We start from the raw sequence: 576,716 nt of genomic DNA, 5'->3' as shown, positions 1-576,716 counted from the left end.
TAATTTGTATAATTTTTGACGGTTGTATTGTTGAAATTAGGTTTGGTATAATAAGCAATAATAATATTATTTTGTTTGAATGGGATTCACTTATGTCACGAGCGGATCCGTTAGTTTTGTGTACACTTAAACGATAATATAAATAATGTGTGTGTGGTCTGGGTTTTTGAGCAGTTCTTTTGGGTCTCCCCACCGTGCCTCGCGGAGCATGTTAAGCCGTCGGTCCCAGTTGTTATCATGTAAAACTAATAGCGATCGCTATTTATAGTAGGGAATATATCCGCCATCCGGTATTGAGCAGCGTGGTGGATTAAGCTCTGATCCTTCTCCTTCATGGGAAAAGAGGCATATGCCCAGCAGTGGGATATTACAGGCTGAAGCTATAAATAATTATAAAAATAACGGTATTATTGAAAAGTTTTGAAGCTAGTTTTCATCAAATCGATGCTCAAACACAACTAAAAACTTTAATTTCACATTACAAATTAAAGTTTTTATCCTATTAGTAATTTACTGTAACCGATTCAACATGTTATCTCCCTTCCCATTTTACTAGTGTCGAATATTTAAAGTCACCAACCCGCCTGCTCAGTGTGGTGACTATGGGCAACACACATAAATTGAGTTCTCGCGATTTTTGGCGCGAACTTGTGTAGGCCTATGTCCAGCTGTGGACTGCGATAGGCTGATGTGATGATGATGAATTTAAAGTATCACAACAATATTCTTTACATTATTTTATTATTATACAAATTCATTGACCCCTTAATTACTATTAATTTCAGTTTCTTATAGGAAGTAGTCTTAATGAATATCGATACGAGATCAATACTAATATTAAAAAGCTAAATATGTATGTTTGTTTGTTAAAGCGCGCTAATCTTAATAACTACTGTTCCAAATTGAAAAATTACTTTTGTGTCGGATAGTCCATTAAGTGAGAAAAACTTAATTTATTTTACAACGACAAATATAGTATAATACTTATTATAAGGGATAACTCAATAATAACTCGTTATTTCTCATTCAAATTTAAATATATGCATAAAAGCACCAACCTTCAAATTTAAAAAGAATCATCAAAATCGGTACAAAACGGTATTAAAGTTATGAGGTGAAACACACACAACAATATACGATCGAATTAAGAACCTCCTCCTTTTTTCGAAGTTGGTTAAAAAACCGGATATTGATAGCAAACTAAGGTTACCTCGAGTATTTCCCTCTATATTTCCGATCGAGCACTTATCGCCACGACCACACTAGCAAGACTATCTTACCACAAAATCTAAAGCAAGCTCTTCACACCACGTTCCTGAAAATAGGTTCAGTCATTTTAAACATGTAAAAAAAGAATTCAGATATTATCAAATCTATTTACTTGAATTATTGGAACTTGAAATTTTTCATACTATGAGGTTCAACTACTGAGGTTACTTTTACTGCACACATAATACAAAGAGTCATATTATCAGCCTTTTGCAGTGCTTTGCTTTAGTTTTGTAATTCTTAAAAAGTTTTTTTTTTTTTTTATAACAATAATTAATTTTTTCTTACATTTATTATTTTTTCTATTTTTATTTAAAATTAATTTGCTACCTAAAATAATTATTGTACGCGATCAATGTCGCGTGTACCCATCAGTTCTATGCATTATAATTTAAGCAAAGAATTATTTATACATGCTGATTAAAAAAGGCAGTAAATGTGCAACGGACGCTTAAGTCCGTAAAGATATTATAATAGCAGTATAAAAAGCAAGATGAAGATCAAGTTAAAGCTTGACAGCATGCTAAAGAATTTATAATGAAACTAGTTTTATGGAATCAGATATGCATCATAATCATTAAGTTTTAAAGCTCGCAATATTGCATTTATCTAAAAAAATAGAAGTTTTATTCTAGATAATAAATTAGAAATTAACTTTTTAAATCTAATTATGTTGTAGTCTGCCTAAATGTACTGATCAAAGGCATTTCACGAATAGCTGAAATTTTGATTATGAGAGACTGCATGCCACTCGAGACTCAGGATTTTGTGGCATAGCAATATCTGCCATTTCATTGACACCACTTGAAGCTTAGGTTAACTAAAGTACCAATAGACTTAAAACAACCTTTTCAGTTTACAGAAGTCATTTAACCTACTAACGAAAAGACTCTCGTTTGAGGAGTTTGTATTAACTTCAATAGAATTAGTCAACTAATTGGATCTTAACTAAAAGGTCTCGAGTGAGTGATCGAGTAGTGAGTAAGATCTTGAATGAAGAATTTAATAATAAGGTTCTACATTTGTTTAAAATTCGTTTTTCTCTTGGTTTCTAAGCTAATGTAACTGATAAACACCTTTCATAAGAAATACTGTAACATTTTGATTCCGTTGTATATGAGCTTGGTGTGATCGTATGTTCGCATAAATGTGAGAAGATATTAATCATATTGTTTACTTCATCCTGTGACATCCTATTTACGGACATAGACCTCTTTTGTCCATGTATGAAAAGGCTCAAAGCCTAATTTACCACGCTGCTCTATTGCGGTCGGCGGATATATTCCCTACTGTGAGTGATTTATAAATAACTGGTTCGGATACAAATATATGCTCAAGTAGGAATCGAATCAACGACCGCAGAGGACACGTATCAACACACTAGAACGATTGTCCGCAATTGGTCAAGAGATTATTGTCCAACAGCGAGATATTTTTAGACTATTACAGATAAGATAATTTACTTTCCTCTTGTAATGTACACGTGTTACTCCACATAGTTTAGTCTCTTGATACTATCTTATTTAATATCCATTACTTAACCTTCTTAGAATATTATTTAGATAACTTAAAGGCCTTTGTTACAGTATCTCCGATATTACAAAAGATAAACCCAGCAACTCGAGATCAAAACAACCTCCATCCCTTTGTATCTTTACGGCGTTCGTCCATCATTGACGCTAGCGTAGCTATTGCTATTTCCTTATATTATGCTTTTTATGATTTTATTTTTTTGTTATTATATTTGTACTGTTTTTAAGTAGTTTCTTAGTGACATACTGTCACTCAAACTTAGAATTTAAGTAAACAAAATTTACCAGTATCTGTTGTTTGACAGGAATACTTGAATTATACTTTAATGAAGCAATATTATTATTAAACTAGCTGTGCCCGTGACTTCATCCGCGTGGAAAAAAATATTGTTCAGTTCACGAAATAAATAAATTTCTAAAATAAAAGTAGCCTAAGTTACTCCTTATTACATCAGCTATCTGCCAGTGCAAGTCAAAATTGGTCTAGCCGTTTCAGAGATTAGCCGGAACAAACGGACAGACAGACAAAAATTGAAAAAAATGTTATTTTGGTATATGTACCGTGTATATATTACAAACAGACACACCAATTTTATTTATTTGTATAGATAGTAAAATATTAAAAAATAATAATAAATAAATAAACCAAGAACAAGATTGGTGGACAAGGTAGGAAAGTAAATGAACTTGCGACAGGAAAAGAACCATATCTTAATGAGAGAAGAAGATAGGTGATGTGATCCTGTGGTAAGGTGGATAGAGCTCCTGGGGAGGGCTGAGTGTAGGGTCGGCAACACGCTTGCGGTGCTTCTGATGTTGTAGATATTTATAAACTACGGTAATCACTATCAGGTGAGCTGTTTGTTGACCTAGTTTTTAAAAAGAAACTGCATCTTCCCTTGAAGAGTGGAAGATACCATACCCTCGAAAAGCTAAACCAAAAGTAGTAGATCCTATATATGAAAGCATGACGACATTAAAGAAGAGGTGGAATTGGTGTGGAATAAATTTTATGAAGATATATTGAAAAGATTGTTTGACTTTTCCCGACTGAAAACCAGACCTTGGGACAATTGAAAATAAAAAAACCAGTCTAAGTTTAAGGATTTCTTTAATTAAAGGTAATGCAATAAGTCAATTAGAATAAAAGAATTAGGAGTCTAGATTATAAAATTATAAGTTTTAGGTTTTAACAAGTTTTTTTTATACATAAAATGAAATGTGCTGCTAGCACCTTTCAAACTAAGAAAAACCGCTTTTTTTGTAATGACAAAATATCTCTTACCGCGCTATGAATTTACTGGAATATATTCTTTAACGTTTTGTGTAATCGTAATAAAAATTGCTTTATTCGTATTAACACAAAAAAAAATTCAGAAACTTTTTTTTTTTATTTGTATGTAAATTGTACCCTTTGTTAAGTGAATTCGTTTGATAGAATATACTTTACTCAATTGATTACATTTATCGGGTATTCAGAAATGTTTTGTTGCATTGTGTCGAATTCACATTTGTTCTTATTGTTGATATTTTTTTTATTAACTTCGAATTTTTTTTTTCAATTTTAATGTATATTCTCAAAGAGCAACACGGAGGGGAGTAGCCATGTACAGGCGTTCCCCTCTGTCAAGGTATAAGGCCAAATGGCCATATGCGTACAATAAAACTAGTTGCAGCCGCACTGATCACTAGACTAAATCTAGTTGCGCGATTGAATCAACGTCCTTCAAACAATCAAATCTTAACTCTTTATAATCGTTTATTTTACATGAAGATGTTTGATTTGTAGTATATAATAAATTAAGTCTATTTTTATAATAATATTTTACCTTTGTATCACTTTAAAAACATTATTTCCCTAACCGAGTAGTTGAATTTATCGATAATGCATATCGACAGTTGTTACAACCACGGCTGTTAGCAACTTTTCAGTGTAGTTGCGGCGTGTCATTATACTGTAATGATATAGAATGTATCTATGTGTGTGTGAAAAATGTAAGTGTGATTTTAATTTAGTATGTGTGAGTTTCGTAGTGACAGACGATTATTTTTGTGTGGGAATTAGATAAAGTGTGCATGTGTGTAATTTCCCCCCGCAAAAAATGACAGAAAGTTTTGTATCGGTAACAAACGCAATGGCCACTCCCCTCCGTGTTGCTCTATGTATATTCTCTTCCATTCAGGCGATTTGTAATGATGTTTTCACCTTACTGAAGTCAAGCAACTGTGAATTACAAAAATATTATTATAAACTTAAAGAAACGTATTTATATTTGAAACTTTATAAAAATTGATCAAGTATATAAAGAAGGACTTACATAATAATAATTACATAGTAATGGATAGTCAGCTTTAATTGTAAAATTGAAACGTTTTTACATTTTTTTTTTGTTTTGTTTTACTGAGCATGGTGCAAACATTTGTATTGGCCACACAGACGTTTGCCGTGGCCTGGTTATATTTGCAGTCCTTGTCGGTCTCCCAACCGTGCCTCGGAGAGCACGTTAAGAGTGATTGATTGCGATCGTTACTCTTGGTACGTAATATATCCGCTAACCCGCTTTGGAACAGAGTGGTGGATTAAGCTCTGATCCTTCTCCTACATGGGGAAAGAGGCCTATGCCCAGCAGTGGGATATTACAGGCTGGAGCGAAATTCTGAAATTAGCGCTTTCTAAGACAAACAAATCTTTTAGTTTTGTAATACTAGCGTATTTATTTTAATTACTAAATGTTTAACTGTCTTCTGAGAGCTGCTCTTAAAATCGCTAACGGCTACTGTCAATATCCAATTATAGCTTGTTTTGCCTTTTAGCGATAGATTTTTTGATACAATTTTTTATGGAGCTCAGGTCAAAGTTCAATCTCTAGTAAGCAAATTGAGAGATAAATAGGATATTGGAATTGGCCGTAAAAGAAATAACTGTTTTAATCACTTAGTTTTATATATTTATTGATCTAGTAACGTTTACTAACATCAATACATTACACAAAAACACATTGTGCTCAGAACATAATCTAGCTTTGACAAAAAATTATAGACTTTATATCGCGCTGCATAAGAAGATAATTCAATTTCTAAGCGTGAGTGAACCGAAACAAACATTTATTATGTTTATGCATAAACGTTTCGATTCAGCTTGTAATATCCCACTGCTGGGCATAGGCCTCTTTCACCGTGTAGGAGAAAGACTGGAACTTAATACATCACGTTGCTCCATTGTTGGTTGGCTGATATGTATATACCTTTTTTTTTGTATCGCAGGGGAACCCATTAACGGGTGATAACCAGGACGCCTGGGTAGATAGTCCTAGACCGTATGTCGGCCTCAGCACTTGAGGGTGCAATACGCTTTAATAGGAGGGTCCCGGACCTGCAGGCAACAGGATCCCTCTAGCGACAGGCTGGCCTCGGCGAAAGGCGAGACTTCTTCTCCATGGGGACTGTCCGGCTCTGGCTGATATATACCTACTATGAGTAATAATATAATAGCTGTCAGTTATTTATGATAACAACCGGGACTGAGAACTTAACGTGCCCTTCGAGGACCAGCGGGAAGACCATCAAGGACAGACATCCAAACTGGAAAGAAATATTTATAAATGCAAATATCCACCCCGAGCGGGAATCATAACGCCAATGTTTAGGCTGCTACACCAGAGCGGTTATGTTATGATGTTGGCATTTCAAAGTTAAATAATATTATTATTATTATTTTAAACTACGACAGAAAAAACGTAAACACACGTAAGTGATACTTAATTTAAACACTTGTGTTTAATTAAAAAAAGGAGGCTAATTATATACTTAACCAAAATAATGGCACCTATATTAATATATCCGAAAATAACCATAAAAACAACATGAAAATTTACAAACTCAACTGATTCAATTCCGAAACGATCCAATTACATGGTAATCGGAAAAATTTGGCCGATTAACTTGAAAGCAGAGGGAAATCGTCAAAAATATATTTTTTTTTTTTTGGAAGGAAATTTTTCATAGCACTCATTTGTTAAAGTTTCAAGCCTTTTTATGTTAAACATTACGTCCCGATAAATTACCTACGGGAGCAGTTTCAGTAATTTAGTTGAGAAGTTCGAAAGTTCTTATTCCGCCAATGGCGTTGCTACTTTGGACTTGCGACCTTATAAAATGATAACGTCACTTTTGCTCCCTTTTGTTATTTTGTTTTATGCTCTCAAAAGTAACGACCTTTTAGTTAAAATTTAACATTAAATTTAATATTTGACTCTTGAAATGAAATTAAATATTTATATTTTCCAAACGAAATTACAAAATTTAATTTAATTTTCCGCTATAGTTTTTGTGCGATACAAAATTGTAATAAAAATTTAATAAGTTTGTGTGTGTGGCGCATCTCTAGACCTTACATACACATCCCTTCAGCCTATCGCAGTTAATACACAGGCCGAAGAGGGAGAGCAGCATCTTCGGTGCGACAAGGCTAGCCCTGCGGTCACCAACCCGCCTGCCCAGCGTGGTGACTATGGGCAACACACATGAGTTCACGCCATTTTTGGCGCGAACTTGTGGAGGCCTATGTTCAGCAGTGGACTGCAATAGGCTGAAATGAGGATGATGATGATGATGATGATGATGATGATGATGATGAAGATGACCATATTTCTGTACCACTTTATTACACTGATAATATATATATGATAGTGTGACATCATTTAAATGCATGTTTGTGATAAAGACAGAAAAAAAACCAAGAATGAAGTGTGTTAAAACTAGATATACGAGTAAATAACAGTACAAATCTATACAAATAAATAAAATTGGTGTGTCTATTTGTACTATTATAAAATAATTTTTAACAAAAAAAAACCGACTTCAAACAGGAAACTAAAAGTAATTCGTATTTTGATTTAGTTAATCAGAAATGATTAAATAAATATTTTATAATTTTGAAGTCGGTGCCAAGTAAAACAATAACTACTCTAGTATTTACTCGTAAGTTGTAATAATAATAATAATAATCTTTATTTCTTCAAACGTTAGTACATAATATTAACACATATTACATCAGTTATATTTAGTCACAAGAAGAACAGTATGTCTCTGGTCCCCACACTAGGATTCCCTGTGTCGTGGGGTCCAGTCCCTTCCATTAGCTTAATACGATTCCGTTAGTTTAAACAAAAACAATGCATTTAAAGTTTATAATTTAAAAAAAATAAAATAAAAAAATTAAAGTTTATTTGATTGGAACATACAAAAACTAAGGCAACAAATGGTGAGTGTGTGTATGTGTGTGTGTATGTGTGTGTGTGTGTGTGTGTGTGTGTGTGTGTGTGTGTGTGCGTGTGCGTGTGGGCGTGTGTGTGTGCGTGTGTGGGTGCGTGTGTGCGTGTGTGTGTGTGTGTGTGTGTGTGTGTGTGTGTGTGTGTGTGTGTGTAAGTACGTGTGTACATCAATGTCATTGTATTGTTGTTGTTGTTGTATTCAGTTTTCTTTCATAATTTGTTTCATTGACTATTAGGTTGAATACTGTTATTATTCTGTTATTGTTTTGACATATCTAATAAAAAATTTTTACTTGTTTGTTGTGTGTGTGTTGTTTGTATTTTTTATTGTAGCCAGGTTGTTGTAGTATTTACTTGGCACCAATTTCAAAATTATAAAATATTTATTTAATCATTTCTGATTAACTAAATCAAAATTCGAATTACTTTGTACTAAGTAAATTTATTTTTCACTTTTTAGTTTCCTGTTTGAAGTCGGTTTTTTTTGTTAAAAATTATTTTATTTTACAATTTTTAGTGATGGGTAGACCTAACAAGGATGCTTTTTCTCTTGTGGCGGGGGTCCGGAAACATACACAAACACCCAGACATTGACAAACATCTATATGGCCAATACAAATGTCTGTCGTGCGCGGGGATTGATCCCACTGACGCCAGCGCAACAGCCGGTGCTGTGACCGCTGCGCTAACGCGTCGACATACTATGAGTAAAGTTCGCTATCAGGTGTACGTAATAACAACCGAGACTGACAGCCTAGCGTGTTCTCCGAGGCTAGGTTGGGAGAACCACAAGGATTAACAACTAGACCGAAAATAAATATTTGTATAAACATAAATATCCACTCCGAGCGGGAATAGAACCCGCGACCGTCGGTGTTTAGGCGCCGCCGACACGGCACATGCATCATTATATCAAAGCGGTCGTCAAACAGCAAAAGGTAATTGCTATAAAACGTTGAAAAGTTCCCTCGACTATCTTTTGTCTCCATCAGACTGTAATGACACTTGTAACTCATATAGGTACAAAGTTCTCATCAATAGAAACGAATTAAGTTCAAACAGCAGGTAATTGGTATAAGTTGTTGAAGAATTCCCTCGACTATCTTTCGTCTCCATCATCAGACTGAAATGACACTTATAACTCATACATATGCAAAGTTCTCATCAATAGAAACGAATTAAGTTCAAACAGCAGGTAATTCCTATAAATCGTTAAAGAGTTCCCTCGACTATCTTTTGTCACCATCATCAGACTGTAATGGCACTTATAACTCATACAGGTGCAAAGTTCTCATCAATAGAAACGAATTAAGTTCAAAAACCAGGTAATTGGTATAAACTGATAAAGAGTTCCCTCGACTATCTTTCTTCTCCATCATCAGATCGACTCCAGACCTTTATTAAATAGTAGTGCTTTATAGTACTTAATGAAAACATGATTAAATTTACTAGTCACCTTTACGATTTTTGAAAGTTTCCCTCGATTTCTCTAGGATCCCATCATCAGATCCCGGTTTACTTATCATGGTACCAAACTATGGATATCTCCTTTCCAACAAAAAAAGAATTATCAAAAGCGGTTCTTAAACGACAAAGTTATCTCCGAACATACATAAAAAAAAAATATATATACGGTCGAATTGAGTAACCTCCTCCTTTTTTTGAAGTCGGTTAAAAATAACCGCTTTTGCTAAATGATTATGGATGAATATGTACGGTACATATACCAAAATAACATTTTTTACAATTTTTGTATATCTGTCAGTCTGTCTGTTTGTTTCGGCTAATCTCTGAAACGGCGGAAAATAAGGAATAACTTAAGCTACTTTTAATTTAGACATTTACTTATTTTATAACTCTGCGAACTGAACAATAGCTTTTTTGTTAAATTCCACGCGGAGCGGGCACAGCTAGTTATCAATATAAATAAACAAATTTTTTAAATGAATAACTATATTGGTTTAAATAGAAATCCATTTGACTATTTGTAAGCTTTGACTTAGCAAAAATTAAACGGGTACAATACAACCGCTCTGATGTAGTGGTGCGAGTAGTACTCCTAAAACACCGACGGTTTGCGACCAGCGTGCTAGATTAAGCGCCAGTCATTCTCCTACACGGAGAAAGACACATATACAATACTTCTATATATTTGTTTACGATGTACGAAAACGGAAACAAAAAGCTAAAATTCATTAGACAATATAACCATAAAGTATGGATTCTTATATAACACTAGCTGTGCCCGCGGCTTCGCCCGCGTTGAAATCAGTGTGTCACAAAGTTTTCCCGGCAAACTTTCATCAAAATCGGCTTAGCCGTTCCGTAAACCTTCCTCTTGAAGCTATTATCATCTCTCCATTGGTGAAACCGCATGAAAATCCGTTCAGTAGATTTTGAGGGAATCGATCACATACACTTTTGGGGACTTTGTTTTTTAATACGCTAACCGTTGCCCGCGACTACGTCCGCGTGGCTATGAAGATATCCATTCAAGATGTTTAACACAAATTATTATTTTTATTTCAGTCACTTGAAATGCTTATCACACTGAGTAACTTTTTAAAAGGCACAATTTAGTATAATTTAATAGTTATTTTTATAAAACCTCTCTATACATCACATTTTTAGTTTTATTTTCAGGCTGCAGTATAAATAACCTATCAGGCGAACTTATAGCTGCTGTATATGTTTCATACAAACTATCAACCCCAATTAAACCCTCTTAGCGGTGGAATATCGCAAAATCCGTTCTTAGCGGACGTCTACTAACTATAATCTACCTCCCTGCTAAATTTCATCTTTGTCCATTCTGCATGGATGGACCATCCAACGGTTTTTGAGTTTTCGTGATGAGTGAGTCATTGACCTTTCTCTTTTATATATATATTTCGACGCATTATTTGGACATCTTCTTACCATCTATAGAGGATACACACATTTTAAATTTCAAGTCTCTTACTTCAAAAACATAGGACTTTCATACAAATTTCTAATCCCCGTTTTATCCCCTTAGGGGTCGAGTTTCGTTAAATTTGTTCTTAGCGGATGTTTACGCTCTATAAGGAACCTACCTATCAAATATCAAATTTGTAGCTGTTATAGTTTCGGGGATTTCGTGATGAATGAGTCAATGTACTATCCCCCGTTTTAACCCCGAAAGGGAGTTGATTTCTAAAGATACATTGTTCAGAGACCTCCTCACCATCTATGGAGCATACATTTTAAATTTCGAGTCTCTTACTTCAAAATCATAGTACGTTCATACAAACTTGCAACCCCCATTTCACCCCCTTAGGGGTCGAGTTTCGTAAAATTTGTTCTTAGCGGATGTTTACGCCCTATAAGAAACCTACCTATCAAATGCCAAATTTGTAGCTGTTATAGTTTCGGAGATTTCGTGATGAATGAGTCAATCTACCATCCCCCGTGTTAACCCCAAAAAGGAGTTGATTTCTAAAGATACATTGTTTGGACACCTCCTCACCATCTATAGAGCATACATTTTAAACTTCAAGTCGTTTACTTCAAAAACATAGGACTTTCATACAAAATTCCAACCCCCGTTTTATCCCCTTAGGGGTCGAGTTTCGTAAAATCCGTTCTTAGCGGGTGTCTACGCCTTATAAGAAACCAACCTGCCAAATGTCAAATTTGTAGCTGTTATAGTTTCGGAGATTTCGTTATGAGTGAGTCAATCTACCATCCCCCGTTTCAACCCCAAAAGGGAGGTTATTTTTAAAGATACATTATTTGTATACTTTCTCATCATCTTTAGAGCATACATTTTAAATTTCAAGTCTCTTACTTCAAAAACATAGGACTTTCATACAAACTTCCAACCCCCGTTTTACCCTCTTAGGGGTCGAGTTTCGTAAAATCCGTTCTTAGTAAATGTCTACGCCCTATAAGAAACCTACCTGCCAAATTTCAAGTTTATAGTTGTTATATTTTCGGAGGTTTCGTGATGAGTGAGTCAACCTACCATCCCCCGTTTTAACCCTAAAAGGGATTTGATTTCTAAAGATACATTATTTGGATACCTCTTCACCATCTATAGAGTATACATTTTAAATTTCAAGTCTCTTACTTCAAAATCATAGGACGTTCATACAAACTTGCAACCCCCATTTCACCCCCTTAGGGGTCGAGTTTCGTAAAATCCGTTCTTAGCGGATGCCTACGTCTTATAAGGAGCCTACCTGCCAAATTTCAAGTGTGTAGGTGTTATAGTTTCGGAGATTTCGTGATGAATGACCTTTCGCGTTTATATATATTATAGATAGAGAGCCATATCTAATCTTAAAGCCGCATCGATAATAAAGACTGATTTTATATGAAAAATCCAATTTCAAATGGTAAACAGATATATCCTCCGTAGCTTAGTTAAGAACCTAGTAACATACGGTATCTACTGGCTGCAACATAATTTGCTTACAAGCTTTAAAAAACACATTGAATTCCTGCCTTTCTCGTTCAGATAATACGGGCGATTATAGCATGAATTGCTGCGTGTTTTTATACGGACTTACGCGGTGTTTCGTATGCATACGGCGGCGTTTTTAATTTCGCAAAACAAACATTAATTTCCTTCGAAGGAGGGCAGTAAGCTTGTACCAGATTTGTTCTACTTAGAATAGAAATACAATGTCGGTGTTATGTTCAGGATTTTTTACAGGCATATTGTAATTTCTGAATTTTTTAAAAGAAGGTAAATTCGGCCTTAGTAGAATTTCGTTACTCTAAAAGTATATGACGCAACTGCATAGGTCACTGTGTTATAATTTGTACTTTTTAAAATTTTTATTTTTCTTCAAATGTTTCATTATGACTAGCCATCATTTTATATATATTATATACGAGTAGGTACGAGTATATAGTAGTAGTATTATATACGAGTTTTATATATATTGTATACGCTGTAACTCGAAGGAAAAAAAAATAAAATTACTTCAAAAAACACACAATATAAGCATCAAGATCCTAATTATTTGCAAGTACTGAGTATTTGCAATGATCTAGGACAACGAAAGATATCTGTATTATATATTTTATAAGAATTGTTACATACATTTGACAGAAGAAGGGATCGAACTCTTTGACTACTTACACCATAGTTATTAGCAGAGGCCACCACCCCGGATTGACGTCATATTTTATTTATAGTGTACGAATGAGGCTGTAATTTTCAAATTATAATAAAACACATTTCGAGCAACTTATGTTAAATTTGCAATAAAAAAAAAGTATTAAAATTCTAAAAACTAAACTCCGAAAATAAAGTTTTTTGTTACCTATATAAATTTCAGACGTTAACGCCATGCCTTCAAATCGTTAAGATGTTTAATTGCTTCTAAATGTCTACTGAGGAAATTTGATAAAGTAACTTTCGTTGTAATACCAGACCCTGACGAAACGGTCGTTTGCGTGTTGCCACCCACTATGTTACCAAATAGTACCATAATTATTATAAAGTTTACAAAGTTGATATACAGTTAGGATATTTTTACACAGCCTTACCCGTAAATAATTTTGATACTTGTGAGCATAGTTGTCATCTATACAAAATATAAAAGTAAATCGCCGAAATGTATGGAGGTGCATAGTTTTTAAACGATTGCGACAAATTGGATATTTTTTTTTAAATTGGAAAACACAAAAAAGTATTTTATATATTCTAGACGTCTTTAACTCATTATTGGGTATAATTAAGAATCTTCTCGGTTGATCTCGCTCAAATTTAAATAGGAAAACATGAAAATCACAAAGAATGATCAAAATCAGAAACATTAAAAAATTAAACTACACTGTAGTCGGATTGAGAACCTCCCCTTTTCCTTCCTCCTCAAGTTGGTCAACAAAGCTTGTTTCATGCAAGCAGGTACGCTTCTGCCTGGAATACCTGAATGACTTGATAGCGATCGTTACTCATAGTTGGGAATATATTCGCCAACCCGCAGTGGAGCAGCATGGTGGATTAAGTTTCAACCCTTCTTCTACATGGAAAAAGAGGCTAACGCCCAGCAATGGGATGTTACAGGCTGAATTATGATCATACGTTTACTATGTACAAACGATAGATAATATGTAGTATGATAATAAAAAAAAATTCTAATTTATTCAATCATCATCATCACTTTAGCCAATTGCAGTCCACTGTTGGACATATGCCTCAATAAGTTCGCGCACGACATTATGGCGCAAACTCATGTATTTTGCCCATAGTCACCACGCTGGACAGGCGGACTGGTGACCGCAGGGCTGGCGTTGTCCACCGTTGGCGTTGGGCACCGAAGACGCAAATAATTCTTGAGTTAAGTTCTAATTGTCGTTTTTGCGTGATTTTATTTTATTTAGGCAAAGTAACAGACTATAAGTCAATAAAATATACAGCAGTTGTTGCAAAAAAAAAACACAAATGTAAATCTGTTTTCCAATTACAACTACACACAAAAAAAAACATGTACAATTTTTAACAATTATAAACCAATTCATAAACTATAAATTCAATAAGTAATATATGGGTTTATTTACTAAAAACAATTCGCTATAATAAAACGTTTGTCCTATTCATCTCATCATCTCATCACCATCTCAGATCTTCGAAGATTCTCGAACTGGGTCGTATACTGTTATTTATAAAATTAGAAGCTTAAAAAATAAAATAAGCAGGTTTGTTTTAACACAAAGAAAGATAATAAATCGTACATTACTCGTACAAGAATATACTCGACTTACACAACTTACAACAATACACAGAAGAAACATTTACAAGTGACCTAGGAACCACCGGCTTATTAGAGTAGTAATAAATATATAAATAGAAATGACTGCTGCAGACCCGACTCGAGAAGGGAGAAGTTACTGTGAAGTGTTTCTTTTCTAACGCGTGCCTCGTACTTGATTGGTTGGTACAAGTTAATAGTGAAAGCGTGTAAACAACTATAAATAAATAAATAAATAAATAAGTAAATAACTAAATAAATAAATAAACGCCTCACACTCAACGGCCCCCAGTAGGATTTTCTCCTGTGTCGGGGGTTCGAAAACACACACAATACACAAGCACAAACGCCCAGACCACGACAAACATCTATATGGCCAATACAAATATCTGTCGTGATCGAGGATCGAACCCGCGACCGCTAGCGCAACAGTCAATACTGTGACCGCTGCGCCAACGCGTTTTTATAAAGTATATGTTTTGTTGAGGTAGGACTCAACAGCAATTATTGCTCAACATCTGGAAGAGCATAGTTAGGAAAGCACTTGATTCTTTTAATAAATCGCTGACATATAATGCCATCAAATAGTATTGTGTATCTGTGGTAAGTAAGATAATAGTGCCTGATAAGGATGAGCTGTGTAGATAGCATGAGTGCTTGTGATGCTCCTAGTATTAAATGTCACCCATTAGCTACGGTAACCGCTTACCATCAAGTGGACCGTGCACTTACTATCAGAAAAGTTTTTTGAGAACATATAAATATTTTAAGTAAAAATAATGTCACATCTAAAAGTCATTTATGATTTTGAAATGCAGAAATATTCACACAACAGATTGACGAAATGGTTATTACAGTAGCCGTTACGGTTAAGATTTCCGTTCATAAAGTCATAATACATTGTGCAATTAACGACTAAATTAGATCGATATAATAAAAAAGTGAAATAACAACAAATTTAAAAAAAACCAATTTCTGCTTTTAACTTTCTAATTTCTCCACTTAACTTACAATATGTGCATTCTCCCAAATGATAGCAGAATTAAAAAAAAATCCTTTATAAAGTTTTCGTACAACGAAGACTTTAAATTGCTTTATTATACTGATACAATTTATGTAAATTTTTATACACTTTGTTATAAGATGAATGAACTATAAAATTTTACCATATTTTCCAGATTTACCTTTACAAGAATTAACTGCCAATCACCATGCTGATGTAATTGATTTATTTTCTTCACTTTTACATCTCTTTCAAAAGAGGTAAGTTTTATTTAAAAAAATCATTCAGTTATCAGTCGTCTGTTTTAGTGCTGTAGGTGAGCCTTATGCAGGTTTGCTATCCTAGTCGACTAAAATATATATATATATATACATATATATATATATATTTACCTTTCTAAAATTTCCGAAATGTCCTTAAAGTACATATATAATTGATTTGTTACATACATTATAAGTAAATTAAAATAAAGTTGATTAATAGTTAGTCAACGTATTAATCTATTCACTTTATAAAATTGACACAAAGTATATTTTTGTAACCTTTGGACCACAAGAAAAATATTACCAATCTTCGTAAGTTGGTCTCAGATTTCAGGAAACCTGCAAACTTGCCACGATAAAAAAACTTAATTCAAGAATTACTTTCAGAAATACAAATCTTAACTTTTTTTATGAAAACTGCCAGAGGCAACATTAAAAATTTACTCTATTAACAGCTTGTGAAAATAACTTTGATTTACTTTTTCAAATTTTTAACAATTCTAATAATATGTTACATAAGAACAATTTCAATTTTTAAATACATTAATTTTGTTTTTAATTTATTTTTAAAATAAGCAATAATGTAACTTATTTATTATACATAACATTAAAAAATCCACGCAGATTTATGACAACACTATTTGGTCACCAATGAGACAACAAATATAAAATAGTCACACATTTACCCACTCTCCTATTAGAAGCAAGCTGGGAGTGAACAAATTAAACAAAAAGATGCACACAGTCAAATATATCAGAGCTATCAAATATATACTTACTCAAATAATTTTTCATTTAATAATAAATGTTGTACGACACCAGATTAAATAGTAAAGACTCTTAAACAAAATGTACAGTGTGACAAAACGATTTAGTCAAACTTTTTACAATAGTGTCGTGATCACTCATATAGAATCGTAGCTTAAAAGATTAAAAACACCTGTGAGGTAAATCAGAGTAAAAATAACCGCAACAGTAGCAAACGAACGTCGTAGAAGCTTTATAGAAAAGTATGTAGTTTTGCGCAAATGCGTTTATTGTTTACGAAAGAAATATGGATTCGTTCCGAAAAGACCAAACTAGAAAAACACTTTCAATTGAACGTTCGTAATACTTATCGTTGTATGGACACTGTGATCAATGTAGCGATCAAAATATAATAAAGCATAATACGGATTATTCTGTAGCCAATTTAGGTATATGTTCAATTTACAGAGGATAATACCTGGAAACTGTCTAGTCCCAGCCATGTGCCGATCCCAAACACCTACATTAGGTATATATGATAATATAACGGTGCCCTCACCCAATTCAATTATTTTTTACGATCAGGTGGAACAATATGGCTGTCAGATAAACGCTGGCCAGTATCCGAAACATTTGTATGGTACAAAAAGTTTTTGTCATCAAGCGAAATTGATTCTTCATTTTGTAACAATAAAGGTTACTTCTGCGTATATGATTTTCGTGCTCAGAAACTGGGTAAAGGATACGAGGGTATAGTTTAAAAATTTCATATGTTCTTATGTTACATATTTTATCAAATCCAATTTAAACGCATCGTTGGCTTAAAGGTCAGACACGTATATCATAACGGCTAATGATTTAGAAATGACGTCTTCCTTGAAAATGTATGAGGAGACTACGGACAAATTATCCGCACGGTCTTACATGGTTTGGTTACTAGGTTTATGCCCAATACTTATGACACATTTGTAAGTTAGATTTAGAGCCTTAAGTCTAAACTTATTTCCTTTATCCCTTATATTATATTCAAGGCTTCTATTTAACTGTATGTTACCTTGTTTGTGACCGAATAAAATTAAAGTTCAGCTTTTACGCTTTTAGCGGTTTAGTTTAGACGTTAATTTAAAAACCATCGCTGGTGTCATTAAGACCGAGTAATAATGATCGTATAATTATGCTAATAACAATAGCTTTAATAAAACATTTATTTAATTAGTCTCTAGTAATTTCCTTAACCTTATAATAAATCTTACTTATAACTCAAAAAAAAGCTACTAAGTGTCCAATATCAAGTTCTGTTTATTGTCTGATTTTTTCAACGAGGTTTTCTGCAAAAATCTTAAACGAATGGAAAAGACAATAAAACATCGTATTCAATGTTATTTGTCGAAACATTATGGTAATAATTTCAATTAGGTTTTAGATGTGAAACTATATGTTTGAGACCTTTTCTTAAAAAGACTAAGTTTTGCTAAGAATCAAATGATTTAATAGAATAATAAAAATACACCAATAACAGCATTTTGAGGACTCATAAGCGTTGTTCGTGTCTACGTCAAACCTTACTAAGGCCGTATATTTTCATAGACTTTCCATTTATAAAGGATAAATAAGACATGAAATACTATTTCAACCTTTTTTTTTGAGACAGGATTTAATAACAACGTCTGTATTAAAAACATTTGTTTGTCATAAGTCTTCAATTTATTTAGTCTAATGAAACTTACTAAATACAAAATTTGTGTATTTTTTTAATTTTGAAAGACATTAAATGTATTGTATTCCATAGCTCAAAATTTCCTAATGGAAGCTTATATTTAAAAAGCATATTTTTTTATAATATTTTATTCAAGTTACTTATTATTCTAGGTTTAAACAGTAAAAAATATAAAAACTAAATATTACGTATCGTAAACTTTTATTTTAGTGCTGGCTTTTATTTTCTTAGCACTTAATAACGGCAATAGCAATGAAGTGGGCTCAGATGCGTTTTCCTGTATTTGGACTTGACTCAATACAATTAATATGTGTTGTTCCAATGCTCCTCTCGTACCAATATACTATCGTGATAAATTTATTCAATAAGTAGCAATTTAAATTTTTTTTTTTTATTATTTTTTATATTCATTTTTTTTTTTCATTTATAATATATACTGATATTTATAATAATTTTTAAATGTACGCAGAATCTTAAATTAAAGTTCTGTAACAGCCTCTATGTTTTTACGCCTGAATATGTAATTTAAGCTCGGCTGAGATTATTGAGTTTATTTAATTTAATTGTATTGGATATATTCGTATTTTGTCCTATAAATGTAACCTATACACCAAATATGATTTTCTATTTGTTTAATTAAATTATAGCAACAATTATAGAAGCAAGTTAATTAACAAGATTCATTATTTTTAATTATGATCTTTTACAATAAGTTGTTGCTAATCTATATAACATTTGAATTACAAAAATATCTTGACATACACACAAATAGACACTCATATCAATTCTATTCATTGTCATAATTTTAACTACAGTGTAAAGAATATCTTGGAAGCCATTAATTCTAAACAAAAAGAAGTATAAAGAATATCTCTTCGTCAGTAAAGTTAACACGTAAGTGGCAGACTGCATCTAGTTTACGTACTCCACGATTTTTCACGAAAAATTCGCTATCCTCTGTCAAAAAACAATAGACTTGTTCTTTACAGCATACAACCATCCCAACGGCTAGTGTGAACAGTGTAATCAATTTTGTTTGCGTTTATTAGAGCGTCGCTTCGTTCCGATGTTTTTCAGACGATCAAAAGCGAAGTGAAAAAGTGCAGGATAAATTGAGATTTTTTTTTATTATCGAAAAACTATCATATCGAATAGTACCTAAAGTTTTGTCCTCTGGCATTTGTTGGAAATTGTTTCTTTTAGCTTTGGCTGTATTATTACTGCGTTGCTGTTTTTGAGTTATAGATTTTATTAAACAAAAATTTATTCTTATAGTTTAGTATAAAATGGGTTAGTGAACGAGAGAAGTGTCCTCTTTTATATTAGGTATTATTATATTTCGTTAATTTTTTTCAAAAACTAGATTTTTAAATAAAAAGGTTTTGTATGTGCATTTTAAAGTTATTTATGATTCGTTTCCCTTTATTGCAATTGTAATAAAAATCATCAACAAATATTGCAAGTTATCAAAAATTTGACCTTTTGGTACACTAGCCATCAACAGCAGTTTCTCTTACATATAGAGAGAGTTCTTTTATGTCGTTTATAGATAGATTTAACTGAGGTATAGCAGGAAATATCCTGCTTAAAATCTGCAGCAGCTTGACTTGGGAAATACCTCGATCTTTAAAAAGATCACAGCTAAGAAACTCTGCTTTCAAGAAGTGTTGTGTTCCCGTGGTGAGCAAGGTGTTAGACTTCCTAAGAGGGAACGGGGGTAGAGTTGGTAGCGCGCTTGTGATGATTCTCATATTGCATACGTAATTAGTAATTTATTTGTAATTGTATCGGATGAGCCGTACGTTTCTTTGCCGACCAATGTATAAAAATATATTTAAAAAACGGAACCACTACTGTCATTTTGCAATTCGAGAATATTTAAATATTTTGGCAATGTTGCAGATGCCGTAGTAACAAGTGACTCTCACAAGAGTAGAAGTAGAATCTAAAGTCACAGTGAACGCGAAAACTTAAAAACTAAGATAAGCAGAGTTGTTTTTCAATTATGGTAGAAGCATGTTTTTTTAGGTACATTAGGTTTGACGCTACGTAGTTCAGCTACGTAGCTTAATCATTAGAAGCAAATAAATATATCTAAAGCTAATAGGTTTTTTTTATTATTTAATAATTTAGATCCACGGGCTCAAAATGCCTATGCCTTTTGTTAATTATGCATGCATTTTAATAATACCACAGGCGATTTTTCATTATTATTAAAAATCGACAATCCTGTGACTGCCTGGTAAAACTAGGACGTGGTCCAATGCTGACGGGTTTTATTTTCTTCTTAATGTCAATTAAAATTTTAGTAAGACTCAATTTTGCACACCTACAAACGTCTGCTCTGTACGTCCTAAGGTTGGGTGGTAGAGAATGCTTTAAGCATTAAGCCCGCCTTTTGTACAGTTATTTAATGTATTGTGCAATAAAGTATTAATAAATAAATAAATAAATAAATATCTATATCTACTTACTTATTTGTATATAATACGCCATGTCTGCCCTCAGCATCTTGAAATCCCTTGCCAGCGACATATCACGCTTGTAGATCGTTCTTTTTAGGTAAGCTTAAATAGGTTATAACTATCTACTGAAACTGAAATTTCTACATTTAGGGTTTTTTTTTTATAATAACAGTTCTTAATTTGAAATATACGAATAATTTATGGCTTTGAAATACACAGGCCGAAGACGGGCAGCAGCGTCTTCTGTGCGACAAAGCCAGCCCGGCGGTCACGAAACCGCCTGCCCAGCGTAGTGACTATGGGCAACAGACATGAGTTCACTCCCTTATTGGCGCGAATTTGTGGAGGCTTATGTCCAGCAGTGGACTGTAATAGGCTGAAATGATGATGAATGATGAAATAATTTATAGTAAACACAATAATATAATGTCCTCTCACCTTTTTTTAATATCACGGATAACTAAAATGACAGCTCCCTTCATAAAGAAAATAAACTTTTTAAATTTGTTCGCCCAAACCTATACAATCTCGAATCTTCGACAATAAAAACTTCGATTAAATTAACTTCATTAGTCGATTGTAAATCGTATTAAACTACTGAAGTTTGATCGTAAATCGAATGGACGAATCGTAAATTTTGTCGTAAATTCAAATCGATACGAACTTCAGACGGTTCCTTTGGATATATTTTTAAGCGAACGACGCCTTTGATTTAATTCGCAATGAATTTAGTTTTAGAGAGTAAAAAAAAAATCTTTTCACTAATTTCATTGGATAAATAATTGTACTGTAATTGTTCGGATTATATGTATAATTATATTAATTTTGATTATTATTATATATGGATGTAAATACTATATTAGTGCAATGAATTAAGTGATTATATTATGGATTCGTAAAATAACAAACAAATAAAACATGATATCATGAATATCATGATGACCCCGACTGAAGTAAAACTAACGAAACGTAAATCTCTCTCTTTCTTACCTTCACTAACTTATATGTTCCTCTCAACTTCTAATAACTCTATTTATTTTAAATTAAAATTTTTTATTATAACCAACTCGCCTGCCAAGCGTGGTGACTATGGGAAAAACACATGAGTTCACTCCGTTTTTATCGCGGACTTGTGGAGGCCTATGTCCAGCAGTTAACTGTATTAGGCTGAAGTGATGTGAGTGATGATTTTTATTTATAACACGGGTAGCAAACAAGCTGTTCGTCTGAAACGGTTACCGTAGCTTGTAGACGCTGCGACATGGCACATCCCAAGCGCCTGCCATCCCCCAAATCTACTAAGTAGCTCTGGATACCTTATTTAGTATAATATATAACAGAGAGCGGTATTATTTGGCTGTGGTCTTCTCTAAGGTTGAGAAAACTCCTCAGTTGAGCTGTTCCAGATTTTGAGCGAGATATTTCCTGCTCTGCTTTACTTTAATATTTAATGGTTAGAGTGTAATCAACAATACTGCTCCAGTGCAGATATATAAGATGTTTCCACGCGTGAGTATGTGCTTAATATTAAAACTTTTATTTATAAGAATTTTGTTCTAGAGATAAGCAAAATATAAAAGGTATATAGAAAGTTAAAACTACCCTCGATATTTATGACTTAAAATTTATTTGACAAATTAGCTTTATTATTACTACTCGCGTATTTCGCGCTTATGTATCGTAACTTGATATTTTATAGCCTAAATTCCTTTATAAATTGGCTTTCTATTTATATGAAAATGTTTTTGTTATTGAATCGATAGATGCTGAGCAATCCTGCGTTGATAAATAAATTGCTTAAACAAGTGAAGAGTTTTAATTACCTTGTAATAAGGATCAATTTAGCGCACATACTGATGCGGTTAAGCAAATGTTGGACAATCCATTGACCGGACTCGCTCAAACAGACGTTTCCGTTCCGCGTTGTTAGCACATCCGTCGACGGTCGCTGTTTGAGGTTCTACATCAATATACATTGCAATTAAATTATGTATATCTGTGTATTTATATAAAGCAACATATGTACGTTTGTAATGTATTCAGAATACTTATGAATTATTTATGAATATGTATAGGTGTCTTAGTGCAAGTTCCATTAAAGCTCACGGTACATTATTAGATTTCCGCTAGAGTATCGTGACGTCATCTGGTAACTAGACAATGTGTAGCAATGACGTTAAATGAAATCAAACAACTTCTATGTATGAAGCTGAAGCAAGCTGAGAAAGATCCTATTTTCAATATAAGTAAGGGACTTCATCAACGCTGCTTCACTGCAGTTTTGTAGAAAATATCCCTACTAAAAATCCTTGTAAAATCCACCTGGCAGGAGTGGAATTCACGCATAGACAAATTCATAGGTATGGCAGTAGAAAATATCGTACTCGAAATTTAGAGCAGACTAACTAGGAAAGTATTTCAAACTTACAAATCACATTTAATGAATACGGTTCACAGGCCTGTTGTGAGTAAGGCTGGCTGCCAGCAATGCGTAAAATGTGTAGTCAATAACATTACTTATTTTTTCACTTCATACTTTCTTATGAGTATAGATTTATGAAATGTTTTATAACAAACATAAAACTTTTCAACAGATACAATTTCCTTTCCATATTTTTAGAAATCAAAATCACCTCATCTGATTTTCTTTGAAATGGTTATTTCATATAAAATTTTTATTATTACTGGGAAGAAATCTCTTTTCCTCCGAATATTTTTTCTTAATGTCACCTTGAGAATAGGATGACAAAATTTTAAGATGTTGTCTTACGTATTTACGATTTTCTATTGAAATAACGCCGTTTACTGTTTTAAATTAAACTGTATGTACTATTTCATTTCGAGATCAGGTCTATTATGTTTATTAATAACTCCTCTGACTGATTGACTATACATATCTTTCGCGTTTGTCCTATCCTACCTAACATTGGCTAAATCATCTAGGTGTGCTATTTCTGCACTATTAGAATTATTTTTCTACATAACTTGTAAACTAGAAAATGTTTCGTGGACCAAGCCCTAATATAGAGGCTAGCACTATTCATGTTTGACAAAGTATTAAGAACAGAGCAATTACGACCACTGACGCAAGACAAGACCAGAAAATTGGACTCTTCCAGCAGAGTACGTAGTGCTATCATTTTTATACATTTTAAATTTTTATTTGACTTTAATACGCGTTCATATTTTATGCTTAACTGAACTATACTAAATCAGCTTATAAAAGTTTCTTGATCATGAGTAACGATTGCTATTATGTGTCTATGATAACAACCGTGAACGAATGCTTTATGTGCTCTGAAATACGGCTCAAAGACTCATAAGAAACAAACAGCCAAATGTTTCATCCATATGTTCCCAAGTAAGTGAGGCACAGCTGGTAACAAATTTAGTCAATCAGCTCAGCCTATTACAGTCCACTGCCGGATATAGGCCTCCCAAAGTGCGCGCCAGACATACCGGTTTTCCGCAATCCTCATCCAGCCTACACCGGCAAATTTACGTAGATCGTCGGCCCAGCGGGCCGGAGGACACGGCATTTGCCAAGACTCGGTCTCCGTAATAAACGTGTAGGATAAAAATTCATGACCTTCAAAATTAAATTTACTAATTATAATTTAATATGCCCATGGTGGCCAGAGCTCCTGGAGAGTGTCAAAAATAGGGCTATCAAATTGCGATGCTTAATGGTGTTGCAGGCGTCTATCAGCTACATGTAACTGGTAACCATCAAGTTGGCCGTACGCTTGTTTAGTCGTATATAAAAATAATAATATACATAGCAATTAATGATTTATTTAATACGAGTATTGTTTTAAAACAATAATTTAAATACAATAATATTGTTACAGTTATGCAAAACAAGTTTCTTGAACAGCTCGTTGCTGATTCAATTCAATTCTTCGTAATGGCTTCGAACGCGAAGTGAGCAAGTCAACACGGACTCAGTCACGTAATACTCAGTAGTGTGTTCAATGTTTATAAAGTTATGTTTAACTAACTTCAAAAAAGGAGGTTTGTAATTCGACTGCATTTTTTATGACCTTACAGATTTTTACTGAAAGTACTGAATTTTGATGATTATTTTTAATGGCTGGTGCCAGTCGTGTAGTGTCATTTAAGTTTGATTGAGATGTGATGAGTACTTCTTTTTGAGTTTTCCCTAATAATGCGTACTTAATTGAATATTATTTCGACAATCTTACGTTGTATAACTTTTCAATGTAAATTGAAATTGTTTTATTTTCATTTGCGAGCACAAAGAATTATTATTGCTATATTTCACTTATGGATATCAATGTCTTAATCTGCATGAGTTTTACTTATATTACATTCTATTTATCAGTGTTTGTACTACTTTGACTTAGAACAACCACTCTGGTGTAGTGGTGCGAGTAGTCGCTGTCGATGTCGCTCCTAGTGGGTCACTCCACCGTGCATCGGAGAGCACGTTAAACCGCCAGTCCCGGTTATTGTCATTAATACCTCATAGCGATTGTATATATACTCATAGTAGGCAACATATCCGCCAACCCGCAGTGGAGCAGCGTAGAGGTCCAATTCTTCTCCTATATGGAGAAAGGCCTATGTCCAGCAGTGGGATATAACAGGCTAAATGCGAGTACTACTTTGATTAATTGACTCTTCAACATATACCATCCCACTGCTGGTCATAGGCGTTACCGGTTACCGGTTTACAGCGGGCAAGTACCTACCCTCAGATAGATATGAAACAACCAAACATGTTTTCTATAAAACAAATAGGTCTATTTTTGCTAGCAAATACAAATAAAATCCCAAAAAGCTTTAATTAAAAAATAATCCGTTAAAAATAACGAAAAATAGTATCTCGACGAAGATGCAAACGAAGTCGCGGGTACGGGTAGTTACTAATAAAATACAAAATGTCATTTCGTAGTATTTTTATTTCATTTAAATTAGTCTCAGTTATCAGTATACACTTGCCTTTATGTTGATATTGTGAGGGAAGCAATCTTGCGCTGTTTACGTTCAATCTCCACCAGTCCACCGGCCTTTGTTACGATAACAGAAATGCACCACTATCGCGCGATGATTGAGATTCAATATCGCTTCATATTAATAGATTTTGTATGATAAAGTTACAATAATATTTGAGTTTATTGATTGTGTTTCACTCAGTCGTGAAAAGTATTTATTTTCCAGACTTTATTTCATTGTATTTTGAAAAATATTTAATTTTTTATTAAATCTAAGATGCAGTGTAGAAGTATAATTTCCATTGCAGGACAATTGTTTCCTGTAAAGCTGAAGGATTTAAGTATCAACCAAGCTGTCGGCTGTTTTTCTAAGATATTTAAATTTTTCTTTGAGTTACCTTCAGAGAGAAGTTATACCAAGGTTGGAAATTAGTGGAAAACTTTCTTTTTCTTATATAGGTATCTATAATATGAATTTTTTATCCTTATAATAACTATGATTATTTTTAAATAATAAATATAAAATTATTATCAAAAACAACTCCTAAGTGAAGGACTTATTATTTTCTTCTGTTATTTCAATGACAAACAAACGATGATAGAATCATAACATTTTCAAATATTGATTATATTCTACCGACTCCTAAGCCACTCGTAATAGAAAAGTGGGCCCTTAAGAGTACGGTTATACCCTCCCGACACGAAACTTATATGAATTTACCCTTTTAGGGCGCTAAGAGGCGAAGTCCTTATCCACTCTTCTAAGAGTCTCGTTATTAAAATATATATCGCAAAAACTTTGCTTTCTACAAAACAGCCTTCTTAGACTTTTCAAGCACTTTACACAATCATTACAGTTATTCACGGTTTAATAGTTTTTTTTTTTTTTTTTTTTACCATTCTGTTGTCTGTAAGACTAAAAGTTTTATACATTATTACTAGATGACCCCGCAAACGCTATTTTGCCATATATGTTATTAAACCTCTTAATCAGGGGGATTAAGAGGTTTAATAAACCCCCTTATAACTTAGGGGTCTTAGAATAGATGAAAATAGATGTTGGCCGATTCTCAGACCTACCCGATATGCACACAAAATTTCATAAAAATCGGTCCAGTTCTTTCGGAGGAGTATTGTAACTAACACTGTTACACAAGCATTTTATATATAATAATAATGATCTAAAAACCTGATAGATTAGACTTGTAATTGAACTCAAACTTTCTTGATAATTAATTTACAGTTGTTATGACGTTGGTATGGAGAAACATTGCTTGCATTTATTTGAATTGTATTTTGTTTTTGTCATGACTTTGGTAGAAGTTTACCAAATGTTACTGGTACAGTACAGAGTGCCATGGAAAAGATGACCGTGAAAATATCTGGTGATATTTTTTTGAAAAATGACATTAATCCTTTTAAGTTATAGACTATACTTGAATATTGCTTGTTGTATTAAAGCCTCGCAGGTTTCATCATCATCATCATCACTTCAGCCTATCGCAGTCCACTGCTGGACATAGGCCTCCACAAGTTCGCGCCAAAAAATAGGGTGAACTCATGTGTGTTGCCCATAGTCACCACGCTGGGCAGGCGGGTTGGTGACCGCAGGGCTGGCTTTGTCGCTCCGAAGACGCTGCTGCCCGTCTTCGGCCTGTGTATTTCAAAGCCAGCAGTTGGATGGTTATCCCGCCATCGGTCGGCTTTTTAAGGGGTGGCTATATTCTTTAATGCCGTAAACAGGCAGTTCAATAGTGAATTTTTGCAGGTTTAATAGTGAATATTGATACCAAATCACAAAAACCAACAGTTCTTACAGTCAATTTCAGGTAGAATTAACAAAAAAAGTGTAAAAAAAAGCAGTCTGTAAAAACATTTTTTTTATTTCATATCATCAAATACCAACATACTCATTTATCAAACCATTATCATTAAATCATTACATACACGATTACTCTACAAATAATTACTAAAGTATACAACTTACGTACATTACAAAAAAAATAAAAAATAACAAATGTTTTGTGGGATATTTGCTAGAATTAGGCAACCTTCGATAATCGCGCAGTGATCGCGCAATTGACATCAAACACATTACGTACAAATTCCATTATTGACAAGTAACTAATAATAGTCGAACAGTTTTTATTCAAATAATTTTCGCGCCAAAATTTAGTAGCGCCATCTAATATGCATTTCCTAATTTATTGACTGTTTATTTATAGTAGAATATTGTTAGCTCAACTATTGCTCTTACATTGTAATTTGACAGCAACAGTTGCAAAATTTTTGCTATCGCAACTCAAGCATCTGCTTTCAGTTAATAACAGGACCGGAATATAGTCTGAATTCAACATTTTCAATGAGAGCGCTGTATGTTTTTACGTTTTATTTTGTGTTATTAGCTTTAGAGCGCTTTCAGCTGAAAATGTAGTAATTTAAAAGAGACTATGTATTTGACGCTTCAGCTTCATTTTGGTCGTTAAAATGATCTGACGTGAGATAAAGCCTTTTTGGTGATTACTTTATTTTACTATAAAATTTTATGGAAGCGTTCATTACTTACGTGTGTCCGATTCCTTGAATAAAATCATTTAATATTTTTTTTTCTATTTACAATTTTACTATTCTATACTTACTTTTCACAATTTCAAACAATGTGTTGTATGTATATAAAAGAACATTTATGATATGCAAATCAATTCATGCTTTAAGCTTTACCTATTTTATTTCGTCTTTCTTAGAAGTTTCGCACACTCTACTGGTATTGTATTACATAAGCACGTATTAATTACACAAAGTAAAATATAAATACGAAATTAAAAATTATGTATAATTTTTTTTTTCAATAAAATATTTTCAACAAAATTTCAGAATGTAATAAAACTAATTACCGTTGCTTTTTAAAGTTAGAAGAATGAATTTCTGTGTTTTATTAGTTTTTTTTTTTTTTATATATATAAAAAAAACAATATTGGTTAGTACTAAAGTTTTACTATAATTATTGTTGTGTGCTACAAATCTCAAATCGTTCGAATTTATTACAGATTCTTCAATTCATCTTAGCGTGGTAGCTTCGCTTATATTAAGTATATATCAATGTGTGTTGAAAGGTCTACTGAAAAACTTTTAAATATAAATAATTGACAAATAATATTTTCGTTTTCCTCAACTCATTGTGAAACACGATCATTCACAACATTAATATTTATTTATTTTTCATCGACTGCAGAGCTCATCAATGACTGCAACATTTTGTCACACAAACAAATATCACACCTGTTCAAGTATTTTTTTTCACACACAAGCATACGCCAAGACAAGTTGAACAATCCAAATATCCACTTTATTTTTTTATTTCTTATTGAAATCATAATTAAGTTATTTACATGAGATCTCATTATAAAGCTTAAATTGTCCTATAAAAGAGCGTTCATAAAAAAAATCATCAAAATCTATATTAAAATTACAATATTTAGAAATAGTTTACAAATCATCAGTCTTAGTAAATAATTGATATTATTTCGTCAAATTCATAAACTTAAAAAATAATCTAATAAAATAGAAATCGTATTAACTATATAAAAATCAAAAAATAATAAAAACAAATTGTTTATCTATCACAATTTATCATATTTGAATTATTATATAGAAGATTATACAGACATTTTGAATTTTTAAATAATGCATATTTAAGTTACCGATAACACTTTTATAGACAGAGGTTATATATATATATATATATATATATATATATATATATATATATATATATATATATATATATATATAAGTTTATTGATTACTTATATATATATTAATAAAGGGGGACAATATAGGTCCTCCCGTGATCATAGTTGCTGTAAAGTATCCGAAACGTCGAGGCATCTTAAAACTTAATAAACCGCGATAAAATCGAAAAAGTTGTTTCATTATAATGAATGGAATTCGCGTAAACATTACAAAATGAGTTAGGACAAAATAAATTTAGAAGATAAATGTCTTTAAATGTAATAAAATTGCAAGTTTCATCACCAAGTTTATTTTAAAACTAATACCTTAAAAGTGAAACACTTTATGAAATTCACGATTTTCTAAAATATCCTAAAATACATAATGACAGAACACAGATGAGACAAGACTGCTTTAAAACAATAGTTAAATAAACTCTTTTATGTATTAAAATATAAAATTGTATTTATGAGACTATTAACTATTTCTATACCACATATAATCAGAAAAGGCAATATATACTATATACATATATATATGTATTAGATTTTGATAAATGAATGAAACACTCCATTTTGAACATTAATTTTTTTTTTGCAATTTTAAAATTAACCTAAGACAGTCTTGTCGTCGATGTGTAGCTGCCCTTAATATTTATAATCAAAACTTAATGAAATTCAAATCTTTGACATTCATACTTAAAGCTTTATAATTAGGCTTAATCGAGTATTGTTAAGTATTTTACATAAATGACACAAGAGACTATCACCTAAGGGCCTTAATTGGAAACTTTATTTTTACAAACGTATACATTTCAGATGTTTGTTTTTTTTTTGTACATATTTTAATAGATAAGACCGTTATTTAGTTGTAAATTAAAACTCGATATCAACTAGTTTAGAATAAAGCTTTTCGTTCTACAACGAGACGGTTTAGAACCTTTAATTTTTCATAATTTATAATTTTCTTTATTAGACGTGAGTTCCGGAACCTGTGAAAGAATAATAATAAACATTAATTTTATGAAATTAAAAATTATTATACAAAAAAAAAAACAAGAAAAAGAGTGTTTGCAATTCACACACGGCAGAATTGAGATTTGTTCAATTTACTATGGTCACGATCTCGTGAACAAGGTCGTAAGCGTCATGCAAAACGCGTCGCTTACGCGTTTTGAACTGTATTGTATTCTATATCAATCCTCTCCTATACATTTTTGTGTTTCTTTCTTTACCGTGAAGCATTTTTCGTTTCATCGAGTTTCAAATCACATTGAATGAACACTCATAAGAAAACGGGACACTAAAAATTTTTGTTAACTACCTCTATCAGAAGTGCAGCCAGCACGATACATACATACACACACACACACACACACACACACTCCAGCCTATCGCAGTCCACTGCTGCACATAGGCCTCCACAAGTTTACGCCAAAAATAGCGTGAGCTCATGTGTGTTGCCCATAGTCACCACGCTGGGCAGGTGGGTTGGCGACCGCAGGGCTGGCTTTGTCGCACTGAAGACGCTGCTGGCCGTCTTCGGCCTGTGTATTTCAAAGCCAGTAGTTGGATGGTTATCCCGCCATCGGTCGGCTAATAAGTTCCAAGGTGGTAGCGGAACTGTGTTATCCCTTAGTCGCCTCTTTCGATATTCACGGGAAGAGAGGGTGGCTATTCTTCATTTGCCGTAACCACGAAGCACGATAAGTTTACACCAATATTTTAGTGTATAGCATAAAAATGTCATACAATTGACGAGGCTTATGTACAGAAGTTTGTACAAGTAAAATTACCACAAGTTGTATAGCGTACCGAGAACGTACAGTTGTACTCATGGAAGATGTTACAATATCCTTTCCTTATTCCAGCCTTAAAGTTAAATTGTAAAATGGGTGTATTTTTTTTTTGTCACCAGTTCGGCAAACAAGCGTACGGCTCACCTGATGGTAAGCGATTACCGTAGCTTATAGACGCCTGCAACACCAGAAGCATCGCAAGCGCGTTGCCGACCCAATCCCCAATCCCCCCAGGAGCTCTGATCACCTTACTCACTAACAGGAACACAACACTGCTTGAAAACAGTATTATTTTGCTGTGGTCTTCTGTAAGGTCGAGGTACTACCCCAGTCGGGCTGCTCCATATTTTGAGCAGGAAATTCCTGCTGTGCCCTACCTCAGTTAATTATTTATCCTAGTTTCCAATAGCTTTAACAGAACACCTGTATCGTAAATTCTACAATACATTTATTATTGATTGGTCTATGACTTGACCTGAAATAGCAAAAATTCTTTAAATATCCCACAGCTGGGCAAAAACAGCCTCTATATTTAGGAGTAGAGATGGTACCTAACCTGCCGCGCTTTTCATTAGTAATAATTGTAATTATTAGGTGTTTATATGATTCCTTCGGGGATGTCGAACTAAAATTAGACATTATTATCACAAATGCCTTATTACGATTTCACTAGGACTATTCATAGAACGTAATACGATGTATCGACATGACACCCATACTATATCTTATATTAAGATGGTAACGGCAAATTTCACTTGACGCGTCAATAAACATACAGAGAGCATTCTTAAGTCTAAATACAATTGATTTAGTTTCTATTGCTATCACAAAGACACTTAAAACTTCGCTTTTTCAAATTACTCTCAAGTAAATTAAGTTCTCAAGTAAATTCTGAAGTAAATTAAGTAAAGTATATGTTTTTTTTTTCTTTTTTAATAATTACGTAAGTTTTGTCATATCGTAGTTTTTATCTATTTATAATTGATTTTTACTCCTTAATTTGTGGACACCTTAACCGCTGCTACTGTATCGTGTCCAGTACCCAAAGGTTATCTGGAAGAAATCGCTATTTAGCAATAAGATCGCCTTTGTACATCTTCTATTGTATCTTTCTTTATATGTGTCTGTATTTCGGTGTACATTAAGAATAAATAAATAATAAAATAAATAAATTGTATTGGCGGGTTATAATTTTATTACATGTATAGAGGATAAGGAATGTTAAGTTACCTTTGGTAGATATTTGAGAAGAATGCATATTCGACTGACTGGACGGTGGAAGGATATACAACGCCCCGGCCGCTTGTGGCGGGGTCTTAGGTACCTGGGGTAAAAGATACATTATTATTAACACATTGTAATTTTATTTTTTTTTCTTACAATAAGTATCGCTATTATTCAAATGTATAAATGGTTATTTTATACAAATTCAATTGTGTAGTTAGATTCGATTTTTTTTTACTGTACTGTACCTCATAACTTTTTACTGGTTGTACTGATTTTGATAATGCTTTTTTATCGAAATAAATTTGATCGAGCCGATGAATAGTTTTTACTTTAAACATTTATAAGAATTCGTATTTAACTAGTTCGACCACATACGTTGTATTACTCGTTAAATTGAACACAATTTTGTTTATAAACAATTTTATTTATTACACAAAAATAACCTGCTTGCCCAGCGTGGTGACTATGGGCAAAACACATGAGTTCACGTTATTTTTGGCGTAAACTTGTGGAGGCCTATGTCCAGCAGTGGACTGTATAGGCTGTGATGATGACACAAAAATAACTGTATGTGTGTTTAGTAAATTAGATCCACATTTTTGAAGATAATGCGATTAAAGCACGTGTCTGATTTATAAATAAAATTGAAAAATAAAGTTCCTTAACCATTTCACTTACTTGGGGCTGAGCACTATTATTAGTGGGTGATGATATAGGCGGACTGGTATAGGGTCTTGCTGATGATGAAGACGGTGACGTTACTGACGTAGCTAATGACGAGATCAGTATTATCATCGATAATAAGAAAAATTAAAAACGGTATAATGAAAATATCTCAATAAACAAAAATGATCAAATGTAATAATAGCAACTGTTAGATCATAAAGTTTTGAATAAAAGACTTTTTGACAAAGTTTAGATTAAATGCTACTAATTTTTGTAAGTTACGAAAAAATCTTTAACTTGATATACATGAGACAAAGATAATAAATTAAAATAAAAAAATTAAAGTATAAATATGTACGTACTTGGCGGTCGATGGTTAGTATTTCGTAATGTATAGTACGGCGGTGGAGCATTTTTAACTAAAGTATTTACTGAAGAAACGTAAGCTGTAATAAAAGACAAGCTATTAATAAATTGAGCCTTGAAAAATCTTACTACTTTTGTACAAGTGAGACTTTATATACTTTTGTGTATTGATATTTTTTCAGTACATTAATGTTAAAACGTTCAATTCACTACTGATCTAATTGAATATATTGTACTATTAATCCGAACTTTTCTTCAAATAGAAAATTCAAAATATTAAAATATTAAAACTATACAGACTGATACTGAAGGCTGAAAATCATACAAATGTATATTGACTACCATCTTTGTTTCAAAATTCGTTCAACTCTTAAGTAGCTCAACAATGTATGTGGTGTTAAAACCATATCAGTTTAAGTGTAACTACTTATTATAGGTAGTAGTTATTTAGTAGTCTGTTACATCATTTAAAAAGTAATTATTTAAATAATTATCTACAAAAGTTATTATACACTCACTCTATATACTCAAATATTGGAAAATACTCGTTGACATTCTTTATTTTTACTTAAAAAAGGAGGAGATATTCAAATCTGCTTAATTTTTTATGTGTCTTTGGGGGTGCGAGGGACAGGGTGTAAAGGTCCTCATCCCCCATTGAAAAGGCAGGATCCTCCGACCAAACTGGTATTGTGTCTGGTGGGCTACCGCCCCGACAGTTGTTGTTGGATTCCTGTATATATGTTCAATCGCTCTGATAGCTTTGATAACGCGATTTCGATTACGTCAGTTTTCTCTAGTTTATATATCGCGAGATAGATGCCGCAACATGTCTTTAGTTTTAGAAATAGTCAATACTATTTGTTCGACTACCTACGTTATATTACTGTTCGAAGTCAAATATAATCGATTTTTCCATTAACAAGAAAACACGGTTATTTCCTTGGCATAAGTAATGGAGTATGGCTATATATATACAGTTATGGTGTATCATCGCTACTCACGTAAAGGACCTGCGTTCCCCCTCAAGTATGGGTTACCGTATGTTGCCGCATATCTCACATCCATTCCTGTCATTACAACTCCGGGGTTTCCCATTGGTATAACTGTTAAACATAATTCACGATAAAAATAATTTACGTATGAGTTGCTGCCATATTTAATATTAACTAAAATCATCTTTTCAGAACCAACTTGAAATAAAAATTAAATTATTGATAATTATGGTGTTACGATAGTCTAAAACTACTATTTTAAGGTTAAATTTGAATCAAAATCAAACGCTGTAATGAGATAATAAGCAACTCATCAGTCATACATGAAAATTCAACGCTTCAGCATGTAATATCCCACTGCTGGGCATAGGCCTCTTTCCCCGTGTAGAAGGATCAGAGCTTAATCCACCACACTGCTCCAATACGGGTTGGCGGATGAAAATTCAACACAGATAAAAATTTGATCTTAATTATGGTGTCGTCATAGTGGTTAAAATTGAAGCTATTTTTAACCGACTCCAAAAAACGAGGAGGTTACTCAATTATATATGTTCGGGGATAAGTTCGTCGTTTATGAACCGATTTTGATAATTCTTTTTTTGTTGGAAAGGAGATATCCCAAGTGTAGTACCATGATAAGAAAACCAGGATCTGATGGTGGAATCGCAGAGAAATCAAGGAAAACCCTCGAAAATCGTAGTGACGACTAGTGTGTTTGTAATTTTTTTTTTTCGTCTACTTATTTTGTATTACTTGTCAATGTAATTGAAGTCGGTATTTTTCGTTTGCGGGCAAACAATTATAAGATAGATATATAATATTTGAAAGGTAGAGAAATTTTCAATTTATACAAAGATATCAAAACAAAGTTTTACGACCTATATTCAACTTCACCTTAATTAAACCATACAATAATAAATTAACACTATGTGCTAAGGTGAAGGATACGACACGTACTCGTAATGTTAATATAGGCGTAGTTACATGACAATATAAGCCCTATACTAGTTGCTAGAGCATTGACAACGTGAGACATTACAGACCTGAAACAATAATGGCAAACAGATATGCCTGAAAGACCTAAATTAAGCCGCGGTACATTTTTATAATCCGTTTGTATATGTAGATGTGACAAACCCATGACCATGACTTAATGTTTTTTGATTCGTTACAATATTAGAAGCAAATATATAATATATAAATTGGACAAACTTTCATAATTTATTTAAAAGTCTATTCTTCCAAAAATAACCTATAATATATATAAGGGATAAATAAATAAATAATAAATATAAAACAATACACACACGGTCGTCTGTTCCTAAAATAAGCAACTTAATGCTTATGTTATAGGTAACAGCCTACTGGTATAACTACATATTTTTTTTCGATAAACATACTTGAAAATATATAAATAAATATTTATATTACACCCAGACTCGGGATGGGATTTGAACCCACAATGCTCGGAGCAGAAAGCAGTCACTACAAACTGCGCCAACAGGCTAGTATATCAACACTTATTTGAGGGTGCGATGGTATAGGTTGTAAAGTTTCTCATCAGACCATCGCAAAGGGAGGATCCTCCGACCAGACGGGTGTTGTGTCTGGTGGGATACTGCCTCGACGGTTGTTGTCGGGTTCTTGTATATATGTTGTCTTCAGGTAACTTTATTCTCGCGATGTAGGATACGTCAGTTCTTAGTTACGTAGTTCGTATGTCGCGCGATAGATGTCGCCATACTTGTTTAAGCAGCAGACTTTAAAGTCCAAACGTTTTATAAGACAGTTGTGCATAATATTATTTTAAATTACAAATTCAAGTTGTTGTTACAACCTAATAATTAAGACTAACATATACTTGAGACGCGAAATCTCTTTTGTAATTAATAAAGCACTTACCATCTGGTCCAATCATTCCTGTCAAACGACCACAACTTCCTTGTCGGTTCAACGAGCCGCAGTGGCTCTGGTACGTTGATGCATCAGTGCTTCGAGATAAGGAACCCGTCATCGAATCATTAGACTGCGGTGGGGCGTAGTCTCTAGAATAGTCCACATAGGGTACGTATCCGTTACTCTGATCGTGTGTCTGTAAAGACAAATTATTGTTAATTTATTTAGTATGATGTTAGTTTCGCTGTATGGTTACGGTAGTTAGAATATAGCCAGCCCCTCTCTTCCCGTGGGTGTTGTAAGAGGCGACTAAGGGATAATACAGTTCTAAAACCACCTTGGAACTTAAAAAGCCGACCGATGGCGGGATAACTATCCAACTGCTGGCTTTGAAATACACAGGCCGAAGACGGGCAGCAGCGTCTTCGGTGCAACATAGCCAGCCCTGCGGTCACCAAGCCGCCTGCCCAGCGTAGTGACTATGGGCAACACACATGAGTTCACGCCATTTTTAGCGCTAACTTGTGGAGGCCTGTGTCCAGCAGTGGACTGTATTAGGCTGAAGTGAGTGAGAGTGATATTGATTATAAGTGGTATTGTAATAAAAAAATAATAGTTTATTAGTTGTGTTTGTGTTAGTGTGTTTTACGCTTCAGTCTGTAGTATCTTACTGCTAGGCATAGGTCTCTTTTCCCATGTAGGAGAAGGATCAGAGCTCAGATTTAGATACCCTCCAATTCCCTGCTATCAGTAACGATCGTTATCAGGTGTGCATGATAACAACCGGGACGAACTGTTTAACGTGCTCTCCGAGGCACGGCACGGATCTACAAGGACTGCACAACACCCAGGCCACAACAATCTATATGGCCAATACAAATGTTTGTCGTGAGCGGGGATCCAACCCGCGACCGTCAGCGCAACAGCTGTGACCTATCGCTAACGCATCTTCAACGCGTAGTATGTTTTACCCGTTAGAAACTAAATTGATCGCTTAACTGTTAAATGCAACCATAAAAATTTTCTTATCCTTCACTTTACAGTAAAGGCTACCATCATCAATCTTATCGGAACTAGCTAAAGTAAAAGTAATAAAAATAAATAGCACTAATCACAATTAAAGAAGACTCAAACCAAAATATAGACAAGTCCAATAAATGTTAAAAATTCTCTAATTGTTCGAAACATCTAGCTTAACAAAGAGTACATAAGAAGGATTGTGAGGTAAAAGTCCGCCTCTAACGGGCCGAGCAACCGACTTAGTGTTCCTCCACTCTATACTATATGCGATAGCTTCAGTAACAATTAATATTTGGGGTTCCCCTTTCGTCAGTATATTTTTTATGTATTACGCTTTTGAGATATGTAATTTGAAAATCGTTTTTTTTTTTTTGAAAATTTTAGAAACATTGCTGGCCTTAATTCAGTGTACTCTTCCACTGTGAGTTAGTATGATGATGACATAAATATATCCTCAAATATATCCTAAATTGACATGAATTTAAACACAATATTGACAAAACATATTTCTAAATCAACTCCCTTAAAAATTTCTTTAATTCACTTCAGAAACAACATTAGACATAGAACTCATAACACCCTTACAATTATCTTAATTCCATGCAAATTTTAATGTTGACTCAATTTCATCGGATTCTGTATCAAATTACGTTTCTCATTTCAATATTCGAGTCACGTCTTGAATTATTTCACCGACTAGTTCATAAAGTACCAGTTTCAGAAGATTTCCCCCTCTTAAACAACTAAGGGTTGCCATATAACTAATTTAAAGTAGTAACTACACTTTTACTCGTAATCAAAGTTGTTTTTCAACTTAAACATCTTTCACGTTATTTTCGTTAAAAGAGATCATATGAAATAAAATCAAATATCATTTGAGTAATCTGTATTCAACATTTTTCATTTCTCGCTCCGCGACTGTGCTTGAAATATTAATCACACGGAAAATGCTGAATGTATTTAAAGTAACATATACGAATTTGTTGACCCAGAATCGAGAAATGGGAAACATTTTATTCGAGAAATCGAAACTATTTTTTTTTTGGTTCATAACCTGTATCTGAATTTCGGATTCGCGGCATTGTTACTTGGTAGGAATGTTATAAAATATGAAATTTTTTGTACAATTTGTAAATACTTTAAAAGTACAACAAATGGCTCGATTTTTTAAGTTAGAGAATGATATACGTTACAATTATTTAGACATTGGCAATCACACCAACAAGTTTTGTTGTTTATTTATTTTTTTTGTACTCATAATCCGGCATACACTGGAGGATCAAAGTTTTTAGTCATTTATAACTATTGCCTCGCATTCCCTACACAAATTTAATCTCTGTTTACATGTTTGAAATGCGATCAGTCATTAGTATTTCCTAAGAAATCAATCTGTTTACACCTGAAAATTTCCTACAGCTAAATTAATTAAATTAAATAATATTTGACTACGCTGATCAATATCCATCAGGTAAGATAAAGTTGCTACATACACTATAAAATTGGCGACAATTACGACTATAATACAGTACAGAGCTAATCTAATACTCCGTCATTGCCCAGTCTAAAGCATCGCGAGTCGACATAAACAAATATGTAGCGTCCACACCACTAACATGTGACGTCATAGTGGATGGCATACATTTGTTCGCGGACGAGGATATATCTCAGACGAATTTAAATTCCGTAACACGGCGTTGTTTAATATCATTGTGAAGTGGCTTGGAGCCAAAACACGATCGGATCATTGGTTCGTTACGGCCTGTTTATAGTCCGTAATGGGTTACGGGAGTGAATAAGGTTGCTAACGTTGAATAGAATAATGGTGGCACAATTAAAAGTTTAACCATGTTTGAATGTTGGGGATTTAATCTTGATCCCATGCGGTGTGATCGTCAGAATTTCGAAACAGAGTTTATGTTTTATTTCATGGTAATTTTTTTGAAATTGTAGCATTAATAAATTTTCTAATGTTATGGTAATGAAAGTTGCATTGATCTTGATAGTCGCAGAATAGATGTCTGCTCGGATAGTAGTACAACTGCTTAATTTCTTTCATCTATATTCTGCTTTTTTTTCAACTTTTCATTTGGGTTTTTAGGTCTCCCTACATTGCCGTGGAGAGTAATTAAAGTTATCAGACCCTGTTGTAAATTCCCCATTATTGTAATCCCCGGTTTTTGATGAATATAGTAAATCTTATTTGCCTTGTAAAGCTATTTACTTATACATAATATACCTATTTTCATCGATAATTAAATAAATGATAAATACCTTAAAATGCATGTTATGGATAGGCTGATTAAAATCACCGCTGTATCTCTGGTACTGCTTCATGAGCACATTATCGTACGCAGAGTCTGGTAAGGGCACTGGTCCAGCTAAAGGAAGACCTAGATTTGTTGTTAATTGAAGTGACGAATGAAGCTCCATCTCTGACCCATTGTTCGAAATATCCTGTAATAGCATCTTTTGTGAATATTCAATTTAAAGTTTGTATTAAAAGGAAATTAATAGCTATCACTTATTATTTAGAGCAGAATTATATTGATAGTAAGGATGTGTGGATTTAATGGCGCTGTAGCTCATGCAATATATTACAAAATTTACATTACACACAGTTCACTGCAAAGTTTCTTGGCGATTCTTCTCTACAGAAACTACATTCGGAATCTGTGATAGCTTAACTTTTAATCATAATTAAAAAAATTATTCGCATGATGACAATTTGACGGTGTTTTTGAAGCCTATTTGTATGAAGTTATTTTTGATTTTCATTCGTCGTTTTTTTTTTTTAAATTTTATTATAAGGCTTTTGACTTGAATCCTAATATTTTAGAAGAAATCTTCTATTTTCAGTCGATATTTTTTTTAAATCATAACTAACTTTATTGTGTTTAAGAGTTTTAGCCGACTTCAAGAAGATCAATTCGGTTGCTACTTTTTATGTACACCGATTACGCCGAGAATTCTGATAAAATTTACATGATTCTTTTTTGGTTCGATGCGGAATAGCTGCCATTTAGTCAAATAAACATTTAATCCAGTTTGGGTCAGTAGTTTTTATTTTATGAACTTTTTTTACTTGGTTGAAGTCATTTTTCGACTTTTTTTTTTTATATGTCGATTACTTAAAGATTTCTGATCCGATTTGCGCGATACTTCTTGTTCAACGCGGAAAAGCTGCCATTTAGTTTCTTTTGGTCTAGACTAGACATATGTTTGACTAATCTTACATTTGGCTTAGTACCGCCTTCAAGCCTATCAGTAGATAATATACAAATAATAGTACGATTTTTTATTTTTGTGTCAATGTTCATTCAAAAATGTTTAGAAATCCTAATGTGTGGGACATTAGGATTTCTAAACATTTTTGAATAACATATCAAAAATTGACCGCTCTAGCGGGGATCGAACCTGCGTCTCCGACTGACCGTGTCGGCGCTCTAGCCAATTAAGCTATGGAACAATGTACCCGTTAGATCGAGACTTTTGATATGATGATTTTTATTTTCTGCTGGAACGATCAATTTTCGATATGAGATTCAAAAATGTATACAAATAATTGTATTTTAAAGAGGTGTTCCAAATTAAATCTTTATTAAACTTTCTTTTGCTTTTAGATTTGAAGTCGGTTTTTTCGTCATTAATGTAAATAGAGCTAAATTATTCATATTTTAGCTTGTGACCTTAAATACCTAGTATATAAAGATCAGATCAAAATACTAGGTAATCTATAAATTAATAGCGACTAGATCCGTTATTCACTAGACTAAGTAGAACTTTATGATAATTTGCTAAACTCAACGCTTATCTTTACGTGTGATGAATAAATTTCAACTAAAATTGGTACATGAAAGTGATTAATAATGCTCAGGCTACATTTCATAATTTTAAAGTCGTCATATTAATCGAATTTACCCTTTTGACAGTCACCAACCCGCCTGCCCAGCGTGGTGACTATGGGCAACACACATGAGTTCACGCATTTTTGGGGTGAGCTTGTGGAGGCCTATGTCCAGCAGTGGACTGTATAGGCTGTAATGATGACCCTTTTGACATTTGTATTGGTAATAAAAAAATATATAATATATTTTTTAAACTCCTACTTTCGCGTATTTCAATTCAAATTCAAAATTTTTATTTTAATTATTTAATGAACCTTAAGATAATTTTGACAGGATAATATTTAAAATTTTACAATAAATGTTATAATAAAAATAATATTGAAAAATTATATAAGTATAATTATAGCAACAACAGCAGACACAACAAACTTCTAGATAAAAATATCTGTAAGGAAAAATTCACACATCACCATAAATCTGTTGTCACATACAAACACGTACTTACATACAATAGATTCAAAACAGACCCAGCAAGCAATTACATTTATATTCGTAATAAATCTAACACTATTACTCACCATATCACAGCTTCCTTCGACTTGCCTCAGCTCCAATTTCAAGTCACTTATGTTAGAATTACGATCGCTATCTTTGAATGGATCACAACTTTTACCAACTTCGGTTATATCTGGTTTCTTTACATCGGATTTATTAGTTTTACGATGACACAGCATTACAACGAGCATTATTATTAGTATAACTATAGTTATCGAAGATACAGCTCCGACGATGACCATAAATGGTACGGTTTCTGTAACGAATGTTTTCTCGTAATTGAGAGAATCACGTGCGGTGGTGGATACGATGCCCTTATGAGCATGGTTTAAGGTACTCATTATGGAGGTGTAATAAAATAAAATTTCAAAAATGATAGCTCGTTTATTAAATTTTATGTTAGAGGATGTATCCGGTCCTTCTTTATATTATAAAAGAAATTAATCTTTCACGTAATAATGATTCTGCCATAATATATATAAATTAATCATCAAACATGTGCCGAGTGTAATCTGAGGTGTATAATCACAATATAATTATTTATCAATTTGAATTTTTTCCTTGTTTAATCCATCTAACAAATTCATTCTAGTACTATCCAAAAGCAGTTGTTATACGGTTCTCTTTATTTGTTATTTTCTCAACCATATGCGACACTTTTTTTTTAAATTACTACTTTCACATTTTTTCAAATATCAAAAATTAATCAAATACTTACTATCAGGTATAAGAATAATTTCAGCACTATCGCTTCCATACGCATTTGACGCTGTACAGTTATACGGACCGAAATGTTTAGCCTCACTCTTCCTTATAACCAACGTAGATTTAGTTAGACCATCTGCTAACGACTCTTCCAAGAAAACATAATCCTGTACAAAGAACACATCAACAGTTTGACAAATATTTGTATTTTGAACTTTTAAATCAAATTGGAGAAACTTACGTGATTATTGAAAGAATCAATTTCATTTCCAGCAAAATTCCAGATGACGAGATCTGGTTTTGGAACCGAGAACGAGAGACATTCGATGTGTACGCTTCCACCTTCTACGCCGTATTGCGTTTTATTGGACATTATTTTTGGTGGACCTAAAAATTATATCAGACATTGAAAATATGATTTTACTGAAATTAGACTATGACTAATTTATACCTAAACAATTTTATGTTGTCCCCAATAAAATAGGTAAACATTGAGTTTTACTAACATGGCGATGATAATTTTAGTCAATACAAATGAGAATTAAGAACCGTTCTTTTATAAATAGTGTGATATGGTTGGATGTCGATTCATGTTTAGCATCGATATTTATTTTGTTTGAAACATTTGAATATACTGATTATTATCTCTCTCGTTTTATTTTCTTAGTGAAGTTATCTGAATACGCCTTTGAATATACATATATACACAGAAGATCCTTGCCCAGCAGCCTATTTACAGAATGTTTGAATTCATAAAGATAGTGCTGTTATAGTAAATCAATTGTTTTCTTCAACATAGGAATATAACCTAACTATCCTAGTCGAGTCTTCTTCTAGCTTTTCGTCTTTACCTTTCACATAAACCATGGCTGGGGCCTCGATATCTTGATAACCGTCCACACTAGCCCTGCACCAATACTGTCCCGCTGTTTGCTTATTTATTGTCACCGTGAGATTCGAATTCTTTCCGGCTCTCTGTAATAGAAACGTTTTTAATGGAATTGTCAACGAAACGTTGGCATGATGTAATAAAAATATGATATGTGAATTATTCACAAATTTTTCTCATATTATGTTACTCAGTACCTTCTACTTTATACACGATTGTATAAAGCCATATTAATAACATTTTTATAAATTATCATACTTCTTTATCAACGCAAAACTCACAAACGTGGTGATAATCAAAGATGCGACCACTAAAATATCAACCAATTCTTTGAGAATGCTCCAAAACCACATGTCCATTTGTTATCTATAACATTATTACAATAATAAAACTTTAATTGAAATCCATGTACCAAAAATACGAAATATTCCATATATTAACTGAGGTAGGGCACAGCAGGAATTTCCTGCTCAAAATATGGAGCAGCCCGACTGGGGTAGTAACCTCGACCTTACAGAAGATCACAGCAAAATAAAACTGTTTTCAAGCAGTATTGTGTTCCTGTTGGTGAGTAAGGTGACCAGAGCTCCTGGGGGGATTGGGTCGGCAACCCGCTTGCGATGCTTCTGGTGTTGCAGGCGTCTATAAGCTACGGTAATCGCTTACCATCAGGTGAGCCGTACGCTTGTTTGCCGAATAGTGACATAAAAAAAAATATATTTCCTAAATCTAAAAATAAATTAATTGAATATGAAAAGCCAATCCAAAGTTATTAATCCAGTGCTATCAACTGTGTACTGGTTTAAGTGCTGCCTAACTCTGATCCGCGTTAGCGTCGTAGCGTGAAGCTGATATAACGCGATTTATATAACAATAGGAGATACGAATAATACGCATCGACGGATCTGGACTAGCTGGGTATTTTAGTGGTATTATTAACAAATTTGCTAGTACTGACAGCTGCTTAGTTTATCCGTTAAGTCATGATACTTGTAAGATTTAGTGACATTTATGAGTGAAAGCGTGACTTTTTATGTCTTTCATTTAGTTAGTATATATCTCATATATACATCTATACTAATATTATAAAAAAAATGTTTGTTTAAACGCGCTAATTTCAAGTGCCACTGGTTCAAACAAAAAAAAAGCACTTTGGTTTTATACTATTTACCGAGAAAGAATACAAGACTATTTTTTTCACTCAAATTAACACGTGTGAAGACGCATAGCACATCTAGTATATAATACAATAAACATAATTTTATTTATTTCAGATTTACATCCATAAAATTGTTAGTAACATTTTAAAACTTTAAAACTAATGTTATTACGACACACTGTAACACAATTTTGTATAACATAACACTTTGCATGTCTTTGTTTATTTTGTGATCTCAATGTACCTTGGTTAAGTAGATTTGTCTTGATTTATTAACATAATAATTATCGTACATTTTTTTAAACATTAGTAAATACAACCGTTATATATTTTTTTAAACTAGTGAAATAGTTGTTATCAAAATAATTTGTAATGATTCTTTTTAACACATTTATTACAATATTTTTAAGTATGAAATTAAATCATCACAAAAGTGTTGCCGACACTTCATCCAACTCTCTGGATACGCTTTGGCTAACTTACCACAGGAATGCGACTCTTTTTATAAGGTACCTCACCATTTAGACTACTCCATGCCTTAAGTAAGACATAAGTTTTGAAACTTTTACAGTCAGTATGAATACTATAACCCCCGTCATCTGCGACTATGGTCGAAATATCATTAGTTTCAAAATAAATCCCGTAGAAGGTAGGGTAGGGGACACAGCAGAATATTTTCTGCTCAAAATATGGAGCAGCCCAACCTGGGTAGTATCTCGACCTTACAGAAGATGACAGCTAAATAATACTATTTTCAAGCAATGTTGTGTCCCTGTTGGTGCGTAAGGTGAACGTCGACCTAGTTATATAAATAAAATAAAAAAAATAAAAAATGTTCTATTGAAATATTTCCAACCGTACAATATTTATTTATTTATTAGATAATCAATAGTTTCGATACATAACTTATTTACTTAAAGTATACTATAACAATTACTAAGAACCAAAATAGGATTACACCGTTTGTTCTTAAATATATGATTTTACAAACTTAAAGACATATCTTATGAGTGTTTGCAAAAAATTAAGTTTAGAATCTAACTGAGTGAGTAGTTGTGTGTGTGTGTGTGCTTGTATGTGTGTGTGTGTGTGTGCGTGTGTTTTAATTAACTGCATCTTTAGTTTTGAGTGCTTTTCTTAAAATGGTTTTTGTCATGTTGAACAAATCTATTTCTGAATAAGGCTCATTATATGTGCTGACTATAAGGATATAAGGATAGAATTATATCTAAATATCTCAACATTTACTCTAATAAACAAATAATAATACTTACAATAATTTTATCATGATCGTAACGCAACCACAGTACTTTAGGCTGCGGGTGTCCATCCACTAAGCAGGACAGGGTTGCCGTTGTCCCGACATCACCTTCTACATTCTGTGGCTTCGCCTTGAATGCTGGACCATCTTTATAAAAACACGGAAATGTCATAAATCGACTTAAAAGCTTTGGATATATAATTTTTTTACTAAATCCTAGTGAAATACTTAATAGTTCTCAAAGCTTATCTCCCCCACGTAAGTTTCTGTAGTATTTACCAGCGGAGGTACAACGTGCTTTTTATAGCTTGTTTTATCTCAAGAAGGAAACTACACCTTTCGTTGTCACAGGTTGCAAATATAATACTTGACAGGTAAATTACAGTTTGGTTGTGGAAAGAGGGCTATTTTTATTTACAACCGAATAACTGTAGGCATAAATAAAAAATAGCCCTACCATACGCTTCAGCCTGTACTATCCCACTACTGGGCATAGGCCTCTTTCTCCATCTAGGAGAAGGATCAGAGCTTGATCCACCGCGCTGATCCAATGCGGGTTGGCGGATATATTCCCTACTATGAGTAATGATCGCTATTAGTGTACATGATAACAACCGGGACCGACGGCTTAACGTGCTCTCCGAGGCAAGGGTGGGGAGACCCACAAGGACTACACAAACACCCAAACCACGGCAAACACCTGTATGGTCAATACAAATGTTTGCAACGTGCGGGGATTGAACTCGCAACCGCTAGTGCAACGGGTACAGTCCATGGTTGTGACCGTGGCGCCAACGCGGTGTGTAATAAACAGGTCTTATTAGTTCAAGTCAGAGGCATACACATAAATTAACTATTGACTGAAATGCTATATGGGATGATAAAATCAGGTACATATAATCATCATTATTACAGCCTATACAATCCACTGCTGGATATAGGCCTCCACAAGTTTACGCCAAAAATAACGTGAACTCGTGTGTTTTGCCCATAGTCACCACGCTGGGCAGGCGGGTTGGTGACCGATCACACTAAGACGACCGATAATCACAGTAAGTTGATTTATAATACACTAATAACAATATAAATTTGACAAGTACCTATTGTTAAAAAAAAAATCATTTTATCAACACCCTTCTAATAAACCTAACATTTCAGATGAAGCAAACTATCAAGTGTTATTGATTGTAAAAGGAGCTGGACGTCTAAACTATTTTGAAGACTTTAGATAATATAGCAAAAATATCGCTTAAAAGTTTTTTTTTTTAGATAATTAAACAAGAAACACATCATTCATCATCATCATCATTTCAGCCTATTGCAGTCCACTTTTGGACATAGTCCACTTCTCCACAAGTTCGCGCCAAATGATAATGATGAATAACGATGATGATGTTGATGATGACTATCAAATAAGATTTCGGTTTCTTCTTAAATTGATCCATAAGTAAGATGAATGTAGTTTTTTCATAATGAATTGTTAATAAATACTAAATATAACTAATGCCTAAGCTTCCGACAAAGAGCATGTTTAATTGAAAACAATATTTATATCTAATAATATCAAAATAAAAGTACATTAAGGTTGGTAAACGCTTCTATAAAATATTACCATAGATATTGAAGTCTCTAATCAAAGTCTTTGACAATATGCGGTAGTAGGGAGTTTTGTCGCAGAACACGTGAATATTTAATAAGGAATCCGAGTCTAAAACTTGAACCTGGCTTTGAAAAGCGACGTCTTAAAGTTTAATACAATCCCGCGGGCATCGCATGAAACTGTTGCCAAAATTATTTATTTTAAATTTTGTATAAATATGTTTCCCGAGAAAACTTAAGAATTCGTTATTTGAAAATAACAAAATAACATTTACTAAGTACTGAATTTATAATACGAACATATAAGTACATATTTATTAAATTTTTAAATAAAAATAATAACATTATAGTCATACTTTTGCGTTATTGTTATTATGGGTCAAGTAATGCTGACGTTCGTGAAAGAAGTATGATAAAAATTAAATAATCATTTTAATCAATCATCAATCAATCACAGTTTTTAAAGTACTAATTCATAATTATTTTTTTGTTGTTTGATTTCTCTAAAAATTACATTCTTAATCGGTACTAGATTTACATACTTCACAGATTAAATATTTAAGTTATAAGTAAATTAAAAATAACAATTTAAAATTGCCGTGAAGCCCACTTGAATTATTATCGTGATTAACTATTTTAATCGAGTTACTTTGAATTAAGTATATATATTTTTAAAATATTTGTGATATTTTACTAAATATACTATTTTCTAGACTAAAACATTGTAAATATAATTAAAGAGACTTACACGAAACTTCCAGGGTTTTAGACTCGGCGCTGTTGCCAACTTCATTCTGAACATCACATTTAACGGTCGCCTCATTGTACTTCCGGGAGACGTTTGATATAACCTGCAATAAATGGTAAATTCAGTCTGGTCTTTCTTGGCAAATATGCTCCTGTTTCTTTTATTTTCGAGCCAACATCGTTCAGAGCTTTTGAAATAGTTAAAAAATTGTGTCATTTCGTTTAAATGTTTAATCACTACAAACTTTAGAATCTATCAAGAATAATAAGGACAATATCGTACACTTAAATTTCTCTACATTCAGCTAATTTACTTCGCGTTTCTTATGAAAGTCAAAAAGAAATCAGTTTATTTCTTTATTTTCTTAGAATATGTAATCACATATGATAAGAAAATATTTAAGCATGACGAACCTACGGATCTCTTTGTAGACAAACGAAGATAAAATTTATGACTTTTATGACGTATAAAAAGGTATACAAAAAAACCTCGCTACTTGTTAATAAATATAAATAAAAAATAAAACAGGAAAATATACAAACTCTGTGAAACAAAATCCTTAAGAGCCATTTCACAAAAATCGGTAACAATCCGCGAAATTGTAATATTTTGACGTCGTTAATCTCAGTGTTGGATGCAATAATGTAATTTATATTCTTGAAATATAATAGAGCAACCTTTGTTGTAGTCCATAGTCAGATCAGAATTTTGATTTATATTATGTGTATAAAATTATTAACCTTTTCATCAGCCTCCTCCCTGGGTAAACGGTCGCAATGTATACTTTGAAGTCCTACTTTTCAATAACCTCTACGTTGAAACCATTTTAAAAAAATATCATAATATGTGGAATATAATTTTGTTGTCCACTATCATAGATTTTTATTCCATTTGTATCTCTATTAAACGATAAAAAAAATTTAAAGTTACGAATATTTTCCAAATAAGTACAATTTTAAAAGCGATATTTCTCTTAGAAAACTAAGAAATTTTAACGAACTATCTTCATCAAAGTAAACTTACATCATTAAGGAATACAAAAATAATAATTAAAAGATGTAATTATTTTTAATACATTTTATATTAAATAATAAAAAGATAGTATATATTGCCACGCATCAAGCCCGGTAAATCAGTCGAGCGCTAGCGCTCTTAGAGGTAAGGTCCACGCCAAATTCTGCGCAGCCGTCTCTTTCGCTCACACGCGCCAAGCGCCTGTTGTTATAGCGGATAAAACGCATTTGATACTTTCATAATAAAATATAAATAAAATAAACATATTACGAAAATGACTGTAAAATAATATAATGATAATTTCTGTAAACAAATGTATAATTTAATTTTCTTTTCTCACACTATCAATACAAATAGGCATTTCAATCTGTTTGTCTTGTTATTTGTTAATTAATATGTTTGTCGGTGTCGATGTCATTAAATGCTTTTTTATTCATATCGTAAATATTAGATTCATTCGTAAACTGAAAAAACTAAATCAATTTAAAAAAATTGTTTCATAAAATTGATTTTTTTTTTTATTTTAAATTTATTGACTGTTGTTATATAACATACTTGAAATTTTTAACAAATTAATTATGTAAAAAACATTTTATACCATAGTTATAATTTTCATTATACATCAGAAAATGATCACGATGGTCTTTTGGTTGTCACACTATACGTACTAGCACAAAGATCGCGCGGCTCGTACGACTCGCGCGATGCGACCAAATTTACCTAAACTTGCAGAGCGTAAAATTGTGAAATGGCTCTTAAATACGTAATAATGCAAACAGGGATTATGTTCATCAAGGTATATTTACCACATACATAAATAATACTACAGATTAAACTTTCCTGTATTCAACTTGCTACTGTGTAATTTAGAAATAGGAAATTAAAATCAAAAATTTTATGACCTTTAATTTATATATATATATTTAAAAAAAAATATAAAACCAACCCAAAAAACATACAAGAAAAAAAATATCCCTTCAAGAGAAAAAGTGTAAAATCAAAGAAGACTTTATTAGCAGTATCGGCAGTATATATCAAGTGATTTTAATGTCAGAGCAATGTCAATCCATGTCGACAGTTGCACTGACCGTGTCGAACCGGAGTGTGGCATTTAATTTTCAGTGCTTTAAAGACGTCAATCTCGATTATCGTTACTGAAGACTTATTTTGTATGTATATTATACGTTATTGACCGATTTCAAAAATCAATTCAAAGATTATTTAAATGAATGCTATACCAACTTCCAAGCGTACAGTTTTAGAGGTGGTTAGTGGTCGATTTTTACATAATAATAATGTTTAATTTGTAATTTTGGTAGGCTACTTGACATAATAGATAGGCGATGTCATATTTGAGATTATCACATAATAAAAATATTTTTATTTATTATTACACTGGGTACATTACCTAAGTTTGTAACGTACCTGATGTTAATATTATAGCAATTATGAAACTAAATAAAATAAAAGAATCATGGTAGCTAACTAACACTTTTTTTTTTTTTTTTTTTTTTTTTTTTAAACAGTGTGTTATTTAAAGATTATTACAAAATTATATAGTAATGTAAGTTAATACTCTATGTCAATTATAATTGTGTTTGCTCGCAAACGAAAAAAAACCCGACTTCAACTGCGTCGGCAAGTAATACAACGTAGATAGACGAAAAATAGTCAAGTAAATACTCATTAATAGATAACTCAAAGGTTTAGATCTCAATAAAATTTATATGACAGCACCTTTCGATTAAAAAACGAATAATCGAATCCTCGAATCCAGTAAAAAGAGGTAACAAACATAAAAAAATACAGTCGAATTAATAACCTCCTCATTTTTGGAATTTGGTTGAAAATAACACATTTTTAATTTCAAAACATTTGCAGTATAACCACAAAAAAAAAAATGATTTCCAATTATTTAAAAAAACAAAAACAAAAGATCAATTTAATTTGACTGCCGTAAAAATAACCGTTCTCGACATGAATATATTTTTTATATAATAATTTAATGACTCGGACAAGCGCGTTCGCCATTCTTACACGAAATTCAATTATCGTACGGGTCGTTATTTACGGCTTCGGTAACTCTGTAAGGGTGAATTAAGTGGCGATTAAGTGATACATGATTACAGTTTCACAGATTTCAGTTTATTACGATTTAAGTGAAAACTAAGCGGATTATTTTTAAAAATATCCTTTTTCTTTTTTTTTTGCAAATTATGATTAAAGTTTAATGGATAAGTATGAGTTAAATTATGTGGAAATAAGTGTCAAGCTTTTTGTATTACGTGCATTATAATTTAAACATTTTACAATCACTGTTTTTTACATGTAAAGCAGGATATTGGTCATGTTTGTTAATACTTATTTTAGGCTCAATTCGTAAAACAACTATGTTCTTATCATCTTTTTTTATATCACTAGGTCGGCAAACAAGCGTACGGCTCACCTGATGGAAAGAGATTACCGTAGCTTATAGACGCCTGCAACACCAGAAGCATCGCAAGCGCGTTGCTGACCAAATCCCCAATCCCCCCCAGGAGCTCTGGTCACCTTACTCACCAACAGGAACACAATACTGCTTGAAAACAGTATTATTTAGCTGTGATCTTCTGTAAGGTCGAGGTGTTTTGAGCAGGTAATTCCTGCTGTGCCCGACCTCAGTTGACAATGACATCTTGTTAGCTTTTCACATTTATAAATCACTAAGTAAAAAATAAAATTCTTTAACGATAATCAGATAAATAAAAATTACTGACATGTCTTCTAAACAATAAATCCTTCAAGGACAACGATAAGACGATGACGAGAAGATAGTATTAATATTTATTGTCAATTGAATTGCAATTATGTTTTAACTAGCGTGAACTCATTAATGTTTTATTAATGTGTATTGCTTGTTGTATAAATACATGCGTTCGATAAGTGTGCGATATCTTCAACCAATTTGCCATTCATGGAGCGTCGTGTTTTTGGTTTTTGAGTACAGTGAGGAAATACGGATGTCTGTCATCGGGTTGTTACTGCAAGTATTCTATCAAGTATCAATGTATCGTACGTTAACATTTGGCGAGAAGTACCTTGTCTAGTTTTTAGTATTCCAATTTTACTACTAACTAATCAATATAATATAATAAATTTTATTATATATACACTGCGTGCGTCTCTGCGTGCGTTCATAGAACCGACGGTAACAATCACCCTTAACAAATTATTAGTCTAAAATTGCTTACACTTCTATAATTCTATTTACGAACAAAAATAAATTTCATACAATAAAGCAACAAAATCACCCCGAAAGTGTAATATTCGACACGTCGTCGCGTTTTGGGAGGAAATTTTTAAAAAAATACTTTTACTAAGAAAAGAACGTAAAATGCAAACAACGGCTGCACGTATAAGCAGATAAAACGAAACTGCATGTCCATTTTAACATATTCAGCAATTTAAATATTTTAAAATTAAGAAATGCTAATATAAAAAAACTACGAAATAGACTTTTTACGAGTAAAACCGTACGTGGAATAAATTAGTTCTGTATTAGTTAATTTCTTTCACTAAAATTGTGAGCTTTTAGAGTTTCGTAATACATTGTAATAATAAGTTCAAGAAAAATAAAAAATAGATGAATGACGTAATTATAAATATGTTCATATAAAAATTAAATCCTTAAAAATTGTAGTGTATCATACTATAAAAAATTGATTTGTTTGTCATTTTACGTTCAAATACATATTTATTTAAAATCAATATACATTTAAAATTCAGATCACTGGAACTTATCTTTGAATGTTTTGATTTATTATTTTTAAACAATTAATTAAAATATTAATAAATTGAATTTTGTTGTATATATTTTAATACTTACCAATTCATTCCCCTTAGCAGTTGGTACTAGTTCGTTGTTCACAAACCACTTGTATGTAAGGTTGTTTGGATTAGCTGTGGCTTGGCAACCTTGAAGAAAAAAATAATAAAATTAGAAAACGATAAATTTCTAAAAAGATTAAATAGGATTTCTAAATAAAAAAAATCGTAATTTTGTTTCAGCCTTTGGGAAATAATTTGTATATAAAATTTATGAGGACCGCTCTTGAGATACAATCTTAACTGACAAATTAAAAATTAAAGTAGTTTATCACTTTAAATAAATATTAATTGCTAAATGAGTTGCTAAGCGCTCAAGAATGGCTGTCCCAATTCGGCTTATTATGTTCTATTTTTTTAACTGCAGAAGGTACTTAAAAAACTAAGAAAATTGTTTGTGACGTATCATTGTATTTTCTTTCAAATGTTTCTAACATCTACATACCCACAAAACTAAGCATTGGAATTTTGGATTCTAATTATTGCTTTTAATTTAAAAAATACAATTGAATTGAGAATATCCTCCTTTTTGGAAGTCGTTTAAAATATGTGAATTATTTTTTAAGACTAAAGATCCGAACGACATGAATAAACATAAGTCTTAGTTTAGTGCGATTTAATACCAAAATTTCATAATTACTCTGCCATTCTATAAATTATTAAAAGCTTCATACATACATCGCACCAAAATAACTGATTAAAAGTGTTCAAGGATTCTAACATAAGATTGATGGTTTTAATTAAACAATATAGTATGAATTTTTAAACGTTTAATACGCGTGTTATAGCTCACGTTCTGTTGGTAAAGAACTTGTATTCATTCGTTCGTAATACATTCATTGTAACATGGATAATTAGTAATTTTGAAACTGCAGTTTTTTTATAATTAAAGTGGTACATGAAACGTCGTAATGTTTTACTTGATAAGTTTTTTTTTTTTAATAATTGTTTTTAAGATTTTAACTTTATGAGGGTCACAGAGCTAATTCGCTACCAGTAGTATTTACAAAGTACAGTTGACACTTGTATTTATATATATTTACTATAATATTTAATATATAGACAAGTATCAACGGAAATTGATATAAAAATAATAAACACTAGTAAACCAATGTGGAAGATCACAGCTAAATAACACTTTTCTCAAGTGGTGTTGAGTTCCTATGGTGAGTGAGGTGGCCGGAGCTCCTGGGGAGTATTGGGGGTAGGGTCGGCAATGTGTTTGCGATGCTTCTAATGTAATAAGCTTCTATTGGCTACGGTAAGCGCTTACCATCAGATAAGCTGTACGTTTCTTGGACGACCTGGTCGTATAAAAAAAGTGGAGAATAAAAGCCTGATTCTTCTCCATGATACCAGAACCTTTTCCCAATAGTGGGATATTTGGGGAGAGTTTTATTAATATTAACTTTACTTTATAATATATAATATAACTCACCTATAATTAATTTATCCCCCTCTAACACCCGACCGTTTGTGGCTCTTGATTTAATGATCATACGAACTTTCGGGGCGTACTTTACCTGAAACAAAATATAATTATGAGTTTATAGGCCTCTGACGGTTTAGCCTACTTTGTTTTTACTTTGTATATTAATAACAATTATTAATTATTTATTTTCTGGTGTAGTGGAGTGAAAACGTTTGATGTTATAAAAAGTTGCAAATTGGATACCTACACATTCGGGAGCAAAACTTTTTTTCCTTTTTTATTTAATTCGGTGTTTATACTCTTTGCCTCTTAGGGCACGTAAATGCGGCTTTTACATACTCTTCAGCCTGTGATAACCCACTGCTGGGCATATGCCTCTTTCCCCATGTAGGAGAACGATCAGAGCTTAATCCATAATGCTGCTCCAATGCAGGTTGGCGGATATATTCACTACTATGAGTAACGATCGCTATCAGGTGTACTTGATAACAACCGGGACCGACAGCTTAACGTGCTCTCCGAGGCACGCTTGGGAGACCCACATGGACTGCACAAACACCCAGACTACGGCAAACATATGTATGGCTAATGCAAATGTTTGTCATGTGCGGGGATCGAACCCGCAACCGCCAGCGCAACAGCCACAAAGTGCTGTGATCGTTGCGCCAACGCGTCAAGTAAATTGTATATTTAGATTCTGATATCGCAGTTAAAGGGATGTATTCACTTAAAATGTTTGTGTAAAATTGTTTTTGACAGCATAGACGATGCTTCAAAGCCGCAATTATTTGGTAACACTAACGTTAAAAATTGAAGATCGGTGTTTTAATTAAATATTATATACGCTCAAAGCTTTACTTTCCGGTTTTGGCAGTCGGAAAACAAATACACTGAACATGGCACAAAAGAATGCAGGAACTTTATCTTATTTAATTTTTAAACAATTCCGAGAGCTTAGGTCTCGGATATCCTGTAATTGGATTGTTATGTTCCAACTGAACTGCGAAACTGGAAGTTTCATCTCGAATAACAACTATTTAACGTGTAATATGACTTTTTTATAGTAATTTTAATATTTGAAATTCCAGATGCAGCGTTTTTAGTATAATAGCTGGATCATTACGCTTGTGAAGAAAACTAATACTTAAAATTTAATGCAGTGTTATGAGTTGTAATACTATTATTTGTTATTTCAAAAGAAAGGGGAAGATTTGAAATTAGCTTATAAAAAATGGGATTGCTCAGACATAATAGACAAATATTGACATTCGACTGACGACCGCTCTGGTGTTATGGTGCATGTGACGTGTCAGCGGCGCATAAACTTTCGCGGGTTCGATTCTCACTCGGTATTTTTGTTTATACAAATATTTATTTCCAGTCTGGTTGTAAGTCCTTGTGGATCTGTGGATGGTTGTTATCACGTACACCAGATAGCGGTCGTTACTCATAGTAGTGAATTTATCCGCCCCGCATTGGAGTAGCGTGGTGGGTTAAGCTCTGATCCTTCTCCTACATGGGGAAAGAGGCATATGCCCAGCAGTAGGATATTACAGGCTGAAGCGTATTGACAACCTGTTCTGGTTTAGCATTACATGTAATCGCCTAAACATCGGCATTCGCGGCTTCGATTCCCTCACGGTAAATTTTTGTATCGTTTTTGTGTTTGTGTGTAAACGACTAGAAGAAACTAAGAACTAAGAACTTCAACTCTTCTTCTATAAGATGTAAAAGAGGCCTTAATGGGACGTTTCTCTCAATTCATACAATTATTTGAAATATTTATAGCCTAAAAATCAACAGTTCGTAATAACCAATTCCAACGTTAACCCTTTGTCGATTGTCGATAGCATTACATTGTTCCTAACAGCACGATAGCCTAAGCGTTTAATGGATTAGTCTCGGATATCTAAAGTCTAGACGAAGCCATAGACGTAAGACTTGATAACAAAAACATGTGACTAATCTAAAGAAATCGTTCCATTGAACACTGTAAAGGGATATAGATACTAATAAGCTAAGTTTATTAGAAGGATATGGCAGAGATGGCGTACTTAAGAACCACATACACGTGTTATTCGATACTTATGATAAAGCTGTTGTAGGTTTAAGTCTGGACTCTGAAGACATATCATTAATTGTTGATTGATATTATGTTGAGGGGTCTTTTTGCTCGAAAGTGCAACAAACTTGTATTTTTTTTTTTTATTTCGTCTGCCTGCTTCTACATTGACTGCATATCTAAGCGATTATACCGAATAATTTTTAATAAAACTTGGCTTAATTATACTACAAACTATTTTAACAGTAACAGTATACTATGTAAGGGGTGAAAGTCAAAATCTGTAATAGCGAATGTAGTCGCGCTTACAGTTATATTCAATAAGCTTACAGAATCTAGTAGTTATTAAAAATGCCAGCTTTATTTTCGATTGAATTGTATAATTTTATGAATGAATAATACAGCTTAAGCATACGTTTTAAGTTAGTCACCCGTAAATAAATATAAATAAATATAACACTTACAATAATATCTAGATTTCATCCATATTTCCACCATATGACAATATTTCGTCTTACCGATCCCAACTTCAATAACCATCAGAGAACGGCGAATATTGAGAAGTCCTCCCTTTCTTCTTTAATTTTCAACCCTTTTTCACTCTTATCTAAAATGTAACCTTACGTTTCTCCAAAGCCTCATTCTTTCCGTACCTTCTCACAAGTATAGTTTTGTGTCAAATTCATTCCACAGTCAATGCCATGAAACTGTGGAATGAATTACTGGTAAGAATCAGAAACGCTCTTTTTCAACATTTTTCGAAATCCAGGCTAAAAATTTGTACCGAAATAAACCTAATTCATACCCCTTCTTTACCCCCATTTTATCTCTTCTCATTTTACGATTAAAATATCTTAGGCTTATCTTGTTAGTGACCATATCCTGAAACATGTATGAGTTCAGTGTTGTATGAATGTTTTTTTATTATGTTTTTATGTATGAACCCTAAAATGTACTCTTAAATAATATTTCACGAACTGAAAAGGTCGAGGACGTCGTTCCCTAAAATTTCCCTAACGATAGAAACTTGTGAACAAAAGACATTACATTCTCGAGGGATATATGAAGACAGCTAAAGATTAATTTAAACTAGCTAAAGAACTGACAAGCCGTCGCATACTTAGCATTCAACAACGCTACGTCGACGCTACCATTTTAGTAAACAGTATGGTAGGAACGTAGATTTTCATGTCTCTGACTAGAATAGCGACTACAATGCAAAACGACGATGCTAAATAATGGAAGTTTTTGTTATCTTTTATAATTTATGCGTGAGCATAATATTGTAACTACTTATTATCGGAATTCTGAAATTGTTGTGCCGGTTTGAGACTTTTTTAAATAAAATTTGAAAACTACTACATAAATATATATATTTAACTTTTAGACTGCAATGATTGCAGATAGAAATATTAAATGAAATTTTACCGTAGTCCCATACCACTACGTCTTTTTTTACATTATTATCATTCCCATATTTTTTGTATTAATAGGAATCCTAACTTTTAAGTGTAGGTAATTATTTTAATTGTTCTAACTTAATACGTCCATTGCGAATTCGTTCATATAAATAAGAACGCAAAATGATCTCGTTTCTTTAAAATACCCCAGTGAAAGCAAAACCTCACAGAAATACTATATCTAGTCAAAATAATCTAAGGATGAACCATTTATAATAGATAAATCATTCATACTTGCAACATGTGTATAAATTTAAAAACTTAATTCTTATAAAAAAATTGTTTTCCTGATCATTTTTGGTGAGTGCCTCTAACACAAAAAATCATAAAACAAGCGTAGCATTATATAATTTGTGTCACCCCTAAGGCGCTGATGCCAATGCCTCGTTAATCGTAAGTCTGCAAGCTAAGTAAGCAAGCACTGGTCACCATATGTGAACTAATGTAGTGGAAATATCAATTGTAGTACTCGCTTTATGTCTGTGAAGCTATATATTTAGAATACATTTTTAGTATCAATGTTTTTACGGAATATGATTTTAGACTTTGTTAAATGTATTAGATATTTTTATGAGACTTCGTTGGTATGTCACCGTACATATATATATTTTTATGCAAGTGTCATATACAACGTGCTATTAAACTAGCGTCTTTCCATTTAAGTGTGATATCAGAATCGATATTATATCTTTAATATGCAACGTACTTGCCTTAACGCCTTAATAAAAATAATAAAATTTATTATTAAATAATTGTTATTTATGAAATTACCGTCGTGTGTCGTATTAACATTATTTATTTCTAAAATCAAATGCGTGAATATGGTTGTCTTTTTTTATTAAGTCAAAAATTTTAATAAAACTTCTCAATATTTGTATGTTTGACAACATATTCGAACATAAAAACTGACGACAGACGACACCTGGCGACAAAGAAAGATATAAAAGCTGTCGAACTTCAAACTGAATATTGATTTTTAAGATCCCTCAATTTCATGGAAAATGGTACTAAACAAATACTAAGCAGTGTTGAAATAAATTTAAAATTGCAGCCTTCACCCATAATGTAAAAATTGTTGATCAACATGTTATTTAAATACAAATTTTTGGTCTGTGCTCTTTATACTCTTTGTTCCGCTTTAAGAAAAATTATCTATTCTTGTCAAGTTGTCACAGTGTTCCTAACTTCTTATAATTAATAAAACTTACAAACTAAATAATCTGTTTTAATCACAACAAGCAGCAAGTTTTAACGATGTAATTGTAGCGACATCTATCGCATAACATACGAACTACGAACTAAGAACTGAGGCATCCTACATCGCGATATCAAAGTTATCAGAGCAATTGAATATAGAATAGAATAGAATAGAATAAACTTTATTGCACACCACTCAGATTTTTTTTTTACATAAAACAGTTATTTACACATAGAGATAGTAATGTACAAAGGCGGTCTTATCGCTTAGTAGCGATCTATTCCAGACAACCTTTTGAATTAGGAAAATAATATGTGTACAAGAAGCTGACAACAACCGTTGGGGTGGTAGTCCGCCAGACTCAACACCCGTCTGGTCGGAGGATCCTCCCTTTGCGAAGGCGGATAAGGAACTTCACAACCTCTTCTTCGCACCCCCAAATAATGTTTTTTTTTACCATAAGGGTGGCAAAGTTCGCTGTCGACACAGCGCATCACCGACAGCTCTATCTATCTTACCACAAGGACACAACACTACATGAGCGCAGTAAGATCTAGCTAAAATCATCTGTAAGATGTTAGTACCACAAGTACTTCCCCTGTAATTTATTACCTACTTTGCCTTACCTCATCTAAATATAATATAAACTCATTTTTATCGATAATTAAAAGACTAATATTATAAAGAGGTAAAGTTTCTAAATTTGTTTGTTTGTAGGGGGTAATCTTCTCAAATACTGATCGGATCATTAATTTTTTTTCACTAACAGAAAGCTACACTATTCAGAAGTGATATCGGCTATACTTTATTGTTATTGAACAAAAAATTCAGTGAATAATAACAGTATATGTTAATCAAGTGGGGAGAAATGCGAAGGAGATGAAAACTCTACTATATATATGTATATATAATTGTTATATATTCTATTTTTTTGCTTATTTATATTTATATACCAACTGCCCATCTGAAAAGCAATATTCCTTTATTTATCAGGTTGTCTGTAAGAGATTGCTTTTTAGCAATAAGATCGCCTGATTGGACAATATGTTACAATAATTGCTTGTAATGTAAATTTTGTTCTTTATTTAAATGTGCAATAAAGTATATTATTATTATTATTATATTTGCATCACAAAAATAATTAACGCCCAAAGAAGTGGGCACGGGTTGGCTAGTCTAATATATAAAATTCTCGTGTCGCGGTGTTTGTAGTTAAACTCCTCCGAAACGGTTTGACCGATTCTCATGAAATTTTGTGTGCATATCGGGTAGGTCTGAGAATCGAACAACATATATTTTTCATACCCCTAAGTTATAGGTGGGGGGGGATTGTGAAGGTAAATAAAATATATGGCAAAACAAAGTTTGCGGGGCAGCTAGTATGATATAAAATTATTTTATCCATAATTAAAAGGTCAAATGTGCTGTTTAACTTTATAAAACCAACGCTTTCTTTTGTTTCGCTATTTTACATTAAACCGAACTAACGTTAACAAACATTGAACATCGAAAAATCGTTAAAAGCAAAGCGTACCTGTACAAGGCTATTATTAAGGATAAGGAAACGTGGAATTAAAGTTCATTGATATTCCTGTATTTTTTTGCCATCGCGTGATATAACTAAACCGAATGAAAGTAATAGCAAAGCCATTCAAAAAGCATTTCTCTTCCATTCTGCTCTTCCTATCTTTAAAAATATTTAAGTTAAATTTAAGAATGGCAATCGAACACTATATTTATGCCATATTCTGAAAACAAAAACACGTATACTAATAGTATCAAAGAATGAGCAACCAAAAAAGAAATGATGTCAAATAACGTATGACAAAGATAAAAAGTAATAGAACATTAAAAAGTAGCCCGGCAATGTAATACAGGCTTTGCTGACACTTCCAGAGCGTCGTCAGAAAATTAGAGCCTTACATAGCCTTCTTATTTTCACTTTCCCAGTATAAAATCACGACCAGACTATCATGATCCACCCTATTTTTCTACTCAGCACTAAAGTTGTGATAATTCAGAGAGACGTTGAAGATTCATGGGTCAAATTATCTTGGATGGCGCACGGCTATTCGGAAATTCTTGGTAAGACAAAAATTGTGGTGAAGCTTTTTCTTTAGACGTCTGTTTCTTTATTTCGTTACGTTTCCCTTTATCCGTTTATTGGCGACTTTGGCTTAAGGAGTAATTTATGTGTACAAGACCGTACGTTTTATTTTATCTAATTCGATTTTATGACACGATTGGTGCAAGCGAGATCTTTTGTTCCTATAAGCTACGTTTTACGTTCGTTCTTAATTAAACTTCGGTTTGTCTGTAAACTTTATATCGACGGCAATTTGTAAATTTTATAAAATTGACGCCGCGTTGGCGCAAAGGTCACAGCTATGGATTGTGCCGGTTGCTCTGGCGGTTGCGGGTTTGATCCCCGCACATGACAAACATTTGTTTTGGCCATACAGGTGGTGTTTGCCGTGTTCTGGGTGTTGGTCAGTCCTTGTCGGTCTCCCACCGTGCCTCGGAGAGCACGTTAAGTCGTCGGTCCCGATTGTTATCATGTACTCCTGATAGCGATCGTTATTCATAGTAGGGAATATATCCGCCATCCCGCATTGGAGCAGCGTAGTGGATTAAGCTCTGATCCTTCTCCTACAAGGGGAAAGAGGCCTATGCCCAGTAATGGGATATTACAGGCTGAAGCGTTATAACATTGAAAGGATATAATGTTTGATAGTAAATTTTTCCTTTATTTCTTATCGAGTGTAACATCGAATTTTAAAGATAAATTCTGGTGAATAAAGTTTTTGTTCTATTTGTGTTTTGTGTGCAGTTTTATCCTGTTGCATTCAGACTCACCTAGATTTTATACGCATATTTTATTAATTAGAAGTGTTGGTTTAAGAGTTACTTAGTAAATTTTAAGTCAATGAATATCAATACTAGTAATATTTACGGACAAATGAAATGGATAAGAAGAGCTGTTTTCTCAAGACTTGATGAATATATAAAAAAAAATTTAAATAATTTTTAGGTTCACCTCTGAGGTTTATTTTTAAGGTTTTTTTACTATTATGGACATTAAGTATATTTTCGAAGTCGGCTGTAAGTAAATAATCAAAATTGAAGAATTATTTTATTGACATTTAGGTTAGAGACGGGTCACTAGTATCACCCTTAACCAGCAACAACCTTTTTTGACCTTTAGTAAACGTTCACTAGAGTTTGCTAAAAATAAACAATAACAATTTCTTAAAGTAAAATAATTTCTAACTGTTGAGATTAATAAAATATATCTAGAACAAAGGTTATTGTTTGAAGTTCGAAATATGATTAGTATTAGTATTAAGGCTTCTCAGGAATCTCCAATGGGACATCCCAAAGGCTCAAGGCTTTTATTTTAATAAGAAATTTTCAAGTCTAAGAAACCTTATAAACACTCCAATTAAGGTAAACGCTGCGTATTTTCCACCGAATTCGAGATAAGAGAATTTTCTTTCGACATACAGTTTATTGAAAAGTGATTTAAGGAAATAAATAAATAAATATCTTATAACATTCACACATAGTCGTCTGTTCCTAAGATAAGCAACTTAATAATTGTTTTATAGGTGATACAGCTAAATATTTTTTTTATAAATATACATGGATATAATACATAATGATATAAAAACAAATATTACACCCAGATCAGTCAGGAAACAAACTCATAGCCCGCGGAGCAGAAAGCAGGGCCACTACAAACTGCGCCAACGGGCTAGTAATTTACGCCGTAATAAATAAGATACATCTCAATGATGGTCTTATATTATTCTGTACATAATATTTAATTATTAGTAAAAATTATTTAAATTATTTTTATTACTTTATTGTTTTTTAATAAATAATATTCTAAACTATTTATTTCGTTTAGATAGTATTGTCATGTTATCAATAATTCCTCTATTGACAGTGATTGTCTGTGAGAGATCACTGTTAATGATAAGGCTTTGCTATTTTCAAGTTTAAATATTGTTATTTTAAATGTGCGATAAATTATTAGTAGTATACATATTAAATCAATATTTAAATATTCACTCACACACTCACTTCAGCCTATAGCAGTCCACTGCTGGACATAGACCTCCCCAAGATCGCGCCCTGCCGCGAACTCATGAGGGTTACCCTCATTTAAATATTATGAAACATAAATCCTAATGAATAAAATTGTCTCTGGATTAGACTTTTATTGTTATAAAATTTCTAATTATACGATAAATTATATTTCTAGTTTATAACAACATTTAACATTTTCTATCAAATTTAATGCTTTCTAGAAAATTTTACTTTTTGTGAATAAATTTAATCATGACCAACCTTAGCGGAGTTTAAAAAAAACTTTTTTTATATTACTGTATAGTATTATAATTAACAATTTGATATTAAATATAATACTTTGAACAGATTGTCTGTATAATGTAAGAATTGTATTTTTATTAAATTGTCTTTTCTTTTGATGTCTAATAAAATAACAACATTTTTATTATTATTTTAGTATTACGGATTACAGACTAAAAAGACCTTATTATCTACCCGTTTACATAAAAATTAATTACTTTTTTTGGTTCGTGTTACTTTTATGCTTAGGCCAAGCTTTATTTTTATATAAGGTGCTTTCAAGTTCTTTCAAGAAATTTAAAAACATCGTTTTGTTACGGAGATAGCATGATCACAAACATACATTTATTTTCGAGATAACATCATGGTTACACACCATTGGGGCAAAAAGTATAAAATTTTAGAAAGGGCACTAAAAGGTCGTGTTATGATGAAAACAAGCACCCACAAAAATCTTACATAAGAAAAACGCTCTTAGGCTTGTCATAGGATAATATTAGTATCAATAAATTTAACAAACCCTCAAGAGCTCGGGGACTACAATATTTTATGAAACATTCCAAAAAATAAATCTCAGTGGAGATTTACGACGAATAAAACAAATACAATGTCATATAAAAGTTGCGGACAAGTTGGCAACTTGAAAAAAATTTGAGATAAGAATGACGTCAATAAGCCAAAGCCGTAGGCAGGATTACACATCCAATTTTCGCTGTAAAAATCTTGCTTTTTTGTATATTTCATATTACCATTTCGGGATTTGCAGATTCGGAGGCTTCGTGACATCATTAAAATGAAATGATGTTTTAATTCTAAGTCTCAGGTTTTGTTTGTATCTTTTAGCCGGAGGGTAGTTCAATGTAATTTCGTTTCTATTAGACACTTTTAATACTATTATAATAGCTTTTGTGATTTCTTAAGGATCTTATTTTGGTGAAGATTTTAAATATTTTTTTAATAGCTGTTTAACGTGTATTTTTTTAATACACGTTAACATTTTGAATAGCTACACATTAAAAATCTTATTAATAGGCAAATATATCGAAAATATCTTAATTTGGTGACAAAATTATCGTCAAAAGTCTTGTGAATACCTAAGTCAATCATAATTGTATCGAACGTAGCATCTTATTATTAACTCAAAATGACTACGAATAACCAAATTAAAATTTAACTCAAACTGTTTACAGCAACTGTTTTTTTTGTTGCCCATACAACTCGGACTCGTCAACGACATAGTTATAATTACGACTCGTCCATCCGCTCTAGATTAGGTAGAACATAGGATACGTTACAATGTATAAGATTCATAGAAATAAGCAAGAGACGCAAACTCAGCGTCTGGTCGGCCCACCCTGACATCCGCTGGGCACAAGACTGTAGTAGTTAAGCAGAGACATTAAAGCCTCCAAATCGGTTACATGTCTTTCATTTTATTTTATTTAAATTAAGTTAGTTAGTAGTAATTAGTATAAATTGTTTCAAAACGCTCCGAAACCAAAAGTGGCGCAGCCGGTGAGGATTCTCTTATAGACTCCGTAGTTTTCGTGTTTTTCGACGTCGAAATTCGTCTACAAAAATTACGCGAATATTCTACGTGAGCAGAGATCCTTCGAACCAAATAAATATTCTTTTGTGTCTCGAGAAGCAGAGAAGACAGAATATGGGAGTAGCGGTCATTTGGTGAGTCAATCTTTTCGCCAATCCTTGTTCCCGTAATCCTCCTATATTTTTCACATAAGTTATTAAGTTATTGTTATTTTTGAGATCAAACCTTGCTCATTATAACGTTGTGAAATTGATATCTCCGTATGAAATTATTCGGTCTTATCTTTCTTAGAATAGGAACATAGAGTAGTAAGGAACATAGATACTTCATTAAATTAAATATTAAAGTTCGAATTGTATTAAATAAATTAAATATTATTAAATTTTTATAACATTAATGTTATCATATTTCATTTTATAAAATTAAATTTTGAATTGAATTAAATAAAAATTAATTAATAAATTGTTATAACATTAGTGTTATAGTACCTTTTTAAGAAAATAGAATTAAAATTGAATTGAATAAACTAAATTAATAAATTTTTATAATATTAAAGTGTTATGATACATAATTTAATAAAATTAAATTTTGAATTGAATTAAATTAATTAAATAATATTAAATTGTTATATAATTAAACATATAATAAGTTTAAATTTATATTAAAAGTTTAAATTTTAATAAATACTTAAATGATTTTACAATACATTATTTTATAAATTTACAAATTATATTTTACAATTTTTGTTTAATTTCTAAATTTGATTTTTATTATCATTTTATTTTATTGTGTGTTTTTATTGTGTGTGATTTTTTTTTCTCTCGTTTGAAAGTGTTTTATATTTAAGACAGTTGCATCCTCTGATCATTTCATTACTCTATAATCATGACAACCACAACCGTATCACTAATACCAAAAGAAATTTTAAATTTAATTCCGCTATATAGTGGTGATAAAAGACAGTTAAATCTTTACTTACAAAAATGTCAATACGTGATTGAGCATTATAATGGCAACGAGGAACAAAATCTTTACGTTTTTAATGCTTTAACGAGTAGACTAAGAGATGATGCAGCTGCGCTTTTATCCGAACGAGAGGACATTGTAACATGGTCCACTTTAAAAACTCTGTTAATCCAACATTTTGGAGACCCTCGCAGTGAAAAGTGCATTAATATGGAGTTAGAATCCTTAAAAATTAATCCAGGTGAAACTTTTCTCGAATTTTGTAATAGAATACAAGGTGTTCGTTCGTTATTAATGTCGAAGGTCAATTCAATCCATGATCCAGATTTAAAACTTGCGAAGTCAGTTATTTATAATAATACAGCCTTAAATGTGTTTTTATATAACCTCCCGGAAAATATGGTGCGTATAGTTAGGCTTAAATCACCCACAACTTTAGAAGCAGCCTTAAGTATTGTTCTTGAGGAAGTAAACTTCTTAGAGCAATATAAAATGCGTAATCGTATACATGGTAATAGCCAAATTATGGGTTCAAGGCCATCAATGACACAACAATTTGGTCACAAGCCCAGCTTACCTTTTTATCCTAAATTCAATTTCAATAATTCTCAAAAGACACCTCAAATTCAGGGTCAAGGTCAACTACCAAGGCCATCGTTCGGTTATAGACCTCAGTTAGGTTTCCAATCGCAGCCATTTGGGTACAGACCGTCGCAACAATTTGGGTACAGACCTTCGCAACAATTTGGATACAGGCCTCCGCAACAATTTGGATACAGGCCTCCGCAACAACTTGGATACAAACCTCCGCAACAATTTGGATACAAACCTCCACACCAATTCGGGTATATGCTCCCACAGCAATTCGGATATAAGCCCCTACAACAACTAGGGTACAAACCCCCTCAGCAATTGGGTTACAAGCCGCCACAACTTCAACAACAAACCAATGATGTATCCATGAGAACAGCTCAGCCAAAAATGCAACCAGAATTTAATTTAAATAAATTAACCATGACTAACTGTGAAGAGAATTTTCCATGTGATGAACATTATTATTACGACAATGAATGTTCAAATGATATCGATATCAATTACTGTTATGATGCTGATGCAAAAATCAACGCCTTAAATTCAGATGAAGAAAATCAGTCACAAGTAGTTAGTGTTGATCAAAGCCTAGATTGCGGTGATTCATCAGCAATGACTATATCAGATTTAAGTCAAACAGCAACAGCTAGTTCTATAGAAATTCCTAATGAAAATGTAAATAAAAATGGCTATCCTGTGCGATCAGAGTCTAGTAGATTGGAAAAGATTCATTCAGACTTGAATTCAGGGCTATCTGGAATACCAATTTTGAATGAGGCCATAGACACCAAACCTAACCAGATTTTAGTTTTTCCATGGCTCAAAAACGATATGCAAGTAACAGGTCTATCGCGTGATAAACAGAAGGTCTTAAAAGTTTTCTTACCAACAGGCAAACCTGAGTTAGTAAAAGAATTATTAAAACAATACATAAAGCCGAAAACAAAGTATTTTATTTATTTTAAAGAAGAGAAACATCGGAAAATATTCAGTAATATAATTATTCAACTTTTTGAAAATGGTTTAGTTAATTTCTATGAATGCACAGAACGGGTAGAATATGTTGAAGATGAAGGAGAACAGAGAGCCATCATAAGTAAACATCATGAAGGAAAGACATGCCACCGGAGCATTAAGGAGACTTTAGTTCGGATTCGTAGAAATTACTATTGGAATAGAATGCAGGAGACAGTTACAGCAGTTATAAATAGTTGTGAAGCATGCCGGAAAATGAAATATGATAGAAAACCCATTAAACCTGTTCTGCAACTGACAAAAACCCAGGATGCCCCGTTTCAGGAAATGGTTAAGGAACATGCAAAACGGATCAGAGTATTGTTAACGGGTAAGATGGTAGCAAAAAGGAAAAGGGTTAGGAAAAAGACAAGTGGTGAAGCTAACATTGAGTTTCCTGAAGGAGAAATTGTTTTTGCAAAGGACGTTAATAAGCGTAAAAGCAAAGATAAACCAAGATATGTGAAGGCAAGAGTTATAGGACGTGCCGAGGGAAATATCTTACCCCTAAAGCTTGGAGACAGAAACACCAAAACTCCTATTAACGTTAAACGTCCTCCGCAGGTTCTGCTGCACCATGGTAAAGGAAGGGAAAGCAAACATTCAAACCGACCACTGGACTATAGTTAAGCTTGTAAGATTAGAACAAACTAGTAATGATTTAAATCACATTTTCATAAATTACCAACAAATGTGTGGGATAATTGATTTGAATGCATCATACTCTTAAGAACTAACAAGCACTAAGATTCATAGACTTTTTACGCGATATAACAATAGAAAAATACAGACAACTAGTACCATAGAAACGTTCTAAGAGAGGTTTTATAAATCCTTTTGGTTCCGTAATAAAAATAATAATAATTACTAATCTGGATCATAATGATGCGGTTAAATACGATGAACTTATCTCAAATCTAAATACCTAACAACCAAATTATTATTTCAAAGAAACTGACAACAGTCTCTAAAATGTTTGATCGTTTTATTAATATAACTGAAAGATGTATCTGTGAAGCAGAATAATTGAATTTTTGTAACTTATCTTACGGAACTATGTATTGTATTTACAAGCAACTTTCGTACTATATTTGTTAGACTAAGTGAAATGGAAATAGCATTAGTATTAAGTCTCTATATTACATCAACCAATTACAGATAACTCCGATTATAATTACTTTAAGATTATTCATTACCAATTTTTCATGAACCACAAAACAAATCTGTAACCATTATTCCCAAATATCCTTACCTTTTGGCGAAAGGAATAAAGTACTTACCGCTTGTAAAACCGTGCTGTTCATTGTCGACCAGCGACCAATTCCTATGCACCAACGAGCTCTAATAGAATCAAATGTCGCTAAGAAGATACCAATTAAAATGCATATGACTCTATCTAGGGCATGTGTACTCAACATGAAAGGAATAAGTTTAGATGAAGTGAAATATATGGCCTTTTCGTTGAAACATAGTGCAGTGATTAAAAGTGTTTTGAATGATAAGAAAGACAATAACTTCAGTGAAATTTTAGGATATGTTACATTAGTTCTAGTAATTTTAAGTCTTTTGTTTTTTTTTTTTATTTTATATAATATGGCTAAAATCGCCAAAATGTTTATCATTTAAGCAAAATCATCGGAATGAATCTCAAATCGATCCTTCCGATAATTTTCCTCTTAGGGATGGAGGAGTTATAATTACGACTCGTCCATCCGCTCTAGATTAGGTAGAACATAGGATACGTTACAATGTATAAGATTCATAGAAATAAGCAAGAGACGCAAACTCAGCGTCTGGTCGGCCCACCCTGACATCCGCTGGGCACAAGACTGTAGTAGTTAAGCAGAGACATTAAAGCCTCCAAATCGGTTACATGTCTTTCATTTTATTTTATTTAAATTAAGTTAGTTAGTAGTAATTAGTATAAATTGTTTCAAAACGCTCCGAAACCAAAAGTACATACATTAGTACATGTACATAATGTAGAAACACGACTGATAACACTCAACGAAACATTTATTTCTCACTACACATCTATAGTTATTCATTCAAAATACACACTTTTAACTACATTTAATACATTATACACTAATCACTTATACGCCACTTATCGAGCAGCAGCGCTACAATTAAGCAATAATTGCTTCTTCACTTACAAATTAACATATTTATAGGACAACAATCGCGCCGATACATCACAAAGATGGCAACTGATCAATCAGAAAATTAGTATTAACTATTCAGAAGATGGTGTCTCCATATTTATGCTTTCCGGTACTTCAACAAATAATTTATTATTATTTATTTATTATTTAAGTATTATTATTTAACTACCCTACAAAACAGATAACAAAGATAGTGACTGACTAATCGTAAATTAATAGGTATTAACCATTCGGTAGATGGCGTCACCATCTTTGTACATTTCCGGTACTAAGCGAATAAACAATAAGAGTAATATCGACACAAAATCCAATATTTTAATAATTGTCAGAATTCTAAATTTAAATTACTAACAACAATTTATACATATTTTGTGTGGTCTGAATATTCTTGTTGGTGTCCCAAAGTGTCTCGGACAGCACATAATGCGGTCCCAGTCGTTATCATAAACACTTGATAGCGATGGTTATTCATTGTATAAAAATTATACATAAGCCCGCAATCGACCAGCGGTGGATGCGGATGGTGCATTGAGTTTCGATTATTGTGTTATGTGGAAAAGGTGGCCATAGTCCAGCGATGTGATATTAATGGCTAAATGCGGTTTTTTCACTTCAGAAAACATAAAATACCTACCTACCTATCTATAATAGTGAAATAGCAGTTAAAAACAAAGAGAATATAAGTTAAAAATTCTTGCTATTGAAATTTGAAGATTATAAAAAACGAATTAGGGTTAATTTATCATATTTTAAAACTTACGAAACTAATAGATTTGCAAATTACGGCCTCCAGTAATAACTTGAAAGTAATAAAGTTTAACTTATTATTTAAATTTGTAATTAATCATTACGATGAATTATATTTTTTAATTATATACCTACATCATTACTGCCTATACAGTCCACTGCTGGACATAGGCCTCCACAAGTTTACGCCAAAAATAACGTCAACTCATGTGTTTTGCCCATAGTCACCACGCTGGGCAGGCGGGTCGGTGTCCGCAGGGCTGGCTTTGTCGCACCGAAGACGCTGCTGCCCGTCTACGGCCTGTGTATTTCAAAGCCAGCAGTTGGATGGTTATCCCGCCACCGGTTGGCTTTTTAAGTTCCAAGGTGGTAGCGGAATCGTGTTATCCCTCAGTCGCTTCTTAGGACACCCACTGGAAGAGAGGGGGTGGCCATATTCTTTAGTACCGTAGCCACACAGTATACCTACAATATTAACTAAATAAATGCTATTATTATTTTCGACAACCATTCTGGTGTAAGGGTGTCGCTTTAGGCTAACAGCACTATTATTATTATTATTATTTGATTCAAGTCTATATGTTTTTATCGACCCTCCTGTCGTGATTCAATAAGGACTTGGCCCTATTATGTCCTGACATTTATGAACCCTATAACTACAAAGAGACAAGGAGAGGAGAACGGCCTTGCACAGCGGTGGGAAGTTAACAAGCTCCTCCCGGATACTTACTTATTTTTACTGATTGATGAGATTACATGACAAGTGCAAAGCTCTTATATATTCGGATGCACCTTCTGTGCTAAGGTGTAGTTATTTGAACGTAAACAATGCAGTTATTCTAACTACGTGCCTGGTTCATTGCCACTTCAACTTAGCGAGGCGTTAAGCTATGGACGGATCTCTTCATTATCCTCTTAGCCACCTCTTTATTACACCATTGCGTGATTTAATTACAATCTACAATACTGACAATAAGAATACCTCACAATAAATAGAGGACAGAAAAATGAAAATATAATTCATAATTTACAGTACTAAATACAAGTATAAAATATTATTAACAGTACTAAATTCGAGTATAAAATATTAAAAGAATCACAATCCATCGCTACAACTGAAACCATGATATAGGTAGTTCACTGTTTTTTTTTTATATTTGACGAGAAATAGTTCAAGATTGAGTTACAAAAAAAAACATTATATAAAAGCAATAGGTCATTGATTGATGACTATTCAACAGGCCTAACAAGCAAGTTGCATGCAATTAGGATTACGCTACTATTATTATCTGCTGATTTTAAAAAATAAACCCCAAAAAATCGCTAAAATTTCTAATAATTTTATTCCAGACATTAGACGTTTGTAATTTTAAAGGAATTATTAACAATGCGACGCCGGTTTCCATTCAGTTTCATTTCCGATGCGGCTGCGGCGTCTGCACGCTGCCTTTATAAATCAGTATGACTACTGCAACAAATCGCATCCCGATTTTGTACCTACAGCTATGTAATTCATACATAAACTTGAGAAACACAGATCGCATTTAATTTTAGCTAAACTTTAAGATAAAAAAGGCAATTCTGTGTAACCAATTTAGGTTTAGTAGTATTTACCATAAAAGATTTTTAAATGTGTCCTAAATAGATTCAATATTATTTAACTGTACTATGTACAAACTAATCCATTATATTAAAAGAAATGTATACGTAGGTATCAGACAGGTTGTAGGTACAACATGGAGTAGGGTGGCCAGAGAGAGATTAGAATGGAATAGGTTGGAGGAGGCCTTTGTCGATTGGCAAACGGACTTACAGAAAATTAAAAAACGTCATGTGTGTGAATAATTTTAACATAATTGTAAATTTAATGTCCGAATAAAGGCTTTTTTATTTTTAATTTTTATTTTATTTTATACGTAGGTATGTATCTTTTACTACTCAGCATCCGTGTTTTATTTCTGTTTGACCTAAAGGTTGACTGGGAGAGAATTCCAAAGAATTACGGAGGACTACATTTTGTATCAAATTTATCAAAAATATCTATATTGTGTATTTATCTTTACTATTGATCGCCCAGGGGTCGAAATTCGACCATAATAAAAAATGTAAATTAAATTAAACCAAAAAATTATGAAAATAAAGTACCTTTTCCTAAATTTTTCAACTTGACTACAGACTTTGACAATCAACAAAAGAGTACAATATGCGTGTGTATGTCAAATACATGGTAGTGTGTGTAATGTATTTTTTATTAATTGAATGTACTTTTTATGCATAATTAAAAAAAATATAAGCATTCTGCATTCCTTCACTATATAAACTATAAGGGTGCGAAATTTCATACTCCTCCGTCCGCGTAATTTTCGTAAAAAGGGGTACAAGGTTTTTGCTACACGTATTAATATATAACAACTCGCTGACCCCGCAAACGTTGGTTTGCCATATATGTTATTAGCCCCCTTAATCCCCTGAAAAATAAAAGGGGGGCCTTATAACAGCTGTATGAAAAATAGATGTTGTTCGATTCTCAGACCTACCCGATAAAACACACAAAATTTCATAAAAATCGGTCCAACCGTTTCGGAGGAGTATTGTAACTACTATATTATCCCCCCCCCCATTATAACTTACGAGTATGAAAAATAGATGTTAGCCAATTCTCAGAGTCACCCGATACGCACACAAAATTTCAAAAAATCAGTTAACATTGTGACACGAGAATTTTATATATAAGATAATATATTTATATAAATCTATATTTATAATATCTAAACTGTCTCTCTACTACGAGCGTTTTACAATACCTTCAGTTTTATGGAAGCAGCTTTGTACGCTCTGTCTGCGGTGTTCTGAGCTTGACATGTGTATGTTTGATCGTGATGCTGTCGCCTTGGTCTCAGTCGAAGAGTCGATCTGTCGGGAAAATAGTTTGTATCAAATTCGTTTTAGTATTTTTTATTTCAATAAATTGCAGACAAACAAGCGTACGGTTCACCTGATAGTAACCGATTACCGTAGCTTATAGACGTCTGCAACACAAGAAGCATCGCAAGCGCGTAGCCTACCCCATCCCCAGTGCCGCCCAGGAGCTTTGGCCACTTTACTCACCAACAGAAACACAATATTGCTTGAAAAAAGTATTATTTAGCTGTTATCTTCTGTAAGGTCGAGGCACTATACCCCAGTCGGACTGCTCCATATTATGAGTAGGAAATGTCCTGCTGTGCCCTAATACCCGACAGTTGAAATATGAGTTAATTTTAATAATAAGTTAATTTACACATAAGTGAAAACCTCAGGAGGAAGGACACTCACAATTTGCAAAATACATGGGGTTAGATGTGACCCAGGCATCCCAGTGGCGTGCATGAGACCTGGTCTTACGGCGAAAGGTATGATTGTAAAAAATTGATGATGGCACCATATCGAAGAGTTTTCCAAGACACTCCCCATTATACAGGCAGCAAAAGGAATATTGACGTATTGGCATATTTTTATAAATTTGTATATTTTTAAAAATTCAATTTCAATTTAATTTTTAGCATAAATTCCTTGCTTGGAAAAGCTTTGTAAGGATTCCGTATGAGGTTTGAATAATGTTATGAATCACAAAAAATAGCAATCAATAAACTGGTAATTATTTCATCGTAATATTTTTTTATTTAAGAAAAAATTTTCGTAATATTTTTTTTATTTAAGAAAAAATTTTCGTAATATTTTTTTATTTAAGAAAAAATTTCATCGTAATATTTTTTTATTCAATATCTTTTTTTTTTTTGGCCTCTATGTATTTCTAATAGCGTATATTTATCAAAATTACGTGATAAAATACTAAAATTTAAAGATCACATTCAACTTAACGTTTATTCTAATTAAACATATATAAGTTCTAAGAATTTTGTAGCGGTTCTAATATTCCTTGTACTATTAAATTCAATAAACAAAAGTAATATATCAATACTAGTTGATCCCGCCAATTTTGTTTTACCATATATATTATTAGCCCCCTTATAACTTAGGGGTATGAAAAATAGATGTTGGCCGATTTTCAGATCTATCCGATATTCACAAAAAATTTCATAACAATCGGTCCAGTCGTTTCGGAGGAGTATGGTAACTAATATTGTGACACGAGAATTTTATATATCAGATATGAAAAGAATCATCTGGATTATAATTTAAATTTATTCTTTCTTAACTAGTGATATATTAGTATTATAAATTTCGATATAAATAACTTACCGAGCAATATATCTTCGTCCGTCTGTCATCAGCTCAGCTGTGTAGGTCACCCCTTGATTGAGAACACCGCCATCGTTATCTACCCATGTGATCTAAAAAGCGCTTTAAGCTTAATGCATCGCTTAGTTTTCAACAATTACATTTTGTACTATATTCATATAAGTGTTTCTGATTATATTTAATTCATTAAATATATTAAAATCACATGTAAAATATTTGTAAAATTAATACAGAACTTACATAACAATAATAAAAAATAAGTACATATTATTTAGTGTATCTAAATATATATATATAGTTTAGAAGTAAGAAAAATTTAAAGCGTTTTGGACATGGAAACTGTGTGTGAGTTCTAAAAGGTAAATTTCAGCTGAAAGTATCCTTAAATATTATGCAAATTATTTAAAAATTATCTGAAATTAGTTAATAGTAATGCACGTTAATGATTGTTGAAATAACGAGTGTGGGTTGCTGAACTTCATTGTATAATTTATATCAAATTATACAACGCCCACACAATAAAATGTTATTTTTATAACGTTAGCCCGTATAATCTATTTTCTTTTTAATGTCGCTAACAAAGTACATAACTTTATTTATTTTTTATTGTGTATTAAAAATATATATTTCGAAGTTTTCTTTTTAAACATCAACAACAAGTTGTGTTACCGATCGTTAAAAGTTATACATAAAATGAATGTTAAGCTAATTTTAGTCACTTACTTCGGCAGCTGGTTTTCCTCCGACAGACACACATTCCAGTATAATTTCTCCTTCTTCCACAGCTTCTACTACAGGACCTTTTAAGATTTTAGGGGGCTCAGGAGGTACTAGCACAGTAAGACGAGCAGATCTCGACCTGATGGCTGGTTCTCCTGTAACAAAACATTTTTGTTAAGAAAATAATTTTAGTTCTTTAGTGCAAATGTCAGTATACACGAACACGTACAACGAATTTCACATCAAATTATCAATTTTAGAAACAAATTTAATCAATCGCTTTACATATCGAGTGTATTTTTTCGGTAAATAATAATAATAATTTAGGGCTGCCTCAAGTCTAGAGACGACGACGTGGCTGTTGCGCTGGCGGTTGCGGGTTCGATCCCCGCACATGACAAATATTTCTTTTAGCCATACAGATATTTGCCCAGACCACTGGCTGTTTGTGCAGTCCTTGTGGGTGTCCCCACCATGCCTCGGAGAGTACATTAAGCCGTCGATCCCGGTTGTTATCATGTATACCTGATAACAACCGTTACTCATAGTAGGGAATATATCCACCAAGCGATGGAGAGAGCTATGCTTGGTATTTCTTTACGCAACAGGATTCGAAACGATGAAATTCGTAAGCGAACGAAGGTCACCGACATTGCTCTTAAAATCTGTAAACTAAAATGGCAATGGGCAGGCAATATTTTTAGAAGAACCGCCAACCGATGGGGAAGGAAGATTCTCGAATGGCGATCACATTAGGGGAGGCTTATGTCCAGCAGTGGATGGATTATGAAAAACCTTATTGTAAAAGATTGTCAATTTTTTAGTTGATAGCCTTTTATAGTAAGGTTTCTTTAGGCTGTAGAACATAACATCCCAATTTCAAAATTCTGTTTCCTTACACAATTTTTTAAGTAAGATTAAACATCACGGCATCGCTCACTTAAGGAAACAATAGGCAAAACGACCACTCAATATAATCAAACAAATATCAACAGTCAAAGCGTGCAAATAAGCTTGAAATATAATTAGACACAATTATACCAAAGAATATTAGCTTGATAAAATCAATACAAACATATATAAACTGATCAACATTACAATACCATAATCATCGAAACAAGTTTATCATACAAGCATGAATAAAAAATTAGTTCATGAATAATCAACTCAATGGCAATTCAATTAAGCAAATAAACTATTAACGCAAACAATCGAACCAGAGCGGGACGAGATTTGCAAACTAATGAAAAAGCCGAAATCATTAATATTTAACTGTGTACTAGTTGATACATGCGGGTTTGCCTGCGTAAGATATTCATTTTTAATAAACACATTTTACGTTTCTAACGCCGCGTTGGTGCAACGGTTACAGCCATAGATTGTACCTGTTGTGCTGGCGGTTGCGAGTTCGATTCCCGCATATGACAAACATTTGTATTGGCCATTCAGGTGTTTGAAGTGGTCTGGGTGTTTGTGCAGTCCTTGTGGGTCTCCCCACCGTGCATCAGAGAACGCGTTAAGCCGTCGGTCCCGGTTGTTATCATGTACACCTGATAGCGATCGTTACTCATGGTAGGGAATATATCCGCCAACCCGTATTGGAGCAGCGTGGTGGATTAAGCTCTGATCCTTCTCCTACATGGGGAAAAAGGCCTATGCCCAGTAGTGGGATATTACAGGCTGAAGCGTGTAACGTTTCTAAAGTATAACTATCTTAAGACTTTGAAGATGTTTACCTATGATCTTTTTTTTAAAGACAGGAATATTAATTTAACTTTGTGTTGGGATAGTCGTTTTCATAAGAAAGACTATTAACTTAATGTAAATTAAATACTCATTATTTCTGAATAGGAAACAGAAATCCAAAATTAATATTTCTGATTTGAGAAATAGCGCGTTTTCCATAAAAAGTATTTCTCAAACATTTCCTATTTAGTACTTATTACCTCACTCTTATAAAATTATTTTTTGTTACAAAATATAGATTATGTCCTTATCAAAATTAAAATAAATCCTTATACGAATGTCAAACAAACTATATCAGATATAATAGTATGAAAATTTAATAATCAATATACAGACAGAATGATTTTAAAATTTATATCAGAATAGATATACGTGTAATAATATTTATCGAATTTAGCTCGTGGTCAGCTAATATACACAAAACAATAACTGTAATCCCATCCATATTTCGTAATCCAACGTTACCACAAAACTAAGTCACCGTATAATTTCATTATAATGCTAAATTCGAACTAAAAGCTAGCTATAAAGCTAAAGTCGTACTGTCAAAGTTATACGATAGCTTTATAGAAGATATAAGTTTTTTTATTTATTTTTTATTTCACGATTACTATGAATACCTTTGACTGTACGGTGATACCAGTGGCCATGGCATCAGTAATGAATATTATATAATTCATTATTTTGTAACGACAAAAAAACCTCACAATGTTAATACTTTCACTTTCCATTCATGATGTATTAATTTTTGACGAACATTTAATATATAAATATTTATACATTTATTTATTTATTGAGGGATAACCATGAAAAGGTACATTAATAATATTTTCTTACACATAAGCTATAGGATATCTATAGGACGTCAATGTTCTTCAAATTACAGGTTATCATAACAAACATTATCACGTCAAGTAACACAAAGAATATGAAATAATTTAATTGCAAAGTACAACAAAAGTTAATTAATAAGTTCATCACTAAGCATCACATCAAATACTATGTGTTAATCCAGTAACAATTCAAATACATGATAAAATACAATGTCAAAAGAGCAAAAATTTAAAATGGTCCATTAAAAAAAATTAAAAAAATGAAAAACAACACATTGATGTCAAATACAATTAACAAATTATTACGTTATCCAAAATGTCAATATAATAAAATTAAAATTATAATTATATAAATTAATTAAAAAAAAAAGATAAATTTTACTTTTAGTCAATTGAAAGGTTACAAATTACATAGTTAGGTCTACAATTCAACACGATTACAATGAAAAGCTAGTAATTAAGAGATATACAATAAATTCTATCAAAACCTATATATTTCACAAGAATATTCTACATTCAAATTTATTCGTACATTCTATCATATCTTAAGCATAGTAAAAGCATAGTTCACATAAACATTACAGTCAAACCTGCACCTAAAGCGGAATATTAACTGCTATCTTAAATACATTAGGAAAAGGACCAAATGTTTCCAACAACTGGTGAAATTGAGGTGCAAAGTTGGAAATTCGATCCAAACTATTAGTTTAATGGCGTATTTTATAATCTGACTATAACCCGGATAAAGAACGTTGATGTTAACCTTCAAAGTTACAGTTAAATAAAACAAGTTTTCGAAATGTTATTGATGTCACTATAAATATGAATATTTGTCTGCCAAAATTTCAACGGAAATCATAAATTATTATACCCCGTTTTTCAATTTATTATAACGCGCTTACTACATAATACAGAGAGAGTGTGTAATAAAAAAGGACGTGAATTTTTGAAGCAACTTTTCAACAATTTGTATTTTTTTTTTTTTGTAATGACTAACAATTATGACACAATTTTTTTTCAGTAACTAATATCGCTTTAAATTGAAAACCAGGTTTGTACTTTTATTGTATGCGAATTTTCAAAAATGCAGCGTCTCAAACAAAAAGTTTTCGGAGTATAAAGAAAACACCACTTTTACGAAGCGGTCAATGTAAACAAGTTCAATCGTAGAGTCACAAGTTTCAAAACATGGTACAAGTTATAAGAAAACATGCTTCTTACGTTTATGATATCCTGGTACTTAAAAATTAATGTAAATTATTTTTGCAGGTATAATTGTTAAAAGATATTTATGACATCCTGGTTATTATATATTAAAACAAATCGATGTAAACGTTTCAGTAGATATATTTTTTAATTTTTCTATAAATTTTCAACGAAATTTTTGATTCTTTCTAGGTACTAATTTTATAATTATTTTCTAACAATTTTATTCCTTTCAAATCACTTCAAATCTATACTAATATTATAAAGAGGTAAAGTTTCTAACTTTGTTTGTTGGGGGTAATCTTCACAAATACTGATCCGATCATGAAAATTCTTTCACTAACAGAAAGCTACACTATTTAGGAGTGATATTGGCTATATTTTATGATTATTGGACAAAAAAATAAGTGAAAAATAATAGTATATGTAAATCAAGTCGGAGAAATGCGAGCGAGATTAAAACTTTACTATATATTTGCATCACAAAATAATAAGCTAGTAAGTAGAATAGATTCTTATTAACGAGTTTACATGTACTTTCAAATATTATCGTAGGTTGATCCGTGGAAAACTGGATTTAATTATTACTAAAACTATTAAAAAACGGGATATTTACTTGGTTTTTTATTTTCATTTGCGGAGCTCGATATTTCAACATTAACTGCGAATTTCTTGTTTACGAGACTGAAATTTGCGGGTAGATTTTGACGGCTTTAACAATGTCCATACCGGCCCACTTCCTTTCTCACACGTTTGCTGCGTAAACACTGGTCACCACTACCATTTATTATACCATTGTTATTACAATTTTTTTTTCTCCTTTTAGTAATAGAATTAACCATGTTAATCTAAAATCTTATAAACGTTTGATAAGTTTTGAAAATTTCTTTTTGATTTATACGCTGGTAAATTAAACAATAAAAATAATTCAATTTTTTTAATGAGTGACCTTAGGTGTCATTTTTTTTATGTCACTAGGTCGGCAAACAAGCGTACGGCTCACCTGATGGTAAGCGATTACCATAGCTTATAGACGCCTGCAACACCAGAAGCATCGCAAGCGCGTTGCCGACCCAATCCCCAATCCCCCAGGAGCTCTGGTCACCTTACTCACCAACAGGAACACAATACTGCTTGAAAACAGTATTATTTTGCTGTGATCTTCTGTAAGCAATATAATTTAGCAATAAGATTAAGTTAACTAAAAGTATTTTTAATACATCATATCTATAGACTAATAATAAGACTTTCTACACATATATTGTAATTAGTTTTTGATGAAACTTGAATTTCTTCGTGAATTGAATACGAATTAAGCACTTAAAATATCACTGGTGCTAGTTTTTTTAACCCACAATAGCCTGGACTCGTTGCACGTGTTCTACCCGCAGGGAAATCAAAGTGCTTTAAGATCGTACGACATCGTTTGAAAGACAGAATAGAAGACTCACTAAAATGGTTTTTACTTCAACAATGTATTAATAATTTAATATAAAACATACATAGAAAATAATATTCTTACGAAATTTTTATTTAGGTGAATTATTCAAGGCCCCTTAGCATATTGCTTATATATATGAATTTTTCAATCCGAATAATATATTAAAAAATATATACATATATTAAAATATATATATATATATATATAGTCCCTACAATGTGTAACTATCGCTATCAGGTACATACTGATACATACATGACTGGGGACATGACTGACTGGGACCAACGGCTTAACGTGCTCTCCGAGGCACGGTGGGAGACACACAAGGACTGCAAAAACACCCACACCACAGAAAATACCTGCATGGCCAATACAAATGTTTTTCATGTGCGGTGATCGAACCCGCAACCGCCAGCGCAACAGACACAAACCAGTGCTATGACACGTCAACGCGTGATATTGATTATTTATTAGTCATTTGTTGTTATTACTTGGTGCAAAAGTGATTTGTGTACGTGGTGTTAGCGTATGTTTGTTACATTCGCATACGATTTAGTTGCTTTTTTTTTCGATATTAAATGTTTATGAATTGATCTAAGCCAACCATTGGTAAGCCATATAAATCTAATATATAAAATTCTCGTGTCATGGTGTTAAACATTGAACCGAAACGGCTCGACCGATTTTAATAAAATTTTGTGGGCATATCGGGTAGGTCTGAGAATCGGCCAACATCTATTTTTCATACCCCTAAGTTATAGGGGGGGGGGGGGATTAAGCGGGTTAATAACATATATGGCAAAGAAACGTTTGCGGGGTCAGCTAGTAAATAAATAAATAAATACATTCCTCAACCAGACAGTAATATAAACAATTAATTTAGGTTCCTCTTAATTCACTAATAGATACATTATTATATTTCATACTTAATTTTCTGACCTGACTGACGTTGTTCTGTCTTGCGGACTGTCAAACGCGTGAAGTGAAATAATTATTTTCTGATAAATTTCCGAACGAAATATAGCCGAGTTTATTCAGCGGTTCTTGTGTTTTGTTCTTGGCAACACATTTGAGAATGCATTTATATTTAAATTAATAACCATTACTATAATATAGTTAACAATAATTGAGAATATAAATATTAAATCATAAGTGCTTTGATCATTTAATTGATAGATTTTCATTGAGGGGCTCTGCAGGAAATACTATGCTCAAAGTGTGGAGCAGTCCGTCTGGGGAAGTCCCTCAACCGTATTAGTCGTATAAAAAAGTTATTTGTTAGCCACCGAACACAGCACAAGCAAGCAGCGCTTTAAGTATTATTAAAGCAGCAATCAATGATTTAATAATCACCTTATTAAAGCACTAATTGCTGGAATTGTTAATAACCTTTTTAAAGATAAATATTCATATCTTCACCGTACAATACCAGAGTAGAAGTTACAGTTATTCTCATACATGATATATGTAAATTTTTTACAACTTGGGACCCACAAACTAACTCTGAATTTAAACAGTAGAGTGGTAAATTAACCAGAAAGTTGTACCATTTTACGACAGACGCGACCGTTGTTTGTTTAGTTATCCGTTCTCTTGTTAAAAGCAAATTCTAATTTTATTGGTGTTACCCTCGCAATAAAGCTATCTGCTATTCCAGTTTTGGATATATTTGCATTGGTTTTTATATTTTAACTAGCTGTGCCCGCAACTTCGTCCGCGTGGACTTTGGCGAACATTTTTTGGGATATATCTTTTGATTTATTTTGGATTATAAACACCGTAATTTCGGGATTTACATGTTCAACGTGATTCTTTTAATTGTCATAACTTTTTTTAATTATGATCCGATTGACATGAAACAACCACTAAATGTTAAGTGAAGCTTACCACAATTTATTAGTAAAATCACATCTCAATCGGATAAGTCGTTTCTGAGATTAGCGTGCACAAACGCACAAACACAAAGTCAAAAATTCTAACAATCATTGTTTTAGGTGCTATTTACGTTGATAAAAATCCCAATAATATATTTTTTTTTTCATATATCTTCCATGTACAGACAGCGATCCGTTACATTTTTATTATATGTATTGATGGATGAATATTCAAAACTTTTATTTATAATATTGAATTGTATATCTTTGTATTAGGACAAAACTGCTATTTTTTTATCTTTGTTATGGCTCCGTTTTTATAAATACTAGTTTCATTTGAAAGCGTAAGCCATTTATTTAATGTTTTTTAGAAACAATTTTAGTTCTCAGTTTAAGGAAACAATAGTCCGACATATTTGTAACACAACACAGTTCCACTACTACCTTGAAACTTAAAAAGCCGACCGATGGCGGCTTAACCATCTAACTGCTGGCTTTGAAATACACAGGCCGAAGACGGACAGCAGCGTCTTCGGTGCGACAAAGCCAGCCCTGCGGTCAGCAACCCACCTGCCCAGCGTGGTGACTATGGGCAAAACACATGAGTTCACGCCGTTTTTGGCGTAAACTTGTGGAGGCCTATGGCCAATAGTGGACTGCGTAAGGCTACTGTGATGATGATGATGATTTGTGATATGTATCACGATTCATCCTGTAACATCTCACTGCTGAACATTTCTCAATGTAGGATATATATAACTGATTAAATAATAGATAACTATAAATATTACAAAGAGGTGAGAATGGGACTCGAACTAACTACCCTGCAACGAAAAGCCAGCGGAAGATGAATCATTATATTGTATCAGATTCAAATTTATATTTTGTTATTCCCAAGTCCCTTTCCAACTACATTCTACTTTTCTGCTCGTTACACTGCTTTATTATACTGATTGTAAACTGCAACATTACATACAAAACTCACGTCATGTGTATTTACATACATGAATTTGAAAGAAGTCAACATTTCGGGGCTGTAAGATGACAAATGAAATTCTCGGAAAATCGCAAGAATGAAATCTTCAAGTAGATGCGTCTAAATCTTGCTACAAGCACTTGACTAATTTAAAAAAAAAATACAAACTAAATATAAATTGTCATTATTGTATTATATTATTGTTATACAAAATTGAATTTATAAAGCTAAAAGTAAAAAAAAAAACTTCGATTAATATTATTTTGTCATAATTAAACGTTGCCTTGTAGTTTTAAAATAATGTGATAATAACTGTTTAATACTTGCATCCCGCCCGGTTATTTAACAGAAATATCAAAATATTTATTGATAGCCTATTTTTTAAAAATATAATAAAGCCTATGTCACCCGCGGATAGTGTAGCTTCCGAACAGTAAAAGAATTTTTCAAATCGGTTCAGTAGTTTCGGAGCCTATTCAATACAAACAAAAAAACAATCAAATCTTTCCTCTTTATTTATTTTTTATTTTTTTTATTTCATGAGGTCGGCAAACAAGCATACGGCTCACCTGATGGTAAGAGATTACCGTAGCTTATAGACGCCCGCAACACCAGAAGCATCGCAAGCGCGTTGCCGACCCAATCCCCAATCCCCTCAGGAGCTCTGGTCACCTTACTCACCAACAGGAACACAATACTGCTTGAAAACAGTATTATTTAGCTGTGATTTTCTGTAAGGTCGAGGTACTACCCCAGTTGGGCTGCTCCAGATTTTGAGCAAGAAATTCCTGCTGTGCCCTACCTCAGTTAAAATATTAAAATATTAATATACAATACACAAAATAAAGCTTCTTGAATATACTTTTTTATTTATTTATTCTATTTGGCATAAAATTTATTTCCCATTTTTACCTCTTGTTGGTTTTAAACTACCGGAATTTATGCGTTTAATATTATTTCGTTAAAAGTTGAGACAACTATTTTGCGGGTGAACCAAAACAGCAATTTTTAAACTTTTCTTTGTGAGCTATAAAGTATTTATAATTTAGTTAGCTACGAGCTTGCAAAGTTTCAGTGTTTATAGGAAACGAGTTAACTGCTCTAATATTCTTAACAAAAATTATAACTGACGTTAAAATAATGCACTTTGTTCGCTATTTTAGTTTTTTAATAACGTAGTACCGGCTAGTTTCTATAACTGGGAGCCAATTTGGTGCCGACTCCATTTGATTTGTTAACTAAATGTATGATATTTTTTACAGTATTAATTAGTTTCCAGCAGGAAATATATATGCTCAAAACATAAAGCAGTCCAACTGAGGAAGTGGCTCAACCTTGTTGAAAATTATAACTAAAATAATGACTTACCATAATAGAAAATATGTGGATGGATAATCTATTTGTGAGGCTTTCAGTGTATTCTTCCGAGGTATTTTTGGCATTGGTTCAGTCACAAATTTTGCTTTAAACGATGAAGAACATACGCCTGCGCTGGACTCGATTTCAAAGCTTCACATTGATAAAAACACAGTAGAAAAGTCTTTATTACAATTAGATATTAACAAAGGAGCAGGCAGCGATGATATACCTTCACTGTTTTGGCGTAAATGTGCAAAACAGCTATCAGCCCCAATTATTTTTATATTTAATAAATCTCTAAAAGAAGGCCTATTTCCCAGTGTTTGGAAAAAGCACATATAGTTCCTGTTCACAAAAGAGGCTCTAAGGTAGAGATCAAGAATTACAGAGGTATATCCATACTAAATACAATAGGTAAAATATTCGAAAAATGTGTATATGATGCTATATATCCCGTCATCGTTAAAGGTATACCTAATAACCAACATGGATTTCTTAAAAGACGTTCGACGATTACCAATCTTACATGTTTTTTAGAATTCGTACTATCTAATATGGAGAAGGGCGGTCAAGTGGATGTTATCTACACCGATTTTGAGAAGGCTTTCGACCGTGTGGATCACGAGATACTTCTATACAAACTACAGAGGTTGGGAATACATGGGGATTTGCTAAGGTGGATAAAATCCTATCTTACTAATCGTTTACAGGCAGTCGTAGTAGGTGGTTTCAAATCTAACTTCACTAAAATACCTACAGTTGTCCCTCAGGGATCGCACTTGGGACCTCTATTATATAACTCCTACCTATTTGACATATCGGCCTGCTTAAAGCATTCCAAAAATCTGATGTATGCCGACGATAAAAAAGTATGCATAAAAATAAAAAGTCTAAAAGATTGCTATCGTTTGCAATCGGATTTGAATTCACTTTATGCGTACTACGCACATTTTTTTTTGTTATCGCAGGGGAACCCATTTACGGGTGATATCCAGGACGCCCGGGTAGGCAGTTCTAGACCGTATGTCGGCTTCAACACTTGGGGGTGCACTACCGACCAAACCCCTGCGGAAGCCTTCAGCCACTATGCGTACCTACTACGCACATAATAAGATAAATGTCAACATTGAAAAATGCCAATGCATAACGTTCACGCGTAAATTGAATCCTATAAATTTCTTCTATCATTTTGATGGTAAAATAATTGATCGTACTTTGGAGGTGCGTAGGAACATGGTGTGAAGAATCACCTCCGCCGTCGAAAAGGGAGGATCCTCCGACCAGACGGGTGTTGTGTCTGGCGGGCTACTGACCCAACGGGTGTTGTCGGGATCTTGTATATATACTTAATCACTTTGAAAACTCTATAAAATGACATTTTCGCTTCACAACTCAATAATCACGCAAATAGCTTTAAAAAATCTAGGATTCGTTCTACGCGCATGTAGGCCTTTTGATGATATGAATGCGATTGTAACTGTTTATATCTCGTATGTACGAAGTGTTCTCGAGTATGCGTGTCGTATCTGGTCCCCACAATATAACATTTATATTGATCGTCTAGAAAGGGTCCAAAAAAAATTTATCAAACACATTCTGTACCGAAGTCGACAACCTTCCCTATCTTATTCTAAAAATTGCCACCTAAATAATCTTCTAACACTGGAGGAACGTCGTAAAATGCTTAGTCTTTCTTTATTGTATGACATTGTCCATGGCCGCGTGGATTGTCCCGAGCTTGTAGGAGCAACATCATATTGTGCACCCAAGCGTCGTACCCGACATACACCACTCCTATATGTGACCAAATGTAGTACCAATTACTTAGCCAATTCTGTTCTGTCTAGACTGCCGCGTCTGTTTAATGAGATGTGTAAGGACATGGATATTTTCGTAAACTCAAAATCTCAATTAAAAAAAGTTTAATAAAAATTTTAAAAGAGTAAATTAGGAATCTCATAAGCAATCATTATAAACGAAATAAATGTAATAGCTACTTACAAGTTATAAGTCTGCATGTATATGTTGTTGTGTTTGTTATATACTACAAGGTTTTATTATCTATACAAATGAATAAAATTGCAATGTCTGTTGGTAATTATATATAAAAATTATGTTACATTGGCTATTTGTATACGTTTGGACTCACTGTACTTATTCTACGTCTTGTTGTTAGTCTGTGATGCTTAATGTGATAGGTCATGTATCTTTTTTGTTACTATCCCTTATGTGGCTATCCTATTAACTTTAATTTTGTTTTGTTTTTCAAGTCATTTTAATATCGGCTCTTAATACTGCCCTTTTGTAACAGTGCTAAGATGTATAGATAGGAAAACCTATTACTGGCCTTATTATTGTTAATATTATGTTAAATGTTATATATATACGAATTGTAACGCTGTTGGTTTTCGAATAAAATAAAATAAAATAAATATATAGTACTCTATAATAGTGTGTGTTGTTGTGGCAATATAACCACTATTCCTAGGAAGGTTGCTGAGTGTAATTTTTTTATTTTCCTTGACTTCTAGGCGTTATTTTGTAGAACATACTGTAAGTGTAATAATGTTCTTGATAATTTCAGGGCGTCATTATCAAAGTCACCCTCGTACAATACAAGCTGAAAACATTTTACGTTTTTAAATATAAATACCCTCCTTGTCATCCAAAACTTTATGGTTACGAAATTGCTTCCGCGATCGCAATTCCTTGTCAGACAATACGAAACTTTGTGGGGTTGTATTAAAGTTTATAATAACATTAGACCCTGGGGCGGAGAAAGTTCTTATCAGGGCAATTTCGAAGGTATGATGAAAAACATTGTAGGAAAAGTACGCGTCATATTCGAAGATGTCGTCCAATCTGGAAGCATTTAATTTCTTAATTGAGATTGTCTGATTTTTAAACGTATTTTGATAAAAATTGTAATGTGTTTTTTTTTAGGTCTCCCATTTGCATCTAGCGAACAAATTAAGCTGTCTTTCCCGGTTGCTATTGTAAAATTCAACATGGATTAAGTTCAACCATTTTTCTATTTGGAGAACATGACCTTTACATCACAGCGGAATGTTAAAGATAGAAACATCATTACCATCATAATAATATTATTTAATTTTACTGCTACGTCATCTTTCGGTTTTTGTTGAATTTTGACGCTAGATTCATGATTTTTTGTTTATTTTAGTGAAATAAACAACTGATTAAATAAAGGCGAAAACAATCAATTTGACGCGAAAGAAAAGTCAAAGCTCACACATACATAAAAGACAATCCTATAAATTTTACACAGAAATATATTTCAAAGTTATTATGAAATATTTCGCAGGTGTACCTTTGCCCTATCTAGTCAGAGTTTAATTCTTCGTCAAGTGACTTTTGAATAATTCAGAATGATAACGACTTTAAAGAGGCGCTATCAGATTCGAGGTGTGCCACGATACCACTTTGTCATACTTCATCTTTTAAGGTTTTAGAATATTTTACACAATATGGATTCATTTAAACTTAAAGCATCCTTTTGAAGGAAAGATTATATTTATAAAAGAATATGTCCCCAGTAACTGACTGATTAATTGTCACTGACCACAACTCGCTATCCTGCTTTGATAAAGCTGGCCGCTTTTGTAAATGAAATTTTCCATAGAATTATTTCGTAAATCACTTGACGTAACAACGTTCTTGGTTGCATAATAAACATTTTTTGGTAATTAAACGCCAAGCCTAATATTTACTGATAATATATGTGAAAGTTGGGTTGATTTTTTTGCTGTCTGTATCTTCACGGTGACTCTGACACTGAAAATCAGTGTTGGAGCAACGAGGTCTCAACAATACTGAGTGGGCGTCCGATTTGTGACATAACAAATTCATTTTGTTATTTATTTATATTTTTGTGTAAAGCTTAAAAAAAGCTTAAAAGCGTAGTTTAGTATTAGAACTGAATTTTGATGAATTTTATCTTACGTAAGAAGTGTTTTGTTACCAATAAAATTTATTCTATTTTTTTTTATTTTATTTTTTTATTTAGAAGTAATCAAAAACTTCTTTATTAGACAAACTTTATTTATAACTAGCTGTGCCCGCGACTTCGTCCACGTGGAATTTAACAAAAAAGTTATTGTTCAGTTCACAGTTATAAAATAAAAAAAAAAACTGAAATAAAAGTTATTCCTTACTACATCAGCTATCTGCTAGTGAAAGTCCCGTCAAAATCGGTTTAGCCGTTTCAGAGATTAGCCGGAACAAACAGAGAGAGAGATAGACAAAAACTGTAAAACATGTTATTTTGGTATATATACCGTGTATATCCGTATGCACTTAGCAAAAAGCGGTTATTTTAATATTACAAACAGACACTCTAATTTTATTTATTTGTATAGAAGATGCGGGCAGAAGCTCTTTCTATAGAAAGCAATCAAACTGAATCGTTTATTTACTACATTTTAAGGAATCCTTCTAAATCTAAATCATAAAATAATAAAATACTCTAGAAAGATTTCAATGGTACTCATTACACAATACACATAATACACCTATGAATGAACCTAACTACCTAACTACCTAAGCAAATGAAACAATGTAAAAATTATCTACCATTTTCAATTTCAGTAAAAAAAGTAGTCACATCAGCCTTTTGCAGTCTTTTGCCGAAAATGGCGTGAACTCATGTGTGTTGCCCATAGTCACCACGCTGGGCAGGCAGGTTGGATACCGCAGGGCTGGCTTTGTCGCACCGAAGGCGCTGCTGCCCGTCTTCGGCCTATGTATTTCAAAGCCAGCAGTTGGATGGTTATCCCGCCGTCGGTCGGCTTTTTAAGTTCCAAGGTAGTAGTGGAATTTTTTTATCCCTTAGTCGCCTCTTACGACACCCACGGGAAGTGAGGGGGTGGCTAAATTCTTTAAGACCGTAACCACACAGCATTTAAAAAATTAGTACAAAATCTTATATATTTAATCGCAATAATGCGACTGTTAAAGTGATGGTATAAGCCCCTTTCTTTAACGACCAACAAGTTGTAGAAGCAGATCGACATATACCTTCTATCTAACTTTAGGAGCTGTTGGTATGGATCATGTAGTATGGATTGGTCAATAATAAAAAAGAGCACTTTTGAAACGTTATTTTACAAATTAAAGTTATATTATTAGTCTTTAATGAGATCTCTAGGTATTTATTGATTAACTAATTTTTTGGCTTTCATATGAGAACTAGCTTCTCCCCGTGACTTCGTCCGCGTGGACTCTACTCCTATTAGCCTAAGCGTGATGATATATATCCTTTAACCTTCCTCGATATATGGCCTATCTAACACTGAAATAATTTTTCAAAATGGATTAGTAGTTCCTGAGATTAGTGCGTTCAAGCAAACAAACAAACTCTTCAGGTTTGTAATATTAGTACAGATCTGAAAAACTCTGAAGTGAATAAAACTGAAAAAGGCTGTTAATGTCCCAATTCTGAACAATGATGTTTTGTCTACACATATATAGGAAAAGAATTTAAGGGATGAACTACTCGTAGTAGGTGTTTAAATACGCTTCATTGCATTAACAATAAAAAAGTGGTACAGTCGATAAAAAAAACCATTTCACGCATAATAAAACTTACCACCCGAAAATCACGTAAAAATATAATAATAATAATAAAAAAAAACAAACATCACAATTTGTACAATTATATTCAATCAAAAAACCCTTTTCTATTGAATACGAAATACCCATCCCTAACTGATCACTAAATACACGTGTTCTAAATGGGTCCCTAAATAAACTAAAGGACAAAAACAATTACAATTTTGGGGTACGAAGCCTCACAAACAGAAATTAGTGAAGGCATCATGACCCAGGACAGATTCGTCATAATTGGGACGGTGCGCGGTGAAACGAACGTTTATATAGTACGACCATTTGTTCTCTTTGACGTAAAACACTATATCCGGTGATTATAAACGGTATATATGTATGTATAAATTATATTTATTTTGAAGCATGTTTTTGCGTGAAAATAGATAAATTAAAAGATTGATCCGCGTTAGAGTAAAAATAAAATAAAACCGTATGTAAACTTTGTATATAAGTTGGTGTGCTACGGTAACAATATTGAAAAAATAATTTTGACCTTAAAAAACAATGATTCGATCAAATTCAAAACGGGTCAAAGTTACGAAAATATAAGCTTAAGATAAAAACGTATACATAATAGATGTCTATCAAACATGTTACCTGTCGAACGTGTTCTTATTGTGTTATATTTACTCCACATCACCTGTCATAAAATGTTAATATTTAAACACTTGGAATCCTACTACTATTTTAAATATGAAAGTTTGTGAGGATGGATGGACGGATGGATGTTTGTAACTCATTAAAAAAGTACTAAGGCGATATAATTTAAATACAGTAAGATAGCTATATACAGAAAAACACACACGCCACTTTTTATTCAGACGTTCCCACAGTATCGAAAATTACGTAGATGAAACCGAGAGGCGCAGTTCTAATATTTTTTGTAACAACACAAAATTTAAAAAAAAAAACGGCCATTTTCATATAAAAATTTCATGTTATACTTCGTTTTAATTTTTTTTTTTTATATGTTTTTATTTAATGTTTCACTCATTCCTAATTATTTGATTTTAACCACATCCCATGTGAGAAATTCAATATAAAAGCCTATATGACAAGATCTACTTCAGAGGATTATACAGCTATCTTCACAAAGTTTCGCATTACAATATTAGTTTGAGTTACTCAATGCGGAGAAGAGACTTTTACCCAGTAGTGGGATGCTTACGCCGATTTAGTCCATTTCAATAGTATATTTAGTATATATCGTCAACTTATATACCGTATTTAAACTGTAAAGTAAATAACCAACTTAAGTAGAAGTAGGGTAGAAGATCTGATTCTTTGCCGAAGTTCCAAACTCAAGGGAGCAATAAACACTGGTTGGGTTGTTGCGGTGCAGCGTTGCAAACTTTTGTATGGAACTATGTATGAACTATACGAACTGATTAGCGATCCATCGCGGTTTCAGCCATGTTGACATTTATAAATAGTCTAGTTTCATAGTTCATTATTTTATGATGGAGCAACTATCCAACAGTAAAATAGTTAACGATTAAAATTCACTCTGTTGAAATGTTTGTAGTATATTACATAAATCTAAATTTTAAAAAAAAAAATCAAATAATAGCAAAAATTATTTGTTTAACAACAATCGTAAAGATTACCAATCTTTAGAACAAGCATTTTTATCCTTTAAATTGTGGTGGAAAAGCAAAAAGAATCAATATCTTTACTGTTAGTACTGTACCTTATACCGCAAAATATTGCCAATTTTTTATGATAATTTTGATTAGCAAAACCACGGAATATAATTATAATATTATTATTTAACTGTGATGAGCGAAAAAAAAAAATATTTTTAAATATCGAATCATAACTTACCTCTTGGTCCAGTGCTGACTTGACACTGATAAAGGGCATCGTCTTCTAAAATAACATCTCTGATATCCAGCGAGTAGTCTCCTAAAAGAAAAAGTAAACTTTAACTTTAGAACTTAGAGAGATATTTAGAGAAGATATTTACCCACCAAAGGCTACAATGCTTTTTACTTTATAAGAGACAATTACATCATAACTAGAATTGTTGTTAATATATCTCCATTATAATAACTATAACTTTAGTATAAATAATGAAGGTTCTCAGGCATTTGCATTCATTTTAATTCAAGAACCTTATCAAGAGCTTAAAATGCAAAAACAATTATTTATTTTTTGTTGAGCAATACTACTATTAATTAATTGTACTGTGTGGCTACGGTACTAAAGAATATAGCCACCCCCTCTCTTCCCGTGGGTGTCGTAAGAGGCGACTAAGGGATAACACAGTTCCGCTACCACCTTCGAATGTAAAAAGCCGACCGGTGGCGGGATAACCATCCAACAGCTGGCTTTGAAATACACAGACTGAAGATGGGCAGCAGCGTCTTCGATGCGACAAAGCCAGTACTGCGGTCACCAACCCGCCTGCCCAGCGTGGTGACTATGGGCAAAATACATGAATTCACGTTATTTTTGGCGTAAACTTGTGGAGGCCTATGTCCAGAAGTGGACTGTATAGGCTGTAATGATGATAATGAGGAGCAATAATTGTGTTTGCTTGCCAACGAAAAAAACCGACTTCATCGCATCGACAAGTAATACAACGTAAGTAGACGAAAAAAATTAACAAACGCACTAGTCGTCACAATGATTTTCGAGGGTTTCCCTCGATTTCTCTGGGATTTCATCATCAGATCCTGGTTTCCTTATCATGGTGCCGCGCTAGGGATATCTCCTTTCCAAAAAAAAAAGAATTATCAAAATCGATTCATAAACGACGGAGTTGTCCCCATATATATACACGGTCGAATTGAGTAAACTCTTCTTTTTCTGAAGTCGGTTAAATAAAAGAACAAATATAGTTATAGGTACAAGAAACTAAAAAAGGTATGTAACAGATAATAAAAATGTAGATGACGTTATAAATTTATTAATAAGTAGAATACAAACAAATCATATATAAGGCAATTACTTAAGCTGACTTTGTGACTATCAAACGCCTAAGTTATTCCTCTTCCCTTTCAACTTATCCATAAACAAAACTTTATCGGTGCCTGCTTTAATATTCTCATTCAAATCCGGCACTATCTGGTAAGATATTCTGTGTCATAAGCCACGACGCCAATAAGTACGCTGCAGCTTTGCCGACTTTGACGATTTATGTATCTTCCGGTAAATGGTAATCCTTAGTTGAAGGTAGAAGAACGTTCTTCAACTCTAATTATGTCAGCTATGTATTACATTTATTCTTATCTAATGTGTTTTTGTCATACAGAAAAATAACTATTTAAACAAATAAGATACAATTAAAATCAACCGTGCTACTTTGGCACAACTGAAAGCCATTAAACCAATCAATCAATCAACAATTAAAATATTGTTCCACTTTTATTACAGTATCTAGAACAGAAACGACTCCACCACTACCAGGAGTACATAACTCTGCAATAACTTCAATGGCTGCATCCTTCCATGTCATAGAACCTTATTGTCAAAAGATATTATTGTCATATCGTAATAAGCTCACCTTCCTCATCACTGCCAATCATCCTGTACCGCTCGTAACCAGTCAAATGTCGGTGCGTGCCGAGGCCGAAGTCATCTTTCGTCCACTGCAACTGTCCGGCCTTATTCACCACTCGACATGGTAGTGTCACTCTTGTTCCCACCACTGCACTCTGAAATTTAAATTGTTAATTAATTTTTCTGATTGTTTTATAATAATTGTGTTTTCGAGTAAACGAAATAAAGTCAACTTCAATTTACATCGACAAGTAATACAACGTAGGTATAAAAAAAAATCAAATATATACGCAGTATCAGGTATAACTCATCTTTTTTTGTCAATAATCGATTAAATGGAGCCTCACTACAAGCACCAACCTTTCTATAAAAAAAAAGAATGATCAAAATTGGTAAGCCCAGTAAAAAGCTATGAGGTAAACACAGGAAAAATATAGTCGAATTGAGAACCTCCTCTTTATTTGAAGTCAGTTAAGAAAAATACTATCATCATCAGTAATATCAACACTGAAATATTGTTCATAATTATCTTACGCAACATATTTATTTGTCTAAGAACGTTCACTTTTTTTATCGCATATTAGTTTCATTGGTAAATTTCCTTTTTTATATTTTACTAATAGTTTCTGTAGCCGTACAATAATTGGGACAAATCATTGTTGCAGAAATATCAAGATATTGTTAGGAATGAATATTTGATCTTCGCTTGGGTATTCTAATAATTTAATCGCTTACCGCTGCGCTGACGGCACTGACATTTACGAAATTCTGCTCAAACGTCAAGTATTATCCTAGGAAAATGATATTGAATAAATTAAATTAATTTTAATGATAACTATGAAATTATATCGTTTTATTCAATGTTGTTATCAAAACAAGTTAAAATGTATAAATATTTACAATTCCGATCGAAAAGCCTTTTTTATTTAATTTGGTTTTGTTGAATATATAAGTAAATCAATGAAGTAAACATGGCTGATATCATGCCTCTTACTTACGGCTAGACAGTTATAACGTGTACTGTGGACCCAGAAACATCCATAATACAAAAAAGCATGAAAGCATTTTCATCCAAAGCGAGATATTAAGTGTGGCCATTTTGTGATAGTCCGCCGTTTTGAAAATAATAAGTCCGTCAAAATAATAGTCATAAAATTGGGGACAAAAGTTTATCTAAAAGTTCGTTACCCCTTAAGTTCGTTAATTTGAACTTTTAGGGAGTAAAATGGACCTCGACACGTAGGTTAAAGTGTATGGGTGTTTTGACACTTCGAACCGAAAACAATGAACCTTATTTATGTTTCGATTAGAAATAAAAAAAAAATAAGTCTGTCAACGATTTAAAAAAAAAATTAACACCTTAAAATGCTATTTTTTTATACAAAATACTGATAAAAGTTTGCGTACGAGTTTTGTTAATTTTGAATATATGTACATAATTGTAAAACATTGTTCATTGGTTTTTGATTATAAATAAAAACAGATATTCAACATCTTTGCAAACTTTCAAGAAAGTTGTAAAAAAAAATCTTTCAAGGTGATTTCTTACTTTTAAAAATTTAAAGATGTTCTGAAGGTTTATGTTTGTGTCTTATTTTGTGTCGATCACGTGATCAAGTAGTTTACACATAAAACATAGGTACACAGCCGGAAATTAATTACCGTAAAATAACACGCTCGTTTGCACTCGCATTATCGCAAATATTATTTATATACATTACGTAACAACACCCGTCACAAATAGCCGCGGTAAATCAAAAGAGACCCAAGTAATGAATAAATCAGAATCCCTCAAGAGCAACCAAAAATCAAAGTTGCGGCCCTCGGAATATTAATTTAGGAAATTCCATTTCATAAATCAAACTTTCCAACCCGATTACAAACCTCTCCTGGATAAGGCCGTAACCACAGGAACGTTTGAAATTGTAAAACAATTTATTCTTTGATTCAATCAATCATCTCATCTAAGAGAAACTAAAATGAGACAGTAAAATAAATCGAAAGCGAAATCGAAATAAACTTTTTTAAATCTTATAAAGAAAATCACTAAGGTAATAAAAATTTTTTTGAGTCCGCCATAAAAAAAATTACGAATGATACATTTTAGAACATCATTCAATTTATAAAAGTATCTTAATTTACTATTAAAACTTTACGCCACCTACAAATTAGTTATGAAATACGTAAGGTAAACAAATCAAACCAAAATCTAAATAATGCTAGTTAGTATAAAAGAAGTAAATCTCTTACTGGACTGCATTGGCAAGTTCCTTTGATAACTTTAATGAATATTATACTTAGCACTCAGACTTTTATTTTAATTAGTAGTCTGCAATGTATTTGAAGTACATCCTGTCATTAAGAAGTTAATTTTTAACAAACTTCATAAGAGGAGGTATTCAATCAAACTGTATTTTTTATGTGTCTTAACTTATAACTTAATAACTTTTTACTAGGTAGACTTTGATGATTCTTTTTTTTTCTATTCGAGATCTGGTGTTTGTTTTGTAGTGTTATTTATTTTTAATAATGTGCATTTATTTAATTATATTTTCGATTAACTTCGTTGTATTTGTTGTCGATGTAATCTGTAATTGTTTTATTTTTCTTTGCGTGGAAATACAATTCTTATACGGTCTAAGACTGTCTTGTCTACCGAATATAAACTTAAGTATGAAGTAAACTTTATTCTTTACATAAACAGTACAAGTTGACTGAAGTGGGTTGTATTGAAAATATCAGACGATATTAAAAATTCCTTGCCTCGGGAATGCTGGAAAGGTTTTTTTTTCCTTATATTATTTACGATTTCCAGTAACAATAATATAAATAGCCGGTTTTATTATCATATTTTTCGAAGAAAACGGACTTAGTCGTTCATTTATATCAAAACATAATTACTTTACATAAAATTCTTATTCTAATATGTATCAAAAGACATTTTTAATAAAACAGATTATAGAAAAATTTATTATTACATAAACAATCTTTATACTTTAAAAATAAATTAAAACCCGTTAAACATAGATTGTTTCTAATGTTTACGCGAATTTCACTCATTACAATGAAACAACTTTTTCGGATTTTTATCGCGGTCATCCATGACCATGGCTTTAAAAGATTTAAAAAAAAAACTTAATAAACCGCGAAAAACACCTTTAATAAATATTACTTAACTCTAAATGACAATTTGTTACAAACAAAGAATTTGTCCCTCTAAACATTATCCCAATTTTAACCTTTCGTTTACAATTCGTGCAAACACATTTTAATTCCCAACTTAATCCTTTCTTAGAAAATGTATGCACCTGCAAATACTGAAATTACATTTGTAAGTAAATTCAATAAAAAAGAGAAAACAAAAGCGTTTGGTCCATTAAAATTAAATTTTTAAAAATTAGATCATTTTTTTTTTTCGAAATTTCTAAAACAAGACTGACTGAATATTTAGCTCATTACTGTTTCCATCAGTAATGACAAATTTTTGTTAATGCCATACACGTGCCTATCGTAGTATGAGTGTTTGTGTCTGTGTTGTGTTACCGGATTCTAAAAACAGGATATCATACTAATTCGAGCCAAAGAGTGCGGTAAATATATGAAAAGAGAACCAGAATTTCTGTCATCAACGTCAGTCAGAAACCTGTAAATAATGTGTAGTTTTTACTAGTAATGTGACTTTACTGAACTACGAGTACAAAATAGTTACAGGCAATTATGACAGTAAAACGGCAAATGGCACTTATTTAAACAATAATTAAATCACCATGTTGTGAAGCAATTAATTGTATTAAAATTAATTAAGTATCGTTTACGATAGTTAATCACTACTACTATTACTACTAAAACTATTTAGACTTTAAGTGCACGCTATTAACAAGTTGAGCTGTTTTAAATAATAGACGAGATATCACGATACGAGTAAGTCTTGTGATTAGAACACTTAATATAATAGATTATAGTCAGTTGAGGTGAATTTTTCATCATTTTTTCTTGATTCCTGTAAGGGTTAAATCATATAGGATCCTATAGCAGAAAAATTTCTGATATATGTGTAAACTATCAGTAGCAGAACGGGATTGGCAATGAATTAAATCGAATCGTTCATTTTGGTATAAGAAGCATTTTGTCGTAGATTTGGTAGATATTAAACGACACAACAAATATGTGGGTAACATGATCATATTCTATATTTTATATTTATTTAAATCGTGCATTCTTGGACAAATTAAATGCCTTATTACATTTCTTATAGTAATTTTCGATTTAAATACCTCACTGAAATACAAAAATCAAACTTACCTGATCCTGCGGCTCAATCGCAAACTTCTGCTGAGTGTATGCACTCGTACAGTCCAACAATATCAACAATAACATCCAACACTTCATCAACACTGTCAAATTCGTTATCCTCAACAAGAGAAACAGTGAATTTGTTTCTCTACTAGTTATTCTCAATTTTGTTGCATTTCTTATATCTCTTTCCTTTATAATATCTACAAGTTTTGCATCATTGTTAACATCTGATGTATTTGCTATCTTACGGTTGTCTTTAAGCTTAATGTAAGGATCTGTGTCAACGTGGTTGTTTTTAGATTTGATATGGTATATATCCTTTGTATCCATCTTGTTTTATTGTTTTCGATTTTGTGCTGAAAAGCCATATGGTAAAGGCATTGAAGTATCCTCTTGAACCGTATGCTTGTAATTATAAGGAACCTGTAACAAAGGAGCTTTAATTAGATTTATATAAAAAAAAAAATCACGATAAATGTACCGGCAGCCAATATACAGTCGACTTTTAGTTTTTGTCCACCCATCGCTGTACCTTTGGTACCCACTTTCACTTTCATTTCGTTTCGATACCTTTTTAATACAAATTTAAATATTTATATCTAATATATAAAATTCTCGTGTCGCGGTGTTTGTAGTTAAGCTCCTCCGAAATGGCTTGACCGATTTTCATGAAATTTTGTATGCATATTGGTCTGAGAATCGAACATCTATTTTTCATCCCCCTAAATGTTAAGGGTAGTCCACCACTATTTTTTTTTAATTTTTAGATAAATTATTTTTTTTATGATACAAGATTAAAAAATACATACAACCCTAAATTTTCAACCCTTATTATTAAATAGCGTTTAGCGGCAAGACAACGTTTGCCGAGTCAGCTAGTAGTACACGACAAATGTCTGTGTACGCCTTACAGATATTTATCGTGGACTGCTTGTGATTATATTGTGTGTGTTTCCGGACCTTTGACCGAAGGATTTATATCGTTCTATTACAGGAAGAAACAGGCCTATGCCCAGCAGTGGGATGTTACAATCTGAATCAATTAAATTTTATTTATTTTATTATCAGCTTTATATTTATTATTTTGTTATTATATTTACGTCTCCTATAAGTCAGTTTTTAAAGAACACATTATTAGGATTAAGCTAATGAAATTTACAATGACGATAGTCGTTTTTTAGCACTGTCAATCTACAGATTTAGTCACCGTTTAAAAAAGTTTAAATAGAATAGTGAACTAATTTTCAAGGATCAATTTTATCGTACACTTAGTTATATGTACACAGTTTTCAGCCTTTAAAAGAAGGAATTAACAATAATTTGTTTGCATGTAACTTAGATATTTTTAATTTATATGAATAACGTAAATATTCCCTAAGTAGAAGTGGAAATATAACCAGGAAGTCAAATTTTTGTCAAACGTTTAGGCGTTTACGAGAGCTCGTGAGGTTATCACATAACTCAAAACTTTAGCAATATTAATTATCATGCATGGAAAATGGCCCATTCGGTCATCATATGCCGTAAGGTCCACCCTCAATGAAAATTTCATAAAATAAATTTTATATGATTTATACGTACATTTTTTATACAGTTAATGGTTTTATTTTATTGTAGTAATATTTCGGTGACCGCAAAAATTAAACCACAGTTTTATATAAGTATGTATTGCAGTCATAAATAATTTTAGTTAACCATTTAAAATGAAATATATATTATACGAATGTAAAAATGTGGATTTCATTTATATCACGTGATATTTTAAACTTTTAAATGTTGTATCCTGGGATAAGTACTTATAAAATTGTTATTTGAAATGGAAAAAATATAATACTAGACTTCTTCAAACGATGTAATTAGAAAAAAGAAAAGACACAATTTTTATTTTTATTTTTTTTCTATCACGTCTTGTTAGTAAAACCTATTTGAATAGCTAATATCTACAGATATTTTCTGAAATTGAGTTATATTAAATTATAATTTCTTACACAAAAAATATACATATGTATAAACATAGTTTCAGTTAAATCGTTAATCTTATGGTGATGTATTATAAATACAAAAGGCAAACCAAAGGCGCAATACAAATATAATACGAGTCCATACAAAATCCGTCAATCTGAAACGATCCAAGACCTTAGATTCATCCAGTAAGCTCACTAAATCAATACACCTCAAGACATATGGGCCATTATAAATTCTAAAATACATAAACCTGTCCAGGCCACAGAATGAACACTAATAAATAATTCGGTTCGGTTGCAAGACGGCAGTTTCTGCTGCATTGCTTCGTACGACGTATCGCTTATACGGTCACTACTAATGGTTCGTTCGAGATCAGCCGAGCGGAAAAATTATTCGATCGGTAATATATCTCTTAGTGAATGAGGATTGCACTCGTGAAGCCTTTGAATTGAAAAGATTCTTTGAAAATACCTAAAGTTTATACAGATGTGTACTATAGATTGATAGTATTGAAAATTTTATTATTTACTAGCTGATACAACAAATGTTAAGTCTTGCTAACAATCAAATGTGTGAAACATAAATATTAATTAAGTTTACCAAAATGTTAAAAATTTCTGCGTGATTGCTTTGATTATTATTTCGTAAGAACCTTCTTAAATTACAAGAAGCAAAAAAATCCGAATTCATATAACCAATTTCAAGTTAATTCGCCTAATTAAGCTTATAACATTAAGCGTTTTTTTTTTTTTTTTACTAAATATAGGTTTGAACACTTTAAAAGCGTGTACTGTAAGAAAAATATAATATAAACATTTGTCAGAATACGTGAAAAGTGCTATCACTAATAGCGAATTTTAATTATTTAACAAAGCATCTTTACCGTACACATTTAAGTATTTATATATATCTATATAAGAATGTGTCGCCTAAAACACCGACGGTTTACATGTTTGATTGTCGCTCGGGATGGAAATTTGTATTTGTTTAAATATTTCTTTCTGGTTTGAATGTCTATCCTTGTGGATCTCCCCAACGTACCTCAGAGCACGTTAAGCCATCGGTCCCGGTTGTTGTCATAAATACCTGATAGCGATCGTTACTCACAGTCGGAAACATGTCCGCTTGGATCTTCTCTGGAAAAAAGAGGCTTATTCACAGCAGTGGGGATGTTACAGGCTGAATGCGATATAAGCAGTTACTATACTTAAATATTATACACATAAGAAGGTTATTGCTCTATCCAGTCTTATTATTTTATTTTTCAACGTTGTTGTAAATATTAAAAATAATATTTCCATTTTTACTCCAGGGAGTTATTTTAAAAAATATACTCACTCGAAAACTCGTAGTAGAATACGTTTCGTACTACTCCTATAACATAAAGTACACGATCTTTACTTTTTTCATCTCTTTCACACCAAAGCATTAGCTATAAAGTTGACAGAGATAGATGATCGTTAAATTTTCTAGTCGCAGTTATTTCGCTGATTCCCGTTGGAATTTTCAAGTATTTCACGACACGTGAGTAAGAAAATTCGAAATTTATAACGTTAGTAGCTATCTCGTGTCCAATGGACCGTGACTAAGATATATGTGGCCGCTGTTTATGTGTCCACTAATAATACAAAGTTAAGAAAAGCATACATAAACAAGGATTTTGTTTATGAATAAGCATTTTCTTAATAATAATATGTTTACGCGAATTTCACTCATTATAATGAAACACTTTTTTCTTATTTATTCGCAGTTTATTAGGTTTTTTACGCATATTTCACAGCAACCATAGTCACGGGAGGACTTTTCGAAATACTTTGTTTTTGCGTGTATATTAAGCGACGTATTCGTAAGAAGATTTTGACTGTTCTTTTTTAACCGACTTAAAAAAGGAGGAGGTTTTTCAATTCGACCGCTATGTATGTTCGCGGATAACTTCGTCATTTATGAACCGATTTTGATAATTCTTTTTTGTTGGAAAGGAAATATGCCAAGGGTATACAAGGGTATATGCCATGATAAGAAAATCGGGATCTGATAATGGCATCCCAGAGAAATCGAAGGGAGCCCTCGAAAATCGTAGTGACGACTAGTGCGTTTGTTACTTTTTTCGTCTACATACGTTGTATTACGTGTCGATGTAATTAACGTCGGTTTTCTTCATTTGCTAGCAAACGAAACTATTTAACATAGAAAATTATCCCAGTAAATTTTTTATTTAACTTGACTACGATAAACTACAAAATCAACTGATATGGCGTCTTACTAAAGAATGGCAAGAGAATCGTGAAATAACACTTTTTTTTTAAATACACATACATGTACAAACATGCACAGAAAAAAAATTATTACAGCTATTTGTTTATTTTTCGCTTTAAATAAAACAAATTATAAAAGATGTTAATGATTTCGGTGAACAACTTTCAATCATTTCATTACAGTATTGTCTTTTGTATGGACGAGAAACCGAGTAAATGGACCATCGGAAGATAAATGACGAATGAATGAAAAGTTTCTTTGCTTCCATTAAAAAACATGGAACACCGAACGTTAAACCCGGAAAATATTGTTGTAAAATATATTTTTGTTTTGTTCTATTTTCGATATTAATTTATTAAAAATATTATCCCTGTGGGTCTCATAGAATGATTTAGATAGGCGTGTTTGATTGAATACGTACGTATTCGAGTAGCCCGTTATCGCAGTTTCCAGTGACCCTGCTTTCTGCTCCGGGCGTTGTGGTTTCGATTCCATATTTTTTTTTTATGTCACTAGGTCGGCAAACAAGCGTACGGCTCACCTAATGGTAAGTGATTTCTGTAGCTTATAGACACCCGCAACACCAGACGCATCGCAAGCGCATTGCCGACCCAATCCCCAATCCCCCCAGGAGCTCTGGTCACCTTACTCACCAACAGGAACACAATACTGCTTGAAAACAGTATTATTTTGCTGTGATCTGTAAGGTCAAGGTACTAAGTAAACCATATAAAATAATACTTATATATTATACATAAAACTTAACGAATATATCGAAAAAAAAATGTAGCTATATCAGCCGGCTGTTACGTATAACACGAGCATTAAATTGCTTAGCTTAGGAATAGACGACCGTATGTGTATGTTATAGATATTTATTTATTTTGTTATTTCTTCATATGTCAAAATCTTTTTTAGTGTTCTAAATCGATATTCACATTTTATGAAATAAATCCGTAAAAAAGAAAGGGTAAATTATAAAAGTTTTTGACAGTACTAGTACTAAAAGTTATCTGTTTGATTTAACATTTTATTTAGTACTAGCGACCTGCCCCGGCTTCGCACGGGTGAAATGCTTAAAATATAAAATAAATATGTACAATGTAAGCGCAAAAACTGTGTTTATTTACGACATCACATTAGAAACCTTTAAAACTATATTATGCATGTATTATACATATAAACCTTCCTCTGGAATCACTCGATTTACTAAAGAAAACCGTATCAAAATCCGCGGTATAGTTTTAAAGATCTAAGCATACAGACAGCGGGAAGCGACTTTGTTTTATACTATGTAATGATATTTGTTAATTAACTTTATTTTTGTATAAGAGAGTTTAGAGGTTAATGTTTGTCTGCTTCATAGGTCATAGAATTTCTTCCAAAACGTGCCAGTTACCTCACTAGTTAGTCTCACTGTATTTTATTTTTGACTCCAGACGTTGAAGACAAATTTGGTACTATTAATTAATCATCTATTCAGCCTAAATTCAGAGTTCCGACCTCATTATTTCACTGAGACATCTCGATTCCCAATGCCAGTGAGGTTGGCGCCCTGTCTAAAATAAATTTCAGATATTTATTCCGCTCCAGGGTTTACAAGATCTCACGTCCCTGTGATACTAAATTAGGAAATATTTTATAAGTCTCATTGATAGTTAGGTTAAATCTTAGTGATCCAACGGGAAGTGCTACAACGCCTAAACGTGAATCATTATAATCTAATGATAAATATGCATATAATACATGTTTAAGAATATTTTAATTAAAGTATCTTACGTTATTTGCATACAAATATAAGGGTACATTATAAATATTACCGTTGGGAGCTGTTACATTCGCTCCAGTAATTATAAGGCATTGTAATTTTATATGAATTTATTGTTGTCGTTAAGCTTGCGAGCTTATTTTCAGGAAATGTAATCAGAATCATATTTTTATTAATTTTATGTTAAATATTCCTTTGCATGTCAAAGGTTAAACTCTGATATTTCTATTACATGGGGAAAGAGGCTTATGCCCAGCATTGGGATAATACAGGCTGAAGCGAATTTCAAGGGCTTACTACCTATGAGACTAAAATCAAACAAGACAAATCCTAGATTTTTTTCCAAAACGTAAAGCTTTCCAAATATTTTCGTTCACTGTCAAGAGTTTTTAAACAAATTTTAGCACCCCAATTTAAAATTCAGATCTGAACTATAAAATGTTAATCCAAAAAAAATCTGAGACAGAATTGTTGATATTGCATGGAACTTAATCCTGATTTTGATGCGATAGCAGTAGAATAATTAAATAATAAATTAATTAAAAATTAAATAATATTAACAATGAAGATTGTTTTCAAATTGAAAACTTACGAGTGATAAAAAAAAAAACGAAAATTTTTAACCGGCTTTTAAAAAGGAGAAGATTACTAATTGGAAACAATTTATCTGAAATAAAATAACTATTTTATAATAAGCAAAAGTGTTTTTAAAGAGTTTCGCTCAGCAAATAAAATAATAAAATAATACAGTAAGCGTAATAAGTTGCTGGTATTGGCTATTTTATGATAAATGAGAATACTGTGTATCTTTTTTCATAATAAAATAATCTAACAACTTTTAAATACCATGTATTCCTTAAAATAGATCCAGTTACTTCCAGCCCAGAAGACACTTTGCCCTCTTTAATAACGAAAGTCATAAACACAACGCTTGAGCTTCGACCAAATGATCAAAGTCAAGTATTATGTGTTCATATTAAGTTCAAAGTTATAACTTTGCTTTTGTTGCTACAAAGGCAAATAGCCAACTTTCCGGAACTAAACTTCGTCACTATAAAGTACAGTACGATTTCCCCCAACTGTCACCGTTAATATACGGCGTGAACTTGTTTGTGACCTGTTTGATCAATGTATCTAGAAAGACTTGGATGACCTAAGAATAAATAGAAAATGTAAATAAAGTGTAAGCAAAATAAATAGTTATTTATTTATTTACTATTAATTACTATATACGATAACTTCGTTCTAAAAAAATGGTCACGATTTAGCCTGTAATATCCCACAGCTGGGAATAGGCCTCTTTCTCTATGTATGTAGAAGTACTCTATATATGTAGAAGGATTATATATAAGATTATATATAAGACATAAGCACATGATCATTAATCGATAATTTTCGTGTATTTAAAAACTGATGATCCTTTTTCAATAATATCTACGGTCGTAGTTTTAAATCTTTGATCAGATTAATATTGATACAAAAAATTGTTACTGTAGTTTCACACGGGTTATATCCGACCCCGTTAGAATTTCGGAATAAAAATTTAAGCATGTGTTACTCTGGATCTTAATTCATTTACGTACCGAGTTTTATTAAATTTTGTAATTTTTACGTAAAATAGTAACAAACAAACATCCATTCGCAGTAACATTAGTAGAATAGTTCGGATAGTGAAGTTTTTATTTGGATAAATTACGCCACTTGTATAATTAAGTTATTTTTTTTTATAACTAATTGAAAAATAAAAACAAAAAAAAATTAAATTTATAACATAATTATAATATTCAATTTATAATTTTGTACATTGTATTTCTCAGCTGTTGTTCCTACCAAAAAATAAATAAATAAATAACGTAATAACTTTAATGCAGTTCGGCATCTAGAAATTTCTACAACAAATCCTTGACGATAATTTAGATGATACAGATTCTAGCAATATAAAAAACAAATATATAATGTTGAGCTAATTACAACAGTTATTAGTCTGAGTTTTTTTCTTACATCATCAAATTATGTCTCAGTTGTAAACGTTTATAAATCTCGTTTACTATCACAAAACTTTTAAGCTTTTAAAATATAAATATAATTTGTCTATGTACAAATAAAAAATTACATGGAAATCTGATCAACTGCACGAAATTAGACAATTTTTATTTGTTCTTTATTGTCAGACCTTATTGTAGAAAGGAAAAAAAAACGACGTGTCCAAGAAATTATGTAGGTAGAAAGTTCCCCAAGTCAGAACAATATAAAAAGAACTTAAAATGTAATTACCGATAAATACAAAATTATAATTGAATATCGTTATATTTTTCTACACTAAACCGATTAACTTACTGTTAATTCCATTTAAACGCTCTATTGTATATTTTTCTTTCAAATCAGATTTCTTCTTAAGCGTGTGAATTCCTAGATACGAATACCCTAGATGGCTGCAAGAAAATAAAACCAGCTTCATTTCCTTGTGAATGCCACAAATACGAGTATTGTATAGCTTATTAAATATTTAGGAACAGACGACCGTTCCGTGTGTATTGTGTAGATATTTATTTATATTATAGATTTTTCACACTAACTTAGAGAATTACAAACACTAAACTAAACACTACTATTTGAAAGCAAATCTAAACAATTCTCAATTCTCCTAGAAACAATATCGTTACTGGGGTTCATTGTTCTTTTCAAGAAGAAATAAAACAAAAATAAAAACTTAATTAAAACTTTAACATAACTTACAAAAGGCCGAAATTATCTAGCAAGATATTTGAGACGTCAAACAACTTAATTCGTTCGTAGCTTGTAATAGGACTTAGATTTTCGATGTGTATGCGAAATAATACCTTATTACATTTTGATAGGACTCAAATTATTTTAAAAGCACTAAAGCCTCCTATTTATTCCTGGATTCGGTCCAAGCCTGCCCGTTCTGTATTTCTTCGTGTGCCTGAACTGGATGTTATAGTTTTTAAATTATTTTATTCGGTCAATTAAGGTATATAAAATTGCCCTTTTCCAGATGAAAGATATTAAGGATGAGGGAAGCGAATTTTTCTTTAGGTAACTTTGAGCTATTTTTGTTTGAACAATATATTTTATTACTTTGATAAATAACAGAATGTATCGCAGTTAGTAAATTTATTTTCATAATACTTTTCCAAACATGTATTGCTTGTTTCCTTTCCATGGAAAACATATGCAGTAAGTCCTAGTAAATATTATAATAAAATTAGATTTACTATTTTTATTCTACGCTTTTAAGCTTATAAACCTTTGAATAATTATTTGACAATTAGTGTCAAATTCAAATGAAGCTTCTACGAGCTAAGCACTAGTTTCTTTAAACGACTATCTAGAAAATCAACAATTACTCTTTACAAATCTCACAATATAAATAAAAATTAAATCGATAGGAAATTAAACACTATCTTGTATGGGTATTATCATAAATCTAAGGTAAGGATATCAAACTTATTTATTATAATACTAGTCGTACTAACTCAGAAAGCTTTGTAGGCTCATGCACAACACTTTGCTGAAGATATGATATGATCAAATGATATGATCAAATGCATAGTTTACGATTCTATAAAGGACATATAACGTTCTAGAAAGGACATAAAAACGTTCATTTTTTATATAGATAAGTACCTATTTCTAATTCTGTTGGTTTTCCTTTAACATTAAACTAATTTAGTTTAATGAACTTATTACCCGTTTTGGTATAAATTCCATTAACTAATTATAATGGACTGAACCAATTGTGTCTCCATTAGTAAAATACTGATAACGTACATGTAGATTAGCCAAATATAGATATAGATGAGCTTAAGTCTATTTCAGTAATCATACTGTGAATGTAGTTAACGCTATACTGCAAATAGAAAGCTTTCCTAACTGTCAGCTGTAGTTGCTCTTTCTAGACTTTTGTTTTAGTAAATTCGCTTTTATTTATGGTTTTTTATCAAACGTTGATTATCAAATCTATCAATAGCCCATATTGTTAGCCACTTATCTAAGCTACATACAAACGGTAGTCTAATAATTACTGCACTAATTTTGTTTCAATTTTGTACTAGACACAGCTAACTGATTGAAGTTTGTGTTCTCGAAAAAAACTATTACTGCTTTCTGTTCGGGAGGTTGTTGATTCGATTCTCGCCTCGAGTCAGAGTGTGATATATGTATTTTTTATGTTTTCATTATTTATATGTATATATCGAAAAAAAATATGGAGTTATAATAGTCGCCTGTTACTCTGCTACCTATATATAACACAAGCATTAAGTTGCTTAGCTTAAGAACAAAAAAAATGCGTATAACTAGTCAAAGATCCATCAGTCTTCCCGTGACCATACTCGTATTTGCTGTAAGTATCCGAAACTGTCGGGCATCTAAAAAACCTAATAAACAGCAATAAAATCCGAAAAAAGTGTTTCATTAGAACTATCCAAAGATGTTAACTATTAACACAAAAATAAGAAATTTAAATTCCTTTTTTTTAAGTGATTGAATGCAATTTTTAAATTTACGATGTCGCTAGATTTCCTAGCGACACTTACCCAAGCGACAAGCGCTAAATAAAAACCTTTCTAATCTTCTATATAAATAAAAATGAATGTTGCTAAGCGCATAACTCGAGAACGGCTCTATAAATTCGGATAATTTATTTTTTTGTATGTTCCTTAAGGCCCACGGAAAGTTTTAATAGTAAAAAAGAAAAAATTTAAAAAAAATTTAAAATTTTTACTATTAACTATTGACAGAACGAAGTCTGTCAGCTAGTTCCAACTATTTTTATCCTCTAAGCCATCCCAACAGAACACATTCAGAAATAAATAACCTGATCGTTGATAGAAAATGTAATACAATTCAGTTTTCATTAATGTCCAACTTTATTACCTGTCAGCGGTAACGTTTTTATCGATTCCGCAGTTAATTATTGAAGGCGCTTAAATAAATTCAATCGTAAAACTACTGTTGATGTTGTTTTCAATTAGTTTTAATAACTATTATTGATAGATCATGACGAGATACTTTATCTAATAGATAGATATCTCGAAATAGATAAGATATAAAGATAGAAAGCCGAATTGAGGATGTCTGTTTTATTCTCCAATTAACTAATAAGTCGGGGTGTCTTTATGTTTATCTCCTCAATAGTTTTTTTTTTTTTATCGTGTATAAGTGATATATTTTTGTAATGTGTTTATTTTGGTGGTTTACTAATAGTATAGTAAATACAAATGAACTAACATGATAAGAAGACAACAGTAAGTTAACCGAATTATAATTAATTGAAACAATAAAATTCTAAAATCAAAACATAAATTAATGGTTACTATTCGTATGGGTCTAGTATATGCTGGTACACTGTTATAACTATATGCTACAGCTAAATGTGCTTCAAATTGGGTGTCGTAAGAGGCGACTAAGGGATAACATAGTTCCACTATCACCTTGGAACCTATAAAGCCGACCGAGGGCGGGATAGTCATCCAACTGCTGGCTTTGAAATACACAGGCCGAAAACGGGCAGCAGCGTCTTCGATGCGATAAAGCCAGCGGTAACCAACCCGCCTGCCCAGCGTGGTGACTATGGGCAACACACGAGTTCACGCAATTTTTGGCGCTAACTTGTGGAGGCCGATGTCCAGCAGTGGACTCCAATTGGCTGTAGTGATGAAAAGTGCTTTAAAGCGTCATTTTAGCTAACTCTCAGTGTATCTTCTGTTTCGTTGTTTCACGCAATTTAAATGCCTATATTTTTTCATCTTTTTCGTCTCTTAGGGAGTAAATTCCAAAAAAACCACTGAATAAAATTGAACTGTTCCGTTGACGCTGTTTATAGTAGCACAGTTTTCCTCTCTAGGGCGATAGGGTCAAACCCAAGTCTGTGTGCTATATTTATTACAAATCTAAATAATTATTTATATCATTTAGGCTTGATGAGAATTGCGGAAAACCGGGATGTCTGGCGCGAACTTGGGGAGGCCTACGTCCAGCAGTAGACTGAAATAGGGCTAAACTAATACTTGATAATGAGTTAGTAGTTAAAATACAGTTTCTTAGAAGCAGATGACCTCGTGTGTACGTATTAAAAATACTTGTTTGATTTTATTACGAAAAAAAAAATTACGTTTAAAACAAGTGTAAAGGGGAATTATTTTAATAAATGCAACACAAGCACTTTCATTTTTCATTACTTTTAAATTAAAAAAGGCAGTTTAATTTATTAGAGTGGTTATGGAAAAACTTTACGGTCAATATCGCGATTGCTACTATAATCAAACTTTCGATAGATTAGCACCTGCCGTAGTGAGATGGACGATGTGATGAGAGGTAGCGTAACATACCTGTCTGCGTAATTATGTAAATATAGGATTAAATATTTTTCTTGTTTTGAAATATATATTGATGATGGCTTAAGTTCGTTGACCTTTGAAGAATTTATTTAGAATTTATTTGCTTTTATTTTTGATAAATTTATAATGGATTAAAAAAATCGATATTAAAAATGTAGTGATATTTAAATATTATATATTATAATTAATAACATTAGCATGATAGGTACATACGATATGGATGAAAGCCACGAAGAGTGAAAGGAGGATTGATTGATACTGATTAACTTGATATATATATATTTTTTCATGTCTATTTTGTGTTTTGTGTTTTAATTCATTGTATTTAACTCCTTAATTATAAATTGTTAATAATGATAATGAAATGGTAAATAAATTAATAATTAAATTATAATACACATTAATATAATATTTAAAAAAAGGAATGCACATTTTAGTTGTTTTAAAATTGTTGTTATTATTAAGAAATATTATTATAGTTATTGTTAATTCAAAATGTATTAAAATGTAATTATTTATTTATTTAAATGTAATTGTACTAACATTAGATTATAAGCATCATTGTTACTAACACTATATGGGCTAGTCCCGAAATAAAGATTATTATTATTATTATTAAATCCACCGATAGGTTCCCAAACTCAATTAATTGAAGTGTAACGTATGTCGATCAAATACTACGTTAGATATAACGTTTTAAGTATCATTTCGGCTTTCTAATTTTTTCTAGATGGAATTCACTAACAAAACCATATCCTCATTTCTCAAGACAAGACATGAACCAATTAAAACATACCAAACGTTATTAAATTCACGGTTACTCTTTTTCTAATTCTAATCAAAGTTTAATTAATAAAATCGCTACACCTTTAACTTAGAACACACGACACAGGGTCACATTCCACGGCGCCAGGTGGCGAGTACCAACGAGATTTATTCTCAAGAATAAAACTCGAGACACCCTCACCGTCCCTGCGAGGGGCGTCTGAATTTAGTACACATATTATTAGGTATATGTTCAATTGTTTACGTCGGTGTTAATGACTTTTAAGTCTGTACTATTTGACTTGGTAATGTGAGTTTATGATAATTGCTACGATATCTTGGTTGCGTTTTGGGGTTTATTTTGTAAGTTATCTTTTGATGTTGACATGTTCGTAATTTATGTTAGGCTGCAGTAGAACAAAACGCTTCAGCATGTAATATCCCACTACTGGGCATAGGCCTCTTTCCCCATGTAGGAGAAGGATTAGAGCTTAATCCACCACGCTGCTCCAATGCGGGTTGGCGGATATATTCCCTACTATGAGTAACGATCGCTATCAGGTGTACATGATAACAACCGGGACCGATGGCTTAACGTGCTCTCCGAGGCACGGTGGGGAGACCCCACAAGGACTGCACAAACACCCAGACCACGGCAAACACCTGTATGGCCAATACAAATGTTTGTTATGTGCGGGGATCGAACCCGCAACTGCCAGCGCAACAGGTACAATCCATGGCTGTAACCGTTGCGCCAACTCGGTGTCACAGTAGAACATATCCTGCTTAAAATCTGGAACAGCCTGATTGGGGAAGTACCTCGACCTTACAGAAGATCACAGCTAAATAATACTGCTTTCAAGCAGAGTGGTGTTTGTGTGGTGAGTAGCGCTAGCGATGCTTGTTATGTGACAGGCTAAGCTAAGTAATAATAAGCTACTATAATCGCTCACCATCAGGTAAGCCGTTTTTGTATAATAATAAAATCTAAAACTAGATGTGAATTTAAAAATTACGTTTCGAAGAAATAGGGAATATTATTAATTAAACCATTTCGTCTTATCTATACTAATATTATAAAGCTTAAAAGTTTGTTTGTTTGTTTAAATGCCCTAATCTCAGTAACTACTGGTTCGAATTTAAAAATTATTTTTGTGTTGGATAGCTCATTTACCGAGAAAGGCTACAGACTACGTTTTAAGGTATACATATATATAAAATATAGCAATTTACAAAAATAGTATCGAAATTTTAAAGTTATTGAACGGTTCTCACAAATTAATTAAAATTTATACTTCCCTCTCTTAACTTCGAGACAAACAGTTGGAGTATATTATATTACACTCTTAGTAATAAAACTTTATGACCTCTCTGGGGTAGTGGTAACTAATTTACCTTTATTACCGACTGCTGTGTATTCGATCTTCGCTCAGTGTATATTCATTTATATTTATCGGACATATACAAATATTGTATATAATACATATTTCTATAAGTTTTTGTTCATATGTGTCAGGTTATTTTGTCTCGACGAAGCCATTAAGCTATTGGCCAAAATAAATGGCAAATATTAACAGTAATTGTGAAATTATCGCTAACGAATTTGAATTATAAGTTTTATATAACGGGCAATTGGCAAATAAATATTGTTTTTAACGCTAACTTTTAAATAGTGTTTTAGGCAATTGGTCTCAGAATGTCATGTCACAAAATAATCGCGTGATTACTGCACGATTATTGCCCAAGTACGACCGCGTATTGGTTATTTTCACAAAATGACAACTTGCAATGGGAAAATAACATCATGTCTCTGGAAAAAGCACTAACCTGACAGTTCCAGACCAGAATAATAAACAGACAGGTAAATACCAGGATAACTCTAATAGCATGATGTACATGTCACTTAAAGAAGTAACCGGCTATACTGTAATTTTTATTACCGTTGCATTCATACGCGTCGTTTTATGCCTTTCGAAATAATATACCTTTTGTCTCTTAAGCCCTTTTCTACGTATTTAGTTTTGTAGGTAAAGTTATCTTAGATATATATGTTGTAAAATGCACACCTGTATCCATTGAATTAATTAAAAAGTGACTTATATGTATTTTGTATAATGAAATGGAAATAAAGGACATGTATTTCTTAAAAATTTTAAGTTAACATTTGCTAGAAGAATTCAAATTAAATTAACGATCTTTAAGCTTGACATTTTTTTGCCGAGAGAGACAGAATTTGGAAATTGTTAAAGTTGTATTCGAATCATTAATCAATGAAATGTCTATTTTGTTTATATTATAATAACAGTTCAATTTTAAAAATTAATGTCAAAAAGTATGGCTGTGTATCTTGATTAATATATAGATGATTGTAATACATAGGTATATATATTATTTTAAATATAACTTCGTTGTTAGTTATGGAATGGATTCGAACACGGCAGGTGTAACGGATATGGACCGCTCTAGAACACGCATACAGGATGCTTACAAATGAATCGATTTGATCCAGATATTTACGATATTTGTAATTAAAATAAAGATATTTTTAGTACTAAGCTCTATTAACAAGATAGTTAAATAAACGTGTACTACTAGCATTAATCTGTTGTATCGAGGGTCAAGAAATAAAAATACAGATATAACTTGTTTAATTCTCAACTGTCTCAACATAAAATTAAAGTGCTTATTAAAAATAAATTAATAGATAAAGCATATTATTCGGTGCAGGATTACATAGATGATAGTGATGTGTGGACTTAGTGACGCTGTATTTCATGCAAGATATTACTAATTCTGTACTAAAACACAGTTTATATTATATTATTATCAAAAGAGGATCTGTGGAGTTTCCTGTCGATCTTCTCTTTAGAATTTACATTACGAATCGGCGGTGATTCCTTTAAAATTTTAATAAAGTTTTGTTGATTTTGATTTTGATTCGTTTTAGTGTATTAGATATACTCATGTGTCATACATGACATCATAAATCTACATTTATAAAACGATGTGGTGTTCTACAAAAAATATAATCTAATCTAAATAATATTTATTTATTCATTAGATACTTTATTGCACAATACATTAAGGAATTATGCAAAAGAGCAGATGTTTGTAGGTATGCAGAACTGTGTATTACTAAAATTTACACCAAGAGAAAAAAAAGGAGGAAAAATAAGGTAAAGTTAGTGACAATCGTTATATTATATACATGAGCAAACAATTCATATACATCCTGTTGTGTACTCTCTAATGCACTGGCTCGTCAACTTACGATGTGCGCAGGCGCCGCGTCCGTTCTCACCCGTAGCTTGTGCGCACATCGCGCGCGCCCCCACACCGTGAGCCCGAGACAGTGTATATAGCTATCACTATATATGTAGCAATATCTACATATATATATATCACTACACATCCTATATATAAATACATAATTCTTTCATTTATATAAGTAAGTCATTCAAATCAAACTATTGTTCACTATGAACAAACAAAGCTTTCTTCCTTACTTCTTTTTCTATTTAACCTACGTTGTATTATATCTCATAACTTTTTTCTGGGTTTACCGGTTATGATGATTTTTGTTTTAATTAAAAACTGATGCTTGTCTTGTAGTCTTGTTTAAATTTAATTGAGACCTGTTGATGACTTTATGAGTAATCTTTAATAACGCGCATTTTCTTTTTTCTTTTTTCGTCTCCCTACGTTGTATTACTTGTCGGTGTATATGTTCGGTTTTTTTTTAGGTTAGCAAATACTTATTGATTTGATTTCATTCTAATAAGATTTTGCGTAAAATTGATACAAAAAATTGAGTTCACCTTTTTAAAATTCGGTTAAGATTTATTATAATATTAATATAATTTTTATACACAACACACCATAAACAAGACCCCGCTCTATAACGCAGTTCCATACTTTTAAGTGATAAGTTGGTCTCGCTCACACTAAAGTGTATTGAACCTTTAAAGAGCCTCACATATCATGCAGTTTAAAAATACTCCGCACTCCTACTTCCCGTGCAGAGATAGAGGTCTTCTAAACTAGATACCATCTAAATATGAACCCTGATTCACAGCGTAACATGCGATAAAACAGCTCATCTATACTGGGCATTTCCATACCTCCCAATTTAAAAATGTTCTTCGTTTTTAAGCATTTATATAGATATAAGGGAGCTTCAGGTATTGGTTAGTTTAAATACCAGCCAGTTTTACTTGGACTCTAATCATGTACAATATGTGGATATTGACGGATCCCAGACATTCATCTTCTAAAGCGGAAAGACGGACAAGTTTTTATATATATTTTGTAATGTGGTCTGCGGTTGACGCTACGCATCGGCATGTCAAGGTAAATAACGCAATGTACTGATAAGTGCCATTTAATCAGATATTTCAAACATGAATGGTTTTAGGTTTAAAAAAACTGTTCTGACTCTTGCACATCTTTCAATAGCCAATCTTTTTTTGCTTGTACATTTTTATATTTAAATTAAACTAATACTTAATAAACACGATATCTTCTTATAAAAAACTCATCAGATTTTTTTTTTAGATTTGAGTTGTAAACATCGATATGTGTACAATCTTTTACACGCGTGTATCTATTATCGAGTTTATTTATGGTACCTTAGGCGCGGTGGATTACATTTGCCAAAATGATCCATTTTTTTTGGAATTCTGATAAAATTTTGAAAACAGTAACTATATATCATAAGAATTAATTAAAAATTCATGTAAAAAACAAAAAGTTATCATTGAAGCAAAGACCTCATTACCCATATACGAGAAGGATCACAGCTTACTCCACAACTGGGATCAAATATTTTTACAAACGCAAATATCTGCCACAAGTGGGATTCGAACTACAATCGACTACATGCACCACTACAGCAGAAGGACTGTCAACAGAAAGAATATTCTAATATTAAAATATCAAAGCCATAACCTTGGAACAACATTCTAGAAAACCTATAAAGGAGTGGAATGAAATCATAACAGTAATTTTATTGTAACCGCATCCATGTGGTCGCCACACAACGGTCACAGATCGTTACGTACTTATTGGAAATAGCAATAGATTCGAATATACACTACTTTTTGGTTATCAAGTCTCTAATATTTATTTACTGGAGGTAAATTTTGTTGGAATGGAAGGATTGTAACAATATAATGTCTTAGAAAATCGATCAATTGTACTTCCATGTACCTAGTGCTTTTTGCCGAAAGTTACTCGAATCTGTACTATAATTGCATGTATGAAGTTTCACACCTCGTAGCATTCTCCTTTGGTAGTCTTCCTATCTCTAAGTTTGTCTGAAAGAGATCACTGAAGAACGATAAGACCACCCAGCAGCTATTGTCTTAATTTCACTTCATATATTATATGTGTTGTACAATAGCGAGTATTAAAAAAAAGATACAAAAAATAATAATTTAGAAGAGATAGAGCATTGAAAAATGTCTTACTAATATTAAAAATGCGAATTTTTATGAAAATGTATGGAGGCTATAACTCTTTCAACCAAAAATTACTTAATCAGTTCTAACTAAAGTTAGCACATAGAAAGCTGGAGTTCCAGAATAATGAAAATGGTACTATCTATTTCGATATTGAATTGGAAATTAACCTCTATGCACGGTTAGAGTATGCATACAGGTAAAGTTTCAAAAAAATTTTTTAATAAGGTATTTGAAATCAAAAAATACATATAAAATATCTGTCAGTCTTTATGTTCATATAGCCATCATAATCTATACAGATAAATAAAATTGTAGGTTCTGTTTGTAATAACCGCTTTTTACTAAATCATCATCATCATCATCACTTCAGCCTATCGCAGTCCACTGTTGGACATAGGCCTCCAAAAGTTCGCGCCAAAAAATGGCGTGAACTCATATTTATTAGTCACATAAAACTCAACTTATATGAAGGCCATTCAGATCAAAATTTGCTATAGACTTAACAATAACATAGCTACTGGTATGTTTAAGATATTATTAAATCATTAAATAATATTTCATACTACAACAGAAATTAATTTACAAAATGCGCATCGTATTTCACACCTTTAAAACTGTAATGAGCTAGCATTAACGATACCCAAATGTTAAGTCTAGACCGACTCCCGCAGACTGGTTGAACTCGACTTAATAACGACTTAACTGTACTTTGAAACGTTAACATGTTAATACATTAACAAATTTTAAAAGCTATTATTAAATTTTAAAATGTATTTTGTAAATTTTATAGCGATAATATTTTTTGCAGACCTTTTTCTATTTTGATTTATTAATTAATGTAAGTAAACTTTTTAAAACTTTAACGAAGATAATCGCTACGATGTTTAAGAGTGTTTTAGCTATAATATATTAATAACTAGGTTTTCAAAATCGAGAAAAAGTAATAAAGCTGAACCTCGAAATAAGCGCTTTGAAATATGCTTGCAATTTTTTTGTGTTGTGTTAGAAAGTAGTCCGGTATGGACACATCTAAAGCCGTCAACATCTACCCGCAAACTTCAGTCTCGTGATCAAGACATTCGAAGTCAATGTCGAAATATCGAGCTCCGCAAAGCGAAAATAATCAACATGGTAAATATCCCGTTTTCGAATAATTTTCATAATGCATGCAATTGTTTTAGCTTTTAACAGATTAAAATTAAATTTTAAAGCAATTTATTCATATCTTTTTTAAGTAATCATTGATTTTTTTGATAATTAAAAGTATATAGTAGTATACACCTATAGTACTGAATGCTGTAACAGGGCTTTTTTTAATGTACTAATTGGACACAGAATAGTAGAGCTTGGTCTATGATATTTATCTATAAAAATATCATATACTAGCCGACACGTGCCCACTTCGTTGGGTGTTAATTATTTTTGTGATGCAAATATTTAGTCAAGTTTTCGTCTCGCTCGCATGTCTCTAACTTGATTTACATATACTATTATTTTTCACCGAACTTTTTTTTCAATAACAATAAAATATAGTGTATATCACTCTTGAATAGTGTAGTTTTCTGTTAGTGAATGAATTTTTATGATCGGATCAGTATTTGCGAAGATTACCCCTACAAACAAACAAAGTTAGAAACTTTACCTCTTTATAATATTAGTATAGATCTTGTTTTTTAATGCTGACACGAATATCACTCATTATAATGAAAAAACTATTAGATCTCATTGCGAATTATTAAGTTTTTTAAATGCCGATTTCGAACACTTTACAGCAACCACTGACACGGGAGGAGCCATGACTATAATAATTATGGCATTAAATCCGAAAAAGCTGTTTCGTTACATCATATATATTTTAGGATGTTTAATATGCAGATTTAGTTATTTCTTTTCAACGTTAATAATGCTAATATAAAACTACTTCCTGGTTTTACCGTAGTATGTTTACTATTATTATCATATCAACTCGACCAAACTGATTTAGAGGAGCGCTACGGGTTAAAAAAAATATATTTTGCCTTAATAGAGAAAAAGGCATTTATTCAACGGATTGACTATTATAGTATAATAGTTACCAAGTTATTTATATCTTTAACTAGCGACCCGCCCCAGCTTCGCACGGTTTCAAAAACTATCCGTATACCTCAACTATATTATGCATGTATTATACATATAAAGCTTTCTCAGGAATCATTCTAATTACTAAAGAAAACCGCATCAAAATCCGTTCCGTAGTTTTAGATATCTAAGCATACAGACAGCGGGAAGCGACTTTATTTTATACTATATAATCATAAACAAAACTTTGTATCAATGACAACTAGAAATTTTGAATTTTGGTTCTTTAATCGAAATCGTTTATCGTTAAATAACATATAAATATCTTATTAAGATAGGAAAATAGTCTAGAAATATAGTCAAAACTCACATAATCTAAAACAAATGAATCTTATTAAACAAATTACTTGCTAATCCCCGGAGGATACGTATAAAATTATCTGAGCGTGACGCTGGGAAGTTAACACGTGACTCGTGAAATCCCTATGGTTTGTGAAACGTCCCCATCGTTTCGAAATACCGGATGATGTAGTTATAATAATTTTATAAGTGACAATTGATATTTAATCTTTTTTATGTTATTATTAAAATTTGATTTCATTTAATTGTTATTTCTTTATACTTAAAACAACATATTCTCTATTTTTTTTTTATTTGAAGCGTTGACTATTAGATAATAAAACAGAAGTAATACCTTCAAGTATTTTTATTTTGTCGTTGTTTAACCTTTGGCAAGTTTATTTTTATTTTTATTTTTATTTTTCATTCATTAAACTTCTGTCGGTACACAAAAAAAACTATCACTGACTACTTTGCATTATATTTCCTTTATATTTACACATTTCTTTTAACAGTAAGGTAAATTTATATTATTCTGTTGTTTTTGTTTTGTTATGTCATTTGTTTCTAAGAGTGACTTCTGACAATGACATTTCAACTATTACTGTCAGTCGTTTAGAAATGACACAAATGTCGTTAATATTCAATATTGTTGTTAATTGTCTTTTTTTTTTTATCCTACCTGATAATGACTGTATTGTGTTGTTTTTTTTTTTATTACTTTTTGTATATTATTGTTGTCTGGTACCAAAATCATGTCAATTTTTACACTTTTTTTTTAATTTTCTTTTTCCAATAGCTGGCGGGCGGGTCGTTAAATTGGACGTGTATATATATACACACATATATATAATTCATATATATACTTTTATTTTATATATAAGTATTTTTTTCTGTAGTATCACATATATTAATTTATCTTACATTTTGTCTCATTTTGATAAATATAGCATATTTTTCTTATTTATTATATTTATATTTATCGTTAATGGATAGCGACAGCAACAACTCTTTCTATTCCTTCTCTTCCTCCTCTGAGGTACACAGTCTCGACTGTAGTTTTCTAAGTATTCCATCTCTTTCCGATAATCTTGTTTCTCAATTTCTCGATGTTCCTAACAATCTTAATATCGTACACATAAACGCACAGAGTATTCCTGGTCATTATCCTGATCTTCTATCCAATTTTCAAATAGGGAATATTCATGCAATCATGGTATCAGAATCCTGGCTTAAACCTTGCTTAATGTCCACGTCCTATTCCCTCCCTGGATTCCATCTCATTCGCAGCGATCGTGTTGGACGGGCAGGTGGCGGCGTTGCCATCTATCTCCGTGCTCACATCCCATATTCAGTCATTCATAAATCTCTTTCTAATGATGGTTGCGAGCCAGATCATCTCTTCCTCGAAATTTCGTTATCACGTACCAAGATTCTTCTGGGTGTGTATTACAACCCCTCATTGACTGTTGACTATTTCTCGTCTTTTGAAAATCTTTTAGAGTTGTTTACTCCTTTATATAGTCATACTGTAATCATGGGGGATTTTAATACGTGCCTTCTAAAATTCGACGGGAGATCTTCACGTCTACGCTCCGTCATTAATTCTGCCAATATGCACATCCTCCCCCTTCAAGCCACTCACTCCTTTCCTAACTGTGTTCCATCTCTTCTTGACCTTATTCTTGTCTCCTCACCTGACCACGTTGAAAAACATGGCCAGTGTTCTGCGGATGCATTCTCATACCATGATCTTATTTTTGTTTCTTATAAAATAAAACCCCCTAAAGCTAGGTCGAGAATCCTCCTGCAACGCAATTTTAGTGGTATGGACATGAACAGACTATGCGAAGATGCTGCTAAAATTGACTGGTCTTCAGTACTTGGTGCGTCTAGTGTGGATGATAAAATTGCCATTTTTAACTCCCTACTTACCCATCTTTTTGATACTCACGCCCCGTTACGTCCCGTGCGTGTTAGGCATCTTCCAGCTCCATGGCTTACAGCTGATATTAAAGCTCTGCAAGACCAGAAAAACAGGGCCAAAGCGAAATACAAGTCCAATACAAGTTCATCTAATTGGGAAAGGTATAAGATAGCTCGTAATCGCTGCAATAGGGCATGTAGAGACGCACAACGACGCCATATTCATAAATCTGTACTCGAAGAAACAGACCCTGCTAAGGTATGGAAATTTTTAAAATCGCTTGGGGTTGGCAAAATCAAAGAGACTGTACCTTTTAATTCTTTCGACCTCAATGGTCTTAATAATCATTTCACAAATTCGTGTACTATCGATGGTACCACCAAGTCAAACACTATTGCACACCTTTCAGCCATACAAACTCCATTTGAATTTTCTCCCTTTAATTTCTATCAATTATCCGAGTGTGATGTTAAAGAGAACGTACTAGCAGTTTGTTCTAGCGCAGTGGGCTGTGACTCCGTTAGTCGTAAAATGATTATCCCTATCATTGATCACATCATTCCTATCATAACACACATATTTAACGAATCGCTCTCTTCCAGTACTTTTCCTTCCTGCTGGAAAGACGCTCTAGTAATTCCTTTACCCAAAAAACCTAATCCATCTGAGTTTTCCGAATTTCGCCCCATCTCCATCCTACCTTTCTTGTCCAAGGTTTTAGAGCGTCTTGTACATCAACAGCTAACATCATTCCTTTCCTCGAACAACCTCTTAAATCCTTTCCAATCCGGCTTTCGGAGGGGTCACAGCACGGTTACTGCTCTTGTCAAAATTACTGATGACATTAGACATGCTATGGATAACCGAAGTCTTACAGTGTTGGCATTACTTGACTTCAGTAATGCCTTCAACACTGTGGATTTCGATATTTTGCTTTCTGTCTTGCGTTCCTTTAATATATCTCCACCGGTTATTGATTGGTTTCACAGTTACTTGTATGGGCGCCGGCAACGGTTGCGAGTTCAAGATACTTTCTCTGACTGGGCTAACGTCGTTGCCGGTGTACCGCAAGGTGGCGTGTTGTCTCCTCTCTTATTTTCTTTATTTATTAATTCAATCAGCAAAAACATTTCTTCTCTCTACCACCTGTATGCGGACGATCTTCAAATTTATACCCATTCTAAGTTGGCTGACTTACCCTCAGGTATCAATCAACTCAATAATGACTTAAATAACATTTATAAATGGAGCAACTCGTTCGGGTTAAAAGTCAATCCTTCAAAGTCCCAGGTCATTATCGTGGGTAGTCCAAAGCTGATTAGTTGTATAGACTGGTCACTTATACCACCTTTAGTATTTAACAATTCAACTCTGAACTACAGCAAGAATGTTAAGAATTTGGGAGTAACGCTAGATCAGTTTCTCTCCTGGTCACCTCAATTAACTGAACTTAGTAGAAAGATATTTGCAGCCGTCGGGTCACTTCGTCGTCTTCAGTTCTTTCTTCCTTTGCCTACTAAAATTGCACTAGCCCAATCACTCCTTTTGCCGATTCTTGACTATGCAGATGCATGCTTCTTAGATCTTACAGAGGAGCAACTGAATAAGCTTGAGCGACTCCAGAATCTTTGTATAAGGTTCGTATTTGGCCTTCGCAAATACGACCACGTCTCCGATTTCCGTAAGAAACTCAAGTGGCTCCCGATTCGTTTTCGCAGGAATACTCATGTACTTTCCCTACTTTACTGTGTACTTTTCAATCCTGATGCCCCTCAATATCTTAAAGAACGGTTCACGTATCTTTGCAATTCCCATGAACGTTCCCTTAGATCTGATTCCAATTTACTTCTAAAAGTTCCTTCCCATAAATCCTCCTTCTATTCTAATTCCTTCACTGCTAAAGCTGTCCGCCTTTGGAATTCTCTTCCGCTTTCAATAAGACGTGCTTCTACTCCAGCCTGTTTTAAGCAACGTCTAAAGAAGTACTATATGTCGGGTAACATACAATAATATTCAGAATTTTAACATGCATATTTTATATTATCAATATATATTTTACAATTATACACGTATATTAATACTATTTTGATTATTTATGTATGGATATTTGTACTTGTATGTGTATGTCTATGAATTAAGGAATCTATTATACACTATTTTTTTTTTCTATTCATCCTTATGGATATTGTACACTTCCTATCCGTCACTACTATATCATGTCCTGTGCCCAAAGGTTATCTGGAAGAAATCGCTCTTCAGCGATAAGATCGCCTTTGTACATCTTTTTGTTGTAATTACTACTGTTTGTTTATATTTTGGTGTACAATAAAGTATATTATTATTATTATTATTATAATAATATTTTGCAAATTAGTAGTAAAGCCGGTGCAAAACCAACATCACGCATTTACATTAAGTTATTAAGCAGTGTTAAACTAACCTAACCTTCAAAAATTCCATTAATTTAAATTCTGCAATTCAGACTTTATTCGACCTAAGTTTTAATTAACTTTTTAAGATCCCATTGCTGGGAATGGACCTTATTTATTTATACTAATATTATAAAGCTGAAGAGTTTGTTTTTTTGTTTGTTTATTTGAACGCGCTACTCTCAGGACCTACTGGTCCGATTTGAAAAATTCTTTCAGTGTTAGATAGCCCCTTTATCGAGGAAGCCTATAGGCTATATATTATTACGTTGAGACCCATAGGAGCGGAGCGCTAATGAAGAATGTTTCAAAATAACTATTCCATGCGGACGAAGTCGCAAGTAGAAGCTAGCGAGTAAATAAAACAAGTGTTGAAACAATCCACCACACCTACAACGATTCTTAAGGTTAATATATCCTGTGGTTTATATCTGTTCATGTGTGTATTTAAAACCAATAAATCGTACGTTCAAGCCAAATAACATTTATTTTAAACAATTGAATGAAAGAAATGGATTACAGTTTTATGTAGTAGTGATTAGTTCCCGCACGACCATATGTATCCATTAGGGAACTTAGCTCCGAGCTACATTTGTCGAGCAAATAACCCATGTCTTAAATGAGGACCGACATGTGTTCCTAGATCTTTCGCTATTGACATTTGTTTTACACGTTTCATCGTTTTGATTACATTTTGAAACACATGATAAGGTTTTGTTATGTAAACTCTACAAATACCCATTCGTTTATTTTTGTACTTATAATGCTTACATCATAATATCGTTCAATTATTAGAATGAAGGAAAGCAGCATCTAAAGGATAGGGAGTTTTTTTAAATGATCTGTGTCTACGCTTATATGAATAATTGATTTTTCGAATAAAACAAAGTTTCTTTACGTGTCAATGATATGACGACAAATGTGTTAATGGTGGTACATTGAAAGTTAATATAAAAATAATCTTTAAATGACAGTTCGCGACGACTAAGCGGCAAAGCGCCTGTACAAAATAAGAAGCAATAAAATTCAGAACTTCTTACAACCTGAACAATCTGTATTACTTTTTTATTAAAAAGAACCATTAAATTGTTCTTTTATTAGTCAACTTAAGTTTAAGGAACATTTTTAAACTATTTTTAGATTAGACGTAAAATTTATTAAAATAAATATTAAAAATTTTATTTATTTAAGTAAAATTTATTAATAAAAATTTAGCTCAAATTTATCAAACAATCTAATGACAACTTAATATATTGTTTTTACTAAGTTATATTACGTTGTTATAATATTAAACTTTAGAACTTGTTGTTAAAATACCTAATAACTTTAAAATGATAAATCGTAAAATTAAATTAAAACAAATTTTTAGACAGTATAACTTTTTTAATATTATTAAGTTTCATTACTTCATCTTAAAATTTTAAATATGTAAATGTTCTATTTTTATTTATTTCTAGCTTAATCACTTAAACACGTTGCACTATTAATAATTGAAGATCATTCAAATTTTCGCACCTTCCTATAACTAGACAAATTTCACAAAAAGATAGAAATTAATTATTAATAAATTCTAAAACGAGTTTAAAAACATTTTCTTAAGAATCCATGTGTTGTTTTCTTATCATTCTACGATTCGTCAATAAATACTTTAAATAAAAACGCTTACCAAGCGTACTCACAGGTGCATCGCATATCACATAACATTATGATAATTAGTTATAAATAATACGAGGTTATTTTATTGGTTGAGACTTCAAACACGTGTGACGTTATCACATACCACCCATGGTGGTGATCATCTATAATGATTTGTTTGTTTATATTCTCCGAAACTACAAAAATGAATTATTGAATTGTAATATATTGTTTTACCATTAGAAATATACATTGTCTAAGTAGTTCATGCTGTGTGGTTACGGCATCAAAGAATATAGCCACCCCCTCTCTTCCCGTGGGTGTCGTAAGAGGCGACTAAGGGATAACACAGTTCCACTACTACCTTGGAACTTAAAAAGCCGACCGATGGCGGGATAACCATCTAACTGCTGGCTTTGAAATACACAGGCCGAAGACGGGCAGCGGCGTCTTCGGTGCGACAAAGCCAGCCCTGCGGTCACCAACCCGCCTGCCAGGCTGCTGTGATGATGATGATGATGAAGTAGTTCATATCGTAAAATAATATCTAATATCATAGAACTAAATTGAGGTGGAACACATTTTTTGTTGAAAATCTGGTAGATTGAACCGACCGACTGACTTGAGCTCATTTTATAAGATCACAGCTAAATTATACTTCTTTCAAATAGTGTTGTGTTTCTTTGTGTGAGGTCCGGAATAGAGTCGGCAAGGATTTTGTAATACTCCAGATGTTATAGATATCCATTGGCTACAGTAACCGCTTATCAATAGTTAGACTATTACATCATATATCTATATAGGTACATATATACGTAACACCTTTCAACCTACTGAATTAAGTAGAAATCGAACTCGTTAGATATTTCGAGCAGCCGCTTCAGTTAATGGACAATTATATTTGAGTATCTTACTAATATCTCTTCTATATCACGGTAATCATTAATTCAGAGTTCAGAAACTAAACCGCACCTGCGCGATTATAACGCGTAACTTTATCTACACACTAGCTGTCCCACGCAGTCTCACCTACTTTAATTTGATATAAAAAATATACTAAAATATTACATAGCCTTTCTCGGTAAAAGGGCTATTGAACACATAAAGAATTTTTCAATTCGATCTAGTAGCTCCTAAGATTATCGCGTTCAAACATTCAAGCAAACAATTTCTTCTGCTTCATTACTAATATCATATGATATTAGTATATATGTATATAAGAATCTTGTCTTTTTTTTAAATATATAGACTAGCGCTTGACTGCGATCTCACCTGACAGTAAGTGAAGATGCAGCTTAAGATGCCTAGCAGATGCCTTGACTCTTGATTTGAAGTTATAATTATTCGGAAAAACGGAAGCCGGAAGGGCATTCCGAATTTTTGCGGTGCGTATTAAGAAAGAGGAAGCAAAACGCTTAGTGCGAGAGGGGGGATTCAACCACGTAGCGGTGCAGACGCATGCGATGCCTTGCAGTTCGGTAGTAGAATGATGTGTCTAGTCGATATTTATAATTAAAGTTTTAGACAAACAAACTTAGAAAGTGAAATATGTCCAAAGATTAAGACTAGCCCATTGGTGCAGTTTGCAGTGACTCGTATTCGTGTACTTTCTGCTCCCGGTTTTGGGTTCGATTTCCGCCCACGTTCAACCAGACTATGTATGTACATATTAATATGTGTATCGCATGTAATCTGTATATCAGCCTGCCTCTAACACCTGCATAAAGAGAGAACCGTGCGTGTATGTTGAAGACATTTATTTATTATTCACTAGTTGTGCCCGTGGCATCGACCGCGTGGAATTTAACAAAAAAGTTATTGTTTAATTCGCACAGTTATAAAATAAATAAATTTCTAAAATAAGAGTAGCCTAAGCTACTCCTTACTACATCAGCGATCTGCCAGTGAAAGTCCCGTCAAAATCGGTCTAGCCGTTTCAGATATTAGCTGGAACAAACAGACAGACAGACAAACAGAGAGACAAAAATTGTTAAAAATGTTATTTTGATATATGTACCGTGTATACATCCATATGCATTTAGTAAAAAGCGTTTATTTGAATATTACAAACAGACACTCTAATTTTATTTATTTGTATAGATTACTATCGAAAGATTATCTCTAAAACAATAAAAAACAAACGGATATTTAAAATATCACCAACTTAATCACCGGAATAGTCACGATATAGACCGCATTTTTACCTGTTCTACAAAAAACCATTCTCGGAAATGGAACTCATAACCGCCCTAACGATCCTGATTGAAAACGACCGCAGGTAGTAATGGGCAAGGGTTCGAATCCCGATAGAAATAATGCTATTAAAATTGACTACTAGTTTTGAAATTCGAGATGAAAAAATGCAGTCAAAACGCCGTTTCATTTTAGGGTATATCTGCATCTGTAATCAGATGAAGCTACTTCGGTTATTTTATGTGTTAGCAACTTTTTTTTCTTATTTTACAAGTCTTTTTTTAAAATTCTATATGATATCTTTTATTTATTGTATATTATAGAATTAATAATTCATTCGTATTCTTATTCATTTATATTTATTTAACATACTCGTCAATCAACACCTAAAGGAGGTAACTTAATTAATGCTTTAGATAGTTGATATTAATATACATATTTCTTACTTTTATTAAATTAATACATATGCATATAATTATATTTTAAACAATTTTTTTTAAGCTTGTTTATTTCACAAACTTTTTTTTTGTCCTTTACAAGGGTTTTGAATAGGATGTGTCTAATTATTTATATTACAAATAGGTATCGATAAATACAGCAAGAGAAAACTTCAATGGACAGGTATGGCCAGACTTCGTAACTATAGCTAAAGTGTACTTAAAGCCTTAAAAAGAGCATAAAAACTTATCTGATAGATTCGTAGATAGATAAACATTTTGATTTATTTGTTTTGAATTATTAAATGAAATTGATTACACGTCAATCACGCATCTAATTAAAAATCACGTTCAGATTCATCTCGTACCATTAATACGCGGAACGGGTTTCGACATGTCAAACTAAATCATACACCCGGTTTCGTCCGTCGCTTCGACGTTGTCAGTTCTTTTGACACAATAACGTTTATAACGACTACTACCTTTATCTATATTTATAAAACTTTCTATCTAATATCACTATGTGTCTATAATTACTTATACTAAGTAGGTTAATAAAAAAATAATAGTAATGAACAGTTTTAACAAAATGTGGTCTATTCCTAATGTAAGCAACATAATCCGCCTCATCAAGATAAACCGCCTCTTGTGCTACACATTAATAATAAAGAGTAAATACCTAAATAAAAATAAAAACATAATATTTGTTGTTCAGACTTAGTGTGCCGACTGATATACATTTTTTTGTAATAATTTAGACTGCACTCAGACTCGAGCTGGTAATCAAGCCAACAGTAGGAAAAATCAGAGTCACTTGCCTGGCATGTTTAGGTATTTAGTATGGCCGATGGATTTTGCTCAATATTTAACGCCAGATTTTAACACTTCAATTATTTTTAATAAGAGGGAAATTAAAATTGTCGCAATAAGTCTCAGCGTCGTCACGTTCCGATTAATACGACAATTGATACAACGCAGATTCGTTAAACGTAGCGTTCGCGTGATTATAATACTAAATTCTCTTTTAAGTCCTTTAAAAATTTGCATATTAATGTGCATTCATTACCAAAATATACTTTGTAATTTTATAATTAATTAAAGGTGCAACGTCAGGCTGTATATTACACATAAAATAAATAAATTTTAAAATTATGTTTTATAAGTCTACTTATGCCCTTAACATCGGTAGTTAGTTTTTATTGTTACTTAATGTAAATTACCATCCACATGTATGTTCGACTTTCTCTGTGTACAGGTTTTAATACAATTTTTACAATTAATTACACACAGTTCGTTAGAGAGAATTTCAATGAAGAATTTTTTAAGCAACGAATCTAATATTTTATTTTTAAATCGTCTAAAGTGTATTTTCAGGCGCTCAAAAGACTTCCTTTGACGAAACCTTACGTTTAAATCATAAAATATTCTTAAGTATTGTGTATCAAATTGTTTTAATTATCTCTCATTACTTAAGAAAAGTCTGTGATAACGTAATACGTCTCACCTTAAATTAACAGAATATCTATTTTTATCCTTAAATCCTAATTAGGTTATATCCGAATCAAGTCTCTTAAATTTAGAAGACTGCTCAGAAAAATAAAGAAGTTAATAATCTTAGGCTTTTAGCTATGAACAAAATTGTTCGTAGTATAAAATCATTTTAATCAATACTTCTGAAGATTTAACAATTTAAAACTACCCCAAAAAAGTTAATAGTCAGTCATTTTGACCACCTTTGATCTTAACCCTTTCCCTTAGTGCCGGAATATGGGGAACTTATAAACACTAACAACATTGTAAATATCCCATTGCACTTATAAATCCTAGGCCTACAAAGGAAAGGTAGGTGCACGTAATATTCTGCTCATGGAATAAGTCCAATAGGGCAAGTACCTCAATCTTACAGAAGAGCTAATTCGTAACCAGCTGTTCAGTAAAACGTATTTCCAAATGAAAACAGAATAAGGTTTGATTCCAGATGTGTATATCATACGCATTTAATAGAAAATAAAAAAGCAACTAGTAGTAAACATCGCACGCAACGTCGAAGATCACAGCTACATAATACTGCTCTGCTAAGTAGTTCTGTAGTAAGGTAGACAGAGCTAATGGGGGTCGGTGGTAGGGTTGACAACGTGCTTGCGATGCTTCTGATGTTCCAGACGTCTATAGGCTACTATGAGCATTTAGAGTCGTAAGCTTGTTTGACGACATAGTAATATAATAAAAACATGTCACGGTGCAAAGTCAAGCGAATCGTTAGTATATTTTATAATATATACAGGTAAAGCTTGTCTGTCAGTACGATGACAAGTTAAATTAGCATATATTGCCGTATTCCGGCTATTATTACGGATTTCGGTTAAATTACGCGTTAATTTGTTCTGAAACAAGCCATTAACTAGAAAATTTATATACTGGTATTATTTACTTTTCTAAAGTAAATTAACATTTTTTTATACATTTAAAAAACACATGCCTGACGCAAAGTTTAAAACATAATGCTACTAAAATTAAAACAGTTTTTGTTTTTTTTTTATCCTACATAAAATTATGAAAATATGGTCTAGATTCTAAAACTCTGTATAAAAGATAATAGTATATACATATTTATTTTCCAAATAAATCTTGTCATATTTTGAATTTTGTTATAAAATATTATTTCCATTATATCACCAATTTCAAATTGAAGTTAATTAAAATAATTGCTTGAAGAATTTATATAATGGTATGATTTCAAAAATCCTTCTATTCTGATTAAATAAAATATGTTTACTTGTCTTGGCTTAAAAGTATCTTTTTAATACTAATTTAATTTCAAAAGAAGATCTTTTTACATATGTGTTACGTAATAGTATACTAAAGGGAAAAAATAAAAATACCATAAAAATAAAACCCCTAATAAACAACGAAAACGCATAAAAACAATACGAGATATTTTTAAAATACAGAGAACGAAATAATAAAAGGTTTTATATACTTTATCTAAATCAGATAAAAATACTTTTTTTACGATAAATCGTAAAAACATTTGTTTTATCTATCTCGAGCAGACTGTTTGTCTGTTGTAAGATTTACTAACTTCCAGTACAAAGACGGATAGTTAAAAACTAGAAACGGGCTTCTGTTCCAGAAATTCCCAGTAGTGTGCTGCATTCTAACCCTATTGGGAAACAATGCGTGCTTGACGACTTAATTTAGATTAAAGGGAATTTCAAATAAGTTTTTCGAATAGAATGTCAATATTGCTTTGAAATAATTTAAAATTGATAATGAATATACGGTACAAATAATGTTACATAAAACATCGTACTACGTACGGAACATCGTACGGAATTATTTATGACATTAAACACAATTATTTTTAAATATCATTTGAAAAAAAAACCTTTAAAAGTGCAATGCCATCTATTGACAGTTTTTAGAAATATTTTTAATTCTATTTACGGAAAAATGCAACTCAAGTCGCCAAAAAAATTTGTGACGCTTATAGACCTAATGCAGTGTCAGTAAGTGTATGACCAAAGTGGTTTAAGCGTTTTCAGTCAGGTAATTTTGATGTCAAAGATATATTTTGCTTTGGTCGCCTAGCTACGGATAAACATCCCATCCACAATCCACACACAATCCCACGATCTCGCACAAAACGATTTGCTTCCTCGTTCCTAATACGCACCGCAAAAATTTGGAATGCCTTCCGGCTTCCATATTTCCAACGAAGTATAACTTGGGTATCTTTAAGTCAAGAGTGAATAGGCATCTTTTAGGCAAGCGCGCACCACCTTAGGCTGCATCTTCACTTGCCATCAGGTGAGATCGCAGTCAAGCGCTAGTCTATGTATTTAAAAAAAAAAAAAAAAAAAAAAAAAAAACATGACGGCATTTTTGAAAAAGTGGAGCTAAATCACCGTTTGAATACTTAAGATATAGCTGAAGATCCAAAACAGTTTTTAACCGTTTGAAAAAGGCTGGCTATACAAAAAATCTCGATATATAGGTACCACATGAACTCACTAAAAGAAACCTAATGGACCGTGTACTCATTTGCGATTCTCTCTTAAGACGTTATAATATCCAACCATTTTTGGCATTTTGGAATCGGAAGGGCGTCATTCATATGAGTTTTTACTGCTCAGCAAAACCGTCGATTCTACTGTCAACAGCTGATGAGGCTTAAGCAATAAATTGAGAACAAGTGGCCAGAATTGATCAATATAAAAGCTGTGGTCTTTCATCAATACATCGCTCGACCTGATCGCCATCATCGCCGATACTGAGATAATTTGACTGGGAAGTCTTAATGCGTCCACCATATAGCCCCAATCTTGCACTCCTTAGATTTTCACCTATTTTGGCCTCGCTAGAATTCTTTAGGTAGTGTAAAGTTAATATCAAACAGGACTTTCAAAACTACTTGTCGCTGCATTTTAATGAGAAATTCCAAAATTCGTAAAGCAAAGAAATACCGTCAAAAGATTATGGTAAGTTATCGAGCAAAACAGTACATATGTATTGTAATTAATATGAATAAACCAACTGAACCCGCAAATGTTGTTTTGCTATATATTTTATTAACCTTCTCAATCCCCCCCCCCCCCTATAACTTAAGGGAATGAAAAATAGATGTTGGCCAATTCTCCGACCTAACACAAAATTTCATAATATTTTATTAACCCTCTAAACCCTCTTATAACTTAGGGGTATGAAAAATAGATGTTCGATTCTCCGACCTACCCGATATGCACACAAAATTTCATAATATTTTATTAACCCTCTAAACCCTCTTATAACTTAGGGGTATGAAAAATAGATGTTCGATTCTCAGACCTATCCGATATGCACACAAAATTTCATGAGAATCGGTCAAGCCGTTTCGGAGGAGTTTAACTGCAAACACCGCGACACGAGAATTTTATACATTAGATTTTGTAAAATCTTACCTCGAATTTCTATATAAAAAACGAAGAAACTTTTTCCCTGATCTACTAATTTAAATTTGCTGCCAATCAATCAATATGTCTTCCTGAATATATCTACATATACCATCTCCCAATAATATTTAACATAAATCCTTTTAATTTGACAGAACAATGGGCATAATTTGACAACCAACCACATTCACTCATCTTCATCAATCGTCGCATCAAACAAAAATACATCAAAATCAATAATTCATCTCATAGTTGTTTTCTTGTAAAAGAAAAAAAACCGACTCACATTTACATTGAAAAGTAATATAACGTAGGCAGTCGCATATAACTCAAAAATTACTCAACAGATCTCGACCAACGTTAAATGGGACTACATGACAAGCACTAACTTTCGATATAAAAAAAAACATCAAGCTCAATCAATTTATGACGTAAAACGTAAAAATAAATCCTCCGCCTTTTTTTTGAGTTAAAATTACATTAAAATTAATAATTCTCAAAATCACACATCTCTTTTACATAAACGATTTAACTCATTCATTTCATCGGTCGGGGCCGCCATGTTTTTTTGGGTGGTTTTTTTTTGAAACGTGTTTTGTGGGAATCGTTTCTTTAAACAACAGGTGCTTTTGAACTTTTATTTTTAATTTTAAATCAGTTGCTGGACCGAATGGATTCTCTACATCAAATGTAGCGTTGAATTATAACAATGAGTGAATGTGTTTTTTGTATTTTTTTACGTTTTTCATTGGCACTTTATAAAGCACCTAGTTTAAAACTATTTTTTTTTTCTACAATTTAAATTAATTTTCGTAGCTATAGAAAAGTTTCGTTGAATTTTTTTTTTTTTTTTAATGTATAAAAAGGTTAAAAAACCTACATCTGAATTTTTATAAATTTCAATATACGTACTAAAAATACAATGATATAGGTAAGCTTTGATTTTTGTTATATGTCAATTTAAAATTATAAATTAGAATTAATATAGAACTCCTGGACCGTTTTCAAAATTCTTTTTTTTTAAGTAGCTACTTTATCACTGTGTGATACGATTCAGCCTGTGACATCCAACTGATGGGCATAGGCCTCTATTTCCATGTAGGAGAAGGATTGGGGCTTAATCCACCACGCTGCTCCACTGCGGGTTAGCGAATAATGTCACTGAGTGACGTAGGTTATATTTTAACGTTAGAAAATCTAGTAGTAAATCTCATAAATCGTGTAGTAAACTATAAAAACCATCAAATTCTCATGGACGAAGTCACGGTTAAAAACTAGTTTTAAAATATATAGGTAAATTTTAATATAAAAACCATACATCAATAATATGCCTCAACCACGTTACGTTCGACTAAAATTAAATTAAATAAAAATTCGATTAATTGAAAATAAATACAGTCCATTGAACTGTTGAAACAATTATCGTTTAGTGATTGCTCGATATTTGTTGAACACAAACGCACAAATAAATCAAATAGCTTTCCTACCATCGGTTATATCAACAGTGAACTAAAAATATATTTGATTGAGATGTCCAAGATGGTTTGGTGGTTGGAACAGGTAAATCGCGAACAGAATAACTTTGATTGAAATTTAGGTCAGTTTTATCTTCAATTCATTTTTTAAGTGCTAAATAAAAATAGCATAAATTGTTCAACTTTCATGTTTCGAAATTAGTAATGATCGCTATCAGTTGTATATGATAACAACCGGGACCGAAAGCTTAACGTGTTCTCTGAGGCACGGTGAGGAGACCCACAAGGACAAATATCCAGACCGAAAAAAAACACTTGCAGAGATACAAATATCCATGCCGAGTGGGAATCGAACCCGGTCGCTGGTGTTAATCACTCATTGGCACACGCACTACACCGGATGATGATGATACTTGAAAATCTTCCGAGCAATTACCGCGAACAAAGTTACGAATAAGATTAGGTACGTATTTTTAAAAGACACTCTATCTTTCCTTAAATGCGGTAACAAGATTAATTCGCGTTCCTTTACCAATTAATGCCATTAAAGCACGTCTTAATTGGATTAATGTATTTATTTGCTATTTAAAGCTTTTAGGATAATGATGTATATTTTATTAGCTTGTCACACGACTTCGTCTCCAATTATTGCACTATGATTAATAGTTGTCTTGGAAAACTGTCTACAAAAATGTAAGCTACTTACTTAAATGATGTCTATAACTTACTTATATAGGTTGATACTAATGAGTAACAATTTAAATACATTGATTTAACAGAGTTTATTAATAGTTAACCACTATAACTAATAATGGCCTTTATTTTTATTATTCATTTTTATATTTCATTTGTTATGCTATTAAAACCTTGTATTAGTGTGCGAAAGTATAAATAAATAAATAAATAAATGGCCTTAAAAAAATTCTCGTTTCGTATTTTTTATACAACTAGATTGGCAAACGAGTGTACGGCTCACCTGATGGTAACCGTATCCTATAGACGCCTGCAATACCAGAAGCATTGCACGCGCGCTGCCGACCCTACCCTCAATATCCAGGAGCTCTAGTCACCCTACTCGCTACAGAAACACAACAGTGCTTGAAAACAGTATTATGTAACTGTGCTCTTCTTTAAAGTCGAGGTACTTACTTCCCTAGTCGCGCTGCTCCAGATTTTAAGCAGGAATTTCCTGCTGTGTATTGTTACGTTATGTTTTCCTATTACGTATACGATTTCATATTGTTTTTACATTGACTACCTATATCAAGTTAAGAAGTGTATTCTCAATATAGTTAATGTCATGCAGGCTTCCTAATAAAAATAGATTATCTAAATATATAGAGTGATTAGCTAAAGATCTCGTCTATTTATCTTTATCACAGTCAACAATCTTAGCGAAGATCCTAGCCAATACCATTTCTTGTTTTCTTAGCATTAAAAACACTGCGTCTTCGAGTAAAACGTATCAAACCATTTTCTTTTTTATTATTTCTTAAATTACTTTGTATATTTCCCTTGGGCTACGGTAAAGAACAAACAATCCATTCGTTCTCTAATTCATTTAAAGATAAGTTTAGAAGAAATTTAATAAATTGTATAATATGTTACATACACGTACGTTACGTTCGCCTATTCCTATGGTAGGTAAATGATAATAATTATTGTGGGTATTTACTTTAGGTAATAATTAACCGATTTACATGTTTTATATAAACATAATATAATGTTTTAATGTGTGCAAAGACGATCTATCAAATATATAAAATTCTCGTGTCGCGGTGTTTGTAGTTAAACTCCTCCGAAACGTCTTGACCGATTCTCATGAAAGTTTGTGTGCATGTTGGGTAGGTCTGAGAATCGAACAACATCTATTTTTCATACCCCTAAGTTATAAGGGAGGGAGGGAGGATTAAGGGGGCTTATAGCATATATGACAAAACAACATTTGCGGGGTCAACTAGTACTCGTATAAACATAACATTTACAGGAGACACAACCTAAGCCATGGAACGGAAACATGCCTACATTTTTATCACATAATCAAAATAATCCTAAGTAATAACACTTTTTATTCAGAGAAAATTAACGTTGTATTTTATTTATCATATAATTAGGATATTTGAACACTGAAAATAACGACTTTATCATTAAAAAAATAATTCAATCATATTATTTCACTACAAGCAAAAGTTTCACGTGCAGTGAAGTGAGCACGTGTCAGCTTGTGTATCGAAAAAGGAAAAACTTCAGTATAATTTAGTCCTATTATCTTGTGTATCACATCTTTCTTCGAAGTCAGTTGAAAAAATAAATACAAAACTGCAGCTAATTTATGCTATTCTTAACTTACAATGATAGTTCAGTCAGGGTTGCAAAACGGATAATAAAGCAGGACACAAAATAAATAAATAATTATGTTTTACCTACACATACATTTAAGTGACCCTTAAAGTAAACTTAATGGCTATAGTTCAAATATTTATACCCAAACTAGTTAAATCGAACCCACGATATTTAGGGTGGAAAGCAGTGTCGCTGCCAATTGATCCAACGGGTTAATCAATGTACATAAAAGACGAGTTGGATGCGTGATAAGATAAATTAGCTAATAGTAAATTCATTTAGCTTTTGCAGGACTTTTACATATGACTACTAAGGAGCTTTTCCCGCTCAATGTAAGAACCCCAGACGGTCTACGGTTCAGCCTGTAATATCCCACTGCTGGGCCTCTTTTCCCGTGTACGAGAAGGATCAAAGCTTAATCCACCACGCTGCTCCAATGGGGGTTGGTGGATATAAGACGGTCTAATGTAATAGTTATTTTTTATCGTTGATAAGTCCGCGCCATGATACCATGGTGTATATCTATATACTTGTGTTTGGTAGCAAACGAAAAAAAAAACGACTTCAATTACATCGACTAGTGCAGTCGTCACTACGATTTTCGGGGGTTCTATATTTCTCTCGGATGCCATTGTCCGATCCTAGTTTCCATAATACTACCCTTGGAATATCTCCTTTCCAACAAAAAAAGAATTATCAAAATCGTTTCATAAACGTCGAAATTATCGCCAAACATACATAAAAAATAAGTATATACGGTCGAATTGAGAATCCTCCTCTTTTTTGAAGTCGGTTAAATAAATAAAATGAATCACCAAAATGTATGGTATGCGTATGGCTTCTGAACAGTTGCACCAAATTGAATCTTTTTTACTTATGCTCGTTCTTGTCACAAGGTTTGTATAAAACTGATATAAAGAATATGGATAGGTATATTAACAATATAAAATGGCAGTTCAAAGTTCGCCGAGTCAGCTAGATTTTGAAAGATCCCCGCAAATGACAAGTTTGTATATGCCGTACAAATTTTTACAAAGGGTTCACATCTACAGGACGGGGTATGGAATTTTTATTTTTTGCAATAGTAACAGTGTAGTAAATTTATCGCATAAATTCTATAAGAAACTTTATCATCAATATCCGGCTTTTAATTCAAATATCTAGATAAAATACGAGTATATCTTGTTTATCCGGCAATTCGTCTTCAAGTTCTGACAACCCTAGTTCCAGAGGTCAGCTAATTGGTTTCCTTTATAGCTTTAAACCAGTTAATTCTGGACTTAACTTTGGCGAAACGAGAAATATTTCGTTATAACCAGATTTCGAGATTCGAAATTGTAAATTTTATATTTACTACCTAAAAACAATAAGTGAAATTTCCTTAAATTTAAAAACCAAATTATTTATAAACCAGTATATACGAGTATATTGACTAGCCCGTTGGCGCAGTTTGTAGTGACCCTGATTTCTGCTCCAAGGGTTGTGGGTTCGATTCCCACCCTGAGTCTGGGTGTAATATAAATGTTTATTTATATATTATTATATATTATTATGTGCTGTGTGGCTACGGCACTAAAGAATTTAGCCACCCCCTCTCTTCCCGTGGGTGTCGTAAGAGGCGACTAAGGGATAACAAGGTTCCACAACCACCTTGGAACTTAAGAAGCCGACCGATGGCGGGATAACCATCCAACTGCTGGCTTTGAAATACACAGGCCGAAGACGGGCAGCAGCGTCTTCGGTGCGACAAAGCCAGTACTGCGGTCACCAACCCGCCTGCCCAGCGTGGTGACTATGGGCAAAACACATGAGTTCACGTTATTTTTGGCGTCAACTTGTGGAGGCCTATGTCCAGCGGTGGACTGTATAGGCTGTAATGATATATTATTATTATTGTGTACTGTGTAGATATTTATTATATATATTAAACATGATTAACACCGTAATAGTATAGTGTTGACGCAACGACGCCTATAATAAACATCGTTCTCCGTTTGTTTGTTTTATCTTTTTTTTTTTTGTTTAGTAGGTCTCCTTCTTGTATCTTGTTATACAAGTAATCCTTACGTTTCTGTTTGTTTTTATAAACTCCACTATTTATAGTCTTAAGCTGTATTATTTGCGCTTTTACTACTATCTACTCTTATGTAGTATTACTTCTCCAATTAGAAAATCGATTCTTCATCTCGCAATAAGCCAGAAGTTTTAGAACCAGTCCTTTATAAAAGAGGTCCAGCAGTAAGTATATAGATAGGTACGTTACTTAAGTTAATGAATGTTAAGTATTATTTACTTGAAGCTTTTAATAAAAAAATTGTAATTGATTGTTAAGTGTTAAACAGTATGTGTGCCTGTAAGTGAAATTGAATAACGAATTGAAAAATATTATTTAAAAAAAAACTTATCTAAAAAAAACACCAATCCTACAAATCATATTACATACTGACGTCTACAAGTCTGTAGTTATAAAACTATGCTTAGAATCTGTGTTTAATAGAATGATGTCTCTTTGTTTGTTTATAAAATATCAAAAGTCAATACACGTGACAACACAGATATCTAATAGGTAGCATAAACAACAAACGAAACCAACAAAAATAACAAAATCTTAAAGACATGAGAAGCCTTATTCTATGTAGAAATAGGTTGTCTTTTTTCTGATTATAAAATAACAATTAAAAATATTAATAAAATATATCATAAAAAGCATTCAACCAATCAATCAATATACCAATAATCATTGATAAATAATATACCACTAGTCTACTAATCACCACTATATTGAAAAATAAAAACGATAAAAAATACAAACTTTTTTTTTCGTTAAATGAAATAAATTAATTAAAAACTTACCTAAATCCTTATAAAATCCAAACAATGCCACAGATACACTAGATAAATAAAAAAAGAAAAACAAATTCAAAAGAGCTATTAAACTCTTTCGAAACTTTTTTTTCAAAGTCAATGTATGTATTACGCACGATATTCGAAATTCAAAAATTCAATCGACGTAACAACCGGATAGAGCGATGCCCGGGCGAGTACTGAATAGAAATGGTTTCCCGCCCTTATGTCACAGACTAACAATGCACAGATATGATAGATCTAATCATTTAATTAATTGTGTGACAACTTTTTTTGTATAAAAAATAATTATACATACTTAACTTAGATAATAAATGTCTAGTACTAAAATTGAAAGATATATGTAACTTCGTAAGTCACATTACAACGAAAACAATTTTAACTATAATACATCCACAAGAAACGAAATTGCAAGATACAGACATTTAAAATGATTTCTTTTATTTTTATTTTCAAAAGATGTTTATTTCTTTGATATTGTCATTTTTAGTCTCCACCAAAAAGGTATTTACGATGTTCAATATTAGCAAGACTAGTTCTAACCAGTCAAAACTGGCCACTTGAAAATTTTAAATATATATATCAAAACAGATTCATTATTCAAACAAAGAACACAATTAAAACATCAAAACACTGCAATACTTTGAAGTATATTGTAAAAATGCATTTACTCTATGATATGAGAATTCATCTATCTCTTTCTATAATATGATCTAAACTGCTCGCACGCCACTGCAGCACTTTTATACTACTTACATATTTATACAAAACGTTAGTGAACTTGCAAAATGTAATTATTCCTCTTCATTGTAATTGTTTGTCTGGAGTTACTTTTATAAATGGAAAATGAAATCTTTATTTGGTATATAGAAAGTTCTGTTTTTTTTTTAAGAGTATTTATCTTATATTTATAGAGTTATCTTTTAAGTATTTAGCCCTCTGTTTAACGAGAATAATATTTTGTTTATAGGTATGTTTTAGGTTTTCTTTACACATTTTTATTCACTCTTGAGACCAGAGACGAGCATACGTTATTATGTATTCACTGACTATTAAAAACTTCATTTTAATTTGACTGACTCTATTTATAGTAGTACAAATTTATTTCTCTACTTTTTTTTTATTTGTTGGCAAATTTATTTCAACAATACTTTGGTTGAATGTATACCTACTATTCTGTTGGCGGTTACCGCACTCTATGGAAGCCTTCAAAACTAGGAGCATTGCAAGCGTGATTCCCTCTCCTTGTAAATTAATATTTGTGTAGGCCATACGAACGTTTATCGTGGTAGGGACTTTTATGCTTGTATGTTGTGTATGTTTCCAGACCCGACATTCAAATTCTCGTAAGGAGCCGTTAAATGTAAAACGCTTATTTTAATTGCTTAATTTATTAATATTAGTTATTTCGCTCTCTCTTCATGTAGAAATAGGATTGAAACTAAATACGCCATGCTGCACCACTGCACGTTGGTGAATAAGTTCTTTACTAATACATACAAAATCCTTAATAAATAATAGGTATCATCGCATAAAAAATCAGACAGCTATAAATATAAAAAATTCCACCAAAATAATTAAATGAAAGCTGTTTTTAGAGGAGCAAAGTTCACGATTAAATCTATTTTTTATCGTATTCACATTTACGTAATAAATTAACATTTTGTAGGTTTTATTTAATGATTCGTTAACTAAAAGAGCCTGAATACTGCTTCATGTAAAAACAGATTAGGCACTTACTGTTCAAGAATACGTTCATGAAATTGAGATTATTGTTGAAAACTCTTGCTTTTAATAAAATATCAGGTGCTATAAAGTTTTAAAGTAATTAAATTTATAAAAAATATGTTGGTATATAATGTATGTCAATACTACTGGAAAGTTTTGGTAACGAAATATATACGTGGTATTATTTATATATTATATATTATATTTTTCACTACTAAGGGAGCCTAGGGTCCAACTGATAGTACGCGGTTACTGTAGCCTAGTGGACTCCTGCAACACTAGGAGCGTCACGCGTTACCAACCCCAGCCACAGGAACAAAACACTACAAAGAACATATATATAATGGGAACGTCGAATGCAATTTAAAAAAAGACCTTAAATAAAATCAATATACAATTATCATAGCAATATCTTTGTATTTGATTTTATTTTTCTGTGATATGATGATGTCTATTTACCCTTATACACTAAAATAACTAAAAATTATTGCCAAAATATACAACTATTTTTTTTTGTTTTTTTTTTATAATAGAGATAGAGACTTGGACGATAAAGACAGTGTTCTACGATCAACCCCAAGGTCGCCGTTTTTGTGATATTTCTCGTGAAAATTTATCAAAAGAGCGTACCGTTTCTTTAGCTTCGTAATTAATCATCGTTAATGAGATTTAGCACTTAGCCGCAGAAAAAAATAAAACAGGTAGACTTGCTAAGTAATGATTTGATAATATAACTGTAAGTACTATATGGTGAACCACGATTTCATCTTTGTTTGTAAGTACTGAAAATAAAAGCGTAGATAAATGTATCTATTTATTTACGGCCATTTTCAATAATCTATCTTTTACTTTGCCTGCTAGCGAAAGAGTTTTTGACAAAATTTAGCAAAAAAAAAGCTTTAAAAATAAAGCTTAAATCAAAATTCTATCTCAACTGAGAAAAGTCAGAGATATATAAAGTATCGAAACTGGCTGTTAGATCTATATAGATATAACTTTATATTAATCAGTATTACCACAGCTAAATATCTTGTTAGAAAGACCCTGCACTATTGTAACGTGCATTTTGATTTTGTTTCAAAGTCCACAAAGGCATTGAAATTTAGAAAACCTATTGGGATATTCAAGAAAATTATCTCTAATTAATTAACTTACATTTAGATTCAGGTTTTATAGTTTTAACGAAATTCTTTGACGTTGTTATATGCAAAACTAGAAAAAAAAAATTTGGAAATTAATAAAAAAAATTCTGTCCCACTAAAATAGCCATGTTTAAACAAATACATTATTCAGTAACAAAACGCCTCTACCATTCTTTCAGAGGGGTAAAGCCGACCCCTCGTCAAAGTTTAAAAAATATTCTAAACTAATCAGTTTGTTTAGTTGGACGCACGAAAGCTTTTACTAATAGGGTATCTTCGACGAATCCTTATAAACTTAGATTAGGACACAGACTGAAGGGTGTCGCGTTACTTACTTACATTGTTCAGAGCGACGAAATTGTTTAGACATTTTCTAAGACGTTAGTCAAAAGTGCTTTTGTTTTTATTTAAAAAAAAGTTTTAAGGATATTCACTAAGCTACTAGGGTAGTAAACTTGCGTACAATCAGTCTGATGGTAGTGGACACTGGTGTCTATTAACGCCAGTTACAAATTGCAGAGTTTGTAGGTGCGTTGCCGACTCTATCACCCCCCTCCCCCCCGGAGCTTTGGCCACTTTATTCACCAAAAGAACACAACACTAATTGGGAGCAGTAATATTTGACCGCGATCTTTTATAAAATTGAGGATCCGAGTCTATCTGCTTTTGCTTTTGTTCATATTACCTGTATCGTTCACATTGGCTATCTGAAAGACATCGCTGTTTAACGATAAGACCTTACATTGTGGATTGTTCTTTTATTTTACGTCTAAACTGTACATTACTTTAAGTGACTTTAAAAAAAGGAGGTGGTTCTTAATTGGACTGTATTTATGTGCGTTACCTTAAAACTTTTAACAATTTAAATAATCCGTTTTAATCTAAAGTTCGTGCTTGCCATGTGGTCTCATTTGATCGAGTTGTGACAAGTACTCTTTAAATTATCTCTTCGAAGATTCTTTTTTTCTTTGACGGTTAGCAGGAAAGTGGACATAAGGTGCCAATCAAACCACCACTTTCCTGCTAACCGTCAAAGAATACTTATAACTAATGGACACAACGATAAATAATTCTTTTTTTCGTTTACAAGTATCTTAAATATTCTGTACTACTACTATACTTCAAGTTTCCAACCATGACGACTGATGGTTTTATTTACTCTCTAATACATGGTAGAAAGACACATAAGATAATTAACTCAGAGCAAGCAAAAATATCTATATGCCCCAAACAAGATTGAATTTGCTAACTTCGGAGCTTTTTTTATAAAACTAAATCGATAAATAAGCGTACGGCTGACAAGAAAATAAGTGATTACCATAGACTATAGAAGGCTACAACACCAGAAATATTGCATGCACGTTGCCGACTCTATTCCCGACCTACCCCGGGAGCTCTGGCCATCTTATTTACCACAGGAACACTGCTTGAGAGCAGCATTTTTAAGCTATGATATTCTTTATGGTTTGGCTGGAAGATTGACGTACTTCTCCAGTCATTCTGCCCCAAATTTTGACCATAATGTATCTTACCGTGTCCTAAAGTAATTGCTCACACTACTACTCAAGAGCGTTTATTATTACCCACAAGATTCCCTAAACATTTAGATTCAAATCATTGTTCGTTTAACAAACATTCCAAATTTAAATTATATTAAGATAATAAACTACCAGTCGTCACCTACAATAATAAATATATCGACACACTAACATGAATATCGTATACCAAGAATGGAATAATAACAATAGTCTGGGCTATATTCTCATAAGAAACAGCCTCAAATAGATTGTATATGTGTCTCTCTCGCACATATGAGATCGATTTGCTGCCTCGTTCTCACTGTTGTCACTTGCCGATCAAGCTTTTTTCGATTCGTCACAGGTGCAACGGCAGTATATGTAAAATTGTTAGAAGTTTTTTTTATTTTTTTATTTTAAAGATAATAAATATTATTATTTATTTAGTTTATTTTGATAACTGATTTTAGAAAATTTACTCAAATAATTACATTAGTTACCTAATTTTAGACAACCTACTAAACTTAGACAAGTATCGAAACCCAAGAGGAATGTCTAGTTTTATAATATAAAACTAAATATTCACTATTTTGCTAAACAAGACTATTTTTTTTTTCTTTTGAAAAGTCATTTAACTAAAAAAAATATTTGTACATGAAAATAATAAATTCACTATTAGATACTGTAATTAAATAAATTGTAATAAAAAAAAAAGTCTAAAATAAAAAAAAGAAACAAACCTCATTATATCCTCAAACATCATATATACAAAAAATAACTAATTAGTACTTTATCCAAAATATTTAATTATACAATAATTATATCACTGACCTAGCAACATAATGATACTTGCACAATGATAAGTTTCTTACAGCAACCATACCAGTACAGAACGAATAATTATACTGAATACAATTCAAACTATTTTTAAAAACATTGTTTGACCAGTTTCGTTTTTAGGTTTCAATTTGTTCACTTAAAAAAAAAGTAAATTAAAATTGATGAATTTTAAAAAAAGAGTTATTTTTTAAGTTGCCGATATAATTTTAAACTTGTATTTATTTACACATATCTGTTTATTTAAGGAATGTAGTTCCTTAACTGACTTTAAACGGATGTTTTTACAGTTTGTTTCGTGTTAATGTTCTTATTATTGAGTGCTATAGCATTATAGGATTTTCAAGCTCCCTAACGTAGTTTTACTTGATATTATGATATTATTCTCATATTAATGAAGAAATGGTAAGAAAAACTTTTCATTAAGTTAGAGCACAGCAGGAAATATTTTGCTTGAAATCTGTAACAGCCCGTGGGAAGCACCTCAATCTTATTATATAAGAACATAGCTAAATAACACTGCTTTCAAGCAGCTTTGTGTTCCTGTGGTGAGTAAGGTGGCCAAAGTTCCTGGGGAGGGTCGGGGGTAAAGTCAGCAATGCATTTGCGATGCTCTAATGTTGCAAGCATCTGTAAGCTGCGGTAAATGCTTACCACAAAGTGAGCCGTACGCTTTTTTGCCATTCCAGCCATATAAAAAAAATATCGTGACTGTGACTATGATTGGGAAAGCACTTTTAACGTTAATTGTTACTACCTTCTGCCCGCGACATCGTCCGCGTGAAATAGTTTGGGCTAGCTGGGGAAGCTCTCAAAAGGAAAAAACCCCGATTTTGAAACATTCCATTAGTGCTTCATTCAAAATATAGCCTTGCTCGATAAATAGGCTATCTAACATTGAAAGAATTTTAAAAATCAGACCAGTTGTTTCTGAGATTAGCGCGTTCACTCAAACAAATAAACTCTTCAGCTTTATAATATTCGTGTAGATTTGCATAAAAGTGAAAAGTTAAATTAATTAATTACTCTAACCCTTTTCAATATACGTTAGTCACTGACCTGCACAAGGCGAAGGTTCCTGTTTACTCCCGGGACCCTTTGATACTTTCACGGCTGACAAGTTAGCTGCAACGCGATGAAAATTTAATCATTTAGACACGGTGAAGCAACTAAAACACTATTTGCTATGAAAAAAGTTCTTCTACGTGACTTCCTGTTGTTATTTATTTTTTGGTGAAATGTGTAATTGTTTTTATTGTAAATTTTGATGTGTGTTTATCTTTATAATATTGAAAAATCTGTACGGTTAGGTTTTTTTAAAAGTAAGCACAAAAAAGTATATTGACTGACTTGTGGGATGTTTGATGCCAGATACCAGATTATAGATTTTTTTTTTATATCAGACAGTCATCATCATTACAGCCTATACAGTCCACTTCTGGACATAGGCCTCCACAAGTTCACCCCAAAAATAACGTGAACTCATGTGTTTTGCCCATAGTCACCACGCTGGGCAGGCGGGTTGGTGACCGCAGTACTGGCTTTGTCGCACCGAAGACGCTGCTGCCCGTCTTCGGCCTGTGTATTTCAAAGCTAGCAGTTGGATGGTTATCCCGCCATCGGTCGGCTTCTTAAGTTCCAAGGTGGTTGTGGAACCTTGTTAGATATATCAGACAGTAAACATTGTTAATGATTTTCGGTCTGGAATTAATTAAAATTCAATAGCCAAAAAATCGACTCACAGCACTGGTTTGTGGCTGTTGCGCTGGCGGTTGCGGCTTCGATCCCCGCACATGACAAACGTTTGTATTGGCCATATAGGTGTTTGCCGTGGTCTGGGTGTTTGTGCAGTCCTTGTGGGTCTTCCCACCGTGCCTCGGAGAGCACTTTAAGCTCTCGGTTCCGGATATTATCATGTACACCTGATAGCGATCGTTACTCATAGTAGGGAATATATCCGCCAACTCGCATTGGAGCAGCGTAGTGGATTAAGCTCTGAAGGATCTCCTATATGGGGAAGAGGTCTATGCCCAGAAGTGGAATATTACAGGCTGAAGCGTATAGCGTAAGCGTATATTTATTGTACGTAATTATTATTTGTACGTAAACATCGTATACTTACAAAACTCGATCTTTGTTGACAACAAAACTTATGGAAGAAAACATAATTAAGGGTTGGTCTACGCCTCGTCCTTTATTATACAATAATAAGAAGAATTTATTGTCACATACTTGTATATACAGGTTAAAGTAACACATATAAGAAACATTTATAAACATAAAAAGACATATAAACATGATCTACATAAAATGTATAAAAATTTAAAAAATGTCAATGGTAATATGAATGGGCAATAGGAACACTGTAGAGCTGTTATTCGGCCACAACCTTCTTCCTTCTCTTTTGTATGATGATAGCCTCACGCAAGTAATAACAGCGTTTAGTACGATAGCAAATTGTCAACGATTTCTTCGCGCCTACTCAATATATATATTTTTTATTGAACTGTTTTTTTTTTGTTTTTGGTACATATCAAAATCTTATAAGGCTGCAATTTATGTAATGCCCCAAAATAAATATCTTTATTTATATTTCAATTAAACGCATAAATCTGAAAAACATCTGCTTCGAATTATTAAATTAAAATAGTATTCGATGGCCTATTTATTAAACCTTTAACAGCCTTCGCTATGGGCTATATAACATCAAGCTATGACCTATAAAAGCTAAGATCAACAAAAATGTAGAAAATATTAGGCGTAACGATGAAATGCTCATAATATACATTGTTTTGTGGGTTCGTCCAGACAAAGCCGTGGTTTGAAGCTAGTATATAATAAAGAAACTAATGACCTGTCAGTCATGCCTAATAACGTAATCGCTTTGTTTTCCAAAACTCTAATACCGAAAATACTCGACTTAAAACGGACCACGAATGAAAGGGGAAAATTAATTAAAATTGAATCGTGAAAACAAATGAACAAATTAATATAAAGCTCCGCAGTTATATGAAGGTCGACTTCCTTTATTCGCTGTAAATATTTATCTATATTAATATATGAAGTTGAGGAGTTCGTAAGGTTACTACACCACCGTGCTTATTTTATTTTTCAATATCGCCCTTCTATATCTCGTTTTTAATGTTTTGATGGTTGGTGTACTTTAGTTTTTGAGTGAAAAGCTATTTAGTGACGTTTCATTGTATTCACAGTATTATTGTTTTGAGTTTTATACGTAATTAAATAAGTTGATAAAATTGTTTGTAGGACGGTATGTTTTAAATACTTCTGTGTGTTAAGTTTACAATTCTAAAAGGAGGAAAATGGTTACAATATATAAGGAAAAGTAGGTAAATCTGGAGCAAACAACTGGGGGAGTACTCCAACTTCACAAAACATCACAGCTGAATGATAAAAAATGATACTGTTATCAAGCAGTGCTATGTTCCTATTGTGATTAAGGTAGCCAAAGCTTCTGGAGGATTTGGAGTCAAAGTAACTCGTTTGCAATGCTTCTGGTATCTGATAGACTCATGTTTGGCAATTGACTGATGCACTAGCTATCGTGGAGTGTTTGTATTGGCCATACAAACGTTTACCACAATCTATGCTTGTGTTTGTATAACAGGTTTACGAGTATATTTCCGAACCCCTAACGTACAATTTTTAGCATTCTGGGAGTCTCGTTCTACTGAGCGACATTTAATGTCATGTCTGTGGAATGCATTATTTCTTCAGTTCAGCCTATTGCAGTCCACTGCTGGATATAGGCCTCCCCAAGTTCGCGCCAGACATCTCGGTTTTCCGCAATCCTCATCCAGCCTACACCGGCAATCTTACGTAGATCGTCGGTCCAACGGGCTGGAGGACGTCCGAAACTGCGTTTGCCAAGACGCGGTCTCCACTCCAGGACCCGTCTGCTCCAACGGCCATCGGTCCAGCAACACAGATGACCAGCCCACTGCCACTTCAACTTGCTAATTCTGTGGTCTATGTCGGTTACTTTCGTTATCTCGTGGATAGTCTCATTTCTAATCATACCTTTGAGAAAAACCCCAAACATAGCCCGTTCCATTGCACGTTGAGCGACTTTAAACTTGTGGACCAGTCCCTTTGTCAGCGTCCACGTCTCGGCTCCGTATGTTAACACAGGCAGGACGCATCGCTCGAAGACTTTTGTCTTCAGGCATTGCAAAATCTTCGAAGTATTTATTTAGTACTTAATTATATTTTCGTGCCAGTAACAATACATTTTTCTTTCATCTACGAAAACTTCCGTACTGCGCAATATTTCTTAATTAAAAGATGATTTAGTTCATTTTCATTATGACTCGTACGCGCTATTCTTCATGTGCAGTGGATGTATTCTTTGAGTTCGAAATTTTCATCGCTCTTTCAATTTATTTTCTTTTCTTTTTTCAAGAGAGGTTGCTATATAACGTACGATAGATGATCTATGGACATACAACCAAATCAAAATCAAATATTTGTAAGTTATAAAAATCTCTGCTCCGAACGCGAATCAAGCCAGCGACTACCGCCGTTAAAGGCTGTACTGCACCAGAAAGGCTGTTAGATTATAAATATAAAAATATTCCGCCTAGATAGAGCGGTAATCGAACTCACAACTCTAAAGCAAAAAGTAAACTGATTCAGAATGATGACTTCCCAAAACCCATCCTTGTATTAAAACTGCTTTCTCTAATTAATATCAATCATGACGTTTGTCCCTTGTCTATGCAATTTATTTATTGTTCAGTAAACAGAGAAATAAAGATTGTCTTTTCTTTTTTAATTGGATTCTATATTTAAAATAAATAATGAATAAATATTCAATTAAAAAAATTGTCTTTTGTTTTCTATTTGGCTTTATAATTTCCAGCTTTCGTTATAAGGGTATGCCACAATTAAAAAAAAATAGCTTTAACATTAGTATATAAATTAACAATTTTCAGTGTTTCATTTAGTGCAAATTAATTTGTAAGGAAGGCTCGTACCTCTTTGTAGTTTCGTTTAAATTTTACGCTCGAATTATCTTCTGGGAAATTAGTGTGTAATAGCTTTCCTGGTCGCGTCCAAGCGCTAATTGTGGAACTGTGGAATTACATCTATTAAACTCCTAACAATCTTATGATTCCCTGGTACTGGAATGGCATCCTTTGAAAATGGCAGAAGCTAAACTAACTTTGGAAATGAAATACTTATATAAATTAAATTATTCTGTTATGCAATATGATCATTGTATTATTTTTCCCCATTTTCTAAATTAGGTTTTGAGGAAAACTTTTGATGTACAAATTTTTATTATTAAGTCACATATTCAAACATCACTGCTTTACTTAATTAGTCTCGTGCGACTATAGATCACTCTCATAACACACAAAAATTATAAGTCAGCAGAAAAGCTCTCCCTGCCTTTCAAAGATTTCATGTCGAGCAGGCAACAACTCGTGTGCCTTTGTTTGCGGTGCCTCACTACAATTGCCCTGCAAAGAGGTTGTTATAAGTTCCCTAATTTTCGACGAAACATGCTTGATTGCTTAACTCACGTCTTTGTTTGCGACTTGGATATATTGGTACCGAAAATTCTCTCTAATTCTCTCTAGAAATCTAGTAGGGCTTAAATTCTTTTAAAATATTTAACGTACTACGTACAACTCTCCGCTTACTGATAGTACAGAATGAATCATTCACTGCCTGTAGATCGAAGTTACAATTTATAAGAAAAGTACAGCCAACATATTTGACGCCACATCACATGTACATCGCTTCAGCCTGTAAAATCCCACTACTGGGCATAGGTCTCTTTCCCCATCCAGGAGAAGGATAAGAGCTTAATCCACCACACTGCTCCAATGCAGGTTGGCGGATATATCACATATGTATATAAAGAAACACCGGTCACCAACCCGCCTGCCCAGCGTGGTGACTATGGGCAACACACATGAGTTCACGTTATTTTTTGGCGCGAACTTGTAGAGGCCTATGTCCAGCAGTGGACTGTACAGGCTGTAATGATGATATAAAGAAAAATGAAACCCTGAAATTTATTTACGCGAACAGCTTCCGAAAGACAACAAAATTTTTAACCCTACTTTTTGCCAAGACAAGGTTTTTTTTTATAAAAATAAATAAAATTTGATATGAAATTTATACGAATACTATTTGGTGGTTTGAAGTACTTGAACTCTACTAGCAATGAATTTTATATGAGAATAAAGTTTCTTTGACCACGATTGACAAAATTACCCATAAAAAAAAAACTTGACATGTGAAACTTATTTAAGTGCAAATTTTATTAATCTACTTTCACATACACCTTGCAAACGGTTTCATAACAATTTCCTATCAAATGTCATAATTATTTGACGCCTGCTCGTACTTTAATTGGAATACAGTTAAATATTTATACGCCGTAGGAGTTTGTAACGGTCACGTTTTTGTATAGTAAACGTCTGGTGAAAGGTTAGTAGTTGGTGTCAAGTGACATTTCGAGGGTGCTGCTTTAATCCTATGTTGTAGATATGTAGGAAAAATATGAATATTTTAAACACTTCTGAATACACTTTTATGTCTGTATTAGTGTAATATTATACTAGTATTATAAATGCGTAAATATGTGTTAACACAAAGGTAACACAAGTTATTATAAGTATGTATACTAGCTGACCACGCAAACGTTGTTTTACCATATATGTTATTAACTCTCTTAATCCCCCTCCCCCCCCCCTTGTAACTTAGGGGTATGAAAAATAGATGTTGATGTTGGCCGATTCTCAAAGCTACCGATATGCACACAAAGTTTCATAAAAATCGGTCCAGCCGTTTCAGTGGAGGTGTGGGGTTGTTTAGTGAATCCATTCATTCATTCAGCTTAATGGCTTCCAACAGTGCCAAACTAGCACAGATGATTTCGCCAATGTCACGTAGAATGGAGAAGACACGAAGGAGATTAATCGGTGCGGTTGAGAATACGGCATCAAAAGACTATTGAAGGTCGTAGTAATAGTAGGTATTTAATAGTTAGCCCGTAACCTAAAACGACACAACATACAGAGTACAACAAACACATCCAAACATTGTTAGTAATCTATGTATAGTTAAGTAATGTTAGAACCATCAACAAATATTTACAGTTTAATTTTATTTCGTTTAATATATTTACATAAGAAGGGACAAAAAGGACTAAACACGAGCATTAGCAGACATTCAATATTTACAGGACGGGGGATTTTGCAAGGAAGGACATCATAGATGGGACAAACGAGTTTTGGACAGTTGAAAAGGATATGGGATGGTGTACCTTCGTGTAGGCCACATTCACACAGGGAATGATCACGCACCCTAATCTTAGCCAGATGAACTGGAGTGCACGAATGTCCAAGACGCAAACGGCAGATTGTAGATGTTACCCAGCGATCTGTATGTCTATGAAGAAAAAACCAAGGGCGTCTTGGAATAGAAGGTTGGATGGAGGCATAATATTTGCCTTTAACCAATTTTGACTCAGCCCATGATGTATTCCACGATTGGTTCAGATGAGTTTGCGCCAGAGCCCGCAGATCTAGGACATGTTTTATAAAAATGGTCTAAGGAGCCAAGATGGATTGCTGATTTAGCACAAGAGTCAGCAGTCTCGTTACCTGGAATACCGGAGTGACCTGGGATCCATACTAAGACAACTTGTAAACCATTTTGATAACATGAGAGTAGAGCCTCCCTGATCTTAAAAATGATGGAAATTCTAAATTTACTACGGAAAGGGTTATTTTTAATTGCTAACAAACAACTTAAGGAATCACTGCAAATAATTGTTTTCAAAATGTTATGAGAAAGCGTATAACGAATTGCTTCTAATAAAGCAACGGCTTCTCCTGTGAATACCGAGGTTAGAGGGGGACATTTGTACGAAAGTATAATTTTATATTTAGGTATCCAGCAGGCAGCACCGACACAGCTATCTGGGGAGAGCTTAGATGCATCTGTATAGATGTGGAGGAAGTCTGACCAATTTTGATGGACCACATGTTGGAAGTTTATTTTTGTTTCAGATGCACCTTTGACTAGACCAAGATCTGTGATAACAGGAGGGATGTAAACTAGGGCTTGGAAAGGAGTGCAGAAAAGAGGATTTAAAGGGAATGATGTTAAGGGATGGGGAAGACTGGTGAATTTAAGAAAGCTGTCTAAAAGGAGGGAAGGGGGTCTTTTCGTGCGTTTGGGGCAAAGAGAGGATAACTCGATAAGACGGGACCACAGAGGATGGGACGACAACTGCAGAGCTTTTATGACAAAACGATCGCATAACATTCTTCTTCTGAGATGTAAAGTAGGGTCAACGCACTCTACCTGTAAGGCATTTGTGGGCGTGGACCTCATAGCACCAAGAATAATTCTAAGGCATTTATATTGGATTTTATTTAATTTCTCTGAAAATTTCTTAATGAGGGGTTCTAATATGAATAAACCATAGTCGAAATGGCTCCGTACAATGGCATTGTATATTAATTTTAGTGTGTAAGGGTGTGCTCCCCACCAAACACCTGTAACGGCTCTGAGAGCATTTATATTTTTTTCGCATTTTTTGGCAATGTAATCTATATGAGAAAATCCGCTCAGTTTGTTATCGAGGAAAATGCCTAAGAATTTTGCCTTATCAGTGAGGTGAATGCGTTGATCCCCCAATAACAAATCAAAAGGAGGAGCACTTCTCTTTCTTGTGAACACAACCGCTTGGCTTTTAGGGACTGATAAGGATAGGCCATGGTTAGAAAGCCACTGGTCAAGATAGTGCAAAGCAGAATTTAGTTGAGTACTAATAATAGTCGGAGAATTTGATTTACAGTACAGAACGATATCGTCCGCATACTGTAGGACATTACAAAAACTGATGACAGACAATTCGAGATCATGTGTGTAAACACTGTAGAGAAGAGGGCTAAGAATTGAGCCTTGGGTAGTGAATCCATCACTGACATTACTTCTGACAAGTCGTTTTTGAGCTATCTCTAATAGTGTGTCACTTGTCGATGTAAAGTGAATTCGATTTTTTTTTTTAATATTTAAGAACAAACACAATTATATTTAAACCAGTTGCGCTGAAAAATATACTAAAGTATCAAATCAATCAATCAAAAATCAATAAGGGCTGAAAAATATACAACAGTAATCTGTTGTATACTTGATCACCCATCCTGAAGGATTTGTATTTATTTGAATAAAACAGCAGTAACCCAGTTGGATTGTTCAGAGGTGAGCCGGACAGTCCCCATGGGGGAGAAGTCTGGTCTTTTCGCCGAGGCCAGCCTGTCACTGGAGGGATCCTGTTGCCTGCAGATCCAGGACCCTCCAATTAAAGCGGCTGAAGGCTCCCGCAGGGGTTTTGGTCGGTATTGCACCCCCAAGTGCTGAAGCCGACATACGGTCTAGGAATGCCTACTCGGGCATCCTGGATATCACCCGTAAATGGGTTACCCTGCGATATCAAAAAAAAAAGCAGTAACCCAGTAAATAGATGATTATTTATTAATAAATTACGAGTTACTACACAATAAACAATGCAAAGATAAAAAGTTACACATTAACAATTTTGTGAATATACAAAATTAATACCATTAAGTTATTGAAGTTATTTCATACAAGGGTTATTCAAAATTCTCAGTTATGAAATTAAAAAAGTTATACGCGTATAATTAATTTCGACATCCTTGTAAAATGCGTATACCGATATTACATTGCCCTGACATTAAAACCTCTTTCGAACGTTTCACAAAAGTACATAATTACAGACATGACGGCAACGACGTACCCTCTCGCCCTTCGACTTAAAGGCGAGGGAAAATTTTTCATTAAACTTGTAATTCGATGGTGGCATTCGTTAAAAACACAACCGTAGCCTTCAAAATGTATTTTATAACTAGCTGTGCCTGCGACTTCGTGCACGTTGAATTTAACAAAAAAAAGTTATTTTTCAGTTCGAAGAGTTATAAAACAAATATATTTCTTAAATAAAAGTAGCCTAATTACTCTTTATTATATTAGCTATCTGCCAGTGAAAGTTCCGCCAAAATCGGTCCAGCTGTTTCAGAGATTAGCCAAAACAAACAGACAGACAGACAGACAGAAGAAAATTGTAAAAATGTTATTTTGGAACCCCTCGAAAATCCGCATAACTTTTTTTTTAATTTTTAATTTAATCGAAAGCCGATGTTCATTATGTGGTCACATTTAAATTTCATCGAGTTCGATCACAACTTTTGGAGTAATCTTTGATAATGCGTATTAACTTGACTATTTTTTTGTCTACCTATGTTGTATTACTTGTCGATATAATTGAAGTCGGTTTTTTTATTCGTTTGCCTGCAAACACAATTATTATTATACTTTATTGTTCCGAACTTGTCTGTACCTTATTAACATCAAGCACGAGAATTAAATACCCGTAATACTCGTAAAACAATTAAATCTTTTCTTTTGAAACTTTACAATATTATACATAGAACAATAATGTATATTAAAATAAGTAAAACTATTTATTGGACTTGTGGATAGATAATGCAAACCGATTATTGATGGACGTTATTTGAAAAAAAAACTTTTATAAATTTTGTTGAAATAATAAAATTTGTCTTTATTGATTACTGGCAACACTATTTTTGTAACAATTCACTTAGTCTATGTTATTATTCTAATTTTAGTTAGTTACCGTTCTCTTTATCTAAAAAATTTAATATTGTCCCTTACTGTGTGTGTGAAATTGGGCAGCCGTATTGCTAAAAAAGTTTTACTTCGTGGATTAAGCTCTGATCCTTCTCCTACACGGGGAAAGAGACCTATGCCCAGTAGTGGGATATTACAGGCTGAAACGTAGAAGCATATTTATTTATTTACTATAAAACTAAATATAAATACACAAACTTAACACATTGTAAAGACGATCTTATCTCTTACAGTGATTTCAATATTAACATTTAATGTCACTTTAATTTTACGTATCAAAATTGGTAAAAATATAATCAAAAATATGATAATAGCGTATCCTGAGTGCGGTAGTAACATAGAAACATAAAACAAAGTCTATCGACACTATACCGTAACTTTATCGATAACAATTCGTTCGTTCTCGATTTACGTCACTTTATAGAAGCGTATCCGGTTTATCGATTCATTATCGCGATCATAAATACCAACACTATTTAAGGCATCTTACTTTGGTATGGCAAATTATTTCTTGTTGAAAAAGTACTGTTTAATTCGATTTTCCAAAATATAATACATTTTAACATAAAATATACTAGGTGTAAATAATATTTTTTTTTCAACTGACAGCAGTGATCCCGCTATATGCTTTAGGGTCGGGTGTAGATGCCTGCCTCGACTTTATTTGTATTTATTAAAATATATATAATAAATAATAAATAAATATATATCTACACACTACACACACGGTCGTCTGTTTCTAAAGTAAGCAGCTTAATGCTTGTGTTATAGGTTACAGCCGACTGGTATATAGCTACATTTTTTTTCGATAAACATACTTATAAATAATACATATATAGATATATAAATAAATATATATATTACATCCAGACTCGGGGTAGGAATCGAACCCACAACCCCTGGAGCTAGAAGCAGGGTCACTACAAACTGCTCCAACGGGCTAGTCAATATAAATCTGTATGATTTATTAGTCGACTGTTACCTAATAATAGCAGATATTAAATTGCTAACCTTAGAAATTGACAATGTGTGTATGTTGAACATATTTGATTATCATTTCTTTACGTTTCTATAATTTTTGCAATTGTTTCATAATCTTTAGTCATTGGTTGATAGTTGATATTACATTCGTTGGATCTGTTAGCTTTGTTTTTTTTTAATTAAAAAAGTACATAATTGTTTTTATTTAAAAAAAAACCTTTACATAATATATGTTTAAAAAAATATCCATTTAAGTGAGTGTTTTTCCTTGTGTCGGGATGTCACTCTCTTCCATATTCATACTTATAAAATTAAAACTTAATATTATCACTATTCAATCACAAAAAAAAGAGTTTATTCATGTATGTTTCTGGATGTGTGAGTGTTTGTGTGTGTGTGTGTGTGTGTGTGTGTGTGTGTGTGTGTGTGTGTGTATTGTGTTTATAAACAAGATTTTACTCACTAATTTGTGTTATTCTTTATCCGATTATTTTTATAAAATATTTAAAGTTTTTAGTAAGTAACACTTACGTACATACACCGTATGAATATTATTTTATTATACGTATAGGTAGTAAAAGTTTTATAATAAAAAAAAAGTAATTTTATAGCCAGTTGATAAAGAAAAGATAAAAATCTTTTTATAAGATATAAGATTGAGACGTTCATTTTATTAAACAATCAATGTTATAAAAGTACAGTAAAAATTGTTATTACTCTTATAAAATTTCGTAAGGACAGACAAATTAATTCGATCTCTATACACCTTGTACCAAGCACATAAATATAATTAAATATATTAATTTATCTAAATAAAAGGTAATCGCTAATTGTATTTCTACTTTAAACTCAAGAACAGGCCGATTTGGCTATTTTTTTTAGGCTATTTTAACCGAAGACGAGCGTCTTCGGTGCGACAAAGCCAGCTCTGCAGTCATCAACCCGCCTGCCTAGCGTGGTGACTATGGGCAAAACACATGAGTTCACGCCTTTTTATTACGAACTTCTGGAGGCCTGTGTCCAGCAGTGGACTGTATCAGGCTGAAGTGATGATGTGATAAACCAAAGATTACTTCCCTAATCAGTCTGCCCCAGATTTGAGCAAGATATTTCTTACAGTGTACATTTATAAATTGTATCTTTATTAATAATCATCTTGCGACGTTGCTGTCCCTACCAACAGTATTGACACGTGTTAGCAATCGTTACTGGTGATTGGGAAAAATTTCCGCAGACCCGTAATGAAGAGAGAACCCGAATGCTTGCGCAGCGTTGGGGTTTTAGCTCCGACCAATATCTCCTATCTTAGCCTCTCCTCCATTCTGTCTTCACCCTGCAAAAGGATGTCACGGGCTGATTCAGTTCAGCTTAGTTTAAAAATTCCAAAAAAAATCGAATCGAAGTCATTCTATTAAATAATAAACAAAAACTAAATTTTAATTAACATATAAATTCAATGGTAACAACCGCATCAACCCAAACTACGCTCCTATTACCTTTTCAGATAGAGTTGTATATTATGACAACTAGGTTCAAGATATACCAGTTACTGGTTTCTAACCCCAAATATTTCGTCCAGTTGAAGAGCCTAGGTCCAGGAAATTCGGATGTGGGTTTTATTAGCTAAGATATACGGGTTCGAGCTTTAAATGACTCGTTTGATGTTCTCTTCAACGCATAAAACTCGGACTTTACGGTTTAATTTGCTCTCATAAATATTTACTGGAAGTGTCGAATATAATTTAAAAGAATTTTATTAATTGATGAAGAGTTTGCCATTTCTCTTGTTAAGTTTCCGCCAGTCTGAGATTGTTATATGAATAAAAACGGTGAATATTTATAATCATTACGACAAAAATTAATATAAATTATTGTGTTCTAGTCTCTACTAAATCTTGATAAAAACTCTCAAAATAGAACAGATTACAAAAATACAATTGATTACAAAATGACTCTTCAGAAGAAAAAAAAACGAGTGTGCTTTAGACCACACGACTGAAGTAAAACTTCTTTAGCAATAATCCTGCACGATAGGCTATGAGAGAAAGAGAGAAAAAATGTGTGCTCGCACCTCTCTCTCTTGCACCCTTCGCCTCACCCGATCATACTTCCGTAACGCTCTTGTCACGTATTCACAAGCTTATACTCCCCAAGTCAAGAGTGCGTAAAGAATATTTACTTCAAAAACAACCAAGCATGATTAAAGTAGCCAGTTAAGAAGTAAGTCAGTTCCATTAACACGACATCTGTACCACCTTGCGCCCGGCAGCGTTATTGAAACTTTTATGTTAGGTACAAGAAGTACTCAAATACTTTAATGATTGAAGAACGCACTGAGGGTACGCTAATAAAATTCCCTTTTTATAACATCTCACTAAATACATCAATATTCATGAAAAACAAACGGGGCATGTTTGCACATTTATATGGGGGATATTCATGGGTATTTGCTTAAAATTCATCTCATGTTTTCTGAAGGAAAACATAGTGAGGATTCCTTCGTGTCTCATGAGAAATTCTGGGATATTCACGAAACAACGGTCAAGTAATGTAGCAGATCGCTATTCGTTACTTGCTTAAATAATAGTATAAAAAAGAAAAACTCAAAAAATCGGGAAAGGTAATTAAAATAAGCTTTCATGTAATTAATCAATATAAGAATATTTTGACAAAATACGTTAATAGTTAATCGATTCTTGAATTCACAAAATAATCTTCTTCTTCTTTTTTAGGGTTAATGGCTTTCAATAGTGAACACAGATGATTTCGCCAATGTCTCGTAGAATCACAAAATATTAGTGTAGGCACGTCAAAATAGTAATATGAAAATGTCGTCAGATCGATAAGTCGTTCTGAAAACACTTAGTATAAATTTTCAACGTACTTGACAAGAGGTTATAATCAAATTCCGTGTAATTGGGAAGAGATGCAAGAAGTATACAAAGAAAAACATCGCTCATTCAAGAAAAAGTATAATTGTGTCCTTGCAAACGGAAAAAAAAACAACATCAATTACAACGATTAGTAATACAACGTAAGTAGATAAAAAAAATAGTCAAGCAAATATATATTATTAGATAAAACTCAAAAAGTACTTACTAGTTTTGGGAGTATGGGACTAGTTAGGATGGGAATACATTACAAGCAACACCTTCCGATTAAAAAAAGAATTATCTAAATCGGTCAACCCAGTAAAAAGATGTGCGGTAACACATATAAAAAATACAGTCGAAATGAACACCTCCACCTTTTTTGATGTCGCTAAAAAAATAATGTTTTTATGCTGAAACTTAAAACATTTGATTAATATTGGACAGTTCTTTAAAGAATTCTATAATATCAATTGTATAGAAACACTTGTGCTAATATACACATTTACAAAATCTATCAATAAACTATAATAACAATAGCCTATCATTAATTCCTCTACTTTAGCATTAATACAACAGCTTAACTGACTAAGGGCCTATTTCACCAGTTGCTGATAACGCTATCTGACGAATGACGATACAAATATACTTTGACAGAGTAAGGTACACTAGGTGGCAGGAACTGTTTTTCTCAATTCATCATCATCATCATCATTCCAGCTTATTGCAGTCCACTGCTGGACATAGGCCTCCACAAGTTCGCGCCAAAAATGCGTGAACTCATGTGTGTTGCCCATAGTCACCACGCTGGGCAGGCGGGTTGGTGACCGTTTGGTTTCTCAGTTAATAAACTACAATTTTAAGATTAATATATGCGAATAGAAATATCTCATAAATATAGTAGAATTCGATAGTAAAAAAGAATAATTAATCGAAAAATTTTAACTATCGGATACCGTCATCCGTTAAATAGCGTTATCTACAACTGGTGAAACAGGCCCTAAGAGATCCTAGGAATAATCAAATTTGCCTACAATAAACTGTGTAAACACTAGAGCATCCCATATTTCTATCGATATCGATAATAATTATTACTTTTTGATTTTGTAGAGAGTACAGTGATTTATATTGAATTTATACCATCGCAATTTTTTTAATTGTACTGAATTGATGCGATTACAATTAAGACTCATTACTATAACTTAAATATTATTACAAAATTTTCATTTGTCGGGTAACGTTTATGATATAAAAGTCTTTATAAACTAAATAATATTGTTAAGGACAGTTCTAATAATAACTAAAATTCCGTAGGTTAATTAAACCTGACCCGTGGTTGGGTCGTCAATTTAAATGTATAATTAATTACTTTTTGAACTTTTCCGCTGCTGGACTGGCTTTCAGAACCGCTAGTAGCGTTTTTTCACAATAATGCTCTGCGAATGTCTCCAAAAATAGACAATATTCGTGTCAACTGTCATCAATAATTATAAGAACTTTAAAGGTTGATATCGCAAAAATGTACAAACGAACAATTTGGATTTTTATATTTTTAAATTGGGTTTGGTACTATGGTTCCCCGAAAACGAACAATTCTAATTAGACTAAATAATTACTTTAAAAGTTATGTAAAATAAAACAACGTGTAAAGAAACGTTTCATATTTTATTCAACATACATTTTGATACCTATGTTAATTCCTCTCTTAATGTATAAATTTATTTATCGATATTATTTCCTTGGTTATCAAGACATCACTACGGTATTTAGTATCAACTGGCTACGTTGCTCATCTATTTCGTAAGCCGCCTAGCTCTAATAAGAAAGCTAATTTATTGTGGATTTTTTGCTGACGTATTTTATTTTATCTTTTTATGTCATCTTATTATATATATATATATATATATATATATATATATATATATATATATCAGTCTCAGACGGACACTGTATCTCACTCTGTCACTCTTCAGGAAAACGCAGAGTTGCCTAAGGCATTTTAGAGCTAGGCCACGAAAGCTTGACGGAGACCCCATTCCGGGTTTCAAATGAAGTTTTTCTTCTCCAGGACTCTGATGATTTTAAGCCAGGTTTATCCCTCGGTCGCCTTTTATGACCCCAAAATTATTGTTCTATCGAGGTAACTACTTTTTGAGTAATCTTTGATAACGCCTATTTCACTTCACTTCAGCCTATCGTAGTCCGCTGCTGGACGTAGACCTCCCCAAGTTCACGCCAATAACGACAAGAACTCGTGTGTTTTGCTCATAGTCACCAAGCTGTGCAGGCGGATTGGTGACCGCAGGGCTGGCTTTGCCGCACCAAAGACGACGATTTATGTTATTACGCGTATTTACTTGACTATTTTTTCGTCTACCTACGTTGTATTACTTGTCGATGTAATTGAAGTCAGATTTTTCGCTTGCGATCTAACACAATCATTGAGATACCTATTAGTCGGGGGACTAAAAATAATTTTACTTTAGTGAAATTATTTATAACATTATAACAATGTTTACACAAAGGACTTTAACATTGTTATACTAATTTAGTCAACTAACATAAATCCCAGTTAACCTGTCCTAACTTGTTCTACCCTTGTTCAGTTCCACTAACTTCCTCCTGAAACTATACCGGTTAGTGGTAAAGATACGCTTACACAAAGTGCTGTGTTCTAGGTATATTAGGTACCTATTGTAGTATGATCCTTTAAGCTTTTAAATCTTTATTACTTACAAGCTAACTATCAAAGACGTCGATATCTTAAGTTAAAATAATATTTGCACTTTGTGAATATTTCCAGTCTACAGTATATATAATGGCTTTCAATAGTGCCAAATGAGCATAGATTATTTCGCCATTCTACGGAATGGAGAATACACTAGGTCCATTATTTTGTTGGATTTCTTTTTTGTGGATGTCAAATTTTGACGTTCGTTAAGTGTAGGCATGTTATCCCTTTATGGCTTATTTATGAACCTTATGAAGAAATAAACATTTTCATTTCATTTCATTTCAATCTGAAAGTGGCAACAATATGAAATGTTAAACACTACTTTCCAAGCGTTGATTCTATTACTTAATGCTCCTGATATAATAATTTAGCAATGTAGTTAATAAACGACAACTGTCAGTACAATTTTTATAACTAATGGTCGCCCAGATATCGAAATTAAACCATAATTAAAAATTTAAATTAAAGAAAACCAAAAAATTATGAAAATAAAGAACCTTTTTAAAAAATTTCAATTTGACTACAGACTCACAATTAACAAAAGAGTATATTATGCGTGTGTATGTGTAAAATACACGGTAGTGTGTGTAATGCTTTTTTTTATTGAATCCATATATTTTTATGCATAATTTAAAAAAAATATTAGCATTCTGCACTCCATCACTATATAAACTATAAGTGTGCAAAATTTCATACTCCGTCCGCTCAATTTTCGTAAAAAGGAGTACAAAGTTTTTGGAGATTTTGTTTAAACGCACTAATCTAAAGAACTGGTTCAAATTAAAAAAAAATCTTTTTCTATTGGATAGTCCATTTATCGAGGGATAAGAGAGGCTATAAAAAATCTTAATACGTTGTTTACCTAAAATAAGACGAGTGAAACAGCGGAACACATGTAAGTAGTAATATATATAGCACAAACTTCACCGCAGTCTATAAATTAAAGTGGTACTTACTTGACATTTCACAAATAATTAACTTTATGACATTAAATTTAATTATCATTTTAATGTTATTTATTTTCTTTGTTATTTTTTACTATAGACACGATTGTCAACGGTTTTACTTACAATTTATTGTACCAAAATATCTGTAATCGAATTTCAACCGACTTCAAAAAAAGGTCCTCAATTGGACTGTCTTTTTTATGTATGTTACAGCAGAAATTTTTACTGGCTGTTTTTGACTGTTTTTAGAGGAATTAAAAAAAATGTGAGCAGTAAAATCTACTGAACAACTGACCTCGTTAAGTTGTTATTAACGTCATCCCTCCAGATGGAGTTCAAACGTTTTCTAATAACGCCATTCGGTTCCGATAGATGGCGTTATTAGATTCATTTATTTACCATTTGATATGGTGTTAATATTTTTCTTAGACTAGTACCTAAGCCTTTTTTGAGCCTATTTAGACAGTCGATCTGAAGGAGTTAACTACAGTCATGCGTCGGAGCTGACACACTCACTTTTTTTTCGTCACCTTACGTTGTATAAAATGAATCAAAAATTGCGCGTAACGCCATCTATCAAAACCATATAGGGTTACGATTGATTGCATAACGACGTTTTTTAATAACGCCACATTAGATACATACATGGCGTATTTGACTACTTTATTTACCATTTGATATGGACTATGGTATTCTTTTTTACCAACTTCAAAAAAGAAGGAGGTTCTCAGTTCGATTGTATTTTTTTTATGTATGTTACTTTAGATCTTTTGAATGGGTCCACCGATTTCGATAAAAAATAAATTTAATCGAAAGCTGGTGCGTGTCATTTGTTGCCATTTAAATTTATTTGAGATCTAACAACTACTTTTCGAGTTATATCTAATAATGCGTATGTACTTAGCTATTTTTTCGTCTACCTACGTTGTGTTACTTGTCGATGTAATTAAAGTCGGTTTCTTTTCGTTTACGAGCAAACACAATTATTAAATTGTTATTTTAACTAACACATACAATCGTTTGTGTTAAACTAACATTAGCACATAATCAAAAATCGGTAGAATATTTTGGTTAAACCTTTAAATTTGGCACCATGTGTACCATATTCTAGCAAAATAAAAATAAAAAACGGCTGATATAAGAATCTGTGTCTGTGTTTGTATTACTTTTTTTTTACTTATCTTAATCGGTGCTAACCATATACTCCAAACCATATACTGGTTCTAGCTTGTCTCTCGTACTTTTACCGTGATGTTTCTGTTCTATTAACAATCTCGTTCATACTCTTGTGAGAAATTCTTTCTATACCACTACACTTTATTTGCTTTATATCTATATGTCATCGTTTCAATGTTTTTTGACAAAGTCTCAAAAAACTCAAAAAGATTATTATGAAAAAGATTATTATGAAGTGATTAAGTTTGAAAAAAAACCCACTAAGGCTTATGATATGAATAGAATGGGAGAGAAACCATAGAGGTATTGTCGAATACATTACAAGTGGCAAAATTAATTATATAACGCTAAAGTACCAAGAACTCATAACTCAAATATATCTGTCTTCTTCACCCTTACACAAATGTTATATTAACTTATCCAACATGACCAAAGTTAGAAAGTACTCTGAATCCTTTATGAGTGTTGTAAATCTAGTGAAATCGTAAATTTTGCAGTCTGACCCCAACAAAAGATCCCGACCCTTTGACCCTAGATGGGTCCGCCCTTGCCGAGTTCACGACATTTTCAAAACACTATTCGTATACCTAATATATTCTGGTATATGTTTGAACTTATAATCTTTTAATCCAGTTCTGCGGAACCAGAAAGGATGTTGAAAGGTTGAAAGGTGATGTTTTGCATAATTAAGGTGTATAAAGAAAAGTAATGGAAAAGGCACTTTTGAATAATTAATTGAAATATAATATTTTAATGCAAGCTTCAACACGAGTATAATTAATAAAAAACAGCAATGCCTTTAAAACAACTTTTTCATTACAAAGCTGATTCAATATCTTAATAATTTCTTACAACATATATACACTAGCTGTGGCCGCGACTTCGTCCGCGTGAATTTTAACTAAAAAGTTATTGTTCAGGTCGCAGAGTTAGAAAATAAATAAATTTCTAAAATAAAAGTAACCTAAGTTACTCCGTATCACATCAGCTATCTGCCAGTGAAATTCCCGCCAAAATCAGTCTAGCAGTTTCAGAGAATAGTCGGAATAAGCAGACAGACAGACAAAAATTATAAAAAATGTTTTTTTTTTTTGTATATGTACCGTGTATACATCCATATGTATTTAGTAAAAAACGGTTATTTTAATATTACAAATAGACACTCCAATTCCTGATAGAAAACAGAAAAGGCGCCTTATACTGAAATCTATCTGATGAATAATATTTTAGAATCTTGAAATTCTTTGTCAGGTGTTTGGAAACAAACCCAAAATACAAACGCCCAGACCACTTAAAACTTTCTTCTTTTGTACACCTGTCATAGGCAAGCAACAAATACGTGATCGCTACCGTAAAAGCCAATTACTGCACTAACTCGCATAGTTTATATAAAGTAAGAAAAAAGATGAAGAAATCAGAACAATGATAGCAAGAAATCCAATGGATATATATTTTTTTATATCACTAGGTCGGCAAACAAGCGTACGGCTCACCTGATGGTAAGAGATTACCGTAGCTTATAGACGCATGCAACACCAGAGGCAACTAAGAAGTTAATAATAAAAAGATTTTGTGTAAGAGAGTAAGAAACATAAGCCACCCTCAAAATTGGCGTTTATAATATGACTAGTTATAAAGTTAGGATATTTATTCCATTCTCACAAACATCCACAATAATGATATTAGTAGGAATAGCATATGGTATAATAATAATAATTCTAATTTTAAATTTAATAAAACATCGTAAGTGCGTATTATCAATATACACATTTTCCAATCAACAAATTAGATAAACTTTTCACCAATACCTCTGTTTGTATTGATGAAAATGTTTACAAGCAAGCGTATGTTCTGCAATAAAATGGATTATATACCTTGTGTATATAGGAATAGGACCTAATACTTCTAGAAAACATTTCACCTTTCCATCTAACATATCTCTGCTGCACCGTTATATTGGGATTCCGTTTTTGTTTTCTAAAAATGTATTAGTTTAATTGTTTCATTTTAGTTCTAAAATTAAAATTCGATGTCATACTAATATGACGTCACTTTTTTTTAATTTAACTAAGTCGGCAAACAAGCGTATGGCTCACATGATGGTAAGCGATTACCGTAGCCTATAGACACCTGTAACACCAGAAGTATCGCAAACGCGTTACCGACCCTACCCTAATTCCCCCCAGGAGCTCTTACTCACCAACAGGAACACAACTCTGCTTGAAAGCAGTATTATTTAGCTGTGATCTTCTGTAAGGTCGAGGTACTATCCCAGTCGGGCTGGTCCATTTTTTGAGCAAGAAATTTCCTGTTGAGCCCTACCTCAGTTAAAACGAAATAAAATATTTTTAGCATTACTATATAAGTAAAAGGAACATAGGTACAGAACACATGAAATCGTACGGTTCACGCTTACCACAATCTTTCGTCTATTTTTACCGGCAGTTCGTTAGCACTGCATGTAATTCGGTCTCGCCGACATCGGTATACCATCCGCGCGATGCTTTCTTTGGATACCAGTTAGATTGAACTATATTAAAACTCCTTTTCTTCTTCACTATCGGAAAAATGGAAATGAAATGAAACTCAATTAAATGGATAACAAAATGTTTAAAAAAAATTAATCTGCTTTTATGAATATTGGCAAGGAAAACGTTGTAATAGGGTTCTCTTTAACTACAGTAGCCATTATCTGCACCAACCTTTCAATGAAACTTAATTTTTATTACGGCTAAGCATTTACAAAATAATTTAAAATTCATACTAATATCATATATGTGAAAGAGAGTTTGTTTGTTTGATCTTGGCTTGACCGATCACCAAGAAATTTGTAATGGATATAGGCTTTATTATAGTCTATCCGGAAAAATGCATGATTCCCGAGCAATGGGAAAAAACTATACGAGCGCAACCGTCACCCTGGCGTCTTTCCTATGACATAAAACCATAGATGTAATATTTTTAGCTTTTCATTATTTAAGAACCTTCTACTAGTTAACTTCTCCTTTAACTACCTACGTACTTCAAATTAGCTAATATTGTCCAACAGTTTTCTAGTTTTGCGCTTAGTAACTTCTTGAGTGAAAACCACGGGACTTAATCGTATAGAAATATAGTGCGTAATTAAACTTAAGAAGTAATTATATAATGTATATGTTACTTAGCCCGACTATCGCTATATAAGGACCCGAACAGAATGAACTCTATAAAACTATCCTATATTACCTAAATTTGCCTTCGTTAAGTAATTTAGACTTAAATTACATTGTTAGAAACTGCTTTTTGATTAAAATTATTTAATCAAATGAAATAGTAAAGAAATAATCCTAGCTATACGCTATCGTAGTTTCACGTATAATATGATATGAATGTCAAAAAGTCAAATAAGTCAAGTGAAAAAATCAGATATCCAATATTATGACGGCAGACCTTCAACATCAGAAGATACTTACTGTATTTTCGCTAGCCCCCTTCGTTATAAAAGAAAACTGCATTTATATTCACTGATCAGCTCCAATAAATCACCAACATCTTTAAGGCTCATTTTTTAAGACCAAACAACTAGAAATTACTACGTTAATTTAAATACAGGCGGAAGTAAACACGTACATACTGACAACAATTAACTATGTTATTACAAGTTTATAGCGGTAAAGCAAATGTTTCATCACTTAAAATGAATATGTGTATAACAATTGCAGACAATTCCAGAAGACGCTATAATTTAGGCAGCCCCCTTTAAATATGTATCGCAATGAACTACACGGTTATCTCTGCCGACAATAAACCGAGACATATGGAACTTGTACATCATAAACGTGCCTTTAAAATAAAGATCGCTTCACATAAATATTTTTTGTGGAATACCTAATAAGAATGTTATTTAAAGGACAAAACTGACCTTGTTTTTAGACTTTACTGATTTCATTCTTTTTATAAAGTTTTCTAATGCTTTTCTAATTAAAAATATAAAAATCGTTTTCAATTATAGGCATATACGTTCAGCTTACTTGGGAGTATTTCATTCCCAAACCCATAAAATGGATACAAGAAACTACTATTTACTACTACATATATAGTCGGTATTGGTATTTTAGCACCCAATGAATCACCAACTCATTTCACCCAATGACTTTCAGTGGGGTATAATCCTATCATCGAAGGTTTAGATTAATGTACAAACAAAAATGCCCAAATAACGACCTGTTAGTTTCAAACCAACGAGGAAAAGTTCTGTAAAATAATAAAACAATTGAAATATGAGCACTTTAAATAAAATTGGTTATATCTAATACAATAATAATTTTATTCCATTAACCGTAACTTCAAGACTTCAAGCATAAAATACGCATATAGTCCGCTAATTTTGCATTTCGTATTGTGTTATCCGACTATAATAAACTTTTATTATAAAACATTAAATTAGTCTACGAGCTGAGTGATATTATTATGCTTGTGATAAACTTAATAACCTAAATAAATAAATAAAATTGGAGTGTCTGTTTGTAATATTAAAATAACCACTTTTTACTAAATGTATATGGACGTATACACGGTACATATACCAAAATAACATTTTTTACAATTTTTGTCTGTCTGTATATCTGTCTGTTTGTTCCGGCTAATCTCTGAAACAGCTGAAACGATTTTGCGGGACTTTCAGTGCCAGATAGCTGATATAGTAAGGAGTAACTTAGGCTACTTTTATTTTAAAATTGTATTAATTTTGTAACTACAAATTGAACATTATTTTGTGTTTAATTCCACGCAGACAAAGTCGCAGGAAGTAGCTAGTACTACAGATTAATAGTATTTCTCTCATATAGTGTTGTGTTCGTGTGGTGAGAAAGGTAGAAAAGGCTCTAAGGGAATTAACTGAGGTACGGCACAGCAGGAAATTTCCTATTCAAAATGTGGAGCAGCCCGACTAGGTCCGACCTCGACCTTACACATCACATCTAAGTAAATCACAGCTAAATAATACTGTTTTCAAGCAATGTTGCATTCCTTTTGGTGAGTAAGGTGACCAGAACTCCTGGGGGGAATTGGGGATAAAGTTGGCAACGTGTTAACGATTCTTCTGGTGTTGCAGGCGTCTATAAGCTACGGTAATCGCTTATCATCAAGTGAACCATACGCTTGTTTGCCTACCTAGTTACATAAAAAGGGGAGGGTAAGGTATTAGGGTCCACAACGCCCTTGCATTAACTTCTGGTGTTACAGGCAGCTGTGGGCTACAGTAAACACTTACCTTTAGGCGGACTGGCTTATATATAATATAAAATAAAAAATAAAAATAAAAATCTCTTTAACTTTACTAAAACAAATCTTGAACATAGAAAAACTAGAACCATAATGAGATTACCTATAAACATAACAAAAGGAAAAGTTTATTTATTATAAAACTAGCTTTTAGCGTGGCTTCGCCCGCGATGGTCTGGATTTTAAAAGCGAAGATTAGATCTATCCAGAGAGAATAAACCTTAAGATTAAGAGTTGAAAGATGATATGATATATTAAAAAAGTTAGTATATATATACGTATACTCGTAAATTTGCCAAATATTCTCATCAAGTTTCTATAGGCTTTTAAAAATATTTTTATAAATAGGTATATTAGGATGGATGTTACATAAGAGGATGGTATAAGAATGACTGACCAAAAATTCCATGAAATTACAACAAATAAAATCTTCAGACAGTATAGAAACTATCGTCTAGCTTAGCCTTCTCCTGACTATCAAACATTTAGTTTATAAATAATAATTATTGCAAAGCTTAAACGTACAGGACCTGTGTCACCATTTATGGTCAAAGTTTATTTTGCAAATAAGTTACAAATTGACTTTGACAGCGGGTGGTAAAATAAAACATTAGGACCTGTTTCTCATCAATTAATAAACTAAAACTTTAAGATTAATAAACGCAAATAAATATCTTATAAATATAGTAGAATTAGCTTTTTCCTGCGGCTACTCTCACATTGATTTTTTTTACATATATAAAAAGTATCCTATGTTACTTCTAATACCTCCAAGAATATGTATATATACAATATATATATATATATATATACAAACCAACTCACATTCAAATTTATAATATTAGTAGGGATTAGATGGTAAAAAAGAATAATTAACGTTTGAGGTGAGTTTTATCACTCTTTTCTATATTTATCAATTCCTTATCTTCACTTCTCACTTTAAAATATTACTTTTACGCTGATTATTTTCAACTACTCGTACATGTAACTATTGATGACGTCGCTAATGCTATCACTACTCCAAAACACCCACGTACGCTACGTCTTATCATTCATATGGTCTACTGATAAATCTAAATAAATCTCAAGTGACTACGTTGGCAACACATGACGTCAGCTATCTAAAATTAAATCACTTAACTTACTTCCCAATTTATTCGATTCTGTCGCTCTTTCACCTTTTCCTGTTGTTAAAGACCTGATTAAGATTATTAATTGACAATACTCTTCCCTGGGCACTTCAAGTTGCGGAGGTGAGTCAAAAGGTCCTTGCAACAATAACGCTAACTTTCTGCCCCTTAAAACCAAACTTGCCTTAACTAATTCCTAACTGCTACCCTGATTAGATTATGTCGACATTGTTTATATTGATTTATCTGAACAATCGTTAAACAAATTGGAACGATTACAAATCAATCAATCTATATAATCTGAAGAGAATATAATCGGAGATAGATTAGATTCGGGTTGTGCAAATTTTAGCATACATACGTCTCAACATCGTCATCAGTTGGGTTGGCTTCTAATTAGACAGCGACGAAATATGCATGCTCTTTCTTTGCTATACAATATCCTTTATTACCCTTATACAGCCCCTCACCTTAAGGAGAAGTTTACTTTTTTAGAACATGACACTGAATGCAATTTTCTTTCTCGTAGTAATAACTTACTTGTATTGCCTCTTTGTCCCTCAAATGCGTATATTAATTCCTTCACTACTAAAGTGATCAAACTTCGGAGTTCCCTGCCAAATAATATCCGTCAAACAGAGTCAATAAATATTTTTAAGAATCTTTTGCATAAATACTATATACAAATACTCTTGCATTATCTTAAATATGTGGTCGAAAAAATACATAAATTCACAGCTTAGTTTTTCTTTTAAAAAACAATCAACTACGAGTACTCTGAAAAAGTTGACTTTACAGTGACTTTGACATCAAACTTCCCAACACGCCCCAAGTTCGCGCCAGACATCCCGGTTTTCCACAATCTTCTGCCTAACCGGCAATCTTACGTAGATCGTTGGTCCAGCGGGTCGAAAAACGTCCCACGCTGCGTTTGCCAAGACGCGGTCTCCTCTCTAGGTTACTGTTGCTCCAACAGCCATCGGTCCTGCGACACAGGTGACCAGCAGCCCACTGCCACCTCGACTTGCTATTTCTGTAAAATTGACATCGTTATACAACAGTTTTATGCTGTTATTGTGTAATTTTAAAATATAATGGCGGTTAGACACGGTTGGATCTCAGTTAAAAACGTGCGGTTTTCGGTTTTCCATTCATATAAACTTCGCCTAAGTTACTATTGGACCTGGGACGATGTTTCGCTATCCCACGGAAAGTACGTATTTTTTCGGGATGAAAATTAGCCTTTGTCCGTTCTAGACTCTTAAGCTATGTGCATGCCAAATTTCATACCGATCGGCTTAGCCGTTGACCCGTGAAAGTGGAACAAACAAACTAACTCACTTTGACATTTAGATATTTAGATATTCAAACTTTTATTTTTACTGTCGTCAACCTACGCCTATACATCTATTGTTGTGTAAGACAAATTTATTTTAATCTATTTAGAAAAAATCCATAAAACTTGAAAAAGAACGAATATATCTTAGAAAATTTCTTCATAAAGTTTTTAAAGTATCCCACTATTTATAGAATAATATTTTATTAAAATAAACAATAAGTTAACTTTTCTCTACCCTGATATCTTTTTTTGTTTTTGTTTACATAACTTGTTTTTTAATGTTTTCTATTTTTGCCAACAATATTTTTTTAATACTTTAGACCCTATGGAAAGCATGTATTGTTGTTGTTCTATTGTACAATATTATGTTATACTTACAACGAATATATATAAGTTACACATATATTTCCCACTCAATATAAATAATAAAACACATTTTAGCCATGTACACATTCTCACACATTCACATACATTACACAATCCACACTACATTGAAAACAAAATTAATTTATTTGTTTATTGTAAATTTTTAAAAGTACTGTCCTATGTTATACCCACATCAAATTGTTATGAAATACACACATACTACCCACTCAGTAGAAATAATAAAACATATTTTATTCATACACATTGTATCACACATACTTATAAACATTCATTATACATTTCTCATTATATTGCAAACAAAATTGACTTACTTCAGTATTACCAATTTATGAAAGTACTGATTATTATTATGCACATAGGAAAATATATTAAGTATAATTTAAATACAAATGGAATGAATGTGAAGACATTTAGTTTTGAGTATAAAATTCAATGACAACATATTTATTCCAGCCTCAGAAGTAGACGCAACTGGCCAGGTTGATTGTATATCCATAAGCAACACTGGACTTTGTTCTCAAGTATTACAATGTGACGAGATTAGTGATCCGTTAATAATATTGACTATGAATATAAGAAGCATTAAAAGTAATTTTGACCTTTTCATAGCTTTCATTTCTACTATGAATATTGCCATAGATATCATAGTACTTACGGAGTGCTGGACAAAAGAGGATGATACACCGCCGAGTATTAGAGATTACAATATATTTTGGACAAAGGTTAGCTATAATAAAAATGATGGAGTAGTCGTGTATGTAAGGAGTGAGTTACGGGTTAGTGTTCAGGAACCAGGGTTTCGAGAGGGGAATTGTCTTGTTCTCTGTTTTGAACCCGAGTACACAATTATTTGCTCCTATCGACCACCTAGTTTTAGAAATATAAATATTTACTTAGATTCGTTGAATAATTTATTAAATAATACCCACACAAAAAATGTTATTTTGGTAGGCGATATAAACATTAATATCATGCCGGAAAATCTATCAGGGGCGGCTCAGGATTATTTAAACTTACTTGCACTACACGGAATAAAACCAGGCATTAACATACCCACACGCATAAATACTTGTATTGATCATATAATGATAAAATGCTCGTCACCTTGTAAAACTATAGTGTTTGAACAAAAAATAACAGATCACTCTCCACTATTATTATTTATAAATAAAGCTAATGTGATAAAAAAACCGTTTAATGTCAATAACATAAAAATAAACTATAGTAATATAAAAGACACACTTGTTAAAAGGAATTGGTCAGAATTATATAGCATTATTGATACGAATTTGGCATCTGAATTGTTATTAACAACTTTGATAAATGTTATAACTGCTAATACTACAATTGTTAAAACATCTAAAAAACTTCAACCACTTAAACCCTGGATCACAAAGGGAGTGGTAAAATGCATACGGAAAAGAGACAAGTTACATAAGAAAACAAAAAAGTCACCTATGGATATAGACAAACAACAAAAATACTTGAGATATAGAAATATATGTAATTCTATAATTAAAAATCTGAAAAAACAATATTATCAAGACAAATTAAATAGAAACAAAGGAAACATTAAAGAAACCTGGCATATTATCAAGGAAATATGTGGTATAGATTACAATAAAGAAAATCAGGATGACTTACTAAATATAGATGAGTCTCCAAAAGTGGCTGTCAATAAGGTTAATGAATTTTTTACCTCCATAGGAGCTACTTTGGCCCAACAAATACTCACTAAAATGAATCTTTCTGAACTAGATCTGGCTCGAAAAGTAAAAAATAATTATTCACCGATTAAATCAATGTCCTTTGCACCAACTGACGGTAATGAAATAAAAGATATTGTTTCCGGACTTAGATTGCGTAGTGCGCCAGGCTGGGATACTATAACATCTAAAATTGTAAAGCAGAATATTGCGTCTCTTGCGTTGCCGATTGCTTACCTTTGCAATCTTAGTCTAGAAACAGGTGTTTTTCCGGATTTGTTTAAAAGGGCAGTGGTCTGTCCGATATACAAATCCGGTGAGAAGACTGTACCATCAAACTACCGGCCAATCTCTTTGCTGTCTACTCTATCTAAAATATTAGAAAAAGTGGTAAATAAACGAATGATAAATTATTTAGAAAAAAATGAGTTGCTTAGCAAATATCAATTTGGCTTTAGGAAAAATAAATCAACGGAAGACGCAGTACTAAGACTAAGAGTATCGTATCTAGACAAGGGTGACAAGTGTTTGGGAGTCTTTCTAGATCTTCAAAAAGCGTTCGACACAGTGTCCGTACCAATACTCCTGAAACGTTTGGATGGTATTGGCATAAGAGGTGTGGTTCTTGAGTGGTTCACGGACTATTTATCGGAGAGAACACAGTGTGTGAGGGTGTCTGGTGTTATGAGTGATCAACTTACCTGTAGATTCGGTGTTCCGCAGGGCAGCACTCTTGGACCTACATTATTTCTTATCTATATTAATGAACTCTGTAATGTAGCTGCCCAGTGTAACGTGGAAATAACTATGTTTGCTGATGACACTGTACTACTTTTTCACGGTAGCAATTGGGACACTGTATACAGTAAAGCTGAAAATGGCCTTGCTATAGTCACAGCCTGGCTGGAGGAAAGCTTGCTGTCCTTGAATGTTTCGAAGACGAATTATATATGCTTCAGCAAGTCAGCATCGGATAAACTGTTACCTAATTCTGGACTTAAAATACATACGCACCCTTGTAACCGCATCGTTGACAACTGTAACTGTGGGTGTGGAAAACTTAATAGAGTAGATTCCGTGAAGTACTTAGGTGTAGTAGTCGATGAACGACTTAATTGGAACTTACATATTAGTACTTTAACTACTAGGATCAGAAAGCTTATGTACATCTTCAAAAATTTACGTTCAATATGTGAAGAAAGGCTCCTAATTCAAGTCTATCGAGCACTCTGCGAGTGCCTTGTGAGATATTGCATCTGTGCATGGGGAGGCGCTTGTAAGACAAATATAATGCTTGCAGAGAAGGCCCAACGCGCGGTCCTAAAAGTAATACTCTCTTTACCTTATAGGCATCCCACAGTTGCGGTGTATAAACAAGCTGATGTACTGACTGTAAGACAAATATACATATATGAAGTTGTTAAAAGATACCATAGTAAGTGTGTACCTTATTTACCTATAATGAACAAAAGGATAAAAAGATGTCCGGTAAATCCTACGAAAACAGCGTTTGGACGAAAACATTACAATCACCATGCTCCAACTCTTTATAATAAAATTAACACAATTTTCAACATCAGAACACTTAATAACTATACATTAAAGGAAAAATTACTTGCCTGGTTAAAATGCCTAGATTACAACGCTACAGAGAATCTTTTAATAATAGTTAAATAATAACTATTGACTGACGTGATATACACAGACATATATACAAACACAAACACACACATACACACACACACACACACACACACACAAACTCACACACACACACACATACACATGGTAATAAATAGTGAACAACTAAACACACATGGCACATGTTTTCCATCTAAATGTTAATTATAGTTTAAAGTTATTAATGTTAATGTTAACTAGTTTTGATTTTTTTTTTTCGTACCATTGAATTGATAATAATTGGTTTTTAAGGGCATAATTTGTTATTAAATATATTTAAGGGGAGGATACTGGCTACTGCAACACAGTGCAAACTAGTGCAGGAGTCAGGGTAATCTGTATTGTATAATTTATGATTGTGTCCAATAAAGATTATTATTATTATTATTATTATTATTATTTTATAAAAACCATTTTGTTATGATAACATTTAATTAAAGGTTATCCGCTACACAGGCATTTCCAGAGAAACACAAACGATGGAGAAACAAAAGCAAAGGATAAGAAAAAGAACATTTTCATGTTGCTGCAATTTAAAAAATGTAAATAAAAATTATTTTTTTAATGTATATATCAGATTTGCTGGGTCATTAACATGTTTAAAAACGACATAATGTCCGAAAAAGTGAGATAGCGAAAAAGAATCGTTCATAAAATTGTTAGATTTTAATTACAAAAAATTGGATCAATCCCTTTCAGTACTAAATATTACATATATATCAAGTAACGCTAGTCAATATTATGATACCTTTGAAAAAATTCCTTGAGGATACTTTTGGGTCCAACTTATCTTAAAGCCTATTTCGATGGACAAAAATCGTATTAAGGAAGGCTACTGGTAGGTACTCAGAGAATAAGAAAAACTAGGCATCTATCGCGGTTTCATCTTGTTGAGCTTGGGTAGATTGATTAGTACCTCTTAATTGCTTTTAAATTACCTATAACAAAGACGTGTCGTAAGCATTCGTTTTTTGTTTTGATACAACCAGATCGGCAAATAAGCTTACGGCTCACCTGATAGTAAATGATTACCGTAGCTTATAGATGCCTGCAACACCAGAAACATCGCAAGTGCGTTGCTGACCCTACCCCCAATCCCCTCAGGAGCTATGGCTACCTTACCCATCACAGGAACGCAACACTGCTTGAAAGCAGTATTATTTAACTATGATCTACTGTAAGGTGGAAGTACTTCCACAGTCAGGCTGCTCCAAATTTTGAGCAGGATATTTGTGCATGATTATATTGATGACAAAGACGTATCGTAAACTTTCGCGACATTACATCAGAAAATTCAAGTAGGCTTCAAAAGCACCAATCGTCATTTACAAATTAAATGATAAGCTAACACTGATTCAGAATATAGATTCTGCAGGACGGTCGTACGAGTGTATAGCATCTCGTCATATATATATATATATATATATATATACAATATATATAATGCCGATAACTTCGTCGTTTATAAACCAATTATGATGAATCTTTTTTTTTTGGAAAAGAAATATCCCTAGGGTGATAAGATAACAAGGAAACTAAGATCTGATGATGGCATACCAGAGAAATCGAGAGGGACCGTTGAAAATCGTAGTGACGACTAGTGCGTTTGTTATTTTTTTTCGTCTACTTACGTTGTATTTGTATATTGTCGATGTGATTGAAGTCAGTTTTTTTCTTTTGTTAGCAAACACAATTATTAGCTAGCCCTGTCGACTTATGTAACGCAAAATGTATCGTCCGACTGTCTGTCCAATTATATTTTATATAATTTATTTATTAATTTATTTATGTTCATATATCCGCGTATTCCTTATCCTTATATAACCACATTTCAATTGTTTGTTTCTTGTCGGTAGGATCAAACTCTGGTTGTCTGTCTGGCTGAGAAGATAATTTTCTTTCATGACAATTTTATTTCATTGACACAGCCAATAATTTTTGTGGGCTAGAGTCAGAAAGCCGAAATATTTCGACAATCAATCCTACTTTTGAAATATAAGTCACGACTGAAAACAGTCACTGAAACACTTATTTCTCACTTCAAATATATATTTTATTCATTTACTATACATACTTTTAATTACTTTGAATAAGTAAGTAAATATCATAGTAATTACTTATACACCACAATATATTGAGTAGCGACGTTAGCCCCACAATAATTAAATAATAACTCTCCTTCACTCACAAATTACCATAATTATAGGGCAACAATCCCGCCAATAGCTTACAAAGATGTTGACTGTCCAAACAGAAAATTAGTATGAATTATTCGGAAGATGGTGTCGCCATCTTTCTGCTCTTTCGGTACTTAAATAAATAATTACAGTAACAAAAATAAAATTTTATAAAATTACTATTAAAACAATCCTATAAAATTATTAGAAGCATGCGACGGGCGAAAATGGGCCTGAACTTTACGGTCCGTTACATCATTGAAATATTTATCAATATTCGTTTTAAGTTTTTTCATTCCCAATGGCGAAACGATTCGTTATTTTACCATGGGATAGTAAATTGATTAATAAATTGAAACACTTATGTTTTCCTGTGCCCTAGTATAATTTTCTGTACTATAGAGACACTTCAAATGTTGCTAGCTAGAAAAACGAATTATTGGATTACCGATTCGTTTTATTTGTCTTTGTTTTTAGGTTTTTTATTATGTACTTATGTTGCATAATAAGAGTATGCAATGCTATCGTGATTTGCAATGGGTATAATGGTTTTACCTAAAAAAAAGAGATTCTAAGTATAAAAAAACGACTACCTTTATTTTTTTAGGTGGCAATCAAGGCGTAAAAACATTAAGTCAGGTGTAAGTCAAATGTCAAAGCCATTCACTCGTTTTGTTCTCAGCTTGCGGCAGTGAATATTTTTGTGTTTTGTGCATTTCGTTTGATCTTTGGTTTTCTTTCACGACTTTCGCTACGTTTAACAACAACAACACAACGACGTTTTTTACATATTAGTTGACAATTCTCGCAGAGGAAGGGACGCCATCCGAGCTTATTATTGTAATTGTGTTGTAGGGAGACGAACAGTAGGTTGCTGTTGCTATGTAATGTCCGTAATATGGTACCTAGGCTGGGCAAGATATCAAGAAAATCTAATACCACCTACTCAATTTTTAGATAACGTTCTAATAATTTATGATGATGAATAATAAATAAATGTTAAAATAATTAACCATTTTTTATTTAACTCTCCCCTTTATTATTGACAAATGAAAAATAACAAATACATAGATTCAATTGTAATAAACATGCTTTATCATTAAACTGTAGGTGTCCACAATCGTGTAATTGTACTTTAAATAACACAAGTAGTGAGTGACTATAACGATTTGAGATTATTTTTTTACTAAACAAAGTCATCTTGTAACTTTTTTCTCCCATGAAGGATTTATGCAAAATGTTCTGTTTTTGATAAGGACTATAGTTTCTATAGAATAACACGAAAATCACCAATGTAACGTTCAGGCCCAACTTTCTATGGACGTTCGCCCGCCTCCTTTAAACGATAACAGAATTTGTTGGGCATCTATGTTGCAAAACAGATAACAAAGATGGCAATTGACTAATTGGAAATGAATATTAATCATTCGGAATATGGTGTCACCATCTTTGTACTATTCCGGTATCAAATGAATAAATAATAAGAGTAATATCGATACAAAATCTAATAATTTAATAATTGTTAGAATTACAAATTTAAATGCTAACACTATATAACCTCTCCATCTATAGAGATAGCCTGTTTTTATTCCTCTCAATAAACATAATTTAAAACATCACCAACATAAAATCAATTATTATTTATTGCGTTACCGTATTCAATATCAAACACGGCATAAAATCCCAACCTTAAAATTCGTTTAAAATTAATTATACCGTAAACATTATTCGGTTTAATTTTGAATGGATATTCAAAGCTCAATTAATTTTGTCATCGCACACACGCTCTACTTCCTTCGAACACGTATGATGGTTTTGTTTGTTATTCTGTTTGTTCGTACGATAACGTGAATGAAGTTCTTTAATGTTTGTTGGCTGAAGGAGATTAAGTTATTGAACTTTGTCTTTCATATGAAGGAAATACTGATACAATGTAGATTATTACAATTGTATCGATTTGTTTATTTATATTTAGTACAATGTCACTGGAGTATCTCGTCTCGATCTTGACAAATATACTCTGTACACATTACAAGTATTACTCTTACTGTAATACGTTAAATATTGAAATACCTAGGAACCTCTTGTTTGGAAGCTCAACATGGCCTTGGGAGGTTTCTTAATAATTTCAAAAATACACATCTACAGTTTTACAATGAAAGTAAAGACAAAATAATATTTCCATTTATAGTATCAACAAAGATTTCACATGTTTATTTATTCATATAACTTCATCAAAATCTACCCGAAAGTACAATATTACTCATCATGCTTTCCTTACAAGTAATTGTTCCTAAATCTCTGATTAAACGCAGACGACCGTTAAAATGACCGGTCTAGTCTGGTCTGGTCTCACAAAATCAATAGAGATTCAATATATCTTATCTAATGTTATTCCAGACCAGACCAAACTTCAGTCGGTCAGTTTAGATTCAATTAAGCCTGCGTCGTCTATTGGTAACGATTTGATACTAAAATTTGCCCATTCTCGACATAGCTTTGTGTATTTATGTTAATTTCAAGGTAATTGTTTTCATGGAAAATATTATTTCCTTATAATATTAATGTAGGATTAGATTATTTATCAGACTTAAGTCGGGGTCAGGGTCAATTAGCCGTAAATACTCTCATGAAAATTCTCGTACTAATCGTACTATATGTAGTTTGTTATATTAAAATAACCGCTTTTTACTAAATTCATATGGATGTATATAATTTTTGTCTGTCTGTTTGTTCCGGCTCATCTCTGAAACGGCTAGGCCGATTTTGACGGGACTTCCACTGGCAGATAACTGATGTAATAAGGAATAACTTAGGCTACATTTATTTTAGATATTTATTTATTTTATAACTCTACGAACTGAACAATAACTTTTTTTGTTAAATTCCACACGGACGAAGTTGCTGGCACAACTAGTTTATTACATAAAAACACTATAAGATTTTTTAACTTTAGCAGTACTAAAATTCGAGAATATGTATTGATGTTCAACAGAGACTATCCGTTTTTTTTTACAAATGAGTACTGAGTATATCTCTTTTAAATTTTCGATATTCATAGAGTGAGATGGGTTATTATTAAGGGTGGGGTCAACGCCTTTGTTCCTGTTTTGAAATTGTAAAGGCCCGTTCATATCGATCCTTCTAAATTTTAAATTCCAATATAAAAACAACGTTGGATATCGAATAAATATATTCTGTACAAGAACTTATAAATATTTTTTACATAAATAAAAAAATATATTACATAAATTAATAAACATTTTTGGGTTTCCACTTTAGCTATCCTTGTAACAAAAGAGTAATTTGTTTTTCTATAGATTGCAAAAGGGCACTCAGTACGCTTAACTATAGGAAATATGCCGCCATGACTAACGCACAAATAATATCTTCTGTTTCACTTATAAAATAATAAAACACATAATACGCGCAGGTAGTCGCTGAGTCAACTGAGTTTGCATATAACTATAGCTTCTGTGCTGTGTTGCCAACCCCAAGAAACTTTAAAACAGAAGCTCACCGGAAAAAAAAACAAGATAAAACAGTACGTAAAGTAAAAAGGCAGATTTCACACTTTCCTTGGATAATTAAAATAACTATTTTAGTTATTAGGACTCACATACATTGTTATATTTTATTGATCACAATATAATGGAGGTAACATTTTTTTTCCACTTTCACCCTCAATTGCCTCATCTTTAGTATTTACAGACTCATTATCCTTCTTAAAAATTACACATATTGTTGTTAAATTTCTTTATGTGCCCTTTAGTAGCAATCAGTTATTTCGGATTTAAACCATTCATTTGAAGATTTATTGAGTAAAGTCTATATTTTGCTATTCTATTTCTATTCCATTTCTATTCCATTTCTATTCCATTTCTATTCCATTTCTATTCCATTTCTATTCCATTTCTATTCCATTTCTATTCCATTTCTATTCCATTTCTATTCCATTTCTATTCCATTTCTATTCCATTTCTATTCCATTTCTATTCCATTTCTATTCCATTTCTATTCCATTTCTATTCCATTTCTATTCCATTTCTATTCCATTTCTATTCCATTTCTATTCCATTTCTATTCCATTTCTATTCCATTTCTATTCCATTTCTATTCCATTTCTATTCCATTTCTATTCCATTTCTATTCCATTTCTATTCCATTTCTATTCCATTTCTATTCCATTTCTATTCCATTTCTATTCCATTTCTATTCCATTTCTATTCCATTTCTATTCCATTTCTATTCTATTTCTATTCCTTTTCTATTCTATTTCTATTCTTTTTCTATTCTTTTCCTATTCTATTTCTATTCTATTTTACAATGACACACTGACAACGATGCCGATACACCGACACACTGACACAACGATGCCGATACACCGACACCGACACACTGACACACCGGTACACCGACCCCGACACACTGACACACCGTTACACCGACACCGACATAATGACACAGCGACACCGTCACAAATACACCGATACCGATACACCGACACCGACATAATGATACACCGATACACCGACACACCGACACCGTCACAACTACACCGACACGATGACACACTGATACAACGACGCCGATACACCGACACACTGACACAACGACGCCGATATACCGACCCCGACACAATAACACACCGATACACCGACACCGACATAATTCTCTAATTTTTTTTAATTCTTGTACATATTTGCTGAAAAATATCAAACGAAAAGTACAACACTTAAATATCTCGCCAATACGCTATTTTGACAATATGGCGCTGCAACGGGGTCGGTGACGTCACTTGCCTGTAGTCTGATCTGTGGCACCTGTCATTTACATACATTTGTTGCAAACAAAAAACGAAAGTGTTATTATAACAGTGATTTATGTAATAAGTTACAAATGGTGTGCAGTTCCAAAATGTACGAATACGTCAATAAATACTCCATAAAAACTATTCGTAAGTGTTCCAAAAAATGTCAAAGTGCGCCGAAAGTGGTTGCAACTTTCTCGGAGGGATCATTACATAGCGAATAGTACAAATATTTTCTCCTGTGAAGACCGTTTCGATTTAAGTAAACATAATATTTATATATTTTTAATAATTTATTACATTCTGAATGTAAATAATTTGTATTGATTTGAGGTTATAATACCACTAATGTTTTTAACAGAATGTCTTGTGCAATTCACTTCACTGGTACAATATTTCTGCTGTTTTCCATAATATTAATTACAAATTGTAACTACAGACTTATGATTTCAAAAAGTGTTACACTTAAAGGTCCTGACAAACTTGTTTGTTTGTTACAGATGTAAAATGACATGGCAAATTACTACCAGTACAAAATGGGTTTCAGCTAGAAAATAATTTTAAAAGATAAAGTTTTGCCTTCTAAGTGTCATTGCCAACCAGACCGCATCAAAAGAATGCATTATGCTGGTACTTCCATATCTGTATTTGTCAAACGGCAAAGAATGGAACTTGTTAAATAAAGTAAAGATATTAAACAATCTATAATAAACAATGATGAGCCTACTGCTACTGCAATCGAAGCTTGTACAAAAAGTATGCAAACTTAGTCTCTACAGCATACTGAAATGATTTCTACGCTTCCAGAGTTTTATTCCAATTAATTAAGACACTAATATCATATAATTTCTAAATAATTTAAAAATTAATTAATAGTTTTTTATTTTAGAATTATCCCAAAAATGTGAGAAAAGTATGTTAACAGAACCTGTTGTAATAGTAGAAAAATCAGTCCAGTGTCATTTTATAAATAAAAGTGCGTACGAGAAGCAAGAGAGTGCAAACTAAGTCCCTAACAAGAGATACAGCTATTTCTCCTTTCAATACTACTGTTTTGTATAGTTATACTTCTCCATTGTAATTTATGCTTTTGCCAAAAAAGCCATCTACATCTGGTGCTAATAATATAAAGAAAAGGATCAACTTCGTGGATGATGAAAAATCTTTATATAAAGAAAATCCTTTGCAACAAGGTTCTTCCTGACTTACAGCTTCTCCATCAAAGGTGTCTGAATCCAGTACGAGCATTACATGGATAAATGAAGATGTTAAAAAATGAAATGTATGCAGAATACTTTGCACTTAATCATAAAAAAAGCCAATGATATATATTGGATACTTTTTAGTTCATTTAATACATAAACACACCCACATACCACATGAACATATATTAAATATGAATATGCTTGAAAAAAATTAAATTAAATAGTACTTTTTCTGACCTTGAAGATAATTTTTGACTGTTTGTTTTAATTAATTTATATTTGGGAGTTTTAAATTAAACTATTCCCTTCGGTGAATAAATTTCAAAAAAATCGTTTTTTTATTTTTATTCCTGACAACAAAGTCAATCAAAATTTTATAAAAAGATTCTATCATCGTTTATAATATAACCTATAAAAATTATTGCTTGCGGTGAAGTTCATCATTATTTCACTTTTTTATGATAAAATTTAAATTACCGCTGAACTGTCATTATACTTTGCTGTTTTGATAACCGATAACTGATGTTGATAATTCTTTTTTTGTTGGAAAGGAGATATCCCAAGTGTGGTACCATGATAAGTAAACTATAATCTGATGATGTAATCCCAAAGAAATCGAGAGAAACCCTCGAAAATCGTAGTGACGACTAGTGCGTTTGTTAATTTATTTGTCTACTTACGTTGTACGACAAACTACTACTACAACTTGTTGATATAATTGGAGTCAGTTTTTTTTCGTTTGCGAGCAAACACAATTATTTAGTTCCGAAACAAAGAAATCGGAATTATTTTTGAAAAATAATCCGACCATGATTGCGTCGACTTGGGGCAAGTTTCTGCTGTCTGCTTTTACAAAATCGTTGTTCATGATAAAACTGACAGAATTTGTAAAATATTGCAAATAAACCACACAAAAACAATGGATAAAATAGGATATTCTTTTAAAACAAATTCGAAAGCCTATAAACACAACAACCAGGTAAATGCGGTTACAGGCAAGTGACGTCATCATAAACTCGACCAATAAGGAACGTTCTGTGTCACGTGACATACGCTAAAAAAATGAATTTGTATTTATTGATTTTTAAATTAATTAATTATTTTTTCCAACTTATAGTAATGAATAACCATTTTTAAACTCATAATATATACTGATAACAGCAATTTACACTTTATTTTTCACAGCCCCTTGTATTTATCAGCAGTAATCGGTTGTAATTTTTTTTTTACATGTACTTGAAATATGATTTGTCGTCTTCACACTAGATGGCAGTGGTTGTATTTAAAATCACGCTAACGTTGTGACAATCTTAAAACATATGATAAGCGATGGTTCGGTTTTCTGGTGGTTTGGTGGTTCGGTGGTTCGGTGGTTCGGTGGTTCGGTGGTTCGGTGGTTCGGTGGTTCGGTGGTTCGGTGGTTCGGTGGTTCGGTGGTTCGGTGGTTCGGTGGTTCGGTGGTTCGGTGGTTCGGTGGTTCGGTGGTTCGGTGGTTCGGTGGTTCGGTGGTTCGGTGGTTCGGTGGTTCGGTGGTTCGGTGGTTCGGTGGTTCGGTGGTTCGGTGGTTCGGTGGTTCGGTGGTTCGGTGGTTCGGTGGTTCGGTGGTTCGGTGGTTCGGTGGTTCGGTGGTTCGGTGGTTCGGTGGTTCGGTGGTTCGGTGGTTCGGTGGTTCGGTGGTTCGGTGGTTCGGTGGTTCGGTGGTTCGGTGGTTCGGTGGTTCGGTGGTTCGGTGGTTCGGTGGTTCGGTGGTTCGGTGGTTCGGTGGTTCGGTGGTTCGGTGGTTCGGTGGTTCGGTGGTTCGGTGGTTCGGTGGTTCGGTGGTTCGGTGGTTCGGTGGTTCGGTGGTTCGGTGGTTCGGTGGTTCGGTGGTTCGGTGGTTCGGTGGTTCGGTGGTTCGGTGGTTCGGTGGTTCGGTGGTTCGGTGGTTCGGTGGTTCGGTGGTTCGGTGGTTCGGTGGTTCGGTGGTTCGGTGGTTCGGTGGTTCGGTGGTTCGGTGGTTCGGTGGTTCGGTGGTTCGGTGGTTCGGTGGTTCGGTGGTTCGGTGGTTCGGTGGTTCGGTGGTTCGGTGGTTCGGTGGTTCGGTGGTTCGGTGGTTCGGTGGTTCGGTGGTTCGGTGGTTCGGTGGTTCGGTGGTTCGGTGGTTCGGTGGTTCGGTGGTTCGGTGGTTCGGTGGTTCGGTGGTTCGGTGGTTCGGTGGTTCGGTGGTTCGGTGGTTCGGTGGTTCGGTGGTTCGGTGGTTCGGTGGTTCGGTGGTTCGGTGGTTCGGTGGTTCGGTGGTTCGGTGGTTCGGTGGTTCGGTGGTTCGGTGGTTCGGTGGTTCGGTGGTTCGGTGGTTCGGTGGTTCGGTGGTTCGGTGGTTCGGTGGTTCGGTGGTTCGGTGGTTCGGTGGTTCGGTGGTTCGGTGGTTCGGTGGTTCGGTGGTTCGGTGGTTCGGTGGTTCGGTGGTTCGGTGGTTCGGTGGTTCGGTGGTTCGGTGGTTCGGTGGTTCGGTGGTTCGGTGGTTCGGTGGTTCGGTGGTTCGGTGGTTCGGTGGTTCGGTGGTTCGGTGGTTCGGTGGTTCGGTGGTTCGGTGGTTCGGTGGTTCGGTGGTTCGGTGGTTCGGTGGTTCGGTGGTTCGGTGGTTCGGTGGTTCGGTGGTTCGGTGGTTCGGTGGTTCGGTGGTTCGGTGGTTCGGTGGTTCGGTGGTTCGGTGGTTCGGTGGTTTGGTGGTTTGGTGGTTTAAGTTTTTTTTTTTTTCCTACGCCTCCGATTTTTATTTTTCGGAGTCCATTTTTACAATTTTATTATATTACTTAAGCTAGTCCTCTTTGTCATACTTCTCGCTCTTATTCCCCAGACATTCTGCATACCAATTTCTTCTTTCATCCATCCACATTTATTCATTATGGGGTATTTCCCCTCAATACAAATAAGGCAAATCTAAATCTAAACTATTCACACTGTGTGCAACACACCAGGGGGGAGTGACATAGGAGGGGAGCATATATATGTTTATATATATATATATATATATATTTCCCTTATTGCTACAATATTATATTTTTTTACAATTGACCTTATACATACATGCTTAACACTATGGAGACCGTTTATGTCTATTTTCAGTATTTCAATTAGGCATCGATTTTTACAAATCAATTTAATAATAATTACAAAGCTTACAACTATTCCTTATATTACTTTTACTAACTATAACTATATGTTCATGTAAATATATGTACAATATTTAAAAAACATAATTTTTTAATTCTTATTTCTATTATTTACAAGTACAGCAATTTCTTTGCAAAACTGCAGGAACAGTTTTCTACTATTTTCTTTTTCTAATAGTTTTGGTAATATATTTTTGCTCAGTTTTATTCCCAATTGACACTCGATACGTAGTCTCTCGTAAGCCAGGGCTGGGCACTCCAGAAGAACGTGGAGGACAGACTCCGAACACGCAGGATCGCAGATGCACGATGGACTCTCCTTGCACTTGAAACGATGCAAGTACTCGGAGAATCCACCGTGCCCCGTCAAAACCTGGGTGAGGAACCCGTCCACCTTTATTTTTCCTATGATTCTGTATGCGGCTATTGCGTCAGGGAAGAATACCCTGGTGACGCCAGCCGTTTCACCGCCACGATACCGCTGGTTCCATTCATCAAGCGACTGCATGCGAATGCTCCGCTTGATGAACGAAACCGGGCAGCTGTCGTAGTCAAACGCGCGTTTGGACTTCAGCGCAGCCTCCTTGGCCAGATGGTCGGCACGCTCGTTCCCCTCTAGCCCTGCGTGGGCTTTGATCCAGAACAATTCTATATGTTTGTCCCGGAGCAGAGCCCTTCGCAGGTGTTCCCTCGCCTCTACGGCCAGGGGATGGAGGGCTTTTGGATTCTTGAGTGTGAGCAGTGCCGACAGGGAGTCAGAGTATATCCCGACTGATCCGGCCAAGTTGTCTGCGGCCATCCGCGCCGCCCGGCATATCGCCAAGAGTTCCGCCTGGTACACCGTGCAATAGGACGGCAAAGCAAGCTTGAGGGTTCTAGGCGGCGCCAGTCCATACGGACGGGGCCGCCCCCACCTTGCCCTCAATCTTGCTGCCGTCCGTAAAGATATTGACTTCGTGTTCGCTATTTGCGGTAAACTGTTCTCGGTCGACCAGGCACTTGAACTCGAGGTCGACATGACAGGCGGGATGCGGAGTACGCAAAGCCGAGGACATCCGCTCCACCTCCCGATCCCCTATCACCCACTGGGGCACCCCCCTCCGCACCTCGTATAAAGTCGCCGCTTCGCGAACGCGGAGGTCGAGGGGGAGTATCCCAGCGAGCAGCAATGCCGAGTTCAGGGAGGTGGTTCGGTATGCCCTACACAGCTTCTGCGCGAAGCCCCGCTGGACCACGTTCAGCTGCTTGCGAATACTTAGCTTGTCCACGGCCGGCGCCCAAACGGCAGCGGCATACAGTATCACAGGCTCAACCACCGCTCTGTAAATAGTGCGGATAACTTCGGGATGGAGGCCCCAGCTGACCTTAGCCGCACGGGCCAGCTGGTGGTAAAAGGCGAGCGCGCGCCTGCAGACGTTTGCGACGTGGGCGCTGAAGGTTAATTTCCGGTCTATGACGACCCCCAGGAGCTTGATCTCGTTCGTTAAGACAATGTCGACCCCACCCATATGAAGACGCGGGGCGTCATACTTCAGTTTGCGCGTAACAACCATCGCATTTGTCTTGTGAGGCGCAAACCGAAGTTTATTAGTCGCGCCCCACGCCCTCACACGTTCGAGGGCGGCATCGGCCCGACGCTCGATCTCGAGGGCCGTCTCACCCTCAAACACCAACACCACATCGTCGGCGAACGCCTGCACGTAGTCGCCTTTGGACTCCAACTCCCGAAGTAGTGGATCCAGGAGCAGGTTCCACAAAATCGGCCCGCCGATAGACCCTTCACGCAGCCCTTCCCGGTGTCTCTTACGTGCTCCTCCCCCAAGTACCTCACTCTAGCACGCCGGTCGCTCAGGTAACTGCCCAAGAGCCACCGGATATTATCGGGGCACCTTTCCTCAGCCAGTCTGACCCTAATCTTAGGCCACCAAGCGTTGTCGAAGGCGTCCTCTATATCCAGTGAAACCAGCACAACAATCTTTCTCCTCTCCAGATTGTGTCTGATATGCTTCACCAGGGTATAGAGGGCGTCCTCGGTACTACGCTGAGGCATAAATCCAAACTGGCGAGTACTAAGCTTGGGCAAAAGATGGTGCTGCAACCTGGCGACGAGCATTTTTTCCAAGATCTTCCCAAGCACCGAAAGCAGTCCGATCGGACGATACGACTTTGGTGTCGTGTGGGTGGTATTTCCGCCCATGACCGTATCCTAGGCATCGCGTGCATTGGACGAGTGGAGACTGGTCCTCTGCTCGCAACCTCTGCAGGTCGACGCGGACTGAGCCCGCGCCGGTTATCCTCGCCCAGAGGGTGGGCGACACGCTAAGGATTATATGGGCCGTGAGCGGGTTCCTTGCTCTCTTACGATATTTTATAATAAGGCGGTCTTCCCCGGGATCGAGGCCGCTAAAAAGAGACCGATTTTGGTTCCTCAGGCCCTTTATGACATCATCGTCGGTGTTACTTGTTAATACTCCTCTGAGAATTACAAGTGGGTCTCGATTTTTAACATCCTCGACTACGGGCCCGTTCCTTTTTTTGCCAATTTTTCTTTGGCCTTTGTCCTATCCTCGGCAGTCCCAAAGCCCATTATTATCTTTCGGTCCCTAGCTTTTCGGACCCGGTCGACCTCTATCCACCCCTCTTTTGCATCAATGGTTTTCCTTACGGTATCGAGTACCTCGTCCGCTGTTTGTTGATCCCTCTCCGAGGTGACGACCACCGAGTGCAGTGCTGCAGGCCTTGTGGGCTGCTGCGGTCTCAAGGCGGTCACTCTGGCATAGCTCAGTCACTGCTCCTCCAACATTTGACTTTGCTTTGCCATTTTCTCCCCGAGAGCCCTCATCTCCTCCTTATTTTCCAGCAATAGTCGGGAGTGCTCCTCAATAGTTTTTCTCAGTTCGAGGTATTGGTACATATTTTTTGTATCCTAATTATTACTATTCTCTATGGCGGCAGTCTCTATTTACAATATAATAGCGGGTAAGTATACCCTAGTGTCTCTATATCCTAAAACTAAACTAAAACTAAGAAAATGTAGAGAAAACTCTACCTTTTCGTCAAGGACTCTATGTAGAGTCACCACCCACAGTCAGCGTTATAGCTCTTCCAGGGAGCCTGTCAACGGTGAAAGCCGCGCCCCGCTACGACCAACGGTTCCGGAGATATCTTATCTTCTAATTTTAGTATTCCGCGCTCTAAATACCTCTGCGTACTTCTTCAAAAAACAGAAATTCGATATCTCGGGAACCCCTGGCCGCAGAACAGCGTGCGACGGCTCTCCGTGTTGGGCCTTTCAAGATCTTTGACCTCGTGGTCTCAGATTTCAAATCTGAGGGGTCAACTCTACCCAGAGTCCAGAGCCCCACCGTCGGACGGAGAAGATCGTGACTGACTCAAAGGTGAAAGTCCTGACTCTCCCCGACTCTTAGAACAGGAGTTATACAAGTTTTTAGTTTTTCAAGATGGCCGCCAATATGGCCACCTTGTTACAATTTATAATTGAAATCTGTCAGAATTAGCCGAAAATACCCGTTCTTGGGCTCGTTCGATTCGTCTCGGCAAGAGCTATTCAATTATATATATAAAAAAAATTTAGGATCAACCCCCGATTTTTGGGGTTGAAAAAACCTTATTATTAATGCTAAAATTTCAGTAAAAAATATAAAAAATATAAGTATAAAAATATAAATGAATTTAAAAATCTACAAAAAATTTAACAAACTAACTTAACTATATACAATTTTTACAGATGGTTTCCGAAGAGATCGGGCCATGGGATGCACCCCCACATGCACACCCCTAATTTTCAAAAATTAATAACTCCGAAAATTTTCAGCCAAAAATTTTGAAATTTAGTACAAAGATAAAACTAGTTAAACACTACAAAATAAACAAAAAATAAGTGGGGTTCGTCGCTTTACTTTTTTTGATATTTAATTTTGAATTTTGACGAATTTTTGTTAACTCAATATCCTCGGAACCACTAACCAGATCTCGACGTATGATGTGTCGTTTTAAAAGGCTCGCCGAGACGCGTCGTTTGGTGTGCTGCGCGTCGCTGTAGCCCCTCGGGTACAGAAAACACGTGCCACGTGTTTCTCGGTTTTTTGTAGATTTCTCCGCACGCTTGGGCGGAATTTTTTTTTTTTTCATTATGAATTTTTTTCATTCAAAACACTTGCTTAGTAGTAGAATATTACACTAAAAATAACTTTACCCCTAATCTTTTATCTTAATCTAGTAAATAAATGTCACTAACTAATAGATAAAACAAACATACTAATTAAACTATCCAAGATTTGTTCATCAGCCCCCTTCCTCCTAACCTGTTTAGCTAATTATTTGGACTCTGTACGGAGACAATGTCTCGTTATCTTTGCATAGAACTGTGTCCATGATAAAACTGTTCGCTTTTCTCGATCGAGCAAATATCAAGATTTATTACTTTGGTTAGATAAAATGTTTTAACACTATTAGCATTATAATAAAAAATAGTAATATCTTTAAATAAATAAATATCTTTTGTCTGTTCAACATTAAGCAACTTAATGTTTGTGTTATTGATAACAGCCGGCTAAAATAGCCACGTTTTTTTTTCGATTAATGACAATATAAACACCTACTAATATATATTCTATCTATACATATATAAAAGCGAAAGGTCACTCATCACGAAATATCCGAAACTATAACACCTATAAACTTGAAATTTGGCAGGTAGGCTTCTTATAGGACATAGACACCCGTTAAGAACGGATTTTACGAAACTCGATCCCTAAAGGGGTAAAACGGGGGTTGGAAGTTTGTATGAAAGTCCTATATTTTTGAAGTAACAGACTTGAAATTTAAAATGTATGGTCTATAGATGGTGACAAGATGTCCAAATAATGTATCTTTAGAAACCAACTCCCTTTTGGGGTTAAAACGGGGGATGGTAGGTTGACTCACTCATCACGAAATCTCCGAAACTATAACACCTACATACTTGAAATTTAGCAAGTAGGTTTTGTATAGGACGTAAACATCCGCTAAGAAAGAATTTTACGAAACTCGACACCTAAGAGGATAAAACGGGGGTCGGAAGTTTTTATGAAAGGCCTATGTTTTTAAAGTAAGAGACGAAATTTAAAATGTATGCTCTATAGATGGTGAAAAGGAGTCCAAATAATGCATCGTAATCTATATATATAAAAGAGAAAGGTCAATGACTCACTCATCACGAGAACTCAAAAACCGCTGGATGGTCCATCCATCCAGGATGGACAAAGATGAAATTTAGCAGGGAGGTAGATTATAGTTAGTAAACGTCCGCTAAGAACGGATTTTTTGATATTCCACTGCTAAGGGCGTTTGATTGGGGTTGATAGTTTGTATGAAACATATACAGCAGCTATAAGTTCGCCTGCTAGGTTATTTATACTGTAGCCTGAAAATAAAACTAAAAATGTGGTGTATAGAGAGGTTTTATAAAAATAACTAATAAATTATACTAAATTGTGTCTTTTAAAAAATTACTCAGCGTGATAAGCATTTCAAGTGACTGAAATAAAAAAATAATTTGCTTAAACCTCTTGATAGTAATGCATATCTTCATAACCACGCGAACGCAGTCGCGGGCAACAGTTAGTGTATTATAACAATAAGTCCCCAAAAGTGTATGTGATCGATTCCCACAAAATTTACTCAACGGCTTTTCATGCGGTTTTACCAATTGAGAGAGGGCTTCAAGAGGAAGGTTTACGTAACGACTAAGCCGATTTTGATGAGATTTTGGGTTTCACTGGAAGTTTTCCGGGAAAACTTTTTGACTCACTGATTTAAACGCGGGCGAAGCCGCGGGCACAGCTAGTATAATAAATGTGAATGTGAGTTGGTTTGTTACGCTTTCACGCGAAAACTGCTTAACCGATCATCATTTACCATTGTAGACATATTCTTGGAGGTATCAGAAGTAACATAGGATACTTTTTATTAAAAAATAAATTCAATGTGAGCGAAGCCGCGGGTAAAGGCTAGTAATAATACATATTTAAATAAAGATTAGATATATTACATACTCGAAGCAGGAATTCAAAATTTCAAATTTGCCTAACATGAAGTTAACAGATTTTAGCTGCCTGTTTAAGCTGTTGTATTGTCTTAAAAGCTTTTAATGATACTGCGCCAACTTGTGGTTAAAATAGGAAAATCAATTATTCTTCAAATTGTAACATACCAAGAAAAATAAAAAAAGTTAGTAAAACTTAGATAAAACATTGCACTTCTATATAAAACTATATATAATACTAATGTTAAAATATATATACTTATCAATTGTGTTTGAATTACTTAAGTTTTACAAAGATAAAAAATATATATTTAAATTTACTAAATTCCATAGCAGTCTATTTGAATATCAATGATTCAAGACAGAGATCGTGATCCTCGGATATCACGCCCAGCGCACAGCCAATTACGCGTTCGAGAGCAACTGCACTGCAGGAGTTTTTGGTGCATTTATTCTGTTCAAACGATTATTCAAAGCATACTATTTTCTTAAACGGTATTATACCAATACGACATTACATAAAGATAATTTTAAATTTAGTAAATACAATACACAAATATTTGTTAGAACAAACCAGTGAATCAGATAGACAGCAATTTATACTAAGCTAACTCATAAAAGTTAACTTTACAATAGAGGCTCATAAAAGGGAAACACGTGATACCTTTTATATTAATTAAGAAACTTATTTGAAATTTGGTATGTTTAATAGTTAATTTATTCATTGATATTTCACAAATTTTATTATTACAAAAAAAAAAACACATTTATTCAAGTTGCATTAAGAAAACCAACTTATCGAAAATTCGAGTTGGCGTAGTATAAATTGTTGGTGTCGAGATATGCGTATTTATCGGGTTTTGAGATCAAAATTTGAAATACACATATATTTAATCCATAGTGCAACTTATAATATCAATTATAGAAGTTAATGGGATTTGAATGATATCAATTAATCCTCCAACAAGCAATAAAATTTTGGTACGGGGAAAGCAGAAAATATCCTGCTTAAAACGGTGAGTAGCTTGACTAAAAAAGTACATCAACCCGACAAATGATCAGAAGTAAACGCTGCTCTCAAGAAATGTTGTATTATATGTAGAGTAAGAGAACTACTAGAGATGCACCGTGTTGACATCGATAGTAGAGTTCGTAACGTAATTGTGATACTTTTTATGTTGCAAGCCCCCATAGGCTATTATGGTCGCCATTTACCGTATTAACGTACCCTCGTAGCTTAAAAATGGGAAGTGACATGTCGGATGCTTCAAGCCATGGTTGTAAGAAAGTAACCCTCTATCCAGAAGTTGTGTTAGTTGCAGAAAATTTCAGTCTGTATTAGTCTTTATAAGTGTAAATTAAACCTAACAAGACAAATTATCCCACGCGTTCACGTATGTTGATTAATTAACTTGGATGTTTGTCCTCTAATTAAATTAGTTCATGCGTGCCCATAACTGTTTGTTTTATTCTTAACGATATGAAGTGTGCGGTATTCAGTATTGAGTTTTTCGTAGTATTAATATTTTTTTGGATACAAGTGAGTATCTAATCTTGTAGTATAAATAATTTTAAGTAACATTTTCTTTACCTTTTAATATATTAAAGCTGAAGATTTCGTAGAATTCATTTCAACTATCCCATGTCTTAGTGTTTCTGTTAATGTAGAATTTTATTTAAGCTAAAATTGATTCGATTATACATTATTAAAAATAAAGTTTAATTTTTTTTAATGGTGTTAGTTTTTCCGAACATTACATTCCATACGGAAAATTTAAAAATGAAAAAATATTTTATCTTTCCTAATTTAGTTTTAAGTATGTTAACAATAAGATAAACTCCACTGTAACATATAATACATAACAAGTATAGCCTTAGAAATAGAAATAACTAAATGACATGGTATCTGTAATTTTGAATTCAACATAATGTAACTTTTCTCAGAATGCGTCGGCTAAAGACAAAGTTAATAATGTCAAGAAATTATCAAATTACAATTCAAAGACACCACATATTCTATTACTTGTAAAGAAGACCGTTGACTCTATCAAGGAACTTAATTCTGATAGCAATGATGTTAAAGCACCTGATATCAATCCGGTTGATCCGCCGCATGACCAGAAATACTACAATCTGTACGCTGCTTTAAGGGTACATTTCCTTTAATGTTCATTATTCTTTTACAATACATATACATATATTAAATTCTGAAGCGACGTTTTAAAGTGTTTATCTTAGGGTCAGTGCATTGTAAAAAGTGGAGATAGTTTGGTTATTGAGAAAGGTACTTAACTGCCCTCTGTTGGGCATGTGCCTCTTTCTCCATCTCAAAGAAATATATATTCCCTACTACGAGTAACGATTGCTATCCACGAGTTATGATCGCTATCAGATTTCTATGATTACAACCGGGACTGACTATATACACCCAGGCAGGAAACAAGTTTTAGTGTAAATACAAATATTTACCTCAAACGGAATCGAACCTGTGACAGCCTGTCTTTTAATTGTTGTTTGACTTTTTAATGAGCCCTCAGAACTTCGGTGAAGAAAAAGTATTAAATTTAAATTTGCATCTCTACTTATTTCACAGACAGCTCAAGAGAGTGAAGACATAGATGACGAAGCACATGATGTATTCGAGAAGACGAAAGATGTTCTTCGGGAAGCACTCCGTTCCAGATGCAATAGACTGGACACGTGTGTACGAAAATGTCCTAGAAAAAAGAAGTACACTTGTACTCTGACTTGCAAGGAAATTATTGATGATTACAATGTTTGTGAAAAACCGAAAAAGAATGAATGCAAGAAACCGAAGTGCGGTAAAACTATGCCACCGTCTTGGCTTTTGAGAAAGTAAAACTTTAAATAATATATGCAGTGTATTATAATAAATTTAGCTTTAAGGCCGTGACCTTAGATTATTATCTTTCGTTACCAACAGTAAAGTGATTAGTTAGGTTAATTTTTTTCACACTTTCATTTTTTTTTCTATAAACCAAATAATAGCTGAGAAAAATCATTAAAATAATATATTACAAAATAAACCTTAAAGTAAATTTATTAAGGGTTCTTTTAGAATTTTAACACTCACCGCAAAAGTTAGTTTTAAATTTTATTTTTCATACTTACTGTTTGATTATTGCATGTTGTGATTACCTTTAAAAAGAAATACAATTGAAATTCTTTAATCTATTATGTAAAATATTTCTTTAGTATTATTGCTATAATTTCTGTTGGTAATCCTAATAAATAAATAAATAAATAAAAAATAGAAGTAAAATTCCACTATTAATTCTAATATACGAAACGAAATTTTATAAGCTGGAAAATTTGCAGCTAACCTCTAGTTACAGATTATTTCATTAAGTAGCTTTAAAGTAATAAAGCCTGAGAAAACTTTAGGTTTTAATGCGCTTTAACTTGGTTAGTGATTATAATTTCTAGAAGCTTCTTAGACTTGTAAGTATCAGTAAGATATAAACAGTGTATTGATGGTGAAGAAACGTACATTATAATGAGAACGTTTCCCAGAACTTGGTAGACAACAAATTATCAGTTAACGTAAAAAATTTACTCTTCCTTTCCTTTTTAATTTTTATTTATTTACTATCTGTACCCTGCGCGTTGCTACGTTTTTTTTTTGGTCGTACCAACTCAGAAACCTTTGTGAGCTCATGCACAACACTTTGCTGAATATCATGAAATGAAAAAATGCATAGTTTACGATTCTATAAAGGACATACAGACAAACATTCATTTATATATAAATATATATATAGTATAGATGAGTTTATATAGATGCACTATTCGACATAAAGGAGAAAAATTTACAGTGAAATTTTAAATGCCTATTCTAAATGAATGATCATTAGGATCAATTGTATTTCATTATTCATATCACAGAAAAAGGATATACCTACTACTCAACGATTTATTACAATTCAATACTAAACTATAAAAGAGATACAATATACAGAAAAAGTTTAGCTGTTCTTCATATCCGCTGCATACGCGGCGTGAAATTTTCCTAAGCCCCAATTTTATTTAAACTCAATCAATTCAATCTGATCAAGGCGCCGTGTACGCGGAAGGCACTAAAATGTCGTATAGAGACAGCGCCGATAAAATATTTTAAGGCACTCAAAGGCATGCCTGAACGCGAGAATTTCTTGTGGAATGCTTTAGAAAACTCAGCTATTGGAACCTGATATAATATTACATTGGAGAACGAAATACTTTGATCATAGTTCTATTTAGTTCTAAAAGTATAATTTGTTATCAACCATTTTTTAAGAGACGATCTGTTTGTATTTATTGAAAAAAGTATATAGCGCAAACATGGAGGGGGGGGGGGTAAATCTCGATAGATCCAAGATGCTTTATCTATTCATTATTTTGGTCTATTTCTTATAGCGGATATTATATTATCTGCAATTGAGAAGATGATGATACTACTAGTATATAGGTTAATGTCAAGAAAATATTTAATTGCGTCATAATTCGTATTACAACAAAGCTAAAGATTACAATTTTTATTTCCTTAACCGATAGAAAGTACATAGCTATAAAATGACATACTATTTTTAATTTTATATACTTAAGGCTTATTTCGCCACCATTGTCGAGTTTGTGCAACAGTCACAGCACTGGTTTGTGGCTATTGCGCTGGCGGTTACGGGTTCGATCCCCGCACATGGCGAACATCTAGGCGTTTATGCTTGTGTATAGTGTGTGTTTTCGATCCTCCAACACAGGAGAAAATCCTACTGGGGGCCGTTGAGTATGAGGCGTTTATTTATTTATTTATTATTTACTGAGAGAAATATAGGCTTTTAGACCACATGTAATATCTGAATAAAGCCGAATGGAAACTAAATTGGTTGACTAATAGGTCAAATAACAAAGTTATAAGTTAATATTAGTTTACGTTCTTAAAACACAATACTTGCAATCGCTTATTCAATCACCTAATCTGATTCAGATTAAGTTTTATGTCAGTTTTATTCAAAATTAACAATAACACAAATTAATTATACAATAATTGTTAAGTTACGATATAGTCCAGAACACATAAAAGCTTAATTCAAAATAAATTAATCTTGATTAAATCAACCGAAGCGTGAAACATATGAGTTTATAAATCCGAAAACATTTTTTCAGTCAACGTCGAAGAAAACAGACTAATAATGGTGATAACGAAAATATTAAACACCATTGTCTGTTTATTGATTATTGTAAGTAATATTTGTTAAATAGATTTTATTTTTACTTGTCGACTTTTATCGACTTTTTCATAGTTTTTACTATAATTAACTTAATAATAATCAAGCCTACAAATTGTATTTTGTATTTCTAAATATGTGTGATAATAATAATTATACGAGTAATATTGACCACTAAACACGAAAAACTGTACATGCTAGAGTAAAATTCACGATTTGACAACACTTACGAACAGTGAACACACGTGGAACGCTCGTTAACACAATGGACGTTTGTCCAATGAGACTACAAAACGATACAGACTGCCTTCATTTGTCAGTAAACTTAAATAAATTGAAATTATAAATTGAAATATTATAGTCGGGTTATCCATTTTATTAAAGTAATATATGATTAAGTCCGTCTTTTCAGTCGTAGCCTCCCCCCTTCACTAAGGAAGAAGAAAAAATTGTCGTAGATATTTACAAATCAGACATATTTTAAATCAATTCAAATCAAATTCAACAGTCAACTGCGAATCAGATTTGCAATAACAAAAAATGCAAAAACTAAAATTTTCTTTATAAAAAGTTTCAGTCAGAATCTAAAGCAGAACCATCGAGAAATGATCTGTCCGATCTAGTAAATCTTCTAAGTAAAAAGTACTCCGGAAATAAGCCTCTTGTTGTAATACTGGACTCTGGTTCTTTGGGAAAGTATGACAAAAATCAAAAATATCGAGCTGTTACTCCAGAAAGTAGCGATGATGAAGGTGCTTGGAATGTTCCACATCTGCTACTGCAAAATCAAAAGGTTTTGTATTTATTACTTTTATATCACCACTTACAGATTAATTTAATTATTTATTGTGTATAAATAATAACGTCTTCGTCAACTTTGAAAAAAAATAGCCTCGCGAAAAATCACAATCAACTGATTCGATACAGAGATTAAGAATATTGCGATATAGTTTTTTTTTGTATTAATCTGCTTTAACCTTCGAAATATTACTATTATTGGTATACCAAGTATACACATTTAACACATAAAACCATCAGCCACTAATTTGTAACAATTAAATTTCAAGGCAAAACTACTATTAGGGGACAAAAAAAGAACTACCAAATCACTTCTGCAATTAAAAACCGAACTCAAATTAAAAAGAATCCAAAGACTTCGCGATAGTCAAGATCGTAATATCAATGACAAAAACGAAGTTAGGTCACCAATTGTGAAGCAACTACTGAGAATCTCGAATCGTATCCAATGTGATGCTAAAGACGAGTGTCAAGACCAATGCAGTGATAGGTATGAAGGGAATAAAGCTGATAAATGTAACATACAATGTGAGGTAAAGTATGATTGCGAAGAAGAGAAGGATCCTTGTGAGGACAATGAATGCGGTGACTCTTGTGGTGGGGGGGATTGCGCCATGAGTACCAAAGGTGAAATACTTGTAAATGAAGAGCCGAAATGTAAACGATGCTAAATAAAATCCAATTAATTTTCATTTTTGTTTTATGATTCTACAACTTATTCTTTTCCTTAACTGTGTAGCTTACAACCGGGATCGATGACTTATTTTACTGTCTAAAATAGGTAAGGTTGTGCTATAAATAATAAATAAATAAATAAATATTTACACAACACACACACGGACGTCTGCTCCTAAAGTAAGAAACTTACTGCTTGAGTTATAGTTAACAGCCGACTCGTATATATAGCTACATATTTTTTTTTTCGATAAACATACCTATAAATAATACATATATAATTATATAAACAAATATTTATATTACACCCAGACTCGGGGTGGGAATCGAACCCACAACCCGCGGAGCAGAAAGCAGGGTCAGTACAAACTGCGCCAACGGGCTAGTCAAAAAATAAAAATATCTTAAGTGAAAATTGTCTTTGATAACTTGAAAATTAGTATTTCCTACTGTTTTGCAAAATATCAACAGTTTAATTTAATTTAGCATTTAATTTGAAAAGATTTTATATATCCGTTTAATTAAATATTGACATACACGCAATTAAAACAATAATCAAATGACGCATCGCTTCATTCGGTTTATGTCAACGTATCAAAATAAGATAAATAATTGTATTAATTAAATAATATAATTTTAATGCATTATTAATTGAAGGAATCGTCATTTAATCATTCGAATTCAATGTTTCCGCTATAATTATGAATACTCGTAGAGTTACATTAAATAATGAAACGCTTTCGATTTTAATTCAAATATTTCATCGCCGCCTTGATTATCTTTAGGTTCTTCGTTTATAAAATGGTGAGTATTTCTTTTAAACTTTAACTTATTCTAATTGTTACTAATATCATGCAAATCAAAACCATTGTTCGGTAGTAATATACAAAAATACTTTTGTGTTCCACAATTAAGGGGAACATTGCAAGGAAACCTCCATAGTCGATGAGAAATCATAGGATATATAGAAATACATTTATCTGAATCCACCTCAAGTTAAAAACGCAGTGTGGGACGTCTTCCGGCCCGTTGGACCGACGATCTACGTAAGATTGCCGGTGTAGGCTGGATTGAGGAAAACCGGGGTGTCTGGTGTGAACTTGGGGAGGCCTATGTCCAGCAGTGGACTACAATAAGCTGAACTGACTGAATCCACCTCAAGTTAAGCTTCAATGAAAATTAATAGAAATTTGCTCTAAAAATTATGGAGTTTATACATATAAATTTTAATGCGCATACTCTCATAATGAAAGAAAAATAAAATAAAATATTAACTGCCCAGGCATTAATAATAATGTTTCATTCATCATGTGGTCCATTGCGATACACATATCCAACCGGGCCCATACAATTAAAATATGAAGCATAAGATAATACTGAACCTTTTGAATAAATCGCTAAATTTTGTCACAAATAAATGTTTTTCTTTTTCAGGACAAGGATGATAAAGCACGAAAAAACGAATCTGTTAGTATTTTTTATATGTTATAATTTGTAAACGTGAATAATATTTTAATTAATTGATACATTACTTTATAATACCATAACAATTAACTAAACGAATAGTTAATTACTAAACAGTAAGCTACCAACTAAATTATACCAGTACCAATTAAATCATTAAGCAACTTACTTCAAACCAGATTTTGCTTATGAATGAAGTATTGAAATAATATTAATTACCAAAGCAGTAATTTTACTTCTAGACGAAAATCCGAGAATTGATATGATTATGAATGATATGATTGATGCAAGACTTGGAATAAAACTTAAATTATTTTATTTTCTATTTCTTTTATTCGAATACAAACCCTAATAATTATTAATCCTAATTTTCTATTATCTACGTACGAGAAATAAAATAGTTTTAGCCAATTTTAAATTTAATTTAATCAACCCGAAAACATACAAATTTCTATTATGCAACGAAAACAACGTCTATTATTTTACGAAAATTTTGTAAAAACGGTATATGTAATGAAATAACCCTCAAAATAACAAAGCGGTATGCAAACGAATCTAAATTTCGATTCCGTATTGTCCCGTACAAAATATATTGTCATTAAAATGACCGTACAATTTCAAATTTAAGCGAAACGTTGATTTACAAAGGCGTCAACTATATGACGGTCAAAGTGATTTATCTCGAAATTTCCAAACGATGAACCTAAATAGAAACATGGCCAATGCGTATTCAACGTGGTCAAAGGAAAATATCAATTTTGACAAAGTAGACATTAGATAAATATAAAATTTGTTTAAGTGATTCGCATCACACCGTCAATGAATATCTAGAAATGAGGAGAGATGACTTCAATGTTTTTAAAAAACTAAGTAACATTTTCTTTTTTCAATTATAAAACATTTTGTTGATCCGGTTACTTTATATCTGCATTGAATAGCAGATGCGACTACTAGATATCCTGAGTGGTCGGTAGCAACTAGAACCGTTTCCACTTAACAGAATTCACATAGATACATTCGGTCAGACCGCGAGCCTTCGCCGACCTCCGGCCATAACAGACCGACACCGCAGAATGCGCAATTATATGCAACATTGTCAGATATATACACACATTTCAAGATGAAATAACTTGGTAGATTGAACAATGTATCTAATACTATTAAACGACCAATGCTTGCATGTACACGTGTCCGGTAATTAATGTATAACCCCACAGGTGCCTGTGGAGGGGCATAGGGCCAACCCAGAAAAAAAATAAATAAAAAATCTATCTGCAACGGTCTAGAGTTTATTAAAAAAAATAAGTACGAAATTCGATACCTTTGTTCAAACTTTTGGGCACTACGGCTGCAAATTCAATAATAACGAATTGATTTTCTCTGGAAATAACCGTGGATAATTGGCCTTGCTAACGCGCATTACAAAATACTTCTAGCCGCAGCTTTTTCTTTTTTTTTAAATACTTAAAAATGAAAAATAGTGTATTCGAATTTTTTATGATAAAGTTTGAGCACCTGTGGCATAAAAAAAACGTTGGGGGATCTAGGTGGCCCATAGTTTAAAAACATGCCTATTTCATGAAGTTTCTTAAATGGTATTTTACTCAATTTTTTTATTGTCAAACCGACCGCTACGAGACGTTGACTCGTAGCTATCTCTTTCAATGTGTCAAATATTGTATCATCATTTCATAATTGTCCAATAGACGTACCATTTAAATTCTAGGCTGAGGATACAATTTCTTTACGTACTTTGGAGTTTGAATTATCAGAATATTTGGACAAGAACAGCAGTGCCGCCTACCATGAACTATACCCGGGTGTTGAAACGATTGACTACGACTTTGTAGCGGAAAGAAAGAATTTATTCTCTACTAAGTAATATATTATATTATTTAAATATCAATAGAAACATTCCTTTTTTTGTTTGGCGTAAAATAAATATATATTACAACGAAAATTTCATCATCAGCTTTTTTCTATTTCAGTCTCATTGAATCGACTGCCCATTTTATAAAAGGCTGCCTCGGCGCTGGTATATTAGGGATACACGAAGCTTATATGTATGGAGGAATTTGGACTTCATTACTAGTTACTATTATTTTTGGATTCCTTATTTCACATTGTATGTCAGTAAGTAGCAGTCAAACCTTATTTCAGTGTGATAGTCAGCAATCGACAGTAAGCTACCTGTAGAGGTTTTGCCTCTTTTAAAAAATATAATAATATTGATAATAATAAAATATAAAAGAAGAAAAGTTAATCTAGTATACTTAGCGGATGAGATTTCATTTTATTTTATATTATATACCTATATACCTTTTTTAGTTTGAGAGGTAAAAATTATTATTTTTATAGTAGACTAGCTGACCCGGCAAACGTTGTCTTGCCGCTAAACGGTATTTAAAAATAGGGGTTGGTGGTAGAGGGTTGAAAATTTAGGGTTGTATGTATTTTTTAATGTTGTATCATAAAAAAATAGAAATTAAAAATTTTGTCTAAAAAATAAAAAATAAAATTTAGGGGTGGACTACCCCTAACATTTAGGGGGATGAAAAATAAATGTTGGCCGATTCTCATAGATACCGGATAAGCACAAAAAATTTCATCAAAATCGGTCAAGCCGTTTCGGAGGAGTATGGCAACGAAAACTGTGACACGAGAATTTTATATATTAGATAAGCTACGGATTAAAAATAATATGATGGAGGATGCTGAGTAAACTTCTTTATAGTCATTTGTTGTTCTTTTCTTTTTTCATGCGTACATAATATAATTTGTATGATATAAAATAAATTGAACTTTTTAATAATGCATTACAGCAGTCCTATACAAATAAATAAAATTGAAGTGTCTATTTGTAATATTAAAATAACCGCTTTTACTAAATGCATATGGATGTATACATGACGGTACATAAACCTACAAATATAATATTTTTTACTATTTTTGTCTGTCTGTCTGTTTGTTCCGGCTAATATCAGAAATGGTTGGACCGATTTTGATGGGACTATCACTGATTGATAGCTGATGTAATAAGAAGTAACTTAAGCCACTTTTATTTTAGAAATGTATTTATTTTATAACTTTGCAAACTGAACAATAACTTTTTTTGTTAAATTCCACGCGGGCAAAGTCGCGGGCACAGCTAGTTCAAAATATATTGACAAACGCCATCACCAATATTGCATATAAATTTATATATATAATTATGAATAACACAAACGATTACAAATGCAATCAATAGGTATCAGTTATAACAGTCAGTTATATTTTACATATTTAACCCACTGTCCTAGGTGAACGACAAAAAACGATTACTACCGACGCGACACGACAAAACGACCACTTCACGGTAGTGACTACTTGAAATTTTCGCTCAGTGGTGTGTCGCGTCGCGTTGTCGCATTTGTCGCTCACCTAGGACAAGAGGTAATTTTGATTTATTTTTTTTCTAATTTATAATGAATAAGAGTGTGACATCGATATATTTATTTAACAATGCTTTATTACACAAAACTTTATAGAATTGTACACAGGGTAAGCCGAATAATAAGAGCATTCTCTACCAGGCGACTTTAGAACTTAACAGCGGGCTAACGTCCGCTTAAATTCAACAGAAAAAGTTGGCTCTTGCGGTCATGGTCAATCATGTTAACTGTCCTATAAGTAATATAAATAATAACTGGTTTAAAAGATATTGTAATAAAATAAATAAAACGCTTAGTAAAAATTGCAGATGTTAGTGAAATGCGCTCAAACGATGTACATACGACTGCGCATACCAAGACTCTCGTATCCTGATTTAGCTGAAGTGGCATTAGCAACGGGTCCGTCAAAATTACGACGATTTAGTAGAGCTTTTAGGTAACTAGTTCAAATATAATAACGGAATAATAATTAATACAATTGTATACTAATTGTAGGAATATTGGGTAAAAAATAGAGCAACTAGGTTTCTACGAACCAATACATGAGAGTCTTACTAACGAAAAATCAATACACGTCAAAGTTAAAAATTGAATAACATTCTGTTTTCAAAAGAGTAAGCTTTGTCAAATATTTTATTGAGAATTTACTAAAGTAACTGACAATGCACCATAAATTAAAATTAATGGTCGAAATATATATTCGCGCATAACTTTCATACCACTACACCAGACTAAATAAGTTATTCTTTTTGTGTTTTCGTTATTGTCAGGACAAGTTTCGAATAAAGGAATTAAAAAAATCGCTATATTTGTGAAAAATTATGGCCAAACGAAATTAGCCGGGTAGATGATAGCCTCATAATTATGTTAGTTTTGTTTGTTTTAATACTGTGCCATTTTTTCTTTTCAGATATACCGTTGATATATTTTTATTTTTAGATTTCAATGGAGCGTGTTGTATTTTTGAAATAATTATAGCGAAGACATTAAAAGAGGTGTATAAATGTGTATAATTTCTCATTTATAAAAAAAAATCAAAAAATAAATAATGAAAGAAAGAATAAAATAAATGATCATTACATTTGCTATATGTGTTTGTCTGTTTGTCCACGAAAAGTGATAGCTTTCATGCGTAGAAGAAAAAAACTAACGCAATAAAAAAAAGTTAAACATTGGTTTTCTCGGATTGTTTGAGCGATTCAAATTAACCGTCCTAAATTATTTATTTAATTTGTTTTAAAAAGTAAAATTAAAATCAAAATTTACTTAATTCAAATAAGCTTCAAAACGACTTTTGAACCTCCATTTTATAAATAAAAATTGTTGCGTTATCATAGATTAAATACAGTTTTATTAATTGTATTTTAAGAGTATAAACAAGGTTTTAAACTTAAAGGTGCTAGAAGCGACATCGAGCTGGCGCACTTCAATCACCATTTACATTTTGATAGTAACCGTTCCATTGATAGCGATATGCTTGATACGCAGTTTGAAATATTTGGCGCCATTTTCTCTTGTAGCTGATCTTTTTATGGGTAAAAAAAAATTACATACTAAATAATTATAACTTAACTAAATAATTATAAATTTTAAAAATTTTTACAATCACTTTTAAAATTGTCCGCGATTGCCATTTGAAATATTTCATCATCATCATTGTCATTCCAGCCTATTGCAGTCCACTGCTGGACATAGGCCTCCACAAGTTCGCGTTAAAAATGCGCGAACTCATATGTTTTGCCCATAGTCACCACGCTTTGCAGGCGGGTTGGTGACCGAAGGGCTGGCTTTGTCGCACCGAAGACGCTGCTGCCCATCTTCGGCCTGTGTGTTTCAAAGCCAGCAGTTGGATGGTGATCCCGCCATCGGTCGGCTTCTTAAGTTCCAAGGTGGTAGTGGAATCTTGTTATCCCTTAGTCACCTCTTACGACACCCACGGGAAGAGAGGGGGTGGCTATATTCTTTGGTGCCGTAGCCACACAGCTCGAAATCCTTGATGTTTCGGCAATTGATGTGATGTCTGGAATCGTCCCTATAAAAAAATTATGTGCATCAGCAACTGTTATATCCGCTCTACTATCTCCGCTCATGACAAATATTTGTATAGATCAGGGATTCCCAAATTAGTGGTTCAAGCCGTTGAGGCTCGGTCTTTCAGAAGTAAACATTAAAAAAAATACTGATATTTGTCGCTGTTTGGACGTTTGTGTTTGTGTTAGGTGTGATTCCTATTACAATTTTTTTTTTGTTTTAATTTGTTGCAAAGCATTCAAAGTATCATAAGTGTTTAGTGTATACGTCAATCATGCCATGGTAACAACATCTAAAGTTTCATACCTATTTACAAAAAACCGTACTTATCTACACACCAAGATTCGTTGTTACACGACTCTTTAAAAATTCATATTAAGATGTGTTGGCCAAAAATATTATTCAAATATTATTTCGACATTTAATGATATTTTAGCGCCACACTGTCGTCAATACTGAAACTAGCTTATTAAAGGAGAAACTCTACCGTACTGGTGTAGTCTTGTAAAATTCCGCTAGATGGCATTATCACAAAACTTCATTAGGAAAACAGTTTTGTCTTTCCGTGTTAAAAATTATATTAAAATATTTATGACACATATTTTAGGTAGGGTACAGCAGAATATCCTATAGCCCTAGGGATCTAGGGAAGTACCTTAACCTTACAGAAGATCACAGCTAAATAATAATCTCAAATAGTGCTGTGTTCTTATGTTGAGTAAGGTGGCCAGAGCTCCATAGCAGGGTTAGAGGTAGGGTCGGCAACGAGCTTGCGATACTTTTGGTATTGTAGGAGTCTATAGGCCGACTATGTCGTATAAAAAATATAAAGTTTAGAATACAATTCAGTTTATACCTATTAAAGAGTATTTTTGTTTCCAATATAAAATGTGGAAAACTGCTGAAACTAATTTAACAATTTTTACACTATCAAAAATTTACTTAATGTTAATTATAATAACAATATTAATTTTTAGCAATATGCGTTCTAACTACTATGTACTACAGTCTGGCCAAGGCATCTGATATAAAGGATCGTCCTGCGTGGAAAAGTATACATGGCTTTTTTAATATGCTCGGAGTTTGTATATACAGCGTCAATGGTATCGGTGTAGCGCTACCAATTGAAAATAACATGAGGAAGCCGCAATATTTTAACATCGTGTTGCAATGTGGTAAGGCTGTATAAATATTTATCTACCTATACAAAATCTTGCCTTATAGTAGCGTTAGACCTGCTCTAAAGGTAATCTCTGGATTACCTTTAGAGCAGGTCCCTAGCAAATATAATATGTGGTAGGTTATACTATGTATAACAATAACATCTTTTTTACAGTCTTCAGTAGGAATTTCACCTGTATTCAGGTCCATAAACACACATAATACACATATAAACACAAATATTTGACAGGAGCTAGAATCGATGGCCGTTACAACGTGTACTTACTACGTTTTACTTTTATAGATTTTTTATAGACCACAAACTATCATTATAACTCCCTCTTTAAGGGCCGAATATATAATGGTAAAATCTGCTTAACTCTTCAGCTATCTATATTGCATATATTTATCAATCACTCTATTTGTTACTTCAAAAAATAAAAAAAAATGTTACTCCTACTATATGGCACGTACAACCTAACGTAAAAAGAAAGTTTAAAGTGCCTATCATTTTCAGTATTGTAATATATTAGAGCTGAAAGAAATGTAAGCGCTGTAGTCACGCATTTTTTTTTATGTCATTAGGTCGGCAAACAAGCGTACGGCTCACCTGATGGTAAGCGATTACCGTAGCTTATAGACGTCTGCAACACCAGAAGCATCGCAAGCGCGTTGCCGACCCAATCCCCAACCCCCCCAGGAGCTCTGGTCACCTTACTCACCAACAGGAACACAATACTGCTTGAAAACAGTATTATTTAGCTGTGATCTTCTGTAAGGTCGAGGTACTACCCCAGTCGGGCTGCTCCATATTTTGAGCAGGAAATCCCTGCTGTGCCCTACCTCAGTTAAAACATACAGATGCATACAGATGTTTTTCGTTATCTGGATTTTAATAACTTCTTAATATTTCTTTTGACACACATACGCGGTCTTCTGTTTGTAAATTAGGACATCATAAAAAATTTATACCTCTGTTATAAGAAATTATAATACCTGTGTTTTATGGAACAAACGATTAATATAACTATTTTTTTTTAAATAAACGTAGATATAAATAAATAAATACATTATACCCAGACTCGAAGCGACAATGTCAACTTTTGGACACCCACAACTCCTGGAGTTGAAAGCAGGGTCATTAGAATATGTATTTTTCCGATTTGACGACATAGAACTTCAACTTATCGACTTACTCAAAATCAGTCTAAAATCGTAGAGGTTTTAATTAATCTTTTTCAGGTATGCCCGTCGTTGTATCTTTCGTAACGATAGTAGGATTCTTCGGATATTGGGCATGGGGTGAAAACTGTCGGTCACCGTTCACCATAAACATGCCATCATATTTGTAAGTAAACATTCTGCACATTATTTAAAATCGCTCCTTCAAGCTGTCAAACGAGAATATAATCTGTGCAATACAAAAATTATAAAGTATTTATTTAATTTTAAATAAGTAGTTTATTACGTTCTTATCTAAAGATGAAAAATAACTATCATACTTACAAATACATGGACAAGTTCCTTAATCATGTTACGAATCTGAACTCGCTTTTTTGCTTTAATACGCGACCTTCATTTTTTATTTGTTAACAGGTCTCTTCTTATAATGCAAGGACTGTTGACAATTGCTTTAGGAGTAACATTTGCTGTGCACTTTTGGGTGCCCTTTAGGATTATTTGGCATTACGTTGGAAAAAGACATGACAGGTAAGTTAAATTAAAAACCTTTTGAATTTCTGTTTTAACTTGTGTGTGTGTGTGTGTGTGTGCGTTTGTGCTCTTAATTAATAGAAAATTCAATTAGTCTGAATTTTGTTAAATGCACCAGTTACTAATTGACTTATTTCTTAGTATGTGAGTCTTGTACAAATTTTACAGAAAGAAGTATACCTTCTAATAAGATTAAAATAATTATGTTTTCTCCACTGATAACGCTTTAAAAAGTCTTTCTATAAACCACGTAACAATACGGCCACTGATCATATTTTATATTCAATTTTTTTGTTGTTAAATATTAATCCTAATTCTTAACATAAATGATGTACTATAAAGTATATTTCACTAATTATTATCTTACAGATATCGTGGTCTTTGGGAACGTCTGTACAGAACTTTATACGTCTTGCTAATCGCGTGTCTGTCCATAGCTTTACCTAACATTGTTACTTGGATGAGTTTTGTAAGAAAGCTTACAAATGCTACTTTTCTTTCTTTTGATATAAATACAGAACTTTATTGGGATGAATAGACAAATGTATGGATGGATGGATGGATGGATGTATATATGGATAAATCTATGTTTGTTAGTAATTCATAATAATTCAAATACTGCTGAATTATTTTAATTAAAATTTAATACATAAAAGCAAACCCACGGTCCACTTTTCAATATAATATTTCCATGAATCAGGAATTTTGCTAGTAAAAACTCGTTACAAAGCTGATCTAAATCAAAGGTATCCGATTAAGTGTAATCAAAATTACCTAAAACTAACCTCCATATTGTACATATTTCAGCTAGGAAACTTCTTTACGGCTTTTATGGTGTTCATATTCCCACCAATGATTGAAATATTTATTACGTGGAAAAATCCTAAGAAATGGTATTTAAGGTAAAATTGATTTTATAACTAGGAGTATCTTAATTATTTCATGAAATTACAGTACCGTATTCTTAAGAAGCATTTCTTCCGGGACAGTGCAGAATCCTTTAAGATGTGCCCTTATACCGGTGACGGTGGACAGATTTTTGGAAAATCATTTTTACTGTTTGACAATTTAGCGGTATTTACTCCGTTAAACTAGACCATTAAATTTGTGTACAAATATTCGCCAGTTAGGTAAATAAATGAGCGCTCTTGTACGAAGAAGGTAAATAGCGTCTTCAGTTGCTGCTACTACATTTTATTTGTAGGTATACAGTTTCTTTTAGTAATTCAAGTATGTAATGAGTTAATTTCGGTTAAAAGTATTAAAGAAACAGTCATTTCATCAAAGACCCATATACATGTTTTTTTTTTCATACAACTAGGTGGGCAAAGAAGCGTAATCTATGGTAAGCGGTTATCCTAGCCTATATGAGCAGACGCCTGCAACACTAACAATTGCAAGCTCGTTGCTGACCCTACACCCAATCCCCAGGAGCTCTGGCGAGCTTACTCACCACAGGAACACAACACTGCAACACTGCTTGAAAGCAGTATTATTTAGCTGTGATTCTCTAAGGTCGAGGTACTTCCCCACTCGGGCTGCTCTAGATTTTGAGCGAGATATTTCCTACTGTGCCTTACCTCTTTTCTCTATCTGCTCCCCCCCCTCTCCCCCCCTCTCTCACCCTCTCTCTCTCTCTCCCTCTCGACTTAAACAGCTATTATTAAAATTTTGTTACTTTGTGCTGATATATGACAATATTTGTTAGAAGGCACAGGAGCACCAACTATGAAACGACCATATTGCAGATTTGGAATTTTCATAGACTTACCTTTATATACTAGAGCGGCAAACTATCGTATGTTCCACCTGATAATTTACGTTTATTCAATGAACGCTTGCAACACCAGGAGCAGACACTTTGCAAGTGCCTTGCCAACCCAACCCTCGCTTTCGATATAGCATATCTCCCCGACTACATATAGCTGTGATCTTTTTTTGTTACAGGTGGTCACTATTGAAGAACATCAGTCTGATCAGTTTGGGAGTAGCTTTATGCGCAGGTGGTTTTATTCATATAGTATAACAAAATACATTTCAATGTAAATAAAAATATTTTAAGAATAAATTATAAATTTAATAATAATAATATTTTTTTTGTATATCAATATGACAAAAAATTATACACGATTATAAATTAAATTAATAATGTAACCGGTATGGTCTAACAATAATAATTACATACAATTTATATTTATTTTGACTGACTCTTTGGTATGGTTTATTCCCTGGATACAATATGCATAAAATGGAAAAATACATTTATGTGCGTATAGGTCTGCTGTTACACATATCACAGGCATTATGTAATAATAATAATATAATAATAATTTATTTCAGACATATGTCCATATTTTTGTTACTTACATTATGTTACCTACCTTAAGAATAGACGACCGTAACAATATAAACCATTCCGACGACGTTCTAAGCCGAGGTGCGATCTCGCTAGGAGAAACCCTTAGGAAGAGCGTCTCCCCCGAGCCCTCTAAAAGTGCTCACATCTTCCTTCGCAGCCGGTGTCTATAGTACCCAGCCCCTCTCACCGGAGATGCTGTAAAGCCAAGCCAGCAAAGGCCAGTAGAGCCAATAGTAAAGTATGTAGGCTTTTTCTTGAAATTTACTTGAATGTATTTCTAAATAAAAAATAAACTTAAAAATTACTTTCTTGACACTATTGTGACTTGATATATTTGATTGTGTGCATCTTTTTATTTGAGTTTTCAGTCCCAGCTTGCTTCTAATAGGAGGGTGGGTAAATATATGAATATGTGATAGAGCCCATTGTTCTGTACGCAGCGAGTGTATGGTCCTCTGCAGCAGAGAAGTTGACGGTACGAAAGCAACTAAACTCACTGCAGAGAGGATTTGCTCTGAAAATGTGCAGGGCGTACAGAACGGTGTCGCTTACATCGGCACTAGTTCTCTCAGGTTTGCTCCCGTTAGACCTTCGTGTTCGAGAGGCCGCCATACTATTTGAGACCAAAAAGGGTTACAGCACGGACCTTCTTCCACCGGGAAGAGAGCTGGAGCGCAAGGTGGGACCAATGCAAAACCCCCACCCTTCTCTACTCATGACAACGGAGTACGAGCGCTTAGAGAGTCTGAATCCCGAAGTCCTTGAGGAACACAGCATCGTCGGGCCTCTTATCTTTACCGACGGAAGCAAAATAGAGGGTAAAGTTGGAGCCGCCCTCACATGTTGGGACCAAGACAGGGAAGTAAGATACTCCACTTTCCGGTTAGAGCCGCACAACACTGTCTTTCAATCCGAGATGTACGCACTCTTCAGAGCAGTGGAAATAGCAAAAACCTCAAAGTCACGCTCCATCAACATCTTGAGCGACTCGAGGTCATCTTTGGATCTGCTGAGGAGCCCCTCAGTAACTCACCCTCTGGCCGTGGAAATGAAGAGTCGAATCAGACAGCTCCGGGAGGAAAATAAGACAGTGCGGTACTTTTGGTTTAGGGCCCATGTTGGAACACCGGGCAATGAGAGAGCGAGCTGGCCAAAAGGGCGGCTTTAACAAAAAATACGGCACCTGACTACGACAGAGTACCAATCTCGTATGTCAGAAGGCAGATCCGGGAAGCGACTGTCAGGGTCTGGCAGGACAGATACAATTCTTCGAAGACTGGCTCGGTCACGAAAATATTCCTACCGGATGTAAAGACCGCTTACAGACTGGTAAGGAAATCGGCACCAACATCTGTCGACACGCAAATTCTGACCGGCCACGGAGGATTTGCGGCGTATGTTCACAGATTCCACCTCACTGACAGTCCCTCGTGTATCTGCGACCCGAATTGTGAGGAGACAGTTCTGCATATTATACTGAATTTCCCGAGGTTCAGCAAGGAAAGGCTGGATCTGGAACTCAAACTCCAGATTAAACTGGACCAGCCATCGCTCCATACCATCCTGGAGAGCGAGGCCAGCAGAACGTCCTTCCTCACATTCGCGAGAAAGGCCGTCAATACAGCCGCAAAGAGGAACAGCACGCTTTCTCCATCACCGGCTTTAACACCTGCGCAGAGTGCCAACACCGTCGTTCATACAACACACACTCAGATACACTACACACAAGCACAAGTAGAGCAAAACCGTGTCCAATAAGCCGCTCAGCGAGATAACACAACAGCTCCGCGGATGTCTCCTGGCCGCACCCTTCTGGGCCAAATAACTAGGACCATGTCTTCCTCACTCCAGGACCTGTTCAGGAATAGAGCCAACCAAAACGCACCTCCGCAGCCGACTCAGAGCAGGATGACACAATCCTCGCCCAGTGAAGTGAATGGAAGTGGAGAAGTTGGTATTAGGACCAGATGCGTGGCTCTATTCATGGACAGCGAAGTGGAGAGGATGGGGATAAGCTTCTGTCTTTCCGAAGAACTCAATCGGCTGGCGATTTCGCCGGGACTCGCCTTATTGATAAACGGTAGCACTCAAAAGACAAGCATAAGGCGCACAAAAATCACAGCGCTAGCGCAAGAACAGGAGGGCGACCCGACCTATCGTTTGTTGCGGTTAAAAAACAAAGAGATCGCACTCTTCGAATGGGGAGAGACGTCCGCCTTCGCGCAGTCCAGCTTGTGGCTACAGCGGATGAGCGAGATCACCGGGGGAATCCCCGGAAGAATCAGTATTGATTCGATGAGAGTCGGCTATGATAGAGGCGACGTATCAGATAGGTACGGTTGCCTAATGGCCTCCAAGAATAGTGAGGTCATTGTCTACGAAGACAGGGGGGAGGACCTTGGTTACTTAAGACCAAAATCAAAATCACCTTCACCCTCTGCATCGCCGGCTCTCGGGGAAGCCGCACCGAGCGACTCGGAGCGCCTACAACTAAAGGTCGAGGCCCAGAAGGTAGAACAACGTAGGGCAACGGCCGCACCCAAATCTAAGCCGAGCTCGATGTCATTGGCGACATTTATCCAGGCAACCATCTCCCCGAAGCAAAGTAAGCTTCCCCATCACCCCTCTCCCAAAAAGGCTGGACAGGGAGAGCGACTATCGGAGGCGCTGAGCAGGTTCACCAAAGACAATAGTCCGAGGCACCCAGCGGCGTCACCGGCCGCTCGAACTAGGGCCGATATGGGACAAGTATCACCACCGAGACATCGACCGGCGTCCACACCGCTTCAACACGCGGAAAACGCCCTAATCGAGTTCCTGGCCATTATTAAGGCAAACCGCGAGGTAAGCTTGGCCACCTGCAAAAAGATCATGCAGGCCTACCAGTACGATCACCAAAGATTACTGGAGGTGGAACTCGAAGAAGCCGAAGCAGCCATATACAACAGTGATACCCGACAAATACTCAAGGGCAAGATGTCGGGTAGGTATATGGCCGCATATAACATCACAGCAGGCTTCGTGAGCGCGGTCGAGTCTGAGGGTAATGACGAGGAGTCACAAACCTTTGAAACACCCGAAGGGGACCCGGTGGTGGTAGTGGCGAGATGCACGAAAGTAATGCTGGGTGACCGGATGCTACGGATGGCAAAAACCATCACGGGCGACCGGGCCGAAGCCGGCTTACCGTACGTGACCTGGGAACTACCATCACTGGAGTGGATAAACGGGGTACCGGGATGCGGCAAGACAACCCGAACAGTCAGGGACTTCGATGGGGACACAGAAGTCGTGATTACGACCACAGTCGAGGCGGCTAAAGATCTAAAAGAAAAACTGGTGCACCGCTATGGCAACAAGGTCAAGCAAAGGGTGCGTACTATGGCCTCCGTTCTGGTAAATGGCTTCCGTGAGGGTTCAAAAATCAACCGCCTAACGGTGGACGAAGCCCTCATGAACCATTTCGGAGCCATAGTAATGGCCGCCCGACTATCGGGAGCTGAGAAGGTAGTCCTCATCGGAGACATAAACCAACTGCCGTACATCGACAGAGATAACCTGTTCGAAATGCGGTATTGTAGACCAACCCTTATAACGACTATTTCGTGCGAGTTGTCGTGCACGCATCGTAACCCCAAAGATGTCGCCTTTGCCATCAGTGAGGTTTACAAGTCCGTGTACAGCTCAAGCACAAAGATCCGATCTTTGCGAGTGGAGAGTCTCACAGGCGCGCGCATTCCTGTAGGAAGGGACCGAACCCTGTACCTGGTATTTACGCAAGAGGAGAAGAGATTGCTGACTGACCAGGGATACGGGTCCGGTTAGGGATCGCGCGTCTTAACCATTCATGAGGCGCAGGGCCAGACCTATGAGGACGTCATCGTCCTCCAGACAAATACAAGGAGGCTCAAGATCCACGACAGCGTTTCGCACGCTGTAGTCGCGGTGACTAGACACACCAACACCTGTGTCTATTACACCGACGACCGTGACGACGCAATTGGTCGCTTTGTGGCGAGGGCAGCGGAGATGACGGACAAGAAAATCCTTGAGCATAGTCTCAAGATGGCCATTCACCATAGAGATGCTGCCGTCATTGAGAATGTGCTCAAAATGTTGAAAAATGTAGAGGTGTGAAGACATCATTGTATTGTAAGTATAAATTATGCGTAGATAAAAGTGTAAAGTAAGTAATATAAATAATAAAATTGAATGTAATAGTATAGGAATAGGATAATGTAATTGTAATGATAAGGCTTTATATATTTACTTAATAAGATAGGATTAGTCATATAATATATTAATAAAAAAAAAAAAATGAAATTTAAATGGATAAAACGATTCCTAACCACAAAAAAAAAAGTACCTAACTACTAACAATAACATAGGTTAAGTGTACATTGTAAGTAGCTAATAAGTGTACATATATTGTAGTTAGCAAATAAGTGTAAATATAATAAAAATAATTAGTATATAAGAATATAAAATAAGCAATATGTAGAATAGTCTTGGTCAGTGGACTCGCGTCGACTTTTAGAAATTTGAAATTTTAAGACTAGTTATTAAGGCTTCTGGATTCTGAGTTGCGGTGAAGTACCGATGCATGTTAAAAAAAATAATAATAACAATATATGGAATAACAAAAGCACGGGCATAATAAGCCTGTGGATATATCACATAACTAAAAAAAAAAAAAAATATGTGAATATTTTATATTTTTTGTTTCACTGGTTATTTCTGAATAGCATTGTCATAAGCCTGCATCTTTTTTTAATGCTATTTATAATAAATAAGTACATTATTGTTTATTAGATAAATAAAATAAATAAATACTAGAAAAGTATCAAAATTCCACACAGTATGTTCGCGATTACCGATTAAGAGTTTTGGTAAGGTATCAATTTATAATTTCTCTCATATGTCATTCAAAATCATGCTTGCGATTACAATTGGTATTGGTCCAGGTTGGACTGTACAACTTACGACGTTATGAGTATCTAAGTAGTGTTATGTTTCTGTGACGAGTGGGGGAGCTCATTCGAGAAAAACATAACAAGCAAGAACTGCTGAGGTTGCGCTGGATTGACAGCGGGAGTAGAGTCTGTAAGGTAATTGTGATGTTCCTATGTTGCACGGCTACGGTGTACGCTTACTATCAGGAAGACTATAGGCATGTTTTCAATCCTAGTTTTAGAAGTATTGAAGAAGTAAGAAGAAGTATTAGTAAATTTATTTATAATTCTAGCACAATTAACATAGTAGAATACGTGGTCTGTTAAATGTAAGCGCTTTCTTTTTCTTTTAAACAAAGATATAAAACCACAGGCTTTACAAATATTGACGTAGAGATTAAGAGATTACCTTAACAACTGCAAGTCTAGGTGTTACGGCAATATGAAACAATGTTATCTCAAGTGGCCCCATAATTATCAAAGTCGGAAAATTCTGGACTACCTACTCATTAACTACTTGTATGTAGTTGTATTTTGTAACATTTACTGTTTTGTGATGTTGAAATTATTTCATACTAAAGTTTGCGAAAATATGTGAAATATGTATGTGTAAGGACCAAAAAGTTTTGTATACTTACTGTATTTGTTATAACCATTCTAGTTATGGGTCCCGATAGCATTGCACTGATTCAATATACATATAAATATATATAAAGTGTTACAGTTAATTAGGTTTTTTTTTTCTATTTTGATTTTGGGACTTTTAACAACTAGGCTGAAATTGTCAGTCCCATAATGCTTTATATCACAATCGACAATTTAGTCATAAATTCTATTCTTAATTTCTATATAAACCTAAAACTATAAATTATCTGTGCCCTTATATTTACATATTAATACGTAAAGCAAAAACTTTATACCCCTTTTTACGAAAATCGCGCAGACGGATAAGGATGAAATTTCGCACACTTATCGTTTATATAGAGAAGGAGTGCAGAATGCTAATACTTTTTTAATTATGTATAAAAATACATTGAATCAATAAAAAAGCAGTACACACACTGCCACGTATTTGAAACACATACGCATATATATGTCTTTGACAACAGAACCTTAATAATGTTCAAACTTTATAATTTAAATTAATAATGATCGAATTTCGACCACTTGGCGACCACTAGTATAGATAAAAAGTTAAAAAATAGACACATTAGGAATATAGTATATTTCCATATTACACAAGTCACAAGTCCAAACATCACCCATTATTCGTAATGAGCATTGATTGAAACAATGAATGACACTTGTCAAATTGACTGCCGCAATAATACAGATATGGGAAATAAGTGCGCCTTATGATTGTGACCTACATACAAGTAAATACTCATAACATTTGCATAAAAAATAATATATTTTAAAATACTTATTAGCTAAATTTGTCATGTATCTCTAAACTGTCTATCTTTCTATTAAAGACTAGCGACCCGCCCCGGCTTCGCACGGGTGCAATGCTGATACTAAATATACTACAAAATGTCTTTATTTATAGTGTGAAGCTAGCTTCATCATGATCATCATTTCAGCCTATTACAGTCCACTGCTGGACATATAGGCCTCCATAAGATCGTGCCAAAAAATGGCGTAAACTCATGTGTTTTGGCCATAGTCACCACGCTGGGCAGGCGGGTTGGTGACCGCAGAGCTGGCAACTTTGTCGCACCGAAGACACTGCTGCCTGTCTTCGGCCTATGTATTTCAAAGCCAGCAGTTGGATGGTTATCCCGCCATCGGTCGGCTTTTTAAGGTCCAAGGTAGTAGTGGAACTGTGTTAGTCGCCTCTTACGACACCCACGGTAAGAGAGGGGAGAAACTAGCTTATAGCATGATTATTAAACATAACAACAACATTCAAATATGCGTCGTTAGATTACACGTTGTTACAGAATGCGTTGAAGAAATAAAGGTTCACTGCTCGTTCCCCGTAGGTGATAGCATGATAATATGTAGCCTATATGTTGACCCGACTTCTTCACAATATTCGTGCCAAATTTGAAGTAAATCCATGCAGTACTTTTTGAGTTTATCCCGAACATACATACAGACAAACAGACAAACGGACAAAAACTCTAAAAACTATATTTTTGGCTTCGGTATCGATTGTAGATCACACCCCAAGTATTATTATAAAAAAAATTCAATGTACAGTTTTGACTTTTCTACCATTTTATTATATTCTATTAAAGATAAAAAAGTAAATAGTACTTGTATATATAAATAGTTACAACAGTATCAATAACCTTACTTCATAGTAAAAAAATTAAATTCAAAATTAATTTTCAAATCGAAATAACGTCATAATTCGACTGTGCAATTTTTATAATCAGCACTTGCAAACAATCAACCCTTTCAGCTGTTCAATAGGTGTATAGAAGAGGAGTGTACGACAGAAGCTGATGGAAATAGTATATTTTTTTTTGTCTCATTTATTTAAATACTAGCCTTCTTCACTTTAAATTAGCCAACCAAAATTTCAAATATTATGTTTTATTTGCTTTGTAACATACATAAATAATAATTGTGTTTGCAGGCAAAAAAAAAACGGCTTCAATTACATCGACTAGTAATACAACGTATGTAGACGAAAAATTAGTCAAGTAAATACGAATTATCAAAGATTACTAATGATTTCTAAATGTGACCACATGATAAACATCGGCTTTCGATTAAATTAAAAATCATCAATATCGGTAGACCCAGTAAAAAGTTATGCGGATTTTCGAGTTTCCCTCAATTTCTCTGGGATCCCAATATCAGATTCTAGTTTCCTTATCATGGTACCACACCAGGGATAAGTATCTCCTTTCCAACAAAAAAAAAATAATTATCAAAATCGGTTCATAAGCGACGAAGTTATCCCTGGACATACATATATAGGTATATACGGTCGAATTGAGAACGTCCTCCTTTTTGGAAGTCGATTAAAAATCGAATAAAAGAAATTTCACACTGTTACCAAGTTTCAAATTCACATTTAACAAAAAACACGGTTACACAGAGTGGAAAGCAGGTTTTCTTATCACTACAAACTATTTAACTATTCTTTTGAGTGTAATTAAGTGCACATCACAAAAATTTATTACTTATGACCTTTAAAAATAAAATAAATATCGTCTATCAGGTATCAATGCTGTTAATATCTATTTTTGTTATAAATTTGATATTTTTACTACCATAAAGTTATAAAAGAAGTACTTTCAAAACATTATTAAAATTTGATATCGAAGTAAAAAGAAAATTAGGTTTTTCTTCCTTCAAAGAAAAATATCTATCTTAGACATCCAAAAACATTTTTATTTAATATTGATTAAGTCTTTAATTATAATTATAAATTTAATTATCTGAAAGTCTACCACAATATGCTTCAGCTACAAAGAATATTACAGCTAGAAACCAACCAAACGCTAACACTAAAATACAAGCCTTGAAATTTTCAAAGGTAAGAGCCTTTTTTTCACTTACAATACTTAACTGAAACAAAAATTTCTTATGTCTCAAATATTTAGCGTGCATGATTTGACAAAATCCAGCTTCCACTAAAATTTCCAAAACGCGATTAATCGGTTTAGCTAAGACGGAGTGCTTTATAAGAAACATAACTGTTGGACTATTAACAATTTTTTGTGGTAATATCTGCAAATGTCGCACCCCGTTATGTTCTATCAAATGTTGAATGACAATTTCTTTGTTAAATGCCAAAACGAAATCGGAATTTCCTTCGGAAGCTTTGTCAAGAAAATCATTAGCTTCATCAAACTCCATTAGAACCCAGTTATCGTATACATATTGATCTTCCGCATAATAATCTCTTAATGTTCCTAAGCCCCCGTAAGGATATTTCGCTTTTAATACATCATTGAAACTCTGGAAGAAGTCTATATAACTAGGTTTTTTCAAAGAACTTATTAAAGCTGCCTGGTAAGCACTTTTAATTACGAAGCTGAACCATATCCATGAAAAGACGACCAATAAGAATGGACGATTTGTTGGCATTCTTAATATTGGTACACCTAAAAATAAAGTCCACGAATAAAACAATAAGCTAAATCGTGTGGATCCTATATTAAAAATTGTTCGAACTCTGCGCCACCAGCTACTTCTTAATAATGAATTAAGTAAAACTACAGCAAGAAATGTAAAGGATAATGCGATTCTCATATCCACTTCTAGGGGATTAAAAAGCTTCTGCCATGCTGGCTCTTCAGTAGGCAATCGTGCAGTCCAAACTATATCCATTGAGTTGTATACAAAAGAAATTTGAAAATTTTCATATTTGTCGGTAGTTAAGGGCTGTGAACATACCGATAGATGGGCACGTCTATTGAAAACATCTCCCAAAGAACCAGTCCAGTTACCGTTTTCATAGTGACCAAAATCGTTTCCTTCAATTGGTAACTTAATTTCTAGTGTAGCATTTAAAGCATTGATCAGGATTCTTAAAATGTCTCCGTCACCGCCAGAAGGCTCCAAAGTATCATTACTCAAATACATGAACGGCGGTTGTTCAAATGTAGATATAATAAGTGGACATTTGTACAAATTATTTAATTTTTCTGAAAAGACAGTTTTAAAACACTCATCGTTAGTACAGTTTTTCTCGAGATAAACTGAATAAGGTTCACTGTTCAAACAATTTTCAGGAACGACAATATTATAGGAAAACGACAAGAAATCTTCGCAAGTTTCTCCTCTCATATATATAACGTTAACGATTCTTAAATTTGATAAAGTAACAAAAATTTTGTCTTCTTCACATCGTTCGTAATCACCTGTTGTGCATATAATAATATATTTTCCAGAATTATCATATTTCATTTTATCCAACCATTTTAAAGTATCAACAATTTCATTGGCATCTTGACCAAAAATTACAAATTGAGGTACATGCACACGGCGGTGAGAAATATATTTTCCTCGGTTTATATTAACAGACAACTTATAATATTTTAGAAACGTCCCTAACGCAAGTGTATATTGAACTGCATTAAACATCACCAAGGTTACGTACCGCCAATCAAAATTGTAATAAGCAATTTTAGCTGCTACTTCTCCAATCTTCTCTAAGGCAGGTGGTTCTACTTCTAAAAATGTGTCTAAGTTATACATTGCCTCTACAAAACTGTGCCAAGTATCGCAAAAATAAAATTGCAAAAAAAATATTTTTATATCCAGTTATATACTCGCCACAAAAATCAATTCACTAATTGCTACTTTACATGTTTAGAAGTAGTACTTTTCTATCCGTTTCGCCCGATTATTTTCCGCTTAGAGACCATTTATAAAATTAATTTCTGTAAATAATATTTTTAAATTGTTTTTTCATATAATATATTTCAAAGAGTAATATAAAAAATGATAATATCCATCCGCATAGTAAAATCACGTAGCATCCTGTAAAATTACTCAATTTAATTTTCTTATCTTCATTTTCAGAAATCAAAAGTGATTTAGACATGGTACTATTTCTAAAAGCCATATCTGACCAACCAAATTCGACTAGACGTTCTAAAATTTTATTGATCGGATCCACAAAAGGAGAAAACTTTTTGAAAAATATTACTGATGGCCCATTTACAATTCTCTCTGGTAAAATATACACTTTTTTATTAGTTATTCTTAAAAAACTTTTAGTCGAGGCTAAATTCATTGCTAAAACGAATTTCATTCCCTCAGTAAGATTGTACAAAATCGAATGATATAGATCACTGTCCTTATGTTGCCAATTATCATATACCAGCGGATAATCAATATAATAGTCTTTAAGAGCGGAACCACCACCAAAAGGATATTTTGCATTAATTGCATCTTCGATATTAGTAAGTTGCGGTTGGTATACATCAGTTTTTAGAGAGTTTATCAAATGTACTTGGTAAAAGGTTCTCATTAAGAAGCAATACCAAATCCAAAGTAACACAAAATATGATAATACCATTTTTGATGGAAACGACGCTATCGGCTGTCCCATACACATCTCCCAGGATAAAAACATAACTCTTTCCGGGCTTAAACCGAAACTCATTTTTCTTTGTAAGTAATGTCCCAGTTTTGTTTTAAAAAATAATACAACAATAATAACAATTATAAAAGAAATTGCCATTGCTATCTGTGTATCTGGTTTGAAAGGTCTTAATAGTTTATAGCAAGGGTTTTCCAATTCAGGTGGATGACTTACCCAACCCAAACTCATTGTAAAATAAAAATTTGAGATTTGAAAATCGTTATATCTGGTCTGGGTGATGCTCGCCGAAGTCATGGAGAAGTTTGCCAAATCATAGTACAAGTCACTTAGGGAACCCACCCAAGTACCGTTCTCATTCAGATTCCCCCATCCAGTACCATGAAGTGGTATCATCATTACAAGAGTTGCATTAAGCGCTTCTACTATGATACGCAACAAATCACCATCCGCTCCTGATGGGACATTAATGTCCATATTCATATATGGCATTTGAGGAAACGTCGATACTATGATTGGACAACCATGTAAATTTCTTAATTTAAGCGGAAATTTCTTTCCACAATATTCTATTTTATTTTTTACACAATAATCCCAGTTTTTTACCTTCATCGGTAGAGTATTTTTACAATCGGGCCCATATTCATAGCTATAACCAACTGGACCTTCGTGAGGTGTATTTTTTATAAAGATTACATTTACTATTCTATAATCCCATAAAACTTTAACAGCGTCTATTTCATCGCAATCTTTATGATCCTTTGATTGGCAAATTATCAAAAATCTGCCATTAGTATTAAAAGTATAACTTTGCATCCATTCCAATATAAAGATGATGTCCACCAACTTTTCTCCGAATAAAACGAACTGTTTAGGGTGAGCATAATGCTTCGGTATTAAATTTTTATTTACGATGACTGTTGTCTTATTATATTCCTGTAGAAATGCATTAAGGCCACAATATAAAGTTGCATTCAGAAGAACCAAGGTTACGTAATGCCATCGAAAATTATGACATGCAATTTTGGCAGCACTTTTTGCCAGTTGCTCAATTTCATCGCATTCTTTTGTTTCAATATTTGCTTCTATAAGATTATTCAACAACATGACTTTCGTTTCGTTCGTGTTAAAAAACAGCAATTGAATAATAGCCATGAGTTAATGTAGCGATGTTATCAGGTTTGGAAATCAGGGTTGGGGTGAAAATTTGTGATATACTTAATAGCGATTAATAAATTGATAAATCCTTTTAATGTTCTTAATACAATTTCCTTTTTAGTATATGATTGATTGATTATACATTTATTGAAATCATACAATTAACATTATTAATTTATTTCTCAAAAGATTTTTAAAATAAGTATTTATATTTGATTTGTAAATTCTTTTAAAATTCCAATTTCTTTCATACGAGTACATCTTTAAAAATAAAGCCACAAGAGAATACTTATTTATTTATTCGTTGAATTATTTTTATCCCTTTGAGTGATGTTCTTGTTTTAGGTTATTTGAAATGTATACATGTTTAACTTCGGATAAGCTTCTACTGTGTGTAAAATATAAAATATGATACTTTGTTTTGATTCATATTGTTTCTTCATTGTATGAAAGTTTTAACTAATTTTACGTAACAATTTATCACAACCGTATTGTACAGCCCTATAATTCTATAAATGTTTTTTACTGTATTCACTTATTTTTTCCATTCAAATATTTTAAAAATTACTGCGCATAAGCGTTATAATATGTTTCTTTATCAATACTAGCATTTTGAAGAAAAAAAATGAGGGAAAAAATTGAGTAACATTTTGAGGAAACAGAATTAGTATTTTGTTGGTAATAAACTTTAAAATGCAATAATTTTAACTTAAAAAAGTCGCCAGTTTATTGATACCGGTTAAGCAACAGTTAACAGCTGTTAAAGATTTTAAAGCAATACGATTCAGCCTGAACATCCCATTGCTGGGCATACCTAGGCCTTTTTCTCCATGTAGAAGAAGGGTTGGAGCTAAATTCACCACGCTGCTCCACTATGGGTTGATGGATATATTCCCTACTATGAGTAAAAATCACTTTCAGGTGTATATGATAGCTCAATGTGCTCTACGAGGCACGGTGGGAAGACCTACAATGACAGACATCGAAGAGAACGGGAATCAAACCCGCAAACCACAGGTTCACAGCACATGCACCACTGCACCAGAGTGGTTATTAGCAACTTATGACATAAATTACTATAACTTTGATTCAATTTACATAGGTCGGTTGAGTTCTCAGGTTGTTCAACTTTACAGAGACAAGTTTAACGAGGAAAAACAACAGAATTTTTGACCTTGAATTTTTGAACTTTGTTTGTTACATTTTTTAACTAAATATATAAAATTAATTCTGCTATTTTATTTGTTACATCGTTGACCTATCTTCCTACCCTAGCTTCCACTCTCCCTCAGGAGCTCTGGCAACCTCACTCACCACAGAAACACAACACCATTTGAGAGCGGAATTGTTTAGCTGTATAAGGGCGAATCACTTCTTCAATCTGGGTGTTTCTGATTTTGAACAACATAATTATTGCCTGCTATGCTCTCTTATTCATAATCATACTTTAAGGAAGAGATAAAAAAATCTTAAGTAATTAACCGAAACTATACGTATTGCTTTTATCAATCATACATGAAAGGTACAGTCAGAATAAAAAAAAAATATTAAAAAATTAATTACCTCTTTCTCCATATAGGTAGGATAAGGATTGGAGATTAATCCATCGCGCTGCTACGATGCTTTATTGGTCGGATAAATTCCCTACCATGAGTAACAATATCTAGTGTATATAGTAACATGAGGCAAACGGTTTTATTTATTGTCACATTAGTGATATTAAGATGACAACGTGCACCGTTACAAAGATTGTGACACTTATTTAAAAAAATCCGTGAGACACCAGATAAGAGCGAAGTTCCTTATTCTAAAATATTAAATTCAAGGTATATTCGAGATATAAAGAAAATAAGTATTCGGGTATACATTTTTTTATATATGTACTGTGTGGCTACGGTACTAAAGAATTTAGCCACCCCTTATCTTCCCGTGGGTGTCGTAAGAGGCGACTAAGGGATATCACAGTTTCACTACCACCTTGGAACTTAAAAAGCCGACCGGTGGCGGGATAACCATCCAACTGCTGGCTTTGAAATACACAGGCCGAAGACGGGCAGCAGCGTCTTCGGTGCGACAAAGCCAGTACTGCGGTCACCAACCCGCCTGCCCAGCGTGGTGACTATGGGCAAAACACATGAGTTCGCGTTATTTTTGGCGTAAACTTGTGGAGGCCTATGTCCAGCAGTGGACTGTATAGGCTGTAATGATGATTTTTTTATAATTTACAAATACATTTTTAACGATAAAAAAAACTACTACAAAATTATCTTAAAACACTTTTATTTTATTTACAATGATTTATAAAAATACTAGCTGACCCCGTAAACGTTGTTTTGATATATATGTTGTTAACCCCGTTAACCCCCCCCCCCCCTTATAACTTAGAGGTATGAAAAATAGATGTTGGCCGATTCTCAGACCTACCCGATATGAAAACAAAATTTCATAAAAATCGGTCCAGCCATTTCGGAGGAGTATGGAATTTTCTACATAAAATATACTAATTCTCGAAAGATATAATAATAATAGCAATCGAAAGATATATAATAATAGCAAACTGCAATAATAATAACAGTCATCACTAGACTATACATTAGACACTGTATAACCATCATACATAACTATACATAAGAATATTACGCTTTTATTTAAGGTTACGGACGTTTCTTGCCGGCTAGGATACCTCTCGCCCCACGCCCCATAAGGAACTTCGTTCCAAAAATCCGTCTTTTATTTCAGCGTCCTATATTTCTGACGATCTTATAAAGTTATTTTCAATGTAATTAAACAGAAGTTTTAACTGAACTATATTATAACAAGCTGTCCAATTGTACATTTCCCACAGCCGATCGAACGCCCATTTTCAGTGAAAAACAGTTCCTGTGTTTTGCGCATTAAAACATACTATTAGCTTTATACATTTATTGTGGTAAATTATATAAGTTTGGTATATTTTGCTCTGTCTACTGTACATATCAAGGCCAAGAAAGACTTGAAACATCTTCATAATGCATACAAACATCGACTGCAAGGAAACGAAGTCGTGTCGTGTTGTTGTGTTTTGTGAATGACTAGTTTTTATTATTAATAATTATGGAAATGAATTCGACTCTCGTGAGTATATATTATTATTTATTAATTAATAATTTATTTTATTATTATTTTATATAAAATAAGATCTAAATATAAAAATCGAATTTGTAAAATATAATGCAAATTTTATACCTGTCTAAAAGAATTTACAATTATTACTATTTACTTTAACTTTACTAAGTTAAATTAAATAGTAGTAATTATATTATTAGTTTAAGTAGTTTTTTATAATATTAATAGGTATTTAATTTTTGGATTGTAGGAAGTTAATTATTATTTTATTTAAATACAATGCTCGTTATCAGTTAAAATATTATTATTTATTATAAAACCGTTAAATGAAATTCCATTTAGGTAATTTAAATTTTTTAGAATAAAAATAAATAAAATTTGTGTTTTAAAGAAAGGTAGATAACCGTATACGTGGATTTCGACGACCCTAATAAACATTATGGTAACGAAATTTACATATTTTTAAAGTATGCAATAACTGTATTCAAAAAACGAATGAAGTTTCACTCATGCAACTTTGTGATACAAAGGCGAATTATTTTTGTGTTTCTAATTGGCAAAGAATGCACACCTTTAAATTGATAAATAAAATGCCTAAAATACGTTTCAGTGTTAGACTTATTTTATTATTGACATATGTTTAGTAAATATTATTAAATCACAGTAAATGAAATCGAATAAATAAGAGAGACATACATAGAAAAATAAAACAATAGTAATAAATAAAGATTTTTTCTGTCAAAGTTCTGTTTAGATAAGATCTTTATCTCACGCAGTTCCCAGGAATACAATCAAAATCAGAACCTTCTTTATTATGGATTCGCTTAAAATTAAAATGTTTTTCCATATTACGAATTGGTATACTTTGACATTTATTATTTTGTCTGCACGTAGGTTAGGTTAGGCTTCTGGACCAGGTCCAACACACCTATAGAAACCCATTATTTCTTGCAAAAACTTTATTCTGATAGAATAATTTTGATTAAAAAAGAAAAATAAATCAAATTATATAATATATATATACAAACTCGTTTCCCGCTGTATTAAGCTTAGATCTTTAAAACTACGTAAAGGATTTGGATGCGGTTTTCTTGAGTAAATAGAGTGATTCCAGAGGAAGGTTTATATGTATAGCACATGCGTAATTTAGTAGAGGAACACTAATAGTTTTAGAAGTTTTTAATGTGGTGTCGTTAATAAACACATTTTTTGCGCATATATTTATTGTATTTTATATATCAGCATTGCACCAATGCGAAGCCGATTCGGGTCATTAGTATAGTTTAAAAGTTTAAAAAAAGAAAGTTATGACACACTTGTAACCAAAGCGGATACCAAGGGGACGTTTTGAGTATAAAAAAGTGAAAATTTTAGCCTCGCGGTTACGCCCGCGTAATTTCCAATCCGATAAAAAGTACATTTGTATTATTCTGCTTCCAGATATATTTATATTTTTTGTGCAAAAGAGTAACAAAACGTCCGCCCGTCCATCAACTCAAAATTTTGGACTAATAATATTTGTATGATTTTACGCTATACCGTTTCTTTCGTAAATTACAAACAGTAACATTATTTTTTACAGTCGAGGCATATTAGCAAATCTTAAAAATAAATAATCTCTGATTAAATTAATCATTAAATAAACAATGATAATATATTGTCACACATCTTACATGTGAAGGTTCTATTAAATCAAGGTTATATCATCTTATATTCAAATATAAAGGCCTTAAAAAAAGTGCGTGCGTACACAGTTGCGTACTTCAGAAGTGAAACTTCTTTGGCAAACTAATTTTTAAGTCCCGTTTATATTTATACAAATCTAAAGCTTTAAATTTCATTTCCAGCGCCATCTAGTTAGTTTGCAATGTAATACTATCGATATCAATGTAACAACCTTTGTAGTTTCTATAGTACACGCTAGGTGGCTCTGTTGTCCGACAAAAACGTTGTACATCTTCGTGACGCTAATTTTATAATTATTACATTCCATTCGTAAAAATTTTACCCTCATGCACCTGAAGAATTTTCGCTTCAAATAAAATGGATAATTAAGAAGTACGTAATGGTTGTTAAAAATTCATCGCTAACAATTTTTGACATCTAACGTCTGACGCTAGTTAACATTAGGTACTAATCTAGTCATTGCAGAAGTAAAAATCAAATTCTCTGATTTTCTTTCGAAAATGTAACTCTAATCTTTTTTACGTTTTGAAGAAACCTTTTATAGATCGCATCAATGCGAAAAAAGTTTTTAAATTAAAACTCCTTTACGCACGCTTGACTTGGGAAGTACGCTGGTGAATGTGTGACAAGAGCGTTACGAAAAGTGTGATCAGGCGAGGCGAACGGAAGTTGAGAGGGAGATATAAGTTTATAAAGAATTAAAGAAAGATAGAGAGAGAGGGAGTTACGTTTCGTATGTTACTGTAGGGGCAACTAAAGAAGTTATACTTCAGTCGTGTGGTTTAAAGCACACTCGTTTTTTATTGTCAATTAATCTTTCTCCTACATTTCTTTATCGAAATTATTGGAATTCAGAATAAAAACATTCTAACAAAAAATGTATAACAAACATCTTAATACTGCACAAACAAAAACGTGTAAAGGGCGTTCTTACTCCTTATCACTAAATAGTAATCTCTTACAGACTATCTTACAGTAAGGAATTTATAAACTAAACTATGTACATCATAAATGAACAAATAAAAAATATTTCGCATTTCAGCATATTATGAAAACTATGGCAAAATCTTGTTTTATCATTTTCTGTTTTCATTAGGTTTACGTCACATAAATATTATGTGTATCTCGTATACTTATTACCTATTGTTAAAACTATTTTGCTAAAATTTCAAACATTATTATCAATCGTTCTCATTACATACATTTACTTTACACGCTTTATTTAAATACATTAGACCAAAGAAAAATCATTTAGTACGATTAGGTATAAATATATATTAACTATTTTTGGGCCCAAAAAAACTAAAAGAGGAATATGTACAAATGTACTTGTGCAATTAAAAAAATCATAATAATCGACTTAAAGTTATATCACTCAAATGTAAAAATCGTACTTAACGTCGCTCCGTGATCTCCCCTATTACCTGCTATGCCGAGGATTCAAAACCTACCGAAATCATAATAATAATATTTCTATATATAATATAATAATAACATGTTTATATAGATAAATTTAATATATTCGCAATTGAAGGAATTGCTTAAATTACTATGCACACTGAAAATCGGTAGCTGTGGTTTTAAATCATAGGACAGACTATTTGTGTTCAGTTTTATTGCACATATTTACGATTTTTTTTTATTATTACTATATAAGCTTACATCATATTTATTATATTGCAGTATTAAGAAAAAAATTATATTTTTTTTTTGTTCTTTCTCTTACGCAACATTTTTTTTTTTTACTTACAGCCATCTCACACACAAACTCAACTAGAGTTCGATCCAGCGTCAAAGCCGCCTCCGCAGCCGTCGCCAGATGGTACGAGGCGAAGATTTGTCGTTCATTCAGACAAAGATGACTACGACTACGTAGCTCAAAGACAGACAGCCAAACCAACCAAGTAAGTTTAAAATGAACTCTGTTTCTACACTCAAAACCAAATGATATTACAACACAACAGTTATGTGAATCTGTTAACGAAAACTCTAAGACTTTATTATATTTCATTCCACTATGTTTAAGATAGATAACTGCATTCAAATGGCATGTAATGATAGCAAAGCTGTGCAAAGATCATGTCTCTTCTTGCAAGAGAGAACAGAGGACAGGGATGCTTTTAAAATTCTTTATTAAAAGTATACTTCTGCTATGGGTAATATTCATTATTTTACCAAGAACAGACCAGAAAAAAATATTTTTTCAAATTTAAATAGTTAAAATCGAATCCACAATTACTGCCGTTAAGGCATCCTTGTTTCATACTTCTGAGTAAGACACACCTACTGACTGAACTATATGAGGACGGTTATTGTGCCAATTGTCAAGACTAGGACAGCAGCTCCGTTTGATAAGTGTAATTATAGGCTTATCTCTGCTTATAGTTATTACTAAATACATTACATCTGTCTTAATTGTTTACTGAATAAACGCCTTAAAATACTGCGGTAGTGTTCCCTTTAGCGGTAATTCAGGTTATCAATAAAGATGGCAATATGGCTATTACAAGCTTATCTACAAAATTAATCACTTCAGCCCGTAATATCCCACTGCTGGGCGTAGGCCTCTTTCCCCATGTAAGAGAGGGATCAAAGCTTAATCCACCACGCTACTCCAATGCGGGTTGGCGGATATATTCCCTACTATGAGTAACGATCGCTATCAGGTGTACATAATAACAACCGGGACCGACGGCTTACCGTGCTTTCCAAGCCACGGTGGGGAGACCCACAAGGACTGCACAAACACCCAGACTACGGCAAACATATGCATGGCCAATACAAATGTTTGTCATGTGCGGGAATCGAACCCGCAACCGCCAGCGCAACAGCCACAACAACAAATAAAATTGGAGTGTCTGTTTGTAATATTACAATAACCGCTTTTTACTAAATTTATATATAAGTATGTATACACGGTACATATACCAAAATAACATTTTTTTTATCAATTTTTTTCTGTCTGTCTGTCTGTTTGTTCCGGCTAATTTCTGAAACGGCTGGACGATTTTGACAGGATTTTCACTGGCAGATAAGGTAATAAAGAGTAACTTAGGCTCATTTTATTTTATAACTCTGCGAACTAAACAATAACTACTTATTTTGTTAAATTCCACGCGGACGAAGTCGCGGGTACAGCTAGTAAATATATAACAATCTTGTTAAACTCTTTTGCTTTACCGGACCTACTTTATGCTATTAGTGACCCTGAAAGCTTAACAACTTACATCTTATTATTCTTAGCGTCGCTAATTTTGGTTCGATTAAAAAAATTTGAGTTATAAAACCATAAAATTAATAAAAGTTCTTATAATATTTTTTACTTATGTAATATTTTATAATTTTGCTGTGTGGCTACGGCACTAAAGAATTTAGCCACCCCCTCTCTTCCCGTGGGTGTCGTAAGAGGCGACTAAGGGATAACAAGGTTCCACAACCATCTTGGAACTTAAGAAGCCGACCGATGGCGGGATAACCATCCAACTGCTGGCTTTGAAATACACAGGCCGAAGACGGGCAGCAGCGTCTTTGGTGCGACAAAGCCAGTACTGCGGTCACCAACCCGCCTGCCCAGCGTGGTGACTATGGGCAAAACACATGAGTTCACGTTATTTTTGACGTAAACTTGTGGAGGCCTATGTCCAGCAGTGGACTGTATAGGCTGTAATGATGATAATGATGAATATTTTATAAGTCAGTGTTGTCTCTTTTAGTAGACGTAGTTTCCATTTACGTTAGAAAAGTGCTTAATTAAGGATTTTCCTTAATTTATTTTTTCTAAAGTATTGTACAACATATACAAATAAAAATGATTTTCAACAAATTTACGCACGTAAAATTCCGAACAAATGCTTTTAATTGTATAATTCTTTTTTGTGTTGTCGTTTATCGTATTAACCAATAAAAATGATGGAACAAAGTTCGCTATGCCAGCTGGCATGTTAGTTAATAAATGTTAAAGTTATTAACAATTATGGTAAATTCCACTCAATTCATTAAACATGCAAAACTAAACACAGTAATAAACTTCTGGCTTAACATTTTAATAATATGAGTTTCATTTCAGCGTTACTTTAATAACAATCTGTCTTCATTGAAATGTTGCTGTCAATGAATGGTCTATTAACTGAAGCGATTTCGAACAAAACTTTTAAATGAATTAATTAAAATGACCTAGTACTAACAATTCCTATTAAAAAATTTCTAATTATCCAAACGTATTTTTGTCGTAACTAAAATAGGACTACAATATAACGTCTTAAATAATTTGTAACTGTAAAATGTTACGACTTTCATCTATATATCTATATAAAAAATAAAATCGGAGTGTTTATTTGTAATGTATACACGGTACATATACCAAAACCACAATTTTTACAATTTTTGTCTGTCTGTCTGTCTGTTTGTTTGTTCCGACTAATCTCTAACACGGCTGGATCAATTTTGACGAGACTTTTGCTGGCAGATAGCTGATGTAATAAGGAGTTACTTGGGCTTCTTTTATTTTAGAAATTTATTTATTTTATAACACTGGCTGCAAATTGAACACTAACTTTTTCACAGCCAGTTTAAATTACAATAAAAAACGTTATTCGAATTCTCACAACATTTGAACAAAATATAAATGGAAGCATCCACAAAGTAAATGAACTCGTTAAAGTTATCAGCGTTATTGCGCTTCAAAGAGTAAAAATTTGGCATAAAATTACATTGGATCACAATATAGTAAAGAATTTAATTGAATTTTTTTTTTGGAATCGGCTAATTTTTTTTTTTTTTTTTGTAATAGAAAGAGTAAAAAAAAAGCCAAAATTATTTCACCATTTTAGTAGGAACGGAGAAAAAAAACCATAAAAAAAGTTCCTTCTAATACCTATAGAAGACAAAGTAAATGATATTAAACACTATTCATTAGCAATATTTTAGTAACTAACTTTTCGCCCGCTGCTTTAGCACGTATGGGGATCGTGGAAGTGTGAAAATTTATACTTTTTATATAAGGCCCCTGTATGAAAAAAATGAGGTGTAAAAATCTACTGAACGAATGACCTCGTTACGTTTTTGTTATTTGATTCGTTTATTTACCATTTGATATGGTATTAATCTTTTTCTTAGACTAGTAAGCCGTTTTTGTGCCTATTTAGACAGTCGATCTGAAGGAGTAAACTCCAGTCGTGCGTCGGAGCTGACACACACACTTTTTTAAATAAATTCGGTCAAGTTCAATTCAGTTTAGCCTGTCAAGCAATAAATCAATTAACAAAGAATCTAACTATTTTTACTGGAAAACGTCTAAAAATCAACATTTTATTTTATTTATAAAATTTAACTCCTAGATTAATAACTTCACACAAACTTGACAGTTTCATTAGCTTAGTATAGATAATGGTTTTTCTTTTCATGTCAAGATATTTTAAAGAAAATATAATGTTCGAGGCAAATTTACTTATCTTTACGTAAATCCTTTTACATGACAATAGAATACTTTTAAACAGACAGCAAATATTTTAGATAAAGTTGTATATAGTCAACGTAAGCCATTGTTAGCATAAATTAAATGAAGAACGGTGATTTAACAGTCCGAAAGAAGTAAATAGATATCTTTAGATGATAATAACTTGACGATAATTCAGCTTTTAAGTCTCCTGCTGGGCAAAGGACTTTTTTACATAATTATAGAAGCAAGTTACGAGGTTAAAAAACCATGCTGGTCCATTATAGGTTGACTGGTAAAAAAATTCTTACCACGCGCGATTGCCATCTATTGTGTATGATAACAACTGGGACGGACAACCTCAGGTGTTCTCTAAAGGAAAGTAAGGAGATCCACAAGGACATAAGTACGTAAACCAGAAACCAAAATTTATACCCATATAAACAAAAATTGAACTCTCAAACGACCGTATTTGTCAGAATAACTTGATATTCCAAAAAACCAATAAAAATGTCTCAAAAAAAGGTATTTAAAATTCGTACATACTCAATAATGCATTTAAAATATGAATTCGTTTTTCCTGTTACTTCGATTTCAAGTTTGTATACCTAGTGAATTTATGTTTTCCTTAAAGTTCAATCAATAATTAAAATAACTAGTTTTAAGTTTTAGGTAGAGTACCTACTACAAATACCATGCTCAATATCTGCACCTCGACTGATAAAGTAGCTCATACTTACGCTTCAGCCTGTAATATCCCACAGCTGGGCATATGGCCTCTTTCCCCATGTAGGAGAAGAATCAGAGCTTGATCCACCAATATCCTCCAACGCGGGTTGGTGGATATATAATACTATGAGTAATGATCGCTATTAGGTGTACATGACAACAACCGGGACCGACGTATTAACGTGCTCTCCGAGGCACGGTGAGGAGACCCACAAGGGCTGTACAAATACCCAGACCATGGCAAACATCTGTATGGCCAATACAAATGTTTGTCGGGGGGATCGAACCCAACCGCCAGCGCAATAGACACAAACCAGTGCGGTGACCTTTGCGTCGTCAAACTTGCTGAAGGTTAAAGTCAAGTAGTGTTGTATTACAGGTATGTAATACTACAGCTATTTGAAAGCGGATAGAGTTTCAAACGCCTTGTTATGACACCTGGTGTTGCTTCTTATAGGCAATGGTTACCGCTTATTATCAGGTAGACTACAAGCTTGTTTGCGAAAGCATTACCCTTGAAATGATAACATTTTAGAAGTCATCGAAAGGAAATCAGATGAACAAAATGAAAATTGTCAACTTGATATATCAAAACACCAAAAAAACCTATCTTAGTTAACTAATTATTTGACAAGAGCAAAGTAGAAAATAGGGTTTTGGTCAGCATTAGAGAGTTTACAGGCTTTAACACAGTAAGGAACTTTGTTAGATGACCGGCATTTGTATCTTACACGTTTAAGTTGTAGGTACCTAGGGAAGAAAAAGACCTATACACCCTTGCAAGTAGATTTTAAGTTTTTGTAGGGTTAATTTTTTTATACAACTAGTTCGACCGATTACCATAGATTATAGACGTTTGCAATACCAAAAGCATCACAAGCGTTTTTCTGATCCTACCCCCAATCTCCCCGAGAAGCTCCAAGGAGCCTTGGTCACCTTACTCACCATAAGAACACAACACTGTTTGAAAGCAGTATTATATAGCTGTAATCTTCTGTAAGGTCAAGGTATTTCCCCAGTCGGGCTGCTCCAGATTTTGAGTAGGATATTTCCTGGTAAGTATTTCAACTAAGTACTTTAGTTAAACATTATTATCTATTGTAGGTACTATCACCACTTAATTTGAATTTAAGAGAGTGACTATTCAGTATGAAGATTTGTTGATTATTGTCATTAAAAATGTTTTGTTTATATAATTTGATTTCTCTATACTTTCAGTACTTTAGAGTCAACAGCACATTTAGTAAAAGGTTGCCTCGGCGGAGGCATACTGGGCATACATGAGGCGTACATGAAGACCGGCATTTGGACAGCACTGTTTACTACTTTCTTATTTGCATTTTACATCGCGTATTGTATACACGTAAGTAATTTTTAACAAAATACATTTTAAAAAATCTCAACTTTTTTCAAAACGGCGTAGCAACAACCTGAATCGAAAACAAAGAAACATGTAAAAACTTCAACAATACACAACACAAATAGGTACAACACAAAATTCAACATTACATACATTTAATTAAAACAAATGTGAAATAAAAAACTCCTATATTTATCCCAGAATGCTTCATGTAAATATTTCTTGCCCTAAGTCATTAGCAATTTTTTGTCCTGTATCAAGACACCGTACATTATCTTAGACTACAGCCAACCGTGCAATCTACCACACGTGACAAAGTTAATTGTGATACATAAGAAAGTAAATACATACATTCAAAAAAAAATATCAACAAAAATGTTTATAATAGGTATATTTAAAAAAAATACTTATGTTGCAGAAGAATCAAATATTAATAATGATTTTAGCTATAGAACGAGGAATTCAAGAAATTTAAAGGTTAAAATAAAATATTCAGATTAAAATTGCACTATAAATCGTTTCTTGGCTGACCAAGACAATTATTTATTTAACTCCTTTTTAATATTTTTTTCAATTCTATGTTCTAGATGCTAGTAGCAGCAGCTCAAACATTATATAAGAGATTACATGTAACGGAAATGTCATATCCAGACCTTGCGGAGGCGTCTGTTGAAACTGGACCCTTTACTTGTCTTAAAAAGTACAGCAAATTTTTCAGGTACACTTTTTTGTTTGTATTTATTATAAATTCAACAACTTGAAAATGTTTTTATTTTAGATACTATGAATTGATGAACTTATGATTTGATAATGATAATTACTTATGTATGTGTGTATGTATGTGTGTGTGTGTGTGTGTGTGTGTGTGTGTGTGTATGTGTGTGTGTGTATGTTTTAAATAATAATTATATATATTGTTTGCTTTAATATGGTTGTACATTTATAAATGTAGTCTATGATAAAATTAAGTGCCTTTCACAAAAATCGGTAACAATCTGCGAAATTGTAATATTTTGACGTCGTTAATCTCAGTGTTGGATGCAATCATGTAATTTATATTCTTGAAATATAATAGAGCAACCTTTGTTGTAGTAGATAGTCAGATCAGAATTTTGATTTATATTATGTGTATAAAATTATTAACCTTTTCATCAGCCTCCTCCCTGGGTAAACGGTCGCAATGTATACTTTGAAGTCCTACTTTTCAATAACCTCTACGTCGAAACCATTTTAAAAATATATCGTAATATGTGGAATATAATTTTGTTGAGGACTATCACAGATTTTTGTTCCATTTGTATTTCTATTAATCGATAAAAAAAAATTTAAAGTTACGAATATTTTCCAAATAAGTACAATTTTAAAAGCGATATTTTTCTTAGAAAACTAAGAAATTTTAACGAACTATCTTCATCAAAGTAAACTTACATCATTAAGGAATACAAAAAAAAAATTAAAAGAATAAATTATTTTTAATAGATTTTATATTAAATAATAAAAAGATAGTATATATTAACCACGCATCAAACCCAGTAAATCAGTCGAGCGCTAGCACTCTTAGAGGTAAAGGTCCACGCAAAATTCTGCGCAGCCGTCTCTTTCGCTCACACGCGCCAAGCGCCTGTTTTTATAGCGGATAAATCGATTTGATACTTTCATTATAAAATATAAATAAAATAAACTTATTACGAAAATGACTGTAAAATAATATAATAATAATTTCTGTAAACAAATGTATAATTTAATTTTCTTTTCTCACATTATCAATACAAATAGACATTTCAATCTGTTTGTCTTAATATGTTTGTCGGTGTCATTGAGTTAAATAATTGTATTTGTTCGAAACCAAAAAAACCGACTTCAATTACATCGACAAGTAATCCAACGTAGGTAGACGAAAAAATAGTCAAGTAAATACGCGTTATCAAAAATAACTCAAAAAGTTCTTATCAGGTCTCTATGAAATTTAAATGTGACCTCATAATAAACATCAGCTTTCGATTAAAATGAAAATCGTCAAAATCGGTACACCCAGTAAAAAGTTATGCACTATAATACAACATAGGTCGACGAATAGTCAAGCAAAAACGCATTATTAGATATAACTCGAAAAGTAGTTATTAGATCTCAAATAAATTCAAGTGAGACCAAATGACACACACCACCTTTCGATTAAATTTTTTTTTGTCGAAATCGGTCCACCTAGTCAAAAGTTCTGAAGTAACATACATAAAAAATACAGTCGAAATGAGAACCTCCTCCTTTTTTGGAAGTCGGTTAAAAAAATTAAAACCGCCAAAATTTGTTGGTCTACTTTCATCCAAAACTATGCAACTCACATTAACACACAGATTTTCTGGGGCATAATAAAATGCTATTTTATTCATATCAATACACAGGCCAAAGACGGGCAGCAGCGTATTCGGTGCGACAAAGCCAGTACTGCGGTCACCAACCCGCCTGCCCAGCGTGGTGACTATGGGCAAAACACATGAGTTCACGTTATTTTTGGCGTAAACTTGTGGAGGCCTACGTCCAGCAGTAGACTGTATAGGCTGTAATGATGATGATTATTCATATCGTAAATATTAGATTCATTAGTAAACTGAAAAAACTAAATCAATTTCAACAAATTGTTTCATAAAATTGATTTGTTATTTTTATTTTAAATTTATCGACTGTTGTTATATAACATACTTGAAATTTTTAACAAATTAATTATGTAAAAAACATTTTATACCATAGTTATTAATTTTTATTATACATTAGAAAATGATCAAGATGGTCTTTTGGTTGTCACACTATACTTACTAGCACAAAGATCGCGCGGCTCGTACGACTCGCGCGATGCGACCAAATTTACCTAAACTTGCAGAGCGTAAAATTGTGAAATGGCTCTTAATATTGTCATGTATAATAAACGTAACAACTGCTAGCAAACCATATTAAATAAATAAATAAATAAATAGATCTACAAGTGTAGATTTTCTTTTTCAGCTGCTCTCTCTCTCTCTCTCTCTCTTTCTCGCTCTCTTAAAAACTTGTAAACTACATAATAACATAGAATAAACGCTTTAGACTTTGTGTGTGTATCATAATGTGTGTGAGTGTGTGTGCTTGTGCGTGTGCGATATGTAGAATTTTAAAGCTATAATAGATAATTCTAATATTCATTCAACAGATACGTAGTCGACGCAACAATATGCATCGATCTTTTTGGTGCCTGCTGCGTGTATGAGATAATTATAGCTAAAACTATCAAAGAACTCATAGAAAACTCTACGGGTATGGTTGATAATGATCTAAATATGTTACGGCTATACATTTTCGCGCTACTTGTGCCAGTGCTGCTTCTCTGTATGATCACTACTCTCAAGTATTTAGCACCGTTTTCTCTGGTGGCAGATGTCTTTATTGGTGCGTATTTAGTATTTTAATTTTAAGAAATATAATATATGTATATATATATATATATATATATATATATATATATATATATATATTCATTTTGATCAGTTGATGAGTTGTCCAGCAGAGGACTGCGATAGGGTGAAATGATGATTTTGATCAGTAAAAAGTCAGTTATTCTTTAGAACAATATGTTACTATTACACCAAATTATAAATACAGCAAAGATTCGAAATTATAAATGATAATACCTATACCTCTAGGTCAGACTAGCAGGTTAAGTTGTCAACGTAATATGAAACTCTGAAAAGGTCATTTTCCTTTACAACCTCAGAATAAAAACTATTTTTATAAAATTTCAAGTTAGACATTTTTAACCGACTTCAAAAAATATAATATAATATATATATATATATATATATATATATATATATATATACATATATATATATATATACATATATACATATATATATATATATATATATATATATATATATATATATATATATATATATATATGTATTTCGGCGATAACTTCGTCGTTTATGAACCAATTTTGATAATTCTTTTTTGTTGGAAAGGAGATATCTCAAGTGTGGTATCATGATAAGGAAACCAGGATCTGGTAATGGAATCCCAGAAAAATCGAGGGAAGCCCTCGAAAATCGTAGTATCGACTCGTGCGTTTGTTAATTTTTTTCGTCTACTTACCTACATTGTATTGCTTGTCGATGTAATTGAAGTCTGTTTTTTTTTTGATGGCGAGCAAACACAATTATTTTAGTATGAATATATTTGTTAGTTAAAATAATTATGTAAATAAAAATTTTTAGTGGCATGTGTCGTAGCAACCGTATACTACGGCTTACAAAAAGCCCCCGACATATCCACAGTACCAGCCTGGAAAAGTGGAATTGGCTTCTTCGAATTTTGTGGCATCGTCGTTTTTGGCATGGAGGGCGTTGGAGTGTCTTTGCCAATCGAGAACAATATGAAAGATCCAACAAAGTTCCCATTAGTATTGGGCGCTGGTAAGTTTTCCAAATCACTGCAGACGACTCCGATATTATCATCCTCAAACAATCAAGTGAACTCTACCAATTTGTTATTATTATTATTATTATTTTATATATATAACTATGACCCAAACAAACGTACGGCTCACCTGATGGTTAACAATTAACGTAGCTTATAGACGCCTGCAATACCAGAAGCATTGCAAGCGCGTTGCCTACCCTATCCACAGTTCCATCCAGGAGCTCTGGTCACCTTAATCACCAACAGGAACACAATACTGCTTGAAAACAGTATTATTTAACTGTGGTCTTCTGTAAGGTCAAGGTACTACCCCAGTCTATTGCTCCATATTTTAAGCAGGAAATTCCTGCTGTGCCCTACCTCAGTTAAACAAATAATAAACGCTTCACTCTCAATGACCTCCAGTAGGATATTCTCCTGTGTCGGTGATCAATATTGAAACTAATGACTTATTGCAGGTATGTCCGTAGTGGTTACATTTCTATCACTGGTGGGATTCTTCGGATATTGGGGCTTCGGTGAAGAAACAATATCTCCAGTAACATTAAACTTTCCTAAGGAGGTGTACGTATTATTGACTTATTGCAAATTTGTGCACTTGTTTAAAAAAAAGACTTACCAAACTTTTGTCTCAAGTCGGAATAAGAAATAATAATAACAAATAGGAAAATAGAACATAGTTTATGCAGTTCAAGCAGTACTTCTAAAATTTATAACAATCTATCACATCTAGTATATTATAAAAACATATTTTTTCTTAAATGTACGCTCATTAATTATATATTTTAGGTAGTTAAGATACTTTAAAACAATGCCTTAACATTTAAACAGAGTTTGATAATAATTGAGTTTCTAGTTTCCATTATCTCGTGTCTATTTTTCGTTCAATTGAGGTAAAGAAACCCTAATTACGATAAAAATTTGAGTAGATTTACTTTTAAAATATCAACTCACGTGTTCATTTCCAAGGGTCACCTGGGCTCCAAAATAACATACTATATACAAAAAAGTTACACAGCACCAATAATTTCATTACAGTTTTCCAACTGTTCTGCAATGTCTTATGGGAATCATGATCTTTATAACGTTCGCTTTAAACTTCTGGGCGCCCTTCAATCTGGTCTGGTTCTACATATCTAAGAAACACAACACAGACACGCATTGGATATGGGAAAGAGTTTACAGAGCAGCATTTGTTGTACTAATAACGATCATTGCTATTGCCTTCCCTAATATTGGCAATTTAATGGGTTTGGTGAGTGTTTTACTTATACTTTAACTTGTAAAGTTTATAAGAGAAAAAGAAAATGACTTAGATAATTAAACTTAGATAATGAAGGACTAGCTAAGACAATAAAGCAGCAGTTTTTATTGATGCTAACACATTTTTAATAATACGTTTAAATTATTATACTATTATATTTTTAATTACAAATAATTATATCTCTTTAAGATTTGGTCAGCAAAAGAAAATCAGATATTAAATTATAGGGACAATACATAAACTTTACTTCCAGTAAATAGTTCTAACGGCAACGCAGTTGTTGCAAACAATTTCAATGAATGTAATATCAAAAACCAAATCAATATACTCTATACCTATTATTACGCTGTCAAATTTAAAAAAAGGATTAAAGAAACAATTAATTCAGTTTGATTACCTATTGTATAATATTCATTTAATGTGTTAAATGTTTTTATCATTACAGCTAGGTGCCTTCAGTCTATCAAACATCGGTTTCATATTCCCTGCTCTAATTAATACTCTCGTGATTTGGGAAAATCCAGGACTAGGAAAATGGAAGTGGCGTCTATGGAAAAATATGTTTGTTTTAGCACTAGGAGTATTACTGTTTATAGCTGGTACTTATTCCAATCTTAAGGGATTGATTCAGAATTTGTAAATATATTTGTGTTGTTTTTTTAACTCTCGCTAAAATATGTAGGTAAGCTAGATTTCTTAAAAGTCTCTTTGGATCTGTGTGTAGGAAAACATTTGTAAGTTTTTATTTGCTATTATATATAATAATAATAATAATATAATGCTAATACTAACTTATTACCATCATAATGAAAAATTAATCCCATTTTTGTAGTTTGCGAAACGTGGAAAAATTATTTTTTCCTTTTTTATAAACTGAATCAACAATATTTAAAAAAAACACAATCCCAAATCATGAACTTTAAGAGGGTGAAGATATAAACATTTAGATTAAGTTTTAAATAAAATAGCCAAAATACAAATAAATTATTTATTTAAAAAACGAACCTCGATTATCATCTCGTGTATTATGACAAATAGAAATCTATTTTTTTTTTTTTTTATAAATAAATCACTATTTACATAATACTTACACTACCTCGAAACTTCTCTATCTCGCTCTTACACATGATTATTACCTATGTAGGTCGCTCTCAGACAAGACTAAATTAAAATAAGAAACAAAGAAAATTAATAAAAATGAGTTTTTGTCTCACTCACACTTTTAAGAGAAACTATTTGTCAGTATAGGACAAAATTATGTCCACGTTAGTCTCTAAAAAAAACGAGTAAGAATAAATCTAATTCAATCGAGAAGAGAGAGGTAACCTTTTACTTCATAAAAAGGTTATATGTCTCATTCTGATAATAAAACAAAAAAAAATTGAAAATAATCCTAAAGAAAAATAGTTGACACACAAATATTATCAACAATAAAGCTTTGACTATCCGCCAAACCAATGTGGAGCAGCGCTGTGGATTAAGTTTCGATCTTTCTCTTACATGGAGAAAGAGGCCTATGCCGAGCAGTGGGATGTTACAAGGCTAAATCAATAAAAAAAGAATCAAACAGAAGTGTTCTATTATATTAAAAAATGTTGCCAGTTAAAAAATACAACAAATATAAATTTACACAACACCTACTGGTACGATACACTCATGTAAGGGTTTCCATATGTAATACGATATTGACATTTATGTAATAATTTCACCTTGAAAATACTTTATTGATTTTTTTAATCAATTGTTCAGACAGGACTAATAATATAATTATATTGTTTGTGGAATTCATATCAATGCCACAAACAATATGATTACAAAAGTAGTGTAAATGTAGTGAAAATAACAAAGAAAACTAAAAATATTAAAATGCGCCAATAGCCTATCTTGACAATTTTTTTTTCACAAGAATTGAATACAAAATAGCATTAATAAGAATTTCATTAGCTTTCAAAATGATCGGGATCAACTAATCAATCTATAAACTTTCATACACACAATTGTATCAAAATTTATCGAAAGAACTATATATTCTTACATATTCTAAATTTAAAAGTTTATTGACTAAATGTGGAATAAATATATAAACGTTAGAATTTAGGACATTATATCTTTTTTACATACTCTTATTACATATTATTCAAATGTAAACTAATTTAAAAAAAAACTATGGCCTATTCGCGTTAAGAAAATAGTAAATCATCGCTATCACTTAGCTTAGCCACGCCTAATATAACTAAATCGTAGTAAATTGGAACTCCGTATACGAGTTGACCAGTTGAAATAAACCATTCGTCCATTAAGCCATTTCAATTTACTACGCGCGAATAGACTAATAACATTTTTTTTATATTTTTATAATTAAAAAAATATATGTAATGATTGGAAACCTGTTTGTTTTGTGTCATTTTTACACATTTTTTATGATAATTATGGTTAACATATGCGGTAGAAGACATTACAGCTTTACATAAAATTTATAATTAAAAAATTAAATGACTAACTTTAGTTTGTTAAATACCGCACTGTCAAACTTGACATCCTATTAGATTTATTATATATATTAGACTGTAAAGCTGTTATAACAACCAATATAAATAATAATGCAATAGTATAAATAATTAGAAATTTTATTCAGTTTTTAAGTTTGATAATTAAAGTAAAAAAAAAAAATTTCAATTATGTCTTATTTTCGGCGCATGTAATAAAACTACAAATTTAGCTGTATTTTTAGACAGTCGAACATTTTTTTTTTTTAATTTCTCCTCATAGCGGTTGTAATAGCTTTTGAAAGATACGCGAAACTATCATTCTTTTTTGTAACCTGTAGTAAAACATTAACTACTTAGATTGTATGGAAGAGACCGCTTTTATAATAATAATAAGACCGTCGTCTGTACATTTATTATCCCTCATATACCTCTTTCTATGTAAAAGGTAGTTTTTGTGTACAAGAAAGCATATATAATTCGATATGTACTATTTATAAGCAAACACTGTACACATTTCTTAAGAAAAACATTTTTAAAGTTATATGATTACACAGCAAAAGATATTTTATAAATATATAAGAGTTTAGAGAAAATAAATTAAATGCTATACTACGGAAAATGTAACAAAAATTATAAAAGCATTTTTCATTCGTTATTATTAACAATTTGTGACAAATGAGACATAAGCTAACTTTTTAAGCATTTTTAATAAGCTAGATCGCACATTACAGATTTATTATATTTATTTGACAAAAAGTTTAGTGATCGCATAACTTTTTACTGGACGTGATGATTTAAAGTTTCCTTTGTTATCAAAAACTGATGTTTGTCACATGGTCCAGTTTAAAATTAATCGAGAGTAGTTTTTGAGTTATTATTATTTTTTCGATTACTACTTACTTGTTTGTGTAAATTGTAGTCGGTTTTTAGTTTGCGAGTACACAATTATTTACGAACTTTTAAAATGGCCGTTTTTTCTATTATATTGGATCAAATTAACGATAAATATCTATACTATTTTAAAATAGTATATAGTTAAATGTGTCATGTGCGGTTACATAATTAATTGTTTTATATCATTAAGATAATCTAACTAAATGACCCCATGCTAAACATTCTCCTTTACAATATATAGAGAACAGATTTATGTACAGTTATATATGTAGACATTTTTTTACAAATAAATTAATACAAGAAACACAGCCGAAATTGTTAAATTTACCAAATTTATTATTAAAAATTAATTGCTATTTATTATATTCCGTAATGTGAACTAATTATATCTTGTCTTTTCCATTGGCATTTTTTACTTAGTGACAGTATATAGGTTCGAATGAATGTTACCAGTTTCATGAACATAGTTTAAAAAAAACAACATTTCAATGTATATTTTAAAAATTAAAGAACAGTATTAATTGATACTTATTTATATATTGTATAATGTAATATTTCTGTTATTATTTTACAAGCAAAATTATATTTAAAATAAAGCTCTTTTAAAACAATCAATTTTGTGAAATTATGTGAATTAATGATTTTGTTATATTTACATTTTGCAAATTTATTACGAGTTTAATTGCTAATTTGGGTAATTATATTTGAAAATGAAAAAGAGTATTATTCTGATTTTATATATAAGTATAGCGTTTAACGCTAAAGCTAATAATACATTAAATCAAATAACACATAAACAACATAAATTAATTTTATTAAAAAAAAAAAAAACAATTTTAATTTGTCAAACTCCTTTGATCCACTAGTTTTACTTTTTAATTTACAAAAAAAAAAAAAAAAAACAATTATTTTTAATTTAATTATTTTGTTCCTGTTCTAAATTCGAATCTTCCAACATGGCCTCCGCGCTTGGTATAACAATAACGTCTCTCACATTATTAGCACACACAAAATCGCATACACCATCTCTATTATTTTCACACGAATCGCAAGATATATCCTCTATTTCAACACTATTTTTCTTTTCCATGTACTTAGCTATATCTATATTTTTAACATCGTAACTTTTGTCGTTCGAATTCGAACAGAAATCGTTAATTTCCGAACAAATCCGTTTAACATTATCCCCTAGACAACCATCGTCATTGTTAGTCGACATTCTTACTAACTTTTCGGTAACTCCATCAATATCATCACCTACAGTAAACTGTACTTTACTTTCAGTATCCGTAAGTTTTGTTATTTCCGAATCGGAGTTATGTGGTTTTAGAGTTTGTGAACATTCGGATTTCGCTAATTTCATATTATATATGTTTGACTCGCTACCCATTATTGACATTGTCGAATCGTTCATTGATAAATCCTGAAATAATTATAATAAGTTTTAGACAAAAAGTATTTATATAAAAATTTTAAAACATACAAGTTTTTAGCCATTTCACTTTATAGTAATGGCAACACTGATATGTTTAATGACATTTAACTGTGTTACCTGATTTATTTTTACAAATGAACGCTACGAATTTACTTTTGATTATTTTGTGTTTGTTGCCAATTTTTATAACTAGGGATATTTTAAAAAGTGAAAATGTGAAAAGCAAACGTAAACAAAACTCATTTTCTTCTTCATACAATATAATATTAGCCAAATAAGGATGTTTTGTTAATTTTTATTATGTTATCATAACTAATTTATTACTTTTCTTAAACTTACTTGATCTTCGTGATAACTTCCAACACTTCTAGAATGTTTATGCCTTTTGACGTTTAGTGCCTTCTGGGGAGTGTGAGTGTCTACTGTTTCCTGAAATTATAATCGTTTCATTACTTACATTTGCTTTAATCTTGTATTAACACCTATTTTAAAATTTAATTTTAAACAAATGGATTGTCTTTAATTATTATATTTCATTTTTGTTTCTTTTGTAACTTTTTTGTGTACTATCCCTTATAATTAAATAAATATAAGTACATATTGTGTATTTTATTTTTATAAGCTCTTGTCAAAGAAATATATAAAAAACAAAATGAAAGAAAAACGACTTCGGTGAAAATAAGAATTATTTTAGCTTCAAGCGTTAGAAAGCTTGTGAGGCATGACAACGTGTCGCGTCAGCTCTTTTTTAATAACATATGCATTCAGCCTGTATCATTCCACAGCTGGGCATAGGCCCCTTTCTCAATGTTGGGGGTTTGGGCAAGGGTTGGAGCTTAATGCACCACGCCGCTCCACTGCGGGTTGGCGCATGTGAGTAGTATGAATAACAATCGTCTATCAATAATATATAAAAATTACCTTAAACCTATTAAATTGTCTAAATTTCCCCCTTTCTGATGGTACAAGACTTCGTAACGACTGTGTCCTTGGACATTGACTATCTACAAGCCAGCGGTATGTGCCGAATAGTTTCGATGTGTCCGTCCTGAAATAATTTAACAATAAACATTAATAAACAAATATTTTATATTATTAACACTATATGTATAGAGCTGAAATGCTATTTTTAACAAGAAATACGAATCTTGAAAACAAAATGTATTCAAAATGAATTTTTTATCATAACCGATATACAAAAGTCGAAGACCAGTCCAGAAGCAGCGTTTTCGGTGCAACAAAGCCAACCCTGCGGTCACCAACCCGCCTGCCCAGCGTGGTGACTATGGGCAACACACATGAGTTCACGCCATTTTGGCGCGAATTTGTGGAAGCCTATGCCCAGCAGTGGACTGCGATAGGCTGGAGTGATGATGGTGATGATGATGAACCGATATTGATGAAAAATTAACGCATAACAATTAGATACAGTACACTAAATTATTATATACCTAAATTCAATCATAGATACATAAATTAAAAAACAAGTATTCTTGTAAAACGCCTAAAATATTTTTTTTTAGTTTATTATTTATATAGGTTGTTCGACTCCTACTGCGTTCCTTCAAATGGGAGATTCTGGATTTGTTATAGTTTACATCCAAAAAATAAATTCTTGGACCTTTTAAAATTTTACTTTCCCTTAATATACGAGCTAATCGGGCAACATACTTCTGCATAACCGTTCCACACCACTTTTCCTAAAAACGTCGATAAAGTAAAATATTGATTGAATTCTTTTTGTCGTAGAATGTTTTTCATTGTGGGAGAAAATCTATCAAAGTAGCTCGTCTATTTAAACAATGTCAAACTTAAAAATGGAACTAGGAATTTTCTCTGTTGTATCTACAGAACCCCCATTTGAAGGGACGCAGTTAGGAGTCAAACAGTCTTTATATATCCATTCATTATATTCACTCATATTTTATTTAAATTGTTAGTTGAACAATTTATAATTAATAAATTTACAACACAAAAGATAACATTATCATATTGATAACATATTTTAAGCATATTAGAAAAAAAAGCGTTACAGATATAAAAAAAATAAAAATTAAAAAAAAATCCTATTTTTTTCTCATCAAAAAAATCAAAAAATACTCACAAATTACTCGGTGTCGTCATCAATCGTTGCAAATTAGCTAAAGTTGGTCTCATATCATGTACTGAGAGACCCCTCCCCCACAGCAGCTGTGCTATACACTTATTTAGCAGAAACATCGCGTAACGGAATAATGTTATATCACCTCCTCTCGCGAACAGAGGTATACTGTAAATATAAAAAAAAGTGTATAGAAAACATACGAAAAAATATTAAAAAAAAATTCGTAATATGATTTTACACAAATAACAACAATTTTTAAACATAAAACAAGTAAAACTTTTGACTGACTAAGTATTGATATTGCTTATCTAACACAAGATGTAACTTAGACCATAAAATATCCTGTTTCAACTCATACTCGACTATATATATATATATATAATAAATGATTCCTCATTTCTCTTGGTCACGCCATAACTTGAGAACTGATTTACTCATTTCCGTCATCTTTTATTAAACAGTTATTTTAATGATTTGTAGAAGTTAAAAATGAAAATTTAAGAAAATTGTGCTCAAAATTGGAGCCTTACTAATGAAGTTCACGACTATTTTAACTTCTGCACGTATGATGGCAGTTCTCGTCAAATACATTTTTATTTCAGTTCAAATAAATAATCAGATCATCCAAACAGCGTCTATCGGCTCAGCTAGTTATAACTTAACCGACAAAACGTACTGAAAATATTGACTCAAAAAAAAAAAAATATATTTAAAAAGTGCAAAATATAACTTTGAAAAATTAATTATTTATTTTTTGTGAAGTATTTAGCTGTGATATTATTAAGTTGAATTGTAAATAACAAAAATGAATCCTATGTTACTTGATATGTAATTTAAAAAAATAATGCATTAGACAACTAATAGCATTAGCTAGCCCATTAATAATAATATATACTCACTTAGGATCAGGTAGATCCGGTGTTATATCCAATATTTTGCTCGCCGAACCGAGCAAGGTTATTTTATACCTCAGTGGCTGGTTCAATATGGCCGCTGTTAATACAGTCGCTTGGGCTACAAAACCAGCTGCGACAGAATCGGACACGGGATTCGATGCCCGATTCTCATCTCCACATATCGGTAGCGGTACATCAACAATAGACCAGTTTGAATCTTGCTGTAATGATTAAAATTGGTTAGAACCAGTATTTACCAGTTTAAAGCAGTAAAGAAAACTTGACATAAAATCAAAAACTATAGTAATCTGTAAGCTATATAAACACTGCAGGGACACAGCAGGAAAAAATCCTGCTCGAAATCTGAAAGCCGACTGGGACAGTACCTCAGACGGCAGACGGTCACAGCTAAATAATAGTGTTCTTAAGAAGTGTTGTGTTCCTGTGGTGAGTAGGCTGATTGCTGTGTATATAAGCTATGGTAACTGTACTAATTTACAACCCTAGCAATATAAAATAGTAAGTCTCCCTCACCTGTTGTATATAGAATATCTTATATAACTGTAACAACATATCGCTTCTATAACTAGCCAAGGCAGCGTGAGATCTAGCAGCTAATTCTCTCAAAGCGTAACACGATTCCCTTGTTTCCTTAACAGATTCTGTTCTACGTGAGAGTGTGTGGTAGTTCTGCATTAGCTCTGAACCTGAGAAGAGGTATGACCAATTTAAAAAATGTATATAAAATTGCCCTTTAAAATCATGCTGAACCAATTTGAACAATTGTATTTGCTCGCAAATGAAAAAACGGACTTCAATTTACCGACTTAGATTTACTCAACTGATATGATAAGAAACGTTAAAATACAGTCAAAATGCAGACAGTTCATACTTCAATCCTATGAAATTACTAAATATCCGGCTCAAAGGACCAAAAACTTACCAATATCTTGATTTTCTTCACACAGCTTCGCATGTTTCTCTTTTAATTTTCTAATATTTGCTAATTTGCTGTCCCTCTCATCAGAAAGTATTAATCGTTTAAAATGTAATATTTCTAACTGTTTTGTAAGTCTAACATGTTCTGCTCTTTGAAACGGAGAAGGTTTAGACTGAAAATTTAATAAAAAAATATCACCTAATATCCATTATAAAACAAAAAATATCTCTATTTCATTATATAAAAAAAGTAATGATTTAGACAATCGATTCCTTTGCTACAAAAATTACATATCTTGCATAACTTAACGTTATCCACATATGACGCATATATCTTAACCAGTCATTATTCTAAAAGTCTATTTACATAAATACAATAATATCATCATGTCATAAGACCAGACACTGAGTAAATCGTTTAAATATATAACAGAAGCGAACTTTTATGAGAATTGTTGGAGGTTTTCTTACTTTTTTAAAATAAAATTTCTAAATCATTTTGAATAAATTTATGAATTTTCGAGAGAATCGGGTCTTACGCTGATACAACTGTGGAACAGAGTTAAACGGAATATATACAGAAAAGTTTTTACAGTTACCTTATAAGATAAGAGATCATTCAATTTCAACGTCAATCGAGGTCCGTTTGAAACCGGCGCTTTTTCCTCCCTGACCTTCCCATTTTTAACATTCAAACTAGTCTGAGACGAAGATTTTTCTTTACTCAATCCTTCACTATCATCCGGAGAGAACAGATTCCTCTGCGATTTATTTTTACCCTTTACCTTCGAGTCATTATCCGAGGACAAAGTTTCGTTTAACGCCGACTTTTGATATATTCTTTCTTTTATTTCCTGCACAGCCTCTTGCTTTTTCTTAATCGCATACTGTAGCAAATGCAGACTTTGCAGTTTCGTTGCATTATAACTTGGTCTAATTTCAGATTTGAGGAAACTCAATGCTAAATACCTATACTTTGGCACTCCATCAGATTCGTTCCTTAAATCGTAGCTCTCAGCCGTTTCACTCATATCTACTTTATTCGATAGCTCCTCATGGGAAGCTGATTTATCACAGTTGAGATCACTGGTTGTATATTCTCTAACGTCTACGTTATCAGGCGAATGCTCATAAATATGATTTGGATCTACGTTATTCCTATCACCGCTACCGTCTCTCCTACTCTCCCTTTGATTTACTGACATGTTTAAGCTTGATGAAGATCTCATAGTCGGAAAATTCTGTCTAAAACCTCTTTCGATTGGACTGTGACTTTTCGAATATTCCTTATCAGATTTCCTTGTAAATTTTCCGGGCGAAAGTGATCTGGATTCACCTAATAATTTGCGACTATGTATAACCCTGGAATCCAATATGATATTTGAAATTTTAGTTTTGCCAGATGAGCCTGAAGAGAGTGACCCTTGTTCCAATTCATTTTCTGGCGGTATTATGTCCAATTTCAGACTTTTGTACGAACAAAAGTATCCACCATGCATTTGAAATACCAGAGTATTGCTTTTAAAACAATCTGAGGTAAAATTTAAAGCTAAATTAGCTCCTATATATCTGAGACCACTAAAATATACACCCCACGTCTGAATAACAGTATCCTGAACTTTGACTTTTTCCTCATCGTCCTTACAAGGCGGAGTAAGAATATGGCACCATATCCTTATAACGACGTTTGTAGACGACATACGCTGGGTGATTTCTGAAAACCAAAAATAGTAAAATAATTTATTCATCAGTTGAAGAGTTAGGTCGAAATGTTATTTATTATATAAATTGATTACTATTATTGTAAGTTTAGTTCAGTCTTAGGCTAAGAAAATCTTATATTGATATTACTAGTAAGTAGATTTCCTGCGGAAGAAACAATTACAAGAATGTGTTAAAGTGATTTAACATATTCGAGGATCATTTTCATTCTTCCTAATATTAAGATCCTATCATAAAAGCGTTGACCTTCTAAGTGCACTAGACATATTTAGCTTCATTAGCTGAGCATCTTATGGACGATTACTAAGTATACTTTTTTCGTGTCGCAAATTTTTACGATCCAACATCGCAACCGTAGAATAGCTCAAAGTATGCTTTTTTATCCCACAAGACGTAAGTGTGCGATTACTATATCGTTACTCTGAGTCATGACGAGATATATTATAGCCCACTTATAGCCTATTCTAAGAAAACAAAACAATTTTAAAAGTTCGACTTCTAACAAACGCAAAAGAAACAAAAGCAAAATAAAATGTCCCGCCCCGTCCAAGACCGCAATCCACAACCCGTCGGTCTTTTAGGCGACTACTCGCACTACTTACTACACCAGAGCAGTTGTTAACACCATTCATCATACTACATTACTTTGGTTTCGACAATGATGAAACAATTATTGTTAGTCGGTACATATCAATTTATTATTGGATAAAAAAAACTAAACCAATAATATAATAAATTAAAAAAATAATAATAATAACAGATTCATAGAATTCATAAAACACCGGATACAGCCGTACATCCGCAAAATTGTCGCCAAAATTACGCCTAAACACATAAAAAGGGAGTAAACATTATTCGTCATACGGAGTTTCCAACCACAGATAAATAGATATTTTATCAAAATAGTACTGCTGGTCATACATGTCATTTGATATCACTGACCCATTTAAAAACAAACTCTAAATTATCTTATATACAACGAATCTACAAAATGTAGGACGTAAAATGCGCATAAATTTCGAACGAGTGTATGTACCAAATTAGCCATCTTTTTTTAACCGACTTCGAAAATAAAGAAGGTTCTCAATTCGACTTTTCCATTTCTTTTTTTTTTTTTTTTTTTACTTTTTACTTTATAGTAAAAATATACAAAAAATAATAATTGGTGCGTATAAAAAAGAAAACAAAAAAACCAGATTTATTCAAGAAAAAAACTAGCTGCTTCGCCTGCCTAACTATTTCGCCAGGTCATCTTGTTTTTAACAATAATGAACTTTATGTTATTACAATGGAGTTGTGAATCGAGCGTATATATGAATACTAGTCTAGATAGGTCACAAGGTCGCATTAGTGAGCTATGATGTCTAATGATTCATGTTTGATACAGATAACGTTTGCGTTTTACACAATATAGGTCACTTGTATTGATAACAATAGTTCTGACGTTTTATTAGTAATACTATTGCCTTTTAATTTTAAACAAATGCTTCACACTTACCAGGATATTGTTTAGTAGAATAAATGCCGTGTCAGGTTTCGGACATCGGATACTAGCGCCACAATAACAAACATTGTGGTAAGAGTCGTGGAAATCGTAGCAAAAAATTAACAAAAATTTCAACAACATTGACATGTTTAGAATCACAAGTCATATCATATCTATCCCGATCAGGCAATTCTAAATTCGATCAGGGAGCTTAAAAATAATTATCAAGCCAAGTTAAGCATTTAAAATCGCAATGCTTCTTCAGATAGTGTTACCTTATTTAATAAATATTATAATAGATCTTTTTTTTACAAAAATAAAAAGTGAATTATCGAAATGTATGTCACATATTATATTTCGAACGACTGCGCCGAATTGAATAATTCTTTTTGCTTTTTTTTAGGACAAGGTTTAAAAGTAAATTTGAAAAAAAAACACATTTTAAAAAAATTACATTCAAGGAAAATATATGGCGCTACGACGCCGCCGACGTGTCTCTGTGTCCACCGCTTATATAACAAACATTATCATTGATATTGATAAAAGGTTATCACGTTATATAATAAGAACCAAGCTAAGAGAAAGACTGTTTACTTATTTCAATGGCATTGGTCATTTAAGATAAAGAACTGTTTAAAAAATATATCAATTGTTTGAATGCAAATGTGCTTTAACATAGATAAAAATGTTTACCCGGTATTGCTTAATAGTTATCTTCTTAACAATATTTTTATAATTTTTTTTAATCTAAAATAAGTTAAAGAATTATCAACAAATACACTCGCGTGCAACTGAATCGACTCAAGTCGTATATTGGTATAAAAGTTTGATTTTTAGGAAAATGGCTTATCCGATTTTCTTGTTTTTTTGTTGTTTGAAAGCCTAATCTTTTCTCTTAAAAAAATGCTATCCTAATGAAAAAATTGGTTGAGAATTTATTGATAAAATTTAATTTGACAGAAATGCATAAAAAATGAAGAAAAATGAAAACAACAACATAATGAATAAAAAAATTGTTTTTGATAAAAGTAAAGAAAATTAAAATTTTCAATACTTTGTATTGCTTCCCCTAGCTTTTATAACGGCTTGCATGCGATTTTTCATTGATTTTATCAATTTTTTGATAAAATCTTGAGGTATCGTATTCCATTCTTCCTCTAGCGCAGTTTTGAGCTCGACGATGCTTGATGGAGCTGTATCTCTAGCTAGCACCCTCCGTTTGAGCTCGTCCCATAAATGCTCAATGCAATTCAGATCAGGACTGAGGGCTGGCCACATCGTCGTCTCAATTTGCGCCTCAAGAAGAAACTGGCGAGTAACGCTTGCTGTATGGCACCGAGCATTATCATGCATCATTAGAAAATTTTCTCCTATGTACCCAGCATAAGGTACAACATGATCGAGGAGAATGTTTTCCACGTACTTTTGAGCTGTTAGACCACCACTCCGACCACTACCAGGCACGAAAACAAGCTCGGTCTTCCCTTCATATGATATTCCAGCCCACATTATGACTGAACCACCGCCATATGATACTGTTTCAGCGAAACAGCATTGCGAGAACCGTTCCCCTGGACGCCTGTATACTCGGTCTCTTCTGTCCTTGCCACTGAGACACATTCTGCTCTCATCAGTGAACAGAATGAAGCTCCTTTGCTCAATAGTCCAATTAAAGTATTCACGAGCAAATTGAAGTCAGGCTTGACGGTGAGCTACGGTCAGTTTCGGGCCTCTGGTTGGCCGTTTAGGAGTTAAATTGGCTTTCTTTAGATGTCTTCTAATTGCCCACTGACTGACAGCCACTCTTCGAACCCTTCTGAGCTCCTGTTGCACATCAACGCCCGTGAGATGACGATTTGTCAACGAAGTTGAGACAATGAAGCGGTCGTCCGTCTCAGATGTGCTCCGTAGTCTATTGGTTTGTGGTCTCCGAACGAAGCCACCAGTTTCTTGAAACCTTCTGTGTACTCGTGAAACAGCTAATTGGCTCATGTTAAGTTCACGAGCGACTTGCCGATGACTATGGCCCGCTTGCAACAAAGCTACAACTTGGACCGCTGCTTCTGAGGCAATGTCCATTGGATCGCGATTAAAATACTGGGAGCTTAAGAAGATGTATACCTGTCAACGTCTAACGAGTGACTGATAAGAAATATGGGTCACGTGAGCTTTTATACATGATTTAGTCTCGCAACTCGTGAGTACTGCAACGAGCAATTTCTGTAACGCTCATGTTTAACCGTAGTTATTAAAAAAGTTTTGTCATTGTTTATTTGAAAATTGCTATATTTATGGAAAAAAATATATCTCTTTCGAATAAAAAAACTTTTACAAAAATCGAATAAGCCATTTTTCGAAAAATCAAACTTATATACCAATATACGGCTTGAGTCGATTCAGTTGCACGCGAGTGTATAATAAAAATAATATAAATATGTATAACAGTCTCCTGTCACCTAAAACACAGATGGTGTTGTATATACTATCAATTTGTATTTTTTTTTTTTTTTTTGTGAATGATAATGTCTGTCGAATGTGCTAGTAATTATAAAATACTAATTAAGTGAACAAAGGGATATATCAGTAAGAATATATTGTCTATTTTTTTTTTAATTTTTACACCTTTTAAAATTATTTTAATTTAATAACAGTCTCTGTCATTTACCATGTTGTTCTATTAAGTTTTACTGTTTATTGAAACTGTTACATCTGCATATTATACATATACTAGCGACCCGCCTCGACTTCGCACGAGTGCAATGCTGATACTAAATATAAAATAAATATAATAAATGCGCAAAAAATGTTTTTATTTATAACTTCACATTAGATCCCTCTAAAACTACCAGTGTTCCTCTACTATATCATCAAACATATAACACGTGGTTCAATAAGTCCCGAGACTAAGTACTAAAAAAAAGGTCTTTCTTATAAAATTAATTTTTATTCATCAACATAGTCTCCTCCAAGAGCGATACAGTCCCTCCAACGCTTTTCTAACTTTTCTATCCCATGTGTGTAGAACGATTTGTCTTTGGCTTCAAAATAAGCCTCCGTTGCTGCGATAACTTCACTATTTGAGTCAAATTTCTTACCCTGAAGCATTTTTTTGAGGTCTGCAAACAGCCAGTAATCGCTGTGGGCCAAGTCTGGCGAATAAGGGGGATGAGGAAGCAATTCGAAGCCCAATTCGTTAATTTTGGCCATCGTTCTCACGGACTTGTGACAAGGCGCGTTGTCCTGGTGAAACACCACTTTCTTTTTGTTCATGTGAGGCCGTTTATCCGCAATTTCGTACTTCAATCGCTCCAATAAGCACATGTAATAGTCACTATTTATATTTTGCCCCTTTTCAAGGTAGTCGATGAAAAGTATTCCATGCGCATCCCAAAATATAGACGCCATAACCTTACCGGCCGATTTCTGAGTCTTTGGACGCTTCGGGCGGCTTTCACCAGCCGCTCTCCACTCCGCTGCCTGCCGATTGGATTCCGGAGTGAAATGGTATATCCAGGTTTCATCCATTGTTACATACCGACGTAAAAAATCCTTTTTATTATGATTCATCAGCGCCAAACATCGCTCTGAATCATTGATACGTTGTTCCTTTTGATTAGTTGTAAGCAAACGCGGCACCCACTTAGAAAAAAGCTTTTTCATGGCCAAATTTTTATGTAAAATAGTGAAAACACTACCAGCTGAAATCTTCACTATCTCGGCTATCTCTCGCACTTTTACCTTCCGATCTTCCAATACGATTTTGAGGACTTGGTTAATATTTTGTTGAGTCACTGCTTCATTTGGACGACCTGAGCGTTCCCCATCATTGGTGTCCATGCGACCGCGTTTGAAGTCGGCATACCACCGACAAATGGTTGCTTTAGAGGGAGCTGATCCTGCATAACATTTTATAAGCCATTGCTGTGCTTCAACGGTATTTTTTCCCATTAAAAAACAATGTTTTATCAACACGCGAAACTCGTTTTTTTCCATTGTATCGAAATTACAACCGTAGCGTTACTTAAATGTTTCAAAATCAATAATTTTATTGTTCTATTTTTAAAAATTTGACACATATTCTTGTATTGATAGCCAGTACTTTTTAAAAATCAAAAGAGTTTTTAATATATGCGCCATTTCCAGGTTAGTCTCGGGACTTATTGAACGATCTAGTAGTATATCCTCTGGAACCACTCTATTTACTAAAGAAAACCGCATCAAAATCTGTTGCGTAGTTTTAAGGATCTAAGCATACAGACAGTGGGAAGCGACTTTGTTTTATAATATGTAGTGATATTACATAATACAGAACAGCATAATCAAATATTATGAAATCTGTATTAAATAAAATTAACCTTGGATGATTTTTCCAATCACAAACTCGTCTTACTTTACTTGTCCTTGTTAAAAACTAAAAATAAAGAATCACGTTACTGTTTTATATAAATAATAAAAACTTTATATATAGGTATGCAATATATCTTAATTGTTTAAGCATTGAGGTTTAAAACATTTATTTTTAATAGTAAGAGTTGATTAAAAAATAAAATGAAAATTTAAATTTAAATATACTTTTTTATTTTAATTTATTTATACGAAAATGTTTCAAAAGCCCTTATTACGTTGCTTTAATGTATATATACTTAGGTGTAAACAATGCAGTGAACTAAGCCATATAAGTTTTATATCATTTTAATGGAACTTAAAAAGGTACCTTAAGTAAATTCACAAAGATTTTGACTTATTCAACTCAACATATACTTAGTGACACTACATTTGATGCAAGATATAACTAATTTGTACTACACAGAGTTTATATACTATTTTTTATAAAGAAACTGTGGAATTTCTTACATTACTAAAATTAGACTTACTAGCCGAATAATGGGACTAGCCTAATGTTTCATATGTCTGTAAAAGCATAAAAATAACTATAGATAAAGGCTTACTAGAGTCAAAGTTTTATCAGAATAATAGGCTAGTCAGAGTTAAGGGCTTACCGGAATCAATTTCCTTCCATTTGGGATGAGGTGAGCATATTCTCTCGCTTGTATAAAACGGTGCAGACATTGTCGTGTGATGTAGAGTTAAGTAGTAACTACACTGAAGGGTATATCCCTCCGGTGGTCTTATGTTGTAGCCGACAATCTAGAAAAGAAAATTGTATTAATTTATTTGATTTAGTTTAATAGTTAAATTTGCAGAAATTATGTGATCAACATTATTGTATGTTTAACAATGCAATGACAATAATTTTAAATTACTGATGTTTGTTTATACTTTTTGTAATATGAAATTGACTGTATTGTATAGTATTATAATTCTAAACATATTGTAAAAAATTTTGACAATGAATAAATGAAAATAAAATATGTATTAATAAAATATCTATAATTACATTATAAGGAGAAAAAAATTGTGTTTTATTTTTAATTGATAAACTGAAAATTCTGAACTGATTATATAAATGAAAAGGTAGGAAGGTAAGTTACGAAGGTAGTTAATAGTGGTAAGTACTATTGATATGAGAATGAAAATGTATATAAAAGTGTGTAGTATTAAGTATTGTGGGGTATATATACAAACTTTAAATATCAGAATAATAATCAAACCTCATTTTATATTTTTTATAAAAATATTCTTTGATAGATGTCAAATTCTTCTTTATAACTTATATTTTACATTGTATTCATTCTATTAGGTATATAATCGTTACAAGCACCTTGTTTTCGATTATATTCTTTAATAAATAGTTGGAGATACAAAAATATTTTCATTACTTCATTCGTTAAATACCAACCACGTGGCTAAAATATGTAATGCTGGCGGAGGTCCTTGCCGAGACCTACTCATACGTCTCAGGTAGGAAGGCTCTCGGTGAGAACCCCACGTTGGACGGGATCCTACAGGTGCGCTAGATGGGGCAAGGAGCGCTAATGCGGAGGTGGGGGGAGGACCTGGCGGAGCTGCCGTACGGCACACGCGTAGTGGCTGCCTTGCGCCCGATCCTTGAGCGGTGGATGCGCCGTAAGCGCAAGCCCCTCACCTTCCGTCTGACGCAAGTTCTCACCGGGTACGGCTATTTTGGTGAATACTTATGTCGGACGGCCCAAAGGGAGCCGACGACTGGATGTCACGATTGTGGCGCGGCGGTGGACTCGGCCCAGCACACCCTCGAGGTGTACCCGAGATGGGCGGCGCTGCGTCGCAATCTGACGACAGTCCTCGGAGGGGACTTGTCACTGACAAGCGTCATCACCGCGATGCTCGGCGACGATGAGTCCTGGAAGGCGATGATCTCCTTCTGCGAGACAGTAATGTCCCAGAAGGAGAGTGACGAGCAGATGAGAGAAGGGGCCGCCGATGAGGCCTCCGTCCGCAGGCGACGAACGGGGGTGCGTAGGAGGCGCTACTTAATGCGCCTCCAGTAACGCCCCTGTGCCCGTGTCGGGCCGGAATGGGAACCCGGTCCTGCGAGACACGGCGTCGTCGGGATTGTTCAGAGGTGAGCCGCGGACAGTTCCCATGGAGGAGAAGTCTGGCCTTTTTGCCGAGGCCAGCCAGTCGCTGGAGGGATCCTGTTGCCTGCAGATCTGGGACCCTCCAATTAAAGCGGCTGAAGGCTCCCGTAGGGTTTTTGGTCGGTATTGCACCCCCAAGTGCTAAAACCGACATGCGGTCTAGGAATGCCTACCCGGGCATCCTGGATATCACCCATAAATGGGTTCCCCTGCGATACCAAAAAAAATAATAATGTAACGCAATACTGTCTAGTCTAGACTTAATTTAACAAAGAGTGTATTATATTTGCTAACATCCCATTTCATTAACAAGTAACCTCGACATTTGTGGGTTTTCAAACATATTTTATTGATATAGAATATATCTTGATATATATAAATTACACATCACGTTATTTGTCCGCGATGGACTCCTAAGCTACTTAACTAAACACAAATAACACAATCAATACAGAATTGCAACATAGTATACATATTTCTAAATTTGTTTCAATGACAACCGAGCACAATGTCTGAATTAAATATATTAATTAAATCAAATCAGTCCATTACAACATCACAAAAACAACATTGTCAGTAATTCAAAGTATTAATTAATTTAAGGTTTTTTTTTTTAGTTCACACCCACAGAATATTCTTTTCGAAGATGACAGTGGTTGTTAATGCAGTATTTTTAAATATAAATAATTATAATAAATTTAAAATTTATCCATGCAGGAAATACTTCAAATATTAAATGTACCTGTAATGTATATGTGAATTTTTAAAAGAAAATATAGACAAAACAAAAATTCTACATGTCTTAACATGAAGTTAAAGAGTAGGAAACGCTAACTATATGTTTTGTTATCTTTAACTAGACCCCCAGAGAGATGCCCCCCACTTTTAAGTAGGTTGTTATAATCTATAGATATTTTTAACTGAAGAATATACAAACCATTTTACTTAAAAACTAAGTTTCGACTTTATGAATAAGGTAACTATGACTAACCACGATAAAATCTGAAAAAGTTGTTTCATTATAATTAGTGAAATTCGCGTAAACATTAGAAAACAATAAGGTACTGATATGTAAAATACTTTTATTATCTAAATTACAATATATCTCTCTCTTATCTTTTCATGACGAAACACACTTCTTTGATATAAAAGTGCATTTATCATTTTTATAACTTAAGAAATTTGTTTTTAATTACACTTAAAATCATGTTTTAAGTACTTTTTAAAAAGTACCTAAAACACGCTTTTATTAAACATGCTTTTAGATTTATTTCAAAATTTAAAACTCCTTTTCCTTGCAGTTTACTTATACTGCTAACATGTGGATAGCAAGATTTTAGCAGTTTTGTTTTCCCCCAATAAAATATAACCTGTCACTCTGGGACGCCACAGCGTTCTTGGTTAAAGAATTTATCAAATTAGTACAGTAGTGTGAAAATAAGAAAATGCAAATTATTCCTCTTAATAATTATTATTATTATAGAATAATGATATCTTATCTTTCTTATACAAAAATTTACCACCCAAATTGTTAATTTTACAACACCAGTATTTTAGTGATTATCCTCAACAGAGACACATAAATGATTCATATACTTCTATTATAGTATTAAATTTAAACTAGCTATTCCTGTTCGAATAATTCGCAATAAATAAGTATAATAATTATCACTTTACAAAATTACAAAAAATGTATTTATATGTGAGTTGATTTGAAATTGATCCAATTTACCCACAGTCAATCATGTTGACAATGTTTCAAAATTAAAGTCATCATCAAAAACAAAAGCAATAATAATTTTTTTAGTTGTGGATGCCGGTAGAGCAAGCAATTATCTATAAAATGATGTATAATTTATGTAGAATAATTGAGGGTTTTCTAAAAAGGGAGGCAAACCTTAACATGTTAATATATATGATGCTTATTTTGTACAAATTGCTTATGACTAAATATATTAAGTTAATCTGTCTATTTAGGTCCACTAAATAACTTTACAATTGTAAAAAGCTGACAAGGAATAATTAAATCAATTAACTGATTATTTTGATGACTTGATGATGATTTTTGGTAATTATGTACAATCGAGGAGTGTAATTTAACCCTAACCTATCTAACTTAAGAAGTACGTTTAACGACAGTTTCGTTTAACAAAAATAAAATAAAAATAATAACCCTAACCTATCCATAAATTACACTCCTCGATTGTACATATCCTAATTTTCTTTTTTATAACCATTAAAATTGAATACTGAGCATTAATAATAAGAAGTAACAAAAATCTTAACAATCACAACTTGCTTACTATTGATAGATATTTTACATATTGAAATATTAGTAAGTCATGTTAAATTAGTAACAAAGACTAATTCTAGGGACAGAACAACGTAAGTAGATACACAAAAACGCGTTAATAATCCATGTAGTATAAAAATGCTTAAGAAATGTTTTTAACATCGTTTCTAATTGGAATTTAAAGGATTTTTGTTGTTTGTATTTAAATTCATCTATAAGATTTTTACGTAAAGACAAAACAAAAATATGACGTATGACAAAGTGTAGGCGTTTGTTGGTAAATTTTCTGATATTCGAATATCATTTACTTTTAATTTAATTTTTCTTCTTACCTGAATTAAGCTTCGAAGACGAAGTTGTTGAGTTGTCAGAGGGGTCCATTCTCTGCATCTTGGTCTTCCAAACATTTTCTTACAACACACGCACAGATCACAAAGTAATTAATCGAAACATAAAAATAAAGAGCTTCACATTACCCACGTGATACATTAGACCTAGTGGTCTAGGTTGATACGCTTATAATGGACACAAAAAGTTTAGTTATTTCATTGCAATTGCAATAAATAAATAAAGATGCATTGTTCAGTTGACCTAAACCAACTTCAACTTCATTATTGTCACTTGTCATACTACTCCTTGCTTGATTTCTTAATAATGCTGCCATATGCAAATAAAAAATATGATTATCTTTTATCTATAATCTATAATATATATAAACGCGAAAGGTCATTCATCACGAAATCTCCGAAACTACAACACCTACAAACTTGAAATTTAGCAGGTAGGCTTCTTATAGGAAGTAGACATCCGCTAAGAACGGATTTTACAAAACTCAACCCCTAAGGGGGTAAAATGGGGGTTGGAAGTTTGTATGAGAGTCCTATGTTTTTGACGTAAGAGACTTGAAATTTAAAATGTATGCTCTATAGACAAGGTGTTCAAATAATGTATCTTTAGAAATCAACTCCCTTTTGGGGTTAAAACGGGGGATGTTACGTTGACTCACTAATCACGAAATCTCCGAAACTATAATGCTTACAAACTTGAAATTTAGCAGGTAGGCTCCTTATAGGGCGTAATCTATTGCTAAGAATGGATTTGACGAAACTCGACCCCTAAGGGGGTAAAACGGGGGGTTGGAAGTTTGTATGAAAGTCCCATGTTTTTGAAGTAAGAGACTTGAAATTTAAAATGTATGCTCTATAGATGGTAACAAGGTGCCCAAATAATGTTTCTTAGAAATCAACTCCCTTTTGGGGTTAAAACGGGGGATGTTACGTTGACCCACTTATCACGAAATCTCCGAAACTATAACAGCTACAAATTTGACATTTGGCAGGTAGGTTATAAAGCGTAGTCATATGCTAAGAACTGATTTAACGTAACTCGACCCTTAAAGGGATAAAACGGGGGTTGGAACTTTGAATGAAAGTCCTATGTTTTGGAAAGTAAGAGACTTGAAATTTTAAATGTATGCTCTATAGATGTTAGAAAGGTGACCAAATAATGTATCTTTAGAAATCAACTCTCTTTTAGAGTTAAAACGGGGGATGGTAGGTTTACTCACTCATCACGAAACCTCCGAAACTATAACAGCTACAAACCTGAAGTTTGGCAGGTAGCTTCCTTATAGATCTTAAACATCCGCTAAGAGCTGATTTTACGAAACTTGACCCTTAAGGGGATAAAACAGGGGTTGGAAGTTTGTATGAAAGTCCCATGTTTTTGAAGTAAGAGACTTGAAATTTAAAATGTATGCTCTATAGATGTTAGAAAGGTGACCAATAATGTATCTTTAGAAATCAACTCTCTTTTGGAGTTAAAACGGGGTATGGTAGGTTTACTCACTCATCACGAAACCTCCGAAACTATAACAGCTACAAACCTGTAGTTTTGCAGGTAGGTTCCATATAGGGCGGTGCAACCCCTTAAAACGGGGGTTGGAAGTTTGTATGAAAGTCTTATGTTATTGAAGTAAGACTTGAAATTTAAAATATATGCTCTATAGATGGTGAGGAGGTGTCCAAATAATGCATCGTAATCTATTTATATAAAAGAGAAAGGTCACTAACTCACTCATCACGAGAATTCAAAAACCGCTGGATGGTCCATCCATCCGGGTTGGCCAAAGATAAAATTTGGTAGGGAGGTAGATTATAGTTAGCAGACGTCCGCTAAGAACGGATTTTACGATATTCCACCGCTAAGGGGGTTTAATTGGGATTGATAGTTTGTATGAAACATATACAGCCTGAAAATAAAACTAAAAATGTGGTGTATAGAGAGGTTTTATAAAAATAACTATTAAATTATACTAAATTGTGCCTTTTTAAAAGTTACTCAGTTTGATAAGCATTTCAAGTGACAGAAATAAAAAAATAATTTGCGTTAAACATCTTAATAGTAATGCATATCTTCATAACCACGCAGACGTAATCGCGGGCAACAGTTAGTGTATTATAAAACAAAGTTCCCAAAAGTATATGTGATCGATTCGCTCAAATCTACTGAACGGATTTTCATGCGGTTTCACCATTGGAGAGAGGGCTCCACCACTGGCAAGAGGAAGGTTTACGGAACGGCTAAACCGATTTTGATGAGAGTTTCACTGGAAGTTTGCCGGGAAAACTTTGTGACACACTAATTTCAACGCGGGCGAAGCCGCGGGCACAGCTAATCTATAATATAAAAATGAGTCGCTGAATGTGTTGCTAAGCGCAAAACTCGAGAACGGTTGAACCGATTTCGCTAATTCTTTTTTTAAAATATTCCTTGAAGTACGAGGATGGTTCTTACGGAGAGAAAAATTCTAAAAAAAAATTAATAAAATTAAAGAATCGACTGTTAGGCGATACGAAGTTCGCCGGGTCAGCTAGTTATTGAATAAATTATTTCATTCAGGATTTGAAAAGATGGGACAACACCTACATACTACATAGATATTATTTTTACCAGGGCTCCGTTGAAACACTATTTTTACTTTAGTATATACTTGTGCAATTGATTGAATGTTCCAACGGTTAGATCCTAGTTAAAATCTAACTACACCATCGACTACGCCGATTACTATTACAACGCAGATTATTTAATAAATATAAGTGAAATTAATTTTAAGCACTTCTCTTGTAATAAATGTAAAAAGCTGTGCCGTAAGTAAATGAAATTCAAACAAAACAAGGCTTAAAATGTCTACCACGGAAGGTCCGCAAGGGCAAACTTCGGCGGGGATGCGGAAGTGCTATAACGTCCCCGCGATCCCGCCATAGGCGCGTCAGCGAGACACCCCAGAGAGGGGGGCTTCAAATGTCTTCTTTAGAGTTAAATTATTTTGAATTAACTGTCAATATTTAAATAGATAATAGCTGTGTGGCTACGGCACTAAAGAATTTAGCCACCCCCTCTCTTCCCGTGGGTGTCGTAAGAGGCGACTAAGGGATAACAAGGTTCCACAACCACCTTGGAACTTAAGAAGCCGACCGATGGCGGGATAACCATCCAACTGTTGGCTTTGAAATACACAGGCCGAAGACGGGCAGCAGCGTCTTCGGTGCGACAAAGCCAGTACTGCGGTCACCAACCCGCCTGCCCAGCGTGGTGACTATGGGCAAAACACATGAGTTCACGTTGTTTTTGGCGTAAACTTGTGGAGGCCTGTGTCCAGCGGTGGACTGTATAGGCTGTAATGTAATGATTTAAATAGAAATATATATTGCAAGTACCTGGATAATAAAAAAATATCATCACACTAGCCCATACTAAATATAGGCTATTATCCCAAATCCCTAAATAATATTATTAAATGTGAATGTAAGTTTATTTGTTACGCTTTCACGCGAAAACTACTTAACCTATCATCTTGAAACTTTGTACTCATTTTCTTGGAGGTAATAGAAATAACATCTAGGAAACTTTTTATTAAAAAAAATCAATACTAGCGATGCCGCGTGTAAAAGCTAGTATTATTTTATACCAATATATCAAAACACAAGGACCTAATATGTTGGGGATATTAAATAATTATATGAGCCATATGTTATCGGAGTCTAAGTGTTTCTCTTTGAGTTTTGTGAATTTCCAGTCTATCGACACAGGCTTTTCATTTTATTGGGAGCTGTAAAAATCATATCTCTACCATAGTAGAAACTATACATCGTAAAACATTAAAATAATTAAAAAAACTTATAATATTTGCATATTTTCTTATCGATCTTAGTTAGTTGTTCGTCATAGTCATGAATAATAAAATTTCTATTGGTATTTTGTATGCATTATTTGTACTGCATTTTGAGGTAAGCTTACTTCTACATATATAGTAACGAAAGGACAGAGAATTTTTTACTTCATCTCACATCGGAGTTTTCATTTTTAAATTATTGACTCTTTAATACAAATGTTGTAAAAAGTTTTTTTTAAAGATTAAATGAACGTGTGAGTTTTTAATCTTTTACGGTCAGCATTAAAACTTTCATTTAAATGGGACTTACCGTGAGTTTGAGAATTGATTTGAGGTACCTGCCCAAAATTTCGGTGACATTACGAACAGCATTGTCCTATCCGTGAGTACTTAAATAAGAGTAGAACGTGAGAAATAGAGTAAGTGTGAGTGGGTAATGTTGTATTAAGTCGCAAATAAATAAAAACAGAAATAATGTTATTTATGAAGGTACTAAACAACTAACCCGATTTTTCTTTTTCACAAAAGATATGTTTGACTCAAACATCTCCAGAAGAAAATGGTGACGATGTAAATAATCCTATGGAAGGAGATAATGAAAACCTGGAAAATGATAAAAATGAAGATTTTGAAAACATAGAAGATGATAAAAATGAAGATTTTGAAAACATAGAAAATGATATATTTGAAGATATTGAAAGCATTTACAGTGATATAGACATTAAAAACTTAAAAAATGGTGACAAGAAAGATAATGAAATGGATGAAAATCAGGTACTGACAAATATATAAATAATTAACTGTACACGTCGCTTTGTTTGCGATTACCAGTATCATTATTAAGCAAATAAGGTTAAATACCTAAATTCTGTATACTCAGAGCTATTTAAAAACATAATATATAAAAAAGTGTAGCTCTGACAAAAATATAAGTAATAATAACATCAGACTACAAAAAAAAATGTCTCATTAGTCTACAAAATTTTCTTTCATCAATATAAACGACAATTAGCTCATCCTTGCTGAAAATTCCAAATAAAAAACGATAATTGATTGAAAGTTGTTGTAAACTATTGTGTGTTTGTAACAGGGATAGCAAAATTTTTATACAATTTTCATAAATATTTTATCTGCTTTTATCAGGATCCAGATAGCCCAGATAAAAACAGATATGCTTATAATATTACACTAGTGTAACATTATAATCATTTTAAGTGTTAGACAAGTCATAGTTGAAAGCTTGCTTTTATATTTAAAAAGCTTTTAAGATATAATGACGCCAAAGACCTTGTCAAAATTATGAGTCATATAAAAAGATATGGCAAGTTACTTTCTTATTGTAATTAAGTAGCTTTAGAATTGTTTATAATTAATTGTAAGTGTTAAAAAAGGTCAAATTATATCTACCGATATTTTCATTACAAAGGCAAAAGAAAGGAGTAAGGAAAAACAAGCAGGAGATTATGCTGATTTATTTGGAACTAATCAACATTATAGCATTCCTACGAACTATGAAGATTTTGGACGAAGATTTGTGTTAAGTTATCCATATTTTGAGGTAGACAATTTTACTGACTTCTAATTCTACTTCTTTTTTCAAATTTTAAAATTATTACTAGAACGCGTTGTTTATTTAAACCCAAGGCCCATATTAATATTAACTAGTGTGTCATATCCCGGTCGCTACTCATAAAAGGGCGCCAAAAGTGCGCAAAACAAAAAATTGCTGGACATACTATATGGTTTTCTAGTGCTAAAAAGGCATTATGCCCGGGCGCGAATTAAGCTCGCTGCGTCACTGATATTAACGAAAGCTGTTTGGAAAATAATTAGTTACTATTATTTTTTTAGAAAAATACGGCTAATAATGCAGCAGAAGCTGCCTTAGATAACGCTGCAAAGGTAAGCAAAAAATTGTTTCAAATCTGTACATCTATACATCTATACTGATATATAAATAAAATTGAAGTGTCTGTGATTTGAAAATGACTGGGTTTTTTTTAATGGTAATTACTTATTTACACGACACTAAAACAAACAAGGATTTTAAAATGTTTGTCTGTCTATATTTTTGTTTGTCCGTGCTAATTGCCGGAATACACACACACACACACTTTTATGGCAACATAAAGGCCTGGAATTAATTTATCCCGGAATTAATTTATCCCGGAATTCCTGTGAAATCAATATTAACGCGGGAAAACCCGCGTTCACCGCACGCGTGTACCTACCACCCAGATTTATTATATTGAATTATATTGATATTTAATACAAAAAATTTTGCGAATAAAAACAACTAAAATCCTATAGGTTTAAATTATAAAAAATAAAAAATATAAATATTAAATCAATAAATATAATAAAAATGTAACGGATCGCTGTCTGTACATAGAAGATATATTATGAGAAAAAATATTATTGGGACCCTTATCAATGCAAATAGCATCCAAAACAATGATTTTTAGAATTTTTATCTATTTGTCTATGCGTTTGTGCACGCTTGTGCTAGTGCTTAAAAACAGCTTATTCGATTTAGATGTTGCTTTCACTAATATATTGTGGCAAGCTTCACTTAACATTTAATGTTTGTTTCATGTTGATTGGTTCATAAATAAGAAAAGTTATGCGAATTTAAAGAATCAAGTTGAGCATGTAAAGTCACTATTCCACGCGGACGAAGTCGCAAACACAGCTCGTAAACAAATAAAGTTAAAATATTACATTCCGCATACCAAAAAAATTACTTTGTTTTTTTCAAGTCTGTCAAAACGAGGTAGATTTTTTAAATTTACATAATAAATTAAAAACGTTTTTAAATGTTTGTCTATATGTCTGTACATATGGCTCTAGAACGGCTAAAATATAATAAAGGGGGTCATGTGGCAAAATATACTTTTGTCCCATAATTTCCATGGGATCAGGATCACGCCGTTAAAAAAACAATGAGTACCCAGATAGAAACTCCCACGCGAACGATCTCGAGGGTACAGCTAGTCTCAATAAAATAAAAACTAATTTGACTACATTGTAATAAAAATATATTCTCACAGGAACATCTGGAAGGCAAAAAATTAACGAATAAACTCACACCTGTGAAGGTAAAGTAAATACTAATTAATAACTGTGAAATTATAGAACGAATTTTTTTAGCATTTCATTTTAGATGACACGCTGACTCCGTAGATTCATAGAGCGACTCAAATAATGTCCAAAACATTTAGTGGACGCATTTATTTTTAGAAAGTAGTTTGAAAAATTCTGCGCGTAATGTATATAGGTAGGTAACAATATAAACCAACCCAATCAAATTTCTGATCTAGGGAGTTAACGTATAAGAATTTTATATGGTTTAACATCGTTGAATAACGACTATTGTAGAATCAGAGCATAAAGACTTTTTGTGGTATTTACTCTAATGAATTACCGATTTTCGTATTTAACGCAGGATTATCACATTTATTTTTATTGACACAATATAAATGCTAATATGCTAATAAGCGTTTTTTGATAGGCACCGCCAGAATTCGTCCTTGCTATAGCAAAAGAATCAGCGATCTTAGAAGCGGCCAAACCGAAAAATCCCGCAGACGAAGTTATAAGAAAAGATATTTTAAGAACTGGGGTACGTTGTTGCCTTTTTTAGCTTCTGTCTCCTAAATACTTCTAAGTAGGTTAATAATTAACTTGTAAAAATACACAAAGTGCCTGTCAACACACGGCTGTCTAATATTGTATTTTTAAGACGAGGTTTTATATCGATGGTACCGCTTCTTACTTTGTATTAGCAATGGATGATGGCGTAGGCGTAATTACAGCGGAATAAGATGGCGCATATGCCTAACATAGGCCCGCAGCTAGTAATAGATATTTTAGAATTTAATAAGGTAATTTCAACTAATTTAAACTTAGCCAAGGCCTATGCAAGCTATTATTTTTGAAGTAGTTTAGATGGTTAAGATGAATAACAAGTTACAGTTTTTACATATATTTTTTGCCCCACCATCAAAAAATTCTGGATATATCCATGGCCTATGGCACCACGCTATAGTCATGTGATTAAAACAAATCAAATACAAATTATATGTCCTGTGTAATCACAACTTAAGATTAAAAATCGGTTTGAGAGTGCCATTGTTATGAAAAAAGAAAACATGATAATCCTAATTGAGGGACATTTTGTCTTATATAAAAAATGAGTGTGCTTTGGACCACACAACTGAAGTAAAACTTCTTTAGTTGCACCTACAGTAATATACGAAACGCCTCTCTCTTTCTACCTTCACTTACTTTGAAACCAAATATATTTAACTAAAAGTTGATCTTTAAAATTTTACGTAGGACTATTGGGACAGCGTATGGAAAGAAGATGTAGACCCAGATAAGGTGTTACGATCATCCATTGACAATCAAAATGAACTGGTGAGTTTATGCTAATTTATTAAACAGTACAAAATATAAGACGCTTGCGTTCAAAATTTGAAAAGCTACCATTTTCTTTGCAAAACTACTTGCTCTAACAGAGTAAAATATTTTTCTTTGCAATTAAGCGACATTTTTGAAAACATTTATAAAAAATAAACCTTACCATTAATTATCTTTTGAATTTTCAAACAAATTCTTACTTTTAAAGTCTCTACCCTTTTTTCCTTTGCAGGAACCGTTTACAGTAGAAATATCACCTGGATCGAAGCTTTACGATCTTATATCAGTTTTGAAACAAAAATCACCTCGTCTTCTTTATGTTATTAATAAAAATAATTACGAATAAATTGGAGCTACTTTTATTTCATATCTATATTTAAGTTATTAAGCAGGTATATGTTAAATACTAGAATTTTTTTGGCTACAATTGAAATTTTAGTCTAGGTAGGTAGGGGTCCTAAGAGCATTCTCGTAAAGAAACTAAAGAATAAAACGAATTCGACCACACCTCAGGCTGTTTTAGTAACTAATTGTTATGATAAAAGAAACGCAGCAAATTGATGAACGAGAACGTTTGCTTCTTCAATCACTACACTCAATATTTCATCATCATCATCATTTCAGCCTATTGCAGTCCACTGCTGAACATAGGCCTCCACAAGTTCGCACCAAAAATGCTTGAACTCATGTGTGTTGCCCATAGTCACCACGCTGTGCAGGCGGGTTGGTGACCGCAGGGCAACGTCTTCGGTGCGACTCAATATTTAATGCAGAATTACTAAAACAATATTGTAAATAAAAATAATGGTATTTTTACTGTCTCCTTAATATCATTTAAAACTTGCCAAATCAGTCATAAATAAAAGACAAAAATTATTTTAATTTATCGTGCCATCATTAAAAGGATCTTTCATAACGTTTATAACCAAATCATTAGTATGTTGATCCCACACATTTTTCTTCTTTTTCCTGACAATTTTGTTATTTTTATCAAAATAATTCAAAACAGCTTCTTTTTCGGCTTTATTCTCCGGTCTCTCGAGATATGCTACCATTTTTCTGAGTTCATCTTTGACTTCTCTATCTCTTTCAATTCTTTCAATTTCTTCGTACAAATATTTAGTTGCATCTATACGATCTCTCATAAAATCACTTATTTCTTTAATTCTATTGTTATGTTGACTCCGTAGTCTTTCCTCGTATATCTTTTTCTTTCTTAATTGACCACCATAATTAATTCGTGCTATTGGTTTGAAATCTTTACCATTATTGTTCCTATCTTTATCTTTTATCTTGATAATTACGATATATTTATTATTAAAATTATTTGTCTGGTATTTTGTTTGGTATTTTGAATCAAAGCCTTCTAAATGTTCTATTTGGTCTAGCTTGTATGATCTTAAAGCATTATTTGTTGTAATAAAAGTAATAAAGACCTAAAAGGCAAAAGGGCGTTCATTTATTTAAGTACGAATATTATCTAATATAAAAAATGATTTTTATGTTTAACTATTATACTTACTGTAATAACAATGTGTAGTAATAATGGTAAGTTCATCATTTACTACTTTTTTTTTCGAAAGTTAATCCACATCTGTTACTGTAGTTTTTTTTTTTTTTTAATTCATATTTTAGTACAATCATGTTTAATTAAAATCAATCGTTAAAACAACAATAAAATATTATTCGAAATTTCACATAAGATTTTAGGTATAACAAAACTTATAATGATACGCCATCTACTTTATATTCCAAAACATCGTTCATCATCAATTAATTCTTCTTAAACTTTTGAAAAAATATTAATGTCAATATATACATACATTCTTCTTCTTCTTCTTCTTAGTCGCACACTCTTGTCAGAGTGGTCGTGGCTGCGCTGACGAGGTACATAGTGGGGTGTTTGGTGGGTTGATAATATTTTCGAGGGTAGCTCTCCTGGCGATGTGCTTCCATTTCCCTCTGTTGGAGGCGTCGCGAGTACACTGGACCACGGTGGACTCAGTAGCTCTTGTGATGACGTCTGTCCAGCGGGTTGGCGTCCGACCGCGTGCTCTCTTGCCTTCCACCTGGCCCTGCACCACTAGTTTCTCCATCGAGTTTTCATTTCTAGAGATGTGCCCAAAGAACTTCAGTATTCGTAGTTGTACAGTTGATGATAGTCTGTCTTTGATACGAAGTTCTCTGAGGATGGATACGTTGGTGCGAAACGCCGTCCACGGGATCTTTAGGAGGCGCCTCCAGCACCACATCTCCAATGCATCGATTTTACGGCGATCCTGCAGTTTCAGAGACCAAGTTTCGGCTCCATAGAGAAAGATTGGAAACACAAGGCATTTCATCAACCTGACTTTAGTCTTCTTGGTGATCCTTCTGTCTCTCCAAATCTTTCCCAGTCGTTCCACAGCAGACCTGGTCATGGCGCACCTTCGCCTTATTTCGTCGCCACATCCTCCAGTACTTGATATAGTGGAGCCGAGGTAAATATAGTTTTGTACCACTTCGCAATTAGCTATTTTGTGTACATTGCTTCCACTTTGTTCAGCCCGGTCCACTATCATCATCTTCGTCTTGTCTCGGTTGATAGCAAGTCCGAATTGGAGGCTGATATTTTCTAGACGGGTCAAAAGATTTTCAATGTCTTCTCTAGTCTGTGCGAGAAGGGCAGTGTCGTCAGCGTATCTAAGGTTATTTATCACGTGTCCCCCAACCGATATTCCTTTGTCCAATCTTCCAGGACAATACACATAATGTACTCTGTGTAGGTGTTAAAGAGTAATGGCGATAAGATGCATCCTTGTCGTACACCGGCCTCAGTCTTAAAATTACTTGAAAGGGTATCATCCACTTTTACCGCTGCAGTACCATCTTCATACAGCCTCCTCAACAGAACTATTAAATGATGCGGTACACCCATTTCTGCAAGTATTGTCCAGAGGTGTGTCCATATGACCGTATCAAATGCTTTGCGAAAGTCCACAAAGCAGATGTAAAGGGTTGTATTGAATTCTCTGGCCTTCTCAATAATCTGACGCAATATAAGAATTTGTTCGCGAGTGCCTCTTCCTTTAACAAATCCGGCTTGCTCGGGTGCGATTTGACTTGAAAGGTAGGCCAACATACATTATGTTTTAATAAAGACACGGTTACCTGTTAACAGTTTCCATATAAACCATCATCATAAAAGATTTATATTACGTTATCGCTTTTTATCTCAACAGTCATATCCGACTTTGGTTATAAAAATATAGTTGTCGTAAACTGAGTTTTGTTACTTATACCTAATCTTTTTTCTATTGCCTTTTTATTCAATAACTTTATTATTCAGATAAGTGTGAAAAATATATTATTTCACTTCGATATATTGTAAAATCATGCAAAAGATTTTGTTTTTGTTTTTGGCTTTAACACAAACATGGAATGAGGTAGGTCATAAATAACCATTTATTAGGAAAAATATCAACGTTTTTGATCTATTACATTAAATACAACATATAATCTATAATATATATAAACGCGAAAGGTCATTCATCACGAAATCTCCGAAACTACAACACCTACAAACTTGAAATTTAGCAGGTAGGCTTCTTATAGGAAGTAGACATCCGCTAAGAACGGATTTTACAAAACTCAACCCCTAAGGGGGTAAAATGGGGGTTGGAAGTTTGTATGAGAGTCCTATGTTTTTGACGTAAGAGACTTGAAATTTAAAATGTATGCTCTATAGACAAGGTGTTCAAATAATGTATCTTTAGAAATCAACTCCCTTTTGGGGTTAAAACGGGGGATGTTACGTTGACTCACTAATCACGAAATCTCCGAAACTATAATGCTTACAAACTTGAAATTTAGCAGGTAGGCTCCTTATAGGGCGTAATCTATTGCTAAGAATGGATTTGACGAAACTCGACCCTTAAGGGGGTAAAACGGGGGGTTGGAAGTTTGTATGAAAGTCCCATGTTTTTGAAGTAAGAGACTTGAAATTTAAAATGTATGCTCTATAGATGGTAACAAGGTGCCCAAATAATGTTTCTTAGAAATCAACTCCCTTTTGGGGTTAAAACGGGGGATGTTACGTTGACCCACTTATCACGAAATCTCCGAAACTATAACAGCTACAAATTTGACATTTGGCAGGTAGGTTATAAAGCGTAGTCATATGCTAAGAACTGATTTAACGTAACTCGACCCTTAAAGGGATAAAACGGGGGTTGGAACTTTGAATGAAAGTCCTATGTTTTGGAAAGTAAGAGACTTGAAATTTTAAATGTATGCTCTATAGATGTTAGAAAGGTGACCAAATAATGTATCTTTAGAAATCAACTCTCTTTTAGAGTTAAAACGGGGGATGGTAGGTTTACTCACTCATCACGAAACCTCCGAAACTATAACAGCTACAAACCTGAAGTTTGGCAGGTAGCTTCCTTATAGATCTTAAACATCCGCTAAGAGCTGATTTTACGAAACTTGACCCTTAAGGGGATAAAACAGGGGTTGGAAGTTTGTATGAAAGTCCCATGTTTTTGAAGTAAGAGACTTGAAATTTAAAATGTATGCTCTATAGATGTTAGAAAGGTGACCAATAATGTATCTTTAGAAATCAACTCTCTTTTGGAGTTAAAACGGGGTATGGTAGGTTTACTCACTCATCACGAAACCTCCGAAACTATAACAGCTACAAACCTGTAGTTTTGCAGGTAGGTTCCATATAGGGCGGTGCAACCCCTTAAAACGGGGGTTGGAAGTTTGTATGAAAGTCTTATGTTATTGAAGTAAGACTTGAAATTTAAAATATATGCTCTATAGATGGTGAGGAGGTGTCCAAATAATGCATCGTAATCTATTTATATAAAAGAGAAAGGTCACTAACTCACTCATCACGAGAATTCAAAAACCGCTGGATGGTCCATCCATCCGGGTTGGCCAAAGATAAAATTTGGTAGGGAGGTAGATTATAGTTAGCAGACGTCCGCTAAGAACGGATTTTACGATATTCCACCGCTAAGGGGGTTTAATTGGGATTGATAGTTTGTATGAAACATATACAGCCTGAAAATAAAACTAAAAATGTGGTGTATAGAGAGGTTTTATAAAAATAACTATTAAATTATACTAAATTGTGCCTTTTTAAAAGTTACTCAGTTTGATAAGCATTTCAAGTGACAGAAATAAAAAAATAATTTGCGTTAAACATCTTAATAGTAATGCATATCTTCATAACCACGCAGACGTAATCGCGGGCAACAGTTAGTGTATTATAAAACAAAGTTCCCAAAAGTATATGTGATCGATTCGCTCAAATCTACTGAACGGATTTTCATGCGGTTTCACCATTGGAGAGAGGGCTCCACCACTGGCAAGAGGAAGGTTTACGGAACGGCTAAACCGATTTTGATGAGAGTTTCACTGGAAGTTTGCCGGGAAAACTTTGTGACACACTAATTTCAACGCGGGCGAAGCCGCGGGCACAGCTAATCTATAATATAAAAATGAGTCGCTGAATGTGTTGCTAAGCGCAAAACTCGAGAACGGTTGAACCGATTTCGCTAATTCTTTTTTTAAAATATTCCTTGAAGTACGAGGATGGTTCTTACGGAGAGAAAAATTCTAAAAAAAAATTAATAAAATTAAAGAATCGACTGTTAGGCGATACGAAGTTCGCCGGGTCAGCTAGTTATTGAATAAATTATTTCATTCAGGATTTGAAAAGATGGGACAACACCTACATACTACATAGATATTATTTTTACCAGGGCTCCGTTGAAACACTATTTTTACTTTAGTATATACTTGTGCAATTGATTGAATGTTCCAACGGTTAGATCCTAGTTAAAATCTAACTACACCATCGACTACGCCGATTACTATTACAACGCAGATTATTTAATAAATATAAGTGAAATTAATTTTAAGCACTTCTCTTGTAATAAATGTAAAAAGCTGTGCCGTAAGTAAATGAAATTCAAACAAAACAAGGCTTAAAATGTCTACCACGGAAGGTCCGCAAGGGCAAACTTCGGCGGGGATGCGGAAGTGCTATAACGTCCCCGCGATCCCGCCATAGGCGCGTCAGCGAGACACCCCAGAGAGGGGGGCTTCAAATGTCTTCTTTAGAGTTAAATTATTTTGAATTAACTGTCAATATTTAAATAGATAATAGCTGTGTGGCTACGGCACTAAAGAATTTAGCCACCCCCTCTCTTCCCGTGGGTGTCGTAAGAGGCGACTAAGGGATAACAAGGTTCCACAACCACCTTGGAACTTAAGAAGCCGACCGATGGCGGGATAACCATCCAACTGTTGGCTTTGAAATACACAGGCCGAAGACGGGCAGCAGCGTCTTCGGTGCGACAAAGCCAGTACTGCGGTCACCAACCCGCCTGCCCAGCGTGGTGACTATGGGCAAAACACATGAGTTCACGTTGTTTTTGGCGTAAACTTGTGGAGGCCTGTGTCCAGCGGTGGACTGTATAGGCTGTAATGTAATGATTTAAATAGAAATATATATTGCAAGTACCTGGATAATAAAAAAATATCATCACACTAGCCCATACTAAATATAGGCTATTATCCCAAATCCCTAAATAATATTATTAAATGTGAATGTAAGTTTATTTGTTACGCTTTCACGCGAAAACTACTTAACCTATCATCTTGAAACTTTGTACTCATTTTCTTGGAGGTAATAGAAATAACATCTAGGAAACTTTTTATTAAAAAAAATCAATACTAGCGATGCCGCGTGTAAAAGCTAGTATTATTTTATACCAATATATCAAAACACAAGGACCTAATATGTTGGGGATATTAAATAATTATATGAGCCATATGTTATCGGAGTCTAAGTGTTTCTCTTTGAGTTTTGTGAATTTCCAGTCTATCGACACAGGCTTTTCATTTTATTGGGAGCTGTAAAAATCATATCTCTACCATAGTAGAAACTATACATCGTAAAACATTAAAATAATTAAAAAAACTTATAATATTTGCATATTTTCTTATCGATCTTAGTTAGTTGTTCGTCATAGTCATGAATAATAAAATTTCTATTGGTATTTTGTATGCATTATTTGTACTGCATTTTGAGGTAAGCTTACTTCTACATATATAGTAACGAAAGGACAGAGAATTTTTTACTTCATCTCACATCGGAGTTTTCATTTTTAAATTATTGACTCTTTAATACAAATGTTGTAAAAAGTTTTTTTTAAAGATTAAATGAACGTGTGAGTTTTTAATCTTTTACGGTCAGCATTAAAACTTTCATTTAAATGGGACTTACCGTGAGTTTGAGAATTGATTTGAGGTACCTGCCCAAAATTTCGGTGACATTACGAACAGCATTGTCCTATCCGTGAGTACTTAAATAAGAGTAGAACGTGAGAAATAGAGTAAGTGTGAGTGGGTAATGTTGTATTAAGTCGCAAATAAATAAAAACAGAAATAATGTTATTTATGAAGGTACTAAACAACTAACCCGATTTTTCTTTTTCACAAAAGATATGTTTGACTCAAACATCTCCAGAAGAAAATGGTGACGATGTAAATAATCCTATGGAAGGAGATAATGAAAACCTGGAAAATGATAAAAATGAAGATTTTGAAAACATAGAAGATGATAAAAATGAAGATTTTGAAAACATAGAAAATGATATATTTGAAGATATTGAAAGCATTTACAGTGATATAGACATTAAAAACTTAAAAAATGGTGACAAGAAAGATAATGAAATGGATGAAAATCAGGTACTGACAAATATATAAATAATTAACTGTACACGTCGCTTTGTTTGCGATTACCAGTATCATTATTAAGCAAATAAGGTTAAATACCTAAATTCTGTATACTCAGAGCTATTTAAAAACATAATATATAAAAAAGTGTAGCTCTGACAAAAATATAAGTAATAATAACATCAGACTACAAAAAAAAATGTCTCATTAGTCTACAAAATTTTCTTTCATCAATATAAACGACAATTAGCTCATCCTTGCTGAAAATTCCAAATAAAAAACGATAATTGATTGAAAGTTGTTGTAAACTATTGTGTGTTTGTAACAGGGATAGCAAAATTTTTATACAATTTTCATAAATATTTTATCTGCTTTTATCAGGATCCAGATAGCCCAGATAAAAACAGATATGCTTATAATATTACACTAGTGTAACATTATAATCATTTTAAGTGTTAGACAAGTCATAGTTGAAAGCTTGCTTTTATATTTAAAAAGCTTTTAAGATATAATGACGCCAAAGACCTTGTCAAAATTATGAGTCATATAAAAAGATATGGCAAGTTACTTTCTTATTGTAATTAAGTAGCTTTAGAATTGTTTATAATTAATTGTAAGTGTTAAAAAAGGTCAAATTATATCTACCGATATTTTCATTACAAAGGCAAAAGAAAGGAGTAAGGAAAAACAAGCAGGAGATTATGCTGATTTATTTGGAACTAATCAACATTATAGCATTCCTACGAACTATGAAGATTTTGGACGAAGATTTGTGTTAAGTTATCCATATTTTGAGGTAGACAATTTTACTGACTTCTAATTCTACTTCTTTTTTCAAATTTTAAAATTATTACTAGAACGCGTTGTTTATTTAAACCCAAGGCCCATATTAATATTAACTAGTGTGTCATATCCCGGTCGCTACTCATAAAAGGGCGCCAAAAGTGCGCAAAACAAAAAATTGCTGGACATACTATATGGTTTTCTAGTGCTAAAAAGGCATTATGCCCGGGCGCGAATTAAGCTCGCTGCGTCACTGATATTAACGAAAGCTGTTTGGAAAATAATTAGTTACTATTATTTTTTTAGAAAAATACGGCTAATAATGCAGCAGAAGCTGCCTTAGATAACGCTGCAAAGGTAAGCAAAAAATTGTTTCAAATCTGTACATCTATACATCTATACTGATATATAAATAAAATTGAAGTGTCTGTGATTTGAAAATGACTGGGTTTTTTTTAATGGTAATTACTTATTTACACGACACTAAAACAAACAAGGATTTTAAAATGTTTGTCTGTCTATATTTTTGTTTGTCCGTCCTAATTGCCGGAATACACACACACACACACTTTTATGGCAACATAAAGGCCTGGAATTAATTTATCCCGGAATTAATTTATCCCGGAATTCCTGTGAAATCAATATTAACGCGGGAAAACCCGCGTTCACCGCACGCGTGTACCTACCACCCAGATTTATTATATTGAATTATATTGATATTTAATACAAAAAATTTTGCGAATAAAAACAACTAAAATCCTATAGGTTTAAATTATAAAAAATAAAAAATATAAATATTAAATCAATAAATATAATAAAAATGTAACGGATCGCTGTCTGTACATAGAAGATATATTATGAGAAAAAATATTATTGGGACCCTTATCAATGCAAATAGCATCCAAAACAATGATTTTTAGAATTTTTATCTATTTGTCTATGCGTTTGTGCACGCTTGTGCTAGTGCTTAAAAACAGCTTATTCGATTTAGATGTTGCTTTCACTAATATATTGTGGCAAGCTTCACTTAACATTTAATGTTTGTTTCATGTTGATTGGTTCATAAATAAGAAAAGTTATGCGAATTTAAAGAATCAAGTTGAGCATGTAAAGTCACTATTCCACGCGGACGAAGTCGCAAACACAGCTCGTAAACAAATAAAGTTAAAATATTACATTCCGCATACCAAAAAAATTACTTTGTTTTTTTCAAGTCTGTCAAAACGAGGTAGATTTTTTAAATTTACATAATAAATTAAAAACGTTTTTAAATGTTTGTCTATATGTCTGTACATATGGCTCTAGAACGGCTAAAATATAATAAAGGGGGTCATGTGGCAAAATATACTTTTGTCCCATAATTTCCATGGGATCAGGATCACGCCGTTAAAAAAACAATGAGTACCCAGATAGAAACTCCCACGCGAACGATCTCGAGGGTACAGCTAGTCTCAATAAAATAAAAACTAATTTGACTACATTGTAATAAAAATATATTCTCACAGGAACATCTGGAAGGCAAAAAATTAACGAATAAACTCACACCTGTGAAGGTAAAGTAAATACTAATTAATAACTGTGAAATTATAGAACGAATTTTTTTAGCATTTCATTTTAGATGACACGCTGACTCCGTAGATTCATAGAGCGACTCAAATAATGTCCAAAACATTTAGTGGACGCATTTATTTTTAGAAAGTAGTTTGAAAAATTCTGCGCGTAATGTATATAGGTAGGTAACAATATAAACCAACCCAATCAAATTTCTGATCTAGGGAGTTAACGTATAAGAATTTTATATGGTTTAACATCGTTGAATAACGACTATTGTAGAATCAGAGCATAAAGACTTTTTGTGGTATTTACTCTAATGAATTACCGATTTTCGTATTTAACGCAGGATTATCACATTTATTTTTATTGACACAATATAAATGCTAATATGCTAATAAGCGTTTTTTGATAGGCACCGCCAGAATTCGTCCTTGCTATAGCAAAAGAATCAGCGATCTTAGAAGCGGCCAAACCGAAAAATCCCGCAGACGAAGTTATAAGAAAAGATATTTTAAGAACTGGGGTACGTTGTTGCCTTTTTTAGCTTCTGTCTCCTAAATACTTCTAAGTAGGTTAATAATTAACTTGTAAAAATACACAAAGTGCCTGTCAACACACGGCTGTCTAATATTGTATTTTTAAGACGAGGTTTTATATCGATGGTACCGCTTCTTACTTTGTATTAGCAATGGATGATGGCGTAGGCGTAATTACAGCGGAATAAGATGGCGCATATGCCTAACATAGGCCCGCAGCTAGTAATAGATATTTTAGAATTTAATAAGGTAATTTCAACTAATTTAAACTTAGCCAAGGCCTATGCAAGCTATTATTTTTGAAGTAGTTTAGATGGTTAAGATGAATAACAAGTTACAGTTTTTACATATATTTTTTGCCCCACCATCAAAAAATTCTGGATATATCCATGGCCTATGGCACCACGCTATAGTCATGTGATTAAAACAAATCAAATACAAATTATATGTCCTGTGTAATCACAACTTAAGATTAAAAATCGGTTTGAGAGTGCCATTGTTATGAAAAAAGAAAACATGATAATCCTAATTGAGGGACATTTTGTCTTATATAAAAAATGAGTGTGCTTTGGACCACACAACTGAAGTAAAACTTCTTTAGTTGCACCTACAGTAATATACGAAACGCCTCTCTCTTTCTACCTTCACTTACTTTGAAACCAAATATATTTAACTAAAAGTTGATCTTTAAAATTTTACGTAGGACTATTGGGACAGCGTATGGAAAGAAGATGTAGACCCAGATAAGGTGTTACGATCATCCATTGACAATCAAAATGAACTGGTGAGTTTATGCTAATTTATTAAACAGTACAAAATATAAGACGCTTGCGTTCAAAATTTGAAAAGCTACCATTTTCTTTGCAAAACTACTTGCTCTAACAGAGTAAAATATTTTTCTTTGCAATTAAGCGACATTTTTGAAAACATTTATAAAAAATAAACCTTACCATTAATTATCTTTTGAATTTTCAAACAAATTCTTACTTTTAAAGTCTCTACCCTTTTTTCCTTTGCAGGAACCGTTTACAGTAGAAATATCACCTGGATCGAAGCTTTACGATCTTATATCAGTTTTGAAACAAAAATCACCTCGTCTTCTTTATGTTATTAATAAAAATAATTACGAATAAATTGGAGCTACTTTTATTTCATATCTATATTTAAGTTATTAAGCAGGTATATGTTAAATACTAGAATTTTTTTGGCTACAATTGAAATTTTAGTCTAGGTAGGTAGGGGTCCTAAGAGCATTCTCGTAAAGAAACTAAAGAATAAAACGAATTCGACCACACCTCAGGCTGTTTTAGTAACTAATTGTTATGATAAAAGAAACGCAGCAAATTGATGAACGAGAACGTTTGCTTCTTCAATCACTACACTCAATATTTCATCATCATCATCATTTCAGCCTATTGCAGTCCACTGCTGAACATAGGCCTCCACAAGTTCGCACCAAAAATGCTTGAACTCATGTGTGTTGCCCATAGTCACCACGCTGTGCAGGCGGGTTGGTGACCGCAGGGCAACGTCTTCGGTGCGACTCAATATTTAATGCAGAATTACTAAAACAATATTGTAAATAAAAATAATGGTATTTTTACTGTCTCCTTAATATCATTTAAAACTTGCCAAATCAGTCATAAATAAAAGACAAAAATTATTTTAATTTATCGTGCCATCATTAAAAGGATCTTTCATAACGTTTATAACCAAATCATTAGTATGTTGATCCCACACATTTTTCTTCTTTTTCCTGACAATTTTGTTATTTTTATCAAAATAATTCAAAACAGCTTCTTTTTCGGCTTTATTCTCCGGTCTCTCGAGATATGCTACCATTTTTCTGAGTTCATCTTTGACTTCTCTATCTCTTTCAATTCTTTCAATTTCTTCGTACAAATATTTAGTTGCATCTATACGATCTCTCATAAAATCACTTATTTCTTTAATTCTATTGTTATGTTGACTCCGTAGTCTTTCCTCGTATATCTTTTTCTTTCTTAATTGACCACCATAATTAATTCGTGCTATTGGTTTGAAATCTTTACCATTATTGTTCCTATCTTTATCTTTTATCTTGATAATTACGATATATTTATTATTAAAATTATTTGTCTGGTATTTTGTTTGGTATTTTGAATCAAAGCCTTCTAAATGTTCTATTTGGTCTAGCTTGTATGATCTTAAAGCATTATTTGTTGTAATAAAAGTAATAAAGACCTAAAAGGCAAAAGGGCGTTCATTTATTTAAGTACGAATATTATCTAATATAAAAAATGATTTTTATGTTTAACTATTATACTTACTGTAATAACAATGTGTAGTAATAATGGTAAGTTCATCATTTACTACTTTTTTTTTCGAAAGTTAATCCACATCTGTTACTGTAGTTTTTTTTTTTTTTTAATTCATATTTTAGTACAATCATGTTTAATTAAAATCAATCGTTAAAACAACAATAAAATATTATTCGAAATTTCACATAAGATTTTAGGTATAACAAAACTTATAATGATACGCCATCTACTTTATATTCCAAAACATCGTTCATCATCAATTAATTCTTCTTAAACTTTTGAAAAAATATTAATGTCAATATATACATACATTCTTCTTCTTCTTCTTCTTAGTCGCACACTCTTGTCAGAGTGGTCGTGGCTGCGCTGACGAGGTACATAGTGGGGTGTTTGGTGGGTTGATAATATTTTCGAGGGTAGCTCTCCTGGCGATGTGCTTCCATTTCCCTCTGTTGGAGGCGTCGCGAGTACACTGGACCACGGTGGACTCAGTAGCTCTTGTGATGACGTCTGTCCAGCGGGTTGGCGTCCGACCGCGTGCTCTCTTGCCTTCCACCTGGCCCTGCACCACTAGTTTCTCCATCGAGTTTTCATTTCTAGAGATGTGCCCAAAGAACTTCAGTATTCGTAGTTGTACAGTTGATGATAGTCTGTCTTTGATACGAAGTTCTCTGAGGATGGATACGTTGGTGCGAAACGCCGTCCACGGGATCTTTAGGAGGCGCCTCCAGCACCACATCTCCAATGCATCGATTTTACGGCGATCCTGCAGTTTCAGAGACCAAGTTTCGGCTCCATAGAGAAAGATTGGAAACACAAGGCATTTCATCAACCTGACTTTAGTCTTCTTGGTGATCCTTCTGTCTCTCCAAATCTTTCCCAGTCGTTCCACAGCAGACCTGGTCATGGCGCACCTTCGCCTTATTTCGTCGCCACATCCTCCAGTACTTGATATAGTGGAGCCGAGGTAAATATAGTTTTGTACCACTTCGCAATTAGCTATTTTGTGTACATTGCTTCCACTTTGTTCAGCCCGGTCCACTATCATCATCTTCGTCTTGTCTCGGTTGATAGCAAGTCCGAATTGGAGGCTGATATTTTCTAGACGGGTCAAAAGATTTTCAATGTCTTCTCTAGTCTGTGCGAGAAGGGCAGTGTCGTCAGCGTATCTAAGGTTATTTATCACGTGTCCCCCAACCGATATTCCTTTGTCCAATCTTCCAGGACAATACACATAATGTACTCTGTGTAGGTGTTAAAGAGTAATGGCGATAAGATGCATCCTTGTCGTACACCGGCCTCAGTCTTAAAATTACTTGAAAGGGTATCATCCACTTTTACCGCTGCAGTACCATCTTCATACAGCCTCCTCAACAGAACTATTAAATGATGCGGTACACCCATTTCTGCAAGTATTGTCCAGAGGTGTGTCCATATGACCGTATCAAATGCTTTGCGAAAGTCCACAAAGCAGATGTAAAGGGTTGTATTGAATTCTCTGGCCTTCTCAATAATCTGACGCAATATAAGAATTTGTTCGCGAGTGCCTCTTCCTTTAACAAATCCGGCTTGCTCGGGTGCGATTTGACTTGAAAGGTAGGCCAACATACATTATGTTTTAATAAAGACACGGTTACCTGTTAACAGTTTCCATATAAACCATCATCATAAAAGATTTATATTACGTTATCGCTTTTTATCTCAACAGTCATATCCGACTTTGGTTATAAAAATATAGTTGTCGTAAACTGAGTTTTGTTACTTATACCTAATCTTTTTTCTATTGCCTTTTTATTCAATAACTTTATTATTCAGATAAGTGTGAAAAATATATTATTTCACTTCGATATATTGTAAAATCATGCAAAAGATTTTGTTTTTGTTTTTGGCTTTAACACAAACATGGAATGAGGTAGGTCATAAATAACCATTTATTAGGAAAAATATCAACGTTTTTGATCTATTACATTAAATACAACTGAACTGCAGTCCAGTTATATTCGATAGAGTACCTAAGGTTTTGTTAGTAAGCCCACCACCACTTCAGCCTATCACAGTCCACTGCTGGACATAGGTCTCTACAAATTCGCGTCTGACATTATAACGCGAACTCGTGTGTTTTGCCCATAGTCACCACGCTGGACAGGCGGGTTGGTGACCACAGGGCTGACTTTGTCACACCGAAGACGCTGCTGCCCGTCTTCGGCCTGTGCATTTCAAAGTCAGCAGTTCGATGGTTATCTCGCCATCGGTCGGCTTTTTAAGTTCCAAGGTGGTAGTGGAACTCTGTTATCCCTTAGTCGCCTCTTACCACACCCACGGGAAGAGAGGGGATGACTATATTCTTTACTGCCGTAACCACAAAGCAAGTTTTTTTTAAAGTGTTAATACCACTTTTTAAAAAAATTACAAGTTTATTTTTATAGGAAGCATCTATCTATTTACCTATAACTATATTAACTTTTAATTCACAGGTAAAACCTATTCGACGCGCTGTTTCACCTGAATTCAGATTTCTTTATTATCCGACATTGAAGTTCGTTCGTCCATTAGATAGAATCATTTCAAGAACTACGAGATCAAGTTGGATAAAAAGACTTTGATTATGTAAACATTATTTTACATTAATTTTCTGTACATAAAAAGAATCTTTTAATTAATGTTTGCAATCTTTTAGATTCTATTTTTTTTTTTTAATTAATTTAATCGTTAAAGTCAAGCTAGGAGCGTGGATGCATTAGGTCAGGGGTTCCCAAACTTATTTTGTCTACTGCCCACTTGAGAATAAATTGTTTTATAGTGCCCCCATTTTTTCACTAACTTTAAAACCACTATAAATTTAAATTAAATTAATAATTGCGAGCTATATTAGCGGAGATTAATCATTAATTCTAAATGAGACTTTTACTATAACCTGCAAGAGTTAACTTGAGACTTGAGCGCAGTAGGTAGTACACAGCGGCGCTAAGGTCTCAAGTTATTTACAAATAAAACAAACATAATCCATGCCAATATAAAAACTAATATGAAGGATGATTTAAATCGACCAGCAAGCCTCTATACAACGTCACCATTTTATTTTCTGGTTCTCTTACCCCCTTTAGGCCTGCAGCGCCCACAAGGGGGCGTTATCGCTCACTTTGGGAAAGGCTGCTTTAGGTCTAGGGACAAAAATGCCTACCGCTCCATTTGAAGTTTAATTTTTTTTAAATTAAGATGAAAATAATCGTTTTTTAGAAATACAAAAAAAAGTTCTACCGTTGACCTTGATTTTTTTTAAATATATGGAATTTGTGGCGACTGTCGGCACTATTTTTACTGGGTTACTCAGTCTCTACAAAAATTCAGCTCTGTGAAATTTTAAACATCTATTTTGAGTAGTCGAGCTACTTATTTCATCAATGTTTCAACTAGGTCTCAATGGCGGATTTATAAATTTGCCTCTATTAGGCTATTCAATTTTTGCAGCCCCTTCTGACCTCTTACATTCAATAATTTACATGAAATAATGTTCATTTGGTTAAATCTATACTAATAAATAAAATTAGTGTCTGTTTGTCATATTGAAATAGGTAACAGCTTTTTACTAAACGCATATGCATCTACACACGGTACATATACCAAAATAACATTTTTTTATCAATTTTGTCTGTCTGTCTATCTGTTTGTGCCGGCCAATCTCTGAAACGACTGGATCGATTTTGACTGGAATTTCACTGGCAGAGATATCCGATGGAATAAAGAGTAACTTAGGCTACTTTTATTTTAAATCCGTAAAATCATCGATTAAGTATAATATCATCGTATGAAATATTTCTCATTCATTCTGATTTATTTATTCCATAACTAAGGCGATTAGCTTTTTGTGACTTAAAATAGTTCAGTTTTTCCCAACTTAGCAAAAATAAACAATTGTTATCTGGTACATACATAGGGCCTTATAAAGCGCTATATCTAAGTTAAGTGTTCTCCAAAATTTTGGTTGCGCAGGAACGAAGAGACTATTTAACGATCCTGACTCGGGAAAATTAGCATTGAAAGTGTACAATGACCTGAACTAAATCAGTTTATAAATCAGTACCTGGGTGACCGAACCTAGCTCGGTATTTTTAGTAAATAAATAAATAATAAATAAATATCTACACAATACACACACGGTCGTCTGTTCCTAAAGTAAGCAACTTAATGCTTGTGTTATAGGTAACAGCCGACTGGTATATAGCTACATATTTTTTTTTCGATAAACATACTTATAAATAATACATATATAAATATATAAATAAATATTTATATTACACCCAGACTCAGGGTGGGAATCGAACCCACAACCCTCGGAGCAGAAAGCAGGGTCACTACAAACTGCGCCAACGGGCTAGTCAAGTAGTAGTAGTAACTCATGTTTTTTTGAAAATCATATTTAAATACGAATTACATATTTATAAAATATGAATAATATTTTTTTACCGACAATAATAAAAAATATAAATAAATATAAAAAATCAAAAATTAAAAAGTAATTAAAAAATAATAATGATAAAATATGAATAATATTTTTCGATTTTACCGACATAATAATAAAAAATAAGAACTGACTATTTAAATAAAAAGTAACGAGTGCAATTATAAAAAAAAAAAGAAAAAATAATATTCGATCTGGAAATTTGAGGATTTGAACCGTGGTCTTTTCAATCGCGACCGGCCGATTTCCCACCTGAGTGAGCTCTTACAACTTTATTAATAATTGCGTTTACCTTCTTAATCTAACAATATTGTAGATATTTTGTTATATAATATATTGTCAAAAAACTGGGATAAAACGACATTTTCTAAAAATGAATCCTAGCTAGATTTATTTATCTCCCCCGACATCCTGCACACTAAATTTCATGAAAATTATTGGAGCCGTTTCCGAGATTCAGATTTTATATATATACAAGAATTGCTCGTTTAATAGTATTATATATTAAAATAATTAATATATTTCAGAAGCAGTATTAAAATATTTGACTTATAAAATGTAGTTATATGATTAAAAAAAAAAACATTTTATGTGTGTAACAGGTCTTAAAGTTAATATTGTACGTAAATTAATTAAAATCCAAGTAATTGGTTATTACCAAAATATATTAAAATTATTATTCACCTGAATATGATTAAAGAAAGGTACAACAAAAGTTGTATCTCTCTTAATTAGTATTATTTATTTGTGTAGTAAGAATAATTGTGTTTGCTCGCAAACGAAAAAAAAACCGACTTCAATTACATCGACGAGTAGTACAACGTAGATCGACGAAAAATAGTCAAGTAACTGCGCGTTATCAAAAATTACTCAAAAAGTAGTTATCAGCCGGCCTAGCATGCATACAACGAGATATCTCTTGACGAGAGAGAGAGATAATGTCTACATCGAGTATTTTCTCGATTACCCTAACATGCGCACTACGAGAGACAAAATTCTCTTCCGAAGACTTCGCCTTGTCGAGTAGAGAAACATTATCAACCATAATCACAACTGAATATCATTCTTATTTCTTATGTCGTAAAGTTGAATTTACAAGGTTATTGACCAATCGTGCCAAACCGGGATGAGCCAACGTTTGTATAATTTCAAACGAGTGACACATGTTTTATTTAACAATGTTCTCGGCCTTTTGGCTAAGATAAAAAGTGTATATCTAATTTAAAAAATCTAATATGGAAAATAAAACGGCGTAAGTAAATGAATTAAATTATATATGTAAAACAATATGCTCGTGTTGTGCTTTATATCTTGTCGCACATTAGATAATTGTAATTCTATCACGCATTGTTTTTTTTTTTTTTTTAATTTTTAAAAATTTTTGAATTTTAAATTTTTTTTTTATTATTATTTTACTTTTATTCTATTTAATTTTATTTTTACTTATTGATTTTTTTAATATAATTTTGTTTTGTTTTTTTTTCTGAATGTTGTCTTGTCTTGTTGTACTAACCCAATATGGACTTATACTTTGGTCTGAAATAAAGTATTATTATTATTATTATTTAGAATAAGAAGCAACAAGGCGCAAATACGTTTTATTGTGTCATTATATGGCACACTTCACTCGACTTTTCGCATTTCCCGCTCTTCGTATACCGAAATTATATAATTACTAGCTGTGCCCGCGGCTTCGCCCGCGTTTAAATCAGTGAGTCACAAAGTTTTCCCGGCAAACTTCCAGTGAAACTCAAAATCTCATCAAAATCGGCTTAGTCGTTCCGTAAACCTTCCTCTTGAAGCCTTCTCTCCATTGGTAAAACCGCATGAAAAGCCGTTCAGTAAATTTTGAGGGAATCGATCACATACACTTTTGGGGACTTATTGTTATAATACACTAACTGTTGCCCGCGACTACGTTCGAGTGGTTATGAAGATATGCATTACTATGTTTTATGTGGTATATGTTTTATATGTATATATGTTATGTATGTTTAAGCGAATTATATTTTTATTTCAGTTACTTGAAATGCTTATCACGCTGAGTAATTTTTTAAAAGGCACAATTTAGTATAATTTATTAGTTATTTTTATAAAACCTCTCTATACACCACATTTTTAGTTTTATTTTCAGGCTGCAGTATAAATAACCTAGCAGGCGAACTTATAGCTGCTGTATATGTTTCATACAAACTATCAACCCCAATCAAACGCCCTTACCAGTGGAATATCAAAAAATCCGTTCTTAGCGGACGTTTACTAACTATAATCTACCTCCCTGCTAAATTTCATCTTTGTCCATCCTGGATGAATAGACCATCCAGCGGTTTTTGAGTTCTCGTGATGAGTGAGTCAGTGACCTTTCTCTTTTATATATATATAGATTACGATGCATTATTTGGACCCCTTTTCACCATCTATAGAACATACATTTTAAATTTCGTCTCTTACTTTAAAAACATAGGCCTTTCATACAAACTTCCGACCCCCGTTTTATCCTCTTAGGTGTCGAGTTTCGTAAAATTCGTTCTTAGCGGATGTTTACGTCCTATACAAAACCTACTTACCAAATTTCAAGTATGTAGGTGTTATAGTTTCGGAGATTTCGTGATGAGTGAGTCAACCTACCATTCCCCGTTTTAACCCTAAAAGGGAGTTGATTTCTAAAGATATATTATTTGGACACCTCCTCACCATCTATAGAGCATTCATTTTAAATTTCAACTCTCTTACTTCAAAAACATGACTTTCATACAAATTTCCATCCCCCGTTTTATCCCCTTAGGGGTCGAATTTCGTAAAATTTGTTCTTAGCGGATGTCTACGCCCTATAAGGAACCTATCTGCCAAATGTCAAATTTGTAGCTGTTATAGTTTCGGAGATTTCGTGATGAGTGAGTCAACCTAACATCCCCCGTTTTAACCCCAAAAGGGAGTTGATTTCTAAAGATACATTATTTGAACACCTCACCATTTATACAGTATACATTTTAAATTTCAAGTCTCTTACTTCAAAAACATAGGATTTTCATACAAACTTCCAACCCCCGTTTCACCCCCTTTAGGGGTCGAGTTTCGTAAAATCCGTTCTTAGCGGATGTCTACGTCCTATAATGAGACTACCTGCCAAATTTCAAGTTTATGAGTGTTATAGTTTCGGAGATTTCGTAATGAGTGACCTTTCGCTTTTATATATATTATAGATAATAGGGAAACGCCATGGTATACAAAAAATAGGCACCCGGTTTTATTTATTTTTTATTTATCGTCTTTCTCGTCGATAATATTGAAAACGAGAAGTTTCTCTTCCTAAAACGACAAAATTCGACAAAATTACGATGTCATGTTAGCTTCCGTAGAGATAAATATCACAGATCACTAAAATTTAATGATTATCTCTTCTATTGACGTAACGAGAAGAGTATCGCGTGCACGCATGTTAGCTACTGTAGACATAGAGAGATAATACGAGAAAAGGGGTAGACAAAATTTTGTCGTGGCGCGCATGCTAGGCCTGCAGATCTCAATAAAATTTATATGTGACCTCATGACAAACACCAGCTTTCGATTAAATTAAAAATTATTAAAATCGGTACAGCCAGTAAAAAGTTATTGCGGATTTTCAAGAAGTTCCCTCGATTTCTCTGGGATACCATCATCAGATCCTGGTTTCCTTAACATGAAACCAAACCAGGGATATCCCCTTTTCAACAAAAAAAGAATTATCAAAATCGGTAGACCCAGTAAAAAGTTATTGCGGATTTTCAAGAATTTCCATCAATTTCTCTGGGTTCCCATCATCAGATCCTGGTTTTCTTATCACGGTACTAAACTTGGGATATCTCCTTTCCAACAAAAAAAGAATTATCAAAATCGGTATATCCAGTAGAAAGTTATGTGGTATAATACAACGTAGGTCGACGAAAAAAGCGTCAAGTAAAAACGCATTATTAGATATCGCTCGAAAAGTAGTTGTTAGATCTCAAATAAATTTAAATGGGACCAATTGGCACACACCACCTTTCGATTAAAAGAAAATTTGTCGAAATCGCTCCACCCAGTCAAAAGTTCTGATGTAAAATACATTAAAAAAAAATACAGTCGAATTGAGAACCTCCTCCTTTTTTGGAAGTCGGTTAAAAAGTGCTGTATTACCAGCAAGCTAAAGTCAGAAATATGGTCGCGGTGCTATGTTGATCCAAGGCTTATGGTAAATTTTTGCGAAAAAAATAATAATATTTTCGTACATCAATATTCAATGTAACAAATTTTTAAAATGTTTACAAGACAAGTTGTTAGAAATCAAGACAGAAAAACCATTGTGTAAATATAACATTTATTTAATTATATACAAAAGTTAAACATATTTACAAACAAAATTAAACGAATCTTTTCACACTAAAATGTTCGTCATTCACATCAGCCCCAGTCTGTTATTACGGCTTTAGAAAAATCACTAGTTTTAAATTTTTTTATACTCGGTGGTAAATTATCACCATAAGCATCTAGGTGTTGATTATAATTCCATGGTAAAACATGTGTGACGCCATTTTCGTCATAAACTACGGTGTTTTTATCATCTGTGTCATTTGCTCTTGTGTTTTTGTCATTTTGTAATTTTTTATACAAATCCTCAAAAGATGGTTGATGATTATCTGTACTTTTATTTTTTGCAGCCACTGAAAAACAAACAAACAAAATAAATTATAAATTACAACAAACAATACATATCGAACACTATTCTTTATTACATGTCATCATTACATAGTATAAAACAAAGTCGGTTCCTGCTGTCTGTGCATACAGACTTCATCAGACAGACAGATTAGATCTTCAAAACTATGCAACGGGTTTTTATTGCAGTTTTCTTTAGTAAATAGAGCGATTCCAGAGGAAAGTTTATAATATGCATTATATAGTAGAGGAACACTGACAGTTTTTTTGCACTTATATTGCAAACGCTGGCTGAACCCTACGAGATAAATCAAAATAATGTACCATAGTATTGGTATTGGTTCGCTCTACAAAAAAGTCTGCGATGGTATATGTCTATCTCTTAGCAATAATTCACAATAACCTTTTTTAGTATCAGCATTGTATCCGTGCAAAGCCGAGGCGGGTCGCTAGTAACTTATAAAAAAATTGTGATTAATTATCACACATTATATAAATATTATGCTCATACTCAAAAGTTCCCTAGTAAGTACATAGTATGAAATACTCTGTGCATGCATATATATACAAACATAACAAACCAACACCTACAGCATATTACTACGAGTATATTCTCGCTATTTCTTTTAAAAACATTTAGGTATAATATGCGGGGATCAAAATTGCCAACCAAAGTTCCAATTAATAAATAAAAACTAAAGATTTGACAGACATAGAGAAACAAGTTTCCATGGATAAGAATATATAATAGATGAGAAGTAAATTAAAGATTGCAATGCAATCAACCAAAAATATATAACTATGCCTCGGAAGGATTAAAAATCGGACCCAAAAGTTCGACAACGGCACCATAGGAAAGAACCGTATTTCACAAGTATTTAATATGGAATTATGAGTAATAGCAATAATGATTTGTCTAGCGATCCAGCTAACGCCCGGCGCAGTGAGAAATTTGTTACCGAAATCTGCGCGGAGGTGTGCGACCAGGCCTGAGAATGCTAATGGCAGAATTAAAAGAAATCTTGTGCAGCAAGCCTAGATCTTCCTCACTCAGAAACAATCCTTGCATAGCCAGCACCAAAAATAAAAACTTGACTCTCACATCATCAGGGACGACCTTAATATATAATGATGTCCACAGTAGTCCTCCCACATGGCAACGAATGCCTATTCAACGCAACCCAAGGAGAAATAAAATATCAACCAGCCCACCATCTAAAGAAAGACGCTAAGGGATCTATTAATATTTCTAACAGATAGATTGAATTTCCAGTAGATTCAGTGGATGAATTTACCGAAACAATGCCAAGTCAAACTCAGTTAAAACCTAAGAAAGCAAGCAAACTATTAAACCTATATGGTGTTTTAGCGTGGCAGAGAACAGAACTTACCACCGTTAAAAATAAGCTCCAGCGGATTCAGAGAATAGCATGCTCTGCAATCACTGGCTGCATGCGTACCACCCCCATGGCAGCTCTTGGGATTATGCTTGACCTGGCACCGCTTGATCTGGTCATACAACAGGAAGCGGCTATGTCAGCTATCTTACTACTCTTGCTTAATACTTGGACTAGTGGTGTAACCAGGAGGATTCACATAATAAACTCTGGAGCAGCCTAGTGAGGTATGAGCCACTACTTGCTGTTCCATGTGATAGGATTCCCAAATAACATATTTTCGAAAGGAAATGCCACATCCAACTATTTGATGCCGAAAGAGACCAGTCACGAAACGGCATACGAGAAGTCCGCATTTATATAGATGGCTCCAAAATGGGGTCTGGCACCGGTGCCAGAGTGTACTCACCTTAATATCAAATTATCACTAACGCTGGGCCAACACAGCTCCGTCTTCCAATGCGAGTGTGTTGCGATAACCCATGCAGCCACCGCCGTCCTGTCAAAAGGTATTAAGGATTGCAACATCCGTATTCTGTCGGACAGCATGCCTGTACCTAAAGCACTAGGGAGCAATTCGATCAACTCTAGTTCTTGTATACAAATGTCACCAAAAGCTGGAAGTATTGGCCTCATATAATGAGGTAATTCTCCAGTGGATAAAAGGACATAGTGAATCACACGTAAAACGATGCCGCCGATGAGCTAGCAAGACGGGGTCCAATACAAAGGTCGCTGGCTCAACAATCTTAATGCCGCTACCATTTGGACAATTGCGCTCGTGGGTTAGGTAATGTACACGTGCAACTCACAATGCCCTTTGGTCAAACCAAACCGGCTGTAGACAGTCCAAAATGATACTCACGGAAGTATTACCGCACCTATCGTGGCGACTGCTCAGTCTAAACTGTCTGGACATCAGAATAGTTGTTGGTACGATAACCGGCCACATGGCACTCAATCACCAACTATTCATTATGAATGCAACGGACAGTCCTCTTTATAGGGGATGTCTGGCTGCTGAAAAAACAGCCACCCACGTGATCCCGGAATGCGAGGAAGTGGCCACACGCCGGGCAACTCCTTAAATCCTTAGGGAAATAAGGACGTTCCGAGAAGCCTGTGAACGCCCTAGGAGGCTTCTGAGCTTCTGGAAGGAGCTGCGCTGGCTAAACTAGTCGCTATTCACGCATAGCGATTGAGTCTACATGCGGAAAATCGAGCCCACATGATGATAATGGCACAAACAAGTGAAGCGTACAAAGTTATCATCGAAGTCATTCAAAGGAATGGACTTATAGACCACACATTCACACCAACTAACGCATGTGAAGCTGCGGGGCACAGTTAGTCTATAAGATTAGAATACAATGTCCATACATTTAAAAAAAGCACTTACCTAAATTTCTTAAATGACATAATTCTTCCTGTGTGTAATGAGAGTATCTACAAATACCTCCAAACTTACATTCTCCCATCATGAACCTTGAACACGGTTTTTTTGCACTTTCTTCTTGTAATACTATCTCTGGGTCTAAAAAAAACATTAAAAATTTAAAAACTAATTTCAATACTAACCTGAAAAGATTGTGTGTACAGTTTCAAGAACAAATATTGAATATAATATAATTGAATATAATGTAATAAGAAAAACAATTGAATTTTTTTATTGCTCTCTTTTTATGATTTAATCCTGCCTAAACTTCAAAATTGTACATGTTTTGATGGAATGCATCCATTTCAAACGGAGGAGACGTGATTTGGTGTCCAAGTTAGGCCTGAATTTATGGACAATGGCTTGTTCAATCAGATTGTGTCTGAACCAACATCCCAATGTGCCAAAACTATACTAGTTTGTATTTAATAGTAAATAAATAAATATCATATAACATACACATACGGTCATCTGTTCCTATGATAAGCAACTTAACGCTTGTGTTACAGGTAACGTCTGACTGTTAGAACTATTTTTTAATATACATACAAATAATACATATATAAATATAAATATTACACGCAGACTTAAGCGAGAATCGAACCCGTAACCTGCGGAACAGAAAGCAGGGCCACTACAAACTGCGCCAACAGGCTACTCATAGTAGTATTAATTTAAGATCTAGTAATAATTTAGTATTATAATTTAGTTGATTTAAAAATGTTAAAATTGTTAGTTTTATATAGATAAGTTTAGTATAGTCTATGTCATGTACATAGGTATAAAATTCCATTATTAAAGATATTTAAAAAAAGGTTCAAAGTCCATATTTTACAAATACAACTAGACTGTGAATGCTATTGCAATGTATGAATGACACATATTTTGTAGCACTACATCTAGACAAAATGCTTCTTTTTGTTGGTATTTTCGTTCATTAACCCTAGCTGTGGCGAATAAATTACGAACTATCATCCGGTGCAGTAGCGGTTCGAAATGAATCTGCCGTTTTGATGTATTTTTAAGAAAATTTTACATTAAACTTTAGTCAAAAGATGTTGGCAACATATTTATTTTAAATAATCAATGCTAAAAACTTTAAAAAAAATTGCGATGCTAAATACCAAACAGAATTGAAATATTTTGAGCAAAAATAATTAATTACATGCACTTGAGTAATCCTGATACCTACTAACCTTTATATCGCTGATAATGTTCATTTACCAGTTTTTGATGTACCACTCCATTAATATGAGTCCTTATTATAGACGGTGTCGCGACCATACTCTTATCACAGTAATCACAGTAATATTTTTTACCCATATTTCACAGATTTGGTGTCACTATTTTAAATATTTATAGCACAGTTTCATTTATAAAGCAACTTATTATAATAATTATTTAAATTATTACCTACACAATGCCTATAACATTTTTTGTTTACTATAGTCTAGTTAGTTCTTTGCTTAATGGCTTTTAGTTGTGTCAGTTTGACACATATCATTTCGCCAATGTCACGTGGGATGGAGAACACACGACGGAGATTGTTATTATTTCGGTGGATTTGAGAATACAATTTAGTTAAATTTTGAAAATACACGAAAATAGTATGTATTTATTCACAATACTCTCAAAATGTACAAAAATATAAAAATATTTATAAGTATATAACATTGTACTAAATATATATATATATATATATACATTGTAATATTTCACGTAGGATGGGTACGGTGACACATGTCAAATTAACTCTATAGTGAGGTGACCATGCATAATTAATTGATGTAATTCGATTATCGAGTACAAATGCGGTTAACCTTTAATCGATTATATAAAAAAAAATTTAACTGCTTATTAAAAAGTAATCCTCGCTATAGTGAATAAATAATATTTTAAGGGTGGTGTTAAACGCGAGAAATGTGTTATCGACAAACCCATTAACACAGCTCACGTGGCAAATTATTAGTCGTTCGCCTTTACCATCCGGTACTTTAGTCGAAGAATGAGCAGTGTCGTCTGTCCATACTTTGCCAACAGTATGATTGGCGTTCAACCATGTCTAGTCAAGGAATACTACGTTGTTCCAATTCGAAATTTTTTCGCCTTTTCTAAGAATGTCACAAAGTTTTCACGTACTTTTCCACTTCTTAACTTTTTTTTTATTTTATGGAAATCCAATTTTATTTAAAAGTCGCCATACCGATGTCACACTTCCATTAAATAATTTAGCACCTTTCAAAGACATTAATTATCGTAAAACTGTGGGCAACTCATTTCTCCGCTAATAATCATATTCAACCTCAACGACCAAACATTTATTTCCTTTGCCTCTTTTTGGGAGTCGATAACTTATTATCTTCCATATTGGTGTCACCATACTTTTCTTTACTTATTTTTGACACTAAGCTGTGTGGCTACGGCAATAAAGAATATAGCCACCAGCGTCTCTTCCCGTGGGTGTCATAGGAGGCGACTAAGGGATAACACAGTTCCACTACCACCGTGAAACTTATAAAGCCGACCGATAGCGGGATAACCATTCAACTGCTGGCTTTGAAATACACAGGCCGAAGACGGACAACAGTGTCTTCAGTGCGACAAAGCCGGCCCTGCGGTCACCAACCCCCAGCGTGGTGACTATAGGCAACACACATGAGTTCACGCCATTTTTTGGCACGAGCTTGTGGAGGCCTATGTCCAACAGTGGACTGTGATAGGCTGAAGTAATTTTTGACACTGTATTACGCCTAATTTCATGTGCCTGTGCAACTCGATCCACTATGTGGTTGACAGATAATAATGGACAGCTATTTTCTCACTCACGTTCAAAGTATTCCCGAAAGCGGACAACCAATTGACTGTTTGAAACGGTCTTCTTTTGTTCTTTTCGGCAATTTACAGAACAGAACACACACACAAAATGAATAACTAAAAAATAATAACAGAACTTAACAACAATAAAACAGCTACAAATACAACTATAGCAACGGGCAAAACCAAAACACGGGAAGCATACAAGAGACAGAAAGTACTGATTGAGATATCTCGAGTCAGTGAGATGACGCGATTCACAAGATGGCCGTTACGATTATTTATTTTAGCCGATTACTACGTGTCAATCCCTATCATTAAACGTTTCGTTTCATGCCTGTAATTTTAAGTTATCATTTTTTCTGTACCTTTTATATTTTGTTTAAAATGTAAAAACGCATATATAAATACAATTTTAATCTAATCAAGCATTATTATTTGCTTTGGAAACTAATTGGTGATTTTTAAAAATGTATATTTATCCGATTTGTTGAAAATAGTGAGCGTGTATTGGAACATATCAAATGTCATACCGATCGGCAAACACCGACGTCTTCTCCGACAACACCGTGGAGCAAACCGATGTGCGAGCACTAAGGAGATCAGACAAAGTGACCTGGAGCTTAGGCGACTATCTCGGGAAACAAAGGATAAATGGTGGCGGGAGAAGGCTTATCACATTCAGTGGCTCGCTGACACTAACCAGGTTGGAGAGTTTTATGGTGAGGTTCGAAAGTTAATAGGTAAGACCCCTTTTGCAAAAGTACCTATTAAGCCTGCTTGTGGCAAAGGTCTTCTCAAAAGCAAAGGGGAAATACTCGAACTTTGGGCGGCACACTTCAGCACTCTGCTGAATGTAGACAGGGCTGCTGACTTAGAACACATTCGCTCATCGCTTCGTTACCTCAACTCCCAATATTTACTGAGCTGGATAAGCCATTATCGTGTGAGGAGATTGATCTTGCCATCAATCAACAACAAAATAGGCGTGCGGTGGGCGTTGACTTTATACCAGGAGAACTGCTTAAGCACGGTGGTGATGAGTTGCAATTGGCTATCTGGGAACACTTTGATCGTATGTGAAAAGAAGAACAGGTCCCATCTACTTTTAAAGTATCACGCATAAGGGCCATATATAAGAACAAGGGTGACAGGTCCGATTGCGATTCGTACCGTGGTGTTTCACTTCTGTCGGTCCCCGGAAAGGTTTTTGCCCGTGTACTACTTAACCGTCTTATGAAGCTTTCTGAACAACTTTTGCCCGAGACCCAGTTTGGCTTCCGACCTGAACGAGGTACGTGTGAAGCCATTTTCTCTGTACGTCAACTGCAGGAGAAGAGCAGAGAGCAAGGTCGTAATTTATACCTCTGCTTCGTTGACCTTGAGAAGGCCTTTGACAGTGTGCCTCGAGAAGCCCTCTGGATTGTACTTGCGAAGATCGGGTGTACAGAGAAGTTTGTGAGGCTCCTGAGACTTCTGCATGACGACATGGAGTGCTGTGTCGCTGTCAACGATGACCAGTCCGATTTTTTCACAGTTACCTGTGGGGTGAAACAGGGATGCGTCTTAGCAACCACACTGTTTGCGCTGTACTTTGCAGCTGTAGTACAGGAGGTCATACAATTAACCTCTGAAGGGGTCCGCATCCGTTTCCGTACGGACGGCGGTATATTTAATCTGACTCGACTGAAGGCCCGCACCAAAGTGTCGCATGCTCTGATCACCGAAATGATGTACGCCGATGACCTATGCTTTGTTGCAGAGTCCCCAGACGGCCTGCAGCTGCTGATGTCCGTTTTCGACGAGTCGTGCCGAAAATTCGGCTTAAAAATCAGTGTCAAAAAGACGGAAATAATGTCTTTAGACATACAAGGTCACGAGAAACTGGTTATAAAACTCGGTGAGGAGGAGCTGAAGCAGGTCGACAAGTTTCGTTATCTGGGGAGCACATTTTCATCTAAATGTGACCTAGATGCGGAATTCAACAGCAGAATCGGCGCTGCTGCTGCATCGTTCGGCAAGTTGGATGCGAAAGTCTTCAGCTCCCATGATCTGAGGCTGGCGACTAAGATCTCCGTCTACATGGCTGTTGTGCTGCCCAATATCCTTTACTCTGCCGAAACATGGACCGTGTACCGCCGTTATATACAAACGCTCGACCGATTCCACCTCAATTGTCTTCGTAAATTACTCAATATTCGATGGTCTGATCGTGTACGGAACACCGAAGTGCTGCGAAGAGCCAATGTGGATGGCATTGAGGCTTATCTTATGCGGCGACAGCTTCGGTGGTGCGGACACGTGTCGCGTATGGAGGAGCAAAGAGTCGCTAAGCGCATCTTCTACTCGGAACTTGAGGAAGGCAAGCGTAAGCATGGCGGTACAAAGATGTGTTCAAGCGACACATGAAAAATTGCAGCATCGACCCGCTGCAATGGGAGCAGCAGGCAGCCGGACGGCCAGAGTGGAGGGCGCTAGTTAAAGCTAGCGTCCAGAACTTTGAGGATAGGCGGCTCTATGAGCTGGACGCCAAGCGAGATGAACTAAAGGTTCGACCACCAGCGACCTTTAGCTATAATTATGTTAACGGTGTGCTAGCGTGCCCGCAGTGTGCGAGGAATTTTACACAAAAAATTGGCTACATAAGCCACACGCGAGCACACCAAAGACAAAAACGGAGTTGAATGCAGTCGCCGTGGCCGTAATCGGCCGGGAGGAGTATTATTAATGAAACCAGGACCTGATGTTGGGATCTCCGAGAAATCGAGGGAAACTCTCGAAAATCCGCATAACTTTTTACTGAGTGTACCGATTTCAATGATTTTTACCTTAATCGAAAGCCGATCTTTATCATGTGGTCACATTTAAATTTCATTGAGATCTGATTACAACTTTTGGAGTAATTTTTGATAATGCGTATTTACTTGACTATTTTTTCGTCTACCTACGTTGTTATATTACCTACGTTATTACTTGTCGATATAATTGAAGTCGGTTTTTCTTCGTTTGCCTGCAAACAATTATGTTTGTTTGTTTTACATTGGCTGCAAAAAATAAAAGTAGATAATCACCAACCATCTTTTGAGGATTTGTATAAACATGCAGTTGTACATGTAATGATAGACATTGAAAAAAAAAATAACTTATAACTTATTTTATTAAATATTATCCATTCCACACTTGCATACAATTAAGTATGTAGGTTCATAAAAATTAAAATAGCATTTTCTTTCTTTACCACAATTTTTATTATGACATATAATAAATGGTAGGAAAGTCAAAACTGTACATTGAATATTTTTTTAAAAGAATACTTTGGATGTGATCTACAATCGATACCGAAGCCAAAAATATAATTTTTAAAATTTTTGTCTGTTTGTCTGTATGTATGTCCGGGATAAACTTAAAAAGTACTGCAATATGGATTTACTTCAAATTTAGCATGAATATTATTAAGAAGTCGGGTCAGCATATAGGCTACATATTATTACGCTATCACCTACGCCCTACGGGGAACGAGCAGTGAACCTTTATTTCTTCAACGCATTCTGTAACAACGTGTAATCTAACGACGCATATTTGAATGTTGTTGTTACATACATAATAATGTTAATACCCATGCTATAAGCTAGCTTCACACTATACAAATCACAAAATCACGCAAATTAGGCCAATAAACATAATTAAATGAATATAAGTAGTATTCTTCAGTCACAACTTATGACTTAATTCAGCAGAATCACCATAAAGTCATTTTTTCAAAGCAGGCTGAAAATAAGAACTTTTTGAAGGTCAACTTTACAAAAGACAGTCTCCCTCTGTTACTGCACTTTCTGTAGATATGAAATGCAAAGAAGAAACGGGTAAATGAATGTTATTTTAAAAGGTATAATCGTAGGTATTTTTGGTGCTGTAAAGCGTCCACGCAGACGACGGCGCGGGCAGTAGCTAGTTATGTATATAATATATGTATGTATGTTTGTAGGAATTTAAATACATTATGCATGATGGCGACTAAGGGATAACACAGTTCAACTACCACCTTGGAACTTAAAAACCCGACCGATGGCGGGATAACCATCCGACTGCTGGCTTTGAAATACACTGGCCGAAGACGGATAGCAACGTCTTCGGTGCATCAAAGCCAGCCCTGCGGATACCAACTGTGCTGGACAGACGTCCAGCGTGGTGACTATGAGCAACAAACATGAGTTCACACCATTTTTGGCGCGAATTTGTGGAGGCCTGTGTCCTGCAGTGGACTGCAATAGGCTGAAGTGAGTGAGTGAGTGAGTGATTGTATGTATATTTATATGTAAGTATTTGGTTTGTTGTAGTCATTTTATATACATTTTAAGCATTTCTCATTGTACGTCTATCTTTGCTAAGTTCTGTCTGTAGTTGTGTCTTTTCGGGGGTACTAGAAAAATTACACTTTTTTACGTTGAGATTCTTAGGAAAATATTCAGTTATTCTATGTGTATATTGTATTAATTATATTGAATATATAAATAATTTAGTTAGTAATACAGAAAATTGCGATTTTTAGGCATAACAGTACGTATGTCAAATATTATCTATATAAATAAATAAAATTGGAATGTCTGTAATATTAGAATAGCCGGTTTTTACTCAATGCATATAGACGTATACACGGCACATATACCGAAATAACATTTTTTTACAATTTTTTGTCTGTCTGTTTGTTCCGGCTAATATCTGAAACGGCTGGGCCGATTTTGACGAAACTTTCACTGGCAGAGAGCGGATGTAATAAGGAGTAACTTAGGCTACTTTTTTTTGTAACTGCGAACTGAAAAATATATTTTTTAAATTTCACGCGGACGAAGTCGCGGGCACAGGTAATTAGACATAAAATAAATGAATAAATCATCTTATCAAGAACTAACTATAACGGCCGATGTTAGGCAGTGCTACAATATTCGGCCTAAAATTACTAAATCGCCTCTGAAACAAATTTTGTTTTTTCAGATTTACTACATTTCGTAAATTTATTATGGGCTGAATTAATTTTGGTGTTGGATTATCTTTACGCCCTATATTTCCATGTAATATTTTTTCAAACGTTAGAGGCATATAAGGGTTAATAAGTGAAAATTTTCTTAAACTAAGATCATCAGTTATTTTCGACGATTTCAATTGAGTTATTGTTTCTTGATAATTTTCTTGTGGATGAATATTTTCCATTTTATCAGGTAATAAGCCATAACGGTCTAAAATATCTGTTTTATGGCCCCACAAGGTATTTAATCCTACAGGATTGGCTTGTACGTTGAAAACTCCAGGGTATTGATACTTTTTGGTTTGTTGTAATCGCTTTAGACCTGTTGTGTCCATTTTGTGCTTATCTAAAAAGTAATAATAGAAAATTAAATTTAATTACCAATTGTCACTGAAATATAAATGTGAGAATGATGACTGATTGGAAAGAAAAGGGGGCCACTTTTTCCTATATTACAGAAGATTTAGTACTCATTAGGACTCCCAAAATATGTAGGTTTTACAAAAGTTATGATGGTTTCCGTTATCGCCGAGAACGAGATGTAAAAACAAGAAGCTGTCAAAATTTCAATAGTGGCGGCCCGGATTTGTACAATCAGCGAGTGTTTAGTATAGAATCTCGTGCACTCTTCACAATACCTTTCGGCTATAGGTACATATCTACGTTAAATATAAAAGTTTTGTTCGTTTTTTAACTTAATATTAAAATAATAATAAACATTACAGCCTTCAGCCTATCAGCCTTTCTAATACAACATGAAAATTTTGGCATGATTCGTAAGTAGTATTTGTTAAAACTTAGATAACATCAAAAAGTTAGTCTCAGTCAAAGTTAGATAGTGTGAAAGTAAAAAAGGATGAGTTAGAAAAATGTACGAAGAAATGCCAAAAGAAAACCTCATCTAAGAAAGTAGTAAAAAGTAACATCATATTATTTAAAACGGTACCATTATTGTTATTCGTAGCCGAGGCATGTTCTGGTATTGTAGCGGTTTTTGGAGCAGCAACAGACTCGATGCTATTTTCTTGAGGCTTTGTAAGCTTATTCAGTATATTTGTTACGTCATATAAGTCGGTTCTTACAATTGACAAATCACCTGTTTCTTTCAGTTTGTTATTTAATTCGTCATTTAATTTTTGATATGGATATTCATTTTCCTTAAAATAGTCTACCGACTCGTTATGGTTATTAATATGATTTAAGTGCTGTTCATGTCCATTGCCATCATTTGAACTTCTAAAACTTGACTCAGCTTCTTTTTCAATATTTTCGGTAATATTTTCGTCTACAGTACCTTTACGAGTAGATTCAAACTCGTTATCAAATTCGTCATTTCCAATAGAACTCTTACCACGTGGTTCAACAGTGACTTTTTTTTCTAAGCTTTCGTTAATTTGACCATTTTGAAACTCGCTTGCCACTTTATCGATAGAACTTCTAACACTTGAATCAGACGGGACTGTCTCTTCTGAAACTTCTTCAATATTTTGAAGTTTTGAAACTTCTTCCAATTTTTCAACAGGTTCGTTATTTCTATGATCACTTTTTAAATCTCTTTTTAAGTCCTCAAGAGATATTCTAACATTTGAATCAGCCCTGACTTCTTTTTCTGCATCTTCTACAATACTGTGAATTTTAGTCTTTTCGTCTAATTTCTCAAAAGGCACATTATTTCTACGAATATACAGAACATCTTTCATAAGGCCATCATCAGAACTTCTAACATTTGAATCAGACGTTTTATCTTTTTCTAAATTTTCTTTAATATTTTCAAATTTAGTAATTTCATTATCATTTAAAATTGACTTACTTACTTTGTTTTCATCGTGTTTGTTACTTACAACTTCTTGTACTCCTCTACTGTTACGATCATTTTCTAAGGTTTTTATTTCATAGGAGGGCGTCGTATGAATTTTTATAATTTTTAACGTTAAGTCATTGTTGTATTTAGAACTTTTTTTATCTCGTTTTGGCGTTTTATAGTATTGAATTGTTACAAAAGAATCTTTAGAAGAGTAATTACTATGATCAAGCATTAGTTTGCTTTCGTTTAGTAATTCGTTCAAATTAAGAATAGATTTCTCTTCATTAACATTCCGAGTAGTCACAGTATGATCTTCATTTTCAGTTAAGCCATTTATATTATCGCTAACCGCGGTTTTCTGTAAATTACCAAGGCACGTAAAAGAAACCAATTAATTTATAAATAACAAAAAATAATTAGAGCACTTACACTTGTTATTTTAATAGCCGAAATTGATAATATTAGTAAGTATAATACGATGGTGATGTTTCTCATTTTAAACATCGAATTGGTATAAGCATATTTATGCTTAAAATCAATATCATTCACCAAGTATTTGTTTCGTTTTAAAGTAAGAATTGAAATAAACGTACCTTTAAATCGTATTAGTTAGGCTTGTTAATTTGTTACATCTAAAAGATTTTTTATTATATATTAAATATAATTATGACCCCTATTGCAAAGGTAGAAGCGTCAAATGCGATAAAAATGTGTTTCTAAGAAAAACAACACAGTTTGATAGCGCACATCGTTTATAGCCTTTTAATGCTGATTAATCTTTACGCATGTTAACTGTATGTAACATTCAAGTATTTTTTGTGTAAGTAAACCGCGATGGAAATGATAATAACTGAAAATTAATTAAAGCTGGTCTTAAACTCTAAATGTCGTAAGTCGTAACAAACATTTCTAATAAAGACGAAAATTTAAAAAGGCAAGTTTGAAAATGAACAAGACAAGTATCTCTGTTTGTAAACAACTCCGTCTAAATAACTTTTTTCTTCTTTATATAATATAAAAATAGCCAAGCAATAGATACTCCATGGACTTTAGCTGGTTGACAAAATTTACACTTATAATTTGACAGAAGAATAAAGCGAAAAAAGAACTCCAAGATCAGTGACGTATATATCTACTAATTTTTATAGAAAGTTTTTTCCTAATTAATATAAATGTTTTTGCTACCTTATTTTTAGCGATTATTGTAAACATATTTAACAATGGTATGTCCTATTTAAAATAATTTTACAGAATTAAATTTTATTGCAGAAAATTAGGCGTAGTTAATGGTTAAATTAAATGGTTATTTGAAAGACTGGCTTTAAAAAATAAATGAATATCATCTACTTCCGTTTGTACTACTAGAAATTTAAGTACTTAAATTCTTAATACCAATTCTTTGATTAAACTTGCCATTACTTAAAATGATTCTTCGACTATTTAGTTTAATATGATTCTAGCTACTACTTCATCTACTTCTATTTAGGTGTCTTAAGTATTGCCACAAATTATTTTTTCTTTCAGTCTGGTCCTCAACCGTCAGGTGGTAGTCGTGGCAATTGGAAGAACTTTGCAAATACTCAAGAAGAAGAAGATGCCTTCGATTATGTCAAATGGAGGAACCAACCAAAGCCGTCTGGGTTAGTCACATGATTTAAGTTAAAAAGGAGAAGGTTTACGATTCGGTTGTATTTTTTATGTTTTTTACCTTTATATCATTTTTATTGGGTAAACCGATTTTTATCCGACTTCAAAAAAGGAGGAAGCTTCTCAATTCGACCGTATATACGTACGGTATTAAAGAATATAGCCACCGCCTCTCTTCCCGTGGGTGTCCTAAGAGGCGACTAAGCGATAACAGAGTTCCACTACCACCTTCGAACTTATAAATCCGACCGTTGGCGGGATAATCATCCAAGTGTTGGCTTTGAAATACACAGGCCGAAGACGGGCAGCAGCGTCTTTGGCGCGACAAAGCCAGCCCTACGGTCACCATTCCGCCTGCCCAGCGTGGTGACTATGGGCAACACACATGTCATTTTTAGCGCGAACTTGTGGAGACTTATGGCCAGCAGTGTACTGCAATGGGCTGAAATTATGGTGATAAAATGATGAAGCTAATCATATTACTATATTTTATTTAACTGGATGAACATAATGATGATGGAATTCTCTTTGATGTACCTATACGAAAATAAACTAGTAAATTTATTGATATAAAATTTTAACACAATCTGTATAGAGTTGTTGGGTCCGTGGCGCACATGGTGAAAGGCGCCCTGGGTGGCGGAATCCTAGGCGGTCACGTGGCCTACATGAAAGCTGGTATATTCATTGGTCTCCCTTTCAATCTCTTGTTCGGGATGTACATGACGTATTGCCTATATGTAAGTATGATTCGTTTATAAATGAATTTCTGTAAAACTTTGTCTTCTTAAATAGTAATAAGTTATGTCAGAAACCATATTTGTTATAGAGATTAGTTACTGATACTTAATTTAATTAAGCTCAATTTGCTTGGTGATAACAAATTAGGGGTCGTCCATGAATCACGTGATATTTTTAGCAACCTTTTAACCCCGTATCGATATTTGTATTTGTACAAATATTTCTTTCCGGTTTGGATGTCTGTCCTTGTGATTCTCCCCACCGTGCCTCGGAGAGCACACTAAGCCGTCTGTCCCCTTTGTTATCATAAATACCTGATGGCGATCGTTACTCATATTAGGGAATATATCCGCCAATCCATGATATGTGGTGAGATTTTAGACTAAACTCTCCCCCATTCCGAAAAACACGTGTATTTTTTGGTAAGTATATTGAAATTTTCAGAGTATTTTCTTACTTACAGTTTGCCATCCTTGATATTTCGTTATTTTTTTAACTCTTTTTCCGTTATTTCTTTAAATCCCTTTTTCGAACCTCACGTGATCAATGGACGCCCCCTTACTTTTTTTATATCACTTACTATATAAGGCTTTCTTATAATTGTAATGTTTGTTCCCTAATATTATATGGGATGGTTGAGTCATAATTCACCGCTACAAATAAGTCGTTTCCAAGTTCAATAACTAGATATTGTTTTTTTTTTTATATTTTAGTTATATCAATCTTATAACATTCACACACGGTCGTCTGCTCTTATGGCATAGCAACTTAATGCTTATGTCATAGGTAACAGCCGAATAAAAAAATAACTATATTTTTTAAAACTTGATACAGTTTTTTTGAACTTATAATAATACATTTTATCTGTGAGTAGGTAGCTTTTATACATTTATCGTGATACTCAACAGATCTTGGTAATATCAGCTCAAATTCTGTATAGAAGAACGCGTGTGCCGAGTATGTCATATCCAGATGTCGGAGAAGCTGCTATGGCTTGCTTTCCAAATCCTAAAGTCGCGAAATATTCAAAAATATTCAGGTAATATTAATTTTAGACTTTGAGTAAAGTATGTGTAATAGTTATATACGAGTATAATAAAACTTATCTTGAGTAATTATAGGATATTGGAGTATATTAAAGAGTTACTCGGTTTTTATAAAGAGGTTTAGTAAGAAAAACACTACGTAAGACACTCATTTGAAATTTAAATAATTTTTAAATAATGTTGCTAGCAGAGGTCACTTATTTAGTATGAGATAAGTAACACGATTTTTAAGATATAAATTTTGTCAAATAGTCAACTGACAATCTGTACGATCCACCTAATAATTCCACAAGATTAACAAAATCTATTGCCTATTTTAATATACTAGTGGTCGCCCAGCGGTCGAAATTCGACCATAATTAAAAATTTTAATTAAAGAAAAGCAAAAAATAATGAAAATAAAGAATTTTTTTAAAATTTGACTACAGACTCACAATCAACAAAAAAGTATAATAAGCGTGTGTGTGTGTGTGTGTCAAATACATAGTAGTGTGCGTAATGTTTTTTTTTTATTGATTTAATGTAATTTTTATGTGTAAGTTTAAAAATATATGAGCATTTTGCACTTATTATCGATATAAACTACAAGTGTGCAAAATTTTATACTCCTCCGTCCATTCCTTTCTCCGTTTTTGCTTCACGTATTAATATATATAGACATTATAAATGTACTTATCTATGTCCAATAAGAGATCGCGATTCGCTAAAATATCAAAAGTTCTTATATTAAAAAATAAAACAGCGGTGGTGGGGGTTAATGGGTTCATACGAACTTTGAAAAGGCCAGAAATAAAATAACATAAAAATAAAACATAAAAACTGTAATTATTAAACCTGTAAAGTACGGTGGTCATATTATAGAATAATTACTATTCATCGTTATTTAAAAGTCATGTACAGTTATCAACTGCTATTTAAAAATATGTTCTTTAACTAAAAGTATGCTAATTATAAATTTTGGCGATCAAGTAGGTACTATATGTATATATATATTTTATCTTAATTTAAAGGTACACGATTGATGCTATAATATGTATCGATTTGTTTGGCGCCTGTGCATGTTACCAGATTATTATAGCGAAATCAATTAAACAACTCGTGGAAGACACACAAAGAACAACTATAGAGGGGCTTGCTCCAGGTAAAGAATTTTGAAAAAAATATCTCGCTTAACAGCTTCCCGTAGGATGAAGATCATGCGCCGGTTTCCAAAAACTCAAAGCTAACAAAAATCCAGTACAAGACAAACATATTCCGATATAAATATTTGACGTAAAGCGATGATCCAACCAGCGGCGATCGCTAGCGCAACAGTTTATCGTGACTGCGGGTGACCTTGAATTATTGTAATGTACATAAATAATGTGCTTGTGAGCATGGGCGTACCCAGAATTTTGTAAAAGTGTGAGAAAAAAAATGCAAAACTTGATAAGTAGGATTTTTTTTTTCTTTATTTATCTACTGCGGCTGATGCCACTTTTTATTTACTTTCAATATCTACATTAGTTCAATAACAGGTTGCGGAGGTTGTAGCTAAATCTACCTAAGATTCCCTTATTAAAATCGAAAATAACAATTATTAGCTCGAGTTAGGGTCGACGAAATGCCCCACCTTTCCTCCACCGGTGGGTACGCCCATGCTTGTGAGATTAGGTGATATAAGTTTTTAGTAGAAAAGGCGGAAAACAACATAATAAAAATTGCTGAAAGATTATTACGCTTCAGCCTGTAATATCCCACTGCTGGGCATAGGCCTCCTTCCTCATGTAGGAGAAAGATCAAAGCCTAATCCACCACGCTGCTCCATTGCGGGTTGGTAGATATATTCCCTACTATGAGTAACGATCGCGATCAGGTGTATACAACCGGGACCAACGGCTTAACGTGCTCTCTGCCCGGCACGGTGGGGAGACCCACGAGTACTGCCCAAACAGCCAGGCCACCGCAAATATCTGTATGGCCAATACAAATGATTTTCATGTGCGGGGATCGAAACCAGAACCGCCATCGCAACAGCCACAAACCAGTATTTACTAGTATAGTTGAGGTAATATAAAGTTCTATCAATATAATGAACATTTCTACAATGCTATGGAAATCTTTGTAATCGATTCCTATTCACACTAGACAATTACCAATTATTTTTAGTTATTATCTATTATTTTGCTTTAAGGGTACCCTGACTTACGGGTATACTTGGCGGCAATGATATTACCCGTTATACTTATTTGTTTGATCACTCATCTCAAGTGGTTGGCACCCTTTTCCATCGTGGCTAATATTATTATACGTAAGATTTTTCAACTTAATGTTTATTTTATTTAAATTATTAATTAACTTAGAGGAATTGGAAATAGAAAGTCAAATAGTTACAAGCATAAAAAAACACTATCCGTAAAAATATTTACGTATATATTAAAAATCGTTGCCTCTATGAATCCAGTGTTGCTTGCAATTAGAGCAGCAAATACAACTGTATATTGTTGGATAACATGGTCTATCAGCAATCTTTATTTAAACAAAATAATAATAATATACAAAAAAATATTGAATTATGAAACAGGCCTTTAAACTTTTCAGTGTTCTGTATTATGTTAACCGTGTACTACGCGTTCGTATTTAATCCGACGTTCTCAAATTTGGTCAAAGTGACGAAACTGTATAATTTCTTCGAGTACGTCGGTATGTCTGTGTTCAGCATGTCGTGTTCGGGTGTCGTCATACCCATCGAGAACAATATGAAAGATCCAAAGAAGTATCCTCAAGTGTTAATGACTGGTAAGGTCCTTTATTTATTCTACTGGACTTACCGTGGCTGTTCTTTTGAATCTCCTCATATTTCGTTGGCGATGAAGAGGCCGATCACGGGTGTCCCCGAAATCTTGAGAGATTCGAAATAATCACGGTGATTGCTGTGTGGTTACGGTAGTAAGAGTATAGCCACCCCCACTCTTCCCGTGGGTGTCGTAAGAGGCGACTGAGGGATAACACAGTTCCACTACCACCTTGGAACTTAAAAAGCCGACCGATGGCGGGATAACCATCCAACTGCTGGCTTTGAAATACACAGGCCCAAGACGGGCAGCAGCGTCTTCAGCCTGTGTAGTCATCACGTTGGGCAGACGGGTCGGTGACCACAGGTCTGGCTTTATCGCACCGAAGACGTTGCTGCCCGTCTTAAGTCTGTGTATTTTAAAGCCATCAGGCGTATGGTTATTCCACCATCGATCGGCTTTAATAGTTCCAAGATGGTAGTGAAACTGTATTATCCCGCAATTGCCTCTTACGTCACCCACGGAAAAGAGGAGTTGGCTATATTCTTTACTGCCGTAGCCACACAGCAAGCTTTTAACAAAACGTTAAGAAAGTCATTGCGTAAGATTTTAAATATCTGCTTAATTTTTTATGTTGTACCTCAAAATGTGTGTGCTGTGTGGTTACGGCACTAAAGAATTTAGCCACCCCATCTCTTCCCGTGGGTGTCGTAAGAGGCGACTAAGGGATAGCACAGTTCCACTACCACCTTGGAACTTAAAAGGCCGACCGATGGCGGGATAGCCATCCAACTGCTGGCTTTTTAAATGCACAGACCGAGGACGGGCAGCAGCGTCTTCGGTGCGACAAAGTCAGCCCTGCGGTCACCAACCCGCCTGCCCAGCGTGGTGACTATGGGCAAAAACCCCCATGAGTTTGAACCTAAAAATAAGGCCCTCAGTTCCCGGCAGCCCCACTATTCCCGGCTACGGCAGCGGCCGTGGTAACGGTGGGGTAGAGGGTGCTAAGAATCACCGGGGTACGGGAGGCTGCCATAGAAAAATATTCCTGGCTACGTATAATGGACGCACGCTACGGTTGGACCATCACCTCACCGAACTTGAGGTAGAACTTAGTCACATTAAGTGGAGCATACTGGGGTTGTCTGAAGTCCGAAGAGAGGGAGAGGACACGATGATCCTGGACTCCGGGCACTTGTTCTACTTCCGTGAAGGTGATGGGCTTTCCCAAGGTGGCGTCGGTTTTCTGGTTCACAAGACTCTCACTAACAACGTTGTGGAAGTCAGTAGTGTGTCGACCCGGGTAGCGTACCTTGTACTTAAGCTCACCGACAGGTACTCCCTGAAAGTGATACAGGTATATGCGCCGACCTCGGCACACTCTGACGATGAAGTCGAAGCCTTGTATGAAGATATTACAAGGGCCATACATGGCACTACTTCGACCTTCTACAGCGTTGTTATGGGAGACTTCAACGCTAAAGTGGGAGTACAAGGCCGCGACGGATCGAGCATCGGACCACACGGATTGGGGCACAGGAATCACAGGGGGCAGACGCTTGTCAACTTCCTCGAATCGGAGGGGCTCTTCTTGATGAACTCATTTTTTGAGAAGAAGCCCCAAAGGAGGTGGACATGGCAAAGCCCCGATACTGTGACGAGGAACGAGATAGATTTCATCATAGCGGATAAAAGGCATATATTCAGAGATGTCTCAGTGGTTAACAGGTTTAACACCGGCAGCGACCACCGGCTAGTACGGGGCACTCTGAATATATGTCTTCGAAAGGAGCGGACCCGCTTGATGAAATCTACTCTCCGACCTACGCTGCCCCAAATACTATGTGGCTCCGAGCAGTTTCAGTTGGAACTCCAAAACCGATTCGATTCGCTGGAAACTACTAGCGACGTGGACGAGATAACCGACAACGTGGTGAAGACGGTGTGTACACTGGGTCGCAGGCACTTTCCACCAACAAAGCCAACGAAGCAGTCCAAACTTTCTCCCGAAGTCTTGGATCTGATGCGGCAGAGGCGCGAGTTGCCGGCTGCTTCGCCAGAACAGAGGGCTCTTTCCAAGAGGGTACGGAAAATTATTCGCCGAGACCTCCGCTGCTCAAATACGAGAGAGGTTGCTACTCTGATTGAGCAGAATAGGGGGTCCAAAGTTTTCCAAAGACCATTGGGGAGAAGCTTTCTTGCGAAGCTTAAAACAGCAGATGGCAGAACCGTCTGCTCTCGCCCTCAGGTCCGAGAAGAGGTTGAGAATTTTTATGGACAGCTGTACTCGTCGAGCGCACGCAAGCCTGCGACTTGGGACACCGAAGATCCACGGGCACCATTGTTGCGCCATTATTCGGAGTGTATCCCGGACTTCGAAGAGGATGGGATTGGTGCAGCGCTCGGGCAGCTTAAAAACGGAAGGGCCCCGGGGGATGACGGAGTTACCACTGAACTCCTTAAAACCGCAGGGCGACCTGTCCTGAAAGCCTTGGCAAGACTATTTAACGCCGTCATCCACCGAGGTACCACGCCGGAGGCGTGGTCCAGGAGTGTGGTGGTGCTGTTCTTTAAGAGAGGCGATAAGTCTCTGTTAAAGAATTACAGACCGATCTCACTTCTGAGCCACGTCTATAAGCTGTTTTCGGGGGTTGTTACGAATCGTCTCGTCGTTTTTAAGACCTTGGATTGGGGGGAACGGGGCATCAACGTCAACGGTGAATTCATCTCTCACCTTCGTTTCGCCGACGATATTGTCATCTTTGCGGAGACGCTGGATGAGTTAGGCCAAATGCTGGCCGGCCTAAACGAGTCCTCCCGACGTGTCGGTCTCTGTATGAACTTGGATAAGACGAAAGTTATGTTTAACAACCAAGTCATACCGATACCGGTATCGGTCGATGGTACCCTTCTCGAAGTTGTTCAGGATTATATTTACCTAGGCCATACTATCCAACTAGGCCGCAACAACTTCGAGAAGGAGGCCGATAGGAGGATTCGGTTGGGCTGGGCGGCGTTTGGCAGACTCCGTCGAGTCTTCACTTCGAAGATTCCGCAATGCTTGAAGACAAAAGTTTTCGAGCAATGCGTCCTGCCTGTGTTAACATACGGAGACGAGACGTGGACACTGACCAAGGGACTGGTCCACAAGTTTAAAGTCGCTCAACGTGCAATGGAACGGGCTATGCTTGGGGTCTCTCTCAAAGACAGGATTAGAAATGAGACTATCCGCGAGAGAACGAAAGTAACCGACATAGCCCACAGAATTAGCAAGTTGAAGTGGCAGTGGGCTGGTCATCTGTGTCGCAGGACCGATGGCCGTTGGAGTAGACGGGTCCTAGAGTGGAGACCGCGTCTTGGCAAACGCAGTGTGGGACGTCCTCCGGCCCGTTGGACCGACGATCTACGTAAGATTGCCGGTGTAGGCTGGATGAGGATTGCGGAAGACCGGGATGTGTGGCGCGAACTTGGGGAGGCCTATGTCCAGCAGTGGACTGCGATAGGCTGAAGTGACCTCAAAATATTTTAAAAATCGAATTTACTAAAAATAGTCATTTATTATCTTCTTACTTTATCTCAAACTATTTATTTTACTAATCTTTCTAGGCATGTCGCTGATCATTATGTGCACTTTCTCTGTTTCTTTCTTTGGATACGTTGGCTTTCTGGACGCTTGCGAATCTCCTATCACTGTCAACTTTCCCATGACTCTGTTAGTGCATTTTTATTGTTATTTATTTTTGCATTTAAGCAGCTATGAATGCAGAGTACATCAAGATGTAAATTTGCTATTGAAAATTAATATCACGATCGATTTCAAGCTTATTGGTAACATGTAAAACTTCTGCAAATTGTAATTTTTACAGTAAAATTTAATATGGCCTATTAACAAAAATTAACAAAAGTTAATATTATTTATGTCTGTATAATAATTATAATAATTTCAGCTTCCCTAAGATTCTAAAAGGAGGTATAGCTATCATGATCTACATCACCCACGCCTTAAACTACTGGGTGCCCTTTAATTTGTGCTTCTACTACATCAAGTCTCGTCATAACCAGGACAAGATATTGATGTGGGAACTCATTTATAGAGCCATTTTCGTCATGATGATTGGAATCGTTGCTATCGTCTTTCCGAATATCAATGCACTTATGGGATTCGTTAGTATTATGAAATTCATAAAGACTATATTACTACATAAAAAAATCTCGATATAATTTTCTTTAAATTTTTTAAATCTAAAAACTGCTGACAGAGTTTTTTTATTACAATAGCTTATAGACGTCTGCGAACCCCGATCCCCCAAGAAGCTCTGGTCACCTTATTCACCAACAGAAACAGAACACTGCTTGAAAACAGTATTATTTAGCTGTGATCTTCTATAAGGTCGGGGTACTTCCCCAGTCGGGCTGCTCCATATTTGAGCAGGAAATTTCCTGCTGTGCCCTACCTCAGTATAAAGTATGTTAATTTAGAATTAGTATTGCTTTGACAGCTATGGTTAGATTATCCTAACAAACAGAGAATACATAAAGAAGTAATTGATTGACTAGCTACTGTATGTAAAAATGACATATACTATGGTTCGTTTTTTCTTGTGGACGATCAAGACCTGAAACTACCTATTAAACATTCACTAATCTTTTTTATTAGCACTAACGAATTATAGCTGTTTAATAGCTAAAACAACTTACGCTTCAGCCTGTAATATCCCACTACTGGGCATAGGCCTCTTTCCTCATGTAGGAGTAGGATCAGAGCTTAATCCACCACGCTGCTGACTAACGATCGCTACCACACATACATACATAATAACAACCGGGACCGACGGCTTAACGTGCTCTCCGAGGCACGGTGGGGATACCCACAAGGACTGCACAAACACCCAGACCACGGCAAACACCTGTACGGCCAAAACAAATGTTTGTCATGTGCGGGGATCGAACCCGCAACCGCCAGCGCAACAGGTACAATCCATGGCTGTAACGGTTGCGCCAACGCGGCGTCAACAAAAGAACTTAACTAAATAAAAAAGGGAGGTTCTGTTTCGTTTTAGCTGGGCACCTTTTGCTTATCAAACATGGCGTTTATATGGCCTAACATGATCTACTTGATGACGATCTGGCAGAGACCAGGCCTGGGCAAGTATAAATGGCGTCTTTGGAAAGGGATATTTTTAATTTCAATAGGACTTTTCATTTTGGTTTGCGGAACAGTTGTCAATTTCAATGAATTGTTGTCTGTCTTTAGATAAATTGTTTGAGTTACGTTATGTGATTATTTGATATTAGTTTAAAAGTTAAAACCAACGTTGATTTAAGGTTTTTTCATTGTACATAACTAAACTTTTTTAGGTATATAAGACTTCAAATTCTAGTTTACTTATGACCTTAGTTCTAAAATATTTTGGCTAACCTACACAACAAAATAATGATATTCTCAAACGAATTAACATCCTAGACTAATTAGATTTCAGTATTTGGGATAAAACTGTATTGGGATGAAACAATATCGTGAACAAATATATGGTTTTGACTTTTATGCGAATATTAAATAATAGTACGAGTTATTGAGTTTAAATTGTTATTGATTTTTAAATCGTTGAGAGATTTGTAATGTTTGTCTAAGCAATTTGTGATCTATATCAAATTGTTAAGTGGTTTAGGCTGATGATTGTGATGGTTATTGAAAGCTTCTTTTAATATATAATTTAATTTTTAAATATATAATATTTCATTATTATTTAACTGACTTTTAATTTAAATATGTAAACACTCTGAACTTATTAGTGCCAAAAATATTGCGTTTATTTAAATAGATATTACAGAGGATCAGGTTTAAATTGATCAATTTCATGATTTTCAAAATACGTTCTTTTTTCTTTTGAAGTTCTTATAATTTTGCTATTGCTTGTGGAATTTTTTTACCTGTTACCTAATAATCTCGAGACAGCCCAGAAATTCTGGGATCTTGTGTTCCCAATCCCGAAATCTCGGGGTTAAGCAAAAACGTGTTATAATGGCTATATTGTGTTCTTAAAAAACCGGGTGGGTTGCTAATTGTATTTTTAAAATGAAAAAAGAACAACGCCTTACGACGAGGACTGGGCTTTTGGATATTTATTTCTTAATACCATCATGATAGCGTCAAATATAACTTGAGCTGCAGTATTGGTGGAAATTATAATAATAGTTTTCAGCTTGGTATACAAGAGACGAAGGACAGACAGTCCTAAGTAAATGTCAATGTGTAAAAATTAATGTAGTAAATATTAAGGCCCTGTGGATCGTTCAAGTCGATCCAGAGTGACAGTTCCAAGTTAAATTTTTATCTTAACTGAAGAAATAAATATTCAAAGATTTTATTTTATTCAACCGTGAAATAATACATTATGGAAAAAATCAACAACGTCATAGAAGAAGTTTGGATTCGCGTATTAATTAATTCTACGTTCTTATCCTAAGCATGAAACAAGAAATACGAATACTTTGTTAATTAGTCTGGCGAAATATTGTCCGGCTCTAAAATCATTAATATTTTCGACATCGCCGTCAATGTTGTAAAGCGTCAATCATCCTTTATTTCCTAATTATATTTCTTCCTTACTGATATCCTATACTCTTTTGAATAATACATTTTCTATGGTTTTATATCTGCTATCAAAAAGTATGTCATACTTCATTTACTACGAGTATTATGACACTAAATTGTACTCTAGTGCCATAAGTAGTGGTCGCTTAAAACAACGACGGTTTGCAGGTTCGATTCCCGCTCCGGATGGATACAAATATTTCTTTCCGGATTGGATGTCTGTCCTTTTGGGTCTCCCCACCATGCGTCGGAGAGTACGTTAAGCCGTCGGTCCCGGTCGTTATTTAAATACCTGGTAACGTAAAACGCAGAAGACACGGTAAAGTAAATCGATCGGTGTGGTCAAAATAACACACAAATAATTGTGAAGTTTCTCGAAGTTTCTCGAAATGAAAAAACCGAATTCATATTATATCGACAAGAATACCTAGTACAAAAAAACATATTAGAATAAATGTTAAAAAATACGGTCGAATTGAGATTCTCCTCTTTTTTCCTTATAACGTTTCTGAAGATGCCTTTTGTATCTTGTAGAAGTTATACACTAATCCTAAATGCGGTGGCATAGGTCAATTTACATTGGCTCACCGATCTCTCCCAGCTAAAATATAAATAGCGCATCGGTTGGTGTTCGCCCGCTCTAAATTCCGTCCGGCGCTCGCGCGGCCCGGACTCTTTCAAATAATCCTATTTTAATATAGGAAATAATATCCGAAATTCGACTGGAAAGGCCACCTTTGTGTTAATTGAAAACGTGTTGTGAAAATGTGTGAACAGTGCATACAACGATAATTTATGGATGTATGATATTTCTTGGTGAGTACCTTTCAAATATCATTTATATATTTGGTCTATAATGTCCCTTGAAAGATGCCCTGAAATAAAATATTCAAAGCATTAATGTTTGATTTTTTTAAATTATATTAAATTTTATATCTTAATAGACTTTAACTTGCATGTCTGTCTAAAATGTGTGTGCATTGATCTTACGAAAATTGGAAACTCTTATATTCTGGTGTGGTTTTTGGGTTATGCGGCTGGACAGATACATACGCAGACACGAAAATAGTTCGTTTGACCTACGGATAGTTAAAAATTTAATATTTACTAGCTTTGCCCGCGACTTTGTCCGCGTGGAACTTAAAAAAATATATTGTTTAGTTCACAGAGTTACAAAATAAATAAATTTCTAAAATAAAAGTAACCTAGGTTACTCCTTGTTACGTCAGCTATCTGCCAGTAAAAGTCTTGTTAAAATCGGTTCAGCCATTTCAGAGACAAAAATTGTAAAAAACGCTATTTTGGTATATGTACCGTGTATACATCCATATGCATTTAGTAAAAAGCGGTTATTTTAATATTACAAACAGACACTCCAAATTTATTTATATGTATAGATAATAAACCCTAAAATAAAAAAAAGTCTTGGATTAATGGGCTATTTAAATAAATTAATAACGGAAATGGTATTGTGCAACAGAGTAAATGTTTCTTACTAGTACTAGTTCCGTAGCTAGTTGTAGCCTTGTAGGTTTTTGATGAACTTAAAAAAACGGTATTTTGTGCTGCGGCACACAAAAAATTGTTTTACTATTCTTTAAATACTACCTAGTTATAGTTAAGAAGGAATTTAGGGAATAGCAATAGAGTTAAACAGGAGTTAGAAGTGGCAGCTAGTTATAAATAGAAAGGTTTTTATTTTTTAGACATGTGGTTTTCTTGTAGAAGTAACTTGAACACAAAGCGCTTGCAGAATGGTCTAATTGTAAGCCATATATTATTTCTAAAATAAATAACATATCTATAATAGATATCCAATCTATTTTAACGGTTCCTATCACCTTATTATTGGGACACCGTTATGATATTTTTAATGGCCTTCAAGAAAGGAGGAGCATCTCATAACTTTATACTGGATTTTCCAATTTTTTGATGATTCTTTTTTTTACCGAAAGCTGGTTTTTGTCATATGATTCCATTTACATTTGATCGAGATCTTATTAGCACTTTTTGAGCTATTTCTAATAATGCGTATTTATTTGAAGTCTACCTACGTTGTATTACTAGTCGGTATTATTGCAGTCAGTTTTTTTTTGAAAGCAAGCAATTATATAAATTTAGTATCAACTCACTATTAAAAGATATTGGAGCTTAGTCCATCACGCTGCTCCACTGCGGGTTGGCGGATATATTCCCTACTATGAGTAACGATCGCTATCAGATGTACATGATAACAACCGGGACTGGCAGCTTAACTTGCTCTCCAATACACAGTGGGGAGACCCACAAGGACAGACATCCAAGCCGGAAAGAAATATTTGAGCAAATACAATTGTGGATATTTGCAAACCGCCGGTGTGTAGGCGCCATCACGCCGCCGCTACACCAGAGCGGTTACTTAGGATTACAAAAATAAATAAAAGAAAATGGCCAGTAAACAAGTAGGTTGTCGTGAACATTTACAGCTCCAGTAAACAAACCATTACTGGTCACAGGAAGTAGTATAAAGGGTCTAAGAAGTTTGGATTAGTTTTATTCTTAGGAAGCAACTTTAGTAAATAGCTACTTCGCTTCGATATAAATAGTTTAATAAATTACATAATAAAGATAAAGATCGTATGCGTTAGTCGCCTAAAATAGTAATGAATAATATATTATGCGGTTAATTGACTATGTGATTTGCGTCACATAATTATAATCATGAATAATAAATAAACTTTCACACTCAACGACCCCCAGTAAGAATTTCTCCTGTATCCGGAAACACACAATACATATACAAACGCGGAGACCACGACAAACATCTATATGGCCAAAAAATATGTCTCTCGTGAGCGGTGATTGAACCTGTGACTGTCGTTAGTGCAACAATCATGTTCTAAGCTAGTACATTTAAAAAGTAGCTAGCGCGTTATTTCCGATCCCGTGGAAATGTCGGCATAAAAACTAGTCTGTGAATTATTTTAGATCTTTAATTATCTATGTACTGTTCTAGATAGTATTTTTGTACCCCTTTTGGCTGACCGAGCATTCAATTAGTCTTAATTCAACATCCATACTCGACGGCTGTTTCACCAATTAATCTTATATTTACAATTTTTTTAAAAAACTTTATATCTACGAGGCTCATAATACCAAATTTCATTAAAATCATTTCAATAGATGTGTGAAAGAGTAACAAACATCCATCTATCCATCCTGACAATATTTCTATCTAAGTATTTATCAAAGTATATTACAATTGATATGACTCAAGTTCAAGAGCTATGGATTATTTATATTTTTAATCTTTCAATGCAATGACAACCGATCTGGTGTAATGGTGCGTGTACGTCTTAACACCAGTGGTCGTGGGTTTCATTTCATTAAACATAATACTTGTACAAATAAATATTTGTAGTGTCAGCTACAATGTGTATGTAAATGTAAGAACAACCCTTGTGGGTCTCCATATCGTGCCTCGGAGAATACTTAAAGCTATCAATCCCACTAAATAATATATAAATCTTATAGACTCGTTACTCATAGTAGGGATTTATCCGATAACCCGCAGTGGAAATTATGTGGTTGTACGGCGAGGCGCAAATAGTATTGTACACCATTAAAATACAAAAGAAATACAATCAGAGGAAGTTTTACAAGGCGGTCTTATCGCTCAAAGAGCGATTTTTCCAGACAACCTTTGGATATAGGACAAGGCCTAGAAAAGGGGTTAGGAAGTGTACAATAATTGTTATATCAATTAGAACAAACAATTGATATGACAAAATGTTTATTCATAAATTAACAAAGATAAAATAAGAGAAGATGATTTTGTTCATTTTAATTATTATTTCTTGTAAAGATGTGAAAATAAACCTCCTCAGGAAGAAAAATAAAATTCATCTTATCGTATGAAATTTCAATGTCTAAGTTATTAGAATTTCTTAAAATTCACCAGGATTGGTAAAGTATTTATCAAATTCATTTAAAACCAGCTTTGTCTGAGGTTGGATCGTTTGTATAAATAGGTATTGTATGCGTAAACTGATTTGACATAAATCCGCTACTAGATTTTGTATCGAAATGAAATGATTATTATTTTTAATATTTTTAAAACAAAATGTCATTTAAATAGAAATCAGCGATTGAATTAGTAGAATAACAAAATTGAAAAGTACCAATTTTGACAAAGTCTATTGGATTCACTTCCTTACACGAAATTAGAGGTTAATATTGTATATGAAATTATTTTACCAGATCGCTAATATTAAAAAGTAAAATGAATGTCACGCACTCAAGAGCCTCCAGTAGAATGAAGTGATGTAGAAATAAGGTCCCGAGGAACCGAAATACACAACGCATAATTGTGTTTGCTCGCAAACGAAAAAAAACCGACTTCAATTACATCGACGAGTAATACAACGTAGATCGACGAAAAGAAAAAATAGTCAAGTAACTACGCGTTATCAAAGATTACTCAAAAAGTAGTTATCAGATCTCAATAAAATTTATATGTGACCACATGACAAACATCAGCTTTCGAATAAATTAAAAATTATTAAAATCGGTAGACCCAGTAATAAGTTATTGCGGATTTTCAAGAGTTTCTCTCGATTTCTCTGCGATCCCATCATCAGATCCTGGTTTCCTTATCATGGTACTAAACTAAGAATATCTCCTTTCCGACAAAAAAAGAATTATCAAAATCGGTACATCCAGTAGAAAGTTATGCGGTATAATACAACGTAGGTCGACGAAAACAGCGTCAAGTAAAAACGCATTATTAGATATAACTCGAAAGTAGTTGTTAGATTTCAAATAAATTTAAATGGGACCAATTGGCACACACCACCTTTCGATTAAAAAAAAAATTGTCGAAATCGGTCCACACGGTCAAAAGTTCTGATGTAACATACATAAAAAAAAAAAAAAAATACAGTCGAATTGAGAACCTCCTCCTTTTTTGGAAGTCGGTTAAAAACACAAATGCTCAGACCACGAGAACAGCTGTATAGTCTACTAAATTGTTCGTTATGTGTAGGTGTTGATCACCGCGACTGCTGGGATATCAGTCAGTTGCTCTGACCATGGTGTCAATGCGTGTTTGTAATTTTTTTTCCTTCGATATTCAATTATTATTTTTTGCTTGTAAATAATTAAAAAAAATGGATTTCGACAACCCTATCAACATAATTTCAATGCATACAAATACATCATTTCCCTCAGAAACAACTCACAAGCAGTCAGTCTTTATACCGACAATTAGAATATTCTTGGCTTCCATCCAGTACAGGGTTCGACAAGAGAAACACAAATAAACATATAAAATATAAATTCTTTTTAACAGACTTCAAAAAAAGAGGTTCCCGATTCGACTATATTTTTTGTGTGTTAACTCAGAACTTTTAACAGGGTAGACCGATTTCGATGATTCTTTTTTTAATCGAAAGGTGGTGCTTGTCACGTGGTCCCGTTTTAATTTTATCGAGATCTGACGAGTACTTTTTGAGTTATCTTTAATAATTTGTAATTACTTGACTTTTCTTTTCGTCTAGCTTCGTTGTGTTACTTATTTATATAATTTAAATCGGTCTACTTCGTTTGCGAACAAATACAATTATTATATTTTATTACTAACTGACCCAAAGAACTTCGACATCCTTTTTTAATATTTTATTATTCCTTTGACGCGACTTTCACTGGCAGCTAGCTGATGTAGTAAGGAGTAACTTAGGATACGTTTATTTTAGAAATTAATTTATTTTATAACTCTGCGAACTGAATTTATATGTTAAACAGTTCTGTTACAGTAGTTCTGAGCCAAAAGAATAAAATCATTTAAACGACTGTAATTTCATTAAATAAACTTACTAGTAAGACAAAATATTTGTCTAAGGCGTTTCCATTTCCTCTGGCTACTAATTTAATGACGCCTTCAACGAAACAATTTGAAGGAACCTCTCTCAATTAATAAATGCATATGGTCCTAAGCTAGGTAGCTTAATGCCTCCGCCGGGGCGAGGTGGCAAATGCTAGCGCGACCCCATCTCGCCCCACCCAGGCGGACGACTGCTCACACGTGGTGGTTTTTTAGTCAGTAGGAGTCTGGCATAACCCTCTGGTGCCCCCGCGCCGGAGGGTATCCATGATGTATTTTCCCTACGTAAAAAAAAGTTAGCTTAATGCCTCTGTTTTGCGGTTTTAGGTAGCAGTTGACTGATATAGAGGTATAGATATTTCTTCTTGGAAAATCTACATATTAACAGTCTACAGACTATACAACAAAAACAATGTATTTTTTTGTACCTATGTTTTTTTGTTTCTTTGTCCGCGATAAATTTGAAAAACCAGTTTATTTATTTTATAAAATTTTAACAATTGCCTAGACTTCTATTCAGCATAATTATGAGCCTGTAATCCTCAGTAGCTAAATAAGATTATAATCTTAAAAATTATAGTTAATAAATAAATAAATAAATAAGGTGATCGCAAATTAAGTCCATTTAAATAAAAGCGTTTATTTGTAAGCTTAGATGGCGCTACCCATTCTATGTGCTCTTAACAGTTGCCTAATTCCTTCATTATTATTCCGCGTTTGTCTTAGTGATAAGCCACTTTGTATTTCACTCGAAGCTCCTTGTGATGCGCTGCTTAATAGGTATTTGTTACTTCTCTTACTGTTGACTAGCTCGTTGGCGCGGTTTATAGTGGCCCTGCTTTCTGCTCCGCACACTGCGAGTTTTCTGTAAGTACTGTCAAGTTATACAACAACTGTTGAAAAAAGAATAGCAAATAAATAATTTGAATTGATTTGAAATTAAATTGCCTACACAAGATTTTAAGATTGATTCATGTAATATTTACTCAGTTATTGCAGCTCAACTGAAAAATAAACACAGAAAACTTTGTACAAGTATTGAAAACAAACACTTATGTTAAAATTAGGAAGAGGAAAGTTTTTTTTTCTATTTATTTATTTATTGTCTATATTTTGATGATTTTATATTTCACCGAGAGAACGTTTTCACTGAAGGATAAACATATAGGCTATATTTTTTCGGGAGAAAACGGAACAAGGAAAATTGTGTAATTCTCGGGTGAAGTCGGAAGCAAAAATCTAGTGTAACAGAATACGTAGGACATATATAAGTTGTTTGTAAAAGATCACATCACCATCACCGAATAATATAACATAACACGATACAAATTCCATAAGCTTCGGTAATATTCGAAACATTCCGAATTTTCCCGAAGGCTAGTTTCAGTTTGCGAATCTGACATCTGAAACATCAGTGTGTCTGCGGCACTAGACCGCAGTAGACGTGTTTTGCTTTGTATGTGTTCAATTTCTAATTTTTACTTGTTATTGTCTAAAAACATGCGTTAAACTATGTGAAATAATATACGGAAAAATGACATGTGTTGTGAACTGTGTTATTCATAATGGAATATTAGTTAAAAGGATTAAATAAGGTTTGTTTTGACCATTTCGCACTTTCACGTAGTTAACCTGTACAATAGGCGACCTTCATGAAACATCACAAATCGATCAATGCATTTTCGCTATTGTCATATAGTCAGAAAGGTCATTTTCGTATGTTAGATTTTGAATTTGTCTACAATTATTTACGATAAGCGTTGTACTATTTATTAAAATCGTGACATAATCGGGTCACGACTTTTATTTGAATTACCCTTAAATTTTGTGGTGATTTTTTCGTCAGCTTTATGACCTGCAGTGCAGTAGAATATCATCTCTTGTCTTCTTTTCTTTGTATTCTAAAACGCCTTTTGTATTCATACTGTTATTAAAGATATCATGTTTAGTTTCTTTTTTGTAAGCTTTTGAACATTTGAAAAAGGAATTATGAAAAAATCGTAAAAAATGATAGTCTTTGCTTGACGTATTAATATATCAAGATTACAAAAAAACATCATTTGTATTTTTTACCTATTATAATTACCTATTACCTTTACCTAGGCTATTTATTACCTAGGTATTATAATTTTATCATGGTTATGAAAAATATATGTGTGTGGTAAATTTATCTTATATGAACTAGACGGTTTACCTCGTGGAAATATTCATAATATAGTAGTTTGTCATATTAAAATTATATTATATCATACTATAATTTTTGGTAAAGCTTTAGATTAGGTAAAACCGAATTTCGGGACCGTGGGGGGATGGGGGGGAGAGGGTGGGGTACGCTACCCCTGGTACCACTGTTACACCTCGGAACCCCATGGTTATGGAGATATCCATGGTTAAAGTTTTGAGGTTAGAAGAAGAATTTCGAAAGTTAGAGGAACGCTTGGCTCCGGCGCTGCGGGAAGTGCAACCCTTCCGCCCTTGCGTGCGAAAGCACGCTCACTCATGCTCCGTTCCGCAGCTCCTCTACGCATTCGTTCGCGCGCTTTCGCACGGCGGGCGAGGGCTGCCCTCCCTCCGCGCCTCCGCGGCACAAAAAAAACACTCTAGGGGTAGGACAGACCAAGACCACGTGGACAGTGGGGTGCTCCGATTCGGTTTTGGGTATTTTTCGAATTTCTAAACCTATATTCTAGCACGCAATGTTACTAATTTTATTAGAATATTATGTCTGACGCGTTATTTTGTTTAAAAGTGTCGATTTGTCACACAATGCAAACAGTACGAGCTCAAAGGTATTATAATAGCTTTAAATTCTTCTTCTAACCTCAAAAACTTTAACCATGGATATCTCCATAACCATGGGGTTTTGAGGTGTGACACTGTTACCTTGTATAGATTCCCCTACACCCTCCACCCTCCACACCCAAAAACCCCATAATTCGGTTTTTCTAATTCGGTTTTACCTAATCTAGATCTTAGCCCCATCGATATCTCCATAACCATGGGGTTCCGAGGTGTGATAGTGGTACCAGGGGTAGTGTTCCCCACCCTCCCCCCCCCATCCCCCCACGGTCCCAAAATTCGGTTTTACCTAATCTAGATCTTAGCCTAATTTTTGTTTCATCATTCCTTTTTTAACCGACTTCGAAAAAAGGAAAAGGTTCTCAATTTGATTGTATTTTTTATGTATGTTACCTTAGAACTTTTAACCACCAGTAGTTTAGTCCACCCAGGACTGATTTTGATATTTTTTAAATCGCACGGTGGTTTGTGTCATGTAGTCGCATTTAAATTTAATTAAGATCTAACAAGTACAGAGTAACGAGATATATCTAATAATACCTATACTATCACGCATAATGGACCACCTTTGTGTCTAAATGCGGAAAACCGAGCCCACTACAATACAATACAATACAATACCTATACTAATATACCATCGCTGTATTTTTTTTTTTACTATAACTAGGTCGCCAAACAAGTGTACGGCTCGTCTAAGGTAAGCGATTACCGTAGCTTATAGACGTCTGCAACACCAGAAGCATAGCAAGCGCGTTGCCGATCCTATCCCTAATTCCCCTCAGGAGCTCTGGTCACCTTTAATAAACTTCTTTTAATACTGACGATGAGTTAATTTTGGACTAGTTCTATTGTATTTTAAACCCTTCTCATTTAAATATAAGTATTCTTTTATTTATTTTATACTGGTCTGGTTTATTTTCATAACATAAATAATAGCTGTACTGACTTTGTCATTGCCATCACCCTTAAGTAATTGGTCTACAAGATGAATTGTTTATACCAGTTAAGATGAGCCGTGCGTACCAAATATCATTCTGCGTTTTGTATTTCAAGTTATATGTATCTAATCTAATAATGATTCCATTAACCCTTATGTGTTAAACCAAAGGTTTTATAATATTTATCTGTCTTATATACTAAAATTGTCTAGTTAGCATTATGAACTCAAATCGAGCACAATTTCGTTTAAATTTACTTAGTCTCAGTTCCAGCTTGATTTGCGATCTACATACAGAAAAACAGATGTAATAATAATAAAAATACGTTTTAGAGTTCATTATTGATTATAATGGTCCTCTAAAAACATCGATATGTCCTTAAATATATAATTTCACCTGTTACACCGTATTAGAAGTGTAAATAGATCACAATTTTATTTTCACGTTTAATTCTATCATATTTCAAAATTGCTTTAAATGACAATGACAAAATCGAAAATGTAATTATTCTTTGTTACAAAAAATAATAATAGATTTTTCACACAAAAGACGGATATTGTTATATTATATCAAGTAAGTAATAATTGAATGCTTGTAATTCAGAGTGTATTGAATGAACAATACTTCATCAAATTGTTCCCAACGACGATTTCTATAGAAATTATTCAGTTTACGACTTTTATCCAAATTATAAGTAAATTATACGATGGAAGCTTCGTTACTTGAAATAGTCTTTTATTTTCAATTTACATTATTAAAAATATGTTTAAGTATGCTATGAAAGTGTATTGCCTCTTTACATTACAAAGATAGCAAACAAGCGTACAATCCACCTGATGGTAAGCAGTTAGCATAGTTTGTTTCCATAAGCTACGGTTGCTGCAACATCAGGAGTAAAACACGCGTTGCTGACCCTACACCCAACCCTCACTAGGAGCTCTGGCTACCTTACTCACCATAAGAACACAGCACTATCTGGGAACAGTGTTAGTTAGCTGTGATCTTCTGTTAGATATAGCCTCAGTCGGACTACTTCAAATTTTGTGCAAGATTACCTACTGTTCCCTATCTCAATATTGTTTTGAATCCACTTTTTATCCGTGTTAATGTTAATGGTAATTGTACTGTTAAATGTGTTTTATTTTGGAACTTTATATCCCGAATTCGTACTGATTAATCTAAGATACATTTGTATAAAGTTTTATAATCGGTAACTTCATCATTCAACAGTCAACATTCACTACTTCTCTATATAAACTATAAGTGTGCAAAATCTCATACTCCTCGGTCAGAGCAATTTTCGTAAAAAGGGATACAAAGTTATTGAGACAATAACATAGTACCCCTTTTTATACGCATTAACATATACAGATAACAGTTAAATGAAGGAAAGGGAGGTAAAACTGGGAATAGTGACTCGTATTATATATAATTAACAATTCAAATGACATACAAGTAAACAAGCTGAAGAAATAGCTGTGTGTACGGCTGACTAAGCATAAGTCTCTTTTACTTTACGAAATTAATTTGACGACCGACGCGGTAGTTGTACATCTTATGTATAATATTATATCCTGCTTTTTACTTTGGAGCGTGTGCGGAATTCGGGCAATATTTAGAATATTAAAAATTAAAACGACTCATTGGCGCAACGGTCACGGCACTGGTTTGTGGCAGTTGCGCTGGCGGTTGCGGGTTCGATCCCCGCACATGACAAACATTTGTATTGTATATATAGATGTTAACCGTGGTCTGGGTATTTGTGCAGTCCTTGTGGGTGGTCTGTGTGGTCTTCCCACCATGCCTCGGAGAGCATGTTAAGGCGTTAAGGTCCCGGTTGTTATCATGTAACCTGATAGTGATCGTTACTCATAGTAGGAATATATCCGCCAACCCGCATTGGAGCAGCGTGGTGGATTAAGCTCTGATTCTTCTCCTACATGGGGAAATAGGCATATTCCCAACAGTGGAATATTACATTCTGAAGCTTATAAATTAAAACACGTTTGTATTATCTTTTACTACTATTAATTACTAATTTTAACGATTTTGGGTGTTCCGTTTTCTACTGTTAAAATGCAGTGCTCAGTGCTTCTCATTATTTAGGATTTTCCTTATTCTCCTTATTTAGGATTTTTTCAAGTCGGCCCAATATTTTTTAAGTTTACTAATCTCAAATATGAAAATATTTGTAATTTGATTTCTAGAAATCAAATACTTTCCGGTTATAGTATTAGTGTAATCACAAAAGAATGCTATTTTTTTTGACATTCGTTAAGTGTGTACAATCAATCACTTTCTGGCGAAATAAACAATTCCATTTCATATTTTCATTTCATTTCATTATCGAATACCAGTATATAAAATAGGCTTAAGAAAACCGAGCTTAATCCTACGCTGATCTAGATTGGCAGGAATACATGTCTCAGGCTTACTTTTAAATAGGGCTATCGACGTAGGACGAAAAATAATCTAGACGAAATACAAAAAGATTTACAGAAGACTTACAGAAAGATTTGTAGGAAATTCGTTATCACTTTTAAAACGTAAAATCAGTATAGGTATGTGTGTATGTATGGGATTTTTATTTATGGAATCTTTAAGTGTTATATTGATACAAAAACTTTTTTAATGTCTGAGAAAGTTATGCGTTTCTAGGCTGAGATATTATAAACGTTATACGTTGTTTCCTTTCATCGTGTAGTGCGAGATGAAATTTTAATTGGCTAACAGACAACAGCAAGATTTACCCATTTTATCTACTGAACAAGGTCAACATATTAACTTACTTATTTATTTATTCATACTATTGTTCTCGTGACATTCTTTTGTGATTAACCTACTTTTAAATACATTTTCGAATTGAAATTCCAGTCCTAAAATATATTGAATTTACATTTTCACGCCACAACTGGGTATAATATTTATTTATTTGTATATGAAATTATTGTTTTATTTTTATGAATAGTTACAACAATAAAAAAGTATATAGGTATATTAGCCGATAGTTACCTATAGCACAGGCGTCTTGCCTTTCTTAGTAACGGCCGACTATGCCTGATTTAACAATATTTATTTAATTATAAATATATAGTATTATTAGCTGTGCGGTTACAGCAATATACCGACAGTATACACGTATACTGTTTTTATGACACAGTTCCACTATTACCTTAGAACTTATAAAGCCGACCGATGGTGGGTTATCAATCCAACTGCTGGCTTTGAAATACACAAGCTGAAGACGGGCAGCAGCATCTTCGGTGTGACAAAGCCAGCCCTGCGGTCACCAACCCGCCTGCCCAGCGTGGTGACTATAGGCAAAACACATGAGTTCGTGCCATGATGTTTGGCGCGAACTTGGTGAGGCCTATGTCCAGTAGTGGACTGCGATAGGCTGAAGTGATGATATAGTATTAATTTCGTATCGTATAAAATTAATTTGCAATAAATTTCATGCATTTCTCGTAGATTGCAATTACTGTACCTACTGACAATTACATATTCAGTGAACTGAATTGATCAATTTTATCATTTGGAAAAGGTAATTACATATAAGATAAACATCATGCACCTGCGGGATTGTTCATTATTATTGTTACTCACTTTAATATATATAGGTCATGAATTCTTAGTTTGTTTTTGTCAGTAAAATCTGCGACGATTGGAAGGTTATTTAGACGGATATGCATAAATAGGTATTATGAATTATTTGTAAAATAAAAAGAGGCTCACGAAAAAATTCTCTCTCTGACTCGCTTGAAACGACCACCCCCGCGCCGCGTCTTTCATTGCATTCACTGTTGCTGTACATAAATAAGTACAACAAAATAAAACACTTAAACCTAATATGCATTAGGTATGTTCTCCCTGTGCAAGCCAACACAGCGCTAGGTAATTATAAAACTTTGCGCTTTGACTAATTGGAGCGAAGGTGCTTACTGAAAATCCACTAGTAAAATATGTACTTATATAATATGAAAGAAAGTTTCAAATTTACCAAAATAAAAAACCGCACCTCACATATTAAATTTATAATTTTTGTAAGGTTCATTGAACTTTTTACTAAACATTAAACGTGTAAGCAATTTAGTAGACACGAAACCTAACAATGAATATACAAATTGTAAATGAATCCATTTAATTACTTTTATTGTTGTCTTTATAACGTTGACTTACTATGTAAAAATGCTCGTATATGGGCAGTCATTACAGAGACTGGCCATGATGATGTTATATTAGTTAGTGACTAGTGTTGGCAGATTTGAGCACAAATTTGAGATATTAAACTGAGGTACAACGCTGACTGAGGAAGTTTCACCTTACAGAAGATCGCAGCTAAATAATACTGCTTTCAAGCAATGTTGTGTTTCTGTGATTGCGATGCTTCTGGTGTTGCAGGCGTCTACAAGCTACGGTAATCGATTACCATCAGGTGAGCTGTACGCTTGTGTGCCGACCTAGTTGTATAAAAGTAAAAAATAAAAAAAAATACAAAGAACACATGTCACAAGTGAAACTTCCTTGGCAAACTAAATTTGAAGTCTCGTTTATATTTACACAAATCTAAAGCTTTAGATTTCCGTTTCAGCGCCATCGACAAAAACGTTGTCGTTTCATCAAAACGTTGCCGTTTCATCAAAACGTTGCCGTTTCATCAAAACGTTGTCGTTTCATCAAAACGTTGCGTTTCATCAAAACGTTGCCGTTTCATCAAAACGTTGCCGTTTCATCAAAACGTTGCCGTTTCATCAAAACGTTGCCGTTTCATCCGTAAAATTTTTATCCTCATGAGCCTAAAGAAGTTTCACTGCAAAAAAAATAATATTTGGTGGTGTGAAGAAAAGGGAGGATCCTCCACCAGACGGGTGTTGTGTCTGGCGGGCTAACGCCCCCGACGGTTGTTGTCGGGTTCTTGTATATATACTTAATTACTTTGAAAACTCTGATAGCGCGATGTAGCATACGTCAGTTTTTTCTCTAATTACGTAGTTTCGTAGTCGTTCGTATTTCGCGTGATAGATGTCGCCACATCACTCCCCTCCGAGACCGGAGGTCGATAGCAGGTTGAGTCGTCCATAGATCTTCTGATGCTTGCCAGGCCAGTGATGTTCCAGTGAGTCGGAACCAGATGCCGCATAGTTCACGGTGAGTCGGAACTGTCTGCGGTGATGCTGCATATGCTCCAGTGAGTCGGAGTGGTGCAGTGCTGCGTAGTGGCTGGCTGCTGCGTCGACTAGGAGAGAAGTTCGTCTCTGCTTGCTGACCGGCCGAAGTGCAGTGTGCTGTGCCAAAGTCGCTGAGAAGGCTGTGGGTGATGACCAGGAATGCGCGTCCGCTGCATGCTGGTGGTCAGGATACCCGTAGTAGCCGTAGATGCTGGCTGGCTGAAGTCGTAGATGCTGGACGGTACTCGCTGTTTGAAAGCTTGAGGAAGTGATGATGACGTCACGATGACGTAACTTGCGAAGGCTGCACTGATGTTCATGCTCGGGGTCACCAGTTTGGTAGCGTCTGGAACGGTGTGTGAAGAATCACGTCCGCCATCGAAAAGGGAGGATCCTCCACCAGACGGGTGTCGTGTCTGGCGGGCTAACGCCCCGACGGTTGTTGTCGGGTTCTTGTATATATACTTAATTACTTTGAAAACTCTGATAGCGCGATGTAGCATACGTCAGTTTTTTCTCTAATTACGTAGTTTCGTAGTCGTTCGTATTTCGCGTGATAGATGTCGCCACAAATAGAATACCAGTGTTTACTATACTGATATGAAAAACAAGCGAATACGGGTAATATTTTTATTTTTCGTTGGCTTTTAATTTTTGTTGTTGTCTAGACTAGATATTCAAATACTCCATGTCAGGGTTGGACGGGCAATGAACTGTGTATAATAACACAAATAATTTTGATGTTATATTTATTTGTTACTAGCTGTGCTTCGTCCGCGTGGAATTTAACGAAATAGTTATTGTTCAGTGCGCAGAGTTATAACACTAAAAAAATCTAAAATAAAAGTAGCCTAAATTACTCCTTATTACATCAACTATCTGCCAGTGAAAGTCCCGTCAAAATCGGTCCAGCCGTTTCATAGATTAGCCGGAACAAATAGACAGACAGACAGACAGACTAAAATTGTAAAAAATGCTATTTTGGTATAATGTACACTTAGTACAAGCGGCTATATAATAATACAAACAGACACCCCAATTTTATTTACACTAAAACAGCTGATGCTTTTTCTTTGAGAGAGAATTTTTCTTTTCTGAAAGATGAAAAAATTCACGAAATATTTATCTACATCGCTATCACGTAATGAATTTTGAAGAGAAACTTTATGCTTAAAATCTTACCAGTTCTCTTTGTGTGTATTTGGCTATCTGGTCTTTTTTATTTTTGCCTTAACGGAAAAAGCAATTTCACAAATTTGTACTGAATATTCTTTTGGCATGACATGCCATATGTATCTTGATCGTGACCTTTATTACTCCATTTCACTTAAGTTTTACGTCGAAGGCAATTTATGTTTATCTACTAATATCGTAATAGCTTGAGTGATAGCTAGATTAACTTGAATGTTTGCATTATTGGTTGCTAACACAGGCCAACAAAAAAAAGTGCTCTGGACCTTTGTCCAGATCCACCTGAGGTTATGTATTTAGATATGCTGAATCTGAATTTGGGGTCCATTTGGTCCCTACACCTATTATGAGGTAATGCCGAAAAACCGGCAAAAATGGCAAAAAAAAAATCGCAAAAAATGCATTTATGCAAATAAAATTAACAAGCACACTTGTGCTACTTATACTTATGTTTCTTATATGTTTTAATATTTTTATGTATTTTTTTTTTTGTTGAAAATTTTGATAATCGGGAAAAGTTAAGAATGACATAAAGCTATTGACCATGGTATTCATTTTTACCAGCCAGTATGTAACCGTAAGCAATAGCCAGAATTATAAGTAAGTGTGTTTTATTCCACAAGTTTTATATAAATAAATCAGCTCGGGTGGTAATTACTTTTTTAACTGTCTATTGTCGTTTAACTGTCAGGATTTCGACAGTACCATGCGAGTTAGAGAACGAAGGTTATTGACGGGTCGGAAAATACAAGCAATTACCTCAAGCAATCGCTACAGTTTGTTATTTTCAGTAGGACGTAGGTAAGGAACAGAGGGGTTAATCGAGAGTGACGTAACTTAAATTCCTGGATTTACCCCGGATTATAAATATCGAAGGGTAATCGATAAAAATGTTGATAAAAACACATTAAGGTAAAATTATGTGACGATACGTTTTTATTTATGTCACGATAAATGCAAAACTTTTAAACTTCATAATACGTTAAATTATGTAGTTTAAAAGTTATTACTTGATAGAATATTTAAACATATTATTCCGATGTTTTGTTAAAATAAATTACATTTTGTATTGCTTCAACAAGAATCGAGGGTGACGTAACTTAAATTCCTGGATTTACCCCGGATTATAAATATCGAAGGGTAATCGATAAGAATGTTGATAAAAACACGTTAAGGTAAAATTATGTCACGATACGTTTTTATTTATGTCACGATAAATGCAAAACTTTTAAACTTCATAATACGTTAAATTATTTAGTTTAAAAGTTATTACTTGATAGAATATTTTTACATATTTTTCCGATGTTTTGTTGAAATAAATTACATTTTGTATTGCTTCCACAATTAAGGACATAGTAAACCTAAGTTTTTCGACGTTATTTATAATTTGATTCTTAATCGACTTTAAAAAAGGGAGGAGATTCTCAATGCGACTGTATTTCTTTTAATGTGCTCTACTGGGTAGACCAATTTTGGTGATTCATTTTTAATCGAAAGGCCTCTCATTTAAATTAAATCGAAATCTGACGAGTACAGTTTAAGTAATCTCTAATAATGGGTATTCACTTGACTATTTTTTTCGTCTACGTACGTTGTACATGGTCGATGTAATTGAAGTCAGTTTTTTTTTCTTTGGGGCAAACACAATTATTATGACAAAGCTTCCTTGCGGGTTTACCGTCCTAGTATTTTTTTTATCAGCATGTAATATGCCACAGCTGGGCATAGCCCTCTTTCCCCATGTAGGAGAAGGATCAGAGCTTAAGCCACCACGCTGCTCCAATACAGGTTGGCGGATATATTTCCTACTATGAGTAACAATCGCTATCAGGTGTACATGATAACAACCGGGGCTGACAGTAAAGTGCTCTCCGAGACACGGTGGGGAGACCCACAAAAACTGTCCAAATACCTAGACCACGGCAAACAGCTGTATGGCATCTGTATACAAATGTTTTGTCATGTGCGGGGATCGAACCCGCAACCACCAGCACAATAGCCACAAACTAGTGCTGTGACCGTTGCTGTGCTAGCATTTACTAGTCCTTACAATGCATCATCGCTTGATGTTTAGACTGTCACTTACCAATTATGCCTATGAAAGTATAGCATTGGATTAGTTTGGTTTTAACCTTCAATCAAGCCTGAAGACTTCTTGAGAAGGGATCTCTAATTTCCCAAAAGATTTCAGAACATTGGTAAAAAATTAGACGATTGTTTTAAATTCAATTTAGATAATAAGTTTCCTTTTTTATATCTGGGTTGTCTGGAAGAAATGGCTAATTAGCCATAAGTCCGCCCATTGTACTTCACTGTCTGTAACTATCTTTATGCTTTGTTTGTGATATATTTGTGGTGTACAATAAAATATAAAATAAATAGCTCTTATATTCTTAACTACGTCAGCTGGCGTTGTGTGAAATTATTGAAGCCTTTATTCAGCTTGATAAAAACTACATGATTTGTAAGAATAATTTATGTAAGTAATAATAGAATGGCTAGAAGCGTTAGCTGATGGCTATAAATTTATTTCTTGCCTCCATTTATTCGGTTTGATTAATCGACATTTTGATGACATTTCCATTTACATTTGTAGAACTTAGAGATTTTTTTCGTTAACAAAATAAAAACTTGGAAGTTTTTTTTTACTAAAACCTTACCAAATGTAATGCCTTTAAAATTATTGCAGTTCAAGTTACTAATATACATCTATACTTACAATGAATCTGTATCCAAATGGTTCAAATTTGTAACTATCGAAGCATTGTTAATAATAATTTACCGTTAGGTATTCTATAAAACTTTACCTTACAAGTATACATCTCATTGTAGAGAAAAACTGGTCATATTATCAATGCAGGTAAATACCGCAAGTGTGGTTACTACCTAACCTAACCTATTTAATAAAATAATAATTAAAAACAAAAAACCCGCCTGCGTGTGACAAAGAGAGAATGATTTGACTTATCCTTCAATTTCATGCCTCCGACTGCATATTATCTACGATGTTACATAAAGTTTCGAAGGACTACTATTATAATTATCTATAAATAGTGTTACATAAGTATATTGATACATATCCTGTACATAAATCATCGCCCTTACGTATCAGGAATTCACATTCATAAATCAAAGCTAACATACAATTCACGTGCTAGTTCAACCTTTAAATATTATAGTATCATGCATACCTGCACGTTTCTGCATTTTCGTTATTATTTGATGTTAAATTCTAACTCTGGTAAGTTCCAGATCGTATGACAAACAATACAGTACTCCCGATAGAAGTATCATAATACTAAAGTAACTGTGTAATTCTCCAAAAAAAAAAACTATACGTGTGTATGTCGTATATATATGTGTATGGCCGTCTGTTTCTATGGTAAGTAAATTAGTGCTTGTGTTATAGGTAATATATATACTAGCTGACCCCGAAAACGTTGTTTTGCCATATATGTTATTAACCCCCTTGATCCCCCCCCCCCTTATAACTTAGGGATATGAAAAATAGATGTTGGCCGATTCTTAAATCTACCCAATATGCACACAAAATTTATGATATTTTATTAACCCCTTCAACCTCCCCCCCCCCTTATAACTTAGGGATATGAAAAATAGATGTTGGCCGATTCTTAAATCTACCCAATATGCACACAAAATTTATGATATTTTATTAACCCCTTCAACCTCCCCCCCCCCCCCCCCTTATAACTTAGAGGTATGAAAAATAGATGTTGTTCGATTCTCAGACCTACCCAATGTGCACACAAAATTTCATGAGAATCAGTCAAGCCGTTTCGGAGGAGTTTAACTACAAACACCGCGACTCGAGAGTTTTATATAATAGATATAGTGTAAAAAACAATTCAATTTATTTTAATCACGATTTAGCATGTAACTTCCCACTGCTGAGCATAGGTCTCTTTTTTCGTGTGGGAAAAGGATTGGAGCTTAATCCGACACGCTGCTCCACGTATATTATATTATTGAATTATAAAACGGTAATACACAAAGTAGTACAATATATAAAATGTACTTGTAGTGATAATACCATCTCAAAATTCAGAACGTTTGTTTTTTCTTTTCTCGCTTTAAAGTATATTGTAAAATGATTCTTAAAAATATTAATCAAGAGCAAATATTATTTTAAATAAAGGATAATAATCAAGTTTGTTGGAGCTTAAGAAACAGTTCTGTATACTTAGACGTAGAATTCATATCTTGGTACAACGACTTTGTGATACTGAGAAATTACGTAACCGTGTTGGAAGTATAAATGATAGGTACCAGCTTAAACGATTATATTAGAAATTTATGAAAATATTTTCTAAGAACTTTGTTAACTAGAGGGAAGAATACGCTTTGTAGACTATTAAGAAAGTGACAGCAAAACTTATCTTTGAATGAACCCTCATTAGTGTAATAGCTAGCTTCTATAATGATGAAAAAACCTTACTTTTTTTAAAAGTTAATTTAATCTTAAATATCATCAAAATTAAAATTTATTTAATTTTTTTTATTTTAATTTAATTATTAATTTTTAATTTACTCAAGTAGAATAAAAAAAACTATATTTGTTATTAATTAATTAATTATAGTTAACATGTTAAGCTACTGCCATTTGGAATGTAGCTTCTGCAGAGAAGAATCAGCAAGAAACTCCGCAGTTACACTTAGAAAAAAATGTGTTATATCATAAAATTAGTAAAATCTTGCATAAAATACAGCGTCACTAAATTCACACATCTTTGTCATCAAAATAATAATATATTATTTTCTCTCACTTATGGATTACTTCGCTGGTTGCTAATAAATCTATCTGACGTGTAACGTTAACCAATAGCCAAAAGTTTATGATACAGTTTTATCACCATCATAATATATTATCTCGTATATGACGTACTCTCCTATGACGCGTCGGCGCAATGGTCACAACACTGGTTTGTGGCTATTGCATTGGTTGCGGGTTCGATCCCCGCACATGACAAACATTTGTATTGGCCATACAGATGTTTGCCGTGGTCTGGGTATTTGTGCAGTCCTTGTGGGTCTCCCCACCGTGTCTCGGAGAGCACTTTAAGCCGTCGGTCCCAGTTGCTATAATGTACACTCCTACCCCCTACTATGTTACCCTTAGTAGGGAATATATCCGCCAACCCGCATCGGAGCAGCGTGGGGTATTAAGCTTTGATCCTTCTCCTACATGGGGAAAGAGGCCTATGCCCAGCAGTTCACACATTATTATTTTATTTATTGCCACTGGCTTTAAATTCCATTATCATCATCATCATCACCACCTCAGCCTAATACAGTCCTCTGCTGGACACTCTCAAGTCAAACTCTACAAGTTTACGCCAAAAATGGCGTTAACTCATGTGTTACCCATAGTCACCACGCTGGGCAGGCGGGTTGGTGACCGTAGGGCTGGCTTTATTCTAGTTTCATTATATTATTCCGTTATCATTAAGTGCATTGCTACGTTACGTAGCGCCGTAGCAGTATTTATTCATTTGGTCTAATGGCCTCGAATACGTCGTAGCTGTTCGAACCAAATGTATCAGGCTGTGCGTGAAAGCTGATGTACATACGATTTCATACATCAAAGGTTTACACGATTTCACCCATGTTAAAAATTAATGCCTCTCAGAATAGTCGGCATTTTTTATTCCTTAGCTCTTGTGATTTAAAATTAGCGCGGACAAAACAAAAAACTTTAAATGTTTATTAAGTTGTTGTAATATATTCTGGATTCTGGATTTTTTACACATCATGGTAAAGATTGGCACATGCACATGTACGCGCACATGTACGCGCAGATACTCATGATCATTAACTTTTGATCCACTTTAAAAATGTGTGTTTAAATTGCAAAATCAAAACGTTATATAAATTTGTACTAAATGTGCAAAAGTTGGAAACAGAAAGCACGTAAACTTCTCAAATTTAATCATCCCGAGGCGCCTCTTTCAAAGAATTCCGGTCTACGACCTTTTGACCTCTATAGAAGCGAAATTCTTACTTGTCTAACTTTAAAACTAAATTATAAATGCGTAAGTTTGGGTGTGTAATGAATATTGGCTAGATATTTGTTACAGTTTGAAACAAAATGTATCTAATTTTCTTTGGTATATCTCGCTATTTAGTGATAAGATCGCCCATTGCACTATATGTATCTAATATTAAGGTTTGCTATGTATACTACATTAGTTGCAATAAAGTGGTTTATTATTATTATTATTATGATGTGGCTATGTATCTATGCCTATATGGTAACAATTCTTGCCCCCAAAACTTTAACAGGATCCAAAGTAATACTAAAAACTGCAGGCCTTTTAGTAAAAGAAATAAAGCAAGTATGTGTAATGTAGAACAATGATCCCTAACTTAAATAAAATAATAAAAAAGTAAAAATAAGTATCTTAGGATTCTCTTAGGATTTTTCAGAACTATTTTACTATAAGTCTTCATCATCATCATTGCAGCCTATACAGTCCACTGCTGGACATAGGCCTCCACAAGTTCACGCCAAAAATAACGTGAACTCATGTGTTTTGCCCATAGTCACCACGCTGGGCAGGCGGGTTGGTGACCGCAGTACTGGCTTTGTCGCACCGAAGACGCTGCTGCCCGTCTTCGGCCTGTGTATTTCAAAGCCAGCAGTTGGATGGTTATCCCGCCGTCGGTCGGCTTCTTAAGTTCCAAGGTGGTTGTGGAACCTTGTTATCCCTTAGTCGCCTCTTACGACACCCACGGGAAGAGAGGGGGTGGCTAAATTCTTTAGTGCCGTAGCCACACAGCACACTATAAGTCTAAAGACAGTGAAAGTAAAGGTAGCATTATTAATACTTGTTGTAGGCATATTTAAATAATTATCTTTGGAACGAATTCTGTAAGAAAGTGATTGTCAGCTCCGATACGTGACTGGAGCTTACTCCTTAACAATGATTACCGTAATATTAAAAAAGAAGTAAGAGAGCGAGATAGGTGATGTTACTTATTCACACGATTTCCCTTCCCATACATTTTCATATCACGCCTTAAATTGTTTTTTTAAAGAGTAAACTTAAAAAAAAATCGTAAATAACAACCGATCAATAAAATAAATTAACCCAAAAAAAAAAACAGAAAAATAACTTGTGTTTATATATTTCGTGCAAAAGAGTTCATTCTTACGTAACTGTTATTTAGGTCAAGTTGTGGAAGTTAAAAGGGGTGTACATAGATGTAATTTTCTACGAACTTTATTACAAAGCATAAATTAAATAACTCTCAATAACACAAGGCAGTAGTGTTGGGATCGCGGTTTAATTTTGTTGGCTTCAGTTCATACAAAAACAAGATATACCTTACAGAAATAATTGCGTGATAAAAACAGACTGATCATGCGTATTATTTTATTAATAATGAAATAATAATAATAATTTATTTTTCATCACAGTCATGTCGATACAATGAAACCTTATCTTATTAATGATATAACTACAATACAAAGTTTAACAACACGATTAGCGAAGGACTGGTGCTCAAAAAAGGTATAAAATAATACAAAAACTTTTGAAACAAAATATAGGAAAACTTTATTTACTAAAAATAAGACACGATGCAATCTCTAATATTCACAGAGAAGAGAAAGATAGTCAGTGTTGCAAGGCGCAAAATAAAAATAATATTCAACACTTAGTCAGTCAGTCAGTCAGCTCAGCCTATTGCAGTCCACTGCTGGATATTGGTCTAAAAATTCAACACTTATTTCGAATAATTCTGAGACTTCTGAGACTTCTGGTACATCGTATGTACCAGATTACATTTCTGGTTTAATTGGTCCTAGGAAAACGTAAACAAAGTTCTCCTGTTGCACAACATTTGAAATTTTGTCATCATTACGCTTATGATGATATGATATTATAAAACAAAGTCGCTTCCCTTATCTGATTCCAGAGAAAAGTTTATGTGCATAATATAGTAGATTATTAGAGGAATACTGATAGTTTTAGAGGTTTCTAATGTGATGTCGTAAATAAACATATTGTTTTACGCATATATAATATATTGTATTTATTTTATTTTATATTTATTTTATTTTATATTTATTTTATTTTATATTTATTTTATATTTTATATTTAGTATCAGCATTGCACCTGTGCAAAGCCGGGGCGAGTTGCATGAGTTAACATGAGAGTTAACATGTTATTTTTTTATACGTTATTATTTTACCTTTAAACGTTTTACTGTGTCATAAAATAGACTAAAAATAGTTTTCGTCGTCTCCACATAAAAAAGGTTCTTAAAAGGGTTATGTCTAAGAATTTCCTTTTTTGCCTTCGCAAAATGCCTTCTATTTTTTGTTTCTAAAAAGGTTAAGTCTTTGTGGAGGTTCTTATACTATAGCTAAGATATAATGAAAGCCATGCCATACAGCTTAAGTTATATCCATGATTACTTTTATCTCTGTTCGGTAAAAGATAAGAATAAATTACTATATTCTAAGTATATTTTTGCAAAGAATTTTGTTGTAATTTATGAAAAAATATTGATTGGGTAGAGGTAGATTACTGTTAAATGTTTCAGGGGCTAGACGAAATCGACCAGCCCAAATAAACTTAAAATAATATAATATATAGGACGGCGCGTTGATGCAATAGTCGCAGTAATAGGCTATATCCGCACGTGACATATATTTGTAGTCATCACACAAATACCTGTCATGGTCTGGACATTTGTGATTGTATGTTCCCGAATCCTAGACACATGATTCATATTGTACTAAGTGTATTGAGTGTGAAGCATTTTTTTATTTCTTAATAATACGTGTTTAAATTTATACTATAATAATAATTATTATTTTATTTATTTATTATTATTGTACACCAACAATACAAGATGTAGAAAGGCGATCTTATCGCTAAATAGCCGTTTCTTCTTTATTATTATTATTCTTTGTTTATCCAAACTTGCAGTTAATAAAAAAAAGTAAATCACTAAAATTAATATTACCATTAATGGGAAATGTTATCCCCTTTGCCTTGAGTTTAACAAATCTGTAGAAATAAATTCTGATTATGTAATAAACGATTTAATAATAACTTGACGACGCGTTGGCGCAACGGTCACAGCACTGACTGTTGCGCTGGCTGTGCGGGTTCGATCTCTGCTCACGACAGACATTCGTATTGGTCATATAGATGTTTGTCGTGGTCTGGGCGTTTGTGCTTGTGTATTGTCTGTGTGTCTGGACCCCCGACTTAGGAGGAAATCCTACTGAGGGCCGTTGAGTGTGAAGCGTTAAAATATTTTAAATAAACGAGTTCATACCAAGACATGGGAAAATGTTAGTTTGACATTGTCGATATTTTAATCCAGTTGCATCGGCTGTGGTCGCTTTTATACATATTAAATCAATTATATAAATTCTTTACCATTATACGATTTGACGTTAGCAATAGACCAACAAAGTTTATAATAATACTAGCTGTGCCCGCGACTTCATCCACGTGTACTTTAACAAAAAAGTTATTGTTCAGTTCGCAGAGTTATAAATTAAATATATTTCTAAAATAAAAGTAGCCTAAGCTACTCCTTATTACATCAGCTATCGGCCAGTGAAAGTCCCGTCAAAATCGGTCTAGCCTTTTCAGAGATTAGCCGGAACAAACAGACAGACAGATAGACAAAAATTGTAAAAAATGTTATTTTGGTATATGTACCGTGTATACATACATACCTATGTATTTAGTAAAAAGCCGTTATATTAATATTACAAACAGACACTCCAAATTTTATTTATATGTATAGATATGTGTGTATGTGTTTATATGTATAGATAGGTGATATGTGTACGTTACTTAGTGTCCAAGAGTCTTGATGGATTATGATGTATGGTGTCTGTAGATTCATCGTAATTGTATGAGCGATGAAAATTTCATTTTATTTACAAATATGGTTTTATTGTAACTCTCATTTTCCTTTTGTATATTACTTTCATTTCAAGTATCTATTTTAAAAGTTTTAAACATTGTAACATTGTTATAATTATATGAAGCTTTAAATGTTATTGTGAGTAAATATGTGTTCTATGAGAATTTGAAAGATAAAGAACAAAAATTAATTAAAAAAAAAAAAACATACAAGTTGAGACATAAAACAATCCATATAGAAATCCAATTTATAGTATACTGGATTTGTATAAAATCCGTAATTTAATCTTTTGTCTACATTATTTAGATAAATTGACGTGCTATGTGATTGAATATATCGTAATTTATCTACATAATCGACAATAAAATAACATAATACTCTTTCTTGAAGTCGGTTTAAAATAAATAGAATTGATATTTAATGGAAAACAGCGATATTAATCAGTTTTATAAATTTTCACATACCGCTGAATGCATCTGCAGCGGTACGGGAAACTCGGGTAAAGGCGAGAGGCCAGATACTGAGAACGAGGTCAGAGATAAATTGAACACTTTTTAAAAATATATTCGAACTTGACTGTTGATATATTTATATCTATTGCTACAAATATTTTCTGATATTATCAGTATATCTAAATAAAAATAAATCGCCAAATTTTAGGTAGGCGTATTCCAAAAATTAATTAATGTAAATTCCAAACGACTTACTCAGGGCTCATATATTAATTATTTTTAATCGACTTCAAAAAAGAAGGATGTCCTCAATTCGACTGTATTTATTTATGTGTGATACTACGATTATTTCGACTACCTACGTTGATGATATTCTTATTTTATTAACCGACTTCCAAAAAAGGAGGAGGTTCTCAATTCGACTGTATTTTTTTTTATGTATGTTACATCAGAACTTTTGACCGTGTGGACCGATTTCGACAAATGTTTTTTTAATCGAAAGGTGGTGTGTGCCAATTGGTCCCATTTAAATTTATTTGAGATCTAACAACTACTTTTCGAGTTATATCTAATAATGCGTTTTTACTTGACGCTTTTTTCGTCGACCTACGTTGTATTATACCGCATAACTTTTTACTGGGTGTACCGATTTTGATAATTATTTTTTTGTTGGAAAGGAGATAACCCTAGTTTAGTACCATGATAAGAAAACCAGGATCTGATGATGAAATCCCAGAGAAATCGAGGGAAACTCTTGAAAATCGGCAACAACTTTTTACTGGGTGTACCGATTTTGATAATTTTTAATTTAATCGAAAGCTGATGTTTGTCATGTGGTCACGTATAAATTTTATTGAGATCTGATCACTACTTTTTGAGTAATCTTTGATAACGCATAGTTACTTGACTAATTTTTCGTCGATCTACGTTGTATTACTCGTCGATGTAATTGAAGTCGGTTTTTATCAATGTGATTTATTGTCGATTTTTTTTTGTTTGATAACAAACACAGTTATGCTTCTGAATATCGCAGCTTTCAATTGTGAAAAGAATTATTAAAACCAAGACAGAAATTTATGAGATTATAATAAATTAATGCTTCAGCCTGTAATATCCCACTGCTGGGTATAGGCCTCTTTTCCCATCTAGGAGAAAGGTCAGAGCTTAATCCACCACGCTGCTTCAATGCTGGTTGGCGGATATATTCTCTATTATGAGTTGCGATCGCTATCAGGTTTACATGATAACAATCGGAACCGGCGGCTTAAAGTACTCTCCGAAGCACTGGAGACCCACAAAGACTGCCCAAATACTCAGACCACGGCAAACATCTGTATGGCTAATACAAATGTTTGTCATGTGCGGGGATCGAAATCGCAACCGCCAGAGCAACAGCCACAAATCAGTGCTGTGAGTTGTGACCGTTGCGCCAACGCGGCAGCCAAAGCGTATAATAAAGTAAATATTCTTTCTGTACTATATATAGAACACAAATATCTCTTTTATACCAAATTTGCAAGGCTGAACCCATTTCGTGTCCCAACTCGCACATAACGAATTCCATTGGAGTTCTACAGTTCACAATCAAAGACGGACCTTTTTATATCAAGTGAACATCGCTTTGTACATATTTGTTGAAGAAATATTAACCTTGCTACTCTGATGTTGCGTTTTATTTAGTGAAATAAGCTGCCGCTAAAGATACATCTGAATGATGGTTATGAAATTATTGATTATTTAAATTAATGCAACAATGCTGCTTTTTATTCGTTGATAGTAATTTTCATAAAAATAGATTCAAACAATATCTTCAAATACCACAAATATTTATAAAGTAATTTTTTTTAAAAAAAAAACCAGAAATGAAAATTTATTTTGTTGCTCCAAAATTGAACACTTTTATTGTGTTTATGATATATTTATTTGAAAAATGTATTTCACTCTATATCTTCAAATTCCAAATTCAAAAAAATGCTATTTCTTGTTCCAGATATGCACAACGAGAGTAATGACAAATAATTACACATAATTTGACACTCGAGTGACAAAAGAAACCAAAATGGCGGAAGCTGAGGGAGGAGCGAGTGAGCAGGATGATGTTTCATTCTTACGAACGGTAAGTTTTTAGTTAGAACCCTATACATTATGTACTCATATTCTAAATACAAAAAACAACTTGTTTCGTTTAAGAGCTGTTCAATTTCGATCATATCGTTTAGACACTAGAGACAGTAGAGTTCACTTTCTATTTTCAAAAGAATGGACCGTTCAATTTTGAACATGCCGTATTTGTAATTTAAGTTTCCACTTCAAAACATATAATTTTTTAAATATAGAAATAGGGTTTTATTCAGTTAGTTTTGAGAGTAGCTGGGAGCCGGTGTATGGAAGCTCGAACCGATCGCTTTAGTGATCGAAGAGAAGGTAGATACCTAATTTTCACATATTGTGAGGAATTCATAGATAAGTTCGAAATTTTAAAATAAACTATATCAACTTGTTGATTTTTTAAATAAGTTCCTGTAAGAAACAAAACCCCCTTCAAGTTAGAATACTTCATTTGACCCGTTAATAATAACTAATAAATAAAAACGCATAAACATTTCTAATGTTTATTTCATAAAGTTTATAATTTAATAAAGAATAATATATAAGAAATAAATAAAGATTTATTAAAGCTTAGAGCGCTTTTACGTACACATGTACGTAAATGCAATGTAACGTATGTACCCCTGTGGAAAAATTCCGATATAAAATGTTAAGTTCCAATGGGGATCCTGATAGATCTATCTGGATCGAAAAATGGCCGGATAATAATTGTATTTTAACGTATCAAATTTTATTAAAGTATTTGGAATCCCTGTTTCAAACAGACAATAGTTTACAATAACTTCCCATCAATCATCGTTTTTTATTTGGATCTATCTGGAACTCTTAGCAGAAACATAATATATTGAAATAAGTACATAATTTTTTTTTTTCAAGATGTCACTCACTCGTTTGATCCCTTAATGTTAGGTCGTTACGTTCGTGCCGTCGAAAAAATTTCAGTCGGAATCCGAGAAGCGTCTAAAGTAGACGAGAAATGTAGAAAATATTGCGAACAATTTAAAAAAAGTATGCGTAAAAAATAATAATTAAAAAAAAACAAAAAACCCGCCTGCGTGAAGAACAACTAATAGAAAATCAACTGAAAAAGCTGGAACAAGATAAAAATTCAATATGCACACAAAGTCAGCGAAATAAATAGAAACAATATCAAACATTTTGTACTGTACATTTAAAATATATTAATACGGTAGTCCTTCGAAACTTTATGCAACGTCGTACATAACATGCAGTTGCCGCACCACCTGTTACAAATATACGCAAAGGCTCTTCCATATCCACATTTTGAAGTAATTTATTTGCAACTTTGTTAAAAAGTTGTCTCTGTTGAATGTTCAGCGATGTTACAACAGCTTGGTACTGATCGTCTGACATTACGATGTCAGATGGCGCCTCCTCAAAATCATCAATATGAATGTCTGCAGCAATTACTTGTTCTATGGGGTCAATAATTTCGTTGCCATAGGTGTTCTGACAAATAGACTCTGCAGCCATATTTTCTGCTACTACTCGACTTATAGCATTTTGAATCTCAATCTCCCATGAAACAAATGATTCCACATCAGTCCCTTCTTGCAGTGGTCGTAAAAGATTTCGTTTTGTGTAGAATGCATCTTTGGCAGAATCAAAACCATCCAGTAATTCACTTTCAGCACGAAAGGGAATATGTACAACAAGCAGAGAATAGTAATAAGCTTCCGGGTTTGAGGCTAGCGTGAAGTAGCGAGTACGTAAAATGGCTGGGCGTTTCCTTTTTTTCATCCGACCTGCATTGTCAAGCAACGTAATGTACTGATGTTGGTCATTATTATCTTGTTGATCTTCATAAGCATCCATATCTTGTTCGTCGTCATCGATGTAATTTGGCTGCTTAGTTACCACGTCGTACCAAATGGCAAATTCTCCTAAACTAAGATTTTCTAGATCACGAGGCCGGCAAACATATCTATCAAATATATTTTTAAATGGTTCTGATGATACACTATCAATTCTGAGCATACGGTATCTCTCTTCTGGAGTACAAGAATTTACAAAAACAGATTTCCGAGAACTATCTCGCAGCTTAAGATGGCATAAACGGAACGCGCATTCACACGCAGAAACTTCACGGTGAGTTAAAATGGCATTTTGTATTGCAAAAACCTGTTTACCAACATCACCACCTTGTTCTCGTACTCGTTTAATAGCCTCTCTTATTGATCGTGTAATTTCTGCAGGCTCCGATTTCGAAATGTACTTAGATATATAAATAGCTATACCTAGAGCCGAACCGCATGGTTGGATATCTATGTTAGCAGACCACATCTTCAATATTTCGTTGTTCGTGTTGTATGGATTAATCATAGTCTCGTTATCTTTTCTTTTCAATATGTAAAATTTTCCTCTATTTCTGATAGTTTGATCTTCATCTAAAATTTTAGTCACAATTGATACCGGTCTTGGAAAAGCAAATCTACATATCTTATCCCTCTTAAAACAAGTGTGAGTATGTTTGTGCGTTTGCAATTTTATGACCAAATCGTGCATTTCTTTGTCATATTCTGGATCTGGAACGTTACAGGTGACTACTTGGTCTAGTAGTTCTAAGCCTTGTGGACTATCAAAGGCAGGCATTTGCTCGCACCACACAACCATATGTACGTGAGGGCTTCCACGTAACTGAAACTCAACACGCCACCAAAAGTCTACAACACATTTTCCAAGCAACGGATTTTCTTTCTGCTTGAGCCGTTTGAATAAAGCATTTATGCGGATCATAAACTGCCTTGATAGAGTAACTGGATACTGTTCCACCAAATGTAATTTTTCAGAAAAAGTGAGCTCTTCTACGGAAGCATTAGGGCGACCATCAGCAACTAAGAGGGCTTTCAAAATATCAGGCCAATTTAAATCATTGCACGATAATGTTAAATACCAGTGTGGTGGCCCTAAATTTTTAACCATTGCCAGAAGGTCTGTATATGCTTTGTGCCAATAAGATGAAGTACCGCGAATATTGCGCATCATCAAATGTACATTTTGCACTACATCGTTTGGTTGTGCTCCATTCTGGCGTAGTTTTGCACAAACTGACACATTTTGTTGAGCTTTACAAAGTTCAACTATTGATAGAGCATAAAATAAGTATTCATTATTTTGAAATCTTTTTTGATTGCTCATTATTCTCGTTTGATAATAATCAAGTGGTGTGATAGAAAGTGTTCTATCTTCTTTTAAGCCATTCTTTCCTTCTGGGAATAACTTCACCCATGCAAGTTCTTCAGCTCTTTTCTCCCTGAAGATACTTATAGGTGGTGCAGTTTTTCGCTTTAAGTTATGAATAGGAATTGTTTCGTCTTCTACGTTTTCATCACATAACACTTCACTTAAAGCTGGTACAGTGGAATCTATGGGCATAAGAAATGTATTGACCACTTGACCATCGTGAATATGCCCAACGAATTCAGTTTCTTCAACAGTTGAATTGGGTACATTTTTATTAACCAATTCCATGGATACATCTCTTGCCAAAGTTGGTTTGACAGCAGTAATAGAATATTGCAAGTTTCGTTGTTTACGTACTCCTAAAACTATGATGAGATGGTAGCACAAATTCTCATTATTATTAAATTTCATGACCATAGCTTTTCCATTTGTACCAGCACAATGGCTTTTAGGGCCACGGGCATGAGAATCAAATAAATAGTATTCGCCGTGTAAGTGCATTACAGCAACAGATACCTGAGTTTCACATGTAACAATTCCCTTATTGTAAATTAAAAAAAAGTTTTCTAATCCTGCAATCAATCCATTGAAATAACCTTCTATTATTTCATTGGGTGCTCTAGCATTGATAATACCAATAACTACATCAGGTTGTATTTCTAAATTTAACTCAGACGAACCAACGCAAATTAAGTGCAACAACTCTTCAGTATTCAAGTATTGTGGTTCATTAGACAAACTTGATAAACACTGAATAAAATATGTATTTCCAGCTAAAAGAACACGATCTACATCAGATGTATTCCATTGTGAAACAGACTGTACTTCAGAGTAAGCAATAGCCGTAGCAGCCATGGCTGTGCATTGACGTCCACTCGAACTCCCAAATCTTTCATTACCTTGATGAAATGTCCCACGCAAAATAGTCTTATTGTCATCTATCTGTTTGAAATGAGTTTGTGGAGTCTGGATGACGTCAATGTTCCTCTGAGCTTGTGATATTGTTATAGCTTGTAATATACTTTGATGCAATTCTTCATGAGTAATATCAAAATTAATTTGAACGTTTCTGTACAAATGATTATTTTGAACTAGCCACGTAAGCGCTTTTTTAATTTTTTCTGTATCTACCCTGTACTTTTTATTGCCAGTTATATTTTCAAGATTTTCGGTCAAAATCGCAATGCCCATATTTGCCCCACATAAAGGAAGCTGTTCCGCTACCTCTTCAACTTGTTGAGCAAACAGTATGGCTTGTCCTTTGAAACTCTGTTGACCATAGCGACCACCTAGACGTAAAACTTTGATAAATGGTTTTATTCGCGAAACCAATCTTAATTCGATTTCAGAAAGACATTCAAGTTGCTCTGGGATAGGAGAAACCGTCATATTGTTCCAAAATGCATTTGAAGGGCACTGATTCTTTGCTATTTTACTTGCACATCTGTAACAACAAGTTATACGTTGAGGCACATCAGAAGGTAGTATTGTTAAACTAGCGCTAACATTGATACTACGACATTGTTTTGGATATAGTAATTTCGTGCAAACATAGCATGGTACCGCAGCTATTTGCGAAATTTCCTCCTCAAATTCATTATACAGTTGTCTTCGGGCACGAGATCTATTCCTCATGACAGACAGTCTATATTTACGAGAAACAGAAGACAACTGAGTGTAAGTTTGAGAAACTTGGTTCAGTCTAGCTGATCGAGAAGTAGGAGATTCGTTTTTTTGACGGTGAGAAATATATTCTCTCATAGACTCTAGTCTGACTGTCCGAGACGACGGAGATTCATTTTCTCGACTGTGAGACATGTATCCTCTCATAGACTCTAGTCTGACTGTCCGAGACGACGGAGATTCATTTTCTCGACTGTGAGAAATGGATTCTCTCATAGACTCTAGTCTGACTGTCCGAGACGACGGAGATTCATTTTCTCGACTGTGAGAAATGGATTCTCTCATAGACTCTAGTCTGACTGTCCGAGACGACTGAGACTCATTTTCTCGACTGTGAGACATGTATCCTCTCATAGACTCTAGTCTGACTGTCCGAGACGACGGGGATTCATTTTCTCGACTGTGAGAAATGTATTCTCTCATAGACTCTAGTCTAGCTTTACGAGACGAAGGAGATTCGTTTTCCCGACTTTGAGAAATATACTCTCTCTCAGACTGTAGCCTTTGCTCTCTTTCAGTCCGAGTTTTCTTCCCTTGCCTGAATGCTTTGCGGGCGTTATTTTCTTTCGACACATGTTTTTTTTCGTTTTGAGAAAGCTGACTGTATACTAGCTTCATTCTCTCTTTCATTTTATTAAGACGTATTTTACGTGACCGAGGAGATTCTGTTTTAGTCTTTTCTTTATCAGCCTTAGCTCGTTTTGTTTTCCGAGATAAAGGCATCTCGGTAATATAAGTTCGAATTTACAAAACCAATTAACAACAACAAACAAAAAGAAGTTAGTTGTGGGAAGTAAAAATATATTATACAAATAAAAACTTAAGACAAAATTTACGTAAATATTTTAAAAGATTGTATGTACATCAATGTGTGCAATATTCTACTACTAAAAATTTACGAATTATTATAGAAACCTTAACGTTATTTCTAAATCTTAATATAAACAAATTAAATAAAACGTAGAAAACTATAAACACCTAACAAAAAATGTAATATACACCAAACATACCTTAATCGCTATTATTAACTTCGTTTACTTATAAAACGAAACAAAATCTCAGTTATTTTTAACGTTGAACGTAGAAAAACCAAAAACAGCTAACAAAAAAGTGTAGTATTTATTGGTTAACTTAATAATAAGATACAAAACCTAACCTAGACAAATTTAAACCTTAAAGTAACGCTAGGTACCCTATACCTGTACTATAAATATAAGAAAATGTGTAAAGGCACAAATTAATTCTTCTTGTTTATTAAAGAAACGTAATCGCTAATTATTTATTATTGTTTATTAATTGCAAATAGTAATTAATTTATAAGACAAAAATATTTACAATTGGATTAAATTGTGTGAGAAATTAAGCACAAAACAATATGTATTATGGCATTTAGGGAGAAAGAATGAAATCTTAATTATATAATTACTTAGATAATAATAAATTGCTGATATGGCTAGGTTTATATTTATTTAATAAAATGTTTTAATGTGTCTGTGTCTCTATAAAACTAAATCTTAGAAATTGGAAAATAAAAAACCGTTTCCAAGAAAATGGTACGAATCTTATGGTTTATGCAACAAACAAAGTATAATATTATTTTGCTTTGCAAGCGCAGACAGGAAAATTCAATTATAAAAATTTGAGCTGCGCTGCAATAAGCAATTGCTTCCCTGCGTTACCGTTATCGTGTTTAATTATGTACACAATGAACGGTAATTAAATTAGAACGAAGTTAAGTATGTAAATATGTAGTAAGTAACTAAGTAATCTGTAGTATAATATATTACTATTATCATCAATTCATCATTTGATCATTGTCATCAAAGAACATAATCTCAGCTACGTATTATTAATATTTTTACATTAACTGTAACGCGGTGTACGCGGCCGTAAGTGAAACTTATAAGTAAATCGGTTGCAAAAAAACTATAGCGCGATGTAAAATACAATCAGCGCCATCTAGTCGCAGAAAGTTAATTTAAAATTATTATTGTGACAAAATTATAAATTAATAGTTATATTAGTTTCAATATAATGAAATTATTATTAAAATTATTTGTTTGTATTTTGTATTATGTATTTGTTATTGATTTTATTAATGTAATTGTAAATTGGTGTGACATTTATTAATTTTTATTTGTAATTATAATTGTATGTTTTTTTTAACTATTGTATTTTATTAGAAAGGCTACACTCCGAAGTTGATCGTCGCCTAGGAGGCGAGTTTGGCATGGCATAGGCGTGGGAAAGAGCAAAGTCCACAGTTTTTAAACTTTAATATTGTATTTCTTTATTAGTATTACGGTAATAAAAATCATGTTATACCTTTTTAAAATCCTTGTATTGTGCCCTTCAATTTGATACCCATATTGTAGTATTCGAGAAATAAAATTTTTTTTTCATTAACTACAATGGCTTCGCGCAGCCGCCATGTTTGACTTTTTTTAATTTCACCTATCTAAGAACACTTGGGCAGCTAAGACGAACTTAACGATACCTCAATTATGTAAATCCGTTCAGTGGTTCTGGAAATATGAGGTAGTAAAGAATATTACATACAAACATACATACATACATACAAGATACGCGCGAAAAACATAACCCTTCCTTGGCAGTCGGGTAAAAAACGAAGCCTTTTCGCTTAAAGTTACGTTTGAACGTTGAATTCTGAACTGTAGTATAACCAGCCATTTTAAGTTTTGGTCAATGAAATGGTTTTCATTTTCTATTTTGAAAAACACAAATTTTCATTCTAATTTTAATTTTTACTGATAAGTTATTTCATAATATTATTTGAAGAAAATATACAAAAGTCAATGATGACAAGATGCAAACTGCATTATCGAGTTTTGCTCATTAACTATCAATAAGTCAACCCTCGTGACAATCCGTCCTCGTGTAATTTAGTAACTAAAAATGACCTTTATCCTTTAAATAAGACCAATAATTCTTTCACGCTAGAAAAATTGTTCTTTATTATTTATTAACGACCAAATCTAAATAAAGTATACTAGCCCGAATAATAACATCTACGATATTTATTCAGCCTGTAACACTGGTAGGCCCCTCTTTATCCAAGTAGAAGTGTCGGAGCTTAATCCACCACGCTGCTCGAATGTGGGATGGCGGATATATTCCCTACTAAGTGTAACGATTGCTATCTACCGTGACCGACAGCTTAACGTGCTCTCCGAGCCACGGTGGGGAGACCCACAAGGACAAACTGGAAATAAATATTTGTGCAAATCAAAGATACATTTCGAGCAAAAAATCGAAACTGTGATCAGCAATCGGTATTTAAGTGCCTACACAGCACACGCACCACTACACCAGAGCGATCGTTAAACTATCCCTACTAGTCTAAGTAGTAATATCTATATTAAACAAGGCAAAATTCTCTTTTGTAAATTTTTAGTGGACTACTTTTTAATGTACTACCTACATTTATTTTCTAAAGGCGAAGCTAAGTCGAGGGCAAGTAATAATTACAGGCTATAAGGCGATGCATATAATAGCATTTCTTTACGAAATTGAAAGCATAAAACATTACTAATGCCTAGTTTTTAGGATATTATTTTGTATAAAAAACACACACAACACACTTTAAGCACGAGGTACAATGTAATCAGTTTTATTTTTTATTTTATTTTTTTTCGTTTAGATGCTTACAGTAGGCGCCAATAAGTAATAATAAAAAAATTAAAACCAAGTATAACATAAGAGAAAACGAAAGATAATCTGATTATAAAAAATGAAATCATATTTTTAATACAAAATACCAAATGTAATAAACACGCAAACAAATACCATTCAGGGGCATAAAAACGTAAATACAGTGCTTGAATGATTTTTATTTTCATAATTCATCTTTAATAATAAGGTAAAGAAGCAAAAGTTGCTATTTATAATGCCTACGTTTTTAAACAAAAATTAAAACTAGGCGAGAAATAATAATAATTGCCCTTGATACTGGTCATCTCAGATTAATAAACAAAAGGTTATTAATCTGAGCTGGTCATCATAATAAATATTCAAAGTGTAATGTCGAAGAGGCAATGGAAATCACAGATTATATAAAATCAAATGAATTAAAAATATATATCACAAGACAATATAAATTCACATGATACTTTAGTTCAATTTTCAAAATATTTACAGATTGGTAAAATAAATTATTATAATAATAAAAATAAGTGTATTTTAAAAATTAGTTAATTATTTAAAGAAAATATATTTAAGGCATAGATAAAGTAAAAAATATAGATAACGCACCTAGAACAGAAAAGTGAAGCCACTTTTTTAAAGATGTGTGAGTGAGTGAAGTGTTGACACTTTTTAAAAAAAGTCCCTAAAATTTTTATTAAACAATTAATTTAATATAGGTAAAATGGGTATGTGGAAATAAAAACCTGTTTATAGTTTTAAATATATTTACTCCTTTTTTCGATTCAAATTGTTACATAAATCTATTGTAGCCGTGTTTTGATTTATTTAATTATATAAATCTGTGTCAATGAAAACTTGCGTTTTTAAGTAATTGATGATACCTCTGAGGGGCAAGTTCCTGCTTTAAAGACGTCTAACTCTTTGCTGTAATAAATTTATTTTATTTTTGCATTTTTTTTTAATTAAGTTCCTGTTTTTTTAATTTATTTCTTAGTTTATGTTTTCTAGGTGTATCAAAGATTGAATCTTGGTTAAGGCTCGATTTAGACTTATCCGGTAGGTCCTAGAACAAAAAATATAACATTAAAATACGTAGTAGTAAGTAGCAGTATGTACTTGATGGTACTCTGCGAAGTTCACGTTTGTACTGTACATGTCAACTTTATCAAAATGGTTTGAACAAACCAACTAGATGAGGGTGGCTGTCGTTGTAGTTCATTTCGGGTCAGTCGTAAAGCAGCTACCCATTCATCTCCTATTAAAATATTCGTTGGAAACCTAAAACCATTATATTTAGTAGTAAAATATGACTAGTTAATTCACAAATTTAAACAGAAACAAACGAGTTAAAAATTCATATTTAACTTGACTTCAATTTAGGAAAATCATAAAAATCACACGTTAAAAAAAAACAATAATGATGTCCACTTTCTACTTAATTATTTTTCTATGATTGCCTACAATTTATTTACCCGCATTTTGGGCTAATGGAAATAAAAATTACTGGTAACACTCCCTCGGTACGTCATTTCGGGACATCGAAATTATAAGTTCCGAATAACCTCAATATTATTTTGGAATAACAAGAAATATAAAGTTTTGTATGTACTTACGTGTGAAACGATATTTCTTCAGACTTTTTATTCACTTTGGTATTGTTTTTGCACCATTTAATTACTTATGAACGGCATTTTGAAGGCAAAGTTACTGTACGAAGCCCCGTGAGATACTAACGAAAATGAGCGTAGTTTGATGCATATGTGTGCGTGAGCGCGTGTGTTTACTTGAAGGAGCCGAGTTTTGTGGCTTCAGTAACAACAAAGGCCGCGAATTATCTACTTTTTTTTACTTGATCTATGATTTAAGGATTTTATTTTATTTTTCACCACAGATCTCTTACAAAAAAAATTGTTCATTTTGAATTTTTAAAATTCGAACGTAATTCGAAACTGTATAAAGAAGCAACAAAATGGTTACGTAAAGTCGTGAATCAAATACTAAAAAATTTTAATTTGTAAACGGGCAAAACCTTTTTAACCTATTTTTTTTTTTTTGTATATATTTATATAATCAGTTTGAAAAAAAAGACTTCAATTTTTAAAACGGAAAATATGATTCCGCTTTCCAATCGTTTCAACCATAAATCAAACTGTTGATAGCTGAAAGCGGAGTTCGTGACCCACTTGCGTGACCTTCAATCAAGGGGAAAATTTAAAGCCAGGTATTAAACAAGCCAAGTTAATTATTATTTACTAGACATTGATAATTACTTTCCATGCAAATTCGCAATGCAGTTTTTAGTATGTAAGAATTTGTTTAACTAACATTATTTTTTCTTATATCGTAACATTTCTCGGAAGGATCCAAAAAAAAAAATGATTTTGAGTGAATAATATTGATTGTATTTACATTGTCTACTTTATATTATATATGTTATTTTCTTTTGTTTTTTTTTTCACTTCATTAACTTTTTACGGTTATATTATTAAGAATTAAATGGAATAAATAATAGAGAACTAGAGTTGTTATTAGTTGTTGCTGATATCAATACTTATGTTTTACTACATTTCTGTCTACAGAATTATTTTTTTATATAATCATTTATTTATTTAATCATTTATTTATTTAATTTTAATTAATAAAAAAAACAGCATGTACAAATTGACAATTATTTGTAGCAAAAGAAAACCGCTAAGGTTTATACAATGTTTCATTTTACATTTCATAACATTAAAAAACGTAGTATTTAAAAAAACAATCTCAATCAGTTTCAGTTGGTACATGAATTTTTATAAAATATTTTAACAATTTTAAGTTTCCACGAAAGGTTTTGTCGAAAGACAGAAATTTTTAGTGTCTTTGTAATATTTGTGTAGCTGTGTATTGTTGTAGTGTGTTTTATTGTTTTTGATACATTTAATCAAATGTGACGGTATTAGAGTTATTAATCGAGGGGCAATGAGTATGTATGTGTGTGTGTGTGTGTATGTGCGGCTGTTCTCTTACCATATGCATAAATAGTATAACGTATATAAATATTATAAATGGGAATAAAAATTAATTCTAAACTATAAATCTAAAGAGTACACTTGCTTTGTTGAATTCTCTGATCTGAAGATACGATATCAGAGAAGACCGTGAGGTCCAATTAAAAAAATATATGTAGAAAGCTTGTTTATTTGAAAACGTGCTAAATTCATAGTACGGCTTCAAATCTCACACAATTTTATTTAGTCGTTTTGGCGTAACGCGCGTCCAAGATGCAGTCAAAGCAAGAGACAAGTCACAATTTTTCTTTTGAAAGTCATCAACGTGTAATGTACGTGGCTTTTTTATTACTAAAACGTAACAGAACCGTGCGAGCGAAATATATTAAATAGTAAAGCTATGGTGGTTTTCTTTTAAATCTTTATTTTAAAGAGCTTGGTCATTAAACGTGGTTATTAATTCAATTTAAAAATATTAAAAATTTATTGATAACAATTTTAAAATATATTAGGTACATAATAAAATAATAGACAAATAAGGAGATTATTTTTAAAACTAGTCATCTCAATTTTTTTTACAATTCCATTAATAGACTTTTAAGGAAAATTTTGTCATAGGCTATTTTTAAACGGGGAAAAAGTATGAATTTTAGAAATTAATATTATATCAGACATATTTTAAAATGAATTAAATTGGTTAATCCTTATTAGAAGGATATAACTATACTCTGGAGAGTATATTTTGATGAAAGTAGTAACGTATTGGGATTCCTCAAGGAGCTAGGCTGGCACGAAAGTGCCCCCCAGCCGATCACGCAAAAAAGGCGCACCAAGACGTCGAGTTGCGGAAAAGAGCCCGTGAACAACAACAACAATAACAACAACAAGTAGTAATGTAGGTATAAGATGAAGTCAACCACAAAGAATAACAGAAACACTTTAAAATTATTTCATTTGACGTCGTATGCTGGGAATTTAGAATGCTTAATTCTAATTTCTGTTCTAAACACCATTAACATATTTAGCCACACACACACAAACATCGCGTGACAAATATCACACGTGTGCATGTGTATTTGCGTGTGTTTGTTAATTTGTTTTTGACATGGATACATTTGCGTAATACCATCAGAGATCACGATCAATCTTGAATATGAGTTAGCGAAAAGACGTTAAAGGGCCTGTTCCACCAATTGTGGATAACGCTATTTGACGGATGACAGTATCCGAAAATATTTTTTTTTTGATTCATTATTAAGTTGCAGTTTATTAATTGAGAAGAAATTGGTCCTACTGGCCTATTCTACCTCCCGCTGTCAAAGTCTATTTGTATCAATCAAATCAATCAGTTATCTACAACTGGTGAAACAGGCCCGTTATTAATCTTAATAATGACTCTTTTGTTTAATAATAATAATAATAAAGCCCTTTATTCTGAGATTAAAGATAATGTACGCGTTTGCATCAGTTATAACTTATATAATATCTCTAATCACAGTGTGCCTCTTGGCATAGGCCTCCTCTAATAATCTCCACTGTGGTTTGTCCTGAGTTACCCGTCTCCACCTTTTTTTTTTTTTTTTTTTTTTTTTTCTCTAAACCTCCGATATGTATGGTCGGAGCCTGTATCTACGTCGTACTCTTTCATTCCAGTTCTATCATTTATGCCTCTCGTACTTTCATTCCTCATACTAATTTCTTTCTCGCGTCCATCATCTTTCATACTCAGGGTGGGTTCCCAAACTAGGTGCTTCCTACTCTACACTATCTTACATATATTTATTTCTTATGAAGCTTATCAGGGTAAAGAAAACAAATAATTTACTTTATTGTCTGCTTTTTTACAATTGTAGGCTTATATGTTTTAACTCAGTGACTTTCTTGAGATACTTTACTATCTCTCAAAAGCTACTATATTATACACTTGTGTTATCTCAGTTATTTTTACAATTTTTCCCATTATCTTATTTCTACTTAATACTATTTTAATTTAATTACAAAGTCTATTTTTTGTCAGACAGTCTTTAACCTTAAACTATTTTACAAATTCCTTATCCTATACTTAATAATCTATGCTACCTAACTATATATAATTATATAATTGGAACATATTAGCTCGCCATTTTGTGAATATTGCGTTTCAATAGTTTGCTGCTGTTTTTAGGACAGGAATCGGTGTTTAAGCTACTGCCTAAGTTGGCTGCATTCATCCTTCCATACATCCGCATTGCACGATTCGGAGGACGCGCGGCGTATCCCTCTTGTTCTGCAGGAACTTTGTTTCACAACAAACTTATAAGTTTCTTCCAGACCCAGAGTCCCTGCAGAATGTCTCGCGCACTCTGTGCCAGGGATACGGAGACTTCTTTTAAATACACCGCTGTGCCGACTATCGCACTGTCAGCAATAAGCGACGGACGATCGCGCCAGCTCGTCCCACCTCCCTCTCACCGGACAGTCACTGCTGAAAGCATTGTGCTGGACACTGTCCAGCTTCGCTCTTCGGCAGTTCCTGCAGGAAGGCGGGATTGATGCCGCGAGGTCCACTCAGTCCACCATTAGGTGCGGGCCGCCACAGTGGCTGCACGCGTCCACCGTTTCCACACAAAATCTTTTGCTATGTCCGTAGGCGAGGCACCTCGAACACTGGACCAGCGGGGACTGGTCCTCGGCTTTTACCCTCTGGAGGTCTATATGCACGTACCCCGCGTTGGTGATCCGATTCCAGAGGGGTGGTGATGTTTCCAACACCACGTGTGCCGTGTGCGGGTTCCTCGCCTTACGGCGATAGCGCACTTTCACTCTGCAGGTCTCCTGGTCGAGACCGTCAAAGAGTTCCCGGTTCTGGTTCTTTAGGGCCTTGAGTATGTCCTCGTCGGTGTTAACCGCGAGGACTCCCCGTAGAAGTAGGAGCGGGTCCCTGTTCTGGACTTCCTCGACCAGAAGACCCTTCCCTTTTGCTTCCACTCGCTCTCTCACTTTCGCTCTTTCGGTGGTGGTGGCGAAAGCCATCACCACCTTCCTGTCTTTCGCCTTTCTTACACGCTTGACCTTGGTCCACCCTTCTTTGGCGTCAACCGCTTCCCTCAATCTGGCGAGGACTTCCTCCCCGGTCATCTGATCGTCCTCCGATGATATCACCAGAGAGTGGAGAGCGGCCGGCGCCTTTAGTGAGGGCCCAGATGTTATCGCCTCGGCGTAAGTTTTCGGAGCAACTCCCGCCTCCTGCTGTTTTTCAATGTTGGCTTTGATGTCCTTAACCATTTCTTGTGTCTCAAGCAGGAGACGAGATTGCTCCTCGACCTTCTCTATAATCGCGCTATTCTGACACTTTTCCTGTTCATCAAGCTGGGCCTCTAAGGTTGTGATCATTACCTCGAACAATTCGTGGGTATTCCTTAGGCCTGCTTCTAATGTTTCCCTTATTTCTTTTTTCAAATATTTTGCAGCGCCCAGGGCTTTTCTGGTCTCATCGAGATTTTCCTTCTCCGCCTCCCTCCATGTCGTGAAAACTCTTCTCTTCGCATTGTAATAGCTGGCTTTTGGAATCTCTTTTCTCTTTATAAGGGGAGTCAGCCTTGTGTCCAGAGATTTTTGAACACTTCCCAACGAGGGCTTAGGAGTTCGCGGAGTCATCGGAATGTGTGTCGACACTTGGGCTCTGCCTGAGACGGTTAACCCTGAGCCTGACATACCGGAGGTGCGTCAAATATTTTTTTTTCTAATAGATCCAATATATAAAAGTCTAGAGAAATTTTCGTCAATTATTAAATCTGCAATAGCAGGGGTAAGTGATTGGTCAACCACTAAAATGACGAGCAAATATGCCCGTATCTTAAGACTATACTAATATTAAACTTAAAACTATCAAAAAGTAGAGAAAACTCTACTTTTTGTCAAGGACTCTAGATAGAGTTACCACGAACGATCAGTTCCAGAGCCCTTTAAGAGAGCTTGTCAATGGTGAAAACCACGTCGCTCTACGACCAGCAGTTCCAGAGATATCCCATCTTCTAATTTTGGTCTTCCGCGCTCCAGATACCTCTGCGTACTTCTTCAAAAAATAGAAATTCGATATCTCAGGAACCCCTGGCCGCAGAATAGCATGCGACGGCTCTCCGTATCGGGCCTTTCGAGATCTTTGACCTCCTGGTCTCGGATTCCAGATTTGAGGGGTCGACTCTACCCAGAGTCCCGAGCCCCACCACCGGACGGAGAAAATCGTGACCAACACACTATGAAAGTCCCGACTCTCTCCGACTCTTAGAACAGGAGTTATCTGGATTTTTCAATTTCCAAGATGGCCGCCAATATGGCCACCTTATCACGTCAGACGTCTAAAATCGGCTGTATTTGCCCGAATCCTCCCGTTCTTGGGCTCGTTGAAATTGTCTCGACGAGAGCTAACAGCTTATGTCTACCAGAAATTTTTTAAAACAACCCCCGATTTATGGGGTAGAAAAAACCTAGTTTTTATTACAAAAATTTATCGAAAAATTAAAATACAACATAAAAAAATACAAAAATTTTGAGGCTTAAACTAAATATTTATAATATGTGGGAGTGGATTCCGGAGAGATCAGGCCGGGGGTTGCGACCCCACGTGCTCACCCTAAAATTTTAAAAATTTTGTATCTCTGAAACTACTAAGCTGAAAAATCTGAAATTGGGTATGCAGCTAGAAGTTATTAAACGCTATTAAATGAATAAAAAATTTGGGGGTGTCGTCGCTTTTATTTTTACAAAATATAATTTTGAATTTTGAAAATTCACAATATTCCTGATATCTCCGGAACCACTCACCTGATCTTAATGATCGATGCGTCGTTTTGCTGGGTTCGCCGAGACGCGTCGAATGATATACAATACTTGTCTGTAGGCCTTCCGGATCACAAACCAGGTGTCCACGTGGTCCGAGGTTTTTTCTTAATAAGTCCGCGAGTTTTTCGCGGAAAAATCTGATCGATACCTCAAAATGTCGGGCTTAATAAGCTCCGTCGGATGACGTAAAAATATTCATATGTCCTCGATTTCCTTTCCGCAGCGTTTCAAGTTTTATGTTTAAAATTTTTGAATTTTCACGGTTTTTCACTTTTTTCACTAGTGAAACGTCCAAATCTTGGAAAACAAAATGCACCACCGTGAAGGGCGTACGAATACGCAAATTTTGGTGTATAATTTGCATATAAACACCCACTTTTAACCACTTTTTAGAATTTTCAAAACTTTTTTCTGCACGGAGCAACAGCGAAATCGACCGTTACCGATGGCGGGAGGCCGGATCACCCCCGTCTCCACCTTGGGCCTACTGTCATTTTGAGGTCCTCCTCCCACTCGAACAATCAAACTAATCGTAATAATGTTGGTAGATAAAGATGTATATACTCGTTTTAAAGTGTTTGCCAATGTTATTTCATGAATAGGAGATATTTTCTATCAAGTCTTATAGTTGGCAAGGTTTTCGCGATGTTAGATTATTACTGGCAATGTAACATGGCCGTAATAAAGATGTCTACAATTTTATTATTAATACTGGCCACAAGAAATATATGTTACCTTTTTAATACTTAATTTATTTTGTATTTATATTTTATTTTTATATATTTATCGTCAAGATTCCTCGAGACGTTTTTGTGCCTATAGTATATATGTTTATACTCGTTTTAAAGCATATAACATTCTGTAATAAACAATTTTTTAAATCAATAATACCTAGATGACGAAATTATTGCGCTCAAAAAGCATAAAGAAAAACATACTCATTAGTACTCGTTACCTTTATTGCGTTGGTAAATAAACGTTTGTAAGTCGTGTTGTTGTCGTGTTGTTCCGTGCCATCGACTTAACGAAATATTAATTGTTATTAATTATTAAATAAAGCTAAATATTTTGTGACTATGAAGCGTTTGCCTTTTGCTGATTTTAATATCCGGCAAAAAGCGGCGAAAAAAATCACTTTTGTTGTATGAAAGCCCCCCTAAATATATTTTTACTATAATTTTATTATTTATTATTAAAGTAAATATACAATTAAGTATTTTGTGGATATTTCAAGTGCCTACCTGTTGCCATTATTGATATCAAGCATAAAGGGGCCAAAAATTGCGTAAGTTGTATGGGAGCCCCCCTTAAATATTTATTTTATTTTGTTTTTAGTATTTGTTGTTATAGCTGCAACAGAAACACATAATTTGTAAAAATTTCAACTTTTTAGCTCTCGCGGTTATTGAGATCTGTGACAAGGAGGAGGGTGGGTCGAAAAATCGAGAAATTCGATCTATCCAAAGATTAGTAATATTTCAATAAAAAATCATGTTGGTACTATACAATTCATAAAAAACATGTTGGTATTTTACTCTTGCTCTGCAAATATAAGATTTTGTGGCTATTCGTAATTACAGATAATTAATTATCTTAATTGATTTGTCATCATGTTTCTATTTACAAGAAAAATCAATAGCATGTAGAGATATAAGAAAGATTACATTTCTTTCCTGCCAAAGGTTACTGACACTTGCGCCATCTAGTGACATATCATTTAAGCTGCATTAAAATTATTAATACAAATTTTGATCAAATCATTATAAGTACATGTTTAAATATATTAAAAAATAAAAATAAAAATGTAATATTTAAATGGATTATGTATTAAAACAAACTAATGAGAAATATCTAGTATGTTGTACACTTATGCTATTTATAATTGCTTTGAGTGATTCAGAGCTGGGCTTTGGCAGCGGCCGCCGTCGTACAAACGTCTACCGCGTGCTTTTTATAGAACTGGGCTTATTTCAACTAATATAATGTTATATTCAAAACACTATATGTGATTGTACCTTAAATTACGCTTTATGTTCCCTACTATGAGTAACGATGGTTGTCAGGTGTCTATGATAACAACCGGGACTGACTGCTTAAAGTGTTCTCCGAGGCACATTTGGAAAGCTCACAAAGATAGACAACCAGACCGAAAAGAAATATTGTAAATACAAATCGAACAAGCAATCTCCGGTATGTCAGGTCCCACGCGGTGCACGCACCACAACACCAGAGCGACGTCTTTTTACAGTTAGTAGACATTGTTGTATTACAGTTTTTAAATTTAAAATTGCAAATTATTGCGTCACATCAGGGATACGAGAAAATTGTTAGTACTATTATGAATGCAAAAGTTTATATAGATTTATATTTGTTACTCGATCACACTAGAACACCTGAATAGTTTTTATGGCATTTGGTACAGAGATAGGTTATATTTTAGGCAGATTTTTTACCTGATAAACTATTTTAATTTAATTTAAATTTCTTTACGAGTAAAGTCAGAGGTAACAGCTAGTAAATCATAAATATGACTACTTATAACAACTTCAGGAAAGACGATCAATAATTACAAAATTATGTGACAGTTTATACATATATATGCATTTGTGCGTTGATCTACTTATCTAAGGGTCGAAATCTTCGCTTTGACGCTTTTACGTAGACTATGAGACTTGGAAAATCTATAAGAAATACATTAAAACTTTATGTAAGACCTCCATCTTATCCGAAACAAACATGGGATAAAAGTTCTCGATAACATATCTCGTTTACGTAATGTGTGTTCTAGATGTGGGTAGAGAAAATGTTAATATTGTGATGAATGATTTCCTTACTTTATTTTTAACATAATTAGTTTAGCATTGATATGTATTTAAATAATTACATTTGATAGATATTTAGAGATAGATAAACAGACGTTAAAATAATATCAATTCATATAATTCTTATGTTGTTGTGTTATGTGTTGCACGTGAAATAAATGTTTTATTTATAATATTCATCTTATATGTAATTTGGCTAAATATATTTTATAGTTTTATCACAAACAATCATTAATCTAAAGAAAAGTCATTATGATATATTTTTCTTTTTATCAAACCATTATTCAGTACTTTCTTATTTATATTATTAAAAAATTAAACATGACCTAGAAACGAAATTAAGAAATGAAACCATAAGATAGACCGACAGACACACACACACACACACACACACGCATATATTGTGTGTGTGTGTCGTTCGACTCCTAACTGCGTTCCATCCAATGGGGGGTTCCGTAGGTGTGGTTTGGTAGGTGATGTCTTAATAAAAATAACTCTTCTTTAATTTCACTTTGTCTCAATATATGAATTGTTCTGGTAACTTACTTCTGCATAACCGTCCAATACTATTTTTCTTAGCCTTAAAAATCTCGATAAAGTGAAATATTAATACTAACTGTCGCATACAACTGAATATCAACGTATGGAAACGAACTATTTTTCTCGTAGAATGTTTTTTATTGTAAATTATAGCTGTCCTTAGGCGCTCACAAAAGGTATAGGGGTCGGGTATGCGGAATGAGTCTATCAAAGTAGTTCGTCTCCTATAACACCTTATTTACGAAGAGAAAAAACCTTTACAGCGATTGCGTGAATTATGTATAAAAAAACATACAGGGTGTGGCGTAAATAGTGGTCCACCGTTAAGGATTCGATAAACCAGGTAATTTACTATAACATATTACAATTTTATCCATTTTTACCCAAAGGTTCCGGAAATATTTTTATTTTTTATTTTTTTACATACCATTATTTTTTCATTTTGATTACTGGTAATTACTGCTGAACACTAGAGCTATCGTTAAATAATATGTTTTAGTGTAAATTTAAGGCTTTTGAAGAAAAAATTTGGTTTTACTCTACTTTAAACCCAAATTTTTAACATATCATGCTAATTCAAGAGCGATTTTTGTAAAAAAAATGTACTAAGCTGTCAGTGCCCATTCATTTAAAAACATGCCTACTAAATACCAATTTCAAAATGGTATCACAATAGCAGATCCTTTTGTTTAACAGAAAGATATCCAATTTTAATTGAAGAAAGGAAGATTTTCATTAAAATACATTTTAAAATTTAGTTGCGTTAATACTTATGATTTTTGTAAAAAAAGTAACTACACTGTCAGTGCCTATTCATTTTAAAATATTCCTACTAAACACAGATTTTAAAACGATTTGCCATCCCATTAATAAAAAAAATTATGGCAATTTTAATTGAAAAGGACTTAAAATAAAAATAAAAAATTACTACTGTTACAGAGTGATCTTGGCCTAACTTGTAAATTAGAACAAGGTATTAAAAAAAAACAAGTCATACTGTCATCGTTTATTATTATTTTTTGACGTGATTACAAACACTGTAATCATGTCAAAAAATAATAATAAACGATGGTGGTGGCTCGGCAGACGCCGGACGAGGAGGAGGGTGTTCCCCCACCCGTCACAGAGGCTGAAATGGAGGCGGCGTTGTCTCGCCTTCGGAGTAAGAAGAGGGCGCCGGGTCCAGACGGGGTGCACGGGAGAGTACTTGCGATCGCTCTCGGGCACCTCGGCAACAGCCTCCGGGAACTTTTTGACCGCTGCCTGCGGTCTGGTCAGTTCCCGGGGGCCTGGAAGGAGGGTCGGCTCTGCCTACTTCCTAAGGCAGGGCGGACCCCGGACTCGGCTTCGTCGGTGCGCCCGGTGGTGTTGCTGAACGAAGCTGGGAAACTCTTGGAGAGAATAGTGGGTTCCCGGCTCGTTCAGCACCTGGAGGAAGGCTCGGGACCCGGTCTATCAGAATCTCAATTCGGGTTTCGAGCACGCCGGTCGACAATCGATGCCCTCAAACGCCTGCGGGCAGTGACAGGTGAGGCGGAACAAGGGAGGGAGGTGGTGGTCGCGGTGTCGTTGGACATCGCGAACGCCTTCAACAGCCTCCCGCACGCAGTGATACGGGAGGCACTGAAATTCTTCGGAGTGCCCCCGTATCTAGGGAGGCTGTTGGAGGCGTACCTCTCCGATCGGAAAGTAGGCCTCGAGAATCGGTCGGGGTCCGTGGAGTGGCGGCGAGTCGGCTGTGGTGTCCCGCAAGGATCGGTGCTGGGCCCGATCCTGTGGGACATTGGTTACGACTGGGTCCTGCGAGGCCGTCTCCTCCCCGGGATGGGTGTCATCTGCTACGCGGATGACACCCTCGTTTACTCTCGGGGACGAGACTACAAGGAGGCGGCGCGGCTGGCCGAGGTCGGACTCGACCTCGTGATCAGCCGCATAAAGAGTTTGGGGCTTCGGGTCAGAATTGACAAGACCGAAGCCCTCCTCTTCCGCGGGACCGGACGTAAGGGACCCCCACCGGGGGCTACCCTACAGATCGGAGAGGGAAGGGTCAGGATGAGCTCCCAAATCAAATATCTGGGGCTCATCCTTGACGGAAGGTGGACCTTCGGCCCACACTTCGCTGTGGTGGGACCGAAGGTCGTGAAGGTGGCGAGTGCACTGGGCAGACTCCTCCCGAACCTCGGAGGACCCAGCGCCGCCTGCAGGCAGCTATATTCCGGAGTCTGCCGGAGTATGGTGACGTACGGTGCCCCGGTTTGGGCGGATCGCCTCACTGCGAGGAATAAGGCCGCGCTGCGGTCTGCGCAGAGGATCATCGCGGTGAGGGTGATCCGGGGGTACCGTACGGTATCGTGGGCTGCAGCTACTGCTTTAGCCGGCGATCCCCCGTGGGAACTCGTAGCGGAGGTCCTTGCCGAGACCTACTCATACGTCTCGGGTAGGAGGGCTCTCGGTGAGAACCCCACGTTGGACGGGATCCTACGGGTGCGCCGGATGGGGCAAGAAGCACTAATGCGGAGGTGGTGGGAGGACCTGGCGGAGCAGCCGTATGGCACACGCGTGACGGCTGCCTTGCGCCCGGTCCTTGAGCGGTGGATGCGCCGTAAGCGCAAACCCCTCACCTTCCGTCTGACGCAGGTTCTCACAGGGCACGGCTGCTTTGGTGAATACTTGTGTCGGACGGCCCAAAGGGAGCCGACGACTGAATGTCACGATTGTGGCGCGGCGGTGGACTCTGCCCAGCACACCCTCGAGGTGTGCCCGAGATGGGCGGCGCTACGTCGCGATCTGACGACAGTCCTCGGAGGGGACTTGTCAATGCCGAGCGTTATCACCGCGATGCTCGGCGACGACGAGTCCTGGAAGGCGATGGTCTCCTTCTGCGAGACAGTAATGTCCCAGAAGGAGAACGACGAGCGGATGAGAGAGGGGGCCGCCGACGAGGCCTCCGTCCGCAGGCGACGAACGGGGGTGCGTAGGAGGCGCTATTTAATGCGTTTCCAGTAACGCCTCTGTGCCCGTGTCGGGTCGGGATGGGAACCCGGTCCTGCTAGACATGGCGTCGTCGGGATTGTTCAGAGGTGAGCCGGACAGTCCCATGGAGGAGAAGTCTGGTCTTTTCGCCGAGGCCAGCCTGTCGCTGGAGGGATCCTGTTGCCTGCAGATCCGGGACCCTCCAATTAAAGCGGCTGAAGGCTCCCGCAGGGGTTTTGGTCGGTAGTGCACCCCCAAGTGCTAAGCCGACATACGGTCTAGGAATGCCTACCCGGGCATCCTGGATATCACCCGTAAATGGGTTACCCTGCGATATCAAAAAAAAAAAAAAAAACCTTAGTATTTCTGTCATTTATAAATTGTTGTAGTACTCGTATTTAAGTTGACTCAATCTATACGGTATTTTTTATGTGTAGGGTAGATCTATATTTTTTTTAATCTATAATAACTTACTCTTAAACTCTTAACTCATAACAACTTCTATTTAAAAAAAATCATTAAATTTTAAATCACGCGTATTTTAAATAAATATATCTACTTATCTAGGTAATATTCATGTTTATATGATTAGTATAAATAAATGGTATGTAGTAGCTTCAAAAATAAAACAAATTTAAATAGTATAAGGATAGCGTGAAACGCAGAAAAATATCCCATATAACGCGATAAAAGTATTTTAGTAGTAGCTATAAAAATCTCGGCAATGTGTCATAACTTCTATTGGGGCCAACCATCCCATACCGACGTGACCTCTTTTGTAATGGCAATGTTATAAACACTTAAATAAATATCTGTATACGTAAAACAAACCAATCCTGAGAAGTCTGTACTGTTTTTTTTTTTTTTTAATTTTTCTATTATAGAAACTTTGTCCTGATAATACGGAACATAAAAAAAATATATTGTTAAATTTGGTGCTGTCGGTCTAAGAAGTATGCGCGTACATACACTTTTACGATTAATTTTTGTAGAGACTCGCTGTGCCTCGCCTCGCGGTTCTAGCTGCGTAATTTACAATACGGTGGGAATGTTGGAATAAAAAATAGCATAAAGCATAGCTTTCCAAGCATACGTACTACTTAGTATCTACCACGTTTTATTACAGTAGTAAATTTAAATGGGACCACATGAAACGCTTGGATTAATAAAAAAATCTTGAAATCCGGTAACCAAGTCTAAAGCTCTGAAGTAACATATATAAAAAAAATATAATCGAATCGAAAATATTTTCCTTTTTTATCGGTCCTTTTAACTGAGTTAAAAACTACGTAAAAAAAGCACTACATATGTAGTGACGTGTTTCTTTTGTTTTCTTGCTTTGTTTTTTGCAAAATATAATTCTGATACAATAAGTAACTCAGACGAAGTCACAGTAGTATTTAGCTTTAATGTATAATGAAGAATATAGGACAGGGGTTGGGCAAAGTACCGTATGCTCTGGATATTTAATGTTTGTTATTAACATAAATTCAATAATGCACTCGTAATTATTTACTTTAAAAGCTAAAATGATAAAACCCAAATTTTAGCATAGTTAAGAATCTTTAGGTACTGTATTATCATAATTATTCATTAAAAAACAACATGGCGGATTAAAAATGATGAATCATTGTACTTTCAACTTCTTTTGGATTGATGGATTTCAACGGTGCCTTCAAAAGCGACAGACCATTTTAATGATCTCAAATTTATTATACGGAAACCTCCAAAAAGCGGATAGTATTTTCTTGTCGTACTCGTTTTACACTATTATATCAACCGATCGTTTACTTTTGACGAAAATTGTAGGACAAACCAAAAAGTTAGGAATAAAATAGTTTGTATTATGTTTACGGTTTACATTTATTGTTTTTTTTAATGTCATACTTTTTTCATGGTTTACTAAATGAGCTGATAGATATTGTTTTGTTTTTCCAAACGCAAGAAGTTGAAATTGTATGGTTTCTGTGTTCAAATTTCTGAAACTCTAAAATAATTACAGAGTAGTTCTCGAGTTTTCTTTTAACACGTTTAGCTATTATTTTTCTTTATAGATTATTTAGTTCCCCAAGAAAAATATTCTTCAATACGCCTTAAATTTATATAGTTAAATAACAGATGGTGCCAATTTTATCACATTTATTAAAATTTATCCCAGTATTTCAAGTCGTATTGAAGGTAAAGTTAAATTATATCTAAGTCTAAAAACGATTTTCTTTAGTGTCTGTTTCTATTATACCGACTTTATCTCTTCAATTCACCGATAATTAAGTTTCTCGCATTTAAATTGTAGGGCTAATATATTCATGTAAACGTCAACTTTTTACTGGGTGTACCGATTTTGATCATTTTTAATTTAATCGAAAGCCGATGTTTATCATGTGGTCACATTTAAATTTCATCGAGATCTGATTACAACTTTTGGAGTAATCTTTGATAATGCCTATTTATTCGACAATTTTTTTGTCTACCTACGTTGTATTACTTGTCAATATAATTGAAGGCGGTTTTTCTTCGTTTGTCATTTATGTAATTCTGCACCGAATAATAAGCTTACGCCTTACTACATCTTTGTTTTTATTCGTTACTGTGAATATTTTATACTGATGTACAATAAATAATATTATTTATGTATTTTTATATGAGTATAAGTAATAATTACATATCATAAATATTTCTGCCACCCCTCGTCATGCAAATCGTTTCCTTTGTACTAGCTCATGGAAGTTATGCTAAGGTAAAGTTCTTGAAACCTATTTACATTTTAGCTTTATGCAGGTATTACATAAAAGGTCGATAATGTCTAAGTCCATATTAAAATATTTTAAAGTTAGAAGTAACAATTTTTTTTTTGTAGCTGCTTACTTGATTCAATTTGGTAATTTTTATTGGAGTTCTAATTTTAAAACAAGAAGGTTGAAATAATTCTTTTGACATCTATTGCTTGCCAGATGAGTTTTTTCCATTCTACGCAATATTGTTGAACCATCTGTGGTCTTTTGGCACCATTCAAAGCCATTAAACCGTGTGAATTAACGAATGGCTTGTGGTGTGATAGCCGATTGGAAGAGACTGAAAAAAATATATTTAAAATCACAATAATTTTTATTAATATATATTGTGGGTGTTTGTATTTTATTATAGTTCTCTGTCACCTGTATAATCGCTGTTTATATTTTAATTAGTAGTCGCCCAGTGGTCGAAATTCGAAAATAATTAAAAAATTTCATCAAAAAAATTCAAATAATAATGAAAATAAAAAACCTTTTTTTTTAATTTCAATTTAACTACAGACTTTGACAATCAACAAAAGAGCGTGCGAGCGTGAGAGCGTAATATGCGTGTGTTTGTCAAATACATGGTAGTGTGTGTAGTATTTTTTTAATTGATTTAAATATATTTTTATGCATAATTTGAAAAAAAATATTAGAATTCTGCACTCCTTCTCTATATAAACTATAAGTGTACGAAATATCATACTCCTCCGTCCGCGCAATTTTCGTAAAAAGGGGTACAAAGTTTTTGCTTCAAGTATTATTTTAATAATGACGATTCATAACCGTTTTTGAAGATTTTTTTGAGTAAAGAATTATTATGTGATTTAGTTTGATTTGAATTAAAAAAAACTTAAGTTGACTGGACGATTAGATATAAATATATGAAAAAATGAATAAATATAATAAATTATCTGAGTATTCTTATAAGTTATAAAATATTTTACAAGATGAAATTCTTATTTTCATATACTGTTAATTTTAGTAACATGAAAGTTTGTCTCATGAGACTTGTAAATTTATGTAAATGCTTTTTATTTTCTTCATAAGATATCTTATAAGTTAATGAATAATTTATGGTATCTCATACATATATATTTTACTTTGTTTATATATGCCTGATATACAATTCTGGGATCGCCCCTATTCAGCGGTACCCAAATTTTACCTATAAATCTCACGCGTGAAATAGCATTTATTATTCAGAATATTTCAACGGTGTATCTTATGAAAGTACGAGAGGCATGAAAGCGAGAACTGGTATGAAAGAGTAAATAGCAAATAACGTGCTCCGACCCCCATGTCGGAGGTACAGAGAAAAAAAAAAACTGTGTATCTTAATAAAATATAAACTTTTTTGCATAATGTGTGAAAATAAACACATGCGAAATATACGAGATACGTTCTAAAATACTTTGTTATCATAATAATCTCAAAAGACCACTTAAATTACCTTCTCTTTAATGTCTCTCGTAAGTGCACGTTGGCGTCATATAATTTTTTTCATATCTATACTAATATTATAAAGCTGAAGAGTTTGTTTGTTTGAACACGCTAATCTCAGGAACTACTGGTCCGATTTGAAAAATTCTTTCAGTGTTAGTTAGCCCATTTATCAAGGAAGGCTATAGGCTATATATCATCATGCTAAGACTAATAAACGGAGCACTAATGGAGAATGTTAAATCGAGGTGCTTTTTTTTCAAGTAACTATTCAACGCGGACGAAGTCGCGTGCAGTGGCTAGTACCTTATATATGATTATCGTCAATCTTTTGACTGATAATTATTTTTATTTACAGGAAGACATGGTCTGCCTGTCTTGCACGGCGACCGGGGAGCGCGTGTGCCTCGCAGCTGAAGGATTCGGTAACAGGCACTGCTTCCTTGAAAACATCGCCGATAAGAACATACCGCCTGATCTTTCGCAGTGCGTGTTTGTTATCGAACAGGTCAGTGACATTTTAATTTTTAATTTTTAAATTTGTTGTTTACTAGTTGGTTTGCGTTGTTTTACAGAAATAAATCTTAATCATAGAGCAATTTCGAAAAAACGGAGTTAGTTATTTAACGCCAAAGCATAAACGTTAATCGCTTACCATCAGGTAGACAGTATACTTGGATACCACCATAATGGTATAAAAATTCTAAGTTTGACTAATAGTTTTCTCACTGAAAATGAACTGCAATAAAACAACCCGTTCATATTAAGCTTAATTTGCCTCCTCACCCATCTAAGTTTTAAAAGGTAATTTAACTACCAAGAACAACAGTCGGGATATATTAATATTTAAGGTATTTTGAGCTACGAGTGTTCTACGAAGTGTGACAGAGCGACACACAAAGACCGACCAACACATCGTCGGCGAAAATCAAACTAATTTCAACTATACTAAAATGTTCAACTTTAACACAAAACAACACTATAACATTGACTTAAATCAGAAATCTTCATTAAACACCCCTAAAATATATCTACGTTTCGTTTACCGTGTTACACATCAAATGTTGTTATTTTGCACGTTATAGAAATAAATGTGTAAATATTGTCGTGATTCCGTATAATCTATGTGTATGTAACACGAATAACCTGCAGGTAAGTGCTTCGTGCGGTTTACGGCGACGACGTGGAACGCTTACGTTATGAACGAATTTTATTAAGTTTTTACAATTGGTATATTGATGAATACAATTTTTTGAATCTAAGAATAAAAATTTTGTCATATTATTATTAGTATTAAAGTTTTATCAAAAGCATATTTTTTATTAATAGAAGAACAATATCATAATATATATTAATACGCTAAGGTTTAAGATGTTATCCTCCTTTTTTGGAAAAACAACCTAATAATTACTCCACATAAATCTCTATTGGCATCAACAACTAAAAAAATTATTATTGCTACTGTTTAATTATTCGCGCGGGTATAGTGTAATGTATATTTGTAATTATTATGAAAATTATAACATAAAAAATGTAGCGTTATTTTTAAATATAAGTAAGTGTGAGCAACTAGGAACAAAAAAAAATATTATTAAGAAAATGTAATATAATATAACAAAGAAACTTTTCAAATAAGTTTTTCATCTTTTAGTAAATCAATGAAACTCGTCTTGAAAGACCCCTTGTCGAGCTTTAGTACGCACTTCAGTTGATAACGATCAAAGGTTCTTTGCTTCACATGAAAAATAAGATGGAAATGCTGATAAGATTTTTGTATAGTTTTTTTTTTTGTCATTAATTTATTGATATAAAAACTCGTTGGTGCTAGTAAAATACGATAAATAAAAAGCAGACAAGCTCTATTGACTATTCTGAAGTAGTGATGCTTAAGTTTCCGTATCGCTGACGATCGGGGTTAAAGCTAGTTAAAAGTTATTTTTCAAATATTTATAAAATATGCTAAATTTGATGTTGATTATTAAAAATATGTTATTTTTTACATACTTTAGACTTTTTTACTTGTATAATTTCTATATCGTTTTGTTTTATCATTACATAGTATAAAACAAAGTCGCTTCCCGCTGTCTGTATGCTTAGATCTTTAAAACTACGAAACGGATTTTGATGCGGTTTTATTTAGTAAATAGAGCGATTCCAGATGAAGGTATATATAATACGTGCATAATATACTAGAGGAACACTCATAGTTTTTGCAACCGTGCGAAGCTGGGGCGGGTCGTTAGTAACAAATAAAAATATAGATTTAAATAATTTTCACGTTTCGATTCATTTAAAAATGAAATCTTCAATCTTCACATTACATAGTTCAGATTCTAAGAGCTATTATATACAGTGTATATATATTTTTTCTTTTTTTTTCATATATTAAAAGCGACAAACAAACGCTTGTTGGTACTCTGGTGGTAAGGTGATACCGTAGTCTATGGACGCTTGCAAGCACAAGGCATTGTAAGCGCATTGCCAACCCTAACCCCTTACCCTCTTCTGAAGCTTTAACTACTTTACTCACCACAGGAATGTAACACTTGAAAGCAGTATTGTAACATTTAATACCATTAGTAATATTTATAATTTTCTTTCAGGCTTTGTCAGTAAGAGCTCTACAAGAACTCGTCACAGCGGCGGGCTCGGAAACTGTAAGTATTATATTATGATTTTATTTATACATTATTGTAAATTAAGTAATCTTAACAATTGAACCTATCCTTGGACTACTGTGCCTTTAAATAATTTTCAATATAAACTAAAATGTATCTTATAAAATTAAATGATTCAAATTTTGTAACATGTTATTTTTTAAGTATTTTCTTGTAAATATTTAACTTTTTAATTTAATGCCGTATAAAACGTAACATTTAATAATATTCTATACATTTTAATTATAATACACTATTAAGGCATCGTTTAGTAATTGCTAGTTTTATGAAAAGATTTTGACTTGAATATGTTGCACGAGAGATGTAATAGTCAAAATGAAAATGCAATATTTTTTTTGTATATTAGTACATTTTTCAATAACATGTTATTAAAATACGAATCTATAAAGTTTATAAAATAAAGGTTTTAAGTGGCAAATCTTTTACTATATCTTATTGTTCGTAATATATTTGTGCTTAACATATAAATGTCACCATTTGTGAATAATATTGTATTCTATTTTTTAAGTATTGCATACGTGTTTAAATTTTACAGGGCAAAGAAAACTTAGTGAGTACACGTGCAAACATGAAATATTGGTAATAATTTGCGTCACGATGATAAATATCTTTTACAAAAAAAAAACAATATTTTAAAATTTTAGGTATATTCTTTTTTTTTCAAAATTAATTTTTTTTATGGTGGATATTATTTGTCGTGACCTTTTTGCATGATGCTAGTCACATCATTCAGTATGTGACTGACTGATAAGTATATTTTTTATATAATAGCTAAACTGTTTTATTTCGTAACATTTTTCATTAAAATTCAAATTCATCTTTCGAATTAATCGTATAATAATATAAGGTACACGTGCAATCATTAATAATTTAAGAATTATAAACTATGAGATAAAAAAATACCGTGTGGTGTCGTGGGACACCAGATAGGAACGAAGTTCCTTATTATAAAATATTACTTTTAAATTGTATTTGAAGTACTCGTATAAAGAAAATAAATGTGTTTTTTTATCGATAAAAAAACTACAAAATTATCTTAATACCTTTATTTTATTTACAATGATTTATAAAAATATTTAATAATTATCGAATGGTATAATAATAATAGCAAACTGCAATAATAATAACAATCATCACTAGACTATACATTAGACACTGTATAGCCATCGTACATGACTATACATAAGAATCTTACGCTTTTATTTAACGTTACTAGGCTAGAGTACACCTCCGTAAAGCTCCATAAGGAACTTCGTTCCAAAAACATACGATTTAATTATGAAATGAGTGTCGTAGTAGTTAGTTGATTAAAATCACAACAAAATATGAATAACACAAGATTTCTCTCATAAAGTATGAAGCTTTTTAAAACATTAAGTTGATTTTTACTTAAAATTTTTATTACTTCATAACATTTTCATTTATATTAATAATAATTGATTTATTATTAACACGCCGTAGTAGTGATTATAAAAGTAAAATATAATTATTCCTCTTTATAATTCACGTTAACTTGACCATAACAAAACTTGTGACACACATATCATAATAGAATCTAATCAAAGCTTATTTTTAGTGCAAAGAATATTAACACCTAGAATTAAACAGAATAATATATAATATTGAATTGTAAATATATATGATATTGTAAAATTTCAAAATAAATGTTTGGATTTTTTTTGGATATGTAGATAATAATAAAAAAAAAAACATTTATAAGTACCTATATTATATTTATCACTAAATTATTAGTTAACTATTTGTTTACACTTTTGATTATTTTAACATATAGATTTAAATAAAATCAATTTATAATATTTTTTTCATTTATTTTAAATATTTCTCAGAGTCTTTAAGAATCAAAAGTACTATAATTTATTTTGTTTAAAAATTATGTTATTATGTTTTTTTTTTTTAATTTCAGGGTAAAGGCACTGGTTCTGGCCATAGAACTCTTCTTTACGGAAATGCTATTCTTTTACGGCATCTCAACAGTGATATGGTACGTATTACTTTATAATATTTTTTTTTATATTTTCTTTTTAGTTTTAACTAACGGCTAGTTATAAACTATTCAGAATTTGGCCTGTATTAACACAAATTCGTTATACTTTGAACTTAACATGTAAACACAAAAGCGAGTACAATTGGCATAGAGTTCTATTTCAGAGCGTAATACGAAAGATCATCATAATATATGAAGTAATAGAACGTTGAATTAGAATTAATATGCCCATGAAAATTTAGGAGCAACTTTTATATAATAATAAAAGTAATCAAGTTCTAAATAAAAACGAAGTATTTCCTGAAATTACCTAACTATAATTTATTTTAAGAAAAAATAAAAGTAATAATTTTCTATTTAACAACCTTTTGATTGACATTTTGTATTGCTCCTATTTTTTATTTGTAATTATGAGGCAAAACATCGTGACTGGATATAATTAATGTGACAGAAAAAAATATATAAAAAAAAATAATGATTACTTCAAGGACGTCGATATTAACGCTTTACGAAATCCATTAAAGTAAATGGCTCATTTGGACTATTTGAGTTTAATCGAGAAACAAGTAAAATATTACAGTTATGTCTTTTATATTTACTTATACTCTGATATAATTATATTCATGGAAATCTTAAATTAGGCATTGCGTTTGAATAAAAAAAGTATTGGCAGAATTTATTCCACTGTTTTTAAAAATTATTAAAGGTCAAACGTCAAAATGACAGTTTCACATATTTTTCTTAGCTATAAGATGAGTATTATAAAATATCCTAAAAGGAGTGGGAAGTGGTAGCAGTGTGTGACTAATTTGATTGACTCAGTTTAATTTATCACCCTGTTCTACCGTGGGTTAGCAGATAATTGTCCTAAAAACAAAACAAAAAAGGTAACAATGGCTATCAGATGTCTATAATAAAGGCTCAGCTGACTTACGTGCTCTCCGAGGCACGATGGGGAGACTCAGAAGGACATACAACCAGAGTAAAAACAAATATGTTATAATTACAAATACAAATATCTGCCCCGTACGGAAATGACCCCGCGGCCACCACTGTTTAGGCGAGTACACGCAATACTTCGTTGAATGTTATTTGAATGGTTACTAATGAGTCGAATTCAAAGATTAACCGAGAATGAAAAAAAAAATGTCTATCAAAAAGAAATGAAAAGATGCTATTCCTATAAAAGACAGGACGTTCTTTGTAAATTTTTATAATTATATCTACATTAGCAGATTTTGGCTTTTGTGCAGGATAATCTACATAATCCTATAATATTACCTCATATTTTTCTCATACAGATATGGAAATAGTAATAAAAATTAATTACCAGTTTTATAAAGAAATCTTCATTGTAAACCTATAGACTTTGTTATAAAAATATTTTATTTCATTGTAAATCTCGACTACTAATGTATTTACAGGCTACTTGAATGTGACAATTTTAATCAATCAATCGTTGTTCGAGTTTTAACTTAGTGAAATGTACCGAATGAGAACGTCTTTCAAATATTTACTTCATTTCATCATTTCTTGTCTGACAATAAAAATGAGTAAAGTTGAGTTTAGTGAGTAAAATTATTATAAAAAATAAAGAATTAATTTTCTTTTGATTTGTAATGAATAGGTACACTTACAAACTGCTGGTGAGATTTTGAAAATTCTTTCTCCGGGACAACGTTAAGTTAATATGGCATGTGACGTAGTAATCTACGTCACATGCCATATTTTAACGAGAGAAAACAGGTGGAAATCTAACTAATAATAAAAACAACAAATTTAGTGTACATATATTATATACACAGTATTATTATAATTATTAAACTGATAATATAAAACGAGATACTTACTCTTAATTTGTGAAAAGTAAGAAAGATGTGCAAAAAAGATTTTCAGTTGTTTTTTTGTTAATATTTAGATTAATGCGCTATAAATGATGACCTTTCTACAGTTTTACACTTAAAGTTTACAGTTTCTTTGACTATTTATTATTTCAGAGATAAATTCGAGTTTAAACATATGTCGTAAAGTGTTCGTCATAATTTTTTAGCGTACCTGTATTTTGCAGTAAAAATCCCGTTAAACCTTGTTTTTATAGCTGTCGTATTTTTTACTATTTTTGAATTTTCATTGTGTATTAAAATATAAATAAACATTTTTTTTGATGATTTATATTAAAAGCGCTTAAATAAATAATTTACTGTATTACAGCTATAACAACTAAGAATTAATAAACCTGAGATGTTCACAAAAAAAATCACACATTATTTGGGAATTACGTAAGCGAGAAACATTTGTAAGTTATAAATTCATAAACACAAACTCTGAACCCTGCAATGCGCAAACAACGGTGTTGTACTTCGTATTAAAATGTTTACATTTGCTCTTGCGATATTAAAATGCAAATTGCAACGACTTAATGACTGAAATACTGTAATTAGATTTAAAAACGGGAATGTTATTTAATAGATTATTAAATTAATTAGATTAAAAAAGGGGAACGATGTTAATAACTCAGTTCCACTATCACCTTGGAACTTATAAAGCCGACCGATGGCGGGATAACCATCCAACTGCTGGCTTTGAAATACACAGGCCGAAGACAGGCAGCAGCGTCTTCGGTGCGACAAAGCCAGCCCTGGGGTCACCAACCCACCTGCCCAGCGTGGTGACTATGGGCAACACACATGAGTTCATACCATTTTTGGCGCAAACTTGTGGAGGCCTATGTCCAACAGTGAACTGCAATAGGCTGAAAAGATGATGATGATGATGATGATGATGATGAATGTTATTCATTTTGACATTTTTATATTCAAATAATATATTTACCTGAGTACAGAAGAGTCTGTTGGGTATAGTTTAAATAATTTTAGTTGGGTAAGTGTTTCAACTGATTTCATGATAATTGAAATAATGGTTAACACGTGCTATATTATGGAATTAAAAATTATTTACTATTTTTTTACTTTGAAATATTCTAAACTTTTAAATTTTCGTTTGCTTACAAGTAAAAACCCGTAAGATTTAAATAATTTTATAATTTAAATTTTTTAAAATTATAAACACACCGCCCTCGGCGAGTGGTTTCGGAAATGAAGAATCGAAGTAAATCCCGAAAAGAGTGCAACAGTGCACTTTGTTAAACATACCAAGCGCGTCTTCTCGACGAAAGGTCGACCCGGAACCAAACCCTATTCGACACTCCGATTCCTTGGCTAAAGGAAACTAAGTACCTAGGCTTCATACTTGACAGTAATTTTACGTTCAAAGCCCACATAAACCGGGTCCGAAACAGGGCAGCGTTCGTACTAGGTCGATTGCACACTCTGCTATGCAGGAAGAGTAAAATGTATCTTAGAAATAAGACGACATTATACAAGGCCTGCGTACGACCTATTATGACCTACGCCTGCCCTGTCTTCGCTCATGTGAAGCCGACGCTCATCCATAGGTTTCAAATCATTCAGAACAAGTTTTTACGCACTGCCACGTACTCGCCGTGGTACGTGCATAATGTCCACTTACATCGCGACCTTAAGATCGATTCGATCGCGAAGCACTCATAATACTCGCTACGGCGTATTTTGAGAAGGCACACAGTCACCCAAACCCTCTTGTAGCAGAGGCTTGCAAATACGTAGGTAGATGTAACTTACAGACTTCCCATGCACGTCTTAACCGACCCTGACGATAGGGTCACGGCGCTTAACGCCATATAAACCACCACGCACAGGACACACACACACGGCCCCCGCCGGCGAGGGCGAGGTCCCCGCGTCCGTAAGCCGCCTCAGCGCTCCGTATAGCGCCTCCTCCACTCCGACGATGCTCTAAGCCGAGGTGCGATCTCGCTAGGAGACACCCTTAGGGTGTGCGTTTTTCCCCGAGCCCTCTCAGAGGGCTCATCTTCTTCCTTCGCGGCCGGTGTCTTTAGTACCTTGCCCTTCTTACCGGTGACGCTGTAAAGGCCGCTAGGGCCAACAGCACTCAAAATTCCAAAAAAAGGGTGGCTAAGGCAGTCTTGGCTCTGGTTTGGCACGGTGCACTTATTGTATCCTGCTAGTAGATTGACCTAGACTCTTTCAATAATCAATTTGTGTAAACGAATTTATTGTTACATATTATATTACTATCTATAATTTGGCTAGCCAGAGCGGGCAACTCCTTCCTTCCTTAAACCTACACCGAAGTCGCAAGTCCTAGGGACTGCTCTGAGTTTCTCCCTTTGCCACACGATGGACCCTTCACCCACACGGTGAAGGGGCTAAGAAGTTAGTCTCGTCTCCGTTAACTAATATCTATGTATCTTTGTTACCTTACATTGTTATTAGCCAGTCTAACCTCCTCTTCCTACATGCTCAACAAATACACACGTTCTGAGCAATTTGTAAAGATCACGTCTCTAGAGTGGTGACAAATAAAATACTATCAACAGTGTTCAGTTTAGAATCCAAATAATATTTATTGCGCAGTAGAAACGTGTAGGCGCTAGACTATTTCTCTTGACTAATGGAATTGCATACTATTTTTAATAGCTTCAAACGCGTCAACAATCTAAAATACCTACTCTTATTGTAAAGAAAATAATAATTCTTTAAAGCAATAACATATTCATAAACAGAACTTGTATTAGTAACTCTTTAAAAAAAAAAATAGTAACTCTTTATTTCGGATAACTTGGATCCATAAATATTGTTAGTTAAAAATTGGCCAAGTGCGAGTCGGACTCGCGTACCAAGGGTTCTGTACCATTGTCTAAACTAAACGTAAATAAATGTTCAGTAAAATATTTAATTATTAAATAAAAGTAAATATTTTGTGAATACTTCGAATACTTGTTTGTCTAGTGCTGATTTTAATAACGGGCAAAAAAGCGCCAAAAAATCACTTTTATTGCATTACAGTCCCCCTAAATATTTCTTATTATAATTATAATGTTATTATTTAGTATTAAAGTAAACATACAATGAACTATTTTGTGACTATTTCAAGTGCCCATTTATTGATATCGAGCAAAAATAGGCAAAAAATCGCGTTTGTTGTATAGGAGCTCCCTTTAATTTTTAATTTTGTTTTGTTTATAGTATTTTTTGATATAACGGCAACAGAAATACATAATTTGTGAAAATTGCAATGCTATCGCGATTCTTGAGATACAGCCTGGTGACAGACGGACGGACGGACAGACAGCGAAGTCTTATTAATAGGGTCCTGTTTTTACCCTTTGGGTCCGGAACCCTAAAAAACAGAAAAAACATATCTACTTATTTATAAGTAGTCGTTTAGTTAAAAAGAATGTAGTGGAAATTCTTATAAGTATAGTATTTTCTGCAAGAAGTTTCTGTGATAAAAAAAGGTGGATTAAGCTTGCGTTGAATTTTCTATGAAGTATTTATTCTTTTGCATTATAATTTTTTTCTGTCAAGCTTCGTATCTATTGTTTAAAAAACTGCCTTCTGAAATAACTATGCTTACAGAGTGGGATACAACCGAAAAGCATTGAAGTGAAGCACACATACGGACGTATTAGGGCACCTAACAGACATTTAAAACTCATATCGTAAAACTAAACCTATTTTGTTTCTAAACTAATGTTTATGTTTTAATGAATTTTAGTATATAGCTAGGGTCGATTTATCTCTTTACCTAATTACAAATATGACTTAAAAATACTTTTATTTTGATTTATTTCGACCTACATAACCAATCGTTTTGAAAGTTAGTATTAAATAGTATATAAACAGTACGTTTATGGTATGATTTATAGCAACTAGTAAATAAATTGTTATACGATATTTGACGTTCATTTATTTGTTTTATAAATTACTTTATAAATTAAAATTAGATAACAGAACATTGCGTGACTCAATACTCGTTATGTACGCTAACAAAGTGAAGTACCTGGAAACGATTACGGTCTAGTATTATCGACTAGGGCTTTACATATAAGTGTTTCTATTACTAATAGTAATGAATTTATTACTAAACTAGCTGACCCGACAGACATTGTCCTGTCCTAAGTATTAATATTGAATTCGAATTGGTATGATTAATAATAAAAATATTTATAAACAAAGCGTTATAATCAATCTTGTGTCAATTATATGTCAAACGTCATAAGGTTACATTACAAATATATCTTTTCTAATATATAAAATTCTCGTGTCACGGTGTTAAACAATGAACTCCTCCGAAACGGCTCGACCGATTTTAATAAAATTTCGTGGGCATATCGGGTAGGTCTGAGAATCGGCCAACATCTATTTTTCATACCCCTAAGTTATAGGGAGGGGGGATTAAGGGGGTTAATAACATATATGGCAAAACAACGTTGGCGGGGTCAGCTAGTCTTTCTAATATATAAAATTCTCGTGTCATGGTGTTAAACATTGAACTCCTCCGAAACGGCTCGACCGATTTTAATAAAATTTTGTGGGCATATCGTTATAAGGGGGGGGGGATTAAGGGTGTTAATAACATATATGGCAAAACAACGTTTGCGGGGGCAGCTAGTAAATATATAATACAAAATATAACAATATATTGTAGAAATAATTTTATACGGTGCTTAAGTATTCTTAACGTGACATTGGCGAAATCATCTGTGCTCATTTGGAACTATTGAAAGCCATTAACCCTAAAGAAGAAGAAGTATTCTTAAGTTTTTTAATTTTCGGCGCAGTTTTCTTAATTTTTTCTTACATAAGAACCTCTTTTATTAAAATAAATAATACAACAAAAAATAATGAGTGAAATCGGTCTAGCTGTTCACGCGTGTTGGCATGACCAAGGAAATATTGATTGATTTATATATATGTATATATTTATTTATATACATATATATATAGATGTGTTCTGTCTTTAATCCGGCCTCAAAATCTGACGTATATAAAATTTCGATGTAATGCTTTATTTGCTTAACTTTCGTATGAATCGTATTATAATGTCTTATAGCCTACATCCCCAAAGACGCACACAGAATAAAAAAGTTCCACTATGAACCAGACATTTAAAAAGTATTTAGTTTATTAATTATTATTAATGATTATAGACATATTAGAATTTGTTATTATGACTTGCAGTATAATTTTGTATATTTTTTTCTAGTATTTGGCCTGTCTATCAACATCATCGTCTCAAGATAAATTAGCTTTCGATGTAGGTCTTCAAGAACATTCTCATGGTGAGGCCTGCTGGTGGACGCTACATCCTGCTAGCAAGCAAAGGTAGTTTTTAACATATAATCTTGGTCGTCTGTTTCTAAAGCTAAATCTAGATATAGACCGACTCAGCTGAAATGATAACAAAGTTTTATGTCTTCTGTCCTTTGCAGTCTAATAGCCTTCCTTATCTGTTAAGCTCAAAATAACAAACATAAATTTCGATTTCAATAATAAATAAATAAATTATTATTCGAAATAAATAAACGCTTCACACTCAACGGGATACCCCTACTAGGATTTTCTCTTGTGTCGGGGGTCCGCAAACAAGCACAAACGCCCAAACCACGACAATCATCCATATGACCAATACAAATGTCTGTCGTGAGCGGGGATCGAAGCCGCAAGTGGCAGCGCAACACTCAGTGTTATGACCGCTGCGTCAATGTGTCGTCATAAGCTGACAAAGATAAGAGCCAGAATTTACAATAGATTAGGATTATTTTGAATGATCTAGTGTTAAATTAAACTTACTGTATTCTTAAATAATTTAACCTAGCTTTACTTAAGCAATAAGCAATTTTGTAAACGTTTATCTTAATTTTTTGCCTTTCAGATCTGAGGGTGAAAAAGTTCGAGTTGGTGACGATTTGATTCTCGTATCAGTTGCTACTGAAAGATATTTGGTAATTATTTTCAATAACGACGGCTCGTTGACGTACTTCAATAATAAGTCCTTTAATTTGATATCTATATTGTAGGAGTGCATTAAAAATGCTAGTCCGCCATATTGAATTTAGAATGACGTCACATAGCTAGTCATGCAATATGTATACACACGTTTAGTTTAGATGACAATCGGTTCAATATATATGCTTCACAATCGAGTTGCGAGATTTCACCGTAACAAATATGTATACATATATTTAACTATATACATAAATACATCTCAAGTTAAAGAAAAGCTTTTAATAAACCAACTTCAGATACGCAGATATAAATCATTAATTACTGATCAGATCTCACTCAAATTTAAATCCCATCAAATACGTAAATGTGAAATGTGAGCCAAAGTCAACATTGAATAAATACGTCGTTCACTACTTAACCAAAAAAATAACGAAATTCATATGGATGACAAGTTCGGCATTCACTCGAAAGACTTAGGTAATGTACGAAACATATGTACACGTAGGTACATGATTATAATCTTATTATGTAAAACAAGAAGACTTCAATAAATGTTTTGTGCAACTCCAGCACACGACGAAAGAGAACGAGGTGTCGATAGTGAACGCGTCGTTCCACGTGACGCACTGGTCGGTGCAGCCGTACGGCACCGGCATCTCGCGCATGAAGTACGTCGGCTACGTGTTCGGGGGGGACGTCCTGCGGTTCTTCCATGGGGGGGACGAGTGCCTCACCATACCCAGCTCCTGGACCAAGGAGGGCGGGCAGAAGTGAGTTCTACCTCTTTTGTAACTATATTGTAACTCTACACTTTGTTGAGACGAGTTTGTATGAGTAAGAAGGAGTAGGGGGAGAGCAAAAGTGACTATTATTTCTGTTTTTAACTTAAACTTAGGTGAGTAGTAGATGATTAGAAAGCATCGGATTGAGGAGAGGAAGTGGGGACAGAAATGAGGTACACATTAAACAGCGTATGTTATGAGTTTAGACTTTCTAGAGGAGATAAGTTTGTACTTAATTGGGCTTCATACAACTGGCAAAAAATAAAATTTGATCAAAATGACAAAAAAACAGGTTTGTTAAGTTTGTTGAAGATGCATGCAAGAAATAAATACATTTACTGTACAAATTTGTTGATTAATTTTAGTCCTCCTCCCTGAACCATAGCTGTTATCGTTGTTGTGATCAAGGCTTAATATTAAACAAACTTCTATTTGTAAAGTTAAACTAGAAATTCCAAAATAGCTCTAAATTTAGAAAAAAATTCTCCCAATATCTAACATTCATTACTTTAAACATATATTACTTTGCAGCATTGTAGTATACGAAGGGGGGTCAGTGATGTCACAAGCCAGATCGCTATGGCGTCTAGAATTGGCTCGTACAAAGTGGGCTGGTGGTTTCATCAACTGGTACCACCCCATGAGGATCAGACACATCACTACTGGACGGTACCTTGGAGTTAATGACCAGAACGAGCTATATTTAGTTAGCAGGTATGAGTGATGCTTATTAATTAACCATTTTTTACAATATGGAAAAGAATTTTAGTCTGACTACATTTATTTGGTGGATTAAGTTCCGAACCTTTTACATGGAAAAAGAGGCCCATTCTTTTAACATTGGTTACGACACATCAGCCTATCGCAGTCCAATACTGGAGATAGGCCTCCACAAGTTCAAGCCAAAAATGGCGTGAACTCATGTGTTTTGCCCATAGTCATAACCACACAGCATGATGTCCATATCATTGGTTACATGACATAACATAACTTTTATTGATTAGTAGATAATCTGTAGTGGGTATTTTGTTAAGAAATTCTTAAATACTAGCTTTCTTATTCTCTATCTTGGAATCTATTTTTATTTTTTTTGGAACAATTTTAGCATGCCCTATCTCAGAATCTTCGGTTACCTATAATGAATGATACGTTAAACTTTCAGTGATTTTCTTAAAGTTTTATTTTATTATTACAGGGACGAAGCAACAACAGCTTCCTGCGCGTTTTGCCTTCGACAAGAGAAAGATGATCAGAAGGTAGTCCTAGAAGACAAGGACTTAGAAGTAATTGGAGCACCCATCATCAAATACGGTGACTCTACTGTGATCGTACAGCATTCTGAGACTGGACTTTGGTTGTCTTATAAGGTAATTGGAATTACTTTTTCTATAACGAATGTGGAAAAACATTTCAACAGCGACAATCGTTACCATTGTAGTCTCCCTGTCGTGCCTCGAAGAACATTTAAAGCTCAGTCTCAATTATTATCAGCCTTTGCCCAGAAATTTATCTTATTTCTACAGGCTTATCCGATCAATGAATTATATTTCATTCACATATTTCCTTACTGTAATAACAGAAAATTATTAAAAACTAGGCGCTCGCTTCAGCCTGTAACATTCCTATGCCATATGAGGCATATGCCCATGCCTTGGGGCACATGCTTCTTTTCCCCATGTAGGAGAAGGATCACAGACGCTCACAGATCACAGAACGCTGCTCCAATGCAGCTTGGCGGATATATTCCTTACTATGAGTAACGATTGCTGTCAGATGTACATGAAAAACTAGTACTTGAGAACTTATCCTAGAACAAAATACAATCAATCCTACAAAAATAGTTTTCACTAAAAATTACTGATTGTTTGTTTTTTTTTTTATAGTCATATGAAACAAAGAAAAAAGGCGTTGGTAAGGTAGAAGAGAAACAAGCCATCCTACATGAAGAAGGTAAAATGGACGACGGTCTAGACTTTTCCAGATCTCAAGAAGAGGAATCTAGAACTGCGAGAGTTATAAGGAAATGTTCTTCGTTGTTTACTAAATTTATTAAGTAAGTAATCCTGGGGTACCTAAATTATGTAATTCAAATTGATTTACACTCAAACAACTTTTTGCAGTAAATAGGTAGCAGTTGTTCTATACGAACAATGCATTAGTAATTTTTACTAAATCAAAAAAGATAACAAGTCGTTCATCGTAGTTTTATCACTACATTATATGTTTTTTTAACCAACCTTGGCTCAACATACTTCAGAGTTAATGATAGTACTGTTTTCAAAACAAACTAAATCTGCGATGTTTGGCAATAACATAAGTCCTGATAAGTTATATTTAAACTTTGTAGATTAGATCTTCTATAAAAATAAATAAAATTGGAGTGTCTGTTTGTAATATTAAAATAACCGCTTTTTACTAAATGCATAATATGGATGGTATACACGGTACATATACCAAAATAATATTTTTTTACAATTTTTGTCTGTGTCTGTCTGTCTGTTTGTTCCGACTAGTCTCTGAAACGGCTGTACTTAATTTGACAGGACTTTCACTGGCAGATAGCTGATTTAATAAGGAGTAACTTACTTTATTTTAGAAATTTATTTATTTAATAACTCTGCAAACTGAACAATTTTTTTTTAAACTCACGCGGACGAGGTCGCGGGCACAGCTTGTTATTTAAATAAATTTAGCCAACTACTTCACAAGTAAACATAATTATGTTTAGTTTTGAAATGAAGTTTGAAGAAATAAATAAGCGAATAAAATTATCTTCTAAATTTATAAGCGAAACGTAAAAAAAATGTTAATAATTAAAAAGAAAAACTATTTCACAGTGGCCTTGAAACATTACAAGAAAACCGACGCCACTCAATGTTCTTCGCGTCCGTCAATTTAGGAGAGATGGTGATGTGTTTGGAAGATTTGATCAACTACTTCGCACAGCCTGATGAAGACATGGGTAAGTTGATATCATAATAATTTATAACTATGTTCTTCGCTCTGCATATTTATTTTCAGTTTACTCTAAATTGATTCATTTAAAAAAAAAATGTTCAAGTATTTGGTACACTTCGGGTTCTGTCTACATTGCGATTTTTATATTATAAAACACAGTATTTAAAAAAAAAAGTAACTATGGAATTTTTTGCCAATTTTCTTTGCAATATCTGCATTCCGAATTAACGGTACTTAGCTTAATTTTTAACCTAAATTAATTGATAAAATTTTTATGTGTAAAATGACAATTCAGGAGCGTATTTGAAGATTGTTTGAAATAAAGTAATTTTTTATTTTGACTAAATTAGTCAAAAAAAATTATGGTATGAGAACATAAGTTTGACGTCTCAAAAATATTAATACTTATTAATACAAATGTAAAACAACGATTGTTACGTATGTTTGTAGAGTAAGACTATTTAAAATTGAAAACATTTTAATTATTGTTTTTTAACGAAAATGTAGCTATCAAGTTCCTTCTAATTAAAAAATTCAAAGTGAAACAATATACCACAAATCCTCCACAGAGCACGAAGAAAAACAAAACAAGATTCGCGCTCTCCGCAATCGCCAGGACCTATTCCAGGAGGAAGGTATCCTCAACCTGATCCTGGAGGCCATCGACAAGATCAACGTCATCACCTCACAGGGCTTCCTCGCTGGATTCCTCGCGGGCGATGAGTCTGGACAGAGCTGGGAAATGATATCTGCCTACCTGTATCAGTTACTGGGTAAGTTGGAACTGCTAGGCTTTGTGATGAATTTTTCATTATTTTCCAGAAATAGTATTTTATTTGTATTATGAACGTGGCAGCGTGGTGACTATGGGCAAAACACATGAGTTCACGTTCTTTTTGGTGTAAGCTTGAGGAGGCCTATGTCCAGCAGTGGACTGTATAGGCTGTAATAATGATGATGAATGTTTTTTTTTTTTGTTTATTCATAATAGGTGGTGAGAATCAAAATATATATATATATATATTTGATGTATAAAAAATTAAAGATTATGTTTTTTCTATATAGCGCGTAATTTTATACAGATAATTGGACAAAAAATACCAGTCATATTTTTAAATATTGCATATTTTTCACATATCCACTTTTGATATGATACATGATATAAAATTTATTTAGAATTACGTTTATTATCTTTTATCTCCAATATAGTGCAATTATAACGACTGTCAAACTGTAATTTAATATGTATTTTGTTTTTTGACTTTGACTCATTAAATAAATAAAACCCACAGCGGCCATCATAAAGGGTAATCACACGAACTGCGCCCAATTTGCCAATTCGAACCGTCTGAACTGGCTCTTCTCCCGACTGGGATCACAAGCATCTGGTGAAGGGACAGGGATGCTGGATGTACTGCACTGTGTGCTTATTGACTCGCCCGAGGCTTTGAATATGATGAGGGTGAGTACGTTGTTGAAGGTCTACTGGGAGGCTCTATCTTTGGAATTACTAGGGTATGCGGAGTATTCTATATTTATCTATGTATACATTTTTACAAATATAACTTGTAGATGTGTTTTGGTTTGAGTATTAAAATAGATAAATAATCAATTCACTTGTCACTTAGTAATTTATAAATAAGTACCTTAGAGGTTCCTTGAAGGTTATTTCATTATTATAATTTAAATGGTCATTATGAGATCGCATAAAAAAACGAAATGAAATGACGTTAATTTAAGAGCGCATTTAATGGCAGAAAATTGTCCACCTGAGGGGTGTCCCATTATTTCCAGGACGAGCACATAAAGGTGATAATCTCGCTGCTGGAGAAGCACGGCCGCGACCCCAAGGTACTGGACGTGCTGTGCTCGCTGTGCGTGGGCAACGGAGTGGCCGTGCGCTCCTCGCAGAACAACATCTGCGACTACCTGCTGCCGGGCAAGAACCTGCTGCTGCAGACCGCGCTGGTGGACCACGTCTCCAGGTCAGCGGGTCGTTTCCTTAACTGTCTTCCAGGAAAATACACCTGATTTAGTATAAGATTATTGTTATGATCATTCATCTTAGATGAGGTAGTACACAGCAGGAACGGCCACATGTCCAGCTATTCTGAAGTGAAGTAAATTAAATTAAATTTTTAATTTTGATCTCTCACTTTTAATTAAATTAATAAATTTGATCACTTACCTCGCTATTATAAAGAAGATTTATTTTAAGTTATCAAAATGCCGGGTTTTTCGTATACTAAAGACACAAGATCCTTAGTTACTTACGGAGTCCGGCCTTTTAACCAAAAATTTCCGCCAAACTGGCTAGTCTGCCCGGCTTGTGGTTTGGCGACCTGGCAACCCTAGTCTCAAGTAATGTTGTGTTTCTGTTGTCAGTAAAGTAGTCAAAACCGCTGGGGTAAGATCTGAACTTCTGTTGTTGCAGACATTCAATGGCTGTGGTAACCTGTTACAATACAGCGAATCGTACAACTAATATAAGCCCTTATATAAATACCTACAACTCATTACTTAATTATAAAACTCTTCTTCAGTGTCCGCCCAAATATCTTCGTGGGCCGTGTGGAGGGTTCCGCAGTTTATCAGAAGTGGTACTTCGAAGTGACGATGGACCACATCGAGAAGACCACCCACATGATGCCACATCTCAGAATCGGGTGGGCTAATACGAGCGGGTGAGTATTCATTTTATCGTGTTATGTTTTATAGCCTATCTATTTGACAAAAGGCTTTCGAAAACGAAAATATTTGAATCGATTTCTAGTACAGTAAATGGCTTATCATTATAATGGCTTTATATAATGGTTATCAGTAATTTGTTATTGTATGATTTTTTTTTTTTTTTTGTTATATTTTGGCTAATGATACTTACGTCTTCGGTGCGACAAAGCCAGCCCTGTGATCACCAACTCGCCTGCCCAGAGTCAAAAATGCCGTGAACTTATGGAGGCCTATGTCCAGCAGTGGACTGCGATAGGCTGAAGTGATGTAGTGAATGTCGCTTGTGGTTAAATCTACGTATGCGTATATTGCTGGTGTATTGTGAGAAATTAATGTAAAAGATTTTTAAAATTAATTCAGCTATATCAAAAAAAAAAAAAAACAGGAAACAGTTTTTAAATCGGAGCACAACTATTATCAATTTATTACAATTTGAAAGAATTTCCATTGTTCATTAAGGTATATTCGTGTGAGATTTTTATGAACATAACTAAAATTTAATTTCCGCAGCTACGTCCCACACCCGGGAGGGGGTGAGAAGTGGGGCGGTAACGGTGTAGGAGACGACCTCTACTCGTACGGTTTCGATGGAGCGTACCTTTGGTCCGGTGGAAGAAAGACACCAGTCAACAGGACTCATGCCGAGGAACCTTTTATTAGGAAAGGTAGTTTTATTGATATTAAATAATAATTTAGCCATTTTCATTTATTGTTATATCTCACATTCTTATTTATAAAATAAAATAGCTTCAGTATTTATCCTTTAAACCTTATGGTCACCTTTTTAATGTGTAATTTTTTTGACACTGAATAAGAAACACTTGTAAAAAATAAAAAAATAATGTTATAATGAGCTTAATATATGCAAGATGTAACATAAGAAGTCACTATTTGTAAAGTATATTGAAAAGTTATTAAGAGCCATTTCACAATTTTACGCTCTGCAAGTTTAGGTAAATTTGGTCGCATCGCGCGAGTCGTACGAGCCGCGCGATCTTTGTGCTAGTACGTATAGTGTGACAACCAAAAGACCATCGTGATCATTTTCTGATGTATAATAAAAATTATAACTATGGTATAAAATGTTTTTTACATAATTAATTTGTTAAAATATTTCAAGTATGTTATATAACAACAGTCAATAAATTTAAAATAAAATTAAAAAAATCAATTTTATGAAACAATTTTTTTAAATTGATTTAGTTTTTTCAGTTTACGAATGAATCTAATATTTACGATATGAATAAAAAAGCATTTAATGACATCGACACCGACAAACATATTAATTAACAAATAACAAGACAAACAGATTGAAATGCCTATTTGTATTGATAGTGTGAGTAAAGAAAATTAAATTATACATTTGTTTACAGAAATTATCATTATATTATTTTACAGTCATTTTCGTAATATGTTTATTTTATTATGAAAGTATCAAATGCGTTTTATCCGCTATAACAACAGGCGCTTGGCGCGTGTGAGCGAAAGAGACGGCTGCGCAGAATTTGGCGTGGACCTTACCTCTAAGAGCGCTAGCGCTCGACTGATTTACCGGGCTTGATGCGTGGCAATATATACTATCTTTTTATTATTTAATATAAAATGTATTAAAAATAATTACATCTTTTAATTTTTTTTTTTTTTTGTATTCCTTAATGATGTAAGTTTACTTTGATGAAGATAGTTCGTTAAAATTTCTTAGTTTTCTAAGAGAAATATCGCTTTTAAAATTGTACTTATTTGGAAAATATTCGTAACTTTAAATTTTTTTTATCGTTTAATAGAGATACAAATGGAATAAAAATCTATGATAGTGGACAACAAAATTATATTCCACATATTATGATATTTTTTTTAAATGGTTTCAACGTAGAGGTTATTGAAAAGTAGGACTTCAAAGTATACATTGCGACCGTTTACCTAGGGAGGAGGCTGATGAAAAGGTTAATAATTTTATACACATAATATAAATCAAAATTCTGATCTGACTATGGACTACAACAAAGGTTGCTCTATTATATTTCAAGAATATAAATTACATTATTGCATCCAACACTGAGATTAACGACGTCAAAATATTACAATTTCGCGGATTGTTACCGATTTTTGTGAAATGGCTCTTAACTAATGATACAAAAAAAGGAGGAGGTTACTCAATTCGACCGTATATATATATTATGTATTTTCGGGGATAACTCCGTCGTTTATGAACCGATTTTGATAATTCTGCTTTTGTTGGAAAGAAGATATCCCTAGTTTGGTACCATGATAAGGAAACCAGGATCTGGTGGTGCAATCCCAGACAAATCGAGGGAAACTCTCGAAAATCCACATAACTTTTTACTGGGAGTACCGATTTTCCGACCGATTACCGATTTTTTTTTTTTTGTACAGATCAAAAGACGATGTTTATCATGTAGTCACATTTAAATTTCATCGAGATCTGATTACAACTTTTGGAGTAATCTTTGATAATGCGTATTTACTTGACTATTTTTTCGTCTACCTACGTTGTATTATTTGTCGATATAATTAAAGTCGGTTTTTCTTCGTTTGCCTGCAAACACAATTACCCAAACTCCAGACATAGAAATTAATTTTATCCTAGGACTTAAGTGGGGAGTCATTTTTTAAATTATTATTCGAAATTATATATTATTAAAATTTAATATTTTTTAATGAAACCTAAGTTATTTACACGAATTATTTTGTCAAACCCCCTCCCTAGGTGACGTTATCGGCTGTGCTCTGGACCTGACGGTTCCTCTCATCAACTTCATGTTCAACGGAGCGCGCGTCACCGGTTCTTTCACTAACTTTAACCTCGAGGGCATGTTCTTTCCCGTCATCAGCTGCTCCAGCAAGTTAAGGTAACCTTTTTGTAGTTATGCTTAGGATATTTTTTGAGTGTTACAAGTATATGTTTGTTTGTTTGTACTTAAATTTGGAAATTAAATTCAAAACCAAAAAATGGCAATTTTCGTACATGGAACTTGGATTTTTTGAAATGATTACAGTAAACGCTTGCCAAACAGGGCAAATATAATTTATTTATTTATTAATTGAATGGATCACCAACAGATGATACATAAAAAAAAAATTACAAAAAATATGGTGATAATTATCTCACACTGTGCTCATCAATTTAAAGGCAACTATAATTAGCAAATGATTTCCGATACTATTAAAAGTTTGTCAACAAGTTTTCTACTGTCGATATAATTTCATCTTATACATTTACATGAACATTAAAATTTTATTTGTAGATGATTCAATACATTTTAGATGTAGTGTTACTTAAAAACTAGCCAAGAATTTTATTTTTTTACTTCGTACACAGTTGCCGCTTCCTCCTTGGTGGTGAACACGGTCGTCTCCGATACGCGGCTCCTGAAGGATATTCACCCCTCGTAGAATCATTATTGCCTCAACAAATCCTGAATCTGGAACCTTGTTTCTACTTCGGTAACTTAGCCAAAAGGGCGTTAGCTGGACCGCCTTTAGTGCAAGATGACACAGCATTTGTACCGACCCCCGTGGATACATTATCTGTGAGTAGTTTTCAATTAATAAATTAATCCATCAATTAATATTTTGCTTAATCAATCAATTGATGAATCAAGCAATTAATTGATTATTCATTCAAATGGCCAATAAATTAATTGTTGGTTAACAATGATAATTGCTGTGTGGCTACGGCACTATAGAATTTGGCCCCCCCCTCTCATCCCGTGGGTGTCGTAAGAGGCGATTAAGGGATAGCAAAGTTCCAATACCACCATGAAACTAGCGAAGCCGACCATCCCACCATCGGGATAGCCATCCTACAGCTGGCTTTTTAAACAGACCGAGTACTGGCAGCAGCGTCTTCGGTGCGACAAAGTCAGCCCTGTGGTCACCAACCCGCCTGCCCAGCGTGGTGACTATGGGCAAAAACCCCCATGAGTTCACGCCTAAAGTTTCGGCCCTTAGTTCCCGGCAGCCCCACTATTCCTGGCTATGGCAGCGACCGCGGTGACAGTGGGGTAGAGGGTGCTAAAAATCACCAGGGTACGGGAGGCTGCCATACAAAACTATACCTGGTTACGTATAATGGACGCATGCTGCGGTAAGACCATCACCTTACCGAACTTGAGATAGAACTTAGTCACATTAAGTGGAGCATACTGGGGTTGTCTGAAATCCGAAGAGAGGATGAAGACACGATGATCCTGGACTCCGGGCACTTGTTCTACTTCTGTGAAGGTGATGGGCTTTCCCAAGGTGGCGTCGGTTTTCTGGTCCACAAGACTCTCACTAGCAACGTTGTAGAAGTCCGCAGTATGTCGACCCGGGTAGCGTACCTTGTACTTAAACTCACTGACAGGTACTCCCTGAAAGTGATACAGGTATATGCACTGACCTCGGCACACACTGACGATGAAGTTAAAGCCTTCTATGAAGACATTACATGGGCCATACATGGCACTACTTCGACCTTCTACAGCGTTGTTATGGGAGACTTCAACGCTAAAGTGGGAGTACAAGACCGCGATGGATCGAGCATCGGACTACACGGATTGGGGCACAGGAATCGCAAGGGGCAGATGCTTGTCAACTTTCTCGAATGCTGTGTGGCTACGGCACTAAAGAATTAAGCCACCCCCTCTCTTCCCGTGGGTGTCGTAAGAGGCGACTAAGGGATAACAAGATTCCACAACCACCTTGGAACTTAAGAAGCCGACCGATGGCGGGATAACCATCCAACTGCTGGCTTTGAAATACACAGGCCGAAGACGGGCAGCAGCGTCTTCGGTGCGACAAAGCCAGTACTGCGGTCACCAACCCGCCTGCCCAGCGTGGTGACTATGGGCAAAACACATGAGTTCACGTTATTTTTGGCGTAAACTTGTGAAGGCCTATGTCCAGCAGTGGACTGTATAGGCTGTAATGATTTCTCGAATCGGAGGGGCTCTTCTTGATGAACTAATTTTTTGAGAAGAAGCCCCAAAGGAGGTGGACATGGCAAAGCCCCGATACTGTGACGAGGAACGAGATAGATTTCATCATAGCGGATAAAAGGCATATATTCAGAGATGTCTCAGTGGTTAACAGGTTTAACACCGGCAGCGACCACCGGCTAGTACGGGGCACTCTGAATATTTACCTCCGAAAAGAGCGGGCGCGCTTGATGAAATCTACTCTTCGACTTACGCTGCCCCAAATACTATGTGGCTCCGAGCAGTTCCAATTGGAACTCCAAAACCGATTCGATTTGCTGGTAACTACTGGCGACGTGGACGAGATAACCGATAACGTGGTGAAGACGGTGTGGACATTGGGTCGCAGGCACTTTCCACCAACAAAGACAACGAAGCAGACCAAATTTTCTCCCGAAGCCTTGGATCTGATGTGGCAGAGGTGCGAGTTGCCGGCTGCTTCGCCAGAACATAGGGCTCCTTCCAAGAGGATACGGAAACTTGTACGCCGAGACCTGCGACTTGGGACTCCGAAGATCTACTGGCACCATAGTTGCGCCATTATTCGGAGAGTATCCCGGACTTCGAAGTGGGCGAGATTAGTGCAGCGCTCGGGCAGCTTAAAAACGGGAGGGCCCCGAGGAATGACGGAGTTATCGCTGAGCTCCTTAAAGCCGCAGGGCGACCTGTCCTAAAAGCCTTGGCAAGATTCTTTAACGCCGTCATGGACGGGAACGCGGCATTAACGTCAACGGTGAATTCATCTCTCACCTTCGTTTCACCGACGATATTGTCATCTTTGCGGAGACGTTGGATGAGTTAGGTCAGATGCTGGCCGGCCTAAACGAGTCCTCCCAGCGTGTCGATCTCTGTATGAATTTGGACAAAACGAAAGGTATGTTTAACAACCAAGTCATGCCAAGACCGGTATCGGTCGATGTTACCCTTCTCGAAGTTGTTCAGGATTATATTTACCTAGGCCATACTACCTAACTAGGCCGCAACAACTTCGAGAAGGGGGCCGACAGGAGGATTCGGTTAGGCTGGGTGGCGTTTGGCAGACTTCGTCGAGTCTTCACTTCGAAGATTCCGCAATACTTGAAGACAAAAGTCTTCGAGCAGTGCGTCCTGCTTGTGTTAACATACGGAGCCGAGACGTGGACACTGACGAAGGGACTGGTCCACAAGTTTAAAGTCACTCAACGTGCAATGGAATGGGCTATGCTTGGGGTTTCTCTCAAAGATAGGATTAAAAATGATACTATCTGCGAGAGAACGAAAGTAACCGACATAGTGCAGAGAATTAGCAAGTTCAAGTGGCAGTGGGCTGGTCATCTGTGTCGCAGGACCGATGGCCGTTGGAGTAGACGGGTCCTGGAGTGGAGACCGCCTCTTGGCAAACGCAGTGTGGGACGTCCTCCGGCCCGTTGGACTGACGATCTACGTAAGATTGTCGGTGTAGGCTGGATGAGGATTGCGGAAAACCGGGATGTCTGGTGCGAACTTGGGGAGGCCTATGTCCAGCAGTGGACTGCCATAGGCTGAAGTGATAACAGTAATATTTTTTCTTCCTTAATATTCCAATGTCTTTTTTATCAGTTGTGTCTTTTTTCTTGAATTTGTTTATTTTTGTTTCAGATTACACTACCAACCTACATCGAACAAATCAGAGACAAACTGGCCGAAAATATTCATGAAATGTGGGCGATGAATAAGGTATAAAAATTAATACTGGAAATAATCTTTGTTTTTTATTTAAAGTAGAAATTAATTAAATATAAGATCTTTCATTATTTTCTATATTTTATTATTTAAAACAAAATTGTTTTCTTTTATTTTTATAACTATTTGAATCTTTTACATATATCGTAAAATAATGTACTCTCAACACAAAGAAAAAAACTCCCTTTCCTACATAAATATAAAAATCACTGTGTGTATGCATCGCACATAAATCGCGAAACCAAAATGTTTTCAACCCTGCCACCTGCCATTACTCTGTCGCCGAGTACTTAAGATTCTTACATAACATACACTTCAACAATATAAAAATCAAAACTTATATGAAATAAATATCAAAAATAAAGTAATGGGACCACAAGACGAGCACCACATTTCGATGTCGGTCCACCCAGTCAAAAGTTCCGAGGACCGAATCGAGAAGCTCCCACTGTTTCGGAAGTAGTAAAGCGAGTGATCGGCCGGCGGTCGCAGATCGAGGCGGGCTGGAGCTACGGCGCGGCGCGCGACGACGGGCGGCGCGTGCACCCGTGCCTCGTGCCCTTCGAGCGCCTGCCGCCCGCCGAGCGGCGCTACGACGTGCAGCTGGCCGTGCAGACGCTCAAGTGAGTTGACAGTAGAGCCGGTGGTCGGGCGGCGGGCCAGATCGAGGCGGGCTGGAGCTACGGCGCGTGCACCCGTGCCTCGTGCCCTTCGAGCGCCTGCCGCCCGCCGAGCGGCGCTACGACGTGCAGCTGGCCGTGCAGACGCTCAAGTGAGTTGACAGTAGAGCCGGTGGTCGGGCGGCGGGCCAGATCGAGGCGGGCTGGAGCTACGGCGCGTGCACCCGTGCCTCGTGCCCTTCGAGCGCCTGCCGCCCGCCGAGCGGCGCTACGACGTGCAGCTGGCCGTGCAGACGCTCAAGTGAGTTGACAGTAGAGCCGGTGGTCGGGCGGCGGGCCAGATCGAGGCGGGCTGGAGCTACGGCGCGTGCACCCGTGCCTCGTGCCCTTCGAGCGCCTGCCGCCCGCCGAGCGGCGCTACGACGTGCAGCTGGCCGTGCAGACGCTCAAGTGAGTTGACAGTAGAGCCGGTGGTCGGGCGGCGGGCCAGATCGAGGCGGGCTGGAGCTACGGCGCGTGCACCCGTGCCTCGTGCCCTTCGAGCGCCTGCCGCCCGCCGAGCGGCGCTACGACGTGCAGCTGGCCGTGCAGACGCTCAAGTGAGTTGACAGTAGAGCCGGTGGTCGGGCGGCGGGCCAGATCGAGGCGGGCTGGAGCTACGGCGCGTGCACCCGTGCCTCGTGCCCTTCGAGCGCCTGCCGCCCGCCGAGCGGCGCTACGACGTGCAGCTGGCCGTGCAGACGCTCAAGTGAGTTGACAGTAGAGCCGGTGGTCGGGCGGCGGGCCAGATCGAGGCGGGCTGGAGCTACGGCGCGTGCACCCGTGCCTCGTGCCCTTCGAGCGCCTGCCGCCCGCCGAGCGGCGCTACGACGTGCAGCTGGCCGTGCAGACGCTCAAGTGAGTTGACAGTAGAGCCGGTGGTCGGGCGGCGGGCCAGATCGAGGCGGGCTGGAGCTACGGCGCGTGCACCCGTGCCTCGTGCCCTTCGAGCGCCTGCCGCCCGCCGAGCGGCGCTACGACGTGCAGCTGGCCGTGCAGACGCTCAAGTGAGTTGACAGTAGAGCCGGTGGTCGGGCGGCGGGCCAGATCGAGGCGGGCTGGAGCTACGGCGCGTGCACCCGTGCCTCGTGCCCTTCGAGCGCCTGCCGCCCGCCGAGCGGCGCTACGACGTGCAGCTGGCCGTGCAGACGCTCAAGTGAGTTGACAGTAGAGCCGGTGGTCGGGCGGCGGGCCAGATCGAGGCGGGCTGGAGCTACGGCTGGGTGTGCTCCCAGCACGGTGGCGAGACCCGCGGGGATAGACATCCCAACCGGAAACAAATATTTGTACGAATACAAATGTCCACCGTACCGTTGGTGTTTAAAGCGACTACTCGCACCATTACACCACAGCGGTGTTTTGAGTTAAGAATCTGGTTATGTGTTATTGAAGTAGAACTTCTTTACACACGCCTGATTTGGGGAGTAAGCTTATCGATGCGTGACGAAAGCGTTACGAAAAGTGTGATCGGATAAGACGAACGAAAGTTGAGACTTCGGGAGTAAGGTGATGGATGCGTGACAAGAGCGTTATGGAAAGCTTAATTGGATAAGACGAACGGAAGTTGAGAGGGAGATATTAATTAAATGGAATTAACAAATTTTTGCTTTACTCATCGTGTCTTCTTTTTTCTTAATTTTTTTTTATTCTATTTACACAATCTAACTTAAGAAAGAAAAATCGTCTTTGCCAACTCCTCAAATGTAAGTTTATTCTTATACGTTATTTTTTCAAACTACTACACACATGAGTATATTGACTGAGACATTTTTACAAATTTGAGTACCACCCCAATCTGGACTACATTAATGATAAATATTAAAGATACGGTATTTCATTCTTAGACAAAATTATGCAATTTAGTTATATTTTTTTTAATGTTACTTTAAGTTCTTCATTCCAGAACAATTCTCGCTTTGGGCTACTACATTAGCTTGGATAAGCCTCCAGCGCGTATTCGTAACGTTCGTCTGCCAAACGAACCATTCATGCAAGTAAGTAAAAAATAAACCTGAATAATTTGTTTTTATATATTTTGTAAGTAAAAATTACAAACCTTTCATAAAATACATGGCAAAAATATGGATTAATTTATCGAACTCTTATTGATCTTAATAAAAGTTCTCATCCTTTAGGAGAGGAAGACTTAGCCCAATAATGAGACTTAAACATCTGTTACGGTTTTAGTAGAATAAAATTAACCATAATTTTTGTCCACCAGAAACTGTCCACTCAAAAAACATACTTTATGTATCGCTTTCAACCTTATCTGCTATGAAGCTAACTCAAGACAATTTTTGTCCACATTGAAAAACCAGCCGATTACCTGAACAAATTTCTATATCCAACTGAGTGTACAATACCCAAGTTTGAAGTGTACCAAATAATTAAATTGTAGCAATTTTGAAATTGTTAGTTTCTTGCTACCAATATTATAATTTTTTTTAATGTAGAATTTTTTGACATTTGTTAGTTGTGTTTCACCTCATGGCGAAATAAATATTTTTATTTCATTTCATTTTTATAGTCAAACGGGTACAAACCAGCTCCTCTAGATCTGAGCGCTGTCACCCTGACACCGAAGATGGATGAGCTGGTGGACCAGCTCGCGGAGAACACCCACAACCTGTGGGCGAGGGAGAGGATCCAGCAGGGGTGGACGTATGGGCTCAATGAGGTATGCACTGCATGTATACATATTACAAATTTTTTTGTGCTCTGAACAGAATAGGGGTAAAGGGGTGGAATTTTTTAATTGGAAAGGTTTTTGGATAGTTTATTTTATTTTGCTACCATGACTTATTTTTAAATTATCCTACAATGACATCTTGTTAGACTTTTGAAAATTTTATTAGTTTTTTTATTTATATATATGCTTGTGTTGAGTGTATTTAGTCAACGTATGGTAAGATAAATATTTTCATTTCATAATTTTAACTTTTGTGTTGTAGGCCTGATTCTAGTGATTAATGATGTATTTTTATAAGTTTTGTATATCCTTTTTTAAATTTTGTATGTTTTTGGTTGTTGTATAGTTTTTTTATGATAATTACTTAAATAAAATTATGTTAGTCTTACGAACAATTAAGTTATTCGTTATCAGCTTGTTCTGGTTATATTGTATGAAACATATTGATTGCGTCATCATCATCTTCATCAGCCTTCACAGTCCACTGCTAAACGTAAGCCTCCCAGACAGCGGGATATGCCTCAAGACTCGATCTTTTTATTTACGCAGGTCCAGTCACCAGAACGTTCTAGATCCAAATGCTGTGACTCTCACACTTAGTATGTACGACCTTTACTAGGTGTGAGGGTCACAGCATTTGTGTTTAGAGTGTCACATGCAAGATATGAGACTAATTCCGGCAATTTCTACGAGGATTTCTATGAGGATCTTACTAACATGTTTTTACATGTTGAAGAAGTGTCATTATCTAGATAATTTTTCACTTTTTGTAAATCCTTATTAAAACTAACTAAGGTTATGGGATAAGAAAAGGTTGAAACTTCGTCCAAGGAATTTAAAAAAAATATGGAATAACTGTCATTAGAGAAGAAAAAAAAAACTTTAGTAACAGTAAATTGTAAATTTAAAAATATAACTTAATCCTTTATCGTAACATACAATAAACTCGAGTTAAAAAATTTATATTACAAATTTCTGAGTATAAGTAGAATTAGCTTTTATTTTGTTACTTTATTAACTTGCTAAACTCTCGTTATTTATAATAAATTCTCACTAAAATATTAATAAAAACATAAATTCCTTACTAATTATAATAATTTTCCCAGGATTCAGATATGCACAGATCACCACATCTCGTACCGTATCCAAAAGTCGATGACGCGATCAAAAAAGCCAACCGCGACACGGCGTCCGAAACTGTCAGAACGCTTCTGGTATACGGATACAATCTCGACCCACCGACTGGTGAACATCAAGAAGGTAGTTCAATATATTTATTCTCTTAGTTTCCAACTTCAAGGAAGTTGTCTATTTTATTTTGATATTCATAACAAGCTGTACCTGCGATCGCGGTTACATATGTGGACTATCCCATCTCCCAAAGGAATTCATCGATTTCAGAATAGAAAGCAAGGTTGTAGTGTCAAGTTGAATTTTGCACGGATACAAAACAACAAATATACGAAAAGATAAAATATAAAAATATTTTCAGTTTTTTTTGGAGTGATACCACTTTAGAACCATTGTGATTTGAAACTAGATGAAACGAAAATGCGTCACGATAAAGAAATGAACGCCTAAGTGTATAGGTGAAAATGAGATAGAATACTTTACTCAGTATTTTATATTCTCACTGAATAAAATATCTTGTAGGTTACTTTTCAGAAGTTTCACTTTTGCCGAGTGTGAATTACACAACACACACACACACACACACGCACACACACACACACGCACACAGACACATTTTCTTTTCAAAAGTTGAGTTGTTGTGGAGGATAAAGAATTAGAAAAACTAAAATTGAATGTTTTCTCGTCCCCAGCCTTATTAGCTGAAGCATCGAAACAGAAGCAAGCAGACTTCAGAACATACAGAGCTGAGAAGAACTATGCTGTTAGTTCTGGAAAATGGTATTTTGAATTCGAAATCCTCACCGCTGGCCCCATGAGGGTAAGAACAAAACTATTACCGTTACTGTAATATTTTGTACTTTTTCATTAAATCGTGAAAAGTTTATTTTCATATGCAATTGTTACTTGTTTTTTCTTTTTATGAGATTAATAATTAACTCATTTCAAATAGGTTGGTTGGGCTCACGCAGACATGGCGCCCGGTATGATGTTAGGACAAGATGAAAATTCTTGGGCATTTGACGGCTACAATGTAAGCAATTTTTTCTTAACTTTTCCGTAAAATATTAAATTTTATTTTAACTTTAAATACTCATTATCTTCTTTATAAAAGAGCTATAAAATAAATTCGTAGTTGATACTTTCGAGGTGAAATAAGAAGAAAATTATATTAAGGCCGACAATAACGCGAAAAGGTCCTTGATGGTACGTAAATGGCCGAAAATTCTTTGTGGAAAATTAGATACCCAAATACCGCGGGTATTCGTAAAAAATGATGGTAAATAAGCATATGTTTACGAACCTACTGAATTTATTCTATTAATCGATTATCACATATATTTGTGGTACAATTGTTAAAAAGTTTACTTGCAACAGTCGTTAAAATGGCACGGCGGTACGAGCGACACGTTCGGACAGCAGTTGAAAATCGGTGACATTGTCGCTTGCTTCTTAGACGTTCCAGATCAGACCATTAGTGAGTTATTGGGAGTTCGATAACTTGTCTGATAAATGATAAAGGATTTCCATAACATATGATCGATGTTACAATAGAGCATGTAGTAATATCGGTGTTGCATTGGTAACAAAAACTAAAATAGTCACATTTCTCTCTTATAACATTTTGTGTCGAAATGTCGTGTAATAGGCTACTTTGTGCTGTCCTAGAAGTTGGTGTAGTCTTAGACAGAACTTGTCTTGTAACTTCTTTGTAGTCATAAGTTACATATAACTTACACATACATATAACTTTGGCAATTACTTCAAAAAATTGTTGCCTTTATAAGACTAAGTTAAGGAGAATCGTCTAAAAACAAAATATACCTAAATTTTGCTGAAATGAGTAAAATACATTTATCAGACAAGCATAAAATGTTTGTGATCGTTGGTGGTATTATTCGAGTTTTTGTCGTATTGTTCAACCGTCAAAAAAAATCCTCTCCCTTATTATTACTTCCCTGTATATTTAATTCCAAGATTCCTTAAGTTGTTAGTGTCTTCCTGGTCCATTAATACATTTAATACTAAAAATCATAAGAGATAAATTATAAAGAAAAATGTGTAAGTACCAAAGTAATTGGTAGAGGATAGACCGAAAATGAGTAGTACCGCGTATGTGGGTGCATAAAATAATGTTAAGTTCTGGTGAAAATTCTCAATGTCATGGTAAAATCGAGACTTTAACTTTCAAGGAGGAAAAAGTGTTCTCCGGTAGTACGGAGTCGTTTGGCAAGCAATGGGCGGTGGGGGACGTTGTAGGAGTTTTCCTTGATCTCATTGACAAGACGATAAGTAAATACCGAAGAATTTTGACTGGCAACACTTAGCTTGCTTATAGAGGCGTGGCGGGAATATTTTTTATATATCAATTTTTTTTTTCTTCTAATTCAGTTCCATATTTGGATACTAAAATTAATATCATATTTGCAGAATTCTGTTTTTGTAATATATCTATTACTGTTCAATACATAATTAATGAAAGCGAAAGTTTCTTTATTGACTTACTAACTGCAACATTATTTGTTTTTACGAATATTAAGTTACCCTAGCAACAAAAAAAAAATCGTTATCAGAGACCCTAAATTCGTCGAATAAATAAAACGAAAGTTTTCAATTATTTTATTAAATTTAATATTGTTGTTATCAATTATTCCGTAAATAACTTTTAATTTTGTATACTATTCTACGTAATGAAATATGTAAAGATGTTCCTGTCACTATTAAATTCACGCCAGGCTTTCATAGCTGCTCTAATCGTCAAAGTTACGTTTGCTTGTGATGTTATTACATCAAATCGCTTCGCTTTTAAAACGAAATATAATTAGATAGTTTTTAATTCTTAATACATTATTATCGATGGATTTAACGTCATCGAAAGCATGATTAGATGTTTTGACAACTGCTCTACAGAATGTCAAAAAATGTTGGGTGGTCGCATATACAAATATGCAAATTGAGAACAGATGGGTACATAAAACTCTGTTTACACAAAGATATAAAAATCCTTTTTAAAATTGTGATATAATGATACACAACACTAACAACCAATACTAATAACACAATAATGATCCCAAGACGAAACTATTACATGTTTTGTCTATACATAGACATAATTGCCTGCTACCTTCGACTAAATGTTTGTACCTTTAAAATTATCATAATAAAGCATCGCTTGATCGACATTTTCTATTAACATATTATTTCACTGCTTGATTTGCGGTTCGTTTTTTTTAAGTGTTTTATGAATTTAGATATTAATAGACCAGTTGGTAGGTAATAAGGACTAAACGCATTTATGTAAAAATGTACAAGGTACGAAAAAAGGCGTAGCCTAAGTGTACCTGTATTGTTCTGAAAACGATCTCTTTAAACGAGCCATTATTTGCAAAAAACCTTTATTAAAATTTCCACTTGGTTGCACAATTGGGGATTTTTAAAGTTTTACAAATAATTCTATTCCTTGATACGGCAAATATGTGTTTGGTCCTTAAATGTTTCTATTTTTTGGATTTAGTTAAATAAATTATTAAGTATTTTTTTCGATTAGAGTTAGTAAATTAAAATGAAACAAATTTATTTTCACCAACTAAGTAAGTTAATACACAACAGGTAAAAAGCATGAGGTTCGTAGTAAACTTGAGGTAAAATATTAGATTTATAATATTCATTTGTTAGGTTTCTCCCTAAACGGAGAATTATTGATGGACGCTCTGGGCGGGGAGACGACATTTGCTGATGTTCAGGGAGACAACTTCGTGCCAGCTTGTACTCTTGGAGTTGGACAAAAAGCTAGGTAAGATGATATTAAAGTTACAAGAATACCATTCCGTTTCACTATTTGCGGAAACGCTATCAATTATCTAAAATCTAAAAAAATACTGATATAGTTTGAGTTTCAACATTTTAATGTTATAATAATTGGCAGGGTTTTTTTAACCTAACAACTAACATAAGTTGTAGTTTATCTAATGGATAGGACTTTAATTAATGAACTAATGATATTTATTTTATGTACGATGACCTCGACACCGTTTCATTTTACGTAGTTTTCGTTATGTCATCTACATCTTATTTTTTTGCTATTAATGTCAGATCACTATTACTAAAACAATTATAATGCACAAAATGCCTTAAACAAATAGCTTTTTTTAATTATAGGCTTTCGTACGGTCAAGATGTAAATTCTCTTAAATACTTCACGACGTGTGGTCTTCAAGAAGGATATGAGCCGTTCTGTGTGTAAGTCTTACTATTCAATCTATATCTATCTTTAGAAATAATTAAGCACAGTTCCTAAAAAAAATGTTTTCTTAGTAAAATGCGAACATGTCATGTTTGACATTTAGATAGTTCCTAATAATTTATATTGATTTTCGAACGCCATCTTTTGGATATATGGATAAGCGTTTGGAACAGCGCCCTCTATATTGTATTCAGTCATTTCGAGATCTCATTTGCTTATTATTTATTATGTATTGTATATTAATATGTTATAAAATTATCGTCACCAGGAATATGAATCGTGACGTCACACACTGGTATACGAAGGACCAACCGATATTCGAAAATACGGATGAAATGGCTGACACTAGAATTGATGTTACCAGGATACCAGCTGGGTCTGGTAAATATATTTAAGTATATGGCTATAATTGGTCGCTTCCTGTTTTAATACACATAGTTTTAAATTTTATTTATGTTTTAAATGAGAAAAACTAATAACATTCATAATTCTGCAGTAAATGTGAAATGGTTCAGTATGTTTGTTTCAAAATAGTTTTGTATTTAGAAAATTTAGACCTTATTTCTAAAATAATAAATTACATATTTCCAGAAACCCCTCCATGTCTCAAAATATCACACAATACATTTGAGACAATGGAAAAAGCTAACTGGGAATTTCTTCGTCTGTCTTTGCCAGTTATCTGCCAAGCAGAATTTATTGAGTAAGTAATAAACTACCCATGTATGAAAAACTATTTTTTTTAATCGAAATATCATTAAACATAAATTACTACAATTTTGCTGCTGTTTTACAATATATCAATAATTAATAAGCACAAAAGAATTGAATGTTTTAATATTCAATTCTTCCATTCAAATTAGTTTTCTAAAAATATTTCTAAGATCTATATTAAGACTAGCTGGCCCCGCAAACGTTGTTTTGCCGTATATGTTATAAGCCACATTAACCCCCCCCCCCCCCTCCATAACTTAGGGGTATGAAAAATAGATGTTGTTCGATTCTCAGACCTACCCGACGTGCACACAAAATTTTATAAGAATTGGTCAAGCTGTTTCGGAGGAGTTTAACTACAAACACCGCGACACGAGAATTTTATATATTTGATTAAAAAGCTGAAGAACTTGTTTGTTTAAACGCGCCAATCTCAGGAACTACTGGTTCGAATTGAAAAATAATTTTTATTTTAGATAGTCCATTGCCCGAGGAAAGCTAAAGGCTATATAATATTTATGTACCCTTTTCCTCAAATTAACGTGGGACACGGCTAGTATAATAATTAAATTGTAAATTTTACCTAAAAGTTGAATTTGTTTCATAATATGGACAGAACTTTATGCCAAATGATCTAATTCCCAATATGTGTGGTACAGTTTATGGTTGAGTGAGAGATGACATGTGAGGGAAACCAAACCCAATAAAAGTCGATCTAACACTAAATTTATTAAGATTATTTTGTGTATATATAGGCAGAAGTACAGACGTCATTTGACGTCATTCGTAGCAAACATTAATAGTTTCATTAGAAATCTGCATCAGTCAAATAACAATTTCGTAATAAATCAGCTAAATTAAAGAGATTATTAATTTGCAAGACAATCATATTGCTAAATGTGCGTTAAGCCGTACACAATACTTTTAAAAAATAAATAATTATATTTTATTACCCAGTGAAAACGAGAAAGCCCGTCGTTGGGTAGAAATAAAGGAACGCCAACAGATCCTGATGAAGGAAGCCACGGAGGCTCAGATGCCGGCGCACATCGACCAGATCATGAGGAGCGGGTTCACCATGAACGATATTAAGGGTTTGTATTTTTAAATAAACCAAAAAAAAAACACACGCTTATATTTCCAGCAATCCATGGAAAATAAATTTAAAAATTTCATTTTTTTTTTTTTTTAATTTTAATTTATATTATTTTTAGTTACATTTAAAGCAACTGTATTTTTTGTCTACGTTTTTGTTCATAATTTCACCAATTGTCAACCGATTATTTGTTTATGAGACTACTGACTCTGATACTACATACGTCGTATGTCAGAATATTTAATCTTGAAGAGTAAAAGATTCTTTAAAAGTATTGAAGTCAATTTTGTTGTGAAAATACCTTTTATCGATACACAAGAAAAATAACTAAAAAAAAAAACAAATACACCAACGCTAAATGATACTTACACACTTACACAGTATATACCCAAATATTTTGGGGCAAAATGTTAGGGTAATTTTTATGTGTTTTCTTCAATAATTTGGCAATTGGCGAAGAAATGTTTCACAAAACTGTATATAAATACAAACAGTTATTTTTAGTTTATAAAAAAAGGATTTATTTATATGTTGTTTGTTGTAAAGGTATTTAAAACTATAAACTAACCTTTTTGTAAAGCTATTTTACCCATTTAATATCACCGTTACTTATACCTTGTAAATAAACTTTATTATATTTTTTTTATTGGGCCGAACTCCTTACAGGATAATAAACTCAAAGCTTGTTTGACCCTTGTGTTACCCTTTTTATTTTTCCCTCCCCCAAAGGTCTGCACCTTGATGAGAATCAAGAAGAAATGCCGACTTCAAAGACCAAAAAACAACCCTCACGACCCCCAAGGAAAACTTCCATCCCCCGCGGGGTTACGATACAGGATTACAATTTTCAACCAGGTTCTACAATCTTACAACCAGAATAACCTTACCCTCTTTATGTTCTATTTCTAATGGTTTCTGCTTTTTCCTCTTTTTAATATTATTTCTTGCTAAAACACTTTCTTTTTCAAAGTAACAATATTTTTTTGTTTTGTCGTAATATTACTCTACCCTCTGCTTTAATAATTGTAAAAAGTGCTTACTATAAATTATAAACTATAGCAAAAAATATTTTAATCTAACTTACATAATACATATTTTCAACCTTAATACTAAGATGTTAAAGTTCATTATTTTTTATAGGGACAGCAAATGGTATGCCACGGTCTACAAGTGAAGCTGAAATGGCCAAATATGAACTCGGTGTTCAGAATCTACCCGATGATAAGAAAGCTGATAAGAGAGGAAGATCTCCATTCAAGTAAGATAATTGTCATTATCTAGACCACCTCTCTGCTACAAATACTTTAAATTTCGTTAATTTTTTAGATTTTTTAAGATTGTTTGTTATCACTTTAAAAATAAGTCACTTTTTAAAGTTCTTAAAGAACTTTTTAAGGGCTAGTCTAACGTAAGAAACATTTGGACAATTCTGGATATTTTAACACCAAACCTTGCTATATTATAAATTGCTTACTTTTCTTCACATTTTTCATTTAATTATTTGCTAAAGTTCATTTTTCGGACAGTTTGAGGAAAAAACACATATGAAAAAGTATTTCGAAACTAAAATAAAAAAAAATTACTCTCGTAAACGGTAAACCCACGAAAATCTACTAAATACCAAAAAATATTGACTGTGGTTACTTAAAGATGCTATCCTCATTATTTTTAGTATTTCTATTACTCAACGTAATCTTAAAATTATAATTACTCCAACAGATTCTTCAGAAGTAAGCGTGCAGAAAGCGGCGAACGAACGAAATCACGTAAATCAAAAACACCAGATCCTTTCAGTGACACTGAAGTATCTCCCGAGAGGGGGCCGAGGCGACCCAACCCACAGATAAGAATATCTCAAGTACTAATTTAGTTTCATACTTTTTTCCCTTTGAGTATCTTTTTGATTGAAATCCCCTTTTAATTGAACTTAGGTTAATAGATAGATTCATTTCAAGATCCTATTGAAATAATTTTTTTGTTAAATTTATTTTTACGAATCCTGCACTGTTTTGACCCCAAATACCCCACCGTTACATTATATATATTCTCTGTTTTTACCATTAAAAAAGTAATTTGACAAATTTAGTAGACATTTCTTGACCCTTTACCTAAAGCACGCAAAAATGTCTAGAAATACATGTATAATATTTCCCATTATAACCTATCCAGTAATAAGCAAATGGCATTTTATGAAATTTTGTCTTGAGTTTACGGTTTGATATGATGTGTTTTATTTCTAAGGCGAACCAAAGATATAATAACATGCAAGCTAGACCCAGTAGACCCAACTTATATGGAAGTCAGACAGGCTTGAATGTAAGTTTGTGTGTGAAATCATTTTGTCTAAACATCATCTTCACTCTTCTAACCAATCACCTATTCTTTAATATCATTATGTGTCCATTACTGTTTACTGAAAATCTTTGTACTTGTATTTATTTACGCGTAATTTTACTTGTTTCCTTAACAAAATGTCTTCTTCTTCAAAATATCTTAAGTGACATACTTCTTCTATTCGCTTGTAAATTTACTATTATCTGAAGTGTTACTTGATAGTCATTAACAATATACATTTTCTGTATTAGCTTCTAATCACTGATTATAACCCCAAATAATCTATTCATTAAAAAAAAGTAGAATTGAGTGTCAGATTGTCCACGCAGTAACTTCGTTAATGTACATCAATTTAAATAAAATATCTAAAAGATTTTAGCATCTACATCGATAATAACGTTCACGAGGTTAGTAGTAAGAAAGTATTTTCTTTGACAGTGGTTTGACAAATTTTACATTTTATCTTTAAAATTTTCAAACGACTTTTTCACTCAAAACATCGTTGCAGAACTTTTTGAAAATTCTTCTCTAGCAAATACTACAGAAATATTCTCAGATACTTAACAAGATCAGTAGAAATAGGTGTCCAAAACTTACGTTTGGTATTTTCAGACCAATCTCACGGTAGCAACTCCCCCACAAGAGCGTAAACAAATGACCACTGGGGCGCTGTCGGCCGCCGCCACTGAGACCATCGGCAATGAGATCTTTGACGCGGACTGCTTGAAGCTCATCAATGAGTACTTCTACGGTGTTAGGTAAGTCTAAATTATTTTACAAAAAAATGTCTTCCATTATTTTTACTTATGTACATAAATTAATGACCAGGTAAATAGGATATTTCCAGGGTAATAGGATTCTTTCTTTTATTTAAAATAATAATAATATTAATTCAGCAATTTTGCTTTAAAAAATTTTTCTTAACCAATCTCAAACCAACATAAAGACGTTAGGTGGTCTTTTGATTTCATGCATCGAGTCATTGACGTTATTGCTTGTGTAATCGAATAAAATTTAGAACTTATACTTATTAATGTACACTAAAAATAATACCGCAAAATAACGTCATCGTGTATCGTTTATCGTCTATGGCTGTTGCGCTGGCGGTTGCTAGTTAGATCCACACACATATACATTTGTATTGGCATAGTCGGGGCGTTCTGTGTTTCTAGACTCCCGACATAGGAATAAATCCTAGTGAGGGCCGTTGACTGGGAGGCTTTTTATTTATTTATTAAAAATTTACTGGCAACATACAACACTTTCACGAAGTGCATTCTTGAACTGTCGAATATACAAAAAACTGTGCCTACATAGAGGAATCTTAAGTAATTTTTCATAACTTGAAAACATGAGTAACACGGATTTCAATTGTGTCAAAAAGTCTTTCCTAATCTTTTCCTAAACTTTTAACTATTGTATTATTTTAGACAATACATCATTAAGATCATAATTATCTTTGGCATTTTTTCTACAAAAGTTCTGGTTACCAAAATATAATTCAATTTTCTAGGATTTTTCCCGGTCAAGATCCAACTCACGTGTACATTGGCTGGGTGACTACCCAGTACCACTTGCACTCGAAGGATTTCAACCAGAACAAAGTGACCAAATCATCCGTCATCATCACCGACGATTACGATCGTGTTATTGAAAGGTTAGTGCTAACTTTTATGTTTATTAATATTGAGAGCTAAAAAATAGATTTTTTTTCTCTAACATTATTGCAATTCATTTTAACTTCTTCGCCTATATTATTCATAGCTAAATATAATATTTATAACGTTATAACAAAAAAAATTGCATGCGTACAAAATACACGTGTCGGAAGTGAAACTTCTTTGGCAGTTACTTAAAAAAAAAAGTAAAAAAATAATAATTGAAAAACAAAAATAAAAACAAAAAGCCAACGTCACGTGGTGTCCTCAACGACGGTCCAATCCATCCAAGTACTGACCGCGCGCGACGTTGCTTAACTTCGGTGATCGAACGAGAACCGGTGTATTCAACGTTGTATGGACGTTTAAAAATTCGTGACTTGTGACGCCGTGACGCGCCTAAAGAAGTTACACTTCAAAAAAATTCTAACTTAAACAGTTTACATTCCAAGAGAAAAAAATAATGATGTGTAAGTTCTAATGCTTAGACGGCAAAGAACATTAGTTCTCAGCGGTTCCTCTGTATATTTTTTAACTGTTAGGATAATTATTTGGGCTGTCATTTCTCTGTTTTGCATAGTAACTATTATTGGTGCCATTTCATTATGACAAAAACACAACGTGTAACTCTCTCAACTGACTGTGACGGTCGTCTTCGAAATCATAATTTGACATTACCTATATCTTTTCACAGCTCGATGTGTAATACTCGACATTTAGTATTGTACCATATTACCTCATAAATATTCTGCCCAATATCTGCTTTTCTACCTTGACAAACGTTGATATCAAATACGAATGTCCAGCGTAAACCGCCAGTCGTGCTACATGGTACGCGCGGATGAGTTGTACAACGAAGTGATGGCGGAGGCGACGGCGAAGGGCGCCTCGCAGGGAATGTTCATCGGTTGTTCCGTGGACACGTCCACCGGCACCGTGGCCTTCACCTGCGAGGGCAAGGACACCAGCATCAAGTTCAAGGTCAAAAATACAATCCTCTTACAACCTTACGACTACGATATTGAGGTTGGGCACAGCAGGATTTTTCCAGCCCAAAATCTGGAACAGCCCGTCTGAGAAAGTAACTCATTCTTACAGAAGATCACAGCTAAATAATACTGCTAGTAGTGTTTTTCTTATACAACTAGGTCGGCAAACAAGTGTACGGCTCACCTGATGGTAAGCGATTACCGCAGCTTATAGACGTATCCAACACCATAAGCAGCGCAAGCGCGTTGTCGACCCTAATTCCCCAATTTCCCTCAAGAGCTCTGGTCACCTTGCTCACCAACAGGAACACAATACTGCTTGAAAACAGTATTATGTAGCAGTGTTGTGTTCCTGTGGTGAGTAAGGTGGTTAGAACCGGGGAGATTCAAGGGTAGGGTCGGCAACGCGCTTGTAAAGCTCCTAATGTTTCAAGCTTCTATAGGCTACGATAATTGCTTATCATCAGGTGAGTTGTACGCTTGTTTGACATAATAGTTGTATAAAAAAATCAGTAAAAATTGATACTAATATATCTCGCCCTACCCTCAGATGGAACCGGAAACAAAACTCTTCCCAGCAATATTCGTAGAGGCGACGTCAAGGGAAATCCTCCAGATCGAACTGGGCCGCTCGTCCACCAGCCTACCTCTGAGCGCCGCGGTGCTGCCCACTAGCGACAAACACGTCAACCCGCAGTTCCCGCCGCGGTTGAAAGTGCAGTGCTTGAAACCTCACCAGTGGGCTAGGGTGAGTGAAGATGTATATAGACTATAGATGGCAGTAATTTTCATGTTACACGTGAAAATTGTTGTCTTAGAATCAATTTCCGCACAAAGAAAAGTGTCTGATTGTGGTACTTGGGAGTTTCCCCACCGTGCCTTAGAGAGCACGTACATTTTGCACGTGAAAAAAGGAGAATATTCTTCAAACACTTAGCGAAGTTTCTTTAAAGCCTTAAGTTCCAACTTTCCTTCTCAATGAAGATATGACTTAAGGATAAGTCTAAGAGTGGGACATTTAATAGCTGTTACGGTTTAGTTCATGAATAACAATTTGACAACTTCATTCATTAATAAACATTCGTTTCGCTTATTTACTGTTAATTTTTGAAAATCATCTATAACAATACCGTTTGTTAAGAGTCTTTTACAAAATTTGATGTTTAAATGTTGGTATCATTAGGTACCAAACCAATCGCTGCAAGTTCACGCTCTGAAGCTGTCTGACATCCGCGGGTGGTCCATGTTGTGTGAGGACGCGGTCTCCATGCTGGCTCTACACATACCTGGTACAATGTTTAATACTTTAAATAAACTAACATTATTCATCAGAAAATAATATGTACGAACAGTGTATGGTACGAGTTTTGTATATTTAATTTTTTTTCTTGCAGTACGATGTCAGTTTAAAGTATATCTATTATCAGAGAATATTTTACTGTTTCTTGTAATAGCTGACATTTGTTTGTTTTGTTTTACAGAGGAAGATCGTTGTATAGATATCCTGGAATCCATAGAAATGGATAAATTACTGAGTTTCCACTCGCACACCCTCACACTGTATGCAGCGCTATGTTATCAGAGCAATTACAGGTAAACGAAGATCTGTGGACAAAATTAAAAATACGTTACTTAAAATTTTTTCAATCACTTTTTATTTGTTTATAGTTTTTATCGATTTAAGACATATTAATCTTTTACTTTTTTAGTTTATATTTTTCTCAGACTGTCTATACAATCCAATTTAATAGAAACTAATATAGTTCTACTAAATTAATTGAATTCTAATAGTAATTTAAACTCAAATAACTGTACACGAGTAATTGTTGGTCCAAGTCACTGTAGCGAATTCGGTACAATGAGGCACTGTATACTGTACAATACAGTGCAGTAAATTATAGTACGGTACAGTGCAGTACAGTACGGTACAGTGCAGTATAGTACGGTACAGTGCAGTATAGTACGGTGAAGTGCATTATAGTAGGGTACAGTGCAGTATAGTACAGTACAGTGCAGTATAGTACGGTACAGTTCAATATAGTACGGTATAGTGCAGTATAGTACGGTACAGTTCAATATAGTACGGTACAGTGCAGTATAGTACGGTACAGTTCAATATAGTACGGTACAGTGCAGTATAGTACGGTACAGTTCAATATAGTACGGTACAGTGCAGTATAGTACGGTACAGTTCAATATAGTACGGTACAGTGCAGTGTAGTACGTACAGTGCAGTACAGTACAGCGCAGTACAGCCACATTCGCCTGCAGGGCGGCGCACGCGCTGTGCCGCCACGTGGACCAGAAGCAGCTGCTGTACGCGATCCAGTCGCAGTACATGTCGGGCCCGCTGCGCCAGGGCTTCTACGACCTGCTCATCGCGCTGCACCTGGAGAGCCACGCCACCACCATGTGAGTACACAGCGAGGCTCTTTGGGTTCTACGGGACCACTTTGTACCTCCTAATGTCTCGCCCACGTTGCAGACGCTTGGGCAAGGGCGACTCTAATGTGTGCTAAGTGACCGTGGGAGCTTAAAAACTTATATGGTAACAGGTATCCAATTAATATAAGTACCCAGCCAGGAAATAATTGCGCAAGAACGCTTCATTAAACTTAAAACAGGCAAATTGCCCAGATGTCTTCCAGTTTAAAAGACAATTTTTAATAGAAACTTCTTGCTGCTTATGATACAAATGACGTTCATTTCAGTTAAACTCTTTTTTTAAATATAATTTAATTTTGTGTGAATTTGCATAACTGTAATATTTTTACATCTTCGCGTATGAACCTTATATATATATATACTAGCTGTGCCCGCGGCTTCGCCCGCGTTGAAATTAGTGTGTCACAAAGTTTTTCCGGCAAACTTCCAGTGAAACTCTCATCAAAATCGGCTTAGCCGTTCCGAAAACCTTCCTCTTGAACCGCATGAGAATCCGTTCGGTAGATTTTGAGGGAATCGATCACATACACTTTTGGGGACTTTGTTTCATAATACACTAACTGTCGCCCGCGACTACGTCCGCGTGGATATGAAGATATGCATTACTATTAAGATGTTTAACGCAAATTGTTTTTTTATTTCAATTACTTGAAATGCTTATCACACTGAGTAACTTTTTAAAAGGCACAATTTAGTATAATTTAATAGTTATTTTTATAAAACCTTTCTATACACCACATTTTTAGTTTTATTTTCAGGCTGTATATGTTTCATACAAACTATCAACCCCAATTAAACCCCCTTAGCGGTGGAATATCGTAAAATGCGTTCTTAGCGAACGTCTGCTAACTATAATCTACCTCCCTGCCAAATTTTATCTTTGTCCAACCTGGATGGATAGACCATCCAGCGGTTTTTGAGTTCTCGTGATGAGTGAGTTAGTGACCTTTCTCTTTTATATATATATAGATTACGATGCATTATTTGGACACCTTCTCAACATCTATAGAGCATATATTTTAAATTTCAAGTCTCTTACTTCAAAAACATAGGACTTTCATACGAACTTCCAAACCCCGTTTTATCCCCTTAGGGATCGAGTTTCGTAAAATCAGTTCTTAGCGGATGTTTACGCACTATAAGGAACCTATCTGCTAAATTTCAAGTTTGTAACTGTTATAGTTCCGGAGATTTGTGATGAGTGAATCAATCTACCATCCCCCGTTTTAACCACAAAAGGGAGTTGAAAGACTTTCATACAAACTTCCGATCCCCGTTTTATCCCCTTAGGGGTCGATTTTCGTAAAATCAGTTCTTAGCGGATGTCTACGCCCTATAAGGAACCTACCTACCAAATTTCAACTTTGTAGCTGTTATTGTTTCGGAGGTTTTGTGATGAGTAAGTAAACCTACCATCCCCCGTTTTAACCCCAAAAGGGAGTTTATTTCTAAAGATACGTTATTTGGACACCTTTTCATTATTTATAGAGCATACATTTTAAATTTCAAGTCTCTTACTTCAAAAACATAGGACTTTCATACAAACTTGCACCCCCCGTTTTACCCCCTTAGGGGTAGAGTTTCGTAAAATCCGTTCTTAGCGGATGTCTACGTCCTATAAGGAGCCTTCCTGTCAAATTTCAAGTTTGTAGGTGTTATAGTTTCGGAGATTTTGTGATGAGTGAGTCAACCTACCATCCCCCGTTTTAACCCCAAAAGGGAGTTTATTTCTAAAGATACATTATTTGGACACTTTCATCATTTATAAGGCATACATTTTAAATTTCAAGTCTCTTACTTCAAAAAGAAAAGACTTTCATACAAACTTCCAACCCCCGTTTTACCCCCTTAAGGGTTGAATTTCGTAAAATCCGTTCTTAGTGAATGTCTACACCCTAAGAGGAGCCTTCTTGTCAAATTTCAAGTTTGTAGGTGTTATAGTTTCGGAGATTTTGTGATGAGTGAGTCAACCTACCATCCCCCGTTTTAACCCCAAAAGGGAGTTTATTTCTAAAGATACATTATTTGGACACCTTTTCATTATTTATAGAGCATACATTTTAAATTTCAAGTCTCTTACTTCAAAAACATAGGACTTTCATACAAACTTGCACCCCCCGTTTTACCCCCTTAGGGGTAGAGTTTCGTAAAATCCGTTCTTAGCGGATGTCTACGTCCTATAAGGAGCCTACCTGCCAAATTTCAAGTTTGTAGGTGTTATAGTTTCGGAGATTTCGTGATGAGTGAGTGACCTTTCGCTTTTATATATATTATAGATATATATATATATATATATATATATATATATTAACTATGTTTAATAAATCTTGTTCGAACTATAGGGAAGCGTGTAAAAATGAATTCGTAATACCACTCGGACCAGAACTGAAAGGGCTCTACGAAGACCCAGAGATGGGACACAGTCTCAGGTCGCTGCAAACGGAGAGCGTTAGACCCCAAATGAAGATGACTGACATCGCGTAAGTGTTAAAATTTACTACAAGTAACAAGTGATGATCTAGTCATAACACTCATTTACACACAATAGGCGTGACGACAGTATAAAAAAAATGGTCAATTTAATGATTTTAGGAGAATGAGTATATTAAAAAATTAAAAATACTGGTTTAATTTTATTAAAAAAAAATCTGATGTGTGTGATTGTCAATAAAATAAAACAAAACACAGCAATCGGACATTTTCATTGAAACACGAATCACGGCGCATGATATCAAGCTTAGGTAAACACGCTGTCAATAATCTCATTCACTGTGTTTTGACACAATAATATGTTTACTTAAGCGTAACGTCAGAGCCGATACCATAAAACCTGCAGCAGTTTTAGCGCAATATTTGAAAAAAAAATTTTGAAAAATAGTTTTAAACTTCCTTAAACTTGAATTTATGACCGAAATAAAGGTTATTTTCGTAAATAGTAAATGTGTACCCCACATTACGGTGGAGATTTTGAAAGTCTTTCGTCACGTCTATTATGTAAGATTTTATGTAGAAAGAAGGTTTATAACGCTTAAGCCTGTAATATCCCGCTTTTGGGCTTAGGCTCCTTTTCACATATAGGAAAAGAAGATATATTTTCAACTATGAGTAACGATCGCTATTAGGTGTACATGATAACAACCGGGACTGACGACTTAACGACGTGCTCTTCGAGGCAAGGTGGGGAGAGCCACAAGGACTAACAACCAGACTGGAAATAAATATTTGTATAATCACAAACATCCACTCCGAGCGGGAATCGAACCCGTGATTCTCGGTTTTAGGCGCCGTCGACTCGCCACACTCACCATTGCACCAGAATTGGTCAAGCCTTCCTTTCTCGTGTTTCTTTGATGAATACAAAGAGCATAATTGAACCACACATTTAAGCTGGAACACCTACTAATCTTTAACCTCAAACTTGATATCCATAGATTTATCTTTCTTACTCAGAAAATACACTTTCGAAATGTTGTACGCTTCTTAAGTTCCCAATAACCAAAAGCTATGAGTGGCCGTAGCGAGAGTTTATAAGAGTTTGGAAACGTTAGACCCGTAACCCGTAATAAGCAAACCCGACCGCCCGCAGCGAGAGCATCACGGAGATCAGCAACCTGTACTCGCCGCACTTCCCGCTGGAGGTGGTGCGCGAGTTCGTGATGGCGGCGCTGGCGGACGCCGTGCTGGCCAACCAGGTGCACAACCGCGACCCCGTGGGCGGCAGCAACGAGAACCTCTTCCTGTGAGTGCGCCCTTCATCACAGCCCGTACACTCCACTGCTGGACACAGGCCTCCACAAGTTCGTGATGGCGGCGCTGGCGGACGCCGTGCTGGCCAACCAGGTGCACAACCGCGACCCCGTGGGCGGCAGCAACGAGAACCTCTTCCTGTGAGTGCGCCCTTCATCACAGCCCGTACACTCCACTGCTGGACACAGGCCTCCACAAGTTCGTGATGGCGGCGCTGGCGGACGCCGTGCTGGCCAACCAGGTGCACAACCGCGACCCCGTGGGCGGCAGCAACGAGAACCTCTTCCTGTGAGTGCGCCCTTCATCACAGCCCGTACACTCCACTGCTGGACACAGGCCTCCACAAGTTCGTGATGGCGGCGCTGGCGGACGCCGTGCTGGCCAACCAGGTGCACAACCGCGACCCCGTGGGCGGCAGCAACGAGAACCTCTTCCTGTGAGTGCGCCCTTCATCACAGCCCGTACACTCCACTGCTGGACACAGGCCTCCACAAGTTCGTGATGGCGGCGCTGGCGGACGCCGTGCTGGCCAACCAGGTGCACAACCGCGACCCCGTGGGCGGCAGCAACGAGAACCTCTTCCTGTGAGTGCGCCCTTCATCACAGCCCGTACACTCCACTGCTGGACACAGGCCTCCACAAGTTCGTGATGGCGGCGCTGGCGGACGCCGTGCTGGCCAACCAGGTGCACAACCGCGACCCCGTGGGCGGCAGCAACGAGAACCTCTTCCTGTGAGTGCGCCCTTCATCACAGCCCGTACACTCCACTGCTGGACACAGGCCTCCACAAGTTCGTGATGGCGGCGCTGGCGGACGCCGTGCTGGCCAACCAGGTGCACAACCGCGACCCCGTGGGCGGCAGCAACGAGAACCTCTTCCTGTGAGTGCGCCCTTCATCACAGCCCGTACACTCCACTGCTGGACACAGGCCTCCACAAGTTCGTGATGGCGGCGCTGGCGGACGCCGTGCTGGCCAACCAGGTGCACAACCGCGACCCCGTGGGCGGCAGCAACGAGAACCTCTTCCTGTGAGTGCGCCCTTCATCACAGCCCGTACACTCCACTGCTGGACACAGGCCTCCACAAGTTCGTGATGGCGGCGCTGGCGGACGCCGTGCTGGCCAACCAGGTGCACAACCGCGACCCCGTGGGCGGCAGCAACGAGAACCTCTTCCTGTGAGTGCGCCCTTCATCACAGCCCGTACACTCCACTGCTGGACACAGGCCTCCACAAGTTCGTGATGGCGGCGCTGGCGGACGCCGTGCTGGCCAACCAGGTGCACAACCGCGACCCCGTGGGCGGCAGCAACGAGAACCTCTTCCTGTGAGTGCGCCCTTCATCACAGCCCGTACACTCCACTGCTGGACACAGGCCTCCACAAGTTCGTGATGGCGGCGCTGGCGGACGCCGTGCTGGCCAACCAGGTGCACAACCGCGACCCCGTGGGCGGCAGCAACGAGAACCTCTTCCTGTGAGTGCGCCCTTCATCACAGCCCGTACACTCCACTGCTGGACACAGGCCTCCACAAGTTCGTGATGGCGGCGCTGGCGGACGCCGTGCTGGCCAACCAGGTGCACAACCGCGACCCCGTGGGCGGCAGCAACGAGAACCTCTTCCTGTGAGTGCGCCCTTCATCACAGCCCGTACACTCCACTGCTGGACACAGGCCTCCACAAGTTCGTGATGGCGGCGCTGGCGGACGCCGTGCTGGCCAACCAGGTGCATAACCGCGACCCCGTGGGCGGCAGCAACGAGAACCTCTTCCTGTGAGTGCGCCCTTCATCACAGCCCGTACACTCCACTGCTGGACACAGGCCTCCACAAGTTCGTGATGGCGGCGCTGGCGGACGCCGTGCTGGCCAACCAGGTGCACAACCGCGACCCCGTGGGCGGCAGCAACGAGAACCTCTTCCTGTGAGTGCGCCCTTCATCACAGCCCGTACACTCCACTGCTGGACACAGGCCTCCACAAGTTCGTGATGGCGGCGCTGGCGGACGCCGTGCTGGCCAACCAGGTGCACAACCGCGACCCCGTGGGCGGCAGCAACGAGAACCTCTTCCTGTGAGTGCGCCCTTCATCACAGCCCGTACACTCCACTGCTGGACACAGGCCTCCACAAGTTCGTGATGGCGGCGCTGGCGGACGCCGTGCTGGCCAACCAGGTGCACAACCGCGACCCCGTGGGCGGCAGCAACGAGAACCTCTTCCTGTGAGTGCGCCCTTCATCACAGCCCGTACACTCCACTGCTGGACACAGGCCTCCACAAGTTCGTGATGGCGGCGCTGGCGGACGCCGTGCTGGCCAACCAGGTGCACAACCGCGACCCCGTGGGCGGCAGCAACGAGAACCTCTTCCTGTGAGTGCGCCCTTCATCACAGCCCGTACACTCCACTGCTGGACACAGGCCTCCACAAGTTCGTGATGGCGGCGCTGGCGGACGCCGTGCTGGCCAACCAGGTGCACAACCGCGACCCCGTGGGCGGCAGCAACGAGAACCTCTTCCTGTGAGTGCGCCCTTCATCACAGCCCGTACACTCCACTGCTGGACACAGGCCTCCACAAGTTCGTGATGGCGGCGCTGGCGGACGCCGTGCTGGCCAACCAGGTGCACAACCGCGACCCCGTGGGCGGCAGCAACGAGAACCTCTTCCTGTGAGTGCGCCCTTCATCACAGCCCGTACACTCCACTGCTGGACACAGGCCTCCACAAGTTCGTGATGGCGGCGCTGGCGGACGCCGTGCTGGCCAACCAGGTGCACAACCGCGACCCCGTGGGCGGCAGCAACGAGAACCTCTTCCTGTGAGTGCGCCCTTCATCACAGCCCGTACACTCCACTGCTGGACACAGGCCTCCACAAGTTCGTGATGGCGGCGCTGGCGGACGCCGTGCTGGCCAACCAGGTGCACAACCGCGACCCCGTGGGCGGCAGCAACGAGAACCTCTTCCTGTGAGTGCGCCCTTCATCACAGCCCGTACACTCCACTGCTGGACACAGGCCTCCACAAGTTCGTGATGGCGGCGCTGGCGGACGCCGTGCTGGCCAACCAGGTGCACAACCGCGACCCCGTGGGCGGCAGCAACGAGAACCTCTTCCTGTGAGTGCGCCCTTCATCACAGCCCGTACACTCCACTGCTGGACACAGGCCTCCACAAGTTCGTGATGGCGGCGCTGGCGGACGCCGTGCTGGCCAACCAGGTGCACAACCGCGACCCCGTGGGCGGCAGCAACGAGAACCTCTTCCTGTGAGTGCGCCCTTCATCACAGCCCGTACACTCCACTGCTGGACACAGGCCTCCACAAGTTCGTGATGGCGGCGCTGGCGGACGCCGTGCTGGCCAACCAGGTGCACAACCGCGACCCCGTGGGCGGCAGCAACGAGAACCTCTTCCTGTGAGTGCGCCCTTCATCACAGCCCGTACACTCCACTGCTGGACACAGGCCTCCACAAGTTCGTGATGGCGGCGCTGGCGGACGCCGTGCTGGCCAACCAGGTGCACAACCGCGACCCCGTGGGCGGCAGCAACGAGAACCTCTTCCTGTGAGTGCGCCCTTCATCACAGCCCGTACACTCCACTGCTGGACACAGGCCTCCACAAGTTCGTGATGGCGGCGCTGGCGGACGCCGTGCTGGCCAACCAGGTGCACAACCGCGACCCCGTGGGCGGCAGCAACGAGAACCTCTTCCTGTGAGTGCGCCCTTCATCACAGCCCGTACACTCCACTGCTGGACACAGGCCTCCACAAGTTCGTGATGGCGGCGCTGGCGGACGCCGTGCTGGCCAACCAGGTGCACAACCGCGACCCCGTGGGCGGCAGCAACGAGAACCTCTTCCGGTGAGTGCGCCCTTCATCACAGCCCGTACACTCCACTGCTGGACACAGGCCTCCACAAGTTTACGCCAAATAACGTGAACTCATGGGGGTTTTGCCCATAGTCACCACGCTGGGCAGGCGGGTCGGTGACCGCAGGGCTGGCTTTGTCGCACCGAAGACGCTGCTGCCTGTCTTCGGCCTGTGTATTTCAAAGCCAGCAGTTGGATGGTTATCCCGCCACCGGTCGGCTTTTTAAATTCTAAGGTGGTAGCGGAACTGTGTTATCCCTTAGTCGCCTCTTACGACACCCACGGGAAGAGAGGGGGTGGCTATATTCTTTAGTACCATAGCCACACAGTACCATAATCAAACATGACTTTAATAAAATAGCCTTCAACAGCACCTTTGAAAAGTCATTTTACAAATCAAAAATTTAATTGTCTTTAGAAGTAAAACTGACTACGACTCTCCTCCCGTAACCGTGGTTACGCAACGGATTTTGATGCGGTTTTCTTTAGTAAATAGAATGATTCTCGAAGAAAGTTTATATGTATAATATAGTAGAGGAACACTGATAGTTTTTGCAACCGTGCGAAGCCGAGGCGGGTCACTAGTAATGATTAATTTCATATCTCATGTTGTAAGGCTTTCTTAAGTTTTACTGGAAGTCAGTTACTTAGCGATAAACCTTAGAACATGTCTACATAAATAAATGACTGTTTGGTATCCTTTCAAAGTGGAGCACAAGAAAGTATAATATATTCTATTATTTAGGCCTTCCCGCGCTTATACTAAATATCCCTTGTGAATAATAATTATTTGTCCACAATACTCGTGTAAAGAAATACAGGTTCAAAATTGATAAACTGATATCCTATGTATCGTGTACTTAATAATGTCGAAAAACATATTAAAAAATTTCGTAATTAAAAAAATAAAATGGTTCATTGATCATAATTATATCTGTAATATGTTGCAATTTTCAGACCGCTGATCAAACTTGTCGATCGTCTTCTCCTCGTGGGTATGATGAGGGACGAAGATGTTGAGAAGCTACTCATCATGATCAACCCTGAGACTTGGGACCCGACGTTTGATAAAGGTTAGTTGGAAACTTATAGTTTTATGGGTTTTAATGAAGATATACTTTTGTAGGACATTTCAGGAGACAACCTCCAAATGTGTTTCAAAGTTATAAAATGACATTGCAAATTAACCATTTTAATGCACAAGTTAAATCATGATTCATTGTTATATATTCCTCATAGTAGATTTATTCTTTTTATTTTACATTAATAAGAATCAAATTTTCAAATTTTACAGAAGGTAAAGACGAACATCGCAAAGGTCTCCTGCACATGAAAATGGCGGAAGGTGCCAAGTTACAAATGTGTTACTTATTGCAACATCTCAACGACATCCAGTTGAGGCACAGAGTGGAGTACATCATCGCTTTTGCACATGACTTTGTTGGCGACCTGCAATCTGATCAACTTAGGTAAGTCTATTGATTTATTTTTTTCTTAGTACTTCTCCACCCATTTTGCCATAGTTCGACTACTGGCCAAACATATGACCAGTATCATGTACTTAAATTTACTTAGTTATATGCATTAAGTTTATGATTATATTTACTGCATGACATCAATATCAATATAAAGAGGCATAACAGAGATGGATATAAATGAAAACTAAGAGGTCAATGTTCCATCTTAGATCTAATATGGACATATTATAAACTTTTTTTGATATTAGAATTTGTTGTGTTTGTATTTAAATTGAATGTATTTTAGTGAGACATGCTTGAATGTTCTGAATTGAATGTATAAATGTTGTTACAGACGTTACACAGAAATCAAACAGTCAGATCTACCGAGCGCAGTCGCTGCCAAGAAAACGAAGGAGTTCCGCTGTCCGCCGCGAGAACAGATGAACGCTATTCTAAGTACGTATTACAACAAATAAGGGGTCTTCCATTAATCAAGTGAGGCTCGAAAGGCCGGGTTTGGCAAAAATTACGAAAAATCACAAAAAAGTGAAAAAAATTAAAATTTAAAAATGCTGAAATAGTAGTTGCGCTCGTTTCATAATAGTAACGAGTGTTTTAATACCCGTGTTATATGCAGTTGCATACACTACTTTATCTTCACTAATGCAATTAATCAAACAACAAGAGTAAAAGCTGACAATAGTTTATTTATAATAATTGTTCAAATTTTGGATGGTACAATTTTGAAAGTTAATGTTAATTATTGATCCAGCAGCTGTAGCGGTCGCGGGGCAAGCAGTAGAGCTCGTAGACGGAGTCGGAATAAGTTATTATATTCTTTTTCATATAATTTTCTAGATTTTTCTGGCAAAAGATTGTGAGTTAATTTTGTTGCCAATTCTTGAATATCCTGAGGCGTACAAATATCATCGTCGCTATCCATTTTTAACTTTTAATTTATTAAATTAAATTCACGCGTACGTGTATTGTCACAGTGATTTTGCCGCCATTAAAATCTAACCAATGAGAGCGCAGCTGCGCGCATGCGCGCGATGTTATAATGAGATTTTACGATATCGATGTGGATATTATACCATCATGTGAAATTGCTTAAATTGAGTGTTTTGTTGTCTGCGCTATAACAGTAGTAATTATAAGTCAAGTATTGGAAACATAAGTAGAATGTTACAACATTAGTGTAGATAAAAAACATTACGTGATAATGGACGGTCCCTAAGTGTTTCATTATTTATAAGATCGAGATGTTTCAATATTTTAATCACTTACGGTTTTGCCTATACCTACCTATTACTCCTACTGCTGGGCATAGGCCTCATTTTTAATGAAGGAAAATGATCAGTTCTTAATCCACCACGCTGCTCCAATACGGGTTGGCGAATATATTCCCTACTATGAGTATCGATCGCTATCAGGTTACATGATAACAACCAGGACCGACGGCTTAACGTGCTCTCCGATGCATTTTTATTACTATTAATATTTTGAATGAAATAAAGATAAATACATCATAAAAATTATATCGATGACCAAATCCTTTAAAATTTTGTTTAAATATAAATTTACACAATTGTAAGAAAAGTTTGCCGTAGACTGGATTAGACTCGCCCTTCTTCTTAGTAAGATAACATGGCTTTGACAAATATCAAGACAAATTTAAAGAACTACACGCACAAAAGAATACTTATCTAAATTAAATATCTACAGAAATTCTAAAACCATTTAATTCAATTTTTCAAAGGTTTCAAGCACTTGGAAGACGACGACCCAGAAAACTGCCCCTGCGGCGAGGAGCTGGTCTCCTGCATGAACGAGTTCCACGAGAGCCTCATGACGCACGTCTCTCTCAGCGCTCTGCAAGAACCTGATGGAGATGTGAGTGTAGTCGTTACAATAGACAATACTTGTATTGACCCAAAAATACATCACAACCCAGTAGGTAGGCAGGAAATCAAAACTAATAAAAATCAGTATAAGCTTATAACATAATTAGCGGATCGGGCAGACGTTTTCCTGCCCAGAATAGCAGCTATCAAGCTTGGCAGTTGTCATTAAGTCTTTAAGGTTGTGAGGGACAGGATGTTGAATTACTCATCCGCCATCGAAAAGGGAGACTCCTCCGACCAGACAGGCGTTGTGTCAGGTCGGCTACCGCCCCGACGGTTGTTGTCGGGTTCATGATCATCATCATCATTACAGCCTATACTCACTCTGTCTGTCCACTGCTGGACATAGGCCTCCACAAGTTTACGCCAAAAATAACGTGAACTCATGTGTTTTGCCCATAGTCACCACGCTGTATATATATATATATATATATATATATATATATATATATATTCAATCGCTCTGATAACTTTGATATCGCGATGTAGGATACGTCAGTTTTCTCTAGTTTGTATGTCGCGAGATAGATATCGCTACAAGTCAGATCAGCCTATCGCAATCCACTGCTGGACATAGGCCTCCCCAAGTTTGTGCGAGACATCCTTGTTCTCCACAATCCTCATCCAAACTACGCCGGCAATCTCACCTAGATCGTCGGTGATTGAGCTTCGAGTAATTTAAATACTCCAACTAATTAAATTGTAACTCTGTGTAGGAGTCAACGGAACCACAAACGAAACCTGGACCGATTGGGAAACTTTACAATATTATTAACACTGTCAAAGAATTAGAAGAGGAACCCAAGGTATGTAATGCTTGTAATATTTATTTTGCACCGCCAAAGTAGATAAGAAAATATTACACATTGTACATAACTAGAGACTATTTAACAAATATAATTTTGACGGTATTATTTCTTTGTATATTTATTGAAAACTCAGTCGGCTACCTATAACACAAGCATCTTGTTGCTTTCCATAAGAACAGACGACCGTGTGTGTATATCAAAGATATTTATATTATAATTTCTTCAAGGCACTTTTCTCTGTTGTGTACTGTTATACATATAAATATTTTATTTATACGAAATAATATAATTGTGTTTGCTCGCAAACGAAAAAAAACCGACTTCAATTACATTGACGAGTAATACAACGAAGATCGACGAAAAAATAGTCAAGTAACTACGCGTTATCAAAGATTACTCAAAAAGTAGTCATCAGATCTCGATACAATTTATAGGTAACCACATAATAAACATCAGCTGTCGATTAAATTACAAATTATCAAAATTGGTACACCCAGTAGAAAGTTATGCAGTATAATAACAACGTAGGTCGACGAAAAAGCGTCAAGTAAAAACGCATTATTAGATATAACTCAAAAAGTAGTTGTTAGATCTTAAATAAATTTAAATGGGACCAAATCACCTTTCGATCAAAAGAAAATTTGTCGAAATCGCTCCACCCAGTCAAAAGTTCTGAAGTACATTAAAAAAAATACAGTCGAATTGAGAACCTCCTCCTTTTTTGGAAGTCGGTTAAAAAATAAAGCTAAACAGCTTATACGAAAATTTTTGTTTATTCTTCTTATGGACTACTTTATAGGCTATATAAACAATCGTAATGACAATATAACAAATCGAATTTAGGATGATTAAAAAGTACGATTATTTTATAGGCAATCGTAGAACCGCCAAAGAAGTCTCCAGAAGAAAAATTCAGGAAAGTTCTAATTCAGACTATTGTGAGTTGGGCGGAGGAGTCACAAATCGAAACACCGAAACTTGTCAGAGAAATGTTCAGGTAATAAGCGTTCTTTCTAATACTTCTTTTGAGGAAATAAAACCAATACTCGTGACCTTTCTTTGTTTGGTCTGGGAAATAATAATTCAATGTTATGGAACATTTCTTGCACTATTCGAAAATTACGAGAACAAAATTTTCGTGAATATAATTTTTCTTTGGAATTTAGGCTAGCAGGATTCGGATCAACGTGGCGTATTGAACATAAAATTGCTTTTAATTATGAAATTGTAAGCAATAATTAATGATCTCTGTTTTTCTAAACTGTACTTTTTACATCCATAATTACTAGATAAACCTAACTATAAGACCACAAAAATTCCATATGGTGTCCTGTCCTAAACTTTTTATATGGGTTCTATACGGGTTTCCAATCAGTATAGACTATGCTGACCAAAAAATTTGGCCTTTTTTTCTTAGCTTAATATATATTATAATTCTTCTGTACGAGTGTATGTCACCTAACTTTCCTAAGCAGCTAGAACTATTTAGTTAAAGTTTCTTGTATACATTTCAATGGGTTTATAGATGGTTTGAAAATACAACTGGACCTGGTAGGTAGCGTGGCTGTCGATATGCTAGAAATCAAATTTGGTAGCTGCTATTCTGGGCAGGACAAGTTCAACCGGGTCCTCTTGTATTTTAGTGGAAAATACAGTATACATATCTAGTGTATATCTTATACGTTGCAGTCTACTGGTCCGGCAGTACGACGCAGTAGGCGAACTAATCCGTGCTTTGGAGAAGACGTACGTCATCAACGCGAAGACCAAACTGGACGTGGCCGAGATGTGGGTCGGCCTCAGCCAGATCCGGGCGCTGCTGCCCGTGCAGATGAGCCAGGAGGAGGAAGAGCTCATGCGGAAGAGGCTCTGGTGAGTGACAGAGTCTTACCCTTAAATGATTAGTGCAAATAAAACAAGAGTCTCCATTTGCCAACCCATAGGGAAACCATCGTTACAATTTTATCCCCAACTTCCGTCCTTTACATAAGTACGTACGAGTATAGTGCAGCGTTGGCCTCTTACTCCGTGCAGGAGAAAGGTTGGAGCTTAAGTCCAGAACTAGACAAAAGGTACATCTTCGTACAAATACAAATATCCATCCCGAGCAGGAATTAAACCCGCAATCGCAATCTCGATGTCGCATTTAATACAAGTACGATACAACATTGGAGTATATTCATAATTATAGTCGAATTAAACACTTCCTAATTTGCATCAATTTTTGCTAATTCTTTAAATTATTTACAGGAAACTGGTGAACAATCACACATTCTTCCAGCATCCAGATCTGATCAGGTAAAAAATTATTGAATCAAAAGTAGACTATATTTGCATATCGGCTTTAATTACTTTATTTAGTATTTACAAATTTCCCTAACGGTCCTTATTTGAGATATATATATTTATTTATAGATATTTTATTTTATTTTATTTTTTTTTTTTTTTTGAATAATAGATACACAGTTATTTTTAAAATGGTAAACTAGAATAGTTTCTTGTGTTAGTACAAACGTTTGCGCATTTTAGTTCCACATATTGTAAATAAAATACATTCGTCACGGAGGTCCAGTTCTGGTGCTAAAAAACGTCAGAAGCTTTTCAAATCACTCCCGTACTTTATTACGAAATAGTGCAAAACACCTGCAATTTTGTACAATAATACCGATTATCAAGTGATTCTCAAAATTGTGCATCAAATTTCATATGAAGAAACAAAATATAAATAAGAAGTGCAAAAACTGTTAAAACCAATATTATAAAAAGATCGAGGGTATATGACAAACATTAAGCAGTCATTTGATCTCATAGTCTGAATTGCCAACATAATAACCGAAGGGGGCGTTCGGAAACTCCAATTTATTTTGCTTGATGTGAAACATCGCTAACCAAAACTTCTAAGGGACAGGCTGGCCAAGTGCCAACGACAATAGAGCGAAGCATAACAGGTTGTAAACGGAAAGATACAGTTAGAAACTCTGATCTCAGGATTAAAACCATGCTTACCGATAGGATATCGGTAAGCAAAATAGATAATCAGAAATGGAGGTGGACCGGCCATATTATGCGTGATATAAAAGTGAAATGGAGTAAGGCTACTAGGTGGTATCTAAGAGATGGAAATAGGAAGTGTGGACGACAACAAACAAGATGGGTGGGCGATATCAGAATAAAGACTGGCCATTTGCGGATCAGAAATGTACAGGACAGAGCTCAATGGAAATCACTGGAGGAGACCTATGCCAAGAGGCAAACCGAGATTAGGGTCAATTTTATAAACACATTTGTTATGTTACTATTTTATGATTCTTAGAAAGAAAAGGTTTTATTATTATTATTATAAGTGAAAGAACGGCCACTTGGGCTGCCTCCCATACTTCATACTAAGCACAAATTTCGTGTACTATCAAATAACTACAATGATACCCTCCCTATGTGTGCCCCTAGCTGTGTGGTTACTGCAGAAAAAAGCCACCCCCTCTCTTCCCGTGAGTGTCCTAGGAGGCGAGTAAAAGATAACATAGTTCCACTACCACCTTGAAACTTAAAAAGCCGACTGATGGCGGGATAACCATACAACATCTGGCTTGGAAATACACAGGCCGAAGACGGGCAGCAGCGTCTTCGGTGCGACAAAACCAACCCTGCGGTCACCATCAGCCAAATAATACTGCTCCCACATAGTGTTGTGTTTCTGTGGTAAGTAAGGTGACCAGAACTCCTGAGGGGGTTAAGGAGTCAAACCTGAATAGAGCCCCCTCTCCTTTTGATATTTAATAATAATAATAATAAATTTATTTGTGAAAACACACTGCATCAGGTTAAAATAAAAAAAAGAGATACAATATAAACTTATCGATTAAAAGTAATTAACTAAGACATTTTTTATATAAGTTCGCAGCATGTCTCACAAAAAGGTTACAAAAAGGTATTTCGTGACGTTTTATTCGAATCCTCCCCCCCCTTGAGCCTTGGATGGTTGTGATTTATGGACGAACGCAATGTCACAAGTGACTTAGCGTGCGGCCTGCCTGCAGGGTGCTCCGCGTGCACGAGAACGTGATGGCGGTGATGATGAACACGCTCGGGCGCCGCGCGCAGGCGCAGTCCGACGCGCCCGCCGCCGCGCCGCCGGCGCCGGACGACAAGGAGAAGGTAACCCGTACACTCGCACTTGTTTGGAAAAAATTAATGGAAATATCTAGTTAACTGCATTTGATCTCATGTTTGGCACCTTTTGAATCCTTCCCAGATTAGTTTTTGATCACTGCAAATATATATATAATTACTGCCCAAATAATCACAGTGTAAGCCGCTGCTTAATACAAATATCCACTTACCTTATCTATGGTTTAACATATCTTTTCAAATTTTTATATCTTTTTAATACAAATTTCAACGATATCATTTTTCTATTCATTCATTTAACGTAATAACTTCACGAAATTAACCCACAATAAAAACAAAACTATTTTCAGGACACGTCACACGAAATGGTCGTAGCTTGCTGTCGATTTCTCTGCTACTTCTGTCGTACCGGTCGACAGAACCAGAAGGCCATGTTCGACCACTTCGACTTTCTACTTGAAAACTCAAACATCCTGCTCTCAAGACCTTCGCTCAGAGGCTCTACGCCCCTTGACGTCGCTTATTCCAGTTTGATGGAAAATACAGAACTGGCTCTCGCTTTAAGGTTTGTTTTAAATTGGTCACTTGAAGTAAACCCTTCAAACAGGCGTTCTAATTTACTAAAGTTTAATTTTCCAAGGGATGTGCTTAAGCTAAGCGGTAGTTATAAATCCTTGTTTCCTTAACGCGATAGACTGTTAGTAAAATATAATCTCATTTTCTAACTAGAGTCACATTTCTTGTTTTCCAAACAGAGAACATTACTTGGAGAAGATAGCGGTATATCTGTCCCGTTGTGGTCTTCAAAGCAATTCAGAGTTGATAGAGAAAGGCTACCCTGACCTCGGCTGGGATCCAGTGGAAGGTGAACGTTATTTGGACTTCCTGAGATTCTGTGTTTGGGTAAGTGAAGGCAATCTAATATTCGAATTATTCAATTTAGTAACCAATAAAAGTAGCAATGTAATAAAGTTTTAAAAACTACATTTATCTTGATATCATTCCAAATATTTCTTTGTTTTGTAAAGTACATTTTTTAATATCTGGTGACCGTTTTATGTATGTGTATTATGTGTTCGTAAAAATAAGTAAGGAAAATATATTTTAATGGAGGTTTGGATACCAAAATCTTGTGTCGCGCACTTAATACGTATTCGCTTGATGAATTAGTTTTATACCACATAAATGAAAACCTCGTAATCGCACTATTTAATTATAATATCAAACTATTTTTCTGACCCTAAATTTTACACGTGATCCTAAACTATAACATAATCTCACTACTTTTGTGCAATAGGTAAATGGCGAAAGTGTTGAAGAAAACGCGAACCTCGTTATCCGTCTTCTAATCCGAAGACCAGAATGCTTGGGACCAGCGCTGAGGGGTGAAGGAGAAGGTTTGCTGAAAGCGATAGTCGATGCGAACAAAATGAGTGAGCGAATAGCTGATAGACGAAAACTGAGAGAAATGGAGCAAGAAGGAGATATTAACGTAAGTCTTTACTCTTTCAAGAATTTCGTTAATACTTTTGAATACGATATTTAAAATAAATAACATTGGCTTAGGGCAGAGCAGGAGGTAACCCGAACAAAATTTGGAAAATAGATTTTCTATAAAGTTGAGATACTGCCCTGGTCAGCCAGGATAACATATCAATTTGAAAGTAAATCACAGCGAAATAATACTGATGTGTTGTGTTTATGTAGTGAATAGGGTAGCCAGAGCTTCTAGAGGTGGGCAGGAGGTGTTTGGACAATCTAGTAAAATAAAAAAAATCTGTATAAACATTTTTTATCATTTTGTCCCTTAGTTCAGCCACCCGCTGCCGCAGTCGGACGACGACGAGGACTACATCGACACGGGCGCCGCCATCCTCAACTTCTACTGCACGCTCGTCGACCTGCTGGGCCGCTGCGCGCCCGACGCCGCCGTCATCGCGCTGGTAACTGACATCACTAGCTCGCCGCGTGTGTCCACTGCCGCACGAGGACTACATCGACATCCTCAACTTCTACTGCACGCTCGTCGACCTGCTGGGCCGCTGCGCGCCCGACGCCGCCGTCATCGCGCTGGTAACTGACATCACTAGCTCGCCGCGTGTGTCCACTGCCGCACGAGGACTACATCGACATCCTCAACTTCTACTGCACGCTCGTCGACCTGCTGGGCCGCTGCGCGCCCGACGCCGCCGTCATCGCGCTGGTAACTGACATCACTAGCTCGCCGCGTGTGTCCACTGCCGCACGAGGACTACATCGACATCCTCAACTTCTACTGCACGCTCGTCGACCTGCTGGGCCGCTGCGCGCCCGACGCCGCCGTCATCGCGCTGGTAACTGACATCACTAGCTCGCCGCGTGTGTCCACTGCCGCACGAGGACTACATCGACATCCTCAACTTCTACTGCACGCTCGTCGACCTGCTGGGCCGCTGCGCGCCCGACGCCGCCGTCATCGCGCTGGTAACTGACATCACTAGCTCGCCGCGTGTGTCCACTGCCGCACGAGGACTACATCGACATCCTCAACTTCTACTGCACGCTCGTCGACCTGCTGGGCCGCTGCGCGCCCGACGCCGCCGTCATCGCGCTGGTAACTGACATCACTAGCTCGCCGCGTGTGTCCACTGCCGCACGAGGACTACATCGACATCCTCAACTTCTACTGCACGCTCGTCGACCTGCTGGGCCGCTGCGCGCCCGACGCCGCCGTCATCGCGCTGGTAACTGACATCACTAGCTCGCCGCGTGTGTCCACTGCCGCACGAGGACTACATCGACATCCTCAACTTCTACTGCACGCTCGTCGACCTGCTGGGCCGCTGCGCGCCCGACGCCGCCGTCATCGCGCTGGTAACTGACATCACTAGCTCGCCGCGTGTGTCCACTGCCGCACGAGGACTACATCGACATCCTCAACTTCTACTGCACGCTCGTCGACCTGCTGGGCCGCTGCGCGCCCGACGCCGCCGTCATCGCGCTGGTAACTGACATCACTAGCTCGCCGCGTGTGTCCACTGCCGCACGAGGACTACATCGACATCCTCAACTTCTACTGCACGCTCGTCGACCTGCTGGGCCGCTGCGCGCCCGACGCCGCCGTCATCGCGCTGGTAACTGACATCACTAGCTCGCCGCGTGTGTCCACTGCCGCACGAGGACTACATCGACATCCTCAACTTCTACTGCACGCTCGTCGACCTGCTGGGCCGCTGCGCGCCCGACGCCGCCGTCATCGCGCTGGTAACTGACATCACTAGCTCGCCGCGTGTGTCCACTGCCGCACGAGGACTACATCGACATCCTCAACTTCTACTGCACGCTCGTCGACCTGCTGGGCCGCTGCGCGCCCGACGCCGCCGTCATCGCGCTGGTAACTGACATCACTAGCTCGCCGCGTGTGTCCACTGCCGCACGAGGACTACATCGACATCCTCAACTTCTACTGCACGCTCGTCGACCTGCTGGGCCGCTGCGCGCCCGACGCCGCCGTCATCGCGCTGGTAACTGACATCACTAGCTCGCCGCGTGTGGCCACTGTCGCACGAGGACTGCCGACTGCCTACAAATTTCAACAATAAATGAAATTGCTCTGAATAGAGGTATTTCGTCATATTTACTTAGTTGTTATCAATCAGAACAATAATTGTTTTGTAAATTTAAATGTAATTATGATTGTTCATCCGACCTTTCTTTTAAAAAACACATGTTACAATAACATATTACTTTTTCCCAGGGTAAAAACGAATCTCTCAGAGCGAGAGCTATTCTGAGATCTCTGGTACCATTAGAAGACTTGCAAGGAGTGCTTAGTCTTCGCTTCACGCTAAACAATCCCGCTGCAGGCGAAGAAAGACCTAAATCTGGTAAATTACAATATAAACAATCCTTATATTGAAAATACTTTAATTTCCAGCGGCAAATTTTTGATTTTTAAAAACCTTTAAAAATATTTATTCAGATATGCCTTCCGGCCTCATCCCTGGTCACAAACAGAGCGTGGGTCTCTTCTTGGAGCGCGTGTATGGCATTGAAACACAGGAACTGTTCTATCGGCTGTTGGAAGAAGCTTTTCTGCCTGATCTGAGAGCAGCCACTATGTTAGATAGGGTAAGTTGAAAATATGGACTCAGTTTTTAGAAGAACGAAAGATTTTTATTCTAAATGGAGGCCTATATATTTGGCATGTTTACAGCGTTATGATTAATATATTTGAATAAAGGCTTATTTTTAATGTACTCATAAATCGTTTATCCTAAAATGTGATGCCGTCTCGACATGTTATTAATCTCTTCTTACTTTTCAATTCATCGTTTATTTATTTTTTCGTTCAAATAAATGTATATCTTAATAATAATGTACAGCTATTGCAGGTGGCTTCACCTGAATTGTTGATTTTATTATGGCTTATAATTCTTCCAGATTTTTAAATCTGCATAGGCTTTTATGAAGCATGTGTAATATGAAATATTTTTATTGTGAAATTCATATTCACTATATGTATTGTTTTGTTATTTACTATATGTGTATGTTTTTTAAGTTTTTTACGAGTTTAAATTGAAGTGAAAGTTAGTAGATATTATGAAAAAAACTGTACTCAGGGGATTATTCCTCAAGACATAAAACTTTACTTTAATATACGTTATATAAGATATCTTGAGCGATGAACGATTTTGGGCGTAAAATTATAAAAACGTCCATCCACCTATCTAAAATATAATCTATATTTTATACAAATAAAAAAATACAACATAATCATTAAGGCTTGCTTAAGAATTCCAAGTATATCGTACAATCTGAAAATACCTACTTTCTTTCCCCCATAGAACGACGGTTGCGAGTCCGACATGGCGTTGTCCATGAACCGTTACATCGGCAACTCCATCTTGCCACTTTTGATCAAGCACGCTAACTTCTACAACGAAGCCGAAAACTACGCCAGCTTGTTAGATGCCACACTGCATACTGTTTACAGGTCAGTAGGGAATTAGTCAATTAGGTTTCATTTTTTCTATTTAGTATTACGACAATTATAGTACAATATACATTATTAGAATTAAATCAAAATGTAGTCGTTCGAACTCTATCAAATATATTTGGGACCGCGCGAGACGATAAAAGTCATCAAAATTAGTACATACAGTAAAAAGTTTTGAAGTAAAACACACAAGAAAACGGTCGAATTGATAACCTCTTCCTTTTTTAACCGACTGCCTGTTGCAACTAATGCAACTTTATTATTTTTGTTTCCTTAATTAAATGTATGTTCCTTTTGTGTTGGGGTGCAAAAAGTGTAAATAATGTGGGATGTGTGATGAATCCGTGGGATGTTACAGGCTAAATGCGTATATAAATAGACGCATGATTATATTTATAAGTATCGTATTATTTGTATCTACGTGTGTATAAATTATTATGTATTTATTTATATATTGTATAATTATGTATTTATATTATATTTTTATTATCTATATGTTTAGATTGTACACGCTAATTTTGCGACTGTTTTATAAGTTTCCTGTAGCAGGACTACTGGAAGAGATTCCATCATGGGATAAGTAGTGCCTTTGTACCAGCATTGTTTATAAGAGCTATTTCCTTTTGCTTTCCTAGTGTACATAAATTGTTAAATAAATAAAATAAATAAATGATTTACGCTCTGTGTACGCAGGCTGTCGAAGAACCGCATGCTGACGAAGGGCCAGCGCGAGGCGGTGTCGGACTTCCTGGTGGCGCTGACGGCCGCCATGCAGCCCTCCATGCTGCTCAAGCTGCTGCGCAAGCTCACCGTCGACGTGTCGCGCCTCTCCGAGTACACCACCGTCGCGCTAAGGGTGAGACCCCCCCCCCAGGGCAGAACAATTTTCATAATAAAATTTTAGATTCATTATTTCTAGGACATTTTCGTTGCGACTTATATCTTGTTACGATGTTTTTTTTTTATGTCACTATGTCGGCAAACAAGCGTACGGCTCACCTGATGGTAAGCGATTACCGTAGCTTATAGACGCCTGCAACACTGGAAGCATCGCAAGTGCGTTGCCGACCCAATCCCCAATCCCCCCCAGGAGCTGGTATGCTAGGTTTGTACGTCGCGATACTTTTTATTTCGTCCATGCAAAGTTTTCCTCCTAAAATATAAAAACTCTCGTCCTTACAGTAATGTAGCTATGCTAACAGTCTCATTGCTTTTACGGAACAATGTCTTGTGTAGATTACTTACATTATGCTTTTGATGTTTTGTTAATCTGTAAAATTAAGAACTGGCAAGGGTTCTTTCGATATTTTGTTAAGTCATTGAAAGCGCCTCAAAATAATCGAAGCCTAAGAGCTTAGATAAAAGCGTGTCCGCAGCTACTTACGTTACACTCCTACCGTTGCGCTAAATTTTACAGTAGCACGGGCGGGCACGGGCGGTCTTTCTTTGTTTGTTAAACGCGATGATTATTATTTAGTCCATGTAAAGTTTTCCTTTAAACATTTATGATGGCACTTGCATACATTCCATAGTCCAAAACATACCTATTCATTATTATATAGCTTGATTTACTTTTACTGGACAAGTTAACTAACGAGCACAAAATTTTTGGAATACGAGTATGTTATCCACAATGTGTTGAGTACTTTTACTATACTTTCGATGAATTTTCAAACGAGCCTCAAAATTGCTATCGATACGAGGACGCCGTTCCGTGACCATGGTTGCTGTAAAGTATCCGAAACGTCATACATCTAAAAAACATAATAAACCACGATAAAATCGCGTAAACATTAGAATACAATATGTGGGTGCGAAAAAGCCAGCCCTGCGGTCACCAGCCCGCCTGCCCAGCGTGGTGACTATGGGCAACATACATGAGTTCACGCATTTTTGGCGCGAACTTGTGGAGGCCTGTGTCCAGCAGTGGACTGCGATAGGCTGGAACGATGATGTGGGTGCGAGGCCCGTAAGCCAGAGTACCGATGTCGCAGCTGCTGACGCTGCACTACGAGCGCTGCGCCAAGTACTACGGCAGCACGGGCGGCCAGGGCGTGTACGGCGCCTCGTCGGACGAGGAGAAGCGCCTCACCATGATGCTGTTCTCCAACATCTTCGACTCGCTCAGCAAGATGGACTACGAGCCCGAGCTCTTCGGGAAGGCGTTGCCCTGCCTCATCGCTATCGGTAAGCTTACCTCCGTGTTCTCGTCTGCGAGTTATTTGGGAAAATGGAAAAACGCGACTCTAAATTATATCTTGTTGATAGTAAGAAGTTAGCATTGAGTTAATGTCATTTAAGGTGTAACAATGAAAGTCTTACTATTTTGCCTGTTTTCAAAATTAAATTGAGACTGTTATCTCAACTGCACCGATCAATCAATCTCCTGCGTGTGTTCTCCACTCTACGTGACATTGGCGGAATCAACCGTGCTTCTCTGGCACAACTGAAAGCCATGAAACCAATCAATCAATGTCATTTAATATGTAGTTAAAATGATTTTTGATAGTAGATTGTAATATTTTTTCTAAAATTGTTATATTTTTATTAAATTGAATAAATATTTTTATTGAAATTGTTATTGAAAAAATCGCTCTTTTAGCGATAAGACCGCCTTTGTACATCTTCCTCTAATTGTACTACTTTTGTTTGTATCTTTTAATGGAGTGCAATAAAGTATATTATTGTTATTATTATCATTACTTCTCTTAAGTCTTTTATATTTTTATTTTTTAGGTTGTGCTCTACCTCCTGACTATTCGCTTTCGAAGAACTACGACGACGAATTTTACGGAAAGGAAACACAAGCTACAGGTATTTTGTCGCTTCCATAGAATTAGAATAATCATAAATAATTTCATAAATCGACATTTAAGAAAAATTCATACTAAGTTAGGGAAATTTGAAACATTATATGAAAATATTTGCTTGCGAATAAGTGAAGCTTCATTCAGCTCAAGCGATTATATCCTTAGCTCTTATTAAAAACATAGTAGAACAAATTCGTCACCATAGTTAAGTGTATGGGTAAGAGAAAGTCCCCGCTAGCTCAGTGTCGCCACCTGCCGGCAGGCGCGGACAACCCGCAGTACGACCCGCAGCCCATCAACACGTCGTCGGTGGCGCTCAACAACGACCTCAACACCATCGTGCAGAAGTTCTCCGAGCACTACCACGACGCCTGGGCCTCGAGGTACTGACCTGTGACGTCACTCGGCACACTTGTGTCACTAGTGTACCATTTAATGTTGCTTGTATTGTCACTAAAATAAAAAAATATTTTCATAAATTTTTCGAGTCGATAATAATTATCGTAGAACATATATAAACGTTTTTAATTATTTTTTTTTAATGTTTATAATGTCCTTTTTAATGTTCACTTCTATTTGTTTCACTAGGAAAATCGAAAATGGTTGGGTTTACGGAGACTCGTGGTCCGACAGTCAGAAAAGCCACCCGCGTCTCAAACCCTACAACATGCTTAATGACTATGTGAGTAAATAATGTTTAATTCGTTCTGTTATATATCTTGCTATAGCTAAATACGGTAAAAAGCATCAAATACTTGTTAAAAACTCATACATACATACACATAATCACGCCTCTTTCCCGTAGAGGTAGGCAGACCACTTCTTTCCACTTGCTACGATCCTTACATACTTGTTTCGCTTCGTCCACTTTCAGTATTCCCTTCATACATGCTCTTCGGTTTAGGGTACTCTTGACCTGGCCTTTTTTCACCAAGACCAAAAACTCATAGCAATTATTAAAAACCATTACGATCGATCAGCGTCACTGATGCTTCGCATCATTACACTTGATTTAACTTCCCATATTTTACATACCGCACGTCTAAATCGTTTCTTTAGAAGTAAACACCAAAAAGTCATCAATACCATTAGATAACATTTTGATCAAAACACATTGGGAGCCTTAATACATTGTTTCAGGAAAAAGAGCGCTACAAGGAACCAGTGCGCGAGTCGCTAAAAGCTCTGCTGGCCATCGGCTGGTCCGTCGAGCACTCGGAGGTGGACCTGCCCAGCACCAACCGCAGCTCCATGCGCCGGCAGTCCAAGAGTGGCATCGTAAGTACGACTCCTGACGGATGCCGTGAGTAATGTTCACTGTTCTATCGGACGGGACTCTTAGTCTAAAAAAAAAAAAATGAGGGTATTTATTATTTTGCGAGTTGGATACCAATGACATCGTAAGTATGACCTACTCTGACGTGACTTGACGTGAGTAATATTCAATGTCTATCAGACGAGATTCTAAGTCTGACTGATGTTAAAAGGGGGAAATATCATTTTGTAAATCAGATCATACACTATAACATTTTATCGATTTTAAGGGTAGTTAGAATTTTGCTAATTTTGTATAATAGCTAGTCACTAGTGACGTTATACTTTTCATCTATATTGACCAATAGTCTATATGGGATTTTTATTCGTAATTCTTTAAATTCTACTTTTAATTAAATACCCTCAAAATGCTGAACGTTTAAAGCTAAGAACCTAATTTGAATTTTTCTGATTTGTTGTGTCAATCGTTTCTTTTATTTCACTAGAATTTTCTTTTGTTATACAATCCTCGGGTAAAATACTAAAGCAAATTCCATCTTCCGCTATGAGGATCGTCCGATATTATACATATATGTTCAAATCATAAAGATGTGAAGAAGCTTAAATTAACTTGATTTTTGTTTTTTGCTTTTTGCTTATTGATAAACTAAATAATATGTTTATGGGAAACAAAATTAACTATCGTTAATCGACTTGTTAAAATATTTATACGTTAAAATCTAAACAAAGATCAAGTAAACTATAAATTTAACATAATGTAACTAAATATTTATGTATCAACAATCATATGATATAAATGTTTTTGTTATTAAACTGCCATATTAAAGCTGTGTCTAACTAAATGTAATTTTTCATGCGCGCAGGAGGAAGCAATGCTAACAGTTAGTCACTTATTTATAAAGGTTATTATTTATTACTAGCTAAATAACATAAGAACACCTTTTTACCTGACCATCTTGAAAGAAGGGTAAAGTTCTTTGCGGTATGTGTGTATATTTATTTAGAACTCTCTTGCACCCTAAACTCTAGGGTTTTATGGTATTTAAACATAACAATATTTCAAAGTTCTTTATAATCATAATATATTTTCATGAAGTTGGATCACATAACTAATACTTTGTTTATTTTATCGCTAACCGAAGCAAACTCCCGAAAGTGAAGTAAGTAAAAAATTACACAAAAAGTTACTTTCCTACGTTAATAAAACCATACATTCTAATTTCTTATTACATTTTTTTCTGCATTTTATTCATTGATTGAATCAAAACATTTAATCTTAACTCAAAAATCCCTTTTCTTTCAACCTTCCGCAAAATTTTCTCTTCCATTTAAGAGGGTAGAACTAAAAAAGCTAGTAAATTGTTGGTCTTCTGTAGACGGATTCAGCGACGCCCTTCAACTACAACCCCCACCCAGTGGACATGACCAACTTGACTCTCTCGAGAGAGATGCAGAACATGGCGGAGAGGTTAGCAGAAAACGCGCATGACATCTGGGCGAAGAAGAAGAAAGAAGAATTGGTTACTAATGGAGGTGGGTTTAAAGTAAAAAAGCTACACAAATTGGTTAGTGTTTAATACTCTTGATAAATTGGCGTATTTTATCTATTTATTTTTTTCTTTATGAACAATTTTATGAATACTGTTTAATTTTTTAATTTCCTATTAGTCCAACACAACACTATTGTTAAGTTATTGCTACACGTGGAAACTTGTCAATGGCCTTCTGTTGTTATAATTTATATTATTGTTAATGTTAACTGTAAGTTTCCTAAATAAAATAAAATAAAATATTATCATTAAAAATATTGACATTATTTGTAAGCTAAAAATTTTGATGGTTTTGAATACACCAATTCTCAATAGACCAATTTTAATAGTGTCTGAAAAAAACTGACTGTCTAATTGTCCTGCGATAGTTATATTAGAACAAAGAGTTATAATAGTCACTTTTTTCAGTTGACTATGGTTAAATTTAAAATTGTTCCTATGATACAAGACAAACTGAAAAAAACCTACAACCAATTGATGAAATCGTCATTAGCAGATTTTATAAATTATTATTTTAAAATGCATAGTCTTGTAAAACACGTATTCTATTATGCTTAAATAATCCTTAAATATGTTTTTAGGTGGAATTCATCCTCAATTAGTCCCATACGATCTTCTAACGGATAAAGAAAAGAAGAAAGATCGAGAACGTTCTCAGGAATTCCTGAAATATCTCCAATACCAAGGCTACAAGCTACACAGACCGAAAACAGCGCAAGGAGACACGGAACAGACAACTACTGGCGTAGCGATAGAACTCAGATTCGCGTATTCTTTACTAGAGAAACTGATTCAGTATATAGACAGAGCCACAATCAACATGAAACTCCTGAAACCTTCCACTACCTTCAGCAGACGTAGCAGTTTTAAAACAAGTACGAGGGATATCAAATTCTTTTCCAAGGTATGTCTCGTTACCTCCTTTGAGAATTTGTCCGAAAATATTCTAGAAAAGTCGAGTTTTGTCTCAAGTTATCTGAACTCCATTTTTATATTCTTACTTAATTGTAATGTAATTAAAAAATGTAGTCAATTAGATAACCATATTTTACTAATTTTTCTTCTTAATTACTTCAAACACTTGGCTTGACACAGCTGCATGTTATTTTTAACACGTAATTCTTAATTAAATATTACAATCATAAGTTAAATATTTTTTTCTAATTAAACTTAGTTTTTTAAACTATAACTTTTCTATTAATTAAAATTCCATATTTTAACTTTTTCGAAATAACTTTTTTTATATCTACTGGTGTTTTTGTACTTTTATTATATTACAAGCAAGACAAGTCGGAGCTAAAGTATTTCAAGAAGGTACTAATTTCATATTAACCTTTTTTATGTAGCTTAATTTCATTCTATCTCAACTTTAGTTTAAGGTAACTTTAGAAATAGCGGGTAGTTTAAGAAATACGTAACATAACATTGTATACGTCACAGGTTGCATGAATATATTTAAACATGTTAAGATGGATAGTACAGCAACACTTTTGGGCCACGTAACTTATATAATTTCATTTCAAAGGGCCATTACACTTTTGATTTGAATCATCTATAAAATGTTTTAAATCTCCTCAGTTGGATATTTAATAGGCCTGTATTTTTATTTGACATTCTACATTCGTATGTAGGTGGCACTTCCTCTAATGAAGAATGAAGAAGTACTTCTGTACTCACTAACAAAACTTTAATAACTTTAAATAACTTATGATTTAAATCATCTATAAAACATTTTAAACCAGGTATCAAGTTTATCACTTCAGTTGCATATTTAATAGGTTTATATTTATATTTGACGCGCTACGTTGGTATGTAGGTGGTACTTCCTCTAATGGAGAAGTACTTCTCCACTCACCGGAACTACTTCATCGCGGTGGCGACCGCTACCAACAACGTGGGGGCGGCGAGTCTGAAGGAAAAGGAAATGGTTGCCGCTCTATTCTGCAAACTGGCTAGTTTGCTAAGATCCAGGTAATATATTGTACCTGCTGTTACAAAAATATCAGAACATTTCGTGGAAATTTTTGTTATTCTATTTAGAAAATATACTCAATCTGATGTGTTTTTTAATCGTTGGAAGTTATCAAAAATATCATTAAATCTCTGTTTAATCATTTAGTCGCTGTTAAATATCATATACAGCATTATTCGATGATGTGCATTTTAATAATATTGAATAAAATATTTACATATGAAAATTAGAGTGTAAAACTTTTATACCTAAACTATAAAAATATACTTGCAACTTTTTAGTTATTATAAAAAACAAACTGTCAAAAATTTAAAACCAATCCAAAAACTCTGTACAATATAGCTTACTAGCTTAATTTGAATTAATTTATTTTGTAAGGACGTAATTTATATTTATGCACTCACACTAAATGTGAACAAACTTTGAATGTTTTTGACTTTTTGTTTTAATATTGCTCTCTGACATTAATGTTGATTTTATTTTGTGTATTTATATTGAATTTAATTTCGAATATTTATTACTGTATACTAAATGGACAATTTTTAACTTGACTTGTTTCGATTTTGACGATATTCTTAGTAATTTAGGAACACCTGTAAAAAAGTAGGCAATTATCTAGATACTGATGTTAACTTTATTAATTTTGTATTTGTTGTTGTACTACTTGTTGGTGTTGACTTATGAATAAATAAATAAATAAATAAATAAATATTTTCCACGAAAATCTAATGATCCCAACAGGCTAGCGGCCTTCGGTCCAGACGTACGGATAACGGTCCGCTGTCTCCAAGTCCTAGTGAAGGGCATCGATGCGAAGTCCCTCGTGAAGAACTGCCCCGAGTTCATCCGCACGTCCATGCTAACCTTTTTCAACAATGTGGCTGACGACCTTGGACACACCATCATGAACTTGAAAGACGTAAGTGGGACCCTATTATTGTATATTAAGTAGACTTGGATTTTGAAGTATCACTTCTGTACGCACGTTTGACTTGGGGAGTGAGCTGAGGAATACGTGACGAGAGCGTTACGAAAAGTGCACATTTTCTTTCTCTCTTTCTCTCACAGCTCTGTCTTAGATATACGAAACTTATGTTTCGTATATCTATGACACAGTGCAACCCTATTGTGGAGAAAATTTACTTCAGTTGTCTAAAGCACACCAATTTATTTAAGACCATCAGAAACTATTTTGCAATATATTGAATCTGTAAGATCTACTTGGAGGCAAAGACAGTCTCTAAAACATATCATAGAATTTCTTCTTTTTTTTTAAATCTTATCTTTCGATATCCGGCATGAGATGGTTTTTGTAATAAGTTCAGCCTTAGAAAGTCAGGTCTACAGGTTCACGTATTCAATTTATGGATTTATTTCCACCGTTGAGCTTGGAGGAGTGTTGTCTAGCTACTAATCTGTAATCCTTAATATATATTTTACATTTATACACGTATAATTAATACTATTTTGATTATTTATATATGGATATTTGTACTTATATGTGTATTTGTATGAATTAATGAATCTATTATACACTATTTTTATTCATCCTTAAGAATATTGTACACTTCCTATCCGTCACTACTATATCATGTCCTGTGCCCAAAGGTTATCTGGAAGAAATCGCTCTTCAGCGATAAGATCGCCTTTGTACATCTTTTTTTTTTTGTAATTTCTACTGTTTGTTTATAATTTGGTGTACAATAAAGAATATAATATTATTATTATTATTATCCTTGTAAACACAAAAACCACGGCATACTTCTGTATTACCAGAACTAACATGTTTTCTCATAAGTATTAATCGATCATAAAATCGCTAGCACAGGGAAACACCATTAACACTTTAAATTCTCTTCTCCAATTTCCCCTTTAATAGTCCACTTTCCCCTTTACTATACTTCAGCTGTAATATCCCACTACTGGGCATAGACCTATTTCCCCATGTAGGAGAAGAATCAGAGCTTAATCCACCACGCTGCTCCAAATTGGGTTGGCGGATATATTCCCTACTATAAGTGACGATCGCTATCAGGTGTACATGATAACAACTGGGACCGACGGCTTAACGTGCTCTCCGAGGTGGGAAGATCGACAAGGACTGCACAAACACCCTTTACCAATTAAATTTTAATTTCCCCTTTACCAATTAACTAGCTTCATTTCTTACTCCTCGTAACTTCCAACTTCATGGAAATTTCGAATAGTAATCTGTATTTTATTTTGGACATCAAATTTCGTTTACACCGCGTGGTCATCAGTTTAGTAATGTGTGCTATCCCCGTGCAGGGCAAGTACTCGCACCTGCGCGGCACGCACCTGAAAACGTCGACGTCGCTGGGCTACATCAACGGCGTGCTGCTGCCCGTGCTCACCGCCATGTTCGACCACCTCGCCAACTGCGAGTACGGCGCCGACCTGCTGCGTGAGTACTGGCCCACCTGTATGTGTATAGTGCGAGCAGTATAATACAGGGCAAGTACTCGCACCTGAAGACGTCGACGTCGCTGGGCTACATCAACGGCGTGCTGCTGCCCGTGCTCACCGCCATGTTCGACCACCTCGCCAACTGCGAGTACGGCGCCGACCTGCTGCGTGAGTACTGGCCCACCTGTATGTGTATAGTGCGAGCAGTATAATACAGGGCAAGTACTCGCACCTGAAGACGTCGACGTCGCTGGGCTACATCAACGGCGTGCTGCTGCCCGTGCTCACCGCCATGTTCGACCACCTCGCCAACTGCGAGTACGGCGCCGACCTGCTGCGTGAGTACTGGCCCACCTGTATGTGTATAGTGCGAGCAGTATAATACAGGGCAAGTACTCGCACCTGAAGACGTCGACGTCGCTGGGCTACATCAACGGCGTGCTGCTGCCCGTGCTCACCGCCATGTTCGACCACCTCGCCAACTGCGAGTACGGCGCCGACCTGCTGCGTGAGTACTGGCCCACCTGTATGTGTATAGTGCGAGCAGTATAATACAGGGCAAGTACTCGCACCTGAAGACGTCGACGTCGCTGGGCTACATCAACGGCGTGCTGCTGCCCGTGCTCACCGCCATGTTCGACCACCTCGCCAACTGCGAGTACGGCGCCGACCTGCTGCGTGAGTACTGGCCCACCTGTATGTGTATAGTGCGAGCAGTATAATACAGGGCAAGTACTCGCACCTGAAGACGTCGACGTCGCTGGGCTACATCAACGGCGTGCTGCTGCCCGTGCTCACCGCCATGTTCGACCACCTCGCCAACTGCGAGTACGGCGCCGACCTGCTGCGTGAGTACTGGCCCACCTGTATGTGTATAGTGCGAGCAGTATAATACAGGGCAAGTACTCGCACCTGAAGACGTCGACGTCGCTGGGCTACATCAACGGCGTGCTGCTGCCCGTGCTCACCGCCATGTTCGACCACCTCGCCAACTGCGAGTACGGCGCCGACCTGCTGCGTGAGTACTGGCCCACCTGTATGTGTATAGTGCGAGCAGTATAATACAGGGCAAGTACTCGCACCTGAAGACGTCGACGTCGCTGGGCTACATCAACGGCGTGCTGCTGCCCGTGCTCACCGCCATGTTCGACCACCTCGCCAACTGCGAGTACGGCGCCGACCTGCTGCGTGAGTACTGGCCCACCTGTATGTGTATAGTGCGAGCAGTATAATACAGGGCAAGTACTCGCACCTGAAGACGTCGACGTCGCTGGGCTACATCAACGGCGTGCTGCTGCCCGTGCTCACCGCCATGTTCGACCACCTCGCCAACTGCGAGTACGGCGCCGACCTGCTGCGTGAGTACTGGCCCACCTGTATGTGTATAGTGCGAGCAGTATAATACAGGGCAAGTACTCGCACCTGAAGACGTCGACGTCGCTGGGCTACATCAACGGCGTGCTGCTGCCCGTGCTCACCGCCATGTTCGACCACCTCGCCAACTGCGAGTACGGCGCCGACCTGCTGCGTGAGTACTGGCCCACCTGTATGTGTATAGTGCGAGCAGTATAATACAGGGCAAGTACTCGCACCTGAAGACGTCGACGTCGCTGGGCTACATCAACGGCGTGCTGCTGCCCGTGCTCACCGCCATGTTCGACCACCTCGCCAACTGCGAGTACGGCGCCGACCTGCTGCGTGAGTACTGGCCCACCTGTATGTGTATAGTGCGAGCAGTATAATACAGGGCAAGTACTCGCACCTGAAGACGTCGACGTCGCTGGGCTACATCAACGGCGTGCTGCTGCCCGTGCTCACCGCCATGTTCGACCACCTCGCCAACTGCGAGTACGGCGCCGACCTGCTGCGTGAGTACTGGCCCACCTGTATGTGTATAGTGCGAGCAGTATAATACAGGGCAAGTACTCGCACCTGAAGACGTCGACGTCGCTGGGCTACATCAACGGCGTGCTGCTGCCCGTGCTCACCGCCATGTTCGACCACCTCGCCAACTGCGAGTACGGCGCCGACCTGCTGCGTGAGTACTGGCCCACCTGTATGTGTATAGTGCGAGCAGTATAATACAGGGCAAGTACTCGCACCTGAAGACGTCGACGTCGCTGGGCTACATCAACGGCGTGCTGCTGCCCGTGCTCACCGCCATGTTCGACCACCTCGCCAACTGCGAGTACGGCGCCGACCTGCTGCGTGAGTACTGGCCCACCTGTATGTGTATAGTGCGAGCAGTATAATACAGGGCAAGTACTCGCACCTGAAGACGTCGACGTCGCTGGGCTACATCAACGGCGTGCTGCTGCCCGTGCTCACCGCCATGTTCGACCACCTCGCCAACTGCGAGTACGGCGCCGACCTGCTGCGTGAGTACTGGCCCACCTGTATGTGTATAGTGCGAGCAGTATAATACAGGGCAAGTACTCGCACCTGAAGACGTCGACGTCGCTGGGCTACATCAACGGCGTGCTGCTGCCCGTGCTCACCGCCATGTTCGACCACCTCGCCAACTGCGAGTACGGCGCCGACCTGCTGCGTGAGTACTGGCCCACCTGTATGTGTATAGTGCGAGCAGTATAATACAGGGCAAGTACTCGCACCTGAAGACGTCGACGTCGCTGGGCTACATCAACGGCGTGCTGCTGCCCGTGCTCACCGCCATGTTCGACCACCTCGCCAACTGCGAGTACGGCGCCGACCTGCTGCGTGAGTACTGGCCCACCTGTATATGTATAGTGCGGGCAGTATAATACAGGCGCTAGGGCTATACCTAGTTCGGCTCCAGATGCTAATATTACTACTTTTGATGTTGTTGCCATATTATCGTTGTAATATAGTACTTAGTTTGTGGAATAAAGATATTTATATTGTATTGTTGCTTGTGACGAATTTTTTTTATATGTTTTTAAATGTATGTGTATTTTGTGATAAAAAAATTATCACACAAAAATAGAAATTTGACAAATAGTAAATCGGTCGAAGAAAATAAAAACTCAGTATTAATCCAAATAGGTATAGGTAAATTAATCAGTGTTATATGATATCCAACAACAGTTAGTATATTAAATCAACCCTTTTATTACTCACAGATTTTTCGGATATAACGATTTTTACGGTAAAATTATCTCAAACCAATCGTGTTGTTTTAGTCAAAATCGGTAATTCAAAGAAAAAAATATTTAAATATTTCGTAACACGACGAAATACGAAAACATTATTTCAAATGCTTGAATTGTAATAAAAAAAGTACATGTTTCGAATATTAAATAATTTATTAATTGTAGTATTCCTAATCGCTTTCGCTCGAACTTACAGAAGACGTTTTCTGCACAATGTATTCAGCTTTACATTTTTTCTTGCATTCCTCCTTAAATTCCTTTTTTCTTAGCCTGCTACAACTATGTTTTCTGCAGACTTCATCTCGCACATAATAACACGCCTTAAAACATTTCTGTCTCGCTAATCTCTCGCACCTTCTCTCCGAACTGCTACGTAGTATTCGCTCAATCAAAAATTTTAGTGTATCACTACGAAGAGTTTTGTCATGCATTTTCTGTAACAATATATTACTTCATTGTACACTAAAGAAGTATATTATTATTGTTTCAAATTGAAAAATATTAAAATAGGTCTTATTTATTAATACTGACTTACAGGAAAATGATAAAAAAAAATCAAGATAATGTAACATGAATCATAATTGGTGTCTGAATTTAAATTCCGAATTTGGTTTGCGTCACAAATATACTCATAAAATCATATCTTTATATTGTTTAACTACTACAGTTAAATGATAAAGCCTTGTCATACCTTATATTGAGGTACCATGTGAGGAATACAAGTATCTACAAAATCTTGCTTTTCAGCGTCACCAAATCTATAATTGCCTAAAAATATTTGTAGAAAAGAAATCAATTGGATAATTTCAAATGTCTTTCGGTATTATTTGAATTTACCTCTTTGTCTATACTTTTTCGTGTTATTCGTTCTGCTATAGTCAAACTCATTAATACAACTGATTTTGGAAAACTTTTTAAAATCAGATTTGAACTTTGAGCGACACCTGGAGCTCATTTTGCAGACCTTCTTCTTTACTTGCATTAGGGCCTGGAATAATTTATAAAACAAGCAAATACGTGCTTACTATTCTTTCAAATTCTGTGTCCTATTCAAATAGAGCTTACCTTGAAACACTTTCTTACACCTACTTTTATACAAGCGTCGCCATACTTATTCCTTAGTATATTTTCACGTATTTCTTTTTTCCGTTTCTCAACAGGTAAATTTATAATCGCTATACTTACTTTTGGTTCACATTTATCCTTAAAATACAAAATACTCTTTATTTTGTGATTAGAGATTCTAGCTTAATTGGTCTGGACTTTGTTTCATTTAATATAAAAAATTTTAATCTTTTTTTCTTAACTGAAATATGCTTACCAAATATATTAAACAAAATATAAAAAAGCAAAGTGAACATTTAACCAAAAATATCATTTAAATTTGATTTCAAAGAAAATAAAACAAAAATCAATTTAACGATTCGATGCATTTCATTTATATTGCATTGATAATACTTGGAAACGAAAAACCAATTTACAACTTTTAAATCTTAAGAAAATAATGAAAGGTCTTATTTTTATTGTATTTTCTAATTAAAATTTTACAGAATATAATTATGTTACTATTTAATCACTATTATTCTTCTTACTTCGATCAGATTTATCATCAGTATCATCAGAATCACTATCGTTCGAATCACTATCACTTGATTCACTGGATGAATCTTTATCTTCCTCTATAATGAAAACTTTATTACATTCTTCTTTGCAAGATTTCTTAAAGGCCCTATTTTTTTTGCTTTCGCAAGAATGTGTAGAACATGTTTTGTTTATAGCATAATTACAAGCATTTTTACATTTTTTTCTGTTTTCTTCTTGACATTCTTTCTCATACTTATCACGAAGAGATAAAAGTTTCGATGGAATACTATTATTGGTTGACTCAGGAGTGTCGTTACGATTAAAATAATGCTGTAACTAAACATATCGATATAAAATAATGCTGTAACCACACAAAATTATTATATATACAAAATTTAACTTTCATGGTTATTTACCGTGGCTTTCCTTAAGTAGCGTTTATCAAAGAATTTATCTCCAGAAGCATTGTCAAAACTATCTGAAACAAAAATAAAACAATATATTTTGAAAAATGAATGAAAATACATATGAAAAATAATCTCATAATGTTACTTACATTTGCGTCTGTGATTTCTGAGTAAAAAGGGGTGAATTTTATCATCATTTTTACCGACAGAGCTACTATCCTTTTTATCATCTTTAACTTCAATGTATAATAATTCTTTCTGACATCCTTTTTTGCCATTTTCTATGAAATTAGTTTTAAATTCCGATTTACATTGGAAACGTTTACATACTACTTTATTAACTGCTTTTATGACCTTGAAAATGCGGTATACATTAAAATGTTAATGCTATTTTATTATTTTGATAATAGAAACATATTCAATGAAAAAACTAACTTCATAGCATTTCCTTGTAGGAACTTGTAAGCACGTATCACCATATGTTTTTCGTAAATATTCTGATTTCGTTTTATCTAACGGTTTCGGTTGATTGTTCGTCGCTATATTATTAACCTTGCTATCTAAATTACCATCCCCCTGAAATGAAATATGCTTGACGTAATAAATATTTTTTCCAATTTTTTTTTTTATGCATTTATTACGCAACAATTACCTTTTTATTTTCTGTTACAATAACGTATGGTATATAATCATTATTCTTACTTCTAAAGTTTACAGTTCTAAAGCCTGAATCACTATCCTTATTTAGCTGTATTGGTTTACTAATAATTTCTTGCCAAATGTTTTTTGGGGAAAACCTTTCTGAATATATTACCTTTTTAATTCTTCTGGCATTTTCTGCTATTTTACTTTCCGCTATGTCACTCTTATTTGTATTTGAACGAAAACGTTGAATACTGAATCTAGTTTTTTCCCCCAAAATGTTTTGAAATATTTTAGGTTTATTACGTTTATGGACTTTCTTATCACTCTTGTTTATGGTTTTGTTGTGTACTATTCTATACTTTTTAGCTGATATCTCAATAGGTATCTCTTGAATCTCGTCTGAATCATTGTGATCTGAATCTTTATCGGTATTAACTTGGTTTGAAACAATATGTAGTCGATGTGCTTTATTTGTAGCTTTGTTATTAGTTTCCAAAAAATTTATATTTTCTGCTTCAGTTGAAGTACTTTCATATATTACTACTGTTCCAGGGTGTATTGTACTGATACTTATATGCTGATCTTTACCAAATAAATGCTTCTTCTGTTTCTTATTTTCTTCGTTTAACGAAGTATTCGAGCTTTCGTCAATATCAGATGAAGTAGAATTATTTTGTAAACTATCATCAGATTTCAAATTTCTCTGGTTTTCATCGTATTTATTTAAAAACGTCTGCAATGCTTCACTCGCAAGGAAAATGTTTTTTAAAAAATTTGATGATTTTTCACTATCACAAACTGCCTGCAATATCATAACTTGAATTTTAGGTTTTAAAAATGTTACTTAATCAATTTGTAAGAATAAATATACTTACTTGCAACAAATATTGAAAATACTTCAGAGAAACGCAACATTTTATTTATATTTTCCATCAACGACAAATAAAATTTTTAGTATACGACTTTATGTATTTTATTTGTTTTCGATATAACACGACATAGTCACAATATGTGAATCTAGAGTATAAATAACTATAATTTTATTACATGCAACTTATATTTGTTTTATAGATGACTTGCAATGCATTTTCAATATTTTTATAATGTTTTAATTCGTTATCTACTTACCCGCAGTTTCCTACAAATTTACAAGAATTACCGAAGTGTTACTAGAATTTCGTATAATCAATTTTAACGTATCAAAACAAACCTCGAACGTATTATAATCTAATTCTAATTAAAGCCTATCCGCCAACCCGCAGTGGAGCAGCATGGTCGATTAAGCTCCGATCCTTTTCCTAAACGGAGAAGGAGGCCTATGCCCAACAGTGGGATGTTTACAGTCATTGACGTAATCAAGTAGTGGTGGTATTTTTTATCACAAACAGTTAACGTTAATATCAGTTCAGCCTATTGCAGTCCATTGCTGGACATAGACCTCCCCAAGTTCGCGCCACAGATCCCAGTTTTCCGCAATCCTCATCCAGCCTACACCGACAATCTTACGTAGATCGTCGGTCCAACGGGCCGGAGGACGTCCCAAACTGCGTTTGCCAAGACGCGGTCTCCACTCCAGGACCCGTCTTCTCCAACGGCCATCGGTCCTGCGACACAGATGACCAGCCCACTGCCACTTCAACTTGCTAATTCTGTGGGCTATGTCGGTTACTTTCGTTCTCTTGCGGATAGTCTCATTTCTAATCCTGTCTTTGAGAGAGATCCCAAGCATAGCCCGTTCCATTGCAACATATTAATATTATTAAATATTTTATTAATTTTAATATGTATTACAATTTTTATCGTTTCTGTTATAGTCGATGAAATCCAAGTGGCGTCATACAAAATGCTCGGTTCCCTATACACGCTTGGTACGGACGTCGGTCTCACTCATGACAGGAAGTATCTGAAGACCGAAATAGAAAGACATAAGCCGGCATTGGTAAGTACGATACAATATTTAGGTGCATGTATTAGAAAAGAGAAATAAATTTTGTTGATATGTTGACACGGACTGACTAATAATATGGCTAAATTAAATTTAAACCCTATAAACCTTATTACATATATATTTTATACAATTTAAAGGATTTAATATTTTTAACACGTATTTTAGGGTTCGTGCTTAGGAGCCTTCAGTTCGACATTCCCAGTAGCTTTCCTCGAGCCTCATCTCAACAAACACAATCAGTTCTCGTTGTTGAACCGCATCGCCGACCACTCGCTTGAAGCACAAGGTGAGAATGACTAATTTATAAATGCTTAAAACGTTGCGATTATAGACGATTCTAATAGATCATATTATCGCACACGCAGTCCACAACTATTGTTGCCATTCTGTGTTAAGTAAGGTAGTCCGAGCTATAGGGAGGGTTAAGGGTTAATGTTAGCAACGCGCTTGCAATACTTCTGATGTGAAAATAAATGGTACTATTCTTTATACCCTAAGTCACAATATCTTCCATTTAATAATTTAACATCAAAAACTTTGTTTTGAAATATCTTCAACTTCGGCAGACATAATGGCCAAGATGGAGCAGTCAATGCCGACGCTAGAAACGATCCTGGGCGAAGTGGACCAGTTCGTAGAATCGGACAAGACGTACGCCGGCGCGCCGCACATCATCGACGTAGTGCTGCCGCTGCTGTGCTCCTACCTGCCCTTCTGGTGGGCGCAGGGGCCCGACAACGTCACGCCCACGGCGGGGTGAGTGGGACTGTGTCGTCATTCGTTCTCAGTTCGTGGAGTCGCACACATCGACGTGGTGCTGCCGCTGCTGTGCTCCTACCTGCCCTTCTGGTGGGCGCAGGGGCCCGACAACGTCACGCCCACGGCGGGGTGAGTGGGACTGTGTCGTCATTCGTTCTCAGTTCGTGGAGTCGCACACATCGACGTGGTGCTGCCGCTGCTGTGCTCCTACCTGCCCTTCTGGTGGGCGCAGGGGCCCGACAACGTCACGCCCACGGCGGGGTGAGTGGGACTGTGTCGTCATTCGTTCTCAGTTCGTGGAGTCGCACACATCGACGTGGTGCTGCCGCTGCTGTGCTCCTACCTGCCCTTCTGGTGGGCGCAGGGGCCCGACAACGTCACGCCCACGGCGGGGTGAGTGGGACTGTGTCGTCATTCGTTCTCAGTTCGTGGAGTCGCACACATCGACGTGGTGCTGCCGCTGCTGTGCTCCTACCTGCCCTTCTGGTGGGCGCAGGGGCCCGACAACGTCACGCCCACGGCGGGGTGAGTGGGACTGTGTCGTCATTCGTTCTCAGTTCGTGGAGTCGCACACATCGACGTGGTGCTGCCGCTGCTGTGCTCCTACCTGCCCTTCTGGTGGGCGCAGGGGCCCGACAAAGTCACGCCCACGGCTACAGACCTACAGGTCAGGTCAGCCTACTGACCTACTGACCTACCTATCTTTGTCTGAAAATATTACAAAATTCATACATATTCAAATCGTTGTCTGTAATACTGTAATCTTAAACTATACTATTTCCACTATTAAAGCAAAAATAATTTTCAGTAACCACGTAACGATGGTAACGGCGGAACACATGAACCAAGTCCTGAAGAACGTACTCAAACTCATCAAGAAGAACATCGGCAATGAGAGTGCCCCATGGATGACTCGTATCGCGACTTACACGCAACAGATTATCATCAATAGTTCCGAAGAACTGCTCAGAGAGTCCTTCCTGCCTCTCGCTGAGAGGGTCCGCAAGAGGACCGACAATATGTTCCACAAGGAGGAGAGCTTGAGAGGTTTTATTAAGGTTGGTATTAGTAGTTATTTATTGATTTATGATTTTTTTGTATACGTTTCAAAAATTTACAGATGAGAACATAAATATAACTTGGAATGAATATTAAGCCATTTATCAAATCATGTTTGACGATACCTTTTAGTTTTCTTAGGAAAGGTTGTAGCAAAAAATAAAGTTAAGACCGTATTAACCATCCGGTTTAAATACAACAGTATGTGAACGATATGTGATCTATTGATTTGACTAAATTTTATAATTAAAACAGTGATATTATGTGAATTGTGAGCAGTTTCTGCAAACCAAACTGGACTCTTAAAATAGAAGAAAGTCAGTTGTTTGTATACTTGAAAGGTCTATCACTCGTCGTATTAGTCCTCTTAAGGCTCAACGTTTTTACGTCAAGATTTCGTTATTAATTTCTGAAAGGGTATCCATATTTGAGCCCAAATAATATCATCGTATCTTCCATTTCCAGTCATCAACGGACGACACCTCGCAAGTAGAGTCTCAGATACAAGAAGACTGGCAACTTTTAGTTCGAGATATTTACTCGTTCTATCCCTTGCTTATAAAGTACGTCGACTTGCAGAGGAACCACTGGTTAAGAAACAATGTACCAGGTAAGATTGATCTATAAATAAGAAAAAAAGACTTCTGGAACGGCACAGTTGAGAGGTTTTTTTACAGAATATATTTAACGATTTATATAGAAATGATCTTCATATTAACGTTATCCAACAGAGGCGGAAGAGTTATACAATCATGTGGCAGAAATATTCAACATTTGGTCGAAGAGTCAGTACTTCCTGAAAGAAGAACAAAACTTCATATCTGCGAATGAAATCGACAATATGGTAAAGCAAATAAAATTAGTCTCTATTAGTATTTGATGACGTACTATTTTACTTTGATGTGAGTAGCCGTTATTATGTCATATGTAAATCATATAATAGTTCGACGCATAAAAGTTGAGTTGTATTTTTAAATACGGGAATTTAACAAAATAAATGATATAGTATCACAAAATCGTTATAGTTACTCGTTTTGATACTTTTTGAAGTAAAACTTTTTTACGCACGCTTGACTTAGGGAGTTAGTTTGTGACGAGAGCGTTACAAAATGTGTGATGGGACGAGGTGAACGGAAGTTGAAAGGGAGATACAAGTCAGTGAAGATAGAAAGTTTTACTTCAGTCATTTGGTCTATAGCACACTCGTTTTTTTGTACTACATCTCTGTATCTCTTATAATATATTTTTTGTTTATACGTATGCCGGAAATATATTATAAACTTCTAAATGTAATAATTTTAGAAGATTTTTCTTGAAAAACCGTAAATTAATCTAAAATATTCTGATCAACGACTACGATTTGAAAGTTTGAGTTACTTAACAAAGTATCAAAACGCAACCTATTAATAAGTGAGATTAGAGACAATTTAAATGTTGCCATTTAAAATATTTCATAAATATTAGAGTTAACTCTATCTCAACTTTTGTGAGTCACATTTTAGTTTATTTTGAGTTTTTAATGTGAACATTAGCGCTGGTATCATTTCAATTCGCGCTGTTTTGTTTATTTCTACCATCGTATTAAGATAATTATGGTTGTGGGTAGGTGTTGATAATGCCTACCGCAACTCGAAGAGTCACCACTGTCGTTGATGGGACACCGCAAGGCGGTGGAAAGGTAATTTTTGTTTTAACGTTAACTTTCTTTTTATCTTTCTCTTTATTTTTTCTTCATTTTATCTCATTTTATAAATCGATGTGGGAAGCAAATGATTTTTAAGTGATATCTAAATGTCTAAAAGGATCAAAAATATTTGTTTGTTATAAATATGTATTTATGGGATCTGAGTAAAATTTACTTTACATGTTTACTGTCACTTAAGATCTTTTCCTTTCCATTTTCGAAATTATTTCAGATAATTATATTTTTTTAATAATAATAACACTAAATTCCATTTTCACTAAATTGAACGTTCAATGTTTATGCTTCTAAATTATTATCACATACATTAATGAAAAAATAATATTTTAGGTACAAAAGGTAAGTAACATTAAATGTTTCAAGTCACTTAGAACATTCTTTGCTTTGTAGTTTAGTAATGTATGAATCAGAATCTGATGCATTTTAGAGTGTTTTCATTGTAGTCGTCGTTTCGAAGATACTCTCATCCTGGTTCCTATATTTGAAAAACCATTAGTTTTGTTCATGAATGTGCTGTTTTCGAAAATGAAGTATAATAAATAACACGAGACATTTTAACTATAGGAACATGGCTTGATTTTGATTTAGGACGTAGACAATAATACCATTTATATATATATATATAATATATATTTATGAAAGATTTAGTATTTACAATAATAGACCATACTTTATTTTTATAAACATAGACAATAATATCAACTAAACATAGACAATAATAAAAGTTGCTGATAAACTTATTTCCTAAAATAGACTATAATTACTAAATTAGATTTTGTATAATTAAAATAATGCAACTTAGTCGCTCTATTATTTTGATAAATTCAACATAATATGATATGATAATATCAAACAACTGAAGTGACTGAAATAATTAATGCTTGTATATCCTTTTTTATTGGATAATTTTCGTAGTTATATTAAAACACAAATACAATATTTTTATACACTAACACCAAATATTTTTGACATTAAGAGTTAACTCTTTGTAAATAACATTTTTTTGCTTTTTATTAAAACTTATTTAATTTAACTGAAAAGGAGATTCTAAAATAAGCGTTTCCGAGATGGTCGGTCGATAAAGCGCAATAAACTCTACAATAATTTGTGGATTATTACAAAATATTGATATTTTTCACAATAGCCAATTGTAATCAAATTATTAATGGACACAGTTGACCATTGAAATTTACACTCTCAGAAGCGCTTTACAAAGAAGGGGCGTTCAAGTATAAAGTTAGAGAGAAGAAGAGTGGACAGTAAAACCTTAATTTTTATTATATTTATATGAATACATAGATGTCAAATTATTTCTCTATATTTAACTGTAATTAAAAGTTTAATGTTTATTTTTTGAACTTATAATATATTCACCTCATGCTGAGCGTCAAATTTAATTAAATAAAAAAGTATTTTCGTTTAGATTTGTAATTTTTCCCAAGATTTGTTCTGTATTTACGATACTGCATAATAAACTTTTCAATATTTTTGTTAGTCAGCCAAGGATGAAAAACGTTTGTTGTATATTAAAAGAATGTTTCTCAGTACATCTACCTACTTTCTGAGCGTCCAATGGCCTAGTCATTAGGGAAGTTTTCTGAAACTAATGACGGTATTCCTGCATAGTTAGATATTAACCAAAACAGGTGCCAAATCTCCTGCAGCATTTCCTGTAACCAGAACGGCCTAACTTTCTTTACCATCGCGTGAAGAAGCATACAGATTCTTATCTCCTTTTCTAGCAAGAAAACATCATGGTTTCGGATTTCAGAAAAACGTGTTTTCGTCTGTGTTAAAAACCCTTTTAGGATATTTCAGTACCTCAATTAGACCTCTGTCTTTGAAGTCACTTTCAATTTCTGAAAGTATTTCTCAATGTCTTCTTGGATGACATTAATTCTTGTTGGTATAAATTTTGAGCTAAAAGTTAGTAATCCTAGGTTTTCATTACAGAAATAAGCAATGCCATTTTTTTGCCAGTTCGGTTATCTTTGAAAGGGGTTTCTTGGTTTTTGTCGACGCTCTCAATTAAATTCTCTTTTGTTACAGAGATATGTTTATCTAACATTTTGATTCAGATTTATAAAATATCATTTCTTCCTTACTTAAAATTACGCATCCTTCCATCCCATTGAGCACTCAATCGGACTTTTACCAATAACTTTATTGTGCAAGGTTATTTTAGAGACTTTGAACTTTTTGGCTGCTTCGTATACTTTCAACCAACCTATTTATTGAGGTTATTGAGGATTTCTAAAACAAAGATGCAGTATTATTTTATATTAATGTCCATAACTGGATTCCTATAAAACACCAAAATACTGACGTGTACTCAACAGTATTTTTATAATTTGCAACTATATTAGTAAAATTGACTTCGTCATTTGTCTATTGTCGGAACTATTAATTTACGGCGTATCAGTTCAAATAAAACAGAGTCTTTGTACCTGGTAATGCTGTTTTTGGTCAGTATTTCCCATAGTACACAATTAAATTGTTTATGAAATGTTTGAAATGTGTAGTTATTATTTTTTTATACTTGAACGCCCTTATCCACTAGTATCTACATAAAGATAGTATAACAGTATCCTCGAATAAATAAATATTACAGAAAAAGAAAAAGCATCGTGACAAGAAGAGGGACAAAGACAAGGAGGTCCAAGCGTCGCTCATGGTCGCTTGTCTGAAGAGACTGTTGCCGGTTGGCCTCAACCTCTTCGCTGGCAGAGAACAGGAGCTTGTTCAACACTGCAAGGATCGCTTCTTAAAGGTAAGTCACTATAATATTCTTAAATCGGGATGCTATTTTATTATTTGTGTGTATTATATTTTTGGGGGGTTCACCTTTGTCGAAGAGGGTTAAAAATGTGAAGAGAGAAGGAAGGTGTCACATTCCTCACAGATTTCTAATAGGTAGTTACATACATAAATATCATGCTGTTTCTTAATTTTTTCGATATTAAAATTATGATATTTGGGATGTGCATCACTATAAGGCGGGACAACACAAACAGGGTGACCCATTATATGAGGTAGATTGATTGATTGATTGATTGGTTTAATGGCTTTCAGTTGTGCCAAAGTAGCACGGTTGATTCCGCCAATGTCACGTAGAGTGGAGAACACACGAAGGAGATTAATTGGTCGGTGCAGTAGAGATAACAGTCTCTATTTAATTTTGAAAACAGGCAAAATAGTCAGACTTTCATTGTTACACCATAACCTAAAACAACACAAACATTTAATGTTAAACTAAGACTACAGCTGTTAGTAACTAAACTATTACAAAATAATTACACTAGGACAGACACATGATTTATTTACAACTTAATTTTATTTATTTCAAAATATTTACACAAAAATCTACAATAGGGACTAAACACCAACATTAATAAACATTGAACATTTATAGGGCGGGGAATATCATGGGGAAGGATGTCGTATATAGGACGGATGAGTTTGGGACAGGAAAAAAGGATGTGGGAAACCGTGCCTTCGTCAAGGCCACATTCACACAATGAGTGGTCACGAACTCTGATTTTGGCCAGATGAACAGGTGTACACGCATGGCCAAGACGTAAGCGACATATGCTAGATGTTACCCAACGACGAGCATGTCTATGAAGAGAAAACCAAGGGCGTCTTGGGATGTCTGGTTGTATATTTGAGTAAAATTTACCCTTTACCAATTTTGATGAACTCCAAGATAAATTCCAGGACTTGTCCATATGGATTTTGGCTAGGGAACGAAGGTCTTGGCAGGAGTTTTTGTAGTGATCAAGGATACCAGTTTGGATTGCAGCTTTAGCACACGAATCTGCTGTCTCATTGCCTGCAATGCCTGAATGGCCTGGAATCCAGACGAGCAGAATATGCAGACCCTTTTGACTGCAAGAGAGCAAAGCCTCTCTAATCTTAAAAACAATAGAAATTTTCAATTTGCTACGAAAGGGATTTTCCTTAATGGCTAAGAGACAACTTAGTGAGTCAGTGAAAATTACTGTCGGTCCTAAGTCATGGGAGAGGGCAAAGAGGATGGCTTCCAGTATAGCAATAGCTTCACCGGTAAACACAGATGTTTCAGGGGGACACTTAAATTGGAGAATGATTTTAAATTTAGGGATCCAGCAGGCAGCACCAACACAGCTGGACGGGGAAAGTTTAGATGCATCGGTATATATATGATGATGATTTAACCAATTTTGATGAAGAATTTCTTGAAATTTTAACTTTATACCAGGATCTCCTTTTTTCAGACCCAAATCTGTGACGATAGGAACATTGAAGGTAAGGGCTTTGAAGGAAGTAGAGAATAAGGGATTGATACAAAAGGTTGAGAGAGGATTTGGGAGGTTTGAAAATTTGGTGTAGCTGATTAAAATGTAGGAACGTGGCCGGTTTGGGTTGCAGAGTTGGGAGAGCTTGTTGAGTTTAGGCCAAAGAGGATGGGAAGACAGCTGTAATGATTTTATGACAAAAGGAGCAAAGGAGGGTCAACACACTCAACCTGTAGGGCATTAGTAGGCGACGATTTCATGGCACCTAGGATAATCCGTAAGCTTTTGTATTGGATTTTATTTAACTTTTGTGATAGTGACTTACTAATAGGGTCTAAAACAAACAGACAATAATCCATATGACTACGTACAAGGGCATGATAAATTAATTTTAAGCAGTAGGGATGTGCACCCCACCATACACCTGAACTGCTCTTAATACATTAAGTGATTTTTCACACTTTTTGGAAATATATTCTATGTGGGAAAATCCATTCAGTTTTCTGTCGAGTATTATACCAAGAAATTTTGCCTTGTCCACCAGGTTGATGCGCTCACCCTGATAAACCAAATCAAAGACAGGGGCTACTCTTTTCCTGGTAAAGGTGACAGCCTGGCATTTGTTTATCGATAAAGATAGACCATTGTCACCCAGCCACTGGCCTAGGTAATGCAAAGCAGAGTTAAGTCGAAAAGATAAATTTTCTACTGAATTTGAACTATGATATAAAACAATGTCATCTGCATACTGCAAAATGTTACAAAAGCTATCAACAGACATATCGAGATCATGTGTATAAATACTATAGAGCAAGGGACTGAGGACAGAGCCTTGAGGGAGACCCTTCCAGATAAATCTGGGAGGAAGCACAAATAGTGGATGTCTCACAGATATTGTTCTGCAAGATAGCATACTACATATAAAATGAACCATTCTTGGCGGAATACTCAGCTGGTGCATTTTCTGGCTGAGTATCGGAAGAAGGACACTATCGTATGCAGACGCTACGTCCAGAAAAATGCCTACAAGATATTCTCCCTTAGCAAAAGCTAATCGAATGTCTGTTGTGAGTAAGCTTAAACTGTCAGTTGTGCTGAAACCCTTCCGGAAGCCAAATTGGGAGGGAGACAGAATGTTTCTACTTTCCACTATCCATTCCAGGCGATTTTTCAAAAGGTGCTCAGTAACTTTTGCCAGAGTAGACGATAAAGCAATAGGACGATAAGAATTACTGTCTAAGGGATTTTTACCTTGTTTTAATATTGGGATAATAATTTGAGACTTCCATGATTGCGGGACGATTCCTGTCATAAACAAGGTGTTAATTATGTTAAGATAGCAATGTTTTGCTTTATCATTTAAATTTTGGATAAGAGAGTATGGAATGCCATCTTCCCCAGGTGTTGAATCTTTCAATCCATTCAGAGCACACTGAAGCTCAGAAAAAGAAAAGGGGGCATCCATTTCATCCGAGATAGATGCTGGCATTGAAGTAAAGATGTTGTCCTCACAACGGACAAAGGGAGGGGCGAGTTTGTCTGCAAAATCATTAAGCCATACAGAAGGATCATTAGAGGATAGGCTATCAGAGGCTAGGGAGCGGCGAAATTTTTTAAGTTGGTTCCAAACTAGACGTGGAGGAGAGCGGGGAGTAAGGGATTCACAGAAGCGAACCCAACAAATTTTTTTCTTTTTTGACACCAAGCGTTTAAACTTGGCATCCAATTTTTGATACCTGATAAAGTTTTCAGGGCACATGTTCAGAGAGTATGCCTTTTCTGCTTCCGATCTTAGTTCAGCCAGGCGTTTGCAATCCTCATCCCACCAGGGGGTGGAAAGCAAACGTGTTTTTGAGTGGTGCTTTTTAGGAAAATGGGTATTAGCAGAATTTAAAATAGCATTAAGAAAAAGATCATAACAAATTAAAATATTTCCATCATCTTGAGAATCAGGGAGGATGTCAATCATGCTATCAACAGATTCAGCATAAGGAGAGAAATTAGAAAAATTCAATTTAAATTTATGAATAGGGATAGGGTTAGAAGGCAGGGAAGGTCGTAAGTGCATAGCAAGGATAATGGGAAAGTGATCACTGCCAAAAGTGGATGGGAGGGCTTTCCAGGACAACATAGAAGCTAAGCAAGGGGAGGCTAAGGAAAGGTCTACAGCAGATTTGGGGTTCTGATTAGGATAAGCTCTCCGAGTTGGTGAACCATCATTGAGAATGCAAAAGTTGAATTCATCAAAGACGTCCAACAACAGGAGAGCAAAACCATCAGTAAGGTGGGATCCCCAGGAGGTGTGATGGGAGTTGAAATCTCCCATGACAAGAACAGGGCTAGGAAGAGAGGAAAAGATAGAACGGAGTTCAGGGATAAGGGAAGGACTAGGATGAGGAATATACAGAGATAAAAAGGAAATGTCACAGGATCTAACAGCAACAGCATTGATGTGCTGGCTGGGGGAGGATATGGGGATTTGGGAGAAGGGGATTTTGTGCCGAATAAGGATGGCACTACCCGCATACCCATCACTTCTGTCATCTCTCAAACAGAAGAAACCCGGAACCCGAAAACGAGAACCTGGAACTAACCATGTTTCAGAGATGGCAATAATGGCAGGATTATGCAGGTTGATTAAGGATATGATTTCATGTTTTTTTGGGCGGATGCTCTTACAGTTCCATTGAAGGAAGCTGAGTGGGGCCATTTTTAAGAATAGAAAAGAGTTGAGCAAGTGATGCGGCAACGTTGGGCGGTAAGGACATATCATTACATGTAGTAATAATACTGAGGATCATTTGGACGAGGTTTTCTAATAGGTTACTACTATAAGGGGTTCATTACAGCCTATACAGTCCACTGCTGGACATAGGCCTCCACAAGTTTACGCCAAAAATAACGTGAACTCATGTGTTTTGCCCATAGTCACCACGCTGGGCAGGCGGGTTGGTGACCGCAGTACTGGCTTTGTCGCACCGAAGACGCTGCTGCCCGTCTTCGGCCTGTGTATTTCAAAGCCAGCAGTTGGATGGTTATCCCGCCATCGGTCGGCTTCTTAAGTTCCAAGGTGGTTGTGGAACCTTGTTATCCCTTAGTCGCCTCTTACGACACCCACGGGAAGAGAGGGGGTGGCTAAATTCTTTAGTGCCGTAGCCACACAGCAATGATGCACAGCAGTAATGATGATAAGGGGTTAGGGGACTTTGAGGGTTGTTTAGTGCACAACCATTAGGGAGAGAGGAAGGGATGTCACCTACAATGGATTGATGGGCTTGTTTATCGTACCCTTTGCCTAGAGCGGCTACAGGACGAGGATAATGCGTTACCGTTTTACGATAGGACCTATTTGGTGAAGAAGGAGGTTGTGTTGAGGAAGTGGGAATATATACGGGGGGAGTGAACATTTCCTTTGTCATCTCTGCATATGACCGACGAACAGGAGGATAGCGAGAGGATGCTTCTATATAGGATATGTTATCCGTGGACATATCGGTTTTAATTTTAATTTGACGGAGGTATTCAGGACAGTCCTTCTCGGTTGTAAAATGCCTACCAGAGAAATGTAAGCAAGTGGCATTTTCTTTAGTTACGTCGCATGACTCACCTGTGTGCGATTTTGAACACTTGTAGCACCTTGGCTGTGACCTGCATTGTGTCTTAATGTGGCCAAAACGGCAACAATTTAGGCACTGTATGGTAGGTAAATTATAGGTCTCAACTGGTAATGATGTATGGAACGAATAAACTCTACTTGGGAGGATTTGACCTCTAAAAGTTAGAACCACTGACTGGGTTGGGACCCAAGTGACTACGCCTTCCTGAATGTTTTTGCGATTAAGCCTACGAGCTTTCATAATTGAACCGCAGCCAGATGGGAGCTCTAATGACTCCACTAATTCCTCCATTGACCAGTCAACCGGAATACCCTTTACAAGACCCATTCTAGTTATATTGTAAGTCGGTACAGAAGCATTGAACTTACACATTCCTAATATGGGATTTTTTAAGAAATCATTTGCAGTTTGAGCTGAAATAAATTCAACAGAAATCTTGTTTCTGCCTACATTTTTAACGCCGTCTTTCACAACCGAGCCAATTTTGTGTGTGTGTAAAAATTGGCCGAATTTCAAAGCGCGAATAGTAGTTCCTGAGGCTGGGTCTGGGGTTTCACGGGCAACATGGACAATGAAGGGACCTTTGTCGTCATCAGAGTAACTCTTAGGGCCTTCGGAAAAGGATGGGTGTGTGTAAAGAGATTGTATTGACGGGCTAGCCGTGGATGGATGTACAATAATTTTTTTAGAAGAGGAATCGCTGGAAGAGTTAATAGCTGGGCGTTTTCTCATATTTTGATGAGAGGAAGAGGATTCAGATGTAATTCTATCGTCAGTAGAACCACCCGTATCTGGCGGGTCTGGAGGACGATCGAGATCCATTTTTAAAATTAAATATATACACTAAACTTACAACACAATTATAATTAAACACTTACCTACAATAATAATGTTAGTTTAACCACTAATCCCACAATAATCTACTATTTACACTGTAAACAATAAGAAATAAGACACCAAGATCACTAAAACACGTGTGTTGACCACAGCTAACGCAAGCGGAAAAAAAAACCATGAGGTAGATTAGACTGAGAAATTGTTTTTCTAAATTTGTCACGTAAATGAGTCAAATATTATATGATGAGGGTAGAAGACATTTTATATCGAATTTCGTCACTTAAATTTTTTGCTATGTACGAGTATGTTTAATGGCAGTAGATAATTTGACATTCGACTAATAAATACATTTTTTCAACATACAGAAAATGTCAGAACAAGATGTTGCCGAATTTGCCAAAACACAGCTAACATTGCCAGATAAGATCGACCCAGCCGATGAAATGTCCTGGCAACACTACCTCTACAGCAAATTGGGATCCAAGAGCAAGACTACCGTCACTGTGGAGACTTCCGAAAATAAGGCAAAAATCATCGACGATACAGTGGAACGCATTGTAGCAATGAGCAAAGTGTTGTTCGGTTTGCATATGGTGAGTCATTTTATAACAATTTAGTAATATGGTAGCATAATTTAGGAATTTAATTTCAGTGACTTTTTGTTTCCGAAAGTTTGGTGTCTTATCTTTTAGGAAATGTTTGATATTTACGTTCAATACAATGAACAAAATTGTTTGGTTAAAGAACTTAAATGTTAGTTGGATTTAACAGATCTTCAGAGAGAGATTTAATTAGATCTTCAATGTCCAAAGCGCTAGAAAACCTATTTGCCAACGAAAATTTAATCCATATAACATCATGCTATCTCTTAGGAGCTACACAGTAGCAAAAACCATTAACTGGTCTGACAAGAATGTTTGCAAATTTTATTTGGTTAGTTTAAAAAATTTTACCTTAAAAATTTTTGCCTTGCTTTCGTTTAGATCGATCACCCCCAACAAATGAGTAAAAACGTGTACCGTTCCGTCGTTTCGATACAACGTAAACGCGCTGTCATCGCCTGCTTCAGGCAGACCTCTCTACACTCGTTACCAAGGTTCACTAAATGTGTTGTTTGTTTGTTTACTGTTCTGTAAATAGATTGATGTTTGCTGGTTTTAACATTATTTTTAAATAATTATAACAGAAAATAATTAATTTACTGCCTCATTGGTTTTGTGTTTTAAAATTAATATTACAAAAACTGCTAGTCTAGTTCTAGTGAAGATAATATTTAATAAAATAGTCCGGTCAAATTATACACAAAAATAGTGATAAAAGAACAGAAACTACGACAGAGGGTAATTTTTGCTAGAGACCAAAATTCCGCTTTGTCGGAGTTTTTGTTATTTGAAATGTCTATTTTGACCGGACTTACAAACTGTAGCATCATTTTGTTACGACTAATATAAACATTTAAATATATTTAAAATTTGACTGTTATACTCAAGCTATAAGTGAACTACAGCTTCTTTTTGCCATAATAAGTTCCATCCAAAACCATTCAAACACAAAACATCAAATAGTTGAACAGTAGCCATATACGTTAATGCGAGTGAAACCGCGATAGACGTATTGTATATAATATGAATGTAACATTACTGTAATTTCAAACCACATGTTTTTATTTAACCTAATAGCTTAAGTTATATGCATGCTGCATTGGACTAACAAGGCGACCAAGCCGAAACAGCGTTCAGACAATTGGAAGAGAATACTTTGTGCGGCGAGAAAAAGAGCAGCCGTCGCTTGCTTAAGATCTAAACATCTGTATAAAATCAGTCGGTAAGAACAAACCGTCCAAAGAGCAAAATACCATACCAAAAAAATTACCTGTTTTTTGATGTGCAATGCAAGAGTGCTTGAAAGCTTGAAGTTAACCGCTTTGAAGACACGCTATTAGCGCTGTAATTTCAATAAAATATTTTTAAACATGATAACCTTTCGATTATTATATTTGTATTTCAGACATCGAGCGTGTAACATTTTCGCTCGGACATACTACGAGCTATGGCTGGAAGAAGAAAATATTGGACAAGAAGTTATGATAGAGGATTTAACGGTAAGATACACATAAATGTATCTAAATAGGTTGTTCATCCAAATTAATACTGATATTGGGAATTTTTGTTTACCTATTTTGCTTTTGTTCCTAAAAAAGGTAAAGGTATGGGATTTTAACGGAACTCTAATTTGTATGCATTACCGTATTTTATCTTTTCTAAATGACGAAGTAATTGGTTACAACTACTTTGATCTTAAGGAAACCTACGTTATTTTTGGCAAATAAATAAATAAATAAATTATTTCGATTAACGTAACGAAGGCTATTAAACTACGGAATAAGTAAAATAATGTCTACTACGTCGTTACTATACAAATAAAAAATAATAATAAACCCCTCACACTTAACGATCCACAGTAAGGTTTGCTTCGTTGCCTAAAGAGTAAAATCTAATAATAATTCCACTCCAATAACATAATTTATTTCAAGTAGGGCACAGCAGGAATAATCCTGTTCTAAATTTTGCTCAACCTCAACCTTACAGAAGATAATAGCTTATTAACTGTGATTTTGTCTCAACTAGTGTTGTAACCTTGTGGTAAGTAAGGTGACCAGAACTAGAGGGGGGTAGAAATTAGCAACGCGATTGCCGTGTTTTTGGTGTTGCAGGCATCTGTAGGCTACGGTAATCGCTTACCATCAAGGGTCGTAATGTATCGCTTCAGCCTGTAATATCCCACTACTGGACATAGGCCTCTTTTCCCATGTAGGAGAAGGATTAGAGCTTAATCCACCACGTTGCTCTAATGCGGGTTGGCGGATATATTCCCTACTATGAGTAACGATCGCTATCAGGTGTATATGATAACAACCGGGACCGACGGCTTAACGTGCTCTCCGAAGCACGGCGGGGAGACCCACAAGGACTGTATAAACACCCAGACAACGGCAAACACCTGCCAATACAAATATTTGTCATATGCGGGGATCGAACCCGCAACCGCCAGCGCAACAGACACAATCCATGGCTGTGACCGTTGCGCCAACGCGGCGTCGATGGTCGTAATGGATGTACCTTAACTTTATAAATTACGAGCGGGACGCTTCCCAGCAATCGTTCGAGGACGCGGAGCTGAAGAAGAGCGACGTGGTGGAGGAGGAGGGCAAGCCGGACCCGCTGACGCAGCTCGTGACCACGTTCTGCCGCGGGGCCATGACCGAGCGCTCCGGCGCGCTGCAGGTGGGCCGCGGGGTGACTGGGCGCGCTAGCGAGCCGTTCCATCTGGGGCGTGTCGTATGCGACATTTAACGGCATTCATATTCAGAAATGGATCCGATTGTCTCATATTATTATTATTATTATAAGTTAAGTGCTGTGTGGCTACGGCACTAAAGAATTTAGCCACCCCCTCTCTTCCCGTGGGTGTCGTAAGAGGCGACTAAGGGATAACAAGGTTCCATAACCACCTTGGAACTTAAGAAGCCGACCGATGGCGGGATAACCATCCAACTGCTGGCTTTGAAATACACAGGCCGAAGATGGGCAGCAGCGTCTTCGGTGCGACAAAGCCAGTACTGCGGTCACCAACCCGCCTGCCCAGCGTGGTGACTATGGGCAAAACACATGAGTTCACGTTATTTTTGGCGTAAACTTGTGGAGGCCTATGTCCAGCAGTGGACTGTATAGGCTGTAATAATTATAAGTTAAATTAATCTTTTCTAATCAACAATGCTCTGGTAATACTTCTTGCGTACATTTAGAAACCACGGTACATTTTACCTTTATTAAAAGATTTAAAAAACAAGATATCCATTTAGCGAGTCCACTCTTGTGTATTAATAATTCTCTACAAAAATGTTTTATTATTACCTAAAGTTACGTATACCAACGTATGTAATTTATTTACACAGGAAGATCCACTGTACATGTCCTATGCGCATATAATTGCAAAGTCCTGTGGAGAAGAAGAGGAAGAGGGAGGAGAGGAAGAAGAGGGGGGTGGAGGGGAGGCTGAGGCGGGCGAGGATGAAGGCGGAGCTAGTATACATGTGAGATAATTTTTGCAATATTCTAAATTTAAAAATACTTAAATTTCGAATCTAAGTGACGGTGTTAAAATTTCTCATGTTCATCATTATTTTGTCCGTTTGTCACTTTTGGGATTAACAAAATATTGTCTTATCACAATTTTTTATAGCCATTAATAGAACTTGATATGGGTGAGGAATAACTGACTTTAGATGCAGTCAGTTCTTTTTCAAAGACCTTAACTTACTCTACCTTAACTTTCATCTGTCCACAAATTTCAATATTTATAATGTTTCATCATTTCCGTCAGAAATATTTTTGACCGCGTTCGTATACTTTTTTATTTTGTTTTCTTGCATACATTTACTGTGTATATATAAAATAATGCAACACGTTATGTTACAAGCAGAAAACGATGGATACTTATATGGTACGTAAAAAACTTTATTAGTAAGTAAAATATGTTATTCCGGATTGAAAGAATTGTATTTTGATTTGTGTAAAAATTACATTATTCAATGTTTTAAATGACTTCGTCCCTATCAATGCAGATCAAAAATTAGTCATAAAACAACTGTATATTATGGGATAATTATTATTATTGTAGGCTCTGTTAAAAGCCTTTATTAAAAAAATGAATGCTTTCAAAAGTCAAATAAGGAAAAATTATCCAGTGAAAATAAAAATATATAATAACAATATAATAAAGTTTGATACGAATCCAAAGGATTTATAACTTTCGAAAACAATCTGAAGCACGATGAATCTGCGCTGTTGATGGCGTCATCAAGCAGGAGCGCATTTTTCATTCTATCAACGAATGTCACTGATGTTGGAACATGATCTCCAATTTCGAGGCATCGAAGAGAAATTATAACTGTTAAATAGAACCACACACCCATATATATATATATACGTTGTCAGCTATATAGCTAATAAGAATCAGTCTATACTATTTGCGCTGTAGCATGGTGCGGGTGACATTTTCAGTAACGTTTCGTTTCACTCTTGAAAGTTGCCGCGATTTATTAATTAAGACTTAGTATTTCAGCTGTATCACATTCGTAATATATTAAATCATTAATAACTGAAGTAAATGAAGTTAAACTCAACCAGAATGTTCTAGTCTACAAATGATGTGTAATGGAACTAAAAATTAAGCAAAGTATTATGCGCATAACGCAACGCCATAGACATATTTAGTGATGAGATGTACTGCTACGATGGATAGTCGATGTTTTTTTATAGCAAAAAAATCATAAACGCGATTTTTATCATTTTATATAAGCATAAAGATATTATTGTGTAGCCATAAATTATATATATTGACAAATTTATACTAGTAGTTACACTGCACAACTGAATAACATACTAATTTTCATAACACTTCTTCTAACTTCAATAAGAATTAGATTTATGCTGCGAGTATCGTTAGTGATAAAAATGAATTGCCTAACATCACATCCCTAGTCATGTGGTACTGACAGATGTCAACGTCATAAAGGCAACTATCACCCGCACCATACTACAGCGCAAACAATATAACTACCTGTAATCTCGAAGCATTGATTTTTAACGGACTTCCAAAAAAGGAGGAAGTTCTCAATTCGATTGTATTTCTTGGAACGAAGTTCCTTACGGCAGGCTTGGGGGAGATAGAGATTTTGCTGGGCGAAAATGTGAGACTAAAACCGTGAGAAAAATAAATAACGGAAGTGACGTAATATCAGTCACACGACTGTATAATATGACGTATGTAAAACCAAACTCATTTAACATTAGCAGCTATAAATTTTTGGCGTTTTTTGGTAAAATAATGAATTAAATAGCTATCGTTTGGGTGTAGTATCTATTTCTATAGTCTATTTTTTTAGAAGTCTCCTAAATGGTAAACAAATATGGCGTACTTCCGACCGCAGAAAATTAGAGTAATAGTGTAATTTAGTAAAGTGACATAAAGAGCAAATGAATGCAAAATACTAATATGCCATAGATGAGAGTAAATTTCATTTTTCATTCAAATATTATTGAAATTATTTCAAAACCTGATAATATATTTAATATTTTTTTATTATTGTTATCTCAAAACTTATGACTGGATGAACCGATTTCAATGATTTTTATTTTAGTCGAAAGGTGGTGCGTGTCATGTGGTTCCATTTAAATTTAATTGAGATCTAACAAGTACTTTTTAAGTTATATCTAATAATGCGTATTTGCTTGACTATTTTTTGTCGACCTACGTTGTATTATACCGCATAACTTTTAACTGTGTATTTGAGGATTCTAGTTTTATTCGAAAGCTAATACTTGTCTTGTAATCTCATTTAAATTTAATCGAGATATAATGAGTACTTTTTTGTGATCTTTGATGACCCGTATTTATGTGACTGTCGTGATGCCATCTATCAGAATTCAGTAAAACTACTTCAGCTCGGACTATTAATCTACTACGTAGTGAGCGATATTATCCACTAGAGGGCAGTAGAACTGCTACCGCCCTCTAGTGGATTCTTTAGTGAATCCTCTAGTGATCCAAGAATAAACTTGTTCTTTATGAATACTTTTTTTTGTTGATGATTATTGTTTTAGTTGAAATCTGATACTTGTCTTTTGGTCCCATTTTAATTTGATCGAGATCTGATGACTTCTTTTTAATAATCTTTGTGCGGATTATATTTAACGCGGATTTACTTGACTATTTTGCGTCTTATTACGTTGTATTACTTGTCGATGTAATTAATAATAATAATAATAATAATGTTTATTTCAGAATAAGTCTTACAAGTTGCTTTTATACAATACTTCTGCCAAACTGTAAAACAGTTTGTTGGCAAATGTAGCTCCTAATTTACATTGTAGGTAATACTCATTCTTACTGACTATTGTTAGTTTATTTTACACTAATTAAAATTATTTACAAGAAAATACATACTTAAGTTAGATGTTATATAATTCGATAATTCTTTCCTTGAGAACACTTAAAAGCCTCTTTTGTAGTTGATTTTTAAAAGATCGTTTTGTTAATTTATTGTTTTTTAATGTTAGTGGCAAATTATTAAAAATTATAGGCTCCATATATTTTCTTTTACGTTGACCGAAATAATTACTATATGTAGGTACTCCATATACTTTTTTGCTGACTGTTTTACGCCCCATAGGTTTATTAATACAAATTTTAAATTCATCGCAACACACACACACAGAATTGCTGAACAGCTATCAACAAAGTTACTTTGTCATGGACTGGCAGCATATTACACTCGATGAATAATTCCTCGTAATCACTGGATTTACATTTCTTTTTGACTTTATTGTTAACTAGCTGTTTTAAGAACCTAGTCTGTATTAATTTTAATTTGTCTAAATATGAATTAAAAAATAAAAATAGAAGTCGGTTTTTTTGCGAGCAAACACAATTATAAAAGTCCAAAGTCTTACATACAACCATATACTTATACCGATGTACCGTCAGCTATCATCGTCAATAAAACACAGTGACTGACGTTGAGTGCGGTGCATAAGCAAGCTGTCTTAGCTGATAAGAGAAAGTTTCTATCAACAAATGTCAGTGACGCTGTGTGATGTTGGCACAGGAGCAAGAGATGGAGAAGCAGAAGCTGCTGTTCCACCAGGCGCGGCTGGCGGCGCGCGGGGTGGCCGAGATGGTGCTGCTGCACATCTCCGCCAGCAAGGGCGTGCCCAGCGACATGGTCATGAAGACGCTGCAGCTCGGCATCTCCATCCTGCGCGGCGGCAACATCGACATCCAGATGGTGAGGCCACTTGTTCATCTGTATCTCCGGCACATCTCCGCCAGCAAGGGCGTGCCCAGCGACATGGTCATGAAGACGCTGCAGCTCGGCATCTCCATCCTGCGCGGCGGCAACATCGACATCCAGATGGTGAGGCCACTTGTTCATCTGTATCTCCGGCACATCTCCGCCAGCAAGGGCGTGCCCAGCGACATGGTCATGAAGACGCTGCAGCTCGGCATCTCCATCCTGCGCGGCGGCAACATCGACATCCAGATGGTGAGGCCACTTGTTCATCTGTATCTCCGGCACATCTCCGCCAGCAAGGGCGTGCCCAGCGACATGGTCATGAAGACGCTGCAGCTCGGCATCTCCATCCTGCGCGGCGGCAACATCGACATCCAGATGGTGAGGCCACTTGTTCATCTGTATCTCCGGCACATCTCCGCCAGCAAGGGCGTGCCCAGCGACATGGTCATGAAGACGCTGCAGCTCGGCATCTCCATCCTGCGCGGCGGCAACATCGACATCCAGATGGTGAGGCCACTTGTTCATCTGTATCTCCGGCACATCTCCGCCAGCAAGGGCGTGCCCAGCGACATGGTCATGAAGACGCTGCAGCTCGGCATCTCCATCCTGCGCGGCGGCAACATCGACATCCAGATGGTGAGGCCACTTGTTCATCTGTATCTCCGGCACATCTCCGCCAGCAAGGGCGTGCCCAGCGACATGGTCATGAAGACGCTGCAGCTCGGCATCTCCATCCTGCGCGGCGGCAACATCGACATCCAGATGGTGAGGCCACTTGTTCATCTGTATCTCCGGCACATCTCCGCCAGCAAGGGCGTGCCCAGCGACATGGTCATGAAGACGCTGCAGCTCGGCATCTCCATCCTGCGCGGCGGCAACATCGACATCCAGATGGTGAGGCCACTTGTTCATCTGTATCTCCGGCACATCTCCGCCAGCAAGGGCGTGCCCAGCGACATGGTCATGAAGACGCTGCAGCTCGGCATCTCCATCCTGCGCGGCGGCAACATCGACATCCAGATGGTGAGGCCACTTGTTCATCTGTATCTCCGGCACATCTCCGCCAGCAAGGGCGTGCCCAGCGACATGGTCATGAAGACGCTGCAGGCAAAGGTTATCTATATTGTATCTCCAGAGAAGTATTCATAAGTTGATCTCTGTGCCAGTGGTTGTAACCACCTTGTAATATATTTATTTACTGAAGAACAATCAACTTTTAATAGCGTTGTGATTACAAGAATCCGTTTAAGGAAAAATGTTGTGCAGGACAACATTTCTTTAATATTAACATGTTATTTTATTTTAGTTTATAAAATGACTGCACGAATAACACAAAATGCCTGAGCCTGAGTAGGCGGGGCCTGAGCCCGAGTGGGCGGGGCCGAAACCAGAGTGGGCGGGGCCTGAGTCCGATTAGGCGGGGCTTGGGTCTGAGTAGGCGGGGCCTGGGGGGGGGCGTGATCAGTGGGCGGGGCATGGTAGGCGGGGTCAGTGGGCGGGGCTTGGCCCACGGTGGGCGGAGCTTGGTCCCCAGTGGGTGTGGCCTCCGCAGCTCGTTGTGCCCTTGTCCTGACGCCCTTGAAGTCCTTGATATCTGGGTCTCCTTCTGCGGGCAGTTGAACTGAAGATGACCCCTTTCGCCGCACTTGTAGCACATGACTCCAGAGCTTTTCTTCGTAGGAGCCTTAACCTCCTTAACTTCCTCAGAGACCTCGCGGATCTTATGGGTTTGCCGTATGTCATGGCGAACAGCCTCGACCTCCAAAGCATGCGCCAATGCTTCCTTTAACGTGGTATGGTGACGAAGCCTCACTGCAGCTCTGACCTCCAGGTCTTTGATTCCGTCGACAAATGCTTGAACAATATTCGTGTCTACCATATTGGTGTCTGCTCCTGGGTGTGCCTTCCTGACGAGTTTTTCAATTTTGTGTTGCATTTTGTGTTGTTTGATGCTTAATTATTGGTAAACCTATATTTTTGATTGTAGTTTTAATAAAGAAAAACTTTCAGGGTATGCTCAATCACCTGAAGGACAAGAAAGACGTCGGCTTCTTTACTTCAATTGCTGGTCTCATGAACTCCTGTTCAGTTCTCGACTTGGACGCTTTTGAACGGAACACTAAAGCTGAAGGTACTTATTAGTGACATGATAGTAGTGTAGTACGTCCAGTCCTATGCTTCCACAAGTTCTCGCTAAAAATGGGGTGAACTCATGTCTGTTGTTCATTCTTAGTTTAGTGGAAAATTCAAGAACAATTATTTGTATAGGATTGGGAGTCGGTTTAGAAGGTGCGGCGGGAGAGAAAAACATGCACGATGCTGAGTTCACTTGTGCTCTGTTCCGATTTATACAACTTACTTGTGAAGGTCATAATTTGGGTAAGTGCCGTAAAATATATTTTAAATAAATTCAATTATGTATAATACAAGGGATTTAAAAAAACAACGATCTCATTGTTATAGTATTTTTTCAAGAATACTGAAATACTCATTTTCTTATTTCATTAGTTTATGATAGTTTTTAATAATTTGGAATAGGAACATTATTCTTCTGGGCTTGGACTTGTTTTTGATGAGTAGTGTGAGAGACATCACTATTCAGAGATAAGACCGCCCGCCCATTGCACGTTCTGTAATTAATTATAAGCTTTCCTTTTGTATAATTATTGTTTTCTACTGTGTGCAATAAAATTGTCTATTATTATTATTTAAATCTCCCATTGCCAATTAAGGTAGAGTAAATTTAACCGTGAGCTCTGGTCCCCAGAGTGGCAGAATTACCTCCGAACGCAGGCCGGCAACACCACCACGGTGAACGTGGTGATCTGCACCGTGGACTACCTGCTGCGCCTGCAGGAGTCCATCATGGACTTCTACTGGCACTACTCCAGCAAGGTATTTCTACTGGCACTACTCCAGCAAGGTATTTCTACTGGCACTACTCCAGCAAGGTATTTTTTTGACGCTAGAAAAAAATGCCTTTATGCACTGAGCCGCCGCCGACTCCGGCGGGACCCACACACCCGACACGGCCGCGCGCCTTTTTTTCTTCACGGCTGGGCTAGCCCACCCGGTGACGCTGTCGAGGCCGGTAGGGCTAACAGTTGTACACAATCCGACAAAAAACCATGAGCGCTCTATTACCCGGTGGCGCGTGAGAGGAATAGCGTTCTTCCGTCTCTCTATTGCGAAAGGGGCACAAATCGGCTACTATCACACATTTTTAACACCGTTCTGAGTTCACTTTCATGACACGTAATTGAGTTATTTTTCTACATCTCTTACACACTAACTCAGAAAACTTATTTATAATATATCCATTGTAAAACGTCAGATTGTGAACTGAACATTTGCATATCTGAAATATTGTATATTTTAAGAGATCGTTGACCTAATTTGATAATTTCTATTTACAACATTTTTCCGTGCCTCGGAGAGCACGTTAAGCCGTCGGTCCCAATTTTTATCATATACACCTGATAGCGATCGTTACTCATATTAGAGAATATATCCGCCAACCCGCATGCAGCAGATGGATTAAGCTCTGATCCTTCTCTTATATGAGGCAAGAGGCCTATGCCCAGTATTGGGATATTACAGGCTCAAGCGTACAACATTTTTTTTAGTATCATATACTACATTATCTCATGACTGAGAACAGACAACCATTGATATACTGTATCGAGTGACAGCTGTAAATGGTTGTCTTGTAGTTATGATCTTTTTCCCAATTATTTAGGACCCAATACCGTGATTTTCTACATGAAACATTATAGTATCTTTGTAATAAACTCCTTTATCCTACCTAAAATACATCCTCAAAATCTTTCGACAAAAAGATTTTAATACATTATGTTATCAACAGGAATTAATAGACCCAGCAGGAAAAGCGAATTTCTTTAAAGCAATTGGCGTTGCTTCGCAAGTGTTCAACACGCTCACTGAGGTCATTCAAGGTCCTTGTACTCAGAACCAACAAGCTCTGGCACATTCGAGGTATAGTTAAAATCTTCCGAAAATACTTTATAACCAATAACTTTGGTATGTGTAAATTTGTCGGTAAAATAAATAAAAGGATAATAAACTATATAAGCTACTTACAAAGATTTTTGCCGATTTATTATCGGGAAATTAGAAACCATAAGAATCTCAATAAAATGTTTATGAGCAATATTATTACTTTTTTAAATAACATTTTCCATAGTTATTCGTTTCTGGAGTGTAAGCTGTCTATACCAAAGAAAAAAAAATATCGAAAAATTTATTTTGAAAAAAAATTAATTATTAAAAAAAAACAAAACCCGACTGCAACTAATAACCACTAAAAAGGGAAAAACAAGCTTTATAATTTAGTGTGAAGTATATTTAGTGAAGTATAAATTATAAGTAAATAAATAAATAAAATTTAGTGCACCGTGTAATTAATATATTACTTTCATAAACTACAGATATTTTAATGTATTAATAATATACTCGTAATTATATACTTCAAATTATTTCAAGCCATTTAGGCTGTGGTAGATCAACAAATAAGCGTACAGCTCACCTCGTGGAAAGCAATTACCGTAACTTATAGATGTCTGCTACACCAGAAGCATTGCAAGCGCGTTGCCGACCCTATCCCCAATTCCCCCAGGAGTTGTGGTCACCTTAATAACCAACAGGAACAAAACACTCATTGATGGCAGTATTATTTAGCTTTGACCTTCTGTAAGGTCGAGGTACTACCCCATTCGGGCTGCCCTATATTTTGAGCAGGAAATTTCTTGCCATGCCGTATCTCAGTTAATTTACATACATACATACATACATACATTCCTATTCCATACATACAACATTACCCCCCTTCTGCAGTCGGGTAAAAAGGACGACAGCAGAAATTTTTCATATCGGTTGTCAATTGTGATCTTCAATTTTGACCATTAAATCTCTAGATTATGGGACGCAGTGGGCGGTTTCCTCTTCCTGTTCTCTCACATGCAGGACAAGTTGTCGAAGCACTCGTCTCAAGTGGACCTGCTGAAGGAGCTCCTCAACTTGCAGAAAGACATGATCACCATGATGCTGTCCATGCTCGAGGGGAACGTTGTCAATGGTAAGAAAAAATTTGAAAACTAATTTAAGTTGGTAAATTTGAAAACTAATACGTGTATTTCATAAAAATTAAGTTATAACAATGCGAATGACCTCTCACCTCACGGAATCAATAGAAATACAGTCAACAATTCAGCTTGTTACTATTTTTTGCAAGATTAATTACTCTTTAAAAATATAATTTTCTTCGGGACAAAATTATTACTGTTTTTGTATTTAAACTTTTGAAACTGAAATAAAATGTGTCAAAAAAAGACATGGAATACCAGAACAACTTATAAACATTAGAATTTAGAATTAAATTGTTAAAGCTTTGAATAATTATGATTTTTATTCGTCTCCAAATTGTAGAACATGAAATAAGACAAAACTTCTTTTATTATAGGGACAATCGGTAAACAGATGGTGGACACACTGGTTGAATCAGCGTCGAACGTAGAACTGATATTGAAGTACTTCGACATGTTCCTGAAACTAAAGGATTTGACATCAAGCGCCAGTTTTAAGGAAATTGACACTAATAGCGACGGTTGGGTTCTACCGAAGGACTTTAAGGAGAAAATGGAACAACAGAAGAGCTATACTCCGTGAGTTGGCTTAAGTCATTACTTAATTTATTTATAGTGCCCAGGATTATAAAATTTTATTGCTATTTACCCTTCTTTTACCTCTAAGATAAACACTTACTATATTTTACATAAGCCCTCCACGTGGAGGTACAATTGCCTGAATCACGATAGTACTAAGTTTTAGAGATACAAACATAACACATATACAGACAAGATGAACAGACGGACAAAAAATGGTACAAACAAACATTAACAATCATTTGGAATATACTGGTTGGAGAAGAAAAAATGTAACAATACAGAAATATAGCCGATTAAAAGGATGTTGCATTCGTTTCTAAGAGATGAAAGATTCAGTTAAAAATAATGTTTCAATTCTTCAATTACAGAGAAGAAATCGAGTTCCTCCTAGCGTGTTGTGAAACAAATCACGATGGTAAATTAGACTACGTTGGCTTCTGTGATCGTTTCCACGAACCAGCCAAAGAAATTGGTTTCAACCTTGCTGTTCTACTCACCAACTTATCGGAGCACATGCCTAACGAACCTAGGTAAACATTACGATAAATTTTAATTTAAGTCTTAGTATAATAAAGAGAGTAATCGATTTTAAATGTTTTGAATAAGTGTTTAATTTGCCTCTTTTTGATCTTATTATACCGACTTGGTACACCTCAAAACATCCGCTTATTACCTACGTCCTAAGGTTAATTTTTAGAGACTGCTTTATAATCAAGACTAACTTTTATACAATTCTTTAATATATAATGCAATGAGCATCAATAAATAAATAATGATTGCTACGACTAGATGAACAAAATGACCATTAAATAACGCGTAACTGAATTATATTAAATATCTTTTCAGATTAGCTCGCTTCCTTGAGACTGCAGGTTCCGTGTTGAACTACTTCGAACCATTCCTAGGCCGTATCGAGATTATGGGCGGTTCCAAACGAATAGAGCGCGTGTATTTCGAAATCAAGGAGTCCAACATTGAACAGTGGGAGAAACCACAAATTAAGGTACCTTATTTCGTTCTATCCTTTTATCTAACGATTTTATTTGCTATTTTGATCAGAGTAACTTATGCATCGAAAATTGTAATCTGGCTTGAAGGACCAACAGTATCACAAATATATTGTAACCCAATTTCTATATTCAGAAAATAATTCGTTTTGCACACTTATTGTTAAATTTCTGACATGTCGTGCAAAACTAATGGTTATCTAAATATAGGACCCGGGTATAGGATAATACAATTAATAATATCTATTTAATGGAATATTTAATGAATTTTCACTCTATTCTGATGACTAGCCTAATTATTCTACTCCAAGTATTATGGGTGCTCTCGCCTCTAGTCTGGTCGGAATATATGTATTTATTTATATATGTATTCTTTGAAAGAAAGTTTATTGAAAACAAATAGCTATAGCAGCCAGCTTTTACCTATGCTAGGCGTACACAGGCGTTAAGCTGCTTACGTATTAACATTTATGTTTATTTATTTAGTATCTAATAACAAACTTTTTTTTGTTCCTCAGGAATCGAAGCGAGCGTTCTTCTACAGTATCGTAACAGAAGGTGGTGATAAGGAAAAGTTGGAAGCTTTCGTTAACTTTTGCGAGGACGCCATCTTTGAAATGACCCACGCGTCCGGTCTAATGGCGGCCGGCGATGACGCGGTCGGGGGGCCCAAGCATCGTGAGGCCTACCACGTGTATATGGGCGATGATGAGGAAGAGAGGTGAGAAGAATGTTGATGTAATGTAATAAAGACTACTGCACTATGCTGTGTTATACAGAAATGTATTGTACTGTACTGTACTGTACAGTACTGTGCTGTACTGTACAGTACAGTACAGTACATGTGTACAGTACAGGTGTATATTAAAAGTAAATTTTTATTTAAAACTTAATATTGAAGTCTTGTTGCTTGAATAACAAAATTCAATAAGCGCTTTTGAGGAGAAGTAAAAAAGTTAAAGTATTAATATGTTGCGTGTATCAGAATATATCATTTAGCTACTGTGTGGAAGCTAAACTTTGTTCCTTAAAGAAAGTGGTCCTTCAAAACTGAATTCAAAACACATTAATATTCTTTTATTGCAGAGCTGGAAAGGACCCATTCCGTCGAGGTTATCAATCTGTGAAAGAAGGCATCGCTGCTGCATTTTCATCCTTATCACCATCTAACATAAAGTCTAGAATCGCAGATCTCCAACAGATGCCTCCCGCGGAACTTGTCGTCGGCTTCTTTAAGCTATTCTTTTACTTCTTCTACTACATTGGATACGGTTGTGTCGTTGTTTTGAGGTGAGTTTGAAATTTATTTCCAGATAAATGCGGTTCAATATCGATTGTATTATTAATAATGATTATCTCATTTCACGCAACGTTATCGGTGCACAGTCATTGGTAAAAATTCATATATCATTTAATGTTTGTTAAGTATAGTTTTGTTTTGTATCTTACTGTAAATGTGGGAAACGTAACTTTTAATATATGTAGGTGCTAGTACGTCAATATATTGAGGTATACTAATATGCTCCGTCTTACATCTGTTTTTTTTTTTTTAAAGATTTTATCTAACTATTCCAGATTTTGTGGTCATATTAAGCGCATTATAATGTTCTAGAAATTCAAGCATTTACAGTAATATACGTGTACATTTTATTTTGTATTTTAAAAGAAGCTAAATTGGTATAGGAGTATTATTTTATTTTTAGAAATATCTTCCATTTATTAATTATTATTATTAATTATTTTCTTTATTCTTTAGACATATTGCTTTCCATATTTTCTTTTTACTATCACAATAGCAAATAATTCAAGATTTGTATGTATGTTATGTACATAGCTCTGTAACTCAAGATATACAATTATTTGATAATTTAGTGCCTTCTTTCTTATAATTTGTACTTATTTCATACTCGAACACTAGTAAATGTAGCAGTATTACAACTATGCCTATTTTTTGTTTTCTGTTCCTTATAAGACACTTATTACATACACATTTCCTTATAAGGCATACTCAATACACGGAAAATTATTGCCAAGGCGAGTCGACATGAACCGACTAGTTTACTTCAGTGGGCTCGTGTCGGCTCCAGTCGGCACTAGTTTGCTCGTGTCGACTCCAGTCGGCACTAATCTGCTTGTGTCGGCTCCAGTTGACACTAGTCGGCTCCAGTCGGCACGTGTCAACTCCGTTGTGTTGTCAGGTACGTGTGCGGAGTACTGCTGGGCCTCATGCGCGGCCCGCAGACCGACGAGCCGCCTCCGGAACCAACGGAAGAGGAAAAAATCGGTCAGTTAAAGATGTCCCTCCACTCACACCACACACACAGAGTGACCGGGCAAAGTAAGCAAACATCTTTCTACTAGCACGGGCCGCTAACTAACCGACGATGTGAGGCTTCTGGTGACTGTGCTTGTGAGCGTGGCGGGCTGGGGGCTAAGAACGAATTAATTATTTTGACGTTTGGAAATGTAACAGATTGCTATACACTGCTGCATTTGTAGTCGTCCATTGAAGATTTCTGATTTCCAAATCGAGTTATTTTTATCAGATATGAAACTTTTAAATGTAATCAATTTGATTGTTACAAGATGTTCTATATTTAATTTAATTAAAAAAAGAAAATAAAAATAATAATATGTTCATTCTCTTTTTTACCACTTGGTTAAAATTTTTTGAGTCGTGAGCTTCGATTTAAAATATTTACTAATGTGCCTAAAATCGCGTTGCTAACATGTACAGGGTTGTTATTCAAATTTCTTTTTTTTTTATTGTTTAATAAATTAAAATAATATAACAAATTTACAAAAATTGCTTCATTAATTTGAAACGAAAAATTGCAAATGTAAATGACAAAATAAGATGACTAATTTTTGGGACTCATAAAGTAAAGGTATAGTTGTATATGTATACCAAAAATGGCAAACAATTTGATGATGATCAATTTTATGAACAGTAATTATTTTTGTACAACCAAACACACACAAACATACACACATAAGCACACACACGCGCACACACGGACACACACAGACAAAAACACACTTGACTCATACATTTTTTGTCTATTTTCTGTTTTTTTTTTTTCTTTTAATGTAATAATAATTAATTCTTATTAATTTATTTTAATACAAAACGCTTACTGAATTTATTTGCTAAACTATTTTTTTTTTTCAAAAATCTTAGAATATGTTTGGATTTGGTTGAAAAATATTAAAATTCTATGTAATATTGAATAACAAACAGATAATGTTGCTATTATGATAGCAAAATTCGAAAATAAAAATATTTATATAATTTTTAGACATTCCAGTTTTTTTTTTACATATATCAAAATAACATGTTTTGTAACATTAAAATTTAATATAGGTCCCCTTCGTCACTTACCGGCGTTACCAGTAGCGGACGATACTGGACAAATGCAAGTCTCTGCCTTCGGTCTGGATATCACTAAAGAAGACAATGGCCAGTAAGTTATTAATAATTTACTAATAGTGTTAGAAATAATGTCGGGTACTTCGAATACATATATTATGGAGATTTTTGACAACATGCCTTGAAAATAATAGCAAATAAAGAGAGTGTTGTTCGGACGCTTGTCCTGTGACAAAAAAAAATTCTCGTGATCTCAAAAAAAATTTGATTTCTTAAATTGTGGTGCAAATCATTTTTTTTCTAAAGTTGCCGAAAAGCCATTAAAAGTAATTAAACCAGTATATGGTATCAAGGTGATATCGGCAAATGTATTTATATAGAGGATAATAGTTAGTTACCTGTTGCTTTTTGCATCACCATTTATATACTTGGGCTTATCTCAATTATTGTTTTAACGTCTGTAGAAGATATAAGACCAATAACCCACGATTTATATACAACTCATTTTCAAAGGTAAACCCAAATCGTTTTCCAGGTTACAAGTGAAGCCTCACGAGTCGCCCAGTACCTCCACTCCTTCTTCAGGCGAAGAGGCTGAAGTGTCACCCGATGAAAGCGTTGAACACACAGAGGAACAGCAACCGCCTTCTCTTATCGACCTCTTGGGGTACGATTATGTTTACATGAAATTGAATTTTAACACTCGATTCCAAAAGTGTCCGTTACTAAAAATTGTAATTAGATCCGTTAAACACAAAAAGACAAAAAATGGTGAAAATATTTCTGTATGAATTATAAAACAACCTTTGTGATTTTTTTTTTTTTCGTTTAGTATACAGATTTGTGTAAAATTAGTCAATTTTTTGATACGAGTAGCGCTACAATATTGCGCTTCTACTATTCCTTAATTAAACTTCTGAACTTTCTGTTAAGGATTTGCATTTCAAGCCCGCGATAACTTTATAAAAAAAATTAAAGCTAAGTTCTTTTTGAATAAAGACATTTTAAATGTTTTCCACAGAGGCGAGCAAGCGAAAAAACAAGATCAAGAGCGTTTAGAAGCTCAGGCCGTTCAGCAGGCCGCCATGTCCGCCATCGAGGCCGAGAGCAAGAAGGTTTGTCGAATGATACTGTAATTTCTAGGTATTAATGCAGTGGCGGATTTAAACATTTGCCACCTGTAGGCTATTCCATTTTTGCCGCCACTACTGACCTTTGATATTGTAGCGGCCTAAAAAAAAGAAAAGGGAAATTTTATTTATGCTCAAATGCGTGCTACATGTGCTTTGTATAACACTTTTATCGTGTCGATTTTTTGTTATTCAGACGTTAGTGTGTTAACAGTAGTAGGGCAGTGAAATATTAGTTTGGATTTTTTTTTAAATGATGCTAAATAAAAAAAGTACCAAATTTGCGATCCCCTAAAATTTTCCGCCTTAGGCTCCAGCCTACTCAGCCTATGGTAAATGTGCTATTTAGCAACTACTCATGATGGGATCACCTTTCAAAAAATGCAGGTTTCTTACGATAGAGTTAACACATATTTCTTTAAACATTTTGAGCTCAACAATGGGATGAACGTGCGGCCTTAACCGGCGAACTTGTTCCTACTGATTGAATGAATTAAATTTTTTATCCCCTGATCTATCTCAGCTCGATTACAATTTTTTTTATGTGATTTTTATTATTAAGCTCATATCATAAAATAAATAATTTTGAAATGGTTTATAATATTAGAAAATAAAATAACTATTTTCATTGTTCGCATGCAGCAACGCTATCGTTACAAAAAGGTAATTTTGGATATGTAATTGTGTATGATGTAATATTGGTACATATTAAATATAACTGTAAGTAATTTATTTATATAAATGGGAAATATTTGAGAAAAAAAGGATGTCTGTCCCTATGGATCTCATTCGTTAAGCTGTCTGATTGTTACTCATAGTAGCCAACCTGCAGTGGAGCAGCGTGGTAGATTAAGTTTCGATCCTTCGACATGAATAAAGACGCCTAGCCCAGCAGTGGGATGTTAGAGTCCAGTCAGCATCCAAATCATAAAGATTACAATATAAAGTCATTTAAAAGACCTCTATAGAGTTCGAACATGACGTCTTATGTAGCTTATTTTATGAGCTCTTAAGATGTCCTTGAGTTCTTAACGAATTCATAAATGGGAAGTCAATTTTGATGTCTAAATATCTTTTTATCTCTCTATGTGTTCATTTTTGAAAGTTCGGAAAAAAGAGCTCTTTGCTCCTTTCTCTTTGATGAGATCTGAAAGTCTACGTTAGGTAGCGCACTTAACTTCTTGAGGAGGTCTTAAAAGCGTCATTCAGATGAAGGACTACGAAAGGAAAAAGGAAGGATGATGTACTGTGTGGCTACGGTACTAAAGGATTTAGCCACCCCCTCTCTTCCCGTGGGTGTCGTAAGAGGCAACTAAGGGATAGCACAGTTCCGCTACCACCTTGGAACTTATAAAGCCGACCGATGGCGGGATAACCATCCAACTGCTGGCTTTGCAATACACAGGTCGAAGACGGGCAGCAGCGTCCTCGGTGCGACAAAGCCAGCCCTGCGGTCACCGACCCGCCTGCCCAGCGTGGTGACGATGGGCAAAACACATGAGCTCACGCTATTTTTGGCGTAAACTTGTGGAGGCCTATGTCCAGCAGTGGACTGTGATAGGCTGTAATGATAATGATGAGATGAAGGACCCGAAGTCCGAATCATAAACCTGAGCTCATACGGACTGCCCCCCCCCCCAGCAGCAGAGCGTGGCGGGCCCCGCGCCGTCCGCGCTGGGCGCCGTGGACCTGTCGCAGTACACGCGGCGCGCCGTGTCCTTCCTGGCGCGCAACTTCTACAACCTCAAGTACGTGGCGCTCGTGCTCGCCTTCTGCATCAACTTCGTGCTGCTCTTCTACAAGGTAACGCCGCCTCTTTGTTACTGGGTCGGCAAACATGCGTACGGCTCGTCTAATGGTAAGCGATTACCGTAGCTTATAGTCTGCAACACCAGAAGCATCGCAAGCACTTTGCTATAGAGGGAACCTACCCTGTGTGAGAAAGGTGATGGATGTAAGAAAGATCAAGTATGAGGCATGAAAATACGAGAGGCATAAAAGCGAGAACTGGTATGAAAGAGTAGATAGTAAACAAAGTCTTCGACCCCTATATCGGAGGGTAAGAAAAAAAAAAAAAAAAAAAGCACTTTGCTAACCATATCACCAATCCCCCCCCCCCACCACGAGCTCGGGTCAGCTTACTCACCAATGGGAACACAACACTGCTTGAAAGCAGTATTATTTAGCTGTGAACTTCTGTATGATAATGACGATTATGTCTTTTGTGATTCTTTGTGTCGTAAAATCAGTAGGAATTTTCTTCTATCCCTACTTTCTTATCTTTCAAGCGAATATTATCGACAGACATATTCCCGTGTAATCATATAAATTGTAATAAATTGTATATAAATTATGTAATGTATTTTTATTATATGTTTATATGGTAATAATGGGCAACACCCATGAGTTCATGCCATTTTTAGCGCAAACTTGTAGAGGAGGCCTATGTCCAGCAGTGAACTGCAATAGGCTGAAATGATGATGATGATGATGATGATGATGATGATAATAATAATAATGAATTTAAAAAATGCAATTGGTCAACTAGTAGAACGACTATTTGTACAAATAGTTGAAAAACTAAATTAAAAATTAAAACTAGATTAGTCAAGCAAATTATGTATCTTATCGAACCATAACAAGTATGCAACTATTTGAGGAAGGAACTTGTAATCTTGTCGAATCCAGTGATAAGGTAAGCTACCCTTTGAGCAATTAACTGACTTTGAGACTGATCGACAAATTTTGTTCTTGAGATACTAAAAGCTAGCCAAAACTGAGGAATTGATCTAGAAACAAGAATTTCGGTAAAAATAATTAAAACATATAGTTGTTAATTGAGAAATCTTGACTTGTTAAGAAAGACAAAAATACTTCTAAAAAAACATTGCCTTCCTATTTTATTATCGATAAGTAATTATTTATAGGTGTCTACATTAGAAGTGGAACGAGGTGAGGGTTCCGGTATCGGAGACATTATCAGCGGGTCGGGCTCTGGACATGGATCTGGTAGTGGAGATGGTACGTTCATAATCATATTTTAATAATTCTTTTGTATTTATTGATCCGACAGATGTTGTACTTTTTGAACTTTTGAATGATTGTTCCTGAGATTAGAGCGTTCAAACAAACAAACTATTCAGCTTTATAATCTATAATAATACATATAAATGCGAAAGGTCACTCACTCATCACGAAATCTCCGAAACTATAACACCTATAAACTTGAAATTTGGCAAGTGGGCTCCTTATAGAACGTAGACATCCGCTAAGAGCGGATTTTACGAAACTGGACCCGTAAGGGGGTAAAACGGGGGTTGCAAGTTTGTATGAAAGTCCTATGTTTTTGAAGTAAGATACTTGAAATTTAAAATGTACGCTCTTTAGATGGTGAGAAGGTGTCCAAATAATGTATCTTTAGAAATCAACTCCTTTTTGGGGTTAAAACGGGGGATGGTAGGTTGACTCCCTCATCACGAAATCTCCGAAACTATAACAGCCACAAACTTGAAATTTAGCAGGTAGGTTCCTAATAAGGCGTAAACATTCGCTAAGAGCTGATTTTACGAAACTCGACCTCTAAGGGGATAAAACAGGGGTTGGAAGTTTGTATGAAAGTCCTACGTATTTAAAAGTAATGTATTTTTTCCATTCCAATAAAGCATTTCAGTGGCTGAAATAAAAAAATAATTTGCGTTAAACATCTTGATAGTGATTCATATCTTCATAACCACGCGGACGTAGTCGCGGGCAACAGTTAGTGTATTATAAAACAAAGTCCCCAAAAGTATGTGATCGATTCCCTCAAAATCGGCTGAATGGATTTTCATGCGGTTCAACCAATGGAGAGAAGGCTTCAAGAGGAAGGTTTACGGAACGGTTAAGCCGATTTTGATGAGAGTAAAAACTTCTTAATTTCATATAAGTGAGCAAAGTCACAAAGTAACATAGTAGTATAATACCTACATTATTTTTATCACAGGTGGTAGCGGTGAGGGTGATGATGATGACCCACTAGAAGTAGTGCTCATAGATGAAGACTTCTTCTATATGGAACATGTAATCAACGTCGCTGCTGTACTACATTCGATTGTGTCTCTGGCGATATTGATTGGTTATTATCATCTTAAGGTAAGACAACTTATTATGTTAGAAAAATAGATCAGATAGAAGTAAAACTATACACTACAGTTACCTTCAACATACTTTTAAGAAACTAAAGTTTTAAATTCTTTACCTTATTTTATTCGAGACTTTGTCAAAGGTATGTACTATACCTTGGATGATGATATTTTTGCTTGAGTAATTGTTTTAGTACCTGGAAGGCGCCACATAAAAAAAAAATGATATAAGTTACATTTATGTAATATAAATATTTTTTTTTCAGGTTCCGTTGGCTATATTCAAACGAGAAAAAGAAATAGCACGTAAGCTTGAGTTTGACGGTCTGTACATCGCGGAGCAACCTGAAGACGACGACCTCAAGAGCCATTGGGACAAACTCGTGATTTCTGCCAAGTAAGCTTTTGTTTTTCACAAAATATGTGTGTCACATCTTATTATTTCATATCATGACACCTCCAAACGCAGATTGGGTCAAGGTTATTCTTCTTAGCAAAAATAAAGTATATTAGCTGAAAATTTTCTGCAAATACCTTTACCATTATATCTTCTGTCAAAAAAGAATTTTTTTAAAGAAATTTAGCAGTTATGAGGCACTTTCTGTTAAGATCCATATATCCTAATCATTGAATATTCCGACGTTCAGATAAAGCATTTAAACACTAATTATCATTACGTATCTTTAAATTTTATGGTATAGTTATTGCTAGCAAAATCGTCGAATTTTTCGTTACTCAGATCGTTCCCTGTCAACTATTGGGATAAGTTCATCAAAAAGAAAGTTCGTGCGAAATATTCGGAGACGTATGACTTCGACTCGATTTCAAACATGCTTGGAATGGAGAAGACATCGTTCTCTGCGCAGGAAGATGAGGGCAGCAAGGGATTCCTGCACTAGTAAGTTGGCAATTGATTGTAAATAATTCCAACAATTAATATATTTGTATAAATTATAAATCATTAAAATTTTTATCGAAATAGTTTGTACTTCAATTTTAAAGAGCAATAATCTAACTAAACATTAAAACATTAAATGTAATTTAAATATACTATAATATTATAGTATAATATAATATTACTAGCTGACCCCGCAAACGTTGTTCTGCCATATTTGTTATTAACCCCCTTAATCCCCCCCCTCCCTTTTTTAACTTAGGGGGATGGAAAATAGATGTTGTTCGATTCTCAGACCTACCCAATTACCCAATGCACATAAAATTTCATGAGAATCGGTCAAGCCGTTAAGGAGGAGTTTAACTACAAACACCGCGACACGAGAATTTTATATATTAGATTACAATCTAAATTAACCATATAAACAGCTTAGATGTGAGAATTCAACCTCGGCTAATGAACCGATGTCCGAAAAAGGAGGAAGTTCTCAATTCGAGTGTATTTTTATGTATGTTTTCTCAGAACTTTTTACTGGACCAATTTCGATGATTCTTTTTTTAAATGTAAAGGTGGTGCTTATCATGTGGCCACCTTACATAAGATCACAGCTAAAACATATCATTTTCAAGCAATGTTGTGTTCCTGTGGTGAGTAAGGTGACCAGCACCTCTTGGGGAGGATCCGAGTGGGTCGAAAAACTTGTTCCGAAGTTGCAAGCATCAATACGCTACGGTAGCCACCTTCCACCAGGCGCTCACCGTACGCTTACTTGCGACCCTAGTCACCTAAAAATAAATAAATGAGTTATCATCAACATAACAATCAAATATCCTAATTTCTGACTCGATTCCATCTAACCGTCCAGCATCATCAACATCGACTGGCGCTACCAGGTGTGGAAGGCGGGCGTGACGATCACGGACAACTCGTTCCTGTACTCGCTGTGGTACTTCAGCTTCTCGGTGATGGGCAACTTCAACAACTTCTTCTTCGCCGCCCACCTGCTGGACGTGGCCGTGGGCTTCAAGACGCTGCGCACCATCCTGCAGTCCGTCACCCACAACGGGAAACAGGTGCCGGCTTCTGCTATGATCCAATCCTTCTACCGTGGTGCTTTTCATGATTTCGTCTAGAAAGCTGTGGAAAATGCAATTGCTGTTGTTTAAATTTTTGTGTAATTAATAATATTCAATTCTTTTTGCGATCGTTTTACTGATTTAATATAAAAAGCTGTTGATACTATGACAACTATCTATAAGTTTTAGAAGATCGTGGATATAAAAACTGGTACTATCGATCACATCGATAACAAAAAATTGTAGTTTTTATTTAGTTAGGGGAAATTTTGATTCTAAATTCTTATCCCCAACTTTTATCTTTTACCTTTTATTTTTTCGTAATATTCATTATCGAATGCTTTTTCATGATTTAAAGTAATAACATACAAATAATACAAAAAATTAGCCGTTAAAAAGATATTTCGACTACATCTACGTTCAAATTTTTTAAACCATCTCCATATCATCAAATATAGTAAATATGAAATGACTAATACAATCTACAAATTCCCCAGTTGGTCCTGACAGTGATGCTGCTTACAATCATCGTGTACATCTACACGGTGATCGCGTTCAACTTCTTCCGCAAGTTCTACGTTCAAGAGGAAGATGACGAAGTCAATAGGAACTGTCACGATATGCTTACGGTATGTTTATTTTTACATACTATAGACTTGAAAGTTGGTAGTTGGCGCTGAGTGGTTACGGCAGTAAATAATAGAACCACCCCCTCTCTTCACATGGGTGTCGTAAGAGGTGACTAAGGGATGACACACTTCCACTACCACCTTGGAACCTATAAACCGATGGCGGGATAACCATCCAACTGCTGGTTTGATATTGGCGTGGTGACTAATCGGCAAAACACATGAGTTCGCGCCATAAAGTCTAGTGCGAACTTGGGGAGACCTATATCCAGCAGTGGACTGCGATAGGCTGAAGTGAAGGTGACTGAGTTAGTCTTTCATGCTACACTGGTGAACTGTTTGCGGAAACAAAACTTAATTTAGAGTTAAAGATCCATTATCTCGTAGATTAAGGAGTTTCGCTTTATTTGCGCAGGAATATCATTTTGATACATTTGCGAGTTTGACGTGACACAATTTATTAAAATTGTCAGTTTGGATCGTTGATATTAGGCGACAATTGGTAATCATGAATTTTATAAGTTTCAAATGTTTATTTGGAATCCAAGTACATACCGTAGGTTTTCATTAATATTACAGTCCTAACTTAGATACCCGTTTCGGGGTTGAAATAATATGAATTTTGATGTATGTATTAAAAAAATCTATGTCCCGTTCTGCAGTGCTTCGTGTTCAACCTGTACAAGGGTGTCCGCGCCGGTGGCGGCATCGGCGACGAGCTGGAGCCGCCCGACGGAGACGACTCCGAGGTGTACCGCATCATCTTCGACATCTCCTTCTTCTTCTTCGTCATCGTCATCCTGCTCGCCATCCTGCAGGGTCAGTACACTCTAGAACCTTCGCTCTTGAGCTGGCCAGTGAACTCTATCATCGGCGACGAGCTGGAGCCGCCCGACGGAGACGACTCCGAGGTGTACCGCATCATCTTCGACATCTCCTTCTTCTTCTTCGTCATCGTCATCCTGCTCGCCATCCTGCAGGGTCAGTACACTCTAGAACCTTCGCTCTTGAGCTGGCCAGTGAACTCTATCATCGGCGACGAGCTGGAGCCGCCCGACGGAGACGACTCCGAGGTGTACCGCATCATCTTCGACATCTCCTTCTTCTTCTTCGTCATCGTCATCCTGCTCGCCATCCTGCAGGGTCAGTACACTCTAGAACCTTCGCTCTTGAGCTGGCCAGTGAACTCTATCATCGGCGACGAGCTGGAGCCGCCCGACGGAGACGACTCCGAGGTGTACCGCATCATCTTCGACATCTCCTTCTTCTTCTTCGTCATCGTCATCCTGCTCGCCATCCTGCAGGGTCAGTACACTCTAGAACCTTCGCTCTTGAGCTGGCCAGTGAACTCTATCATCGGCGACGAGCTGGAGCCGCCCGACGGAGACGACTCCGAGGTGTACCGCATCATCTTCGACATCTCCTTCTTCTTCTTCGTCATCGTCATCCTGCTCGCCATCCTGCAGGGTCAGTACACTCTAGAACCTTCGCTCTTGAGCTGGCCAGTGAACTCTATCATCGGCGACGAGCTGGAGCCGCCCGACGGAGACGACTCCGAGGTGTACCGCATCATCTTCGACATCTCCTTCTTCTTCTTCGTCATCGTCATCCTGCTCGCCATCCTGCAGGGTCAGTACACTCTAGAACCTTCGCTCTTGAGCTGGCCAGTGAACTCTATCATCGGCGACGAGCTGGAGCCGCCCGACGGAGACGACTCCGAGGTGTACCGCATCATCTTCGACATCTACTTCTTCTTCTTCGTCATCGTCATCCTGCTCGCCATCCTGCAGGGTCAGTACACTCTAGAACCTTCGCTCTTGAGCTGGCCAGTGAACTCTATCATCGGCGACGAGCTGGAGCCGCCCGACGGAGACGACTCCGAGGTGTACCGCATCATCTTCGACATCTCCTTCTTCTTCTTCGTCATCGTCATCCTGCTCGCCATCCTGCAGGGTCAGTACACTCTAGAACCTTCGCTCTTGAGCTGGCCAGTGAACTCTATCATCGGCGACGAGCTGGAGCCGCCCGACGGAGACGACTCCGAGGTGTACCGCATCATCTTCGACATCTCCTTCTTCTTCTTCGTCATCGTCATCCTGCTCGCCATCCTGCAGGGTCAGTACACTCTAGAACCTTCGCTCTTGAGCTGGCCAGTGAACTCTATCATCTCCATTTTTATTGTATTTTTAAATTTCCGTTGTTCCATCTAGCTCATGTTTGAAAATTCCTGACCATAATTCTTGACCAAATCCAGGTTTTTTTTTAAATTTAAAATTAACATCCACGGGCTCTAAAATGCCCACCCCTTTTGTGGAACATCATGCATTATGATCATGTTTATCCTACAGACGATTTATTATTCAAACTCCTGATCGACAGTCCAGTGGCTGCGTAATAGTAAAGCTAGGACGTGGTCCGACGCTGACAGAAATCTCAATGTTTAGAAAGCTCTAGTATAATCAAAATAAATAATATAAAATTAAAAATCATCAGGTTTGATCATCGACGCCTTCGGAGAGCTCCGTGACCAGTTGGAGTCAGTGAAGGAGGACATGGAGTCCAACTGCTTCATCTGCGGCATTAATAAAGATTACTTTGATAAGGTAACGAGCACTTGACATTAGAATGACGTAAATTAACTTAAGATGGTGATTATAAAAATGTTTTCAATAATTTCAAGCTTTTCCGTTACAAAGAAATAAATGTTACCCTTAATGATATTGAAATAGGTTAAATGCGCCTTATTGTGTCCATTAATTTAATTTTTGCATATTATGTACGATAAATAGATATTCATAAGTGTGGACAAAGTACACTTTTCCTAAACCCATAAGCTAATAAATAAAGAACGTGTACATTAATTTAATGCATCTTAACTGATTTCACACTTTAGCTCTAAGATGTAGAGGGTTACAATAGTTTCCGCTTGCCTCAGGTCCCGCACGGGTTCGACACCCACGTCCAGCGGGAACACAACCTCGCCAACTACATGTTCTTCGTGATGCATCTCATAAACAAACCAGACACCGAATATACAGGTCATTGATACAGCAATAATTAAGTTTGTCACCACCGAAATTATTTACTATATTATTTGATTTGGAATAGCCTGTACCAGTCCATTGCTGTGCATAGGCCTCCACGTAGAAGAGTCGTTGCTACATTGGGTTTACGTTTTTCTAAATTGTTCTAGAATATTTTAAAAAGTTCTTTATAGTACAATGGTAAACCAACACTGGATACCATTAAACTGGTATAAAGTAGTGGTACCAGTCTACGGAATTAACATTATCATCATTAACTAAATTTTCTTGTTATATAATAATAAAGAAAATAGTAATTAATATGTATTTTTTTTTTAATTTTGATTCTTATTTTAGGTCAAGAAACATTCGTATGGAACATGTACACACAAAGATGTTGGGACTTCTTCCCTGTGGGTGACTGCTTCAGAAAACAATACGAAGACGTCATGGGCGAATAGGAAACACCAAATATCAGTCAATTGTGTACCTATCTCTTCATATCTGACTCTTTCATTTATATATAGAGTGATAAGGACGACAAATTGATTTAATATTTGGTAATGATCTGTACAAATGTTCTATTAAACATTTTAATGTTAAAAATTAAAGTATCAATTGTTGCTCAAAACTAAAACAATTTATAAAACAATTGCTGATGTGGTTCTTCGTCGTTACAATTTAAATTTATAAAGAAAATAATGGATGGAATTGAATTTTATTATTATGTAACGGTAACTTATGCACAAAATTGATGCCTCTTCTGAAAAATAAACTAATTATTTTTATATTTATAAATAAAAGTTCTTCAACGTAAATACTGCTTGAATACTTCGATGTAAAAATTGAACAATATGTGTTATTAATAATCAATAGCTTCATGACTGAAAGCTGTCAAATATATTCTTCTCTGATAAATGATGAAGGTGGCCTTTCCAAGTAAATTTTCTATTTTAACATTTCGATATAGTTTATGTAAGATAATTTAAACGTGTTAATGTATAAATAAATAAATCTTTAATTTATTCCATTGCAATCGTTTCATTTTATAACTGCCCCATCTGAAATTTCATAATAATAATATAGGTAATTTATTAATTTAATTAAAAAAAATCATAGTAGTAACGCTATCGGTCTTATAAAATTTTAAATCAATAGTATTTCTTGACTTGGACTTGGAAATTATTTGTAACTGGAGAAAGATGTACAGCCTGACAGTAAATCCTGCTAAGTCTCAGGCTATTGTCGTTGGCAGCCAGAACCTGATTTCTAGAATCGATTGGGTGGAATTACCGAAGCTAAAATTCAACGGAACCGTCATACCATATAGCAAGAATGTAAAAAACTGTTTATACATAGACTCTACGTTATCGTGGACCAATCACATTAAAGAATTAAGCCGAAAAACTATAGCATCACTAAAATCTCTTCAGAGGTTACGTTATTTTTTTGGCAATTCCTACCAAAGTTATGCTAGCCCAATGTCTAATCCTATCCATTCTCGACTATGCCGACGCAAGCTATCTCAATTTAACCGAAGAACAAATGAATAAACTTGAGCGTCTCCAAAACATCGCCATACGTTTCATATTTGGTTTGCGCAAATATGATCACGTCTCCGAATTTCGTTCAAGGCTCAAATGGTTACCTATCCGCTTTCGCCGGAATCTGCATGTTTTCTCGCTATTGTACTGTGTGTTATTCCACAAAAATGCACCAATCTACCTCAAGGATAAATTTGAATTTCTTGGAACTCACAATAAAACTTTTCGTTCAGCAGAGAACCTCACACTGAAGCTTCCTGTGCACAACACGAAATTTTATAAAATGTCTTTTTCTGTACAGGCAGTCCAATTATGGAATGCGTTGAACTCAACATCAAACAAAATCGGTTCATAAACGAAGAAGTTATCTCCGAACATACATAAAAAAAAATATATATATATATACGGTCGAATTGAGTAACCTCCTCTTTTTTTTGAAGTCGGTTAAAAAGCACAATCACTTATCTCCTTTAAAAAGTTAGTTAAAGCCTACTATCTCACTATGATTAATTAATCAGTTTTGTTTTTTCCAATTTGCATCATTTTTACTTATTTTATCTTCTATTTCTTATTAACTTTGTTAAATTGTGCCGACATGTTATGTATGTATGTGTGTATATGTGTATATATGTATATGTGTATGCATGTAAGTACGTATGCTATGTATGTATGTACATATTTTATGTATATATGTGTATGTATGAAGTATGTTTTTTTTTGTATTTTTTGAGTAGGGAACGAAAATGCACCATGTTTGCATGCATAATGTTTTATTTACAAATAATACAGATAATTGAGCTGCTGCACCTACCTTTTCAATGCTTATTTTCGTATTTTTAAAGGTTGTCTGGAAGAGATCGCTACTAAGCGATAAGACCGCCTTTGTACTTTACTATCTCTATGTGTAAATAACTGTTTTATGTAATTTTTTTCCCGAGTGGTGTGCAATAAAGTTTATTCTATTCTATTCTATTTCCAACAGAAATCTAAATTACTCCTACTTATATCTCTAGATAGATTATAGACCTACTATTAATTAAAATTAGAATTTTACAATATGACTGCCAATTTCTGATATGATTTTTAATATCTAAACTCAAACGCCCTCGGGTCTGTAAACTATCCTCTGATGTACAGCGCCTTCAATTTTGTGTGACCTGTCAAAATACAAGGTATCATTTTATCTCCTAATAAATTGATTCGAAATAACCGGCATCAGTACAGAATGAAGAAGTAGCAAGGGAGTAAGGAAACCGTCGTAAAATGCACACAAACTTTCAATAATACCTACTAGTTAATTGAACTATACTGACTAATTTAAAGATAGTATTTAATTGCAAATCAAAAAATCGTCAGTTTGTCACAAGGAACAAATCCTAATTCTAAGCAAAAAATACTGATTGCATTGAAATATAAAATATTATTATTTTAGCATCAATTTATTTTTATTATTATTTATTGCATCTGGGCAGGCTGTATAAGAAATAAAATTTATCTGGGTAAAATATAAGTGGGGAAAGTTCAGTTATACTACCTAGTATGAGAATAGGCAAATTATCTTGGATAGCTCATGTCAGCGAAATCAGCAAAAGGATGCACTACACCTTCCATTCTCTTAAGCGTCTTTAATACTTTTTTCCACTAAAAACCAAAATTCTGCTTGCGCAATCCCTTCTTTTACCTAACTTCGACTATGCAGATGTGTGTTATTTAGATGTGACACAAGAGCTACTTAATAAATTAGAGCGTCTACAAAATCTTGCGACACGCTTTATCTTTGGTTAACGAAAATATTATCACGTCTCCCAATTTTGTACTCAACTTAGATGGCTCCCAATCAACCTTCGCCGTGATATGCACATCCTTTGTTTTCTCTATAACATACTCCATCATCAAAATTCTCCCTGCTACCTTCGGTCCCGTTTCCATCTTCTGCCTACCCCAACACTTTCTAGGAGGTCTTGCATCACATCGATGCTTGAAGTCCCCAGACATAACACCAACTTCTTACTCAATTCCTTCACTATACGTGCTGCAACGCTTTGCAATCGTTTACCAAAAGTGATCCAAGAAAGCACTTCAATTTATGCTTTTAAGGACAAGCTAAGAAATCATCTTTTCTCCGAATTTAGGAACGTCTCATAATGGATATACTCTCAATGTATGTATTTATTTAAGTATGTATGTATTTTATGTATGTATCTATTTATGTATGTACATGTTCATGTAGGTGTGTAGGTATATAGTCAAGTATAGGTACATGTATTTTATATTATTAATTCTGAATAAGTTTATAGATTTATAATCATTATTATTAATCATTCTTTGGAGCGAAACATAGAACTCTCAGACGTGAAGTAAGACGGAAGTATAGTAACTGTTCCGTAAAATAAAGTTGCGGTTTTATGAATGCTATTTCATCATCATCATTTCAGCCTATTGCAGTCAACTGCTGGACATAGGCCTTCAAGAGTTTGCGCAAAAATGGCGCGTGGAATGCTGTTTATGTTGTACTAAAAAATCTAAATGTGGTAATTGTGTGGTGCATTATGCGTGAAGGGATAAGTTATTCAGTTATTTACTTTATACAATAAAATAATTTTTAACAAGAAAAACCGATTTCAAAAAAGAAACTAAAAAGTGAAAAATAAATTTACTTAGTACAAAGTAATTCGTATTTTGATTTAGTTAATCAGAAATGATTAAATAAATATTTTATAATTTTGAAGTCGGTGCCAAGTAAAACAATAACTACTCTAGTATCTACTCATAAGTTGTATTCAGTTTTCTTTCATATTCATTATATTTTCATATCAATTTGTTTCATTGACTATTAGGTTGAATACTGTTATTATTCTGTTATTGTTTTGACATATCTAATAATATTTTTTGTACTTGTTTGTTGTGTGTGTGTGTTGTTTGTATTTGTTATTGTAGCCAGGTTGTTGTAGTATTTACTTGGCACCAACTTCAAAATTATAAAATATTTATTTAATCATTTCTGATTAACTAAATCAAAATACGAATTACTTTGTACTAAGTAAATTTATTTTTCACTTTTTAGTTTCCTTTTTGAAGTCGGTTTTTTTTTGTTAAAAATTATTTTATTTTACAATTTTTAGTGATGGGTAGACCTAACAAGGATGCTTTTTCTCTTATGTCGGGGGTTCGGAAACATACACAATACACAAGCACAAACACCCAGATCATGACAAACATCTATATGGCCAATACAAATGTCTGTCGTGCCCGGGGATTGAACCCTATTACCCTACCTATTATATTGTACGGATGGGACTGAGGAGTGTTAATTTAAAAAGACGTGTTCATAGCAAAACTGCATGTTTATTACTGACATTTAAATATAAGGCTTATAAGGTATACAACATACTTATACTACGTACTTAGAACGTATACAACTTACTATACTACACGCCCAACCAAAAAAAGAAAAAAAAATGCAATAATACAATAATTGTATTTTTTTTTTAGTTTTAAAGAAACAAAAGCTTAAATGATAAACAAAAAAAATTAAGTAAATTACATTGTATTTTTTTTAAAATAAAAAACGTCGGTACATAGGTTGATCAATTTATACCACTTATCTAAACAAGTACTAAGAAAGGGAAGAATTATAATATATGCTTAATTATAATACAACTTAGTGTTGTTTTTATGTACAGTTTTCTCTGCATCTTTGTATAAAATTATTACATTAGGGTTAATTTCCTTAACAACTAAATATGGTCCGATATAAAGAGGATCAAACTTTTTTCTATTTTCATTTCTTATTAAAACAAAATCTCCTTTTTTGTATGAGATAGGATTAATATAACCATCATATCTTAATTTTCGCATATCCTTAGATTTAGATAAATTTTCTCTCGCTTGCATTTGAGACTTTTGTAAGCGAAACTTAAGTTCGTGAGGATAACTTGAATAATTATATAATGGCTCTAAAGAGTTTACTAAGTTGCTAGGGATGTTACAAGGTTTTCCATAAGCTAATTCATATGGAGTATATTTAGTTTCAGTATGTACTGTAGTGTTATAGGCAAAACACCAATATGGTAGCCATGTACTCCACTCGCGTGGTTCATTTTTAGTCTGAATTCTGAGAAATGATATTAAATGTTTGTGATTATTTTCTAAAGATCCTATTGTTTCGTGGTGATAAGGGGTGGAAAACATAGGTTTGATATTTAAAATTTTACAAACCTCACGCATTGTTTGCGAAACGAACTCGGTGCCTCTGTCACTTAAAATTTCTCGAGGTATGCCATGCTGTAAAATAAATTTACTTACCAATGTTGATGCTACGGTGTTTGTTTCCTTGTTTTCGAGCGGATAAGCCTGTATAAATTTCGTTAAATTGCACTGAACAGTAAGTATATAAGTATAGTTATATAAATCTCTATCTAAAGGACCTACTAAATCTACAACTATACGATCAAATGATGACCCACTGGTTTCGGTAATCACCATGGGTTCTTTAATGTACTTAAAATGCTTCTGCCGTTGGCATTGATCACATTTTCGTACAAACTCCGTCACATCCTTTTCTAATCCTGTCCAAAAATATTTCTGTCTAATATTATTAATCATACGTCGAATACCAGCATGTCCACTTGTGGCCAACAAGTGATAGTCATTCAAGATAACGCGTTTGTCGTCATTTGATATTATTTTTCTTACATCTTGTATTACATGTAATCTTAGTCCGGACCATTCTTTACTTTCATTTATACATTTACTTAACTTCTTTATAATTTCTTTATTTTCATTTGTATGTACCATATATAAATTATTTATTTTTAATTTTTTACTAATTAAACACAGATCCCTCGCAAAGACACGTCGTGTACATTGTGATTGAGCCTCTGGTTTTACAAATAATATTTTTTCATTTGGTAAATACGCAAAATATTTGTTTTCTTCTGTCACACTACTTTTACACTTCTACCACTCTGTCTTACTACCAAACTTTAACTCCACATAATCCTTCGGTTTTCTGAGAACTTCTACTACTCTTGGTTGATCAGACCAATCGTAATTTGAAGCCTCATCATCCGATTGATTTTGCGTTGTTGCTTTATTTGCTCTATTACGCATCGCCCTAGTCATTACCATCATCCTAATGTTAGCGTGTAAATCTTTCAATTCGTCACTTGTCACTCTTATACGAGATAACGCGTCTGCAGCTACGTTATCACGTCCTCTTACATACTCTATTATAAAGTCATACTCTTCCAGCTGTAATCTAAACTTCATCAAACGACTAGATGGATTTGTCATACTAAAAGGCGATATTAACGGTTTGTGGTCGGTTTCAACTATAAATTTTCTCCCGTATAGATATGGCCGAAAGTATTTAATGGACCATACAATAGATAACAACTCTTTTTCTACTGTCGGGTAATTACATTCAGCTTTATTAAGCGTGCGACTTGCAAAAGCCACCGGTCGGCGGTCTTGGTTACATAAAACGGATCCTATTGCATATCCAGAAGCGTCAGTCTGTAATATGAATACGTTGTCATTGTTTAGTATGGGATATTGCAACGAAGGTGGTGATATTAATAATTCTTTTATTTTTATAAAAGCTTCTTGACAATTTGTGTCCCACGAGAAAATTACATTTTTGCGCGTAAGCTTATTTAAAGGTATACATAACTTAGCGAATTGTGGTATAAATTTTCTATAATAGTTAGCAAATGCTATGAATCGTTTTACTTCTTCTGCTGATTTTGGAATGGGATAATTTTCTATTATTTTTGACTTATTTGGGTCGGGTCGAATCCCGTCAGATGAAACTATATGTCCGAGATAAAGTAACTCTTTTTGTAGGAAAACACATTTCGCCGGATTTAATTTTAAATTAACTTTTCGGAGTCGTTCAAATATTGCGATTAAATTTTGATTATGTTGGTGTAAATTTCGTCCGAAACATACTAAATCATCCAATGACACATTGACAGACAGACAGAGACATTTTTCATAATTTAAACCAGACATCGCTACTGTCATAGCTCTAGAAAAGGCATTGGGACTTGTTTTAACCCCATAGGCATACGTTTCATTTGGTATTGTCCCGTGTGGGTGGTGAATGCAGTATATTTTCGGCTTTCTGGATCTAACGTTAGTTGATAATATGATTGATATAAGTCAAGATGTGTAAAGTACATTGAACCAGACAAAGCATCTAATATGTCGGATATATTGGGCAGTGGAAATTTGTCGTCTATTATGCGGTCGTTAAGTTTCCTAAAATCGATCACTAACCTCCATTTTTTCTCCTTACCATCATCTTTCTTAGGCACCAGTAACACTGGACTCGACCATTCGCTAGCTGCGGGCTCAATTATATCGCTTTTAAGCATATTTTGTACTTGACACTCAATTTCTTCTCTCTGAGCATAAGGCAACCGATAAGGCTTGGTATATACCGGGTCATTATTTTTTAAATGTAAAGAATGTGAGTAAATATTTGTGGCTGACAATTTATCGCCGTTCAATTGAAAAAAATCCGAATATTTCGCACATATTTTTTCTATACATTTTCTTTCTTCTAAATTTAACGAATCTAATTTTAACTCTTTAAACATTCTTCGCACTCGATTCCCATCACTTTCATACTTTTCATAGTTACAAATTACGTATTCTGATAATTGTTCTACTTCCGGATTAAAGTAACTTAAACGTATGGTTTCATCTCTACAATTTAATATTTGTATTCTAAGTTTTTCATTTTTTGGCTTACTTATACTACCCGCTATAAAAACTCCATCGCATAACTGTTTCGGAAATACAACACAGTCGTTTTTGAAGTTAGTATTCACAAAATAAAATTTCTCGCAACGTGGCGGAATATCTATGTAATAATTTTTTCCTAAATAATTTGTATCCATGGAAATAGTTATTGTCTCTGAATTAATTTTAAAGCTACGGTATTAGTTTCATAATTTACAATAGCCTTATATTTTCGTAAAAAATCGCGGCCTAAAATACCATGTTCCGGGAAATTCATATTTTCAATAACATAAAAAGTGTGAATAAACCCTAAATTTTGCATGCAAACTTTCAAATTAATAAAACCTTTTGTTATAATTGTACCACCTATTCCTTTAATTTCTTGAACATCATTAATTATAGGTAGATGCCGTACCGCCTCATATTTCACGACTGATAAGGACGCTCCGGTGTCGACTATCCATTTGAAGTGTAAACTGTTTACTATTGTATCTATACTATTATTCGTCATATAATTGATCTACTAAATTATACTTTAACTAACCAACCTGTTCTACTCTCCTTAACGGTCCTAGTTTACATATAGCTTCTCTCAATATTTGTAATTCTGCATATATTTCTTTTAACCTATTAGCCATTACTTAACTAAAATATCCATTTATTTATTCTATAAGTTCGAAACAATTTAACAAATTAAACTCCTTATTATAATATCTTAATTAAGAATTTAAAGACTTTAGGGTACAAAATATATTCTTCTAAATTAATAATAATAATAATATAAAGTATTAATTAAAATATAGTGGTAGGTATTTCGACATACACACTGTAAACGCGGTACTATTAGCGTTAAAAAAAAACACTTTAATGACCTTTCACTTCACTATTAGTTATTGATATATTAGTTACACACTCACGACTCGACGATCGACGATTAGACGTTCGGTCCAGCTCCAGACTCATATTGACGGGCTCCACGTTCACGTGCTTCACGGAACCGACGGCTCACAGATCGGCGAATAGATTCATCTCGCAAAGCGCTGTTCATCCAGCTCTCGTGACATTTTTTGTAGAAACGATCAACAACACATTCATAGAGGATATGTGCGCCTTGATATGCTGTAAATGTCTCAACTTTTGAATGGCACATGATGACGGACTTGTATATGTACACACACTAGCTTCTCATAAAAAAATTAATGAAATAACTGGATTTTATCATCACGCCACAACTTAAGTCTCGCGTGTTTCTAGAGTGATACTATCCACCGTTCACATTTTATTATTTTTTAATAAAAGTTCGCCGCCACAATTCCATTGTTCTCGGTTATTTGATACACTTAGAGAAAACGCGCCGCGTCAACTTGCAGGGTCGCCATGTACGGATGGGACTGAGGAGTGTTAATTTAAAAAGACGTGTTCATAGCAAAACTGCATGTTTATTACTGACATTTAAATATAAGGCTTATAAGGTATACAACATACTTATACTACGTACTTAGAACGTATACAACTTACTATACTACAATATTTACCCTTACTATGAGTAAAGTTCGCTATCAGGTGTACGTAATAACAACCGGGACTTACAGCCTAGCGGGTTCTCCGAGGTTAGGTTGGTAGAACCACAAGGATTAACAACTAGACCAAAAATAAATATTTATATAAACATAAATATCCACTCCGAGCTGGAATAGAACCCACGACCGTCGGTGTTTAGGCGCCACCGACACGGCACATGCACCATTATATCAAAGCGGTCGTCAAACAGCAAAAGGTAACTGCTGTAAATTGTTGAGAAATTCCCTCGAGTGTTTATGGGCTCCATCATCAAACCTGGTCCTGCGACACAGATGATCACACAGCAGGTAATTGCTATAAATCGTTGAAAAGTTCCCTCGACTATCTTTTGTCTCCATCATCAGACTTTAATGGCACTTTTAACTCATATAGGTGCAAAGTTCTCATCAATAGAAACAAATTAAGTTCAAACAGTAAGTAATTGCTATAAATCGTTGAAGAGTACCCTCGACTATCTTTCGTCTCCATCATCAGACTGAAATGGCATTTTATAACTCATATATATATGCAAAGTTCTCATCAATAGAAACGAATTAAGTTCAAACAGCAGGTAATTGCTATAAATCGTTAAAGAGTTCCCTCGACTAACTTTTGTCTCCATCATCAGACTGTAATGGCACTTATAACTCATACAGATGCAAAGTTCTCATCAATAGAAACGAATTAAGTTCAAAAAGCAGGTAATTGCTATAAATTGTTGAAGAGTTCCCTCGACTATCTTGCTTCTCCATCATCAGATCGACTCCAGACCTTTACTAAATAGTAGTGCTTTATAGTACTTAATGAAAACATGATTAAATTTACTAGTCACCCTTACGATTTGTGAAAGTTTCCCTCGATTTCTCTGGGATCCCATCATCAGATCCTGGTTTCCTTATCATGGTACCAAACTATGAATATCTCCTTTCCAACAAAAAAAGAATTATCAAAATCGGTTCATAAACGAAGAAGTTATCTCCGAACATACATAAAAAATATATATATATACGGTCGAATTGAGTAACCTCCTTTTTTTGAAGTCGGTTAAAAAATAAGGAAATGCCGGTAATCTAAATTATTTGTTTGTCGTAGGTTTGAAATTCCCTTTTTTAAATGAGGATATTGGCCTGATTCCACTCCTCCTCCCCTGAGATAGGTTTTGGAAGAGCTGCACATAACTTGTCATACGCTAGTTAAACATAACAACTCTCTTGGCACCCCATATAATAATTCTAAGTTAGTCACAAGTAGATTTAAGGCATACTACAGTATAAGTTGATACCTATTAGAGTAAGATAGTGATTTAAGATAAGTGCAATAGCTTAAGTTCAAAATAAACCATTAAAAAGAAACAAAAAATAGGTTGTCTGGAAGAAATGGCTAATTAGCCATAAGTCCGCCTATTGTACTTCACTGTCTGTAACTATCTTTATGCTTTGTTTGTAATATATTTGTGGTGTACAATAAAGTATAAAAATAAAAAAATAAAAAATATTTTAATTATTGTACAAGACAACCCATAACACAGCTTTTTATGAACGCACATCTAAAACAGTGCACAGTAAACTTATTAAATCAATTTTTTAATAAAACAAGGGTTCCATTTTTTTATCACATACTGCAAGTTGTCTAAGAGGAACAGTATTTTCTTTGAAACAATAATGTGAATATTAATTTTATTTATTACACCTTAGTATAATCCGCCAACCCGCATTGGAGCAGCGTGGTCAGTTAAGATTCAATCCTTCTCCTACATGGAGAAACAGGTCTATGCCCAGCAGTAATATGTTACAGACTGAGTCGTACACCTTAGTATCAACAATTAAATATAATTTATAAAATAGCATACGAACAGTGAGAAACTTCTATATTTCCGCCACTTCAGCCTATCGCAGCAGGACTGCTGAACATAGGCCTACACGAGTTCGCGCCAAAAATGGCGTGAACTTATGTGTGTTACACATAGTCACCACGCTGGGTAGGCGGGTTGGTGACCGCAGGGCTGGCTCTGTCGCATCAAAGACGCTGCTGCCCCGTCTTCGGCCTGTGTATTTCAAAGCCAGCAGTTGGATGGTTATCCCGCCATCGGTCGGCTTTTTAAGTTCCAAGGTGGTAGTGGAACTGTGTTATCCCTTAGTCGCCTCTTACCTGACCCACGGAAAGAGAGTGTGGCTATATTCTTTAGAAGAAAGCTACTGCCGTAACCACACAGCAGAAATGAATTAGGTGTACTTTTCCGTAATATTATTGAATTGTTCGACTGCGATTGGGAGAGAAGTACAGGCCGACTACCACATACTCTCCTCAAGCCACAACCACGTAACCCGAGTCACGATCAGCAGCGGTGAGTGAGGGCTCATCGGTCTTTACTTGGATCATCGCCACCGTGCCGTCCATGTCCTCCAACCAATTTGGTTATGGCGAGACTCAATGAGGCTCACAAAAAACTGCTATGTCAATCGTTCACGCGTCAAAGACTTCATCAAAGGATCCTAAGCCCTAACGCAGTGGTTGATGTTAGCCTGGAAAAAACTACTCGCCTCAGGCTTCGGCCAATACTAACCGACCCAGGGATCGCAGTATAGACTAAACCTCCTATCAACCGTGCATCCCATCCCATGAATTAGAGGTATTTTTTTTTTCATAGAGAATGTCTTCCTCGCGGTCCTACTGGTTAAGGCAAGACCCTCGGTCTCACACGTTGTCACGACACCACGAAACGGGATTACGAGGTCGGTAGGCGACCAGGACTCCTGCCCGTTCTATCCAACGGTGGGGTGAGCGCATGCCGGACCCGCCCGTTCTCCGTGATGACAGGGCGCTTGAGCGCAGCGTCACCGGAGAAAAATAACCTAACTCTCGTACAGCTGGCGCTCCAACTACAACTCCACGGCCGGATCTGCTCGTAGGTCTGGTCGTGGAGTCGCTTCCTGCAGCGGCCGTAAAGACTCCGTGCTGGAGCTCCGCGATCATCGAGCTCCACCAGTAGACCTCGCGGAATTCAGGGCGGTGCCAGAACCTCGGAATGACTGCGTCGCACACAGCCGTCACCGCTTCGCGGAAGTGGTCCACCGCGACGTCTATTTCCAATTGCATGGGGGCTGCTGACCACGACTGCCTCTATTGCCAACTCAACATCCTCGTGTTTAGCAGGGTCAAGCCCGCGGCCACTGCCCACTCCCTGACCACTTCTCCGCGAAAGTCAGTGGAAGGGTTGCCCCAATCCTGGACCTTGGCGTTCACATCACCGAGGAGGACAAACTGACGTAGCGCCTGTCTTCCAATAGCAGGCCAAGAGGTCTAAAAAGGCCTCCACCACCGCTACGGTTACGGTTTACTCGGACATCACAACCTCTCCGTCCACCGGCAGGAGGACGACTCCCTCCGCGGCGACCGCACTCGCAGCTATCTGGGTGGCCCGGTGGTTCTATCCTTGATCATCGCAAGCTTGCATCTGCGACTTCCCATGACGTGACCGGAGGGCCTGGAAGACTCCGCGCATACCGCGCAGCGCGGAGTGGCATCTTCGCGCGTGGCCGTCTTCTGGCCCTCACGCCCGCAGTGGAAACGACCGCTGACACCGGGCACTGTCGCTCAACGTGCAGGTCAAGGACTTTTTAATTTCCTCGATGAGTTCCAGTCCTGTCGAGGTCGCAGGTGCCGTTCGCGCTCCGGCAGCGGTAACGGTAGCGGCGGCAGCAGTGGCCGAAGCCACTTCAGAGAAGCCGCGCCGCCTTGACTTCAAATTTGGTGCGACGATTTTTTGCTCTCAGCGTCCTCGTTTTTTCCGCCGAATGCAACGAAATAATTATATAATTATTTCATTCAAAAGCGCAGTTTAAAAATTCACCCACTCAATTTAAAAATAAAAGAACAAGTTAATCCAACTAAGTATTTAGCTAATTACATAATAACAATTTGCCGTGTGGTTACGGCAGAAAGAATATAGCCACACTCTCTTTCCGTGGGTCAGGTAAGAAGCGACTAAGGGATAACACAGTTCCACTACCACCTTGGAACTTAAAAAGCCGACCGATGGCGGGATAACCATCCAACTGCTGACTTTGAAATACACAGGCCGAAGACGGACAGCAGCTTCTTCGGTGCGACAAAGCCAGTCTTGCGGTCACCAACCCGCCTGCCCAGCGTGGTGACTATGGGCAAAACACATGAGTTTGCGCCATTTTTGGCGCGAACTTGTGGAGGCCTATGTCCAGCAGTGGGCTGTTTTAGGCTGAAGTGATTATGATGATAATAACGATGTACCTGTGTACCTGAGAGATATTTAAAGGATTGCCTGAAATCCACATGGCGAAACAATGTCGCGGCAATGTGCGTTATTTCACTTCAGCCAGTAATATCCCACTGCTGGGCATAAGCCTCTTTCCATATGTCGGAGAAGGATCAGAGCTTAATCCACCACGCTGCTTTAATGCGGGTTTGCGGATAATAATGTACATTATTTATAAAATGCTATTTATTACCATTCTACTAAATATATACATCTTTGTTGTCTTAATGTTACATAAGTATACTAGACTTTCAGTCTTAATTGCTATGTTTATGCTTAGACATTGTCTAATTTGACTGTTTTTATACATAATTATGATTACGAATTCACAAAAATGGTATTTTGTTTCAATATAAAAACGTAACACATACGATGTCAGATGATGAAATGTGAACTATGTCGCTTTTATGCCTATATACTTGCCACATAATTCACTCACAAAATAGATATCCCGAAAAAGAAAGACATTCTCTCTAAATATATTAAGTATTAACGCAAAAATTGCAATCAACTCTAGGTTAACTGTTGGATGTTAACACTAAAATTTAAAAAAAAAACAATATAGTTTTTGAACACTTAAAAAAATAGAACGTAATCACTTTACTGGGTGACTACTCATCAACATTATTAGAAAATATTTGAAAAGATTACAGACTAATTTAATTTTAAAAAAATAACAATCATAACACAGTAAACTATAACATAAATAAAAATGTAAATGCGGTGATTCTATTGTGATTCTAAATCACTTAATTTCAAGTTTATTTCAGACACAATAAGTAAGCCATAAAAATAACCAAATAGTTCCTTATCAAAACATCAAAGAACAATAACTTTCAATAAATATTTTTAATTAACAGATGGTTGCTTATGAGCCAAATACAGAGTAAATATACTAGTTAAGGCACTGACGAGGAATATCACGTCAAACCATCTGTGGTAGAAGTTGAACTGCAAATCTCCTAATACTTGAGTTATTATAATTCTGTACTCCGGTGGCATGTTCATTCTCATCAGTAGCACGGACGAACAGAAATACATTCCCATGATTTGTGCGAGGATCAGAACTATGACGTTGGATGATTTTGATGACGAAATTTTGTAGAAGAACTGGAAGAAAAAAAAAACAAAAAGTTAACAATTTATGATAATCAAAGAAATTTTCTGATTTTTGTGTTGGTGAAAGAAAAAGAAAGTAAAGAAGATAAAAAGCGTGGCGCTTTAGACTACACGACTGAAGTAATTGAAAACGCCATTAATACTGGAGTTTTACTATTTGTTATGGAAGAGCTTGTTGACATAATTTCAACATCGTGTTGTAACCATAGCCTTCTCTTCAAGACACACTATTAATTTCATCGTGTGAATACCCAGTTTGCATCTTTAGTTTCTTAAGTATGAATTGCCTAATTAACATAAAATTCCCGAAAGCGTCAAAAGAATCGGGACTGAAATTTGATTTTGCGGTTCTTTTTGACTGACCAAAGAAGCGGGAAATCCCGGTACCGAAAGAATTCCCTGGTCCTGAACCCTAGAACATACAGTGCAGTATGAGACGGTATGGTAGCTTGGTGAGAATCAGCAGCAGCCCACCAGCAGAAATGACACAGAACAGTACGAACAGATGGTACAGTACCTTGGTGAGAGTCAGCAGCAGGCCGCGTATGCTGGTTAGCACGATGCAGCCCACCAACAGGAAGGACACGTGTTGCGACCAGAAGCCCACGTCGATGTCGACTCCGAGCCTCAGTACAGCGAGCTCGAGACCCCGCGTTACTGGGTCCTTTTTACCAACACGGTCGAATACTATGTTGATTGTTGACTGAGAACAAAATTAAAAGGTTTATTTTCATCTATAAAACTAGGTCGGCAAACATGCTTACGGATCACCTGATAGTAAGCGATTACCGTAGCCTATAAACGCCAGAAGCATCGCAAGCGCATTGCCGACCAAATCCCCCCAGGAGCTGTGATCATCTTACTTGAGATCTGTGATCTTCTGTAAGATCAAGGTACTTCCTCAGTCAGGATGCGTCAGATTTTAAGTAGGATATATTCTGCTGTATCCTACACCTCAGCATGTTTCACATTGAGAAACAGAAAGTTGGTGAAAAGTGGGGCGGAGATCTACGTTACCAATTCGATTTTCTTTGCATAAAAAGGCAATGTCTTATAAGTGCATTGGGACTACAAGACTCGCCGCCTATTTGTAGGACTTGGTTAGTGTAGGAAAAAACCACTTGTTAGACTAAGAGTCTCAAGTATCAAGAGGTTCAAGAACTACATAGTGCAGCAGCACATAAATGATTGACTAATTTATAAATTAGTATTGATTTTGATAAAACTCATATTAGTGTGGTCATATAACAAATTCTAAGCTAGTTTAACATTTGAAATACTGTTTATATTGTCATAGATTAAAGACATTTTTTTATCAAAATAATAATTGATTACTTACGATAAAAATCTTCCAAATACAGTACAAGGAGAAGAAATATCCGAGGAAATTGAAATATTTCCCCTGGAATGTTCTAGACCATTCAATTTTTTCTCTCATAGTTCTAGCATCATGTGCTTCTAGGAATAGCTGTCTACTCAATTCTTCTAAACCTGATATCTCTTGACGTAATTGATTTATGTCTGAAAATTACAAAAAAAAAAATTAAAATTAAAAAATTTTCATTAAAAGTTTGTGACACTTATACGAAATACACTTATACTTTAGTGTTTTCATGTAACCAGTACTTTTTGTTCACGGGCTCTTTTCCGCAGCTCGACGTCTTGGTGCGCCTTTTTTGCGTGATCTAAGCAGTACTTTTAGAGAAATATTTACTCTCTGTAAAATATATTTGTCAAAATATTTACATCACAATATGTTTACTTCAAAATGGAGCAGAGTAGCAAACAAATCTCCAATCCCTCGCCTTAGTAGAAACAGAAAGATGTTTGCGCAAAATTATGGTTTTGCAAATATACATTTGCACCATGCTTTAATTAATACTGTATAAATATTTTGGTTTTGCACAAAAATACCAAAATTAAAATATTATTAACAGTTTACAGTAACACTTACTTTCACTACCCTGGCTTAGTGGGTTAGCAATACTTCCAACACTAGACAATATATTGGTCCAAAATCCTTTATTTTTGGAATTCGATTGATCCAACATATACTGATTCCTGCCCATACTGTTATTTTCCGCTAATGCAATTCTTTTTTTCTTAACCAATATCATATCCATTGTCTGTAGGAGTTTCTTTTCTATGGACAATACATCTGCTTGTGTGACAGGTCTAGAAATAATAAATTATTTAGATAAACAAAGTCAATTTCCTCGCATTATATTATCAAAATAATTTTCTATAAAAGAAATATAGATAAGGAGTTTGGAACTTCTTGTATTCACTTTGTATATTAGCTACAATTTCATCTAATTTACTGAGACCGGTTAATGTTTCAAAATATTTATATGAAGAATTTACAATATTTTGTGCCTTGTGTAGTGAAACAGAGAGGGCGCTGTGTGTCAGATGCTCGTTCACAAATCTAAAAGATGGCGATTGTGACCAACAGATTATAAAATTAAGAAGATCTCAATGTTGACAATAAATGGCAATAAATATATAGAGCACAAATACATACTTTTAAGACACAACTAGTACTCAGATGGTAGTTTAAAGATCAGATTAAAATAAAGTTTCACCTTATAAATATAGCCATTGAGGTATATGGATAATTGACAGCACCAAACCCAGATAGTAATGCCATCACTGTGACTCCAATCACTCCAATACGTGATACACCTTGTTCTATCGAGAATATACCCTACAAAAGAAATTTTTATATGAAACTAGCTGACCCGGCGAACTTCGTATCGCCTAACACAAACTTTATCGTATGGTATTAAAGTTCAAATTGACTATTAAGTATTATCACAAATCTTTTGTATGGGAGTATAGAAAAGTGTTGATTTAGAGTTTTTCAGGAAATTAAAATTTTTTTTTTTTAGAATTTTTCTCTCCGTAAGAACCATCCTCGTACTTCAAGGAATATTTTAAAAAAAGAATTAGCAAAATCGGTCCAACCGTTCTCGAGTTTTGTGCTTAGCAACACATTCAGCGACTCATTTTTGTATTATAGATATGATTAAACATACCGTCTATTACACACAATATGTTAAAATGGCAAATTGGTAAACAGTAGATTACCACTATTTAGCAACTGCAACTTAGTGTAAAAAATAAATTTATTTATTAATTATGCAAAAAATAATTAGAATACTCAGAGGAGATTAGTTAAACCCTAACTGAGGTAGGGCACAGCAGGAAATCCCTCCCAGGAGCATGGTCACTTTACTCACCAATAGAACACAACGCTGCTTAAAAGCAGTATTATTTAGCTGTGATCTTCTGTAAGGTCGAGGTACTTCACCAGACCGGAGCAGGAGATATTTTTTGGTAAGCCCAAGAAAATAGAATTTTTGACTAGAAATTTTATGTATTAAATTAAATGATTTGAAACTTACTTGTTTTGGGCTCAAAATAGGAAATGGATCTCCAATTTTCCAGAAGAAGTAAAGATAAATAAACCATACAAATACTGTTAGAGGCCTTATCATATTCTTTGATACTGAAAATAAATTATAATAATTTAGAAAAAAAAAAATTATCCTTCATACAATTGAATTTTTTTATAAATTTACTTTCCACCTGTTTGTTTTTTGAACATATAAAACTATATACATATGTCCATAGTACTTTAAACATTTTGTAAAAATACCCTAAAAGTAAAGCCATGTGTAGACTAGAAGATTAATCTGAATGTAGTATGGGTTGTCTAAAATATTTCATCATTTATTATAGAATTATTTTTCTGTTTATTTATTTTAAGAATCTTACCAAATCTGATATTACTGATGCAGAAATAGGCTATATAGAATGGTATCAGTGCTATCACCATGAAGAGTAGAAAATAGAGCCCCATGTTCCAGTGGAAGTATCTTGAACTGTCAAAGAAAATATTCACTAAAATAATTCTAATCACTACTAAAATTGTGTTTATTAAATTGATTAGTTTTGTTTTTTTCCTTTAACTAGTATACACAGTTTTTATAAAAATATTTTATATAGAAACTCAAGTATTTTCTATTTTGAACATTTATTTAAGGAATATATTTTTTAATAAAAAATTATACATGTTTACCTTGAATCTAAGTACCCTATGATTTCAAAAATGATAAGTTCAAACATTGTACAACTCAGTGCGAAAGTTACAGAAAATATGAGCTGAACCAATGTGTGGTGGACTTCATAATCACGGAATAACTGCTTTACGAAAAATATCCACCCACCGACGAAAAAAAATGTCTGAAATATTAAAAAATAACAGTTACTATATAACTGTAACTTAATATTAGCCATTTTTGACCTCTTTAATGAATAACGATATATTGTAATAATGTAATCAATAACAATATTTTGTTAGCTTAAAAATTTATACGATTTTTCTATATTTTCATACTTGTGAAATTAATATAATAAGTGTATCTTCGAGGAAAGTCATCTTGGGCTTTTTGGGTATATAATTTTGGCTTCAATAATCATACTACTGTTATTAAAAGTTTTGAAAAATAAGTTTCAACTTGCACTTAAAGCCGAGTATTTTGCAAACACAAGCATCTAGCTACGTCAACGTCAAAAGTTTTGACATTTATGGCTACGTTCGACCTAAGCCCCACAACGCCATCGATCGCGACCGCTGTTTCCGTTCCACTATACTATTTGCGCTGTAGCATAGTGCGGGTGACAGTTACAGTAACATTTTTGAATATCATATCAAAAATTGAACGCTCCAGCGGGGTTCGAACCCGCGTCTCCAACTGACCGCGTCGGCACTCTAGCCAATTAAGCTATGGAACGATGTATCCGCTAGAGCGAAATTCTTGATATGATGATTTTATTTTCGGTTTGAGCGAACCGTGGCGCCGTCTATAGTGAGTTCTTTACAGAAACCCGTAACTATTCAAAGTTTCATATTACAATGAAAATCTTTGACAGGAGACGTCACCATGCTATTTTTAATATGTACGATTTTATTTTTGTATTACCCACCCACACATTAGGAATTCTAAACATTTTTGAAAATCATATAAAAATGTTTAGAAGCTATGGAATACATCGTTCCATAGCTTAATTGGCTAGTCTGTCTGTCCGCCTGATAAGATTTAAGCATTCAAAAAAACAAAAATATACACATGAGTAAAAACTCTGGTCTCAATTAAAACTTTCAAAGTAATTATACTGTAATTTTAGTAAATAAAAAACGTATGAACTTGTTAAAGAATGATTATTGTAATAAATAAGTGAAACACATGAATATTTTATTCCATAAACCCTTAGAAGCCTCTCTTTTATACAGCGTAGTCGAAACGACGAAGGTTAGTAATAAGCGTTGTATCATAAAGTTAGTGATCTACGGTTAAGAATACTCTATCATAAGTGTCAGTAAGAGCATGGTTCACTGTTTTAAAACTGATAAAATTTTGAAATTGAAATGGTAATGTCAAAATTTATGTTAAGTTAGCGTAGTGTAGAATCTTGTCTCTGTTCTTTTATTTTCTTCTCTCTAAAGTGAGTTTACAAACCAGGACTTTTTTTGACTTTAATGATTGGTAATATACTCGTATGTGCATAGTCATTTGGTATATTCTTGTATGTGTTTTATCCCTTGTATTTTTTTATGAAGTAAAAATTTATTATAAATTAAAAATATATTAGTTGTAGTAAAAATTAAAAGTTGCCAAATAACACAAATATTTATTAATTAATATATATATATATAATTAATTAAATATTGCAAACATATTTAAAATAAAAGATATTAAATTTAATTAAGATTGTTATTTTTACATTGCAATGTCTATTGTCTTAAAAGATAATTTTCTTTGTTCTCACAATTAATTGTTTTCCAAATAAAAATAATTTGGAAGGTACAAAACATTATACAGTATAACAAAATTGTATTTAGTAAAATGCTAAACATTACATCTTCAACCCGAATGTTGATTAATAGAATTGAATTCTTCTTCATCAGACATTTCTAAGAAAATCTCATCACCTTCCTTTATAAGGAATGTTGTATTTTCAGTTGGCTTTTCATGTGTTTTTCTATGCCTCTCCAAATATTCCTTTGTTGTATACTTAACATTACAAATATCACATTGAAATGTCACATCTGAATGATGACGTTTTATATGATCTGCTTTTCTTGATGACGACAAGAATCTACTATCGCAAAAGTCACACTTGTAAGGTTTTTCACCTGTATGTGTCCTAGTATGATACAACAATGACTCTTTTGTTACAAATTTACCACCGCATATGTTACATTGGAACTTCTTTTCTTGTGTGTGTTTTACTATGTGTGCATTCAGTCTACTTTTAGCATAAAATTTCTTCTTACACCATTTACACTCATGTCCTGTATAATTCCCATGTTCGAACTGTATGTGTACTCGTAAGGAAACTTTTTGAGTGTACTTTTTGTTGCAATAATCGCATGTAAACTTAGCATTGGCTGGCGATGCTCTAGTTTTCTGACCGCAGATATTCAAGTCTATATGTTTCTTAAATGTCGTTTGGCTTTTATAAACTCGCCCACAATCTTGACAAACAAGTTTCAAATAATGTCCAATTTCATGCATTTTAAGTGTGTGACGATTGTTAAACGTTTTACCACATTCGCTGCAAACTACAGTACAATGACTTTCAGTCTTATGATTCTCCAAAAGAGGCTCAGAACCAAACTTTCTATTACAAATTGTACACTTATAATTCTTTGGAGCGTGTACTCTAATGTAGTGGTTTCTCAAATTCGATAACGTTGGATATGATTTATAACAAACTTTACACTTTAAATTTGTACGATCATTTTTATCATAGAGCATTTCACTTGTTCTAATTGGCAGCGAGAAATATTCTCTTCTCTTTGTCTGTCCGAGTGATTTATTATTTTTTGTTGGAGATTTAGAATTTGTATCAAACAAAGATTGGAATCTTTTTAAAGAGCTTGAAGAAACAGGGTCCTTATTATCGTAATACTGTTGGGTTGTTAAATTGTTTGGATCTAACGTCACAAATAGTGTTTCACATCCGTATGCATCTTCAGAGACAGTTTTAAAGCAATCATTTAGATTAGTAATTGCTTTACTCAATAAATCAGTATTGTTCTTACATGTAGAGATAAACTTATAGCTCGTAACTGCCAAGTGAGTACATTGTTTACATAAAAAGTCGAAAGCAGATATATTGTTGCATGTCTAAAACAAAATAACAAATTTAATATTTATATTTAAAATATAATATAAGTATACATATAAGTAATTAATTTGTTTAAACAAAAATGTTGATTTGAAGTGTATGTATGCATATAACTTGGGAAGTAATGCAACAAATTTAATTATTTTTTTTATTGTTAGAACAAGGCTTAAATTGAGAATAATAAAAAAAAACGACAAGTTAAAAAACGTGGTTTGCTATTAAAAAATAAACACCAATGTGTAAAAATACTTACATCAAAACCAAGTATATCAGTTAGAACATCAAATATCTTTATAGCGCTTTCGTTGTCATCCTCCTTGAGAATAACTTCATCATGTATATTAACAGTGTTTTCATTTATTACTTTTAGGCACAAGCAACAAAATTTATATTTTCTTGTTATTACGCTTTGTAATACACGAGCTAGAGCCGCCATGTTTCACTATATTTAAATCATTTAACTTATTTTATCACTAAATACAAGTATTCACTTTCAATTAATAAAAATCACTTTATTGGTCAAAGAATTATGTAAAAAAAAATAGATATACTTATATTGATTCGAAGTGTTTTAAAATTACTGAATAATTTGAATCACGAATAGCAAAATATATTTTTTAAGTTTCTTATTTCGTAAGAAGTTTCTGATTTTGTATTTAAATAGCTTCTAAGTTTTAGATATTTTTAGTTAATTCGGACCAAATATTAAAAATTGTGGTGACTGGTGAAGTGGTGACATGAACGATGAATGACAAATTGACAATCACTCTGGTGCACAGATAAACTTTAAGGCTTAAACCATGCTTAAACCTAGGCTTGAACCACAGACATATAAGAGGAATTCTCTTACATGTCTGCATCATGTCTGTGGCTTGAACAGATTGATACAAAATAGAAAATTAAAGTAAGCACAGAATCGAAAAGTAGATTAACCCTTTTGAATTTTAAAATATTTAAATAAAGGTACAGTTTTCCATTTTACTAACTACTAGTTAATTAGTATTTTAATAATTTCAGTACAGTACTATTTTATAAATACTATAGTACTACAACTTAGTTTTCCAATTACAGAGTAGTTACAGAGTATCGCACAATGCTGATCTGTGCTAAATGCTTAATTGAAATGTGATTTTTCAAGTGCATCAGCAGAATGCGTTAAATTCAATGTTGAAAAAAATAAATAGACTTAGTACAGCAACCTCATCAATGTATAAATAAAGTGAGTGTATAATAATAATTGTTCGAAAACTACTTACGGCTATTCTAAGTAATTTTGATTTTGATTATTTCATTATTATTATTTTTTTCAGTAATTTTTTAAATGAGTTCTAAAAGAATTATATACCTTTTAATTGAATCATCTTACCTGGATGATAGTGATGATTATGATTTATCGAATACTATCAATTAGTTCAATATCAAGTGATATATTTATTGAAAATATATATGATAATGAAACAGATAATTTACTTATTTGAGCCATTGATAAAATAGTTGATGACAGGTTGTCGAAAGCTAAGAATAGAAGATTATCTGGAATGTAGTAAAAGCTTGGTCGGATGCCGAATTTAAAGAAAATTTTCGATTATCACGAACTACTATATAAAATACGTACATATCAGATTATATATATCGCACCTTCGGTGGAACAAGGGCTCAACTCCACTTTTTGTAATTTTACAGGAGAGCCATTTTAAAGTTTTTTTTACATTCCGAGTCGTATTATTCGTCTTTGTACTGCTTCAAAGTGTTTGTTCTTTGCATGAAATACGACCTATTTATTTGTGAATATGGCCATGTAGTTTGCAAGTGCCAAATATTTTTTTTTAATTGCTATTAATATTTTTTTCAAAATAAGGTGTACATTTATGCCTTTGTTCCACCAACATTTAAATCGTTTTGTAATTATGACCATATTTATCGTTCGTGTTTTAAAGATTTTGAAAAATAGAAATTAGTTTATTTGTTGCAAAAAATGTTTTATTTTATAATTAAACATCTTTTTTAGGAACTTCTGTTGAAAAATCTTAAAAAACTCTAGCGAAACTCTTTGGAATTTGCCTTTAAAATTAGCGTCAATATTAACGTTATAAAATCTTTGTCCATAGTAATCAGTCCGTTTTTACTTTACTATTACAAATCAAACTCACTTACTCACTAACTCCACTTGAACAAATCAAAACTAACAAACATAAAACTACAAACAATCCTCATAGTTATTGTTGAACAGACCACTTTGGCATTTTACAGTAAACATTTAACAAAAAAAAAAAAAAAATGATAAAAAAAAACTTATCTAAGAAATTAAAATAATAATAGCAACGATGCTTTCATAGAAAACAAATGAATCACGTAGCGCGAGATCTATCCCTTAAAGAGGTATCTGTAATTTCACCCCATCTCATCCCGTGGGTATCGTAAGAGGCGATAGAGGAAAAACCACTAGAGGGTGGGCAACAGCGCCTTCTAAACACAGCCTAGCAAGCGTGGCAATTACGCCAAATCCCCCTAAATGGCAGACACGACAAAAAACTGTCCCCCAGTCCCCGGCGGCCCCGATAACGGCGGGGCAAGAGGCTATAATCTCCGGCAGAAGCCAGGCCACCACACCCAACGACGACACTTGGCCCTGGCAACATATAACGCTAGGACGCTGCGGACCAACGCGACACTCATTGAGTTGAAAGAAGCTCTCAGCAGGTTGAGCTGGGATATTATAGATTATTATCTGAATTGTTATCTGTATTATTATCTGAAGTCCGAAGAGAGGGAGAGGACTCGATGTCTCAAGTCTGGCAACCTGCTGTACTATCGGGAGGGCGACTAACAGTCCCAGGGTGGTGTCAGGTTCCTCGTCCGCAAGGCTCTCGTCAACAACATCGACGTCGGCAGGAGAGTGTCGAGCAGGGTGGCGCACCTTATACTCAGAATATCCAAGCGGTATTCGCTAAAGGTCATACAGGTTTACGCACCGAATTGGACACATCCATATGACGAAGTGGAAGCTATGTATGAGGAAATCTCTACAGCCATACATAGCTCTACATGCCACTACACTGCTGTGATGGGGGACTTCAATGCGAAGCTAAGCAGACGATGCGGTGATGAGTTGTGAGTGAAGCAATTTGGATACGAGCAACGGAACTCCCGGGACTGGCTACTGACTGACTTCATGGAGAAGGAGGGACTCTTTATAATGAACTCCTTCTTCAGGAAGCCGGAACGGCGCAAATGGACCTGGTTGAGTCCCGACGGCACCGTCAGGAACGAGATAGACTTTATCATGTCGACGAACAAGCACATATTTAGTGATGTCTCAGTGATCATTGCTGTGAAAACAGGAAGTGATCACCGACTTGTCCGAGGTACATTGAATGTATTGTATTGTATTGTAGTGGGCTCGGTTTTCCGCATTTAGACGCAAAAGTGGTCCATTATGCGTGAAAAGTGGGCCGACTAGTTCAGCCAGCCCAGCTCCTTCCAGAAGCTCAGAAGCCTCCTGGGGCGTCCACAGGCTTCTCGGAGCGTCCTTATTTCCTTAAGGATGGTAGCCCGGTGTGCGGCCACTCCCTCGCATTCCAGGATTACGTGGGCGGCTGTTTCTTCAGCAGCCAGACAGCCCCTGCAAAGAGGGCTGTCTGTTGCATTCATGATGAATAGTTGGTGATTGAGTGCCATGTGGCCGGTAATCGTGCCAACAACTATTCTGATGTCCAGGCGGTTGAGACTGAGCAGTCGGCACGCTAAATGAGGTGATACTTCCGTGAGTACCAATTTGGACTGTCTACAGCCGGTTTGGTTTGCCCAAAGGGCATTGTGATTTGCACGTGTGCGTTGCCTTACCCACGAGCGCAGTTGTCCAAATGGTAGCGGCAATAAGATGGTTGGGCCGGCAACCGTTGTATTGGACCCCTGTCTTGCAAGCTCGTCGGCAGCATCGTTTCCGCGCGATCCACTATGTCCTTTTATCCACTGGAGGATTACCTCATTATGTGAGGCTAATACTTCCAGGGTTTGATGACATTCGTATATAAGACTAGAGTTAGTCGAATTGCTCTCTAGTGCTTTAAGTACGGCCATGCTGTCCGACAGAATACGGATATTGCAATCCCTAATGCCTTTTGACAGGACGGCGGTGGCTGCATGGGTTATCGCAACACACTCACATTGAAAGATGGAGCTGTGTTGGCCCAGAGTTTGTGATAAGTTGATATTGAGGTCTTGTGAGTACACTCCGGCACCGGTGCCAGACCCCATTTTGGAGCCATCCGTGTAGATGCGGACCTCGCGTATGCCGGATTGGTCTCTTTCAGCCTCAAACGGTTGTATATAGTACTTTCTTTCGAAAATATATTGTTTGGGAATCCTATCACAAGGAGCAGCAAGTAGTGGCTCATAGCTCACAAGGTTGCTCCAAAGTCTATTGTGTGGACCCTCCTGGTTGCACCACAAGCCCAAGTGTTTCAGCCTGATAGCTGACATAGCCGCCTCCTGTTGTATGAACAAGTCAAGCGGTGCCAGGTCAAGCATAACCTCAAGAGCTGCTGTGGGGGCGGTACGCATACAGCCAGTGATTGCAGAGCATGCTATTCTTTGAAACCGCTGGAGTTTGTTTTTAACGGTTGTAAGTTCTGTTCTCTGCCACCAGATTACCGCACCGTAGGTGATTATAGGCCTGACAATAGTTTTGTAAAGCCATAGAGTAATTTTAGGTGATATGCCCCAGCTTTTGCCGAGGAGCCTTTTGCATTGGCAGAGGATTATGCTGGCTTTGTTGATTTTTGAGTCTAAATGCCTGTTCCAAAGAAGTTTACTATCTAGGATTACTCCAAGATATTTGACCTCCTTGGTTAGGGCAAGACTGGTGCCAAATAATTTAGGGAGTTTAAGGTTCCCTAAATTCCGTTTATTTGTGAACATCACAAGTTCCGTCTTTGCGGGGTTCACTGTTAGTTCGTGGTCCGTACACCACTGTTCAACGACTTTTAATGCGGCCCTCATTTGGTCGCAGACTGTCCTCTCAGATGGCCCACTGATGAGTACAGTTAAGTCGTCTGCATAGCCCACTGTGAGAAATCTGCGGTCGTTGAGCAAGGTGATCAGTTCGTCGATCACTATGTTCCACAGAAGTGGGGAAAGGTCCCTTGGCCTTGGGCCTGCTTGTAGGCATCCCAGTGGTGTTCTAGACGAGTATTCTTTGCTCTGTTGAACAACTTCCTCACCCTGCGTCGTAGCTTTTCGAGCTCCGGTCCCCACCAGTGCCCTTTGCAAAACTGCCGCGCTCTAGGTGATGAAAGTGGGCATGTTTGTTCGAAGCTGGTGATTAGGCAGTCAGTTATCTGGTTGATATGATTATCAATGTCCTCCGTGCCTTCATGGTTATCGGGTAGTTCGACACCTTTGAGTTTCTCCGCTGTCAGAAGCTCATACCTGCCGCGGTCCATCTTCCGAGGGTTACGGCGGGGTGTAGGTGACGTCAGCGTGACTTCTAGGTTGTATTTGATACACCGGTGATCAGAGCACGACACGTCGTCAGACACATGCCAATCTGAAATATATTCGGACACATGCTCTGTCGCCAGAGTTAGATCAATGATGGTTTGGGATCTCGAAGTTACAAAAGTTGGTTCAGATCCTCTATTAATAACATTAAGCTTAGTTGCGAGTAAAAAAGAAACAAAATCCTCACCTCGCTGGTTGTTGTCCTTGCTGCCCCATAGCGCATGGTGCGCATTGGAGTCAGCGGATATGATGAGCTCCAGACCCTGGCGCTCGCAGTACTCTGCAAGCGCGGCCAGCTCCGGAGTGGGGATGTCAGCATCGCCCGGCAAGTAGGCGGATGCCATCACCACATCAGGCAGGCTTGAAGAGGGTTCCTTTTGGAGCCTAACGGTTGTAAGATCTCTGCTGCAGAACTCGGTTATTAAGGTGATGTTCACGTCCCTGTGTGCATAGATACAAGTGCGTGGGTGGTATACGTTGTTATTTAGAAGTAACTTACCTCCAATGTTGTTTAGACCGCAGATTCTCCCGTTCCTGATCCACGGCTCCTGGATCAGGGCCATGGTCTTCGTTTTTCCCTCCAGCAATCTGCGTAGGTTAGCCGTCGCAGTCTGGCTATGCTGGAGGTTAATTTGGGTGATTTTTAGTTGGTTTCTAGGTGGAGCTGGCAGCGCCATCATCGCTGGATAGGATGGCGTCGTCAAGATCACCTGGCTCATCCTTGGAGAGATCACCCAGATCAAATTGGGGACCCACCTCAGATGAGCCGGTGTCGACGACAGGCTCCTTACTGGAGCCCGGCTGTCCCTCCACCATATTGTTATTCGCACTGCCTAGGTCACTAGGGACCTTCTCGTCCGCGCCGAGATTCGGCAGTGCAGTAGGGCGGTCATCGTGGAAGCGAGTGTAGATATTACCAAACTTGTAGTAAATTCTACGCTCGCCTTCTCTCAGCTTTTCCGCGTCATCCTCCGGGATGCCAAGGAGGAGATACATCGTCGCCTTCTCCTCCGTTGGCACCGCATTGTAAAGCGCCCAGTTGGAGACGCGGAACTGCGGGTTCTGGCATATGATCCGCAGGCGGATCTTATCCAGAGTATCCTCCGGTTCCACCTGCGGGATCAACAGCCCTACTTTGACGCGCCGCGGGATCTCAGACTGCTTTCTTACAACCAGTCTGGTTCCCGCGCGTGGTGACGAGATCCTCCCTATGGAGCGGCGAAGCCATTGCAGGGCAAAATCGTCCCTGCACCACATCTTAAGGGTGCCCTCACTATGGAAGGCTTTCCCCCTAAACTGCGGTGCAGCGACGGGTGTTGCGGAAGTGGTGGGCGAGAATATTTCCTCGTCCATCACCCCCTGCAACTGCCTCTCAATTGCCTCAGCCTGCTCTTTGGAGAGGTCGTGGTAGGGTTCCATCATAATCGCGACGCAGTAGTCGTTAGACTTTAACGCGTCAGCGTATTTGATGGAGCCGATGGTATGGGTAGGCTTGCGACGCTTGCCACTACCCTGGGGGGTGAAGGAGTCAACCGGTCGGTTCCGCTTCGCGGGTTTCGACCGACTTGGATGCTCCCCGTGGCTCACCTTCGTCGCGTTCTTGTTTCGGCGTCTGGCTCGTTTGGTTCTGGAGGCGCAGGCAGCAGCAGTTGCCACAACCTCCGAGGGTGCCCCCACAGGTGCAGTTGGCCCGGCTTCGCCAGGGACCTGCGCAACACTGACAGGGGCAGCGTGGGTCCTTTCCTTCCCTTCGGCAGCTTCAAGCGGCCTACTCCCGTCATCAGTCGGGCGTCGCGTTCGCCGCGCCTCCGCACGGACTACAGCCCGCTTCCCCTTGCGAGCCGACACCTGGTCACGTTTTTTGACCTCTCTTCTCTTAACAGTCACCAGGTTCCAGCAAGATTCGTCCTGCCAGGGTTGGGTGGCTGTCGGCATTGCTGCCTTCAGAGAAGTGAGGTCAATAGTGCTTGTACTTGCCTCACTCAGGTGCTGCACCTGAGGTGCAGCCAGTAGCTGGGTTGGCGCAGCACTCAGGTTGTGAGCCCGAGGTGCAGCCGGTTCGATTGTTGGCGCAACACTCAGGTTATGAGCCTGAGGTGCAGCCGGTTGGTTGGTGGTAGGCGCTCCAGCAGGGTTGTTCGCCCCCGGTGCGGCCTTGGTGTTGAGTTTTTTATTTTTATTTTTGTTAGCCATGAAGCGTGGTATAAAATTCATCCTGAGAGTGCTTCCACCCTCCTTCGAGCCCTCAAGTGGGGACGCTGTTAGCGCCAGAAGTCACCTCAGGATATAGAGCCCCACCCCACTAGGAAGCAGGCCGAGCTGGGTGAGATGATCTCCACCGTCCCACCCGTCGTCCACCCCCAACGAGACAGAGCTCTCGCCTGACGGCCCTCTGACGGGACGTCGCAGCCGATTGACCGGAGGTGGCTAGTCCCCAGCCTCCCGTGTCAGGAGAAATCCAGACCAAAGTGGAGTGTTGCCTAGGAGACGTACAACAGCCGACGCTCTTTCGGCTCAGCCACCAGGATTCCTTCATCCCCCCTTACGGGTCCCCGCGCACGGCACAAACACGCAGGTGGTCAATTAAGGCCAACCTTCGCTTACTGTTGCGAGGGAAGGTCCGCAGGAACTTGACCACACCATCCCTGCAGAAGTGTTATGTTTGAACCTTGTTGTGGGTGTCTATTGTGTGTAGAAAGTGTGTAGGTGCATGTTTAGTATGTACGCTCTTGCGCGTGTGGGGGCCTGAGGGAGTGTATCTGTGTAGTATGAATGTGGTGTTCTAGGTGAGTATGCTATGTGTGTGTGTGTGTTACGGGAGTGCCCGCGCCAGCACTGCCCACGGTTGCTTGCGCAGGCACTCTCGGTTTGTTATTCATTTAGCACCACCCAGGGGGCACGTGTAAGGGCAAGTGGTTAGGTAGTACCTACGGACGCGCATAACTTTACCCCCCAAACATTACAGGTACATTGAATATCGATGTCAAGTTTGAGAGGGTTCGGCTGATAGGGTCTGCGCTCCAACCTGCGCCTGCTCAGATTCAAAACCTCGAGAGCTTTCAACTCGAACTCCAAAATCGCTTTGGCCTGTCGCCTGGCCGACTGCGTGTGGACGAGCTCAACGACGGGCTGGTGGAAATTGCCCGTGCGGTGGGGTCTAAGTTCTTCAAGACCCGCTGTCAAAAAAAAAAGAACCAACGCAGGACCGATCGTCGTCGAAAGCATTAGGGGAGGCTTATGCTCAGCAGTAGGCGTCCATGAGCTGGTATTATGATGATGATGATGATTTTTTTATTCTGGTGGTCTTCAACGAAGGTGGCTTGGATGCTATCAATTTGAGGCACATGCATTTCTTCGATATTCTGAATGTCTTTGTCATCGTTTAACATCATCAAAACTTTTCGACTTCGGGATCCCATTTTTCCCTGAAAATTTTACTGTATAACTTAGGATAAAGCTTCAGAGTTTAAACAGCAACACCATTTTAAAATTAAAAAAAAAAAAAAAAATATTTGTCACAGTGTAATCAACTACTCAGAGTTAGAAAGGAATTCGGTATGAGAAAGTATGAATTAAAAAAATGTGTGAAATGTTTTTATGCCTATTTTATAAAACATGTATTGGAATAACAACACCACATTTGTTCATAACACTATAAAATAATAAAAATGTTGGAAGTACAAAGTCACAAATGTTGCAATGGCTTTGTCTTTCCAAACATTTGCTCACGAAAAAGGCATAAGTGTGCTAAATATGACTTTGTCTCTCCAGGAATATCAAATGTCAAAAGGCATATTTACCTTCGCGGCTTTGGCGCTCCAAGATAAAAACATTGCGCGCGGGGGCAACGGCGCAACTGACCAATGAAACGATGTCGCGCCAAAACGCCCACCAATTCGATCCAAAATGACAAAGACACTATTGCCGTGTAGCGACTTTTAAAGTGAATCTAATGGGAGTCTTTGTCCCACTAGATACTAAAATGTTTTTTGGGCATTTCTGCATATTTAACTCATTTTACGATTTTTTGTAAGATACGCCCTTGTTCCACCGAAGGTACGATATCATCTGATATGTACGTATTTTAAGAATTTATATTTTTTGAATTTTAACTATTTGCTACTGGTCGCCCAGTGGTCGAATTTTGACCACAATTAATTTAAATTATAAGTTTGAACATCATTAAGGTTCTGTTGTAAAAAACTATACTTCTATCATAATATACAAAAGAATATAATTATATGCTTGTGGGTGTCAAATACATGGTAGTGTGTATAGCTGTGTAATGTTTTTTTTTATAGATTTAACGTAATTTTTATGTAAAATTTAAAAAAAAAAATTAGTAATCTGCAATCCTTCTCTTTACAAACTACGAGTGTGTGAAATTTCATACTCCTCTCCTATAATTTTCGTAAATATATACATATCTAAGTATCTTGAGAACAATCGATTGTACACATTGCATGATGCTCGAGTTTTACGAAGATCACCTTGATATGAAGAATCTCACAAAATATTTTTTATTAATTAAACATTACTAACCATGTAGTATAAATAAAAAATTTCGATCAATGCCAACTTAAAGAAGAAATACTTGTAAATTTTTTTGGTGATGAGTTGGTATCGATTGTACCGATGTACGAATCACGCAAAAGCAGTAGATAGTAGATACTTTTAAATGTGCTCGATTGTACGAACACGAAGTATTGCTGTAGTTGAAACATTCAATGTTGAGCAATTTGCCGTATAATGCGCTTTAGTACTGTAATTGGAAAACTAAGAATTAAAATTTTATATTTTACAATAATTATTTAAAACTCTTTGACATATTTGTATACTTACATTTTTTTTTGTCTGTGGCAGACGGCACACGCAGACGGCAGTACAAGTATTACTATACTCTGTGCAGTAGTATATAAGTGTATAATCTATGGTAGTAGGTCTTGGTAGGTCCGCGAATCTGTTAACCGATTGTGTGATTGAGTAGGTGTGAATTTTGATATTTCTGAAAATATCAAAAAATAGTAAATTAAAATCATGTCCTACTAATTAATCAGTATTTCTGGACTAGTGTTATTTTCCAGACTTTAATTTAAAGAGGAAATTTTTAAATAGGTGAGAGCATTGCTTTTTATATTCAATTACATTAATTTTGACCTATTATAATTTATAGCTGCTATTTTAATTGTATACAGTAAATCTATAAATATTTTATATTTTTTTAGTTTATAGTTATCAAATATTAAATAATTAAAATTTGCGTAATTTTTTTTATTTATAAATATGAATGTCTATGTCGCAAAACGAAGCGTTTACGTTCTTAGCGTTTTTATTTTTAACTTATTTTATTTGCAATTCGTTCTAAAATTAACCGAACCATACAAATTATATTTATTATTTAAACATATTTTTTTTTATCTATTTTTATTTATGCGGTATAAAGCACCATGCTTTTGGTATTCCGTAAACAATAAAAGCAACAATAACACTTATTTTCAATATAATATAATATATTGTTAATTTAGGTTTGTTATAACATGAAGGCCTAAGGTACATTAGTGGAATACCCTTATCATTGTACTTTGGAAGTGCCATTGACCTCTTTATCTGGCATGTACTTTATCATTAAACAATTTTTAGAAATATTTTTCATTTATTATTTTTTTTGTCGTAATTTTTGTTTTTATTCGATATTTATTTTGGTAAATCTTCGGATTAAGAGCCGTCGAACCTAAGCTAAAGTTTGACCGTTTATCGGCATAATTTCGTTACAAAAAAGAAAAAAAAACTACTCTAACCTATCTAACTTCAAAATTAGACCGTTTATCGAAATAATTTCGTTCCGAAAAATAATTGTGTTTGCTCGCAAACTAAAAAAAACCGACTTCAATTACATTGACGAGTAATACAACGTAGATCGACGAAAAAAAAAAGTCAAGTAACTACGCGTTATCAAAGATTACTCATAAAGTAGTTATCAGATCGCATTAAAATTTATATGTGACCACATGACAAACATCAGCTTTCGATTAAATTAAAAATTATTAAATCGGTACACCCAGTAAAAACTTATTGCGGATTTTCAAGAAGTTCTCTTGATTTCTCTGGGATCCTATCATCAGATCCTAGTTTCCTTATCATGGTACTAAACTAGGGATATCTTCTTTCCAACAAAAAAAGAATTATCAAAATCGGTACACCCAGTAAAAAGTTATTGCGGATTTTCAAGAGTTTCCCTCGATTTCTCTGGGATCCGATCATCAGATCCTGGTTTCCTTATCATGGTACTAAACTAGGGATATCCTCTTTCCAACACAAAAAGAATTATCAAAATCGGTACATCCAGTAGAAAGTTATGCGGTATAATACAATGTAGGTCGACGAAAAAAGCGTCAAGTAAAAACACATTATTAGATATAACTTGAAAAGTAGTAGTTAGATCTCAAATAAATTTAAATGGGACCAATTGACACACATCACCTTTCGATTAAAAAAAAATGGTCGTAATTGGTCCACACGGTCAAAAGTTCAGATGTAACATACATAAAAAAAAGAAAAATACAGTTGAATTGAGAACCTCCTCCTTTTTTGGAAGTCGGTTAAAAAAAGCCTACCCTATCTAACTTCAAAATGACTGCTCTTAATCTAAAGGCTAGCCTTTATATTTATAGTGCGTTTGTATAAAAATTACAATTGCATATATATCACTAGCCTTCTTGTGCCCATTTTGCTGGGCGTCAAAAAGTCAAAAAATCAAATTAGCAAAAATAATAACTGCAAACTATGCGCATTCAAATTACAATATGCTGTCAACAGTAATTCTATCTAATTATGTGTTAATTTGCAAAATAAAAAAAACACGACTTCAATTACATTCACAAGTAATACAATGTAACAAAATAAATAAATAAGTTAATAATACGCGTTTTCAAAGATTATTCAGAACGAAGCATCAGATCTCGATCAAATTGAAATGGAATTACAAGACATGTATCAGCTTTTGATTAAAACAAGTCATCAATATCAATATACCACAGTACATCAGTCACCAGGTAAAAATTGTGCTGCATAAATTGGTTTTGATTGTAATATTATTGACTTTAATTATTACTTTCCAAATAATTGTATAATTATATTACAGAGCTCAGTGTTGTAATGAAATTTACTACAGAAACAAATTACATATGTTTTAGTTGAATAGTGTATTGGATAAGCAAGACCAATTTCTTGTATACACATGACCAAACGCATGTTTAGTCAAGATAATGTCTTATATTGCCATATAAGCACACTCTTTGAGAAGTCATATTCTGCAGTATAAAACTTGTCTATCACACAGTGGACTCGCACACATATAATAATAATAATAATAATAAAAACACATATAACATCAGTATAAAAAAATAAATAATTAATGAGTTTAAATCTCCGATATGATTCAAACGAGTTGTTTTGCTTATTTTGGCCCCTTTTAATTTTTACTCAATTTCTTATTTTTCCAAGAACGTGACCTTGTATCTTTTAATAAAATATGTTAAATATATGAAATTTTCACAATCATATTTCATTTCCGAAGATACAACATATGACAATGACCAAAACAGACCCATGGATTTACTCTCAACATAATTGTGTTTGCCCGCAAACGAAAAAAAAAAACCGACTTCAATTACATCGACAAGTAATACAACGTAGATCGACGAAAAAATAGTCAAGCAACTACGCGTTATCAAAGATTACTCAAAAAGTAGTTATCGGATCTCGATAAAATTTATATGTGAACACATGATAAGCATCAGCTTTCGATTAAATTAAAAATTATTAAATCGGTACACCCAGTAAAAACTTATTGCGGATTTTCAAGAGTTTCCCTCGATTTCTCTGGGATCCCATCATCAGATCCTAATTTCCTTATCATGGTACTAAATTTGGGATATCTCCTTTCCAACAAAAAAAGAATTATCAAAATCGGTACATTCAGTAGAAAGTTATGCCGTATAAATACAACGTAGGTCGACGAAAAAAGCGTCAAGTAAAAACGCATTATTAGATATAACTCGAAAAGTAGTTGTTAGATCTCAAATAAATTTAAATGGGACCAATTGGCACACACCACCTTTCGATTAAAATAAAATTTGTCGAAATCGGTCCTCACGGTCAAAAGTTCTGATTTAACATACATAAAAAAAAAAATACAGTCGAATTGAGAACCTCTTCCTTTTTTGGAAGTCGGTTAAAAATTTAGTTTGTACCCTTTAGGTATAGATATAAATATTTTCGTTGCTTGATCTTTCGCTATTCTTTTATGTGACTTTCATAAACAAAGCCGAAATTACTCATTATATATTATTTTTGTCATTTTTTATTATAAGAATTTTAAAGACATTTATCAAATATTTTTTAAATTTATCTAAATATAAATTATAATTTAATTTTCTGTTATTAATTCAAGTTTAGTTTGATCAGTTAAAGCGTCATTCTAAGGAATGGGTTTTTTTCCTACAGTAGTGATTACACGACCATAATAGCGAACAACGATTACTAAATTTGGTACAACTTGCAAATAAAATGTCGGCCAACCCGGCTATTAACGTTGAAAGTGACCATTGAACTGGCCAAAGTCAAACAGCAAAAGAGATATTTGTTCAAGGGCTTAGTGCGTCATATCGTACGGAAATTTACACATCCTAAATTTACGTTTTATACATCACTGACATTCATACATCTTTTAAAAAATATGATTCATTTCATTTAAAAAGTAAAAAATTCTGCGTATTATTTTTTAGTATGTTTAAGATTAAGTTTTTTTTTTTGAGTTCGAACAAAATGCCGAATGGGATTTAGTTCAACAATGCTGACTTTACCAGGTTAAGTTATGTAGATAAATCCTCAACGTTTCGAAAGAATTGATACACAACGGTTTTCACACCTATCGTTTTGCTTATTTAAGTCACAAAGTAAGCTCCTTTTATTCTTTCAAGTCTCTTTTCAGCTAGAACTTGTCCATCACCTGAGTAACTTTGGATTTGTTCTAGTATGAAGGGTACTCAAGGATCCACTGGTAGTTTTGAAAAAGGATTGTATTTACTTTAATGAGCAAAGCCGAAATTACTCATTTAAGTAAACAATAATCTAAAACTAGTTAGTACATAATTGATTGTGCTAATGAATTTTTGGGAGTGTCCTTGAAAAAATTCAATTCGATCCAAATGTCCGATGTATTGGTATATAGGTGGTTAGTTTGATGTTGGTTTTAGAGGGTTTGTCTGGCTTCAGCAATTTAGGTAATGGCAGCCATAGTTTTACCTAACAACTTTAAGTGATGCCTTTATAAAGTTCAAGCGAGTCCGATAATAATCAACGGTTGTTGGTATTTGATTAATTTTTTTATTACTTCTCTTATAGCTTCAGGAATTAAAACTTTGAATCTCCTCCATTTAAAACATTATAATAGGGATGAGTGTGCTTAATAAAATAATAAATACGTCTTCCATTTTAATGTCACATATTTTTCATGTTTCTGGAGTTGGTTTGAGATTTTATTTTCTATAATTTTTTAAAGTTATGTTTTGTTCTTCATTGTTATAAGATACTCTTATCGTGTTTAATTTGAGCCTATATCACTTAATAAAATTTACTGCGTCGCTTATAACTAAAGATAGTATACCAAAAATGAAGCAAATCAATTTCCGCTGTACTAAATTTTATAATTTTGAAACCAAACTAGGTACTTACTACGAAACGTACTTTTAAGACATTTTCCAAAGTTTTTTAAGCAAAGATAGTGTCAAGAACTTTATAATTATAATGGTTTCATTCTTTCTGAAAAGCTTATGATGATGAGATTAATACATCCCACAATATGAGTTTTATAACGGCAGTTTTTTTTAAAGAGTGTAATAAATATTTTAGCCTCTTTTTACCTTCAATGAGCAAACTAGTAATAATTGAGGAACTAACTTGGGTTTTCATCGTGTTAACGTATTATAAATGTGCTAAAAGTTTAAAGGAAATATTCTCATTAACACAAGGCCTCGTTATCTCATTAAAGTAATTATGTAACATAAAAATTGAGGCAGATTAGTGTATTCGTTTTTATAATAAAAACTATGCATAAAATATTTCCCGCTAGGATGTCGCTTACCTTGTCTAAACTTAGGGGTCGTCTATAAGATACGTTCGCAAATAAGTGGAAGGAGGGGGTTTTGTTTAGGGTGATGAGATATGACAATAGGGAGGTGGTCTACGTCAATGTGACGTTCGCACTTCATTACTTCTTTATTTCAGACAATAGCATTGTTCAAATTGTCTCATGGAATTCACGTGTTGCGTCGACATGTAAAAATAGTACTCACGCGGGCTTCAGATGACTAATTCTGTGTGTTTAGCCATTTCGTGCGATGTTACTTTTATTAGAAAAATAATACATGTAGATAGTTCCAACTAATTAAAATTCTTTGTAATTAGTATTGTATTTTTTTAGGTATACGACATGAAAGAAATAATACTTTTTTTTATTAATACAATTATTGTAAGACTACTTGGTAATTTTATCTTTGGTATGTCGTTTGATTCTTGATAGTTGAATTTTTGTTTCATCACTTCAGCTTATTGTAGTCAACTGCTGGAAATAGGACTCCACAAATTCGCGCCGAAAATTGCGTGACTTTATGTGTGTTGCCCACATAATCACCACGCTAGGCAGGTGGGTTGGTGACCGCAGGGCCGGCTTTGTCGCACCTAAGACGCTGCTGCCCGTCTTCGACCTGTGTATTTCAAAGCCAGCAGTTGGATGGTTATCCCGCCATCGGTCGGCTTTATAAGTTCCAAGGTTGTAGTGGAAACTGTGTTATCCCTTAGTCGCCTTTTACTACACCCACGAGAAGAGAGGGGGTGGCTATATTCTTTGATGCCGTAGCCACACAGCAGTTTTACGGTATAGTTATACTTTTGTTAAGACAATTGCCATTTACCTAATCGTTTAAGTCGAATACAAAGAGAACACTTCATAAACGACGTATAAAATAATGACTAAAATCATAATTCTAATAGTATTGTTAAATTGGGCATGTATTGTATTGTTTAAAGATTGAATTTTGGTTAAAGATCTTACATAGTTTAAAATAATGGTGGTAATTTTCAGATAAATTTCTGAACGATATTGCGTTATCTCATATCTTGGAGATTCAAACTAATCTTCGCGCTTATTAACATGGAGAAGTTTTAAGTTTATTTTTTTTTGATCTAAACTCTTTGGGTGGGATAAATAAATTTATGTTCAGTTGTTTTATAATCGAATCCTAAAATAAGTTATGCAATGTTACAACTATTTTTATCGTGTCAGTAATGTTCATTGTCTCGCCAAGTTTACAATCACCGGACTCAATTGAATAACTAATTTTAGTGCACAAAATTTAGTGTTGTCGTATAGGTGTGTACGAAAAGAAACATAATGAGTTTGAAGAAGATTTTAAAGAGACAGAAAACAAATTACGGTATATTTATTTTGGTAATTCCATTCATATATCCATTGCTAAATTCGTTTTTTGTTTTAATAAGTAAAATACCTATGATTTAAAAGTCGATTATGCTATGTTCGAAATAGAACTTTTCGTAAGAAAAATGAATCTTATTTCCAAATATAGGAACCGAATTTTCTAGAAAAAAGGTATTTATAAATTGTAAAAGAATTTATTTTTCTGGGACCGTTTTACGATGCATCGCCGACAAAGTATACGTGTTGCCATATAATTTTGTAATAAAGATACGTAGTTCAATATGTTGTGATGACGTAATGCATACGTCATGTTGCTGAATGTGAACGGCGGGCGTGACTTGCCGCGCCTCCTCAGTGTAGCTTTACGTTTGCGCGGGAAGCGCGTGTTGATGTTATAACGGACCTGCTGTGTTTACTGTTTAGAAACGTAGTGTCGTGATTTTTTTTTTAAAAAAAAAGTTAAAAATGGAAAATGGTATGTATTTTTTTAAATTAGTGATTAGTCGTCAAAATTGAAGAACTTTTTTGATATGTTTTTTTATGACGTGGTTTAGTATAAACTGTAATGACAATATTAAATATTGTTGAAGCTATATTTCTTTTGGCGCGTTAGGGAAAAATGATGTGAGTAAATTTATACAATGTGCGCGCACATCGTCACACATAAAACCAACACACTGAAGTTAGCTAGTCAACGAAGAAGTTAGCAACGTGATGTTAGCTAGCCAATGAAGTTTAACTTCTTACGTGCGTACATAAGTACACACATACTTTTTTATGTACGAATACGAAGCACATCAGTACATTTTAACTGGAATTATTTTACAGAATTTATATTTTTAACTTACAAAGATTTTAAATTTTTATTACATTAAAATAATACTTGAAATATAGGTTTTTATATAGAACATTTTGTTATCAGGAAAAAATGTAGTAATTGTGATTTCGATGATTACATACCTAATTATATTGCATAAAACAATTATGTGAACATTTTAAAGTGAACCATGTGTATCTACTATTTTTTTTTTTTACTTTAACAAATTTATAATTTATTCGAAAGAACGAAATCAATATTTTTTTGCTTCATGTGACCAAAAAGAATTTATTTCATAATTTGTAAAAATTTTCTACGTTCATCATTAAATAAAATAGTACCTAATCACAATTATTATTAAAAAATTTGGATATCTTGATTAACATAAACCGCATATAAATTCTTTAATTATAAAAAAAAAAAATCTAGTCGATATTTTTCATTTTTATCTTCGCGATAAAATTAATCGCGAAAAACAGATCGTCATCGTATCATATTATCATCATAGGTATTCAAAATTATTAATAGGTTATATTATATTATGATATTATATACTGAAATGAAATGATGTAACGTTCTAGACGGTGACGTAGTTTTACTTGTATTTTGTGCAGCGTTATTGCTTCACTACTATTGACTTGTAGTATCTTGAGATTATCGCATTCAAACAAACAAACAAACCCATTCGTTTTCATACACTTTAAACACGTAGATATATCTAAAAAATAAATCATAAATAAAACGCTTCACACTCAACGGCCCCCAGTGGGATTTTCACCTGTGTTGAGGGTCCGGAAACTATGGTTGATATTGACCACCGGGCGATCACTAGTTTAATTTATTTTGTATGTGATATATAACTGAGGTAGGGCACAGCAAGCAATATCCTGCTTAAAATCTGGAGCAGCTGGGGAAGTACCTCTACATTACAAAAGATGACAGCTAAATAATATTGTTTTCAAGCAGTGTTGTGTTCCTGTGGTGATTAAGATGACCAAAGCTCCAGGGGATTGGGGCTGGCACCGCGTTGCGATGCTTATATACATATTATTATATTATACTAGTACGCATATTATTTTTCGTGGCTGGTTTTCCTTGAGTATTATACCATTTTGGAATCTTGATTAGTTGTATCAACTTTTGAAAAAACTTTGGGGTGTTCGTAATTTTGTTTGTACACCACAATGTGTTAAAGTTAAGTAAAAAAAAAAAAAAAAATTGTTTAATTTTTATAAAAAAAACCGGAAGCATTTTGTGGTAGATAGTAATGCTATTCAGGTTGCCTATAAAAAAAAAACAACTATTTAAAAATTCGTGGCCATGGTAGTGAAAATAATCATCAGAGGTCTAAATTTTTGAAAGATTTCGTTTTTTTTTGTAACTTAAAAAAAATTGAGATATTTTTTTCTTTTGTTTTTCCAAGTAGTCATGGGCAGGTCTATCCTCCGGTCTCGGCTTATCGTTGAATTTTGGGACACCTGTATATGAATATACATACTGGTGGGCCATTTAAAGTGGAAGCAATTGTTTGTTAAAAAAAATAAATTGTTTTTTGATGTTCATTTGTAAAATATTTATTTTGATCTAAGGAGATTTGTTATAATGACTTTTTAAAAATGATATCGCGCAAATGGCCACCTCTGGCCTAGGCAACCAAATGTGTTCTTTTTTCGGCGTTTTCAATCACGTTGGCCAATGTTTCGGCGGATATGGCGGCGATTTCTTGACGAATATTGTTCTTGAAGGCAGCTAGAGTCCTTGGCTTGTTAGCGCATACCTCGGATTTCAAATAATCCCAAAAAAAAAAACGTCTAGTGGCCTCAAATCAGGTGATCTCGGTAGCCAGTCAAAATCGCTTTTTTTCGTTATCAGTCGCCCATGGAACAATGGTCGCAATAAATTAAATGTTACTCGAACTGTGTGGCATGTGGTGCCGTCCTGTTAGAACCAGTAATCGTCCATGTTATTTTCACGAATAATTGGCATTAGAAAATCCGTTATCATGACCCGATAACGCTCACCATTGACGGTACCGTATGTTGTTAGGGTCTCTTCAACACTGGCTCGTACGGCTTCGATATTTTCATCGGAACGTCTTGTTCGTTGTCTGTATAGGTGTCAGCCATTACTAAGACTACCGGTGTCCACAAATTTTGCGTATAAACGTCTGATAGTGTTATTACCTGGAGCAATTTTCACTTTATTTTTTTTTACGAAACGCACGTTTAGTTTTCACGATTCAAAAGTTATTTTGAATGTACAGCGGAACAATTTCAGCGCCTTCTTTTGGTGTGCTCCATAGTTAAAATTCTACTGAAATGACGCTTCCAATACGGTATGTCATTAATCGATCTGACAACTAATGTTAAAGATATAGGGTTGCACGATGCTTCCACTAGCTAAATGGCCCATTCTGTATAATATGATAGAGATTTAGAGTAATAGTTTTCCAGTTGATATTAATTGAGTAATTATTATTAGTTGATTTAGTTTATTATAATCTTGACAAAAGTTTGACGAGATAAAGTTGTATGCATACAATCAATCATCGAATAAAAAAAAATCGTATGTATCTTATATTGGGATTGAAGAAATGAAATATCATTTCTTTTTCTTAATACTAAACTAGTTTAGATGAGAAAATAATGTTTAAATTATATTGCCGATAGACCACCGGTTGTGATTTTGCATTATTTTTCGTGTCAAAATTTTATTAACCCTAGAAAGATAACGTACGGTTCCGAGGCGCACGTAAAACAGATAATATGTCGCGGTATCTTTTTAACCGACGAGCGACGTGTATCTAGGCGTTCGTCGTTGTTGTGTCCCACCCCGTGGATGAGATGATGCGTGGATAATATGCTTTCAAATTCCTATATTCTAATTTCTCAAGAGGCTGATTAAGGACCTCCGGGTAAAGTCAGGATCAGTGTGGCTCATGAAAGCAAAAATAAATGTCACCTATTTATTAAGAAAAAAAATCTAAATATGGTTCGTACTAAAAATAGGTACCTATATAATAATATACCCATATAATTTTTGTCACTTTTTGTTAATTCTAACAGATTTTCTAACAATAAACAAATAATATTACATATTTGTGTTTTAAATATTTACTAATAATGTAAAATTGAACTAAAGTAAAAAATATATATGACTTTTAATTAATTTTAATTTGTAAGTGAATCGGTATTTAAAATGGTGCGCCACTTTGGTTCATATTAGGCTTATATAACTACTTTTTTATAAAAATTATAACGTTATCTTTCTAGGGTTAACTCAATAAGTTCACAGGTCACTGCAAGATTGTATAAATTAGATATGGAACGATATTTCTGTTAATTGCGTGCTTCGTTCTTAAATCCATAATTCATGGTTGAAAATTGTTTGAAGAATCAATAAATCATTAATTTCCATCACACTTGGTTACTTGGTTACACACATCACACTAAGCGTTAACAATTATGAGTTATATTTTTAACGTTTGCTACGTATGTATGGGTTTTTGGATACGTGTAGTTTACGCAAAATGTTTATAGCGGTCAATGACATCAAGTCATGGAGTTATTTGCGTAATTCTTTTCTATTGTATACAAAATCTTCATTTCCTTTTTGTTGTAACGTATTAAAAGACTAGCTCCTGTCTGCGACTTCATCTGCGTGGAATAGGAATAATTCTGTCATGCATGATTTTTGTAAAACTTTTACGCAGTACACGCAGCGGAAGCTCTCAAAAGGAAAAAAACCTGATTTTGAAACATTCTTCATTGGTTCTCCGCTTCTGTTGGTTAAAACCAATAGGCATTGTGAGATATAGCCTATAGTCTTCCTCGATAAATGGGCTATCTAACACTGAAATAATTTTTTAAATCGGACCAGTAGTTGCTGAGATTAACGCGTTCAAACAAACAAACAAACAAACTCTTCAGCTTTATAATATTACTAGTAGTATAGATATAATAAAGTATGTGTGTTTATAATAAAAATTCCACTTTTACTTGAGCAGCCATCGATCCGCCTCCGTGACATTTTGCTTACAAGGTTATTTATGTAAGAGGCTGTCTATATGATAGTCTGTTTCGTCTGTTTCAACTGCATCCTTGATTTTAATGACGCGATATCGTTTTAAAGTATTAACTTTGTAGGATTAAATACAAAGGTCACATATAAGTCACATTGCTGTCTTAATTGTAGTTAATTTAAAATTCATGTAAATAATGTTATTGTGTAAGTGATGTACACATTGATATTGTAACAAAGTATACGTGTTCTGAAATGGTACCTAAATCCTTGGATTAATCATAATACTTAATACGTTTAAAAGTAAACATTATTATCTTAAAAGTTGTTACTAACAGTGTAAATTTTTCTTTTTTCTCGCGTGAATGTCGATAAAAAGACCGTGGAAATGTACATAGGCTGTAGTTTTTCACCAAATATTGTTGAGGTTTTTTTTGCTCATGTGGATTTTCCTATGTTTTGAAAAATACGTAATTTTTCTGGGAGTTTTTTTAGTAATCAATTGGCATGAAAATGGGTAAAGGAAAAGGTAAAAGTGGGATCATTAGAGTTATAAACGAGATACTTAAATTATTTAAATGAATACCTAAGTATTATAGAAAAAAAAATCGTATATCCATGAAATATTTGTAAAGTTGGAAATTTTCGAAAACATAGTAGGTACCTACTTTTGGAAATCCTGTATTTTAGAGTGCCGATTTTATATCATAATAAATTTTGCTATAAGTTATACCCATCACTGTTAGTTACCCATCAGTGATTACAAAACAGAAGTGGAATTGTCACATTTACAGTAATTACCAAACAGATTACGTAATCTGCAGCGTCCAATTTCATCAACTCATATTATATTGCATAACGCTTTTTTTTCAGGATCGATCAATTATCATGTAATAAAGTTACACATATCTTGATAGATGTTTAGTAAACTAAAAGTTGTTTAAAGTGTAATCTGAGTTTACCCATTTTGACTTGATTATTGATTTGTTTGATTTTAAATGCAATTAAAATTGTTTTAAATTATTGTAACTGTAAAACAGATGGACGTTTGTAAAAACTAATCGTTTAATGCAGTATGTACGATTATTTAAAAAAATTAAAATTAAAATGTAATAGCTGCTGCTGCTAGAGGAAATGATTAGGATGTATTTTAGATACATTTTATTCTGTCCAATGTTAAATTGTAAGAACTTTTAAAAGTAACTAAAGAGCAAATCTTCGTCAATAAATAAGGAAGGTTGAAGTTTCGACCTGCCAAGTTAGGCTATTGCGAATTGGTGGATGAACGTGTTTCTGAATTACTATCAGAACAGGTATCTTCACGACGTTTTCTTTAAACCCAAGCACTAAATATTTTTTTTTAAACAAAACTTCCGTCAATAAATAAGGAAGGTTGAAGTTGCGACCTGCCAAGTTAGGCTATTGCGAATTGGTGAATAAACGTGTTTCTGAATTACTATCAAAACAGGTATCTTCACGACGTTTTTCTTTAACCCAAGCACTAAAGATTTTTTTTTAAACAAAACTTATTGCTTGTAAATTCATAGGTGCTGCTAGTCTGGTTCGCAAGTACTTTTAAATTTTTTAGTTACCAGTTTTAGTTTACCAAAAATCTTACTTATACATTCTAAATTATATCTCAGCACATTTAACCTGTTATAAAATAATGTCACGAATGAATAATGAGTGTTCTTAAAAATATATGCTAGAATTATCAAGCAAACCTGATAAAAAAATGGCAATAATAATTGTAAGAAAACTTTAGTAAAATCTAAAGTAAGTGAAAGTATGGAAAGTTACTAAAATCGTTGTAAGATTAACAATATTTTAAAATCTTTATTATCGCGAAAGATATTTTGCGATAAAGATAAGTTACTATTGTCGATGTACTATTAATGTTATGACTTTTATTTTATGGACGGTATAATTTATAATGCTCCGAGTTTATGTTACCGATTAGAATTATTAGATTATAAATTGTTGATAACTTTGAAATATACTGCTTCTCTTCGGGCTTATATATTTCGAAAATAAAACCGACACACAAATATTTTATTACTTTTTGGTACAAACATTCTCTTGAATAATATCAGAAAAGTGTTAACCACTAAACTTTGTCTTTTACTTTCAGTATACACTTAAAAAAAATATTTTAGTAAACGAATCTACATTATAACTTATTTATTAATCCTTGTTTGAAAGAGAAATATTTTGATTCTATCGATGTGATTAATATTATATTTTATAGATTAATTTATAAATTTTGTCGAATAGCTTGTAAAGTCACATAATTTGTTAGTAAGTAAATATCTTTAGATGCCACGTCAGGATTGGTCAAATTTCGGTCAGTCGCGCGGGTGTGTCTTTTACGTAATAACGTTAGTCTCAATGACAAATAAGTGAGAGGTATAAAATGAAACAGGTTTAAAACTATTTTTTAGCTATTGTAAGTATTTAATGCAGCGATACCGGTCCAGTGGGTTTTTATTTGCAACATTTTATCAGACCGCTTTGTTAGTATTTACTTTATTTAGCTGAAGAAATAGAAAACATGTATCTAAATAATAATATAATAATAATGTGGTAATAATAGAATGCATATCATAATTCAGAACAGAAATTATAGGAAAATATATGTGATAATAGCTATGTCACTGTCAATTTTGTAAATATAGCTAGGAAGAAAAAAAATGTTGCGCCTTGGATAAAGCTAAGATAATTGTTATGACGGCTATGTCATAACGATTAGGTTTCCGTTCTACAGCCCTATTTTTCCCCTCACTTGGTACTTGTATATTGTATTTAAAAATCAGACATATGCCAAAGGGTTATTTATTCATTATATAACTGTTTCTTATGTTTTGCTGACATTTAGTTTGTTGCCAATTTCTTTTTATAAAATTTTACAATTTTTAGCAATCTGCAACGACAATGCTGAACTTAACTGTAATAAAGTTATAATAGGAAATATTTAAATTCTGAGCTGTAATTATATCTAGAAAAATTGATTGTACGAATATGGGAAGGCTGAATTTAGTTCCTTTAATTTCCTAAAGTTACAGGAGTGTTGCTAACGATATCATTTTCAGGTTACTTTTGTTCTGCCTGATTTTACTGTTTATGATTCACTAGAAATAATGCAATTATTAAACGTTTTAAAACGTTTACCTTATATTTTTAACCGACTTCCAAAAAAGGAGGAGGTTCTCAAGTCGACTGTATTTTTTTTTATGTCTGTTACATCAGAACTTTGGACTGGGTGGAGCGATTTCGACAAATTTTCTTTTAATCGAAAGGTGGTTTGTACTAATTGGTCCCATTTAAATTTATTTGAGATCTAACAACTACTTTTCGAGCTATATCAATGCGTTTTTACTTGACGCTTTTTTCGTCGATTTACTGGATGTACCGATTTTGATAATTCTTTTTTTGTTGGAAAGGAGATATCCCAAGTTTAGTACCATGATAAGGAAACCAGGATCTGATGATAGGATCCTAGAGAAATCGAGGGAAACTCTTGAAAATCCGCAATAACTTTTTACTAGGTTTACCGATTTTGGTAATTCTTTTTTTGTTGGAAAGAAGATATCCCTAGTTTAGTACCATGATAAGGAATCCAGGATCTGATGATGGGATCCCAGACAAATCGAAGGAACTTTTTGAAAATCCGCAATAACTTTTTATTAGGTGTACCGATTTTAATGATTTTTAATTTAATCGAAAGCCGAAGTTTATCATGTGGTCCACATTTAAATTTCATCGAGATCTGATAACTACTTTTTGAGTAATCTTTGATAATGCGTTGTTACTTGACTATTTTTTTGTCGATCTACGTTGTATTAGTCGTCGATGTAATTGAAGTCGGTTTTTTTTTCGTTTGCGAGCAAACACAATTATTGACTTATATTTATTACTGGGTATACCGATTTCGACTGTGTGGTCGAATCGTGTGGTCATACTTAATATGTTATTGCATTTAGTTTAATTTGAGCAAGATCTGATAAGCAGTTTTAGAGTTTCTAATAATGTGCATATTGGTATACCTGTCGATGTATTTTCTTTTATTTGTTAGACAACAAACAATTATTATGTGCACGTAAATTTACCTCTTTCTTTTATTCTTTCTTCTAATTTTTTATATTGCTAGAATTTCATTCAATTCATATAAATATAAAGTTACTTATCTTAGGTAAAACAACCGCTTTGTATGTTTATCTATTAAGATTAATAATCCTCTACCATTGCACTTATGATGGATGTGTCATATAATTCATTATTACGACTCAAAGACTAAACTGTAGCGTCAAATACTTTATGGTTTTATAGATAGGTACACTACTTTACTATGACTTTCTGTTACATATTTTATGGAACAGAAAGTCAACATGCCCTATGTTGGCATTTGATTCTTTTATTTCAATGTACTTAACTTCAGCTTTAAGAGATCCTTCATGACGAATTTCTTTGAGAGTGAAATAAAGTACCGTCCCCGTTCAACTAGCTGTTTAAAAACTAGTACATCTAGTATAGTCAGACTCCATGTGAATACAATGTTTGATATGAACCAAACTAAAATAATTATCCTTAAGTTATATTTTGTTTATTTATTATTTTAGCATACCAATACGTAATTGACAAAATACAGAATTACAATTCTAACTAACCTCCAGTTGCATCAGTTGCAACAGGCGGCCTTATCGCTAATGCAGCGATTTCTTCCAGGCAACCTTTGGGCAGAGGACCGATATAGAAAGTGTGGGAAGGGCCGAAAAATATATGAAAGAAAGAAAACCAAATAAATAAAATATAGTACAAATACTTACAAACAAACATACATGGATACTTATATACATACATACACAAATACCTAAACATCTATACGTATAATAAATGTATGTTTTTAAATCAGAATGACCTTTGTCAATTACAGATATGGATTATCTTATAATTAAATAATTATGTGTAGAATAAATCCGCTTAGTCGTTAACACATGCCACTTAGTGATCTACAATGTTTACGATTCAGCCTCTACCACTCACTGCTGGGCATAGACCTCTGTCTCCATGTAGGAAGAATCAGAGCTTAATCCACCACGCTGCTCCAGCTACAATGTTGCTTTTTTCAATAAAGGTGAAACGGTACATACACTTTATATGCGCATACTTATGTTTACTTTGTTACTATAACGAAATGTTTAAAACGAAATTTCTGACGTTTTATTATAATTAGTTCATTGCGATTCAATAGTGCGATATGTGAGTATAATTACACAAAATTAATGGAATTTTTTAGTAGGTTTATCACACTAAAAGGCATGGATGTGTCATCAGACTTAAGAGGGTTTTAAGAATTGCATATACTGGCGTACAATAAAAGGTATACAGGTAGATCTCTCACTCACTTCAGCCTAATACAGTCTGCTACTGCTGAATATAGGCCTCCACAAGTTATATGTGTAATATGTTTTGCCCATGTCACCACGCTGGACAGGCGGGTTGGTGACAGGGCTTCGTCGCCCCGAAGACGCTATACACGTAGATATAATATGATATTTACGTTTACAGTGTGTATAATTTTAAAATCTGTATTCTATTTAGATACACGAGCGTGATTATTTACGTAATTAATTATTTACGTAAATATCTACTTATATTTAAAATCGCAATATGTTTCAGCGATAAAAAATTATGCGCCTAACCAATTTGGACGGTTTAAAATGTATAGGTATGCTATGACTAATTGTGCAAGATGTGATAATTGATAAACTTCTCTGTCGGGTCAGATTTTTTCCTTTAATATATTTTTTTTTTGCTTTTAACCCAGTTCGATTTGAAATATATATGTAAAATATATAGATGTTTTATATAAATAAATGAATAATTATTCATTCATTTATTCGGTTTTGAATTGGTATAAATTATGTACGAAAATAATAATAATGACTTGACAACGGATTTTTTAATACCTGCTGGACACATAAAACACTTAAGTAAGGCAAATAAAAGCGGCTTCCAAAAATATATAACTGTATTTTTAAACATATTCAGTATAGGTTAATTTTAGTATATATGGTTCTAATAATGATTCGTTGAATAATTCCCAATGGATTTGTAATCTGAAAATACACCGTTTTGATTGCCCAACAGGATTTTCACATGTAATTGTGCCGTCTAGATTAACTATGAACAATCACCCAAATAATCAATCCTTATCGTTCTGTGTAAACTATCCGTATCGTAATCGAAATCGGTTCACAATTTTACAAACATAAAATATTTTTAAATATTTGTTAAGTATTTACTTTTAAACTTTCACCTGTGACGTCTACAACGTCGCCGAAATATCGGGGGTTTAATAATGATAATCGCGGTAAGAATCCAGAATCCAAAGTGTTCATAGTTATTAGGTTTTAATAGAACGAGAATGCCTACATTTAAATATTAAATTTGTTGAGTTATTTTTATCACGGTAATGTTATAAATTGAATTAAACCAGCTTGAACCGCTACGATTTAACATAGAAACTGGTTTATCTTCGTTTATCTAGCTTTCTGAATTCCTTTGTATGTATAATTCTTGATTTGTCTTTCCTAATCGCATTTACATACGTGCATCAACTTTATATTTTAGTTGTTTATTTAGATATATTTATCAAAAAAAGTTGTGGTTTCACAAAAATCGTCCATTACGAATTTGTGATATGGTTTTGGCTACCGTTATCACGTTCTGTCGTTGTCAGTGTGAAATTTCATACCCCACATTGTTACTTGATATAATGTTTATAACCGCTCCATTTTCTCGATAAGAAACAAACAAATAATTTCTTAGTATACACAAAAATAAATTGACCGTTGTGATATTTTATTGTACGGGAAACCTAAAAAATATATAACCTAATATATAACCTAATAATATATATAATGACTGTACATTTGTATTATTATGCCTACAGTTGGTCGGTCTTTCTACTTAATTTAAAAAATATATTTGTGTACTGTATACACAATACACAGCATAACTAATACTAGCAATAAAAAAACCACTTAGGTTTAAACTTGGTGCTATCGTGGTCTACTAAAACATAAAGAAATATTATTAATCGTCATATAAAATGTTCTTTTTATACTACTTAAAATATTAATAAAAATACAAAAACCATTTGTATGATTAATGATCTTATATTATAGGTACTAGTAGCTGTGTCCGCGATTTAATAATAATTATTTTTTAGTTCGCTGAGATTACAAAATTAATAATTAAGCTTAAGTTACTCCTTATTACATCAGCTATCTGCCAGTGAAATTCTCGTCAAAATCGGTCCAGCAGTTTCAGAGATTAGCCGGAACAAACAGACAGACAGATAGACAATAGTTGAAAAATCAGAGGGATAACCTGCTTGTTCTTTTCTTTGATTTGCGTTCAGTCGCTTTGTTATTCTTCCAAGTATAACTTTTGAGAACACTTTGTAAATATTAGATGTAAGGCATATCGGTCTATAGTGGTTAATATCTGTTTTATATCCTTTGTTCTGTAAAAGAATTATTATCTGACAAACAGACAAAAATTGTAAAAAATGTTGTTTTGGTATATCTCTAATAAGCATTTAGTAAAAAGCGGTTATTTTAATATTACAAACAGACAATCCAATTTTATTTATTTCTATAGATAGTTAAAAAGTTATATATAATCTGACACCTGATATAGTAAGGAGTAATATTAAGTTATATAGGCTACTTTTATTGTAGAAATGTTTTTATAACTGCGAACTAAACAATAACTTTTTTGTTAAATTCCACGCGAAAGAAGTCGCGGGCACAACTAGTCTTACTCGTATATATAACTTTTGAACCCAAAATATTTAAATAATGCTGTTTTAATTTTTCTTTAATACTTTCATTTGAACTATTTTTTATACAAATCTGGTGCTAAGTTGTTAATAAGTTGAGGTAATATAACCGGTTGTACGCTTATTGTGCATACTGTTAGCGCGCTGCGTACGTAGCGGTTCCACATATATGGAAGGTTCTTACGAAATAAAGGATTAAGAAAATGTGTAATATCAGGAAACTTAACGAGTATCAAAACTTAACGTGTTCAACGGTTTTCAAGACAAAACGTTGTTCAGTAAGTTTAAAATCAAAACTTTTAAAGGAATCTCTGAATGCGTAGTAAACATTTTCGTTGTCATTGATAATAATTCGATACTTCCTCGTAATAATTTGTGGTTTGGCGGCGACCCACGTCTATATACGTCTAAAGAAAACCATACCATCGTATCATACTAACCTATCAACATATAATATACACGGTGGATATAAGGATCATTTGACATGAGGTGGGGCATAGCAGATAAAATCTTGCATATATAATTTAGAGCAGGCCCATTGCGGAACAATTTTAACCTCTTTAGGTCTGCATTAGGTCTCGTTTTTAACCGACTTCCAAAAAAGGAGGAGGTTCTCAATTCGACTGTATTTTTTTTTTTTTTTTTTTTTTTTATGTATGTTACATCAGAACTTTTGACCAGGTAGACCGATTTCGACAAATTTTGTTTTAATCGAAAGGTGGTGTGTGCCGATTGGTCCCATTTAAATTTATTTGAGATCTAACAACTACTTTTCGAGTTATATCTAATAATGCGTTTTTACTTGACGCTTTTTTCGTCGACCTACGTTGTATTATACCGCATAACTTTCTACTGGGTGTACCGATTTTGATAATTCTTTTTTTGTTGGAAAGGGGATATCCCTAGTTTGGTACCATGATAAGGAAACCAGGATCTGATGATGGGATCCCAGAGAAATCGAGAGAAACTCTTGAAAATCCAAAATAACTTTTTACTGGGTGTATCGATTTTGATAATTTTTACTTTAATCGAAAGCTGATGTTTATCATGTGGTCACATATAAATTTTATCGAGATCTGATAACTACTTTTTGATTAATCTTTGATAACGCGTATTTACTTGACATTATTTTCGTCACCTTACGTTGTATTATACCTCATAACTTTTTACTGGGTGCACCGATTTTGACGTTTCTTATATAAATTAAAAGCTACTATTCGTCACGTGGTCCCATTCAAATTTAATTGAGATTTGATTCGTAATTTGTGAGTTATATCTAATATTGCGTATTTACTTGACGGTTTTTTCGTCACCCTACGTTGTATTATACGTTATATCTTTTTACTGGGTGCACTGATTTTGATCTTTTTTGTATAAATCAAAAGCTAATACTTGTCATGTCGTCCGTTTTAAATATGATTGAGATATATTGAGCAATTTTTGAGTAATCTTTGATGACACGTATTTACATGACGATGTTAAGACGACTGTGGTCATGTTCAATACTTTGCCACAACGCCATCTATCAAAATGTTATGAAATTACTTCGTTCACTATCGATCAAATTACAATATTCCACTAGAGTAGAGAGTAGCAGTTTATTCGTTATAAATATATTTGAGCTTTTAATTTTTGAGTTATCGCTAATACTGGGTATTTACTTGGCTATTTTACGTCGACCAACGTTATATTAACCTCATTACTATTTTACTGGGTGGACCGATATCGATGATTCTTTTTTTAATCGATAGGTGGTGCTTGTCATGTGGTCCCATTTAAATATAATTGAGATTTGACTCGAACTTTTTGAGCTATATCTGATATGGCGTATTTACTTGACTGTTTTTGGAGTTTTCTCCTTAAGAATCGATTTTCATTTAAGGCCCCGGAATGAAAAAATTGAACAGTAAAATCTACTGAACGAATGACCTTGTTAGAGATGGCGTTCAGACGTTTTCAAATAACGCAATTAGGTTCCTATAGATGGCGTTATTGCATTCATTTATTTACAATTTGATATAGTAATAATATATTTCTTAGACTAGTAAGCCTTTTTGTGCCTATTTAGACAGTTGATCTGAAGAGGTAAACTCCAGTCGTGCATCGGAGCTGTGTGAAAACATGAACATTACATATTTTTAATAAAAAAGACATAAACCGTAATTCAATATAAATCCGCTTCAACTAAAAAACCCGCCGTAATAAGCGATGTCAGCGCTTCGCGCGAATCGACGACGGGCCTTTTATGAAATTTCTGCCTACAATCGCTAACAAAATGTTAGAAATAACAGTAGAACATTATATAATTCTACAATTTTATAATGTCGCGTTATATGGAATACGAACAAAGTATTACTATTTTTTCGTCGATCTACGTTGTATTACTCTTCGATGTAATTGAAGTCGGTTTTTTTTTCGTTTGCGAGCAAACACAATTATAATAAATAATAATAAATAAACGCTGCCCACTCAACGGCCCAAAAGAATTTTATCCTGTGTCTGAGGTACGGAAAACTTACACAATACACAAGCACAAACGACCAGACCATGTCAAACATATAGGGCCAATACAAAAGTCTGTCATAAGCGGGGATCGAACACGCGACCGCCAGCGCAAAATCCAGTGTTGTTCCAATGCTCCAACCGCTGCGCCAACGCGTCGTCAATTCAATAATTTCTAAATCATTATTTATCAATGATAATATTATAGTCTTTAAGTGTGTAATTGTTTGATCAGATGTAGGTCTTTGAACTCTACCTAAATAGCTGAACTGATTTTTGTGTATTTATTATGTTGGATTTAAAATAGGACATAGTAGTTATGACTACGATGAGGTTAGATGTCTGTCACTTCTACTACTTTATGAAATATTTAATTAGAGTAATATTTATCATTTTCAATTAATATTTTTCTTTGCCGAAAATTTTAAGCACGTTGCTTACCTAAAGGAAAAAAAAGTAAGTAATTTTCAAATTTTCGGACAATGGATATTTTTTTTTTAATCGCTTTCAGTCAATATTTATAGAAAATATTTCACAAGTAGATGATGATAATGCATCACAATAATTAATAATTTACTCGAGATTTGTAACTTATGCATAATTGTCTGGCTTAAAATATTACTCATGTATTAATTAGCTCTAGTGCGTCTCACTTTAATCAATTGAAATCATAACTTTGACATTGTGGAAAATTTTGTTCGATTATGTTACACAATCATTGTCGTTAGACTAAGTATTTTTCCGTTACAAATTGAAAACTTCCTTACGGCTGTTACTATAAGTCTAAGATCCCAAGCAAAGTCGACTTTCACGCATCAGCTTACCAGATGAAAATTGACTTTTTATTATTATTAAATAAAATATATTTCTGAACATGTAACAAAAGGGTTGCCATGAAAAATATGGTAAGCAGATGAGTGAAGGTTGAACTAACTTGGCATCCTTTTTTGTACATATATTGCGTCCTACGCTCAAGATTATTTAGCGATAAGATCCCTTTTGTACATCTTTTTTTTGTATAATACTTTTTTATATTCTGGTGTGTGATAAAAATATACTGTCAAAGAAATACATTTAATTACAATATTCTTTTAAACTAATTGACTCGCGACTTCATCTGCATTGCTTGTTTATGTATGAAGGCGAACAAAATATTTTTATGAGATTGCACTGCAATCCTTTATAAAATAAATTGTTTATAAAATAATCTACTAAAAATGTTACTAGACCGGATTTTATGTTAGATTTTCTAAGTTCGTAATGGTGAAAGTAGCATCCAATTGAATGTGGAGTGTTGCTGGCATGAACTATAAAAACAAATAGACTCATTTTATCAAAAACTAATTTTATTCTTTTTAGTAAAATTCAGATTTTTCTCCATTATTAGTGTATTTATTTATTTGTTGAACAGGATTTTGATTCTATTTTTTTTTTTTGTTAAAAATATCATCCTTATGAAGTGACATTCGGTTATGTGAGGTATAATAAAATATAAAATATAATGCGTTGAGCATTTGCAATTAAATATGTCAGTTTTTTTCTATTTTACAAATATATGGTAGTCGAGGTAATAAAAGTCTAGGCAATCCTGCTGAGACGATGCAAATAACTTGATATTGTCCATTTTTTAATTAATGTTATTCGTAATTTTAAATTATTCATATGTGTTTCAATTTGAATTAAGGATATAGAAAATTAATTCAATCAAAACGCAAAGCATAATAATAAAGCATATTAATGAATTGTTCAACGTAAAAAAAAAACAGGACATTTAGCTAAATTAAGAAAAAACAATGATTTAAATTTCCTAAGTGGCTTATGGTGTTTGAGTTTGGAATTCACAGTGTCCCAAATTACGATAATTTTGACAGTTTACGAATCCATTGCTATGAAAATGGGCCTCAGGATATTGGCAAAATTGAAAAAATTGATTAAGCATTTCATTAGCAAATTCGACCCTTTTTCTGCAGTCTCTCTTTCAATTCTTGTTTTAATTGTAGCTTGTATGGATGCAGTTTAAGACCTAAGCTTAAAATTCGTAGCAAACTTCGTGCGATAAGACAAAAGACGATTTATTGCGAGTAGACAACTGTGTATCTTCTCTCTTTTTTTTTTTATAAATTTTGATCCACGGGCTCAAAATGCCCGTGCCTTTGTTTATCATGCATGCATTATACACCAGGCGATTTTTCTACTTACTATACTACAGATCAACAGTCCTGTGACTGCCTAGTAAAACTAGGACGTGGTCCGACGCCGACGGTTTTTTTTTTCCTTACTAAATACTGTTTATGCAGAAGTATACACATAATTGCTTTCTAATTTCTAACATTATTATTTTTCTTATCTATGTCTATATTTACACTTATTTGTTATTTATTATATATGTACACTTATTTCCTAGTTACCATATATGTACACATATGTATCTTCTCTTACAGACTGCATGCACTCTCTCAATATTGTCTTCGGTCCTAGATGTTCTAAGACGACCTTTTGCTTGTGAATTAAAAGTTAAATCATTCTCTTAAAACGCTTTACCCGTATTTTAATTAAATTAGCACTCGGAGTTTCACTAATTCGCCGTAGTTCATATTCAGAACAATGTAGTCGGCTAGTCGCCTAGTAAAAATGTATGAATGACAGTTCTCGTAAAATGCGCGCATGCAAAATGCGCGTAACATCCCATCGAAGTGACTCATTGTGACTAAAACTCCCTTGTGCGTGCCTACCCAGCGATAGTAAGCTCCCGCCCGCGCGCTTTCTACCCCGCCAAAAAAAGATGATGCAATATGCACATTCTATTGTGCCACTCTAAATATAATTTTTAATTACGTTTGATAATCTTTAATTAATTATAGTTGTTATTATAATTTACAGGAAACGAGATGCCAGTACGAGACGGCTCCAAAAAGTCACTAATAGGAGTCATTGACGATGGTACCAAGACAGTCAGATTCGTGGTATGACAAATAATATTTTATAATAGTAGATTTTTCATTAAGAATATATAATTTAATGTACGTGGAGATTGTATAATCTTTGATAGATAAAGATTACAGATGTGAGGTACATAATTTAATAATACGTCATGTATTAAGGAAAATAATAAACCAAAAGTGCCCGATTAGACTCGAACCATAGATGTCGCTGAATTACTATATCATTACTTTCATTATTCTTAAAATGTTTTAATACTTAACTTCCTACTTCATTAATATTATCTTCTTTAGTCGAAACTTCAATCTAAAATGTTCATACGTTCGGGACGTAGGTATTATTGGAATACCACTGCGCTGAGGTACTTACATCTGTGTTCCCCATAAACATGTTTGTGTTAGTTGCATTTTGCCCATCCGATATTTTTATGATGATCAATTTAAATTGGTTTGTCTGCTGAATAATAAAAGTAGGTACAGACATTCTATACATTTGGGTCTAGGTGGATTTGGATAATTTTATTTTGTTTAGTAAATTTTCAAGGTAAATGTTTCTTAAATATGGCGGAATTTAATTATTTTACTCGTTTTTAAAACCACTTCCACTATTTTAATAGATCTTGATAACTATAAAATTATTATTTATAGTTTGCAATAAATACAAAAGTGATAGTATATTTCAATAATGCAGTTGCTCGAAATAATTCCTTAATTGCCGCAAAATAACCGGTCTTGGTGTTCGAGGCTTACCTTTTCATTTTCAGCTGTGCGTACGTTTCCAAATACTTCATCATTACAGCCTATACAGTCCACTGCTGGACATAGGCCTCCACAAGTTTACGCCACAAATAACGTGAACTCATGTGTTTTGCCCATAGTCACCACGGGTTGGTGACCGCAGTACTGGCTTTGTCGCACCGAACACGCTACTGCCGGTCTTCGGCCTGTGTATTTCAAAGCCAGCAGTTGGGTGGTTATCCCGCCATCGCTCGGCTTCTTAAGTTCCAAGGTGGTTGTGGAACCTCGCCATCCCTTAGTCGCCTCTTACGACACCCACGGGAAGAGAGGGGGTGGCGTAATTCTTTAGTGCCGTAGCCACACACTACTCCAAATACTTATTCAATAAGAATTTATCCCCTAATTTCTTTACGTTCTTAACGATTTGTCTACAAAAATTTTCCTAAAAGAGTTGGCCCCTATGCATTGAATATTTGAATCTTTTGACGCATAGATTTGAATTTAAAGTTGTAGTATTTGTACTTCAAATAAATGTTTGACGGCTATTTAGTGGAAGTAAATATGAATTTTCTGTACGTATTAGTTGTTATGTTTATTTTGCAACCTGTGAATTCCATTCTCTTTTATCTTTTCCTTCTATTAAATTCACATGTCTAAAGTTGTACATTGTAGTTTATTGTAGGCTAACTACTCTTTTAAACAGGTTAAATATATATAGGTACATGTTATGGTAAAGTTAACAAACTTTAAAGGGCATATAATAGTCATATCAACATGTAAAATATGAGTAAAAAGCCTAAAATATTGCCTATTAAAATATATTCACAAAAATCATTTTAATTAGATCAAATCTTAAGTAAATAATTAAATAAATAAGTAAAAAATTCTCTTTTAGATATACGAAGCAGAAAGATCAGAAGAGTTAGTCTCACATCAACTAGACAAAACAGAGATCCAGCCGCAGGAAGGATGGTACGAACAGGATCCTATGGAAATTATACATCATATAAAAATATGCGCAGAAAATGCTATCGAACAATTAAATGAATTTGGTAAGTAAAAGTTAAAATTAGAATCTAAAGTAATATTATAAAACTGCAGAGTTTGTTCGTTTGTTAGTTAGCTTCCTTGAACGCGCTAATCTCAGAAACTACTGGTCTGACTTTAAAAATAATTTCAATGTTAGATAGCACAATTATCGAGAAAGGCTATTATCATGCTTAAGACCAATAGGAGCAGTACACCAATGAAGAATGTTTCAAAATCGTTTTATTTCTTTTTGAGAGCTTCCCCAGCTAGCCCAAAGTGACTATTCCACGCGAATGAAATCGCGGGCAGAAGCTAGTTTTCAATAAACTTTGTCAATAAAATGTTTTATCCGGCTCGAAGGATTAATATGTATTAGATACAATATATATATATTCTTTATTGCACTTTAAAAAAAAAAAAATTTGCTTTAAGATATTCTATTAATTTATTTCGCATACAAAATTATATTTTAGTATTATTTGAGAGTTTATAATTATTTTTTCTAGGATACACGAAAGAAGATATAGTTGCATTGGGTATCACAAATCAGAGAGAGACTACGATAGCGTGGGACAAATTTACCGGCGAACCCTTACATCCAGCTATAAGTAAGTTAAAGCATAAAGATAAAAAAAAACAGTGTTCTTTCAACCACACGAATGAAGTAAAACTTCTGCACAATAGGCCTGCAATGCGTCTTAGATATACGAAACATAATTGGCTATGAGAGAAAGAAAATTTGAGCTCGCACCTCTCTCTTTCTCCGCTCGCCTTGTCCGATGACATTTTTCGTAACGCAAGCATCATGCATTCACCAGCTTACTCCCCAAGCCAAGCCTGCGTAAATAAGTTTTACTTCAAAAATAACTATAAATTTTCTTTAAATTAAAGACGAGGAATTACTAATTGTAGGGTACATCAAGTTTAAGTATAGCAAATAGAGTTATATAGGTGATGCTAAATTTGTTAACAAATTGCGATGAGTATGTTAATTGATAGTCAAATATCCGGAACAATATATTAGGTATTTTTTTATCTCTTGCTTATGGCTAATGTAGAAAACAAGAGTTAGTTACTATAACTCTTGCAAAACACGTCGTAATTGCGGGTTTCAATTAGCTATAGATAAAGAAAATTCACCAACCCGCCTGCCCAGCGTGGTGACTATGGGCAACACACATGATTTCACGCCATTTTTGGCGAGAACTTGTGGAGGCCTATGTCCAGCAGTGGAATGCTATATGCTGAAGTGATGATGATGATGATGATGAAAGAAAATTAAGTTTGATATATTTTGCATTGGAGTGGTGGGTGTACTATATAGACAAAATCTTGGATTTTAAGCAAAATGTTTACGTCTAAAATATTTTGATTTTAGTCTGGAACGATATCCGCACAGATAGTACGGTAGACGCAATACTAGCAAAAGTACCGGATCGTAATAAAAATTATCTAAAAAATGTATCCGGTTTACCAATCAGCCCATATTTCAGTGCATTAAAAATGAGATGGCTTAAAGATAATATAAAGGCAGTGAGACGAGCGAGTAGGGATAAAAGGCTGTTGTTTGGTACTGCCGACTCTTGGATTGTTTGGGTAAGTAAATATTACTTAATAATATATATTTCTTTTTAAAAAAGTGTACACTGCGCCATAGTAATATGTTTTATGGAAAGTATTATCAAAATCGAAATACAAGGCTTAGCATTCAGTATAACATAAGCTCGCAAATCTCCAAAGTTTTCTTTTGAAATAAATTAACAGAATTCTCTTTTTTTAGCATTTATGGCCATATTATTATATTCGAAATATCCTACCGAAATATTACATAATTTTGAAAAATTGGTAATAAAAAAATTCTTATCAAACAAGAAAGCTTTGAGTTTTTAGTGTATTTCAGACATATCCTCATATTTTTTTTGTTATTTTCTTATTTTATATTGTTATTTTCTTATTTTATATTGTTATTTTCTTATTTTATATTTTTTTCATAGCTTAGTATTACTGTTTCCTTATAATTTACATATAATAATTTTTTTATAATTTTTGAATTCTAGAACTTAACTGGCGGTCCCCATGGAGGTCTTCATATAACAGACGTAACGAATGCTTCACGGACTCTTCTTATGAATTTGGAAACTTTGAATTGGGATCCCATGTTATGTAGGTATGTACAAATTCACCAAGCTCATACAATTTTAATTAAAAACACACACACATCATCATCATCACATAAAACTATCGCAGTCTACTGCTGGACATAGGCCTCCACAAGTTCGTTCATCGTTCGTTTTCAAAAATGGCGTGAACTCATGTGTGTTGCCAATAGTCACCACGCTGGGCAGGCGGGTTGGTGACCGTACACAACAAAACACACATTCTACACAAAATATCCAGCTTTTACATAACGTCGTTCATAAAGGGAAGTCTTAATTCATGTTATAAAATGCGATGGTTTATGTATGACAATGTTTGTTTATTTTATTTTTGACAATTATTGAATCACTTGTGATGAAATTTTTATAGGCGTCAGTATCTAAATACATTTTTACTAATAATAATAAAATACGATCAATTTTCTTTCTTAAATAGTTTATATTTTTGTTTCAGACTATTTGGTATTCATAGAGATTCACTACCACAAATACGAACCAGCGCAGAAATATACGGTGTAGTCAAAGATGGATCGATTTTAGACGGAATCACCATATCAGGAGTAAGTGTTAGAACAATGTTAATATTATAAAATTATCTTAAAATTATAAACTGTCTTCGTTTTCTTGTATTATCATGTTTCATTATATAATCATGTTTCATTATTATTATTTATGTTTGCTTGTTCTGTTTATGTTTAGGTACTGTAAAGTAATGTTTAATTTTAAGGACTTCTTTTCCGAAATAAAAATTTTATTATTATAGCTAAAGTTACTCTAAGTCAATATATTGATAATTTTAAAAAGGGCATATAAAATTATTATTATAAAATTATCAAATATGATTTCACATTTAAGATTACTTTAACCAAGTTAACCCGTATTCAATAATGTTTAAAAAATACTTTACCATATAACAAATTAAACAATAAAAAAAAAAATTGTTCCTAGATTCTCGGGAACCAACAAGCAGCATTAGTAGGTCAGAATTGCCTTCAAGCCGGTCAAGCGAAAAACACATACAGAAGCGGATGTTTCCTACTCTACAACACAGGAACTAGGAGAGTTCAATCAGCACACGGCCTTCTAACAACCGTGGCATACAAATTAGGACCTAATTCACCGGCTGTGTACGCTTTAGAAGGTAGGGTTATATACTCCAGTTAGCCAACTAACTTATTTGTTGGTCTGTCTCCAATAGAGAAATGTCATACTTACCTATTTCGGGACGCTAAATGTCTAAAAAAAAAATTCGTTAAAAGTTTTTTGTGTATGACTGATTTGGAGTGCGAACCTGCGTAGTATTATGCATTTATACTAGGCCATTTTGTCTCCTAGGTCTTTACCTCTAGGACAAATTAATTTTAGGCCCTTATAAGCCTTTATTAAGGAACAACAACAGTTAAACATTTATAAGTCACATCAATTGGAATTCTCAGACGCAAGATTGGTTCGCTTAAAACCCATTTACAACTGTATATGTCTATATTAATTAGTATGAAAATTCTAATCAATTAACATTAATTCCCTATTCTAGGATCAATCGCAGTAGCGGGTGGGGCGATGAAGTTTCTCCGAGACAATTTGAAGTTAATAAAAGAACCTCAAGAGACAGAACATATAGCCGGACAAGTTTTTTCTACTGGAGACGTTTATTTTGTACCCGCTCTTAATGGATTGTATGCGCCATATTGGAGAAAGGATGCTAGAGGGTAAGATATGATATAATAGAAAAAATGTTGACAACACCTGTACATGTCTAAAAAGGGTTGGCGATAATGCTCGAAATTGTTTTTGGGCTATTTTTAAGTCTGTGTATGTCTCAGTTCTTATAAAGGAATTTTTTATTCTCTTTCGGATAGGAAGGGTTGGGGATTATGAAAGGATCCGATGATTTTTTTTTCGGACTATTATTAACAGTTTTTTTTATGTAGTTCTTTATACATATATGTTGTCAATGATTGTGTACATTTGGATAACAGTCTGGTACTCCCTATGTTTTGTTTGGGATTTTCCCTTCCTTTTTTCAATATATGTATTAGATTTTTTTTTGAATCGTAACTCTTTACAGTGTTTTTTTTTCTACTAAACAAGATGAAGTTTTTGAACATAAATTTATTAGGAAATTTCGTCAACTAGAACTTACTGCCATACCCGCAACGGTTAGGACACAAATCAAAAGGATTTGTATTTATTAGACTGCGGTCCAGCAGTGTTATGTTCCTGGTGATGAGTAAGATGACCAGAACTTTTGGGGGGGGATTGGGGGTAGGATCGGCAACGCGTTGCGATGCTTCTGGTGTTGCAGGCGTCTATAAGCTACGGTAATCGCTTACCATCAGGTGGGCCGTACGCTTGTTTGCTGACAGTTGTATAAAAGAATATATATGTAATACAGAAAATAGGTTATGATTGGGTGTTTACGTATCAAATAAATAAAAAAATATATTTTTTTTATAGATAAATATTAAAAAAAAAATGGGATTAAGCAGATACAATTTTGATGACAAATTTTTTTTTCAAATAAATACACCAAAATTTTTTTTTTTTATATTTACAATTTTCATTTAAATTAAAAGAAAATACGGTTTAATTTATATTAATGACGATTCAAATCAGTTCATTTTTAATAGCATGCACAGACTTAAAGGACAACTCTTTAATATGTGTAATCAAAATATAATGTCTTGGAAAATAAAAATTTGGTGAAATCGTAAATTACACTGTATGTTATGAGAGCATTATTTGGCCAGCTTCTTTTTTTTCTATTCCACGCGACATTGGCAAAATCGAAAGTGCCCCTTGGCACAACTGAAAGCCATTAAGCCCAAGAATTAATTAATTAATTATTTAGCCAAAAAAATTAGTAATAAATAATTTACTCATCGTTTTGTTTATTTTTCAGTATTATCTGCGGTTTGACTGCATTTACGACGAAAAACCATATTATACGAGCTGCTTTGGAAGCAGTATGTTTTCAAACTAGGTAAGTTTTACATGAGGCTGCTTATACAAAAATTTAACTCTTAAAGCTGATTAAAGTTATATATACCTTATCTATTATTTTTATATATTATAATGATGCATTTTTTTACTTGAATTGACCCAATTGCTAACTTGAAAGTTACCAATCCCAAAACTTGACATATCAAGTAATTAGGCAATAACTCGTATTAATATGCAATTAAGGTAACTTCAATTCCTTTGTGCATTTTGTTTGAATAAGATAGAGACACATATCTATATATATAAAAATTTCGTGTCACGATGTATGTTCCAGATTAACTCCGAAACTACTTAACCAACTTTTATCAAATTTTGTACGCATCTGTAATTTGGTCCAACTTGGGATATAGGGTAGTTTTTATCACAATTGGACCCGGTAGGTGGCGCCGTTAACGGCTTACAAGCTATCAAATTTGGTAGCTGTTTTCTGGAAAGGACAATGTCTGCCGGGTCCGCTAGTAATTGTTAAAATAATTTTAAAACTGGACCGTAATTTCAAAGAATAGCCTTTTCAAATGATTAGTATGAATCTACTTAACTATAAGAGATGTCTTATTTCAGTATTGATTATTTTACACGAATTATATCTAGTTGATAATTAATATTTGATTTAACAGGGATATTTTAGAAGCAATGAACAAAGACTGCGGAATGCCTTTATCCAAGCTTCACGTGGACGGATGGATGACTTCAAACGATCTATTGATGCAATTGCAGGCTGATCTCACTGGGATACCAGTTTGTAAGTTATTATATAAGTTTATTAAACAAAGATTATTGGAGGTGGGTCTCAATGATTCGATAACCATCCAACTGCTGGCTTTGAAATACACAGGCCGAAGACGGGCGGCAGCGTCTTCGGTGCGACAAAACCAGTACTGCGGTCACCAACCCGCCTGCCCAGCGTGGTGACTATGGGCAATACACATAAGTTCACACCATTTTTCGCGCGAACTTGTGGAGGCCTATATCCAGCAGTGGACTGCGATAGGATCTAGCGATAGGGCTAGGATGATGAAATTAATACTACGTACACACGTACTCTCTCCTACTTGTGTAATTTCTTTAACATAAGTTTTTTTTGTACAGTTAATAAAACCTATGTACATTCATATAACTATTTAACTTATTTTAATCATTATTAATAGGGATATTCCTTACACTTTTGCTTCTATCTATGAAGACTTTGTGGCATTTAATAAAAGTTTTTAAATAAGTAAATGCTTCAAAATCCACTAGGATTTACTTCTGTGTCGAGGGCCCACAAACACACAATACACAAACACCTAGACCATGGCAAATAGTCGTAATATATGTAATAGTATGGCCAATACAAATGTATGCCATGTGCGGAAGAGACCTATAGACCTATCGCAACAGCCACAGGCCAGTATTGTTAACATTGCGTGGGACCGTTTTTATATTAAATACGAGTTCTTTTTTTTCACTTCAAATTTTTGCCCACAGTGCGTCCCACATCGTGGGATATGTCAGCGTTGGGCGTGGGTGTGGCTGCTGGGCATGCGGTCGGAGTGTGGGCAATCGATCGTTGGAAACATACCGCTATATCCTCACATACCTTTCTACCCACCACTACTGACGACGGTACCATAACTTTTTTTTTATATAAGCAAGTCGGCAAACAAGCTTACGGCTCAGCTGATGGTAAGCGATAACTGTAGCTTATAGACGCCTGCAACACCAGAAGCATCGCAAGCGTGTTGCAGACCCTATCCCCAATTGTCCCCAGGAGCTCTGGTCACCTTACTCACCAACAAGAACAAAACACTGCTTGAAAACAGTATTATTTAGCTGTGATCTTCTGTAAGGTCGAGATACTACCACAGTAGGGCTACTCCATATTTTGAGCAGGAAATTATCTGCTGTGCCCTACCTCAGTTTTTACTATATGAAATTCATTTACGCATCGCTCGGCGCAAAGACTGCACGTTAGTCTAACAAACCGAAATCCCCTCCAAAATCAATATATACAGGCGGTACTGTGTTTGGACGCCATAGGATTATTCCCGCATACAACGACGACGCTCCAATGTTTGACTGGTGTTTTCTGTAAAGCTAGAAAAAAAAAATACCAGAAGGTCTCTCATTAGCCTTTTTTCGGAAGGATTGCAGCATTAAGTGGCTTGATCCTACAGCTTGAAATCTCGAGTCTAACTCAGACTTGCGATCGGACAGTTTTTACTAAGTTGCCTCAGACTATCTGAACTTTTTAAAAACTACAAGAATTCTGGATTGACTCAGATGGACCACACCATAGCGTCAAATGGTTAGAGAGAATTTGGAACTTAATATCCCTAAACCAACAAGAGAAGGACAAGAATGGAGAAACGGACTTTGTGCAGATGTAGTTCATTTCTAATATAAATTAAAGTAACTTCAAAAACAATAAAGAGTCACAATATGATAAGAACATTTTTGAATAAGAATTTAATGTATTCACAGGTTCTGACTTAAATAATTATCCAATAGTTTATCTACATTTACATAAATATGAAAAAGTGAATGAAAATTTCAAACACACTAATTCTAATTACAGATCGCGATGCGAGGTACACAAAATGGAAGATGGCGGTACAGCGGTCACTTGGATGGGCGACCACTAAGAAATCCATCACAATGACAGGTTTGAAAAGAAAAAATAGCATTTTATCAAGCTCCGATACTTTGACACCGCCCGACAGTAGACAAAACTCCTTGGACAAAAACGTACCCATAGACGAAGGCGTAGACAATTCTATAGAGGAACTCATACAATATTCGGCTCGAAAGTTTTCGGTATTTGTGCCCTTGCAAGTGCCAAAAGACGAACACACAATTTTAGACGACTTAGAGTATTTTATGAATAAAAAGGAATGCGATTACGACATGTGCCAGTGTTGCGAGAGTAAAAAAAAATTGCATACAGATTGGAAAACGATTGAAGAGATAATTGAGAATGATCCGGAAATTATTTTCGATAGCGATGACAATCCAATATTTGTCGAGCCGAAAAATGATCATATGTACGAACCAACGCCGGTTATTGGGAATAGTATGAAAAAAAGATTGCAGTTGGAGAAAATACCGGTCATATTTAAAAATATCTGCGATAAATTAACTGACACGTCTCTGACGTGAATTAGACGAAATAAGACATCGAATATTCATATTTTAAAACCTCTCCTGTAGTCAGTATTGTTCCATAAATGTATCACGTATATATTTTTATTATAATTTAAATATTAAATATATGTAACGGTTCACGTACATTAAGGGTACTAACTTGACCTCAAAATAAACGTATTATTTTACCTACTAAGGTCTTTAATTTTTTTTAATTATAATTTCACACTTAATGCATGTTTTTGCATGATTAAATTTTTTTATTCACATACTTACACACTTTCTATTCGTCTTTCAAAGCACATTTACACATTTATGTGACCTATACATCTATGGGATAATTTTAAGTGAGATTAAACAAATATAGAGAGAAAAGATGAGGAGTGAACAGCTGTTTTTACAACAATATAAATATGCTAGTGCAACGTAAGTTTAAATGGAGATATATAGCAATTTTAATTAAATAATGATTAGTACTGATTTTAAGTTCTCACGTTTATACGAGTTATTAATGAGGGTATTTACAGAATGATCTCATTGTTATTGTTACAAGAGTGTAAAATTTATTTGACGCTTATATACACAGGAAAATTTCATGAATATAGATCTAACGGTTTTATGGTGTCCGTCCGTCTCAAATATAATTAAAATGTATTTAAATTTGAAAATACACTAGTTATGTTGTCTTTGAAGGACTAGGACTCTGTTATATAATCTATAATGATAAATGCTTGTATTCACAATTATCAAATTTAAGTATTGTTTTTTAATTGTGGGTTAACATGGATTAATAATAGATAAGTATTTTATTCCTGATTGATGTTTAAATGTCTTTTTCTCATATACCATTTTTTTAAAATAAACTTTCAAGAGTTATTTAGTTTTAGTTTTATGAGAAAGGGATATCATGTATGATTTATAGTTTTTTGTAGTTGCTAAACTAATTAAACATATTTCATATAATCTGGCATGCTTACAAAACATTAATTTTAGTAACATTGTTTAATTTTGTTACTTACATTGTTTTATCTCTAACTCAAAAACCATATAGTAAATTTATCTTGTAAATCCATGTCTTACTAATCTTTCACTTTTAAAATATTGCCTAATATTAAATCTCATTATTTTTTACAAATTAGTATTTTATCGAAGTCTCATTTTCATTTATCTATTTATACTATATTAACAGTATTCTAATTTGCTTCATTTTAAAACGAATATATAATTTCGTATTCATGTTATAGAAATCATTAATTACAAGTGTTTTGTTTTTATTATTAACTAGAAAATTGGAAATGATCGGACAAATTGTGATTTTGTATTTTTTTTTTACAGAGGAGAGATACAAACTTTTGGCGTCCATTCCGGCTACGTTGTATCTTATTGGTAGCTTCGCTATGCTAGTCGTTTCTAGTATACTTCAAGATAGTCATAAATTAGTCTAGAATTCTAGATCATAGGATCGAACACACTAGCGCTTATAAAGCTACGTGAACACTGCTAATGGGTCGTCCATCAATCACGTAAGGTGGATAAACATCACCAAGGGGAGTTGAGGTGATAAAAATTTTCTACAACCCATAAGCGTTTGTATATTATTTTTTTATGCGCATTGGTTTGATTGTAGCTTTTGTGTTCTGTTTTAAACGTGGAGGTGTATTCGATCCTTATTTAAGGTTCGATTCAAAAGACCTTAACGTAGTGTCAAATTATATTAAACCTATAAGGATGTTCTGACAATACTGTTTCTGTATATCTAAATTTATTTTTATTATATCGTATATAATAACAATAAAGTCTTTATGGATTACAGAAATTCTATTGCTTGATCAAATTTAAATAGGTTTATAAGTATATATATGTATATATATAGTTGCAATTGAATTCAGCCATAAGTTTCATAGACTATGTGTTGTTTTAAATCCAATAACAAACAAATTGTTACAGGAAATTTTAATCTGTGGGAGCTCTTAATTTTGTATAAAGCATATTTCAAGCGTACAATTATGCTAAACCGATCTTGCATTTATAATCGCTTTTTATTGATTTATAATTATTTACAAAAGTAACAGTATACTTACAACTAAATACATATTACTATGTTTTGAATACGTGTAATAGATATTTGAGTTTTGAAAATGTTTTATTAAGTAGAATCAATTACTTTGCACATTCATGTACAAATCTTAAAGGATATTGCATTTACTGTGTTTGAATGTATTTAAGTAAATTAATTGTATAGATAATGCCCGAAAATTGCAGATAAATGATTAATTATTAAGAATATATGTATCATATATTCATGAATGTTGAAATAATCTAAATAATTTTAGGTTAAACTTATCAATCAAAAATCTCAAATTTAATCATTTTTCAAAAACGTATTTTAATAAATAAATAAAAAAAAAGAATTAGCTCAATGTTAAATAAAGATGATTGTGTGTGTAGAAACCCAATAAATGCATATACTATAGGAGGGCAATTGTATTCTTGGAAATTGTATTTGTTATGATTAAATTATAGTTTCTTGTAAATTTATTTTTATTTGCGTATTCTAAAAGTAATTATTTCATACCCGTATCGTTCAGTATGTCTGGAAATAGCTAAAAAGTCATAAAAACACTAGCTGTACTACAAAATGTTTTCCAATATTACGTTTTTAAATACATTTTAGTGTATAATGAAAAAAAAAATATGACAACTGTATAATGTAGATTTTGTGGCCAGTGTGTGTTCTTTAATTAAATTTGTATAATTGGTGCTGGTTAATTTAACTGAATAGTAAAATTATTGAATGCACATTATTTTAATTTTATGTTTATTATAAAATCATGTTTTATGGTGTATATAATTTAATAAATAAAATTAATAAATTGTTAATAGTCAATATAGTCAATAAGTATATAAATAAAATCGTAAATCGTTGTTTTATGCGCGCATCAAGCGAAAATTACTGAAGGTCTGGTGTGAACATTTTATAGTAATTTTGTTTCAATAGTAATTTAATACAAACGTGGAACAATTCGAACGAAATCGCATGTGTTGTCTAGTCTATTATAACGTACAGTTAGGAAAATGATTTTTGTCTATCATTGATTATTGTTGTTGTAAAATACATAAATATGAAGGTTAGGTATCTGTTCCACATCCGATGAGGATGTATAGTAGACTTGGGTAACTCATGAGTGAGTGATACAAATGAAACATATCTTTTCAAGTGAGCTAGTCTCTCATCAGCTCACTTGCGTTTCAAATATATCTCCAGCTCACTAGTCTTATGATTCATTTTCGAGAGACTGACGTACTGAGCGGGAGTAAACGAGACTGAGCTAGTAAGCCACTCGATCGGACGATGGCGTTTATCATGCGAAAGAGAGAGATAGTTAGCTATGGCTCTGTATCTTTTCGATTCATATTTCACAAGGTCATAGACTCAATCGTCTTGCTTTGCACAAGCGAAAAAGTATTTTTTTACGACCACGTAAGGTTGCATTTTGGTTGCATTATAAAATTATTTCACTGAGCTAAATGAGCTGAAGAGCTAAATGAGTGATATATATCCTAAGATCAAAATGATATATATCTCTCTTTTCTTTTCAGTGATATAAACTTCGCATGGCTAATGTATAGTTCACGTCGTGTAAAAAGAACGCTGAAAGAATCTGGAGGGGGTGCGTTTGCGCATGGGTATACTCGCGCACAAAAATACTACTGTTTTATTTTTTTATTAGGCTTTCACTCGCTGCTTCGTATAATGGTTATTGATTGGTAGGTACATTAAAAAATACTAGAAATACCAGTGCGAATAATTTGGACTAAATAAGTATAATAATGATCACTTTACAAAATTACAATTTTTTTTTCAAACATAAGCAATAACAAATTTTTTAGTTATTGAAATGTCGTATTCAAAAATATTAATTATCTGAACTCTCGATATTAGTATCTTAATAGTTTTTATGTGTTTAAAATGATAAATTGATATTTGTTTTTTAGTGAAATAAATAGTAAATGGAGTTTTACAAGTGTCTGTATGCTAATGTGTTGTGAAAGTGAGTGATAAATGCGGAAAAAACGTGAAATACGATTGACAGTGGTTTGTTTACCAAATAAGACTGTTCCAAAAAATGGACAGTACGAAAAAGTTTTTTCAAGAGTTAGCAACACTGTAAATCGCATTTGCGCATTTTGACAACTAGCGTTCTTTTTACATGACGCGAATTATATATTATAAATAATTTTTCTCACTTCTCTATTTAAAACTATTTCGTAATTTAAAACTTTTGTGCGCGATGATATTTTGAGTCGACGTCGAACTGTCCAACCAATAGCACACCGGCAAGCATGCGATACGTGATAAACACTCCCGTCCCCTACCCCATACCACCAAATAGACCGATAAATCGCTTCTGCGCAGCTTCAAGGCCAGCGTTTTTTTTACATGACGCGAACTATAACTAGAAAAATGCTATCCTTAGAATAAATTATTAAAGATTATGGTATCAATAAAAGGCATAATTATGTATATAAATGATTGATTGCTGAATGCTTACACTGAAAAAAGCTGGCTCACTCTGCAGTGACAAATCTATCTGGATAAGAACTTGTTACAATAAATCAACTAGTCTGTTTTATTTTTATTATTATGAAACGTGTACTGAGAATATCTCTTGCACATTTCCGATATTATGATTTCCGATATTGACAGAGTGAGGTAATAGTTAGGGGTGGGGACCAACGCCTTTGATCTTGTTTTGAAATTGTAAAGGCCCGTTCATATTGAATACTTCTAAAATTTACTGTAGTGAAAATAATATAGTTTCATAAATAAATAACAATAAAACAATATCTTATTACATTCAGACTATTTCTTTTCTTTTTCTGTGATTTTGGTGGTCCACTTGATTTCATGTCTCCCAATAACCTTCAAAAACGAAACATCGAAAAATATACACGATATAATGTTTTTATTTATTATTTAGTTTGACAGCTCGACAAACACTTGTAAAAACGCTTGCTTTTTTCAGTGCTCTTCAAGACTCGTTTATAAATACAAGCTTTGCTTTGTTCTCACTAATCATCGACGTTGGAACACATGCTTTCGATTATCCTTCATGATGCGCGCTTAACTAACAAGAATCCAGACTGACTTTAGGATGAACTGGCAAAATACCTATTAGGCTATCTCTGCTTGCAAGAAAGTCGAAAATTACTATTATGGATGAATTTTTTTTAGGACGTTTCCTCCAAAATGTTTGATTTTCACGTGGAAGATAAAATAATATTAGGTGATAGTAAGTAGTAATGGCACGGATATTGAGCGCTCTAACCTTCAAATTTTATCAATATAGATAAAGATATTTAACTTGTACTAAAAAGTAAGTAAGTACCTATTATATCACATTACTTTTACATTTTATTAATTTTTATTTACCATGAAGTGCAAAGGGATCCGCACTTCTTGCCTAGCGGTCAATATCCGACACCTACTTATACTACAATTTACAAAATTTATTTAATATAGGTACTTTTTGCTCATTTAAAATTACATTAAGGAAAATAACAATATTAGTTAAAAAAGTGCAAGGCGGTCGGTCTTATAACTAATAGAGATTTCTTACGCTTGTACTTAACTTCTATCAATAGAGAAAATAATGATAACATAACAAAAGTTTGAAAATTAATTATTTAAACTAAATAATACAGTTCTCTTATAAAGTAAATTATATTAAAATAAATGAAACTCCTATACTACATCCACAAGTCTCTTAATTTAAGGGCAGTTTTCTAGTGCGTACTCTCCCCTTGTAAGAGCTGCTACGATTTTATTCAATTCGTAAATTTTTTGTTTTAGAAAATTAGCTTAAGAAATAATCTATGTACAAATATAACTACAGTTAAATCGTTATCTAATTGAATTTTATTTTTAAAGTTCTAGAATAATCGATGTTTGAAATTCAAACTGTGTGTATTACAAAGTAAGTAATATCTGTATAATGCAGTATTTAGTTCATTCCTGTGATTCAGTACTTGCATTTCAAACATACAATCTTGTTTTTATGTGATAAGTTATACAACGATGTTTTTTTCTTATAATTTGTTTTATGGTACTTAAATATGTTTGGGTTGAAAATATTTTTTGGGTTGGTTTTTTTATATTAAAAACCAAATTCTCTGAAAATTAAGATTAAAGTAAGCTTCGAGTTTGTTAAATCGGTTTGTGATATAATTTTATCTTTTTTCCTATTATTGATAATTCGATGACTATTAAATCAATTTGTAATTTATTTCAGTTAAATAAAATATTAATAAAGAATGTTGGTTTATTGTTCGACGTTTTATTTTCCTTATAATTTATATAAATGATAATTAGTCGCTAAAATTTACGTAGGCGCATTACATCTGAATGAGTGCCATGAATTGGTCACATTTGGAGTTAATTATTGCCAGAACAAGGTTTGTATAAAATAATATAAATTAGCGGTATGAAGTTCGCTGGGTTAGCTGGTTGTCTCCATTCGATTGTATATTTTTTTTGTGTAGTTATTCTCATATTACTTACTGCTACCTACGTCGTATTACCAACCCACAACAAATTGTCGATGTAGTTGAAGTCGTAAAGTTTTTGGTATTAAGTACAAGTTAAATCATGGTCGTATTGAATCCTAACAAAAAAATCTAACGGACTAACAAAGACGTCGTTAATTCAAGTAGGCTTTTACAAGTATTTTTTATGCATATTATTTTAACAAATTAACAACTTTTCGCAATGATATTGAAATTATCTTTAAAATAACATTATAGATAGCACTACATTTAGATTTAAATTTTGGCGCTAAATTCGAAAAAACTGTGTTTATACTGTTGGCAGTAATAGGATCGTTCTTTAATACCTACTTATTTTTGATAATGTGCTGAAATAACCAAACTTATATTATTTATTTACGACTTTTCGAGTCTTACTTTCATGGATTATTAATGAATAATTTCAAATGAAATAAACTTCCAAATGAAAATAATTAATTTTCTTATAAGTTATTGATTTGTTTATTTTCTTTTTTCTGATTGAAGATCAATTTGGCCAATCGAACCAACGTAACCGCGAAGGGTAAAATGTCAAAATCACGAGTTTTCTTTACTAATAATTTATAATGAAATAATTAAGTTTTCAAAGTATTAAGAGTTTTACATAATGGTAGAAAGTTGAAAGAAAAAGTTGTCCAAGGTAAAAATATATGTACGTATGTGTGTATGTGTAAGATCTAAGTGTTTCACGAATTAAAAGAAAGATTAAGAATTTATTGATTTTTAAATATCAAGATTTTGTTTATTATTTTTCCAGCCAATAGGTAACGAAAATATCAAAAGTTAATAGTGAGAGGATAAAATGGTTACCGAAGATTTACATATTAATGATCTGCCGCTGGAGACATTTGTTGAAATTCTTTTAAAAGTTGATGGAAATTCACTCGGACGTTGCAGACGCGTTTGTAAAAGATGGAAAGAATACATTGACGACATTGATCATTTATGGCAAGAGATGTGCCGCAAGGAATTCACATATTCGTCGAAAATTGCCAAACGAAAGTCCGGCAATGATTGCAATTGGTATCACATATTTAGAAATCTCAAACAGTGGTCGGACTTGTCACCATTCGAGAAAAACGTTAAAGAATTCTATAAATTCACAATACATGATCGATCTCATGTTTTAGATATTGATTATGGTGTTTTACCACTTAAAGATTCTCAAGGCATTGTGTTATATGATACAAGCACTTTAAAATATATTCCTGTTGCTTTACCGGAAAGGCATTGTATAAGAATTGCTAATAACGACAGAGTAACGATTATATTATTAAAAACAGGCCTTTATCTTCGAAGAACTGTTGACACACCTAATTTTGTTTCAGATGAGTTCTTTAAAGCAGATAATTTTGTTTTAACAAATGATACATTATATTTTTATAATAATAGAGATATTTTTAAATGTGATCTGTTGAGTCAAAGTTTAACACCAGTTTTAATATTACACTGTGATTTTGATATAAAAGATATACAATATAGTAATAAGAAAGTACACATTTTTACAGAAAATGGTAAAATTGTAAATATTACCAAAAGCGTAGATGTTACGGTTCAACCTGTAAGATGTCCTATTGAATGGATAAAACATTTGAAAAATATATGCGCTGTTAATGATAATAATTTTGTATTTTATTCAAGAAATATATTTAAAATAGAAACTGACAAATATCAGCATTTGTACTTAGAATTTCCACCCGTCACTGCGCTGTTTTTCTATGTCGATGTTGTCTTGATAGCAACAAGGGCTGGTGAAATTCTTGTATACAGGTTATCTAGTCAAAAAAAGGCTACTAGACCCATTTTTGAAACTTTAGCAACTTTGCCCGAAGGAAAATACGCTGTGCAACTGGATATTTTCGAAAGAAAAAATGGACCTGTTATAGTTGCATCAACATTTTTTGAATTGTACTTGATAGAAATCAATTTCTTTCCTAATGTGAGATTTTACAATTCATATTTTTTGTATTTATTAAATTAGACTAAAAATCTTTTGGAGAAAACATTTTTGTCTTAAACTTTTCGTCATAGGCATTGTTATTTTATAGTTTAAGATCCGAACGAGACATGATATTCACCCATTTGCTTAATGGATAAAAATTATTTTTTATATCTATTTAAGTGTGTATAAGATAAATCACGAAAGAGTTGGCTGGAAAATTGCTGGCCACTGAAACACACTGAAATATTTTAATTTTTTTATTCCAAAATAGTTATCTAATAGCATTCAGCCTGTAACTTCCCAATTGGGCATAGGCCTCTTTCTCCATGTCGTAGAAGTTATAATACCTAACTCAGTTTTACCGGGTATTGGCATAAATAAATATGCCTAAAAATGTCACCTCAATGAAAGACAGATTACTGAAATAAGTTATTGTTAAATGAAATAAAACATATTTTTAGCCATTAATATGATTTATATTTTCAGGAGCCAGTATTAAAGCAATCATTTTCAAACCACAAACTAAACATGTACAAGAGGCTACTCAAACTAAAGGATAAACTGCAGACGGTTTAACTTCGTACAAAAAAAAAAAAAAAATTGTTAAATGAACAAAAGAAATGTAAATAGAAATTAATTTATTCAGAATAAATAGTTTTTGTTTTTTATTTTTTTTTTATTTCATATTAGCTTTTATCGCTGCTTGGCCCACGAATGTCTAGGTTTTAAAAGCTAAAAACATTAGATATTTCTAGATATAATTCGATTAGATTTCAGGTGTGCTGGAAGAAATCTCTTCACGTGATACGCACACCTATATATAATTCTGTAAATCTGTACATATAATAAATTGTTAAATAACTAATAAACCATAGGATTTTAAGAGGTCAGTTGAAATCTACCAAAGTCAACATTAAATACTAGCCGTGCCCGCGACTTCGTCCGCGTGGAATTTAACAAAAAAGTTATCGTTCAGTTCGCAGTTATAAAATAAATAAATTTTTAAAATAAAAGTAGCTTAAGTTACTCCTTATTACATCAGCTATCTACCACTGAAAGTCCCATCAAAATCGGTCCAGCCGTTTCAGAGATTAGCCGGAACAAACAGACAGACAGAAAAAATTGTAAAAAGAATGTTATGTTGAGTGTGTTAGTTCATTTTATCGTTAGAAGCTCTACTTCTAAACCTACCGTAGGTTCATATCGAGTTGGCTAGCATAGCTCGTGATATACACTTACCAGCAGGCGGATAGTGCCTACGCTTGTTAGTCACCTTAGTGAGTAGTTTGCACAGTATGTTTTAGTGTATAATAAAACGAGAGTACTTCGTATGATCGTCGCTGTTTTTCGTATTCATTGGTCGTATCGAAAATTTTCGTACTACTAGACCAGAATCAGGTCAGCAAGTATTTCATAAAAGCACTTTTTTGATTCGCAATCGATTAAGAGCATGGTAAACATCAAATTCGTTAAGCGTGAAAATGGCTTATTGAATAAAAAATAGTACTATAAAAAGCGCTGCGTTGCTAGAAGAGGTTTTACACTAATTTGTGAAAATAAAAAAAATAAAAATTTAAATTAATTAATTTATTTAATTAGTGAAAATAAAAAATTAAATTTTTTAATAATTAAGATTAAATAAAAACCGCTATGGTGTAGAGGTGCGAGTAGACGCCTAAGGCACCGATGGTTTGCGGGTTCGATTTTTGCTCGGAATGGATATTTGTATTTGTATAAATATTCCTTTCCGGTTTGGATCTATCTAGTCTATCCTTGTGGGTCTTCCTCACCTCGGAGAGCACTTTAAGCCGTCGGTTATGGTTGTTATCAAAAAAAACCTACCTGGTAGCAATCGATACTCATAGTAGGGAATATATTCGCCAACAATCCACACATGTATTAATATCATTAATCAAGATATTATAGAACTAAATAGAGTTATATCATTTCCATATCATTTCTAATAAAATGTTTTAGATGTGTCGTTAATAAAGCGTCTATTATACAAATATATTATTACATTTACAATTATAACAAGTGTAAAGGTACCTTTAAATACGGTATTATGTATCTGTTCTATCAAGTCTCTCCTTCGTAATTATGCCCTGAGGAGATCACAGAGGAGGTTTAGTTACATGAACTTTAATTACATCGTTTCAAATATCTCGTAGTTTATCCGACAATTTTAACATAATGGTTTAATTTTTATTGGTAGGAATTAAATTAATAATAAATAAAAACATTAAAAAAATTATAAAAATGAAAATATAAAAGAGAATGGAAATATTGAAAATATTTAAAAAGTGATAAATGAAAGGATATTGAATAGCCAAAGATAGCACAGATCTTTTTCGGTTATACTTAGGTACATACATATGAATGGGATTGTCGCAAATGTGATTACATATGCATGCATATGAGCGTGCGTCTACCCCAATGTATTATAACATACTCGTATCTATATGCTTATGCGTAGCTAAAAGCGTTTCTGTAAGTGTATAAAATCATCGATGCATAAAAATATTATATGGATAAACTAAAATAAAACTATTGTATAATACTACGAGACATACCTAGTGATCAATAACTTTTAAATTGTTTTTGCATTAAAATTCTTTAAAAAAAAAAGTTTATATCGCACAAATAAAACGTTATTCCGAATATCCATTAGAGGTATCAACATTTCGATAAAAACTTCGCTAGTGTAAAATTTTCGTGGCAAGTTCTTTAAGCTCGAAAAATACCATCGAGCTTTTACAGGCTCTAATTAGT

General features: G+C 34.7%; 18 protein-coding genes and 2 long non-coding RNA genes across 21 annotated transcripts; 11 read left to right on the top strand and 9 right to left on the bottom strand.

Annotated features, from left to right (window-relative positions):
* Window positions 1–30,268: 30,268 nt before the first annotated feature.
* LOC123667434 (irregular chiasm C-roughest protein-like) lies at window positions 30,269–98,889 on the bottom strand. Its single transcript, XM_045601334.1, has 22 exons — window positions 98,885–98,889; window positions 98,678–98,846; window positions 94,380–94,530; window positions 92,696–92,776; window positions 75,815–75,966; window positions 75,092–75,183; window positions 73,654–73,762; window positions 54,730–54,814; window positions 53,293–53,381; window positions 48,414–48,516; window positions 46,080–46,213; window positions 43,609–43,732; window positions 42,999–43,144; window positions 42,771–42,924; window positions 42,076–42,308; window positions 39,924–40,106; window positions 36,639–36,828; window positions 34,746–34,847; window positions 33,738–33,821; window positions 33,388–33,479; window positions 32,713–32,806; window positions 30,269–30,675 (listed from the first exon to the last, which is right to left on the bottom strand). The coding sequence occupies exons 1-22, from the start codon at window positions 98,887–98,889 to the stop codon at window positions 30,656–30,658; spliced, it is 2,592 nt and encodes an 863-aa protein (XP_045457290.1). The 3' UTR covers window positions 30,269–30,655.
* Window positions 98,890–194,885: 95,996 nt separating this feature from the next.
* On the top strand, window positions 194,886–196,300 carry LOC123667616. Its single transcript, XM_045601483.1, has 3 exons — window positions 194,886–194,966; window positions 195,371–195,577; window positions 196,020–196,300. The coding sequence occupies exons 1-3, from the start codon at window positions 194,907–194,909 to the stop codon at window positions 196,284–196,286; spliced, it is 534 nt and encodes a 177-aa protein (XP_045457439.1). The 5' UTR covers window positions 194,886–194,906; the 3' UTR covers window positions 196,287–196,300.
* Window positions 196,301–198,916: 2,616 nt separating this feature from the next.
* On the top strand, window positions 198,917–200,120 carry LOC123667433. The gene is made up of 3 exons (XM_045601333.1): window positions 198,917–198,970; window positions 199,223–199,444; window positions 199,719–200,120. The coding sequence occupies exons 1-3, from the start codon at window positions 198,917–198,919 to the stop codon at window positions 200,118–200,120; spliced, it is 678 nt and encodes a 225-aa protein (XP_045457289.1).
* A 2,071-nt stretch (window positions 200,121–202,191) lies between these two features.
* On the top strand, window positions 202,192–210,462 carry LOC123667432 (proton-coupled amino acid transporter-like protein pathetic). Its single transcript, XM_045601332.1, has 10 exons — window positions 202,192–202,197; window positions 203,315–203,466; window positions 203,577–203,721; window positions 205,328–205,455; window positions 205,930–206,014; window positions 206,416–206,554; window positions 208,028–208,225; window positions 209,454–209,559; window positions 209,808–209,921; window positions 210,294–210,462. The coding sequence occupies exons 1-10, from the start codon at window positions 202,192–202,194 to the stop codon at window positions 210,460–210,462; spliced, it is 1,242 nt and encodes a 413-aa protein (XP_045457288.1).
* A 252-nt stretch (window positions 210,463–210,714) lies between these two features.
* On the top strand, window positions 210,715–212,010 carry LOC123667639. Its single transcript, XR_006745471.1, has 2 exons — window positions 210,715–210,826; window positions 211,872–212,010. It is a non-coding gene; the product is annotated as an uncharacterized LOC123667639 (long non-coding RNA).
* An 8,615-nt stretch (window positions 212,011–220,625) lies between these two features.
* LOC123667430 lies at window positions 220,626–222,398 on the bottom strand. Its single transcript, XM_045601331.1, has one exon. It carries the CDS (start codon window positions 222,396–222,398, stop codon window positions 220,626–220,628), a length of 1,773 nt encoding a protein of 590 aa, XP_045457287.1.
* Window positions 222,399–222,624: 226 nt separating this feature from the next.
* On the bottom strand, window positions 222,625–224,355 carry LOC123667652 (the record flags this gene model as incomplete). The annotated part of the gene is made up of 1 exon (XM_045601510.1): window positions 222,625–224,355. A coding segment is annotated over exon 1 (1,731 nt), but the record flags the coding sequence as incomplete, so codon positions are not given.
* Window positions 224,356–227,505: 3,150 nt separating this feature from the next.
* Window positions 227,506–243,413, top strand: LOC123667429 (proton-coupled amino acid transporter-like protein pathetic). Its single transcript, XM_045601330.1, has 9 exons — window positions 227,506–227,520; window positions 230,950–231,101; window positions 236,579–236,723; window positions 237,308–237,438; window positions 239,902–240,137; window positions 240,965–241,162; window positions 241,628–241,733; window positions 242,208–242,424; window positions 242,879–243,413. Exons 1-9 carry the CDS (start codon window positions 227,506–227,508, stop codon window positions 243,071–243,073), a joined length of 1,395 nt encoding a protein of 464 aa, XP_045457286.1. The 3' UTR covers window positions 243,074–243,413.
* A 3,308-nt stretch (window positions 243,414–246,721) lies between these two features.
* On the bottom strand, window positions 246,722–263,813 carry LOC123667584. The gene is made up of 10 exons (XM_045601462.1): window positions 263,545–263,813; window positions 259,399–259,546; window positions 251,790–252,904; window positions 251,195–251,363; window positions 250,786–250,958; window positions 250,255–250,472; window positions 249,356–249,520; window positions 248,173–248,299; window positions 247,591–247,680; window positions 246,722–247,239 (listed from the first exon to the last, which is right to left on the bottom strand). The coding sequence occupies exons 1-10, from the start codon at window positions 263,617–263,619 to the stop codon at window positions 246,733–246,735; spliced, it is 2,787 nt and encodes a 928-aa protein (XP_045457418.1). The 5' UTR covers window positions 263,620–263,813; the 3' UTR covers window positions 246,722–246,732.
* A 4,891-nt stretch (window positions 263,814–268,704) lies between these two features.
* LOC123667428 lies at window positions 268,705–272,155 on the top strand. Its single transcript, XM_045601329.1, has 7 exons — window positions 268,705–268,711; window positions 268,778–268,944; window positions 269,238–269,288; window positions 270,437–270,484; window positions 270,898–271,008; window positions 271,725–271,805; window positions 272,041–272,155. The coding sequence occupies exons 1-7, from the start codon at window positions 268,705–268,707 to the stop codon at window positions 272,152–272,154; spliced, it is 579 nt and encodes a 192-aa protein (XP_045457285.1). The 3' UTR covers window position 272,155.
* Window positions 272,156–280,098: 7,943 nt separating this feature from the next.
* Window positions 280,099–283,549, top strand: LOC123667427. Its single transcript, XM_045601328.1, has 7 exons — window positions 280,099–280,105; window positions 280,172–280,338; window positions 280,632–280,682; window positions 281,831–281,878; window positions 282,292–282,402; window positions 283,119–283,199; window positions 283,435–283,549. The coding sequence occupies exons 1-7, from the start codon at window positions 280,099–280,101 to the stop codon at window positions 283,546–283,548; spliced, it is 579 nt and encodes a 192-aa protein (XP_045457284.1). The 3' UTR covers window position 283,549.
* A 9,944-nt stretch (window positions 283,550–293,493) lies between these two features.
* Window positions 293,494–298,135, bottom strand: LOC123667522 (zinc finger matrin-type protein 5). 2 transcript variants are annotated; one of them, XM_045601409.1, is made up of 3 exons: window positions 297,877–298,135; window positions 296,645–296,779; window positions 293,494–293,853 (listed from the first exon to the last, which is right to left on the bottom strand). In XM_045601409.1, the coding sequence occupies exons 1-3, from the start codon at window positions 298,001–298,003 to the stop codon at window positions 293,594–293,596; spliced, it is 522 nt and encodes a 173-aa protein (XP_045457365.1). In that variant the 5' UTR covers window positions 298,004–298,135; the 3' UTR covers window positions 293,494–293,593. The 2 variants fall into 2 exon arrangements, with proteins under 2 accessions (XP_045457365.1, XP_045457366.1); XM_045601410.1 differs by having other exon boundaries at window positions 297,846–297,918.
* A 10,450-nt stretch (window positions 298,136–308,585) lies between these two features.
* LOC123667425 (proton-coupled amino acid transporter 2-like) lies at window positions 308,586–316,368 on the top strand. The gene is made up of 6 exons (XM_045601327.1): window positions 308,586–308,708; window positions 309,618–309,748; window positions 310,766–310,896; window positions 312,336–312,533; window positions 316,136–316,241; window positions 316,284–316,368. The coding sequence occupies exons 1-6, from the start codon at window positions 308,586–308,588 to the stop codon at window positions 316,366–316,368; spliced, it is 774 nt and encodes a 257-aa protein (XP_045457283.1).
* A 3,381-nt stretch (window positions 316,369–319,749) lies between these two features.
* On the top strand, window positions 319,750–498,410 carry LOC123667650 (ryanodine receptor). The gene is made up of 111 exons (XM_045601509.1): window positions 319,750–319,940; window positions 347,439–347,564; window positions 374,829–374,978; window positions 377,074–377,127; window positions 379,073–379,150; window positions 386,264–386,382; window positions 386,933–387,002; window positions 387,577–387,776; window positions 388,320–388,502; window positions 388,984–389,155; window positions 389,672–389,841; window positions 390,626–390,750; window positions 391,316–391,519; window positions 392,039–392,208; window positions 392,541–392,731; window positions 393,290–393,430; window positions 393,987–394,141; window positions 396,205–396,346; window positions 396,817–397,027; window positions 400,073–400,150; window positions 400,649–400,779; window positions 402,719–402,809; window positions 403,343–403,492; window positions 404,611–404,764; window positions 405,328–405,455; window positions 405,588–405,668; window positions 406,828–406,927; window positions 408,311–408,428; window positions 408,794–408,874; window positions 409,147–409,259; window positions 409,470–409,581; window positions 410,550–410,686; window positions 411,418–411,543; window positions 411,829–411,946; window positions 412,408–412,546; window positions 412,930–413,004; window positions 413,635–413,780; window positions 414,536–414,679; window positions 415,487–415,661; window positions 416,220–416,417; window positions 416,853–416,958; window positions 417,151–417,262; window positions 417,941–418,081; window positions 420,457–420,594; window positions 421,701–421,853; window positions 426,667–426,782; window positions 427,004–427,178; window positions 427,522–427,625; window positions 428,929–429,062; window positions 429,790–429,879; window positions 430,755–430,879; window positions 431,572–431,754; window positions 432,133–432,180; window positions 433,920–434,037; window positions 434,361–434,575; window positions 434,766–434,913; window positions 435,308–435,502; window positions 435,822–435,953; window positions 437,747–437,876; window positions 437,972–438,120; window positions 438,837–438,985; window positions 439,682–439,844; window positions 440,983–441,175; window positions 441,725–441,802; window positions 442,061–442,181; window positions 442,387–442,480; window positions 442,939–443,076; window positions 444,450–444,606; window positions 445,205–445,527; window positions 446,440–446,594; window positions 447,337–447,514; window positions 448,885–449,020; window positions 456,604–456,728; window positions 456,903–457,023; window positions 457,304–457,493; window positions 458,305–458,554; window positions 459,021–459,165; window positions 459,287–459,399; window positions 460,162–460,233; window positions 462,869–463,027; window positions 469,354–469,581; window positions 469,972–470,084; window positions 470,996–471,089; window positions 472,144–472,272; window positions 472,944–473,081; window positions 476,658–476,837; window positions 478,857–478,977; window positions 479,115–479,225; window positions 479,614–479,741; window positions 480,712–480,842; window positions 481,781–481,941; window positions 482,326–482,527; window positions 482,899–483,060; window positions 483,377–483,533; window positions 484,056–484,258; window positions 484,624–484,827; window positions 485,736–485,821; window positions 486,902–487,001; window positions 487,443–487,574; window positions 487,929–488,022; window positions 489,682–489,840; window positions 490,965–491,058; window positions 492,020–492,168; window positions 492,425–492,555; window positions 492,898–493,056; window positions 493,919–494,126; window positions 494,627–494,758; window positions 495,421–496,873; window positions 497,252–497,361; window positions 497,694–497,796; window positions 498,139–498,410. The coding sequence occupies exons 2-111, from the start codon at window positions 347,508–347,510 to the stop codon at window positions 498,240–498,242; spliced, it is 16,635 nt and encodes a 5,544-aa protein (XP_045457465.1). The 5' UTR covers window positions 319,750–319,940; window positions 347,439–347,507; the 3' UTR covers window positions 498,243–498,410.
* Window positions 452,293–453,223, bottom strand: LOC123667649. The gene is made up of 3 exons (XM_045601508.1): window positions 452,991–453,223; window positions 452,845–452,921; window positions 452,293–452,587 (listed from the first exon to the last, which is right to left on the bottom strand). Exons 1-3 carry the CDS (start codon window positions 453,133–453,135, stop codon window positions 452,324–452,326), a joined length of 486 nt encoding a protein of 161 aa, XP_045457464.1. The 5' UTR covers window positions 453,136–453,223; the 3' UTR covers window positions 452,293–452,323.
* LOC123667651 lies at window positions 463,402–469,155 on the bottom strand. Its single transcript, XR_006745473.1, has 2 exons — window positions 469,030–469,155; window positions 463,402–463,480 (listed from the first exon to the last, which is right to left on the bottom strand). It is a non-coding gene; the product is annotated as an uncharacterized LOC123667651 (long non-coding RNA).
* A 13,687-nt stretch (window positions 498,411–512,097) lies between the features above and the next one.
* On the bottom strand, window positions 512,098–517,366 carry LOC123667519 (Golgi pH regulator). Its single transcript, XM_045601406.1, has 8 exons — window positions 517,130–517,366; window positions 516,826–516,932; window positions 516,453–516,556; window positions 515,631–515,752; window positions 515,000–515,220; window positions 514,385–514,566; window positions 513,563–513,748; window positions 512,098–513,036 (listed from the first exon to the last, which is right to left on the bottom strand). The coding sequence occupies exons 1-8, from the start codon at window positions 517,345–517,347 to the stop codon at window positions 512,776–512,778; spliced, it is 1,401 nt and encodes a 466-aa protein (XP_045457362.1). The 5' UTR covers window positions 517,348–517,366; the 3' UTR covers window positions 512,098–512,775.
* Window positions 517,367–518,764: 1,398 nt separating this feature from the next.
* Window positions 518,765–520,737, bottom strand: LOC123667579 (zinc finger protein 26-like). The gene is made up of 2 exons (XM_045601459.1): window positions 520,499–520,737; window positions 518,765–520,244 (listed from the first exon to the last, which is right to left on the bottom strand). The coding sequence occupies exons 1-2, from the start codon at window positions 520,679–520,681 to the stop codon at window positions 518,976–518,978; spliced, it is 1,452 nt and encodes a 483-aa protein (XP_045457415.1). The 5' UTR covers window positions 520,682–520,737; the 3' UTR covers window positions 518,765–518,975.
* Window positions 520,738–537,150: 16,413 nt separating this feature from the next.
* Window positions 537,151–565,609, top strand: LOC123667486 (glycerol kinase-like). Its single transcript, XM_045601380.1, has 13 exons — window positions 537,151–537,242; window positions 555,310–555,392; window positions 557,002–557,158; window positions 557,642–557,743; window positions 558,514–558,731; window positions 559,193–559,302; window positions 559,746–559,851; window positions 560,240–560,432; window positions 560,826–561,000; window positions 562,194–562,274; window positions 562,912–563,036; window positions 563,762–563,899; window positions 564,852–565,609. The coding sequence occupies exons 1-13, from the start codon at window positions 537,200–537,202 to the stop codon at window positions 565,430–565,432; spliced, it is 2,112 nt and encodes a 703-aa protein (XP_045457336.1). The 5' UTR covers window positions 537,151–537,199; the 3' UTR covers window positions 565,433–565,609.
* Window positions 565,610–572,525: 6,916 nt separating this feature from the next.
* On the top strand, window positions 572,526–574,608 carry LOC123667520. Its single transcript, XM_045601407.1, has 3 exons — window positions 572,526–572,642; window positions 572,760–573,941; window positions 574,431–574,608. The coding sequence occupies exons 2-3, from the start codon at window positions 572,805–572,807 to the stop codon at window positions 574,518–574,520; spliced, it is 1,227 nt and encodes a 408-aa protein (XP_045457363.1). The 5' UTR covers window positions 572,526–572,642; window positions 572,760–572,804; the 3' UTR covers window positions 574,521–574,608.
* The last annotated feature ends 2,108 nt before the right edge of the window (window positions 574,609–576,716 follow it).

The sequence above is a fragment of the Melitaea cinxia genome, chromosome 28 (genome assembly GCF_905220565.1).
Source record: "Melitaea cinxia chromosome 28, ilMelCinx1.1, whole genome shotgun sequence".
Lineage (NCBI taxonomy): Eukaryota > Metazoa > Arthropoda > Insecta > Lepidoptera > Nymphalidae > Melitaea > Melitaea cinxia.
Note: the sequence above shows the minus strand (reverse complement) of the source record. Positions and strands in the feature narration are given on the sequence as shown.

Coding starts and splice junctions, on each gene's coding strand:
- LOC123667434 (XM_045601334.1), bottom strand. Junction 94,531..98,677: donor CGATTGAGCCGCAGGATCAG/GTAAGTTTGATT, acceptor TTTAAATTTCAG/AGTGCAGTGGTGGGAACAAG. Junction 48,517..53,292: donor CTGCTAAGGGGAATGAATTG/GTAAGTATTAAA, acceptor CATTTATTGCAG/GTTATATCAAACGTCTCCCG.
- LOC123667616 (XM_045601483.1), top strand. CDS start 194,907: ATGAAGTGTGCGGTATTCAGTATTGAGTTTTTCGTAGTATTAATATTT. Junction 194,967..195,370: donor TAATATTTTTTTGGATACAA/GTGAGTATCTAA, acceptor AACTTTTCTCAG/AATGCGTCGGCTAAAGACAA. Junction 195,578..196,019: donor ATCTGTACGCTGCTTTAAGG/GTACATTTCCTT, acceptor CTTATTTCACAG/ACAGCTCAAGAGAGTGAAGA.
- LOC123667433 (XM_045601333.1), top strand. CDS start 198,917: ATGGACGTTTGTCCAATGAGACTACAAAACGATACAGACTGCCTTCAT. Junction 198,971..199,222: donor CAGACTGCCTTCATTTGTCA/GTAAACTTAAAT, acceptor CTTTATAAAAAG/TTTCAGTCAGAATCTAAAGC. Junction 199,445..199,718: donor TGCTACTGCAAAATCAAAAG/GTTTTGTATTTA, acceptor TTAAATTTCAAG/GCAAAACTACTATTAGGGGA.
- LOC123667432 (XM_045601332.1), top strand. Junction 205,456..205,929: donor CGATTTAGTAGAGCTTTTAG/GTAACTAGTTCA, acceptor TTTTCTTTTCAG/ATATACCGTTGATATATTTT. Junction 209,560..209,807: donor ATAAACATGCCATCATATTT/GTAAGTAAACAT, acceptor ATTTGTTAACAG/GTCTCTTCTTATAATGCAAG.
- LOC123667430 (XM_045601331.1), bottom strand. CDS start 222,398: ATGTATAACTTAGACACATTTTTAGAAGTAGAACCACCTGCCTTAGAG.
- LOC123667429 (XM_045601330.1), top strand. Junction 237,439..239,901: donor AAGTACAGCAAATTTTTCAG/GTACACTTTTTT, acceptor TTCATTCAACAG/ATACGTAGTCGACGCAACAA. Junction 241,734..242,207: donor TTAAACTTTCCTAAGGAGGT/GTACGTATTATT, acceptor ATTTCATTACAG/TTTTCCAACTGTTCTGCAAT.
- LOC123667584 (XM_045601462.1), bottom strand. CDS start 263,619: ATGTTTGGAAGACCAAGATGCAGAGAATGGACCCCTCTGACAACTCAA. Junction 259,547..263,544: donor GTCTTCGAAGCTTAATTCAG/GTAAGAAGAAAA, acceptor TTTCTTTTCTAG/ATTGTCGGCTACAACATAAG. Junction 250,473..250,785: donor AGATATTCTATATACAACAG/GTGAGGGAGACT, acceptor TAATCATTACAG/CAAGATTCAAACTGGTCTAT.
- LOC123667428 (XM_045601329.1), top strand. Junction 270,485..270,897: donor ATAAACTCACACCTGTGAAG/GTAAAGTAAATA, acceptor GTTTTTTGATAG/GCACCGCCAGAATTCGTCCT. Junction 271,009..271,724: donor AAGATATTTTAAGAACTGGG/GTACGTTGTTGC, acceptor AATTTTACGTAG/GACTATTGGGACAGCGTATG.
- LOC123667427 (XM_045601328.1), top strand. Junction 280,339..280,631: donor TAAGTTATCCATATTTTGAG/GTAGACAATTTT, acceptor TTATTTTTTTAG/AAAAATACGGCTAATAATGC. Junction 280,683..281,830: donor CCTTAGATAACGCTGCAAAG/GTAAGCAAAAAA, acceptor ATATTCTCACAG/GAACATCTGGAAGGCAAAAA.
- LOC123667522 (XM_045601409.1), bottom strand. CDS start 298,003: ATGGGTAAAAAATATTACTGTGATTACTGTGATAAGAGTATGGTCGCG. Junction 296,780..297,876: donor ACATTATCAGCGATATAAAG/GTTAGTAGGTAT, acceptor TGTTTTTTTTAG/ACCCAGAGATAGTATTACAA. Junction 293,854..296,644: donor ATGTCATTTAAGAAATTTAG/GTAAGTGCTTTT, acceptor TTTGTTTTTCAG/TGGCTGCAAAAAATAAAAGT.
- LOC123667425 (XM_045601327.1), top strand. CDS start 308,586: ATGGTGAAAGGCGCCCTGGGTGGCGGAATCCTAGGCGGTCACGTGGCC. Junction 310,897..312,335: donor TATAGAGGGGCTTGCTCCAG/GTAAAGAATTTT, acceptor TAAACTTTTCAG/TGTTCTGTATTATGTTAACC. Junction 312,534..316,135: donor TCCTCAAGTGTTAATGACTG/GTAAGGTCCTTT, acceptor TAATCTTTCTAG/GCATGTCGCTGATCATTATG.
- LOC123667650 (XM_045601509.1), top strand. CDS start 347,508: ATGGCGGAAGCTGAGGGAGGAGCGAGTGAGCAGGATGATGTTTCATTC. Junction 347,565..374,828: donor ATGTTTCATTCTTACGAACG/GTAAGTTTTTAG, acceptor TTTTATTTACAG/GAAGACATGGTCTGCCTGTC. Junction 408,429..408,793: donor GGAGTTGGACAAAAAGCTAG/GTAAGATGATAT, acceptor TTTTAATTATAG/GCTTTCGTACGGTCAAGATG.
- LOC123667649 (XM_045601508.1), bottom strand. CDS start 453,135: ATGCAAGTAAAGAAGAAGGTCTGCAAAATGAGCTCCAGGTGTCGCTCA. Junction 452,922..452,990: donor GAAAAAGTATAGACAAAGAG/GTAAATTCAAAT, acceptor AAATATTTTTAG/GCAATTATAGATTTGGTGAC. Junction 452,588..452,844: donor ACATGGTACCTCAATATAAG/GTATGACAAGGC, acceptor ATATTGTTACAG/AAAATGCATGACAAAACTCT.
- LOC123667519 (XM_045601406.1), bottom strand. CDS start 517,347: ATGGCTAATATTAAGTTACAGTTATATAGTAACTGTTATTTTTTAATA. Junction 513,749..514,384: donor GTATTTGGAAGATTTTTATC/GTAAGTAATCAA, acceptor TTTTGTTCTCAG/TCAACAATCAACATAGTATT. Junction 513,037..513,562: donor TGCTGCTGACTCTCACCAAG/GTACTGTACCAT, acceptor TTTTTCTTCCAG/TTCTTCTACAAAATTTCGTC.
- LOC123667579 (XM_045601459.1), bottom strand. CDS start 520,681: ATGGCGGCTCTAGCTCGTGTATTACAAAGCGTAATAACAAGAAAATAT. Junction 520,245..520,498: donor CTGATATACTTGGTTTTGAT/GTAAGTATTTTT, acceptor ATTTTGTTTTAG/ACATGCAACAATATATCTGC.
- LOC123667486 (XM_045601380.1), top strand. CDS start 537,200: ATGAGTTTGAAGAAGATTTTAAAGAGACAGAAAACAAATTACG. Junction 560,433..560,825: donor GGCTGTGTACGCTTTAGAAG/GTAGGGTTATAT, acceptor TCCCTATTCTAG/GATCAATCGCAGTAGCGGGT. Junction 563,900..564,851: donor ACCCACCACTACTGACGACG/GTACCATAACTT, acceptor TTCTAATTACAG/ATCGCGATGCGAGGTACACA.
- LOC123667520 (XM_045601407.1), top strand. CDS start 572,805: ATGGTTACCGAAGATTTACATATTAATGATCTGCCGCTGGAGACATTT. Junction 573,942..574,430: donor AAATCAATTTCTTTCCTAAT/GTGAGATTTTAC, acceptor TTATATTTTCAG/GAGCCAGTATTAAAGCAATC.